The sequence below is a fragment of the Taudactylus pleione genome, unplaced genomic scaffold (genome assembly GCF_031769625.1).
Source record: "Taudactylus pleione unplaced genomic scaffold, aTauple2 ptg000216l, whole genome shotgun sequence".
NCBI classification, from domain to species: domain Eukaryota; kingdom Metazoa; phylum Chordata; class Amphibia; order Anura; family Myobatrachidae; genus Taudactylus; species Taudactylus pleione.
The window spans coordinates 3,671,172-4,247,887 of record NW_028284618.1 but is presented as its reverse complement, the minus strand read 5'-3'; the positions used below and the strand labels follow the sequence as shown (position 1 = coordinate 4,247,887).

Genomic DNA, 576,716 nt, shown 5'->3' with positions numbered 1-576,716 from the left:
TGCCACTTTACTGCAAGTCCCTACTCTATTGCTCAGGATTATAACATGGACATAGCCATCACATTAGTGTTAAACTCAGGGTATGCTATCAAGGTTTACAGCTCACAGCAACTTTGCTTTTAAATGTGAGACAGTTACCAAGCACACGGAAAACAGCTGACACAAGTTAGATAACTAGTTAAAAGAGGTGCATGAGAAAATGTGATCACAAAAATTATTAATTATAAAAATTAATCATAATAAACAAAAAGCACTAATCCACGGCACTCACCATTCCGAGTTTAGGGTTGCAACATGGTATGTGACCACATTGTTAAAATAGAAATCACAGTGGCTCTGCACTCACCAATAATAACTAACAATAATTATAAACATAATAAACAGTGGGGTTTTGGTTCATGAATTGATCAATGCATTTAAGCTTGCAGTCCCTGTCACGGGACCCCACTTTTCTGCAAGTCCCTACTCTATTGCTTAGAATAATAACATGCACATAGCCATCACATTAGTGTTAAACTCAGGGTATGCTATCAAGGTTTAAAGCTCACAGCAACTTTGCTTTTAAATGTGAGACAGTTACCAAGCACACCAGTTGCAAAGGACCTAGGAAAACAGCTGACACAAGTTAGATAACTAGTTAAAAGGGGTGCATGAGAAAATGTGATCACAAAAATTATCAATTATAAAAATTAATCATAATAAACAAAAAGCACTAATCCACGGCACTCACCATTCCTAGTTTTGGGGTGCAACATGGTATGTGACAACATTGTTTAAATAGAAATCACAGGGGCTCTGCACTCACCATAATAACTAACAATACTTATAAATATAATAAACAGTGGAGTTTTGGTTCATGAATTGATCAATGCATTTAAGCTTGCAGCCCCCGTCATGGGACCCCCGTTACTGCAAGTCCCTACTCTATTGCTCAGAATTATAACATGGACATAGCCATCACATTAGTGTTAAACTCAGGGTATGCTATCAAGGTTTAAAGCTCACAGCAACTTTGCTTTTAAATGAGAGACAGTTAACAAGCACACCTGTTGCAAAACACCTAGGAAAACAGCTGACACAAGTTAGATAACTAGTTAAAAGGGGTGCATGAGAAAATGTGATCACAAAAATGATCAATTATAAAAATTAATCATAATAAACAAAAAGCACTAATCCACGGCACTCACCATTCCAAGTTTTGGGGTGCAACATGGTATGTGACCACATTGTTTAAATAGAAATCACAGGGGCTCTGCACTCACCATAATAACTAACAATACTTATAAATATAATAAACAGTGGAGTTTTGGTTCATGAATTGATCAATGCATTTAAGCTTGCAGCCCCCGTCACGGGACCCCTGTTACTGCAAGTCCCTACTCTATTGCTCAGAATTGTAACATGGACATAGCCATCACATTAGTGTTAAACTCAAGGTATGCTATCAAGGTTTACAGCTCACAGCAACTGTGCTTTTAAATGTGAGACAGTTACCAAGCACACCTGTTGCAAAGCACCTAGGAAAACAGCTGACACAAGTTAGATAACTAGTTAAAAGGGGTGCATGAGAAAATGTGATCACAAAAATGATCAATTATAAAAATTAATCATAATAAACAAAAAGCACTAATCCACGGCACTCACCATTCCTAGTTTTGGGGTGCAACATGGTATGTGACCACATTGTTTAAATAGAAATCAAAGGGGCTCTGCACTCACCATAATAACTAACAATAATTATAAACATAATAAACAGTGCGGTTTTGGTTCATGAATTGATCAATGCATTTAAGCTTGCAGCCCCCGTCACGGGACCCCACTTTTCTGCAAGTCCCTACTCTATTGCTTAGAATAATAACATGCACATAGCCATCACATTAGTGTTAAACTCAGGGTATGCTATCAAGGTTTAAAGCTCACATCAACTTTGCTTTTAAATGTGAGACAGTTACCAAGCACACCTGTTGCAAAGGACCTAGGAAAACAGCTGACACAAGTTAGATAACTAGTTAAAAGGGGTGCATGAGAAAATGTGATCACAAAAATGATCAATTATAAAAATTAATCATAATAAACAAAAAGCACTAGTCCACGGCACTCACCATTCCGAGTTTAGGGTTGCAACATGGTATGTGAGCACATTGTTTAAATAGAAATCACAGGGGCTCTGCACTCACCAATAATAACTAACAATAATTATAAACATAATAAACAGTGGGGTTTTGGTTCATGAATTGATCAATGCATTTAAGCTTGCAGCCCCCGTCACGGGACCCCACTTTTCTGCAAGTCCCTACTCTATTGCTTAGAATAATAACATGCACATAGCCATCACATTAGTGTTAAACTCAGGGTATGCTATCAAGGTTTAAAGCTCACAGCAACTTTGCTTTTAAATGTGAGACAGTTACCAAGCACACCTGTTGCAAAGGACCTAGGAAAACAGCTGACACAAGTTAGATAACTAGTTAAAAGGGGTGCATGAGAAAATGTGATCACAAAAATGATCAATTATAAAAATTAATCATAATAAACAAAAAGCACTAATCCACGGCACTCACCATTCCTAGTTTTGGGGTGCAACATGGTATGTGACCACATTGTTTAAATAGAAATCACAGGGGCTCTGCACTCACCATAATAACTAACAATACTTATAAATATAATAAACAGTGGAGTTTTGGTTCATGAATTGATCAATGCATTTAAGCTTGCAGCCCCCGTCACGGGACCCCTGTTACTGCAAGTCCCTACTCTATTGCTCAGAATTGTAACATGGACATAGCCATCACATTAGTGTTAAACTCAGGGTATGCTATCAAGGTTTAAACCTCACAGCAACTTAGCTTTTAAATGTGAGACAGTTACCAAGCACACCTGTTGCAAAGCACCTAGGAAAACAGCTGACACAAGTTAGATAATTAATTAAAAAAGGTGCATGAGAAAATGTGATAACAAAAATGATTATTAATAAAAATTAATCATAATAAACAAAAAGCACTAATCCACGGCACTCGCCATTCCTAGTTTAGGGGTGCAACATGGTATGTGACCACATTGTTTAAATAGAAATCACATGGGCTCTGCACTCACCATAATAACTAACAATAATTATAAACATAATAAACAGTGGAGTTTTGGTTCATGAATTGATCAATGCATTTAAGCTTGCAGCCCCCGTCACGGGATGCCACTTTACTGCAAGTCCCTACTCTATTGCTCAGGATTATAACATGGACATAGCCATCACATTAGTGTTAAACTCAGGGTATGCTATCAAGGTTTAAAGCTCACAGCAACTTTGCTTTTAAATGTGAGATAGTTACCAAGCACAAATGTTGCAAAGCACCTAGGAAAACAGCTGACACAAGTTAGAAAACTAGTTTAAAGGGGTGCATGAGAAAATGTGATCACAAAAATGATTAATTAAAAAAATTAATCATAATAAAAAAAAAGCACTAATCCACGGCACTCACCATTCCTAGTTTTGGTGTGCAACATGGTATGTGACCACATTGTTTAAATAGAAATCACAGGGGCTCTGCACTCACCATAATAACTAACAATACTTATAAACATAATAAACAGTGGAGTTTTGATTCATGAATTGATCAATGCATTTAAGCTTGCAGCCCCCATCACGGGACCCCCGTTTCTGCAAGTCCCTACTCTATTGCTCAGAATTGTAACAAGGACATAGCCATCACATTAGTGTTAAACTCAGGGTATGCTATCAAGGTTTAAAGCTCACAGCAATTGTGCTTTTAAATGTGAGACAGTTACCAAGCACACCTGTTGCAAAGCACCTAGGAAAACAGCTGACACAAGTTAGATAACTAGTTAAAAGGGGTGCATGAGAAAATGTGATCACAAAAATGATCAATTATAAAAATTAATCATAATAAACAAAAAGCACTAATCCACGGCTCTTACCATTCCTAGTTTTGGGGTGCAACATGGTATGTGACCACATTGTTTAAATAGAAATCAAAGGGGCTCTGCACTCACCATAATAACTAACAATAATTATAAACATAATAAACAGTGCGGTTTTGGTTCATGAATTGATCAATGCATGTAAGCTTGCAGCCCCCGTCACGGGATGCCACTTTACTGCAAGTCCCTACTCTATTGCTCAGGATTATAACATGGACATAGCCATCACATTAGTGTTAAACTCAGGGTATGCTATCAAGGTTTACAGCTCACAGCAACTTTGCTTTTAAATGTGAGACAGTTACCAAGCACACCTGTTGCAAAGCTCCTAGGAATACAGCTGACACAAGTTAGATAACTAGTTAAAAGAGGTGCATGAGAAAATGTGATCACAAAAATTATAAATTATAAAAATTAATCATAATAAACAAAAAGCACTAATCCACGGCACTCACCATTCCGAGTTTAGGGTTGCAACATGGTATGTGAGCACATTGTTTAAATAGAAATCATAGGGGCTCTGCACTCACCAATAATAGCTAACAATAATTATAAACATAATAAACAGTGGGGTTTTGGTTCATGAATTGATCAATGCATTTAAGCTTGCAGCCCCCGTCATGGGATGCCACTTTACTGCAAGTCCCTACTCTATTGCTCAGGATTATAACATGGACATAACCATCACATTAGTGTTAAACTCAGGGTATGCTATCAAGGTTTAAAGCTCACAGCAACTTTGCTTTTAAATGTGAGATAGTTACCAAGCACAAATGTTGCAAAGCACCTAGGAAAACAGCTGACACAAGTTAGAAAACTAGTTTAAAGCGGTGCATGAGAAAATGTGATCACAAAAATTATTAATTAAAAAAATTAATCATAATAAACAAAAAGCACTAATCCACGGCACTCACCATTCCTAGTTTTGGTGTGCAACATGGTATGTGACCACATTGTTTAAATAGAAATCACAGGGGCTCTGCACTCACCATAATAACTAACAATACTTATAAACATAATAAACAGTGGAGTTTTGGTTCATGAATTGATCAATGCATTTAAGCTTGCAGCCCCCATCATGGGACCCCCTTTACTGCAAGTCCCTACTCTATTGCTCAGAATTATAACATGGACATAGCCATCACATTAGTGTTAAACTCAGGGTATGCTATCAAGGTTTACAGCTCACAGCAACTTTGCTTTTAAATGTGAGACAGTTACCAAGCACACCTGTTGCAAAGCTCCTAGGAAAACAGCTGACACAAGTTAGATAACTAGTTAAAAGAGGTGCATGAGAAAATGTGATCACAAAAATGATCAATTATAAAAATTAATCATAATAAACAAAAAGCACTAATCCACGGCACTCACCATTCCTAGTTTTGGGGTGCAACATGGTATGTGACCACATTGTTTAAATAGAAATCACAGGGGCTCTGCACTCACCATAATAACTAACAATACTTATAAATATAATAAACAGTGGAGTTTTGGTTCATGAATTGATCAATGCATTTAAGCTTGCAGCCCCCGTCACGGGACCCCCGTTACTGCAAGTCCCTACTCTATTGCTCAGAATTGTAACATGGACATAGCCATCACATTAGTGTTAAACTCAGGGTATGCTATCAAGGTTTACAGCTCACAGCAACTGTGCTTTTAAATGTGAGACAGTTACCAAGCACACCTGTTGCAAAGCACCTAGGAAAACAGCTGACATAAGTTAGATAACTAGTTAAAAGGGGTGCATGAGAAAATGTGATCACAAAAATGATCAATTATAAAAATTAATCATAATAAACAAAAAGCACTAATCCACGGCACTCACCATTCCTAGTTTTGGGGTGCAACATGGTATGCGACCACATTGTTTAAATAGAAATCACAGGGGCTCTGCACTCACCATAATATCTAACAATAATTATAAACATAATAAACAGTGCGGTTTTGGTTCATGAATTGATCAATGCATTTAAGCTTGCAGCCCCCGTCACGGGATGCCACTTTACTGCAAGTCCCTACTCTATTGCTCAGGATTATAACATGGACATAGCCATCACATTAGTGTTAAACTCAGGGTATGCTATCAAGGTTTAAAGCTCACAGCAACTTTGCTTTTAAATGTGAGATAGTTACCAAGCACAAATGTTGCAAAGCACCTATAAAAACAGCTGACACAAGTTAGAAAACTAGTTTAAAGGGGTGCATGAGAAAATGTGATCACAAAAATTATTAATTAAAAAAATTAATCATAATAAACAAAAAGCACTAATCCACGGCACTCACCATTCCTAGTTTTGGTGTGCAACATGGTATGTGACCACATTGTTTAAATAGAAATCACAGGGGCTCTGCACTCACCATAATAACTAACAATACTTATAAACATAATAAACAGTGGAGTTTTGGTTCATGAATTGATCAATGCATTTAAGCTTGCAGCCCCCATCACGGGACCCCCTTTACTGCAAGTCCCTACTCTATTGCTCAGAATTATAACATGGACATAGCCATCACATTAGTGTTAAACTCAGGGTATGCTATCAAGGTTTACAGCTCACAGCAACTTTGCTTTTAAATGTGAGACAGTTACCAAGCACACCTGTTGCAAAGCTCCTAGGAAAACAGCTGACACAAGTTAGATAACTAGTTAAAAGAGGTGCATGAGAAAATGTGATCACAAAAATTATTAATTATAAAAATTAATCATAATAAACAAAAAGCACTAATCCACAGCACTCACCATTCCGAGTTTAGGCTTGCAACATGGTATGTGAGCACAATGTTTAAATAGAAATCACAGGGGCTCTGCACTCACCAATAATAACTAACAATAATTATAAACATAATAAACAGTGGGGTTTTGGTTCATGAATTGATCAATGCATTTAAGTTGCAGCCCCTGTCACGGGACCCCACTTTTCTGCAAGTCCCTACTCTATTGCTTAGAATTATAACATGCACATAGCCATCACATTAGTGTTAAACTCAGGGTATGCTATCAAGGTTTAAAGCTCACAGCAACTTTGCTTTTAAATGTGAGACAGTTACCAAGCACACCTGTTGCAAAGGACCTAGGAAAACAGCTGACACAAGTTAGATAACTAGTTAAAAGGGGTGCATGAGAAAATTTGATCACAAAAATGATCAATTATAAAAATTAATCATAATAAACAAAAAGCACTAATCCACGGCACTCACCATTCCTAGTTTTGGGGTGCAACATGGTATGTGACCACATTGTTTAAATAGAAATCACAGGGGCTCTGCACTCACCATAATAACTAACAATACTTATAAATATAATAAACAGTGGAGTTTTGGTTCATGAATTGATCAATGCATTTAAGCTTGCAGCCCCCGTCACGGGACCCCCGTTACTGCAAGTCCCTACTCTATTGCTCAGAATTGTAACATGGACATAGCCATCACATTAGTGTTAAACTCAGGGTATGCTATCAAGGTTAAAAGCTCACAGCAACTTTGCTTTTAAATGTGAGACAGTTACCAAGCACACCTGTTGCAAAGCACCTAGGAAAACAGCTGACACAAGTTAGATAATTAATTAAAAAAGGTCCATGAGAAAATGTGATCACAAAAATGATTAATAATAAAAATTAATCATAATAAACAAAAAGCACTAATCCACAGCACTCTTCTTTCCTAGTTTAGGGGTGCAACATGGTATGTGACCACATTGTTTAAATAGAAATCACAGGGGCTCTTCACTCACCATAATAACTAACAATAATTATAAACAAAATAAACAGTGGGGTTTTGGTTCATGAATTGATCAATGCATTTAAGCTTGCAGCCCCCGTCACGGGACGACACTTTACTGCAAGTCCCTACTCTATTGCTCAGAATTGTAACATGGACATAGCCATCACATTAGTGTTAAACTCAGGGTATGCTATCAAGGTTTACAGCTCACAGCAACTGTGCTTTTAAATGTGAGACAGTTACCAAGCACACCTGTTGCAAAGCACCGAGGAAAACAGCTGACACAAGTTAGATAACTAGTTAAAAGGGGTGCATGAGAAAATGTGATCACAAAAATGATCAATTATAAAAATTAATCATAATAAACAAAAAGCACTAATCCACGGCACTCACCATTCCTAGTTTTGGGGTGCAACATGGTATGTGACCACATTGTTTAAATAGAAATCACAGGGGCTCTGCACTCACCATAATAACTAACAATACTTATAAATATAATAAACAGTGGAGTTTTGGTTCATGAATTGATCAATGCATTTAAGCTTGCAGCCCCCGTCACGGGACCCCCGTTACTGCAAGTCCCTACTCTATTGCTCAGAATTGTAACATGGACATAGCCATCACATTAGTGTTAAACTCAGGGTATGCTATCAAGGTTTAAAGCTCACAGCAACTTTGCTTTTAAATGTGAGACAGTTACCAAGCACACCTGTTGCAAAGCACCTAGGAAAACAGCTGACACAAGTTAGATAATTAATTAAAAAAGGTGCATGAGAAAATGTGATCACAAAAATGATTAATAATAAAAATTAATCATAATAAACAAAAAGCACTAATCCACGGCACTCGCCATTCCTAGTTTAGGGGTGCAACATGGTATGTGACCACATTGATTAAATAGAAATCACAGGGGCTCTGCACTCACCATAATAACTAACAATAATTATAAACATAATAAACAGTGGAGTTTTGGTTCATGAATTGATCAATGCATTTAAGCTTGCAGCCCCCGTCATGGGATGCCACTTTACTGCAAGTCCCTACTCTATTGCTCAGGATTATAACATGGACATAACCATCACATTAGTGTTAAACTCAGGGTATGCTATCAAGGTTTAAAGCTCACAGCAACTTTGCTTTTAAATGTGAGATAGTTACCAAGCACAAATGTTGCAAAGCACCTAGGAAAACAGCTGACACAAGTTAGAAAACTAGTTTAAAGGGGTGCATGAGAAAATGTGATCACAAAAATTATTAATTAAAAAAATTAATCATAATAAACAAAAAGCACTAATCCACGGCACTCACCATTCCTAGTTTTGGTGTGCAACATGGTATGTGACCACATTGTTTAAATAGAAATCACAGGGGCTCTGCACTCACCATAATAACTAACAATACTTATAAACATAATAAACAGTGGAGTTTTGGTTCATGAATTGATCAATGCATTTAAGCTTGCAGCCCCCATCATGGGACCCCCTTTACTGCAAGTCCCTACTCTATTGCTCAGAATTATAACATGGACATAGCCATCACATTAGTGTTAAACTCAGGGTATGCTATCAAGGTTTACAGCTCACAGCAACTTTGCTTTTAAATGTGAGACAGTTACCAAGCACACCTGTTGCAAAGCTCCTAGGAAAACAGCTGACACAAGTTAGATAACTAGTTAAAAGAGGTGCATGAGAAAATGTGATCACAAAAATGATCAATTATAAAAATTAATCATAATAAACAAAAAGCACTAATCCACGGCACTCACCATTCCTAGTTTTGGGGTGCAACATGGTATGTGACCACATTGTTTAAATAGAAATCACAGGGGCTCTGCACTCACCATAATATCTAACAATAATTATAAACATAATAAACAGTGTGGTTTTGGTTCATGAATTGATCAATGCATCTAAGCTTGCAGTCCCTGTCACGGGACCCCACTTTTCTGCAAGTCCCTACTCTATTGCTTAGAATAATAACATGCACATAGCCATCACATTAGTGTTAAACTCAGGGTATGCTATCAAGGTTTAAAGCTCACAGCAACTTTGCTTTTAAATGTGAGACAGTTACCAAGCACACCAGTTGCAAAGGACCTAGGAAAACAGCTGACACAAGTTAGATAACTAGTTAAAAGGGGTGCATGAGAAAATGTGATCACAAAAATTATCAATTATAAAAATTAATCATAATAAACAAAAAGCACTAATCCACGGCACTCACCATTCCTAGTTTTGGGGTGCAACATGGTATGTGACCACATTGTTTAAATAGAAATCACAGGGGCTCTGCACTCACCATAATAACTAACAATACTTATAAATATAATAAACAGTGGAGTTTTGGTTCATGAATTGATCAATGCATTTAAGCTTGCAGCCCCCGTCATGGGACCCCCGTTACTGCAAGTCCCTACTCTATTGCTCAGAATTATAACATGGACATAGCCATCACATTAGTGTTAAACTCAGGGTATGCTATCAAGGTTTAAAGCTCACAGCAACTTTGCTTTTAAATGAGAGACAGTTAACAAGCACACCTGTTGCAAAACACCTAGGAAAACAGCTGACACAAGTTAGATAACTAGTTAAAAGGGGTGCATGAGAAAATGTGATCACAAAAATGATCAATTATAAAAATTAATCATAATAAACAAAAAGCACTAATCCACGGCACTCACCATTCCAAGTTTTGGGGTGCAACATGGTATGTGACCACATTGTTTAAATAGAAATCACAGGGGCTCTGCACTCACCATAATAACTAACAATACTTATAAATATAATAAACAGTGGAGTTTTGGTTCATGAATTGATCAATGCATTTAAGCTTGCAGCCCCCGTCACGGGACCCCTGTTACTGCAAGTCCCTACTCTATTGCTCAGAATTGTAACATGGACATAGCCATCACATTAGTGTTAAACTCAAGGTATGCTATCAAGGTTTACAGCTCACAGCAACTGTGCTTTTAAATGTGAGACAGTTACCAAGCACACCTGTTGCAAAGCACCTAGTAAAACAGCTGACACAAGTTAGATAACTAGTTAAAAGGGGTGCATGAGAAAATGTGATCACAAAAATGATCAATTATAAAAATTAATCATAATAAACAAAAAGCACTAATCCACGGCACTCACCATTCCTAGTTTTGGGGTGCAACATGGTATGTGACCACATTGTTTAAATCGAAATCAAAGGGGCTCTGCACTCACCATAATAACTAACAATAATTATAAACATAATAAACAGTGCGGTTTTGGTTCATGAATTGATCAATGCATTTAAGCTTGCAGCCCCCGTCACGGGATGCCACTTTACTGCAAGTCCCTACTCTATTGCTCAGGATTATAACATGGACATAGCCATCACTTTAGTGTTAAACTCAGGGTATGCTATCAAGGTTTAAAGCTCACAGCAACTTTGCTTTTAAATGTGAGATAGTTACCAAGCACAAATGTTGCAAAGCACCTATAAAAACAGCTGACACAAGTTAGAAAACTAGTTTAAAGGGGTGCATGAGAAAATGTGATCACAAAAATTATTAATTAAAAAAAATAATCATAATAAACAAAAAGCACTAATCCACGGCACTCACCATTCCTAGTTTTGGTGTGCAACATGGTATGTGACCACATTGTTTAAATAGAAATCACAGGGGCTCTGCACTCACCATAATAACTAACAATACTTATAAACATAATAAACAGTGGAGTATTGGTTCATGAATTGATCAATGCATTTAAGCTTGCAGCCCCCATCACGGGACCCCCTTTACTGCAAGTCCCTACTCTATTGCTCAGAATTATAACATGGACATAGCCATCACATTAGTGTTAAACTCAGGGTATGCTATCAAGGTTTACAGCTCACAGCAACTTTGCTTTTAAATGTGAGACAGTTACCAAGCACACCTGTTGCAAAGCTCCTAGGAAAACAGCTGACACAAGTTAGATAACTAGTTAAAAGAGGTGCATGAGAAAATGTGATCACAAAAATTATTAATTATAAAAATTAATCATAATAAACAAAAAGCACTAATCCACGGCACTCACCATTCCGAGTTTAGGCTTGCAACATGGTATGTGAGCACAATGTTTAAATAGAAATCACAGGGGCTCTGCACTCACCAATAATAACTAACAATAATTATAAACATAATAAACAGTGGGGTTTTGGTTCATGAATTGATCAATGCATTTAAGTTGCAGCCCCTGTCACGGGACCCCACTTTTCTGCAAGTCCCTACTCTATTGCTTAGAATTATAACATGCACATAGCCATCACATTAGTGTTAAACTCAGGGTATGCTATCAAGGTTTAAAGCTCACAGCAACTTTGCTTTTAAATGTGAGACAGTTACCAAGCACACCTGTTGCAAAGGACCTAGGAAAACAGCTGACACAAGTTAGATAACTAGTTAAAAGGGGTGCATGAGAAAATTTGATCACAAAAATGATCAATTATAAAAATTAATCATAATAAACAAAAAGCACTAATCCACGGCACTCACCATTCCTAGTTTTGGGGTGCAACATGGTATGTGACCACATTGTTTAAATAGAAATCACAGGGGCTCTGCACTCACCATAATAACTAACAATACTTATAAATATAATAAACAGTGGAGTTTTGGTTCATGAATTGATCAATGCATTTAAGCTTGCAGCCCCCGTCACGGGACCCCCGTTACTGCAAGTCCCTACTCTATTGCTCAGAATTGTAACATGGACATAGCCATCACATTAGTGTTAAACTCAGGGTATGCTATCAAGGTTAAAAGCTCACAGCAACTTTGCTTTTAAATGTGAGACAGTTACCAAGCACACCTGTTGCAAAGCACCTAGGAAAACAGCTGACACAAGTTAGATAATTAATTAAAAAAGGTGCATGAGAAAATGTGATCACAAAAATGATTAATAATAAAAATTAATCATAATAAACAAAAAGCACTAATCCACAGCACTCTTCTTTCCTAGTTTAGGGGTGCAACATGGTATGTGACCACATTGTTTAAATAGAAATCACAGGGGCTCTTCACTCACCATAATAACTAACAATAATTATAAACAAAATAAACAGTGGGGTTTTGGTTCATGAATTGATCAATGCATTTAAGCTTGCAGCCCCCGTCACGGGACGACACTTTACTGCAAGTCCCTACTCTATTGCTCAGAATTGTAACATGGACATAGCCATCACATTAGTGTTAAACTCAGGGTATGCTATCAAGGTTTACAGCTCACAGCAACTGTGCTTTTAAATGTGAGACAGTTACCAAGCACACCTGTTGCAAAGCACCGAGGAAAACAGCTGACACAAGTTAGATAACTAGTTAAAAGGGGTGCATGAGAAAATGTGATCACAAAAATGATCAATTATAAAAATTAATCATAATAAACAAAAAGCACTAATCCACGGCACTCACCATTCCTAGTTTTGGGGTGCAACATGGTATGTGACCACATTGTTTAAATAGAAATCACAGGGGCTCTGCACTCACCATAATAACTAACAATACTTATAAATATAATAAACAGTGGAGTTTTGGTTCATGAATTGATCAATGCATTTAAGCTTGCAGCCCCCGTCACGGGACCCCCGTTACTGCAAGTCCCTACTCTATTGCTCAGAATTGTAACATGGACATAGCCATCACATTAGTGTTAAACTCAGGGTATGCTATCAAGGTTTAAAGCTCACAGCAACTTTGCTTTTAAATGTGAGACAGTTACCAAGCACACCTGTTGCAAAGCACCTAGGAAAACAGCTGACACAAGTTAGATAATTAATTAAAAAAGGTGCATGAGAAAATGTGATCACAAAAATGATTAATAATAAAAATTAATCATAATAAACAAAAAGCACTAATCCACGGCACTCGCCATTCCTAGTTTAGGGGTGCAACATGGTATGTGACCACATTGTTTAAATAGAAATCACAGGGGCTCTGCACTCACCATAATAACTAACAATAATTATAAACATAATAAACAGTGGAGTTTTGGTTCATGAATTGATCAATGCATTTAAGCTTGCAGCCCCCGTCATGGGATGCCACTTTACTGCAAGTCCCTACTCTATTGCTCAGGATTATAACATGGACATAACCATCACATTAGTGTTAAACTCAGGGTATGCTATCAAGGTTTAAAGCTCACAGCAACTTTGCTTTTAAATGTGAGATAGTTACCAAGCACAAATGTTGCAAAGCACCTAGGAAAACAGCTGACACAAGTTAGAAAACTAGTTTAAAGGGGTGCATGAGAAAATGTGATCACAAAAATTATTAATTAAAAAAATTAATCATAATAAACAAAAAGCACTAATCCACGGCACTCACCATTCCTAGTTTTGGTGTGCAACATGGTATGTGACCACATTGTTTAAATAGAAATCACAGGGGCTCTGCACTCACCATAATAACTAACAATACTTATAAACATAATAAACAGTGGAGTTTTGGTTCATGAATTGATCAATGCATTTAAGCTTGCAGCCCCCATCATGGGACCCCCTTTACTGCAAGTCCCTACTCTATTGCTCAGAATTATAACATGGACATAGCCATCACATTAGTGTTAAACTCAGGGTATGCTATCAAGGTTTACAGCTCACAGCAACTTTGCTTTTAAATGTGAGACAGTTACCAAGCACACCTGTTGCAAAGCTCCTAGGAAAACAGCTGACACAAGTTAGATAACTAGTTAAAAGAGGTGCATGAGAAAATGTGATCACAAAAATTATTAATTATAAAAATTAATCATAATAAACAAAAAGCACTAATCCACGGCACTCACCATTCCGAGTTTAGGCTTGCAACATGGTATGTGAGCACAATGTTTAAATAGAAATCACAGGGGCTCTGCACTCACCAATAATAACTAACAATAATTATAAACATAATAAACAGTGTGGTTTTGGTTCATGAATTGATCAATGCATCTAAGCTTGCAGTCCCTGTCACGGGACCCCACTTTTCTGCAAGTCCCTACTCTATTGCTTAGAATAATAACATGCACATAGCCATCACATTAGTGTTAAACTCAGGGTATGCTATCAAGGTTTAAAGCTCACAGCAACTTTGCTTTTAAATGTGAGACAGTTACCAAGCACACCAGTTGCAAAGGACCTAGGAAAACAGCTGACACAAGTTAGATAACTAGTTAAAAGGGGTGCATGAGAAAATGTGATCACAAAAATTATCAATTATAAAAATTAATCATAATAAACAAAAAGCACTAATCCACGGCACTCACCATTCCTAGTTTTGGGGTGCAACATGGTATGTGACCACATTGTTTAAATAGAAATCACAGGGGCTCTGCACTCACCATAATAACTAACAATACTTATAAATATAATAAACAGTGGAGTTTTGGTTCATGAATTGATCAATGCATTTAAGCTTGCAGCCCCCGTCATGGGACCCCCGTTACTGCAAGTCCCTACTCTATTGCTCAGAATTATAACATGGACATAGCCATCACATTAGTGTTAAACTCAGGGTATGCTATCAAGGTTTAAAGCTCACAGCAACTTTGCTTTTAAATGAGAGACAGTTAACAAGCACACCTGTTGCAAAACACCTAGGAAAACAGCTGACACAAGTTAGATAACTAGTTAAAAGGGGTGCATGAGAAAATGTGATCACAAAAATGATCAATTATAAAAATTAATCATAATAAACAAAAAGCACTAATCCACGGCACTCACCATTCCAAGTTTTGGGGTGCAACATGGTATGTGACCACATTGTTTAAATAGAAATCACAGGGGCTCTGCACTCACCATAATAACTAACAATACTTATAAATATAATAAACAGTGGAGTTTTGGTTCATGAATTGATCAATGCATTTAAGCTTGCAGCCCCCGTCACGGGACCCCTGTTACTGCAAGTCCCTACTCTATTGCTCAGAATTGTAACATGGACATAGCCATCACATTAGTGTTAAACTCAAGGTATGCTATCAAGGTTTACAGCTCACAGCAACTGTGCTTTTAAATGTGAGACAGTTACCAAGCACACCTGTTGCAAAGCACCTAGTAAAACAGCTGACACAAGTTAGATAACTAGTTAAAAGGGGTGCATGAGAAAATGTGATCACAAAAATGATCAATTATAAAAATTAATCATAATAAACAAAAAGCACTAATCCACGGCACTCACCATTCCTAGTTTTGGGGTGCAACATGGTATGTGACCACATTGTTTAAATCGAAATCAAAGGGGCTCTGCACTCACCATAATAACTAACAATAATTATAAACATAATAAACAGTGCGGTTTTGGTTCATGAATTGATCAATGCATTTAAGCTTGCAGCCCCCGTCACGGGATGCCACTTTACTGCAAGTCCCTACTCTATTGCTCAGGATTATAACATGGACATAGCCATCACTTTAGTGTTAAACTCAGGGTATGCTATCAAGGTTTAAAGCTCACAGCAACTTTGCTTTTAAATGTGAGATAGTTACCAAGCACAAATGTTGCAAAGCACCTATAAAAACAGCTGACACAAGTTAGAAAACTAGTTTAAAGGGGTGCATGAGAAAATGTGATCACAAAAATTATTAATTAAAAAAAATAATCATAATAAACAAAAAGCACTAATCCACGGCACTCACCATTCCTAGTTTTGGTGTGCAACATGGTATGTGACCACATTGTTTAAATAGAAATCACAGGGGCTCTGCACTCACCATAATAACTAACAATACTTATAAACATAATAAACAGTGGAGTATTGGTTCATGAATTGATCAATGCATTTAAGCTTGCAGCCCCCATCACGGGACCCCCTTTACTGCAAGTCCCTACTCTATTGCTCAGAATTATAACATGGACATAGCCATCACATTAGTGTTAAACTCAGGGTATGCTATCAAGGTTTACAGCTCACAGCAACTTTGCTTTTAAATGTGAGACAGTTACCAAGCACACCTGTTGCAAAGCTCCTAGGAAAACAGCTGACACAAGTTAGATAACTAGTTAAAAGAGGTGCATGAGAAAATGTGATCACATAAATTATTAATTATAAAAATTAATCATAATAAACAAAAATCACTAATCCACGGCACTCACCATTCCGAGTTTAGGCTTGCAACATGGTATGTGAGCACAATGTTTAAATAGAAATCACAGGGGCTCTGCACTCACCAATAATAACTAACAATAATTATAAACATAATAAACAGTGGGGTTTTGGTTCATGAATTGATCAATGCATTTAAGTTGCAGCCCCTGTCACGGGACCCCACTTTTCTGCAAGTCCCTACTCTATTGCTTAGAATTATAACATGCACATAGCCATCACATTAGTGTTAAACTCAGGGTATGCTATCAAGGTTTAAAGCTCACAGCAACTTTGCTTTTAAATGTGAGACAGTTACCAAGCACACCTGTTGCAAAGGACCTAGGAAAACAGCTGACACAAGTTAGATAACTAGTTAAAAGGGGTGCATGAGAAAATTTGATCACAAAAATGATCAATTATAAAAATTAATCATAATAAACAAAAAGCACTAATCCACGGCACTCACCATTCCTAGTTTTGGGGTGCAACATGGTATGTGACCACATTGTTTAAACAGAAATCACAGGGGCTCTGCACTCACCATAATAACTAACAATACTTATAAATATAATAAACAGTGGAGTTTTGGTTCATGAATTGATCAATGCATTTAAGCTTGCAGCCCCCGTCACGGGACCCCCGTTACTGCAAGTCCCTACTCTATTGCTCAGAATTGTAACATGGACATAGCCATCACATTAGTGTTAAACTCAGGGTATGCTATCAAGGTTAAAAGCTCACAGCAACTTTGCTTTTAAATGTGAGACAGTTACCAAGCACACCTGTTGCAAAGCACAAAGGAAAACAGCTGACACAAGTTAGATAATTAATTAAAAAAGGTGCATGAGAAAATGTGATCACAAAAATGATTAATAATAAAAATTAATCATAATAAACAAAAAGCACTAATCCACAGCACTCTTCTTTCCTAGTTTAGGGGTGCAACATGGTATGTGACCACATTGTTTAAATAGAAATCACAGGGGCTCTGCACTCACCATAATAACTAACAATAATTATAAACATAATAAACAGTGGGGTTTTGGTTCATGAATTGATCAATGCATTTAAGCTTGCAGCCCCCGTCACGGGACGACACTTTACTGCAAGTCCCTACTCTATTGCTCAGAATTGTAACATGGACATAGCCATCACATTAGTGTTAAACTCAGGGTATGCTATCAAGGTTTACAGCTCACAGCAACTGTGCTTTTAAATGTGAGACAGTTACCAAGCACACCTGTTGCAAAGCACCGAGGAAAACAGCTGACACAAGTTAGATAACTAGTTAAAAGGGGTGCATGAGAAAATGTGATCACAAAAATGATCAATTATAAAAATTAATCATAATAAACAAAAAGCACTAATCCACGGCACTCACCATTCCTAGTTTTGGGGTGCAACATGGTATGTGACCACATTGTTTAAATAGAAATCACAGGGGCTCTGCACTCACCATAATAACTAACAATAATTATAAACATAATAAACAGTGGAGTTTTGGTTCATGAATTGATCAATGCATTTAAGCTTGCAGCCCCCGTCACGGGACCCCCGTTACTGCAAGTCCCTACTCTATTGCTCAGAATTGTAACATGGACATAGCCATCACATTAGTGTTAAACTCAGGGTATGCTATCAAGGTTTAAAGCTCACAGCAACTTTGCTTTTAAATGAGAGACAGTTACCAAGCACACCTGTTGCAAAACACCTAGGAAAACAGCTGACACAAGTTAGATAACTAGTTAAAAGGGGTGCATGAGAAAATTTGATCACAAAAATGATCAATTATAAAAATTAATCATAATAAACAAAAAGCACTAATCCACGGCACTCACCATTTTTAGTTTTGGGGTGCAACATGGTATGTGATCACATTCTTTAAATAGAAATCACAGGGGCTCTGCACTCACCATAATAACTAACAATAATTATAAACATAATAAACAGTGCGGTTTTGGTTCATGAATTGATCAATGCATTTAAGCTTGCAGCCCCCGTCACGGGATGCCACTTTACTGCAAGTCCCTACTCTATTGCTCAGGATTATAACATGGACATAGCCATCACATTAGTGTTAAACTCAGGGTATGCTATCAAGGTTTAAACCTCACAGCAACTTTGCTTTTAAATGTGAGACAGTTACCAAGCACACCTGTTGCAAAGCTCCTAGGAAAACAGCTGACACAATTTAGATAACTAGTTAAAAGAGGTGCATGAGAAAATGTGATCACAAAAATTATTAATTATAAAAATTAATCATAATAAACAAAAAGCACTAATCCACGGCACTCACCATTCCGAGTTTAGGGTTGCATCATGGTATGTGACCACATTGTTTAAATAGAAATCACAGTGGCTCTGCACTCACCAATAATAACTAACAATAATTATAAACATAATAAACAGTGGGGTTTTGGTTCATGAATTGATCAATGCATCTCAGCTTGCAGCCCCTGTCACGGGACCCCACTTTTCTGCAAGTCCCTACTCTATTGCTTAGAATTATAACATGCACATAGCCATCACATTAGTGTTAAACTCAGGGTATGCTATCAAGGTTTAAAGCTCACAGCAACTTTGCTTTTAAATGTGAGACAGTTACCAAGCACACCTGTTGCAAAGGACCTAGGAAAACAGCTGACACAAGTTAGATAACTAGTTAAAAGGGGTGCATGAGAAAATGTGATCACAAAAATGATCAATTATAAAAATTAATCATAATAAACAAAAAGCACTAAACCACGGCACTCACCATTCCTAGTTTTGGGGTGCAACATGGTATGTGACCACATTGTTTAAATAGAAATCACAGGGGCTCTGCACTCACCATAATAACTAACAATACATATAAATATAATAAACAGTGGAGTTTTGGTTCATGAATTGATCAATGCATTTAAGCTTGCAGCCCCCGTCACGGGACCCCCGTTACTGCAAGTCCCTACTATATTGCTCAGAATTGTAACATGGACATAGCCATCACATTAGTGTTAAACTCAGGGTATGCTATCAAGGTTAAAAGCTCACAGCAACTTTGCTTTTAAATGTGAGACAGTTACCAAGCACACCTGTTGCAAAGCACCTAGGAAAACAGCTGACACAAGTTAGATAATTAATTAAAAAAGGTGCATGAGAAAATGTGATCACAAAAATGATTAATAATAAAAATTAATCATAATAAACAAAAAGCACTAATCCACAGCACTCTTCTTTCCTAGTTTAGGGGTGCAACATGGTATGTGACCACATTGTTTAAATAGAAATCACAGGGGCTCTGCACTCACCATAATAACTAACAATAATTATAAACATAATAAACAGTGGGGTTTTGGTTCATGAATTGATCAATGCATTTAAGCTTGCAGCCCCCGTCACGGGACGACACTTTACTGCAAGTCCCTACTCTATTGCTCAGAATTGTAACATGGACATAGCCATCACATTAGTGTTAAACTCAGGGTATGCTATCAAGGTTTACAGCTCACAGCAACTGTGCTTTTAAATGTGAGACAGTTACCAAGCACACCTGTTGCAAAGCACCGAGGAAAACAGCTGACACAAGTTAGATAACTAGTTAAAAGGGGTGCATGAGAAAATGTGATCACAAAAATGATCAATTATAAAAATTAATCATAATAAACAAAAAGCACTAATCCACGGCACTCACCATTCCTAGTTTTGGGGTGCAACATGGTATGTGACCACATTGTTTAAATAGAAATCACAGGGGCTCTGCACTCACCATAATAACTAACAATACTTATAAATATAATAAACAGTGGAGTTTTGGTTCATGAATTGATCAATGCATTTAAGCTTGCAGCCCCCGTCACGGGACCCCCGTTACTGCAAGTCCCTACTCTATTGCTCAGAATTATAACATGGACATAGCCATCACATTAGTGTTAAACTCAGGGTATGCTATCAAGGTTTAAAGCTCACAGCAACTTTGCTTTTAAATGTGAGACAGTTACCAAGCACACCTGTTGCAAAGCACCTAGGAAAACAGCTGACACAAGTTAGATAACTAGTTAAAAGGGGTGCATGAGAAAATGTGATCACAAAAATGATTAATAATAAAAATTAATCATAATAAACAAAAAGCACTAATCCACGGCACTCGCCATTCCTAGTTTAGGGGTGCAACATGGTATGTGACCACATTGTTTAAATAGAAATCACAGGGGCTCTGCACTCACCATAATAACTAACAATAATTATAAACATAATAAACAGTGGGGTTTTGGTTCATGAATTGATCAATGCATTTAAGCTTGCAGCCCCCGTCATGGGATGCCACTTTACTGCAAGTCCCTACTCTATTGCTCAGGATTATAACATGGACATAACCATCACATTAGTGTTAAACTCAGGGTATGCTATCAAGGTTTAAAGCTCACAGCAACTTTGCTTTTAAATGTGAGATAGTTACCAAGCACAAATGTTGCAAAGCACCTAGGAAAACAGCTGACACAAGTTAGAAAACTAGTTTAAAGGGGTGCATGAGAAAATGTGATCACAAAAATTATTAATTAAAAAAATTAATCATAATAAACAAAAAGCACTAATCCACGGCACTCACCATTCCTAGTTTTGGTGTGCAACATGGTATGTGACCACATTGTTTAAATAGAAATCACAGGGGCTCTGCACTCACCATAATAACTAACAATACTTATAAACATAATAAACAGTGGAGTTTTGGTTCATGAATTGATCAATGCATTTAAGCTTGCAGCCCCCATCATGGGACCCCCTTTACTGCAAGCCCCTACTCTATTGCTCAGAATTATAACATGGACATAGCCATCACATTAGTGTTAAACTCAGGGGTATGCTATCAAGGTTTACAGCTCACAGCAACTTTGCTTTTAAATGTGAGACAGTTACCAAGCACACCTGTTGCAAAGCTCCTAGGAAAACAGCTGACACAAGTTAGATAACTAGTTAAAAGAGGTGCATGAGAAAATGTGATCACAAAAATGATCAATTATAAAAATTAATCATAATAAACAAAAAGCACTAATCCACGGCACTCACCATTCCTAGTTTTGGGGTGCAACATGGTATGTGACCACATTGTTTAAATAGAAATCACAGGGGCTCTGCACTCACCATAATATCTAACAATAATTATAAACATAATAAACAGTGCGGTTTTGGTTCATGAATTGATCAATGCATTTAAGCTTGCAGCCCCCGTCACGGGATGCCACTTTACTGCAAGTCCCTACTCTATTGCTCAGGATTATAACATGGACATAGCCATCACATTAGTGTTAAACTCAGGGTATGCTATCAAGGTTTAAAGCTCACAGCAACTTTGCTTTTAAATGTGAGACAGTTACCAAGCACAAAAGTTGCAAAGGACCTAGGAAAACAGCTGACACACGTAAGATAACTAGTTAAAAGGGGTGCATGAGAAAATGTGATCACAAAAATTATCAATTATAAAAATTAATCATAATAAACAAAAAGCACTAATCCACGGCACTCACCATTCCTAGTTTTGGGGTGCAACATGGTATGTGACCACATTGTTTAAATAGAAATCACAGGGGCTCTGCACTCACCATAATAACTAACAATACTTATAAATATAATAAACAGTGGAGTTTTGGTTCAATGAATTGATCAATGCATTTAAGCTTGCAGCCCCCGTCATGGGACCCCCGTTACTGCAAGTCCCTACTCTATTGCTCAGAATTATAACATGGACATAGCCATCACATTAGTGTTAAACTCAGGGTATGCTATCAAGGTTTAAAGCTCACAGCAACTTTGCTTTTAAATGAGAGACAGTTAACAAGCACACCTGTTGCAAAGCACCTAGTAAAACAGCTGACACAAGTTAGATAACTAGTTAAAAGGGGTGCATTGAGAAAATGTGATCACAAAAATGATCAATTATAAAAATTAATCATAATAAACAAAAAGCACTAATCCACGGCACTCACCATTCCTAGTTTTGGGGTGCAACATGGTATGTGACCACATTGTTTAAATCGAAATCAAAGGGGCTCTGCACTCACCATAATAACTAACAATAATTATAAACATAATAAACAGTGCGGTTTTGGTTCATGAATTGATCAATGCATTTAAGCTTGCAGCCCCCCGTCACGGGATGCCACTTTACTGCAAGTCCCTACTCTATTGCTCAGGATTATAACATGGACATAGCCATCACTTTAGTGTTAAACTCAGGGTATGCTATCAAGGTTTAAAGCTCACAGCAACTTTGCTTTTAAATGTGAGATAGTTACCAAGCACAAAATGTTGCAAAGCACCTATAAAAACAGCTGACACAAGTTAGAAAACTAGTTTAAAGGGGTGCATGAGAAAATGTGATCACAAAAATTATTAATTAAAAAAAATAATCATAATAAACAAAAAGCACTAATCCACGGCACTCACCATTCCTAGTTTTGGTGTGCAACATGGTATGTGACCACATTGTTTAAATAGAAATCACAGGGGCTCTGCACTCACCATAATAACTAACAATACTTATAAACATAATAAACAGTGGAGTATTGGTTCATGAATTGATCAATGCATTTAAGCTTGCAGCCCCCATCACGGGACCCCCTTTACTGCAAGTCCCTACTCTATTGCTCAGAATTATAACATGGACATAGCCATCACATTAGTGTTAAACTCAGGGTATGCTATCAAGGTTTACAGCTCACAGCAACTTTGCTTTTAAATGTGAGACAGTTACCAAGCACACCTGTTGCAAAGCTCCTAGGAAAACAGCTGACACAAGTTAGATAACTAGTTAAAAAGAGGTGCATGAGAAAATGTGATCACAAAAATTATTAATTATAAAAATTAATCATAATAAACAAAAATCACTAATCCACGGCACTCACCATTCCGAGTTTAGGCTTGCAACATGGTATGTGAGCACAATGTTTAAATAGAAATCACAGGGGCTCTGCACTCACCAATAATAACTAACAATAATTATAAACATAATAAACAGTGGGGTTTTGGTTCATGAATTGATCAATGCATTTAAGTTGCAGCCCCTGTCACGGGACCCCACTTTTCTGCAAGTCCCTACTCTATTGCTTAGAATTATAACATGCACATAGCCATCACATTAGTGTTAAACTCAGGGTATGCTATCAAGGTTTAAAGCTCACAGCAACTTTGCTTTTAAATGTGAGACAGGTTACCAAGCACACCTGTTGCAAAGGACCTAGGAAAACAGCTGACACAAGTTAGATAACTAGTTAAAAGGGGTGCATGAGAAAATTTGATCACAAAAATGATCAATTATAAAAATTAATCATAATAAACAAAAAGCACTAATCCACGGCACTCACCATTCCTAGTTTTGGGGTGCAACATGGTATGTGACCACATTGTTTTAAACAGAAATCACAGGGGCTCTGCACTCACCATAATAACTAACAATACTTATAAATATAATAAACAGTGGAGTTTTGGTTCATGAATTGATCAATGCATTTAAGCTTGCAGCCCCCGTCACGGGACCCCCGTTACTGCAAGTCCCTACTCTATTGCTCAGAATTGTAACATGGACATAGCCATCACATTAGTGTTAAACTCAGGGTATGCTATCAAGGTTAAAAGCTCACAGCAACTTTGCTTTTAAATGTGAGACAGTTACCAAAGCACACCTGTTGCAAAGCACAAAGGAAAACAGCTGACACAAGTTAGATAATTAATTAAAAAAGGTGCATGAGAAAATGTGATCACAAAAATGATTAATAATAAAAATTAATCATAATAAACAAAAAGCACTAATCCACAGCACTCTTCTTTCCTAGTTTAGGGGTGCAACATGGTATGTGACCACATTGTTTAAATAGAAATCACAGGGGCTCTGCACTCACCATAATAACTAACAATAATTATAAACATAATAAACAGTGGGGTTTTGGTTCATGAATTGATCAATGCATTTAAGCTTGCAGCCCCCGTCACGGGACGACACTTTACTGCAAGTCCCTACTATTGCTCAGAATTGTAACATGGACATAGCCATCACATTAGTGTTAAACTCAGGGTATGCTATCAAGGTTTACAGCTCACAGCAACTGTGCTTTTAAATGTGAGACAGTTACCAAGCACACCTGTTGCAAAGCACCGAGGAAAACAGCTGACACAAGTTAGATAACTAGTTAAAAGGGGTGCATGAGAAAATGTGATCACAAAAATGATCAATTATAAAAATTAATCATAATAAACAAAAAGCACTAATCCACGGCACTCACCATTCCTAGTTTTGGGGTGCAACATGGTATGTGACCACATTGTTTAAATAGAAATCACAGGGGCTCTGCACTCACCATAATAACTAACAATAATTATAAACATAATAAACAGTGGAGTTTTGGTTCATGAATTGATCAATGCATTTAAGCTTGCAGCCCCTGTCACGGGACCCCCGTTACTGCAAGTCCCTACTCTATTGCTCAGAATTGTAACATGGACATAGCCATCACATTAGTGTTAAACTCAGGGTATGCTATCAAGGTTTAAAGCTCACAGCAACTTTGCTTTTAAATGAGAGACAGTTACCAAGCACACCTGTTGCAAAACACCTAGGAAAACAGCTGACACAAGTTAGATAACTAGTTAAAAGGGGTGCATGAGAAAATTTGATCACAAAAATGATCAATTATAAAAATTAATCATAATAAACAAAAAGCACTAATCCACGGCACTCACCATTTTTAGTTTTGGGGTGCAACATGGTATGTGATCACATTCTTTAAATAGAAATCACAGGGGCTCTGCACTCACCATAATAACTAACAATAATTATAAACATAATAAACAGTGCGGTTTTGGTTCATGAATTGATCAATGCATTTAAGCTTGCAGCCCCCGTCACGGGATGCCACTTTACTGCAAGTCCCTACTCTATTGCTCAGGATTATAACATGGACATAGCCATCACATTAGTGTTAAACTCAGGGTATGCTATCAAGGTTTAAACCTCACAGCAACTTTGCTTTTAAATGTGTGAGACAGTTACCAAGCACACCTGTTGCAAAGCTCCTAGGAAAACAGCTGACACAATTTAGATAACTAGTTAAAAGAGGTGCATGAGAAAATGTGATCACAAAAATTATTAATTATAAAAATTAATCATAATAAACAAAAAGCACTAATCCACGGCACTCACCATTCCGAGTTTAGGGTTGCATCATGGTATGTGACCACATTGTTTAAATAGAAATCACAGTGGCTCTGCACTCACCAATAATAACTAACAATAATTATAAACATAATAAACAGTGGGGTTTTGGTTCATGAATTGATCAATGCATCTCAGCTTGCAGCCCCTGTCACGGGACCCCACTTTTCTGCAAGTCCCTACTCTATTGCTTAGAATTATAACATGCACATAGCCATCACATTAGTGTTAAACTCAGGGTATGCTATCAAGGTTTAAAGCTCACAGCAACTTTGCTTTTAAATGTGAGACAGTTACCAAGCACACCTGTTGCAAAGGACCTAGGAAAACAGCTGACACAAGTTAGATAACTAGTTAAAAGGGGTGCATGAGAAAATGTGATCACAAAAATGATCAATTATAAAAATTAATCATAATAAACAAAAAGCACTAAACCACGGCACTCACCATTCCTAGTTTTGGGGTGCAACATGGTATGTGACCACATTGTTTAAATAGAAATCACAGGGGCTCTGCACTCACCATAATAACTAACAATACATATAAATATAATAAACAGTGGAGTTTTGGTTCATGAATTGATCAATGCATTTAAGCTTGCAGCCCCCGTCACGGGACCCCCGTTACTGCAAGTCCCTACTATATTGCTCAGAATTGTAACATGGACATAGCCATCACATTAGTGTTAAACTCAGGGTATGCTATCAAGGTTAAAAGCTCACAGCAACTTTGCTTTTAAATGTGAGACAGTTACCAAGCACACCTGTTGCAAAGCACCTAGGAAAACAGCTGACACAAGTTAGATAATTAATTAAAAAAGGTGCATGAGAAAATGTGATCACAAAAATGATTAATAATAAAAATTAATCATAATAAACAAAAAGCACTAATCCACAGCACTCTTCTTTCCTAGTTTAGGGGTGCAACATGGTATGTGACCACATTGTTTAAATAGAAATCACAGGGGCTCTGCACTCACCATAATAACTAACAATAATTATAAACATAATAAACAGTGGGGTTTTGGTTCATGAATTGATCAATGCATTTAAGCTTGCAGCCCCCGTCACGGGACGACACTTTACTGCAAGTCCCTACTCTATTGCTCAGAATTGTAACATGGACATAGCCATCACATTAGTGTTAAACTCAGGGTATGCTATCAAGGTTTACAGCTCACAGCAACTGTGCTTTTAAATGTGAGACAGTTACCAAGCACACCTGTTGCAAAGCACCGAGGAAAACAGCTGACACAAGTTAGATAACTAGTTAAAAGGGGTGCATGAGAAAATGTGATCACAAAAATGATCAATTATAAAAATTAATCATAATAAACAAAAAGCACTAATCCACGGCACTCACCATTCCTAGTTTTGGGGTGCAACATGGTATGTGACCACATTGTTTAAATAGAAATCACAGGGGCTCTGCACTCACCATAATAACTAACAATACTTATAAATATAATAAACAGTGGAGTTTTGGTTCATGAATTGATCAATGCATTTAAGCTTGCAGCCCCCGTCACGGGACCCCCGTTACTGCAAGTCCCTACTCTATTGCTCAGAATTATAACATGGACATAGCCATCACATTAGTGTTAAACTCAGGGTATGCTATCAAGGTTTAAAGCTCACAGCAACTTTGCTTTTAAATGTGAGACAGTTACCAAGCACACCTGTTGCAAAGCACCTAGGAAAACAGCTGACACAAGTTAGATAACTAGTTAAAAGGGGTGCATGAGAAAATGTGATCACAAAAATGATTAATAATAAAAATTAATCATAATAAACAAAAAGCACTAATCCACGGCACTCGCCATTCCTAGTTTAGGGGTGCAACATGGTATGTGACCACATTGTTTAAATAGAAATCACAGGGGCTCTGCACTCACCATAATAACTAACAATAATTATAAACATAATAAACAGTGGGGTTTTGGTTCATGAATTGATCAATGCATTTAAGCTTGCAGCCCCCGTCATGGGATGCCACTTTACTGCAAGTCCCTACTCTATTGCTCAGGATTATAACATGGACATAACCATCACATTAGTGTTAAACTCAGGGTATGCTATCAAGGTTTAAAGCTCACAGCAACTTTGCTTTTAAATGTGAGATAGTTACCAAGCACAAATGTTGCAAAGCACCTAGGAAAACAGCTGACACAAGTTAGAAAACTAGTTTAAAGGGGTGCATGAGAAAATGTGATCACAAAAATTATTAATTAAAAAAATTAATCATAATAAACAAAAAGCACTAATCCACGGCACTCACCATTCCTAGTTTTGGTGTGCAACATGGTATGTGACCACATTGTTTAAATAGAAATCACAGGGGCTCTGCACTCACCATAATAACTAACAATACTTATAAACATAATAAACAGTGGAGTTTTGGTTCATGAATTGATCAATGCATTTAAGCTTGCAGCCCCCATCATGGGACCCCCTTTACTGCAAGCCCCTACTCTATTGCTCAGAATTATAACATGGACATAGCCATCACATTAGTGTTAAACTCAGGGTATGCTATCAAGGTTTACAGCTCACAGCAACTTTGCTTTTAAATGTGAGACAGTTACCAAGCACACCTGTTGCAAAGCTCCTAGGAAAACAGCTGACACAAGTTAGATAACTAGTTAAAAGAGGTGCATGAGAAAATGTGATCACAAAAATGATCAATTATAAAAATTAATCATAATAAACAAAAAGCACTAATCCACGGCACTCACCATTCCTAGTTTTGGGGTGCAACATGGTATGTGACCACATTGTTTAAATAGAAATCACAGGGGCTCTGCACTCACCATAATAACTAACAATACTTATAAATATAATAAACAGTGGAGTTTTGGTTCATGAATTGATCAATGCATTTAAGCTTGCAGCCCCCGTCACGGGACCCCCGTTACTGCAAGTCCCTACTCTATTGCTCAGAATTGTAACATGGACATAGCCATCACATTAGTGTTAAACTCAGGGTATGCTATCAAGGTTTACAGCTCACAGCAACTGTGCTTTTAAATGTGAGACAGTTACCAAGCACACCTGTTGCAAAGCACCTAGGAAAACAGCTGACACAAGTTAGATAACTAGTTAAAAGGGGTGCATGAGAAAATGTGATCACAAAAATGATCAATTATAAAAATTAATCATAATAAACAAAAAGCACTAATCCACGGCACTCACCATTCCTAGTTTTGGGGTGCAACATGGTATGCGACCACATTGTTTAAATAGAAATCACAGGGGCTCTGCACTCACCATAATATCTAACAATAATTATAAACATAATAAACAGTGCGGTTTTGGTTCATGAATTGATCAATGCATTTAAGCTTGCAGCCCCCGTCACGGGATGCCACTTTACTGCAAGTCCCTACTCTATTGCTCAGGATTATAACATGGACATAGCCATCACATTAGTGTTAAACTCAGGGTATGCTATCAAGGTTTAAAGCTCACAGCAACTTTGCTTTTAAATGTGAGACAGTTACCAAGCACACGGAAAACAGCTGACACAAGTTAGATAACTAGTTAAAAGAGGTGCATGAGAAAATGTGATCACAAAAATGATCAATTATAAAAATTAATCATAATAGACAAAAAGCACTAATCCACGGCACTCACCATTCCTAGTTTTGGGGTGCAACATGGTATGCGACCACATTGTTAAAATAGAAATCACAGTGGCTCCGCACTCACCAATAATAACTAACAATAATTATAAACATAATAAACAGTGGGGTTTTGGTTCATGAATTGATCAATGCATCTAAGCTTGCAGTCCCTGTCACGGGACCCCACTTTTCTGCAAGTCCCTACTCTATTGCTTAGAATAATAACATGCACATAGCCATCACATTAGTGTTAAACTCAGGGTATGCTATCAAGGTTTAAAGCTCACAGCAACTTTGCTTTTAAATGTGAGACAGTTACCAAGCACAAAAGTTGCAAAGGACCTAGGAAAACAGCTGACACACGTAAGATAACTAGTTAAAAGGGGTGCATGAGAAAATGTGATAACAAAAATTATCAATTATAAAAATTAATCATAATAAACAAAAAGCACTAATCCACGGCACTCACCATTCCTAGTTTTGGGGTGCAACATGGTATGTGACCACATTGTTTAAATAGAAATCACAGGGGCTCTGCACTCACCATAATAACTAACAATACTTATAAATATAATAAACAGTGGAGTTTTGGTTCATGAATTGATCAATGCATTTAAGCTTGCAGCCCCCGTCATGGGACCCCCGTTACTGCAAGTCCCTACTCTATTGCTCAGAATTATAACATGGACATAGCCATCACATTAGTGTTAAACTCAGGGTATGCTATCAAGGTTTAAAGCTCACAGCAACTTTGCTTTTAAATGAGAGACAGTTAACAAGCACACCTGTTGCAAAACACCTAGGAAAACAGCTGACACAAGTTAGATAACTAGTTAAAAGGGGTGCATGAGAAAATGTGATCACAAAAATGATCAATTATAAAAATTAATCATAATAAACAAAAAGCACTAATCCACGGCACTCACCATTCCAAGTTTTGGGGTGCAACATGGTATGTGACCACATTGTTTAAATAGAAATCACAGGGGCTCTGCACTCACCATAATAACTAACAATACTTATAAATATAATAAACAGTGGAGTTTTGGTTCATGAATTGATCAATGCATTTAAGCTTGCAGCCCCCGTCACGGGACCCCTGTTACTGCAAGTCCCTACTCTATTGCTCAGAATTGTAACATGGACATAGCCATCACATTAGTGTTAAACTCAAGGTATGCTATCAAGGTTTACAGCTCACAGCAACTGTGCTTTTAAATGTGAGACAGTTACCAAGCACACCTGTTGCAAAGCACCTAGGAAAACAGCTGACACAAGTTAGATAACTAGTTAAAAGGGGTGCATGAGAAAATGTGATCACAAAAATGATCAATTATAAAAATTAATCATAATAAACAAAAAGCACTAATCCACGGCACTCACCATTCCTAGTTTTGGGGTGCAACATGGTATGTGACCACATTGTTTAAATAGAAATCAAAGGGGCTCTGCACTCACCATAATAAATAACAATAATTATAAACATAATAAACAGTGCGGTTTTGGTTCATGAATTGATCAATGCATTTAAGCTTGCAGCACCCGTCACGGGATGCCACTTTACTGCAAGTCCCTACTCTATTGCTCAGGATTATAACATGGACATAGCCATCACTTTAGTGTTAAACTCAGGGTATGCTATCAAGGTTTAAAGCTCACAGCAACTTTGCTTTTAAATGTGAGATAGTTACCAAGCACAAATGTTGCAAAGCACCTATAAAAACAGCTGACACAAGTTAGAAAACTAGTTTAAAGGGGTGCATGAGAAAATGTGATCACAAAAATTATTAATTAAAAAAATTAATCATAATAAACAAAAAGCACTAATCCACGGCACTCACCATTCTTAGTTTTGGTGTGCAACATGGTATGTGACCACATTGTTTAAATAGAAATCACAGGGGCTCTGCACTCACCATAATAACTAACAATATTTATAAACATAATAAACAGTGGAGTTTTGGTTCATGAATTGATCAATGCATTTAAGCTTGCAGCCCCCATCACGGGACCCCCTTTACTGCAAGTCCCTACTCTATTGCTCAGAATTATAACATGGACATAGCCATCACATTAGTGTTAAACTCAGGGTATGCTATCAAGGTTTACAGCTCACAGCAACTTTGCTTTTAAATGTGAGACAGTTACCAAGCACACCTGTTGCAAAGCTCCTAGGAAAACAGCTGACACAAGTTAGATAACTAGTTAAAAGAGGTGCATGAGAAAATGTGATCACAAAAATTATTAATTATAAAAATTAATCATAATAAACAAAAAGCACTAATCCACGGCACTCACCATTCCGAGTTTAGGCTTGCAACATGGTATGTGAGCACAATGTTTAAATAGAAATCACAGGGGCTCTGCACTCACCAATAATAACTAACAATAATTATAAACATAATAAACAGTGGGGTTTTGGTTCATGAATTGATCAATGCATTTAAGTTGCAGCCCCTGTCACGGGACCCCACTTTTCTGCAAGTCCCTACTCTATTGCTTAGAATTATAACATGCACATAGCCATCACATTAGTGTTAAACTCAGGGTATGCTATCAAGGTTTAAAGCTCACAGCAACTTTGCTTTTAAATGTGAGACAGTTACCAAGCACACCTGTTGCAAAGGACCTAGGAAAACAGCTGACACAAGTTAGATAACTAGTTAAAAGGGGTGCATGAGAAAATTTGATCACAAAAATGATCAATTATAAAAATTAATCATAATAAACAAAAAGCACTAATCCACGGCACTCACCATTCCTAGTTTTGGGGTGCAACATGGTATGTGACCACATTGTTTAAACAGAAATCACAGGGGCTCTGCACTCACCATAATAACTAACAATACTTATAAATATAATAAACAGTGGAGTTTTGGTTCATGAATTGATCAATGCATTTAAGCTTGCAGCCCCCGTCACGGGACCCCCGTTACTGCAAGTCCCTACTCTATTGCTCAGAATTGTAACATGGACATAGCCATCACATTAGTGTTAAACTCAGGGTATGCTATCAAGGTTAAAAGCTCACAGCAACTTTGCTTTTAAATGTGAGACAGTTACCAAGCACACCTGTTGCAAAGCACCTAGGAAAACAGCTGACACAAGTTAGATAATTAATTAAAAAAGGTGCATGAGAAAATGTGATCACAAAAATGATTAATAATAAAAATTAATCATAATAAACAAAAAGCACTAATCCACAGCACTCTTCTTTCCTAGTTTAGGGGTGCAACATGGTATGTGACCACATTGTTTAAATAGAAATCACAGGGGCTCTGCACTCACCATAATAACTAACAATAATTATAAACATAATAAACAGTGGGGTTTTGGTTCATGAATTGATCAATGCATTTAAGCTTGCAGCCCCCGTCACGGGACGACACTTTACTGCAAGTCCCTACTCTATTGCTCAGAATTGTAACATGGACATAGCCATCACATTAGTGTTAAACTCAGGGTATGCTATCAAGGTTTACAGCTCACAGCAACTGTGCTTTTAAATGTGAGACAGTTACCAAGCACACCTGTTGCAAAGCACCGAGGAAAACAGCTGACACAAGTTAGATAACTAGTTAAAAGGGGTGCATGAGAAAATGTGATCACAAAAATGATCAATTATAAAAATTAATCATAATAAACAAAAAGCACTAATCCACGGCACTCACCATTCCTAGTTTTGGGGTGCAACATGGTATGTGACCACATTGTTTAAATAGAAATCACAGGGGCTCTGCACTCACCATAATAACTAACAATACTTATAAATATAATAAACAGTGGAGTTTTGGTTCATGAATTGATCAATGCATTTAAGCTTGCAGCCCCCGTCACGGGACCCCCGTTACTGCAAGTCCCTACTCTATTGCTCAGAATTGTAACATGGACATAGCCATCACATTAGTGTTAAACTCAGTGTATGCTATCAAGGTTTAAAGCTCACAGCAACTTTGCTTTTAAATGAGAGACAGTTACCAAGCACACCTGTTGCAAAACACCTAGGAAAACAGCTGACACAAGTTAGATAACTAGTTAAAAGGGGTGCATGAGAAAATTTAATCACAAAAATGATCAATTATAAAAATTAATCATAATAAACAAAAAGCACTAATCCACGGCACTCACCATTCTTAGTTTTGGGGTGCAACATGGTATGTGATCACATTGTTTAAATAGAAATCACAGGGGCTCTGCACTCACCATAATAACTAACAATAGTTATAAACATAATAAACAGTGCGGTTTTGGTTCATGAATTGATCAATGCATTTAAGCTTGCAGCCCCCGTCACGGGATACCACTTTACTGCAAGTCCCTACTCTATTGCTCAGGATTATAACATGGACATAGCCATCACATTAGTGTTAAACTCAGGGTATGCTATCAAGGTTTAAACCTCACAGCAACTTTGCTTTTAAATGTGAGACAGTTACCAAGCACACCTGTTGCAAAGCTCCTAGGAAAACAGCTGACACAAGTTAGATAACTACTTAAAAGAGGTGCATGAGAAAATGTGATCACAAAAATTATTAATTATAAAAATTAATCATAATAAACAAAAAGCACTAATCCACGGCACTCACCATTCCGAGTTTAGGGTTGCAACATGGTATGTGACCACATTGTTAAAATAGAAATCACAGTGGCTCTGCACTCACCAATAATAACTAACAATAATTATAAACATAATAAACAGTGGGGTTTTGGTTCATGAATTGATCAATGCATCTCAGCTTGCAGCCCCTGTCACGGGACCCCACTTTTCTGCAAGTCCCTACTCTATTGCTTAGTATAAAAACATGCACATAGCCATCACATTAGTGTTAAACTCAGGATATTCTATCAAGGTTTAAAGCTCACAGCAACTTTGCTTTTAAATGTGAGACAGTTACCAAGCACACCTGTTGCAAAGGACCTAGGAAAACAGCTGACACAAGTTAGATAACTAGTTAAAAGGGGTGCATGAGAAAATGTGATCACAAAAATGATCAATTATAAAAATTAATCATAATAAACAAAAAGCACTAATCCACGGCACTCACCATTCCTAGTTTTGGGGTGCAACATGGTATGTGACCACATTGTTTAAATAGAAATCAAAGGGGCTCTGCACTCACCATAATAACTAACAATACTTATAAATATAACAAACAGTGGAGTTTTGGTTCATGAATTGATCAATGCATTTAAGCTTGCAGCCCCCGTCACGGGACCCCCGTTACTGCAAGTCCCTACTCTATTGCTCAGAATTGTAATATGGACATAGCCATCACATTAGTGTTAAACTCAGGGTATGCTATCAAGGTTTACAGCTCACAGCAACTGTGCTTTTAAATGTGAGACAGTTACCAAGCACACCTGTTGCAAAGCACCTAGGAAAACAGCTGACACAAGTTAGATAACTAGTTAAAAGGGGTGCATGAGAAAATGTGATCACAAAAATGATCAATTATAAAAATTAATCATAATAAACAAAAAGCACTAATCCACGGCACTCACCATTCCTAGTTTTGGGGTGCAACATGGTATGCGACCATATTGTTTAAATAGAAATCACAGGGGCTCTGCACTCACCATAATATCTAACAATAATTATAAACATAATAAACAGTGCGGTTTTGGTTCATGAATTGATCAATGCATTTAAGCTTGCAGCCCCCGTCACGGGATGCCACTTTACTGCAAGTCCCTACTCTATTGCTCAGGATTATAACATGGACATAGCCATCACATTAGTGTTAAACTCAGGGTATGCTAGCAAGGTTTAAAGCTCACAGCAACTTTGCTTTTAAATGTGAGACAGTTACCAAGCACACCTGTTGCAAAGCTCCTAGGAAAACAGCTGACACAAGTTAGATAACTAGTTAAAAGAGGTGCATGAGAAAATGTGATCACAAAAATTATTAATTATAAAAATTAATCATAATAAACAAAAATCACTAATCCACGGCACTCACCATTCCGAGTTTAGGGTTGCAACATGGTATGTGACCACATTGTTAAAATAGAAATCACAGTGGCTCTGCACTCACCAATAATAACTAACAATAATTATAAACATAATAAACAGTGGGGTTTTGGTTCATGAATTGATCAATGCATCTAAGCTTGCAGCCCCTGTCACGGGACCCCACTTTTCTGCAAGTCCCTACTCTATTGCTTAGAATAATAACATGCACATAGCCATCACATTAGTGTTAAACTCAGGGTATGCTATCAAGGTTTAAAGCTCACAGCAACTTTGCTTTTAAATGTGAGACAGTTACCAAGCACACCTGTTGCAAAGGACCTAGGAAAACAGCTGACACAAGTTAGATAACTAGTTAAAAGGGGTGCATGAGAAAATGTGATCACAAAAATGATCAATTATAAAAATTAATCATAATAAACAAAAAGCACTAATCCACGGCACTCACCATTCCTAGTTTTGGGGTGCAACATGGTATGTGACCACATTGTTTAAATAGAAATCACAGGGGCTCTGCACTCACCATAATAACTAACAATACTTATAAATATAATAAACAGTGGAGTTTTGGTTCATGAATTGATCAATGCATTTAAGCTTGCAGCCCCCGTCACGGGACCCCTGTTACTGCAAGTCCCTACTCTATTGCTCAGAATTGTAACATGGACATAGCCATCACATTAGTGTTAAACTCAAGGTATGCTATCAAGGTTTACAGCTCACAGCAACTGTGCTTTTAAATGTGAGACAGTTACCAAGCACACCTGTTGCAAAGCACCTAGGAAAACAGCTGACACAAGTTAGATAACTAGTTAAAAGGGGTGCATGAGAAAATGTGATCACAAAAATGATCAATTATAAAAATTAATCGTAATAAACAAAAAGCACTAATCCACGGCACTCACCATTCCTAGTTTTGGGGTGCAACATGGTATGTGACCACATTGTTTAAATAGAAATCAAAGGGGCTCTGCACTCACCATAATAACTAACAATAATTATAAACATAACAAACAGTGCGGTTTTGGTTCATGAATTGATCAATGCATTTAAGCTTGCAGCCCCCGTCACGGGATGCCACTTTACTGCAAGTCCCTACTCTATTGCTCAGGATTATAACATGGACATAGCCATCACTTTAGTGTTAAACTCAGGGTATGCTATCAAGGTTTAAAGCTCACAGCAACTTTGCTTTTAAATGTGAGATAGTTACCAAGCACAAATGTTGCAAAGCACCTATAGAAACAGCTGACACAAGTTAGAAAACTAGTTTAAAGGGGTGCATGAGAAAATGTGATCACAAAAATTATTAATTAAAAAAATTAATCATAATAAACAAAAAGCACTAATCCACGGCACTCACCATTCCTAGTTTTGGTGTGCAACATGGTATGTGACCACATTGTTTAAATAGAAATCACAGGGGCTCTGCACTCACCATAATAACTAACAATAATTATAAACATAATAAACAGTGGAGTTTTGGTTCATGAATTGATCAATGCATTTAAGCTTGCAGCCCCCATCACGGGACCCCCTTTACTGCAAGTCCCTACTCTATTGCTCAGAATTATAACATGGACATAGCCATCACATTAGTGTTAAACTCAGGGTATGCTATCAAGGTTTAAAGCTCACAGCAACTTTGCTTTTAAATGTGAGACAGTTACCAAGCACACCTGTTGCAAAGGACCTAGGAAAACAGCTGACACAAGTTAGATAACTAGTTAAAAGGGGTGCATGAGAAAATGTGATCACAAAAATGATCAATTATAAAAATTAATCATAATAAACAAAAAGCACTAATCCACGGCACTCACCATTCCTAGTTTTGGGGTGCAACATGGTATGTGACCACATTGTTTAAATAGAAATCACAGGGGCTCTGCACTCACCATAATAACTAACAATACTTATAAATATAACAAACAGTGGAGTTTTGGTTCATGAATTGATCAATGCATTTAAGCTTGCAGCCCCCGTCACGGGACCCCCGTTACTGCAAGTCCCTACTCTATTGATCAGAATTGTAACATGGACATAGCCATCACATTAGTGTTAAACTCAGGGTATGCTATCAAGGTTTACAGCTCACAGCAACTGTGCTTTTAAATGTGAGACAGTTACCAAGCACACCTGTTGCAAAGCACCTAGGAAAACAGCTGACACAAGTTAGATAACTAGTTAAAAGGGGTGCATGAGAAAATGTGATCACAAAAATGATCAATTATAAAAATTAATCATAATAAACAAAAAGCACTAATCCACGGCACTCACCATTCCTAGTTTTGGGGTGCAACATGGTATGCGACCACATTGTTTAAATAGAAATCACAGGGGCTCTGCACTCACCATAATATCTAACAATAATTATAAACATAATAAACAGTGCGGTTTTGGTTCATGAATTGATCAATGCATTTAAGCTTGCAGCCCCCGTCATGGGATGCCACTTTACTGCAAGTCCCTACTCTATTGCTCAGGATTATAACATGGACATAGCCATCACATTAGTGTTAAACTCAGGGTATGCTATCAAGGTTTAAAGCTCACAGCAACTTCGCTTTTAAATGTGAGACAGTTACCAAGCACACCTGTTGCAAAGCTCCTAGGAAAACAGCTGACACAAGTTAGATAACTAGTTAAAAGAGGTGCATGAGAAAATGTGATCACAAAAATTATTAATTATAAAAATTAATCATAATAAACAAAAAGCACTAATCCACGGCACTCACCATTCCGAGTTTAGGGTTGCAACATGGTATGTGACCACATTGTTAAAATAGAAATCACAGTGGCTCTGCACTCACCAATAATAACTAACAATAATTATAAACATAATAAACAGTGGGGTTTTGGTTCATGAATTGATCAATGCATCTAAGCTTGCAGCCCCTGTCACGGGACCCCACTTTTCTGCAAGTCCCTACTCTATTGCTTAGAATAATAACATGCACATAGCCATCACATTAGTGTTAAACTCAGGGTATGCTATCAAGGTTTAAAGCTCACAGCAACTTTGCTTTTAAATGTGAGACAGTTACCAAGCACACCAGTTGCAAAGGACCTAGGAAAACAGCTGACACAAGTTAGATAACTAGTTAAAAGGGGTGCATGAGAAAATGTGATCACAAAAATGATCAATTATAAAAATTAATCATAATAAACAAAAAGCACTAATCCACGGCACTCACCATTCCTAGTTTTGGGGTGCAACATGGTATGTGACCACATTGTTTAAATAGAAATCACAGGGGCTCTGCACTCACCATAATAACTAACAATACTTATAAATATAATAAACAGTGGAGTTTTGGTTCATGAATTGATCAATGCATTTAAGCTTGCAGCCCCCATCACGGGACCCCTGTTACTGCAAGTCCCTACTCTATTGCTCAGAATTGTAACATGGACATAGCCATCACTTTAGTGTTAAACTCAGGGTATGCTATCAAGGTTTAAAGCTCACAGCAACTTTGCTTTTAAATGTGAGATAGTTACCAAGCACAAATGTTGCAAAGCACCTATAAAAACAGCTGACACAAGTTAGAAAACTAGTTTAAAGGGGTGCATGAGAAAATGTGATCACAAAAATTATTAATTAAAAAAATTAATCATAATAAACAAAAAGCACTAATCCACGGCACTCACCATTCCTAGTTTTGGTGTGCAACATGGTATGTGACCACATTGTTTAAATAGAAATCACAGGGGCTCTGCACTCACCATAATAACTAACAATACTTATAAACATAATAAACAGTGGAGTTTTGGTTCATGAATTGATCAATGCATTTAAGCTTGCAGCCCCCATCACGGGACCCCCTTTACTGCAAGTCCCTACTCTATTGCTCAGAATTATAACATGGACATAGCCATCACATTAGTGTTAAACTCAGGGTATGCTATCAAGGTTTACAGCTCACAGCAACTTTGCTTTTAAATGTGAGACAGTTACCAAGCACACCTGTTGCAAAGCTCCTAGGAAAACAGCTGACACAAGTTAGATAACTAGTTAAAAGAGGTGCATGAGAAAATGTGATCACAAAAATTATTAATTATAAAAATTAATCATAATAAACAAAAAGCACTAATCCACGGCACTCACCATTCCGAGTTTAGGGTTGCATCATGGTATGTGAGCACAATGTTTAAAGAGAAATCACAGGGGCTCTGCACTCACCAATAATAACTAACAATAATTATAAACATAATAAACAGTGGGGTTTTGGTTCATGAATTGATCAATGCATTTAAGCTTGCAGCCCCTGTCACGGGATCCCACTTTTCTGCAAGTCCCTACTCTATTGCTTAGAATTATAACATGCACATAGCCATCACATTAGTGTTAAACTCAGGGTATGCTATCAAGGTTTAAAGCTCACAGCAACTTTGCTTTTAAATGTGAGACAGTTACCAAGCACACCTGTTGCAAAGGACCTAGGAAAACAGCTGACACAAGTTAGATAACTAGTTAAAAGGGGTGCATGAGAAAATTTGATAACAAAAATGATCAATTATAAAAATTAATCATAATAAACAAAAAGCACTAATCCACGGCACTCACCATTCCTAGTTTTGGGGTGCAACATGGTATGTGACCACATTGTTTAAATAGAAATCACAGGGGCTCTGCACTCACCATAATAACTAACAATACTTATAAATATAATAAACAGTGGAGTTTTGGTTCATGAATTGATCAATGCATTTAAGCTTGCAGCCCCCATCACGGGACCCCCGTTACTGCAAGTCCCTACTCTATTGCTCAGAATTGTAACATGGACATAGCCATCACATTAGTGTTAAACTCAGGGTATGCTATCAAGGTTAAAAGCTCACAGCAACTTTGCTTTTAAATGTGAGACAGTTACCAAGCACACCTGTTGCAAAGCACCTAGGAAAACAGCTGACACAAGTTAGATAATTAATTAAAAAAGGTGCATGAGAAAATGTGATCACAAAAATTATTAATAATAAAAATTAATCATAATAAACAAAAAGCACTAATCCACAGCACTCGTCTTTCCTAGTTTAGGGGTGCAACATGGTATGTGACCACATTGTTTAAATAGAAATCACAGGGGCTCTGCACTCACCATAATATCTAACAATAATTATAAACATAATAAACAGTGGGGTTTTGGTTCATGAATTGATCAATGCATTTAAGCTTGCAGCCCCCGTCACGGGACGACACTTTACTGCAAGTCCATACTCTATTGCTCAGAATTGTAACATGGACATAGCCATCACATTAGTGTTAAACTCAGGGTATGCTATCAAGGTTTACAGCTCACAGCAACTGTGCTTTTAAATGTGAGACAGTTACCAAGCACACCTGTTGCAAAACACTGAGGAAAACAGCTGACACAAGTTAGATAACTAGTTAAAAGGGGTGCATGAGAAAATGTGATCACAAAAATGATCAATTATAAAAATTAATCATAATAAACAAAAAGCACTAATCCACGGCACTCACCATTCCTAGTTTTGGGGTGCAACATGGTATGTGACCACATTGTTTAAATAGAAATCACAGGGGCTCTGCACTCACCATAATAACTAACAATAATTATAAACATAATAAACAGTGCGGTTTTGGTTCATGAATTGATCAATGCATTTAAGCTTGCAGCCCCCGTCACGGGATGCCACTTTACTGCAAATCCCTACTCTATTGCTCAGGATTATAACATGGACATAGCCATCACATTAGTGTTAAACTCAGGGTATGCTATCAAGGTTTAAAGCTCACAGCAACTTTGCTTTTAAATGTGAGACAGTTACCAAGCACACCTGTTGCAAAGCTCCTAGGAAAACAGCTGACACAAGTTAGATAACTAGTTAAAAGAGTTGCATGAGAAAATGTGATCACAAAAATTATTCATTATAAAAATTAATCATAATAAACAAAAAGCACTAATCCACGGCACTCACCATTCCTAGTTTAGGGTTGCAACATGGTATGTGACCACATTGTTTAAATAGAAATCACAGTGGCTCTGCACTCACCAATAATAACTAACAATAATTATAAACATAATAAACAGTGGGGTTTTGGTTCATGAATTGATCAATGCATCTAAGCTTGCAGCCCCTGTCACGGGACCCCACTTTTCAGCAAGTCCCTACTCTATTGCTTAGAATAATAACATGCACATAGCCATCACATTAGTGTTAAACTCAGGGTATGCTATCAAGGTTTAAAGCTCACAGCAACTTTGCTTTTAAATGTGAGACAGTTACCATGCACACCTGTTGCAAAGGACCTAGGAAAACAGCTGACAAAAGTTAGATAACTAGTTAAAAGGGGTGCATGAGAAAATGTGATCACAAAAATGATCAATTATAAAAATTAATCATAATAAACAAAAAGCACTAATCCACGGCACTCACCATTCCTAGTTTTGGGGTGCAACATGGTATGTGACCACATTGTTTAAATAGAAATCACAGGGGCTCTGCACTCACCATAATAACTAACAATAATTATAAACATAATAAACAGTGCGGTTTTGGTTCATGAATTGATCAATGCATTTAAGCTTGCAGCCCCCGTCACGGGATGCCACTTTACTGCAAGTCCCTACTCTATTGCTCAGGATTATAACATGGACATAGCCATTACATTAGTGTTAAACTCAGGGTATGCTATCAAGGTTTAAAGCTCACAGCAACTTTGCTTTTAAATGTGAGACAGTTACCAAGCACACCTGTTGCAAAGCTCCTAGGAAAACAGCTGACACAAGTTAGATAACTAGTTAAAAGAGTTGCATGAGAAAATGTGATCACAAAAATTATTCATTATAAAAATTAATCATAATAAACAAAAAGCACTAATCCACGGCACTCACCATTCCAAGTTTAGGGTTGCAACATGGCATGTGACCACATTGTTTAAATAGAAATCACAGTGGCTCTGCACTCACCAATAATAACTAACAATAATTATAAACATAATAAACAGTGGGGTTTTGGTTCATGAATTGATCAATGCATCTAAGCTTGCAGCCCCTGTCATGGGACCCCACTTTTCTGCAAGTCCCTACTCTATTGCTTAGAATAATAACATGCACATAGCCATCACATTAGTGTTAAACTCAGGGTATGCTATCAAGGTTTAAAGCTCACAGCAACTTTGCTTTTAAATGTGAGACAGTTACCAAGCACACCTGTTGCAAAGGACCTAGGAAAACAGCTGACACAAGTTAGATAACTAGTTAAAAGGGGTGCATGAGAAAATTTGATCACAAAAATGATCAATTATAAAAATTAATCATAATAAACAAAAAGCACTAATCCACGGCACTCACCATTCCTAGTTTTGGGGTGCAACATGGTATGTGACCACATTGTTTAAATAGAAATCACAGGTGCTCTGCACTCACCATAATAACTAACAATACTTATAAATATAATAAACAGTGGAGTTTTGGTTCATGAATTGATCAATGCATTTAAGCTTGCAGCCCCCGTCACGGGACCCCCGTTAATGCAAGTCCCTACTCTATTGCTCAGAATTGTAACATGGACATAGCCATCACATTAGTGTTAAACTCAGGGTATGCTATCAAGGTTTAAAGCTCACAGCAACTTTGCTTTTAAATGAGAGACAGTTACCAAGCACACCTGTTGCAAAACACCTAGGAAAACAGCTGACACAAGTTAAATAACTAGTTAAAAGGGGTGCATGAGAAAATTTGATCACAAAAATGATCAATTATAAAAATTAATCATAATAAACAAAAAGCACTAATCCACGGCACTCACCATTCCTAGTTTTGGGGTGCAACATGGTATGTGACCACATTGTTTAAATAGAAATCACAGGGGCTCTGCACTCACCATAATAACTAACAATACTTATAAATATAATAAACAGTGGAGTTTTGGTTCATGAATTGATCAATGTATTTAAGCTTGCAGCCCCCATCACGGCACCCCCGTTACTGCAAGTCCCTACTCTATTGCTCAGAATTGTAACATGGACATAGCCATCACTTTAGTGTTAAACTCAGGGTATGCTATCAAGGTTTACAGCTCACAGCAACTGTGCTTTTAAATGTGAGACAGTTACCAAGCACACCTGTTGCAAGGCACCTAGGAAAACAGCTGACACAAGTTAGATAACTAGTTAAAAGGGGTGCATGAGAAAATGTGATCACAAAAATGATCAATTAGAAAATTTAATCATAATAAACAAAAAGCACTAATCCACGGCACTCACCATTCCTAGTTTTGGGGTGCAACATGGTATGTGATCACATTGTTTAAATAGAAATCAAAGGGGCTCTGCACTCACCATAATAACTAACAATAATTATAAACATAATAAACAGTGGGGTTTTGGTTCATGAATTGATCAATGCATCTAAGCTTGCAGCCCCTGTCACGGGACCCCACTTTTCTGCAAGTCCCTACTCTATTGCTTAGTATAAAAACATGCACATAGCCATCACATTAGTGTTAAACTCAGGGTATTCTATCAAGGTTTAAAGCTCACAGCAACTTTGCTTTTAAATGTGAGACAGTTACCAAGCACACCTGTTGCAAAGGACCTAGGAAAACAGCTGACACAAGTTAGATAACTAGTTAAAAGGGGTGCATGAGAAAATGTGATCACAAAAATGATCAATTATAAAAATTAATCATAATAAACAAAAAGCACTAATCCACGGCACTCACCATTCCTAGTTTTGGGGTGCAACATGGTATGTGACCACATTGTGTAAATAGAAATCACAGGGGCTCTGCACTCACCATAATAACTAACAATACTTATAAATATAACAAACAGTGGAGTTTTGGTTCATGAATTGATCAATGCATTTAAGCTTGCAGCCCCCGACACGGGACCCCCGTTACTGCAAGTCACTACTCTATTGCTCAGAATTGTAACATGGACATAGCCATCACATTAGTGTTAAACTCAGGGTATGCTATCAAGGTTTAAAGCTCACAGCAACTTTGCTTTTAAATGTGAGACAGTTACCAAGCACAACTGTTGCAAAGCACCTAGGAAAACAGCTGACACAAGTTAGATAATTAATTAAAAAAGGTGCATGAGAAAATGTGATCACAAAAATGATTAATAATAAAAATTAATCATAATAAACAAAAAGCACTAATCCACGGCACTCGCCATTCCTAGTTTAGGGGTGCAACATGGTATGTGACCACATTGTTTAAATAGAAATCACATGGGCTCTGCACTCACCATAATAACTAACAATAATTATAAACATAATAAACAGTGGGGTTTTGGTTCATGAATTGATCAATGCATTTAAGCTTGCAGCCCCCGTCACGGGATGCCACTTTACTGCAAGTCCCTACTCTATTGCTCAGGATTATAACATGGACATAGCCATCACATTAGTGTTAAACTCAGGGTATGCTATAAAGGTTTAAAGCTCACAGCAACTTTGCTTTTAAATGTGAGATAGTTACCAAGCACAAATGTTGCAAAGCACCTAGGAAAACAGCTGACACAAGTTAGAAAACTAGTTTAAAGGGGTGCATGAGAAAATGTGATCACAAAAATGATTAATTAAAAAAATTAATCATAATAAAAAAAAAGCACTAATCCAATGCACTCACCATTCCTAGTTTTGGTGTGCAACATGGTATGTGACCACATTGTTTAAATAGAAATCACAGGGGCTCTGCACTCACCATAATAACTAACAATACTTATAAACATAATAAACAGTGGAGTTTTGGTTCATGAATTGATCAATGCATTTAAGCTTGCAGCCCCCATCACGGGACCCCCGTTTCTGCAAGTCCCTACTCTATTGCTCAGAATTGTAACAAGGACATAGCCATCACATTAGTGTTAAACTCAGGGTATGCTATCAAGGATTAAAGCTCACAGCAATTGTGCTTTTAAATGTGAGACAGTTACCAAGCACACCTGTTGCAAAGCTCCTAGGAAAACAGCTGACACAAGTTAGATAACTAGTTAAAAGGGGTGCATGAGAAAATGTGATAACAAAAATGATCAATTTTAAAAATTAATCATAATAAACAAAAAGCACTAATCCACGGAACTTACCATTCCTAGTTTTGGGGTGCAACATGGTATGTGACCACATTGTTTAAATAGAAATCAAAGGGGCTCTGCACTCACCATAATAACTAACAATAATTATAAACATAATAAACAGTGCGGTTTTGGTTCATGAATTGATCAATGCATTTAAGCTTGCAGCCCCCGTCATGGGATGCCACTTTACTGCAAGTCCCTACTTTATTGCTCAGGATTATAACATGGACATAGCCATCACATTAGTGTTAAACTCAGGGTATGCTATAAAGGTTTAAAGCTCACAGCAACTTTGCTTTTAAATGTGAGATAGTTACCAAGCACAAATGTTGCAAAGCACCTAGGAAAACAGCTGACACAAGTTAGAAAACTAGTTTAATGGGGTGCATGAGAAAATGTGATCACAAAAATTATTAATTAAAAAAATTAATCATAATAAACAAAAAGCACTAATCCATGGCACTCACCATTCCTAGTTTTGGTGTGCAACATGGTATGTGACCACATTGTTTAAATAGAAATCACAGGGGCTCTGCACTCACCATAATAACTAACAATACTTATAAACATATTAAACAGTGGAGTTTTGGTTCATGAATTGATCAATGCATTTAAGCTTGCAGCCCCCATCACGGGTCCCCCTTTACTGCAAGTCCCTACTCTATTGCTCAGAATTATAACATGGACATAGCCATCACATTAGTGTTAAACTCAGGGTATGCTATCAAGGTTTACAGCTCACAGCAACTTTGCTTTTAAATGTGAGACAGTTACCAAGCACATCTGTTGCAAAGCTCCTAGGAAAACAGCTGACACAAGTTAGATAACTAGTTAAAAGAGGTGCATGAGAAAATGTGATCACAAAAATTATTAATTATAAAAATTAATCATAATAAACAAAAAGCACTAATCCACGGCACTCACCATTCTGAGTTTAGGGTTGCAACATGGTATGTGAGCACATTGTTTAAATAGAAATCACAGGGGCTCTGCACTCACCAATAATAACTAACAATAATTATAAACATAATAAACAGTGGGGTTTTGGTTCATGAATTGATCAATGCATTTAAGCTTGCAGCCCCTGTCACGGGACCCCACTTTTCTGCAAGTCCCTACTCTATTGCTCAGAATTGTAACATGGACATAGCCATCACATTAGTGTTAAACTCAGGGTATGCTATCAAGGTTTAAAGCTCACAGCAACTTTGCTTTTAAATGTGAGATAGTTACCAAGCAGAAATGTTGCAAAGCACCTAGGAAAACAGCTGACACAAGTTAGACAACTAGTTTAAAGGGGTGCATGAGAAAATGTGATCACAAAAATTATTAATTAAAAAAATTAATCATAATAAACAAAAAGCACTAATCCACGGCACTCACCATTCCGAGTTTAGGGTTGCAACATGGTATGTGAGCACATTGTTTAAATAGAAATCACAGGGGCTCTGCACTCACCAATAATAACTAACAATAATTATAAACATTATAAACAGTGGGGTTTTGGTTCATGAATTGATCAATGCATTTAAGCTTGCAGCCCCTGTCACGGGACCCCACTTTTCTGCAAGTCCCTACTCTATTGCTTAGAATTATAACATGCACATAGCCATCACATTAGTGTTAAACTTGGGGTATGCTATCAAGGTTTAAAGCTCACAGCAACTTTGCTTTTAAATGTGAGACAGTTACCAAGCACACCTGTTGCAAAGGACCTAGGAAAACAGCTGACACAAGTTAGATAACTAGTTAAAAGGGGTGCATGAGAAAATGTGATCACAAAAATGATCAATTATAAAAATTAATCATAATAAACAAAAAGCACTAATCCACGGCACTCACCATTCCTAGTTTTGGGGTGCAACATGGTATGTGACCACATTGTTTAAATAGAAATCACAGGGGCTCTGCACTCACCATAATAACTAACAATACTTATAAATATAATAAACAGTGGAGTTTTGGTTCATGAATTGATCAATGCATTTAAGCTTGCAGCCCCCGTCACGGGACCCCAGTTACTGCAAGTCCCTACTCTATTGCTCAGAATTGTAACATGGACATAGCCATCACATTAGTGTTAAACTCAGGGTATGCTATCAAGGTTTAAAGCTCACAGCAACTTTGCTTTTAAATGTGAGACAGTTACCAAGCACACCTGTTGCAAAGCACCTAGGAAAACAGCTGACACAAGTTAGATAATTAATTAAAAAAGGTGCATGAGAAAATGTGATCACAAAATTGATTAATAATAAAAATTAATCATAATAAACAAAAAGCACTAATCCACGGCACTCGCCATTCCTAGTTAAGGGGTGCAACATGGTATGTGACCACATTGTTTAAATAGAAATCACAGGGGCTCTGCACTCACCATAATAACTAACAATAATTATAAACATAATAAACAGTGGGGTTTTGGTTCATGAATTGATCAATGCATTTAAGCTTGCAGCCCCCGTCACGGGACCACACTTTACTGGAAGTCCCTACTCTATTGCTCAGAATTTTAACATGGACATAGCCATCACATTAGTGTTAAACTCAGGGTATGCTATCAAGGTTTAAAGCTCACAGCAACTTTGCTTTTAAATGTGAGACAGTTACCAAGCACATCTGTTGCAAAGGACCTAGGAAAACAGCTGACACAAGTTAGATAACTAGTTAAAAGAGGTGCATTAGAAAATGTGATCAGAAAAATGATTAATTATAAAAATTAATCATAATAAACAAAAAGCACTATTCCCCGGCACTCACCATTCCTAGTTTTGGTGTGCAACATGGTATGTGACCACATTGTTTAAATAGAAATCACAGGGGCTCTGCACTCACCATAATAACTAACAATACTTATAAACATAATAAGCAGTGGAGTTTTGGTTCATGAATTGATCAATGTATTTAAGCTTGCAGCCCCCGTCACGGGACCCCCTTTACTGCAAGTCCCTACTCTATTGCTCAGAATTTTAACATGTACATAGCCATCACATTAGTGTTAAACTCAGGGTATGCTATCAAGGTTTACAGCTCACAGCAACTTTGCTTTTAAATGTGAGATAGTTACCAAGCACAAATGTTGCAAAGCACCTAGGAAAACAGCTGACACAAGTTAGAAAACTAGTTTAATGGGGTGCATGAGAAAATGTGATCACAAAAATTATTAATTAAAAAAATTAATCATAATAAACAAAAAGCACTAATCCATGGCACTCACCATTCCTAGTTTTGGTGTGCAACATGGTATGTGACCACATTGTTTAAATAGAAATCACAGGGGCTCTGCACTCACCATAATAACTAACAATACTTATAAACATATTAAACAGTGGAGTTTTGGTTCATGAATTGATCAATGCATTTAAGCTTGCAGCCCCCATCACGGGACCCCCTTTACTGCAAGTCCCTACTCTATTGCTCAGAATTATAACATGGACATAGCCATCACATTAGTGTTAAACTCAGGGTATGCTATCAAGGTTTACAGCTCACAGCAACTTTGCTTTTAAATGTGAGACAGTTACCAAGCACACCTGTTGCAAAGCTCCTAGGAAAACAGCTGACACAAGTTAGATAACTAGTTAAAAGAGGTGCATGAGAAAATGTGATCACAAAAATTATTAATTATAAAAATTAATCATAATAAACAAAAAGCACTAATCCACGGCACTCACCATTCCGAGTTTAGGGTTGCAACATGGTATGTGAGCACATTGTTTAAATAGAAATCACAGGGGCTCTGCACTCACCAATAATAACTAACAATAATTATAAACATAATAAACAGTGGGGTTTTGGTTCATGAATTGATCAATGCATTTAAGCTTGCAGCCCCTGTCACGGGACCCCACTTTTCTGCAAGTCCCTACTCTATTGCTTAGAATTATAACATGCACATAGCCATCACATTAGTGTTAAACTCAAGGTATGCTATCAAGGTTTAAAGCTCACAGCAACTTTGCTTTTAAATGTGAGACAGTTACCAAGCACACCTGTTGCAAAGGACCTAGGAAAACAGCTGACACAAGTTAGATAACTAGTTAAAAGGGGTGCATGAGAAAATGTGATCACAAAAATGATCAATTATAAAAATTAATCATAATAAACAAAAAGCACTAATCCACGGCACTCACCATTCCTAGTTTTGGGGTGCAACATGGTATGTGACCAGATTGTTTAAATAGAAATCACAGGGGCTCTGCACTCACCATAATAACTAACAATACTTATAAATATAATAAACAGTGGAGTTTTGGTTCATGAATTGATCAATGCATTTAAGCTTGCAGCCCCCGTCACGGGACCCCTGTTACTGCAAGTCCCTACTCTATTGCTCAGAATTGTAACATGGACATAGCCATCACATTAGTGTTAAACTCAAGGTATGCTATCAAGGTTTACAGCTCACAGAAACTGTGCTTTTAAATGTGAGACAGTTACCAAGCACACCTGTTGCAAAGCACCTAGGAAAACAGCTGACACAAGTTAGATAACTAGTTAAAAGGGGTGCATGAGAAAATGTGATCACAAAAATGATCAATTAGAAAAATTAATCATAATAAACAAAAAGCACTAATCCACGGCACTCACCATTCCTAGTTTTGGGGTGCAACATGGTATGTGACCACATTGCTTAAATAGAAATCAAAGGGGCTCTGCACTCACCATAATAACTAACAATAATTATAAACATAATAAACAGTGCGGTTTTGGTTCATGAATTGATCAATGCATTTAAGCTTGCAGCCCCTGTCACGGGACCCCACTTTTCTGCAAGTCCCTACTCTATTGCTCAGGATTATAACATGGACATAGCCATCACTTTAGTGTTAAACTCAGGGTATGCTATCAAGGTTTAAACCTCACAGCAACTTTGCTTTTAAATGTGAGATAGTTACCAAGCACAAATGTTGCAAAGCACCTATAAAAACAGCTGACACAAGTTAGAAAACTAGTTTAAAGGGGTGCATGAGAAAATGTGATCACAAAAATTATTAATTAAAAAAATTAATCATAATAAACAAAAAGCACTAATCCACGGCACTCACCATTCCTAGTTTTGGTGTGCAACATGGTATGTGACCACATTGTTTAAATAGAAATCACAGGGGCTCTGCACTCACCATAATAACTAACAGTACTTATAAACATAATAAACAGTGGAGTTTTGGTTCATGAATTGATCAATGCATTTAAGCTTGCAGCCCCCATCACGGGACCCCCTTTACTGCAAGTCCCTACTCTATTGCTCAGAATTATAACATGGACATAGCCATCACATTAGTGTTAAACTCAGGGTATGCTATCAAGGTTTACAGCTCACAGCACATTTGCTTTTAAATGTGAGACAGTTACCAAGCACACCTGTTGCAAAGCTCCTAGGAAAACAGCTGACACAAGTTAGATAACTAGTTAAAAGAGGTGCATGAGAAAATGTGATCACAAAAATTATTAATTATAAAAATTAATCATAATAAACAAAAAGCACTAATCCACGGCACTCACCATTCCGAGATTAGGGTTGCAACATGGTATGTGAGCACAATGTTTAAATAGAAATCACAGGGGCTCTGCACTCACCAATAATAACTAACAATAATTATAAACATAATAAACAGTGGGGTTTTGGTTCATGAATTGATCAATGCATTTAAGCTTGCAGCCCCTGTCACGGGACCCCACTTTTCTGCAAGTCCCTACTCTATTGCTTAGAATTATAACATGCACATAGCCATCACATTAGTGTTAAACTCAGGGTATGCTATCAAGGTTTAAAGCTCACAGCAACTTTGCTTTTAAATGTGAGACAGTTACCAAGCACACCTGTTGCAAAGGACCTAGGAAAACAGCTGACACAAGTTAGATAACTAGTTAAAAGGGGTGCATGAGAAAATGTGATCACAAAAATGATCAATTATAAAAATTAATCATAATAAACAAAAAGCACTAATCCACGGCACTCACCATTCCTAGTTTTGGGGTGCAACATGGTATGTGACCACATTGTTTAAATAGAAATCACAGGGGCTCTGCACTCACCATAATAACTAACAATACTTATAAATATAATAAACAGTAGAGTTTTGGTTCATGAATTGATCAATGCATTTAAGCTTGCAGCCCCCGTCACGGGACCCCCGTTACTGCAAGTCCCTACTCTATTGCTCAGAATTGTAACATGGACATAGCCATCAAATTAGTGTTAAACTCAGGGTATGCTATCAAGGTTTAAAGCTCACAGCAACTTTGCTTTTAAATGTGAGACAGTTACCAAGCACACCTGTTGCAAAGCACCTAGGAAAACAGCTGACACAAGTTAGATAATTAATTAAAAAAGGTGCATGAGAAAATGTGATCACAAAAATGATTAATAATAAAAATTAATCATAATAAACAAAAAGCACTAATCCACAGCACTCGCCTTTCCGAGTTTAGGGGTGCAACATGGTATGTGACCACATTGTTTAAATAGAAATCACAGGGGCTCTGCACTCACCATAATAACTAACAATAATTATAAACATAATAAACAGTGGGGTTTTGGTTCATGAATTGATCAATGCATTTAAGCTTGCAGCCCCCGTCACGGGACGACACTTTACTGCAAGTCCCTACTCTATTGCTCAGAATTGTAACATGGACATAGCCATCACATTAGTGTTAAACTCAGGGTATGCTATCAAGGTTTACAGCTCACAGCAACTGTGCTTTTAAATGTGAGACAGTTACCAAGCACACCTGTTGCAAAGCACCGAGGAAAACAGCTGACACAAGTTAGATAACTAGTTAAAAGGGGTGCATGAGAAAATGTGATCACAAAAATGATCAATTATAAAAATTTATCATAATAAACAAAAAGCACTAATCCACGGCACTCACCATTCCTAGTTTTGGGGTGCAACATGGTATGTGACAACATTGTTTAAATAGAAATCACAGGGGCTCTACCCTCACCATAATAACTAACAATAATTATAAACATAATAAACAGTGCGGTTTTGGTTCTTGAATTGATCAATGCATTTAAGCTTGCAGCCCCCGTCACGGGATGCCACTTTACTGCAAGTCCCTACTCTATTGCTCAGGATTATAACATGGACATAGCCATCACATTAGTGTTAAACTCAGGGTATGCTATCAAGGTTTAAAGCTCACAGCAACTTTGCTTTTAAATGTGAGACAGTTACCAAGCACACCTGTTGCAAAGCTCCTAGGAAAACAGCTGACACAAGTTAGATAACTAGTTAAAAGAGTTGCATGAGAAAATTTGATCACAAAAATGATCAATTATAAAAATTAATCATAATAAACAAAAAGCACTAATCCACGGCACTCACCATTCCTAGTTTTGGGGTGCAACATGGTATGTGACCACATTGTTTAAATAGAAATCACAGGGGCTCTGCACTCACCATAATAACTAACAATACTTATAAATATAATAAACAGTAGAGTTTTGGTTCATGAATTGATCAATGCATTTAAGCTTGCAGCCCCCGTCACGGGACCCCCGTTACTGCAAGTCCCTACTCTATTGCTCAGAATTGTAACATGGACATAGCCATCACATTAGTGTTAAACTCAGGGTATGCTATCAAGGTTTACAGCTCACAGCAACTGTGCTTTTAAATGTGAGACAGTTACCAAGCACACCTGCTGCAAAGCACCTAGGAAAACAGCTGACACAAGTTAGATAACTAGTTAAAAGGGGTGCATGAGAAAATGTGATCACAAAAATGATCAATTAGAAAAATTAATCATAATAAACAAAAAGCACTAATCCACGGCACTAACCATTCCTAGTTTTGGGGTGCAACATGGTATGTGATCAAATTGTTTAAATAGAAATCACAGGGGCTCTGCACTCACCATAATAACTAACAATACTTATAAATATAATAAACAGTGGAGTTTTGGTTCATGAATTGATCAATGCATTTAAGCTTGCAGCCCCTGTCACGGGACCCCCGTTACTGCAAGTCCCTACTCTATTGCTCAGAATTGTAACATGGACATAGCCATCACATTAGTGTTAAACTCAGGGTATGCTATCAAGGTTTAAAGCTCACAGCAACTTTGCTTTTAAATGTGAGACAGTTACCAAGCACACCTGTTGCAAAGCACCTAGGAAAACAGCTGACACAAGTTAGATAATTAATTAAAAAAGGTGCATGAGAAAATGTGATCACAAAAATGATTAATAATAAAAATTAATCATAATAAACAAAAAGCACTAATCCACAGCACTCGCCTTTCCTAGTTTAGGGGTGCAACATGGTATGTGACCACATTGTTTAAATAGAAATCACAGGGGCTCTGCACTCACCATAATAACTAACAATAATTATAAACATAATAAACAGTGGGGTTTTGGTTCATGAATTGATCAATGCATTTAAGCTTGCAGCCCCCGTCACGGGACGACACTTTACTGCAAGTCCCTACTCTATTGCTCAGAATTGTAACATGGACATAGCCATCACATTAGTGTTAAACTCAGGGTATGCTATCAAGGTTTACAGCTCACAGCAACTGTGCTTTTAAATGTGAGACAGTTACCAAGCAGAAATGTTGCAAAGCACCTAGGAAAACAGCTGACACAAGTTAGAAAACTAGTTTAAAGGGGTGCATGAGAAAATGTGATCACAAAAATTATTAATTAAAAAAATTAATCATAATAAACAAAAAGCACTAATCCACGGCACTCACCATTCCTAGTTTTGGTGTGCAACATGGTATGTGACCACATTGTTTAAATAGAAATCACAGGGGCTCTGCACTCACCATAATAACTAACAATACTTATAAACATAATAAACAGTGGAGTTTTGGTTCATGAATTGATCAATGCATTTAAGCTTGCAGCCCCCATCACGGGACCCCCTTTACTGCAAGTCCCTACTCTATTGCTCAGAATTATAACATGGACATAGCCATCACATTAGTGTTAAACTCAGGGTATGCTATCAAGGTTTACAGCTCACAGTAACTTTGCTTTTAAATGTGAGACATTTACCAAGCACACCTGTTGCAAAACTCCTAGGAAAACAGCTGACACAAGTTAGATAACTAGTTAAAAGAGGTGCATGAGAAAATGTGATCACAAAAATTATTAATTATAAAAATTAATCATAATAAACAAAAAGCACTAATCCACGGCACTCACCATTCCGAGTTTAGGGTTGCAACATGGTATGTGAGCACATTGTTTAAATAGAAATCACAGGGGCTCTGCACTCACCATAATAACTAACAATACTTATAAATATAATAAACAGTGGAGTTTTGGTTCATGAATTGATCAATGCATTTAAGCTTGCAGCCCCCATCACGGGACCCCCGTTACTGCAAGTCCCTACTCTATTGCTCAGAATTGTAACATGGACATAGCCATCACATTAGTGTTAAACTCAGGGTATGTTATCAAGGTTTAAAGCTCACAGCAACTTTGCTTTTAAATGTGAGACAGTTACCAAGCACACCTGTTGCAAAGCACCTAGGAAAACAGCTGACACAAGTTAGATAATTAATTAAAAAAGGTGCATGAGAAAATGTGATCACAAAATTGATTAATAATAAAAATGAATCATAATAAACAAAAAGCACTAATCCACGGCACTCGCCATTCCTAGTTTAGGGGTGCAACATGGTATGTGACCACATTGTTTAAATAGAAATCACAGGGGCTCTGCACTCACCATAATAACTAACAATAATTATAAACATAATAAACAGTGGGGTTTTGGTTCTTGAATTGATCAATGCATTTAAGCTTGCAGCCCCCGTCACGGGACCACACTTTACTGCAAGTCCCTACTCTATTGCTCAGAATTTTAACATGGACATAGCCATCACATTAGTGTTAAACTCAGGGTATGCTATCAAGGTTTAAAGCTCACAGCAACTTTGCTTTTAAATGTGAGACAGTTCCAAGCACATCTGTTGCAAAGGACCTAGGAAAACAGCTGACACAAGTTAGATAACTAGTTAAAAGAGGTGCATTAGAAAATGTGATCACAAAAATGATTAATTATAAAAATTAATCATAATAAACAAAAAGCACTATTCCCCGGCACTCACCATTCCTAGTTTTGGTGTGCAACATGGTATGTGACCACATTGTTTAAATAGAAATCACAGGGGCTCTGCACTCACCATAATAACTAACAATACTTATAAACATAATAAGCAGTGGAGTTTTGGTTCATGAATTGATCAATGCATTTAAGCTTGCAGCCCCCGTCACGGGACCCCCTTTACTGCAAGACCTTCCCTATTGCTCAGAATTTTAACATGTACATAGCCATCACATTAGTGTTAAACTCAGGGTATGCTATCAAGGTTTACAGCTCACAGCAACTTTGCTTTTAAATGTGAGATAGTTACCAAGCACAAATGTTGCAAAGCACCTAGGAAAACAGCTGACACAAGTTAGAAAACTAGTTTAATGGGGTGCATGAGAAAATGTGATCACAAAAATTATTAATTAAAAAAATTAATCATAATAAACAAAAAGCACTAATCCATGGCACTCACCATTCCTAGTTTTGGTGTGCAACATGGTATGTGACCACATTGTTTAAATAGAAATCACAGGGGCTCTGCACTCACCATAATAACTAACAATACTTATAAACATATTAAACAGTGGAGTTTTGGTTCATGAATTGATCAATGCATTTAAGCTTGCAGCCCCCATCACGGGACCCCCTTTACTGCAAGTCCCTACTCTATTGCTCAGAATTATAACATGGACATAGCCATCACATTAGTGTTAAACTCAGGGTATGCTATCAAGGTTTACAGCTCACAGCAACTTTGCTTTTAAATGTGAGACAGTTACCAAGCACACCTGTTGCAAAGCTCCTAGGAAAACAGCTGACACAAGTTAGATAACTAGTTAAAAGAGGTGCATGAGAAAATGTGATCACAAAAATTATTAATTATAAAAATTAATCATAATAAACAAAAAGCACTAATCCACGGCACTCACCATTCCGAGTTTAGGGTTGCAACATGGTATGTGAGCACATTGTTTAAATAGAAATCACAGGGGCTCTGCACTCACCAATAATAACTAACAATAATTATAAACATAATAAACAGTGGGGTTTTGGTTCATGAATTGATCAATGCATTTAAGCTTGCAGCCCCTGTCACGGGACCCCACTTTTCTGCAAGTCCCTACTCTATTGCTTAGAATTATAACATGCACATAGCCATCACATTAGTGTTAAACTCAAGGTATGCTATCAAGGTTTAAAGCTCACAGCAACTTTGCTTTTAAATGTGAGACAGTTACCAAGCACACCTGTTGCAAAGGACCTAGGAAAACAGCTGACACAAGTAAGATAACTAGTTAAAAGGGGTGCATGAGAAAATGTGATCACAAAAATGATCAATTATAAAAATTAATCATAATAAACAAAAAGCACTAATCCACGGCACTCACCATTCCTAGTTTTGGGGTGCAACATGGTATGTGACCACATTGTTTAAATAGAAATCACAGGGGCTCTGCACTCACCATAATAACTAACAATACTTATAAATATAATAAACAGTGGAGTTTTGGTTCATGAATTGATCAATGCATTTAAGCTTGCAGCCCCCGTCACAGGACCCCTGTTACTGCAAGTCCCTACTCTATTGCTCAGAATTGTAACATGGACATAGCCATCACATTAGTGTTAAACTCAAGGTATGCTATCAAGGTTTACAGCTCACAGCAACTGTGCTTTTAAATGTGAGACAGTTACCAAGCACACCTGTTGCAAAGCACCTAGGAAAACAGCTGACACAAGTTAGATAACTAGTTAAAAGGGGTGCATGAGAAAATGTGATCACAAAAATGATCAATTAGAAAAATTAATCATAATAAACAAAAAGAACTAATCCACGGCACTCACCATTCCTAGTTTTGGGGTGCAACATGGTATGTGACCACATTGTTTAAATAGAAATCACAGGGGCTCTGCACTCACCATAATAACTAACAATACTTATAAATATAATAAACAGTGGAGTTTTGGTTCATGAATTGATCAATGCATTTAAGCTTGCAGCCCCCATCACGGGACCCCCGTTACTGCAAGTCCCTACTCTATTGCTCAGAATTGTAACATGGACATAGCCATCACATTAGTGTTAAACTCAGGGTATGCTATCAAGGTTTAAAGCTCACAGCAACTTTGCTTTTAAATGTGAGACAGTTACCAAGCACACCTGTTGCAAAGCACCTAGGAAAACAGCTGACACAAGTTAGATAATTAATTAAAAAAGGTGCATGAGAAAATGTGATCACAAAATTGATTAATAATAAAAATGAATCATAATAAACAAAAAGCACTAATCCACGGCACTCGCCATTCCTAGTTTAGGGGTGCAACATGGTATGTGACCACATTGTTTAAATAGAAATCACAGGGGCTCTGCACTCACCATAATAACTAACAATAATTATAAACATAATAAACAGTGGGGTTTTGGTTCTTGAATTGATCAATGCATTTAAGCTTGCAGCCCCTGTCACGGGACCCCACTTTTCTGCAAGTCCCTACTCTATTGCTTAGAATTATAACATGCACATAGCCATCACATTAGTGTTAAACTCAAGGTATGCTATCAAGGTTTAAAGCTCACAGCAACTTTGCTTTTAAATGTGAGACAGTTACCAAGCACACCTGTTGCAAAGGACCTAGGAAAACAGCTGACACAAGTAAGATAACTAGTTAAAAGGGGTGCATGAGAAAATGTGATCACAAAAATGATCAATTATAAAAATTAATCATAATAAACAAAAAGCACTAATCCACGGCACTCACCATTCCTAGTTTTGGGGTGCAACATGGTATGTGACCACATTGTTTAAATAGAAATCACAGGGGCTCTGCACTCACCATAATAACTAACAATACTTATAAATATAATAAACAGTGGAGTTTTGGTTCATGAATTGATCAATGCATTTAAGCTTGCAGCCCCCGTCACAGGACCCCTGTTACTGCAAGTCCCTACTCTATTGCTCAGAATTGTAACATGGACATAGCCATCACATTAGTGTTAAACTCAAGGTATGCTATCAAGGTTTACAGCTCACAGCAACTGTGCTTTTAAATGTGAGACAGTTACCAAGCACACCTGTTGCAAAGCACCTAGGAAAACAGCTGACACAAGTTAGATAACTAGTTAAAAGGGGTGCATGAGAAAATGTGATCACAAAAATGATCAATTAGAAAAATTAATCATAATAAACAAAAAGCACTAATCCACGGCACTCACCATTCCTAGTTTTGGGGTGCAACATGGTATGTGACCACATTGTTTAAATAGAAATCACAGGGGCTCTGCACTCACCATAATAACTAACAATACTTATAAATATAATAAACAGTGGAGTTTTGGTTCATGAATTGATCAATGCATTTAAGCTTGCAGCCCCCATCACGGGACCCCCGTTACTGCAAGTCCCTACTCTATTGCTCAGAATTGTAACATGGACATAGCCATCACATTAGTGTTAAACTCAGGGTATGCTATCAAGGTTTAAAGCTCACAGCAACTTTGCTTTTAAATGTGAGACAGTTACCAAGCACACCTGTTGCAAAGCACCTAGGAAAACAGCTGACACAAGTTAGATAATTAATTAAAAAAGGTGCATGAGAAAATGTGATCACAAAATTGATTAATAATAAAAATGAATCATAATAAACAAAAAGCACTAATCCACGGCACTCGCCATTCCTAGTTTAGGGGTGCAACATGGTATGTGACCACATTGTTTAAATAGAAATCACAGGGGCTCTGCACTCACCATAATAACTAACAATAATTATAAACATAATAAACAGTGGGGTTTTGGTTCTTGAATTGATCAATGCATTTAAGCTTGCAGCCCCCGTCACGGGACCACACTTTACTGCAAGTCCCTACTCTATTGCTCAGAATTTTAACATGGACATAGCCATCACATTAGTGTTAAACTCAGGGTATGCTATCAAGGTTTAAAGCTCACAGCAACTTTGCTTTTAAATGTGAGACAGTTACCAAGCACATCTGTTGCAAAGGACCTAGGAAAACAGCTGACACAAGTTAGATAACTAGTTAAAAGAGGTGCATTAGAAAATGTGATCACAAAAATGATTAATTATAAAAATTAATCATAATAAACAAAAAGCACTATTCCCCGGCACTCACCATTCCTAGTTTTGGTGTGCAACATGGTATGTGACCACATTGTTTAAATAGAAATCACAGGGGCTCTGCACTCACCATAATAACTAACAATACTTATAAACATAATAAGCAGTGGAGTTTTGGTTCATGAATTGATCAATGCATTTAAGCTTGCAGCCCCCGTCACGGGACCCCCTTTACTGCAAGACCTTCCCTATTGCTCAGAATTTTAACATGTACATAGCCATCACATTAGTGTTAAACTCAGGGTATGCTATCAAGGTTTACAGCTCACAGCAACTTTGCTTTTAAATGTGAGATAGTTACCAAGCACAAATGTTGCAAAGCACCTAGGAAAACAGCTGACACAAGTTAGAAAACTAGTTTAATGGGGTGCATGAGAAAATGTGATCACAAAAATTATTAATTAAAAAAATTAATCATAATAAACAAAAAGCACTAATCCATGGCACTCACCATTCCTAGTTTTGGTGTGCAACATGGTATGTGACCACATTGTTTAAATAGAAATCACAGGGGCTCTGCACTCACCATAATAACTAACAATACTTATAAACATATTAAACAGTGGAGTTTTGGTTCATGAATTGATAAATGCATTTAAGCTTGCAGCCCCAATCACGGGACCCCCTTTACTGCAAGTCCCTACTCTATTGCTCAGAATTATAACATGGACATAGCCATCACATTAGTGTTAAACTCAGGGTATGCTATCAAGGTTTACAGCTCACAGCAACTTTGCTTTTAAATGTGAGACAGTTACCAAGCACACCTGTTGCAAAGCTCCTAGGAAAACAGCTGACACAAGTTAGATAACTAGTTAAAAGAGGTGCATGAGAAAATGTGATCACAAAAATTATTAATTATAAAAATTAATCATAATAAACAAAAAGCACTAATCCACGGTACTCACCATTCCGAGTTTAGGGTTGCAACATGGTATGTGAGCACATTGTTTAAATAGAAATCACAGGGGCTCTGCACTCACCAATAATAACTAACAATAATTATAAACATAATAAACAGTGGGGTTTTGGTTCATGAATTGATCAATGCATTTAAGCTTGCAGCCCCTGTCACGGGACCCCACTTTTCTGCAAGTCCCTACTCTATTGCTTAGAATTATAACATGCACATAGCCATCACATTAGTGTTAAACTCAGGGTATGCTATCAAGGTTTAAAGCTCACAGCAACTTTGCTTTTAAATGTGAGACAGTTACCAAGCACACCTGTTGCAAAGCACCTAGGAAAACAGCTGACACAAGTTAGATAACTAGTTAAAAGGGGTGCATGAGAAAATGTGATCACAAAAATGATCAATTAGAAAAATTAATCATAATAAACAAAAAGCACTAATCCACGGCACTCACCATTCCTAGTTTTGGGGTGCAACATGGTATGTGACCACATTGTTTAAATAGAAATCACAGGGGCTCTGCACTCACCATAATAACTAACAATACTTATAAATATAATAAACAGTGGAGTTTTGGTTCATGAATTGATCAATGCATTTAAGCTTGCAGCCCCCGTCACGGGACCCCTGTTACTGCAAGTCCCTACTCTATTGCTCAGAATTGTAACATGGACATAGCCATCACATTAGTGTTAAACTCAAGGTATGCTATCAAGGTTTACAGCTCACAGCAACTGTGCTTTTAAATGTGAGACAGTTACCAAGCACACCTGTTGCAAAGCACCTAGGAAAACAGCTGACACAAGTTAGATAACTAGTTAAAAGGGGTGCATGAGAAAATGTGATCACAAAAATGATCAATTAGAAAAATTAATCATAATAAACAAAAAGCACTAATCCACGGCACTCACCATTCCTAGTTTTGGGGTGCAACATGGTATGTGACCACATTGTTTAAATAGAAATCAAAGGGGCTCTGCACTCACCATAATAACTAACAATAATTATAAACATAATAAACAGTGCGGTTTTGGTTCATGAATTGATCAATGCATTTAAGCTTGCAGCCCCCGTCACGGGATGCCACTTTACTGCAAGTCCCTACTCTATTGCTCAGGATTATAACATGGACATAGCCATCACTTTAGTGTTAAACTCAGGGTATGCTATCAAGGTTTAAACCTCACAGCACCTTTGCTTTTAAATGTGAGACAGTTACCAAGCACACCTGTTGCAAAGCTCCTAGGAAAACAGCTGACACAAGTTAGATAACTAGTTAAAAGAGGTGCATGAGAAAATGTGATCACAAAAATTATTAATTATAAAAATTAATCATAATAAACAAAAAGCACTAATCCACGGCACTCACCATTCCGAGATTAGGGTTGCAACATGGTATGTGAGCACAATGTTTAAATAGAAATCACAGGGGCTCTGCACTCACCAATAATAACTAACAATAATTATAAACATAATAAACAGTGGGGTTTTGGTTCATGAATTGATCAATGCATTTAAGCTTGCAGCCCCTGTCACGGGACCCCACTTTTCTGCAAGTCCCTACTCTATTGCTTAGAATTATAACATGCACATAGCCATCACATTAGTGTTAAACTCAGGGTATGCTATCAAGGTTTAAACCTCACAGCAACTTTGCTTTTAAATGTGAGACAGTTACCAAGCACACCTGTTGCAAAGGACCTAGGAAAACAGCTGACACAAGTTAGATAACTAGTTAAAAGGGGTGCATGAGAAAATTTGATCACAAAAATGATCAATTATAAAAATTAATCATAATAAACAAAAAAGCACTAATCCACGGCACTCACCATTCCTAGTTTTGGGGTGCAACATGGTATGTGACCACATTGTTTAAATAGAAATCACAGGGGCTCTGCACTCACCATAATAACTAACAATACTTATAAATATAATAAACAGTCAAGTTTTGGTTCATGAATTGATCAATGCATTTAAGCTTGCAGCCCCCGTCACGGGACCCCCGTTACTGCAAGTCCCTACTCTATTGCTCAGAATTGTAACATGGACATAGCCATCACATTAGTGTTAAACTCAGGGTATGCTATCAAGGTTTAAAGCTCACAGCAACTTTGCTTTTAAATGTGAGACAGTTACCAAGCACACCTGTTGCAAAGCACCTAGGAAAACAGCTGACACAAGTTAGATAATTAATTAAAAAAGGTGCATGAGAAAATGTGATCACAAAAATGATTAATAATAAAAATTAATCATAATAAACAAAAAGCACTAATCCACAGCACTCGCCTTTCCTAGTTTAGGGGTGCAACATGGTATGTGACCACATTGTTTAAATAGAAATCACAGGGGCTCTGCACTCACCATAATAACTAACAATAATTATAAACATAATAAACAGTGGGGTTTTGGTTCATGAATTGATCAATGCATTTAAGCTTGCAGCCCCCGTCACGGGACGACACTTTACTGCAAGTCCCTACTCTATTGCTCAGAATTGTAACATGGACATAGCCATCACATTAGTGTTAAACTCAGGGTATGCTATCAAGGTTTACAGCTCACAGCAACTGTGCTTTTAAATGTGAGACAGTTACCAAGCACACCTGTTGCAAAGCACCGAGGAAAACAGCTGACACAAGTTAGATAACTAGTTAAAAGGGGTGCATGAGAAAATGTGATCACAAAAATGATCAATTATAAAAATTAATCATAATAAACAAAAAGCACTAATCTTCGGCACTCACCATTCCTAGTTTTGGGGTGCAACATGGTATGTGACCACATTGTTTAAATAGAAATCACAGGGGCTCTGCACTCACCATAATAACTAACAATAATTATAAACATAATAAACAGTGCGGTTTTGGTTCATGAATTGATCAATGCATTTAAGCTTGCAGCCCCCGTCACGGGATGCCACTTTACTGCAAATCCCTACTCTATTGCTCAGGATTATAACATGGACATAGCCATCACATTAGTGTTTAACTCAGGGTATGCTATCAAGGTTTAAAGCTCACAGCAACTTTGCTTTTAAATGTGAGACAGTTACCAAGCACACCTGTTGCAAAGCTCCTAGGAAAACAGCTGACAAGTTAGATAACTAGTTAAAAGGGGTGCATGAGAAAATTTGATCACAAAAATGATCAATTATAAAAATTAATCATAATAAACAAAAAGCACTAATCCACGGCACTCACCATTCCTAGTTTTGGGGTGCAACATGGTATGTGACCACATTGTTTAAATAGAAATCACAGGGGCTCTGCACTCACCATAATAACTAACAATACTTATAAATATAATAAACAGTAGAGTTTTGGTTCATGAATTGATCAATGCATTTAAGCTTGCAGCCCCCGTCACGGGACCCCCGTTACTGCAAGTCCCTACTCTATTGCTCAGAATTGTAACATGGACATAGCCATCACATTAGTGTTAAACTCAGGGTATGCTATCAAGGTTTAAAGCTCACAGCAACTTTGCTTTTAAATGAGAGACAGTTACCAAGCACACCTGTTGCAAAACACCTAGGAAAACAGCTGACACAAGTTAGATAACTAGTTAAAAGGGGTGCATGAGAAAATTTGATCACAAAAATGATCAATTATAAAAATTAATCATAATAAACAAAAAGCACTAATCCACGGCACTCACCATTCCTAGTTTTGGGGTGCAACATGGTATGTGACCACATTGTTTAAATAGAAATCACAGGGGCTCTGCACTCACCATAATAACTAACAATACTTATAAATATAATAAACAGTAGAGTTTTGGTTCATGAATTGATCAATGCATTTAAGCTTGCAGCCCCCGTCACGGGACCCCCGTTACTGCAAGTCCCTACTCTATTGCTCAGAATTGTAACATGGACATAGCCATCACATTAGTGTTAAACTCAGGGTATGCTATCAAGGTTTACAGCTCACAGCAACTGTGCTTTTAAATGTGAGACAGTTACCAAGCACACCTGTTGCAAAGCACATAGGAAAACAGCTGACACAAGTTAGATAACTAGTTAAAAGGGGTGCATGAGAAAATGTGATCACAAAAATGATCAATTAGAAAAATTAATCATAATAAACAAAAAGCACTAATCCACGGCACTCACCATTCCTAGTTTTGGGGTGCAACATGGTATGTGATCACATTGTTTAAATAGAAATCAAAGGGTCTCTGCACTCACCTTAATAACTAACAATAATTATAAACTTAATAAACAGTGGGGTTTTGGTTCATGAATTGATTAATGCATTTAAGCTTGCAGCCCCTGTCACGGGACCCCACTTTTCTGCAAGTCCCTACTCTATTGCTTAGAATTATAACATGCACATAGCCATCACATTAGTGTTAAACTCAGGGTATGCTATCAAGGTTTAAAGCTCACAGCAACTTTGCTTTTAAATGTGAGACAGTTACCAAGCACACCTGTTGCAAAGCACCTAGGAAAACAGCTGACACAAGTTAGATAATTAATTAAAAAAGGTGCATGAGAAAATGTGATCACAAAAATGATTAATAATAAAAATTAATCATAATAAACAAAAAGCACTAATCCACAGCACTCGCCTTTCCTAGTTTAGGGGTGCAACATGGTATGTGACCACATTGTTTAAATAGAAATCACAGGGGCTCTGCACTCACCATAATAACTAACAATAATTATAAACATAATAAACAGTGCGGTTTTGGTTCATGAATTGATCATTGCATTTAAGCTTGCAGCCCCCATCACGGGATGCCACTTTACTGCAAATCCCTACTCTATTGCTCAGGATTATAACATGGACATAGCCATCACATTAGTGTTTAACTCAGGGTATGCTATCAAGGTTTAAAGCTCACAGCAACTTTGCTTTTAAATGTGAGACAGTTACCAAGCACACCTGTTGCAAAGCTCCTAGGAAAACAGCTGACACAAGTTAGATAACTAGTTAAAAGGGGTGCATGAGAAAATTTGATCACAAAAATGATCAATTATAAAAATTAATCATAATAAACAAAAAGCACTAATCCACGGCACTCACCATTCCTATTTTTGGGGTGCAACATGGTATGTGACCACATTGTTTAAATAGAAATCACAGGGGCTCTGCACTCACCATAATAACTAACAATACTTATAAATATAATAAACAGTAGAGTTTTGGTTCATGAATTGATCAATGCATTTAAGCTTGCAGCCCCCGTCACGGGACCCCCGTTACTGCAAGTCCCTACTCTATTGCTCAGAATTGTAACATGGACATAGCCATCACATTAGTGTTAAACTCAGGGTATGCTATCAAGGTTTAAAGCTCACAGCAACTTTGCTTTTAAATGAGAGACAGTTACCAAGCACACCTGTTGCAAAACACCTAGGAAAACAGCTGACACAAGTTAGATAACTAGTTAAAAGGGGTGCATGAGAAAATTTGATCACAAAAATGATCAATTATAAAAATTAATCATAATAAACAAAAAGCACTAATCCACGGCACTCACCATTCCAAGTTTTGGGGTGCAACATGGTATGTGACCACATTGTTTAAATAGAAATCACAGGGGCTCTGCACTCACCATAATAACTAACAATACTTATAAATATAATAAACAGTAGAGTTTTGGTTCATGAATTGATCAATGCATTTAAGCTTGCAGCCCCCGTCACGGGACGCCCGTTACTGCAAGTCCCTACTCTATTGCTCAGAATTGTAACATGGACATAGCCATCACATTAGTGTTAAACTCAGGGTATGCTATCAAGGTTTACAGCTCACAGCAACTGTGCTTTTAAATGTGAGACAGTTACCAAGCACACCTGTTGCAAAGCACCTAGGAAAACAGCTGACACAAGTTAGATAACTAGTTAAAAGGGGTGCATGAGAAAATGTGATCACAAAAATGATCAATTAGAAAAATTAATCATAATAAACAAAAAGCACTAATCCACGGCACTCACCATTCCTAGTTTTGGGGTGCAACATGGTATGTGATCACATTGTTTAAATAGAAATCAAAGGGGCTCTGCACTCACCATAATAACTAAATAATTATAAACTTAATAAACAGTGGGGTTTTGGTTCATGAATTGATTAATGCATTTAAGCTTGCAGCCCCTGTCACGGGACCCCACTTTTCTGCAAGTCCCTACTCTATTGCTTAGAATTATAACATGCACATAGCCATCACATTAGTGTTAAACTCAGGGTATGCTATCAAGGTTTAAAGCTCACAGCAACTTTGCTTTTAAATGTGAGACAGTTACCAAGCACACCTGTTGCAAAGGACCTAGGAAAACAGCTGACACAAGTTAGATAACTAGTTAAAAGGGGTGCATTAAAAAAATTTGATCACAAAAATGATCAATTATAAAAATTAATCATAATAAACAAAAGGCACTAATCCACGGCACTCACCATTCCTAGTTTTGGGGTGCAACATGGTATGTGACCACATTGTTTAAATAGAAATCACAGGGGCTCTGCACTCACCATAATAACTAACAATACTTATAAATATAATAAACAGTGGAGTTTTGGTTCATGAATTGATCAATGCATTTAAGCTTGCAGCCCCCGTCACGGGACCCCCGTTACTGCAAGTCCCTACTCTATTGCTCAGAATTGTAACATGGACATAGCCATCACATTAGTGTTAAACTCAGGGTATGCTATCAAGGTTTAAAGCTCACAGCAACTTTGCTTTTAAATGTGAGACAGTTACCAAGCACACCTGTTGCAAAGCACCTAGGAAAACAGCTGACACAAGTTAGATAATTAATTAAAAAAGGTGCATGAGAAAATGTGATCACAAAAATGATTAATAATAAAAATTAATCATAATAAACAAAAAGCACTAATCCACAGCACTCGCCTTTCCTAGTTTAGGGGTGCAACATGGTATGTGACCACATTGTTTAAATAGAAATCACAGGGGCTCTACATTCACCATAATAACTAACAATAATTATAAACATAATAAACAGTGGGGTTTTGGTTAATGAATTGATCAATGCATTTAAGCTTGCAGCCCCCGTCACGGGATGCCACTTTACTGCAAGTCCCTACTCTATTGCTCAGGATTATAACATGGACATAGCCATCACATTAGTGTTAAACTCAGGGTATGCTATCAAGGTTTAAAGCTCACAGCAACTTTGCTTTTAAATGTGAGACAGTTACCAAGCACACCTGTTGCAAAGCTCCTAGGAAAACAGCTGACACAAGTTAGATAACTAGTTAAAAGAGTTGCATGAGAAAATGTGATCACAAAAATTATTCATTATAAAAATTAATCATAATAAACAAAAAGCACTAATCCACGGCACTCACCATTCCTCGTTTAGGGTTGCAACATGGTATGTGACCACATTGTTTAAATATAAATCACAGGGGCTCTGCACTCACCATAATAACTAACAATACTTATAAATATAATAAACAGTGGAGTTTTGGTTCATGAATTGATCAATGCATTTAAGCTTGCAGCCCCCATCACGGGACCCCCTTTACTGCAAGTCCCTACTCTATTGCACAGAATTATAACATGGACATAGCCATCACATTAGTGTTAAACTCAGGGTATGCTATCAAGGTTTACAGCTCACAGCAACTTTGCTTTTAAATGTGAGACAGTTACCAAGCACACCTGTTGCAAAGCTCCTAGGAAAACAGCTGACACAAGTTAGATAACTAGTTAAAAGAGGTGCATGAGAAAATGTGATCACAAAAATTATTAATTATAAAAATTAATCATAATAAACAAAAAGCACTAATCCACGGCACTCACCATTCCGAGTTTAGCGTTGCAACATGGTATGTGAGCACAATGTTTAAATAGAAATCACAGGGGCTCTGCACTCACCAATAATAACTAACAATAATTATAAACATAATAAACAGTGGGGTTTTGGTTCATGAATTGATCAATGCATTTAAGTTTGCAGCCCCTGTCACGGGACCCCACTTTTCTGCAAGTCCCTACTCTATTGCTTAGAATTATAACATGCACATAGCCATCACATTAGTGTTAAACTCAGGGTATGCTATCAAGGTTTAAAGCTCACAGCAACTTTGCTTTTAAATGTGAGACAGTTACCAAGCACACCTGTTGCAAAGGACCTAGGAAAACAGCTGACACAAGTTAGATAACTAGTTAAAAGGGGTGCATGAGAAAATTTGATCACAAAAATGATCAATTATAAAAATTAATCATAATAAACAAAAAGCACTAATCCACGGCACTCACCATTCCTAGTTTTGGGGTGCTACATGGTATGTGACCACATTGTTTAAATAGAAATCACAGTGGCTCTGCACTCACCATAATAACTAACAATACTTATAAATATAATAAACAGTGGAGTTTTGGTTCATGAATTGATCAATACATTTAAGCTTGCAGCCCCTGTCACGGGACCCCCGTTACTGCAAGTCCCTACTCTATTGCTCAGAATTGTAACATGGACATAGCCATCACATTAGTGTTAAACTCAGGGTATGCTATCAAGGTTTAAAGCTCACAGCAACTTTGCTTTTAAATGTGAGACAGTTACCAAGCACACCTGTTGCAAAGCACCTAGGAAAACAGCTGACACAAGTTAGATAATTAATTAAAAAAGGTGCATGAGAAAATGTGATCACAAAAAAGATTAATAAGAAAAATTAATCATAATAAACAAAAAGCACTAATCCACAGCACTCGCCTTTCCTAGTTTAGGGGTGCAACATGGTATGTGACCACATTGTTTAAATAGAAATCACAGGGGCTCTGCACTCACCATAATAACTAACAATAATTATAAACATAATAAACAGTGGGGTTTTGGTTCATGAATTGATCAATGCATTTAAGCTTGCAGCCCCCATCACGGGATGCCACTTTACTGCAAGTCCCTACTCTATTGCTCAGGATTATAACATGGACATAGCCATCACATTAGTGTTAAACTCAGGGTATGCTATCAAGGTTTAAAGCTCACAGCAACTTTGCTTTTAAATGTGAGACAGTTACCAAGCACACCTGTTGCAAAGCTCCTAGGAAAACAGCTGACACAAGTTAGATAACTAGTTAAAAGAGTTGCACGAGAAAATGTGATCACAAAAATTATTCATTATAAAAATTAATCATAATAAACAAAAAGCACTAATCCACGGCACTCACCATTCCTAGTTTAGGGTTGCAACATGGTATGTGACCACATTGTTTAAATAGAAATCACAGTGGCTCTGCACTCACCAATAATAACTAACAATTATTATAAACATAATAAACAGTGGCGTTTTGGTTCATGAATTGATCAATGCATCTAAGCTTGCAGCCCCTGTCATGGGACCCCACTTTTCTGCAAGTCCCTACTCTATTGCTTAGAATAATAACATGCACATAGCCATCACATTAGTGTTAAACTCAGGGTATGCTATCAAGGTTTAAAGCTCACAGCAACTTTGCTTTTAAATGTGAGACAGTTACCAAGCACACCTGTTGCAAAGGACCTAGGAAAACAGCTGACACAAGTTAGATAACTAGTTAAAAGGGGTGCATGAGAAAATGTGATCACAAAAATGATCAATTATAAAAATTAATCATAATAAACAAAAAGCACTAATCCACGGCACTCACCATTCCTAGTTTTGGGGTGCAACATGGTATGTGACCACATTGTTTAAATAGAAATCACAGGGGCTCTGCACTCACCATAATAACTAACAATACTTATAAATATAATAAACAGTGGAGTTTTGGTTCATGAATTGATCAATGCATTTAAGCTTGCAGCCCCCGTCACGGGACCCCCGTTACTGCAAGTCCCTACTCTATTGCTCAGAATTGTAACATGGACATAGCCATCACATTAGTGTTAAACTCAGGGTATGCTATCAAGGTTTACAGCTCACAGCAACTGTGCTTTTAAATGTGAGACAGTTACCAAGCACACCTGTTGCAAAGCACCTAGGAAAATAGCTGACACAAGTTAGATAACTAGTTAAAAGGGGTGCATGAGAAAATGTGATCACAAAAATGATCAATTAGAAAAATTAATCATAATAAACAAAAAGCACTAATTCACGGCACTCACCATTCCGAGTTTTGGGGTGCAACATGGTATGTGATCACATTGTTTAAATAGAAATCACAGGGGCTCTGCACTCACCATGATAACTAACAATAATTATAAACATAATAAACAGTGCGGTTTTGGTTCATGAATTGATCAATGCATTTAAGCTTGCAGCCCCTGTCACGGGACCACACTTTTCTGCAAGTCCCTACTCTATTGCTTAGAATTATAACATGCACATAGCCATCACATTAGTGTTAAACTCAGGGTATGCTATCAAGGTTTAAAGCTCACAGCAACTTTGCTTTTAAATGTGAGACAGTTACCAAGCACACCTGTTGCAAAGGACCTAGGAAAACAGCTGACACAAGTTAGATAACTAGTTAAAAGGGGTGCATGAGAAAATTTGATCACAAAAATGATCAATTATAAAAATTAATCATAATAAACAAAAAGCACTAATCCACGTCACTCACCTTTCCTAGTTTTGCGGTGCAACATGGTATGTGACCACATTGTTTAAATAGAAATCACAGGGGCACTGCACTCACCATAATAACTAACAATACTTATAAATATAATAAACAGTGGAGTTTTGGTTCATGAATTGATCAATGCATTTAAGCTTGCAGCCCCCGTCACGGGACCCCCGTTACTGCAAGTCCCTACTCTATTGCTCAGAATTGTAACATGTACATAGCCATCACATTAGTGTTAAACTCAGGGTATGCTATCAAGGTTTAAAGCTCACAGCAACTTTGCTTTTAAATGTGAGACAGTTACCAAGCACACCTGTTGCAAAGCACCTAGGAAAACAGCTGACACAAGTTAGATAATTAATTAAAAAAGGTGCATGAGAAAATGTGATCACAAAAATGATTAATAATAAAAATTAATCATAATAAACAAAAAGCACTAATCCACAGCACTCGCCTTTCCTAGTTTAGGGGTGCAACATGGTATGTGACCACATTGTTTAAATAGAAATCACAGGGGCTCTGCACTCACCATAATAACTAACAATAATTATAAACATAATAAACAGTGGGGTTTTGGTTCATGAATTGATCAATGCATTTAAGCTTGCAGCCCCCGTCACGGGATGCCACTTTACTGCAAGTCCCTACTCTATTGCTCAGGATTATAACATGGACATAGCCATCACATTAGTGTTAAACTCAGGGTATGCTATCAAGGTTTAAAGCTCACAGCAACTTTGCTTTTAAATGTGAGACAGTTACCAAGCACACCTGTTGCAAAGCTCCTAGGAAAACAGCTGACACAAGTTAGATAACTAGTTAAAAGAGTTGCACGAGAAAATGTGATCACAAAAATTATTCATTATAAAAATTAATCATAATAAACAAAAAGCACTAATCCACGGCACTCACCATTCCTAGTTTAGGGTTGCAACATGGTATGTGACCACATTGTTTAAATAGAAATCACAGTGGCTCTGCACTCACCAATAATAACTAACAATTATTATAAACATAATAAACAGTGGCGTTTTGGTTCATGAATTGATCAATGCATCTAAGCTTGCAGCCCCTGTCACGTGACCCCACTTTTCTGCAAGTCCCTACTCTATTGCTTAGAATAATAACATGCACATAGCCATCACATTAGTGTTAAACTCAGGGTATGCTATCAAGGTTTAAAGCTCACAGCAACTTTGCTTTTAAATGTGAGACAGTTACCAAGCACACCTGTTGCAAAGGACCTAGGAAAACAGCTGACACAAGTTAGATAACTAGTTAAAAGGGGTGCATGAGAAAATGTGATCACAAAAATGATCAATTATAAAAATTAATCATAATAAACAAAAAGCACTAATCCACGGCACTCACCATTCCTAGTTTTGGGGTGCAACATGGTATGTGACCACATTGTTTAAATAGAAATCACAGGGGCTCTGCACTCACCATAATAACTAACAATACTTATAAATATAATAAACAGTGGAGTTTTGGTTCATGAATTGATCAATGCATTTAAGCTTGCAGCCCCCGTCACGGGACCCTCGTTACTGCAAGTCCCTACTCTATTGCTCAGAATTGTAACATGGACATAGCCATCACATTAGTGTTAAACTCAGGGTATGCTATCAAGGTTTACAGCTCACAGCAACTGTGCTTTTAAATGTGAGACAGTTACCAAGCACACCTGTTGCAAAGCACCTAGGAAAATAGCTGACACAAGTTAGATAACTAGTTAAAAGGGGTGCATGAGAAAATGTGATCACAAAAATGATCAATTAGAAAAAATAATCATAATAAACAAAAAGCACTAATCCACGGCACTCACCATTCCTAGTTTTGGGGTGCAACATGGTATGTGATCACATTGTTTAAATAGAAATCAAAGGGGCTCTGCACTCACCATGATAACTAACAATAATTATAAACATAATAAACAGTGCGGTTTTGGTTCATGAATTGATCAATGCATTTAAGCTTGCAGCCCCCATCACGGGACCCCCTTTACTGCAAGTCCCTACTCTATTGCTCAGAATTATAACATGGACATAGCCATCACATTAGTGTTAAACTCAGGGTATGCTATCAAGGTTTACAGCTCACAGCAACTTTGCTTTTAAATGTGAGACAGTTACCAAGCACACCTGTTGCAAAGCTCCTAGGAAAACAGCTGACACAAGTTAGATAACTAGTTAAAAGAGGTGCATGAGAAAATGTGATCACAAAAATTATTAATTATAAAAATTAATCATAATAAACAAAAAGCACTAATCCACGGCACTCACCATTCCGAGTTTAGGGTTGCAACATGGTATGTGAGCACAATGTTTAAATAGAAATCACAGGGGCTCTGCACTCACCAATAATAACTAACAATAATTATAAACATAATAAACAGTGGGGTTTTGGTTCATGAATTGATCAATGCATTTAAGTTTGCAGCCCCTGTCACGGGACCCCACTTTTCTGCAAGTCCCTACTCTATTGCTTAGAATTATAACATGCACATAGCCATCACATTAGTGTTAAACTTAGGGTATGCTATCAAGGTTTAAAGCTCACAGCAACTTTGCTTTTAAATGTGAGACAGTTACCAAGCACACCTGTTGCAAAGGACCTAGGAAAACAGCTGACACAAGTTAGATAACTAGTTAAAAGGGGTGCATGAGAAAATTTGATCACAAAAATGATCAATTATAAAAATTAATCATAATAAACAAAAAGCACTAATCCACGGCACTCACCATTCCTAGTTTTGGGGTGCTACATGGTATGTGACCACATTGTTTAAATAGAAATCACAGGGGCTCTGCACTCACCATAATAACTAACAATACTTATAAATATAATAAACAGTGGAGTTTTGGTTCATGAATTGATCAATACATTTAAGCTTGCAGCCCCTGTCACGGGACCCCCGTTACTGCAAGTCCCTACTCTATTGCTCAGAATTGTAACATGGACATAGCCATCACATTAGTGTTAAACTCAGGGTATGCTATCAAGGTTTAAAGCTCACAGCAACTTTGCTTTTAAATGTGAGACAGTTACCAAGCACACCTGTTGCAAAGCACCTAGGAAAACAGCTGACACAAGTTAGATAATTAATTAAAAAAGGTGCATGAGAAAATGTGATCACAAAAAAGATTAATAAGAAAAATTAATCATAATAAACAAAAAGCACTAATCCACAGCACTCGCCTTACCTAGTTTAGGGGTGCAACATGGTATGTGACCACATTGTTTAAATAGAAATCACAGGGGCTCTGCACTCACCATAATAACTAACAATAATTATAAACATAATAAACAGTGGGGTTTTGGTTCATGAATTGATCAATGCATTTAAGCTTGCAGCCCCCGTCACGGGATGCCACTTTACTGCAAGTCCCTACTCTATTGCTCAGGATTATAACATGGACATAGCCATCACATTAGTGTTAAACTCAGGGTATGCTATCAAGGTTTAAAGCTCACAGCAACTTTGCTTTTAAATGTGAGACAGTTACCAAGCACACCTGTTGCAAAGCTCCTAGGAAAACAGCTGACACAAGTTAGATAACTAGTTAAAAGAGTTGCACGAGAAAATGTGATCACAAAAATTATTCATTATAAAAATTAATCATAATAAACAAAAAGCACTAATCCACGGCACTCACCATTCCTAGTTTAGGGTTGCAACATGGTATGTGACCACATTGTTTAAATAGAAATCACAGTGGCTCTGCACTCACCAATAATAACTAACAATTATTATAAACATAATAAACAGTGGCGTTTTGGTTCATGAATTGATCAATGCATCTAAGCTTGCAGCCCCTGTCACGGGACCCCCGTTACTGCAAGTCCCTACTCTATTGCTCAGAATTGTAACATGGACATAGCCATCACATTAGTGTTAAACTCAGGGTATGCTATCAAGGTTTAAAGCTCACAGCAACTTTGCTTTTAAATGAGAGACAGTTACCAAGCACACCTGTTGCAAAACACCTAGGAAAACAGCTGACACAAGTTAGATAACTAGTTAAAAGGGGTGCATGAGAAAATTTGATCACAAAAATGATCAATTATAAAAATTAATCATAATAAACAAAAAGCACTAATCCACGGCACTCACCATTCCTAGTTTTGGGGTGCAACATGGTATGTGACCACATTGTTTAAATAGAAATCACAGGGGCTCTGCACTCACCATAATAACTAACAATAATTATAAACATAATAAACAGTGGGGTTTTGGTTCATGAATTGATCAATGCATTTAAGCTTGCAGCCCCCGTCACGGGATGCCACTTTACTGCAAGTCCCTACTCTATTGCTCAGGATTATAACATGGACATAGCCATCACATTAGTGTTAAACTCAGGGTATGCTATCAAGGTTTAAAGCTCACAGCAACTTTGCTTTTAAATGTGAGACAGTTACCAAGCACACCTGTTGCAAAGGACCTAGGAAAACAGCTGACACAAGTTAGATAACTAGTTAAAAGGGGTGCATGAGAAAATGTGATCACAAAAATGATCAATTATAAAAATTAATCATAATAAACAAAAAGCACTAATCCACGGCACTCACCATTCCTAGTTTTGGGGTGCAACATGGTATGTGACCACATTGTTTAAATAGAAATCACAGGGGCTCTGCACTCACCATAATAACTAACAATACTTATAAATATAATAAACAGTGGAGTTTTGGTTCATGAATTGATCAATGCATTTAAGCTTGCAGCCCCCGTCACGGGACCCCCGTTACTGCAAGTCCCTACTCTATTGCTCAGAATTGTAACATGGACATAGCCATCACATTAGTGTTAAACTCAGGGTATGCTATCAAGGTTTAAAGCTCACAGCAACTTTGCTTTTAAATGAGAGACAGTTACCAAGCACACCTGTTGCAAAACACCTAGGAAAACAGCTGACACAAGTTAGATAACTAGTTAAAAGGGGTGCATGAGAAAATTTGATCACAAAAATGATCAATTATAAAAATTAATCATAATAAACAAAAAGCACTAATCCACGGCACTCACCATTCCTAGTTTTGGGGTGCAACATGGTATGTGACCACATTGTTTAAATAGAAATCACAGGGGCTCTGCACTCACCATAATAACTAACAATACTTATAAATATAATAAACAGTGGAGTTTTGGTTCATGAATTGATCAATGCATTTAAGCTTGCAGCCCCCGTCACGGGACCCCCGTTACTGCAAGTCCCTACTCTATTGCTCAGAATTGTAACATGGACATAGCCATCACATTAGTGTTAAACTCAGGGTATGCTATCAAGGTTTACAGCTCACAGCAACTGTGCTTTTAAATGTGAGACAGTTACCAAGCACACCTGTTGCAAAGCACCTAGGAAAATAGCTGACACAAGTTAGATAACTAGTTAAAAGGGGTGCATGAGAAAATGTGATCACAAAAATGATCAATTAGAAAAATTAATCATAATAAACAAAAAGCACTAATTCACGGCACTCACCATTCCGAGTTTTGGGGTGCAACATGGTATGTGATCACATTGTTTAAATAGAAATCAAAGGGGCTCTGCACTCACCATGATAACTAACAATAATTATAAACATAATAAACAGTGCGGTTTTGGTTCATGAATTGATCAATGCATTTAAGCTTGCAGCCCCTGTCACGGGACCCCACTTTTCTGCAAGTCCCTACTCTATTGCTTAGAATTATAACATGCACATAGCCATCACATTAGTGTTAAACTCAGGGTATGCTATCAAGGTTTAAAGCTCACATCAACTTTGCTTTTAAATGTGAGACAGTTACCAAGCACACCTGTTGCAAAGGACCTAGGAAAACAGCTGACACAAGTTAGATAACTAGTTAAAAGGGGTGCATGAGAAAATTTGATCACAAAAATGATCAATTATAAAAATTAATCATAATAAACAAAAAGCACTAATCCACGGCACTCACCTTTCCTAGTTTTGCGGTGCAACATGGTATGTGACCACATTGTTTAAATAGAAATCACAGGGGCACTGCACTCACCATAATAACTAACAATACTTATAAATATAATAAACAGTGGAATTTTGGTTCATGAATTGATCAATGCATTTAAGCTTGCAGCCCCCGTCACGGGACCCCCGTTACTGCAAGTCCCTACTCTATTGCTCAGAATTGTAACATGTACATAGCCATCACATTAGTGTTAAACTCAGGGTATGCTATCAAGGTTTAAAGCTCACAGCAACTTTGCTTTTAAATGTGAGACAGTTACCAAGCACACCTGTTGCAAAGCACCTAGGAAAACAGCTGACACAAGTTAGATAATTAATTAAAAAAGGTGCATGAGAAAATGTGATCACAAAAATGATTAATAATAAAAATTAATCATAATAAACAAAAAGCACTAATCCACAGCACTCGCCTTTCCTAGTTTAGGGGTGCAACATGGTATGTGACCACATTGTTTAAATAGAAATCACAGGGGCTCTGCACTCACCATAATAACTAACAATAATTATAAACATAATAAACAGTGGGGTTTTGGTTCATGAATTGATCAATGCATTTAAGCTTGCAGCCCCCATCACGGGATGCCACTTTACTGCAAGTCCCTACTCTATTGCTCAGGATTATAACATGGACATAGCCATCACATTAGTGTTAAACTCAGGGTATGCTATCAAGGTTTAAAGCTCACAGCAACTTTGCTTTTAAATGTGAGACAGTTACCAAGCACACCTGTTGCAAAGCTCCTAGGAAAACAGCTGACACAAGTTAGATAACTAGTTAAAAGAGTTGCACGAGAAAATGTGATCACAAAAATTATTCATTATAAAAATTAATCATAATAAACAAAAAGCACTAATCCACGGCACTCACCATTCCTAGTTTAGGGTTGCAACATGGTATGTGACCACATTGTTTAAATAGAAATCACAGTGGCTCTGCACTCACCAATAATAACTAACAATTATTATAAACATAATAAACAGTGGCGTTTTGGTTCATGAATTGATCAATGCATCTAAGCTTGCAGCCCCTGTCACGGGACCCCACTTTTCTGCAAGTCCCTACTCTATTGCTTAGAATAATAACATGCACATAGCCATCACATTAGTGTTAAACTCAGGGTATGCTATCAAGGTTTAAAGCTCACAGCAACTTTGCTTTTAAATGTGAGACAGTTACCAAGCACACCTGTTGCAAAGGACCTAGGAAAACAGCTGACACAAGTTAGATAACTAGTTAAAAGGGGTGCATGAGAAAATGTGATCACAAAAATGATCAATTATAAAAATTAATCATAATAAACAAAAAGCACTAATCCACGGCACTCACCATTCCTAGTTTTGGGGTGCAACATGGTATGTGACCACATTGTTTAAATAGAAATCACAGGGGCTCTGCACTCACCATAATAACTAACAATACTTATAAATATAATAAACAGTGGAGTTTTGGTTCATGAATTGATCAATGCATTTAAGCTTGCAGCCCCCGTCACGGGACCCCCGTTACTGCAAGTCCCTACTCTATTGCTCAGAATTGTAACATGGACATAGCCATCACATTAGTGTTAAACTCAGGGTATGCTATCAAGGTTTAAAGCTCACAGCAACTTTGCTTTTAAATGTGAGACAGTTACCAAGCACACCTGTTGCAAAGCACCTAGGAAAACAGCTGACACAAGTTAGATAATTAATTAAAAAAGGTGCATGAGAAAATGTGATCACAAAAATTATTAATAATAAAAATTAATCATAATAAACAAAAAGCACTAATCCACAGCACTCACCTTTCCTAGTTTAGGGGTGCAACATGGTATGTGACCACATTGTTTAAATAGAAATCACAGGGGCTCTGCACTCACCATAATAACTAACAATAATTATAAACATAATAAACAGAGCGGTTTTGGTTCATGAATTGATCAATGCATTTAAGCTTGCAGCCCCCGTCACGGGATGCCACTTTACTGCAAGTCCCTACTCTATTGCTCAGGATTATAACTTGGACATAGCCATCACATTAGTGTTAAACTCAGGGTATGCTATCAAGGTTTAAAGCACACAGCAACTTTGCTTTTAAAATGTGAGACAGTTACCAAGCACACCTGTTGCAAAGCTCCTAGGAAAACAGCTGACACAAGTTAGATAACTAGTTAAAAGAGTTGCATGAGAAAATGTGATCACAAAAATTATTCATTATAAAAATTAATCATAATAAACATAATAAAAAGCACTAATCACGGCACTCACCATTCCTAGTTTAGGGTTGCAACATGGTATGTGACCACATTGTTTAAATAGAAATCACAGTGGCTCTGCACTCACCAATAATAACTAACAATTATTATAAACATAATAAACAGTGGCGTTTTGGTTCATGAATTGATCAATGCCATCTAAGCTTGCAGCCCCTGTCACGGGACCCCACTTTTCTGCAAGTCCCTACTCTATTGCTTAGAATAATAACATGCACATAGCCATCACATTAGTGTTAAACTCAGGGTATGCTATCAAGGTTTAAAGCTCACAGCAACTTTGCTTTTAAATGTGAGACAGTTACCAAGCACACCTGTTGCAAAGGACCTAGGAAACAGCTGACACAAGTTAGATAACTAGTTAAAAGAGGTGCATGAGAAAATGTGATCACAAAAATTATTAATTATAAAAATTAATCATAATAAACAAAAAGCACTAATCCACGGCACTCACCATTCCGAGTTTAGGGTTGCAACATGGTATGTGACCACATTGTTTAAATAGAAATCACAGTGGCTCTGCACTCACCAATAATAACTAACAATAATTATAAACATAATAAACAGTTGGGTTTTGGTTCATGAATTGATCAATGCATCTAAGCTTGCAGCCCCTGTCACGGGACCCCACTTTTCTGCAAGTCCCTACTCTATTGCTCAGGATTATAACATGGACATAGCCATCACATTAGTGTTAAACTCAGGGTATGCTATCAAGGTTTAAAGCTCACAGCAACTTTGCTTTTAAATGTGAGACAGTTATCAAGCACACCTGTTGCAAAGGACCTAGGAAAACAGCTGACACAAGTTAGATAACTAGTTAAAAGGGGTGCATGAGAAAATGTGATCACAAAAATGATCAATTATAAAAATTAATCATAATAAACAAAAAGCACTAATCCACGGCACTCACCATTCCTAGTTTTGGGGTGCAACATGGTATGTGACCACATTGTTTAAATAGAAATCACAGGGGCTCTGCACTCACCATAATAACTAACAATACTTATAAATATAACAAACAGTGGAGTTTTGGTTCATGAATTGATCAATGCATTTAAGCTTGCAGCCAACGTCACGGGACCCCCGTTACTGCAAGTCCCTACTCTATTGCTCAGAATTGTAACATGGACATAGCCATCACATTAGTGTTAAACTCAAGGTATGCTATCAAGGTTTAAAGCTCACAGCAACTTTGCTTTTAAATGTGAGACAGTTACCAAGCACACCTGTTGCAAAGCACCTAGGAAAACAGCTGACACAAGTTAGATAATTAATTAAAAAAGGTGCATGAGAAAATGTGATCACAAAAATGATTAATAATAAAAATTAATCATAATAAACAAAAAGCACTAATCCACAGCACTCGCCATTCCTAGTTTAGGGGTGCAACATGGTATGTGACCACATTGTTTAAATAGAAATCACATGGGCTCTGCACTCACCATAATAACTAACAATAATTATAAACATAATAAACAGTGGGGTTTTGGTTCATGAATTGATCAATGCATTTAAGCTTGCAGCCCCCGTCACGGGATGCCACTTTACTGCAAGTCCCTACTCTATTGCTCAGGATTATAACATGGACATAGCCATCACATTAGTGTTAAACTCAGGGTATGCTATCAAGGTTTAAAGCTCACAGCAACTTTGCTTTTAAATGTGAGATAGTTACCAAGCACAAATGTTGCAATGCACCTAGGAAAACAGCTGACACAAGTTAGAAAACTAGTTTAAAGGGGTGCATGAGAAAATGCGATCACAAAAATGATTAATTAAAAAAATTAATCATAATAAAAAAAAAGCACTAATCCACGGCACTCACCATTCCTAGTTTTGGTGTGCAACATGGTATGTGACCACATTGTTTAAATAGAAATCACAGGGGCTCTGCACTCACCATAATAACTAACAATACTTATAAACATAATAAACAGTGGAGTTTTGGTTCATGATTTGATCAATGCATTTAAGCTTGCAGCCCCCGTCACGGGACCCCCGTTTCTGCAAGTCCCTACTCTATTGCTCAGAATTGTAACAAGGACATAGCCATCACATTAGTGTTAAACTCAGGGTATGCTATCAAGGTTTAAAGCTCACAGCAATTGTGCTTTTAAATGTGAGACAGTTACCAAGCACACCTGTTGCAAAGCACCTAGGAAAACAGCTGACACAAGTTAGATAACTAGTTAAAAGGGGTGCATGAGAAAATGTGATCACAAAAATGATCAATTATAAAAATTAATCATAATAAAGAAAAAGCACTAATACACGGCACTTACCATTCCTAGTTTTGGGGTGCAACATGGTATGTGACCACATTGTTTAAATAGAAATCAAAGGGCTCTGCACTCACCATAATAACTAACAATAATTATAAACATAATAAACAGTGCGGTTTTGGTTCATGAATTGATCAATGCATTTAAGCTTGCAGCCCCGTCACGGGATGCCACTTTACTGCAAGTCCCTACTCTATTGCTCAGGATTATAACATGGACATAGCCATCACATTAGTGTTAAACTCAGGGTTTGCTATAAAGGTTTAAAGCTCACAGCAACTTTGCTTTTAAATGTGAGATAGTTACCAAGCACAAATGTTGCAAAGCACCTAGGAAAACAGCTGACACAAGTTAGAAAACTAGTTTAATGGGGTGCATGAGAAAATGTGATCACAAAAATTAATAATTAAAAAAATTAATCATAATAAACAAAAAGCACTAATCCATGGCACTCACCATTCCTAGTTTTTGTGTGCAACATGGTATGTGACCACATTGTTTAAATAGAAATCACAGGGGCTCTGCACTCACCATAATAACTAACAATACTTATAAACATATTAAACAGTGGAGTTTTGGTTCATGAATTGATCAATGCATTTAAGCTTGCAGCCCCCATCACGGGACCCCCTTTACTGCAAGTCCCTACACTATTGCTCAGAATTATAACATGGACATAGCCATCACATTAGTGTTAAACTCAGGGTATGCTATCAAGGTTTAAAGCTCACAGCAACTTTGCTTTTAAATGTGAGACAGTTACCAAGCACACCTGTTGCAAAGCACCTAGGAAAACAGCTGACACAAGTTAGATAATTAATTAAAAAAGGTGCATGAGAAAATGTGATCACAAAAATTATTAATAATAAAAATTAATCATAATAAACAAAAAGCACTAATCCACAGCACTCACCTTTCCTAGTTTAGGGGTGCAACATGGTATGTGACCACATTGTTTAAATAGAAATCACAGGGGCTCTGCACTCACCATAATAACTAACAATAATTATAAACATAATAAACAGAGCGGTTTTGGTTCATGAATTGATCAATGCATTTAAGCTTGCAGCCCCCGTCACGGGATGCCACTTTACTGCAAGTCCCTACTCTATTGCTCAGGATTATAACATGGACATAGCCATCACATTAGTGTTAAACTCAGGGTATGCTATCAAGGTTTAAAGCTCACAGCAACTTTGCTTTTAAATGTGAGACAGTTACCAAGCACACCTGTTGCAAAGCTCCTAGGAAAACAGCTGACACAAGTTAGATAACTAGTTAAAAGAGTTGCATGAGAAAATGTGATCACAAAAATTATTCATTATAAAAATTTATCATAATAAACATAATAAAAAGCACTAATCCACGGCACTCACCATTCCTAGTTTAGGGTTGCAACATGGTATGTGACCACATTGTTTAAATAGAAATCACAGTGGCTCTGCACTCACCAATAATAACTAACAATAATTATAAACATAATAAACAGTGGGGTTTTGGTTCATGAATTGATCAATGCATCTAAGCTTGCAGCCCCTGTCACGGGACCCCACTTTTCTGCAAGTCCCTACTCTATTGCTTAGAATAATAACATGCACATAGCCATCACATTAGTGTTAAACTCAGGGTATGCTATCAAGGTTTAAAGCTCACAGCAACTTTGCTTTTAAATGTGAGACAGTTACCAAGCACACCTGTTGCAAAGGACCTAGGAAAACAGCTGACACAAGATAGATAACTAGTTAAAAGGGGTGCATGAGAAAATGTGATCACAAAAATGATCAATTATAAAAATTAATCATAATAAACAAAAAGCACTAATCCACGGCACTCACCATTCCTAGTTTTGGGGTGCAACATGGTATGTGACCACATTGTTTAAATAGAAATCACAGGGGCTCTGCACTCACCATAATAACTAACACTACTTATAAATATAATAAACAGTGGAGTTTTGGTTCATGAATTGATCAATGCATTTAAGCTTGCAGCCCCCGTCACGGGACCCCCGTTACTGCAAGTCCCTACTCTATTGCTCAGAATTGTAACATGGACATAGCCATCACATTAGTGTTAAACTCAGGGTATGCTATCAAGGTTTACAGCTCACAGCAACTGTGCTTTTAAATGTGAGACAGTTACCAAGCACACCTGTTGCAAAGCACCTAGGAAAACAGCTGACACAAGTTAGATAACTAGTTAAAAGGGGTGCATGAGAAAATGTGATCACAAAAATGATCAATTAGAAAAATTAATCATAATAAACAAAAAGCACTAATCCACGGCACTCACCATTCCTAGTTTTGGGGTGCAACATGGTATGTGATCACATTGTTTAAATAGAAATCAAAGGGGCTCTGCACTCACCATAATAACTAACAATAATTATAAACATAATAAACAGTGCGGTTTTGGTTCATGAATTAATCAATGCATTTAAGATTGCAGCCCCCGTCACGGGATGCCACTTTACTGTAAGTCCCTACTCTATTGCTCAGGATTATAACATGGACATAGCCATCACATTAGTGTTAAACTCAGGGTATGCTATCAAGGTTTAAAGCTCACAGCAACTTTGCTATTAAATGTGAGATAGTTACCAAGCACAAATGTTGCAAAGCACCTTGGAAAACAGCTGACACAAGTTAGAAAACTAGTTTAAAGGGGTGCATGAGAAAATGTGATCACAAAAATGATCAATTATAAAAATTAATCATAATAAACAAAAAGCACTAATCCACGGCACTCACCATTCCTAGTTTTGGGGTGCAACATGGTATGTGACCACATTGTTTAAATAGAAATCACAGGGGCTCTGCACTCACCATAATAACTAACAATACTTATAAATATAATAAACAGTGGAGTTTTGGTTCATGAATTGATCAATGCATTTAAGCTTGCAGCCCCCGTCACGGGATGCCACTTTACTGCAAGTCCCTACTCTATTGCTCAGGATTATAACATGGACATAGCCATCACATTAGTGTTAAACTCAGGGTATGCTATCAAGGTTTAAACCTCACAGCAACTTTGCTTTTAAATGTGAGACAGTTACCAAGCACACCTGTTGCAAAGCTCCTAGGAAAACAGCTGACACAAGTTAGATAACTAGTTAAAAGAGGTGCATGAGAAAATGTGATCACAAAAATTATTAATTATAAAAATTAATCATAATAAACAAAAAGCACTAATCCACGGCACTCACCATTCCGAGTTTAGGGTTGCAACATGGTATGTGACCACATTGTTTAAATAGAAATCACAGTGGCTCTGCACTCACCAATAATAACTAACAATAATTATAAACATAATAAACAGTTGGGTTTTGGTTCATGAATTGATCAATGCATCTAAGCTTGCAGCCCCCGTCACGGGACCCCACTTTTCTGCAAGTCCCTACTCTATTGCTCAGGATTATAACATGGACATAGCCATCACATTAGTGTTAAACTCAGGGTATGCTATAAAGGTTTAAAGCTCACAGCAACTTTGCTTTTAAATGTGAGACAGTTATCAAGCACACCTGTTGCAAAGCACCTAGGAAAACAGCTGACACAAGTTAGATAATTAATTAAAAAAGGTGCATGAGAAAATGTGATCACAAAAATGATTAATAATAAAAATTAATCATAATAAACAAAAAGCACTAATCCACAGCACTCGCCATTCCTAGTTTAGGGGTGCAACATGGTATGTGACCACATTGTTTAAATAGAAATCACATGGGCTCTGCACTCACCAGAATAACTAACAATAATTATAAACATAATAAACAGTGGGGTTTTGGTTCATGAATTGATCAATGCATTTAAGCTTGCAGCCCCCGTCACGGGATGCCACTTTACTGCAAGTCCCTACTCTATTGCTCAGAATTGTAACAAGGACATAGCCATCACATTAGTGTTAAACTCAGGGTATGCTATCAAGGTTTAAAGCTCACAGCAATTGTGCTTTTAAATGTGAGACAGTTACCAAGCACACCTGTTGCAAAGCACCTAGGAAAACAGCTGACACAAGTTAGATAACTAGTTAAAAGGGGTGCATGAGAAAATGTGATCACAAAAATGATCAATTATAAAAATTAATCATAATAAAGAAAAAGCACTAATACACGGCACTTACCATTCCTAGTTTTGGGGTGCAACATGGTATGTGACCACATTGTTTAAATAGAAATCAAAGGGGCTCTGCACTCACCATAATAACTAACAATAATTATAAACATAATAAACAGTGCGGTTTTGGTTCATGAATTGATCAATGCATTTAAGCTTGCAGCCCCGTCACGGGATGCCACTTTACTGCAAGTCCCTACTCTATTGCTCAGGATTATAACATGGACATAGCCATCACATTAGTGTTAAACTCAGGGTTTGCTATAAAGGTTTAAAGCTCACAGCAACTTTGCTTTTAAATGTGAGATAGTTACCAAGCACAAATGTTGCAAAGCACCTAGGAAAACAGCTGACACAAGTTAGAAAACTAGTTTAATGGGGTGCATGAGAAAATGTGATCACAAAAATTAATAATTAAAAAAATTAATCATAATAAACAAAAAGCACTAATCCATGGCACTCACCATTCCTAGTTTTTGTGTGCAACATGGTATGTGACCACATTGTTTAAATAGAAATCACAGGGGCTCTGCACTCACCATAATAACTAACAATACTTATAAACATATTAAACAGTGGAGTTTTGGTTCATGAATTGATCAATGCATTTAAGCTTGCAGCCCCCATCACGGGACCCCCTTTACTGCAAGTCCCTACTCTATTGCTCAGAATTATAACATGGACATAGCCATCACATTAGTGTTAAACTCAGGGTATGCTATCAAGGTTTACAGCTCACAGCAACTTTGTTTTTAAATGTGAGACAGTTACCAAGCACACCTGTTGCAAAGCTCCTAGGAAAACAGCTGACACAAGTTAGATAACTAGTTAAAAGAGGTGCATGAGAAAATGTGATCACAAAAATTATTAATTATAAAAATTAATCATAATAAACAAAAAGCACTAATCCACGGCACTCACCATTCCGAGTTTAGGGTTGCAACATGGTATGTGAGCACATTGTTTAAATAGAAATCACAGGGGCTCTGCACTTACCAATAATAACTAACAATACTTATAAATATAATAAACAGTGGAGTTTTGGTTCATGAATTGATCAATGCATTTAAGCTTGCAGCCCCCGTCACGGGACCCCCGTTACTGCAAGTCCCTACTCTATTGCTCAGAATTGTAACATGGACATAGCCATCACATTAGTGTTAAACTCAGGGTATGCTATCAAGGTTTAAAGCTCACAGCAACTTTGCTTTTAAATGTGAGACAGTTACCAAGCACACCTGTTGCAAAGCACCTAGGAAAACAGCTGACACAAGTTAGATAATTAATTAAAAAAGGTGCATGAGAAAATGTGATCACAAAAATGATTAATAATAAAAATTAATCATAATAAGCAAAAAGCACTAATCCACGGCACTCGCCATTCCTAGTTTAGGGGTGCAACATGGTATGTGACCACATTGTTTAAATAGAAATCACATGGGCTCTGCACTCACCATAATAACTAACAATAATTATAAACATAATAAACAGTGGGGTTTTGGTTCATGAATTGATCAATGCATTTAAGCTTGCAGCCCCCGTCACGGGATGCCACTTTACTGCAAGTCCCTACTCTATTGCTCAGGATTATAACATGGACATAGCCATCACATTAGTGTTAAACTCAGGGTATGCTATCAAGGTTTAAAGCTCACAGCAACTTTGCTTTTAAATGTGAGATAGTTACCAAGCACAAATGTTGCAAAGCACCTAGGAAAACAGCTGACACAAGTTAGAAAACTAGTTTAAAGGGGTGCATGAGAAAATGCGATCACAAAAATGATTAATTAAAAAAATTAATCATAATAAAAAAAAAGCACTAATCCACGGCACTCACCATTCCTAGTTTTGGTGTGCAACATGGTATGTGACCACATTGTTTAAATAGAAATCACAGGGGCTCTGCACTCACCATAATAACTAACAATACTTATAAACATAATAAACAGTGGAGTTTTGGTTCATGATTTGATCAATGCATTTAAGCTTGCAGCCCCCGTCACGGGACCCCCGTTTCTGCAAGTCCCTACTCTATTGCTCAGAATTGTAACAAGGACATAGCCATCACATTAGTGTTAAACTCAGGGTATGCTATCAAGGTTTAAAGCTCACAGCAATTGTGCTTTTAAATGTGAGACAGTTACCAAGCACACCTGTTGCAAAGCACCTAGGAAAACAGCTGACACAAGTTAGATAACTAGTTAAAAGGGGTGCATGAGAAAATGTGATCACAAAAATGATCAATTATAAAAATTAATCATAATAAAGAAAAAGCACTAATACACGGCACTTACCATTCCTAGTTTTGGGGTGCAACATGGTATGTGACCACATTGTTTAAATAGAAATCAAAGGGCTCTGCACTCACCATAATAACTAACAATAATTATAAACATAATAAACAGTGCGGTTTTGGTTCATGAATTGATCAATGCATTTAAGCTTGCAGCCCCGTCACGGGATGCCACTTTACTGCAAGTCCCTACTCTATTGCTCAGGATTATAACATGGACATAGCCATCACATTAGTGTTAAACTCAGGGTTTGCTATAAAGGTTTAAAGCTCACAGCAACTTTGCTTTTAAATGTGAGATAGTTACCAAGCACAAATGTTGCAAAGCACCTAGGAAAACAGCTGACACAAGTTAGAAAACTAGTTTAATGGGGTGCATGAGAAAATGTGATCACAAAAATTAATAATTAAAAAAATTAATCATAATAAACAAAAAGCACTAATCCATGGCAATCACCATTCCTAGTTTTTGTGTGCAACATGGTATGTGACCACATTGTTTAAATAGAAATCACAGGGGCTCTGCACTCACCATAATAACTAACAATACTTATAAACATATTAAACAGTGGAGTTTTGGTTCATGAATTGATCAATGCATTTAAGCTTGCAGCCCCCATCACGGGACCCCCTTTACTGCAAGTCCCTACTCTATTGCTCAGAATTATAACATGGACATAGCCATCACATTAGTGTTAAACTCAGGGTATGCTATCAAGGTTTACAGCTCACAGCAACTTTGCTTTTAAATGTGAGACAGTTACCAAGCACACCTGTTGCAAAGCTCCTAGGAAAACAGCTGACACAAGTTAGATAACTAGTTAAAAGAGGTGCATGAGAAAATGTGATCACAAAAATTATTAATTATAAAAATTAATCATAATAAACAAAAAGCACTAATCCACGGCACTCACCATTCCGAGTTTAGGGTTGCAACATGGTATGTGAGCACATTGTTTAAATAGAAATCACAGGGGCTCTGCACTCACCAATAATAACTAACAATAATTATAAACATAATAAACAGTGGGGTTTTGGTTCATGAATTGATCAATGCATTTAAGCTTGCAGCCCCTGTCACGGGACCCCACTTTTCTGCAAGTCCCTACTCTATTGCTTAGAATTATAACATGCACATAGCCATCACATTAGTGTTAAACTCAGGGTATGCTATCAAGGTTTAAAGCTCACAGCAACTTTGCTTTTAAATGTGAGACAGTTACCAAGCACACCTGTTGCAAAGGACCTAGGAAAACAGCTGACACAAGTTAGATAACTAGTTAAAAGGGGTGCATGAGAAAATGTGATCACAAAAATGATCAATTAGAAAAATTAATCATAATAAACAAAAAGCACTAATCCACGGCACTCACCATTCCTAGTTTTGGGGTGCAACATGGTATGTGATCACATTGTTTAAATAGAAATCAAAGGGGCTCTGCACTCACCATAATAACTAACAATAATTATAAACATAATAAACAGTGCGGTTTTGGTTCATGAATTAATCAATGCATTTAAGATTGCAGCCCCCGTCACGGGATGCCACTTTACTGCAAGTCCCTACTCTATTGCTCAGGATTATAACATGGACATAGCCATCACATTAGTGTTAAACTCAGGGTATGCTATCAAGGTTTAAAGCTCACAGCAACTTTGCTATTAAATGTGAGATAGTTACCAAGCACAAATGTTGCAAAGCACCTTGGAAAACAGCTGACACAAGTTAGAAAACTAGTTTAAAGGGGTTCATGAGAAAATGTGATCACAAAAATGATCAATTATAAAAATTAATCATAATAAACAAAAAGCACTAATCCACGGCACTCACCATTCCTAGTTTTGGGGTGCAACATGGTATGTGACCACATTGTTTAAATAGAAATCACAGGGGCTCTGCACTCACCATAATAACTAACAATACTTATAAATATAATAAACAGTGGAGTTTTGGTTCATGAATTGATCAATGCATTTAAGCTTGCAGCCCCCGTCATGGGATGCCACTTTACTGCAAGTCCCTACTCTATTGCTCAGGATTATAACATGGACATAGCCATCACATTAGTGTTAAACTCAGGGTATGCTATCAAGGTTTAAACCTCACAGCAACTTTGCTTTTAAATGTGAGACAGTTACCAAGCACACCTGTTGCAAAGCTCCTAGGAAAACAGCTGACACAAGTTAGATAACTAGTTAAAAGAGGTGCATGAGAAAATGTGATCACAAAAATTATTAATTATAAAAATTAATCATAATAAACAAAAAGCACTAATCCACGGCACTCACCATTCCGAGTTTAGGGTTGCAACATGGTATGTGACCACATTGTTTAAATAGAAATCACAGTGGCTCTGCACTCACCAATAATAACTAACAATAATTATAAACATAATAAACAGTTGGGTTTTGGTTCATGAATTGATCAATGCATCTAAGCTTGCAGCCCCTGTCACGGGACCCCACTTTTCTGCAAGTCCCTACTCTATTGCTCAGGATTATAACATGGACATAGCCATCACATTAGTGTTAAACTCAGGGTATGCTATAAAGGTTTAAAGCTCACAGCAACTTTGCTTTTAAATGTGAGACAGTTATCAAGCACACCTGTTGCAAAGGACCTAGGAAAACAGCTGACACAAGTTAGATAACTAGTTAAAAGGGGTGCATGAGAAAATGTGATCACAAAAATGATCAATTATAAAAATTAATCATAATAAACAAAAAGCACTAATCCACGGCACTCACCATTCCTAGTTTTGGGGTGCAACATGGTATGTGACCACATTGTTTAAATAGAAATCACAGGGGCTCTGCACTCACCATAATAACTAACAATACTTATAAATATAACAAACAGTGGAGTTTTGGTTCATGAATTGATCAATGCATTTAAGCTTGCAGCCCCCGTCACGGGACCCCCGTTACTGCAAGTCCCTACTCTATTGCTCAGAATTGTAACATGGACATAGCCATCACATTAGTGTTAAACTCAAGGTATGCTATCAAGGTTTAAAGCTCACAGCAACTTTGCTTTTAAATGTGAGATAGTTACCAAGCACACCTGTTGCAAAGCACCTAGGAAAACAGCTGACACAAGTTAGATAACTAGTTAAAAGGGGTGCATGAGAAAATGTGATCACAAAAATGATTAATAATAAAAATTAATCATAATAAACAAAAAGCACTAATCCAAAACACTCGCCATTCCTAGTTTAGGGGTGCAACATGGTATGTGACCACATTGTTTAAATAGAAATCACATGGGCTCTGCACTCACCATAATAACTAACAATAATTATAAACATAATAAACAGTGGGGTTTTGGTTCATGAATTGATCAATGCATTTAAGCTTGCAGCCCCCGTCACGGGATGCCACTTTACTGCAAGTCCCTACTCTATTGCTCAGAATTGTAACAAGGACATAGCCATCACATTAGTGTTAAACTCAGGGTATGCTATCAAGGTTTAAAGCTCACAGCAATTGTGCTTTTAAATGTGAGACAGTTACCAAGCACACCTGTTGCAAAGCACCTAGGAAAACAGCTGACACAAGTTAGATAACTAGTTAAAAGGGGTGCATGAGAAAATGTGATCACAAAAATGATCAATTATAAAAATTAATCATAATAAAGAAAAAGCACTAATACACGGCACTTACCATTCCTAGTTTTGGGGTGCAACATGGTATGTGACCACATTGTTTAAATAGAAATCAAAGGGGCTCTGCACTCACCATAATAACTAACAATAATTATAAACATAATAAACAGTGCGGTTTTGGTTCATGAATTGATCAATGCATTTAAGCTTGCAGCCCCGTCACGGGATGCCACTTTACTGCAAGTCCCTACTCTATTGCTCAGGATTATAACATGGACATAGCCATCACATTAGTGTTAAACTCAGGGTTTGCTATAAAGGTTTAAAGCTCACAGCAACTTTGCTTTTAAATGTGAGATAGTTACCAAGCACAAATGTTGCAAAGCACCTAGGAAAACAGCTGACACAAGTTAGAAAACTAGTTTAATGGGGTGCATGAGAAAATGTGATCACAAAAATTAATAATTAAAAAAATTAATCATAATAAACAAAAAGCACTAATCCATGGCACTCACCATTCCTAGTTTTTGTGTGCAACATGGTATGTGACCACATTGTTTAAATAGAAATCACAGGGGCTCTGCACTCACCATAATAACTAACAATACTTATAAACATATTAAACAGTGGAGTTTTGGTTCATGAATTGATCAATGCATTTAAGCTTGCAGCCCCCATCACGGGACCCCCTTTACTGCAAGTCCCTACTCTATTGCTCAGAATTATAACATGGACATAGCCATCACATTAGTGTTAAACTCAGGGTATGCTATCAAGGTTTACAGCTCACAGCAACTTTGCTTTTAAATGTGAGACAGTTACCAAGCACACCTGTTGCAAAGCTCCTAGGAAAACAGCTGACACAAGTTAGATAACTAGTTAAAAGAGGTGCATGAGAAAATGTGATCACAAAAATTATTAATTATAAAAATTAATCATAATAAACAAAAAGCACTAATCCACGGCACTCACCATTCCGAGTTTAGGGTTGCAACATGGTATGTGAGCACATTGTTTAAATAGAAATCACAGGGGCTCTGCACTCACCAATAATAACTAACAATAATTATAAACATAATAAACAGTGGGGTTTTGGTTCATGAATTGATCAATGCATTTAAGCTTGCAGCCCCTGTCACGGGACCCCACTTTTCTGCAAGTCCCTACTCTATTGCTTAGAATTATAACATGCACATAGCCATCACATTAGTGTTAAACTCAGGGTATGCTATCAAGGTTTAAAGCTCACAGCAACTTTGCTTTTAAATGTGAGACAGTTACCAAGCACACCTGTTGCAAAGGACCTAGGAAAACAGCTGACACAAGTTAGATAACTAGTTAAAAGGGGTGCATGAGAAAATGTGATCACAAAAATGATCAATTATAAAAATTAATCATAATAAACAAAAAGCACTAATCCACGGCACTCACCATTCCTAGTTTTGGGGTGCAACATGGTATGTGACCACATTGTTTAAATAGAAATCACAGGGGCTCTGCACTCACCATAATAACTAACAATACTTATAAATATAATAAACAGTGGAGTTTTGGTTCATGAATTGATCAATGCATTTAAGCTTGCAGCCCCCGTCACGGGACCCCCGTTACTGCAAGTCCCTACTCTGTTGCTCAGAATTGTAACATGGACATAGCCATCACATTAGTGTTAAACTCAGGGTATGCTATCAAGGTTTAAAGCTCACAGCAACTTTGCTTTTAAATGTGAGACAGTTACCAAGCACACCTGTTGCAAAGCACCTAGGAAAACAGCTGACACAAGTTAGATAATTAATTAAAAAAGGTGCATGAGAAAATGTGATCACAAAAATGATTAATAATAAAAATTAATCATAATAAACAAAAAGCACTAATCCACGGCACTCGCCATTCCTAGTTTAGGGGTGCAACATGGTATGTGACCACATTGTTTAAATAGAAATCACAGGGGCTCTGCACTCACCATAATAACTAACAATAATTATAAACATAATAAACAGTGGGGTTTTGGTTCATGAATTGATCAATGCATTTAAGCTTGCAGCCCCCATCACGGGATGCCACTTTACTGCAAATCCCTACTCTATTGCTCAGGATTATAACATGGACATAGCCATCACATTAGTGTTAAACTCAGGGTATGCTATCAAGGTTTAAAGCTCACAGCAACTTTGCTTTTAAATGTGAGATATTTACCAAGCACAAATGTTGCAAAGCACCTAGGAAAACAGCTGACACAAGTTAGAAAACTAGTTTAATGGGGTGCATGAGAAAATGTGATCACAAAAATTATTAATTAAAAAAATTAATCATAATAAACAAAAAGCATTAATCCACGGCACTCACCATTCCTAGTTTTGGTGTGCAACATGGTATGTGACCACATTGTTTAAATAGAAATCACAGGGGCTCTGCACTCACCATAATAACTAACAATACTTATAAACATAATAAACAGTGGAGTTTTGGTTCATGAATTGATCAATGCATTTAAGCTTGCAGCCCCCATCATGGGACCCCCTTTACTGCAAGTCCCTACTCTATTGCTCAGAATTATAACATGGACATAGCCATCACATTAGTGTTAAACTCAGGGTATGCTATCAAGGTTTACAGCTCACAGCAACATTGCTTTTAAATGTGAGACATTTACCAGGCACACCTGTTGCAAAACTCCTAGGAAAACAGCTGACACAAGTTAGATAACTAGTTAAAAGAGGTGCATGAGAAAATGTGATCACAAAAATTATTAATTATAAAAATTAATCATAATAAACAAAAGCACTAATCCACGGCACTCACCATTCCGAGTTTAGGGTTGCAACATGGTATGTGAGCACATTGTTTAAATAGAAATCACAGGGGCTCTGCACTCACCAATAATAACTAACAATAATTATAAACATAATAAACAGTGGGGTTTTGGTTCATGAATTGATCAATGCATTTAAGCTTGCAGCCCCTGTCACGGGACCCCACTTTTCTGCAAGTCCCTACTCTATTGCTTAGAATTATAACATGCACATAGCCATCACATTAGTGTTAAACTCAGGGTATGCTATCAAGGTTTAAAGCTCACAGCAACTTTGCTTTTAAATGTGAGACAGTTACCAAGCACACCTGTTGCAAAGGACCTAGGAAAACAGCTGACACAAGTTAGATAACTAGTTAAAAGGGTTGCATGAGAAAATGTGATCACAAAAATGATCAATTATAAAAATTAATCATAATAAACAAAAAGCACTAATCCACGGCACTCACCAATCCTAGTTTTAGGGTGCAACATGGTATGTGACCACATTGTTTAAATAGAAATCACAGGGGCTCTGCACTCACCATAATAACTAACAATACTTATAAATATAATAAACAGTGGAGTTTTGGTTCATGAATTGATCAATGCATTTAAGCTTGCAGCCCCCGTCACGGGACCCCCGTTACTGCAAGTCCCTACTCTATTGCTCAGAATTGTAACATGGACATAGCCATCACATTAGTGTTAAACTCAGGGTATGCTATCAAGGTTTAAAGCTCACAGCAACTTTGCTTTTAAATGTGAGACAGTTACCAAGCACACCTGTTGCAAAGCACCTAGGAAAACAGCTGACACAAGTTAGATAATTAATTAAAAAAGGTGCATGAGAAAATGTGATCACAAAATTGATTAATAATAAAAATTAATCATAATAAACAAAAAGCACTAATCCACGGCACTCGCCATTCCTAGTTTAGGGGTGCAACATGGTATGTGACCACATTGTTTAAATAGAAATCACAGGGGCTCTGCACTCACCATAATAACTAACAATAATTATAAACATAATAAACAGTGGGGTTTTGGTTCATGAATTGATCAATGCATTTAAGCTTGCAGCCCCCGTCACAGGACCACACTTTACTGCAAGTCCCTACTCTATTGCTTAGAATTATAACATGCACATAGCCATCACATTAGTGTTAAACTCAGGGTATGCTATCAAGGTTTAAAGCTCACAGCAACTTTGCTTTTAAATGTGAGACAGTTACCAAGCACACCTGTTGCAAAGGACGTAGGAAAACAGCTGACACAAGTTAGATAACTAGTTAAAAGGGGTGCATGAGAAAATGTGATCACAAAAATGATCAATTATAAAAATTAATCATAATAAACAAAAAGCACTAATCCACGGCACTCACCATTCCTAGTTTTGGGGTGCAACATGGTATGTGACCACATTGTTTAAATAGAAATCACAGGGGCTCTGCACTCACCATAATAACTAACAATACTTATAAATATAATAATCAGTGGAGTTTTGGTTCATGAATTGATCAATGCATTTAAGCTTGCAGCCCCCGTCACGGGACCCCCGTTACTGCAAGTCCCTACTCTATTGCTCAGAATTGTAACATGGACATAGCCATCACATTAGTGTTAAACTCAGGGTATGCTATCAAGGTTTAAAGCTCACAGCAACTTTGCTTTTAAATGTGAGACAGTTACCAAGCACACCTGTTGCAAAGCACCTAGGAAAACAGCTGACACAAGTTAGATAATTAATTAAAAAAGGTGCATGAGAAAATGTGATCACAAAAATGATTAATAATAAAAATTAATCATAATAAGCAAAAAGCACTAATCCACGGCACTCGCCATTCCTAGTTTAGGGGTGCAACATGGTATGTGACCACATTGTTTAAATAGAAATCACATGGGCTCTGCACTCACCATAATAACTAACAATAATTATAAACATAATAAACAGTGGGGTTTTGGTTCATGAATTGATCAATGCATTTAAGCTTGCAGCCCCCGTCACGGGATGCCACTTTACTGCAAGTCCCTACTCTATTGCTCAGGATTATAACATGGACATAGCCATCACATTAGTGTTAAACTCAGGGTATGCTATCAAGGTTTAAAGCTCACAGCAACTTTGCTTTTAAATGTGAGATAGTTACCAAGCACAAATGTTGCAAAGCACCTAGGAAAACAGCTGACACAAGTTAGAAAACTAGTTTAAAGGGGTGCATGAGAAAATGCGATCACAAAAATGATTAATTAAAAAAATTAATCATAATAAAAAAAAAGCACTAATCCACGGCACTCACCATTCCTAGTTTTGGTGTGCAACATGGTATGTGACCACATTGTTTAAATAGAAATCACAGGGGCTCTGCACTCACCATAATAACTAACAATACTTATAAACATAATAAACAGTGGAGTTTTGGTTCATGATTTGATCAATGCATTTAAGCTTGCAGCCCCCGTCACGGGACCCCCGTTTCTGCAAGTCCCTACTCTATTGCTCAGAATTGTAACAAGGACATAGCCATCACATTAGTGTTAAACTCAGGGTATGCTATCAAGGTTTAAAGCTCACAGCAATTGTGCTTTTAAATGTGAGACAGTTACCAAGCACACCTGTTGCAAAGCACCTAGGAAAACAGCTGACACAAGTTAGATAACTAGTTAAAAGGGGTGCATGAGAAAATGTGATCACAAAAATGATCAATTATAAAAATTAATCATAATAAAGAAAAAGCACTAATACACGGCACTTACCATTCCTAGTTTTGGGGTGCAACATGGTATGTGACCACATTGTTTAAATAGAAATCAAAGGGCTCTGCACTCACCATAATAACTAACAATAATTATAAACATAATAAACAGTGCGGTTTTGGTTCATGAATTGATCAATGCATTTAAGCTTGCAGCCCCGTCACGGGATGCCACTTTACTGCAAGTCCCTACTCTATTGCTCAGGATTATAACATGGACATAGCCATCACATTAGTGTTAAACTCAGGGTTTGCTATAAAGGTTTAAAGCTCACAGCAACTTTGCTTTTAAATGTGAGATAGTTACCAAGCACAAATGTTGCAAAGCACCTAGGAAAACAGCTGACACAAGTTAGAAAACTAGTTTAATGGGGTGCATGAGAAAATGTGATCACAAAAATTAATAATTAAAAAAATTAATCATAATAAACAAAAAGCACTAATCCATGGCAATCACCATTCCTAGTTTTTGTGTGCAACATGGTATGTGACCACATTGTTTAAATAGAAATCACAGGGGCTCTGCACTCACCATAATAACTAACAATACTTATAAACATATTAAACAGTGGAGTTTTGGTTCATGAATTGATCAATGCATTTAAGCTTGCAGCCCCCATCACGGGACCCCCTTTACTGCAAGTCCCTACTCTATTGCTCAGAATTATAACATGGACATAGCCATCACATTAGTGTTAAACTCAGGGTATGCTATCAAGGTTTACAGCTCACAGCAACTTTGCTTTTAAATGTGAGACAGTTACCAAGCACACCTGTTGCAAAGCTCCTAGGAAAACAGCTGACACAAGTTAGATAACTAGTTAAAAGAGGTGCATGAGAAAATGTGATCACAAAAATTATTAATTATAAAAATTAATCATAATAAACAAAAAGCACTAATCCACGGCACTCACCATTCCGAGTTTAGGGTTGCAACATGGTATGTGAGCACATTGTTTAAATAGAAATCACAGGGGCTCTGCACTCACCAATAATAACTAACAATAATTATAAACATAATAAACAGTGGGGTTTTGGTTCATGAATTGATCAATGCATTTAAGCTTGCAGCCCCTGTCACGGGACCCCACTTTTCTGCAAGTCCCTACTCTATTGCTTAGAATTATAACATGCACATAGCCATCACATTAGTGTTAAACTCAGGGTATGCTATCAAGGTTTAAAGCTCACAGCAACTTTGCTTTTAAATGTGAGACAGTTACCAAGCACACCTGTTGCAAAGGACCTAGGAAAACAGCTGACACAAGTTAGATAACTAGTTAAAAGGGGTGCATGAGAAAATGTGATCACAAAAATGATCAATTAGAAAAATTAATCATAATAAACAAAAAGCACTAATCCACGGCACTCACCATTCCTAGTTTTGGGGTGCAACATGGTATGTGATCACATTGTTTAAATAGAAATCAAAGGGGCTCTGCACTCACCATAATAACTAACAATAATTATAAACATAATAAACAGTGCGGTTTTGGTTCATGAATTAATCAATGCATTTAAGATTGCAGCCCCCGTCACGGGATGCCACTTTACTGCAAGTCCCTACTCTATTGCTCAGGATTATAACATGGACATAGCCATCACATTAGTGTTAAACTCAGGGTATGCTATCAAGGTTTAAAGCTCACAGCAACTTTGCTATTAAATGTGAGATAGTTACCAAGCACAAATGTTGCAAAGCACCTTGGAAAACAGCTGACACAAGTTAGAAAACTAGTTTAAAGGGGTTCATGAGAAAATGTGATCACAAAAATGATCAATTATAAAAATTAATCATAATAAACAAAAAGCACTAATCCACGGCACTCACCATTCCTAGTTTTGGGGTGCAACATGGTATGTGACCACATTGTTTAAATAGAAATCACAGGGGCTCTGCACTCACCATAATAACTAACAATACTTATAAATATAATAAACAGTGGAGTTTTGGTTCATGAATTGATCAATGCATTTAAGCTTGCAGCCCCCGTCACGGGATGCCACTTTACTGCAAGTCCCTACTCTATTGCTCAGGATTATAACATGGACATAGCCATCACATTAGTGTTAAACTCAGGGTATGCTATCAAGGTTTAAACCTCACAGCAACTTTGCTTTTAAATGTGAGACAGTTACCAAGCACACCTGTTGCAAAGCTCCTAGGAAAACAGCTGACACAAGTTAGATAACTAGTTAAAAGAGGTGCATGAGAAAATGTGATCACAAAAATTATTAATTATAAAAATTAATCATAATAAACAAAAAGCACTAATCCACGGCACTCACCATTCCGAGTTTAGGGTTGCAACATGGTATGTGACCACATTGTTTAAATAGAAATCACAGTGGCTCTGCACTCACCAATAATAACTAACAATAATTATAAACATAATAAACAGTTGGGTTTTGGTTCATGAATTGATCAATGCATCTAAGCTTGCAGCCCCTGTCACGGGACCCCACTTTTCTGCAAGTCCCTACTCTATTGCTCAGGATTATAACATGGACATAGCCATCACATTAGTGTTAAACTCAGGGTATGCTATAAAGGTTTAAAGCTCACAGCAACTTTGCTTTTAAATGTGAGACAGTTATCAAGCACACCTGTTGCAAAGGACCTAGGAAAACAGCTGACACAAGTTAGATAACTAGTTAAAAGGGGTGCATGAGAAAATGTGATCACAAAAATGATCAATTATAAAAATTAATCATAATAAACAAAAAGCACTAATCCACGGCACTCACCATTCCTAGTTTTGGGGTGCAACATGGTATGTGACCACATTGTTTAAATAGAAATCACAGGGGCTCTGCACTCACCATAATAACTAACAATACTTATAAATATAACAAACAGTGGAGTTTTGGTTCATGAATTGATCAATGCATTTAAGCTTGCAGCCCCCGTCATGGGACCCCCGTTACTGCAAGTCCCTACTCTATTGCTCAGAATTGTAACATGGACATAGCCATCACATTAGTGTTAAACTCAAGGTATGCTATCAAGGTTTAAAGCTCACAGCAACTTTGCTTTTAAATGTGAGATAGTTACCAAGCACACCTGTTGCAAAGCACCTAGGAAAACAGCTGACACAAGTTAGATAACTAGTTAAAAGGGGTGCATGAGAAAATGTGATCACAAAAATGATTAATAATAAAAATTAATCATAATAAACAAAAAGCACTAATCCAAAACACTCGCCATTCCTAGTTTAGGGGTGCAACATGGTATGTGACCACATTGTTTAAATAGAAATCACATGGGCTCTGCACTCACCATAATAACTAACAATAATTATAAACATAATAAACAGTGGGGTTTTGGTTCATGAATTGATCAATGCATTTAAGCTTGCAGCCCCCGTCACGGGATGCCACTTTACTGCAAGTCCCTACTCTATTGCTCAGAATTGTAACAAGGACATAGCCATCACATTAGTGTTAAACTCAGGGTATGCTATCAAGGTTTTAAAGCTCACAGCAATTGTGCTTTTAAATGTGAGACAGTTACCAAGCACACCTGTTGCAAAGCACCTAGGAAAACAGCTGACACAAGTTAGATAACTAGTTAAAAGGGGTGCATGAGAAAATGTGATCACAAAAATGATCAATTATAAAAATTAATCATAATAAAGAAAAAGCACTAATACACGGCACTTACCATTCCTAGTTTTGGGGTGCAACATGGTATGTGACCACATTGTTTAAATAGAAATCAAAGGGGCTCTGCACTCACCATAATAACTAACAATAATTATAAACATAATAAACAGTGCGGTTTTGGTTCATGAATTGATCAATGCATTTAAGCTTGCAGCCCCGTCACGGGATGCCACTTTACTGCAAGTCCCTACTCTATTGCTCAGGATTATAACATGGACATAGCCATCACATTAGTGTTAAACTCAGGGTTTGCTATAAAGGTTTAAAGCTCACAGCAACTTTGCTTTTAAATGTGAGATAGTTACCAAGCACAAATGTTGCAAAGCACCTAGGAAAACAGCTGACACAAGTTAGAAAACTAGTTTAATGGGGTGCATGAGAAAATGTGATCACAAAAATTAATAATTAAAAAAATTAATCATAATAAACAAAAAGCACTAATCCATGGCACTCACCATTCCTAGTTTTTGTGTGCAACATGGTATGTGACCACATTGTTTAAATAGAAATCACAGGGGCTCTGCACTCACCATAATAACTAACAATACTTATAAACATATTAAACAGTGGAGTTTTGGTTCATGAATTGATCAATGCATTTAAGCTTGCAGCCCCCATCACGGGACCCCCTTTACTGCAAGTCCCTACTCTATTGCTCAGAATTATAACATGGACATAGCCATCACATTAGTGTTAAACTCAGGGTATGCTATCAAGGTTTACAGCTCACAGCAACTTTGCTTTTAAATGTGAGACAGTTACCAAGCACACCTGTTGCAAAGCTCCTAGGAAAACAGCTGACACAAGTTAGATAACTAGTTAAAAGAGGTGCATGAGAAAATGTGATCACAAAAATTATTAATTATAAAAATTAATCATAATAAACAAAAAGCACTAATCCACGGCACTCACCATTCCGAGTTTAGGGTTGCAACATGGTATGTGAGCACATTGTTTAAATAGAAATCACAGGGGCTCTGCACTCACCAATAATAACTAACAATAATTATAAACATAATAAACAGTGGGGTTTTGGTTCATGAATTGATCAATGCATTTAAGCTTGCAGCCCCTGTCACGGGACCCCACTTTTCTGCAAGTCCCTACTCTATTGCTTAGAATTATAACATGCACATAGCCATCACATTAGTGTTAAACTCAGGGTATGCTATCAAGGTTTAAAGCTCACAGCAACTTTGCTTTTAAATGTGAGACAGTTACCAAGCACACCTGTTGCAAAGGACCTAGGAAAACAGCTGACACAAGTTAGATAACTAGTTAAAAGGGGTGCATGAGAAAATGTGATCACAAAAATGATCAATTATAAAAATTAATCATAATAAACAAAAAGCACTAATCCACGGCACTCACCATTCCTAGTTTTGGGGTGCAACATGGTATGTGACCACATTGTTTAAATAGAAATCACAGGGGCTCTGCACTCACCATAATAACTAACAATACTTATAAATATAATAAACAGTGGAGTTTTGGTTCATGAATTGATCAATGCATTTAAGCTTGCAGCCCCCGTCACGGGACCCCCGTTACTGCAAGTCCCTACTCTGTTGCTCAGAATTGTAACATGGACATAGCCATCACATTAGTGTTAAACTCAGGGTATGCTATCAAGGTTTAAAGCTCACAGCAACTTTGCTTTTAAATGTGAGACAGTTACCAAGCACACCTGTTGCAAAGCACCTAGGAAAACAGCTGACACAAGTTAGATAATTAATTAAAAAAGGTGCATGAGAAAATGTGATCACAAAAATGATTAATAATAAAAATTAATCATAATAAACAAAAAGCACTAATCCACGGCACTCGCCATTCCTAGTTTAGGGGTGCAACATGGTATGTGACCACATTGTTTAAATAGAAATCACAGGGGCTCTGCACTCACCATAATAACTAACAATAATTATAAACATAATAAACAGTGGGGTTTTGGTTCATGAATTGATCAATGCATTTAAGCTTGCAGCCCCCATCACGGGATGCCACTTTACTGCAAATCCCTACTCTATTGCTCAGGATTATAACATGGACATAGCCATCACATTAGTGTTAAACTCAGGGTATGCTATCAAGGTTTAAAGCTCACAGCAACTTTGCTTTTAAATGTGAGATATTTACCAAGCACAAATGTTGCAAAGCACCTAGGAAAACAGCTGACACAAGTTAGAAAACTAGTTTAAAGGGGTGCATGAGAAAATGTGATCACAAAAATTATTAATTAAAAAAATTAATCATAATAAACAAAAAGCATTAATCCACGGCACTCACCATTCCTAGTTTTGGTGTGCAACATGGTATGTGACCACATTGTTTAAATAGAAATCACAGGGGCTCTGCACTCACCATAATAACTAACAATACTTATAAACATAATAAACAGTGGAGTTTTGGTTCATGAATTGATCAATGCATTTAAGCTTGCAGCCCCCATCATGGGACCCCCTTTACTGCAAGTCCCTACTCTATTGCTCAGAATTATAACATGGACATAGCCATCACATTAGTGTTAAACTCAGGGTATGCTATCAAGGTTTACAGCTCACAGCAACATTGCTTTTAAATGTGAGACATTTACCAGGCACACCTGTTGCAAAACTCCTAGGAAAACAGCTGACACAAGTTAGATAACTAGTTAAAAGAGGTGCATGAGAAAATGTGATCACAAAAATTATTAATTATAAAAATTAATCATAATAAACAAAAGCACTAATCCACGGCACTCACCATTCCGAGTTTAGGGTTGCAACATGGTATGTGAGCACATTGTTTAAATAGAAATCACAGGGGCTCTGCACTCACCAATAATAACTAACAATAATTATAAACATAATAAACAGTGGGGTTTTGGTTCATGAATTGATCAATGCATTTAAGCTTGCAGCCCCTGTCACGGGACCCCACTTTTCTGCAAGTCCCTACTCTATTGCTTAGAATTATAACATGCACATAGCCATCACATTAGTGTTAAACTCAGGGTATGCTATCAAGGTTTTAAGCTCACAGCAACTTTGCTTTTAAATGTGAGACAGTTACCAAGCACACCTGTTGCAAAGGACCTAGGAAAACAGCTGACACAAGTTAGATAACTAGTTAAAAGGGTTGCATGAGAAAATGTGATCACAAAAATGATCAATTATAAAAATTAATCATAATAAACAAAAAGCACTAATCCACGGCACTCACCAATCCTAGTTTTAGGGTGCAACATGGTATGTGACCACATTGTTTAAATAGAAATCACAGGGGCTCTGCACTCACCATAATAACTAACAATACTTATAAATATAATAAACAGTGGAGTTTTGGTTCATGAATTGATCAATGCATTTAAGCTTGCAGCCCCCGTCACGGGACCCCCGTTACTGCAAGTCCCTACTCTATTGCTCAGAATTGTAACATGGACATAGCCATCACATTAGTGTTAAACTCAGGGTATGCTATCAAGGTTTAAAGCTCACAGCAACTTTGCTTTTAAATGTGAGACAGTTACCAAGCACACCTGTTGCAAAGCACCTAGGAAAACAGCTGACACAAGTTAGATAATTAATTAAAAAAGGTGCATGAGAAAATGTAATCACAAAATTGATTAATAATAAAAATTAATCATAATAAACAAAAAGCACTAATCCACGGCACTCGCCATTCCTAGTTTAGGGGTGCAACATGGTATGTGACCACATTGTTTAAATAGAAATCACAGGGGCTCTGCACTCACCATAATAACTAACAATAATTATAAACATAATAAACAGTGGGGTTTTGGTTCATGAATTGATCAATGCATTTAAGCTTGCAGCCCCCGTCACAGGACCACACTTTACTGCAAGTCCCTACTCTATTGCTTAGAATTATAACATGCACATAGCCATCACATTAGTGTTAAACTCAGGGTATGCTATCAAATTTTAAAGCTCACAGCAACTTTGCTTTTAAATGTGAGACAGTTACCAAGCACACCTGTTGCAAAGGACGTAGGAAAACAGCTGACACAAGTTAGATAACTAGTTAAAAGGGGTGCATGAGAAAATGTGATCACAAAAATGATCAATTATAAAAATTAATCATAATAAACAAAAAGCACTAATCCACGGCACTCACCATTCCTAGTTTTGGGGTGCAACATGGTATGTGACCACATTGTTTAAATAGAAATCACAGGGGCTCTGCACTCACCATAATAACTAACAATACTTATAAATATAATAATCAGTGGAGTTTTGGTTCATGAATTGATCAATGCATTTAAGCTTGCAGCCCCCGTCACGGGACCCCCGTTACTGCAAGTCCCTACTCTATTGCTCAGAATTGTAACATGGACATAGCCATCACATTAGTGTTAAACTCAGGGTATGCTATCAAGGTTTAAAGCTCACAGCAATTGTGCTTTTAAATGTGAGACAGTTACCAAGCACACCTGTTGCAAAGCACCTAGGAAAACAGCTGACACAAGTTAGATAACTAGTTAAAAGGGGTGCATGAGAAAATGTGATCACAAAAATGATCAATTATAAAAATTAATCATAATAAAGAAAAAGCACTAATCCACGGCACTTACCATTCCTAGTTTTGGGGTGCAACATGGTATGTGACCACATTGTTTAAATAGAAATCAAAGGGGCTCTGCACTCACCATAATAACTAACAATAATTATAAACATAATAAACAGTGCGTTTTTGGTTCATGAATTGATCAATGCATTTAAGCTTGCAGCCCCCGTCACGGGATGCCACTTTACTGCAAGTCCCTACTCTATTGCTCAGGATTATAACATGGACATAGCCATCACATTAGTGTTAAACTCAGGGTATGCTATAAAGGTTTAAAGCTCACAGCAACTTTGCTTTTAAATGTGAGATAGTTACCAAGCACAAATGTTGCAAAGCACCTAGGAAAACAGCTGACACAAGTTAGAAAACTAGTTTAATGGGGTGCTTGAGAAAATGTGATCACAAAAATTATTAATTAAAAAAATTAATCATAATAAACAAAAAGCACTAATCCATGGCACTCACCATTCCTAGTTTTGGTGTGCAACATGGTATGTGACCACATTGTTTAAATAGAAATCACAGGGGCTCTGCACTCACCATAATAACTAACAATACTTATAAACATATTAAACAGTGGAGTTTTGGTTCATGAATTGATCAATGCATTTAAGCTTGCAGCCCCCATCACGGGACCCCCTTTACTGCAAGTCCCTACTCTATTGCTCAGAATTATAACATGGACATAGACATCACATTAGTGTTAAACTCAGGGTATGCTATCAAGGTTTACAGCTCACAGCAACTTTGCTTTTAAATGTGAGACAGTTACCAAGCACACCTGTTGCAAAGCTCCTAGGAAAACAGCTGACACAAGTTAGATAACTAGTTAAAAGAGGTGCATGAGAAAATGTGATCACAAAAATTATTAATTATAAAAATTAATCATAATAAACAAAAAGCACTAATCCACGGCACTCACCATTCCGAGTTTAGGGTTGCAACATGGTATGTGAGCACATTGTTTAAATAGAAATCACAGGGGCTCTGCACTCACCAATAATAACTAACAATAATTATAAACATAATAAACAGTGGGGTTTTGGTTCATGAATTGATCAATGCATTTAAGCTTGCAGCCCCTGTCACGGGACCCCACTTTTCTGCAAGTCCCTACTCTATTGCTTAGAATTATAACATGCACATAGCCATCACATTAGTGTTAAACTCAGGGTATGCTATCAAGGTTTAAAGCTCACAGCAACTTTGCTTTTAAATGTGAGACAGTTACCAAGCACACCTGTTGCAAAGGACCTAGGAAAACAGCTGACACAAGTTAGATAACTAGTTAAAAGGGGTGCATGAGAAAATGTGATCACAAAAATGATCAATTATAAAAATTAATCATAATAAACAAAAAGCACTAATCCACGGCACTCACCATTCCTAGTTTTGGGGTGCAACATGGTATGTGACCACATTGTTTAAATAGAAATCACAGGGGCTCTGCACTCACCATAATAACTAACAATACTTATAAATATAATAAACAGTGGAGTTTTGGTTCATGAATTAATCAATGCATTTAAGCTTGCAGCCCCCGTCACGGGACCCCCGTTACTGCAAGTCCCTACTCTATTGCTCAGAATTGTAACATGGACATAGCCATCACATTAGTGTTAAACTCAGGGTATGCTATCAAGGTTTAAAGCTCACAGCAACTTTGCTTTTAAATGTGAGACAGTTACCAAGCACACCTGTTGCAAAGCACCTAGGAAAACAGCTGACACAAGTTAGATAATTAATTAAAAAAGGTGCAAGAGAAAATGTGATCACAAAAATGATTAATAATAAAAATTAATCATAATAAACAAAAAGCACTAATCCACGGCACTCGCCATTCCTAGTTTAGGGGTGCAACATGGTATGTGACCACATTGTTTAAATAGAAATCACAGGGGCTCTGCACTCACCATAATAACTAACAATACTTATAAATATAATAAACAGTGGAGTTTTGGTTCATGAATTGATCAATGCATTTAAGCTTGCAGCCCCCGTCACGGGACCCCCGTTACTGCAAGTCCCTACTCTATTGCTCAGAATTGTAACATGGACATAGCCATCACATTAGTGTTAAACTCAGGGTATGCTATCAAGGTTTAAAGCTCACAGCAACTTTGCTTTTAAATGTGAGACAGTTACCAAGCACACCTGTTGCAAAGCACCTAGGAAAACAGCTGACACAAGTTAGATAATTAATTAAAAAAGGTGCATGAGAAAATGTGATCACAAAAATGATTAATAATAAAAATTAATCATAATAAACAAAAAGCACTAATCCACGGCACTCGCCATTCCTAGTTTAGGGGTGCAACATGGTATGTGACCACATTGTTTAAATAGAAATCACAGGGGCTCTGCACTCACCATAATAACTAACAATAATTATAAACATAATAAACAGTGGGGTTTTGGTTCATGAATTGATCAATGCATTTAAGCTTGCAGCCCCCGTCACGGGATGCCACTTTTCTGCAAGTCCCTACTCTATTGCTCAGGATTATAACATGGACATAGCCATCACATTAGTGTTAAACTCAGGGTATGCTATCAAGGTTTAAAGCTCACAGCAACTTTGCTTTTAAATGTGAGACAGTTACCAAGCACATCTGTTGCAAAGCACCCAGGAAAACAGCTGACACAAGTTAGATAACTAGTTAAAAGAGGTGCATTAGAAAATGTGATCACAAAAATGATTAATTATAAAAATTAATCATAATAAACAAAAAGCACTATTCCCCGGCACTCACCATTCCTAGTTTTGGTGTGCAACATGGTATGTGACCACATTGTTTAAATAGAAATCACAGGGGCTCTGCACTCACCATAATAACTAACAATACTTATAAACATATTAAACAGTGGAGTTTTGGTTCATGAATTGATCAATGCATTTAAGCTTGCAGCCCCCATCACGGGACCCCCTTTACTGCAAGTCCCTACTCTATTGCTCAGAATTATAACATGGACATAGCCATCACATTAGTGTTAAACTCAGGGTATGCTATCAAGGTTTACAGCTCACAGCAACTTTGCTTTTAAATGTGAGACAGTTACCAAGCACACCTGTTGCAAAGCTCCTAGGAAAACAGCTGACACAAGTTAGATAACTAGTTAAAAGAGGTGCATGAGAAAATGTGATCACAAAAATTATTAATTATAAAAATTAATCATAATAAACAAAAAGCACTAATCCACGGCACTCACCATTCCGAGTTTAGGGTTGCAACATGGTATGTGAGCACATTGTTTAAATAGAAATCACAGGGGCTCTGCACTCACCAGTAATAACTAACAATAATTATAAACATAATAAACAGTGGGGTTTTGGTTCATGAATTGATCAATGCATTTAAGATTGCAGCCCCTGTCACGGGACCCCACTTTTCTGCAAGTCCCTACTCTATTGCTTAGAATTATAACATGCACATAGCCATCACATTAGTGTTAAACTCAGGGTATGCTATCAAGGTTTAAAGCTCACAGCAACTTTGCTTTTAAATGTGAGACAGTTACCAAGCACACCTGTTGCAAAGGACCTAGGAAAACAGCTGACACAAGTTAGATAACTAGTTAAAAGGGGTGCATGAGAAAATGTGATCACAAAAATGATCAATTATAAAAATTAATCATAATAAACAACAAGCACTAATCCACGGCACTCACCATTCCTAGTTTTGGTGTGCAACATGGTATGTGACCACATTGTTTAAATAGAAATCACAGGGGCTCTGCACTCACCATAATAACTAACAATACTTATAAATATAATAAACAGTGGAGTTTTGGTTCATGAATTAATCAATGCATTTAAGCTTGCAGCCCCCGTCACGGGACCCCCGTTACTGCAAGTCCCTACTCTATTGCTCAGAATTGTAACATGGACATAGCCATCACATTAGTGTTAAACTCAGGGTATGCTATCAAGGTTTAAAGCTCACAGCAACTTTGCTTTTAAATGTGAGACAGTTACCAAGCACACCTGTTGCAAAGCACCTAGGAAAACAGCTGACACAAGTTAGATAATTAATTAAAAAAGGTGCATGAGAAAATGTGATCACAAAAATGATTAATAATAAAAATTAATCATAATAAACAAAAAGCACTAATCCACGGCACTCGCCATTCCTAGTTTAGGGGTGCAACATGGTATGTGACCACATTGTTTAAATAGAAATCACAGGGGCTCTGCACTCACCATAATAACTAACAATAATTATAAACATAATAAACAGTGGGGTTTTGGTTCATGAATTGATCAATGCATTTAAGCTTGCAGCCCCCATCACGGGACCCCCTTTACTGCAAGTCCCTACTCTATTGCTCAGAATTATAACATGGACATAGCCATCACATTAGTGTTAAACTCAGGGTATGCTATCAAGGTTTACAGCTTACAGCAACTTTGCTTTTAAATGTGAGACATTTACCAAGCACACCTGTTGCAAAACTCCTAGGAAAACAGCTGACACAAGTTAGATAACTAGTTAAAAGAGGTGCATGAGAAAATGTGATCACAAAAATTATTAATTATAAAAATTAATCATAATAAACAAAAAGCACTAATCCACGGCACTCACCATTCCGAGTTTAGGGTTGCAACATGGTATGTGAGCACATTGTTTAAATAGAAATCACAGGGGCTCTGCACTCATCAATAATAACTAACAATAATTATAAACATAATAAACAGTGGGGTTTTGGTTCATGAATTGATCAATGCATTTAAGCTTGCAGCCCCTGTCACGGGACCCCACTTTTCTGCAAGTCCCTACTCTATTGCTTAGAATTATAACATGCACATAGCCATCACATTAGTGTTAAACTCAGGGTATGCTATCAAGGTTTAAAGCTCACAGCAACTTTGCTTTTAAATGTGAGACAGTTACCAAGCACACCTGTTGCAAAGGACCTAGGAAAACAGCTGACACAAGTTAGATAACTAGTTAAAAGGGGTGCATGAGAAAATGTGATCACAAAAATGATCAATTATAAAAATTAATCATAATAAACAAAAAGCACTAATCCACGGCACTCACCATTCCTAGTTTTGGGGTGCAACATGGTATGTGACCACATTGTTTAAATAGAAATCACAGGGGCTCTGCACTCACCATAATAACTAACAATACTTATAAATATAATAAACAGTGGAGTTTTGGTTCATGAATTAATCAATGCATTTAAGCTTGCAGCCCCCATCACGGGACCCCCGTTACTGCAAGTCCCTACTCTATTGCTCAGAATTGTAACATGGACATAGCCATCACATTAGTGTTAAACTCAGGGTATGCTATCAAGGTTTAAAGCTCACAGCAACTTTGCTTTTAAATGTGAGACAGTTACCAAGCACACCTGTTGCAAAGCACCTAGGAAAACAGCTGACACAAGTTAGATAATTAATTAAAAAAGGTGCATGAGAAAATGTGATCACAAAATTGATTAATAATAAAAATTAATCATAATAAACAAAAAGCACTAATCCACGGCACTCACCATTCCTAGTTTAGGGGTGCAACATGGTATGTGACCACATTGTTTAAATAGAAATCACAGGGGCTCTGCACTCACCATAATAACTAACAATAATTATAAACATAATGAACAGTGGGGTTTTGGTTCATGAATTGATCAATGCATTTAAGCTTGCAGCCCCCGTCACGGGACCACACTTTACTGCAAGTCCCTACTCTATTGCTTAGAATTATAACATGCACATAGCCATCACATTAGTGTTAAACTCAGGGTATGCTATCAAGGTTTAAAGCTCACAGCAACTTTGCTTTTAAATGTGAGACAGTTACCAAGCACACCTGTTGCAAAGGACCTAGGAAAACAGCTGACAAAAGTTAGATAACTAGTTAAAAGGGGTGCATGAGAAAATGTGATCACAAAAATGATCAATTATAAAAATTAATCATAATAAACAAAAAGCACTAATCCACGGCACTCACCATTCCTAGTTTTGGGGTGCAACATGGTATGTGATCACATTGTTTAAATAGAAATCACAGGGGCTCTGCACTCACCATAATAACTAACAATACTTATAAATATAATAAACAGTGGAGTTTTGGTTCATGAATTGATCAATGCATTTAAGCTTGCAGCCCCCGTCACGGGACCCCCGTTACTGCAAGTCCCTACTCTATTGCTCAGAATTGTAACATGGACATAGCCATCACATTAGTGTTAAATTCAGGGTATGCTATCAAGGTTTAAAGCTCACAGCAACTTTGCTTTTAAATGTGCGACAGTTACCAAGCACACCTGTTGCAAAGCACCTAGTAAAACAGCTGACACAAGTTAGATAATTAATTAAAAAAGGTGCATGAGAAAATGTGATCACAAAAATGATTAATAATAAAAATTAATCATAATAAACAAAAAGCACTAATCCACGGCACTCGCCATTCCTAGTTTAAGGGTGCAACATGGTATGTGACCACATTGTTTAAATAGAAATCACAGGGGCTCTGCACTCACCATAATAACTAACAATAATTATAAACATAATAAACAGTGGGGTTTTGGTTCATGAATTGATCAATGCATTTAAGCTTGCAGCCCCCGTCACGGGATGCCACTTTACTGCAAGTCCCTACTCTATTGCTCAGGATTATAACATGGACATAGCCATCACATTAGTGTTAAACTCAGGGTATGCTATCAAGGTTTAAAGCTCACAGCAACTTTGCTTTTAAATGTGAGACAGTTACCAAGCACATCTGTTGCAAAGCACCCAGGAAAACAGCTGACACAAGTTAGATAACTAGTTAAAAGAGGTGCATTAGAAAATGTGATCACAAAAATTATTAATTATAAAAATTAATCATAATAAACAAAAAGCACTATTCCCCGGCACTCACCATTCCTAGTTTTGGTGTGCAACATGGTATGTGACCACATTGTTTAAATAGAAATCACAGGGGCTCTGCACTCACCATAATAACTAACAATACTTATAAACATAATAAACAGTGGAGTTTTGGTTCATGAATTGATCAATGCATTTAAGCTTGCAGCCCCCATCACGGGACCCCCGTTTCTGCAAGTCCCTACTCTATTGCTCAGAATTGTAACAAGGACATTGCCATCACATTAGTGTTAAACTCAGGGTATGCTATCAAGGTTTAAAGCTCACAGCAATTGTGCTTTTAAATGTGAGACAGTTACCAAGCACACCTGTTGCAAAGCACCTAGGAAAACAGCTGACACAAGTTAGATAACTAGTTAAAAGGGGTGCATGAGAAAATGTGATCACAAAAATGATCAATTATAAAAATTAATCATAATAAAGAAAAAGCACTAATCCACAGCACTTACCATTCCTAGTTTTGGGGTGCAACATGGTATGTGACCACATTGTTTAAATAGAAATCAAAGGGGCTCTGCACTCACCATAATAACTAACAATAATTATAAACATAATAAACAGTGCGGTTTTGGTTCATGAATTGATCAATGCATTTAAGCTTGCAGCCCCCGTCACGGGACCACACTTTACTGGAAGTCCCTACTCTATTGCTCAGAATTTTAACATGGACATAGCCATCACATTAGTGTTAAGCTCAGGGTATGCTATCAAGGTTTAAAGCTCACAGCAACTTTGCTTTTAAATGTGAGACAGTTACCAAGCACATCTGTTGCAAAGCACCCAGGAAAACAGCTGACACAAGTTAGATATCTAGTTAAAAGAGGTGCATTAGAAAATGTGATCACAAAAATGATTAATTATAAAAATTAATCATAATAAACAAAAAGCACTATTCCCCGGCACTCACCATTCCTAGTTTTGGTGTGCAACATGGTATGTGACCACATTGTTTAAATAGAAATCACAGGGGCTCTGCACTCACCATAATAACTAACTATACTTATAAACATAATAAGCAGTGGAGTTTTGGTTCATGAATTGATCAATGTATTTAAGCTTGCAGCCCCCGTCACGGGACCCCCTTTACTGCAAGTCCCTACTCTATTGCTCAGAATTTTAACATGTACATAGCCATCACATTAGTGTTAAACTCAGGGTATGCTATCAAGGTTTACAGCTCACAGCAACTTTGCTTTTAAATGTGAGATAGTTACCAAGCACAAATGTTGCAAAGCACCTAGGAAAACAGCTGACACAAGTTAGAAAACTAGTTTAATGGGGTGCATGAGAAAATGTGATCAGAAAAATTATTAATTAAAAAAATTAATCATAATAAACAAAAAGCACTAATCCATGGCACTCACCATTCCTAGTTTTGGTGTGCAACATGGTATGTGACCACATTGTTTAAATAGAAATCACAGGGGCTCTGCACTCACCATAATAACTAACAATACTTATAAACATATTAAACAGTGGAGTTTTGGTTCATGAATTGATCAATGCATTTAAGCTTGCAGCCCCCATCACGGGACCCCCTTTACTGCAAGTCCCTACTCTATTGCTCAGAATTATAACATGGACATAGCCATCACATTAGTGTTAAACTCAGGGTATGCTATCAAGGTTTACAGCTCACAGCAACTTTGCTTTTAAATGTGAGACAGTTACCAAGCACACCTGTTGCAAAGCTCCTAGGAAAACAGCTGACACAAGTTAGATAACTAGTTAAAAGAGGTGCATGAGAAAATGTGATCACAAAAATTATTAATTATAAAAATTAATCATAATAAACAAAAAGCACTAATCCACGGCACTCACCATTCCGAGTTTAGGGTTGCAACATGGTATGTGAGCACATTGTTTAAATAGAAATCACAGGGGCTCTGCACTCACCATAATAACTAACAATAATTATAAACATAATAAACAGTGGGGTTTTGGTTCATGAATTGATCAATGCATTTAAGCTTGCAGCCCCTGTCACGGGACCCCACTTTTCTGCAAGTCCCTACTCTATTGCTTAGAATTATAACATGCACATAGCCATCACATTAGTGTTAAACTCAGGGTATGCTATCAAGGTTTAAAGCTCACAGCAACTTTGCTTTTAAATGTGAGACAGTTACCAAGCACACCTGTTGCAAAGGACCTAGGAAAACAGCTGACACAAGTTAGATAACTAGTTAAAAGGGGTGCATGAGAAAATGTGATCACAAAAATGATCAATTATAAAAATTAATCATAATAAACAAAAAGCACTAATCCACGGCACTCACCATTCCTAGTTTTGGGGTGCAACATGGTATGTGACCACATTGTTTAAATAGAAATCACAGGGGCTCTGCACTCACCATAATAACTAACAATACTTATAAATATAATAAACAGTGGAGTTTTGGTTCATGAATTGATCAATGCATTTAAGCTTGCAGCCCCCGTCACGGGACCCCCGTTACTGCAAGTCCCTACTCTATTGCTCAGAATTGTAACATGGACATAGCCATCACATTAGTGTTAAACTCAGGGTATGCTATCAAGGTTTAAAGCTCACAGCAACTTTGCTTTTAAATGTGAGACAGTTACCAAGCACACCTGTTGCAAAGCACCTAGGAAAACAGCTGACACAAGTTAGATAATTAATTAAAAAAGGTGCATGAGAAAATGTGATCACAAAAATTATTAATAATAAAAATTAATCATAATAAACAAAAAGCACTAATCCACGGCACTCGCCATTCCTAGTTTAGGGGTGCAACATGGTATGTGACCACATTGTTTAAATAGAAATCACATGGGCTCTGCACTCACCATAATAACTAACAATAATTATAAACATAATAAACAGTGGGGTTTTGGTTAATGAATTGATCAATGCATTTAAGCTTGCAGCCCCCGTCACGGGATGCCACTTTACTGCAAGTCCCTACTCTATTGCTCAGGATTATAACATGGACATAGCCATCACATTAGTGTTAAACTCAGGGTATGCTATCAAGGTTTAAAGCTCACAGCAACTTTGCTTTTAAATGTGAGATAGTTACCAAGCACAAATGTTGCAAAGTACCTAGGAAAACAGCTGACACAAATTAGAAAACTAGTTTAAAGGGGTGCATGAGAAAATGTGATCATAAAAATGATTAATTAAAAAAATTAATCATAATAAAAAAAAAGCACTAATCCACGGCACTCACCATTCCTAGTTTTGGTGTGCAACATGGTATGTGACCACATTGTTTAAATAGAAATCACAGGGGCTCTGCACTCACCATAATAACTAACAATACTTATAAACATAATAAACAGTGGAGTTTTGGTTCATGAATTGATCAATGCATTTAAGCTTGCAGCCCCCGTCACGGGACCCCCGTTACTGCAAGTCCCTACTCTTTTGCTCAGAATTGTAACATGGACATAGCCATCACATTAGTGTTAAACTCAGGGTATGCTATCAAGGTTTAAAGCTCACAGCAACTTTGCTTTTAAATGTGAGACAGTTACCAAGCACAAGTGTTGCAAAGCACCTAGGAAAACAGCTGACACAAGTTAGATAATTAATTAAAAAAGGTGCATGAGAAAATGTGATCACAAAAATGATTAATAATAAAAATTAATCATAATAAACAAAAAGCACTAATCCACGGCACTCGCCATTCCTAGTTTAGGGGTGCAACATGGTATGTGACCACATTGTTTAAATAGAAATCACAGGGGCTCTGCACTCACCATAATAACTAACAATAATTATAAACATAATAAACAGTGGGGTTTTGGTTCATGAATTGATCAATGCATTTAAGCTTGCAGCCCCCATCATGGGACCCCCTTTACTGCAAGTCCCTACTCTATTGCTCAGAATTATAACATGGACATAGCCATCACATTAGTGTTAAACTCAGGGTATGCTATCAAGGTTTACAGCTCACAGCAACTTTGCTTTTAAATGTGAGACAGTTACCAAGCACACCTGTTGCAAAGCTCCTAGGAAAACAGCTGACACAAGTTAGATAACTAGTTAAAAGAGGTGCATGAGAAAATGTGATCACAAAAATTATTAATTATAAAAATTAATCATAATAAACAAAAAGCACTAATCCACGGCACTCACCATTCCGAGTTTAGGGTTGCAACATGGTATGTGAGCACATTGTTTAAATAGAAATCACAGGGGCTCTGCACTCACCAATAATAACTAACAATAATTATAAACATAATAAACAGTGGGGTTTTGGTTCATGAATTGATCAATGCATTTAAGCTTGCAGCCCCTGTCACGGGACCCCACTTTTCTGCAAGTCCCTACTCTATTGCTTAGAATTATAACATGCACATAGCCATCACATTAGTGTTAAACTCAGGGTATGCTATCAAGGTTTAAAGCTCACAGCAACTTTGCTTTTAAATGTGAGACAGTTACCAAGCACACCTGTTGCAAAGGACCTAGGAAAACAGCTGACACAAGTTAGATAACTAGTTAAAAGGGGTGCATGAGAAAATGTGATCACAAAAATGATCAATTATAAAAATTAATCATAATAAACAAAAAGCACTAATCCACGGCACTCGCCATTTCTAGTTTAGGGGTGCAACATGGTATGTGACCACATTGTTTAAATTGAAATCACAGGGGCTCTGCACTCACCATAATAACTAACAATAATTATAAACAAAATAAACAGTGGGGTTTTGGTTCATGATTTGATCAATGCATTTAAGCTTGCAGCCCCCGTCACGGGACCACACTTTACTGGAAGTCCCTACTCTATTGCTCAGAATTTTAACATGGACATAGCCATCACATTAGTGTTAAGCTCAGGGTATGCTATCAAGGTTTAAAGCTCACAGCAACTTTGCTTTTAAATGTGAGATAGTTACCAAGCACATCTGTTGCAAAGCACCCAGGAAAACAGCTGACACAAGTTAGATAACTAGTTAAAAGAGGTGCATTAGAAAATGTGATCACAAAAATTATTAATAATAAAAATTAATCATAATAAACAAAAAGCACTAATCCACGGCACTCGCCATTCCTAGTTTAGGGGTGCAACATGGTATGTGACCACATTGTTTAAATAGAAATCACATGGGCTCTGCACTCACCATAATAACTAACAATAATTATAAACATAATAAACAGTGGGGTTTTGGTTAATGAATTGATCAATGCATTTAAGCTTGCAGCCCCCGTCACGGGATGCCACTTTACTGCAAGTCCCTACTCTATTGCTCAGGATTATAACATGGACATAGCCATCACATTAGTGTTAAACTCAGGGTATGCTATCAAGGTTTACAGCTCACAGCAACTTTGCTTTTAAATGTGAGATAGTTACCAAGCACAAATGTTGCAAAGCACCTAGGAAAACAGCTGACACAAGTTAGAAAACTAGTTTAATGGGGTGCATGAGAAAATGTGATCACAAATATTATTAATTAAAAAAATTAATCATAATAAACAAAAAGCACTAATCCATGGCACTCACCATTCCTAGTTTTAGTGTGCAACATGGTATGTGACCACATTGTTTAAATAGAAATCACAGGGGCTCTGCACTCACCATAATAACTAACAATACTTATAAACATATTAAACAGTGGAGTTTTGGTTCATGAATTGATCAATGCATTTAAGCTTGCAGCCCCCATCACGGGACCCCCTTTACTGCAAGTCCCTACTCTATTGCTCAGAATTATAACATGGACATAGCCATCACATTCGTGTTAAACTCAGGGTATGCTATCAAGGTTTACAGCTCACAGCAACTTTGCTTTTAAATGTGAGACAGTTACCAAGCACACCTGTTGCAAAGCTCCTAGGAAAACAGCTGACACAAGTTAGATAACTAGTTAAAAGAGGTGCATGAGAAAATGTGATCACAAAAATTATTAATTATAAAAATTAATCATAATAAACAAAAAGCACTAATCCACGGCATTCACCATTCCGAGTTTAGGGTTGCAACATGGTATGTGAGCACATTGTTTAAATAGAAATCACAGGGGCTCTGCACTCACCATAATAACTAACAATAATTATAAACATAATAAACAGTGGGGTTTGGGTTCATGAATTGATCAATGCATTTAAGCTTGCAGCCCCTGTCACGGGACCCCACTTTTCTGCAAGTCCCTACTCTATTGCTTAGAATTATAACATGCACATAGCCATCACATTAGTGTTAAACTCAGGGTATGCTATCAAGGTTTAAAGCTCACAGCAACTTTGCTTTTAAATGTGAGACAGTTACCAAGCACACCTGTTGCAAAGGACCTAGGAAAACAGCTGACACAAGTTAGATAACTAGTTAAAAGGGGTGCATGAGAAAATGTGATCACAAAAATGATCAATTATAAAAATTAATCATAATAAACAAAAAGCACTAATCCACGGCACTCACCATTCCTAGTTTTGGGGTGCAACATGGTATGTGACCACATTGTTTAAATAGAAATCACAGGGGCTCTGCACTCACCATAATAACTAACAATACTTATAAATATAATAAACAGTGGAGTTTTGGTTCATGAATTGATCAATGCATTTAAGCTTGCAGCCCCCGTCACGGGACCCCCGTTACTGCAAGTCCCTACTCTATTGCTCAGAATTGTAACATGGACATAGCCATCACATTAGTGTTAAACTCAGGGTATGCTATCAAGGTTTAAAGCTCACAGCAACTTTGCTTTTAAATGTGAGACAGTTACCAAGCACACCTGTTGCAAAGCACCTAGGAAAACAGCTGACACAAGTTAGATAATTAATTAAAAAAGGTGCATGAAAAAATGTGATCACAAAAATTATTAATAATAAAAATTAATCATAATAAACAAAAAGCACTAATCCACGGCACTCGCCATTCCAAGTTTAGGGGTGCAACATGGTATGTGACCACATTGTTTAAATAGAAATCACATGGGCTCTGCACTCACCATAATAACTAACAATAATTATAAACATAATAAACAGTGGGGTTTTGGTTCATGAATTGATCAATGCATTTAAGCTTGCAGCCCCCGTCACGGGATGCCACTTTACTGCAAGTCCCTACTCTATTGCTCAGGATTATAACATGGACATAGCCATCACATTAGTGTTAAACTCAGGGTATGCTATCAAGGTTTAAAGCTCACAGCAACTTTGCTTTTAAATGTGAGATAGTTACCAAGCACAAATGTTGCAAAGCACCTAGGAAAACAGCTGACACAAGTTAGAAAACTAGTTTAAAGGGGTGCATGAGAAAATGTGATCACAAAAATGATTAATTAAAAAAATTAATCATAATAAAAAAAAAGCACTAATCCACGGCACTCACCATTCCTAGTTTTGGTGTGCAACATGGTATGTGACCACATTGTTTAAATAGAAATCACAGGGGCTCTGCACTCACCATAATAACTAACAATACTTATAAACATAATAAACAGTGGAGTTTTGGTTCATGAATTGATCAATGCATTTAAGCTTGCAGCCCCCATCATGGGACCCCCTTTTCTGCAAGTCCCTACTCTATTGCTCAGAATTGTAACAAGGACATAGCCATCACATTAGTGTAAAACTCAGGGTATGCTATCAAGGTTTAAAGCTCACAGCAATTGTGCTTTTAAATGTGAGACAGTTACCAAGCATACCTGTTGCAAAGCACCTAGGAAAACAGCTGACACAAGTTAGATAACTAGTTAAAAGGGGTGCATGAGAAAATGTGATCACAAAAATGATCAATTATAAAAATTAATCATAATAAACAAAAAGCACTAATCCACGGCACTTACCATTCCTAGTTTTGGGGTGCAACATGGTATGTGACCACATTGTTTAAATAGAAATCAAAGGGGCTCTGCACTCACCATAATAACTAACAATAATTATAAACATAATAAACAGTGTGGTTTTGGTTCATGAATTGATCAATGCATTTAAGCTTGCAGCCCCAATCATGGGACCCCCTTTACTGCAAGTCCCTACTCTATTGCTCAGAATTATAACATGGACATAGCCATCACATTAGTGTTAAACTCAGGGTATGCTATCAAGGTTTACAGCTCACAGCAACTTTGCTTTTAAATGTGAGACAGTTACCAAGCACACCTGTTGCAAAGCTCCTAGGAAAACAGCTGACACAAGTTAGATAACTAGTTAAAAGAGGTGCATGAGAAAATGTGATCACAAAAATTATTAATTATAAAAATTAATCATAATAAACAAAAAGCACTAATCCACGGCACTCACGATTCCGAGTTTAGGGTTGCAACATGGTATGTGAGCACATTGTTTAAATAGAAATCACAGGGGCTCTGCACTCACCAATAATAACTAACAATAATTATAAACATAATAAACAGTGGGGTTTTGGTTCATGAATTGATCAATGCTTTTAAGCTTGCAGCCCCTGTCACGGGACCCCACTTTTCTGCAAGTCCCTACTCTATTGCTTAGAATTATAACATGCACATAGCCATCACATTAGTGTTAAACTCAGGGTATGCTATCAAGGTTTAAAGCTCACAGCAACTTTGTTTTAAATGTGAGACAGTTACCAAGCACACCTGTTGCAAAGGACCTAGGAAAACAGCTGACACAAGTTAGATAACTAGTTAAAAGGGGTGCATGAGAAAATGTGATCACAAAAATGATCAATTATAAAAATTAATCATAATAAACAAAAAGCACTAATCCACGGCACTCGCCATTCCTAGTTTAGGGTTGCAACATGGTATGTGACCACATTGTTTAAATTGAAATCACAGGGGCTCTGCACTCACCATAATAACTAACAATAATTATAAACATAATAAACAGTGGGGTTTTGGTTCATGAATTGATCAATGCATTTAAGCTTGCAGCCCCCGTCACGGGACCACACTTTACTGGAAGTCCCTACTCTATTGCTCAGAATTTTAACATGGACATAGCCATCACATTAGTGTTAAGCTCAGGGTATGCTATCAAGGTTTAAAGCTCACAGCAACTTTGCTTTTAAATGTGAGACAGTTACCAAGCACATCTGTTGCAAAGCACCCAGGAAAACAGCTGACACAAGTTAGATAACTAGTTAAAAGAGGTGCATTAGAAAATGTGATCACAAAAATGATTAATTATAAAAATTAATCATAATAAACAAAAAGCACTATTCCCCGGCACTCACCATTCCTAGTTTTGGTGTGCAACATGGTATGTGACCACATTGTTTAAATAGAAATCACAGGGGCTCTGCACTCACCATAATAACTAACTATACTTATAAACATAATAAGCAGTGGAGTTTTGGTTCATGAATTGATCAATGCATTTAAGCTTGCAGCCCCCGTCACGGGACCCCCTTTACTGCAAGTCCCTACTCTATTGCTCAGAATTTTAACATGTACATAGCCATCACATTAGTGTTAAACTCAGGGTATGCTATCAAGGTTTACAGCTCACAGCAACTTTGCTTTTAAATGTGAGATAGTTACCAAGCACAAATGTTGCAAAGCACCTAGGAAAACAGCTGACACAAGTTAGAAAACTAGTTTAATGGGGTGCATGAGAAAATGTGATCACAAAAATTATTAATTAAAAAAATTAATCATAATAAACAAAAAGCACTAATCCACGGCACTTACCATTCCTAGTTTTGGTGTGCAACATGGTATGTGACCACATTGTTTAAATAGAAATCACAGGGTCTCTGCACTCACCATAATAACTAACAATACTTATAAACATATTAAACAGTGGAGTTTTGGTTCATGAATTGATCAATGCATTTAAGCTTGCAGCCCCCATCATGGGACCCCCTTTACTGCAAGTCCCTACTCTATTGCTCAGAATTATAACATGGACATAGCCATCACATTAGTGTTAAACTCAGGGTATGCTATCAAGGTTTACAGCTCACAGCAACTTTGCTTTTAAATGTGAGACAGTTACCAAGCACACCTGTTGCAAAGCTCCTAGGAAAACAGCTGACACAAGTTAGATAACTAGTTAAAAGAGGTGCATGAGAAAATGTGATCACAAAAATTATTAATTATAAAAATTAATCATAATAAACAAAAAGCACTAATCCACGGCACTCACCATTCCGAGTTTAGGGTTGCAACATGGTATGTGAGCACATTGTTTAAATAGAAATCACAGGGGCTCTGCACTCACCAATAATAACTAACAATAATTATAAACATAATAAACTGTGGGGTTTTGGTTCATGAATTGATCAATGCTTTTAAGCTTGCAGCCCCTGTCACGGGACCCCACTTTTCTGCAAGTCCCTACTCTATTGCTTAGAATTATAACATGCACATAGCCATCACATTAGTGTTAAACTCAGGGTATGCTATCAAGGTTTAAAGCTCACAGCAACTTTGCTTTTAAATGTGAGACAGTTACCAAGCACACCTGTTGCAAAGGACCTAGGAAAACAGCTGACACAAGTTAGATAACTAGTTAAAAGGGGTGCATGAGAAAATGTAATCACAAAAATGATCAATTATAAAAATTAATCATAATAAACAAAAAGCACTAATCCACGGCACTCGCCATTCCTAGTTTAGGGGTGCAACATGGTATGTGACCACATTGTTTAAATTGAAATCACAGGGGCTCTGCACTCACCATAATAACTAACAATAATTATAAACATAATAAACAGTGGGGTTTTGGTTCATGAATTGATCAATGCATTTAAGCTTGCAGCCCCCGTCACGGGACCACACTTTACTGGAAGTCCCTACTCTATTGCTCAGAATTTTAACATGGACATAGCCATCACATTAGTGTTAAGCTCAGGGTATGCTATCAAGGTTTACAGCTCACAGCAACTTTGCTTTTAAATGTGAGATAGTTACCAAGCACAAATGTTGCAAAGCACCTAGGAAAACAGCTGACACAAGTTAGAAAACTAGTTTAATGGGGTGCATGAGAAAATGTGATCACAAAAATTATTAATTAAAAAAATTAATCATAATAAACAAAAAGCACTAATCCATGGCACTCACCATTCCTAGTTTTGGTGTGCAACATGGTATGTGACCACATTGTTTAAATAGAAATCACAGGGGATCTGCACTCACCATAATAACTAACAATACTTATAAACATATTAAACAGTGGAGTTTTGGTTCATGAATTGATCAATGCATTTAAGCTTGCAGCCCCCATCACGGGACCCCCTTTACTGCAAGTCCCTACTCTATTGCTCAGAATTATAACATGGACATAGCCATCACATTAGTGTTAAACTCAGGGTATGCTATCAAGGTTTACAGCTCACAGCAACTTTGCTTTTAAATGTGAGACAGTTACCAAGCACACCTGTTGCAAAGCTCCTAGGAAAACAGCTGACACAAGTTAGATAACTAGTTAAAAGAGGTGCGTGAGAAAATGTGATCACAAAAATTATTAATTATAAAAATTAATCATAATAAACAAAAAGCACTAATCCACGGCACTCACCATTCCGAGTTTAGGGTTGCAACATGGTATGTGAGCACATTGTTTAAATAGAAATCACAGGGGCTCTGCACTCACCAATAATAACTAACAATAATTATAAACATAATAAACAGTGGGGTTTTGGTTCATGAATTGATCAATGCATTTAAGCTTGCAGCCCCTGTCACGGGACCCCACTTTTCTGCAAGTCCCTACTCTATTGCTTAGAATTATAACATGCACATAGCCATCACATTAGTGTTAAACTCAGGGTATGCTATCAAGGTTTAAAGCTCACAGCAACTTTGCTTTTAAATGTGAGACAGTTACCAAGCACACCTGTTGCAAAGGACCTAGGAAAACAGCTGACACAAGTTAGATAACTAGTTAAAAGGGGTGCATGAGAAAATGTGATCACAAAAATGATCAATTATAAAAATTAATCATAATAAACAAAAAGCACTAATCCACGGCACTCACCATTCCTAGTTTTGGGGTGCAACATGGTATGTGACCACATTGTTTAAATAGAAATCACAGGGGCTCTGCACTCACCATAATAACTAACAATACTTATAAATATAATAAACAGTGGAGTTTTGGTTCATGAATTAATCAATGCATTTAAGCTTGCAGCCCCCGTCACGGGACCCCCGTTACTGCAAGTCCCTACTCTTTTGCTCAGAATTGTAACATGGACATAGCCATCACATTAGTGTTAAACTCAGGGTATGCTATCAAGGTTTAAAGCTCACAGCAACTTTGCTTTTAAATGTGAGACAGTTACCAAGCACACCTGTTGCAAAGCACCTAGGAAAACAGCTGACACAAGTTAGATAATTAATTAAAAAAGGTGCATGAGAAAATGTGATCACAAAAATGATTAATAATAAAAATTAATCATAATAAACAAAAAGCACTAATCCACGGCACTCGCCATTCCTAGTTTAGGGGTGCAACATGGTATGTGACCACATTGTTTAAATAGAAATCACAGGGTCTCTGCACTCACCATAATAACTAACAATAATTATAAACATAATAAACAGTGGGGTTTTGGTTCATGAATTGATCAATGCATTTAAGCTTGCAGCCCCCATCATGGGACCCCCTTTACTGCAAGTCCCTACTCTATTGCTCAGAATTATAACATGGACATAGCCATCACATTAGTGTTAAACTCAGAGTATGCTATCAAGGTTTACAGCTCACAGCAACTTTGCTTTTAAATGTGAGACAGTTACCAAGCACACCTGTTGCAAAGCTCCTAGGAAAACAGCTGACACAAGTTAGATAACTAGTTAAAAGAGGTGCATGAGAAAATGTGATCACAAAAATTATTAATTATAAAAATTAATCATAATAAACAAAAAGCACTAATCCACGGCACTCACCATTCCGAGTTTAGGGTTGCAACATGGTATGTGACCACATTGTTTAAATTGAAATCACAGGGGCTCTGCACTCACCATAATAACTAACAATAATTATAAACATAATAAACAGTGGGGTTTTGGTTCATGAATTGATCAATGCATTTAAGCTTGCAGCCCCCGTCACGGGACCACACTTTACTGGAAGTCCCTACTCTATTGCTCAGAATTTTAACATGGACATAGCCATCACATTAGTGTTAAGCTCAGGGTATGCTATCAAGGTTTAAAGCTCACAGCAACTTTGCTTTTAAATGTGAGACAGTTACCAAGCACATCTGTTGCAAAGCACCCAGGAAAACAGCTGACACAAGTTAGATAACTAGTTAAAAGAGGTGCATTAGAAAATGTGATCACAAAAATGATTAATTATAAAAATTAATCATAATAAACAAAAAGCACTATTCCCCGGCACTCACCATTCCTAGTTTTGGTGTGCAACATGGTATGTGACCACATTGTTTAAATAGAAATCACAGGGGCTCTGCACTCACCATAATAACTAACTATACTTATAAACATAATAAGCAGTGGAGTTTTGGTTAATGAATTGATCAATGCATTTAAGCTTGCAGCCCCCATCACGGGACCCCCTTTACTGCAAGTCCCTACTCTATTGCTCAGAATTTTAACATGTACATAGCCATCACATTAGTGTTAAACTCAGGGTATGCTATCAAGGTTTACAGCTCACAGCAACTTTGCTTTTAAATGTGAGATAGTTACCAAGCACAAATGTTGCAAAGCACCTAGGAAAACAGCTGACACAAGTTAGAAAACTAGTTTAATGGGGTGCATGAGAAAATGTGATCACAAAAATTATTAATTAAAAAAATTAATCATAATAAACAAAAAGCACTAATCCATGGCACTCACCATTCCTAGTTTTAGTGTGCAACATGGTATGTGACCACATTGTTTAAATAGAAATCACAGGGGCTCTGCACTCACCATAATAACTAACAATACTTATAAACATATTAAACAGTGGAGTTTTGGTTCATGAATTGATCAATGCATTTAAGCTTGCAGCCCCCATCACGGGACCCCCTTTACTGCAAGTCCCTACTCTATTGCTCAGAATTATAACATGGACATAGCCATCACATTAGTGTTAAACTCAGGGTATGCTATCAAGGTTTACAGCTCACAGCAACTTTGCTTTTAAATGTGAGACAGTTACCAAGCACACCTGTTGCAAAGCTCCTAGGAAAACAGCTGACACAAGTTAGATAACTAGTTAAAAGAGGTGCATGAGAAAATGTGATCACAAAAATTATTTATTATAAAAATTAATCATAATAAACAAAAAGCACTAATCCACGGCATTCACCATTCCGAGTTTAGGGTTGCAACATGGTATGTGAGCACATTGTTTAAATAGAAATCACAGGGGCTCTGCACTCACCATAATAACTAACAATAATTATAAACATAATAAACAGTGGGGTTTTGGTTCATGAATTGATCAATGCATTTAAGCTTGCAGCCCCTGTCACGGGACCCCACTTTTCTGCAAGTTCCTACTCTATTGCTTAGACTTATAGCATGCACATAGCCATCACATTAGTGTTAAACTCAGGGTATGCTATCAAGGTTTAAAGCTCACAGCAACTTTGCTTTTAAATGTGAGACAGTTACCAAGCACACCTGTTGCAAAGGACCTAGGAAAACAGCTGACACAAGTTAGATAACTAGTTAAAAGGGGTGCATGAGAAAATGTGATCACAAAAATGATCAATTATAAAAATTAATCATAATAAACAAAAAGCACTAATCCACGGCACTCACCATTCCTAGTTTTGGGGTGCAACATGGTATGTGACCACATTGTTTAAATAGAAATCACAGGGGCTCTGCACTCACCATAATAACTAACAATACTTATAAATATAATAAACAGTGGAGTTTTGGTTCATGAATTGATCAATGCATTTAAGCTTGCAGCCCCCGTCACGGGACCCCCGTTACTGCAAGTCCCTACTCTATTGCTCAGAATTGTAACATGGACATAGCCATCACATTAGTGTTAAACTCAGGGTATGCTATCAAGGTTTAAAGCTCACAGCAACTTTGCTTTTAAATGTGAGACAGTTACCAAGCACACCTGTTGCAAAGCACCTAGGAAAACAGCTGACACAAGTTAGATAATTAATTAAAAAAGGTGCATGAGAAAATGTGATCACAAAAATTATTAATAATAAAAATTAATCATAATAAACAAAAAGCACTAATCCACGGCACTCGCCATTCCTAGTTTAGGGGTGCAACATGGTATGTGACCACATTGTTTAAATAGAAATCACATGGGCTCTGCACTCACCATAATAACTAACAATAATTATAAACATAATAAACAGTGGGGTTTTGGTTCATGAATTGATCAATGCATTTAAGCTTGCAGCCCCCGTCACGGGATGCCACTTTACTGCAAGTCCCTACTCTATTGCTCAGGATTATAACATGGACATAGCCATCACATTAGTGTTAAACTCAGGGTATGCTATCAAGGTTTAAAGCTCACAGCAACTTTGCTTTTAAATGTGAGATAGTTACCAAGCACAAATGTTGCAAAGCACCTAGGAAAACAGCTGACACAAGTTAGAAAACTAGTTTAAAGGGGTGCATGAGAAAATGTGATCACAAAAATGATTAATTAAAAAAATTAATCATAATAAAAAAAAAGCACTAATCCACGGCACTCACCATTCCTAGTTTTGGTGTGCAACATGGTATGTGACCACATTGTTTAAATAGAAATCACAGGGGCTCTGCACTCACCATAATAACTAACAATACTTATAAACATAATAAACAGTGGAGTTTTGGTTCATGAATTGATCAATGCATTTAAGCTTGCAGCCCCCATCATGGGACCCCCTTTTCTGCAAGTCCCTACTCTATTGCTCAGAATTGTAACAAGGACATAGCCATCACATTAGTGTAAAACTCAGGGTATGCTATCAAGGTTTAAAGCTCACAGCAATTGTGCTTTTAAATGTGAGACAGTTACCAAGCACACCTGTTGCAAAGCACCTAGGAAAATAGCTGACACAAGTTAGATAACTAGTTAAAAGGGGTGCATGAGAAAATGTGATCACAAAAATGATCAATTATAAAAATTAATCATAATAAACAAAAAGCACTAATCCATGGCACTTACCATTCCTAGTTTTGGGGTGCAACATGGTATGTGACCACATTGTTTAAATAGAAATCAAAGGGGCTCTGCACTCACCATAATAACTAACAATAATTATAAACATAATAAACAGTGTGGTTTTGGTTCATGAATTGATCAATGCATTTAAGCTTGCAGCCCCCGTCACGGGATGCCACTTTACTGCAAGTCCCTACTCTATTGCTCAGGATTATAACATGGACATAGCCATCACATTAGTGTTAAACTCAGGGTATGCTATCAAGGTTTAAAGCTCACAGCAACTTTGCTTTTAAATGTGAGATAGTTACCAAGCACAAATGTTGCAAAGCACCTAGGAAAACAGCTGACACAAGTTAGAAAACTAGTTTAATGGGGTGCATGAGAAAATGTGATCACAAAAATTATTAATTAAAAAAATTAATCATAATAAACAAAAAGCACTAATCCACGGCACTTACCATTCCTAGTTTTGGTGTGCAACATGGTATGTGACCACATTGTTTAAATAGAAATCACAGGGTCTCTGCACTCACCATAATAACTAACAATACTTATAAACATATTAAACAGTGGAGTTTTGGTTCATGAATTGATCAATGCATTTAAGCTTGCAGCCCCCATCATGGGACCCCCTTTACTGCAAGTCCCTACTCTATTGCTCAGAATTATAACATGGACATAGCCATCACATTAGTGTTAAACTCAGGGTATGCTATCAAGGTTTACAGCTCACAGCAACTTTGCTTTTAAATGTGAGACAGTTACCAAGCACACCTGTTGCAAAGCTCCTAGGAAAACAGCTGACACAAGTTAGATAACTAGTTAAAAGAGGTGCATGAGAAAATGTGATCACAAAAATTATTAATTATAAAAATTAATCATAATAACCAAAAAGCACTAATCCACGGCACTCACCATTCCGAGTTTAGGGTTGCAACATGGTATGTGAGCACATTGTTTAAATAGAAATCACAGGGGCTCTGCACTCACCAATAATAACTAACAATAATTATAAACATAATAAACAGTGGGGTTTTGGTTCATGAATTGATCAATGCTTTTAAGCTTGCAGCCCCTGTCACGGGACCCCACTTTTCTGCAAGTCCCTACTCTATTGCTTAGAATTATAACATGCACATAGCCATCACATTAGTGTTAAACTCAGGGTATGCTATCAAGGTTTAAAGCTCACAGCAACTTTGCTTTTAAATGTGAGACAGTTACCAAGCACACCTGTTGCAAAGGACCTAGGAAAACAGCTGACACAAGTTAGATAACTAGTTAAAAGGGGTGCATGAGAAAATGTGATCACAAAAATGATCAATTATAAAAATTAATCATAATAAACAAAAAGCACTAATCCATGGCACTTACCATTCCTAGTTTTGGGGTGCAACATGGTATGTGACCACATTGTTTAAATAGAAATCAAAGGGGCTCTGCACTCACCATAATAACTAACAATAATTATAAACATAATAAACAGTGTGGTTTTGGTTCATGAATTGATCAATGCATTTAAGCTTGCAGCCCCCGTCACGGGATGCCACTTTACTGCAAGTCCCTACTCTATTGCTCAGGATTATAACATGGACATAGCCATCACATTAGTGTTAAACTCAGGGTATGCTATCAAGGTTTACAGCTCACAGCAACTTTGCTTTTAAATGTGAGATAGTTACCAAGCACAAATGTTGCAAAGCACCTAGGAAAACAGCTGACACAAGTTAGAAAACTAGTTTAATGGGGTGCATGAGAAAATGTGATCACAAAAATTATTAATTATAAAAATTAATCATAATAAACAAAAAGCACTAATCCACGGCACTCACCATTCCGAGTTTAGGGTTGCAACATGGTATGTGAGCACATTGTTTAAATAGAAATCACAGGGGCTCTGCACTCACCAATAATAACTAACAATAATTATAAACATAATAAACAGTGGGGTTTTGGTTCATGAATTGATCAATGCTTTTAAGCTTGCAGCCCCTGTCACGGGACCCCACTTTTCTGCAAGTCCCTACTCTATTGCTTAGAATTATAACATGCACATAGCCATCACATTAGTGTTAAACTCAGGGTATGCTAACAAGGTTTAAAGCTCACAGCAACTTTGCTTTTAAATGTGAGACAGTTACCAAGCACACCTGTTGCAAAGGACCTAGGAAAACAGCTGACACAAGTTAGATAACTAGTTAAAAGGGGTGCATGAGAAAATGTGATCACAAAAATGATCAATTATAAAAATTAATCATAATAAACAAAAAGCACTAATCCACGGCACTCGCCATTCCTAGTTTAGGGGTGCAACATGGTATGTGACCACATTGTTTAAATTGAAATCACAGGGGCTCTGCACTCACCATAATAACTAACAATAATTATAAACATAATAAACAGTGGGGTTTTGGTTCATGAATTGATCAATGCATTTAAGTTTGCAGCCCCCGTCACGGGACCACACTTTACTGGAAGTCCCTACTCTATTGCTCAGAATTTTAACATGGACATAGCCATCACATTAGTGTTAAGCTCAGGGTATGCTATCAAGGTTTAAAGCTCACAGCAACTTTGCTTTTAAATGTGAGACAGTTACCAAGCACATCTGTTGCAAAGCACCCAGGAAAACAGCTGACACAAGTTAGATAACTAGTTAAAAGAGGTGCATTAGAAAATGTGATCACAAAAATGATTAATTATAAAAATTAATCATAATAAACAAAAAGCACTATTCCCCGGCACTCACCATTCCTAGTTTTGGTGTGCAACATGGTATGTGACCACATTGTTTAAATAGAAATCACAGGGGCTCTGCACTCACCATAATAACTAACTATACTTATAAACATAATAAGCAGTGGAGTTTTGGTTCATGAATTGATCAATGCATTTAAGCTTGCAGCCCCCGTCACGGGACCCCCTTTACTGCAAGTCCCTACTCTATTGCTCAGAATTTTAACATGTACATAGCCATCACATTAGTGTTAAACTCAGGGTATGCTATCAAGGTTTACAGCTCACAGCAACTTTGCTTTTAAATGTGAGATAGTTACCAAGCACAAATGTTGCAAAGCACCTAGGAAAACAGCTGACACAAGTTAGAAAACTAGTTTAATGGGGTGCATGAGAAAATGTGATCACAAAAATTATTAATTAAAAAAATTAATCATAATAAACAAAAAGCACTAATCCATGGCACTCACCATTCCTAGTTTTGGTGTGCAACATGGTATGTGACCACATTGTTTAAATAGAAATCACAGGGGATCTGCACTCACCATAATAACTAACAATACTTATAAACATATTAAACAGTGGAGTTTTGGTTCATGAATTGATCAATGCATTTAAGCTTGCAGCCCCCATCACGGGACCCCCTTTACTGCAAGTCCCTACTCTATTGCTCAGAATTATAACATGGACATAGCCATCACATTAGTGTTAAACTCAGGGTATGCTATCAAGGTTTACAGCTCACAGCAACTTTGATTTTAAATGTGAGACAGTTACCAAGCACACCTGTTGCAAAGCTCCTAGGAAAACAGCTGACACAAGTTAGATAACTAGTTAAAAGAGGTGCATGAGAAAATGTGATCACAAAAATTATTAATTATAAAAATTAATCATAATAAACAAAAAGCACTAATCCACGGCACTCACCATTCCGAGTTTAGGGTTGCAACATGGTATGTGAGCACATTGTTTAAATAGAAATCACAGGGGCTCTGCACTCACCAATAATAACTAACAATAATTATAAACATAATAAACAGTGGGGTTTTGGTTCATGAATTGATCAATGCATTTAAGCTTGCAGCCCCTGTCACGGGACCCCACTTTTCTGCAAGTCCCTACTCTATTGCTTAGAATTATAACATGCACATAGCCATCACATTAGTGTTAAACTCAGGGTATGCTATCAAGGTTTAAAGCTCACAGCAACTTTGCTTTTAAATGTGAGACAGTTACCAAGCACACCTGTTGCAAAGGACCTAGGAAAACAGCTGACACAAGTTAGATAACTAGTTAAAAGGGGTGCATGAGAAAATGTGATCACAAAAATGATCAATTATAAAAATTAATCATAATAAACAAAAAGCACTAATCCACGGCACTCACCATTCCTAGTTTTGGGGTGCAACATGGTATGTGACCACATTGTTTAAATAGAAATCACAGGGGCTCTGCACTCACCATAATAACTAACAATACTTATAAATATAATAAACAGTGGAGTTTTGGTTCATGAATTAATCAATGCATTTAAGCTTGCAGCCCCCATCACGGGACCCCCGTTACTGCAAGTCCCTACTCTTTTGCTCAGAATTGTAACATGGACATAGCCATCACATTAGTGTTAAACTCAGGGTATGCTATCAAGGTTTAAAGCTCACAGCAACTTTGCTTTTAAATGTGAGACAGTTACCAAGCACACCTGTTGCAAAGCACCTAGGAAAACAGCTGACACAAGTTAGATAATTAATTAAAAAAGGTGCATGAGAAAATGTGATCACAAAAATGATTAATAATAAAAATTAATCATAATAAACAAAAAGCACTAATCCACGGCACTCGCCATTCCTAGTTTAGGGGTGCAACATGGTATGTGACCACATTGTTTAAATAGAAATCACAGGGGCTCTGCACTCACCATAATAACTAACAATAATTATAAACATAATAAACAGTGGGGTTTTGGTTCATGAATTGATCAATGCATTTAAGCTTGCAGCCCCCATCATGGGACCCCCTTTACTGCAAGTCCCTACTCTATTGCTCAGAATTATAACATGGACATAGCCATCACATTAGTGTTAAACTCAGGGTATGCTATCAAGGTTTACAGCTCACAGCAACTTTGCTTTTAAATGTGAGACAGTTACCAAGCACACCTGTTGCAAAGCTCCTAGGAAAACAGCTGACACAAGTTAGATAACTAGTTAAAAGAGGTGCATGAGAAAATGTGATCACAAAAATTATTAATTATAAAAATTAATCATAATAAACAAAAAGCACTAATCCACGGCACTCACCATTCTGAGTTTAGGGTTGCAACATGGTATGTGAGCACATTGTTTAAATAGAAATCACAGGGGCTCTGCACTCACCAATAATAACTAACAATAATTATAAACATAATAAACAGTGGGGTTTTGGTTCATGAATTGATCAATGCATTTAAGCTTGCAGCCCCTGTCACGGGACCCCACTTTTCTGCAAGTCCCTACTCTATTGCTTAGAATTATAACATGCACATAGCCATCACATTAGTGTTAAACTCAGGGTATGCTATAAAGGTTTAAAGCTCACAGCAACTTTGCTTTTAAATGTGAGACAGTTACCAAGCACACCTGTTGCAAAGGACCTAGGAAAACAGCTGACACAAGTTAGATAACTAGTTAAAAGGGGTGCATGAGAAAATGTGATCACAAAAATGATCAATTATAAAAATTAATCATAATAAACAAAAAGCACTAATCCACGGCACTCGCCATTCCTAGTTTAGGGGTGCAACATTGTATGTGACCACATTGTTTAAATTGAAATCACAGGGGCTCTGCACTCACCATAATAACTAACAATAATTATAAACATAATAAACAGTGGGGTTTTGGTTCATGAATTGATCAATGCATTTAAGCTTGCAGCCCCCGTCACGGGACCACACTTTACTGGAAATCCCTACTCTATTGCTCAGAATTTTAACATGGACATAGCCATCACATTAGTGTTAAGCTCAGGGTATGCTATCAAGGTTTAAAGCTCACAGCAACTTTGCTTTTAAATGTGAGACAGTTACCAAGCACATCTGTTGCAAAGCACCCAGGAAAACAGCTGACACAAGTTAGATAACTAGTTAAAAGAGGTGCATTAGAAAATGTGATCACAAAAATGATTAATTATAAAAATTAATCATAATAAACAAAAAGCACTATTCCCCGGCACTCACCATTCCTAGTTTTGGTGTGCAACATGGTATGTGACCACATTGTTTAAATAGAAATCACAGGGGCTCTGCACTCACCATAATAACTAACAATACTTATAAATATAATAAACAGTGGAGTTTTGGTTCATGAATTAATCAATGCATTTAAGCTTGCAGCCCCCGTCACGGGACCCCCGTTACTGCAAGTCCCTACTCTTTTGCTCAGAATTGTAACATGGACATAGCCATCACATTAGTGTTAAACTCAGGGTATGCTATCAAGGTTTAAAGCTCACAGCAACTTTGCTTTTAAATGTGAGACAGTTACCAAGCACACCTGTTGCAAAGCACCTAGGAAAACAGCTGACACAAGTTAGATAATTAATTAAAAAAGGTGCATGAGAAAATGTGATCACAAAAATGATTAATAATAAAAATTAATCATAATAAACAAAAAGCACTAATCCACGGCACTCGCCATTCCTAGTTTAGGGGTGCAACATGGTATGTGACCACATTGTTTAAATAGAAATCACAGGGTCTCTGCACTCACCATAATAACTAACAATAATTATAAACATAATAAACAGTGGGGTTTTGGTTCATGAATTGATCAGTGCATTTAAGCTTGCAGCCCCCATCATGGGACCCCCTTTACTGCAAGTCCCTACTCTATTGCTCAGAATTATAACATGGACATAGCCATCACATTAGTGTTAAACTCAGAGTATGCTATCAAGGTTTACAGCTCACAGCAACTTTGCTTTTAAATGTGAGACAGTTACCAAGCACACCTGTTGCAAAGCTCCTAGGAAAACAGCTGACACAAGTTAGATAACTAGTTAAAAGAGGTGCATGAGAAAATGTGATCACAAAAATTATTAATTATAAAAATTAATCATAATAAACAAAAAGCACTAATCCACGGCACTCACCATTCCGAGTTTAGGGTTGCAACATGGTATGTGACCACATTGTTTAAATTGAAATCACAGGGGCTCTGCACTCACCATAATAACTAACAATAATTATAAACATAATAAACAGTGGGGTTTTGGTTCATGAATTGATCAATGCATTTAAGCTTGCAGCCCCCGTCACGGGACCACACTTTACTGGAAGTCCCTACTCTATTGCTCAGAATTTTAACATGGACATAGCCATCACATTAGTGTTAAGCTCAGGGTATGCTATCAAGGTTTAAAGCTCACAGCAACTTTGCTTTTAAATGTGAGACAGTTACCAAGCACATCTGTTGCAAAGCACCCAGGAAAACAGCTGACACAAGTTAGATAACTAGTTAAAAGAGGTGCATTAGAAAATGTGATCACAAAAATGATTAATTATAAAAATTAATCATAATAAACAAAAAGCACTATTCCCCGGCACTCACCATTCCTAGTTTTGGTGTGCAACATGGTATGTGACCACATTGTTTAAATAGAAATCACAGGGGCTCTGCACTCACCATAATAACTAACTATACTTATAAACATAATAAGCAGTGGAGTTTTGGTTAATGAATTGATCAATGCATTTAAGCTTGCAGCCCCCGTCACGGGACCCCCTTTACTGCAAGTCCCTACTCTATTGCTCAGAATTTTAACATGTACATAGCCATCACATTAGTGTTAAACTCAGGGTATGCTATCAAGGTTTACAGCTCACAGCAACTTTGCTTTTAAATGTGAGATAGTTACCAAGCACAAATGTTGCAAAGCACCTAGGAAAACAGCTGACACAAGTTAGAAAACTAGTTTAATGGGGTGCATGAGAAAATGTGATCACAAAAATTATTAATTAAAAAAATTAATCATAATAAACAAAAAGCACTAATCCATGGCACTCACCATTCCTAGTTTTAGTGTGCAACATGGTATGTGACCACATTGTTTAAATAGAAATCACAGGGGCTCTGCACTCACCATAATAACTAACAATACTTATAAACATATTAAACAGTGGAGTTTTGGTTCATGAATTGATCAATGCATTTAAGCTTGCAGCCCCCATCACGGGACCCCCTTTACTGCAAGTCCCTACTCTATTGCTCAGAATTATAACATGGACATAGCCATCACATTAGTGTTAAACTCAGGGTATGCTATCAAGGTTTACAGCTCACAGCAACTTTGCTTTTAAATGTGAGACAGTTACCAAGCACACCTGTTGCAAAGCTCCTAGGAAAACAGCTGACACAAGTTAGATAACTAGTTAAAAGAGGTGCATGAGAAAATGTGATCACAAAAATTATTTATTATAAAAATTAATCATAATAAACAAAAAGCACTAATCCACGGCATTCACCATTCCGAGTTTAGGGTTGCAACATGGTATGTGAGCACATTGTTTAAATAGAAATCACAGGGGCTCTGCACTCACCATAATAACTAACAATAATTATAAACATAATAAACAGTGGGGTTTTGGTTCATGAATTGATCAATGCATTTAAGCTTGCAGCCCCTGTCACGGGACCCCACTTTTCTGCAAGTTCCTACTCTATTGCTTAGAATTATAGCATGCACATAGCCATCACATTAGTGTTAAACTCAGGGTATGCTATCAAGGTTTAAAGCTCACAGCAACTTTGCTTTTAAATGTGAGACAGTTACCAAGCACACCTGTTGCAAAGGACCTAGGAAAACAGCTGACACAAGTTAGATAACTAGTTAAAAGGGGTGCATGAGAAAATGTGATCACAAAAATTATCAATTATAAAAATTAATCATAATAAACAAAAAGCACTAATCCACGGCACTCACCATTCCTAGTTTTGGGGTGCAACATGGTATGTGACCACATTGTTTAAATAGAAATCACAGGGGCTCTGCACTCACCATAATAACTAACAATACTTATAAATATAATAAACAGTGGAGTTTTGGTTCATGAATTGATCAATGCATTTAAGCTTGCAGCCCCCGTCACGGGACCCCCGTTACTGCAAGTCCCTACTCTATTGCTCAGAATTGTAACATGGACATAGCCATCACATTAGTGTTAAACTCAGGGTATGCTATCAAGGTTTAAAGCTCACAGCAACTTTGCTTTTAAATGTGAGACAGTTACCAAGCACACCTGTTGCAAAGCACCTAGGAAAACAGCTGACACAAGTTAGATAATTAATTAAAAAAGGTGCATGAGAAAATGTGATCACAAAAATTATTAATAATAAAAATTAATCATAATAAACAAAAAGCACTAATCCACGGCACTCGCCATTCCTAGTTTAGGGGTGCAACATGGTATGTGACCACATTGTTTAAATAGAAATCACATGGGCTCTGCACTCACCATAATAACTAACAATAATTATAAACATAATAAACAGTGGGGTTTTGGTTCATGAATTGATCAATGCATTTAAGCTTGCAGCCCCCGTCACGGGATGCCACTTTACTGCAAGTCCCTACTCTATTGCTCAGGATTATAACATGGACATAGCCATCACATTAGTGTTAAACTCAGGGTATGCTATCAAGGTTTAAAGCTCACAGCAACTTTGCTTTTAAATGTGAGATAGTTACCAAGCACAAATGTTGCAAAGCACCTAGGAAAACAGCTGACACAAGTTAGAAAACTAGTTTAAAGGGGTGCATGAGAAAATGTGATCACAAAAATGATTAATTAAAAAAATTAATCATAATAAAAAAAAAGCACTAATCCACGGCACTCACCATTCCTAGTTTTGGTGTGCAACATGGTATGTGACCACATTGTTTAAATAGAAATCACAGGGGCTCTGCACTCACCATAATAACTAACAATACTTATAAACATAATAAACAGTGGAGTTTTGGTTCATGAATTGATCAATGCATTTAAGCTTGCAGCCCCCATCATGGGACCCCCTTTTCTGCAAGTCCCTACTCTATTGCTCAGAATTGTAACAAGGACATAGCCATCACATTAGTGTAAAACTCAGGGTATGCTATCAAGGTTTAAAGCTCACAGCAATTGTGCTTTTAAATGTGAGACAGTTACCAAGCACACCTGTTGCAAAGCACCTAGGAAAACAGCTGACACAAGTTAGATAACTAGTTAAAAGGGGTGCATGAGAAAATGTGATCACAAAAATGATCAATTATAAAAATTAATCATAATAAACAAAAAGCACTAATCCATGGCACTTACCATTCCTAGTTTTGGGGTGCAACATGGTATGTGACCACATTGTTTAAATAGAAATCAAAGGGGCTCTGCACTCACCATAATAACTAACAATAATTATAAACATAATAAACAGTGTGGTTTTGGTTCATGAATTGATCAATGCATTTAAGCTTGCAGCCCCCGTCACGGGATGCCACTTTACTGCAAGTCCCTACTCTATTGCTCAGGATTATAACATGGACATAGCCATCACATTAGTGTTAAACTCAGGGTATGCTATCAAGGTTTAAAGCTCACAGCAACTTTGCTTTTAAATGTGAGATAGTTACCAAGCACAAATGTTGCAAAGCACCTAGGAAAACAGCTGACACAAGTTAGAAAACTAGTTTAATGGGGTGCATGAGAAAATGTGATCACAAAAATTATTAATTAAAAAAATTAATCATAATAAACAAAAAGCACTAATCCACGGCACTTACCATTCCTAGTTTTGGTGTGCAACATGGTATGTGACCACATTGTTTAAATAGAAATCACAGGGTCTCTGCACTCACCATAATAACTAACAATACTTATAAACATATTAAACAGTGGAGTTTTGGTTCATGAATTGATCAATGCATTTAAGCTTGCAGCCCCCATCATGGGACCCCCTTTACTGCAAGTCCCTACTCTATTGCTCAGAATTATAACATGGACATAGCCATCACATTAGTGTTAAACTCAGGGTATGCTATCAAGGTTTACAGCTCACAGCAACTTTGCTTTTAAATGTGAGACAGTTACCAAGCACACCTGTTGCAAAGCTCCTAGGAAAACAGCTGACACAAGTTAGATAACTAGTTAAAAGAGGTGCATGAGAAAATGTGATCACAAAAATTATTAATTATAAAAATTAATCATAATAAACAAAAAGCACTAATCCACGGCACTCACCATTCCGAGTTTAGGGTTGCAACATGGTATGTGAGCACATTGTTTAAATAGAAATCACAGGGGCTCTGCACTCACCAATAATAAATAACAATAATTATAAACATAATAAACAGTGGGGTTTTGGTTCATGAATTGATCAATGCTTTTAAGCTTGCAGCCCCTGTCACGGGACCCCACTTTTCTGCAAGTCCCTACTCTATTGCTTAGAATTATAACATGCACATAGCCATCACATTAGTGTTAAACTCAGGGTATGCTATCAAGGTTTAAAGCTCACAGCAACTTTGCTTTTAAATGTGAGACAGTTACCAAGCACACCTGTTGCAAAGGACCTAGGAAAACAGCTGACACAAGTTAGATAACTAGTTAAAAGGGGTGCATGAGAAAATGTGATCACAAAAATGATCAATTATAAAAATTAATCATAATAAACAAAAAGCACTAATCCATGGCACTTACCATTCCTAGTTTTGGGGTGCAACATGGTATGTGACCACATTGTTTAAATAGAAATCAAAGGGGCTCTGCACTCACCATAATAACTAACAATAATTATAAACATAATAAACAGTGTGGTTTTGGTTCATGAATTGATCAATGCATTTAAGCTTGCAGCCCCCGTCACGGGATGCCACTTTACTGCAAGTCCCTACTCTATTGCTCAGGATTATAACATGGACATAGCCATCACATTAGTGTTAAACTCAGGGTATGCTATCAAGGTTTACAGCTCACAGCAACTTTGCTTTTAAATGTGAGATAGTTACCAAGCACAAATGTTGCAAAGCACCTAGGAAAACAGCTGACACAAGTTAGAAAACTAGTTTAATGGGGTGCATGAGAAAATGTGATCACAAAAATTATTAATTAAAAAAATTAATCATAATAAACAAAAAGCACTAATCCACGGCACTTACCATTCCTAGTTTTGGTGTGCAACATGGTATGTGACCACATTGTTTAAATAGAAATCACAGGGTCTCTGCACTCACCATAATAACTAACAATACTTATAAACATATTAAACAGTGGAGTTTTGGTTCATGAATTGATCAATGCATTTAAGCTTGCAGCCCCCATCATGGGACCCCCTTTACTGCAAGTCCCTACTCTATTGCTCAGAATTATAACATGGACATAGCCATCACATTAGTGTTAAACTCAGGGTATGCTATCAAGGTTTACAGCTCACAGCAACTTTGCTTTTAAATGTGAGACAGTTACCAAGCACACCTGTTGCAAAGCTCCTAGGAAAACAGCTGACACAAGTTAGATAACTAGTTAAAAGAGGTGCATGAGAAAATGTGATCACAAAAATTATTAATTATAAAAATTAATCATAATAAACAAAAAGCACTAATCCACGGCACTCACCATTCCGAGTTTAGGGTTGCAACATGGTATGTGAGCACATTGTTTAAATAGAAATCACAGGGGCTCTGCACTCACCAATAATAACTAACAATAATTATAAACATAATAAACAGTGGGGTTTTGGTTCATGAATTGATCAATGCTTTTAAGCTTGCAGCCCCTGTCACGGGACCCCACTTTTCTGCAAGTCCCTACTCTATTGCTTAGAATTATAACATGCACATAGCCATCACATTAGTGTTAAACTCAGGGTATGCTATCAAGGTTTAAAGCTCACAGCAACTTTGCTTTTAAATGTGAGACAGTTACCAAGCACACCTGTTGCAAAGGACCTAGGAAAACAGCTGACACAAGTTAGATAACTAGTTAAAAGGGGTGCATGAGAAAATGTGATCACAAAAATGATCAATTATAAAAATTAATCATAATAAACAAAAAGCACTAATCCACGGCACTCGCCATTCCTAGTTTAGGGGTGCAACATGGTATGTGACCACATTGTTTAAATTGAAATCACAGGGGCTCTGCACTCACCATAATAACTAACAATAATTATAAACATAATAAACAGTGGGGTTTTGGTTCATGAATTGATCAATGCATTTAAGCTTGCAGCCCCCGTCACGGGACCACACTTTACTGGAAGTCCCTACTCTATTGCTCAGAATTTTAACATGGACATAGCCATCACATTAGTGTTAAGCTCAGGGTATGCTATCAAGGTTTAAAGCTCACAGCAACTTTGCTTTTAAATGTGAGACAGTTACCAAGCACATCTGTTGCAAAGCACACAGGAAAACAGCTGACACAAGTTAGATAACTAGTTAAAAGAGGTGCATTAGAAAATGTGATCACAAAAATGATTAATTATAAAAATTAATCATAATAAACAAAAAGCACTATTCCCCGGCACTCACCATTCCTAGTTTTGGTGTGCAACATGGTATGTGACCACATTGTTTAAATAGAAATCACAGGGGCTCTGCACTCACCATAATAACTAACTATACTTATAAACATAATAAGCAGTGGAGTTTTGGTTCATGAATTGATCAATGCATTTAAGCTTGCAGCCCCCGTCACGGGACCCCCTTTACTGCAAGTCCCTACTCTATTGCTCAGAATTTTAACATGTACATAGCCATCACATTAGTGTTAAACTCAGGGTATGCTATCAAGGTTTACAGCTCACAGCAACTTTGCTTTTAAATGTGAGATAGTTACCAAGCACAAATGTTGCAAAGCACCTAGGAAAACAGCTGACACAAGTTAGAAAACTAGTTTAATGGGGTGCATGAGAAAATGTGATCACAAAAATTATTAATTAAAAAAATTAATCATAATAAACAAAAAGCACTAATCCATGGCACTCACCATTCCTAGTTTTGGTGTGCAACATGGTATGTGACCACATTGTTTAAATAGAAATCACAGGGGATCTGCACTCACCATAATAACTAACAATACTTATAAACATATTAAACAGTGGAGTTTTGGTTCATGAATTGATCAATGCATTTAAGCTTGCAGCCCCCATCACGGGACCCCCTTTACTGCAAGTCCCTACTCTATTGCTCAGAATTATAACATGGACATAGCCATCACATTAGTGTTAAACTCAGGGTATGCTATCAAGGTTTACAGCTCACAGCAACTTTGCTTTTAAATGTGAGACAGTTACCAAGCACACCTGTTGCAAAGCTCCTAGGAAAACAGCTGACACAAGTTAGATAACTAGTTAAAAGAGGTGCATGAGAAAATGTGATCACAAAAATTATTATTTATAAAAATTAATCATAATAAACAAAAAGCACTAATCCACGGCACTCACCATTCTGAGTTTAGGGTTGCAACATGGTATGTGAGCACATTGTTTAAATAGAAATCACAGGGGCTCTGCACTCACCAATAATAACTAACAATAATTATAAACATAATAAACAGTGGGGTTTTGGTTCATGAATTGATCAATGCATTTAAGCTTGCAGCCCCCGTCACGGGACCCCCGTTACTGCAAGTCCCTACTCTTTTGCTCAGAATTGTAACATGGACATAGCCATCACATTAGTGTTAAACTCAGGGTATGCTATCAAGGTTTAAAGCTCACAGCAACTTTGCTTTTAAATGTGAGACAGTTACCAAGCACACCTGTTGCAAAGCACCTAGGAAAACAGCTGACACAAGTTAGATAATTAATTAAAAAAGGTGCATGAGAAAATGTGATCACAAAAATGATTAATAATAAAAATTAATCATAATAAACAAAAAGCACTAATCCACGGCACTCGCCATTCCTAGTTTAGGGGTGCAACATGGTATGTGACCACATTGTTTAAATAGAAATCACAGGGGCTCTGCACTCACCATAATAACTAACAATAATTATAAACATAATAAACAGTGGGGTTTTGGTTCATGAATTGATCAATGCATTTAAGCTTGCAGCCCCCATCATGGGACCCCCTTTACTGCAAGTCCCTACTCTATTGCTCAGAATTATAACATGGACATAGCCATCACATTAGTGTTAAACTCAGGGTATGCTATCAAGGTTTACAGCTCACAGCAACTTTGCTTTTAAATGTGAGACAGTTACCAAGCACACCTGTTGCAAAGCTCCTAGGAAAACAGCTGACACAAGTTAGATAACTAGTTAAAAGAGGTGCATGAGAAAATGTGATCACAAAAATTATTAATTATAAAAATTAATCATAATAAACAAAAAGCACTAATCCACGGCACTCACCATTCTGAGTTTAGGGTTGCAACATGGTATGTGAGCACATTGTTTAAATAGAAATCACAGGGGCTCTGCACTCACCAATAATAACTAACAATAATTATAAACATAATAAACAGTGGGGTTTTGGTTCATGAATTGATCAATGCATTTAAGCTTGCAGCCCCTGTCACGGGACCCCACTTTTCTGCAAGTCCCTACTCTATTGCTTAGAATTATAACATGCACATAGCCATCACATTAGTGTTAAACTCAGGGTATGCTATCAAGGTTTAAAGCTCACAGCAACTTTGCTTTTAAATGTGAGACAGTTACCAAGCACACCTGTTGCAAAGCACCTAGGAAAACAGCTGACACAAGTTAGATAATTAATTAAAAAAGGTGCATGAGAAAATGTGATCACAAAAATGATTAATAATAAAAATTAATCATAATAAACAAAAAGCACTAATCCACGGCACTCGCCATTCCTAGTTTAGGGGTGCAACATGGTATGTGACCACATTGTTTAAATAGAAATCACAGGGGCTCTGCACTCACCATAATAACTAACAATAATTATAAACATAATAAACAGTGGGGTTTTGGTTCATGAATTGATCAATGCATTTAAGCTTGCAGCCCCCATCATGGGACCCCCTTTACTGCAAGTCCCTACTCTATTGCTCAGAATTATAACATGGACATAGCCATCACATTAGTGTTAAACTCAGGGTATGCTATCAAGGTTTACAGCTCACAGCAACTTTGCTTTTAAATGTGAGACAGTTACCAAGCACACCTGTTGCAAAGCTCCTAGGAAAACAGCTGACACAAGTTAGATAACTAGTTAAAAGAGGTGCATGAGAAAATGTGATCACAAAAATTATTAATTATAAAAATTAATCATAATAAACAAAAAGCACTAATCCACGGCACTCACCATTCTGAGTTTAGGGTTGCAACATGGTATGTGAGCACATTGTTTAAATAGAAATCACAGGGGCTCTGCACTCACCAATAATAACTAACAATAATTATAAACATAATAAACAGTGGGGTTTTGGTTCATGAATTGATCAATGCATTTAAGCTTGCAGCCCCTGTCACGGGACCCCACTTTTCTGCAAGTCCCTACTCTATTGCTTAGAATTATAACATGCACATAGCCATCACATTAGTGTTAAACTCAGGGTATGCTATCAAGGTTTAAAGCTCACAGCAACTTTGCTTTTAAATGTGAGACAGTTACCAAGCACACCTGTTGCAAAGGACCTAGGAAAACAGCTGACACAAGTTAGATAACTAGTTAAAAGGGGTGCATGAGAAAATGTGATCACAAAAATGATCAATTATAAAAATTAATCATAATAAACAAAAAGCACTAATCCACGGCACTCGCCATTCCTAGTTTAGGGGTGCAACATTGTATGTGACCACATTGTTTAAATTGAAATCACAGGGGCTCTGCACTCACCATAATAACTAACAATAATTATAAACATAATAAACAGTGGGGTTTTGGTTCATGAATTGATCAATGCATTTAAGCTTGCAGCCCCCGTCACGGGACCACACTTTACTGGAAGTCCCTACTCTATTGCTCAGAATTTTAACATGGACATAGCCATCACATTAGTGTTAAGCTCAGGGTATGCTATCAAGGTTTAAAGCTCACAGCAACTTTGCTTTTAAATGTGAGACAGTTACCAAGCACATCTGTTGCAAAGCACCCAGGAAAACAGCTGACACAAGTTAGATAACTAGTTAAAAGAGGTGCATTAGAAAATGTGATCACAAAAATGATTAATTATAAAAATTAATCATAATAAACAAAAAGCACTATTCCCCGGCACTCACCATTCCTAGTTTTGGTGTGCAACATGGTATGTGACCACATTGTTTAAATAGAAATCACAGGGGCTCTGCACTCACCATAATAACTAACTATACTTATAAACATAATAAGCAGTGGAGTTTTGGTTCATGAATTGATCAATGCATTTAAGCTTGCAGCCCCCATCACGGGACCCCCTTTACTGCAAGTCCCTACTCTATTGCTCAGAATTTTAACATGTACATAGCCATCACATTAGTGTTAAACTCAGGGTATGCTATCAAGGTTTACAGCTCACAGCAACTTTGCTTTTAAATGTGAGATAGTTACCAAGCACAAATGTTGCAAAGCACCTAGGAAAACAGCTGACACAAGTTAGAAAACTAGTTTAATGGGGTGCATGAGAAAATGTGATCACAAAAATTATTAATTAAAAAAATTAATCATAATAAACAAAAAGCACTAATCCATGGCACTCACCATTCCTAGTTTTGGTGTGCAACATGGTATGTGACCACATTGTTTAAATAGAAATCACAGGGGCTCTGCACTCACCATAATAACTAACAATACTTATAAACATATTAAACAGTGGAGTTTTGGTTCATGAATTGATCAATGCATTTAAGCTTGCAGCCCCCATCACGGGACCCCCTTTACTGCAAGTCCCTACTCTATTGCTCAGAATTATAACATGGACATAGCCATCACATTAGTGTTAAACTCAGGGTATGCTATCAAGGTTTACAGCTCACAGCAACTTTGCTTTTAAATGTGAGACAGTTACCAAGCACACCTGTTGCAAAGCTCCTAGGAAAACAGCTGACACAAGTTAGATAACTAGTTAAAAGAGGTGCATGAGAAAATGTGATCACAAAAATTATTAATTATAAAAATTAATCATAATAAACAAAAAGCACTAATCCACGGCACTCACCATTCCGAGTTTAGGGTTGCAACATGGTATGTGAGCACATTGTTTAAATAGAAATCACAGGGGCTCTGCACTCACCATAATAACTAACAATAATTATAAACATAATAAACAGTGGGGTTTTGGTTCATGAATTGATCAATGCATTTAAGCTTGCAGCCCCTGTCACGGGACCCCACTTTTCTGCAAGTTCCTACTCTATTGCTTAGAATTATAACATGCACATAGCCATCACATTAGTGTTAAACTCAGGGTATGCTATCAAGGTTTAAAGCTCACAGCAACTTTGCTTTTAAATGTGAGACAGTTACCAAGCACACCTGTTGCAAAGCACCTAGGAAAACAGCTGACACAAGTTAGATAATTAATTAAAAAAGGTGCATGAGAAAATGTGATCACAAAAATTATTAATAATAAAAATTAATCATAATAAACAAAAAGCACTAATCCACGGCACTCGCCATTCCTAGTTTAGGCGTGCAACATGGTATGTGACCACATTGTTTAAATAGAAATCACATGGGCTCTGCACTCACCATAATAACTAACAATAATTATAAACATAATAAACAGTGGGGTTTTGGTTCATGAATTGATCAATGCATTTAAGCTTGCAGCCCCCGTCACGGGATGCCACTTTACTGCAAGTCCCTACTCTATTGCTCAGGATTATAACATGGACATAGCCATCACATTAGTGTTAAACTCAGGGTATGCTATCAAGGTTTAAAGCTCACAGCAACTTTGCTTATAAATGTGAGATAGTTACCAAGCACAAATGTTGCAAAGCACCTAGGAAAACAGCTGACACAAGTTAGAAAACTAGTTTAAAGGGGTGCATGAGAAAATGTGATCACAAAAATGATTAATTAAAAAAATTAATCATAATAAAAAAAAAGCACTAATCCACGGCACTCACCATTCCTAGTTTTGGTGTGCAACATGGTATGTGACCACATTGTTTAAATAGAAATCACAGGGGCTCTGCACTCACCATAATAACTAACAATACTTATAAACATAATAAACAGTGGAGTTTTGGTTCATGAATTGATCAATGCATTTAAGCTTGCAGCCCCCATCATGGGACCCCCTTTTCTGCAAGTCCCTACTCTATTGCTCAGAATTGTAACAAGGACATAGCCATCACATTAGTGTAAAACTCAGGGTATGCTATCAAGGTTTAAAGCTCACAGCAATTGTGCTTTTAAATGTGAGACAGTTACCAAGCACACCTGTTGCAAAGCACCTAGGAAAACAGCTGACACAAGTTAGATAACTAGTTAAAAGAGGTGCATGAGAAAATGTGATCACAAAAATGATCAATTATAAAAATTAATCATAATAAACAAAAAGCACTAATCCATGGCACTTACCATTCCTAGTTTTGGGGTGCAACATGGTATGTGACCACATTGTTTAAATAGAAATCAAAGGGGCTCTGCACTCACCATAATAACTAACAATAATTATAAACATAATAAACAGTGTGGTTTTGGTTCATGAATTGATCAATGCATTTAAGCTTGCAGCCCCCGTCACGGGATGCCACTTTACTGCAAGTCCCTACTCTATTGCTCAGGATTATAACATGGACATAGCCATCACATTAGTGTTAAACTCAGGGTATGCTATCAAGGTTTAAAGCTCACAGCAACTTTGCTTTTAAATGTGAGATAGTTACCAAGCACAAATGTTGCAAAGCACCTAGGAAAACAGCTGACACAAGTTAGAAAACTAGTTTAATGGGGTGCATGAGAAAATGTGATCACAAAAATTATTAATTAAAAAAATTAATCATAATAAACAAAAAGCACTAATCCACGGCACTTACCATTCCTAGTTTTGGTGTGCAACATGGTATGTGACCACATTGTTTAAATAGAAATCACAGGGTCTCTGCACTCACCATAATAACTAACAATACTTATAAACATATTAAACAGTGGAGTTTTGGTTCATGAATTGATCAATGCATTTAAGCTTGCAGCCCCCATCATGGGACCCCCTTTACTGCAAGTCCCTACTCTATTGCTCAGAATTATAACATGGACATAGCCATCACATTAGTGTTAAACTCAGGGTATGCTATCAAGGTTTACAGCTCACAGCAACTTTGCTTTTAAATGTGAGACAGTTACCAAGCACACCTGTTGCAAAGCTCCTAGGAAAACAGCTGACACAAGTTAGATAACTAGTTAAAAGAGGTGCATGAGAAAATGTGATCACAAAAATTATTAATTATAAAAATTAATCATAATAAACAAAAAGCACTAATCCACGGCACTCACCATTCCGAGTTTAGGGTTGCAACATGGTATGTGAGCACATTGTTTAAATAGAAATCACAGGGGCTCTGCACTCACCAATAATAACTAACAATAATTATAAACATAATAAACAGTGGGGTTTTGGTTCATGAATTGATCAATGCTTTTAAGCTTGCAGCCCCTGTCACGGGACCCCACTTTTCTGCAAGTCCCTACTCTATTGCTTAGAATTATAACATGCACATAGCCATCACATTAGTGTTAAACTCAGGGTATGCTATCAAGGTTTAAAGCTCACAGCAACTTTGCTTTTAAATGTGAGACAGTTACCAAGCACACCTGTTGCAAAGGACCTAGGAAAACAGCTGACACAAGTTAGATAACTAGTTAAAAGGGGTGCATGAGAAAATGTGATCACAAAAATGATCAATTATAAAAATTAATCATAATAAACAAAAAGCACTAATCCACGGCACTCGCCATTCCTAGTTTAGGGGTGCAACATGGTATGTGACCACATTGTTTAAATTGAAATCACAGGGGCTCTGCACTCACCATAATAACTAACAATAATTATAAACATAATAAACAGTGGGGTTTTGGTTCATGAAATGATCAATGCATTTAAGCTTGCAGCCCCCGTCACGGGACCACACTTTACTGGAAGTCCCTACTCTATTGCTCAGAATTTTAACATGGACATAGCCATCACATTAGTGTTAAGCTCAGGGTATGCTATCAAGGTTTAAAGCTCACAGCAACTTTGCTTTTAAATGTGAGACAGTTACCAAGCACATCTGTTGCAAAGCACCCAGGAAAACAGCTGACACAAGTTAGATAACTAGTTAAAAGAGGTGCATTAGAAAATGTGATCACAAAAATGATTAATTATAAAAATTAATCATAATAAACAAAAAGCACTATTCCCCGGCACTCACCATTCCTAGTTTTGGTGTGCAACATGGTATGTGACCACATTGTTTAAATAGAAATCACAGGGGCTCTGCACTCACCATAATAACTAACTATACTTATAAACATAATAAGCAGTGGAGTTTTGGTTCATGAATTGATCAATGCATTTAAGCTTGCAGCCCCCGTCACGGGACCCCCTTTACTGCAAGTCCCTACTCTATTGCTCAGAATTTTAACATGTACATAGCCATCACATTAGTGTTAAACTCAGGGTATGCTATCAAGGTTTACAGCTCACAGCAACTTTGCTTTTAAATGTGAGATAGTTACCAAGCACAAATGTTGCAAAGCACCTAGGAAAACAGCTGACACAAGTTAGAAAACTAGTTTAATGGGGTGCATGAGAAAATGTGATCACAAAAATTATTAATTAAAAAAATTAATCATAATAAACAAAAAGCACTAATCCATGGCACTCACCATTCCTAGTTTTGGTGTGCAACATGGTATGTGACCACATTGTTTAAATAGAAATCACAGGGGATCTGCACTCACCATAATAACTAACAATACTTATAAACATATTAAACAGTGGAGTTTTGGTTCATGAATTGATCAATGCATTTAAGCTTGCAGCCCCCATCACGGGACCCCCTTTACTGCAAGTCCCTACTCTATTGCTCAGAATTATAACATGGACATAGCCATCACATTAGTGTTAAACTCAGGGTATGCTATCAAGGTTTACAGCTCACAGCAACTTTGCTTTTAAATGTGAGACAGTTACCAAGCACACCTGTTGCAAAGCTCCTAGGAAAACAGCTGACACAAGTTAGATAACTAGTTAAAAGAGGTGCATGAGAAAATGTGATCACAAAAATTATTAATTATAAAAATTAATCATAATAAACAAAAAGCACTAATCCACGGCACTCACCATTCCGAGTTTAGGGTTGCAACATGGTATGTGAGCACATTGTTTAAATAGAAATCACAGGGGCTCTGCACTCACCAATAATAACTAACAATAACTATAAACATAATAAACAGTGGAGTTTTGGTTCATGAATTAATCAATGCATTTAAGCTTGCAGCCCCCATCACGGGACCCCCGTTACTGCAAGTCCCTACTCTTTTGCTCAGAATTGTAACATGGACATAGCCATCACATTAGTGTTAAACTCAGGGTATGCTATCAAGGTTTAAAGCTCACAGCAACTTTGCTTTTAAATGTGAGACAGTTACCAAGCACACCTGTTGCAAAGCACCTAGGAAAACAGCTGACACAAGTTAGATAATTAATTAAAAAAGGTGCATGAGAAAATGTGATCACAAAAATGATTAATAATAAAAATTAATCATAATAAACAAAAAGCACTAATCCACGGCACTCGCCATTCCTAGTTTAGGGGTGCAACATGGTATGTGACCACATTGTTTAAATAGAAATCACAGGGGCTCTGCACTCACCATAATAACTAACAATAATTATAAACATAATAAACAGTGGGGTTTTGGTTCATGAATTGATCAATGCATTTAAGCTTGCAGCCCCTGTCACGGGACCCCACTTTTCTGCAAGTCCCTACTCTATTGCTTAGAATTATAACATGCACATAGCCATCACATTAGTGTTAAACTCAGGGTATGCTATCAAGGTTTAAAGCTCACAGCAACTTTGCTTTTAAATGTGAGACAGTTACCAAGCACACCTGTTGCAAAGGACCTAGGAAAACAGCTGACACAAGTTAGATAACTAGTTAAAAGGGGTGCATGAGAAAATGTGATCACAAAAATGATCAATTATAAAAATGAATCATAATAAACAAAAAGCACTAATCCACGGCACTCGCCATTCCTAGTTTAGGGGTGCAACATGGTATGTGACCACATTGTTTAAATTGAAATCACAGGGGCTCTGCACTCACCATAATAACTAACAATAATTATAAACATAATAAACAGTGGGGTTTTGGTTCATGAATTGATCAATGCATTTAAACTTGCAGCCCCCGTCACGGGACCACACTTTACTGGAAGTCCCTACTCTATTGCTCAGAATTTTAACATGGACATAGCCATCACATTAGTGTTAAGCTCAGGGTATGCTATCAAGGTTTAAAGCTCACAGCAACTTTGCTTTTAAATGTGAGACAGTTACCAAGCACATCTGTTGCAAAGCACCCAGGAAAACAGCTGACACAAGTTAGATAACTAGTTAAAAGAGGTGCATTAGAAAATGTGATCACAAAAATGATTAATTATAAAAATTAATCATAATAAACAAAAAGCACTATTCCCCGGCACTCACCATTCCTAGTTTTGGTGTGCAACATGGTATGTGACCACATTGTTTAAATAGAAATCACAGGGGCTCTGCACTCACCATAATAACTAACTATACTTATAAACATAATAAGCAGTGGAGTTTTGGTTCATGAATTGATCAATGCATTTAAGCTTGCAGCCCCCATCACGGGACCCCCTTTACTGCAAGTCCCTACTCTATTGCTCAGAATTTTAACATGTACATAGCCATCACATTAGTGTTAAACTCAGGGTATGCTATCAAGGTTTACAGCTCACAGCAACTTTGCTTTTAAATGTGAGATAGTTACCAAGCACAAATGTTGCAAAGCACCTAGGAAAACAGCTGACACAAGTTAGAAAACTAGTTTAATGGGGTGCATGAGAAAATGTGATCACAAAAATTATTAATTAAAAAAATTAATCATAATAAACAAAAAGCACTAATCCATGGCACTCACTATTCCTAGTTTTGGTGTGCAACATGGTATGTGACCACATTGTTTAAATAGAAATCACAGGGGCTCTGCACTCACCATAATAACTAACAATACTTATAAACATATTAAACAGTGGAGTTTTGGTTCATGAATTGATCAATGCATTTAAGCTTGCAGCCCCCATCACGGGACCCCCTTTACTGCAAGTCCCTACTCTATTGCTCAGAATTATAACATGGACATAGCCATCACATTAGTGTTAAACTCAGGGTATGCTATCAAGGTTTACAGCTCACAGCAACTTTGCTTTTAAATGTGAGACAGTTACCAAGCACACCTGTTGCAAAGCTCCTAGGAAAACAGCTGACACAAGTTAGATAACTAGTTAAAAGAGGTGCATGAGAAAATGTGATCACAAAAATTATTAATTATAAAAATTAATCATAATAAACAAAAAGCACTAATCCACGGCACTCACCATTCCGAGTTTAGGGTTGCAACATGGTATGTGAGCACATTGTTTAAATAGAAATCACAGGGGCTCTGCACTCACCAATAATAACTAACAATAATTATAAACATAATAAACAGTGGGGTTTTGGTTCATGAATTGATCAATGCATTTAAGCTTGCAGCCCCTGTCACGGGACCCCACTTTTCTGCAAGTCCCTACTCTATTGCTTAGAATTATAACATGCACATAGCCATCACATTAGTGTTAAACTCAGGGTATGCTATCAAGGTTTAAAGCTCACAGCAACTTTGCTTTTAAATGTGAGACAGTTACCAAGCACACCTGTTGCAAAGGACCTAGGAAAACAGCTGACACAAGTTAGATAACTAGTTAAAAGGGGTGCATGAGAAAATGTGATCACAAAAATGATCAATTATAAAAATTAATCATAATAAACAAAAAGCACTAATCCACGGCACTCACCATTCCTAGTTTTGGGGTGCAACATGGTATGTGACCACATTGTTTAAATAGAAATCACAGGGGCTCTGCACTCACCATAATAACTAACAATACTTATAAATATAATAAACAGTGGAGTTTTGGTTCATGAATTAATCAATGCATTTAAGCTTGCAGCCCCCGTCACGGGACCCCCGTTACTGCAAGTCCCTACTCTTTTGCTCAGAATTGTAACATGGACATAGCCATCACATTAGTGTTAAACTCAGGGTATGCTATCAAGGTTTAAAGCTCACAGCAACTTTGCTTTTAAATGTGAGACAGTTACCAAGCACACCTGTTGCAAAGCACCTAGGAAAACAGCTGACACAAGTTAGATAATTAATTAAAAAAGGTGCATGAGAAAATGTGATCACAAAAATGATTAATAATAAAAATTAATCATAATAAACAAAAAGCACTAATCCACGGCACTCGCCATTCCTAGTTTAGGGGTGCAACATGGTATGTGACCACATTGTTTAAATAGAAATCACAGGGGCTCTGCACTCACCATAATAACTAACAATAATTATAAACATAATAAACAGTGGGGTTTTGGTTCATGAATTGATCAATGCATTTAAGCTTGCAGCCCCCATCATGGGACCCCCTTTACTGCAAGTCCCTACTCTATTGCTCAGAATTATAACATGGACATAGCCATCACATTAGTGTTAAACTCAGGGTATGCTATCAAGGTTTACAGCTCACAGCAACTTTGCTTTTAAATGTGAGACAGTTACCAAGCACACCTGTTGCAAAGCTCCTAGGAAAACAGCTGACACAAGTTAGATAACTAGTTAAAAGAGGTGCATGAGAAAATGTGATCACAAAAATTATTAATTATAAAAATTAATCATAATAAACAAAAAGCACTAATCCACGGCACTCACCATTCCGAGTTTAGGGTTGCAACATGGTATGTGAGCACATTGTTTAAATAGAAATCACAGGGGCTCTGCACTCACCAATAATAACTAACAATAATTATAAACATAATAAACAGTGGGGTTTTGGTTCATGAATTGATCAATGCATTTAAGCTTGCAGCCCCTGTCACGGGACCCCACTTTTCTGCAAGTCCCTACTCTATTGCTTAGAATTATAAAATGCACATAGCCATCACATTAGTGTTAAACTCAGGGTATGCTATCAAGGTTTAAAGCTCACAGCAACTTTGCTTTTAAATGTGAGACAGTTACCAAGCACACCTGTTGCAAAGGACCTAGGAAAACAGCTGACACAAGTTAGATAACTAGTTAAAAGGGGTGCATGAGAAAATGTGATCACAAAAATGATCAATTATAAAAATTAATCATAATAAACAAAAAGCACTAATCCACAGCACTCGCCATTCCTAGTTTAGGGGTGCAACATGGTATGTGACCACATTGTTTAAATTGAAATCACAGGGGCTCTGCACTCACCATAATAACTAACAATAATTATAAACATAATAAACAGTGGGGTTTTGGTTCATGAATTGATCAATGCATTTAAACTTGCAGCCCCCGTCACGGGACCACACTTTACTGGAAGTCCCTACTCTATTGCTCAGAATTTTAACATGGACATAGCCATCACATTAGTGTTAAGCTCAGGGTATGCTATCAAGGTTTAAAGCTCACAGCAACTTTGCTTTTAAATGTGAGACAGTTACCAAGCACATCTGTTGCAAAGCACCCAGGAAAACAGCTGACACAAGTTAGATAACTAGTTAAAAGAGGTGCATTAGAAAATGTGATCACAAAAATGATTAATTATAAAAATTAATCATAATAAACAAAAAGCACTATTCCCCGGCACTCACCATTCCTAGTTTTGGTGTGCAACATGGTATGTGACCACATTGTTTAAATAGAAATCACAGGGGCTCTGCACTCACCATAATAACTAACTATACTTATAAACATAATAAGCAGTGGAGTTTTGGTTCATGAATTGATCAATGCATTTAAGCTTGCAGCCCCCATCACGGGACCCCCTTTACTGCAAGTCCCTACTCTATTGCTCAGAATTTTAACATGTACATAGCCATCACATTAGTGTTAAACTCAGGGTATGCTATCAAGGTTTACAGCTCACAGCAACTTTGCTTTTAAATGTGAGATAGTTACCAAGCACAAATGTTGCAAAGCACCTAGGAAAACAGCTGACACAAGTTAGAAAACTAGTTTAATGGGGTGCATGAGAAAATGTGATCACAAAAATTATTAATTAAAAAAATTAATCATAATAAACAAAAAGCACTAATCCATGGCACTCACCATTCCTAGTTTTGGTGTGCAACATGGTATGTGACCACATTGTTTAAATAGAAATCACAGGGGCTCTGCACTCACCATAATAACTAACAATACTTATAAACATATTAAACAGTGGAGTTTTGGTTCATGAATTGATCAATGCATTTAAGCTTGCAGCCCCCATCACGGGACCCCCTTTACTGCAAGTCCCTACTCTATTGCTCAGAATTATAACATGGACATAGCCATCACATTAGTGTTAAACTCAGGGTATGCTATCAAGGTTTACAGCTCACAGCAACTTTGCTTTTAAATGTGAGACAGTTACCAAGCACACCTGTTGCAAAGCTCCTAGGAAAACAGCTGACACAAGTTAGATAACTAGTTAAAAGAGGTGCATGAGAAAATGTGATCACAAAAATTATTAATTATAAAAATTAATCATAATAAACAAAAAGCACTAATCCACGGCACTCACCATTCCGAGTTTAGGGTTGCAACATGGTATGTGAGCACATTGTTTAAATAGAAATCACAGGGGCTCTGCACTCACCATAATAACTAACAATAATTATAAACATAATAAACAGTGGGGTTTTGGTTCATGAATTGATCAATGCATTTAAGCTTGCAGCCCCTGTCACGGGACCCCACTTTTCTGCAAGTCCCTACTCTATTGCTTAGAATTATAACATGCACATAGCCATCACATTAGTGTTAAACTCAGGGTATGCTATCAAGGTTTAAAGCTCACAGCAACTTTGCTTTTAAATGTGAGACAGTTACCAAGCACACCTGTTGCAAAGGACCTAGGAAAACAGCTGACACAAGTTAGATAACTAGTTAAAAGGGGTGCATGAGAAAATGTGATCACAAAAATGATCAATTATAAAAATTAATCATAATAAACAAAAAGCACTAATCCACGGCACTCACCATTCCTAGTTTTGGGGTGCAACATGGTATGTGACCACATTGTTTAAATAGAAATCACAGGGGCTCTGCACTCACCATAATAACTAACAATACTTATAAATATAATAAACAGTGGAGTTTTGGTTCATGAATTGATCAATGCATTTAAGCTTGCAGCCCCCGTCACGGGACCCCCGTTACTGCAAGTCCCTACTCTATTGCTCAGAATTGTAACATGGACATAGCCATCACATTAGTGTTAAACTCAGGGTATGCTATCAAGGTTTAAAGCTCACAGCAACTTTGCTTTTAAATGTGAGACAGTTACCAAGCACACCTGTTGCAAAGCACCTAGGAAAACAGCTGACACAAGTTAGATAATTAATTAAAAAAGGTGCATGAGAAAATGTGATCACAAAAATTATTAATAATAAAAATTAATCATAATAAACAAAAAGCACTAATCCACGGCACTCGCCATTCCTAGTTTAGGGGTGCAACATGGTATGTGACCACATTGTTTAAATAGAAATCACATGGGCTCTGCACTCACCATAATATCTAACAATAATTATAAACATAATAAACAGTGGGGTTTTGGTTCATGAATTGATCAATGCATTTAAGCTTGCAGCCCCCGTCACGGGATGCCACTTTACTGCAAGTCCCTACTCTATTGCTCAGGATTATAACATGGACATAGCCATCACATTAGTGTTAAACTCAGGGTATGCTATCAAGGTTTAAAGCTCACAGCAACTTTGCTTTTAAATGTGAGATAGTTACCAAGCACAAATGTTGCAAAGCACCTAGGAAAACAGCTGACACAAGTTAGAAAACTAGTTTAAAGGGGTGCATGAGAAAATGTGATCACAAAAATGATTAATTAAAAAAATTAATCATAATAAAAAAAAAGCACTAATCCACGGCACTCACCATTCCTAGTTTTGGGGTGCAACATGGTATGTGACCACATTGTTTAAATAGAAATCACAGGGGCTCTGCACTCACCATAATAACTAACAATACTTATAAATATAATAAACAGTGGAGTTTTGGTTCATGAATTGATCAATGCATTTAAGCTTGCAGCCCCCGTCACGGGACCCCCGTTACTGCAAGTCCCTGCTCTATTGCTCTGAATTGTAACATGGACATAGCCATCACATTAGTGTTAAACTCAGGGTATGCTATCAAGGTTTAAAGCTCACAGCAACTTTGCTTTTAAATGTGAGACAGTTACCAAGCACACCTGTTGCAAAGCACCTAGGAAAACAGCTGACACAAGTTAGATAATTAATTAAAAAAGGTGCATGAGAAAATGTGATCACAAAAATTATTAATAATAAAAATTAATCATAATAAACAAAAAGCACTAATCCACGGCACTCGCCATTCCTAGTTTAGGGGTGCAACATGGTATGTGACCACATTGTTTAAATAGAAATCACATGGGCTCTGCACTCACCATAATATCTAACAATAATTATAAACATAATAAACAGTGGGGTTTTGCTTCATGAATTGATCAATGCATTTAAGCTTGCAGCCCCCGTCACGGGATGCCACTTTACTGCAAGTCCCTACTCTATTGCTCAGGATTATAACATGGACATAGCCATCACATTAGTGTTAAACTCAGGGTATGCTATCAAGGTTTAAAGCTCACAGCAACTTTGCTTTTAAATGTGAGATAGTTACCAAGCACAAAAGTTGCAAAGCACCTAGGAAAACAGCTGACACAAGTTAGAAAACTAGTTTAAAGGGGTGCATGAGAAAATGTGATCACAAAAATGATTAATTAAAAAAATTAATCATAATAAAAAAAAAGCACTAATCCACGGCACTCACCATTCCTAGTTTTGGTGTGCAACATGGTATGTGACCACATTGTTTAAATAGAAATCACAGGGGCTCTGCACTCACCATAATAACTAACAATACTTATAAACATAATAAACAGTGGAGTTTTGGTTCATGAATTGATCAATGCATTTAAGCTTGCAGCCCCCATCATGGGACCCCCGTTTCTGCAAGTCCCTACTCTATTGCTCAGAATTGTAACAAGGACATAGCCATCACATTAGTGTAAAACTCAGGGTATGCTATCAAGGTTTAAAGCTCACAGCAATTGTGCTTTTAAATGTGAGACAGTTACCAAGCACACCTGTTGCAAAGCACCTAGGAAAACAGCTGACACAAGTTAGATAACTAGTTAAAAGGGGTGCATGAGAAAATGTGATCACAAAAATGATCAATTATAAAAATTAATCATAATAAGCAAAAAGCACTAATCCACGGCACTTACCATTCCTAGTTTTGGGGTGCAACATGGTATGTGACCACATTGTTTAAATAGAAATCACAGGGGCTCTGCACTCACCATAATAACTAACTATACTTATAAACATAATAAGCAGTGGAGTTTTGGTTCATGAATTGATCAATGCATTTAAGCTTGCAGCCCCCATCACGGGACCCCCTTTACTGCAAGTCCCTACTCTATTGTTCAGAATTTTAACATGTACATAGCCATCACATTAGTGTTAAACTCAGGGTATGCTATCAAGGTTTACAGCTCACAGCAACTTTGCTTTTAAATGTGAGATAGTTACCAAGCACAAATGTTGCAAAGCACCTAGGAAAACAGCTGACACAAGTTAGAAAACTAGTTTAATGGGGTGCATGAGAAAATGTGATCACAAAAATTATTAATTAAAAAAATTAATCATAATAAACAAAAAGCACTAATCCATGGCACTCACCATTCCTAGTTTTGGTGTGCAACATGGTATGTGACCACATTGTTTAAATAGAAATCACAGGGGCTCTGCACTCACCATAATAACTAACAATACTTATAAACATATTAAACAGTGGAGTTTTGGTTCATGAATTGATCAATGCATTTAAGCTTGCAGCCCCCATCACGGGACCCCCTTTACTGCAAGTCCCTACTCTATTGCTCAGAATTATAACATGGACATAGCCATCACATTAGTGTTAAACTCAGGGTATGCTATCAAGGTTTACAGCTCACAGCAACTTTGCTTTTAAATGTGAGACAGTTACCAAGCACACCTGTTGCAAAGCTCCTAGGAAAACAGCTGACACAAGTTAGATAACTAGTTAAAAGAGGTGCATGAGAAAATGTGATCACAAAAATTATTAATTATAAAAATTAATCATAATAAACAAAAAGCACTAATCCACGGCACTCACCATTCCGAGTTTATGGTTGCAACATGGTATGTGAGCACATTGTTTAAATAGAAATCACAGGGGCTCTGCACTCACCAATAATAACTAACAATAATTATAAACATAATAAACAGTGGGGTTTTGGTTCATGAATTGATCAATGCATTTAAGCTTGCAGCCCCTGTCACGGGACCCCACTTTTCTGCAAGTCCCTACTCTATTGCTTAGAATTATAACATGCACATAGCCATCACATTAGTGTTAAACTCAGGGTATGCTATCAAGGTTTAAAGCTCACAGCAACTTTGCTTTTAAATGTGAGACAGTTACCAAGCACACCTGTTGCAAAGGACCTAGGAAAACAGCTGACACAAGTTAGATAACTAGTTAAAAGGGGTGCATGAGAAAATGTGATCACAAAAATGATCAATTATAAAAATTAATCATAATAAACAAAAAGCACTAATCCACGGCACTCGCCATTCCTAGTTTAGGGGTGCAACATGGTATGTGACCACATTGTTTAAATTGAAATCACAGGGGCTCTGCACTCACCATAATAACTAACAATAATTATAAACATAATAAACAGTGGGGTTTTGGTTCATGAATTGATCAATGCATTTAAGCTTGCAGCCCCCATCACGGGACCACACTTTACTGGAAGTCCCTACTCTATTGCTCAGAATTTTAACATGGACATAGCCATCACATTAGTGTTAAGCTCAGGGTATGCTATCAAGGTTTAAAGCTCACAGCAACTTTGCTTTTAAATGTGAGACAGTTACCAAGCACATCTGTTGCAAAGCACCCAGGAAAACAGCTGACACAAGTTAGATAACTAGTTAAAAGAGGTGCATTAGAAAATGTGATCACAAAAATGATTAATTATAAAAATTAATCATAATAAACAAAAAGCACTATTCCCCGGCACTCACCATTCCTAGTTTTGGTGTGCAACATGGTATGTGACCACATTGTTTAAATAGAAATCACAGGGGCTCTGCACTCACCATAATAACTAACTATACTTATAAACATAATAAGCAGTGGAGTTTTGGTTCATGAATTGATCAATGCATTTACGCTTGCAGCCCCCATCACGGGACCCCCTTTACTGCAAGTCCCTACTCTATTGCTCAGAATTTTAACATGTACATAGCCATCACATTAGTGTTAAACTCAGGGTATGCTATCAAGGTTTACAGCTCACAGCAACTTTGCTTTTAAATGTGAGATAGTTACCAAGCACAAATGTTGCAAAGCACCTAGGAAAACAGCTGACACAAGTTAGAAAACTAGTTTAATGGGGTGCATGAGAAAATGTGATCACAAAAATTATTAATTAAAAAAATTAATCATAATAAACAAAAAGCACTAATCCATGGCACTCACCATTCCTAGTTTTGGGGTGCAACATGGTATGTGACCACATTGTTTAAATAGAAATCACAGGGGCTCTGCACTCACCATAATAACTAACAATACTTATAAATATAATAAACAGTGGAGTTTTGGTTCATGAATTAATCAATGCATTTAAGCTTGCAGCCCCCGTCACGGGACCCCCGTTACTGCAAGTCCCTACTCTTTTGCTCAGAATTGTAACATGGACATAGCCATCACATTAGTGTTAAACTCAGGGTATGCTATCAAGGTTTAAAGCTCACAGCAACTTTGCTTTTAAATGTGAGACAGTTACCAAGCACACCTGTTGCAAAGCACGTAGGAAAACAGCTGACACAAGTTAGATAATTAATTAAAAAAGGTGCATGAGAAAATGTGATCACAAAAATGATTAATAATAAAAATTAATCATAATAAACAAAAAGCACTAATCCACGGCACTCGCCATTCCTAGTTTAGGGGTGCAACATGGTATGTGACCACATTGTTTAAATAGAAATCACAGGGGCTCTGCACTCACCATAATAACTAACAATAATTATAAACATAATAAACAGTGGGGTTTTGGTTCATGAATTGATCAATGCATTTAAACTTGCAGCCCCCATCATGGGACCCCCTTTACTGCAAGTCCCTACTCTATTGCTCAGAATTATAACATGGACATAGCCATCACATTAGTGTTAAACTCAGGGTATGCTATCAAGGTTTACAGCTCACAGCAACTTTGCTTTTAAATGTGAGACAGTTACCAAGCACACCTGTTGCAAAGCTCCTAGGAAAACAGCTGACACAAGTTAGATAACTAGTTAAAAGGGGTGCATGAGAAAATGTGATCACAAAAATGATCAATTATAAAAATTAATCATAATAAACAAAAAGCACTAATCCACGGCACTCGCCATTCCTAGTTTAGGGGTGCAACATGGTATGTGACCACATTGTTTAAATTGAAATCACAGGGGCTCTGCACTCACCATAATAACTAACAATAATTATAAACATAATAAACAGTGGGGTTTTGGTTCATGAATTGATCAATGCATTTAAGCTTGCAGCCCCCGTCACGGGACCACACTTTACTGGAAGTCCCTACTCTATTGCTCAGAATTTTAACATGGACATAGCCATCACATTAGTGTTAAGCTCAGGGTATGCTATCAAGGTTTAAAGCTCACAGCAACTTTGCTTTTAAATGTGAGACAGTTACCAAGCACATCTGTTGCAAAGCACCCAGGAAAACAGCTGACACAAGTTAAATAACTAGTTAAAAGAGGTGCATTAGAAAATGTGATCACAAAAATGATTAATTATAAAAATTAATCATAATAAACAAAAAGCACTATTCCCCGGCACTCACCATTCCTAGTTTTGGTGTGCAACATGGTATGTGACCACATTGTTTAAATAGAAATCACAGGGGCTCTGCACTCACCATAATAACTAACTATACTTATAAACATAATAAGCAGTGGAGTTTTGGTTCATGAATTGATCAATGCATTTAAGCTTGCAGCCCCCATCACGGGACCCCCTTTACTGCAAGTCCCTACTCTATTGCTCAGAATTTTAACATGTACATAGCCATCACATTAGTGTTAAACTCAGGGTATGCTATCAAGGTTTACAGCTCACAGCAACTTTGCTTTTAAATGTGAGATAGTTACCAAGCACAAATGTTGCAAAGCACCTAGGAAAACAGCTGACACAAGTTAGAAAACTAGTTTAATGGGGTGCATGAGAAAATGTGATCACAAAAATTATTAATTAAAAAAATTAATCATAATAAACAAAAAGCACTAATCCATGGCACTCACCATTCCTAGTTTTGGTGTGCAACATGGTATGTGACCACATTGTTTAAATAGAAATCACAGGGGCTCTGCACTCACCATAATAACTAACAATACTTATAAACATATTAAACAGTGGAGTTTTGGTTCATGAACTGATCAATGCATTTAAGCTTGCAGCCCCCATCATGGGACCCCCTTTACTGCAAGTCCCTACTCTATTGCTCAGAATTATAACATGGACATAGCCATCACATTAGTGTTAAACTCAGAGTATGCTATCAAGGTTTACAGCTCACAGCAACTTTGCTTTTAAATGTGAGACAGTTACCAAGCACACCTGTTGCAAAGCTCCTAGGAAAACAGCTGACACAAGTTAGATAACTAGTTAAAAGAGGTGCATGAGAAAATGTGATCACAAAAATTATTAATTATAAAATTTAATCATAATAAACAAAAAGCACTAATCCACGGCACTCACCATTCCGAGTTTAGGGTTGCAACATGGTATGTGACCACATTGTTTAAATTGAAATCACAGGGGCTCTGCACTCACCATAATAACTAACAATAATTATAAACATAATAAACAGTGGGGTTTTGGTTCATGAATTGATCAATGCATTTAAGCTTGCAGCCCCCGTCACGGGACCACACTTTACTGGAAGTCCCTACTCTATTGCTCAGAATTTTAACATGGACATAGCCATCACATTAGTGTTAAGCTCAGGGTATGCTATCAAGGTTTAAAGCTCACAGCAACTTTGCTTTTAAATGTGAGACAGTTACCAAGCACATCTGTTGCAAAGCACCCAGGAAAACAGCTGACACAAGTTAGATAACTAGTTAAAAGAGGTGCATTAGAAAATGTGATCACAAAAATGATTAATTATAAAAATTAATCATAATAAACAAAAAGCACTATTCCCCGGCACTCACCATTCCTAGTTTTGGTGTGCAACATGGTATGTGACCACATTGTTTAAATAGAAATCACAGGGGCTCTGCACTCACCATAATAACTAACTATACTTATAAACATAATAAGCAGTGGAGTTTTGGTTCATGAATTGATCAATGCATTTAAGCTTGCAGCCCCCATCACGGGACCCCCTTTACTGCAAGTCCCTACTCTATTGCTCAGAATTTTAACATGTACATAGCCATCACATTAGTGTTAAACTCAGGGTATGCTATCAAGGTTTACAGCTCACAGCAACTTTGCTTTTAAATGTGAGATAGTTACCAAGCACAAATGTTGCAAAGCACCTAGGAAAACAGCTGACACAAGTTAGAAAACTAGTTTAATGGGGTGCATGAGAAAATGTGATCACAAAAATTATTAATTAAAAAAATTAATCATAATAAACAAAAAGCACTAATCCATGGCACTCACCATTCCTAGTTTTAGTGTGCAACATGGTATGTGACCACATTGTTTAAATAGAAATCACAGGGGCTCTGCACTCACCATAATAACTAACAATACTTAAACATATTAAACAGTGGAGTTTTGGTTCATGAATTGATCAATGCATTTAAGCTTGCAGCCCCCATCACGGGACCCCCTTTACTGCAAGTCCCTACTCTATTGCTCAGAATTATAACATGGACATAGCCATCACATTAGTGTTAAACTCAGGGTATGCTATCAAGGTTTACAGCTCACAGCAACTTTGCTTTTAAATGTGAGACAGTTACCAAGCACACCTGTTGCAAAGCTCCTAGGAAAACAGCTGACACAAGTTAGATAACTAGTTAAAAGAGGTGCATGAGAAAATGTGATCACAAAAATTATTAATTATAAAAATTAATCATAATAAACAAAAAGCACTAATCCACGGCATTCACCATTCTGAGTTTAGGGTTGCAACATGGTATGTGAGCACATTGTTTAAATAGAAATCACAGGGGCTCTGCACTCACCATAATAACTAACAATAATTATAAACATAATAAACAGTGGGGTTTTGGTTCATGAATTGATCAATGCATTTAAGCTTGCAGCCCCTGTCACGGGAGCCCACTTTTCTGCAAGTCCCTACTCTATTGCTTAGAATTATAACATGCACATAGCCATCACATTAGTGTTAAACTCAGGGTATGCTATCAAGGTTTAAAGCTCACAGCAACTTTGCTTTTAAATGTGAGACAGTTACCAAGCACACCTGTTGCAAAGGACCTAGGAAAACAGCTGACACAAGTTAGATAACTAGTTAAAAGGGGTGCATGAGAAAATGTGATCACAAAAATGATCAATTATAAAAATTAATCATAATAAACAAAAAGCACTAATCCACGGCACTCACCATTCCTAGTTTTGGGGTGCAACATGGTATGTGACCACATTGTTTAAATAGAAATCACAGGGGCTCTGCACTCACCATAATAACTAACAATACTTATAAATATAATAAACAGTGGAGTTTTGGTTCATGAATTGATCAATGCATTTAAGCTTGCAGCCCCCGTCACGGGACCCCCGTTACTGCAAGTCCCTACTCTATTGCTCAGAATTGTAACATGGACATAGCCATCACATTAGTGTTAAACTCAGGGTATGCTATCAAGGTTTAAAGCTCACAGCAACTTTGCTTTTAAATGTGAGATAGTTACCAAGCACAAATGTTGCAAAGCACCTAGGAAAACAGCTGACACAAGTTAGAAAACTAGTTTAAAGGGGTGCATGAGAAAATGTGATCACAAAAATGATTAATTAAAAAAATTAATCATAATAAAAAAAAAGCACTAATCCACGGCACTCACCATTCCTAGTTTTGGTGTGCAACATGGTATGTGACCACATTGTTTAAATAGAAATCACAGGGGCTCTGCACTCACCATAATAACTAACAATACTTATAAACATAATAAACAGTGGAGTTTTGGTTCATGAATTGATCAATGCATTTAAGCTTGCAGCCCCCATCATGGGACCCCCGTTTCTGCAAGTCCCTACTCTATTGCTCAGAATTGTAACAAGGACATAGCCATCACATTAGTGTAAAACTCAGGGTATGCTATCAAGGTTTAAAGCTCACAGCAATTGTGCTTTTAAATGTGAGACAGTTACCAAGCACACCTGTTGCAAAGCACCTAGGAAAACAGCTGACACAAGTTAGATAACTAGTTAAAAGGGGTGCATGAGAAAATGTGATCACAAAAATGATCAATTATAAAAATTAATCATAATAAGCAAAAAGCACTAATCCACGGCACTTACCATTCCTAGTTTTGGGGTGCAACATGGTATGTGACCACATTGTTTAAATAGAAATCACAGGGGCTCTGCACTCACCATAATAACTAACTATACTTATAAACATAATAAGCAGTGGAGTTTTGGTTCATGAATTGATCAATGCATTTAAGCTTGCAGCCCCCATCACGGGACCCCCTTTACTGCAAGTCCCTACTCTATTGCTCAGAATTTTAACATGTACATAGCCATCACATTAGTGTTAAACTCAGGGTATGCTATCAAGGTTTACAGCTCACAGCAACTTTGCTTTTAAATGTGAGATAGTTACCAAGCACAAATGTTGCAAAGCACCTAGGAAAACAGCTGACACAAGTTAGAAAACTAGTTTAATGGGGTGCATGAGAAAATGTGATCACAAAAATTATTAATTAAAAAAATTAATCATAATAAACAAAAAGCACTAATCCATGGCACTCACCATTCCTAGTTTTGGTGTGCAACATGGTATGTGACCACATTGTTTAAATAGAAATCACAGGGGCTCTGCACTCACCATAATAACTAACAATACTTATAAACATATTAAACAGTGGAGTTTTGGTTCATGAATTGATCAATGCATTTAAGCTTGCAGCCCCCATCACGGGACCCCCTTTACTGCAAGTCCCTACTCTATTGCTCAGAATTATAACATGGACATAGCCATCACATTAGTGTTAAACTCAGGGTATGCTATCAAGGTTTACAGCTCACAGCAACTTTGCTTTTAAATGTGAGACAGTTACCAAGCACACCTGTTGCAAAGCTCCTAGGAAAACAGCTGACACAAGTTAGATAACTAGTTAAAAGAGGTGCATGAGAAAATGTGATCACAAAAATTATTAATTATAAAAATTAATCATAATAAACAAAAAGCACTAATCCACGGCACTCACCATTCCGAGTTTATGGTTGCAACATGGTATGTGAGCACATTGTTTAAATAGAAATCACAGGGGCTCTGCACTCACCAATAATAACTAACAATAATTATAAACATAATAAACAGTGGGGTTTTGGTTCATGAATTGATCAATGCATTTAAGCTTGCAGCCCCTGTCACGGGACCCCACTTTTCTGCAAGTCCCTACTCTATTGCTTAGAATTATAACATGCACATAGCCATCACATTAGTGTTAAACTCAGGGTATGCTATCAAGGTTTAAAGCTCACAGCAACTTTGCTTTTAAATGTGAGACAGTTACCAAGCACACCTGTTGCAAAGGACCTAGGAAAACAGCTGACACAAGTTAGATAACTAGTTAAAAGGGGTGCATGAGAAAATGTGATCACAAAAATGATCAATTATAAAAATTAATCATAATAAACAAAAAGCACTAATCCACGGCACTCGCCATTCCTAGTTTAGGGGTGCAACATGGTATGTGACCACATTGTTTAAATTGAAATCACAGGGGCTCTGCACTCACCATAATAACTAACAATAATTATAAACATAATAAACAGTGGGGTTTTGGTTCATGAATTGATCAATGCATTTAAGCTTGCAGCCCCCATCACGGGACCACACTTTACTGGAAGTCCCTACTCTATTGCTCAGAATTTTAACATGGACATAGCCATCACATTAGTGTTAAGCTCAGGGTATGCTATCAAGGTTTAAAGCTCACAGCAACTTTGCTTTTAAATGTGAGACAGTTACCAAGCACATCTGTTGCAAAGCACCCAGGAAAACAGCTGACACAAGTTAGATAACTAGTTAAAAGAGGTGCATTAGAAAATGTGATCACAAAAATGATTAATTATAAAAATTAATCATAATAAACAAAAAGCACTATTCCCCGGCACTCACCATTCCTAGTTTTGGTGTGCAACATGGTATGTGACCACATTGTTTAAATAGAAATCACAGGGGCTCTGCACTCACCATAATAACTAACTATACTTATAAACATAATAAGCAGTGGAGTTTTGGTTCATGAATTGATCAATGCATTTAAGCTTGCAGCCCCCATCACGGGACCCCCTTTACTGCAAGTCCCTACTCTATTGCTCAGAATTTTAACATGTACATAGCCATCACATTAGTGTTAAACTCAGGGTATGCTATCAAGGTTTACAGCTCACAGCAACTTTGCTTTTAAATGTGAGATAGTTACCAAGCACAAATGTTGCAAAGCACCTAGGAAAACAGCTGACACAAGTTAGAAAACTAGTTTAATGGGGTGCATGAGAAAATGTGATCACAAAAATTATTAATTAAAAAAATTAATCATAATAAACAAAAAGCACTAATCCATGGCACTCACCATTCCTAGTTTTGGGGTGCAACATGGTATGTGACCACATTGTTTAAATAGAAATCACAGGGGCTCTGCACTCACCATAATAACTAACAATACTTATAAATATAATAAACAGTGGAGTTTTGGTTCATGAATTAATCAATGCATTTAAGCTTGCAGCCCCCGTCACGGGACCCCCGTTACTGCAAGTCCCTACTCTTTTGCTCAGAATTGTAACATGGACATAGCCATCACATTAGTGTTAAACTCAGGGTATGCTATCAAGGTTTAAAGCTCACAGCAACTTTGCTTTTAAATGTGAGACAGTTACCAAGCACACCTGTTGCAAAGCACCTAGGAAAACAGCTGACACAAGTTAGATAATTAATTAAAAAAGGTGCATGAGAAAATGTGATCACAAAAATGATTAATAATAAAAATTAATCATAATAAACAAAAAGCACTAATCCACGGCACTCGCCATTCCTAGTTTAGGGGTGCAACATGGTATGTGACCACATTGTTTAAATAGAAATCACAGGGGCTCTGCACTCACCATAATAACTAACAATAATTATAAACATAATAAACAGTGGGGTTTTGGTTCATGAATTGATCAATGCATTTAAACTTGCAGCCCCCATCATGGGACCCCCTTTACTGCAAGTCCCTACTCTATTGCTCAGAATTATAACATGGACATAGCCATCACATTAGTGTTAAACTCAGGGTATGCTATCAAGGTTTACAGCTCACAGCAACTTTGCTTTTAAATGTGAGACAGTTACCAAGCACACCTGTTGCAAAGCTCCTAGGAAAACAGCTGACACAAGTTAGATAACTAGTTAAAAGGGGTGCATGAGAAAATGTGATCACAAAAATGATCAATTATAAAAATTAATCATAATAAACAAAAAGCACTAATCCACGGCACTCGCCATTCCTAGTTTAGGGGTGCAACATGGTATGTGACCACATTGTTTAAATTGAAATCACAGGGGCTCTGCACTCACCATAATAACTAACAATAATTATAAACATAATAAACAGTGGGGTTTTGGTTCATGAATTGATCAATGCATTTAAGCTTGCAGCCCCCGTCACGGGACCACACTTTACTGGAAGTCCCTACTCTATTGCTCAGAATTTTAACATGGACATAGCCATCACATTAGTGTTAAGCTCAGGGTATGCTATCAAGGTTTAAAGCTCACAGCAACTTTGCTTTTAAATGTGAGACAGTTACCAAGCACATCTGTTGCAAAGCACCCAGGAAAACAGCTGACACAAGTTAAATAACTAGTTAAAAGAGGTGCATTAGAAAATGTGATCACAAAAATGATTAATTATAAAAATTAATCATAATAAACAAAAAGCACTATTCCCCGGCACTCACCATTCCTAGTTTTGGTGTGCAACATGGTATGTGACCACATTGTTTAAATAGAAATCACAGGGGCTCTGCACTCACCATAATAACTAACTATACTTATAAACATAATAAGCAGTGGAGTTTTGGTTCATGAATTGATCAATGCATTTAAGCTTGCAGCCCCCATCACGGGACCCCCTTTACTGCAAGTCCCTACTCTATTGCTCAGAATTTTAACATGTACATAGCCATCACATTAGTGTTAAACTCAGGGTATGCTATCAAGGTTTACAGCTCACAGCAACTTTGCTTTTAAATGTGAGATAGTTACCAAGCACAAATGTTGCAAAGCACCTAGGAAAACAGCTGACACAAGTTAGAAAACTAGTTTAATGGGGTGCATGAGAAAATGTGATCACAAAAATTATTAATTAAAAAAATTAATCATAATAAACAAAAAGCACTAATCCATGGCACTCACCATTCCTAGTTTTGGTGTGCAACATGGTATGTGACCACATTGTTTAAATAGAAATCACAGGGGCTCTGCACTCACCATAATAACTAACAATACTTATAAACATATTAAACAGTGGAGTTTTGGTTCATGAACTGATCAATGCATTTAAGCTTGCAGCCCCCATCATGGGACCCCCTTTACTGCAAGTCCCTACTCTATTGCTCAGAATTATAACATGGACATAGCCATCACATTAGTGTTAAACTCAGAGTATGCTATCAAGGTTTACAGCTCACAGCAACTTTGCTTTTAAATGTGAGACAGTTACCAAGCACACCTGTTGCAAAGCTCCTAGGAAAACAGCTGACACAAGTTAGATAACTAGTTAAAAGAGGTGCATGAGAAAATGTGATCACAAAAATTATTAATTATAAAATTTAATCATAATAAACAAAAAGCACTAATCCACGGCACTCACCATTCCGAGTTTAGGGTTGCAACATGGTATGTGACCACATTGTTTAAATTGAAATCACAGGGGCTCTGCACTCACCATAATAACTAACAATAATTATAAACATAATAAACAGTGGGGTTTTGGTTCATGAATTGATCAATGCATTTAAGCTTGCAGCCCCCGTCACGGGACCACACTTTACTGGAAGTCCCTACTCTATTGCTCAGAATTTTAACATGGACATAGCCATCACATTAGTGTTAAGCTCAGGGTATGCTATCAAGGTTTAAAGCTCACAGCAACTTTGCTTTTAAATGTGAGACAGTTACCAAGCACATCTGTTGCAAAGCACCCAGGAAAACAGCTGACACAAGTTAGATAACTAGTTAAAAGAGGTGCATTAGAAAATGTGATCACAAAAATGATTAATTATAAAAATTAATCATAATAAACAAAAAGCACTATTCCCCGGCACTCACCATTCCTAGTTTTGGTGTGCAACATGGTATGTGACCACATTGTTTAAATAGAAATCACAGGGGCTCTGCACTCACCATAATAACTAACTATACTTATAAACATAATAAGCAGTGGAGTTTTGGTTCATGAATTGATCAATGCATTTAAGCTTGCAGCCCCCATCACGGGACCCCCTTTACTGCAAGTCCCTACTCTATTGCTCAGAATTTTAACATGTACATAGCCATCACATTAGTGTTAAACTCAGGGTATGCTATCAAGGTTTACAGCTCACAGCAACTTTGCTTTTAAATGTGAGATAGTTACCAAGCACAAATGTTGCAAAGCACCTAGGAAAACAGCTGACACAAGTTAGAAAACTAGTTTAATGGGGTGCATGAGAAAATGTGATCACAAAAATTATTAATTAAAAAAATTAATCATAATAAACAAAAAGCACTAATCCATGGCACTCACCATTCCTAGTTTTAGTGTGCAACATGGTATGTGACCACATTGTTTAAATAGAAATCACAGGGGCTCTGCACTCACCATAATAACTAACAATACTTATAAACATATTAAACAATGGAGTTTTGGTTCATGAATTGATCAATGCATTTAAGCTTGCAGCCCCCATCACGGGACCCCCTTTACTGCAAGTCCCTACTCTATTGCTCAGAATTATAACATGGACATAGCCATCACATTAGTGTTAAACTCAGGGTATGCTATCAAGGTTTACAGCTCACAGCAACTTTGCTTTTAAATGTGAGACAGTTACCAAGCACACCTGTTGCAAAGCTCCTAGGAAAACAGCTGACACAAGTTAGATAACTAGTTAAAAGAGGTGCATGAGAAAATGTGATCACAAAAATTATTAATTATAAAAATTAATCATAATAAACAAAAAGCACTAATCCACGGCATTCACCATTCTGAGTTTAGGGTTGCAACATGGTATGTGAGCACATTGTTTAAATAGAAATCACAGGGGCTCTGCACTCACCATAATAACTAACAATAATTATAAACATAATAAACAGTGGGGTTTTGGTTCATGAATTGATCAATGCATTTAAGCTTGCAGCCCCTGTCACGGGAGCCCACTTTTCTGCAAGTCCCTACTCTATTGCTTAGAATTATAACATGCACATAGCCATCACATTAGTGTTAAACTCAGGGTATGCTATCAAGGTTTAAAGCTCACAGCAACTTTGCTTTTAAATGTGAGACAGTTACCAAGCACACCTGTTGCAAAGGACCTAGGAAAACAGCTGACACAAGTTAGATAACTAGTTAAAAGGGGTGCATGAGAAAATGTGATCACAAAAATGATCAATTATAAAAATTAATCATAATAAACAAAAAGCACTAATCCACGGCACTCACCATTCCTAGTTTTGGGGTGCAACATGGTATGTGACCACATTGTTTAAATAGAAATCACAGGGGCTCTGCACTCACCATAATAACTAACAATACTTATAAATATAATAAACAGTGGAGTTTTGGTTCATGAATTGATCAATGCATTTAAGCTTGCAGCCCCCGTCACGGGACCCCCGTTACTGCAAGTCCCTACTCTATTGCTCAGAATTGTAACATGGACATAGCCATCACATTAGTGTTAAACTCAGGGTATGCTATCAAGGTTTAAAGCTCACAGCAACTTTGCTTTTAAATGTGAGACAGTTACCAAGCACACCTGTTGCAAAGCACCTAGGAAAACAGCTGACACAAGTTAGATAATTAATTAAAAAAGGTGCATGAGAAAATGTGATCACAAAAATTATTAATAATAAAAATTAATCATAATAAACAAAAAGCACTAATCCACGGCACTCGCCATTCCTAGTTTAGGGGTGCAACATGGTATGTGACCACATTGTTTAAATAGAAATCACATGGGCTCTGCACTCACCATAATAACTAACAATAATTATAAACATAATAAACAGTGGGGTTTTGGTTCATGAATTGATCAATGCATTTAAGCTTGCAGCCCCCGTCACGGGATGCCACTTTACTGCAAGTCCCTACTCTATTGCTCAGGATTATAACATGGACATAGCCATCACATTAGTGTTAAACTCAGGGTATGCTATCAAGGTTTAAAGCTCACAGCAACTTTGCTTTTAAATGTGAGATAGTTACCAAGCACAAATGTTGCAAAGCACCTAGGAAAACAGCTGACACAAGTTAGAAAACTAGTTTAAAGGGGTGCATGAGAAAATGTGATCACAAAAATGATTAATTAAAAAAATTAATCATAATAAAAAAAAAGCACTAATCCACGGCACTCACCATTCCTAGTTTTGGTGTGCAACATGGTATGTGACCACATTGTTTAAATAGAAATCACAGGGGCTCTGCACTCACCATAATAACTAACAATACTTATAAACATAATAAACAGTGGAGTTTTGGTTCATGAATTGATCAATGCATTTAAGCTTGCAGCCCCCATCATGGGACCCCCTTTTCTGCAAGTCCCTACTCTATTGCTCAGAATTGTAACAAGGACATAGCCATCACATTAGTGTAAAACTCAGGGTATGCTATCAAGGTTTAAAGCTCACAGCAATTGTGCTTTTAAATGTGAGACAGTTACCAAGCACACCTGTTGCAAAGCACCTAGGAAAACAGCTGACACAAGTTAGATAACTAGTTAAAAGGGGTGCATGAGAAAATGTGATCACAAAAATGATCAATTATAAAAATTAATCATAATAAACAAAAAGCACTAATCCATGGCACTTACCATTCCTAGTTTTGGGGTGCAACATGGTATGTGACCACATTGTTTAAATAGAAATCAAAGGGGCTCTGCACTCACCATAATAACTAACAATAATTATAAACATAATAAACAGTGTGGTTTTGGTTCATGAATTGATCAATGCATTTAAGCTTGCAGCCCCCGTCACGGGATGCCACTTTACTGCAAGTCCCTACTCTATTGCTCAGGATTATAACATGGACATAGCCATCACATTAGTGTTAAACTCAGGGTATGCTATCAAGGTTTAAAGCTCACAGCAACTTTGCTTTTAAATGTGAGATAGTTACCAAGCACAAATGTTGCAAAGCACCTAGGAAAACAGCTGACACAAGTTAGAAAACTAGTTTAATGGGGTGCATGAGAAAATGTGATCACAAAAATTATTAATTAAAAAAATTAATCATAATAAACAAAAAGCACTAATCCACGGCACTTACCATTCCTAGTTTTGGTGTGCAACATGGTATGTGACCACATTGTTTAAATAGAAATCACAGGGTCTCTGCACTCACCATAATAACTAACAATACTTATAAACATATTAAACAGTGGAGTTTTGGTTCATGAATTGATCAATGCATTTAAGCTTGCAGCCCCCATCATGGGACCCCCTTTACTGCAAGTCCCTACTCTATTGCTCAGAATTATAACATGGACATAGCCATCACATTAGTGTTAAACTCAGGGTATGCTATCAAGGTTTACAGCTCACAGCAACTTTGCTTTTAAATGTGAGACAGTTACCAAGCACACCTGTTGCAAAGGACCTAGGAAAACAGCTGACACAAGTTAGATAACTAGTTAAAAGGGGTGCATGAGAAAATGTGATCACAAAAATGATCAATTATAAAAATTAATCATAATAAACAAAAAGCACTAATCCACGGCACTCGCCATTCCTAGTTTAGGGGTGCAACATGGTATGTGACCACATTGTTTAAATTGAAATCACAGGGGCTCTGCACTCACCATAATAACTAACAATAATTATAAACATAATAAACAGTGGGGTTTTGGTTCATGAATTGATCAATGCATTTAAGCTTGCAGCCCCCATCACGGGACCACACTTTACTGGAAGTCCCTACTCTATTGCTCAGAATTTTAACATGGACATAGCCATCACATTAGTGTTAAGCTCAGGGTATGCTATCAAGGTTTAAAGCTCACAGCAACTTTGCTTTTAAATGTGAGACAGTTACCAAGCACATCTGTTGCAAAGCACCCAGGAAAACAGCTGACACATGTTAGATAACTAGTTAAAAGAGGTGCATTAGAAAATGTGATCACAAAAATGATTAATTATAAAAATTAATCATAATAAACAAAAAGCACTATTCCCCGGCACTCACCATTCCTAGTTTTGGTGTGCAACATGGTATGTGACCACATTGTTTAAATAGAAATCACAGGGGCTCTGCACTCACCATAATAACTAACTATACTTATAAACATAATAAGCAGTGGAGTTTTGGTTCATGAATTGATCAATGCATTTAAGCTTGCAGCCCCCGTCACGGGACCCCCTTTACTGCAAGTCCCTACTCTATTGCTCAGAATTATAACATGTACATAGCCATCACATTAGTGTTAAACTCAGGGTATGCTATCAAGGTTTACAGCTCACAGCAACTTTGCTTTTAAATGTGAGATAGTTACCAAGCACAAATGTTGCAAAGCACCTAGGAAAACAGCTGACACAAGTTAGAAAACTAGTTTAATGGGGTGCATGAGAAAATGTGATCACAAAAATTATTAATTAAAAAAATTAATCATAATAAACAAAAAGCACTAATCCATGGCACTCACCATTCCTAGTTTTGGTGTGCAACATGGTATGTGACCACATTGTTTAAATAGAAATCACAGGGGATCTGCACTCACCATAATAACTAACAATACTTATAAACATATTAAACAGTGGAGTTTTGGTTCATGAATTGATCAATGCATTTAAGCTTGCAGCCCCCATCACGGGACCCCCTTTACTGCAAGTCCCTACTCTATTGCTCAGAATTATAACATGGACATAGCCATCACATTAGTGTTAAACTCAGGGTATGCTATCAAGGTTTACAGCTCACAGCAACTTTGCTTTTAAATGTGAGACAGTTACCAAGCACACCTGTTGCAAAGCTCCTAGGAAAACAGCTGACACAAGTTAGATAACTAGTTAAAAGAGGTGCATGAGAAAATGTGATCACAAAAATTATTAATTATAAAAATTAATCATAATAAACAAAAAGCACTAATCCACGGCACTCACCATTCCGAGTTTAGGGTTGCAACATGGTATGTGAGCACATTGTTTAAATAGAAATCACAGGGGCTCTGCACTCACCAATAATAACTAACAATAATTATAAACATAATAAACAGTGGGGTTTTGGTTCATGAATTGATCAATGCATTTAAGCTTGCAGCCCCTGTCACGGGACCCCACTTTTCTGCAAGTCCCTACTCTATTGCTTAGAATTATAACATGCACATAGCCATCACATTAGTGTTAAACTCAGGGTATGCTATCAAGGTTTAAAGCTCACAGCAACTTTGCTTTTAAATGTGAGACAGTTACCAAGCACACCTGTTGCAAAGGACCTAGGAAAACAGCTGACACAAGTTAGATAACTAGTTAAAAGGGGTGCATGAGAAAATGTGATCACAAAAATGATCAATTATAAAAATTAATCATAATAAACAAAAAGCACTAATCCACGGCACTCACCATTCCTAGTTTTGGGGTGCAACATGGTATGTGACCACATTGTTTAAATAGAAATCACAGGGGCTCTGCACTCACCATAATAACTAACAATACTTATAAATATAATAAACAGTGGAGTTTTGGTTCATGAATTAATCAATGCATTTAAGCTTGCAGCCCCCGTCACGGGACCCCCGTTACTGCAAGTCCCTACTCTTTTGCTCAGAATTGTAACATGGACATAGCCATCACATTAGTGTTAAACTCAGGGTATGCTATCAAGGTTTAAAGCTCACAGCAACTTTGCTTTTAAATGTGAGACAGTTACCAAGCACACCTGTTGCAAAGCACCTAGGAAAACAGCTGACACAAGTTAGATAATTAATTAAAAAAGGTGCATGAGAAAATGTGATCACAAAAATGATTAATAATAAAAATTAATCATAATAAACAAAAAGCACTAATCCACGGCACTCGCCATTCCTAGTTTAGGGGTGCAACATGGTATGTGACCACATTGTTTAAATAGAAATCACAGGGGCTCTGCACTCACCATAATAACTAACAATAATTATAAACATAATAAACAGTGGGGTTTTGGTTCATGAATTGATCAATGCATTTAAGCTTGCAGCCCCCATCATGGGACCCCCTTTACTGCAAGTCCCTACTCTATTGCTCAGAATTATAACATGGACATAGCCATCACATTAGTGTTAAACTCAGGGTATGCTATCAAGGTTTACAGCTCACAGCAACTTTGCTTTTAAATGTGAGACAGTTACCAAGCACACCTGTTGCAAAGCTCCTAGGAAAACAACTGACACAAGTTAGATAACTAGTTAAAAGAGGTGCATGAGAAAATGTGATCACAAAAATTATTAATTATAAAAATTAATCATAATAAACAAAAAGCACTAATCCACGGCACTCACCATTCCGAGTTTAGGGTTGCAACATGGTATGTGAGCACATTGTTTAAATAGAAATCACAGGGGCTCTGCACTCACCAATAATAACTAACAATAATTATAAACATAATAAACAGTGGGGTTTTGGTTCATGAATTGATCAATGCATTTAAGCTTGCAGCCCCTGTCACGGGACCCCACTTTTCTGCAAGTCCCTACTCTATTGCTTAGAATTATAACATGCACATAGCCATCACATTAGTGTTAAACTCAGGGTATGCTATCAAGGTTTAAAGCTCACAGCAACTTTGCTTTTAAATGTGAGACAGTTACCAAGCACACCTGTTGCAAAGGACCTAGGAAAACAGCTGACACAAGTTAGATAACTAGTTAAAAGGGGTGCATGAGAAAATGTGATCACAAAAATGATCAATTATAAAAATTAATCATAATAAACAAAAAGCACTAATCCACGGCACTCGCCATTCCTAGTTTAGGGGTGCAACATGGTATGTGACCACATTGTTTAAATTGAAATCACAGGGGCTCTGCACTCACCATAATAACTAACAATAATTATAAACATAATAAACAGTGGGGTTTTGGTTCATGAATTGATCAATGCATTTAAGCTTGCAGCCCCCATCACGGGACCACACTTTACTGGAAGTCCCTACTCTATTGCTCAGAATTTTAACATGGACATAGCCATCACATTAGTGTTAAGCTCAGGGTATGCTATCAAGGTTTAAAGCTCACAGCAACTTTGCTTTTAAATGTGAGACAGTTACCAAGCACATCTGTTGCAAAGCACCCAGGAAAACAGCTGACACAAGTTAGATAACTAGTTAAAAGAGGTGCATTAGAAAATGTGATCACAAAAATGATTAATTATAAAAATTAATCATAATAAACAAAAAGCACTATTCCCCGGCACTCACCATTCCTAGTTTTGGTGTGCAACATGGTATGTGACCACATTGTTTAAATAGAAATCACAGGGGCTCTGCACTCACCATAATAACTAACTATACTTATAAACATAATAAGCAGTGGAGTTTTGGTTCATGAATTGATCAATGCATTTAAGCTTGCAGCCCCCATCACGGGACCCCCTTTACTGCAAGTCCCTACTCTATTGCTCAGAATTTTAACATGTACATAGCCATCACATTAGTGTTAAACTCAGGGTATGCTATCAAGGTTTACAGCTCACAGCAACTTTGCTTTTAAATGTGAGATAGTTACCAAGCACAAATGTTGCAAAGCACCTAGGAAAACAGCTGACACAAGTTAGAAAACTAGTTTAATGGGGTGCATGAGAAAATGTGATCACAAAAATTATTAATTAAAAAAATTAATCATAATAAACAAAAAGCACTAATCCATGGCACTCACCATTCCTAGTTTTGGGGTGCAACATGGTATGTGACCACATTGTTTAAATAGAAATCACAGGGGCTCTGCACTCACCATAATAACTAACAATACTTATAAATATAATAAACAGTGGAGTTTTGGTTCATGAATTAATCAATGCATTTAAGCTTGCAGCCCCCGTCACGGGACCCCCGTTACTGCAAGTCCCTACTCTTTTGCTCAGAATTGTAACATGGACATAGCCATCACATTAGTGTTAAACTCAGGGTATGCTATCAAGGTTTAAAGCTCACAGCAACTTTGCTTTTAAATGTGAGACAGTTACCAAGCACACCTGTTGCAAAGCACCTAGGAAAACAGCTGACACAAGTTAGATAATTAATTAAAAAAGGTGCATGAGAAAATGTGATCACAAAAATGATTAATAATAAAAATTAATCATAATAAACAAAAAGCACTAATCCACGGCACTCGCCATTCCTAGTTTAGGGGTGCAACATGGTATGTGACCACATTGTTTAAATAGAAATCACAGGGGCTCTGCACTCACCATAATAACTAACAATAATTATAAACATAATAAACAGTGGGGTTTTGGTTCATGAATTGATCAATGCATTTAAACTTGCAGCCCCCATCATGGGACCCCCTTTACTGCAAGTCCCTACTCTATTGCTCAGAATTATAACATGGACATAGCCATCACATTAGTGTTAAACTCAGGGTATGCTATCAAGGTTTACAGCTCACAGCAACTTTGCTTTTAAATGTGAGACAGTTACCAAGCACACCTGTTGCAAAGCTCCTAGGAAAACAGCTGACACAAGTTAGATAACTAGTTAAAAGGGGTGCATGAGAAAATGTGATCACAAAAATGATCAATTATAAAAATTAATCATAATAAACAAAAAGCACTAATCCACGGCACTCGCCATTCCTAGTTTAGGGGTGCAACATGGTATGTGACCACATTGTTTAAATTGAAATCACAGGGGCTCTGCACTCACCATAATAACTAACAATAATTATAAACATAATAAACAGTGGGGTTTTGGTTCATGAATTGATCAATGCATTTAAGCTTGCAGCCCCCGTCACGGGACCACACTTTACTGGAAGTCCCTACTCTATTGCTCAGAATTTTAACATGGACATAGCCATCACATTAGTGTTAAGCTCAGGGTATGCTATCAAGGTTTAAAGCTCACAGCAACTTTGCTTTTAAATGTGAGACAGTTACCAAGCACATCTGTTGCAAAGCACCCAGGAAAACAGCTGACACAAGTTAGATAACTAGTTAAAAGAGGTGCATTAGAAAATGTGATCACAAAAATGATTAATTATAAAAATTAATCATAATAAACAAAAAGCACTATTCCCCGGCACTCACCATTCCTAGTTTTGGTGTGCAACATGGTATGTGACCACATTGTTTAAATAGAAATCACAGGGGCTCTGCACTCACCATAATAACTAACTATACTTATAAACATAATAAGCAGTGGAGTTTTGGTTCATGAATTGATCAATGCATTTAAGCTTGCAGCCCCCATCACGGGACCCCCTTTACTGCAAGTCCCTACTCTATTGCTCAGAATTTTAACATGTACATAGCCATCACATTAGTGTTAAACTCAGGGTATGCTATCAAGGTTTACAGCTCACAGCAACTTTGCTTTTAAATGTGAGATAGTTACCAAGCACAAATGTTGCAAAGCACCTAGGAAAACAGCTGACACAAGTTAGAAAACTAGTTTAATGGGGTGCATGAGAAAATGTGATCACAAAAATTATTAATTAAAAAAATTAATCATAATAAACAAAAAGCACTAATCCATGGCACTCACCATTCCTAGTTTTGGTGTGCAACATGGTATGTGACCACATTGTTTAAATAGAAATCACAGGGGCTCTGCACTCACCATAATAACTAACAATACTTATAAACATATTAAACAGTGGAGTTTTGGTTCATGAACTGATCAATGCATTTAAGCTTGCAGCCCCCATCATGGGACCCCCTTTACTGCAAGTCCCTACTCTATTGCTCAGAATTATAACATGGACATAGCCATCACATTAGTGTTAAACTCAGAGTATGCTATCAAGGTTTACAGCTCACAGCAACTTTGCTTTTAAATGTGAGACAGTTACCAAGCACACCTGTTGCAAAGCTCCTAGGAAAACAGCTGACACAAGTTAGATAACTAGTTAAAAGAGGTGCATGAGAAAATGTGATCACAAAAATTATTAATTATAAAATTTAATCATAATAAACAAAAAGCACTAATCCACGGCACTCACCATTCCGAGTTTAGGGTTGCAACATGGTATGTGACCACATTGTTTAAATTGAAATCACAGGGGCTCTGCACTCACCATAATAACTAACAATAATTATAAACATAATAAACAGTGGGGTTTTGGTTCATGAATTGATCAATGCATTTAAGCTTGCAGCCCCCGTCACGGGACCACACTTTACTGGAAGTCCCTACTCTATTGCTCAGAATTTTAACATGGACATAGCCATCACATTAGTGTTAAGCTCAGGGTATGCTATCAAGGTTTAAAGCTCACAGCAACTTTGCTTTTAAATGTGAGACAGTTACCAAGCACATCTGTTGCAAAGCACCCAGGAAAACAGCTGACACAAGTTAGATAACTAGTTAAAAGAGGTGCATTAGAAAATGTGATCACAAAAATGATTAATTATAAAAATTAATCATAATAAACAAAAAGCACTATTCCCCGGCACTCACCATTCCTAGTTTTGGTGTGCAACATGGTATGTGACCACATTGTTTAAATAGAAATCACAGGGGCTCTGCACTCACCATAATAACTAACTATACTTATAAACATAATAAGCAGTGGAGTTTTGGTTCATGAATTGATCAATGCATTTAAGCTTGCAGCCCCCATCACGGGACCCCCTTTACTGCAAGTCCCTACTCTATTGCTCAGAATTTTAACATGTACATAGCCATCACATTAGTGTTAAACTCAGGGTATGCTATCAAGGTTTACAGCTCACAGCAACTTTGCTTTTAAATGTGAGATAGTTACCAAGCACAAATGTTGCAAAGCACCTAGGAAAACAGCTGACACAAGTTAGAAAACTAGTTTAATGGGGTGCATGAGAAAATGTGATCACAAAAATTATTAATTAAAAAAATTAATCATAATAAACAAAAAGCACTAATCCATGGCACTCACCATTCCTAGTTTTAGTGTGCAACATGGTATGTGACCACATTGTTTAAATAGAAATCACAGGGGCTCTGCACTCACCATAATAACTAACAATACTTATAAACATATTAAACAGTGGAGTTTTGGTTCATGAATTGATCAATGCATTTAAGCTTGCAGCCCCCATCACGGGACCCCCTTTACTGCAAGTCCCTACTCTATTGCTCAGAATTATAACATGGACATAGCCATCACATTAGTGTTAAACTCAGGGTATGCTATCAAGGTTTACAGCTCACAGCAACTTTGCTTTTAAATGTGAGACAGTTACCAAGCACACCTGTTGCAAAGCTCCTAGGAAAACAGCTGACACAAGTTAGATAACTAGTTAAAAGAGGTGCATTAGAAAATGTGATCACAAAAATGATTAATTATAAAAATTAATCATAATAAACAAAAAGCACTATTCCCCGGCACTCACCATTCCTAGTTTTGGTGTGCAACATGGTATGTGACCACATTGTTTAAATAGAAATCACAGGGGCTCTGCACTCACCATAATAACTAACTATACTTATAAACATAATAAGCAGTGGAGTTTTGGTTCATGAATTGATCAATGCATTTAAGCTTGCAGCCCCCATCACGGGACCCCCTTTACTGCAAGTCCCTACTCTATTGCTCAGAATTTTAACATGTACATAGCCATCACATTAGTGTTAAACTCAGGGTATGCTATCAAGGTTTACAGCTCACAGCAACTTTGCTTTTAAATGTGAGATAGTTACCAAGCACAAATGTTGCAAAGCACCTAGGAAAACAGCTGACACAAGTTAGAAAACTAGTTTAATGGGGTGCATGAGAAAATGTGATCACAAAAATTATTAATTAAAAAAATTAATCATAATAAACAAAAAGCACTAATCCATGGCACTCACCATTCCTAGTTTTAGTGTGCAACATGGTATGTGACCACATTGTTTAAATAGAAATCACAGGGGCTCTGCACTCACCATAATAACTAACAATACTTATAAACATATTAAACAGTGGAGTTTTGGTTCATGAATTGATCAATGCATTTAAGCTTGCAGCCCCCATCACGGGACCCCCTTTACTGCAAGTCCCTACTCTATTGCTCAGAATTATAACATGGACATAGCCATCACATTAGTGTTAAACTCAGGGTATGCTATCAAGGTTTACAGCTCACAGCAACTTTGCTTTTAAATGTGAGACAGTTACCAAGCACACCTGTTGCAAAGCTCCTAGGAAAACAGCTGACACAAGTTAGATAACTAGTTAAAAGAGGTGCATGAGAAAATGTGATCACAAAAATTATTAATTATAAAAATTAATCATAATAAACAAAAAGCACTAATCCACGGCATTCACCATTCTGAGTTTAGGGTTGCAACATGGTATGTGAGCACATTGTTTAAATAGAAATCACAGGGGCTCTGCACTCACCATAATAACTAACAATAATTATAAACATAATAAACAGTGGGGTTTTGGTTCATGAATTGATCAATGCATTTAAGCTTGCAGCCCCTGTCACGGGAGCCCACTTTTCTGCAAGTCCCTACTCTATTGCTTAGAATTATAACATGCACATAGCCATCACATTAGTGTTAAACTCAGGGTATGCTATCAAGGTTTAAAGCTCACAGCAACTTTGCTTTTAAATGTGAGACAGTTACCAAGCACACCTGTTGCAAAGGACCTAGGAAAACAGCTGACACAAGTTAGATAACTAGTTAAAAGGGGTGCATGAGAAAATGTGATCACAAAAATGATCAATTATAAAAATTAATCATAATAAACAAAAAGCACTAATCCACGGCACTCACCATTCCTAGTTTTGGGGTGCAACATGGTATGTGACCACATTGTTTAAATAGAAATCACAGGGGCTCTGCACTCACCATAATAACTATCAATACTTATAAATATAATAAACAGTGGAGTTTTGGTTCATGAATTGATCAATGCATTTAAGCTTGCAGCCCCCGTCACGGGACCCCCGTTACTGCAAGTCCCTACTCTATTGCTCAGAATTGTAACATGGACATAGCCATCACATTAGTGTTAAACTCAGGGTATGCTATCAAGGTTTAAAGCTCACAGCAACTTTGCTTTTAAATGTGAGACAGTTACCAAGCACACCTGTTGCAAAGCACCTAGGAAAACAGCTGACACAAGTTAGATAATTAATTAAAAAAGGTGCATGAGAAAATGTGATCACAAAAATTATTAATAATAAAAATTAATCATAATAAACAAAAAGCACTAATCCACGGCACTCGCCATTCCTAGTTTAGGGGTGCAACATGGTATGTGACCACATTGTTTAAATAGAAATCACATGGGCTCTGCACTCACCATAATAACTAACAATAATTATAAACATAATAAACAGTGGGGTTTTGGTTCATGAATTGATCAATGCATTTAAGCTTGCAGCCCCCGTCACGGGATGCCACTTTACTGCAAGTCCCTACTCTATTGCTCAGGATTATAACATGGACATAGCCATCACATTAGTGTTAAACTCAGGGTATGCTATCAAGGTTTAAAGCTCACAGCAACTTTGCTTTTAAATGTGAGATAGTTACCAAGCACACCTGTTGCAAAGCACCTAGGAAAACAGCTGACACAAGTTAGAAAACTAGTTTAATGGGGTGCATGAGAAAATGTGATCACAAAAATTATTAATTAAAAAAATTAATCATAATAAACAAAAAGCACTAATCCACGGCACTTACCATTCCTAGTTTTGGTGTGCAACATGGTATGTGACCACATTGTTTAAATAGAAATCACAGGGTCTCTGCACTCACCATAATAACTAACAATACTTATAAACATATTAAACAGTGGAGTTTTGGTTCATGAATTGATCAATGCATTTAAGCTTGCAGCCCCCATCATGGGACCCCCTTTACTGCAAGTCCCTACTCTATTGCTCAGAATTATAACATGGACATAGCCATCACATTAGTGTTAAACTCAGGGTATGCTATCAAGGTTTACAGCTCACAGCAACTTTGCTTTTAAATGTGAGACAGTTACCAAGCACACCTGTTGCAAAGGACCTAGGAAAACAGCTGACACAAGTTAGATAACTAGTTAAAAGGGGTGCATGAGAAAATGTGATCACAAAAATGATCAATTATAAAAATTAATCATAATAAACAAAAAGCACTAATCCACGGCACTCGCCATTCCTAGTTTAGGGGTGCAACATGGTATGTGACCACATTGTTTAAATTGAAATCACAGGGGCTCTGCACTCACCATAATAACTAACAATAATTATAAACATAATAAACAGTGGGGTTTTGGTTCATGAATTGATCAATGCATTTAAGCTTGCAGCCCCCGTCACGGGACCACACTTTACTGGAAGTCCCTACTCTATTGCTCAGAATTTTAACATGGACATAGCCATCACATTAGTGTTAAGCTCAGGGTATGCTATCAAGGTTTAAAGCTCACAGCAACTTTGCTTTTAAATGTGAGACAGTTACCAAGCACATCTGTTGCAAAGCACCCAGGAAAACAGCTGACACAAGTTAGATAACTAGTTAAAAGAGGTGCATTAGAAAATGTGATCACAAAAATGATTAATTATAAAAATTAATCATAATAAACAAAAAGCACTATTCCCCGGCACTCACCATTCCTAGTTTTGGTGTGCAACATGGTATGTGACCACATTGTTTAAATAGAAATCACAGGGGCTCTGCACTCACCATAATAACTAACTATACTTATAAACATAATAAGCAGTGGAGTTTTGGTTCATGAATTGATCAATGCATTTAAGCTTGCAGCCCCCGTCACGGGACCCCCTTTACTGCAAGTCCCTACTCTATTGCTCAGAATTATAACATGTACATAGCCATCACATTAGTGTTAAACTCAGGGTATGCTATCAAGGTTTACAGCTCACAGCAACTTTGCTTTTAAATGTGAGATAGTTACCAAGCACAAATGTTGCAAAGCACCTAGGAAAACAGCTGACACAAGTTAGAAAACTAGTTTAATGGGGTGCATGAGAAAATGTGATCACAAAAATTATTAATTAAAAAAATTAATCATAATAAACAAAAAGCACTAATCCATGGCACTCACCATTCCTAGTTTTGGTGTGCAACATGGTATGTGACCACATTGTTTAAATAGAAATCACAGGGGATCTGCACTCACCATAATAACTAACAATACTTATAAACATATTAAACAGTGGAGTTTTGGTTCATGAATTGATCAATGCATTTAAGCTTGCAGCCCCCGTCACGGGACCCCCGTTACTGCAAGTCCCTACTCTATTGCTCAGAATTGTAACATGGACATAGCCATCACATTAGTGTTAAACTCAGGGTATGCTATCAAGGTTTAAAGCTCACAGCAACTTTGCTTTTAAATGTGAGACAGTTACCAAGCACACCTGTTGCAAAGCACCTAGGAAAACAGCTGACACAAGTTAGATAATTAATTAAAAAAGGTGCATGAGAAAATGTGATCACAAAAATTATTAATAATAAAAATTAATCATAATAAACAAAAAGCACTAATCCACGGCACTCGCCATTCCTAGTTTAGGGGTGCAACATGGTATGTGACCACATTGTTTAAATAGAAATCACATGGGCTCTGCACTCACCATAATAACTAACAATAATTATAAACATAATAAACAGTGGGGTTTTGGTTCATGAATTGATCAATGCATTTAAGCTTGCAGCCCCCGTCACGGGATGCCACTTTACTGCAAGTCCCTACTCTATTGCTCAGGATTATAACATGGACATAGCCATCACATTAGTGTTAAACTCAGGGTATGCTATCAAGGTTTAAAGCTCACAGCAACTTTGCTTTTAAATGTGAGATAGTTACCAAGCACAAATGTTGCAAAGCACCTAGGAAAACAGCTGACACAAGTTAGAAAACTAGTTTAAAGGGGTGCATGAGAAAATGTGATCACAAAAATGATTAATTAAAAAAATTAATCATAATAAAAAAAAAGCACTAATCCACGGCACTCACCATTCCTAGTTTTGGTGTGCAACATGGTATGTGACCACATTGTTTAAATAGAAATCACAGGGGCTCTGCACTCACCATAATAACTAACAATACTTATAAACATAATAAACAGTGGAGTTTTGGTTCATGAATTGATCAATGCATTTAAGCTTGCAGCCCCCATCATGGGACCCCCTTTTCTGCAAGTCCCTACTCTATTGCTCAGAATTGTAACAAGGACATAGCCATCACATTAGTGTAAAACTCAGGGTATGCTATCAAGGTTTAAAGCTCACAGCAATTGTGCTTTTAAATGTGAGACAGTTACCAAGCACAAATGTTGCAAAGGACCTAGGAAAACAGCTGACACAAGTTAGATAACTAGTTAAAAGGGGTGCATGAGAAAATGTGATCACAAAAATGATCAATTATAAAAATTAATCATAATAAACAAAAAGCACTAATCCACGGCACTCACCATTCCTAGTTTTGGGGTGCAACATGGTATGTGACCACATTGTTTAAATAGAAATCACAGGGGCTCTGCACTCACCATAATAACTAACAATACTTATAAATATAATAAACAGTGGAGTTTTGGTTCATGAATTAATCAATGCATTTAAGCTTGCAGCCCCCGTCACGGGACCCCCGTTACTGCAAGTCCCTACTCTTTTGCTCAGAATTGTAACATGGACATAGCCATCACATTAGTGTTAAACTCAGGGTATGCTATCAAGGTTTAAAGCTCACAGCAACTTTGCTTTTAAATGTGAGACAGTTACCAAGCACACCTGTTGCAAAGCACCTAGGAAAACAGCTGACACAAGTTAGATAATTAATTAAAAAAGGTGCATGAGAAAATGTGATCACAAAAATGATTAATAATAAAAATTAATCATAATAAACAAAAAGCACTAATCCACGGCACTCGCCATTCCTAGTTTAGGGGTGCAACATGGTATGTGACCACATTGTTTAAATAGAAATCACAGGGGCTCTGCACTCACCATAATAACTAACAATAATTATAAACATAATAAACAGTGGGGTTTTGGTTCATGAATTGATCAATGCATTTAAGCTTGCAGCCCCCATCATGGGACCCCCTTTACTGCAAGTCCCTACTCTATTGCTCAGAATTATAACATGGACATAGCCATCACATTAGTGTTAAACTCAGGGTATGCTATCAAGGTTTACAGCTCACAGCAACTTTGCTTTTAAATGTGAGACAGTTACCAAGCACACCTGTTGCAAAGCTCCTAGGAAAACAACTGACACAAGTTAGATAACTAGTTAAAAGAGGTGCATGAGAAAATGTGATCACAAAAATTATTAATTATAAAAATTAATCATAATAAACAAAAAGCACTAATCCACGGCACTCACCATTCCGAGTTTAGGGTTGCAACATGGTATGTGAGCACATTGTTTAAATAGAAATCACAGGGGCTCTGCACTCACCAATAATAACTAACAATAATTATAAACATAATAAACAGTGGGGTTTTGGTTCATGAATTGATCAATGCATTTAAGCTTGCAGCCCCTGTCACGGGACCCCACTTTTCTGCAAGTCCCTACTCTATTGCTTAGAATTATAACATGCACATAGCCATCACATTAGTGTTAAACTCAGGGTATGCTATCAAGGTTTAAAGCTCACAGCAACTTTGCTTTTAAATGTGAGACAGTTACCAAGCACACCTGTTGCAAAGGACCTAGGAAAACAGCTGACACAAGTTAGATAACTAGTTAAAAGGGGTGCATGAGAAAATGTGATCACAAAAATGATCAATTATAAAAATTAATCATAATAAACAAAAAGCACTAATCCACGGCACTCGCCATTCCTAGTTTAGGGGTGCAACATGGTATGTGACCACATTGTTTAAATTGAAATCACAGGGGCTCTGCACTCACCATAATAACTAACAATAATTATAAACATAATAAACAGTGGGGTTTTGGTTCATGAATTGATCAATGCATTTAAGCTTGCAGCCCCCATCACGGGACCACACTTTACTGGAAGTCCCTACTCTATTGCTCAGAATTTTAACATGGACATAGCCATCACATTAGTGTTAAGCTCAGGGTATGCTATCAAGGTTTAAAGCTCACAGCAACTTTGCTTTTAAATGTGAGACAGTTACCAAGCACATCTGTTGCAAAGCACCCAGGAAAACAGCTGACACAAGTTAGATAACTAGTTAAAAGAGGTGCATTAGAAAATGTGATCACAAAAATGATTAATTATAAAAATTAATCATAATAAACAAAAAGCACTATTCCCCGGCACTCACCATTCCTAGTTTTGGTGTGCAACATGGTATGTGACCACATTGTTTAAATAGAAATCACAGGGGCTCTGCACTCACCATAATAACTAACTATACTTATAAACATAATAAGCAGTGGAGTTTTGGTTCATGAATTGATCAATGCATTTAAGCTTGCAGCCCCCATCACGGGACCCCCTTTACTGCAAGTCCCTACTCTATTGCTCAGAATTTTAACATGTACATAGCCATCACATTAGTGTTAAACTCAGGGTATGCTATCAAGGTTTACAGCTCACAGCAACTTTGCTTTTAAATGTGAGATAGTTACCAAGCACAAATGTTGCAAAGCACCTAGGAAAACAGCTGACACAAGTTAGAAAACTAGTTTAATGGGGTGCATGAGAAAATGTGATCACAAAAATTTTTAATTAAAAAAATTAATCATAATAAACAAAAAGCACTAATCCATGGCACTCACCATTCCTAGTTTTGGTGTGCAACATGGTATGTGACCACATTGTTTAAATAGAAATCACAGGGGCTCTGCACTCACCATAATAACTAACAATACTTATAAACATATTAAACAGTGGAGTTTTGGTTCATGAATTGATCAATGCATTTAAGCTTGCAGCCCCCATCACGGGACCCCCTTTACTGCAAGTCCCTACTCTATTGCTCAGAATTATAACATGGACATAGCCATCACATTAGTGTTAAACTCAGGGTATGCTATCAAGGTTTACAGCTCACAGCAACTTTGCTTTTAAATGTGAGACAGTTACCAAGCACACCTGTTGCAAAGCTCCTAGGAAAACAGCTGACACAAGTTAGATAACTAGTTAAAAGAGGTGCATGAGAAAATGTGATCACAAAAATTATTAATTATAAAAATTAATCATAATAAACAAAAAGCACTAATCCACGGCACTCACCATTCCGAGTTTAGGGTTGCAACATGGTATGTGAGCACATTGTTTAAATAGAAATCACAGGGGCTCTGCACTCACCATAATAACTAACAATAATTATAAACATAATAAACAGTGGGGTTTTGGTTCATGAATTGATCAATGCATTTAAGCTTGCAGCCCCTGTCACGGGACCCCACTTTTCTGCAACTCCCTACTCTATTGCTTAGAATTATAACATGCACATAGCCATCACATTAGTGTTAAACTCAGGGTATGCTATCAAGGTTTAAAGCTCACAGCAACTTTGCTTTTAAATGTGAGACAGTTACCAAGCACACCTGTTGCAAAGGACCTAGGAAAACAGCTGACACAAGTTAGATAACTAGTTAAAAGGGGTGCATGAGAAAATGTGATCACAAAAATGATCAATTATAAAAATTAATCATAATAAACAAAAAGCACTAATCCACGGCACTCACCATTCCTAGTTTTGGGGTGCAACATGGTATGTGACCACATTGTTTAAATAGAAATCACAGGGGCTCTGCACTCACCATAATAACTAACAATACTTATAAATATAATAAACAGTGGAGTTTTGGTTCATGAATTGATCAATGCATTTAAGCTTGCAGCCCCCGTCACGGGACCCCCGTTACTGCAAGTCCCTACTCTATTGCTCAGAATTGTAACATGGACATAGCCATCACATTAGTGTTAAACTCAGGGTATGCTATCAAGGTTTAAAGCTCACAGCAACTTTGCTTTTAAATGTGAGACAGTTACCAAGCACAAATGTTGCAAAGCACCTAGGAAAACAGCTGACACAAGTTAGAAAACTAGTTTAATGGGGTGCATGAGAAAATGTGATCACAAAAATTATTAATTAAAAAAATTAATCATAATAAACAAAAAGCACTAATCCATGGCACTCACCATTCCTAGTTTTGGTGTGCAACATGGTATGTGACCACATTGTTTAAATAGAAATCACAGGGGATCTGCACTCACCATAATAACTAACAATACTTATAAACATATTAAACAGTGGAGTTTTGGTTCATGAATTGATCAATGCATTTAAGCTTGCAGCCCCCATCATGGGACCCCCTTTACTGCAAGTCCCTACTCTATTGCTCAGAATTATAACATGGACATAGCCATCACATTAGTGTTAAACTCAGGGTATGCTATCAAGGTTTACAGCTCACAGCAACTTTGCTTTTAAATGTGAGACAGTTACCAAGCACACCTGTTGCAAAGCTCCTAGGAAAACAGCTGACACAAGTTAGATAACTAGTTAAAAGAGGTGCATGAGAAAATGTGATCACAAAAATTATTAATTATAAAAATTAATCATAATAAACAAAAAGCACTAATCCACGGCACTCACGATTCCGAGTTTAGGGTTGCAACATGGTATGTGAGCACATTGTTTAAAGAGAAATCACAGGGGCTCTGCACTCACCAATAATAACTAACAATAATTATAAACATAATAAACAGTGGGGTTTTGGTTCATGAATTGATCAATGCTTTTAAGCTTGCAGCCCCTGTCACGGGACCCCACTTTTCTGCAAGTCCCTACTCTATTGCTTAGAATTATAACATGCACATAGCCATCACATTAGTGTTAAACTCAGGGTATGCTATCAAGGTTTAAAGCTCACAGCAACTTTGCTTTTAAATGTGAGACAGTTACCAAGCACACCTGTTGCAAAGCTCCTAGGAAAACAACTGACACAAGTTAGATAACTAGTTAAAAGAGGTGCATGAGAAAATGTGATCACAAAAATTATTAATTATAAAAATTAATCATAATAAACAAAAAGCACTAATCCACGGCACTCACCATTCCGAGTTTAGGGTTGCAACATGGTATGTGAGCACATTGTTTAAATAGAAATCACAGGGGCTCTGCACTCACCAATAATAACTAACAATAATTATAAACATAATAAACAGTGGGGTTTTGGTTCATGAATTGATCAATGCATTTAAGCTTGCAGCCCCTGTCACGGGACCCCACTTTTCTGCAAGTCCCTACTCTATTGCTTAGAATTATAACATGCACATAGCCATCACATTAGTGTTAAACTCAGGGTATGCTATCAAGGTTTAAAGCTCACAGCAACTTTGCTTTTAAATGTGAGACAGTTACCAAGCACACCTGTTGCAAAGGACCTAGGAAAACAGCTGACACAAGTTAGATAACTAGTTAAAAGGGGTGCATGAGAAAATGTGATCACAAAAATGATCAATTATAAAAATTAATCATAATAAACAAAAAGCACTAATCCACGGCACTCGCCATTCCTAGTTTAGGGGTGCAACATGGTATGTGACCACATTGTTTAAATTGAAATCACAGGGGCTCTGCACTCACCATAATAACTAACAATAATTATAAACATAATAAACAGTGGGGTTTTGGTTCATGAATTGATCAATGCATTTAAGCTTGCAGCCCCCGTCACGGGACCACACTTTACTGGAAGTCCCTACTCTATTGCTCAGAATTTTAACATGGACATAGCCATCACATTAGTGTTAAGCTCAGGGTATGCTATCAAGGTTTAAAGCTCACAGCAACTTTGCTTTTAAATGTGAGACAGTTACCAAGCACATCTGTTGCAAAGCACCCAGGAAAACAGCTGACACAAGTTAGATAACTAGTTAAAAGAGGTGCATTAGAAAATGTGATCACAAAAATGATTAATTATAAAAATTAATCATAATAAACAAAAAGCACTATTCCCCGGCACTCACCATTCCTAGTTTTGGTGTGCAACATGGTATGTGACCACATTGTTTAAATAGAAATCACAGGGGCTCTGCACTCACCATAATAACTAACTATACTTATAAACATAATAAGCAGTGGAGTTTTGGTTCATGAATTGATCAATGCATTTAAGCTTGCAGCCCCCATCACGGGACCCCCTTTACTGCAAGTCCCTACTCTATTGCTCAGAATTTTAACATGTACATAGCCATCACATTAGTGTTAAACTCAGGGTATGCTATCAAGGTTTACAGCTCACAGCAACTTTGCTTTTAAATGTGAGATAGTTACCAAGCACAAATGTTGCAAAGCACCTAGGAAAACAGCTGACACAAGTTAGAAAACTAGTTTAATGGGGTGCATGAGAAAATGTGATCACAAAAATTATTAATTAAAAAAATTAATCATAATAAACAAAAAGCACTAATCCATGGCACTCACCATTCCTAGTTTTGGTGTGCAACATGGTATGTGACCACATTGTTTAAATAGAAATCACAGGGGCTCTGCACTCACCATTATAACTAACAATAATTATAAACATAATAAACAGTGGGGTTTTGGTTCATGAATTGATCAATGCATTTAAGCTTGCAGCCCCTGTCACGGGACCCCACTTTTCTGCAAGTCCCTACTCTATTGCTTAGAATTATAACATGCACATAGCCATCACATTAGTGTTAAACTCAGGGTATGCTATCAAGGTTTAAAGCTCACAGCAACTTTGCTTTTAAATGTGAGACAGTTACCAAGCACACCTGTTGCAAAGGACCTAGGAAAACAGCTGACACAAGTTAGATAACTAGTTAAAAGGGGTGCATGAGAAAATGTGATCACAAAAATGATCAATTATAAAAATTAATCATAATAAACAAAAAGCACTAATCCACGGCACTCACCATTCCTAGTTTTGGGGTGCAACATGGTATGTGACCACATTGTTTAAATAGAAATCACAGGGGCTCTGCACTCACCATAATAACTAACAATACTTATAAATATAATAAACAGTGGAGTTTTGGTTCATGAATTGATCAATGCATTTAAGCTTGCAGCCCCCGTCACGGGACCCCCGTTACTGCAAGTCCCTACTCTATTGCTCAGAATTGTAACATGGACATAGCCATCACATTAGTGTTAAACTCAGGGTATGCTATCAAGGTTTAAAGCTCACAGCAACTTTGCTTTTAAATGTGAGACAGTTACCAAGCACACCTGTTGCAAAGCACCTAGGAAAACAGCTGACACAAGTTAGATAATTAATTAAAAAAGGTGCATGAGAAAATGTGATCACAAAAATTATTAATAATAAAAATTAATCATAATAAACAAAAAGCACTAATCCACGGCACTCGCCATTCCTAGTTTAGGGGTGCAACATGGTATGTGACCACATTGTTTAAATAGAAATCACATGGGCTCTGCACTCACCATAATATCTAACAATAATTATAAACATAATAAACAGTGGGGTTTTGGTTCATGAATTGATCAATGCATTTAAGCTTGCAGCCCCCGTCACGGGATGCCACTTTACTGCAAGTCCCTACTCTATTGCTCAGGATTATAACATGGACATAGCCATCACATTAGTGTTAAACTCAGGGTATGCTATCAAGGTTTAAAGCTCACAGCAACTTTGCTTTTAAATGTGAGATAGTTACCAAGCACAAATGGTGCAAAGCACCTAGGAAAACAGCTGACACAAGTTAGAAAACTAGTTTAAAGGGGTGCATGAGAAAATGTGATCACAAAAATGATTAATTAAAAAAATTAATCATAATAAAAAAAAAGCACTAATCCACGGCACTCACCATTCCTAGTTTTGGTGTGCAACATGGTATGTGACCACATTGTTTAAATAGAAATCACAGGGGCTCTGCACTCACCATAATAACTAACAATACTTATAAACATAATAAACAGTGGAGTTTTGGTTCATGAATTGATCAATGCATTTAAGCTTGCAGCCCCCATCATGGGACCCCCGTTTCTGCAAGTCCCTACTCTATTGCTCAGAATTGTAACAAGGACATAGCCATCACATTAGTGTAAAACTCAGGGTATGCTATCAAGGTTTAAAGCTCACAGCAATTGTGCTTTTAAATGTGAGACAGTTACCAAGCACACCTGTTGCAAAGCACCTAGGAAAACAGCTGACACAAGTTAGATAACTAGTTAAAAGGGGTGCATGAGAAAATGTGATCACAAAAATGATCAATTATAAAAATTAATCATAATAAGCAAAAAGCACTAATCCACGGCACTTACCATTCCTAGTTTTGGGGTGCAACATGGTATGTGACCACATTGTTTAAATAGAAATCACAGGGGCTCTGCACTCACCATAATAACTAACTATACTTATAAACATAATAAGCAGTGGAGTTTTGGTTCATGAATTGATCAATGCATTTAAGCTTGCAGCCCCCATCACGGGACCCCCTTTACTGCAAGTCCCTACTCTATTGCTCAGAATTTTAACATGTACATAGCCATCACATTAGTGTTAAACTCAGGGTATGCTATCAAGGTTTACAGCTCACAGCAACTTTGCTTTTAAATGTGAGATAGTTACCAAGCACAAATGTTGCAAAGCACCTAGGAAAACAGCTGACACAAGTTAGAAAACTAGTTTAATGGGGTGCATGAGAAAATGTGATCACAAAAATTATTAATTAAAAAAATTAATCATAATAAACAAAAAGCACTAATCCATGGCACTCACCATTCCTAGTTTTGGGGTGCAACATGGTATGTGACCACATTGTTTAAATAGAAATCACAGGGGCTCTGCACTCACCATAATAACTAACAATACTTATAAATATAATAAACAGTGGAGTTTTGGTTCATGAATTAATCAATGCATTTAAGCTTGCAGCCCCCGTCACGGGACCCCCGTTACTGCAAGTCCCTACTCTTTTGCTCAGAATTGTAACATGGACATAGCCATCACATTAGTGTTAAACTCAGGGTATGCTATCAAGGTTTAAAGCTCACAGCAACTTTGCTTTTAAATGTGAGACAGTTACCAAGCACACCTGTTGCAAAGCACCTAGGAAAACAGCTGACACAAGTTAGATAATTAATTAAAAAAGGTGCATGAGAAAATGTGATCACAAAAATGATTAATAATAAAAATTAATCATAATAAACAAAAAGCACTAATCCACGGCACTCGCCATTCCTAGTTTAGGGGTGCAACATGGTATGTGACCACATTGTTTAAATAGAAATCACAGGGGCTCTGCACTCACCATAATAACTAACAATAATTATAAACATAATAAACAGTGGGGTTTTGGTTCATGAATTGATCAATGCATTTAAACTTGCAGCCCCCATCATGGGACCCCCTTTACTGCAAGTCCCTACTCTATTGCTCAGAATTATAACATGGACATAGCCATCACATTAGTGTTAAACTCAGGGTATGCTATCAAGGTTTACAGCTCACAGCAACTTTGCTTTTAAATGTGAGACAGTTACCAAGCACACCTGTTGCAAAGCTCCTAGGAAAACAGCTGACACAAGTTAGATAACTAGTTAAAAGGGGTGCATGAGAAAATGTGATCACAAAAATGATCAATTATAAAAATTAATCATAATAAACAAAAAGCACTAATCCACGGCACTCGCCATTCCTAGTTTAGGGGTGCAACATGGTATGTGACCACATTGTTTAAATTGAAATCACAGGGGCTCTGCACTCACCATAATAACTAACAATAATTATAAACATAATAAACAGTGGGGTTTTGGTTCATGAATTGATCAATGCATTTAAGCTTGCAGCCCCCGTCACGGGACCACACTTTACTGGAAGTCCCTACTCTATTGCTCAGAATTTTAACATGGACATAGCCATCACATTAGTGTTAAGCTCAGGGTATGCTATCAAGGTTTAAAGCTCACAGCAACTTTGCTTTTAAATGTGAGACAGTTACCAAGCACATCTGTTGCAAAGCACCCAGGAAAACAGCTGACACAAGTTAGATAACTAGTTAAAAGAGGTGCATTAGAAAATGTGATCACAAAAATGATTAATTATAAAAATTAATCATAATAAACAAAAAGCACTATTCCCCGGCACTCACCATTCCTAGTTTTGGTGTGCAACATGGTATGTGACCACATTGTTTAAATAGAAATCACAGGGGCTCTGCACTCACCATAATAACTAACTATACTTATAAACATAATAAGCAGTGGAGTTTTGGTTCATGAATTGATCAATGCATTTAAGCTTGCAGCCCCCATCACGGGACCCCCTTTACTGCAAGTCCCTACTCTATTGCTCAGAATTTTAACATGTACATAGCCATCACATTAGTGTTAAACTCAGGGTATGCTATCAAGGTTTACAGCTCACAGCAACTTTGCTTTTAAATGTGAGATAGTTACCAAGCACAAATGTTGCAAAGCACCTAGGAAAACAGCTGACACAAGTTAGAAAACTAGTTTAATGGGGTGCATGAGAAAATGTGATCACAAAAATTATTAATTAAAAAAATTAATCATAATAAACAAAAAGCACTAATCCATGGCACTCACCATTCCTAGTTTTGGTGTGCAACATGGTATGTGACCACATTGTTTAAATAGAAATCACAGGGGCTCTGCACTCACCATAATAACTAACAATACTTATAAACATATTAAACAGTGGAGTTTTGGTTCATGAACTGATCAATGCATTTAAGCTTGCAGCCCCCATCACGGGACCCCCTTTACTGCAAGTCCCTACTCTATTGCTCAGAATTATAACATGGACATAGCCATCACATTAGTGTTAAACTCAGGGTATGCTATCAAGGTTTACAGCTCACAGCAACTTTGCTTTTAAATGTGAGACAGTTACCAAGCACACCTGTTGCAAAGCTCCTAGGAAAACAGCTGACACAAGTTAGATAACTAGTTAAAAGAGGTGCATGAGAAAATGTGATCACAAAAATTATTAATTATAAAAATTAATCATAATAAACAAAAAGCACTAATCCACGGCACTCACCATTCCGAGTTTAGGGTTGCAACATGGTATGTGAGCACATTGTTTAAATAGAAATCACAGGGGCTCTGCACTCACCATAATAACTAACAATAATTATAAACATAATAAACAGTGGGGTTTTGGTTCATGAATTGATCAATGCATTTAAGCTTGCAGCCCCTGTCACGGGACCCCACTTTTCTGCAAGTCCCTACTCTATTGCTTAGAATTATAACATGCACATAGCCATCACATTAGTGTTAAACTCAGGGTATGCTATCAAGGTTTAAAGCTCACAGCAACTTTGCTTTTAAATGTGAGACAGTTACCAAGCACACCTGTTGCAAAGGACCTAGGAAAACAGCTGACACAAGTTAGATAACTAGTTAAAAGGGGTGCATGAGAAAATGTGATCACAAAAATGATCAATTATAAAAATTAATCATAATAAACAAAAAGCACTAATCCACGGCACTCACCATTCCTAGTTTTGGGGTGCAACATGGTATGTAACCACATTGTTTAAATAGAAATCACAGGGGCTCTGCACTCACCATAATAACTAACAATACTTATAAATATAATAAACAGTGGAGTTTTGGTTCATGAATTGATCAATGCATTTAAGCTTGCAGCCCCCGTCACGGGACCCCCGTTACTGCAAGTCCCTACTCTATTGCTCAGAATTGTAACATGGACATAGCCATCACATTAGTGTTAAACTCAGGGTATGCTATCAAGGTTTAAAGCTCACAGCAACTTTGCTTTTAAATGTGAGACAGTTACCAAGCACACCTGTTGCAAAGCACCTAGGAAAACAGCTGACACAAGTTAGATAATTAATTAAAAAAGGTGCATGAGAAAATGTGATCACAAAAATTATTAATAATAAAAATTAATCATAATAAACAAAAAGCACTAATCCACGGCACTCGCCATTCCTAGTTTAGGGGTGCAACATGGTATGTGACCACATTGTTTAAATAGAAATCACATGGGCTCTGCACTCACCATAATAACTAACAATAATTATAAACATAATAAACAGTGGGGTTTTGGTTCATGAATTGATCAATGCATTTAAGCTTGCAGCCCCCGTCACGGGATGCCACTTTACTGCAAGTCCCTACTCTATTGCTCAGGATTATAACATGGACATAGCCATCACATTAGTGTTAAACTCAGGGTATGCTATCAAGGTTTAAAGCTCACAGCAACTTTGCTTTTAAATGTGAGATAGTTACCAAGCACAAATGTTGCAAAGCACCTAGGAAAACAGCTGACACAAGTTAGAAAACTAGTTTAAAGGGGTGCATGAGAAAATGTGATCACAAAAATGATTAATTAAAAAAATTAATCATAATAAAAAAAAGCACTAATCCACGGCACTCACCATTCCTAGTTTTGGTGTGCAACATGGTATGTGACCACATTGTTTAAATAGAAATCACAGGGGCTCTGCACTCACCATAATAACTAACAATACTTATAAACATAATAAACAGTGGAGTTTTGGTTCATGAATTGATCAATGCATTTAAGCTTGCAGCCCCCATCATGGGACCCCCGTTTCTGCAAGTCCCTACTCTATTGCTCAGAATTGTAACAAGGACATAGCCATCACATTAGTGTAAAACTCAGGGTATGCTATCAAGGTTTAAAGCTCACAGCAATTGTGCTTTTAAATGTGAGACAGTTACCAAGCACACCTGTTGCAAAGCACCTAGGAAAACAGCTGACACAAGTTAGATAACTAGTTAAAAGGGGTGCATGAGAAAATGTGATCACAAAAATGATCAATTATAAAAATTAATCATAATAAGCAAAAAGCACTAATCCACGGCACTTACCATTCCTAGTTTTGGGGTGCAACATGGTATGGGACCACATTGTTTAAATAGAAATCACAGGGGCTCTGCACTCACCATAATAACTAACAATACTTATAAATATAATAAACAGTGGAGTTTTGGTTCATGAATTAATCAATGCATTTAAGCTTGCAGCCCCCGTCACGGGACCCCCGTTACTGCAAGTCCCTACTCTATTGCTCAGAATTGTAACATGGACATAGCCATCACATTAGTGTTAAACTCAGGGTATGCTATCAAGGTTTAAAGCTCACAGCAACTTTGCTTTTAAATGTGAGACAGTTACCAAGCACACCTGTTGCAAAGCACCTAGGAGAACAGCTGACACAAGTTAGATAATTAATTAAAAAAGGTGCATGAGAAAATGTGATCACAAAAATGATTAATAATAAAAATTAATCATAATAAACAAAAAGCACTAATCCACGGCACTCGCCATTCCTAGTTTAGGGGTGCAACATGGTATGTGACCACATTGTTTAAATAGAAATCACAGGGGCTCTGCACTCACCATAATAACTAACAATAATTATAAACATAATAAACAGTGGGGTTTTGGTTCATGAATTGATCAATGCATTTAAGCTTGCAGCCCCCATCACGTGACCCCCTTTACTGCAAGTCCCTACTCTATTGCTCAGAATTATAACATGGACATAGCCATCACATTAGTGTTAAACTCAGGGTATGCTATCAAGGTTTACAGCTCACAGCAACTTTGCTTTTAAATGTGAGACATTTACCAAGCACACCTGTTGCAAAGCTCCTAGGAAAACAGCTGACACAAGTTAGATAACTTTGTTAAAAGAGGTGCATGAGAAAATGTGATCACAAAAATTATTAATTATAAAAATTAATCATAATAAACAAAAAGCACTAATCCACGGCACTCACCATTCCGAGTTTAGGGTTGCAACATGGTATGTGAGCACATTGTTTAAATAGAAATCACAGGGGCTCTGCACTCACCAATAATAACTAACAATAATTATAAACATAATAAACAGTGGGGTTTTGTTTCATGAATTGATCAATGCATTTAAGCTTGAAGCCCCTGTCACGGGACCCCACTTTTCTGCAAGTCCCTACTCTATTGCTTAGAATTATAACATGGACATAGCCATCACATTAGTGTTAAACTCAGGGTATGCTATCAAGGTTTAAAGCTCACAGCAACTTTGCTTTTAAATGTGAGACAGTTACCAAGCACATCTGTTGCAAAGGACCTAGGAAAACAGCTGACACAAGTTAGATAACTAGTTAAAAGGGGTGCATGAGAAAATGTGATCACAAAAATGATCAATTATAAAAATTAATCATAATAAACTAAAAGCACTAATCCACGGCACTCACCATTCCTAGTTTTGGGGTGCAACATGGTATGTGACCACATTGTTTAAATAGAAATCACAGGGGCTCTGCACTCACCATAATAACTAACAATACTTATAAATATAATAAACAGTGGAGTTTTGGTTCATGAATTGATCAATGCATTTAAGCTTGCAGCCCCTATCATGGGACCCCCGTTTCTGCAAGTCCCTACTCTATTGCTCAGAATTGTAACAAGGACATAGCCATCACATTAGTGTAAAACTCAGGGTATGCTATCAAGGTTTAAAGCTCACAGCAATTGTGCTTTTAAATGTGAGACAGTTACCAAGCACACCTGTTGCAAAGCACCTAGGAGAACAGCTGACACAAGTTAGATAATTAATTAAAAAAGGTGCATGAGAAAATGTGATCACAAAAATTATTAATAATAAAAATTAATCATAATAAACAAAAAGCACTAATCCACGGCACTCGCCATTCCTAGTTTAGGGGTGCAACATGGTATGTGACCACATTGTTTAAATAGAAATCACAGGGGCTCTGCACTCACCATAATAACTAACAATAATTATAAACATAATAAACAGTGGGGTTTTGGTTCATGAATTGATCAATGCATTTAAGCTTGCAGCCCCCATCACGGGACCCCCTTTACTGCAAGTCCCTACTCTATTGCTCAGAATTATAACATGGACATAGCCATCACATTAGTGTTAAACTCAGGGTATGCTATCAAGGTTTACAGCTCACAGCAACTTTGCTTTTAAATGTGAGACATTTACCAAGCACACCTGTTGCAAAGCTCCTAGGAAAACAGCTGACACAAGTTAGATAACTAGTTAAAAGAGGTGCATGAGAAAATGTGATCACAAAAATTATTAATTATAAAAATTAATCATAATAAACAAAAAGCACTAATCCACGGCACTCACCATTCCGAGTTTAGGGTTGCAACATGGTATGTGAGCACATTGTTTAAATAGAAATCACAGGGGCTCTGCACTCACCAATAATAACTAACAATAATTATAAACATAATAAACAGTGGGGTTTTGGTTCATGAATTGATCAATGCATTTAAGCTTGCAGCCCCTGTCACGGGACCCCACTTTTCTGCAAGTCCCTACTCTATTGCTTAGAATTATAACATGCACATAGCCATCACATTAGTGTTAAACTCAGGGTATGCTATCAAGGTTTAAAGCTCACAGCAACTTTGATTTTAAATGTGAGACAGTTACCAAGCACACCTGTTGCAAAGGACCTAGGAAAACAGCTGACACAAGTTAGATAACTAGTTAAAAGGGGTGCATGAGAAAATGTGATCACAAAAATGATCAATTATAAAAATTAATCATAATAATCAAAAAGCACTAATCCACGGCACTCACCATTCCTAGTTTTGGGGTGCAACATGGTATGTGACCACATTGTTTAAATAGAAATCACAGGGGCTCTGCACTCACCATAATAACTAACAATACTTATAAATATAATAAACAGTGGAGTTTTGGTTCATGAATTGATCAATGCATTTAAGCTTGCAGCCCCCGTCACGGGACCCCCGTTACTGCAAGTCCCTACTCTATTGCTCAGAATTGTAACATGGACATAGCCATCACATTAGTGTTAAACTCAGGGTATGCTATCAAGGTTTAAAGCTCACAGCAACTTTGCTTTTAAATGTGAGACAGTTACCAAGCACACCTGTTGCAAAGCACCTAGGAAAACAGCTGACACAAGTTAGATAATTAATTAAAAAAGGTGCATGAGAAAATGTGATCACAAAATTGATTAATAATAAAAATTAATCATAATAAACAAAAAGCACTAATCCACGGCACTCACCATTCCTAGTTTAGGGGTGCAACATGGTATGTGACCACATTGTTTAAATTGAAATCACAGGGGCTCTGCACTCACCATAATAACTAACAATAATTATAAACATAATAAACAGTGGGGTTTTGGTTCATGAATTGATCAATGCATTTAAGCTTGCAGCCCCCATCACGGGACCACACTTTTTCTGGAAGTCCCTACTCTATTGCTCAGAATTTTAACATGGACATAGCCATCACATTAGTGTTAAGCTCAGGGTATGCTATCAAGGTTTAAAGCTCACAGCAACTTTGCTTTTAAATGTGAGACAGTTACCAAGCACATCTGTTGCAAAGCACCCAGGAAAACAGCTGACACAAGTTAGATAACTAGTTAAAAGAGGTGCATTAGAAAATGTGATCACAAAAATGATTAATTATAAAAATTAATCATAATAAACAAAAAGCACTATTCCCCGGCACTCACCATTCCTAGTTTTGGTGTGCAACATGGTATGTGACCACATTGTTTAAATAGAAATCACAGGGGCTCTGCACTCACCATAATAACTAACTATACTTATAAACATAATAAGCAGTGGAGTTTTGGTTCATGAATTGATCAATGCATTTAAGCTTGCAGCCCCCGTCACGGGACCCCCTTTACTGCAAGTCCCTACTCTATTGCTCAGAATTTTAACATGTACATAGCCATCACATTAGTGTTAAACTCAGGGTATGCTATCAAGGTTTACAGCTCACAGCAACTTTGCTTTTAAATGTGAGATAGTTACCAAGCACAAATGTTGCAAAGCACCTAGGAAAACAGCTGACACAAGTTAGAAAACTAGTTTAATGGGGTGCATGAGAAAATGTGATCACAAATATTATTAATTAAAAAAATTAATCATAATAAACAAAAAGCACTAATCCATGGCACTCACCATTCCTAGTTTTAGTGTGCAACATGGTATGTGACCACATTGTTTAAATAGAAATCACAGGGGCTCTGCACTCACCATAATAACTAACAATACTTATAAACATATTAAACAGTGGAGTTTTGGTTCATGAATTGATCAATGCATTTAAGCTTGCAGCCCCCATCACGGGACCCCCTTTACTGCAAGTCCCTACTCTATTGCTCAGAATTATAACATGGACATAGCCATCACATTAGTGTTAAACTCAGGGTATGCTATCAAGGTTTACAGCTCACAGCAACTTTGCTTTTAAATGTGAGACAGTTACCAAGCACACCTGTTGCAAAGCTCCTAGGAAAACAGCTGACACAAGTTAGATAACTAGTTAAAAGAGGTGCATGAGAAAATGTGATCACAAAAATTATTAATTATAAAAATTAATCATAATAAACAAAAAGCACTAATCCACGGCACTCACCATTCCGAGTTTAGGGTTGCAACATGGTATGTGAGCACATTGTTTAAATAGAAATCACAGGGGCTCTGCACTCACCATAATAACTAACAATAATTATAAACATAATAAACAGTGGGGTTTTGGTTCATGAATTGATCAATGCATTTAAGCTTGCAGCCCCTGTCACGGGACCCCACTTTTCTGCAAGTCCCTACTCTATTGCTTAGAATTATAACATGCACATAGCCAGCACATTAGTGTTAAACTCAGGGTATGCTATCAAGGTTTAAAGCTCACAGCAACTTTGCTTTTAAATGTGAGACAGTTACCAAGCACACCTGTTGCAAAGGACCTAGGAAAACAGCTGACACAAGTTAGATAACTAGTTAAAAGGGGTGCATGAGAAAATGTGATCACAAAAATGATCAATTATAAAAATTAATCATAATAAACAAAAAGCACTAATCCACGGCACTCACCATTCCTAGTTTTGGGGTGCAACATGGTATGTGACCACATTGTTTAAATAGAAATCACAGGGGCTCTGCACTCACCATAATAACTAACAATACTTATAAATATAATAAACAGTGGAGTTTTGGTTCATGAATTGATCAATGCATTTAAGCTTGCAGCCCCCGTCACGGGACCCCCGTTACTGCAAGTCCCTACTCTATTGCTCAGAATTGTAACATGGACATAGCCATCACATTAGTGTTAAACTCAGGGTATGCTATCAAGGTTTAAAGCTCACAGCAACTTTGCTTTTAAATGTGAGACAGTTACCAAGCACACCTGTTGCAAAGCACCTAGGAAAACAGCTGACACAAGTTAGATAATTAATTAAAAAAGGTGCATGAGAAAATGTGATCACAAAAATGATTAATAATAAAAATTAATCATAATAAACAAAAAGCACTAATCCACGGCACTCGCCATTCCTAGTTTAGGGGTGCAACATGGTATGTGACCACATTGTTTAAATAGAAATCAAAGGGGCTCTGCACTCACCATAATAACTAACAATAATTATAAACATAATAAACAGTGGGGTTTTGGTTCATGAATTGATCAATGCATTTAAGCTTGCAGCCCCCGTCACGGGATGCCACTTTACTGCAAGTCCCTACTCTATTGCTCAGGATTATAACATGGACATAGCCATCACATTAGTGTTAAACTCAGGGTATGCTATCAAGGTTTAAAGCTCACAGCAACTTTGCTTTTAAATGTGAGATAGTTACCAAGCACAAATGTTGCAAAGCACCTAGGAAAACAGCTGACACAAGTTAGAAAACTAGTTTAAAGGGGTGCATGAGAAAATGTGATCACAAAAATTATTAATTAAAAAAATTAATCATAATAAAAAAAAAGCACTAATCCACGGCACTCACTATTCCTAGTTTTGGTGTGCAACATGGTATGTGACCACATTGTTTAAATAGAAATCACAGGGGCTCTGCACTCACCATAATAACTAACAATACTTATAAACATAATAAACAGTGGAGTTTTGGTTCATGAATTGATCAATGCATTTAAGCTTGCAGCCCCCATCATGGGACCCCCTTTTCTGCAAGTCCCTACTCTATTGCTCAGAATTGTAACAAGGACATAGCCATCACATTAGTGTAAAACTCAGGGTATGCTATCAAGGTTTAAAGCTCACAGCAATTGTGCTTTTAAATGTGAGACAGTTACCAAGCACACCTGTTGCAAAGCACCTAGGAAAACAGCTGACACAAGTTAGATAACTAGTTAAAAGGGGTGCATGAGAAAATGTGATCACAAAAATGATCAATTATAAAAATTAATCATAATAAACAAAAAGCACTAATCCACGGCACTTACCATTCCTAGTTTTGGGGTGCAACATGGTATGTGACCACATTGTTTAAATAGAAATCAAAGGGGCTCTGCACTCACCATAATAACTAACAATAATTATAAACATAATAAACAGTGTGGTTTTGGTTCATGAATTGATCAATGCATTTAAGCTTGCAGCCCCCGTCACGGGATGCCACTTTACTGCAAGTCCCTACTCTATTGCTCAGGATTATAACATGGACATAGCCATCACATTAGTGTTAAACTCAGTGTATGCTATCAAGGTTTAAAGCTCACAGCAACTTTGCTTTTAAATGTGAGATAGTTACCAAGCACAAATGTTGCAAAGCACCTAGGAAAACAGCTGACACAAGTTAGAAAACTAGTTTAATGGGGTGCATGAGAAAATGTGATCACAAAAATTATTAATTAAAAAAATTAATCATAATAAACAAAAAGCACTAATCCACGGCACTTACCATTCCTAGTTTTGGTGTGCAACATGGTATGTGACCACATTGTTTAAATAGAAATCACAGGGGCTCTGCACTCACCATAATAACTAACAATACTTATAAACATATTAAACAGTGGAGTTTTGGTTCATGAATTGATCAATGCATTTAAGCTTGCAGCCCCCATCACGGGACCCCCTTTACTGCAAGTCCCTACTCAATTGCTCAGAATTATAACATGGACATAGCCATCACATTAGTGTTAAACTCAGGGTATGCTATCAAGGTTTACAGCTCACAGCAACTTTGCTTTTAAATGTGAGACAGTTACCAAGCACACCTGTTGCAAAGCTCCTAGGAAAACAGCTGACACAAGTTAGATAACTAGTTAAAAGAGGTGCATGAGAAAATGTGATCACAAAAATTATTAATTATAAAAATTAATCATAATAAACAAAAAGCACTAATCCACGGCACTCACCATTCCGAGTTTAGGGTTGCAACATGGTATGTGAGCACATTGTTTAAATAGAAATCACAGGGGCTCTGCACTCACCAATAATAACTAACAATAATTATAAACATAATAAACAGTGGGGTTTTGGTTCATGAATTGATCAATGCTTTTAAGCTTGCAGCCCCTGTCACAGGACCCCACTTTTCTGCAAGTCCCTACTCTATTGCTTAGAATTATAACATGCACATAGCCATCACATTAGTGTTAAACTCAGGGTATGCTATCAAGGTTTAAAGCTCACAGCAACTTTGCTTTTAAATGTGAGACAGTTACCAAGCACACCTGTTGCAAAGGACCTAGGAAAACAGCTGACACAAGTTAGATAACTAGTTAAAAGGGGTGCATGAGAAAATGTGATCACAAAAATGATCAATTATAAAAATTAATCATAATAAACAAAAAGCACTAATCCACGGCACTCGCCATTCCTAGTTTAGGGGTGCAACATGGTATGTGACCACATTGTTTAAATTGAAATCACAGGGGCTCTGCACTCACCATAATAACTAACAATAATTATAAACATAATAAACAGTGGGGTTTTGGTTCATGAATTGATCAATGCATTTAAGCTTGCAGCCCCCGTCACGGGACCACACTTTACTGGAAGTCCCTACTCTATTGCTCAGAATTTTAACATGGACATAGCCATCACATTAGTGTTAAGCTCAGGGTATGCTATCAAGGTTTAAAGCTCACAGCAACTTTGCTTTTAAATGTGAGACAGTTACCAAGCACATCTGTTGCAAAGCACCCAGGAAAACAGCTGACAAAAGTTAGATAACTAGTTAAAAGAGGTGCATTAGAAAATGTGATCACAAAAATGATTAATTATAAAAATTAATCATAATAAACAAAAAGCACTATTCCCCGGCACTCACCATTCCTAGTTTTGGTGTGCAACATGGTATGTGACCACATTGTTTAAATAGAAATCACAGGGGCTCTGCACTCACCATAATAACTAACTATACTTATAAACATAATAAGCAGTGGAGTTTTGGTTCATGAATTGATCAATGCATTTAAGCTTGCAGCCCCCGTCACGGGACCCCCTTTACTGCAAGTCCCTACTCTATTGCTCAGAATTTTAACATGTACATAGCCATCACATTAGTGTTAAACTCAGGGTATGCTATCAAGGTTTACAGCTCACAGCAACTTTGCTTTTAAATGTGAGATAGTTACCAAGCACAAATGTTGCAAAGCACCTAGGAAAACAGCTGACACAAGTTAGAAAACTAGTTTAATGGGGTGCATGAGAAAATGTGATCACAAAAATTATTAATTAAAAAAATTAATCATAATAAACAAAAAGCACTAATCCATGGCACTCACCATTCCTAGTTTTGGTGTGCAACATGGTATGTGACCACATTGTTTAAATAGAAATCACAGGGGCTCTGCACTCACCATAATAACTAACAATACTTATAAACATATTAAACAGTGGAGTTTTGGTTCATGAATTGATCAATGCATTTAAGCTTGCAGCCCCCATCACGGGACCCCCTTTACTGCAAGTCCCTACTCTATTGCTCAGAATTATAACATGGACATAGCCATCACATTAGTGTTAAACTCAGGGTATGCTATCAAGGTTTACAGCTCACAGCAACTTTGCTTTTAAATGTGAGACAGTTACCAAGCACACCTGTTGCAAAGCTCCTAGGAAAACAGCTGACACAAGTTAGATAACTAGTTAAAAGAGGTGCATGAGAAAATGTGATCACAAAAATTATTAATTATAAAAATTAATCATAATAAACAAAAAGCACTAATCCACGGCACTCACCATTCCGAGTTTAGGGTTGCAACATGGTATGTGAGCACATTGTTTAAATAGAAATCACAGGGGCTCTGCACTCACCATAATAACTAACAATAATTATAAACATAATAAACAGTGGGGTTTTGGTTCATGAATTGATCAATGCATTTAAGCTTGCAGCCCCTGTCACGGGACCCCACTTTTCTGCAAGTCCCTACTCTATTGCTTAGAATTATAACATGCACATAGCCATCACATTAGTGTTAAACTCAGGGTATGCTATCAAGGTTTAAAGCTCACAGCAACTTTGCTTTTAAATGTGAGACAGTTACCAAGCACACCTGTTGCAAAGGACCTAGGAAAACAGCTGACACAAGTTAGATAACTAGTTAAAAGGGGTGCATTAGAAAATGTGATCACAAAAATGATCAATTATAAAAATTAATCATAATAAACAAAAAGCACTAATCCACGGCACTCACCATTCCTAGTTTTGGGGTGCAACATGGTATGTGACCACATTGTTTAAATAGAAATCACAGGGGCTCTGCACTCACCATAATAACTAACAATACTTATAAATATAATAAACAGTGGAGTTTTGGTTCATGAATAGATCAATGCATTTAAGCTTGCAGCCCCCGTCACGGGACCCCCGTTACTGCAAGTCCCTACTCTATTGCTCAGAATTGTAACATGGACATAGCCATCACATTAGTGTTAAACTCAGGGTATGCTATCAAGGTTTAAAGCTCACAGCAACTTTGCTTTTAAATGTGAGACAGTTACCAAGCACACCTGTTGCAAAGCACCTAGGAAAACAGCTGACACAAGTTAGATAATTAATTAAAAAAGGTGCATGAGAAAATGTGATCACAAAATTGATTAATTATAAAAATTAATCATAATAAACAAAAAGCACTAATCCATGGCACTCACCATTCCTAGTTTAGGGGTGCAACATGGTATGTGACCACATTGTTTAAATTGAAATCACAGGGGCTCTGCACTCACCATAATAACTAACAATAATTATAAACATAATAAACAGTGGGGTTTTGGTTCATGAATTGATCAATGCATTTAAGCTTGCAGCCCCCGTCACGGGACCACACTTTACTGGAAGTCCCTACTCTATTGCTCAGAATTTTAACATGGACATAGCCATCACATTAGTGTTAAGCTCAGGGTATGCTATCAAGGTTTAAAGCTCACAGCAACTTTGCTTTTAAATGTGAGACAGTTACCAAGCACATCTGTTGCAAAGCACCTAGGAAAACAGCTGACACAAGTTAGATAACTAGTTAAAAGAGGTGCATTAGAAAATGTGATCACAAAAATGATTATTTATAAAAATTAATCATAATAAACAAAAAGCACTAATCCACGGCACTCACCATTCCGAGTTTAGGGTTGCAACATGGTATGTGAGCACATTGTTTAAATAGAAATCACAGGGGCTCTGCACTCACCATAATAACTAACAATAATTATAAACATAATAAACAGTGGGGTTTTGGGTCATGAATTGATCAATGCATTTAAGCTTGCAGCCCCTGTCACGGGACCCCACTTTTCTGCAAGTCCCTACTCTATTGCTTAGAATTATAACATGCACATAGCCATCACATTAGTGTTAAACTCAGGGTATGCTATCAAGGTTTAAAGCTCACAGCAACTTTGCTTTTAAATGTGAGACAGTTACCAAACACACCTGTTGCAAAGGACCTAGGAAAACAGCTGACACAAGTTAGATAACTAGTTAAAAGGGGTGCATGAGAAAATGTGATCACAAAAATGATCAATTATAAAAATTAATCATAATAAACAAAAAGCACTAATCCACGGCACTCACCATTCCTAGTTTAGGGGTGCAACATGGTATGTGACCACATTGTTTAAATAGAAATCAAAGGGGCTCTGCACTCACCATAATAACTAACAATACTTATAAATATAATAAACAGTGGAGTTTTGGTTCATGAATTGATCAATGCATTTAAGCTTGCAGCCCCCGTCACGGGACCCCCGTTACTGCAAGTCCCTACTCTATTGCTCAGAATTGTAACATGGACATAGCCATCACATTAGTGTTAAACTCAGGGTATGCTATCAAGGTTTAAAGCTCACAGCAACTTTGCTTTTAAATGTGAGATAGTTACCAAGCACATATGTTGCAAAGCACCTAGGAAAACAGCTGACACAAGTTAGAAAACTAGTTTAAAGGGGTGCATGAGAAAATGTGATCACAAAAATGATTAATTAAAAAAATTAATCATAATAAAAAAAAGCACTAATCCACGGCACTCACCATTCCTAGTTTTGGTGTGCAACATGGTATGTGACCACATTGTTTAAATAGAAATCACAGGGGCTCTGCACTCACCATAATAACTAACAATACTTATAAACATAATAAACAGTGGAGTTTTGGTTCATGAATTGATCAATGCATTTAAGCTTGCAGCCCCCATCATGGGACCCCCTTTTCTGCAAGTCCCTACTCTATTGCTCAGAATTGTAACAAGGACATAGCCATCACATTAGTGTAAAACTCAGGGTATGCTATCAAGGTTTAAAGCTCACAGCAATTGTGCTTTTAAATGTGAGACAGTTACCAAGCACACCTGCTGCAAAGCACCTAGGAAAACAGCTGACACAAGTTAGATAACTAGTTAAAAGGGGTGCATGAGAAAATGTGATCACAAAAATGATCAATTATAAAAATTAATCATAATAAACAAAAAGCACTAATCCACGGCACTTACCATTCCTAGTTTTGGGGTGCAACATGGTATGTGACCACATTGTTTAAATAGAAATCAAAGGGGCTCTGCACTCACCATAATAACTAACAATAATTATAAACATAATAAACAGTGTGGTTTTGGTTCATGAATTGATCAATGCATTTAAGCTTGCAGCCCCCGTCACGGGATGCCACTTTACTGCAAGTCCCTACTCTATTGCTCAGGATTATAACATGGACATAGCCATCACATTAGTGTTAAACTCAGGGTATGCTATCAAGGTTTAAAGCTCACAGCAACTTTGCTTTTAAATGTGAGATAGTTACCAAGCACAAATGTTGCAAAGCACCTAGGAAAACAGCTGACACAAGTTAGAAAACTAGTTTAATGGGGTGCATGAGAAAATGTGATCACAAAAATTATTAATTAAAAAAATGAATCATAATAAACAAAAAGCACTAATCCACGGCACTCACCATTCCTAGTTTTGGTGTGCAACATGGTATGTGACCACATTGTTTAAATAGAAATCACAGGGGCTCTGCACTCACCATAATAACTAACAATACTTATAAACATATTAAACAGTGGAGTTTTGGTTCATGAATTGATCAATGCATTTAAGCTTGCAGCCCCCATCACGGGACCCCCTTTACTGCAAGTCCCTACTCTATTGCTCAGAATTATAACATGGACATAGCCATCACATTAGTGTTAAACTCAGGGTATGCTATCAAGGTTTACAGCTCACAGCAACTTTGCTTTTAAATGTGAGACAGTTACCAAGCACACCTGTTGCAAAGCTCCTAGGAAAACAGCTGACACAAGTTAGATAACTAGTTAAAAGAGGTGCATGAGAAAATGTGATCACAAAAATTATTATTTATAAAAATTAATCATAATAAACAAAAAGCACTAATCCACGGCACTCACCATTCCGAGTTTACGGTTGCAACATGGTATGTGAGCACATTATTTAAATAGAAATCACAGGGGCTCTGCACTCACCAATAATAACTAACAATAATTATAAACATAATAAACAGTGGGGTTTTGGTTCATGAATTGATCAATGCATTTAAGCTTGCAGCCCCTGTCACGGGACCCCACTTTTCTGCAAGTCCCTACTCTATTGCTTAGAATTATAACATGCACATAGCCATCACATTAGTGTTAAACTCAGGGTATGCTATCAAGGTTTAAAGCTCACAGCAACTTAGCTTTTAAATGTGAGACAGTTACCAAGCACACCTGTTGCAAAGGACCTAGGAAAACAGCTGACACAAGTTAGATAACTAGTTAAAAGGGGTGCATGAGAAAATGTGATCACAAAAATGATCAATTATAAAAATTAATCATAATAAACAAAAAGCACTAATCCACGGCACTCACCATTCCTAGTTTTGGGGTGCAACATGGTATGTGACCACATTGTTTAAATAGAAATCACAGGGGCTCTGCACTCACCATAATAACTAACAATACTTATAAATATAATAAACAGTGGAGTTTTGGTTCATGAATTGATCAATGCATTTAAGCTTGCAGCCCCCGTCACGGGACCCCCGTTACTGCAAGTCCCTACTCTATTGCTCAGAATTGTAACATGGACATAGCCATCACATTAGTGTTAAACTCAGGGTATGCTATCAAGGTTTAAAGCTCACAGCAACTTTGCTTTTAAATGTGAGACAGTTACCAAGCACACCTGTTGCAAAGCACCTAGGAAAACAGCTGACACAAGTTAGATAATTAATTAAAAAAGGTGCATGAGAAAATGTGATCACAAAATTGATTAATAATAAAAATTAATCATAATAAACAAAAAGCACTAATCCACGGCACTCGCCATTCCTAGTTTAGGGGTGCAACATGGTATGTGACCACATTGTTTAAATTGAAATCACAGGGGCTCTGCACTCACCATAATAACTAACAAAAATTATAAACATAATAAACAGTGGAGTTTTGGTTCATGAATTGATCAATGCATTTAAGCTTGCAGCCCCCGTCACGGGACCCCCTTTACTGCAAGTCCCTACTCTATTGCTCAGAATTTTAACATGGACATAGCCATCACATTAGTGTTAAACTCAGGGTATGCTATCAAGGTTTACAGCTCACAGCAACTTTGCTTTTAAATGTGAGATAATTACCAAGCACAAATGTTGCAAAGCACCTAGGAAAACAGCTGACACAAGTTAGAAAACTAGTTTAATGGGGTGCATGAGAAAATGTGATCACAAAAATTATTAATTAAAAAAATTAATCATAATAAACAAAAAGCACTAATCCATGGCACTCACCATTCCTAGTTTTAGTGTGCAACATGGTATGTGACCACATTGTTTAAATAGAAATCACAGGGGCTCTGCACTCACCATAATAACTAACAATACTTTTAAACATATTAAACAGTGGAGTTTTGGTTCATGAATTGATCAATGCATTTAAGCTTGCAGCCCCCATCACGGGACCCCCTTTACTGCAAGTCCCTACTCTATTGCTCAGAATTATAACATGGACATAGCCATCACATTAGTGTTAAACTCAGGGTATGCTATCAAGGTTTACAGCTCACAGCAACTTTGCTTTTAAATGTGAGACAGTTACCAAGCACACCTGTTGCAAAGCTCCTAGGAAAACAGCTGACACAAGTTAGATAACTAGTTAAAAGAGGTGCATGAGAAAATGTGATCACAAAAATTATTAATTATAAAAATTAATCATAATAAACAAAAAGCACTAATCCACGGCACTCACCATTCCGAGTTTAGGGTTGCAACATGGTATGTGAGCACATTGTTTAAATAGAAATCACAGGGGCTCTGCACTCACCATAATAACTAACAATAATTATAAACATAATAAACAGTGGGGTTTTGGTTCATGAATTGATCAATGCATTTAAGCTTGCAGCCCCTGTCACGGGACCCCACTTTTCTGCAAGTCCCTACTCTATTGCTTAGAATTATAACATGCACATAGCCATCACATTAGTGTTAAACTCAGGGTATGCTATCAAGGTTTAAAGCTCACAGCAACTTTGCTTTTAAATGTGAGACAGTTACCAAGCACACCTGTTGCAAAGGACCTAGGAAAACAGCTGACACAAGTTAGATAACTAGTTAAAAGGGGTGCATGAGAAAATGTGATCACAAAAATGATCAATTATAAAAATTAATCATAATAAACAAAAAGCACTAATCCACGGCACTCACCATTCCTAGTTTTGGGGTGCAACATGGTATGTGACCACATTGTTTAAATAGAAATCACAGGGGCTCTGCACTCACCATAATAACTAACAATACTTATAAATATAATAAACAGTGGAGTTTTGGTTCATGAATTGATCAATGCATTTAAGCTTGCAGCCCCCGTCACGGGACCCCCGTTACTGCAAGTCCCTACTCTATTGCTCAGAATTGTAACATGGACATAGCCATCACATTAGTGTTAAACTCAGGGTATGCTATCAAGGTTTAAAGCTCACAGCAACTTTGCTTTTAAATGTGAGACAGTTACCAAGCACACCTGTTGCAAAGCACCTAGGAAAACAGCTGACACAAGTTAGATAATTAATTAAAAAAGGTGCATGAGAAAATGTGATCACAAAAATTATTAATAATAAAAATTAATCATAATAAACAAAAAGCACTAATCCACGGCACTCGCCATTCCTAGTTTAGGGGTGCAACATGGTATGTGACCACATTGTTTAAATAGAAATCAAAGGGGCTCTGCACTCACCATAATAACTAACAATAATTATAAACATAATAAACAGTGGGGTTTTGGTTCATGAATTGATCAATGCATTTAAGCTTGCAGCCCCCGTCACGGGATGCCACTTTACTGCAAGTCCCTACTCTATTGCTCAGGATTATAACATGGACATAGCCATCACATTAGTGTTAAACTCAGGGTATGCTATCAAGGTTTAAAGCTCACAGCAACTTTGCTTTTAAATGTGAGATAGTTACCAAGCACAAATGTTGCAAAGCACCTAGGAAAACAGCTGACACAAGTTAGAAAACTAGTTTAACGAGGTGCATGAGAAAATGTGATCACAAAAATTATTAATTAAAAAAATTAATCATAATAAAAAAAAAGCACTAATCCACGGCACTCACCATTCCTAGTTTTGGTGTGCAACATGGTATGTGACCACATTGTTTAAATAGAAATCACAGGGGCTCTGCACTCACCATAATAACTAACAATATTTATAAACATAATAAACAGTGGAGTTTTGGTTCATGAATTGATCAATGCATTTAAGCTTGCAGCCCCCATCATGGGACCCCCTTTTCTGCAAGTCCCTACTCTATTGCTCAGAATTGTAACAAGGACATAGCCATCACATTAGTGTAAAACTCAGGGTATGCTATCAAGGTTTAAAGCTCACAGCAATTGTGCTTTTAAATGTGAGACAGTTACCAAGCACACCTGTTGCAAAGCACCTAGGAAAACAGCTGACACAAGTTAGATAACTAGTTAAAAGGGGTGCATGAGAAAATGTGATCACAAAAATGATCAATTATAAAAATTAATCATAATAAACAAAAAGCACTAATCCACGGCACTTACCATTCCTAGTTTTGGGGTGCAACATGGTATGTGACCACATTGTTTAAATAGAAATCAAAGGGGCTCTGCACTCACCATAATAACTAACAATAATTATAAACATAATAAACAGTGTGGTTTTGGTTCATGAATTGATCAATGCATTTAAGCTTGCAGCCCCCGTCACGGGATGCCACTTTACTGCAAGTCCCTACTCTATTGCTCAGGATTATAACATGGACATAGCCATCACATTAGTGTTAAACTCAGTGTATGCTATCAAGGTTTAAAGCTCACAGCAACTTTGCTTTTAAATGTGAGATAGTTACCAAGCACAAATGTTGCAAAGCACCTAGGAAAACAGCTGACACAAGTTAGAAAACTAGTTTAATGGGGTGCATGAGAAAATGTGATCACAAAAATTATTAATTAAAAAAATTAATCATAATAAACAAAAAGCACTAATCCATGGCACTCACCATTCCTAGTTTTAGTGTGCAACATGGTATGTGACCACATTGTTTAAATAGAAATCACAGGGGCTCTGCACTCACCATAATAACTAACAATACTTTTAAACATATTAAACAGTGGAGTTTTGGTTCATGAATTGATCAATGCATTTAAGCTTGCAGCCCCCATCACGGGACCCCCTTTACTGCAAGTCCCTACTCTATTGCTCAGAATTATAACATGGACATAGCCATCACATTAGTGTTAAACTCAGGGTATGCTATCAAGGTTTACAGCTCACAGCAACTTTGCTTTTAAATGTGAGACAGTTACCAAGCACACCTGTTGCAAAGCTCCTAGGAAAACAGCTGACACAAGTTAGATAACTAGTTAAAAGAGGTGCATGAGAAAATGTGATCACAAAAATTATTAATTATAAAAATTAATCATAATAAACAAAAAGCACTAATCCACGGCACTCACCATTCCGAGTTTAGGGTTGCAACATGGTATGTGAGCACATTGTTTAAATAGAAATCACAGGGGCTCTGCACTCACCATAATAACTAACAATAATTATAAACATAATAAACAGTGGGGTTTTGGTTCATGAATTGATCAATGCATTTAAGCTTGCAGCCCCTGTCACGGGACCCCACTTTTCTGCAAGTCCCTACTCTATTGCTTAGAATTATAACATGCACATAGCCATCACATTAGTGTTAAACTCAGGGTATGCTATCAAGGTTTAAAGCTCACAGCAACTTTGCTTTTAAATGTGAGACAGTTACCAAGCACACCTGTTGCAAAGGACCTAGGAAAACAGCTGACACAAGTTAGATAACTAGTTAAAAGGGGTGCATGAGAAAATGTGATCACAAAAATGATCAATTATAAAAATTAATCATAATAAACAAAAAGCACTAATCCACGGCACTCACCATTCCTAGTTTTGGGGTGCAACATGGTATGTGACCACATTGTTTAAATAGAAATCACAGGGGCTCTGCACTCACCATAATAACTAACAATACTTATAAATATAATAAACAGTGGAGTTTTGGTTCATGAATTGATCAATGCATTTAAGCTTGCAGCCCCCGTCACGGGACCCCCGTTACTGCAAGTCCCTACTCTATTGCTCAGAATTGTAACATGGACATAGCCATCACATTAGTGTTAAACTCAGGGTATGCTATCAAGGTTTAAAGCTCACAGCAACTTTGCTTTTAAATGTGAGACAGTTACCAAGCACACCTGTTGCAAAGCACCTAGGAAAACAGCTGACACAAGTTAGATAATTAATTAAAAAAGGTGCATGAGAAAATGTGATCACAAAAATTATTAATAATAAAAATTAATCATAATAAACAAAAAGCACTAATCCACGGCACTCGCCATTCCTAGTTTAGGGGTGCAACATGGTATGTGACCACATTGTTTAAATAGAAATCAAAGGGGCTCTGCACTCACCATAATAACTAACAATAATTATAAACATAATAAACAGTGGGGTTTTGGTTCATGAATTGATCAATGCATTTAAGCTTGCAGCCCCCGTCACGGGATGCCACTTTACTGCAAGTCCCTACTCTATTGCTCAGGATTATAACATGGACATAGCCATCACATTAGTGTTAAACTCAGGGTATGCTATCAAGGTTTAAAGCTCACAGCAACTTTGCTTTTAAATGTGAGATAGTTACCAAGCACAAATGTTGCAAAGCACCTAGGAAAACAGCTGACACAAGTTAGAAAACTAGTTTAACGAGGTGCATGAGAAAATGTGATCACAAAAATTATTAATTAAAAAAATTAATCATAATAAAAAAAAAGCACTAATCCACGGCACTCACCATTCCTAGTTTTGGTGTGCAACATGGTATGTGACCACATTGTTTAAATAGAAATCACAGGGGCTCTGCACTCACCATAATAACTAACAATATTTATAAACATAATAAACAGTGGAGTTTTGGTTCATGAATTGATCAATGCATTTAAGCTTGCAGCCCCCATCATGGGACCCCCTTTTCTGCAAGTCCCTACTCTATTGCTCAGAATTGTAACAAGGACATAGCCATCACATTAGTGTAAAACTCAGGGTATGCTATCAAGGTTTAAAGCTCACAGCAATTGTGCTTTTAAATGTGAGACAGTTACCAAGCACACCTGTTGCAAAGCACCTAGGAAAACAGCTGACACAAGTTAGATAACTAGTTAAAAGGGGTGCATGAGAAAATGTGATCACAAAAATGATCAATTATAAAAATTAATCATAATAAACAAAAAGCACTAATCCACGGCACTTACCATTCCTAGTTTTGGGGTGCAACATGGTATGTGACCACATTGTTTAAATAGAAATCAAAGGGGCTCTGCACTCACCATAATAACTAACAATAATTATAAACATAATAAACAGTGTGGTTTTGGTTCATGAATTGATCAATGCATTTAAGCTTGCAGCCCCCGTCACGGGATGCCACTTTACTGCAAGTCCCTACTCTATTGCTCAGGATTATAACATGGACATAGCCATCACATTAGTGTTAAACTCAGTGTATGCTATCAAGGTTTAAAGCTCACAGCAACTTTGCTTTTAAATGTGAGATAGTTACCAAGCACAAATGTTGCAAAGCACCTAGGAAAACAGCTGACACAAGTTAGAAAACTAGTTTAATGGGGTGCATGAGAAAATGTGATCACAAAAATTATTAATTAAAAAAATTAATCATAATAAACAAAAAGCACTAATCCACGGCACTTACCATTCCTAGTTTTGGTGTGCAACATGGTATGTGACCACATTGTTTAAATAGAAATCACAGGGGCTCTGCACTCACCATAATAACTAACAATACTTATAAACATATTAAACAGTGGAGTTTTGGTTCATGAATTGATCAATGCATTTAAGCTTGCAGCCCCCATCACGGGACCCCCTTTACTGCAAGTCCCTACTCTATTGCTCAGAATTATAACATGGACATAGCCATCACATTAGTGTTAAACTCAGGGTATGCTATCAAGGTTTACAGCTCACAGCAACTTTGCTTTTAAATGTGAGACAGTTACCAAGCACACCTGTTGCAAAGCTCCTAGGAAAACAGCTGACACAAGTTAGATAACTAGTTAAAAGAGGTGCATGAGAAAATGTGATCACAAAAATTATTAATTATAAAAATTAATCATAATAAACAAAAAGCACTAATCCACGGCACTCACCATTCCGAGTTTAGGGTTGCAACATGGTATGTGAGCACATTGTTTAAATAGAAATCACAGGGGCTCTGCACTCACCAATAATAACTAACAATAATTATAAACATAATAAACAGTGGGGTTTTGGTTCATGAATTGATCAATGCTTTTAAGCTTGCAGCCCCTGTCACGGGACCCCACTTTTCTGCAAGTCCCTACTCTATTGCTTAGAATTATAACATGCACATAGCCATCACATTAGTGTTAAACTCAGTGTATGCTATCAAGGTTTAAAGCTCACAGCAACTTTGCTTTTAAATGTGAGACAGTTACCAAGCACACCTGTTGCAAAGGACCTAGGAAAACAGCTGACACAAGTTAGATAACTAGTTAAAAGGGGTGCATGAGAAAATGTGATCACAAAAATGATCAATTATAAAAATTAATCATAATAAACAAAAAGCACTAATCCACGGCACTCGCCATTCCTAGTTTAGGGGTGCAACATGGTATGTGACCACATGGTTTAAATTGAAATCACAGGGGCTCTGCACTCACCATAATAACTAACAATAATTATAAACATAATAAACAGTGGGGTTTTGGTTCATGAATTGATCAATGCATTTAAGCTTGCAGCCCCCGTCACGGGACCACACTTTACTGGAAGTCCCTACTCTATTGCTCAGAATTTTAACATGGACATAGCCATCACATTAGTGTTAAGCTCAGGGTATGCTATCAAGGTTTAAAGCTCACAGCAACTTTGCTTTTAAATGTGAGACAGTTACCAAGCACATCTGTTGCAAAGCACCCAGGAAAACAGCTGACACAAGTTAGATAACTAGTTAAAAGAGGTGCATTAGAAAATGTGATCACAAAAATGATTAATTATAAAAATTAATCATAATAAACAAAAAGCACTATTCCCCGGCACTCACCATTCCTAGTTTTGGTGTGCAACATGGTATGTGACCACATTGTTTAAATAGAAATCACAGGGGCTCTGCACTCACCATAATAACTAACTATACTTATAAACATAATAAGTAGTGGAGTTTTGGTTCATGAATTGATCAATGCATTTAAGCTTGCAGCCCCCGTCACGGGACCCCCTTTACTGCAAGTCCCTACTCTATTGCTCAGAATTTTAACATGTACATAGCCATCACATTAGTGTTAAACTCAGGGTATGCTATCAAGGTTTACAGCTCACAGCAACTTTGCTTTTAAATGTGAGATAGTTACCAAGCACAAATGTTGCAAAGCACCTAGGAAAACAGCTGACACAAGTTAGAAAACTAGTTTAATGGGGTGCATGAGAAAATGTGATCACAAAAATTATTAATTAAAAAAATTAATCATAATAAACAAAAAGCACTAATCCATGGCACTCACCATTCCTAGTTTTGGTGTGCAACATGGTATGTGACCACATTGTTTAAATAGAAATCACAGGGGCTCTGCACTCACCATAATAACTAACAATACTTATAAATATAATAAACAGTGGAGTTTTGGTTCATGAATTGATCAATGCATTTAAGCTTGCAGCCCCCGTCACGGGACCCCCGTTACTGCAAGTCCCTACTCTATTGCTCAGAATTGTAACATGGACATAGCCATCACATTAGTGTTAAACTCAGGGTATGCTATCAAGGTTTAAAGCTCACAGCAACTTTGCTTTTAAATGTGAGACAGTTACCAAGCACACCTGTTGCAAAGCACCTAGGAAAACAGCTGACACAAGTTAGATAATTAATTAAAAAAGGTGCATGAGAAAATGTGATCACAAAAATTATTAATAATAAAAATTAATCATAATAAACAAAAAGCACTAATCCACGGCACTCGCCATTCCTAGTTTAGGGGTGCAACATGGTATGTGACCACATTGTTTAAATAGAAATCACATGGGCTCTGCACTCACCATAATAACTAACAATAATTATAAACATAATAAACAGTGGGGTTTTGGTTCATGAATTGATCAATGCATTTAAGCTTGCAGCCCCCGTCACGGGATGCCACTTTACTGCAAGTCCCTACTCTATTGCTCAGGATTATAACATGGACATAGCCATCACATTAGTGTTAAACTCAGGGTATGCTATCAAGGTTTAAAGCTCACAGCAACTTTGCTTTTAAATGTGAGATAGTTACCAAGCACAAATGTTGCAAAGCACCTAGGAAAACAGCTGACACAAGTTAGAAAACTAGTTTAAAGGGGTGCATGAGAAAATGTGATCACAAAAATGATTAATTAAAAAAATTAATCATAATAAAAAAAAGCACTAATCCACAGCACTCGCCATTCCTAGTTTAGGGGTGCAACATGGTATGTGACCACATTGTTTAAATAGAAATCACAGGGGCTCTGCACTCACCATAATAACTAACAATAATTATAAACATAATAAACAGTGGGGTTTTGGTTCATGAATTGATCAATGCATTTAAGCTTGCAGCCCCCATCACGGGACCCCTTTACTGCAAGTCCCTACTCTATTGCTCAGAATTATAACATGGACATAGCCATCACATTAGTGTTAAACTCAGGGTATGCTATCAAGGTTTACAGCTCACAGCAACTTTGCTTTTAAATGTGAGACATTTACCAAGCACACCTGTTGCAAAGCTCCTAGGAAAACAGCTGACACAAGTTAGATAACTAGTTAAAAGAGGTGCATGAGAAAATGTGATCACAAAAATTATTAATTATAAAAATTAATCATAATAAACAAAAAGCACTAATCCACGGCACTCACCATTCCGAGTTTAGGGTTGCAACATGGTATGTGAGCACATTGTTTAAATAGAAATCACAGGGGCTCTGCACTCACCAATAATAACTAACAATAATTATAAACATAATAAACAGTGGGGTTTTGGTTCATGAATTGATCAATGCATTTAAGCTTGCAGCCCCTGTCACGGGACCCCACTTTTCTGCAAGTCCCTACTCTATTGCTTAGAATTATAACATGCACATAGCCATCACATTAGTGTTAAACTCAGGGTACGCTATCAAGGTTTAAAGCTCACAGCAACTTTGCTTTTAAATGTGAGACAGTTACCAAGCACACCTGTTGCAAAGGACCTAGGAAAACAGCTGACACAAGTTAGATAACAAGTTAAAAGGGGTGCATTAGAATATGTGATCACAAAAATGATCAATTATAAAAATTAATCATAATAAACAAAAAGCACTAATCCACGGCACTCACCATTCCTAGTTTTGGGGTGCAACATGGTATGTGACCACATTGTTTAAATAGAAATCACAGGGGCTCTGCACTCACCATAATAACTAACAATACTTATAAATATAATAAACAGTGGAGTTTTGGTTCATGAATAGATCAATGCATTTAAGCTTGCAGCCCCCGTCACGGGACCCCCGTTACTGCAAGTCCCTACTCTATTGCTCAGAATTGTAACATGGACATAGCCATCACATTAGTGTTAAACTCAGGGTATGCTATCAAGGTTTAAAGCTCACAGCAACTTTGCTTTTAAATGTGAGACAGTTACCAAGCACACCTGTTGCAAAGCACCTAGGAAAACAGCTGACACAAGTTAGATAATTAATTAAAAAAGGTGCATGAGAAAATGTGATCACAAAATTGATTAATTATAAAAATTAATCATAATAAACAAAAAGCACTAATCCATGGCACTCACCATTCCTAGTTTAGGGGTGCAACATGGTATGTGACCACATTGTTTAAATTGAAATCACAGGGGCTCTGCACTCACCATAATAACTAACAATAATTATAAACATAATAAACAGTGGGGTTTTGGTTCATGAATTGATCAATGCATTTAAGCTTGCAGCCCCCCGTCACGGGACCACACTTTACTGGAAGTCCCTACTCTATTGCTCAGAATTTTAACATGGACATAGCCATCACATTAGTGTTAAGCTCAGGGTATGCTATCAAGGTTTAAAGCTCACAGCAACTTTGCTTTTAAATGTGAGACAGTTACCAAGCACATCTGTTGCAAAGCACCCAGGAAAACAGCTGACACAAGTTAGATAACTAGTTAAAAGAGGTGCATTAGAAAATGTGATCACAAAAATGATTAATTATAAAAATTAATCATAATAAACAAAAAGCACTAATCCACGGCACTCACCATTCCGAGTTTAGGGTTGCAACATGGTATGTGAGCACATTGTTTAAATAGAAATCACAGGGGCTCTGCACTCACCATAATAACTAACAATAATTATAAACATAATAAACAGTGGGGTTTTGGTTCATGAATTGATCAATGCATTTAAGCTTGCAGCCCCCGTCACGGGACCCCAGTTACTGCAAGTCCCTACTCTATTGCTCAGAATTGTAACATGGACATAGCCATCACATTAGTGTTAAACTCAGGGTATGCTATCAAGGTTTAAAGCTCACAGCAACTTTGCTTTTAAATGTGAGACAGTTACCAAGCACACCTGTTGCAAAGGACCTAGGAAAACAGCTGACACAAGTTAGATAACTAGTTAAAAGGGGTGCATGAGAAAATGTGATCACAAAAATGATCAATTATAAAAATTAATCATAATAAACAAAAAGCACTAATCCACGGCACTCACCATTCCTAGTTTAGGGGTGCAACATGGTATGTGACCACATTGTTTAAATAGAAATCAAAGGGGCTCTGCACTCACCATAATAACTAACAATACTTATAAATATAATAAACAGTGGAGTTTTGGTTCATGAATTGATCAATGCATTTAAGCTTGCAGCCCCCATCATGGGACCCCCTTTTCTGCAAGTCCCTACTCTATTGCTCAGAATTGTAACATGGACATAGCCATCACATTAGTGTTAAACTCAGGGTATGCTATCAAGGTTTACAGCTCACAGCAACTTTGCTTTTAAATGTGAGACAGTTACCAAGCACACCTGTTGCAAAGCTCCTAGGAAAACAGCTGACACAAGTTAGATAACTAGTTAAAAGAGGTGCATGAGAAAATGTGATCACAAAAATTATTAATTATAAAAATTAATCATAATAAACAAAAAGCACTAATCCACGGCACTCACCATTCCGAGTTTAGGGTTGCAACATGGTATGTGAGCACATTGTTTAAATAGAAATCACAGGGGCTCTGCACTCACCATAATAACTAACAATAATTATAAACATAATAAACAGTGGGGTTTTGGTTCATGAATTGATCAATGCATTTAAGCTTGCAGCCCCTGTCACGGCACCCCACTTTTCTGCAAGTCCCTACTCTATTGCTTAGAATTATAACGTGCACATAGCCATCACATTAGTGTTAAACTCAGGGTATGCTATCAAGGTTTAAAGCTCACAGCAACTTTGCTTTTAAATGTGAGACAGTTACCAAGCACACCTGTTGCAAAGGACCTAGGAAAACAGCTGACACAAGTTAGATAACTAGTTAAAAGGGGTGCATGAGAAAATGTGATCACAAAAATGATCAATTATAAAAATTAATCATAATAAACAAAAAGCACTAATCCACGGCACTCACCATTCCTAGTTTAGGGGTGCAACACGGTATGTGACCACATTGTTTAAATAGAAATCAAAGGGGCTCTGCACTCACCATAATAACTAACAATACTTATAAATATAATAAACAGTGGAGTTTTGGTTCATGAATTGATCAATGCATTTAAGCTTGCAGCCCCCGTCACGGGACCCCCGTTACTGCAAGTCCCTACTCTATTGCTCAGAATTGTAACATGGACATAGCCATCACATTAGTGTTAAACTCAGGGTATGCTATCAAGGTTTAAAGCTCACAGCAACTTTGCTTTTAAATGTGAGACAGTTACCAAGCACACCTGTTGCAAAGCACCTAGGAAAACAGCTGACACAAGTTAGATAATTAATTAAAAAAGGTGCATGAGAAAATGTGATCACAAAAATTATTAATAATAAAAATTAATCATAATAAACAAAAAGCACTAATCCACGGCACTCGCCATTCCTAGTTTAGGGGTGCAACATGGTATGTGACCACATTGTTTAAATAGAAATCACATGGGCTCTGCACTCACCATAATAACTAACAATAATTATAAACATAATAAACAGTGGGGTTTTGGTTCATGAATTGATCAATGCATTTAAGCTTGCAGCCCCCGTCACGGGATGCCACTTTACTGCAAGTCCCTACTCTATTGCTCAGGATTATAACATGGACATAGCCATCACATTAGTGTTAAACTCAGGGTATGCTATCAAGGTTTAAAGCTCACAGCAACTTTGCTTTTAAATGTGAGATAGTTACCAAGCACAAATGTTGCAAAGCACCTAGGAAAACAGCTGACACAAGTTAGAAAACTAGTTTAAAGGGGTGCATGAGAAAATGTGATCACAAAAATGATTAATTAAAAAAATTAATCATAATAAAAAAAAGCACTAATCCACGGCACTCACCATTCCTAGTTTTGGTGTGCAACATGGTATGTGACCACATTGTTTAAATAGAAATCACAGGGGCTCTGCACTCACCATAATAACTAACAATACTTATAAACATAATAAACAGTGGAGTTTTGGTTCATGAATTGATCAATGCATTTAAGCTTGCAGCCCCCATCATGGGACCCCCTTTTCTGCAAGTCCCTACTCTATTGCTCAGAATTGTAACAAGGACATAGCCATCACATTAGTGTAAAACTCAGGGTATGCTATCAAGGTTTAAAGCTCACAGCAATTGTGCTTTTAAATGTGAGACAGTTACCAAGCACACCTGTTGCAAAGCACCTAGGAAAACAGCTGACACAAGTTAGATAACTAGTTAAAAGGGGTGCATGAGAAAATGTGATCACAAAAATGATCAATTATAAAAATTAATCATAATAAACAAAAAGCACTAATCCACGGCACTTACCATTCCTAGTTTTGGGGTGCAACATGGTATGTGACCACATTGTTTAAATAGAAATCAAAGGGGCTCTGCACTCACCATAATAACTAACAATAATTATAAACATAATAAACAGTGTGGTTTTGGTTCATGAATTGATCAATGCATTTAAGCTTGCAGCCCCCGTCACGGGATGCCACTTTACTGCAAGTCCCTACTCTATTGCTCAGGATTATAACATGGACATAGCCATCACATTAGTGTTAAACTCAGGGTATGCTATCAAGGTTTAAAGCTCACAGCAACTTTGCTTTTAAATGTGAGATAGTTACCAAGCACAAATGTTGCAAAGCACCTAGGAAAACAGCTGACACAAGTTAGAAAACTAGTTTAATGGGGTGCATGAGAAAATGTGATCACAAAAATTATTAATTAAAAAAATGAATCATAATAAACAAAAAGCACTAATCCACGGCACTCACCATTCCCAGTTTTGGTGTGCAACATGGTATGTGACAACATTGTTTAAATAGAAATCACAGGGGCTCTGCACTCACCATAATAACTAACAATACTTATAAACATATTAAACAGTGGAGTTTTGGTTCATGAATTGATCAATGCATTTAAGCTTGCAGCCCCCGTCACGGGACCCCCTTTACTGCAAGTCCCTACTCTATTGCTCAGAATTATAACATGGACATAGCCATCACATTAGTGTTAAACTCAGGGTATGCTATCAAGGTTTAAAGCTCACAGCAACTTTGCTTTTAAATGTGAGACAGTTACCAAGCACACCTGTTGCAAAGCACCTAGGAAAACAGCTGACACAAGTTAGATAATTAATTAAAAAAGGTGCATGAGAAAATGTGATCACAAAATTGATTAATAATAAAAATTAATCATAATAAACAAAAAGCACTAATCCACGGCACTCGCCATTCCTAGTTTAGGGGTGCAACATGGTATGTGACCACATTGTTTAAATTGAAATCACAGGGGCTCTGCACTCACCATAATAACTAATAAAAATTATAAACATAATAAACAGTGGAGTTTTGGTTCATGAATTGATCAATGCATTTAAGCTTGCAGCCCCCGTCACGGGACCCCCTTTACTGCAAGTCCCTACTCTATTGCTCAGAATTTTAACATGGACATAGCCATCACATTAGTGTTAAACTCAGGGTATGCTATCAAGGTTTACAGCTCACAGCAACTTTGCTTTTAAATGTGAGATAGTTACCAAGCACAAATGTTGCAAAGCACCTAGGAAAACAGCTGACACAAGTTAGAAAACTAGTTTAATGGGGTGCATGAGAAAATGTGATCACAAAAATTATTAATTAAAAAAATTAATCATAATAAAAAAAAAGCACTAATCCACGGCACTCACCATTCCTAGTTTTGGTGTGCAACATGGTATGTGACCACATTGTTTAAATAGAAATCACAGGGGCTCTGCACTCACCATAATAACTAACAATACTTATAAACATAATAAACAGTGGAGTTTTGGTTCATGAATTGATCAATGCATTTAAGCTTGCAGCCCCCATCATGGGACCCCCTTTTCTGCAAGTCCCTACTCTATTGCTCAGAATTGTAACAAGGACATAGCCATCACATTAGTGTAAAACTCAGGGTATGCTATCAAGGTTTAAAGCTCACAGCAATTGTGCTTTTAAATGTGAGACAGTTACCAAGCACACCTGTTGCAAAGCACCTAGGAAAACAGCTGACACAAGTTAGATAACTAGTTAAAAGGGGTGCATGAGAAAATGTGATCACAAAAATGATCAATTATAAAAATTAATCATAATAAACAAAAAGCACTAATCCACGGCACTTACCATTCCTAGTTTTGGGGTGCAACATGGTATGTGACCACATTGTTTAAATAGAAATCAAAGGGGCTCTGCACTCACCATAATAACTAACAATAATTATAAACATAATAAACAGTGTGGTTTTGGTTCATGAATTGATCAATGCATTTAAGCTTGCAGACCCCGTCACGGGATGCCACTTTACTGCAAGTCCCTACTCTATTGCTCAGGATTATAACATGGACATAGCCATCACATTAGTGTTAAACTCAGGGTATGCTATCAAGGTTTAAAGCTCACAGCAACTTTGCTTTTAAATGTGAGATAGTTACCAAGCACAAATGTTGCAAAGCACCTAGGAAAACAGCTGACACAAGTTAGAAAACTAGTTTAATGGGGTGCATGAGAAAATGTGATCACAAAAATTATTAATTAAAAAAATGAATCATAATAAACAAAAAGCACCAATCCACGGCACTCACCATTCCTAGTTTTGGTGTGCAACATGGTATGTGACCACATTGTTTAAATAGAAATCACAGAGGCTCTGCACTCACCATAATAACTAACAATACTTATAAACATATTAAACAGTGGAGTTTTGGTTCATGAATTGATCAATGCATTTAAGCTTGCAGCCCCCATCACGGGACCCCCTTTACTGCAAGTCCCTACTCTATTGCTCAGAATTATAACATGGACATAGCCATCACATTAGTGTTAAACTCAGGGTATGCTATCAAGGTTTACAGCTCACAGCAACTTTGCTTTTAAATGTGAGACAGTTACCAAGCACACCTGTTGCAAAGCTACTAGGAAAACAGCTGACACAAGTTAGATAACTAGTTAAAAGAGGTGCATGAGAAAATGTGATCACAAAAATTATTAATTATAAAAATTAATCATAATAAACAAAAAGCACTAATCCACGGCACTCACCATTCCGAGTTTAGGGTTGCAACATGGTATGTGAGCACATTGTTTAAATAGAAATCACAGGGGCTCTGCACTCACCAATAATAACTAACAATAATTATAAACATAATAAACAGTGGGGTTTTGGTTCATGAATTGATCAATGCATTTAAGCTTGCAGCCCCTGTCACGGGACCCCACTTTTCTGCAAGTCCCTACTCTATTGCTTAGAATTATAACATGCACATAGCCATCACATTAGTGTTAAACTCAGGGTATGCTATCAAGGTTTAAAGCTCACAGCAACTTTGCTTTTAAATGTGAGACAGTTACCAAGCACACCTGTTGCAAAGGACCTAGGAAAACAGCTGACACAAGTTAGATAACTAGTTAAAAGGGGTGCATGAGAAAATGTGATCACAAAAATGATCAATTATAAAAATTAATCATAATAAACAAAAAGCACTAATCCACGGCACTCACCATTCCTAGTTTTGGGGTGCAACATGGTATGTGACCACATTGTTTAAATAGAAATCACAGGGGCTCTGCACTCACCATAATAACTAACAATACTTATAAATATAATAAACAGTGGAGTTTTGGTTCATGAATTGATCAATGCATTTAAGCTTGCAGCCCCCGTCACGGGACCTCCGTTACTGCAAGTCCCTACTCTATTGCTCAGAATTGTAACATGGACATAGCCATCACATTAGTGTTAAACTCAGGGTATGCTATCAAGGTTTAAAGCTCACAGCAACATTGCTTTTAAATGTGAGACAGTTACCAAGCACACCTGTTGCAAAGCACCTAGGAAAACAGCTAACACAAGTTAGATAATTAATTAAAAAAGGTGCATGAGAAAATGTGATCACAAAATTGATTAATAATAAAAATTAATCATAATAAACAAAAAGCACTAATCCACGGCACTCGCCATTCCTAGTTTAGGGGTGCAACATGGTATGTGACCACATTGTTTAAATTGAAATCACAGGGGCTCTGCACTCACCATAATAACTAACAATAATTATAAACATAATAAACAGTGGGGTTTTGGTTCATGAATTGATCAATGCATTTAAGCTTGCAGCCCCCGTCACGGGACCACACTTTACTGCAAGTCCCTACTCTATTGCTCAGAATTTTAACATGGACATAGCCATCACATTAGTGTTAAGCTCAGGGTATGCTATCAAGGTTTAAAGCTCACAGCAACTTTGCTTTTAAATGTGAGACAGTTACCAAGCACATCTGTTGCAAAGCACCCAGGAAAACAGCTGACACAAGTTAGATAACTAGTTAAAAGAGGTGCATTAGAAAATGTGATCACAAAAATGATTAATTAAAAAAATTAATCATAATAAACAAAAAGCACTAATCCATGGCACTCACCATTCCTAGTTTTGGTGTGCAACATGGTATGTGACCACATTGTTTAAATAGAAATCACAGGGGCTCTGCACTCACCATAATAACTAACAATACTTATAAACATATTAAACAGTGGAGTTTTGGTTCATGAATTGATCAATGCATTTAAGCTTGCAGCCCCCATCACGGGACCCCCTTTACTGCAAGTCCCTACTCTATTGCTCAGAATTATAACATGGACATAGCCATCACATTAGTGTTAAACTCAGGGTATGCTATCAAGGTTTACAGCTCACAGCAACTTTGCTTTTAAATGTGAGACAGTTACCAAGCACACCTGTTGCAAAGCTCCTAGGAAAACAGCTGACACAAGTTAGATAACTAGTTAAAAGAGGTGCATGAGAAAATGTGATCACAAAAATTATTAATTATAAAAATTAATCATAATAAACAAAAAGCACTAATCCACGGCACTCACCATTCCGAGTTTAGGGTTGCAACATGGTATGTGAGCACATTGTTTAAATAGAAATCACAGGGGCTCTGCACTCACCATAATAACTAACAATAATATAAACATATTAAACAGTGGAGTTTTGGTTCATGAATTGATCAATGCATTTAAGCTTGCAGCCCCCATCACGGGACCCCCTTTACTGCAAGTCCCTACTCTATTGCTCAGAATTATAACATGGACATAGCCATCACATTAGTGTTAAACTCAGGGTATGCTATCAAGGTTTAAAGCTCACAGCAACTTTGCTTTTAAATGTGAGATAGTTACCAAGCACAAATGTTGCAAAGCACCTAGGAAAACAGCTGACACAAGTTAGAAAACTAGTTTAATGGGGTGCATGAGAAAATGTGATCACAAAAATTATTAATTAAAAAAATTAATCATAATAAACAAAAAGCACTAATCCACGGCACTCACCATTCCTAGTTTTGGTGTGCAACATGGTATGTGACCACATTGTTTAAATAGAAATCACAGGGGCTCTGCACTCACCATAATAACTAACAATACTTATAAACATATTAAACAGTGGAGTTTTGGTTCATGAATTGATCAATGCATTTAAGCTTGCAGCCCCCATCACGGGACCCCCTTTACTGCAAGTTCCTACTCTATTGCTCAGAATTATAACATGGACATAGCCATCACATTAGTGTTAAACTCAGGGTATGCTATCAAGGTTTACAGCTCACAGCAACTTTGCTTTTAAATGTGAGACAGTTACCAAGTACACCTGTTGCAAAGCTCCTAGGAAAACAGCTGACACAAGTTAGATAACTAGTTAAAAGAGGTGCATGAGAAAATGTGATCACAAAAATTATTAATTATAAAAATTAATCATAATAAACAAAAAGCACTAATCCACGGCACTCACCATTCCGAGTTTAGGGTTGCAACATGGTATGTGAGCACATTGTTTAAATAGAAATCACAGGGGCTCTGCACTCACCAATAATAACTAACAATAATTATAAACATAATAAACAGTGGGGTTTTGGTTCATGAATTGATCAATGCATTTAAGCTTGCAGCCCCTGTCACGGGACCCCACTTTTCTGCAAGTCCCTACTCTATTGCTTAGAATTATAACATGCACATAGCCATCACATTAGTGTTAAACTCAGGGTATGCTATCAAGGTTTAAAGCTCACAGCAACTTTGCTTTTAAATGTGAGACAGTTACCAAGCACACCTGTTGCAAAGGACCTAGGAAAACAGCTGACACAAGTTAGATAACTAGTTAAAAGGGGTGCATGAGAAAATGTGATCACAAAAATGATCAATTATAAAAATTAATCATAATAAACAAAAAGCACTAATCCACGGCACTCACCATTCCTAGTTTTGGGGTGCAACATGGTATGTGACCACATTGTTTAAATAGAAATCACAGGGGCTCTGCACTCACCATAATAACTAACAATACTTATAAATATAATAAACAGTGGAGTTTTGGTTCATGAATTGATCAATGCATTTAAGCTTGCCGCCCCCGTCACGGGACCCCCGTTACTGCAAGTCCCTACTCTATTGCTCAGAATTGTAACATGGACATAGCCATCACATTAGTGTTAAACTCAGGGTATGCTATCAAGGTTTAAAGCTCACAGCAACTTTGCTTTTAAATGTGAGACAGTTACCAAGCACACCTGTTGCAAAGCACCTAGGAAAACAGCTGACACAAGTTAGATAATTAATTAAAAAAGGTGCATGAGAAAATGTGATCACAAAAATGATTAATAATAAAAATTAATCATAATAAACAAAAAGCACTAATCCACGGCGCTCGCCATTCCTAGTTTAGGGGTGCAACATGCTATGTGACCACATTGTTTAAATAGAAATCACAGGGGCTCTGCACTCACCATAATAACTAACAATAATTATAAACATAATAAACAGTGGGGTTTTGGTTCATGAATTGATCAATGCATTTAAGCTTGCAGCCCCCGTCACGGGATGCCACTTTACTGCAAGTCCCTACTCTATTGCTCAGGATTATAACATGGACATAGCCATCACATTAGTGTTAAACTCAGGGTATGCTATCAAAGTTTAAAGCTCACAGCAACTTTGCTTTTAAATGTGAGATAGTTACCAAGCACAAATGTTGCAAAGCACCTAGGAAAACAGCTGACACAAGTTAGAAAACTAGTTTAAAGGGGTGCATGAGAAAATGTGATCACAAAAATGATTAATAATAAAAATTAATCATAATAAACAAAAAGCACTAATCCACGGCACTCGCCATTCCTAGTTTAGGGGTGCAACATGGTATGTGACCACATTGTTTAAATAGAAATCACAGGGGCTCTGCACTCACCATAATAACTAACAATACTTATAAACATAATAAACAGTGGAGTTTTGGTTCATGAATTGATCAATGCATTTAAGCTTGCAGCCCCCATCACGGGACCCCCTTTACTGCAAGTCCCTACTCTATTGCTCAGAATTATAACATGGACATAGCCATCACATTAGTGTTAAACTCAGGGTATGCTATCAAGGTTTACAGCTCACAGCAACTTTGCTTTTAAATGTGAGACATTTACCAAGCACACCTGTTGCAAAGCTCCTAGGAAAACAGCTGACACAAGTTAGATAACTAGTTAAAAGAGGTTCATGAGAAAATGTGATCACAAAAATTATTAATTATAAAAATTAATCATAATAAACAAAAAGCACTAATCCACGGCACTCACCATTCCGAGTTTAGGGTTGCAACATGGTATGTGAGCACATTGTTTAAATAGAAATCACAGGGGCTCTGCACTCACCAATAATAACTAACAATAATTATAAACATAATAAACAGTGGGGTTTTGGTTCATGAATTGATCAATGCATTTAAGCTTGCAGCCCCTGTCACGGGACCCCACTTTTCTGCAAGTCCCTACTCTACTGCTTAGAATTATAACATGCACATAGCCATCACATTAGTGTTAAACTCAGGGTATGCTATCAAGGTTTAAAGCTCACAGCAACTTTGCTTTTAAATGTGAGACAGTTACCAAGCACACCTGTTGCAAAGGACCTAGGAAAACAGCTGACACAAGTTAGATAACTAGTTAAAAGGGGTGCATGAGAAAATGTGATCACAAAAATGATCAATTATAAAAATTAATCATAATAAACAAAAAGCACTAATCCACGGCACTCACCATTCCTAGTTTTGGGGTGCAACATGGTATGTGACCACATTGTTTAAACAGAAATCACAGGGGCTCTGCACTCACCATAATAACTAACAATACTTATAAATATAATAAACAGTGGAGTTTTGGTTCATGAATTGATCAATGCATTTAAGCTTGCAGCCCCCGTCACGGGACCCCCGTTACTGCAAGTCCCTACTCTATTGCTCAGAATTGTAACATGGACATAGCCATCACATTAGTGTTAAACTCAGGGTATGCTATCAAGGTTTAAAGCTCACAGCAACTTTGCTTTTAAATGTGAGACAGTTACCAAGCACACCTGTTGCAAAGCACCTAGGAAAACAGCTGACACAAGTTAGATAATTAATTAAAAAAGGTGCATGAGAAAATGTGATCACAAAATTGATTAATAATAAAAATTAATCATAATAAGCAAAAAGCACTAATCCACGGCACTCGCCATTCCTAGTTTAGGGGTGCAACATGGTATGTGACCACATTGTTTAAAAAAAAAACACAGGGGCCCTGCACTCACCATAATAAATAACAATAATTATAAACATAATAAACAGTGGGGTTTTGGTTCATGAATTGATCAATGCATTTAAGCTTGCAGCCCCCGTCACGGGACCACACTTTACTGCAAGTCCCTACTCTATTGCTCAGAATTTTAACATGGACATAGCCATCACATTAGTGTTAAACTCAGGGTATGCTATCAAGGTTTAAAGCTCACAGCAACTTTGCTTTTAAATGTGAGACAGTTACCAAGCACATCTGTTGCAAAGCACCCAGGAAAACAGCTGACACAAGTTAGATAACTAGTTAAAAGAGGTGCATTAGAAAATGTGATCACAAAAATGATTAATTATAAAAATTAATCATAATAAACAAAAAGCACTAATCCACGGTAACTCACCATTCCGAGTTTAGGGTTGCAACATGGTATGTGAGCACATTGTTTAAATAGAAATCACAGGGGCTCTGCACTCACCAATAATAACTAACAATAATTATAAACATAATAAACAGTGGGGTTTTGGTTCATGAATTGATCAATGCATTTAAGCTTGCAGCCCCTGTCACGGGACCCCACTTTTCTGCAAGTCCCTACTCTATTGCTTAGAATTATAACATGCACATAGCCATCACATTAGTGTTAAACTCAGGGTATGCTATCAAGGTTTAAAGCTCACAGCAACTTTGCTTTTAAATGTGAGACAGTTACCAAGCACACCTGTTGCAAAGCACCTAGGAAAACAGCTGACACAAGTTAGATAACTAGTTAAAAGGGGTGCATGAGAAAATGTGATCACAAAAATGATCAATTATAAAAATTAATCATAATAAACAAAAAGCACTAATCCACGGCACTCACCATTCCTAGTTTTGGGGTGCAACATGGTATGTGACCACATTGTTTAAATAGAAATCACAGGGGCTCTGCACTCACCATAATAACTAACAATACTTATAAATATAATAAACAGTGGAGTTTTGGTTCATGAATTGATCAATGCATTTAAGCTTGCAGCCCCCGTCACGGGACCCCCGTTACTGCAAGTCCCTACTCTATTGCTCAGAATTGTAACATGGACATAGCCATCACATTAGTGTTAAACTCAGGGTATGCTATCAAGGTTTAAAGCTCACAGCAACTTTGCTTTTAAATGTGAGACAGTTACCAAGCACACCTGTTGCAAAGCACCTAGGAAAACAGCTGACACAAGTTAGATAATTAATTAAAAAAGGTGCATGAGAAAATGTGATCACAAAAATGATTAATAATAAAAATTAATCATAATAAACAAAAAGCACTAATCCACGGCACTCGCCATTCCTAGTTTAGGGGTGCAACATGGTATGTGACCACATTGTTTAAATAGAAATCACAGGGGCTCTGCACTCACCATAATAACTAACAATAATTATAAACATAATAAACAGTGGGGTTTTGGTTCATGAATTGATCAATGCATTTAAGCTTGCAGCCCCCGTCACGGGATGCCACTTTACTGCAAGTCCCTACTCTATTGCTCAGGATTATAACATGGACATAGCCATCACATTAGTGTTAAACTCAGGGTATGCTATCAAAGTTTAAAGCTCACAGCAACTTTGCTTTTAAATGTGAGATAGTTACCAAGCACAAATGTTGCAAAGCACCTAGGAAAACAGCTGACACAAGTTAGAAAACTAGTTTAAAGGGGTGCATGAGAAAATGTGATCACAAAAATGATTAATAATAAAAATTAATCATAATAAACAAAAAGCACTAATCCACGGCACTCGCCATTCCTAGTTTAGGGGTGCAACATGGTATGTGACCACATTGTTTAAATAGAAATCACAGGGGCTCTGCACTCACCATAATAACTAACAATACTTATAAACATAATAAACAGTGGAGTTTTGGTTCATGAATTGATCAATGCATTTAAGCTTGCAGCCCCCATCACGGGACCCCCTTTACTGCAAGTCCCTACTCTATTGCTCAGAATTATAACATGGACATAGCCATCACATTAGTGTTAAACTCAGGGTATGCTATCAAGGTTTACAGCTCACAGCAACTTTGCTTTTAAATGTGAGACATTTACCAAGCACACCTGTTGCAAAGCTCCTAGGAAAACAGCTGACACAAGTTAGATAACTAGTTAAAAGAGGTGCATGAGAAAATGTGATCACAAAAATTATTAATTATAAAAATTAATCATAATAAACAAAAAGCACTAATCCACGGCACTCACCATTCCGAGTTTAGGGTTGCAACATGGTATGTGACCACATTGTTTAAATAGAAATCACAGGGGCTCTGCACTCACCAATAATAACTAACAATAATTATAAACATAATAAACAGTGGGGTTTTGGTTCATGAATTGATCAATGCATTTAAGCTTGCAGCCCCTGTCACGGGACCCCACTTTTCTGCAAGTCCCTACTCTATTGCTTAGAATTATAACATGCACATAGCCATCACATTAGTGTTAAACTCAGGGTATGCTATCAAGGTTTAAAGCTCACAGCAACTTTGCTTTTAAATGTGAGACAGTTACCAAGCACACCTGTTGCAAAGGACCTAGGAAAACAGCTGACACAAGTTAGATAACTAGTTAAAAGGGGTGCATGAGAAAATGTGATCACAAAAATGATCAATTATAAAAATTAATCATAATAAACAAAAAGCACTAATCCACGGCACTCACCATTCCTAGTTTTGGGGTGCAACATTGTATGTGACCACATTGTTTAAACAGAAATCACAGGGGCTCTGCACTCACCATAATAACTAACAATACTTATAAATATAATAAACAGTGGAGTTTTGGTTCATGAATTGATCAATGCATTTAAGCTTGCAGCCCCCGTCACGGGACCCCCGTTACTGCAAGTCCCTACTCTATTGCTCAGAATTGTAACATGGACATAGCCATCACATTAGTGTTAAACTCAGGGTATGCTATCAAGGTTTAAAGCTCACAGCAACTTTGCTTTTAAATGTGAGACAGTTACCAAGCACACCTGTTGCAAAGCACCTAGGAAAACAGCTGACACAAGTTAGATAATTAATTAAAAAAGGTGCATGAGAAAATGTGATCACAAAATTGATTAATAATAAAAATTAATCATAATAAGCAAAAAGCACTAATCCACGGCACTCGCCATTCCTAGTTTAGGGGTGCAACATGGTATGTGACCACATTGTTTAAAAAAAAACACAGGGGCCCTGCACTCACCATAATAACTAACAATAATTATAAACATAATAAACAGTGGGGTTTTGGTTCATGAATTGATCAATGCATTTAAGCTTGCAGCCCCCGTCACGGGACCACACTTTACTGCAAGTCCCTACTCTATTGCTCAGAATTTTAACATGGACATAGCCATCACATTAGTGTTAAACTCAGGGTATGCTATCAAGGTTTACAGCTCACAGCAACTTTGATTTTAAATGTGAGATAGTTACCAAGCACACCTGTTGCAAAGCACCTAGGAAAACAGCTGACACAAGTTAGATAACTAGTTAAAAGAGGTGCACGAGAAAATGTGATCACAAAAATGATTAATTATAAAAATTAATCATAATAAACATAAAGCACTAATCCACAGCACTCACCATTCCTAGTTTAGGGGTGCAACATGGTATGTGACCACATTGTTTAAATAGAAATCACAGGGGCTCTGCACTCACCATAATAACTAACAATAATTATAAACATAATAAACAGTGAGCTTTAAACCTTGATAGCATACCCTGAGTTTAACACTAATGTGATGGCTATGTCCATGTTATAATTCTGAGCAATAGAGTAGGGACTTGCAGTAAAGTGGGGTCCCGTGACAGGGGCTGCAAGCTTAAATGCATTGATCAATTCATGAACCAAAACCCCACGTGGAGTTCGGATTTTTCCCTCCAAAAAAACGGAACTCAGAAAGAGGCAAAACGTCATCTTGCACGGACGAACATCATCATTCCTGGACTTTTGTCGAACCTATCCGAGCCTGCACATCCCTAATATATATAATACAATAACACCAATAAATGTTCTTAGCTTAGAGTAAATTGTGGATCTGTATAGTGTCCACTTTAACCGCACTGTTGGAGCTTATTGGAGCGGACTCCTGTGTGGGCAATATATATAACAATGAGTCATATAGGGAAAACTCCAAGGTAATTAGAACACTGTGAAGTTTAAACAGATCGCGGTGTCCCGCTTTTCTGTTGGTGGAATGTCATATAGAAAAAAAGAGAGGTACCATTGGTTGTAAACCTTTTGAATGATGCCTGGGATGATCTTCTCAGGAATGGGGAGCTGGGGTACTGGGACAGTAGAGAGGGCCTCCTGGCTTGACGTTCTACCCTTCGGACGGGGCACTCGATGGTGTTCCTGTGGTGAGATGCACACTGGGTCCCGTAACTCGGAGGGGGCTAGACAGTGCCTGTGGTCACTTAGCTGATTTTATGATCCACTGAACAACTACCTAAGGGTATTTAGTCTGACTCCAGGAACAGGAAGCTGCTGTTCAACGTCACTTTTCCAGTGAATGTGTTTAGCTGTTGCAACTTTCTATTTTCCACGTTCTTTTCTACCAGTGTTATATCCTAGAGTCTGGATTCGCTCCTAGTTGTATACTGTTTACTTCCAGCTACTCTTTTCAGTGTTTCCCAGGATCAGACTCCATAGTGATTTCTTTTATACTTGTCTCTGTGCTAAATCTCCAGTACTAATCAGCGTATAGTTCTTCTGTGTATATGTCAGCACCTGTCTATGTGTTGAAACACTAGTTTAACAATTTCTACACCAGTTCTGTGTCTGGATCTCCAGGAAGCATACTAGGCACAGCAGCTGTGTAACAATTCCAAATGTCATTCTCCTGTGTCTGTACCTGTGTTTGAATATCCAGTGTGCGTACTCAGGCCCTGATTCAGAGACGGACGTTCTGACAGAGCGCACGCTCTGAATCAGGGCCGTCCTTCATTTTTAGAGCGGCCGCCTGGCCGCTCGTATAGCTGTGGGTGACCACCCACAGCTATAGTGAGTGGCCAGGAAGATGGTCGCGGTGGTCAATACCATTGTGACCATCGGGCTTGCGACAAGACCCTTGTGGTTGGGTCTCATTGCCGAAAGCCCTGGAGTGCTTTCGGCTGTCAGAGCTGAATGCACTCCCACTGACATCACTTGTGATGTCAGTGGAGCCGGCCTCAGACGGCAGGCATTCCCATGGGAATGCCTCCTTCGGGGAAGGCACGCCCACCAAAGGGGGCATGCTGTCACTCAACATCGACAGCACGCCACCTTTGGTGCGAGACCCGGAGCGACGGTTTGCCCGTCGCTATCCGGGTCTCACGCATGTGCATGACTGAGCCGCCTCCGTCGTGCGCATGCGCACTGGGCCAACATAGACCCGCTTGCGAGCACTCAGCGCTCGCGAGCGAGTCTGAATTAGACCCTCAGTTCAGCATCTGTGTACTTATTCCCAGTGTCATTCTCCTGTGCCTGCATCTGGATCTCCGGTATTTCCCAATGCATCTCTGTGCCTACATTCCCGTGTTTCCAAGAGCAAACCAGCATCTGAATAATTTCCAGTATTTCCAGTGCCACTCCATTTTCCAGTGTTTTCACAGGGCCATTCCAATTCTAGTATTATATCTATATCTTCTGCCACTCCCAAGTACTTGTCCAGAGGGCCGCAACCTGCACACTTGGTGCGGCAAAACCCAAATCCCAATTTGAAGGTTCAATGGTGAAGTTTCCTGCGCCCTAAACTTAGTGAGGTTGACCGTCAGTGCCGCCGAGAACGACATCTGTGCTTATATTGTGGTTATGCTGATCACTTTCTCAAAGACTGTGCTCTGAGCCCACCAAGAAGTGGTGGCAAGTGAGAGATTCCCAATGTCTGCACCTTTGGTTCTTCCCATCAGCCATCAGTGGTTTCTGTGTCTCCAGTTTCAGACAAGGAGGTGATGTCCACCAAGCTAAAGGAAGTTCAAGTTTATGATTGGGGCCCTCTTACAAGAGGCTTCTACCCTTATCTAGGGAATTTTGGGAAAATATTTCAACCTCCTAAAGTCAGAGAAACATCTAATTCTGCCGGTCATGGCCCGGTTTTAGCCTCTACCGGTCACAGCCCTGAATCTGTTTCTGTTTCTGTTTTTTGGATTTTGCCTCTGCCGGTCCCAGCCCAGATTTTGCCTCTGCCTGTCCCAGCCTGGATTTTACCTCTACCGGTCTCACTTCAGTTTTTCCAGTTCCGGTCTCAGCCAGGACATTGCCTGTTTTACTGGAAGACTCCATTTGGTCATCCCTGAAGAGCCATTCGAATGTCCAGGTTTAAGCTCCTCCAATTCAAGTTTCATACCCCAGGAGTGGGGTCCAAGTTTCGTACCCCAGGAGGGGTTTTTTAGTTTCTTTCCCCAAGAGAGGGTTTCATGTTTCATACTACAGGAGGGGGGTTCTAGTTTCTTGACCCAGGAGGGTGTTTTAAGTTTAATACCCCAGGAGGGGGTTCTAAGTTTATATCCCGGTAGGGGGCTTTCAGTGTCATGTCCAAAGTGCCCATACCCCAGAAGGGGATTTGAAGTCTCATGCCCCAGGAGGGGTCTTCATGTGTTATAGTTCAGGAGAAGTCTTCAAGTGTCATACCCTAGGGAGGGTTACAAATGCCATTCCCCAGGAGGTGGTTTCAAGTTTCATGCCCCAGGAGAGTTTCTAGTGTTAAGCCTCAGGAGGAAGCTTCATGTGGCCTGTCTATTCCAGTTGGGAATTTTTCTACTCGTGTATGTGCCTCATAAACTCCAATTTTTTGGAAGTCTAGTCTTAAAGATTTTGATACGCACTTAGGGATTTGTTATTTCTGCTCACTGGGCTCTGTGTAGCTGGCGAGCTTCTAAACAATCAGATAGGCACCCTTACCTAAATAAATATATACATAGTCTGAAAATAAATAATTGTAGTGCTCAGTCTATCCTTGTGGCAGTGTTTTAGTGGTATGTGTTAGACCCTTCAGGGGGTGCTACTGGAATATGGCAAAAGGGGTGGTGTTATGCACGTCCTGGTGGTGATTTAATGATGTACAAATGGGATTGAAAATAAAAATAACTAAACTTAATGAAGAAAGGAAGAAGTGTATATCGCACAAATGTATACACGTTGAAAAATACACAATAAGGGTACACTGATAAGAATAAAAAACATATATATATATATATATATATATATATATATATTAGGGATGTGCAGGCTCGGATAGGTTCGAGTTTGCACGTGGAGTTCGGATTTTTCCCTCCAAAAAAACGGAACTCAGAAAGAGGCAAAACATCATCTTGCACGGACGAACATCATCATTCCTGGACTTTTGTCGAACCTATCCGAGCCTGCACATCCCTAATATATATAATACAATAACACCAATAAATGTTCTTAGCTTAGAGTAAATTGTGGATCTGTATAGTGTCCACTTTAACCGCACTGTTGGAGCTTATTGGAGTGGACTCCTGTGTGGGCAATATATATAACAATGAGTCATATAGGGAAAACTCCAAGGTAATTAGAACACTGTGAAGTTTAAACAGATCGCGGTGTCCCGCTTTTCTGTTGGTGGAATGTGATATAGAAAAAAAGAGAGGTACCATTGGTTGTAAACCTTTTGAATGATGCCTGGGATGATCTTCTCAGGAATGGGGAGCTGGGGTACTGGGACAGTAGAGAGGGCCTCCTGGCTTGACGTTCTACCCTTCGGACGGGGCACTCGATGGTGTTCCTGTGGTGAGACGCACACTGGGTCCCGTAACTCGGAGGGGGCTAGACAGTGCCTGTGGTCACTTAGCTGATTTTATGATCCACTGAACAACTACCTAAGGGTATTTAGTCTGACTCCAGGAACAGGAAGCTGCTGTTCAACGTCACTTTTCCAGTGAATGTGTTTAGCTGTTGCAACTTTCTATTTTCCACGTTCTTTTCTACCAGTGTTATATCCTAGAGTCTGGATTCGCTCCTAGTTTTATACTGTTTACTTCCAGCGACTCTTTTCAGTGTTTCCCAGGTTCAGACTCCTGCAGTGATTTCTTCTATACTTGTCTCTGTGCTAATTCTCCAGCACTAATCAGTGTCTAGTTCTTCTGTGTATATGTCAGCACCTGTCTCTGTGTTGAAACACCAGTTTAACTATTTCAGCACTAATTAGCATCTAATTCTCCTGTGTATATGTCAGGGCCTCGCTCTGTGCTGAAACTCCAGTTTTAACAATTTCTACACCAGTTCTGCATCTGGATCTCCAATAGGTGTACTCAGCGCAGCAGCTGTGTACTGATTCCAAGTGTCATTCTCCTGTGCATGTGTTTGAATCTCCACCGTGCTTACTCAGCACAGCAGCTGTGTACTGATTCCAAGTGTCATTCTCCTGTGTCTGTGTTTGAATCTCCAGCATGCGTACTTGGCACAGTAGCTGTGTACTGATTCCAAGTATCATTCACCTGTGCCTGCGTCTGGATCTCCGGTATTTCCCAGTGCACCTCTGTGTCTACATTCCAGTGTATCCCACAGCAAACCAGTGTCTGAATCATTTCCAGTATTTCCAGTGCCACTCCATTTCCCAGTGTTTTCCAGTGCCATTCCAATTCTAGTATTATATCTCTGTCTTCTGCCACTCCCAGGTACCTGTCCAGAGGGCCGTGACCTGCTCACTTGGTGTGGCGAAACCCAAATCCCAATAGTAGGGGTCACCTGTGAAGACCACCAAGTGGGTTAGCCTTCGTGCCTCTGGACAGGTCTAGCCATACCTGGGTTTGGCCGCAATAGGAAGACATTATCACTGTCACCCACATCAGCTGCTGTCCTGCCACCCTAACCCCCCCGTTCTCGACCTCTACAGAGGTATCCCTAGTGTCCGAGCCTGACACTGGGCATCGCTAGAATGTTTTAGACTCAAAATCATGAATTTTCTAAGATTCTTATTTGACTGTCTATTTTGTTGTAAGTCCAAACAAGTATGCTGGTTTATGGAACACATTTTGGGTGCCAGAATGGGCAATTCAGAGACATCAAGTAGTTCAGTTGCATCTCATCTTGCAATTGAAGGGGAGTATCTGGGCTGTAATGGGTTGTTCTCACATACACATTGCTCTGTGATGGTGTATTTTCCCTCCCCCATCTCTGGATATACTTTTAAATTTTTAAAAAGTAAGCCCCTGTAGTAATGCCCCCAGTAGTAAGCCCCCTGAAATAATACCCCCAGTAGTAAGCCCCCTGTATTAGTGCTCCCAGCAGTAAGCCCCTTGTAATAGTGCTCCCAGTAGTAAGCCCCCTCTATTAATGTCCCCAGTAGTAAACCCCCTATAATAGTGTCCCCAGTAGTAAGCCCTTTGAAATAATGCCCCCTGTAATGGTGCCCCCTGTAGTAAGCCCTCTGTACTAAGCCCCCTGTAGTAGTGCCCCAAGTAGTAAGCCCTTGAAATAGTGCCCCCAGTAGTATGCCCCTTGTAATAGTGCCCCAGTACTAAGCCCCCTCTAATAGTACCCCCAGTATTAGTGCCCCAGTAAGAAGCCCCCTGCAATAGTGCCCCCAGTACTAAGCCCAGTCTAATAGTGCCCCCAGTACTAAGCCCCCTCTAATAGTGCCCCCAGTACTCAGTCCCCTCTAAGTGTGCCGCGCACACACAACAAAAATAAAACAGAATACTTACCTTAGTTCAGGACCCTGCATCCGCTGCCATCTGCCACTCTTCGGAACTATGGGAGAGACGTCATGACGTCTCTCCCATAGTGCCCGTGGGGGGAGCCGGACGCTGGAGCTCAGGAAAGAGCCACTGCTCCTATTTACTATGGGAGAGACGTTATGACCAGGGCTGTAGCTAGGGTGGTGTGGCCGGTGCGCAGGCACAGAGCGCAGATGCTCCAGGGGCGGAACCGGCCGCCTCCGCAATGTCTGTTCGCACTGCAGGATGCCCGCTGGTTCTTTCACAAGTAACTGGCCGGCTGGACTATGGATCCGAATGATGTATGTGGCCCTGCCCCCAGCCGCATGTCACTCACCATTGGTGTATTACAGGTACTGTCAGCCCGCTAGCCCAGCGCTTGTCAGTAGCCCCCAGTGTGGAGGCCAGTTCAGCTCTGAGCTCCTGAACTCACGTGAGAACAGTCTCCTCTCACGAATTCAGGAGCTCAGAGCTGATATCCATGCTGCGGGCCACTAGTACTGACAAAGTTCCCCATCACGTCGCAGCGCAGTGCTCCCAGTCCCAGATGGCCGTCTCTACTCTGTTCTCCTACTGAACGCGCAGAGACTGTTACCTCCCTCTTCAGCAGCAGAATACCGCAGGAGGTAGAGGAGGAGCGGACATGGGGGGTTGGTAATTGTGAGATTTAAGAATGAGTAGTTATAAACAGATGCCCCCCTGCGGATCCTTCCACCCCTGGAACATGAACCTTTTACCTCTGCACCCTGTAAGTACACCACCTGTACAGTGTAACTGACCCCCCTGCAACTATCCCTACTGCACACTGCAACTGCACCCCTGCAAGCAGAGCCGCCATCAGGGGGGGACTGCTGGTAGTGCAGTCCCGGGCCCGGACACTCTGCAGAAAGGGGGGGGCCCGCCCGCTCCTACAGCGCCCCTGCCCCCCCCGCTCTAACCACCCACAATACCCCATGCCTCAAAGGGGGCATCTTCTCCACTGTCCCCTGTTCCTATTAAGCAACTGAGCGGAGCGCTGATTAGCATCAGCGGCGCTCCTCTCCTGCGCTCTGCTGCTTTTACTGGCAGCGGGCCGCCATCAGATACAGTAGCAGCCGGGCGAGACCCTGATCAGCCAGAAATGCAGGTAGTAGAACAACGCGGCGCCTGTCATTGTATGGACTATGGAGCGGAGCCGGGAGAGCAGCAGCAGCAGTCGCAGTGGCACCTGTAATCCCTATGAGAGGGAGTAAGTACTGGGGAGGGGGGACTGAGTGGTACATTCTAAGAACCAGATAGTGAATTAATTACTTTAATATAGATAAGATACACCTTTATTGCGCGATATATATATATATATATATATATATATATACGGGGGCCCTGCCTAATTTGACAGTCCCGGGCCCCACAATTCGTAATGGCAGCCCTGCCTGCAAGTGACACCCCTGCACCCTGTAAATGCACCTCCCTACACGCTGTACCTCCCACACTTACACTGTGTAGCTGTCACCTATGCAAGTGACACCACTGCACCCCCATGCAACTGTACCCTTGCATGCTATAAGTGCACCCGCCTGCAACTGCACCCCCACATCCTGTAACTGCCTTCCCTGCACCATGTAATGGCATTACTGTGTGGCATAATGTGTAAGGGGTACTGTGTGGCATAATGTGTAAGGAGCATTACTGTGTGGCGTAATTTGTTAGGGGGGACTCCTGGTTGGTGTAATGTGAATTGGGGGTACTATTGTGTGGTCACTCCACTTGACTGTGAGACCACTCCCCTTTTTTTGGAGTCTCCCTATTTAAAGTGGGGGGGGCGGGGCACCAATGCGCTTTCTGGCACAGGGCACCAGAATGTCTAGTTACGGCTCTGGTTATGACGTCTCTCCTATAGTGCCCCAGGGGAAGCCCGATGTGAGCTCCAGCTTCTGGGAGTCGGGTGCCCGCTGTTAAAATTTCAGTGGGCGCTCGACAAATGGAGCTTCTCTGCGGCGGCAGGGGGGTGGCTTGGAAATTCCGGTCGCCAGGACTAAAATCTTAGTCGCCATGGTGACCTGGTGCCCAGGATATGTCGAGCCCTGAATAAAGCCATTCATATGCTACAAGGTTACCACTTAAGGACTGTTCTGTCTGTGAAGCCACATACTTGTAATACTAAATCTGATGGTGGGAATGCAATATCTAAAACTAGGAGGGATAGAAAAAAAGAATCATGTTTGACTTCTAAACATAAATCGCTGGACATCACTGGAATGTTTTACCATCAAAAACCCAAATTTACTAATCAGCATATTTGACTATTTTCATATGATGGTGATACTCAGCAATTTCTATTGTGTGCAAGATCATTTTCTTTGTCCCACTTACAATAGACTCTGCTGACAAACAGAAGCATGAATCCGTCAGTGGCTTCAAACCACTGTACAGATCAGAATTATCTGTACAGGCTTTTGTATGTAGACTAGTATAGAAGGGTTCATTTAAAAAATAGAATGTGAGTGGAGTCCCACCCCCAAAAGCATAACTAGCCCCAGACGTCTGAGCCTGGTCTGGTACTGGCAAATCAGGGGAAAAGAACAGCATAAGGTGCCCTTGTTTTTCCAGTAACTAGGACAGATCTGAACCAGAAAGGGGACTTACACTATTGCAGGGAGACACAAAGCGTGGTGTCCCCCTGTCATAATGTAAAACCAGCCCCAATCTGGTCAGCTCAGGGCTGGAAATCCTTGGAGAGTGGGGACCACAAAATAAAACGGGGTCCCCCTCCCGAGGATCAACCAGGGCCCTTTCCCGCATCCCTGGTGGTGTTGGATGCAGGAAAAATTGTTCTTTACAGTAGAACTACAGGTCCCCACAAGCCTGTCTCAGCATTCTGGCACTTGTGGAACTATAAGAGCCAGCATGCCCAGACATTCTGTTCCCGCCGGCACCTTCAATCCCATTGTAAAGAAAATATAAAAAAAAAAATGACAGGAGATTTACACCAACTGTGTTAACCTTTTATTAAACACACTCACATTTCATACTTACCTATTCCTAGGATGTGCTCGGTTCCCTTGTCCATGCAATAGTTCACAGGTGTTGGTAAAACAATAAAATGCAGTGACCTGAACCAGAACAGACAATGCTGTACACTATGGCCCTCATTCAGAGCTGTTCGCTATTTGCGGTCGTTCGTTCAAAAACAAGGGGTGGCTATTCAAATGATCCATTCGCACAATGCAGTCTGTTCACACCTCTAAGTCTGAACGAGCGAGCAAAACATACGCTCGTTTATTTGATAAAAACATCCCCTGGCCGCTCGCACCATACGTCATCTCCGCTATTTATTAGATTAATCGAGTACATCGTACAGCGTATGAACTGCTCGCTATTCTTGTGGTTGGTTTTTTCAACCGCTATTTTGCGAGCAGTTCTGAGTTTAAAAAAACCAAGTGACGTGGTCAATGACGCTGCTGGATTAATTATGCACACCCTTAAGACGCCCGTTTTGACCTTTAAGCACGCCTGCGTTCTGATCTCCACTCCCCCGTTTTCAAGCACCTTCCCCTGTTACCACCCACATACGCCTCATTCTGTCACTCAAAATAGCAGGCACTCGCTATATAGCGTACAAACGATTTTCGGCCGCTAACGAGCGGCTCTGAATGAGGGCCTATGTACAGTGCTGTACCCCGAAATGACAATTCCCATGTTTTAGGAGTCTAGGGCAAAGCACTAATTGGTTGAGAGCCGGACGCTCTCAGACAATCAGCGGATTCTGCCATATAATTCGGTACTAAAACTAGACTGGGCTCAGAGGCAGGGCCACCATCAGGGGGGACTGTCGGGACTACTGTCTCGGGCCCGGGCACTCCGCCAAAGTAGGGGGGCCTAGCCCATTCCTACCATCCACCCGCTGCTGTTGCTACTAGAGGAAGGCAAAGGAGCCTCCTGTCTGATGCCTGCCCATCCGCCTGTCCACTGCAAATGAATAGGGCCCCCCGCTTCTACTAGAGCAAGGCAAAGGAGCCTCCTGTCTGATGCCTGCCAGTCCGCCGCTACTGCCTCACCCGGCATGTAAGAGGTGCCTGACCTGTCCACATGAACCTATAAAGTTTATTATTCGGCACGGGTGATGATGTCACCGCGCCACTAAATGATAGAGAGAGGAGCCGCAGCGCCCTTCCAGACAACTCTAAGCACAGAGCAGAAGCCTGGACCTAACCTGAAACAAAAGGTAAGATAATTAATATGCTGCCTGGCTGAGGAAGAAGGGGGCTGGCTGGACCAACATTGTGTGCGATGTGCAGTGAGGCAGAAGGGGGCCAGAAACGTCAGAGTGTAGGACTGGAGAGACATACTGTACTCACATAGGCTATATAGAATTAGACAAACTATATATAGTGTGTGTGTGTATATATATATATATATATATATATGTTTCTATTTATCTGTTTGGGGGCATAACTTTGGCATCTAGCAGTAGCAAACCAGGCAAATATGTTGCATGTGCAGTTGCATTTCTATATACAGGGTTGTAAGGAGGGGTATACGGCCGCACAACGCGGGCTCATCCGGGCAGGGGTGGATCTAGACTGTTCTTTTAGGGGCGATTAATGATTAATTATGACTCCTCCTTTTCTTGTATTGGCACCTCCCCTTTCTTTTCCCAATGCCTCCCCTTTACAGGTTTTTTTTGTGGCTACATTTATAATTACAATGTATATATTTACTGTATGTATTCACTATGTGTGAAGTAGGGGTGTGCACCGGCCACTTTTCGTGTTTTGTGTTTTGGTTTTGGATCTGGATCTTTCTTCGTGTTTTGGATCTGGATTGGTTTTGCCAAAACCACCCTTCCGTGTTTTGGGTTCTGGGTTTTGTGTTTTGGAGCTGTATTTTTTTTTTAAAAAGCATAAAAACACCTAAAATCACAGAATTTGTGTGTTTTTCTGCTCCTATGCTATTATTAACCTCAATAACCTTAATTTCCACTCATTTCCAGTCTATTCTGAACACCTCACACCTCACAATAGTGTTTTTATATCCAAAAGGTTGCACCGAGGTAGCTGGATGAATATGCTAAGAGATACGAGTGGGCGGCACAAACACGTGGTCCATCTAGGAGTGACACTGCAGTGGCAGACAGGATGGCAGTTTGAAAAACTAGGTCCCAAACAGTACATAATTCAAAGAAAAAAAAGAGGTGCAAGATGGAATTGTCCTTGGGCCCTCCCACCCACCCTTATGTTGTATAAACAGGACATGCACCCTTTAACAAACCAAACATTTCAGCGCCAGGGTCTGCCACATGACTGTGGCTGAAATGATTGGTTTGTTTGGGCCCCCACAAAACAAGCTGGCAATTAATCTGTCCCTGCACAAACTGGCTCTACGAAGGCAAGATGTCGTCCTCATCCTCCTCATCCACCGATTCCTCACCATCTTCAGTGTTGTGTACATCCTCATCCTCACAGAGTATTAATTCGTCCCCGCTGGAATCCACCACCACAGGTCCCTCTGTACGTTCTGGAGGCTGGTCTCCCTGGAAGAGTTGATAATTCATTTTATGAACATCATCTTCTCCACATTTTGTGGAAGCAACCTCCTACGCCTTTCGCTGACAAGGTTCCCGGCTGCACTAAACACTCTTTCGGAGTACACACTGGAGGCGGGGCAACTCAGGTAAAATAGAGCCAGTTTGTACAGGAACCTCCAAATTGCTTCTTTTTGCTGCCAGTACAGGTACGGACTGTCTGACATGCCTACTTGGATGCTGTCACCGATGTAATCCTTTAACAGACTGACGCACGCTTGTCGCTGCTGCTTTGAGGATGCAGGTGCAGCTACAGCCCACACAATTCACAAAGACAGAAAAAAAATAAGAATTTTTTTATTGTTTGTGGAGCGCACTTTGAGGGTTACACCACCCTTTAACAGACAGACGCACGCTTGTCGCTGCTGCTTTAAGGATGCAGGTGCGGCTACAGCCCACACATTTCACAAAGACCGAAAAAAAAAGAAGAATTTTTTTATTGTTTGTGGAGCGCACTTTGTGGGTTACACCACCCTTTAACAGACAGACGCACGCTTGTCGCTGCTGCTTTAAGGATGGAGGTGCGGCTACAGGCCACACATTTCACAAAGACAGAAAAAAAAGAAGAATTTTTTTATTGTCTGTGGAGCGCACTTTGAGGGTTACACCACCCTTTAACAGACAGACGCACGTTTGTCGCTGCTGCTTTAAGGATGCAGGTGCGGCTACAGCCCACACATTTCACAAAGACAGAAAAAAAAGAAGAATATTTTTATTGTTTGTGGAGCACACTTTGAGGGAGTCACCACCCTTTAACAGATAGACGCACGCTTGTCCCTGCTGCTTTAAGGATGCAGGTGCGGCTACAGCCAACACATTTCACAAAGACAGAAAAAAAAATAAGTATTTTATTATTGTTTGTGGAGCACACTGTGAGGGTTACACCACCCTTTAACAGACAGACGCAAGTTTGTCGCTGCTGCTTTAAGGATGCAGGTGCGGCTACAGCCCACACATTTCACAAAGACAGAAAAAAAAGAAGAATATTTTTATTGTTTGTGGAGCACACTTTGAGGGAGTCACCACCCTTTAACAGATAGACGCACGCTTGTCCCTGCTGCTTTAAGGATGCAGGTGCGGCTACAGCCAACACATTTCACAAAGACAGAAAAAAAAAGAAGTATTTTATTATTGTTTGTGGAGCACACTGTGAGGGTTACACCACCCTTTAACAGACAGATGCACGCTTGTCGCTGCTGATTTGAGGACAGTATCATATGCAGTGACAGTAGACTTGTCAGAAATTGTTGGCACGTCCTTCAGTCCGGACCAGATGTCCAAACCGGCCCTTGTCTTATGACACAGGCGCACGCTTGGCGCTGCTACTGTGTTGATGCACGTGCGGCTACATCGCACACAAGTCACAAACACATTAAAAAAATAGTTTTTTATTTTTTGGAGCACTTTGAGGGTTACACCACCCTTTAACAGACAGACGCACGCTTGTCGCTGCTGCTTTGAGGACAGTATCATATGCAGTGACAGTAGACTTGTCAGAAATTGTTGGCACGTCCTTTAGTCCGGACCAGATGTCCAAACCGGCCCTTGACTTATGACACAGGCGCACGCTTGGCGCTGCTACTGTGTTGATGCACGTGCGGCTACAGCCCACACAATTCAAAAAGACAGAAAAAAAAGAAGAATTTTTTTATTGTTTGTGGGTTTGAGGGTTATACCACCCTTTAACAGACAGACACACGCTTGTCGCTGCTGCTTTAAGGATGCAGGTGCGGCTACAGCCCACACATTTCACAAAGAGAAAAAAAAAGAAGAATTTTTTTATTGTTTGTGGAGGGCACTTTGAGGGTTACACCACCCTTTAACAGACAGATGCATGCTTGTCGCTGCTGCTTTGAGGATGCAGGTGGAATCTAGATGGGATTTGGAATCGGGGACACACTAACTCCATCAATTGTCTAAATCCCACTGCACTAATGGCGGATACCGGATGCACGTCTAACACCAACATAGCAGTCAAGGCCTCAGTTATACGTTTTGCTTCAGGATGACTGCTGTCGTACTTCATCCTCATCGCTAGGGACTGTTGGAGGGTCAATTGTTTAGTAAAAGTAGTGGCGTTCCTACTTCCTCTCTGGGATGATGAACAACTCCCAGCAGCAGCAACAGCACTAGGAGGAAGTGGTTCTTGATCTTTCCCTATTTTATTTTTACCGGAGAAAGTTTGGTCCTCCATTTATGTTATATTGATATATACGTGCTGCTAAGGCGCACACAAACACAAAAAATATTTTTTTATTTTTGCTGGAGAGTAGTGCACTTTGTGGGTTACACCACCCTTTAAGAAATGAGCCAGCCGGCTCTTTACTTATGGGACACAGGCGCACGCTTGGCGCTGCTCCTTTGTTGATGCACGTGCAGCCACAGTGCACACAATTCACAAACACAGAAAATATTTTTTTATTTTGTTTGGAGTATACTTTGGGGGTTACCGCACCCTTTAACGGTCAAGCCAGCCGGCCCTTTACTTATGACACAGGCGCACGCTTGGCACTACTTTGTTGATGCACGTGCGGCTACTGCGCACACAATTCACAAACACAGAAAATATTTTTTATTTGGTTTGGAGTGTACTTTGGGGGTTACAGCACCCTTTAACGGTCAAGCCAGCCGGCCCTTTACTTATGACACAGGCGCACGTTTGGCACTACTTTGTTGATGCACGTGCGGCTACTGCGCACACAATTCACAAACACAGAAAATATTTTTTTATTTGGTTTGGAGTGTACTTTGGGGGTTACAGCACCCTTTAACGGTCAAGCCAGCCGGCCCTTTACTTATGACACAGGTGCACGCTTGGCACTACTTTGTTGATACACGTGCGGCTACTGCGCACACAATTCACAAACATAGAAAAAATGTTTTTATTTGGTTTGGAGTGTACTTTGGGAGTTACAGCACCCTTTAACGGTCAAGCCAGCCGGCCCTTTACTTATGACACAGGCGCACGTTTGGCACTACTTTGTTGATGCACGTGCGGCTACTGCGCACACAATTCACAAACACAGAAAATATTTTTTTATTTGGTTTGGAGTGTACTTTGTGGGTTACAGCACCCTTTAACGGTCAAGCCAGCCGGCCCTTTACTTATGACACAGGCGCACGCTTGGCACTACTTTGTTGATGCACGTGCGGCTACTGCGCACACAATTCACAAACACAGAAAATATTTTTTTATTTGGTTTGGAGTGTACTTTGGGGGTTACAGCACCCTTTAACGGTCAAGCCAGCTGGCCCTTTACTTATGACACAGGCGCACGCTTGGCACTACTTTGTTGATGCACGTGCGGCTACTGCGCACACAATTCACAAACACAGAAAAAATATATATTTTTTTAGCACTTGGGGGGAGCACCCCTGACGGACAGAGCACCCCCTGGACAACACTACAGCACCCCTTTAGGACTGGGACACTGCACAGACTTTGGAGTGGACACAGCCCCTATGGACAACTGACTGCACAACACAGTCCAGCCAGCCCCTATGGACTTTGAAGTAGTGGACACAGCCCCTAAGGACAACAGCAGCACAGCGCAGCACAGCACAGCACAACACTACTCTGCACTACACTACACTACACAGCCCAGCCAGCCCTAACTCCCACCCACCCTCTTCACTGTCCACAGCCGAGTGAGAAAATGGCGCCGACGCGGGTACCTTATATAGGATCCAAAACCCGCGAGACCCGAAGGCGGGATGATGACGTTTTGCCTCGATTTCAGATCCGAGTCAGGCGGGAAATGTCGAGCCTGACTCGGATCGGCCTCGGATCGGGGGGGCTCGGGGGGGGTTCGGATTTCAGAAATCCGAACCCGCTCACCCCTAGTGTGAATACACAGTTTGAGCACCAGCAGCCATCTCTCTGCTCCCCCATCCCCCAGCTCCCCACTTCCCCCACCAATTCCCTGCTCGCCCCTTCCCCAGCCATCTCTCTGCACCCCCTTCCTCATGCCCCTGTAGTAGTGCCCATATAGTAATGTCCTCATAGTAATACACCTGTGCCCATATGGTAACACCCCCATAGTAATGCCCCTGTAGTAGTCCCCATATGGAAATGACCCCTTAGTAATCCCCCTGCAGTACCCATATGGTAATGCCCCTGTAACGCCCATATGGTAATACCCTATTAATAATGCCCCTTGTAGTGCCCTTATAGTAATGCCCCCTGTAGTGCCCTTATAGTAATGCCCATATAGTGCCCTTACAGTAATGCCCCCTGTAGTGCCATTATAGTAATGCCCCTGTAGAGTACCCTTATAGTAATGCCCCCTGTAGTGCCCTTATAGTAATGCCCCTGTAGAGTATACTTTTAGTAATGCCCCTGTAGTGCCCTTATAGTAATGCCCCTGTAGAGTACCCTTATAGTAATGCCCCCTGTAGTGCCCTTATAGTAATGCCCCTGTAGAGTATATTTATAGTAATGCCCCTGTAGTGCCCTTATAGTAATGCCCCCTGTAGTGTCCTTATAGTAATAACCCCTGTAGTGCCCTTATAGTAATGCCCCCCTGTAGTGCCCTTATAATAATGCCCCTGTAGTGCCCTTATAGTAATACCCCCTGTAATGCCCTTATAGTAATGCCCCTGTAGAGTACCCTTATAGTAATGCCCCTTGTAGTGCCCTTATAGTAATGCCCATATAGTGCCCTTACAGTAATTCCCCCTGTAGTGTCATTATAGTAATGCCCCTGTAGAGTACCCTTATAGTAATGCCCCCTGTAGTGCCCTTATAGTAATGTCCCTGTAGAGTATATTTATAGTAATGCCCCTGTAGTGCCCTTATAGTAATGCCCCCTGTAGTGTCCTTATAGTAATAACCCCTGTAGTGCCCTTATAGTAATGTCCCCCTGTAGTGCCCTTATAATAATGCCCCTGTAGTGCCCTTATAGTAATACCCCCTGTAATGCCCTTATAGTAATGCCCCTGTAGAGTACCCTTATAGTAATGCCCCCTGTAGTGCCCTTATAGTAATGCCCATATAGTGCCCTTACAGTAATTCCCCCTGTAGTGTCATTATAGTAATGCCCCTGTAGAGTACCCTTATAGTAATGCCCCCTGTAGTGCCCTTATAGTAATGCCCATATAGTGCCCTTACAGTAATGCCCCCTGTAGTGCCATTATAGTAATGCCCCTGTAGAGTACCCTTATAGTAATGCCCCCTGTAGTGCCCTTATAGTAATGCCCCTGTAGAGTATACTTATAGTAATGCCCCTGTAGTGCCCTTATAGTAATATCCCCTGTAGTGTCCTTATAGTAATAACCCCTGTAGTGCCCTTATAGTAATGCCCCCTGTAGTGCCCTTATAGCCGCTGACACACACACACACACACACAAAACTTACCTTAAAACCGCTCCTGCGTCCTCTGCCCTTTGGTCCACCAGGCAGCACCTCGGAACTATGGGAGAGATGTCATGACGTCTCTCCCATAGTGCCTGTGGGGAGAGCAAGAAGCTGGAGTTCAGCTCCGGCTACCGCACAGTCCACATCGTGCACTGAGCTGAGCAGTCTGTGTTCAGCCAGTGCTGTGATCGGAGCCTGTGTAATGCTCTCTCCACTCTCCGCACATTACACAGGCTCCGATCACAGCACAGGCTGAACACAGACTGCTCAGCTCAGTGCATGATGCGGACTGTCTGTGCTAGGGGGGCGATCTCTCCAGTCACCCCCCCCCTGGATCCGCCACTGCATCCGGGGGTGTACTAGCCATACCTGACGCTGGCTGCAGCCCACACGCTCCTCCGCCTTATGGTGTCTGTACTGTATGGGAAGGGGGGGCCTGCCTATTTTGACTGTCCCGGGCCCCACAATTTCTGATGGCAGCCCTGCTCAGATGTCCAGGGCTGTTTATGCTTTTGAAGAAGCCCTTGCAGTAGAGGTTATGAAGCAGCGTTCTAATTAATCAACTATTCATCTATTGTGCAATGTGTATAAATGCCATGTAACACAGCACCCAAATCAGGGGTGTATCTATAATGGGTACAGGGTGTGCGGTGCACACGGGCCCCCATGACCAGGGGCAGCCAGCACCGCACACCCTGCACCCATAATATTTAAAATTTACCTCTCCGAGGTCCTGCGCTGGCCAATTTTCCAGCGTTTTGCGCATGCGCAGTAGACTCCGGGCACGCTCTACTGGTCAGCGGCGTCAGTCAGCTCCTGGCCGCCAGGGAGAGAGGAAGGGGCCCTGGATGGGGAATGTACACGGGCCCCCTCCTCTCTGAAGACGCCACTGACCAAAATCAACTTACTGACACAGTTTATAAAGTGAAAGCTAATTAAGAATTACATACGTTTATAACTTCCAAACTTATCAACCTTGATTAGCTTACTTAACCTTAACTACAAATAAAGACACAGACACCATAGCTTGGCTAAAAAGGTCACAGCTTTTATTTATAATTGAATCAATTAACCTAACCAGGGTGGCAAAGGGACGCTGCAGACTCAGTTCTAGCTTTTTAACTTACTCCAAAATACTCAGGGAACGCCTAAACCGTTCCCCCTTTCAGACGCACTTAAACCGTGAGGGTCTCACTTCCCTCCTGGGCCAATCCGAGGCGTTTCGTGCAAAAACGCCCGGGTCCCCCCGTGCGGAGCAGGACAAATCCGCCTTGTACATCGAGAGCAAGTGCTCCCACAGTTATCTTGCGTCCCATAAAACCACTGAGCTGCAGCGTACTCCCGCCATGCTGTGCCTCACCTGTAATAGGAAAAATGTTAATACACAACCAAATATCAGGGAGGGATGGTGGGTTTCAAAATTTCTTTCAAAGAGGCTGATCCCAAGGACCACAGGCTCCTACATAGTTCCCTATAACCACTCCCCCAAACTATATGACTGGCCCTTGGAAACAGCTGATCACACCCAAACTAATACTCAATTTACCCAGCAACAAGGCTGTCATTCAAACACACTGTCAGTAAAAAACTAATAATCTTAACACTCCTCAATCCTATTCATATTTCGTCATTCATAAGAATTACATACGTTTATAACTTCCAAACTTATCAACCTTGATTAGCTTACTTAACCTTAACTACAAATAAAGACACAGACACCATAGCTTGGCTAAAAAGGTCACAGCTTTTATTTATAATTGAATCAATTAACCTAACCAGGGTGGCAAAGAGACGCTGCAGACTCAGTTCTAGCTTTTTAACTTACTCCAAAATACTCAGGAAACGCCTAAACCGTTCCCCCTTTCAGACGCACTTAAACCGTGAGGGTCTCACTTCCCTCCTGGGCCAATCCGAGGCGTTTCGTGCAAAAACACCCGGGTCCCCCCGTGCGGAGCAGGACAAATCCGCCTTGTACATCGAGAGCAAGTGCTCCCACAGTTATCTTGCGTCCCATAAAACCACTGAGCTGCAGCGTACTCCCGCCAAAGCCAGGCCCTAATAGAGACTGGCCCGCCACCCAAAAGAACTAACCAAGAAATGAAAACAAATCCTGAACAAAAAGATTCATACCCAGGCCGTTCAAATGCACGCCATCATGACGAAAGAAAAAGCCATGACGCACCACCAAGCCACCTATCGACACGACATGCTTAGACACTGCCACGTTCACCTTCCTCCGTGTTCTTTCCAATGCCCCAAACTTTCGCACTCCTCTCCACGTCAAGCAGGGTGTCATCTCTGACCACACAATCTGAATGGATGGCCATTTTGTACGAATCGAATCCACAATCTCACGCAGACTCACGATTAAAACCAAGCCTGTCAGCTGACCGACATCATTGCCACCAACGTGAAGCACCAGCCATTCGGGCATTCCCCATTTTGCCACCGCAGAAACAATCAGTGCCAAAACACCGTCCACTCGCAAACCTCTCACTCCAATCCAATGCACTTTCCGACTACCAATTGGCAAGCCACTAGCCCGACCCGAGACATGTTTTTCCGCCCAAAAAATGTAGGAGTGGCCAACCAACCACACCTGCCCGTCTTCTTTTGTCAACACTGTAAAAGAAGAAACCCTAACATGAGAAACCACACCCAACCTGGATCAAAAACGACACAACTTAGAACAAAACAGAGCAACTAACTAGCAGGGATGCCAAAAAAGGGGGAAACAGGAACCCGAGTGAAGAAGAAAAAACCAAAAACCTACCCGTGAACCAAATTGGGCCAGATCATGGCTAACGGGAGGAAAATTAAAAAATCCCCTCACACCCCCAATTGTTGAACGCTAACCGTTCAACGATTGGCAGGTAAACAACGTTTTCGGGTTATCGCAGGGTGCGCACCTACAACTTGTCGCAGCGAACATACTTCTTATAACACCCCACACCTTTTGAATATCCGAAGGAGATGCCCCTGCAAGCGCTGCACAAGTGGCTGCCCCTATTCGAAAGGAATGGGTGCCATAATCTGTATGATCTAAACCCAATTCTATTAAACTTCGCTTAAATAACGCAGTGAACTGAAACTTTGTGAGAGGCTTAGCATCTGCATGAACCAACCACTGAATCCCCCCAACTGGGCGCACCAACATGTATTGCGATGCTAAATGAACCGGGCAAATATTGCAATCCTGCTGCTGCGCAAGCGTGACCCATTTACCCCTACCTGACTGATCCGTTTTAGAGAGACGGAGCTTACAAAGCACCACCGCATCTCTAAAAACAATGTCCTTATACAACAACCCGGAGGACTCAGATAAACTATTAACTGCTACTAATTCGCTAACCCTGAAAGCTCCAAAAAACGCAGCAGAAAAAGCTAAACGAAAAAGAGCAGCCTCAAACGAATCAGAAGCTACCTTCTCCATAGCCTTAAGCAATGCTGCCAAAAGCTGGGTGTCCACCGGCCGACGGGAATCGGCGCGAGCAGGAGCCTGCCTAGCCCAACCTTTTAGAGCCTTAGCAAGAAGAAAAGACCTGGTTGGGTCAAGCAAACCTTTTAGTTTGCAAAAAAAAGAGACTCCCGCAAGCGCCGACGCCACATAGGCCCTGGACCTCCCCTGCTGATATCTCTCCCACACAAAGGATGACAGCAACTCCTTCGGAGACTTACCCTCCGAATCTTGGCGCGCGCAGTGACTGCTCCAATCCCGCCATGCGGCCGAGTATTTGCGGAGAGTTGATGGAGCGAGCGATTGCATCGCCAAAGCCTCTAAGCCGGCCTGATTATCTGCCACACAAACGGGGGGCATGTCAAACCAACAGCAGAAGCAGACGGTGCAAGCACCCGAAAACGTTCAAATTGAAAACGAGACAATGCGTCTGCAATCTCGTTAACAACACCCGGTACATGACGAGCTCTAAAACGTATGTTGGCCTCTAAACAGCGCAAAATTAAATGACGAAGCAAACGCAAAACTAACGGAGAGGACGATCGCTGGTTGTTAATGGCATGCACCACCCCCAAATTGTCGCACCAAAAAATTACATGCCGGTTACTCAGACGCGCTGACCAGAGTTCCACAGCAACGACAACTGGGAACAGTTCCAAGAGCAACAAATTACTAGTTAAGCCTTTGTCGCGCCAAACTAAAGGCCAAGCAGTAGCGCACCATTCCCCATTGAAAAAAGCCCCAAAACCAGATGATCCAGCCGCATCAGTATACAGTTGCAATGACCCATTTGCCACTGGAGGCGCTGGCCAAATACGTTCGCCATTGAACTGAACCAGAAACTTGGTCCAAACCAGAAGATCTTGCTTAATCTCTGACGACAAACGAATATGATGATGCGGCTGTCTCGACCCAGCAGTGGCCCTCTCCAATTTCCTACAGAAAACCCTGCCAATGGGAATTATGCGACAAGCAAAATTAAAGGAACCCAGCAGTGACTAAACTCCACGTAATCTTACCGTGTCCACTGCTAAACAACCCGCAATCTGTTCTAACAATCTAGCCACTTTGTCGCTTGGTAACTTACAACAACCCGCAACCGTGTCTATCTCAATTCCCAAGTACGACAGACAAGAAATGGGACCCTCCGTCTTATCTTGCGCAATGGGAACCCCTAAACTGCGAAACAGAGCTTGAGCGGAAAACAGGAGGTCTGCACAGACGTCGCTCTCCCCTGGACCTATGAAGAGAAAGTCATCCAAATAGTGTGCCACGCCCGCTTGTCCTGTGCCGGCATGAACACACCAGTGTAGAAAAGAGCTGAATTTCTCAAAATAGGCACAGGAAACCGCACAACCCATAGGCAAACATTTGTCAACAAAGTAACCTGACTCTAGTTTGAATCCCATAAACTGCATAGCATCTGGGTGCAACGGCAATAAACGGAAGGCTGACTCAATGTCTAACTTAGCCAGCAGCGCGCCCTGCCCAAAACTGCACACTAAACCTAAGACTTCGTCAAAACTTTGATATTTCACTCTACAAAAACTATCAGGAATGGCGTCGTTCACCGAACGCCCATCAGGATATGATAGGTGTTGGATCAAACGAAACTTCCCAGGGGCCTTCTTGGGTACCACACCTACCGGAGAGATACAAAGATCCTGCAACGGAGGAACAGGGAAAGGACCCTCCATCCTCCCCAGCAGCACCTCGGCCCTAACTTTCGCTTGCACAACTTCTGGGTAGTCCCTGGTCGAGCGTAAGTTACGGGGAGACCGGACCCATAAAGGACCCAATATTGGCAGAGAAAAACCGAACGAAAAACCTTCTAACAAAAAAGAAGCGTCCTCCTTATGCGGATATAGAACCAACCAGCGAGCTAGTGCAGCTAAACAAATAGGCGAATGAGCCTTAACCAGCTCCTTTTGACCCTTCACGATCCTGGGTGGCACTAGCAGACCCTCTACGGCAATCTTTGGCTGGATGTTCCCCCCCGCAGAGACGACAGGAGTGACGAAAACGACAGGACGACCCCCGTGTACACCGGGAGTCGTTGAAAGCAAAACATTTGCCCTTCATAACTCCCGTCGCCCCCGTCCTACCACTAGCATAACCCTTGCGAGGATGCATCCCGTCCAAAGGGGGCCGACGCTGCTGCGACACCTCTAACCACACCTCTACGTCTTTTGCTCCGAACGGAATAATCTTGCTGCCATCATGCTTTCTTCTAAATTGCACGTCGTATTCCCGCCATGCCAAGGCCCGCGAATGGACAAACATGTCTAGCACTAAAAAAATATATCTCACTATGTTTACATGTTCATCCGCTCACGTCTCCAAATAGCACGCCGCAAATACCAGCATGCCCTTCAACCAACTGGTGAAACTACAGAAAGCCTCCTCGCCCATACCCCCCGCCTTCTTAGCCTGACCAAAAGCCTTTTTCATATCTTCGGTAAGCGTAAAGAAGTCGACAAATTTACCTTTACGAATTCTCCCCCTCACACTCTTTCGCAGGCCGCGAAGAACGGCGGTGTTCGCACAATGCACTGAATCAGCCCCTGCCGCCACTGTAGCTAGCTCCACACTAACGCCCTGTGCAGCTGTACTCACTGACTTCTTGGCTAAACGCCTGGCAACCATTCTGGCTATTTTACGCGGGCGCGCAGGGGAACCAGAAGAATGAGAAGAAGAGGAGGAGTCAGACATAGACGAACAAGAAGACTCATGCTCACCAGCACCAGATGGACCAGGAACAGCTTCCTCGACTTGCTCATTCGTCGTGGCCGAAGACTCGCCTGTCGTCCCTTTCTCCGCGCACACCGGATCAGCTGCTGCAACAGTGATTGGTTCGCTTGAAGGAGCCTCGATCGCCCTTTGATTATCTGCAACCGGGGTAGACTGGTGAACAACAGGACTGGAAGTCACTACCATCTGCGCGGGGGGGGTGGGAATGCCGGGCGTAGGCGGAAGGGGTGCAGGCGTGGCTAACAGACGAGCCGGAGGCACCAGCGTGAAGTCGGGCGTCGCGGACAAACTGGTGGAGGTTTGACTGTACATGACAGGCGATGCGGAAGGTAGCATCGGCATGGGAGCCGATGATGCGCTTTGCTGCGAAATTGACAAATAAGGGAAATAAAGCTGCGGATGAAAACCTGAGAAAGGGTAAGGTCCAAAAGTGGCCCCAGAGTAGTTTGGATAAAAAGGCGGAGAGGACACAACTGAGGTGGAGGGATAAATGGGGGGGGCCTCCCCGGAGCTCCATGAAGCCTGACCCCAGGATGAGCCGACTGACAAGGGGGGCGTATTATAAATGGGAGGTGCGGCACTATTGGCGGGGAACCATGGATTCTGATAGGTGGAAGGGACAGCTTGACTAGGCCAAAATTGGGCAGGTTGACTAATCATGGGGCTGATTGACCCAGGGGTGCTGCTCAAAATGGCCGCCGGGGTTAAGATGGCCGCCGGGCCCGATGTGCAGACCAGGCCGGAGGGACCCCCCGCTCCCCGGGGACCGAAGCCTAATGACCCCACGTGACCCGCGACGCTAACCGCCGGCGGGCCCAATGCAGAGTAACCAGCGGGAGGCGCGAGCACTCGCGCCCCCGCCGGTGCAGCGTAAGCAGCAGCCGCCGCGTGGCTGATGGGCGCCGGCAAGGAGCGTCCATCAGACGCTCCCGTCGGCGGGCCCGATGCAGAGTAACCAGCGGGAGGCGCGAGCACTCGCGCCCCCGCCGGTGCAGCGTAAGCGGCAGCCGCCGCGTGGCTGATGGGCGCCGGCAAGGAGCGTCCATCGGACGCTCCTGTCGGCGGGCCCGATGCAGAGTAACCAGCGGGAGACGCGAGCACTCGCGCCCCCGCTGGCGCAGCGGAAGTGCCAGCCGCTGTGTGACTGCTGTGGGACGGCGAGGAGCGTCCATCGGACGCTCCCGCCGGAGCCACGTGGGGGGTGAGTCGGCCCGGGGAGGTTGCCGAGTGCACAACCTCTGCCGGGGTAGCGGGACCCGCATGAGGCGCTGGTGCAGCCGCACCACTGTGCACGGGAGGAGGGGGAGCCGATGGGGAGGACGGCAGTATCAGAGGTGAGGTGGGGGGGGAAGGAGGACGTGGGGACAGCACAGGTGGGGAAAGGGGGGGGCGCGGACGCGCAGGGGGCAAGCTGAGGGGGCTAGCATAATCAGCTAGCTGACGGGGTGGGGGAGCAGAGCGACGTGGGCGAGGCATGAGAAAATTAAGCTGCTTAGGCTTTAGCACAGGGGCACTGGTACTTAGCTTTCAAAATTTCTTTCAAAGAGGCTGATCCCAAGGACCACAGGCTCCTACATAGTCCCCTATAACCACTCCCCCAAACTATATGACTGGCCCTTGGAAGCAGCTGATCACACCCAAACTAATACTCAATTTACCCAGCAACAAGGCTGTCATTCAAACACACTGTCAGTAAAAAACTAATAATCTTAACACTCCTCAATCCTATTCATATTTTGTCATTCAATCTCATTGGTTGCTGTAGTTTGGATATCATTTCTGCCCATTGTTTTTATGTTATTACATAAGCCATTATATGTAATGGATCCTATTCAAGTTCATTAACCACAATGCTAATAGCAAACAGTTTATTAATAAAAAAATTATTTTTTTTCCAGACTCTGACACATTTTTAATCTACAATAAAGAGCACCAGAAGTGTTTAGAAGCCCAGAAATCCCTTATCGCGGTCGCTACATGTAAAGAGAACAGCAATGCCCAAAAATTCCGATGGATTTCCAAACATCATCTTGTAAATGTAGGATCTTCTCTGTGCCTGGCGGCAGCATCCACAGAGGTCATGGCGTTAGTGATCTTATACCAATGTGATGGTACTAGTGAGCTCCAGAAATGGGACTGTAAGAACGATACTTTGTTTGGAATACAGGGGGATAATCTTCACTTGAACTATGGTAACGCAAAAGAAAAAGTTATTCTTTATAAAGGGTCAGGATTTGGGAGCCGATGGAAAATCTATGGAACGCCTGATGACTTATGTGTTAAGGCCTATGAAGGTAAGGAGGATATATCTTATCTATCTATCTATCTATCTATCTATCTATCTATCTATCTATCTATCTATATACAGTCACTCTCCTTTATTGGACATAGACTAGGTGAAGAATCAGGAGTGTGCATATAACCAGAAAAATTGAAGAGTAAGAAGATGTAAAACATATGGACATATCGGTATCAATTTTAAAACCTATTTTTAACAACTGTTACCAATAATTATAATTTCAAATGGCAACTGAAGAATCATGATGTATGTTTAATCTTCTGTAGCACATCAGCCAGTATACAGCACCATGGTCGCTTGGGGTGCATAACCCAGGCATAGTCAGAAGAGTGCCCCACTGCTCTCTATTGTTCCTCTAACCTGGCCAGGAGACCGGTGCTGCATTGTTTTGTAAACATCATTATGACTGGACTATGAATTGTGAAATCACCCCTTTTTTAATTAGCAGTGAATATATAATTAGTGGAGATGAAAGTATTGTTTTTTATTGTAGAATCAGTACACACAATTCTACCCTTCTGACTGAAATTGTTTAGGTGATGAAGTCAGTTGCTGAATGGCTTGTGTATATTTTTGTTTGCTTATTTTTTAAGCAAGATAATTCACTTTAAAACAAACAGTTATGTATTGAAAAGCAATTCTACAGATGTGTCCCTCTCACTGTGCCAGGTCCCATGTAACTCAGCCGCTGCAAATCTTAATAACTGAAAATGTGTTTATTTGTATAAATAAAATACATAGAAGTGACAAATCTAAATTGCTAACATACACTGACCACTGGGGTGTGCGACATTTGTTTATCTGTATGCAACTGAGTCTGAATTGGTGTAAACAGGGCTCCAATGCAAACACCCACTGCTTTTACTCATGGCAAGTTCCATAGTGCTTCATCTGTCAGTTTGCACGTGTGTAAAACCAATTCCTGCTCAGTTAATGTCACAGCCCAGCATCTCTCGAACAGTGTGAGCAGCTTTTCGCTACTCCTCCATTACACTGAGCATCTCGCTCCGTATGGTGTACTGACTACCAGCACCTGTTTAGTGATGCAGTTTTACTTCCATAAGGAATAAGCATATAGGGTTTGATTCAGAGGATGCAAATCCTGTGTAATGCCCCTTTCTCGTGATGTAACACATTCAGGATAGCTACTCACACAGAGCAGGCAATTTTCTCTCCTGGGGGTAAATTTACTAAAGTTCAGTTTGGTATTCAATTTTATGAATCAATAAAATCGACTGAAATTGAATTTAAATCATACTGCAAAATTCCTTAATAAATCCCTCATTTACTAATATTCGATTTTGCATTAGATTTTCAAATCAAATTAGAATTTGGTCGATTTTAAAAGGGATTTTGTGTTCAGTTTATGAAATCCCTTCCAAAATCGAACCTCAAATCTACATCAAAATTGAATGCAAACTCGAACTCAACTCCTCATTACTCCCTATTGGGCCACATGTATCAAATAGTGAAAGGGAGTTGTCAGGTGTTTGCATAGTGCAGAGTGCTGTATTTCCATCTTTTTTGTTTTTAATAGCCCAAAGGTGCATTCTATCACGAATCGGGTGGCTATTTGTGCCTCATTATATTTATGCTAAGCAGGAGTTTGCAGATCTGATAATGGAGTCAGAAGCCAGAAGTAACAACAATAGCCTAAATCACCTGTTGGGGAAAAAAATTAGAACAATATACTGTAGTAACAGCTGCATAATGAACACATACAGGTAACTAACCCAACAGCCATCCCTCTGGAATTTAGTCCACCTCTTTTTCAGAGAGCAATAAATTGCTGAGGATGTAGTCATCATGGCACAAACCAGGATAGCCAGTCACAACACTCATGATTTTTAGTTTTGCATCACAGACCATCTGCACATTCATGGAATATGTGTGATGTCTGTTGTTATAGACATGTGCAATATTCCTAGGTAGTCTCAATGTGTGTGCAATCTATAGCATCCAGAACATTAGGCATGCCTGAGAGTCTATAGAAAGCTACCTTAAGTTCGTGCAAGTGTTACCACTGAATGGGAAAGCAGATGTAGGTGTCGCAGAGGGGGATCAGTGCCCGCATCACTTGGGTCAGGTGCCTGCTAAAGGTAGGCTGGGAAATACCTAGCACTCTGTCTGAAACTGACTGTAAGGAGCCAATAGCAAAAAAATGCAAAGCACACAGCAGCTTATGCAGGCCTGATATGGCATGTGACCATGCAGCGTTGGGCTCAAGTTGAGTCTTGATTAGGTCATACAGCATTATGATGTTGGAGCATAAGAAGTGGAACATCTGTATGACCTCACCAGCAGGCAAAGTATTGAGGTCTAGCCAATAGTGAAAGAACCTAGGCCTGAAAAGGTTGCAGGGTACCTCATGAAGCTGCTGATGTTGCTCTGATTGATGCTCCTGGGTTCTCTCAGTCAGGTGGTGATTTGCATACCCCAGGTAAGTACATAGCATAGCATAGCCTTGAGCATTCATTATTCCTGCAGCCAGACTGCCCCACATGCTTTTGGGAACTTTCAAAGGCATCACAATACATTTACAGCCAATAGAATTGTGTTTAGAAGCTCAAATCGACTGTCTCTCATTATTCTATTAATTTGGAGATTTTAAATTTGATTTTGAGTTCTATTTACGTTTGATTTGCAAATTGAATGTTAGTAAATGAAGGGATCCTATATTTGACTATGGGAACCCATCTATGTTTTGCATATATTTGATTTTGAGTGAAATTCTGTTTTCTGTTTGATTTGACATTCAATTTTGGCTTTAGTAAATCTCCAATATCAAAATCGAATGGAAATCCAACCAAAATCAAATGGCAAATCGAACAGAATCCAAAATCAATTTTTAGTAAGTATACTCCCTCAAATCTCTTGTGGGTTGCCCTTCTGGATATTGTTCAGTGAAGGGGTCCTATCTGTCATATTTGGCACCCCTTTTTTTGACCTCTGGCATACTTTGAATTGCTGTATCTCTCAGAAAGTGGATCCCTGGTGCTGAGTCTTTCCCTTTCCTACTGTAGGGCTCCAGAAAGTATTTTCCTTTCTCTCGATTAGACTCTCACCAGATGCTCTCCTCTCCTTTGCCTGCACTTTCCTCAGCCACTCTCCCTTCATTACTCACAAGCAGCTGGCACTGCTTCCCCCACGCTGCGGTTTGCAATTTCCTCCAGCTTCCATGAGAATTGCAGGTCCCCGGCATGTGCACATCTCGCCATCAGGACTTGTAGAAGTATTGATATTCCTGGCCCCAACACAGTGCTGGCTACATCTGATTTATGCAGATGCTGATAACCCTTCCCCTTTCTCCTCTTCAGCTCTCTTCAATCTGCACTCTAATGCCCTCTCTTGCTCTCAAATGTCCCTACTTTGCAGCTCCACACCTCCCCCCTCACCTCCTCCCCAGTTCTCTACACTCCCTACCCTCCCTCATTCATGTGCTCTTTGACGACTGAGAAGTTGATAACTTACAGTATACAACCTATCCTGTTGCCTCTCCAGCTTCCTCAGTGCTATATGCTAATACTATTGCAACTTGGCAGCTGTACAGTAGTTTGCAGGGCACATATGGTCCGACACCTACAGGGCTCTTGAGCAGCGGGTCCCACTGGGGAACTCCCAAATTCCCCACTATGCCAGTCTGATGCTAAGTACTGTAATGTATCACAGAACAATTTCATACCTCTCAACATTTAAAAGTACACCAAATGCTTGCCCCCAAACCACCAAAGCCACCCCAATAAATCTAATCATTACTCATCTGATAATTCCCACCCCTTGGTAAGGGCTACTGTGAGGTATGCAAGACTGTTCAATAGGCAAAGCTCTGGAGTGATTTTAGTTCACAGTGCAGCTTTTGTACTGATCTCAGAATCTAGAATAAAAGAATCAACTTGGGGACTTGTTCCCCCATCACCAGCCCCAGATCTGTTAAAAAGCCCCATTAGACACAGTCCTAGGTCTGAGCAGAAGTACACAGGAGGCCTTCTGCTTGTCATTGGTTTGTATGTTATTAATTTATGTGGCTATTATTAACATATGAATAAGTGTTGAGTTTAATTCTATTTGTATGGAGTATGCATGCCCCGCTCATTCCCTACCGTATTTGTGTGGGTTTCCTCCATACAGTATATTCATGTTTTCTCCCACATTACAAAAACTTACTGTTAGGTTAATTAGCTTCTGACAAAAACCCTAAAGTGTATGTGTGTTTATGTGGTGATAATACAGGGCCTGATTCAGAATTGTACGCTAATCCAATGGGCTTTCTGACAGCGACTGATCGGTGCATGCGCAGGATCTGAACTCCACATGCACTGATCAATGTCTCTGTACTGTAGAGTGGGACATGGCCACACTGCAGGGGGTATGCTCTGCCTCCAAAGTCTGCCTAGTGAGTGATGCATGTAGCAATCAGCAGAATCACAACTGTAAGCTAAAAGTCTCTGATCCGCTGTCATGGAAAGCTGAATGACAGATGGTCTTGTGCCAGCACTCTGGTGAGGTAGCTGCCAGATCACCTTATAAAATCTGCTCAGGGATACAGGGGGATGTATGCTGATTAAAATGATATACGGCGGTGACACTGTTACATAGCATTTCGATATAACCGCATACACACACAGAATATAGGCATGCTGAATATCATTTTAATCAGCAGAAACTGCTTGTGTGTCTTATATACATCACTTTGCGAATAGGATGCATTGAAATAAAAAAAGTCGCACTGTGCTCATGCATTTAGTGTAACGAGACTTGTAGTGCACGGAGGCTAGTGTGGATACTTCTGTAGTTCATGACTCTAGGTGATTGTGATTACAGGCACTGTGCTATTTCCTGACTCCAGGTGATAGGAGATTTCAGGCATTGTGCTAAATCCCGACTCCAGGTGATTGTGATTGCAGGCACTGTGCTAGTTCCTGACTCCAGGTGATAGGAGATTTCAGGCATTGTGCTAAATCCCGACTCCAGGTGATTGTGATTACAGGCACTGTGCTAGTTCCTGACTCCAGGTGATTGGTGATTATATGCACTTTGCAAATTCCTAACTCCAGTTTATTGGAGATTACCTGCACTGTGCTAATTCCTGACTCCATGTGATTGGTGATTACATGCACTGTGCTAATTCCTGACTCCAGTTTATTGGAGATTACATGCACTGTGCTAATTCCTGACTCCAGGTGATTGGTGATTACATGCACTGTGTTAATTCCTGACTCCAGTTTATTGGAGATTACAGGCGCTGTGCTAAATCCTGACCCCAGTTTATTAGTGATTACATGCACTGTGCTTATTCCTGAGTCCAGTTTATTGGTGAGTACATGCATTGTGCTAATTCCTGACTCCAGTTTATTGGTGATTACATACACTGTGTTAATTCCTGACTCCTGGGGATTGGTAAATACAGGCAATGTGTTAGTTCTTGGCTCCATTAAACTGGTAATTACAGACCAGCTCATTACTCAAGGTTACAGGCACTGTGCTAGTTCTTGGCTCCAAGTGATTGGTGATTACAGGCACTGTGCTACTGTAGTTCCTGAAGCCAGGTGATTGTGATTACAGGCACTGTGCTAGTTCCTGACTCCAGGTGATTGGTAATTACATGCAATATGCTAGTTCCTGATTACAAGCAATTGGTGATTACATGACAGGCACTGTGTTAGTTAATTATTCGAGGTGATTGGTGATTACATGCACTGTGCTAGTTCCTGGTTCCAGGTGATTGGTAATTACAGGCACTGTGCTAGTTCCTAGCTCCAAGAAATTGATGATTACAAGCATTGTGCTAGTTCCTGACTCTAGGTGATTGGTGATTGCATGGACAGTGCTAGTTTCTGACTCCAGGTGATTGCTGATTACAAGCACAGTGCTAGTTCCTGACTCCAGGTGATTGGTGATTACAGGCACCATGCTAGTTCTTGGCTTCTACACTGATAATTACCAGGGGTGAGCGGGTTCGGATTTCTGAAATCCAAACCCCCCCGAGCCCCCCCGATCCGAGTCCGATCCGAGTCAGGCTCGACTTTTCCCGCCTGACTCGGATCTGAAATCGAGGCAAAACGTCATCATCCCGCCTTCCGAGTCTCGCGGGTTTTGGATCCTATATAAGGTACCCGCGTCGGCGCCATTTTCTCACTCTGCTGTGGACAGTGAAGAGGGAGGGTGGGAGTTAGGGCTGTGTAGTGTAGTGTAGTGTAGTGCTGCTGTTGTCCACTACTTCAAAGTCCATAGGGGCTGGCTGTGTTGTGCTGTGCTGCTGTTGTTAATAGGGGCTGTGTCCACTACTTCAAAGTCCATAGGGGCTGGCTGGACAGTGTTGTGCAGTCAGTTCTCCATAGGGGCTGTGTCCACTCCAAAGTCCTGTGCAGTGTCCCAGTCCTAAAGGAGTGCTGTAGTGTTGTCCAGGGGGTGCTCTGTCCATCAGGGGTGCTCCCCCAAGTGCTAAAAAAATAATATATTTTCTGTGTTTGTGAATTGTGTGCGCAGTAGCCGCACGTGCATCAACAAAGTAGTGCCAAGCGTGCGCCTGTGTCATAAGTAAAGGGCCGGCTGGCTTGACCGTTAAAGGGTGCTGTAACCCCCGAAAGTACACTCCAGTCCAAACCAAAAAAAAAATATTTTCTGTGTTTGTGAATTGTGTGCGCAGTAGCCGCACGTGCATCAACAAAGTAGAGCCAAGCGTGCGCCTGTGTCATAAGTAAAGGGCCGGCTGGCTTGACCGTTAAGGGTGCTGTAACCCCCAAAAGTACACTCCAGTCCAAACCAAAAAAAAAATTATTTTCTGTGTTTGTGAATTGTGTGCGCAGTAGCCGCACGTGCATCAACAAAGTAGTGCCAAGCGTGCGCCTGTGTCATAAGTAAAGGGCCAGCTGGCTTGACCGTTAAGGGTGCTGTAACCCCCGAAAGTACACTCCAGTCCAAACCAAAAAAAAAATTATTTTCTGTGTTTGTGAATTGTGTGCGCAGTAGCCGCACGTGCATCAACAAAGTAGTGCCAAGCGTGCGCCTGTGTCATAAGTAAAGGGCCGGCTGGCTTGACCATTAAAGGGTGCTGTAACCCCCAAAGTACACTCCAGTCCAAACCAAAAAAAAAATTATTTTCTGTGTTTGTGAATTGTGTGCGCAGTAGCCGCACGTGCATCAACAAAGTAGTGCCAAGCGTGCGCCTGTGTCATAAGTAAAGGGCCGGCTGGCTTGACCGTTAAAGGGTGCTGTAACCCCCAAAGTACACTCAAGTCCAAACCAAAAAAAAAATTATTTTCTGTGTTTGTGAATTGTGTGCGCAGTAGCCGCACGTGCATCAACAAAGTAGTGCCAAGCGTGCGCCTGTGTCATAAGTAGAGATGAGCGGTTCGGATTCTGTGGAAACCGAACCGCTCCGAACATTGGGGATCCGAGTCCACCCGAACCCTGTTCGGGTGTTCACCGCCTGACTCGGATCCCCGTTCGGGGCCGAACGGCGGCCGCCTGATGTCGGATTCTCACTAGAGAATCCGACATCAGGTCTCCTCGCGTGTAGGGCAGAGAGCAGTGATAGCGCTCTGCCCTACACAGACACAGACACACAGCCGCCAGCGGCAGCTGTGTGTTTGTTACAGCAGCCAATGAGAGTCACACAGACTCTCATTGGCTGCTGCACGGAGGGAGCCGGCTGGAGCTCACACATGAGCTCCATCTTCCGGCTCCCTCCTCAGCGTGTGACAGAGCGGACGGCGCGGGAGCGGGGATACAGGTAAGTTTTATTTTTTTTATTTTTTTACTTGTCAAAGGTCCGGGGGCGCTACTGGGGGGGGGGGTCTGCACTACTGGGGGGGTCTGCTACTGGGGGGGGGCTATACTACTGGGGGGGCCATACTACAGAGGGGCCTGCTACTGGGGGGGCTATACTACTGGGGGGGGGGTCTGCACTACTGGGGGGGGGTCTGCTACTGGGGGAGGCAATACTACTGGGGGGGCCATACTACAGAGGGGCCTGCTACTGGGGGGGGCTATACTACTGGGGGGGGGTCTGCTACTGGGGGGGCCATACTACTGGGGGGATCTGCACTATTGGGGGGCCATACTACAGAGGGGCCTGCTACTGGGGGGGGCTATACTACTGGGGGGGTCTGCACTACTGGGGGGGGTCTGCTACTGGGCAGGGCTATACTACTGGGGGGGCCATACTACAGAGGGGCCTGCTACTGGGGGGGGCTATACTACTGGGGGGGGTCTGCTACTGGGGGGGCCATACTACTGAGGGGCCTGCTACTGGGGGGGCCATACTACTGGGGGGGCCTACTACAGGGGGGGCCATACTACAGGGGGGGGGGCCATACTACAGGGGGGGCTACTACTGGAGCAGCCTACTACTGGGGGGGCCTGCTACTGGGGCAGCCTACTACTGGGGGAGCCATACTACTGGGGGGGCATACTACTGGGTGGCATGCTAATGGGGGGCATACTACTGGGGGGGCCTGCTAATGGGGGACATACTACTGGGGGGGCCTGCTAATGGGGGGCATACTACTGGGGAGCATTCAACTGGGGGCACTGCATAGTGGACCGTACTACTAAGGGGACTGCATAGGGGGCACCACTGCTGGGGGACATTGTGTAAGGGACACCGCTACTGTGGGCATTGTGTTAAAGGGTCACTACTGTGGGCATTGTGTAAAAGGGGCACTACTGTGTGTCGTAACATAAATAAGAGACACTACTTTATGGTGTAATGTGAATCAGGCCCTATGTGCGGTGTAATGCTAATAAGATTGTGCACTGTGACTCCTAGGGCCGTAGCCCACTTTGTAAACAAGTACTGTGACTCTGCTGGCCGTACCCCACTGGGTGGGTGCACTACTTTTCATTTCTGCCACTGCTGTGTGGCAATGTGTCATAGATGTGCTTTATACTGTGGTGTCTGTGTCGTTGTGCCGCTGCTTTGTCGCTTAGTAACCAGTCAGCTCACTGCAACCTTTGGCCAATAATGTTGAAAACAATATTATAAGCTGTGATATGGTCTAAATTGACTGGAAATTAATGTTATTGAGGTTAATAATACTCTAGGAAGAAAAAAAAGACCAATTTATGTGATTTTAGCTTTTTTTGTCAATTTTTGTAAAAAAATCCAAATCCAAATCCAAATCCAAATCCAAAGCCAGTCACCGCAGTTTGGCAAATCCAAATCCAAATCCAAAGCCGGACGACGAATTAGAACCAAATCCAAATCCAAATCCGGCAAAAATGGTCCGGCGCACATCCCTAGTCATAAGTAAAGGGCCGGCTGGCTTGACCGTTAAAGGGTGCTGTAACCCCCAAAGTACACTCCAGTCCAAACCAAAAAAAAAATTATTTTCTGTGTTTGTGAATTGTGTGCGCAGTAGCCGCACGTGCATCAACAAAGTAGTGCCAAGCGTGCGCCTGTGTCATAATTAAAGGGCCGGCTGGCTTGACCGTTAAAGGGTGCTGTAACCCCCAAAGTACACTCCAGTCCAAACCAAAAAAAAAATTATTTTCTGTGTTTGTGAATTGTGTGCGCAGTAGCCGCACGTGCATCAACAAAGTAGTGCCAAGCATGCTCCTGTGTCATAAGTAAAGGGCCGGCTGGCTTGACCGTTAAAGGGTGCTGTAACCCCCAAAGTACACTCCAGTCCAAACCAAAAAAAAAATTATTTTCTGTGTTTGTGAATTGTGTGCGCAGTAGCCGCACGTGCATCAACAAAGTAGTGCCAAGCGTGCGCCTGTGTCATAAGTAAAGGGCCGGCTGGCTTGACCGTTAAGGGTGCTGTAACCCCCGAAAGTACACTCCAGTCCAAACCAAAAAAAAAATTATTTTCTGTGTTTGTGAATTGTGTGCGCAGTAGCCGCACGTGCATCAACAAAGTAGTGCCAAGCGTGCACCTGTGTCATAAGTAAAGGGCTGGCTGGCTTGACCGTTAAAGGGTGCTGTAACCCCCAAAGTACACTCCAGTCCAAACCAAAAAAAAAATTATTTTCTGTGTTTGTGAATTGTGTGCGCAGTAGCCGCACGTGCATCAACAAAGTAGTGCCAAGCGTGCGCCTGTGTCATAATTAAAGGGCCGGCTGGCTTGACCGTTAAAGGGTGCTGTAACCCCCAAAGTACACTCCAGTCCAAACCAAAAAAAAAATTATTTTCTGTGTTTGTGAATTGTGTGCGCAGTAGCCGCACGTGCATCAACAAAGTAGTGCCAAGCATGCTCCTGTGTCATAAGTAAAGGGCCGGCTGGCTTGACCGTTAAAGGGTGCTGTAACCCCCAAAGTACACTCCAGTCCAAACCAAAAAAAAAATTATTTTCTGTGTTTGTGAATTGTGTGCGCAGTAGCCGCACGTGCATCAACAAAGTAGTGCCAAGCGTGCGCCTGTGTCATAAGTAAAGGGCCGGCTGGCTTGACCGTTAAGGGTGCTGTAACCCCCGAAAGTACACTCCAGTCCAAACCAAAAAAAAAATTATTTTCTGTGTTTGTGAATTGTGTGCACAGTAGCCGCACGTGCATCAACAAAGTAGTGCCAAGCGTGCACCTGTGTCATAAGTAAAGGGCCGGCTGGCTTGACCGTTAAAGGGTGCTGTAACCCCCAAAGTACACTCCAGTCCAAACCAAAAAAAAAATTATTTTCTGTGTTTGTGAATTGTGTGCGCAGTAGCCGCACGTGCATCAACAAAGTAGTGCCAAGCGTGCGCCTGTGTCATAAGTAAAGGGCCGGCTGGCTTGACCGTTAAGGGTGCTGTAACCTCCAAAAGTACACTCCAGTCCAAACCAAAAAAAAAATTATTTTCTGTGTTTGTGAATTGTGTGCGCAGTAGCCGCACGTGCATCAACAAAGTAGTGCCAAGCGTGCGCCTGTGTCATAAGTAAAGGGCCGGCTGGCTTGACCGTTAAGGGTGCTGTAACCCCCGAAAGTACACTCCAGTCCAAACCAAAAAAAAAATTATTTTCTGTGTTTGTGAATTGTGTGCGCAGTAGCCGCACGTGCATCAACAAAGTAGTGCCAAGCGTGCACCTGTGTCATAAGTAAAGGGCCGGCTGGCTTGACCATTAAGGGTGCTGTAACCCCCGAAAGTACACTCCAGTCCAAACCAAAAAAAAAATTATTTTCTGTGTTTGTGAATTGTGTACGCAGTAGCCGCACGTGCATCAACAAAGTAGTGCCAAGCGTGCGCCTGTGTCATAAGTAAAGGGCCGGCTGGCTTGACCGTTAAAGGGTGCTGTAACCCCCAAAGTACACTCCAGTCCAAACCAAAAAAAAAATTATTTTCTGTGTTTGTGAATTGTGTGCGCAGTAGCCGCACGTGCATCAACAAAGTAGTGCCAAGCGTGCGCCTGTGTCATAAGTAAAGGGCCGGCTGGCTTGACCGTTAAAGGGTGCTGTAACCCCCGAAAGTACACTCCAGTCCAAACCAAAAAAAAATTATTTTCTGTGTTTGTGAATTGTGTGCGCAGTAGCCACACGTGCATCAACAAAGTAGTGCCAAGCGTGCGCCTGTGTCATAAGTAAAGGGCCGGCTGGCTTGACCGTTAAAGGGTGCTGTAACCCCCAAAGTACACTCCAGTCCAAAGCAAAAAAAATATTATTTTCTGTGTTTGTGAATTGTGTGCGCAGTAGCCGCACGTGCATCAACAAAGTAGTGCCAAGCGTGCGCCTGTGTCATAAGTAAAGGGCCGGCTGGCTTGACCGTTAAGGGTGCTGTAACCCCCGAAAGTACACTCCAGTCCAAACCCAAAAAAAAATTATTTTCTGTGTTTGTGAATTGTGTGCGCAGTAGCCGCACGTGCATCAACAAAGTAGTGCCAAGCGTGCGCCTGTGTCATAAGTAAAGGGCCGGCTGGCTTGACCGTTAAAGGGTGCTGTAACCCCCAAAGTACACTCCAGTCCAAACCAAAAAAAAAATTATTTTCTGTTTTTGTGAATTGTGTGCGCAGTAGCCGCATGTGCATCAACAAAGTAGTGCCAAGCGTGCGCCTGTGTCATAAGTAAAGGGCCGGCTGGCTTGACCGTTAAAGGGTGCTGTAACCCCCGAAAGTACACTCCAGTCCAAACCAAAAAAAAATTATTTTCTGTGTTTGTGAATTGTGTGCGCAGTAGCCGCACGTGCATCAACAAAGTAGTGCCAAGCGTGCGCCTGTGTCATAAGTAAAGGGCCGGCTGGCTTGACCGTTAAGGGTGCTGTAAACCCCGAAAGTACACTCCAGTCCAAACCAAAAAAAAAAAAATTATTTTTCTGTGTTTGTGAATTGTGTGCGCAGTAGCCGCACGTGCATCAACAAAGTAGTGCCAAGCGTGCGCCTGTGTCATAAGTAAAGGGCCGGCTGGCTTGACCGTTAAAGGGTGCTGTAACCCCCAAAGTACACTCCAGTCCAAACCAAAAAAAAAATTATTTTCTGTGTTTGTGAATTGTGTGCGCAGTAGCCGCACGTGCATCAACAAAGTAGTGCCAAGCGTGCGCCTGTGTCATAAGTAAAGGGCCGGCTGGCTTGACCGTTAAAGGGTGCTGTAACCCCCAAAGTACACTCCTGTCCAAACCAAAAAAAATATTATTTTCTGTGTTTGTGAATTGTGTGCGCAGTAGCCGCACGTGCATCAACAAAGTAGTGCCAAGCGTGCGCCTGTGTCATAAGTAAAGGGCCGGCTGGCTTGACCGTTAAAGGGTGCTGTAACCCCCGAAAGTACACTCCAGTCCAAACCAAAAAAAAATTATTTTCTGTGTTTGTGAATTGTGTGCGCAGTAGCCGCACGTGCATCAACAAAGTAGTGCCAAGCGTGCGCCTGTGTCATAAGTAAAGGGCCGGCTGGCTTGACCGTTAAAGGGTGCTGTAACCCCCGAAAGTACACTCCAGTCCAAACCAAAAAAAAATTATTTTCTGTGTTTGTGAATTGTGTGCGCAGTAGCCGCACGTGCATCAACAAAGTAGTGCCAAGCGTGCGCCTGTGTCATAAGTAAAGGGCCGGCTGGCTTGACCGTTAAAGGGTGCTGTAACCCCCCAAAGTACACTCAAGTCCAAACCAAAAAAAAAAATTATTTTCTGTGTTTGTGAATTGTGTGCGCAGTAGCCACACGTGCATCAACAAAGTAGTGCCAAGCGTGCGCCTGTGTCATAAGTAAAGGGCCGGCTGGCTTGACCGTTAAAAGGTGCTGTAACCCCCAAAGTACACTCCAGTCCAAACCAAAAAAAAAAATATTTTCTGTGTTTGTGAATTGTGTGCGCAGTAGCCGCACGTGCATCAACAAAGTAGTGCCAAGCGTGCGCCTGTGTCATAAGTAAAGGGCCGGCTGGCTTGACCATTAAAGGGTGCTGTAACCCCCAAAGTACACTCCAGTCCAAACCAAAAAAAAATATTATTTTCTGTGTTTGTGAATTGTGTGAGCAGTAGCTGCACGTGCATCAACAAAGTAGTGCCAAGCGTGCACCTGTGTCATAAGTAAAGGGCCGGCTGGCTTGACCGTTAAAGGGTGCTGTAACCCCCAAAGTACACTCCAGTCCAAACCAAAAAAAAAATTATTTTCTGTGTTTGTGAATTGTGTGCGCAGTAGCCGCACGTGCATCAACAAAGTAGTGCCAAGCGTGCACCTGTGTCATAAGTAAAGGGCCGGCTGGCTTGACCGTTAAAGGGTGCTGTAACCCCCGAAAGTACACTCCAGTCCAAACCAAAAAAAAATTATTTTCTGTGTTTGTGAATTGTGTGCGCAGTAGCCGCACATGCATCAACAAAGTAGTGCCAAGCGTGCGCCTGTGTCATAAGTAAAGGGCCGGCTGGCTTGACCGTTAAAGGGTGCTGTAACCCCCGAAAGTACACTCCAGTCCAAACCAAAAAAAAATTATTTTCTGTGTTTGTGAATTGTGTGCGCAGTAGCCGCACGTGCATCAACAAAGTAGTGCCAAGCGTGCGCCTGTGTCATAAGTAAAGGGCCGGCTGGCTTGACCGTTAAGGGTGCTGTAACCCCCGAAAGTACACTCCAGTCCAAACCAAAAAAAAATTATTTTCTGTGTTTGTGAATTGTGTGCGCAGTAGCCGCACGTGCATCAACAAAGTAGTGCCAAGAGTGCGCCTGTGTCATAAGTAAAGGGCCGGCTGGCTTGACCGTTAAAGGGTGCTGTAACCCACAAAGTACACTCCAGTCCAAACCAAAAAAAAAATTATTTTCTGTGTTTAGCCGCACGTATATATCAAATCGATATAACATAAATGGAGGACCAAACTTTCTCCGATAAAAATAAAATAGAGAAAGATCAAGAACCACTTCCTCCTAGTGCTGAAGCTGCTGCCACTAGTCATGACATAGACGATAACATGCCATCAACGTCGTCTGCCAAGGCCGATGCCCAATGTCATAGTAGAGGGCACATACAATCCCAAATGGCAAAGTTCAGGAAAATGACCTTGAAAAAGACATTTAAATCAGCTGAAGAGAAACGTAAACTTGCCAATATGCCATTTACGACACGGAGTGGCAAGGAACGGCTAAGGTCGATCCCTAGTATGTTCATGACTAGTGGTTCAGCTTCACATGACGATGGAAGCCCTCCTCCCACTAAAAAAATCAAAAGAGTTAAGCTGGCAAAAGCACAGCGAAGAACTGTGCTTTCTAAGAAGATATCACAAATCCCCAAGGAGAGTCCAAGTGTGGTGGTGGTTGCGATGCCTGACCTTCCCAGCACTGGACGGGAAGAGGTGGCTCTTTCCACCATTTGCACGCCCCCTGCAAGTGCTGAAAGGAGCACCCACAGTCCACTTGCTGATATGCAAATTGAAGATGTCACTGTTGAAGTACAACAGGATGAGGATACTGGTGTAGCTGGCGCTGAGGAGGAAGTTGGCGAGGAGGATTCTGATGGTGATGTGGTTTGTTTAAATCAGGCTCCGGGGGAGACAGTTGTTGTCCGTGGGATGAAAAAGCCCATCACGGTCATGCCTGGGCAGAAGACCAAACATTCCACCTCTTTGGTCTGGCAATATTTCTATCCAAATCATGACAACAACTGTCTTGCCATATGTACCATATGTAAAGGTGAAATAAGTAGGGGTAGGGACGTCAACCACCTAGGAACATCCTCCCTTATACGGCACCTGCAGCGCGTTCATAAAAGTTACTGTCAAGTTCAGAAACTTTGGCTAAGACCGTAAGCAGTCCAGGGACACCTAAATCCCGTTGTCCTGTTGTATCCAAGCGCCTGCAAACCACACCGTCAACTCCCTCCTCGTCAATTTCCTCCTTAGTCAGGATCGGAAGTAGTCCTGCAGGCCATGTCACTGGCATGACTGACTCTCCTATCCGGGATTCCTCTGGAGGATCCTGCATTGCTACGCCTACTGCTGCCGCTGCTGCTGTTGCTGCTGCTGGGAGTCGTTCATCATCCCAGAGAGGAAGTAGGAACACCACTACTTTTACTAAACAATTGACCCTCCAACAGTCCTTAGCGAGGAGGATGAAGTACGACAGCAGTCATCCTGAAGCAAAACGTATAACTGAGGCCTTGACTGCTATGTTGGTGTTAGACGTGCGTCCGGTATCCGCCATTAGTGCAGTGGGATTTAGACAATTGATGGAGGTAGTGTGTCCCCGGTTCCAAATCCCGTCTAGATTCCACTTCACTAGGCAGGCGATACCGAGACTGTACAGAAACGTCAGAAAAAGTGTCCTCAGTGTCCTGAAAAATGCCGTTGTACACAATGTCCACTTAACCACGGACATGTGGACAAGTGGAACAGGGCAGACTAAGGACTATATGACTGTGACAGCCCACTGGGTAGATGTATCACCTTACGCAGCAACAGCAGCAGCGTCACCAGTAGCAGCATCTCAGAAACGCCAGCTCGTTACAAGGCAGGCTACGCTGTGTATCACCAGTTTCAGTAAGAGGCACACCGCCGACAACCTCTTAGAGAAACTGAGGGAAATCATCGCCCAGTGGCTTACCCCACTTAGACTCTCCTGGGGATTTGTGATATCTGACAATGCCACCAATATTGTGCGGGCATTACATCTGGGCAAATTCCAGCACGTCCCATGTTTTGCTCACACAATAAACTTGGTGGTGCAGAATTTTCTGAAAAGCGACAGGGGCGTGCAGGAGACGCTTTGGGTGGCCCGAAAAATTTCTGGCCACTTTCGCCATTCAGCGACTGCGTGCCGAAGACTGGAGCGCCAGCAAACACTCTTGAACCTGCCCCGCCATCACCTGAAGCAAGAGGTTGTGACGCGGTGGAACTCAACCCTCTATATGCTTCAGAGGATGGAGGAGCAGCAAAAGGCCATACAAGCCTATACATCCACCTATGACATAGGCAAAGGAGGGGGTATGCACCTGACTCAAGCGCAGTGGAGAATGATTTCCGTGTTGTGCAAGGTTCTCCAGCCCTTCGAACTTGCCACACGTGAAGTCTGTTCAGACACAGCCAGCTTGAGTCAGGTCATTCCCCTCATCAGGCTTTTGCAGAAGCAGCTGGAGAAAGTGAAGGAGGAGCTAAGACGGAGCGATTCCGCTCGGCATGTGGGACTTGTGGATGAAGCCCTTCATTCGCTTTGCCAGGATTCCAGGGTGGTCAATCTGTTGAAATCAGACCACTACATTTTGGCCACCGTGCTTGATCCTAGGTTTAAAGCCTATGTGGTGTCTCTCTTTCCGGCCGACACAAGCCTGCAGAGGTGCAAAGACCTGCTGGTGAACACACTGTCAGCTGAAGCGGAACGTGACACGTCAACGGCTCCTTCTTCATTTTCTCCCGCAACTGGGGCTGCCAGGAAAAAACTTAGGTATCCTAAGCAACCCGCTGGCGGTGATGCAGGGCAGGCAGGACCAAGTTTGGACATCTGGTCCGGACTGAAGGACCTGGCAACAATTTCTGACATGTCTACTGTCACTGCATATGATACTGTCACCATTGACAGAATGGTGGAGGATTACATCGGTGACAGCATCCAAGTAGGCATGTCAGACAGTCCATACCTGTACTGGCAGGAAAAAGAGGCAATTTGGAGGCCCCTGTACAAGCTGGCTCTATTTTACCTGAGTTGCCCCCCCTCCAGTGTGTACTCCGAAAGAGTGTTTAGTGCAGCCGGGAACCTTGTCAGCGAAAGGCGTAGGAGGTTGCTGCCACAGAATGTGGAGAAGATGATGTTCATCAAAATGAATTATCAGCTCTTCCAGGGAGACCAGCCTCCAGAAGGTACAGAGGGACCTGTGGTGGTGGATTCAAGTGGGGACGAGTTAATACTTTGTGAGGATGAGGATGTACACACTGAAGAGGGTGAGGAATCGGTGGATGAGGAGGATGAGGATGACATCTTGCCTCCGTAGAGCCAGTTTGTGCAGGGACACATTAATTGCCAGCTTGTTTTGTGGGGGCCCAAACGAACCAATCATTTCAGCCACAGTTGTGTGGCAGACCCTGGCGCTGAAATGATTGATTTGTTAAAGTGTGCATGTCCTGTTTATACAACATAAGGGTGGGTGGGAGGGCCCAAGGACAATTCCATCTTGCACTTCTTTTTTTTCTTTGCATTATGTACAGTTTGGGGCCTAGTTTTTCTAACTGCCATCCTGTCTGCCACTGCAGTGTCACTCCTAGATGGGTCACGTGTTTGTGCCGCCCACTCGTGACGCTTAGCATAGTCATCCAGCTACCTCGGTGCAACCTTTTGGACATGAAAACACTATTGTGAGGTGTGAGGTGTTCAGAATAGACTGGAAATGAGTGGAAATTAAGGTTATTGAGGTTAATAATAGCATAGGAGCAGAGAAACCAACAAATTCTGTGATTTTAGCTGTTTTTATGCTTTTTAAAAAAAAAATACAGATCCAAAACACAAAACCCAGAACCCAAAACACGGAAGGGTGGTTTTGGCAAAACCAATCCAGATCCAAAACACGAAGAAAGATCCAGATCCAAAACCAAAACACAAAACACGAAAAGTGGCCGGTGCACACCCCTAATAATTACTGGTATTGTCTGGCAGTTGATGATTAAAGACACTGTGCTAGTTTCTGGTATAGTTTGGTAACTATAATGACAATTACAGATACATTCCTTTTTCTGGGCTGGTACTGCTAGAAAGAATTTCAGTTCCAGGTCAGTTTTAATCTGCATTGTATATACTAGTCTGCCCACTGATATACTAAAACAAATGATATTAGGTAATTTTCCAGTGTTGATTTTGTTGGAAATGATGTGTGTGCAGGTGTTGATATTGCAGTTCTATAGGTACACACCAGCAGATGACTCAACCTGTGAACAGCCCAGTTACTTCACCAGTGGTGTTGGTTTATTGATACTGTAAGTAGCAGATACAGCCATACTCACTGTTAAGCTGGGTGCACACTATATAATATATTGTATGATATATAGTCCCATTGTGGATCAGAATGATATAGTAGGTACAGCCAACTCACTGTTACATGTACACTGGTGATGCAGCGGAGCTTTGTTCCAAACAGCTCACCGGTCTGTGAGTGTATCCTGGAAATGGGTATCAGTGCAGGGATTCTGGAACTAGCTGTATAAGCAGGAATTAAACGTTCTTTCTAGGAGCTAAGTAGAGACTTCTGTCTCCCACCATGCCAATTTACACTGTAATGACAAGATGGCTCCTGCACATGCTCAGTAGTGAGCTTGGTGGCCATCTTGAGACAGGGCTCAAAGCCTCCCTGGAGGGACAGGAAGACTGGAGTCTGCACAGTAGAACACTCCTCTTGTAACATTCCCCCTTGTTACAAGCTTCTCCTTTCACAAACATTTATATAAAACTTTGCTGTGAAACACATTGGGTTGAACACATGAAAAGGCATTAACAAGTCATTTGTGTCACATTTTGGGTTTTTAGATCAGAGTCTGGACCCGTGGACGGGGCTGACGGGTGTAGCAAACTAGTGGTGGTATAATCAGAGTTCTACTCATGGGGGTGACCAATGTGGTAATGCCTCAGGTCTTTGTAAAGGTAAGTGACACCTGCAAGGCTCCCTATCTGTACCTGGAACAAATTTAGTGGAGCTGAACCATTTACCCCAGATAAAGGAATAAGAAGCTGGAACCAGTGTTTGAGAACTCAGGGGACAGCACAGCAAGTAATTTAGGTAATCGGTAGCCCAGCTGGAATCGGCTGCTGCAGACCGAATATGAGAACTGGGTCATTGGAGCTTAAATCCTCACAGTTGAACTTAAATTCAGCACCCAGTCACCAACAACCATATTGAGTGTTTGTAGCACGAATGCCAACACTCTAGGATAGAACCCACAAGGCAACAATTACCATTGATAGAGAGTAGTGAGGTTGGAATTGAAGAATAACTTGCAGACTTGGAGTGTAGATGAACCGGATGAAAATGGGAAGTTGCAGACATGGAACCAGAGATTTGAACCAGACTGAAACCGGAGGGAGCAGCAGCCAGTGGGAGTGGAATTGCAGACTTAAACTGGAGATAATAGCAAAGTAGACAGAGTGGAACTGGAGGTTTGAACCAGACTAGAACCAGAGGCATCAGCAAATATCCAGAGTGGAACCAGAGGTAACAGCGGAGTAGCTGGAGTGAGACCTAAGGCTTGTACTGGACTGGGACCAGAGGTCTCTGCAGAGTAGCCAGAGTAGAACTGGAGATTAGAACTGGATTGGGACCAGAGGTAACTGCAAAGTAGTCAGAGTGGAACCACACTCTTGTACCGGGCTGGGACCTGAGGTATCTGCAGAGTAGCCGGAGTGGACACGGAGTCTTGAACTGGATTGGGACCTGAGGTAGAGCAGCAGCCAGCCAGAGTGGAACTATAGGATTGAACCAGCATAGGACAAGAGATAGTAGCAGCCAGCTGTAGTGGAATGCTGGCTTGAACCAGAGAGAAACTGGATAGAGCCACAGCCAGCCGGAGTGGAACCGCAGGTTTGAACCGGAGTGGGCCCAGAGATAGGAGCAGCAAGTCAGATTGGATCTGCTGGCTAGAACCAAAATGAGATTGGAGATAGCAGCAGCCAGTCGAAGTGGTACCAGTGAGAGTATCAGTAGTAGAGCTGGACTTGAACTAATACTTGAACACATGCTGGTAAATGAGGGCTTGGAAGCAGCATACAGCACAGAACTGCAGAGTTAATGAAGTATCTCAGAGGCAGCATCTTGCAGGACTCCAGCAGTGTAGGTTGGCTAGTGGATTGAGTGAGATCACTGGGCAGAATGAGCCATATTATTCCGACAAGGTGCTTGTGTCAGGTACAGCCTACAATATGGCACTCTTGTCAGAGATATGCTGAAGAGGTGATGTGAGCACAAGAGACAGGTAGAGACTGGATATTAGTGCTCACCTGATCGGAGACAACATGGCTGCACCCATGAACCTCAGGAAATGGATTGACAGCGCTCTTGAATAGGATAGCTCACCTTGGTAAGCATTTCCTAACATGGTAAGAGGTAACAAGGTAAGGAATATGTCGCGGTTTTTGTGACCATGTGACTTTAGCTCAGCCTTCTTGGAAGATACTTTAGTAAAATTCCTTTTACTGATAGCATGGGCCATTACAACAGTTTCTTGACTCACCAACTTGGAATTGCTGTCTACTATCATGATTTTTTATGTTTTTTACACTTACGGTTTTTAAATGTTGAAAAGTCTCTTTGCCTATCTTGGATTTCCATTCACACCAATTAGACTTTAGCCTTGGCTTCTAAATATCTTGAGGCGCACTGGCTGCAATGTTTGCAATTTCACCATCATACCTCTTTGGTGGTTTACTGATATTTGGCCTTGCAGAAGATCTTTTCTGTGGTTGAACTTCAACATTGCTAATCTCGGGCTTAGATATACCTTCTGCTGCTGACATGTCCAGTGACACATACTTGCTCTGCATATCAGCTTCCAACTTTTATTCAGTTTGCATTATTTGTTTTAAAATAACATCTCATGAGTTAACAATCTTTCTAGTATTTGGATTCCGCAATCTGTAACTTTTGCATGGTACATGTTTCTGTCTTTGAATCCAGCTTGTGACCATTCCTTTTTTGGTATATGTATGTGTGCAGTACTTACAAAGGTTCTGAGGGTATGCAGTCGGGAAACCGGCTGCCTTAATACTGACAGCGGCTTCCCAGCTGCTTTATCCCGGTATGGGATAAATGACCGGCATCTATATCTAGACACCTGTCATTTACCCGACACCGGGCGCAGCGAGCAGACAGCCATGGTGGGAGGGTTAGGTTTAGGGCACCCGGGGGTCTTAGGGTTAGGCACCCCCCGGGAGGGTTAAGGTTAGGCTAGGGGAAGGGGGGTTAGGGTTAGGCACCCCTGGGGGGAGGTTAGGGTTAGGCAGCAGAGAAGGGGGGTTAGGCACTTAGAGAGGGGATTAGGGGTAGGCACTTGAGGGGGAGGTTAGGGTTAGGCACCCCTAAGGAGGGTTAGGGTTAGGGGGTTAGGTTAGGTAAGTTTATACTTACCTTAGGGATGATCAGGATTTCCAGCACTGTCGGGCTTCCACTGCCGGGCTCTGCTGATCTGTCGGACTGCTGCTTCCGGGAATCGAACTGCCGGCCTTGCGGCAGCCGGGATGCCATACCGATTCCGTTCTGAGATATCTTACACTTGAATTTCTCTTTGACCATGCTTCAATAGGTGTTATGTCCTTTAGGACAACTGTAGGAAGATGATTCTTGAGATACACTGCTGTGGATGTGGCTTCCGCCCCAAATTGCTTTTCCAGGTCTGCATCCCTTAACATACATCTTGCTCTCTCTATTAGTGCATGTTTCACTAATTCATTCACACCATTTTGCTCAGTATATGGTCAATTGTTGCTCTATTCCATATTTATGAATAATTCTTCCACCTGTCTGTTGAGATATTCTCCAACATGATAAGATCTCAGAGTCTTGAGTCTGTAACCTGTGTGATTTTCTACAATTCTGCTTAATCTGCAATCTTTTTCACCACTTCAGTTTTTTACTGATGAAGTACACATTAGTCATCCATGTGAAGTCATCTATAAATGCCATAAAAATCTGTATTTGCTCAGACTTTTATTGGACCATACACACACATCTGACTATACTATTTCAAGTTGTTTTGTAACTCTGTTTTTTTATTTTGGAAATGGCTGGCTCCTTTGTTTTTCTGCAAAACAGCTCTCACATATGTTTTTTCTTTATCAACATTCATGTGACCATCCTGCTCTATAGCTTTTGAACACTGTCACATCCAAGATGACCATATCTTCTGTGCCAAAGTTCCAGTGACTCTGGCTTTGTTGTCATCATTGCATAACAATGATGTGTATCTAGGAGGTACAACTGCTGGCATCTTGTGCCTATAGCTATGATAAGTTTCTCACAAAGCACTTTCCTTTAGTGAAGTTAACTCTGTGGCCTCTCTGTTCCAGTACACCAATAGCGATAAGATTTGTTCACATTTCTGGTACATAAAGCACATGTTGGATCTCTGTGAATTTTGTTCTTGTTATAATTTTTAAGCATGCTTTAATTGTTTCAACTTTAGTTGCTATAAGAACTTGATTGCCAATGTCTTTGATAGTCTAATGCAGTGATGTCAAACTCAGGCCCCTTCAGCTGCAGTGGAACTACACATCACAGTATTTACTGTCACAGTTTTGCTATTAGGGCATGCTAAAACTGTGGCAGAGCATCCTGGGATATGTAGTTTCACTGCAGCTGAAGGGGCCCGAGTTTGACACCACTGGTCTAGTGATATGGTTACATTTGGTTTACTTAGTGAACCAATCCTTATTGCAGCTGAAATGCTTTGCTGCACCTGAATCGATAAATATTTTCTGAAGTTGTTTGTAACACTCAGAGCTGACTCATCTTTGCCATTGCATTTCTAGCTTTGGATAGGATTCAAATTCTTTTATTTGTACTCATTTTCTTTGTGACCTATCTTGTGACAATTACAAAACTTGAACTTAAATTTTCTGAAATGTTTACTTTTTGTATGTAATGCAGTATTCTCAGCAGTTAGATCACAGGTCAGTCATTCTTGAAACTGTAAAAACTTTGCTATGACTGTGGGCCTGATTCAGAATTGGGAATAGAGAGAGATATCTCTCTTAACTGGTCATCTTGGTGAAACCATGCTGCACTGCAGGTGGGGCAAATTTTAAATGTGCAGAGAGCTTTAGATATGGGAGGAGTGTTTCCAAACTGACATCTAAATTGTAGAGTAATAATAAAGCTGTGCAGTATTTGTGGGCTACATGCAAAAGCAGCCAGTATTTGCCCCACATGTAAAAAAATTATGTGTTGACACCCCTTGCATTGCAATTTGGTTGGTTCAGGTTCACAGTTGAGAGAGATATCTCACTCTATTCCCAAGTCTGAATCAGGCCTTGTGTCTGTTGTTAACTTTGCTGTGTTTCAGGTGTCAAGTTCTGCAGCATTGCTGTAGCAATCTCTTCATCATCCACTTGCACTCCAACAGTTGTTCTTTGCTGAGAGACAGACATCATTTTGTCTATATAAATACACTTTGGGCCAAAAACTGTTTTTTGGGGCACTCTAATACCCCTTTTCCACCAAATTTCCAGGTATGACCCAGAGTTGGAACAGAGTTCCTATCCGGGTCAGACTCGGAATTTAGCCTGCGCTGACTTGGGTTATTCCCGAGATGGCGCAGCTCACACCGGAGTCTGGTCTGCATAGACCCGGCTTTCCCGGCGTGAAAGTGGACGCTTGGAGATGACGTCATCTCCAAGCGCCACTGAAGCCGGACCAATCGGCCGGCTTGCAGCGCACTCCAGGTCATCGTGACCCGGAGTGCGCTGTTCTCACAGCAGGGTTTCACGGCTATGCCTGTGTTAAACCCTGCTATTTACCCGGCGATCCAACCCTCTCCCCGTTTACACCAGGGAGCTGCCTGGGTTAACCCTGCAATAACCCGGGTTTTAGCTTCGGTGTAAAAGGGGTATAAGACTGATTGAATATGTTGTAATTATATGTAATAGATAAAAAAGGAAATATAAACCTTAGCTTTTAATGGAAAGCCCTGTTTATAAAAGATTGATGATAGATACACTCAATACAAGAAAAATAACAAAATAAATGTGTCTAATCACATAATGATTGCTCAGATTCAAAAGGCGAAAATTTATTTTTTTATATACCTTAATAATGAGATTAATTGGTTTCTGACCAACAGGGATATAGACAGACACCGTCTAATTATGTCTCAAATTAACTAAGCAAATAATTCTTCTAGCTTATATGTCTTGATACAATATCCAACCTTATGCATAGGTGTGAGCCACTTGAAGTTGTTATACCCAAATTAAATAATTATACCAGAGAACGCATTATTATTGCTTACAAATTTTATAGATTAAATAATATATTGATTTATTGTACTGAAAATGTTGCATTAGTACTGATGCTATAACAAAATAGACAAAGTTTGATTGTATAATGTATACACTAGAAAAGTTATTCAGGTTCTGTAAATTATAATACATTCATCAATTGATGCCCCATTGCTGAAATAAAGAGGTTCAAGATCATTGCCTAATTTAACAGCCTTATTAATGAACATCGACTGAACAGATAATTGTTAGTCAATCTCCTAATTATTCAAAAGTGTATAAACACTACAACATTGCATGGTATAATCATCTCATGGACAAAATAGCAGTGGAGTTATTAAGCAGGTGGTGATGAATCACATCTCAAATAACCCCCTGCTCAACAAAATGTAAGCATAACAATTAATCATAGAATTCAACAGTAAAGTATATAATTCAGTGAGTCCATATGCAATAAGTCAATGGTAATTATTACAGTGTGATTTCATTATCTCTTAAGTTAGCTATAAAGTTTATCACAAATGGCTGTATAAAAAAGGACAACATAATTAGCTAACATGAATGGCAGCAACTAATAAATGATTCTACTTTACAGAGCATATAAGCATAATATATAATATATCTGCTAGAGAGCCAGCTGCAGCGTACTGATATCAGACAACTGAGATAGCCTGATGGAAAATAGAAAAGTCCAGGATAGAGAATGTGTCTCTCCACATCTGCTTTCCCTTGTCTGATGACATCGAACAAGGGATGAGAGAGTGCAGAGCACAGACCCCAGGAGAAACAACAGTGACAGCGCTTTTGCTGTCTGGGCACCCAGCCGTGTCGCTCCCATGTTATCATTCCGGCATGAGGTCAACGGCTTAGCCCAGATGAAAGAGCGCTAAGAAGGGGACAGTAAAAGTCCGTGGAACAAAAGCTTCAGGAGTGGTGTGTCAGTGATGCTGCTTGGAACAAGCAGACCGAAAGGGATGAACGTTTCGCCTGTAGGCGATCAGGTTGCTTAGCCTACAAGCGAAATACATGTCCTGTTCGGTGTCGGTCAGTATCCTAACCCTCTCCCTACCCTTAACCCTCCCTTCCCATTCCCTAAACCTAACCACCCCCCTAATACCTAAACCTAACCTCCCTGCACCCTAATCCTAACCCTCCCCATAGTGCCTAACCCCTAACCCTCTCCCTAATCCCTCTACTTATCTTTGGGATCCTGGCGGTCAGGATGCTGATATTCTTACAAGTGTGGTGGAGTCAGTTCTGCAAATCATCAAATAGGTTTTTAATTGATGCCACAAAACACTTTTTTGTTTCTGGTTCCTCTCCCGGTTGTGTCACAGTTGAGGCATGTCAGTCAACAACTTACTTCTTGTTGTTGGGAAAGCAATGCCTATATGAGTAAGATGAGAATAGGGTCATCCAACTGTTCAATTTGTCATGATCTTTGAAGATTTCTTTATACTACATTTTTTTTAGAAAAAAAAATTCTTCCATTGAAAAGCAGGTTTAATCTCATATTTAATTGATCTGGGATGCTGTTATTAAGACTCTTCTCATTGGTGGAAACCTCTTGTCTGGTCTGGGTAATATAACTTTGTTGCACTCTACAGCCAGGTCTCTCACAAAAAAGGGAGTAAGACATGGGTCAAAAAAAGGATACAGGACCATTGTCTAACAGAATTAATTTACATTCATTGACATTGCTGCAAACGTTGCCTACTATCAACAAACCCAATTTGAGTCTTTTTGTGAAGGGATCATTATGAGGGGAAAGTTTATATAACTCAGCATGTATCTGTATTCCAATATATGCTGTAGGGAATCAACCATTATGGCATAGATTAAATATATTTAAAATTATATTTATAGGAATATGATAAGACTTTATATACCAATTACTTTCTGTTTCAGGCCAGTTCTATTTTATTAATGAATGAAAATGTCCATTTCCTGTTAGGCTATTCCTTTATTTAATATTATTCAAACCAACACCATGTTGTAATATTATATTCCGCAGAATTATACACTCTAAAGGGAAATGCTAATGGTCAGCCCTGCGTCTTCCCCTTCAAGCATGACTCCAAGTGGTATGCGGACTGCACGCTTGCTGGAAGAGCTGATGGAAGGCTTTGGTGCTCTACAACTGCAGACTATGATAAAGACAAGTTATTTGGACTCTGTCCATCTAAAGGTAAGTGTAAATATTATATGCACTGATGCAGTGTGCTCTGATTAAAGACTGAGATTCACATATTTATACTAAGACGATAAGGAAAATTGAAGGCCTTACTTGTGGAAGATGATTGTATGTTTGCATACATGTCAGATCTGTCAGAGCCACTAACTTAATGGGTACAGCCAAATCCCATGTCTTATTTTTCTCATTACTTGCCTTGTGCCAAGGAAGTTCCTATAATAAATCAGCACATGCCCACTGTCTCTGGCAACAACCATTGGGGGACAGGAAAATGAAAAGAATTCCATGCCTACATTAATAATACCAAACCCTGATGGTGAGTAAGCAGGCAAAACAACAGCCAAGATCTGCCTGGCAAAGAACAGTACTAGCCAGAACAAAGCATTTATGTCAAATATTATGCTAGACATTATACTGGAGCCCCTTAGCCATATGAAATGTATTGTTCAGTAGGGGTGGCCATCGACCATCAATGGTTGCAGCCATCAATGGTCTATGACTGTGTTAGAGCTTTGGGCCTGATTCAGAGCCGGACGCTCTGACCAGAGCGCTCGCTCTGAATCATGGCCCTCCTCCATGAAAATGGAGCGTCCTCCTGGACGCTCGTATAGCTGTGGGTGACCACCCACAGCTATAGTGAGCGTCCATGATGATGGTCGCAATGGTCAAGACCATGTCGACCATCAGGCTTGCTACGGAGACCCTGCGGTAGGGTCTCGCTGCCGTAAGCCCTGGAGTGATTTTGACTCTATCAGAGCCAAAATCACCCCACTGACATCACTAGTGATGTCAGTGGGGCCAGCTTCAGACGGTAGGCGTTCCCATGGAAACGCCTTCGTTTGGCCGGCACGCCCACCAAAGGGGGCGTGCTGTCAATCAACATCGACAGCACGCCCCCTGTGGTGCGAGACCCGGAGCGACAGCTTGGCTGTCGCAGTCCGGGTCTCGCGCATGCGCACGACAGAGCTCCCTCCATCGTGCGCATGCGCAGTGGGGCAACATCGACCCGTTTGCGAGCATCCTTTGCTCGCGAATGGGTCTGAATGACCCCCTTTGTCTGTTTTGCATTGTCTCCATGAAGTATGAATTCCCTCCACCAGGGGTCGCTAGACCTCAGGTTATGTGATTTGCTGAACTGGATAGTTCCAGAGGTGCTGCTATTCCAATTTTGTTCTGTGACCAGGGCTCATGTGGTTTAAAACTAATTGCCATTATGTTTTGCACCTGACACCTGCCTATTTAGTCTGCCTGATCCCAGCACTCATTGCTAGGTCATCAGTGTTCTTTGTCTGTTCTGGTCTACCATGATGTTTCAATAATGTTTCTGCAATATTTCTGGATCCCTGTTCCTGTGTACACCAATGTTCTGGACTTTGTTTTGCTATAAACTCCTGTGAGCTTCTGTACCTGCCAAGTTAAAGGAACTCCTGCCACTCACCAATATTACTGGACTTGTTTCATGTACTGGACTTGTCTTCCTGTGAGCTCTTGTTGCTATAAAGTTAGTTGGTCGCGCAGGTCAAAGTCAATACAATTCCTAAAATAATTATTGTTGGTGTCTATGTAAGGAAGTAATATTGTCTACATACACAATATGTAAAGTAAAGGAAATATGTAGCTATACGGTGCACAGGACGGTTGGAAAAATTATTTTATTTTAAAACATAATTTTTAATTTAGTGTTTAAAATAAACCTTCAAGTAACACAGGAGCAAAATGTTTAAACTAAAGAGTGTGATAATAATGTTGTAAAATAGAATTAGATCACTGAACATTGTTTCATTTTGTATATCTAGATTGTCATATCACGTGTACACTTCACTAAAGCAAAACTTATTATATCTATTAAGTTAGCACAATGTAACATGGTGTCCTATGCTCGGGTATAATTTGGAAGGCAATAGAATATTTTAGCAACTGCTGTCCATGAGAGTATGCAGTTGTGTTTGCATTACCACCCACATCTGAATCAGGCCCACTGTTTTGACTACCCAATGGGAATGCCCAGAAGTAACCCAGAAGTAACTCATTGAAAGCTATGGGTGAAGCTCTGATTGGGATCATGGAAACAATTATCTCAGCCAATCATCGCGCCAACCATTGACTTACATGGAATTTACAGCGATTCTGATTTTTCATTCGTGAAAAACTGTACTTAGTTACAGTTTTTTTGTGACCGGCTTCATTCCAAGCTCAGTTTCAGATGCTCTCTTGCTGTTTCAACACCCTGGCCAGCTCCTATATAGCAGCTTGGGGAAGATTTTTTTTCTGTAATTTGATTAAAATCATCACTGCTCGGCTCCCATTAGTTACAGATGAATAGTTCATACACCTGAACCTTCCTTGATCAATGCTGTATAGAATAGTGAAAAACCCATCAAAATCCATCAAGTGGTTCAAGAGATTAGCATTTAGCCAAATTTGCTACTATATATATAATATATACAATATATATAGATATTGTAGTGAGTGAGAAGAAAAGAGTTACAACAGTGAATAGTTGCAAATAAGAAATAAAGTATTGCAGGCAGCAGCGTTGGTATTAAAACTTGCAAAATTTCCGAAATTCCCATATATATGGTTACTAATGTTATATAAAAATGTCTCTCAACAAACATTAAGCATAGATAGTCCCATGTGTGGAGCTAGACATGCCCCGTCAATGGCTCTCTGCATTGCCAGCTGTAATCTCCGTAAAACTAGTTTTCAAAAGTAGGCAAGTATGATTTGCACTTACCGTAAAATCCCTTTGACATATTTATTTTTATATATTCTTTTAATTATATTCTCTGGTGGCGATTCAACTCACTGCGCTGTTTAGTTGTACTAAAGATTTCTTCTAAAGTGCCGGCCACGTGGCTGTTTCCCAGCTTAGCCACATGGTCGCAGCTTAGCGTGGCGCTAACAGACGCATGGTCGACACTAGTCGGAGAATGCCAGTTACCGCGACTAAACAACCAAGTTAAGACTTGAGAGCCGGCGTTCTCTGACTTAACTACTTCCCAGCAGAGTAAACATCGCTGTTAATTTGAATAGCTCTGGGAGCTCCCTTCCGGCACTTTTCAATTCATGCTGAATTGCATTGCCCCCTCTGTGTGCATTTTGGTATCGCCTGTGTTGCCAATATTGTACAAAGCTCTCTAAAACTGTCCCATGGCTGATCTTTGTAACCAGTATCTGTAGCTGGGCCTGGAAAGCATAAACCTACAGCCTCCAGGTGTAAATGATGCAATATTCATCTGTGTTAAATACGAAATACATATAATACTAGTTAAAATTGAAAAGTCTATCTGCAGCATATTGTGTTGTGGGTGGGGGGGAGATGTACTAACCCTTCTAAGGTAAGTGGAGAAGTTTCCCATAGCATCCGAACTCACATTTATCAGGTACATTCTATAAAATGCTAGCTATCAGATGATTGGTTGCTACTGTATGGGCTACTTCTCCACTTGTCCTCTTTAGAATGTTTAGTACACCTTCCCCTATGTACTTAGGGCCTGATCATAAATGGACGCTACAGTATATTGATATTTATGCAGATTGAGTGTTTATTTGCCATTTTGCATGTGTGAAAGATGCGCCGCTCATGTGCAACGATTGCATTGCGATTACACTCACATAGAGGTTTTACTCGCAAAGTGCGTGACAGGTAGTCAGAGTTTAGGGGATGTAATGGGGGTGATTTGAAGAATGCAGGTGTGTTGGACCATTTAAACACTTTTTTTTCTGGGCGTCCACTGCACTCTTGCTCACTGCAGAAGAGCCCTCTGTGTGTCTGAAGATCTGCTATGCCCGTTTCCGGTTTTCTACTTAAATGGTGGATGTGAGATGTTTCAAGAGGAATAGATACGGTTTTTCGTGGTGGCAGCATTTGCAGGAAAAACTGAAGCAGGAATTTTCAATTGAGCTGACAACTTGCTGGAAAGGAGCTCTTTGCATTTCTTAAGATCTGTGTCTCGGGGAAAGAAAGACATTATGTACAATGTAAACCTAGGATCATGCATGGTTGCCAAAATGTAGTGATCCAATTGCAAGATTTTGGCAACTCTTTGGTCCTGGCGAAACAAATAAAGAAGTTGATTTACAAGTCCAACATACTAAGCAAAATCACTTAATTTAATCTCCTCCTTCAGTTTCTCTAACTGCTTTTCCAGTAGTTTTAATAAAGGAATCACCTGACTCAAGCTGGCTGTGTCTGAACTCACTTAATTAGTTAATACTTCAAATGGTTTCAGTAGCTTGCATGAAACAGAGAGTATTTTCCAGTCTGCTGAGCTAAGGTACATTTCCCCTCCTCTCCCTATGTTATGGTTTGTTGTGTAGGTTTTGGATGGCTTGTTGCTATTCCTTTATTCGCTGAAGCATATAAAGGGTGGAATTCCACCTGGTCAATAGCTCTTGCTTCAGTTGATGGCATAAAATTTTCCTTTCCTTGTAGCTGCTGCAATCTTTTACATGCGTTTGCTGAATTCTAAAATAGTCCTGAATTTTTTCTGGACACAGACAGCATCTCCTGCATGCCCCTTTAATTTCTTAATCATTGTTGAACCACCAAGTTTATTGGGTGACCAAAACATGGGATGTTTTCAAATTCACCCAGTTTAAATGTTCTCACACTGTTACATGCGTTTTAGGAAAGGGACAATCCTGAAGACAGTCATAGCAGGGTAAGATGTTATGACATCTCTGAGTTTTTCTAACAGGGTGACACCAGTATGTCTCTTAGTGAAACCGGTGATACAGAGAGTTGCCTGTCTGTGAATGAGCTGTCATTGTGTTATATGCTGCTGATAAAGGTGATACACCCAGCCAGTGGGCTATCACAGTTATGTAATCTTTCGTTTGACCAGTTCTGCTTTCTACTAGTTTTCTTTTAACGTCTTGGTACAGATGATGAATTGCTGTTCATGAACAAATTCAAGATGGAATTTGGTAGCGGTGACACAGGACCTCAATTAACTGTCATAAACCACATGCATTTGATGGCGGATATTGGATACAGATCTAATGCTAGCATAGCTACCATGGCTTCAGTGATCCACTATTCAACTTGATGGCAGCTTTCCTACTTGTTTCCAATTGCAAAGGATTGTTTCAGTCAATTTTTTTAAATTACTAGTCTTCTTGGTCCTCTTCTGTGATGAAGACACCCCTGGCAGTAGCAGCAACCCTAGCGTGCAAGGATTCTTCTGGGGAATCCTGGATAGGAGAGGAGTCAGTTAGCCTTTGCAAATTGAATGCAGGATGACTACCTCTGATCATTAATGAGGATATTAGTGATGAAGGAGTTGGCAGTGGAGATTGCATGAGCTGGGATCTAGCTGAGAGCTAGGAGCTAGCTGATGCTGGACTGTTTGTTAATAATTTACCAGACTTTTTCAGCTTTTTCCAAAAACTTTGCATGAACTAACTGCAAATGACTTAACAGGTAGGAGGTTCCTAGGTGGTTAACGTCCTTACCTCTATTTTCTTTGGCATCACAAATGGTACAGATGGGCAGACAAATGTTGTCAAGATTTGGGTAAATATGTCTATTGCCCAGGCATTATAATGGCCTTCTATTTATCATGGGCAAGAACTGCTGCCACTGGTAACTGACTGACTATGACACAAACAACATCCTCATCAGTGTCAGATGCACAAATATTGAACCCACCCTGGGGCACTTCCACAGTAGCATCCTCAATTCCTATGTCACTATCTGTACTTGTGCAGAGTGTGCAGAAATGGTAGAAGGAGGCTTCTCAAACAGAACCATGTCAGAATGTCAGGGTTGAGGGTGTTTAAGATCTCCTCTTTGTAGTGGACTGCATCATCCATTTGCACTACCGAGTCCACAGACCTGTACTCCATTTCTGCCCATTTGACAAGTTTTAAAGTAGAGTGTCATTAATGATGGTAACTATTTTGTTCTTGAGGGTCAGAATGGCATGCTTGCACAGCCAGTAAAGGACTTTTTTGGATATCAATGATATCAAGGTAAATCCTGGCTGTGAGATCTGCTAGGGTCTTCACTACTGTGCCTAGGCCTGCAGGGATGGTCACCTTTCCCTCGGACTCAGGATAATCTCTATACCATATTTTAAGTAGGAGTTTGAAGAATTACCCAGCAGAGGCATCGCCCCTCAAGTGGATCATCATGTTCTTCCTAAAGGAAAGAGTTTCCAGATGAGGGACCACAGATATGATGCCTTGATGCATGCCTTACTTCATCAGCTCGAGTTCCCCTCAGAACTACTGGCAGAGTCTACCAGAACTCTCCAGCTAGCAACACAGATACACCTCCCATCACTCCATCATTGACTGTGATGTCTTCGAGTGTTCTGCACAGTGCCTCAATATCCCCCTTGTGCACCATGATACTCTCATCCCAGACAATGAGCTTACAATTCCACAGCAGCAGCACTTAAGCCCTGTTGCTTTGTACCTCCATCACCTTGGTCAAGAAGAAACATTTAACCTCTTTTCAGCCCCTTAGGAGTTGAATTTCAAAAAAGCCCTGCTTAGAGGGTGCCTACATCATGGAATGCATATACTCCCTGAATTACATGTTTCTAGGTCTAGGGGTTTGGGGTGGGCATTGATGAGTCAGTGAGTCAGGACATTTGACTTTATAGATCAAGATCACAGCGCCTGAACACACACACAGTGCCTCATAGTGCCCCTAGTAATGGTGGTACCCTACTGATGTTATATATTTTTTGAGTACACAAGTTTTATAATTTAATATTTGTTTCTGAACACACAACAAACTGCCTCACAGTATAAGCAAGGTGGCACCCTAATAATGACTTTATAGTTTTTAGCATACAAGTTTAATATTAAAATTTCTGAACAGTGCCTGAACACACAACAAACTCCCTCACAGTGCCCATAGTATAAGCCGGGTGGCACCCTTATGGTAATGATGACGTTATAATAGGGTTCTATAAAAAAAAGTGGCCCAGTAGGCTTATTAAGTAACACAGGGACTGATTCAGAACTGGACGCTAAGCCGCGTTCGCTCGCCACGGGCGATTGTCGCCCGTCTGTGTCAATATGCGCATGTGGGTGTCACTCACTGCGCTTGGAAATGTGCGCTCGTAGTACACAGACTGGACACTACTGTGAGTGACAGATAGTGCCGTTTGTGAGTGGTAACATGGGAAGGTGCTTGTGAACAGGGGAGTGGTGCTGCAAACACAGGCTTGTCTGGGCATCAAAACGACATTTAATGGGCATCCATGATTAGCATGGAAGCATCATTGTATACGTCACCTGGTTAGATTTCAGCCTGCAGTGATCGCAGTGGTTGCGGTGGGGTAGAGTCTACCTCAAGGGCTGCATGCAGCTCCGATGGTTCTCGATGGTACTGGAGATGACGTGGGCTAAGAAAGAAAAATGGGCGTCTTTACACCGGCGTGCTTTCACTCTGCCGTCGCTCTCTAAGACATAGGGGGCATCCTTATACCTGGCCGTGCGATTGCTGAATTTGCATACCCGCCCCGTGATGGCAGCGAAAGTACTCAGCTTAGCGTCCGGGACTGAATCACCTCCACAGTGCTGCAGTCAACCCCTATAGTGTTTTTGTGCCTTACAGAGCTGCAGTAGCACATGGTGCCTCTACAGTGCCCATTAAATACAGTGCTACTAATTTATTTCTTTATTTTTAAAAAAATGTTCACCGGTAGGATTTGTTGTTTGTAACAAACAACCACAACACAGTGCTGAAGTCCACTTCTATGGCTTTATTGTTCCTCAAAGTGCTGCGGCCAGCCCACACTATACACAGCCCCTGCCTTCAGTGCTCCTTATCTTTTTTCTATTGTGTACAAACTAAGGGCCTTATTCAGACCCGCTCGCAAGCGCTAGGCGCTCGCAAGCGGGTCGATGTTTGGCCACTGCACATGCGCATGTCGGAGCCGGCTCCGACGTACGCATGCGTGAGACCAGGCTAGCGATGATCACACCGTCGCTATGGGTCCTGCACCAAAGGGGGCGAGCTGTCGAAGGAGATTGATAGCTCGCCCCATTTGGGAGGCGGGGAGGGGGGGGTGGCTGGGAAAACGGAGGCATTCCTTTAGGAACACCTCCGTTTGTGATCGGCCGCACTGACATCAGCAGTGATGTCAGTGGGGAGCTTCCTGCTTAATCAGAGCAGGAAGCTCCCTGGGGCTTGCGGTTGCCGAGACCCAACCTTAGGGTCTCGTCGCAAGCCCCGATGGTCGCGATGGTCTTGACCATCGCGACCATCAACCTGGTTGCTCGCTAGAGCTGTGGGTGGTAACCCACAGCTTAGCTAGCGACCAGGAGGCCGCACTTAAAAAGTTAAGCGGCCGCCCTCATTCAGAGATAGCGATCGCTTCTTGCGCCTGCCTCTGAATGAGGGCCTAGGTGCCTCTATACTACCCACACACTCTCCCTCAGTCTCCAGTGTGAAATGGCGCCAGATCACGAGGGAGGGACTTTAATGTGTAATCCAAAACATGCTGGGTCCTATGCCGGTAAGATTACGTCTTCCCTCGTTTTCAGATCTAAAAATCTGTAGTCAGCATTGAAATTGATGCAAATAGTTATTTGAATGTAATATAGGAAATATATACAACAATTGCGCTCCACATTAGAAAGGGGCAGCTTGAGAAAGAAGGTGACTTTCACACGTCAGTTTTACAATACAAGAAAGCAAAAAAAATCTCTTCACGCGTTTCCACCTCTGATGAGCTCTTTATCAAGGTATATACCCTGATAAAGACCTCAGCAAAGGTGGAAACGCATTGGTTTTATGGTGATGACATTTGAAGTACCATTCACAGTGACATTAATATATATATAAAAATCTTGGACTTAGTGGTGTGAAATCACCATAAACTGACTTTCATTGCTACATAATTGGACTAGTGAAGAGATATCTTTCCCATTAGGTGCGCTTGAGATAATTTTTTTTGCTTTCTAGTTATTTGAATGTATACATGTACAAGTCAGTTCACTTACGTTATTTATGGATCAGAGTTAAAGTACATTTAACAGGCTATAACGAGGTGCATTGATCTCATATGGGCTTGGGTAATAATATTATTATTATATTTTATTTATATGGTGCCACAAGGAGCCCGCAGTGCCATACAAAGTACATAAACAGTAACAGTATGAATAAAACAATTAAAACGTGAGTCACGGTGCAACACATTGAAGGACATGGACAAGGTTTATAAACTTTACTGCAATAGTAGTCATAAGCAGCAGGGCAACAGAACCCAAAGGTTTGGTGCCATTGTTGGCAGTGGGGATGAGATGATGGTCTAATTGAGGGAATTAAAAGCACATAAGGGAAGAGGGGCCTGCTCGTGAGATTCCGGCGAGTCGTCCTGTGCAATCATTAACTTTACATCAGTCACCTTCATTTTTATATTTCATTAGCCATTAGTAACCCCTTTGCTGTGGACTTCAAGTGGGGCTTTCGATTCTGTGTGATGTTGTTGCTAGTATATGCATTTATTTGGTTTGGGTTTAGGATCCCAACAGTCACAGTGAAGGTGGTCATAAAACCGACAGTGGCATCCCGACGGTCAAAATCCAGGTGGATTTTGGAAAGTATTCTAGCCCAAATCCTAACCCCCCCAGCAGCCTAGCCTATCCCTAACCCCTAGTGCCTAACTCTAACCCTAAATCTAACCCTAATACTCACTGTCGGAATCTGTCGGTATTATTAACGTCTGTATTTTGACCATCGGGATCATGGCTATTTCCCATTCATTTGGATATTTGTAATTCTTAATCTACAATCCATCAAAGTCTTAGTAAAATCTATTATTTTTTCTCAGCTATCGATAACAATTGGTGGACAACAGATACTGTTACTGGTGTCAATTATCAGATTATGGAGGATTCGGCCATCACTTGGTACCAGGCGCGGAGAAGCTGCCGGCAACAAGATGCCGAGTTACTAAGTATAACAGCTACATGAGCAAGCATACATCTCAGGTGAGACTCGGGTGGAAGCAAAATTGGTGGGGTCACTTCATATCTTCATGAACAGTTCCCTTCAAGTGATTCTCATACATATCAGCTTTCAAAATGGCGGGCTCCATTGTATACAGGTCATACTTGTATACTCTAGTGGGTTGTTCAAGAGATTTTCAAAATAGTTTTCCTGGATTCCCGGAATAGCAGGGTACCCTTCCACTTCCTGCCACCATTTAACTTGTGCAAAGAGAAATTAGTGAATGTGTATTTGCAGAGCTAAAAGTGGGCATGTGACTGTTTGTCTAATTCAGTCATTAAACACAGTACAGTCAAAAAGGCCAGTGCTACCTTTACTATAGGAGATGCCAATCAATATAATAGTAGTACAAATACAGTCTGCACCTTTACCAGCCTGTGTTCAAGCTGCTGCTCTCATCCAGGCCCAGTCCAGTTCAAGCCTTTGGTTCTGTTGCTGTTACCTCTGGTCCCAGTCTGGTTAAAGTCTCTGGGTCAACTCCAGTTCCCTTGCTGTTACTGTACCCCCGGTCCCAGTCCGGTTCAAGCCTCCGGTTCCATTCCCCTTCTACTACTGTTATTATTATTATTATCCTTTATTTATATGGCGCCACAAGTGTTCCATGGCGCCTTACATAGTACATAGAACTAATAAGTGAACAAGAAACAAGTAACTTACAGTACATTACAGTGCAGGACAAGGATACAATTTATATACATTGCTGCAATAGAGATTAAAACAAGAGATATGGTAAGAACTTACCTTTGTTATCTCTGTTTCTACGAAGTCCATAGGGTCCACAGGGTTGACCTTGGGGTATAGGTTGGGAACCAAATCCGGGCACCACGCAGTTAAAGCTTTCAGCTCCCAGGATGCACTGGGTCCACTCTCCCTATAACCTTGCCCCAAGCCAGAGGCACCTCAGTTTGTAAGTAGCCAAAGGCCAGAGGAGGAAAGAAAAAGAGAGAGAAGACTGGAACACTCAAGAACCATACTCACAGAGAAGGAGACGGGAAACCGGTGACCAGTAACACAGCCCATATGAAGCCAGGTGTGTCAGGGTGGGCACCCTGTGAACCCTATGGACTTCGTAGAAACAGATATAACAAAGGTAAGTGCTTACCATATCTCTTGTTTTCTACTTCAGGGTCCATAGGGAGTCCACAGGGTTGACCTTGGGGATGTCCCAAAGCAGTCTTTATAAGGGTGGGGACGCTCCTGTGCTGAGAGGCAAAGGAAACCAATGCATAGAAACTTAAAAAGGTGTGGACAGAAGACCACATGTCACCTTGCAAGGCAGAACAGCCGAGGCTCCACAGCAAGCTGCCCACGAGGGGCCCACAGCCTGAGGAAAACAAGCATCAACAGAAACAATAAGGCCTTCCTATGTGTAGGCCCCTGAGAAAGACATACGAAGCCATCCAGCCAACATCTGGTTATAGGCCGGCCAACCTGTCCTGTGAAAAACAGAAATCCCAGACCACAAATAAGGAGTCTGATTTCCCTAAGGAGCTTGAATGGATCACATAAATCCGGAGAGGCCGGACCTCAGTCAATGAAGCCACACCCGCCGAGAGGACTGGAGATTGAATGGCAGTACCATAAGTACCAGAATAATATGGAACCTAAAAACCACTTTAGGAAGAGACACAGGTCGAGTGCAACTCACACCCTGACATGATGAACCAGCCAGAAGAGGGAGCCACATGAGAACGCTCCCAATTCCGACACTCTCCTGGCAGATGCAAACGCCATAAGAGAGAGAGAGAGCCTAAGCAATAGACCATGTAATGGCTATCACAGCCAGTGGTTCAAATGAATGTCCCGGAGGGAACGAAGAACCACTACTAAATCTCATGGAGCCCCTAGGGGGGACAAAGGGAGGCGTAATCCAGAAAACACCCTGAAGGATGAACCGGATACCAGAGAGTGGAGCAATTCCACATCCAAACCATACTGACAGTGTAGAGATCTGCACCGTCAGAAAGGCCAGGTGGAGGGTGAGACCCAAGCCAGATGGAAGGAATGTCAGAATTTCTGGAAATCCTAAACACCGGAGGATCGTAGCGACAGGTATGATACCATAAGAATTATGTATGCCACAGCCTGTAGTAGATCCCAGCAAAAGCTGATCTATGTGCTCTAAACATCTCAATGATGACAGAGCCAGGGAAGCCTTAGGACCACTGTAGAGACGCAGTCAAAGACAAACGATCCAGATCCAGGGCAAAACAAGGACCCTGAGACAACAGGTTCGGATAGTGAAGCAGCAGGAATGGAGTATCGATGGGGAGACTCCGAAAATCTAAGTACCCGTGACATCTGGAGCAACCAGGAGCCACCAGCAGGAAAGCATCTCCGTCTCAATTGAAAAACTTCCGAAGACCTCAAAGAAGAATGGAGACCGGAGGAAACAGGTACACAAAGTGGAAGGACCACTGCACTGTCAATGCATCACCGAAGGTTGCTTCAGTACCTCGAGAGCTGGACTCTAATACCGGTAGTGTGTGAGAGTCAGAAGGCCATGAGGACACCTTCTGGGAGACCCCCTCTGCTCACTAGGAGTTGAAACCTCTCTAGGAGAAGAGACCAGTCCCCAGAATGCATGTCGTGACGGCTGAGGAAGTCTGCTTCCAAATGGAGAACTCCCGGAATGAACACTGCAGAGATGGCTGGGGGGAGACTCTCGGACTATGTCAGAATGTGTGACACTCTCGTCACTGCTACCCAACGACCAGTGTCTTCTAGATGTAGTCCACTGTTGTGACACTGTCGGACTGAACCGATTCAGGTTCACCATGAAGCCTGTGTTAGGCCAGAGTGAGGGCCCAAGACAGCCTAAAGTTCCAACAAGTTAATGGGCAGGGCGGAAGTGACAATCATCCAACAGCCCCAACAGGTGTGCAGACCAGTCACTGGACCTCAGAGATTGGTATCCGTAGTAAGGATTAACCTAGATGAGATGGCCATAACCACCCAGATAGAGACAGACACATCTCCAGAGAGGACATCTCTAAACAGTGATCCAATGGAATAAAAACGTTCCATCTGGAGAGGATCAGTCTTTGCAAAGACCTGGAATGGAACTGAGCATATTCCACCCTTCCAAAGGTAGACACCCTGGATTCCAGAACCCACATGACAGAGTGTATAGACACTTGTCAACTGTGGAGACATCTGCGCACTCGTAGTTAAAGAGTGAAGATCTTGCCTGATGTCAGAAAAGATTCTCCGATTCTGAGAATCGAGCAGGGCTCCCAGATGAATCATATCCTCTGAGGAATTCAGGGAGGACTTTTTCCCAGTTGATTAGCCCTTTGTGCTAGTGAAGGGAAGCAATGGATAACCGGAAATGGCTTCAAAGAACCCTGGAGATCCTGTAAAGAACAGGAGGTCGTCCGGATACGGGAGCAGTCGGATACCCTGAACAGGTGGACCATCATAAAAGCCATAAATCTGGTAAACCCTGGTGGGGCTGTGTAAAGTCCAAAGGGCAGAGCCTGAAAACTGGAAGAGTTGCTGTGGCACAGCAAACCTGAGCTACCACTGATAAGAGGGCTCTATAGGTACCTGTAGGTACGTTCCTGAATAACCAGTGATACCATAAAAGTCCCCAGGATCCATAGCTTGGATGATGGAGCGTAGGGGTACCCTCCTGAACCTAGGCACCTTTAGTAATTGGTTCAGGGATTTCAGATAGAGGTTAGGCCAATGAGGACCATTCGGCCTCTGCACCAGAAAGTAGAATAACCAGTCCCTCACTGAGATAGTGGGGCTGGCATAATTACCCCTGCTTATCGCAAGGACTGTATAGTTTCCTGGACCTGTAAGGCCTTGTTCGGGTCTGAAGAAAGGCCTGTGTAGCAAAATATGTGGGGAGGCCATCTGAGCAATGAGAGGGTGCACCCGTGAGAGACTTCAACTCGTACCCAAGCATCCGTGGTGACTTGACACCAGCACTGGGCGAACTGAGAAAGTTGGAATGTCACTCTGGGATCCCCCAGATGAAAACCTGTCGCGTCAGGCTGAAAGTTCATCCTCCGGTTTAGAAGCAGGGCGTCTGGATGTCCAGGTCTGCTTGGTACCAGGTATGGCAGCCCTCGTGGAGACGGACAGCCTAAGAAAAGACTAGCTTTTAGGCTGTCCCTGAGGACAAAAAGACTGAACAGATGTATTCCGAGGCCTCATAGTGGGAGTAGCTGAAGGCGGAAACTTGCCGAGTGAAACTGCCAACGTTGCTACAATCTTGTAAAGGTCAGGACCAAACAAGATCTCCCCAAAATAGTGTAACCATTTTAAGGCCTATCTTGGAGTCTACCTCTGCCCTCCATGAGCGCAGCCATAGGGTATGGTGGCGGATACAGTCGCAGTTGAAACCCTGAAGAGTAGGAGACCGGCATCCAATGTTGTTGCTCCAACATATGAGCTGCATTTTTAAATGTGAGCGACAAAAGGCATCTGATCCCCAGAAGTTTTTGAGGGAATAAAGCTCTACAAATGCAGCGGCCCAGCACTCAATAGCATTAGCCATCCCTGCGATAGCCATGGTTGGACGGGTAACAGACCCTGAAAGCGTGTATATTGATTTCAGGCAAAGTTACCACCTACGGTTCCGTAGAATCCATCCGGGCAAGGATGGGAGGCGTAGTAGCGCTCTTAATCAGACAAATAACATCCACCCCCAGAAGGTGATTCCTATTACTTGCAATGACCCTCAGGGAATGGGAAATATGAGTCCCAATGCTCTTGTGATACCTCTTATCCGGCCATTGCCCGACCTCCGCCATGTGATCCACCCACTGGTCAGAGAGAGGGAAAACAGCCGAAGACACTTTAATTGCTTAAACTGAGGGTGTTTTTGATTTTAGGTGCAGGTTCAACATCCTCTGTAACCAGGATGGACATGACCACCAGCACCAAAGCAGGGATAAAAACTACATGATCTAGGCACCCCCTCCTGTGAAGGAGTCCGACACCTCCTCCAGTGCACCCTTGGCTGACGATCGGTGTTAGACAGCAGTGCAAACTGGGCAGTAACCACAGGTCATTTTTTATGCCATTTTGTGTCCCATAGAAATGACATCTGCCCAGGGTGGCTGTTGTGGTAGTCCCTGCCAGGGAAATGACAGACTGTTACCTGAGGGAATATTAAAAACCCCAGTAGGGAGCGCAGTCTGTGTCACAGGGGTAATTGCAAGAACTGCGAGATACCCTGAGAGGGAAGGGTAGTATGTTGAAGCAACCCAAAGTGGGTGACAACTATGGGGGCCGCCAGGTGATCCGCAAGGGAGGTCAGTGTCTTGAGAAACAAACTGCCCCAGGGGGAATCTGAAAGGAGCCCGGCACCTCATACCTAACCCTTTCCGAGTCAAATCCTCCGCATTCACACCTGCAGCACATGACAGGCAGGATAGCAAAAAATGGGTGCAGTATCGTGCTCTATTCCCTAGTCAGACATATCTGACTAACACTCGTGGAAATATCGAGCAGCGCTATACTGGTCCTGACTAACGCTAAGATTAGGTGCAGGGACCCATTATCAGCGTATGCAACACACAGTTCCATCTAAAATATGGCAACATGCAGCACGCAACAGTATGTGACCGACCTCACAAATTTTGACAAGTATATATAAATGTGAGGTCTCAGATCCACCCTAGGTACACCTGTATTAGGGCAGATAGAAAGAAAAGGATAGATATATACTGACAGGTGAGAGAAAAAACACAGACAGTCAGCTCTAGCATAAGTCACATACAATGCAGAAATATATATATACACATAAACATGTCATATAATATCCTGCACAATGTCGCTACATTCAACTGTCCAAATTCAGTGTCTAGGAAGGCTATAGCGCTGTGTACACTGACCTAATGGTGAGGTACGCAGGGGGACTGGATCAACTGCCATCCTGAAAGATTTCTGCTGCACCACAGAGAGAAAATGGCCGCTGGAGACATCAGAGGAAGCAGCTCAGCGATGCCAGACTATAGTTACTGAAGGGCTCGCTGAGCTGAGGGGAGGAGCCGCTATAACAGGGAAGGCTTCCTCCTCTGGCCGGCTATTAACCCCCGGGACACCGGCTCCCAGCACCGATCGTGAAGTTCCTGGTGGTCTAGTGGACACGCGGGGTATGCCTCCATGGAGGGGGACCCCACCCCCACTGCCAGCGCCTCCGGTCTGTCCCCAGAGACTGGAGGCATTGGACTGCATTTTAAGTGCGCGGATCACCACAAGCGGTGACCTGTGACCTTACCTGCTCCCCGTCGATCTGGCAGCAGTCCTGGGCACCCGCAGAGTCCGGCTAGTACAGACTCTGGGGTTCTGCTGAGATCCCCAGATCTGTACTGACGTCTCAGCGCCAGTGGGGTGACGGAGCAGCAGCTTGGACGTCCTATGGAGTCCAAAAGTAAATTAAAAACCTATGAACTCATAAAAATAAAATAAGCTTAGGGGCTGCTAATCAGCCCCCCCTGCGATAATGGTGACCCGACTCCGGCCGGGCACCAACTTAAACTGAGGTGCCTCTGGCTTGGTGGCGGGGTTATAGGGAGAGTGAACCCAGTGCATCCTGGGAGCTGAAAGCTTTAACTGCGTGGTACCCGGATTTGGTTCCCAACCTATACCCCAAGGTCAACCCTGTGGACCCCCTATGGACCCTGAAGTAGAAACACTCACAATAAGCAGCAGGGAGTTGGCAGTCACGTGTTGGGTGCCCTTATGGGGGAGTAAAGAGTTGAAGAAAATGTAAAGAGAAGCACATGAGGGAAGAGGTCCCTGCTCGTGAGACATGTTACATTTTGGTCCCAGCCTGCATAGTCTGAAGTCTCCTATCCTAGTGCTTCAAGTGCCAAATCTTCAGCCTACCGTGATCCTGACTTACTTTGCTGCTCTTCAATTGTATTGCCTATTCTAAGCATCACAACTCCTGACCTAATTTTGGGACTCTCTACTCACCATACCATTGGTACCTCTATCAATGGTGGTTGTTGCCTCTTGGAGTGTTAGATATTGTGCTAAGTCTCTGCTTCACTGTTGACTCTGGTTGCTGGGGACTGGGTAATTGATCTAGAGTCCTCTCGAGGTTGTAGGCTCCGTCACCCAACTCTGGTTATTGGCTTGCAGCATCTTCTAGCAGATTCCAGGTGGGCTACCAATTACCTGTATTACTCTGACCTGAGCTGCTCTGACCCTTGAGTTTTCCGGATCCTTATCCCTGTATTCAGGGTAAGGGGTTGAGTTCCACTGAATTGGTTCCAGGGACAGACTGAGAGCCTTCCAGGTATCACCGACCTCCCTGAAGGCACCAGACATTAACACATGGCTCTACTCCTGATTCAACAACCACAATTCCACTATGACCGTGATCTGAAAACCTAAACATGATACAACCACTGGAGTTTTTAAGGCAAAGAAGTGGAATATTATGCAATGATTGAGTCAATCATATAATCAAGCATGCATTCCACTTTCTGAAGACAAAAATAAAGGTAGAAAGACCCATGAACAAACAACTGAAGACAGCTGCGGTAAAGGCCTGGCAGTGCTAAACAAAGGAGGAAACCTAGCATTTGGTGATACCCATGGGTTCCAGACTTCAGGCAGTCATTACCTGCAAAGGATTCTAGACTGTGGGCTCTATTTATTAACATTCTTTTTACTAAAATAAAGTGAAAAAGGGTGTTTTCACACCCTTTTCACATTATTTTAGTATCACCTATAGTTATTACAGGGCAATTGGAGTAGAATTCATAAAATTCTACTCCAACCCCTAAGTATCACTTATTTTTAGTAAAGCAGATCGCATTTCCCATAACTGTAATGGGAAATGTGATCCGACCAGAGTTACTAAAAATAAATGTGAAAAAAATATCGGGGAAAGCCCTGTGATAATAACGCCACCTGGAGGTGGCGTTGTCCACAGTCTCCCCCGGTTACCGGCCTCCTGCCCTGCTCTAACGGGGAGAGCAATCAGGTCCCAGTAATCAGTTGTGTGGTCTAAACAGACCGCAAGCTGATTACTGTAAAAAAAGAAAAAAAAAAATAGTAAAAAAAAAAAAATTACTTACCTGACTCCTGGGACCGGTGATCGGGCCTCCGGTGATGACTCCCCTCCGGTCAGCTGGTCTCCCACAGTGCACTGCGGCCCTTTCATCAGGTGATCGGGCCCCAGTGCAGTATGGGAGATCACCTGACCGGAGGAATGGAGAACATCACCGGAGGCCTGGAGCATGCAGGTAAGTGTAAGTAAGGGAGAGGGGGATCGCGGGGGGGGGGGTCGTGGGGGGTCCACGATCACAGGGGGTGGGGCTTAGTGCCGGGGGGCGGGGCTTAGCGCCAGAGGGGGGTTAGCAGCGGCGACCGATCGACGCATGCGCGGGCACTTAATCACGGTATTTTTTGCAAAAATACCGTGATAAGGCTCCGAAGGGGATTTGCAGGGACAGAGCTTTATCACTAGCTCTGTCCCTGCTAGGGATTTGTAGTAAATCCCTGTGATATTGCCTGAATTCGCAATGCGAATTCAGTCGGTAATATCACACTACAATCTGCATTACCAATGCGGATTGTAGTAAATAGAGCCCAATGTATTAAATATTTACATTTTATTTAGGATTATGTTAATTTGTCCAATTATATACGAGCCCCTCAAAATAGGAGACTGTGTATAAAAATGGTTTCAATTATTAAACATTTCATACAATATTATTGTTCAACCCCTAACATTAAAGCTGAGAGTCTGTACTTCAATTGTATCTTTATTGTTTAATTTCAAATCCATTGTGGTGGCGTACAGGGACAAAGGGCCTGATTCAGAACCGCTCGTAAGCGGCCGCTCGTTCGTTCCGAGCGATGTTTGCCCAACTGCGCATGCGTACGGATCGTTATACGAATGCGCGAACCAGTAATTGCGGCCGGAAATCGTTTGTTCGCTAAATAGCGAATGCCTGATAATTTGAGTGACAGGAGTAGGCATATGTGGGTGGTAACAGGGGAAGGTGCTTGTAAACGGGGAGTGGAGATCCGAACGCAGGCGTGCTTAAAGGTCAAAACGGCCGTTTTATGGGTGTGCATAATTAAAACAGCAGCGTCATTGACCACGTCACTGGGTTATTTTACAGCCAGAACTGCTCTCAAATTTGTGGTAGCAAACACCTGCCCCAAGAATAGCGAGCAGTTCATACGATGTTCGATGTACTCGATTAATCTAATAAATAGCGGACATGACGTATGGTTCGAGCGGCCAGGGTGCGTCTTTTTCAAAATTACAACCGCAAGTTTTGTTTGCTCGTTCAGACATAGAGGCGTCAACAGACCGCAAAGAGCGAACGGTTCATTTGAATAGCCACCCCTTTTTGTTGACCGAACGACCGCAAATAGCGACCGGCTCTGAATCAGGCCCAAAATCTTTATTTTCTAAGTTATATCATAGCTTGATAATGGGTTCAGGATGCAGATGTGATAAAAGACTGCTTTGAGCAAATTATGACATCATCGCTGTACTACGTCTACCTGACCAGCGAGGGAGTTTGAAAGACTCTCCAGGGAAATCACTGTAATTCCAGAGTGTCTCCCTGTTATTCAGGGACAGTTGACAAGTATGCCACACAGATGATAGAGGTAAATTCAGTAGGGATTTAGAAGTGGTTAATTAGAACATGTACTTACTGTACATATACATGGTGATAAGAGGACATGTGTAGCGCCCTTTTTGCTGACCTTAGGGCCTGATTCACTATGGATCGCACCTCCGATTGCAATAGCGATTATGCGCGCAGTTCAACTGCGGTAGTATGCTAATCCACTGTGATCAATATGCCATCGCAGCACTACACAAGGACACCCACTTTACCTTACACACATCCGTAATGTTTAGCAAGACTGCAAAACCATTGGTAACATTGAGTACCATCGCAGCCTCATGCACACTTACACAAGGTCAGACATTACTCTGGAATTGCTCACTTCATCGCATGCGATGAGTACTCAAGCTGTGTAGGGCATCGCAGTGGATAATTTATGCACGCCCATGCAACGGCGTTCAAACGCACTGGCACGCCTGCATTTCACCGATCACCCCCCCCCCGTCACCTCCCACAAACGTAATTTCCTGTCAATCACTCTGCAATGGGTCTGCGTAGTCACTGTGATCGCAGTGCCGATCACAGTGGCCGGTTCACGCACAAGCACTGCAGTGCGTACACATGGGCAGAATGCAACAATCAGCTGATTGCGTGCGGAATCACAGTTGCAATTGGTAGTGAATCAGGCCCTTAGTCTGGTGCATAAAAGTGTGGAGGGTAATTCCCCAAATTATTTTGTCAGATGCTATTCACTGATTAACTGTCCCTGATTTTTTATTTAACCAGACATCATATTACAGTGCGGGGTTATCAGAGAAGCAGATGTTACGAGATATAAAAACAAAACAAGGGGCGTGGCCTGGCAGCTATTCGAGGAGGACATGTGGTTTCAGGGCTCCTGGCCTTTCTGAATTATATCCTTTATATTCCTCTATTTGCCTGGCCCCTGAGATCTTGCCAGTGCTCTACCTGAGTTCCTCATCAGGCACATAACAGGCAGTAGTGATTACAGAACTTGGGGAAGCTTCCTTCCTCCCTTAAGATTGAGGCCTACTGTTCTCATTGGAGCCAGGACCTGGATTTTTGCAGAGACCAGGCACCCTTTGCTGTGATCCCTGACTCCCCAGCTGCCTGGAATCACTCAGAAGTGAAGACCCTGCACTTACCTTACAGCTGCTGGCACTATTCCTGAATTGGATCTTATGTACTGGGTCTAGAGGAGCTAATCTCCGGAGACAGTGGTTGTGGCCATCTTTAATATATTCACTGCACTTCAGACAGAGGCCCTGATTCAGAGCCGGACGCTCTGAGAGAGCGCTCACTCTGAATCAGGGCCGTCCTTCTCTTTTTTTAGAGCGGCCTCCTAGCCGCTCGCATAGCTGTGGGTCACCAACCACAGCTATAGGGAGTGGCCAAAAAGATGGTCGCGATGGTCAAGACCATCATGATCATCGGACTTGCGACGAGACCCTTGTGGTAGGGTCTCGTTGCCGCAAGCCCTGGAGTGATTTTGGTTCTATCAGTGCCGAAAGCACTCCCACTGACATCACTTGTGATGTCAGTGGGGCTGGCCCCAGACGGTAGGCATTCCCATGGGAACGCCTCCGTCTGGCCAGCCACGCCCCCGGCACGCCCACCAAAGGGGCGTGCTGTCACTCACCATCGACAGCACGCCCCATAGCGACGGGGCTATCCGTGCCCGTCGCTATCCGTGTATCGCGCATGCGCACGATGGAGCCGCCTCCGTCATGCGCATGCGCACTGGGCCAACATCGACCCGCTTGCGAGCGCTCAGCGCTCGTGAGCGGGTCTGAATTAGGCCCAGGGTTCTAACAGTTCTTTTTTTTTATCACTTGAGCTCCCTCTTGTGGATTTTTGCTGTAATTGCGGGACATATTTAAAACCTCAGAGCATACTTCTATTATACTGTAGGTACAAGAGCGCTCAAGCTCCTCCGATTCGCCCCAAGATGTGACTAGACTGTCCAGATCCCTGATGGATATGATCTTTCACAAATACTCTGACTCTTGCACTCTATGCCTACCCGCCATGACTTTACCTCTCTAGAGCGTAATCTTCATGCCACTATTCATTCAGAACTAGCGGAAATAAAAGCAGACATTTCACATCTGGGCGAGAGGGTCTCTCAATGTGAGGAATTTCGGGAGACCTCAATGGATGCTTATAATGGTCTACGTGAAGTGGTGGTCCGCCAGGCATCTTTGATCACTGTCATGTCCCAGCGGTTGGAGGACTTGGACAACAGAGGCAGGCGCAACAATCTTAGGATTCAGGGTGTATCGGAATATATCCCTGCGAATAGTGTGACTGATTATCTCACCAGAATCTTTAACAATATCCTGGGTAGGGATCCAGAATCTTCAGTTGCCTTTGATAGGGCACACAGGGCGCTGAGGACTCAAAGTCCAGTGGGAGACCAGGCGAGAGACATTATATGTCGCCTACATTATTTTACACAGAAGGAGGAGATTGTACACAAGGTCCGTAATAAAGACTCCATCGAGATAGATGGGCAGAGGATCCAGATTTTCCAAGATCTGTCGTGGTCTACTCTCCAGAACCGCAGAGCCCTCAGACCTCTTACGGTGGAACTACGTAATCTCAATTTGTGCTATAGATGGGGCTTCCCTTTCAGTCTATAGGTAACGCACCAGGGGAAACAGCTCATCCTTAAAGATCCTTCAGATTTGTCTTCCTTCTGTGCCGCTTTGGGGATTACTCCTCCCCAACTCCCGGATTGGCAAGATTGCACAACAGGCCATTTTCCACCTGCGCTTCAGTTGGACAACGACAGATGGCAAGTTGTTGAACACCCAGCAAAGAGTCCCAAGCATCGTAGAAGACCATCCGATAGTCGGGTGACATTAATTTCTTTTGGTCTGCTTTGCCTTGTTAATTCCATGGACCTGGGTTTAGCCGGCCTACATATTAAAGGGACTTTTTTGGATAGTCATCTGTTTTACGGAATTATCACACTGTTTGCCATCTGCCTTCTTTACTGTTAGAGATTGTTATATCTCCCCTTTCAACTGTGAACTTACTGCGTGGACTCGTGCTAACCCAGAGGTTTTGTGAGTATGGCTCACATTTGTGCCTTGCATGTTTGATAAGTTTTCCCCATGTTCTTTCGGTCTATATATTTTGACAGATTCTCTACACTCTTTTTTATTTTCCATGTTTTGATGTTCTATTGATGTGTTTTTTTTTAAGTATTATGTCTTAGGTGTCAGGGTTCAGCCTAGGATCGGCTATCTCTCACCTCCGTGCCAGCTTCCCCTGACTTTCTTGTGGTCAGACATCTGGTGCAGTGAGAGGTGAGATGCTGAGTATTCTGCCTTATGTGCTTTTGCGGACTTCCATGGTCGGCTGTGTGTTTTGGGGATCGGAGTTCCCATCATGAGCGCCGCCATGACAGTTCCTCTCATGTGACAGTCCTCCTAACCAATGGTAGCATGATCTCAGTCAGCTGACGCTGTGCTCCAATAATCTGCTACACCTGGGTATAAATCTGCCCCCAGAACTTCCGGAAGATGCTATTCAACTTTGCTGTTCCAGTGCCTGTGATTCTCATCAGTGTTGCTCTGTGTGTTTTCCTTCAGAGTGTTGCTCAGCCTGGTCACAGTTCTCTAGTTTCCAGTATTAGCTTCCATGCTATTCTCAGTCTGAGAGTTAGTTCTCTCCCAGTAATCCTGTCTTACATGTTTCTATGTCTGTGTGTTTTGTTATGTTCTGCTATTTCCCTGTTACTGAAGTGACAGTTTACCTGCTATTGCTAATTGGCTCCCAGCTGCATCTTTTGCATTCTCAGTATATGTATGTGTCCACTCTGCTCTGTGTTTGTCTATGCAAGCCAGCACCTGCATATTTAGCAATCCCCAGTACATGCCAGTGTCCTCATCTCCCTGTATTGCTGTGCAAATCAGCACCTGGATTTCACAGCAATTCCCAGTACATTTCCCTGTGTTTCCAAGCAAGCCTGTGATTAGGATTTCTAAATGTGCCAGGGTCCACTTCTCTATGGTCCTCATTCAGACCCGTACGCTCTGAGCAGAGCGCACGCTCTGATTGAGGGCCGGCCTCCATGAAAATGGAGCGTCCTCCTGGACGCTCGTATAGCTGTGGGTCACCACCCACAGGCTATACGAGCGTGCATTTTGATGGCCGCGATGGTCTTGACCATCGCGACCATCGAAACTGCGAGCCGGAGCCTGCGGTTGAGGTTTTCAACCGCAAGCTCCGGAGTGATTTTGGCTCTATCAGAGCCAAAATCACTCCCACTGACATAACTAGTATTGTCAGTGGGCCAGCTTCTGACAGGAGGCGTTCCCGTGGGAACGCCCCCGTCAGGGAGGCACGCCCCCACCACGCCTACCAAAGGGGGCGTGCTGTCAATCAACATCGACAGCACGCCCCCTTTGATCAGACACAACGAGCGAAGGACTTTCCTTCGCTCGTCGCGTCTGGCGCATGCGCACGACGGAGCTCCCTCCGTCGTGCGCATGCTCAGTCCAGAACATCGACCCACTTGCGAGCGGACAGCCGCTCGCGAGTGGGTCTGAATCAGGCCCTATGTGTCTCACTGTGCTAATCAGCTCCTGAATCTATTGCAGTTCCCAGTACATTTCCCTGTGTTTCCAAGCAAGCCTGGGACTAGGATTTTTACATGTGCCTATGTCCACTTCTCTCTAGGTCTCACTGCGCTAATCAACTCCTGAATCTATTGCAGTTCCCAGTACATTTCCCTGTGTTTCCAAGCAAGCCTGGGACTAGGATTTCTACATTCTCAAGTCCATCTCCAGTGTTTAAGTTTTCAGTTCATCTCCAGTGGTCAAGTACTAATTTATATACAAATTCATTTAATATAGTTCTGGTCTTTCTGCCACTCCCAGGTACCTGTCCAGAGGGCAGCGACCTGCCTATTTGGTGCAGCAAAACCCAAATCCCGACTGGAGGGGTCACTGGTGAAGACCACCAAGTGGGTTAGACTCCGCGCCTCTGGGCAGGTCTAGCCAAACCTGGGTTTGGCCGCAACTAGGAGACCTAGTTCAGTCACTTCCCTAGTCACCTGAACCCCCCGGCTCACCGTCCTCCACAGAGGAACACTTGCACCAGATCGTGACATTAGGTCTACCTTAGATTTTATAATATTTTGAGACTGTAAATGCTTAGGTAGTTCTCTGCACTGTTAGTTTACTGTGTTTTTCTAGTTTTGGTGGCTGCTGTCGCTGACCCCCGGTGTGCCCTCACACCGCATATGCTTGTCCTTATGCCAGGTTGTGTACATCACACCCGTGTGGCTAAGGAGCGGTCTTTCAATGTTTTCCATTATTGTTACCTATTTGTATCTTTTTTTTTTCTTTTTCTTTTCTTGTTTTATTTATTTACATTTTTTTCCCTTCCCATGCCCCTTCCCCCCACCCAAGATCATTATTAGTATATGATGGCGACCAGTTCTAGGAATACAACCCTTAGGGTTGTTTCAATAAATGCAAAAGGGCTAAATATACCTGAAAAATGATCTAGGGCACTGCGTGAATTATATGCCCTTACAGCTGATGTGGCTTTTATCCAGGAGACACACTTTAAAGCTGGTGCGGCTCCGTCTTTGAAAGGACACAATTTTCCTAATACTTTTTATAGTAATAATAGGGATGGTAAAACCCTAGGAGTAGCAATTTTATTCTCTCATCGTCTCCCTTTCACAGCCCTGGAGAACTTTTCTATAGTTGATGGTCGGGCATTATTAGTTAAGGGCACTCTCCATGGTCAGATTTACACTTTTACCTGTCTCTACATGCTAAAACCAACCAAAGCTCATTCCTAAAGACAGTGTTAGACAGTATCGATGCCTTGAAAGAGGGGATCCTCATTCTAGGGGGCAATTTGAATTGGACACTTCATCCTGATGTGGATACTTCCATTTCCTCCCGTAGTCGCCCCACTAGTTGATTTAAATAAAAACGTTGATTGGACTATTTTTTTTGGCCCCACATATCTTACAACATACTTCTATTGAACCAATGATTTGGTCTGACCATACCCTGATCACTCTTACACTCCCTACCAGTCTTCTTCCTCCTAAACCTTGCACTTGGCGCTTAAATGAAAGCCTTCTTTTGGATGCTTATTGTAAACCTCAGTTGGACCAGACTCTCACGGACTATTTTGAACTAAATGACACTCCTGAGGTTTCCAGCCTTACTGTTTGGGAGGCTCACAATGTGTATTGAGGGGGAAACTGATCCAACTGGGTTCTTATATTAAAAAACAACGAGAGGGTCGTAAGCTGCACTTGCTCCAGCAAATTAGATTGTTTGAATTAAAAAACAAAGCCTCTTTGTCAGTTGCAGATCAGAAAGCTTTATCCTTGGCCCGATTTGAACTCAATAAACTCTTGAATGAAGGGGTGAAAAGAGATTTTTGTTTATGTAAAAATCGTTATTTTCAATGGGGCAATAAACCAGGTAAATTATTGGCACGGGCCTTGCGGGCTCAGAGAGCGGTATCTTTTATAGAGGTGGTCAAGGATGGGACTGGTAGAGATTGTAGATTGACCCCCGATATTGCATCAGCATTTCAGTCTTACTATTCGAAGCTGTATAGCCTTTCGTCCTTGGGCTCTCCCGCAGAGATTGCTGCTTTTCAGGAGACTGTATCTAATTATCTCCAGAAGGTTAGTTTCCCCTCTATCTCCGACGAGGATAGAGACTGGTTAGACAGCCCATTCACATTGGAGGATTTGGAAGAAGCTCTAAAAAACACCCATACTGGTAAAAACCTGGGCCCCGATGGCTATACGGTTTTGTATTATAAAATGTTTAAGACCACTCTTTTACCCAATATGTTGTTGGCTTTTAAGTCAGTATCTGATAAAGATAGGTTTTTCATCCCAGTCCCTTGAAGCCCATGTTGCGGTTATCCATAAGGACGGTAAGTACCCGGCCCTGTGCTCCAGCTATAGGCCTATCTCCCTACTGAATACAGATATTAAACTATTTGCCAAACTTATTGCGAACAGACTGAAGATTTTTCTTCCTGCTCTTCTGTTATCCACTGATGCAGAGAAGACCTTCGATAGAATAAACTGGAATTTTATGAGGGGTTTATTGGCACACATGGGGTTGGGTCCTGCCTCCTTGCAAAGGATCCTGGCTTTATGTTCCACACCTACGGCATGTATAAGATAAATGGTGCCCTTTCCGACCCAATGCTAATTTTTAATGGCACTAGACAGGGATGCCCCCTATCCCCCATTATTTTTGTTTTGTGTATGGAGGCATTGGCTAGAGCAATCAGATTAAACCCGGACATATCTGGGTTATTTCTATATGGCCGTGAATATAAGCTGCCTTGTTTGCCGACGACCTTCTGGCTGTCCTTACCAACCCCTCTATTTCTGTACCTAGCTTAGTTTCTGAGTTCCGGGACTTTGGTGCTCTCTCTAATTTCAAAATAAACTACTCTAAATCTATAGCAGTTAACCTTTCACTCCCCCCCCCACAGTGGTGGAAGGTTTACAGGCCTCTTTTCCCTTCTCCTGGCATCCCTCAAAGCTTAAATACTTGGGGATTTGGTTGAACCATGACCTGTACAGGTTGTATTAAGATAACTTTTTACCCCTTTTGACAAAGATCAGAAGTGAACTTCAGGACTGGCATCGGGTACGTTCACGTGGTTGCGTAGGGCGAGTTCAATCAAAATGAATATACTTCCTAGAATACTTTATCTGCTCCAGACCCTCCCGATTTACGTTCCTAAGAGCTGGTTTCTGAACATTCACCGCTTGGTGAGAGACTTTGTGTGGGGTAGAAGACGACCTCGCTTTAGACATGACGTTCTCTTCAGACGTAGACACTTGGGGGGGTTTCAATTGCCCCACTTCTTTACTTACTATGAAGCAGTGGCCCTCAGTAGAGTCCTCGAATGGACCTGACCAGATTCTGAAAGACAGTGGGTGAGGTTTGAGAGCACGGTCTCTCAACATGCCTTGGATTGACAGTGTGGTTACAGGCCTTCCCTCTATTACCCACCCCACTGTATGCCCAACTCTTTACTTTTTGGAAATCAATAAGGAAAATGCCATGTGTTTCCTCTACAATCTCTCCTATGACCCCACTTTTTCATAATCCGGATAATTTTCTCCACATATCGACATTGGATACAGGTTGGGGTGACGCGTGTCGGTCAGCTGGTGTCCTCGTCTGGGGTGCTTTCTTTTAACCAAATTCAAGAGACTTGGGATCTACCGGCCTCTGAAATTTGGAGATATCTCCCTATATAACATTTTCTGTCTAGTAAATCGATCTGAGAGGCTGCTCGTAGACTCCCGACTCCTTTTGAAACGATGTGTCAGTCCCAGTCCAGTCCCCAACATTTTCTCTCTTATGGGTATAAATTAGTTATTGAAGACACATTTTCCACATTACCACGCTTCACAGCTGACTGGGAAAAGGATCTGGGTATACAATTAGATTGGGATAAAATTTTTCAGACTACTATGTCCTGTTCGGTTACCTATTCAGTAGTGGAGACTCGGTTTAAAGTTTTGGCCCGCTGGTACAGATGCCCCTCAGTCCTTGCTAAAATGTACCCTGGTGTTTCCGCTACATGTTGGAGATGTGCCTCAGCTGTTGGTTCCCCTCTCCATATATGGTGGGAATGTGCTTCTTTATGCCCCTTCTGGAACTCAGTGATCTCTTTATCTAAAGAGATTGTAGGCCAGGACATTAGCTCAGAACCTGATTTCTGGCTCCTTAATAAGATAGAGGTTCCTGTGTCTTTATATAAAAAAATCTATTATGAAACACCTCAACGGTGCTGCCAATGTGGTAATCCCAGTCCACTGGAGATCACCAAACCACCCAACTATAGCTGAGTGGTTCACTAGATTGGATTTCTATATGTCTGTGGATGATCTTATGACTCTGGGGCTACTAGATATAGAGAGTTCACTGACATATGGGGACCATGGTTTCTGTTTATAAAGATTCTCCCTCCTATTCAGGCCATATAAGTGGAACTTGTTGATTCGTCTCATATTTTAATTAATTTTTAGGATATTATCTCAGGTGGTTCCCTTCTCATCCCCCCCCCCCTCCTTTTCCCTTTTTTACCCTATGCTCTGTTCCAGGCTTTGTTGTATATTTTTCACTTGTCTTATATTATTTGTGATTTATTTTATGTTGTATAATAATTTAATTTTGTGTTTTTGTGGAATACTGTGGATGTGATTTTTCTTTTTAGTTGATTTAAATAAAAACGTTGAATGCAAAAAAAGTAAATAAAAACAAAACAAAATCAAAATAATAAACACTTACTGTCAACATCCATTTTGCAGTTTTTAGGAAACAGGAAACATTTTTTGTAAAACTTTAGAAAGTATCAAATATGGGGAAAATAAATAAATAAATAAAAAACACCCCAAACCAAGTAACATAAGAAATAGAAAAACAACACACAAAGCAATTTGTAATTGACCATCAATTAATTTGCACCTGCAGGTACTGTAGCTTTCAAATCCTATAAAAAAAAATATCTACACAGTAATCTAAATTGTCAGTTTGGGAAAAATATCCAACATGTCCTTATATGAGCAAAAGTGCGCAGTGCCTTCTACTATGCGTCCTGTATGTTGTCATTTTTCCATTATTTAACATTGTGCTGTAATAAACTTTTCCAGTTACACTCAACAATATGGGAAGAGGTTGCGGAAAACATGGAAAATTAAGCCATTAAAATAAATTCGGTAGTGAAGAGGAAAACATATAAATCCCAATAGATTGTATAGTTAAACACATGCCAAGTTCTCTGGGCTCACATTGAATATGATCCATCATATATTCTTTGCTTTTCTTCCATAGGATTAACCAATGACCTGACAACAGCCCTATGGGTTGGACTCAATAGTCTGGACTATAATGCAGGCTGGCGATGGGACAATAAAAGCCCATTTCGATATCTGAATTGGGCTCCAGGTGAATATATTTTATATATTTTTTTTGTTGGGATAACAAAAAATTGTAACAATTTTTGTAATTTAAAAAAAGGACTACTTATTGCGGTTATCTAGTCTTTCTATCAGTAAATAGGTTGCCTTTAGGAGTACCAATAGGGGGAGCCTGCCAAATGTTCATAGCCACGCCCCCAACCATACCCATTTTGGTGACATGCCTCTACTTATGGGTCCAGCCAATTATTCAAAATTCACAGATTGAGCCATTATTTGTCATTGCGTGTAAGCCGCACTGCACGCACGCAGGATTGAATTGTGATTATGCTCACACAGAGGATTCACTCGCAAAGTGAGTGACAGGTAGTTAGCATTTGGGGAGGTGGTTTGAAAAACGCAGGCGTCGAACTATTTAGACTCTGGCGCTCATTCAGACCCGCTTGCTAGATGCATTTGCTCGCTCCCACCGTATGCAAATCGAGCGCACGCCCAGCAAGGCAGACAGTCATATGCCAAGGTATTTGCACGCCCACTATGTCTTGGCGTGCGATCACTATGTGTATGCAGACGCCTGCAGCCAGTCTTAAGACGCCCACTTGCGCACGTCATCTCCTGAAAGTGCATGAAAACATTGTTACATCGAGCACCATCGGATATGCTCGCAGCGCTTGAAGTAGACTATACCCTGCCGCAAGCACTGTGATCACTTCAGTGTGAAATACAACCAGGTGACGTGTACTATGACGCTGCCTGTCTATTATGCACGCCTCTGAAACGGCATTGAAACACTCAGGCACGCCTGTGTTCGCACCTCCACTCCCCCGTTTCCAGTGGCCTGCCCCTGTTACCGCCCACAAACAGCCTCTGCTGTCACTCATTCAACTGGGCTGTCTATGCTGGGTGAGCAAGCACTTCCTGATCTTTTGCAGTGGTTCGCGCACAAATATGATCTTACACATCATTGCTGCAGTCGCGCTAAAAATCCCCTCTCGGCACGCCGGGACCCGTGAGACTCTACTAACGCCATGCGTTTTTTCTGAATCATTTTCTATCGAAAATGCGTCTAAGTCGTGTACTGCTGAATCAGGCGCATCATTATTTACGTCGTATAGTGTGTACCCAGCTTAAGAGTGCTATATAATTTTATCAGTGTTGTATTGGGAAATATGCGCAGTAATAAAACACACTTAGGCATGAAGATCACGTCATAGAGGCCAATGTTTAATAATCTACTGTTCACTTTCTTTTCTATATAAAGCAAATGTGTCATTTTCCATAGGAAATCCATCAACTGAACCTGAGAAAAACTGTGTGGTACTAAACCCTGGGAAAAACGCCAAGTGGGAAAGCAGGGAGTGCGGTCAAAAGTTGGGATACATTTGTAAGAAAGGCAACAGCACCTCGTCTTATATCCCTCCATCAGGTAGAAAAGAAATGACTTATGATCACTGTATGCAGAAACATTGCTTGTTGTATTTACTAACTTTTTATTATATAGCGTCAACATAGTACGCAGAACGTTACAGAGATTGTTTAACCATTTACATATGATTGGCTGCTGTCCTGTGGGGATAACACTGTGCATCATGGGTAAAATGAAAGTTGTCCTGTTTTAGAGTGAAAATAATACACTATTTATAACAAGTCTCCTTTATGAGCGATGAGATCCTTACATGGCTTTTCAATTCGTACTGTATGTGCATAATTAGAAAATTCAGATGTAGCCGCTGGTATCACGGGCTGTAAGTTGCTAATGGACTTTTAATTAGCACCTAAGGCATACTTGCCGACAATCAGCTCCAGCCTTCCGGGAGGGAGCTGATTGTCGGCTTACAGTGGGGGGGTGGAGCTGGCCATTGACAGCACACTGGGGGCGGTGCCGGGGTGGGTCCGCACGATCGCATCACCGTGGCCCCGCCTACTTTTCACAATGCCATTTTTTGGCATTGTGAAGCAGGGGGCGGGGCCACGATGACACGATTCCTGCTGCGGGGGTTTCTCTGTTATTCTGGGGAGAGGTCGGGAGGCTCCCGGCCAAATCGGAAGGGTAGGCAAGCCAGACCTAAGGCACAGAATTCAATTGTTTCACTGCAGCTGAAGCTGCCAACTAAAGTAATGATAGCTACTCAATGTTTGTGCCGCTGGGGGTGAGTGCCTTGTGCACCCATCAATTACTTCAGGAGGGTGCAAGCAGAAATCTGCCCAAAGTAGGGCTTTTGGGCATTTTAAACAGCATCTTGCCCAGTTTTTGGGTGACTTAACTGTTTCTTTAGATGGGAGGAGCAGCTCTGTGCGGCTAATACCCTGCATTTTGGGTGTGACATCCGCAATAGCTGAAATGTGCCCAAGGCACTCAAGCCATACATGCCTACCCTCCCGAAATTCACAAAGGGGGCGGGGCTTAATGACGCGACCAGTCGGGCCCAGTCCCCGTCGCAACCCACCTGCCTCTCCTTCCGGGGCATCTCCTGGGGAAGAGACAACAAAGGTAGACAAGTATGACTCAAGCCCAGCAGCACAAACAATTGAATATCTTCCGTCACTGTAGACAGGAGCTGCGGCCGCGGTAATACAATTGAATTCCCCATATAGAATGTGAGGTAATTTCACATAAGACAAAGGCAGTGTCGGGTCCACACAGCAATCCTATATGTTACCTAGAGGACATTGCATCAGAATCAGCTTTGCCATACTTGTCTTGAGTTATTCATAGAAAAGAGTTTACTCAGCTTTCTGTATCGCAAGGTGTTATTCAAAATGTATTGTGCCTCTTAGCTTTCATTTTTCTGCTTGTACATAATATTCCTACTAGCATTTTAGGCCAAGCCCCTAAACCAGGGATGGAGAACCTCAGGCCCAGGGGCCATATAAGGCCCACAGAATCATTTGGTAAGGCCCTCTGAGCTTTGTTCTGCTAGCCTCTTCTGGCTAGCAGGGTACCTGCGGCCAGAATGTATGCAGCAGTGCCGCCTGGATCGTCCTTAGGACTCTTCAGACTGTCACACCACTGCCCTTACAGCTCCCCCCGAGCATCCTCAGGATTCCCCAGGCATTGCTGTAATCACCGGCGATTGTGGCCCCGCCCCGTGTGACAGCACATGGAGTGAGCATGGCCTGCACCGGTCCCGCTATTAATGTGTGTATATATAATATATATGTATATATAAAGTGTATATATATATATATATATATATATAAATATATCAAATGGCCCTCAAATGGTAGAAAAACGGTTCCCCATCCATGCCCTAAACCAACAGTACATATGTCATCATGACTACACCTTATTGTCTTTAACCACTCATAATCAATTCCTCAAATCAGGAGATCATGACCCATTGCAGCAGTAACCTGTTTGTATCCCACAAAAATATTGACTTTTGGGGTTATGATCGCACAGTGGCAGGGTGCAGTAAGGTCTATGGGGGATATTTATCAAAGCTTGGAGAGAGATACAGTAAAGCGGAGAGAGAGAAAGTACTAATCAATCAGCATCCTGTGATCTTACAGGCTGTGTTTGAATAATTAAAGTTAGGAGCTGATTTGTTGGTACTTTATCTCTCTCTAAGCTTTGATAAATCTCCTCCCATGAATGGTATACAGCAGACTAGCGCCGCCATTAGATACAGTAGCTCCTATGTTGAACTTTTTCAGAGTTGGCTTGGTGCATAAGTCTTTCTAATATTTTAAATAACTAAAGGTGCATATACATGTAACGATTTTGTAACCAACGATTTTCTGTCAGATTATCTATCAGATTTTCCCTTGAAAAAGTGAACGATTTTTTAAAGTGTAATGAACAATTTTTACAATGATGAACGAAAAATGTTCCTTCCCTTAATGATAATCGTTATGTTGGATAGTCTGAAATGGACAATGAACTACAAACTAGAAACGGGAGCGCGCTTGAATGATTATCGTTCATCGTTATAACTCAGAAACTGAACTATTTTTTTGAACGATTAAACGATAACGACGTAGTTAATGACAAATCGTTAAAAAAATCGTTATGTGTGTATGCAACTTTAGCGATACCAAACTGTAAGTGGCAGCTTTGAACTGGAAACCTCAGGGGAGGATGCATACAGTATGTCCAACAGATGTAAAGCTTACATGCAATGCACAGACATGTTCTTACATTTTGTCACAGGGAGCAGTGATCCCATCTCCTGCCTGCCCTCCTGGATACCCTATTCTGGTCACTGTTATTTTCTGCATAAAGAGGAGAGGATTTGGAAGGACGCAATGTTATCATGCAGGAAGGAAGAAGGGGATCTCGTAAGTTTGCACAATATAGAAGAAGCAGGTTTTATTACCTCAGAATTTGAGTTTGGTAAGTAGCACTAAACAAGTGACTAGATATTAACATTAATGCATTAAAACGTCTTCATTCTAATACTTACCTACCATAGAGGGCAGCTAGGACAGCACTAGGCAGTATTTTGAAGCTGAGAAAAGAAATGTGCTAAATTGTATTTGTGGTATTTTCCATACTAAAAATGGCAGTATAAATGCCTCATATGAATACAAAACAAGACGGTTGTTGTCAGCGCTTGTCCTCACTATTGCAAATCTGTATATAGCTATCAAAATAAGTGTATTAGCTATTAGTTCACATTTTGATCAGAACATGTTAAGTTTGCAGCCCACATAAGTTTATGGCTTGCAGGCATGGGCATCAGAACCGCGGACGGTCAGGGGCTGTGCTTTATAGCAAAATGCTCCAGGGGTCGGAGCCAGCAGGGCGCCCTTACATCGCAGCGCGACCGACATGGCGGCGTGACCTAATTACCATAACTCACGCCCCCTACATGACGTTATTTGAAGGCCTGCCGCATGGCCTGCCATCAGATAATGTCAGGCTGGGGGGAGCCTCACTAGCTGGGCTTCCCCCAGCTCCTCTTCCGTCACTGAATGGATGCCGCGCACATGCACACAGCATCCATTAAGACTCCAGGGTCCAGCACCGCTGCAGAGCTGCGGCGGCGGGGGTCCCCAACCTCACGATTTGACGACCCGCAGGCCACTTCGGCCCATGGATGGAACAGCGGGACAGTACTGACCCGCTGAAATCGGGATGTTGGGGAGGGGTGCGCCCTCTATGGGTGGCGCCCCTGTGCGACAGCACTGGGCGAACACCCCTAGAGCCGAACCCTGCACAGGGGCGTCGGAACGATTTTATGTTGCTGCCCCAACATAAAGTCGATCTGACGCCGCTGCTTGCAGGAATTAATAAATAGTAACATTGGAATTAATAAATAGTAACATTGGCTTGAAGCTTAAATGTTTTGATCAAAATATGGGCTAATACTTGATCCATTAAATGTATAGGGTGATGTTATATCAATCACTACCTCTATACTTATGAAAAGAAAACCTACAGTATATGGAACAGAGCAGGACAGAGGGCCTGATTCAGACCCACTCGTGAGCGCTGAGCACTCGCAAGTGGGTCGATGGTGGCCCAGTGCACATGCGCACGACGGAGCCGGCTCCATCGTGCGCATGCGCGAGACCCGGATAGCGACGGGCAAACCGTCGCTCAGGGTCTCGCACCAAAGGGGGCATGCTGTCGATGTTGAGTGATAGCACGCCCCCTTTGGTGGGCGGGCCGGGGGTGTGGCTGCCCAGACGGAGGCGTTCCCATGGGAACGCCTACCGTCTGGGGCCGGCCCCACTGACATCACAAGTGATGTCAGTGGGAGTGCTTTCGGCTCTGTTTGAGCCGAAAGCACTCTAGGGCTTGTGGTAATGAGACCCTACCACAAGATTCAAAGCGAGCACTCTATCAGAGCGTCCGGCTCTGAATCAGGCCCTGAGTTCAATAGTGCCATCTAAGTTAAGAACAGACACCTCTGTACTGTCCCTCTGTCCAAGAAATGCACTCACCAATTTAAGCATTGTCCTGAAGATAGCTTCACTCTCTTCACTTTAGCCTAGGTTTGTCAAGATCAAAAAATAATTTAACTGTTTAAATTCTGTTTTCTAGAACAAATAGAGTATGTTTGGTTGGGATTAAATGACCTGAAGGTGCAACTATTTTTTGAATGGAGTGACGGGTCCCCAGTAATATATACAGTCTGGCAGAGAGGAGAACCATCTCACCTCGACAACAGACAAGAGGATTGTGTTGCATTGTACACTAAGGTGGGACACTGGCTCTTTATAAACCATTACATAATGTACTTAAAGCAGTAATCAGAAATTACTTTTTTAAAAGTATCTGATTGTTATTAGCTATCCTCCTACAGATCATCATTTCCTTTTCAAAATCATTCTGGAGTGCAACCATAAATATGGCTGCCACAAGGTCACAACCCTCAATATGTTACTGTATGTGATGACAGAAAGGGAAGGAGAAGGGAAGGATGTCACAGTAAAAACAGAGCTCAGAAAGGTGTTCCAAAGCCTCTCTGCTTATTACATCCTGTGATTGTGGTTCCCATGATAGTAACATAATTCTGAGATTTTACATAGTTATTATTATTATAGTAATCAGTAACAGCAATTAGAAAAAACAAACCAAACTGAGAGCAGTGAAGTGACAGTCCCTCCCTCTCCTAATCCGGCCGCAGGCGCCGCTCAGACAGTGTGACACAGTGACAGTGTCACTAACTATCACCATGCAGCCGTAGCACTGTTACAGAGAACTCCGTGGGCAGGCTCAGCTGTTGAAGAGCTCGGCTGATGTAGGGCTGCGCAGTGTGACTTCTGAGATTTGAGGCACGAATTCCGAGATTGAAATCCAGGGGTTTTGGGGCCAAAATCCCGGGATCTATTTACAATGCCCAGGCACAAACTTAGCTCTTCTATCATTGCATAAGAGTGATAGAAAATCAAGTTTCACCCCAATCAAGAAAAGTTTGTCGGGGCAACTGGCTGGCAGGTATATGAGGAGTCTTACAACTTTATCAGACAGTCTTCAATGCCTGGTCGAACTTCTAGTCCCAATTAAGCAAAAAAATAAAAAAATATTTAGATGTAATAATAAAAAAAGCAATTACAGTCTTACATAATATACAACAGTAAAACAGATGGTATATATTACTTTACCAATTCTCCTTAAACCTGAATGCTTAATGGCCACTTTGTTTGTAAAACAACTTACACACCTGCTGGCTATTGCAAATATCAAATTAGCCAATAAAAATAAAAAGGGTGTAAGGTCAAGAGATTCAGTTGTTGTTCAGACCAAATGACAGAATAGTGAAGAAATGTGATCTACTCTAAGTGACTTTCACCGTGGAGCGATTGTTGGTGCCAGATGGAATTTGAATATCTGAGAAACACCCATTAACACCAATTTAGCACCATTTAAATGCTGCAGCTTAGCTGAGATTGGGTGCTGACCATTTGCAGATTTATTGCAAATAAATGTATTAACGGTTACTTCCAGCAGTTTGTATCATAGGAATGGGGTCACTCGTTCACGTGTCATATTGGCATTATTCATGTCTCAGTGATGTCACTAGTTCCTAGTGAATTGATAGGCTGCACTCTTATACATTTTGGGTAAAGGTTCTGGCTTATACCTTGTGCTATTATAATAATGTGTTCTTCCCACCACAGAATGGACATTGGGCAGATAAGATGTGTGAGAAGAAATTTCCCTATATGTGTAAGAGGAAGCCATTGGCAGTTGCTCATGACCAAATTCCCGTAGACGAGGGGTGTGGTAAGGTACTGTACATTATTTCAAGGTAATTTTTAATATTCATGTATTGTATAACCACAAATGTAATTTACATAATCTACTCACAAATGATGCAGTTAATTGGGTGTTCCTTAGTCTGATGCTGCAACATGTTCCCTCCCCATTTAAGGTTCTGTTGATGTGACCCAAGGTAGGTTCATCTAAGGAAGGTTCTCTTGTACGCACCTAAGGAAGATTCTGTTGTATTGATCTAAGGGAGGTTTTGTTGAAGTGATCTAAGGAAGGTTCTGTAGATGTAATCTAAGTGTCACGCTCCGGACACTTAAAATCCGCTCGCTCTGTGAATCCCTCCTGGATAGCACAAAGGTCTGCTCACGCTGCACATCGCTCCCGACTGGTGCTGAGGTCTGCCTGCGCTGCTCCTGCCCCATCCACCCAGTGTCCTGTCACTGAGCACACGGTGTCCTGTCACTGAGCACACAGTGTCCTGTCACTGAGCACACAGTGTCCTGTCACTGTGAAGATGTCTCTCTACAGTCCCTTGCTCACTGCGTGTCTCTTCAGCATGATGGTACACAAGATGCATGCCCGAATTTGCTCTGACACCAATTTATGGGCGCAGCAATGTTGGACTGTGTCACCTGATGCTCTTCATCCACTCAGAGCCTGCTCCCAGACCAGCTGATTGCAGCATCCAGTCCCTGGGGATCAACCCTTATAAATTCCATTTCCTGACTGGCCCACATTGCCAGTACAACGTCGCTTCTTGCTGAAGTTACAGCTCTGTGCTGAGCTCCCAGGTACTCTGGGCCTGATTCAGAGCCGCTTGCTCTGACAGAGCGAGCGTCCATGATGATGGTCGCGATGGTCAAGACCATAGCGACCATCGGGCTTGCGACGAGACCCTTGTGGTAGGGTCTCGTGGCCGCAAGCCCCAGAGAGCTTTCAGCTCAAACAGAGCCGAAAGCTCTCCCACTAACATCACTTGTGATGTCAGTGGGGCCGCCCCCAGACGGTAGGCGTTTTCATGGGAACGCCTCCGCCTAGGCAGGCACCCCCCCGGCCCGCCCACCAAAGGGGGCGTGCTGTCACGCAACATCGACAGCACGCCCCCTTTGGTGCGAGACCCGGAACGACGGATTGCCCGTTGCTATTTGGGTCTCGCGCATGTGCACGATGGAGCCGGCTCCATCGTGCGCATGCGCTGTGGGCCACCATCGACCCGGTTGCGAGTGCTCAGCGCTTGCGACCGGGTCTGAATCAGGCCCTAAATGTGTACCCAGCATTAGTTGTAAATCGTATTTAAAAAAACTTTAAAAAGTGATAAAGTGTTTAGTAGCAGTTAAAAAAAAGTGTGTGATAAAAAGCATAGCGCTTGCGAGCTGGTCTGAATCAGGCCCTCTGTCTGAACGGTTCCAGTCCGTTATATCAAGTTCGTATATCTGGTAAACAAGTCTTCAATACCATCTTGCACTCCAGTCTGGTGTTACCACTAAGACTTGTCCTTACTGCCTCCACTCATTCCAGCCAATACCTCCAATCATCAGTCCCATCCGATAACTCCAACCATTGGTCTCATTCAATAAATTCAATAATCGGTCGCATTCAATACATTTAATCGTTGGTCTCATTCAATACCTCCAATCATCAGCCCCATCCAATACCTCCAATCATTGGTCTCATTCAATGCCTCCAATCACCCGTCTCATTCAATACCTTAAATCCTCAGTCTCATGCAATACCTCCAATCATTGGTCCCATCTGATACCTCCAATCATCAGTCTCATCCAATATCTCCAATCATCAAATCTTTATGTCCTCTCCAAACATCGATCCCATCTGATGCATATATATTAATGAGTTAGCCAAAACTTGTTGAAACCTTGCTGCAGCTTTTGAATTTACCCATTATAACTATATCTACAACATTAGTCATGCATTCCCCTTTTCCTAATCTAAGCATAATTACAATGTAACTGTGTCACAATGGTATGTACTGTACAGTCATATTTTACTGTACTGTGATTGTGCTTATATCATATCATCTTATATGTTGACAGGGCTGGAGAAGGCATGGCTCCTATTGCTACTCTATAAGTGAAACGTCTACAACATTTTTAGAAGCGAACAGCACTTGCAATAATAAGGCAGCCTTTCTGATGACTGTTGAAGACAGGTACAGTAAAATAAAAATGAAAAACAAAAGCACAGGATTAACCACAGGGCAACATTGCAAGCCTAGTAATGTCTGGTTCGGAGGGGACACTCAGGGTCCAGGTGCAGCATTGGGAGCAGGGACAAATTACGATTTTTGGGGTCCTGGGGCACTTAAGGCAAGGGGACTTCCCTCCTATTGTCAGCACCGCCCCTCGTCTGTGCCCACTGTATATGTGCGCCTATACAATATATATATAATAAACCTCATTATTTGAGTTTTGCCATATTGATGCAATTATTGTGATTATCTGTATATTCCTGTTATTTAAACAATGAATATATGGCTCCCTCTCTTGCTGGGATTGTGGTGACTACTTTCTTCTATATAAATCTGTCATTTTTTAAATTATTACAGGGGTGTATTAATGGATTGTATTAATTTGTGAAAAATATTAGTACTACAATTGTCCTCCCTTAAAGGAGTGTGTATCAAACCAGAATGAATGATATTATGCTAGAGAACTCCTTACAATTATTTGTTCCTCAATTAGAGGGTTATATCTAATATGAGTAATGAAACTCTGTCTTAGGCCCTCATTCAGAGCCGTACGCTCTGAGCAGAGTGCACGCTCTGAATGAGGGCCGGGCTCCATTTTCATGGAGCGTCCTCCTGGACGCTCGTATAGCTGTGGGTCACCACCCACAGGCTATACGAGCGTGCTTTGTGATGACCATCGAAATTGCGAGCCGGAGCCTGCGGTTGAGGTTTTCAACCGCAAGCTCCGGAGTGATTTTGGCTCTATCAGAGCCAAAATCACTCCCACTGACATCACTAGTGATGTCAGTGGGCCGGCTTCTGACGGGAGGCGTTCCCGTGGGAACGCCCCCGTCAGGGAGGCACGCCCCCGGCACGCCCACCAAAGGGGGCGTGCTGTCAATCTATATTGACAGCACGCCCCCTTTGTTCGGACACAACGAGCAAAGGACTTTCCTTCGCTCGTCGCGTCTGGCGCATGCGCACGACGGAGCTCCCTCCGTCGTGCGCATGCTCAGTGCATAACATCGACCCACTTGCGAGTGGTTCTGAATCAGGCCCTTAGTCCATATTACAGGAATATGATGAGGATTCCATCGTGCAATATATACTAACAATCTTTCTACCTTGACTTAACAATCCCCGTATAGTGGTTTGCTGATCATCAGGGCCGTTGAGACCGCTGCCGGGCCCCGGTAAAGAGGGGGGCGTGGCCTAATTGCGGGAGGCGTGGCCACGCCCCCTCGAATAAAAAAAGTACAAAAAAGTATACATTTGCGCGGCGCTGCACGCCAGGGAGGGGGGTGCTGCGAGCCCCTCAGCCCGGCGCAAAGCCAGGGGGGGTGCGATCAGTGTGATCGCTCCCCCCCTCAGGCATAGGAGATTGCTCGCAGCTGCTAAGCAGCAGCCACAGCAATCTCCCACTGCATCTCAGCACACGCTGTGCGCTGGGAGATAGTGAGGAGGGAGGGGGGGCAGCGCCGGACCCGGGCCCCCGCCGGGCCCCTCTGGAAGCCCGGGCCCAGGTAAATTGTACCCGCTCCCCCCCCCCTCTCGGCGCCCCTGCTGATCATAAGTACACTGTAGTTGTACTAATTATTTAATCAGCAAACCCACTTTTGACAAAATTGTATAATTTTAATCACATAACTATATTTTTCTGATTAAATTATACTGAACCATATTGTTTCACATTGCATCACACAGTAGTGTCCCTTATTCACATTACACCACACAGTAGTGTCCCTTATTCACATTACACCACACAGTAGTGTCCCTTATTCACATTACACCACACAGTAGTGTCCCTTATTCACATTACACCACACAGTAGTGTCCATTATTCACATTACACCACACAGTAGTGTCTCTTATTCGCATTACACCAGAGAGTAGTGTCCCTTATTCACATTACACTACATATTAATGTCCCTTATTTACATTACAACACACAGTAGTGTCCCTTATGCGCATTACACCACAGAGTAGTGTCCCTTATTCACATTACACTACATATTAATGTCCCTTATTCACATGACACCACACAGTAGTGTCCCTTATTCACATTACACCACACAGTAGTACCCAAATTCACATTATAACCCCCAGTAGTAACCCTTATTTATGTCAAGCCACACAGTAGTGTCTCTCATTCATGTTATGCCACAGTAGTGCCCCATATTCACATAATGCCACACAGTAGTGCTCCTTATACACATTATACCACAATAGTGGCCTTTATTGGCATGTGGCATCAGAGCAGTCAAGTGTGACATCACCGGACTCACCACTCAGACTCCTCCCAGTTAAAGGCACTGCAACACAGGCTCTCAACTGCAGAACCTGGCTCAGGGAAACTGCCATCATGTTCTCTCCTCCTGTGTGACTTACTCAGCTCAGAGGAGACCAAAAGGAGGAGCTGGGGGCGATGACAGGAAGGGATCGCCTCCTCCTACCTTTTTGTTATTGCTCATGGCTCCATTGCTCAGTCCCACCTCCCTCTGGCTCTGTTCCACCTTTCAAAGCTGAAGTCCATCGGACGGTTGATCTCCAGTGCCCTAGCCGGAGCATGCGCTTGGAGCTCGAGCTTCACTGGCTCCACCCTTGCTATGGCCCTGCCTTATAGAGGACGATCTGTGGAACTAGACAAGACAGTTCTTCAGCTTTTCTTGAATTTAAGTTTGTTGTTGACATCAAAATCCTCACACACAGAAAACATCATCATGAAAAAGTGATGGAAGATTGCATCACACATGATGAACGATGGCTTCATGACATGTTTGCTCACATTCAAATTACAACAAGTGAATTTTAGACTCTTGCAGTTTTTATTTGCAGACAATGAGCACTATGGAATAAAGCCCTAGTTCCTAGTTCCTTGTAGCCTCTCATTAGGGGCCCTATTCATCATGATAAAAATTGAATGTGTGATATTTTAGTTTTGAACTCGCCACAACTTCATTGTTAACTTTAGCCCTATTAATCATTGTTGCATTACTAAAGTATCACTTCCAAAAATATGCTTTTTCTGCGAAGACAACTTTTCGTAAATGTGATACTTTTTCCCTTCAACTGCACCCTGCCGGCATCCTCTCTACAGTGTCTCCCCCCACAGCTCCTCTCTACAGTGTCTCCCCCCACAGCTCCTCTCTACAGTGTCTCCCCCCACAGCTCCTCTCTGCAGTGTCTCCCCCCACAGCTCCTCTCTACAGTGTCTCCCCCCACAGCTCCTCTCTACAGTGTCTCATTGATATCATCTACAGCTCTTCTCTACAGTCTGTGGCACCCCCCTATGCCAGCTCCTCTGTACTGAGTCTCCCGCGGGCTTGCGGGACCTCTCTGCAGTGTCCCATCTACCCCCCCGTACCGTCCCGCCCACCCCTGCTGCCTGGTCAACTGTGCACTCCAGTGTCCAATTCTAGCTTCCAGCTCTTCTGTGCAGTGGCCTGTCCATGCAACCCCCCCTCCTTCTGCTGCTGGGTTCTCTGTGCACTGCAGTATCCCGTCCAAGCTGCTGGCTCCTCTGTGCGGTGTCCGGTCCACCCAACCCCCCGAACCCCACTGCCGGGTCCTTTGTGCACTGTGGTGTCCCGTCTAAGCTGCTGGCTCCTCTGTGCAGTGTCCCATCCATCCAACCCCCCTGCTCCCAGCTCCTGTCCACCCCCACTTCCGGGTGCTCTCTTCCAGGTACAATCCCCTCCCACTGTCGGGTCTTATCTGCGTTGTCCGCCAGCTCCACTGTCTCGCTGCCTGAAGGAGCTGCACTGGCGAGCAGTCAATGACAGGCAGCCAAAGTTCTGTCGCTTCTCCCCCGGCTCCTCTCTCTTTCCAGCCCGAAGACACAGCCAGCAGGTGAGCCCTGGACTGTCGGGTCATGCTGAGGATAGAGCAGAAGAGCAGGGAGGAAGGAAGCCGAGAGCCGCAGGTAGAACACAGACCTTTTACACTGCACAAAGTGTAAAAGGCATCTTCTGATGGGTATCGGGGACTGTACACTCCCTCAGAGTGGCATACAGTATCACTCACTAGTTCAAAAAAAAATGCTTTTTTGAATCTTGATGAATTACATAATTTCTACGTTTTTTTCAGGGAACTGGAAATTATAGGGGGAGAAATGTAACCAGGAGATATCTGTGATATCTCCTGCGTTACATGCTTAATGAATGGCCCTGAATCTTATTTTTACAAAAGTAGGTAAAAGTGTTAATTTTCACCTACTTTTGTAGAAATTAAGTGACGATGAATATGGCCCTATGGGTGTAGCTCCTATGTGTATGCTTCTTACAGATATAACTTGTGCAGCTTCTCTGCTCTAATCGGCCTCTGTATTTGTTGATGTAGCAGAGTTTCTGTACACACCAAAGGATGCCCTGAGACTCAGAACAGCCCAGTTGCTTAACAGTGTGGTGGTTTATTGGAGATAAAGCAGGTACAGCCGTACTTACTGTTACATACACTGGTAGGATGGAGCTTGAGCGGAATGGGGTGTCATGTCATATAACTCACCAGCCAGTGAGTGTAAAAAGTTAGCATTACAGGTTTTCTGGAAGGCCATGTGGGTCGCAGGTAAATGCAGGTGACACTGCAGCTAAGTGAAAGACAACTGTCTCCCACTGTGGTGCTCATACACAGTGACAAGATGGTGCCACACATGCGCAGTGCTTAGTTCAGGAGCCATCTTGGAACAGAGAATGCAGCCTCGCTGGAGGAGTAAAGGCACACATCCACTAAAGGACACCAAAACGACTGCACGGTTATGACATTGTAATCGTGCAGTCATTTGTCAGTCTGTGATGTGCCTGCACTGACGAGCAGTCATTCACTGTAGGCACATCAATCATCTACTAACCCGCTAAAACTGACATTCTCATCAGGTTGTCCAGCATGTTTGCCCGATTATAGATTTCTGACCAGCGGGAGCGCGCATTGCTCGTCATTTTAGAAATTTTTCTTAACGATTTGCAAACAGTTTATGAACAATTGAAAGATAACGATATCGTTATTGTTCAATCGGTCGATTTAATCGTCTAGTGGATTTGTACCTTAAGATAGAGTCTGCGCAGTAGCACACTCCACTTTCAACATCTGTTACAGTCTGCAAATGACATCTATATTACTACAAAGTATTGTTATCACTCATTTCAAAACTGTGAATTTCTGGTTTTTGAAGAAACATTGGGGTACACAGTATGAGATGAGTATTTACTAAAGTGAGAGTTTTTAGAAGTGAAAATGTTGCCCATAGTAACCTTATATTGCTATGAGATGGAGTGAAGTATATTGCGGACCAGCCGTTTCCCCATGGAGCTGAGTAGTATACATCTGTTTACCACTGCGGCACTCGAACACAGTGACTCAAGATGCGCAGACTACCTAATGGCGGCCATCTTGGTAACGGTAAATGCTTCATCTAATGTAGCATTATAGAGGAAGCGCAGTAGCGCACTACATATACCAAAAAGTTCACAAAATATTGCTTAAATTATGTGTCACATACATAAAATGATTTGTCTGTGTCATTAACCTACTATACCAGTGTATTTTTGGAGTCTGGGAGGAAACCTCAGCACCTGAGGAAACCCATTCAAGATGGTCCATGACTGGGAATTGAATTCAGTGCTGTGAGGCAGTAATGCTAACCACTACGCCATGTGTGCTAAAGTTGCATTTGTAATGTCAAATATAATTACAAAAAGTTAACTTAAACTGCTAATTAAATAAAATTAAATGTAAGCATCCGCTGTGTTCCTCTTTACAAAAAATCAACTGGGAATCTGTTTTATCACCACGGATAGAATGCAAATTCATTTACCACAGCAACCACACTAATAATTTCTTCATAATAAATGTGAAGGGGAAACAGTCGGAAAGCCGATGGACAGAATGCCGACCGCCGGCTTCCCGACTGTACAATCCCGGCAAGAGTTAAATGACAGGTGTCAAAATCCTGATGCCTGTCATTTTCCCTACAACGGGAGACCGACACCCGGTTTAACGATCTAAGGTAAGCCGGGTGACGGGCGCGGACAGCCGTGTGGGGGGGTTAGGTGTAGGGTTCACGGTGAGGAGTTAGGGTTAGGCACCCCCCCGGGAGGTTTAGGCTAGGGGAAGGGGGGGTTAGGTTTAGGCACCCCCGGGGGAGGATAGAGTTAGGCTCCCCCCTGGGGGACTTAGGTGTAGGCGGCGGGGAAGGGGCGGTTAGGTTTAGGCACTTAGAGGTGGGATTAGGGTTAGGCACTTGGGGGGAGGTTAGGGTTACGCACCCCTAAGGGAGGGTTAGGGTTAGGGGGTAAAATTAGGTTAGGAAATGCTTACCTAGGATGATCGGGATTTTCATCCTTGTCGGGCTGCCTCTGTCAGGATTTGAAATCATACTGAATCCAGTGGGAAGTATCAAGAAGCACTCAGCCAGTCAGAAGCGCCTGCCCAGGATCATTATCAGCACAGACCTAGTTCAGGTTCCTGTGATCACTAATGTCTGAATTCTTATAACATATTCGCACTCAAATATACATTATAAATAGTTAAACACAAAATTAGAGAAAAAGATAAAACATGTTTATGACAGCAATGAATACCTCGTGCACATACAGAATATCGTGGAATGGAAATTTTAAGTGAATGGCAAGGGGGCTGTCTAGATCCACCTGAAACTTTAGGAACTTGGATTGTGTGAAATTAATTTTAGATATGAGGGTTGTTCAAAAAGTAATGCCTAAATGCTCACAACTCAAATTTTATTATAGATACAAATTTGAAAATTTGCAGTAAAATACTTTGAAGTCTTAGTAACAGAATGACTCTACTCCAAAAATTTGCCATCTGCCCTCAAACATTTTCTCCATCTCTCAACCCAAGCTGTGAAGCCACTTTGAAAAAATTCCAGTGGTTGGTGTTTGACGTAGGAATGTATGGCATTTTTAACTCCCTCTATGTCTTCAAAATGTTGACCATGGAGACAGTTTTTGAGAGGGCCAAACAGATGAAAGTCATAATGAGCCAAATCAGGACTGTATGGTGGATGTGGAATTATTGCCCACCCCATTTTGGCAATGACCGCAGATGTTGCAATCAAAGTGTGATGTCTGGCATTGTCGAGGTGTAAGATGACAGTGTAATTGTTGACCTTTTTTGCAGATGGCTTCTTAAGTGTAATAATGTATTGATCACTGTTGATTGATTGGTTTGGTTCCAAGTAATCGATAAGATTAACACCTCGGCAATCCCAGAAGAATGTGGCCATGACTTTGTTTACGGATCATTATGGATCGCTGTGATTTAAACTTTTTTGGCCTAGGTGAACTTGGGTGTTTCCATTGCTTTGATTGGGCCTTTGTTTCTGGGTCATAAAGGAATACCCAGGTCTCATCTCCTGTAAAGACATTTTCCAAAAACATCTCAGGGTTGGCTTTAAAGTTGGTCAAAAGGTCATTGCACACTTTCACCCTCTGGGCCTTATGATCCCTGGTTAATTGCTTTGGAACCCATTTAGCACACACTTTACGATATCCCAAATCATTGATTAGTGTTTCTACAGTGCCATGGGTATGTTCAAGTTCATCACTGATATCTCTGATGGTCACACGACGGTCTTTCTGAATCATGGCATCGACTTTGTGTCGGTTCTCTGCTGTCACTGCAGTTGATGGTCTGCCACCATGAGGTTTGTCGCACACGGATGATTCTCCCGATTGAAAATGCTTCATCCACCTTCTGACATTGCTATAGTCAATTGTACGCTCACCATACACTTTTTTTCAGTCTTCTGTGGCTTTCTGTAGCACTGCAGCCTTATTTTTCCAGAAATTCAATGATGGCTCTTTGTTTCATCTTGGATTCCATGGTATTTTTTGGACTACCTAAACAAAAATACATATATATAGTTCGCAGACATATTAAACTACAAACTGACAAAGTTTCAAATAAATGTTGCGTATTATTTCAGAGTTATGAGCTTTTAGGCATTACTTTTTGGACACTTTTTAGGCATCATATTTTTTTAACATTCCTGCCAGCAGAGACTCTAATGTTATCTATTTATTTTTTAAGTGACCTATCTGCTTTTATCAGTCTGTCACCCTCTTTACCATTCTAGTGGCCACAATATTGTTCTCGCTGAGGGAATGATACATTACGGATCACGGTTGTGATTTCGTATGCAGACGGCTGATTGTTGCGTACTGTGCATGCATCTCCGTACGCGTAGGCTCCACTGCGATCATTCTGAGATCGCAGTGGCCTCATATTCCTTTCCCCGTGTCTCTTCATTGCCTCAGATCTTCCCCTGTCTCTCTACATAAATCTCAGAATCCTTCCTGTGTCTCTCCATTAACACAACTTCCCCCCATATCTCTCCATAGCTACATCATTTCCCCCACTGTGTCTCTCCAGCAGCCTCAGCTTCTTCCCTTCCATGTCACTCTGTACCTCTCCATGGCCTCAGATCCGCCCTGTGTCTCTCCATGACCATATATTGCTTCCCCTTGTCTCTCCATGGCCTCAGATCCCTTCCATGTCACTATATAACCATAGCACTGCATTCCTCCCACCCTGTGTCTCTCTATCAGCCTCAGCTTCCATTTCCCTTCTGTGTCTCTCCATGGCCATAGCTTTTCCTTGTGTGTCTCCATAGCCACAGCATTCTTCCTACCCTGTGTATCTCTATAGCCACAGCATTCTCCCCTCACCCTGTGTCTCTCCATAGACACAAATTCCCTCCTGTCTTTCCATAGCAACAGCATTCCCCCCACTATGTGTCTCTCCACCAACTACAGCTTCCATTTCCCTCCTGTCTCTCTCTGTGGCCTGAGAACCTTTTACTGTGTCTCGCCACAGCTTCCCCAGTGTCTCTATAGCCACCACATTCTCCTCACCCTGCCACAGCATTCACCCTGTCTCTCCAGCAGCCTTAGCATCCCCCCACCCTGTGTCTCTCCAGCAGCTTCAGCTCATCCCCTCCTGTGTCTCTCCATTGTCACAGTCACTATGCCCCCCTCCTGTCTCACCATTGCCTCAGCCTCCATGCCCCCCTTCCACCAATAGCCTCTTTTACCTGGATAGTACTTAAAAAGGATTGCCCTATAGATCTATATATCCATATTACACAATACATAATGGACTATTCCATTCAGTCAAATAAAGGAGGCCAGTGCAACAGTGATGAGATAGCAGGGAGGATGAGACCCCCTTACTAATATAAAACCTTCAATTCACTATGCACCAATAATACTGTGACCAACAAAATCATGGGTAATGACTTGGGTGACTGTTAACGATGTATATTTACGTTGCTGATATCTGGAGTTATCTTAACTAAATAAATGTATATATTATATAATGGTGTAGAGGAATTTCACTTAAGGGATAGAATTATATGTACAGGAATATCCCTAAACTGCTGACATGTACATAATACTGTGACCAACAAAATCATGGGTAATGACTTGGGTGACTGTTAACGATGTATATTTACGTTGCTGATATCTGGAGTTATCTTAACTAAATAAATGTATATATTATATAATGGTGTAGAGGAATTTCACTTAAGGGATAGAATTATATGTACAGGAATATCCCTAAACTGCTGACATGAAATTGGGTAAATTGAGGAGAAGTGAAATTTACTACATGTATGGGTGTTAACTAAATCTCTCTCTCTTTTTAAATAAGTTAAGTGTAGTCTGTATTTTGTGCTCATCTTATTGTTTATACATGTCAAAACTGATGGTGAGGATGGAAGAAGAGCCTAGTTACAGCCCTGCATATGGCCTACATATGTAGTGGGATTCGGGACATGTGGTCCTGGCAGGGGCGTAGCGTGGGCAGATCAGCAATGCTTTTTATCTTTAGAAGTTTTAAATATAGACTACCAGTCCACCGGTCCCAGGTGCAACAGCGCATGTGCCGACATTACTGGGGTGCTGTACACACTGTCACTGCTTTTAGGAAGGCGGTCACTATAGAGAGCAGAGACAGAGGCCCTGATTCAGAGCCGGACGCTCTGACAGAGCGCTCGCTCTGAATCAGGGCCGTCCTTCCTAATTTTAGAGCGGCCTCCTGGCCGCTCGCATGGCTGTAGCGAGCGGCCAAAAAGATGGTTGCGATGGTCAAGACCATCGCGACCATCTGGCTTGCGAAGAGACCCTTGTGGTAGGGTCTCGTTGCCAACTCCCTCATGCGCATGCGCACTGGGCCAACATCGACCCGCTTGCGAGCGCTCAGCGCTCGCGAGCGGGTCTGAATTAGGCCCAGAGTCTCCAAAGTTAGGTCTTTGTCAAGGTCAGGCTCTCCAGGACGGATGGGTGGCTCCTCCTTGATGACAACAAAACCCTGGAGGACTGTCTTCACCATCAGCCTGTGGCATAGTGTCCGGCACAGTGGGACTAGCATTCTGCAAGATACTCCTTTGAACCTCTTCCAGTAAATCCTTTTTCACTACTCCCAGAGCTCCCAGATGTCATTGAAAAATCAGAAAAAATGACTGGCAGTGCTAAGGAGCAGGCAGTGCAGTGAATTCCAGTAGGACCTGCCCTTTCCCTGTTCATGTCTCATTTCCAGAGTAACACCGGAGTAAGGTGTACCTTATATTTTGTACTGTGTGTGGTCCTACCAGCAAGTAAAGGGAACCGTATTTTGGTTTTGGTTCTAATTTATCATTATGTTTGCCAAAACTACCCTCAAGTGGCTTGGTTTTGGATATTAATTTTTTGTATAAACAGCTAAAATCACATAATTTGGGTCTATTTTTGTTCCTACAGTATTATTACCCTCAATAACATTTAATTCCAGTAATTTCCAGTCAATTTTGACCACCTCAAAGCTCACAATATTGATTTCATCCAGTTTAGGCCAAAAGCTTTTTAAACAATATTGGCAAAAGACTCCAGCAAGCTGAATGACTATACTAAGTGACAGAGTAGCAGCACAAACACGTGGCAGTTTAAAAAAATACAGCATATCTAGGAAACATAGAGACACTGCAGTGGCAGTTAGGATGGCAGTTTACTATAAACCTGTAGAATGTTTTCATTAATCAATCTGCCTGAGGCATTGCATTAATTACTGCCTGTCTGTGGGCAATGTCAGGTGCACGCTGATTAATTCTCCTGTTTGTGCTCAGCAAAGCTGCATCGTTAAGGGAGGTTTGCTGCTTGGAGCCTGTTCCTGTTAAAAACCCAGCCACCCCTGCATTATATGCCAGTGATAGAAGTTCTTTCGTACTTCCGGTTCCTGTCTCTTGCAAGTCAGTCGAGTTCCTGAGTCAGTCTTGCTGTGTTTCGTGTGTGCCGTTTATTCCATCCAGGCGGCACCACCTGCATCTCGTCCACACGTGCTGCTTGTACCATCTGGGCTGCACGGAGCGCTTCCTACCTCTGAAGCATCTGTCATTATCTGGTGACTTGTGTCAACCCGGCGGCACAAGTCGCAGTTTAGCCTTCCAGGTGCGCAACCTAGCACACCGTCGCCAGTGTCATCCCGGCGGTGCTGGTAGCAGCTCTGCGTTCCAGGTGCACAACTTACCACACCGTTGCCAGTGTCATCCCGGCGGCACTGGTAGAAACTCTGCGTTCGAGGTACGCTATAAAGCACACCGTCACCAGTGTCATCCCGGCGGCACTGGTAGCAGCCCCACGTTCTTGTTGCATAGCTCACCTGAATCTCACCAGTCCCTTGGCCATGACTATAAAGGCCACAATCAGCCCTCAATGCTGCTTCACATCACCAGTCCCTTGGCAAATACTATAAAGGCCACAACCATCCCTCAAGGCTGCTCCTACAGCCCACTGGCTGCATCTAAACTTACCCCATAGGCCACTAGTCCAGGCGAATTAGCCCTCAAGGCCATCACCAGACTCTATAGAGACTTATTAATCTTACACTCCTAACACTCTAGAGTTGTAAAATGTTATTGTCATCCTCACCTCATATTATTAGCTCACCCCCACTGGAATCCACAGTTAGAGAAGTCTCTGTACTTACAGTAGTTGTATTTGGCAGCAAAGGTCATATAATTTGTAATTTGTTTTTATGAACATCATTTTCCACATTTTGAGGAAGTAGCCTCCTACGCCAATAGCTCACAAGGTTCCCAGCTGTGCTAAACACTATTTCTAAATACAGACAGAAAAATGGGCAGCTTAAGTAAAGCAAAGCTAGTTTGTACAAGGGGCTCCATATTCCCTTTTTTTTTCCTCCCAGTTTTCAAAGGCACTGTGTGACATGCTAATTTGTACATTGTCAATAATATAATCCTCCGCCATGCTATTGATTCTAAGTGTATCAGATTGAGTCATGGTAAGAGGTGTCAAAGTTAAACCTTCTTTCCCCTTGACCACCGGCTTTAGTAGATGTTAAAGTACTATCATGACTGGGAGCAGCCGCAGCACTAGTACTGGGTTACTGCTTCAACTCTTCTATCGACTGATCCATATCGACTCTCAACACTCCTAGTATTGCCCCCTAATGATGTTATTTTTTAACACAGTGCCTAATCATGCAACACATTGTTTGGCAGAAAGCCCCAAGCCTAATTGTGGGTGTGTTCAGTTTCCCTGGAAACCAAACAGCATATCTCTCCTTCCCCCAACCCACCCAGCATTGTCCTATATTATCCATCATCTTCAAAGCGGCACCCTCTCCTTATGCAGAGCTGACTGTACAGAAAAGCTTGCTCAATAATCTCTCCTAAGTACATGGGTGCAAACACCACTTTGCATTCTGTCATACTGTCCACCGCCTTCCTGGCTTCTCTTTTTCTTTTGTTTGCAGGTGGTCTTGTTTTGATCATGTTTTATTCTATTTAATAAGCACAATATATTTTGTCTGCCTGCTTGAGAAAATAAATAAAAATGATTGTATTTCCATAGTGGGTACTGTCATTCCTGTACACATACAGCCTTACATGCTGGATGCGCTCAATCCCTAGATACTCCTCGGTACTGGAAAAGGGGGAGGGGTGCTGTAGTGTGCGCCTGCTCTGGGTGCTGCATCTCCACACAACACCTCTGGGTCTTGGTATAGTAAGATAAACCCAAAGCTATGTGATTGCACTGTATATGCCGACCTATCGCATTTGTAGTCTTTAGCAAATAATTTGCCACTGTGCTCTGAACTGTCCAGTAAAGCTTTCATTGCCTGTATATAAATATAGATAACAAATCCAAACATACACTTGTCTTTTATATTACAGGTTTGAACAGGCTTATTTAACCAGCCTGATTGGACTTAGACCAGAGAAATATTTCTGGACCGGTCTTTCCGATATGGAAGAAAAGGGAACTTTTAAATGGACCAACAGGGAAAAGGTTTTGTACACACACTGGAATGCCGACATGCCGGGTAAGTCACATATTCCATTGTGAAAGGGGTGGCAAGGTTGCCAGGAGGCCGGATGCAGTGTTCCATGTTGTAGACAGAGATAGTTGTCCATGGAAGCATATTTTAGTGGCAAAAATGTAGGGAATACATTAAAGCACGTATAAATTGGGATGTTATGAATATTTACAGACGTCCTCAGGCAGTTGTTGTTATGACAAATATTCACTATCTGCTTTGAAAGAAAACACAAAGTAAATAAATTTAACATTAAAACATGAACAACCCCTCTAACTCAAAGTAGTACTACTCAAATGTTGACATGGTCATAATATCATCATGCCTGGCAATTCAACATTGACCAAATCAATATTCATTATGTCGACACTTATTAAATGTTGACATTATTAGAATGTCGACAAACCGTTCCTGGTGGTCCAGTGGTGACATACCTGCTTCAGCAAGTCCGAAGGCTCCAGCAGGGTCTTCCAGATCAGCTGACCGTGTCTTCAGGCTGTTCCTGTGGCGGTTCTGGCAGTGAGTATTGCTAATACCTAACCCTCCCCCCTAGTGCCTAACCTCCTTTATTGCAGCATAAGACTTATCCTTCTCCTAATGCCTAACCCTGCCCTCCCGCAGCCAAACCATTACTCTCCCTTCCCACAGCCTAAAGCTGAGTACATCTGAACAACACATCGATCTTGCAACAGTCCGATACGATGCATCAACATATTGTGTCCACTAACACAATGCACAATCCGCCGTACAATGGCATTTTATATCTGTCACACGCTGCTCTGGAGACCCCAGAACCAGACCCCACTGCTTACCTTTGCGGGCGCTGACCCACGCTGTCTTCCGGCTCCCGCGCCGTACTCCTCTCTCAGGGCAGTCTCCTCTGTTGTCCTCTGGAGGGTCCCGCTGCTGTGCTGCTTCCACGCCGGCTCCTGCTGATCGCTGGTCCCTGCTGGTTACTTCCAAGAAGTGCTGTCTTCCGGTCCATGGGCGCGGCCATCTTGGATTGCCCATGTGACTTCACTACCACCAATGAGGAATCTTCTCCTTCTCTCTCAGCCTGTCAGGTCTCAGCGTCTACTATAAAAGGATCCCCAATACTGACACAAGTTGCCAGTGCAACTAGTTTCTTAGTTTTACTAAGCGAACCTTCCCACTGTGCTCCAAAGGTGTTTCCTGCTATCCAGATCAGTATTCACCTCACGGCTACCCAGCCACTCCACGTAGCATCCCAGCTACCAACGTCTCCACACGGCTACCCAGCCGCTCCACGTAGCGTCCCAGCTACCAATGTCTTCACACGGCTACCCAGCCGCTCCACATATCGTCCCAGCTACCAGCGTCTCCACACGGCTACCCAGCTGCTCCACATAGCGTCCCAGCTACCAGCGTCTCCACACGGCTACCCAGCTGCTCCACATAGCCACCCAGCTACCTACGTCTCCACACAGCTACCCAGCCACTCTACGTAGCCACCCAGCTACCAACGTCTCCACACAGCTACCCAGCCACTCCACGTAGCCACCCAGCTACCAACGTCTCCACACGGCTACCCAGCCGCTCCACATAGCCACCCAGCTACCAACGTCTACCCACGGCTCTCCAGCCGCTCCACGTAGCCACTCAGCTACCAACGTCTACCCATGGCTCTCCAGCCGCTCCACGTAACCACTCAGCTACCAACGTCTACCCACGGCTATCCAGCCATTCCACGTAGCCACCCAGCTACCAACGTCTACCCACGGCTATCCAGCCACTCCACGTAGCTTCCCAGCTCCTAACGTCCACTCAAGGCTTTCCAGTCTTTCCAAGTGGCTTCCAAGCTACCACGCTACTTCTACATTACTCAAACTCCCCATCAGTTCACTGCTCCCTCTCATGCAAAGGAACTTTATTAAGCCAAGTCTCCTCCAGCGAGCGTCTGCACCAAGTAGTACAGGTCCAAGGCCCAGTCCGGGAACACAGCCTCTAAATCCCACGATTGTGACAATATCATTACAGGGGTAATGTTACTGCACCACATCGTACATTGCCTTGTTCCATCATCCCATCTGATGTGCAACACATCAGATGGGAAGATACAACCAGACACTTCAATGAATTGACGGTACACACTATACGATGGTCATTGCAATCCATCTCAGATAACAAGATTGGCCAATATATTTTATAGTGTGTACCCAGTTCAACCCTGCTGTCATGATCCAGTGCAAGAATTCCTCTGTGGAGGACGGTGAGCCGAGGGGTTCGGGTGACTAGGGGAGTGACTAGACTAGGTCTCCTAGTTGCAGCCAAACCCAGGTTTGGCTAGACCTGCCCAGAGGCGCGGAGTCTAACTCACTTGGTGGTTTTCTCCAGTGACCCCTCCAATTGGGATTTGGTTTTCAGCTGCACCAAGTGAGCAGGTCGCGGCCCTCTGGACAGGTACCTGGGAATGGCAGAAGACCGGAAACTATAATGAATACAATATGCACTGGAGGTGAATGGAATGAATGAACTCTGGAAATGGAACTGAATGCTATAACACAGGCATGGACTGGAAACAGTTAAGTATGCAGAAAAACACAGACATATACTGGGGATTGCAAAGGCAAGAGCAGAGTGGACTCAGGGAATATATGGAAATGCTGGAAATGATTGGAGCTGATTACCAGAGACAAGACACTGAGCAAAGAACACAGACATATACTGGAGATTCCACAGACAAGAGCAGAGTGGACTCAGGGAATATATGGAAATGCTGGAAATTGATTGGAGCTGATTACCAGAGACAAGACACAAAGAGAAGTCAGGCATACACTAGGAGAGTGCTAAATGCAAGTGCAGATTTGCACTGACAAGACACAGGGCAGATTGACACAGGTATGTGCTGGGAGGTCCAGCTGTGGGCTAATTAATACCAGCAGGTAATCTGACACCTCAGTGACTCAAGGAAGCTGCAATACTAGCAGCACATATACAAAGACACACAGACAATGTCGATATTGTAAATGTGGACATAATGACGCATCCCCTACTCAGTAAAGCTGAGTTATCATGGAGAGCTTGGAGTTCTGTCTGAGACATACAGTATCTATAATGGGTGCACGGTTTGCTGTGGGTCGCTGATTCAAGGGGGGCCTGTGCCCTGATGAAGGTCTGACTGGGCGGCCACTGGCACCATATGTCCAAAGAAATCTCTGGAAATATGGCGCATGGGGAAAATATACCAGATTCTAAAATATTGCAAAAAGTGGAGGAGTTGTTCTACATGAAGTCACATATGTGAAATGGTAAACACACATTTTATTTGGGACTGTATGATGAGATGGAGTAGAGAGGCATTTCCAGTTAGAGACGAACTGTTATTGGCCGAGTGACGAGGGGAGGAGAGTATATGAGTCGAGGTGAGGCTGGAGATGTAGGGAGGAGAAAGGAGGTTAAGGGCTTTGTAGGTGAGTGAGGAGTTTGATTCTTTGCCTGATAGGGAGCTAGTGGCAAAGGTCACTATTTAGTCAATGTTTGCCTACTTGGCAATCCAAGGAAAGTGTCGACTAGTGACAGGAGAGGATTCCACCTGCAGAGACGGATTATCCTGTGTTGGAGATCATCAGAGTAACATGGCTGGAAGTTATTGCTCCAGTAGTATATTGGTTGTGTGAATTTTGGATATGACTGTTTTGGCCACTAGTAACAGATACAGAACATCATATTTACAATCTGCATTACTATTTGCATCATAACATATTCATTACAATATCAACTTTGAAGGAAGAAAACAAGGCTGTGTTGTTATGAAAACTGGAAACAAGGGCGGATTGTGGGATGTTGTCATCTGTGATGAAAAAGCTAAGTATGTCTGCAAGAAATTGGCACAAGGAGTGACACCGCCTCCCCCCCCGATGACGACAGCTGAACCAACATGTCCGGAAGGATGGAAAACATCCATCAATATAAGTTCATGTTACAAAGTATGTATAGTAGACTGATATAATATAATTTTTCTTCTAGGAATGTAATAACAAACAAACCAGATTGTATCTTAAAACTTAATGGGGAATATTTTGACAAAGCTTTAGCAACTAGCAGTGCACCTAGATTTGCAAGCTGGCAGAAAAATCAGATAATGCGCAGTGTGCAAAAGCATAAATATCACATAAAATTCCAGCCTGCTAGTGCTTTAGAACAAGCAATTTCACTGAGTTACACTTTTTCAATTTCTCTTCAATTTAGCTTTATCATGATTAGGGGCCACTCAAAAGTGGTGTCCAAACACAAAACATACAGTTGCTATTGTTCCGTAAAATAGGGCTGGTAGACCACATGGGCCTGGGGCTGAAAATGTTTAAGGGCCTATACTGAGAAGTGGAGAAGGTGTGGCCAGTGCCGTGTGGGTGTGGCCGGAGTCACGTGGGCACTTACAGCATATACACTACATACACTATCAGCCCTAATGTCTCTTTATGCTGCAATTAAAAAAAATAAATACAATTGCAGCATTTTGTGAGAAAACTAGAAATAAAATGTTAATACTGATGATGATTTATGGGCAACTGTGTGGCCAGCTAGGCAGCTGTTTCTCTTGCTGCCATGATGATGGGCCTATTTTTATGAGGGGGCTTGGAGCTTGAGCTCCATCTGCTCTATTGCTAATCTGACCCTGCCTACCACAAGGTAGGTCACCTAAGGCGCCAGGTATTGGTGGCATCTGAAATACTATGGACCTGATTCAAACACACAGCAGCATGTATTGGAGGCCACCCCTCTTTGATTTTTTGCAAATACCACTATAAACTCCTTCCCTTGTGTACATCCATGCAGTGGAATGTGCAAAATCTGAGACGCCAACTTTTAGCATCCGTGCGCTCTGTAATGTCGATTGGTGCATCCTTATACACCTCCATTGGTTGTACCATCAGAACTTGCTCCAGCCCTATGGCAACTGCAGTTTATCCATCCTACTCCTGCTGTGATGATACCGGGCTTAGGGCCTGATTCAGAGCCGCTCGCTCTGACAGAGCGCTCGCTCTGAATCAGGGCCAGGCTTTTTTTTTATGGAGCAGCCTCCTGGCCGCTCGCATAGCTGTGGGTGACCACCCACAGCTATAGCGAGCGGCCATGATGATGGTCGCGATGGTCAAGACCATTGCGACCATCGGGCTTGCGATGAGACCCTTGTGGTAGGGTCTCGTGGCCGCAAGCCCCAGAGAGCTTCTGGCTCAAATCGAGCCGGAAGCTCTCCCAATGACATAACTGGTGATGTCAGTGGGGCTGCCCCCCCGGCCCGCCCACCAAACGGGCCGAGCTGTCACTCAACTTCGCAGCTTACCCCCTTAGGGGCGAGACCCGGAGCGATGCAGTGCCCGTCGCTAGCCGGCTCCATCGTGCGCATGCACTGTGGGCTACCATCGACCCGGTTGCGAGCGCTCAGCGCTTGCGACTGGGTCTGAATCAGGCCCTTAGTGTATCACTCTGAGCCATACAGCTGGCCTACTCAGTACCTATCCAAGGTTCAAATACTCGAAAAAATAATAGCCCGCAACAAATAGCACTACAGTCTGGTACAGACAATATACAGGGTATAATGAAAACACCTCACCAGTATCCAAGCTTCCCTTGGGATGCAGACCCTCTCTCTTTGAGGCTACCAGCAAGGCAGCAGTCCCCAGGACCTGGAGAGGTAGATACAGACCTGTACTCCAGGTACAAATTGTCGCTATGCTGTCACATGGCAGAGATCAAAATTTCAAAGCCAGTCTGGTTTTAGCTATCATTGGGTAGTGAATGCCCCATTGCTGTGCTCGTCTAGTGAAGTCCCTTGGCAACACTGGGGCAATCTCCAATAGTGTCATTTCTTTCTCCATTGGCTGGTTTCCAGAGAACTCAAAACCCCCAGTAAATCTATATGGGGAAACAGGATTACCGAACAGCTTCCTTCCCACCCCTAAACAAAACACAGAAAAGGGACCATAAACTGGCAAACTTGTAAATCCCAGGAAATGCAATGCATCCAACAAAATTCTGCACAACTGCAGTAACATCACAGTGCTCTGGGAAGACTGTGGGCTGTGCTGGAGTCTCCTGGACAAATCCTCCATTCTGAAGGATTACACTCTCCAACTACGCAACCATTTCTACTGTGTACTCAACTTCAATCACCTATGGAACATCAAGATAGTGGATTCCTTCTGCCCCCCTTGTACAAGTAAAAGCTGTTTAAAGGCTTGCAAATGTTGGGTCTCAAGGTTGCCCAGTGATGCTGACCCATCCTCGTCTGAAGATCCTTCTGGGATTTCAATGGCAATGGGTTGGCTGTGGCATCTGTGAACTCCACCATCTCATTCATGCTGTGGATTTGTAGATCAGTCAGGAAAATCCTTATAACTTGGTCTGGAAAAGGTGGCTCTGTTGGCAAGGGTAGCATTAACGCCTCTTCTGAAACAATTGGTTTGCCTTCCTTGGGCCTCTTCTCTGCATCAACCACTCTTAATTGTGGTATGACTTACTCTCTGGCTGAGGGATTAAGCTGATGCAGACAGTGCCTCCTGGCATACACTCATTGTCCTTGGATGCCAGCCTCCCTCAGCATAGCTAGCAGTATATATGGTTCCACACTTGCCTCTTTAGCTGCCTCCTTCCCAGCATCCATTTAGAAGCTTCCCTTTCCCAGCTGGGCTGGCTGAGGAGCAAGGTGTCTTGCTGAAGCTGACCGTATACCAATTGCAGCTGGAAGGGACATCTTTTCCCTGAGGATAACTTCTACATATGCCTTGCAAAAGTATTCACCCCCTTTGCATTTTTTTCATGTTTTGTTGCCTCACAACCTGGAATTAAAATGGATTGTTTGAAGATGTGCATCATTTCATTCACAGAACTTGCCTACAACTGAAGTTGTGTTTTTTTATATTGTGAATCAAACAACATTTAGGACAACATAACAGAAAACTTCAGCGTGCATAACTATTCACCCCCCTAAAGTCAGTACTTTGTCGAGCCACCTTTTGCGGCAATTACAGCTGCTAGAGGCTTTGGATAAGTCTTTATGAGCTTGTCACATCTTGCCCCTGGGATTTTTGCCCATTCCTCAAGGCAAAACTGCTCAGCTCCTTCATGTTGGATGGTTTCCACTTGTGAATAGCAATCTTCAAGTCTGACCACAGATTCTCAATTGGATTGAGATCTGGGCTTTGACTAGGCCATTCCAACACATTTAAATGTTTCCCCTTAAACCACTCGACTGTTGCTTCGGGTCATTGTTCTGCTGGAAGGTGAACCTCCGCCCCAGTCTCAAATCACAGGCAGACTGAAACAGGTTTTGCTCAAGAATATCCCTGTAATTAGCACCATCCATCTTTCCCTCGACTCAAATCAGTTTCCCAGTCCCAGCTGCTGAAAAACATCCCCACAGCATGATGCTGTCACCACCATGTTTCACTGTGGGGATGGTTTTCTTGGGGTGATGGGATGTGTTGCGTTTGCGCATGACATACCATTTTCCTTGGGTGGCCGAAAAGTTACATTTTAGTCTCATCTGACCAGAGCACCTTCCTCCATACATTTGGGGAGTCGCCCACATGCCTTTTGGCAAACTCAAATCGTGTCTTCTTATTTTTATCACTAAGTAATGGATTTTTTCTGCCCACTCTTTCATAAAGCCCAGCTCTATGGAGTGTATGGCTTATTGTGGTCACATGCACAGATATACCAGTCTCTACTGTGGAACTCTGCAGCTCCATCAGGGTTACCTTTGGTCTCTGTGCTGCCTCTCTGGTTAATGCCCTCCTTGCCCGGTCTGTGAGTTTTGGTGGGTGGCCCTCGCGGCCCTCTCTTGGCAGGTTTGTTGTGGTACCATGTTCTTTCCATTTGATGATGATGGATTTGATGGTGGTCCAGGGCATCATCAAAGAGTTGGATATTTTTTTATAAATTAACCCAGAATTGTACTTCTCAACAATTTTGTCCCTGACTTGTTTGGAGAGCTCCTTGGTCTTCATGGTGTGATGCCTCTTCCTTAGTGGTGTTGCAGCCTCTGGGGCCTTTCAGAAAAGATGTGTTTATATTTATACTGACAGATCATGTGACACTTAGATTTCACAAATCATTTCACTAATTATGTGACTTCTGAAAGTAATTGGTTGCACCAGAACTTTTGAAGGGCTTCATAGCAAAGGGGGCGTTTACATATGCCCAAGCCAATTTTCAGAATTTTATTAATAAAGATTTTTTTTTTTATATATATATATATATATATTTTTCTCATTTCACTTCACCAACTTAGATTATTTTGTGCAGATCCATCACATAAAATTCCTATTAAAAAAAAAAAAAAAATTACAGGTTGTAATGTAACAAAAAAGGTAAAAAGCCAAAGGGGTGAATACTTTTGCATTTAGTGGAAAGAAAGAATGTGTTGCAGGAGGGGCCTTTCAGCATCCACCCTTTGACATTGGTCCTGCCAGATTGGGCTATTGAGCGTTCCCCAATCTAATGCCTCTTGAGCCAGTTCAAAACAGTCCTCTAAGAATTCCAACTGCTCCAAGAGACTCATCTTGGGACCCGGCTGTAGAATTCACATTCGGTATACGCTGAAAGCCTTGACCAGGTTTACTTAATCATAGCTGAGGTCCTTGATGATTTCCCTATGATCCGTCTAATGATAAGAGACACTACGCAGTTCACATTCAGTTTCTTAGTCTACACGGTCCATCCCTACCAAAGGATCTACTGGGGTTGATGACCAGGACTCTTGCAGCTCCTTCGCTTCTGTGCAAGCAACAGGCCCATCTGTAGCCTAGCTGGATTGCTGGGTATGAGTATTGGGATTCAACACTGTTTCAGCTGGCTTTCCCCTTGAACACTGACTTGGTAGTGTCAGATTTTCAAAGACAGGATGTGGTGTCTTTCGAGACAGCTGGCCTAACTGCTAGGTGATCGATTTAATGAGCATCTTCCCTTCAAGTTCTTTAGCCAGAAAGCACCATATGTGCACTGGAAGAAGGCATCTATGAGGGCTTTCATCTGCTCCCAGTTGTCGGCTCCTTCTATCTCTATGCAAACATTGAAGAAGTGCTCCCAGGGATATGGGCACTCATTATATATTGATGAAGGTGACGTTCCACATACTGGAGCTTTACCGGAAAGTCTACATCCAGGACCAAAATCTCCCCTGAATGCCTATGACAGTTCTGTCCCTTCTTTGGGCCATCTTTATGGTGCAGCTTTTACCCACTCGCATTCACAGTGGGGCTGGGATTTACTACCATGCACTTTACACCAAGGGTTTCTGTGCCATGAAATTTGCTGTGCACTCCAGGTCTTCTCACTCAATACTGCTGGTAGGGTACACGGATCCTCCCCAGCTAGTATTCAGGTTGTACTTCTTTTACGCCTCTTATTGGAGTCCTGACACTGGAACCTCTATGTTTGGGAACATACAGTAGCCTGTTAAAAAGCTTTTTGTGTGTACCAAACCACACTAAACTCACATCTAGGCAGACCACAATCCTAGCCTCATTCCGGGGGTCACCTCATTGTGATATCCCTCATGGAACATGGCCCACTATTCTGTACTGCCTGGAGGGTGAATGCACCTACCCTTGAGCAAGTACCCTTGTCACTCTTGGATCCTTTTGTGGCTCACAACTAGTGGCTACAGGTACTCCCAAGCAACTATAGCACTTTTGGCGGATGCACTGCTTCCGAAGACCTTGAGAGGTAGATACTGACAAAGGAAATACTCACTCCAGGGATCATTTGTCCCTTTCCTGTCATATGGCAGAGATCACAATCTCAATGCCAGTCTGGCTGTAGCTATCACTGGTTAGTGAATGCCCCATTGCTGTTTTTGCAAACTCTCTTAAAGGCAGAAGTGACCTTGTGAGGAGTCCCAGGCCCTGCCCGATTGGTATTATTCTGTGTTTACCTTTTCACAGGTAAAACCTGCAGTCAAAGGGATAGCAGATGAGACACTCTTGATATAATTAGGGACAGATATTGTTTTGTGGCTATACAGCAGAAGTTGTATAGAGGTCACAATCCAGAGACATTACATTTAAGCTCAATGTGTTTCCTGACATCACAACTGGAGGGGCATTTTAATTTGGCCACCCAGTTAAGCTTTCAGTCACCTGTGCTACTGCATCAAGTGCTACACAGCAGATGCGATATGTCTGTGAACAAACTTGTTCTAAGACATATTGCGGGTACTTACCCAATCCTGTCGTGATTCTGACTCTCGATATTCTGACTGCCAGCATCCTGACCGCCAGGATCCCGTATCCAACGCAGGTGATTAATGACTTAATTACCAGCATGGACTACACATGACAGCTGGCTATTCATTCTGTATGAGCCCAGCAGTCATTGCTGGGTCATTAATGTTTTTTTGCCTGTTCAGATCGGAATCTGTTTAGCCCGACGGGTTGGAATCCTAACAACATCAGGTAAGCAGTCTAACCCTCCCATCCCCCCCACCTAACCCTCCCTTAGTGGTGCCTAACCCTAACCTACCCTCCTAGTGCCTACCCCTAATCTACCCCCGTTAGTGCCTAAACCTAACCCCCCCTCCCCGCTCCCTAAACCTAATCCTCCCAGGGGGGTGCCTAACCCTGACCCCCCCATAGTGGTGCCTAACCCTATCTCCCCCTTTCCCTACCCTAACCCTCCCTTAGTGGTGCCTAACCCTAACCCCCCCTAGTGCCTAACCCTATTCTACTCCCGTTAGTGCCTAAACCTAACCCCCCCTCCCTGCACCCTAAACATAACCCTCCCGCTCCGGGGGGTGCTTAACCCTTACCCCCCTTAGTGGTGCCTAACCCAAACCCTCCCGGAGGGGTGCCTAATCCTAAATCCTCCCAGGGGTTCTTGACGCTAACCCCCGCCCCCCCCCCCCCACGTCTACACACTAAGACTCCAGGCTTACCTTCGTTCGATAAGCCCGTTGTTGGTAGTAGTGGGGCTAATGATAGCCGTCGGGATTTTGACGCCTATCTTTAGTCCCATGTAGGGATGTGGCTGTCGGGTATCCTACCTATCTCATTCTGATCTGCAATGCCTAGAACCTGCCTCTGATATGTACTAATGTATCAGCCAAGATTTCTGGATACCTGTCACTGTATTGCTGGTTTATACTCAAAGTTTCTGGACTTTGTTTTGCCATGAAAACTTGTGTTCTGTGCTGCTAAGCAAATTAACTACTGACATTTATCAAGTTACCCTCCCGCTGTTGAGTATGGATGTTTTTAGTCTTATATTCCTATGAGCTGTAGTGATTTGCCAAGTTTTATTGGCTTGCTTCGCGCATCCTGTCATTACCATTAAACAACCTGCACTACCCTGCTACTGTTTTTTTGCCAAGAATAAATATCACTGCATGCATTTTGCTACGTACTGTATATCCTGAGACTTATTGAGCAACTGCACCCAGAGGGTTCATAACAGTAAGAAGTGAGGCAGCACTCATGGGACAAATGGCTGCGCCGCCTATAGTGTCAATGAGGCACACCCTGGCCTTGGCTTAAAGTCTGTCTAAGGCTGTGCAGCCCATTTTAACAAACTTTTGGCATTCCAAACTAGTCTTCTTATTCTCCAATGCACACCTACTCTTTTGGCAAATACCAGGGTTGACAGTGATATATTTAAAGAAGGTCCCTCATTTGCTGCCCACGTGCATAGGGAAACCTGATGCTGGTAATAGATGGTATCCTGCTCCCTCATGTAGGAATGGGGAACATGAGGACGCCTATCATTTTGCAGGTTGCTTTTGGCAGCAGATAGGTTAAAACAGTGGTTCCCAAACTTTCTTGAATCACAGGGCCATAGAGTGTCAGCATTTTTTTCAGGGCCCCCAAAGGCCAAAAATTACTTATCAAGATAATCATCAAAAATGTATTATATTAAGAATATTGTGCTCACTTACTGTTTCATCCTTAGGTCTGAATTGGGGACACTGTAATGTGGCATATGAATTGCCCCAGACATATTTTCCTGCACACCTCTATGAGATGTGAGAGAAAATTGTGGTTGCATTTTCCTGGCGTCACAATATCACTGTACGACCATTGGATGCAATCGAAGCGCCCGCATACTGTGCAAAAAGAAAAGAAAAAAAAGTACCCATATATTTTGCTGATTATAGAAAATGAAAGCTAAAATAACAACAGTAATATTTTCCTTTAAGTTACAGGTTGGGACCTCAAAGGTGATAAACTGCCTGACACCAATATTCATGGAATTGATCGATTTTTGCTACTGCGCTTGTGTGAAAAACCCTAGAAACTTGTAGGGTGCATGCATTACACTGTGTGTACGCAGGGAGCCGGAGTTGTGATTGAGATGAACAGTATCAGAAAATGTATTGGAAATGTGCTGGGCATTCGTAGGCGGCAGCTATTCAGACTCACAGAGATGGTCCTTCTTCTGGGCATGTTATGGGAGTGTCACGGGTGTCACTCTCATTGGAGGCCATACTCTACAATCTGCACCTGCCGTAGGGCTGATGCAAGTTATGATGGTACGACCAATGGTGGTGTCTAAGGACGCACAGCCCCTGGAGACGCTCAGTGGGCGCCTCTGTCCTTGCAGACAGAGGTGTAGCATGTGGCCAGGGTGCCCGGAGCACGAACGTGCTACCCCCCCACCCTCCCCCCAAAAAAGTGTGTTATATAATATAAATGCAATATATATAACATACATACATGTCAGGGTCACACATACATACATACATACATACATACAGGCAGGGTCACACATACATATATACATATAGGCAGGGTCACACATACAGGCAGGATCACACATACATATACAGTATATTTTATATATATATATATATATTAGGGATGAGCGGGTTCGGTTCCCTGAGAACCGAACCCACCCGAACTTCGGGGATCCGGGGCGATCCGAGCCCAAGCTCGGATCTCCCTGTCTGCCCCGGATCCCTCTCCCGAGGCAAAACCTCGAGATCTGCTGTCGGATCTCGAGGTTTTGCCTCGAGCGGCCATTTAAAAAAAAATGCCTTTGCCTTTAATGGGCAAAGTGCTGATTGGCTGACAGAGCCGTCTGTCACGGCTCTCAGCCAATCAGCATTATGGTGCTCATTTGCATGTAGCACGGACTCGTGAGATCCGTGCTACATGCATCTGTGTGATTGACAGTGACACAGAGCACAGATGGGTCAGTGAGACCCGTCTGTGCTGCTGTGTATTTCAATGACACAGATGCACGCACGGACCAGGAGATCCGTGCTACTTGCATCTGTGTCATTGACACAGAGCACTAACGGGTCCGTGAGACCCGTCTGTGCTGCTGTGGTAAATAAAAAAAAAAAAACCTGTGTAAAAAGAGAAAAAAATGGCGTGCCCCCCCCCCAAAAAAAGAGCAACCAGCCCCGGGCATTAGTGACCCAGTGCTGGGTGTGCTTAAATACAGGGGACAAACGACATAGGGGTCCCCTGTACTTAAACACAACCAGCACCGGGCTAGTCAGAACCAGAGCTGGTTGCCAAAATACGGGGGACAAACGACGTAGGGGTCCCCCGTATTCTGCGCAACCAGCTCTGGGCTCTGATCCGGTCCTGGTTCTGGAAATACAGGGGAAAAAAATGAGTAGGGTTCCCCTGTATGTTCCAGAACCAGCACTGGACTTTTTCTAGCGGGGGGCTGATGCCACAGCCAGGGGAGCCCTTTCACCGGGCCCCCCAGCCGCAGCATCAGCCCTGACCGCTAGTCAGCCCAGGCCGGGGATCCCTGGAGAGCTGGGGACCCCCCCAATAAAGGGGTCACCCTCTCCAGGGCACCCCAGGCCCAGGCTGATAGCCCGGGGCTATCCCCGCCACCCCTGGTGGCGGTGGGTGGCGGGTTGATTGTGTGGTGTGGTGTAAATAAAGAATATCAAACATTGTCTTTACAAGTAGAACTGCAAGTCCCAGCAAGCCTGCCCCGCATGCTGGTACTTGGAGAACCACAAGTACCAGCATGCAGGGCATTAAGGGCCCACTAGTACCTGTAGTTCACCTGTAAAAAAATGTTTAAAAAAAACACAGGACACACACACCGTGACAGTATAAGTTTATTAAACATACATACACACACACACACACACACACACATGTACACATACTCACCTATGTAACCCTGTAGCATCGGTCCACTTGTCCGGTAAAGTATCCATAGGGGACCTGTGAAAAAAAACATACTCACCATCTCCTATGCGAGGTTCTGTCCTCTTCGTTCCAAAGTAGGCATCCCCGGACTTGGCAAAAAAAAAAAAACGAAAACGCGATCCACGAACTTAGTACCGTTCTATAGAACGGTACTTCCCGAATGAGAGCTTAGCGGCGGGGTATCACCATGGAAACCCCGCTGCTAAGCGTTCATTGGCTGAGAGAGGCCATCTCCCGTCTCTCAGCCAATGAACGGCTCCCTCCATTGTAGTCAATGCTGGGAGCCGCAAGGTTATTAAAGTTTACCCTGCGGTTCCCACCATTGACTACAATGGAGGGAGCCGTTCATTGGCTGAGAGACGGGAGATGACCTCTCTCAGCCAATGAACGCTTAGCAGCGGGGTTTCCATGGTGATACCCCGCCGCTAAGCTCTCATTCGGGAAGTACCGTTCTATAGAACGGTACTAAGTTCGTGGATCGCGTTTTCGTTTTTTTTTTTTGCCAAGTCCGGGGATGCCTACTTTGGAACGAAGAGGACAGAACCTCGCATAGGAGATGGTGAGTATGTTTTTTTTCACAGGTCCCCTAGGGATACTTTACCGGACAAGTGGACCGATGCTACAGGTTACATAGGTGAGTATGTGTACATGTGTGTGTGTGTATGTATGTTTAATAAACTTATACTGTCACGGTGTGTGTGTCCTGTGTTTTTTTAAACATTTTTTTTACAGGTGAACTACAGGTACTAGTGGGCCCTTAATGCCCTGCATGCTGGTACTTGTGGTTCTCCAAGTACCAGCATGCGGGGCAGGCTAGCTGGGACTTGCAGTTCTACTTGTAAAGACAATGTTTGATATTCTTTATTTACACCACACCACACAATCAACCCGCCACCCACCGCCACCAGGGGTGGCGGGGATAGCCCCGGGCTATCAGCCTGGGCCTGGGGTGCCCTGGAGAGGGTGACCCCTTTATTGGGGGGGTCCCCAGCTCTCCAGGGATCCCCGGCCTGGGCTGACTAGCGGTCAGGGTTGATGCTGCGGCTGGGGGGCCCGGTGAAAGGGCTCCCCTGGCTGTGGCATCAGCCCCCCGCTAGAAAAAGTCCAGTGCTGGTTCTGGAACATACAGGGGAACCCTACTCATTTTTTGTCCCCTATATTTCCAGAACCAGGACCGGATCAGAGCCCAGAGCTGGTTGCGCAGAATACAGGGGACCCCTACGTCGTTTGTCCCCCGTATTTTGACAACCAGCGCTGGTTCTGACTAGCCCGGTGCTGGTTGTGCTTAAGTACAGGGGACCCCTACGTCGTTTGTCCCCTGTATTTAAGCACACCCAGCACTGGGTTACTAATGCCCGGGGCTGGTTGCTCTTTTTTGGGGGGGTGCACGCCATTTTTTTCTTTTTTTACACAGGTTTTTTTTTTTTTTTTTTACCACAGCAGCACAGACGGGTCTCACGGACCTGTCATTGCTCTGTGCCAATCACACAGATGCATGTAGCACGGATCTCCCGGGTTCGTGCTACATGCAAATGGGCACCATAACGCTGATTGGCTTCCTGTCTGCCACTGCAGTGCCACTCCTAGATGGGCCACGTGTTTGTGCCGCCCCCTTGTGTCGCTTAGCATAGTCATCCAGCTTCCTCGGTACAACCTTTTGGCCTAAAAACAATATTGTGAGGTGTGAGGTGTTCAGAATAGAGTGGAAATGAGTGGAAATTAATGTTATTGGGGTTATTAATAGCGTAGGAACAAAAAAAGGCCCATTTATGTGATTTTAGCGTTTTTTTTTTATTTTTTAAGAAAAAATCCAGATCCAAAACACAAAACCCAGAACCCAAAACACGGAAGGGTGGTTTTGGCAAAACCAATCCAGATCCAAAACACGAAGAAAGATCCAGATCCAAAACCAAAACACAAAACACGAAAAGTGTCCGGTGCACACCCCTAATATATATATATATATATATGTATACACACACACATACAGGCAGGGTCACACATACATTCACACATATATACACATACCTCCCATTTTTCTGGGACTGTCCCGCTGTCCCGCCCATGGGCCGCAGTGTCCCGCGGTGGGGGGGGGGAAGTTGGGGAAAGCACAAACCGCTGCCCTGCATAGTAGAGCAGCGGGTGTGCAGGAGGAGAACAGATGCCGTGAGGAGAACAGATGCGCACGGCATCTGTTCTCTTGTGTACGGGCTGCCTGGGGACTGCCCAGCATCTCGGAGAGTGCTGGGCATGCCCCCAAAGTGATGATAACAGGGGAAACCGCGAGGCTCCGCCCCATTTTAAATTTGCTCCGCCCCTTTCCCCGGAAGCCACACCCCCTTTCCAGGGGCGTGCACCGTCCCTGCTTCCAAAATTGAAATGTTGGGAGGTATGTATACATACACACATACAGGCTGGATCAAACATACACACATACAGGCAGGGAGGGTGATAGACATACTGTAACTGGGGTACCTCTCTCACTTTAAAGTGGACCCTGCAGCTTCTTCCTCATCAACATGCTGCTGTAGCCCCGCCCCCTGCTGGGGGTCAGATGAACATGTGCTGACCTCCACCAATCAGGGCTCAGCACAAGCTCCTCTTACCATGGACTCTCACTAGAGTAGCAGGAAGGCAGGACAGGACGCTGATGTTGCTGCTATGGACCCGGCAGACTGTCAGCTACTTGACAGCTGCTCCGGAGTCCAACTTCAGGGTGCCTTCTGGCAACTAAGGCACCTGGAGCTCGCGCTCCAGTAGAACCGCCCTCCCTACACCCCTGCTTGCAGATGCATGGATGTACACCTGGGAAGGACTAGCTGCGGTATTTTGCATAAAGTTGCACAAGCAGTACCAGCAAAAGATGCACACACGGGCGCTGCAACTTGCAAATCAGAATCAGGCCCTACATGTGTTAGTTGTCAGAGAGATGAAAAAAATGCTTTATGCTCACTGGTCATGTCCCAGTATATGTCCACCAATCTGTACAGATTATTTCCGGCTGGTGACTGCAAGCCTATCTCTTTAGACTTGAAAAGCCTAAAGGTGCGTACACACTAGGCGATTCGGAAAGACAGTACGATTACTATGTCGTTCCTGATCCCCTGTAATGCCTACACTGACCGATGTGTTGTACAGTGTAGGCAGCCTCCATCATTCCTGAACATGGCCAATCTATCGTTATAGGCAGATTGGCCTGCATGTTCAGGCGATGATAGATGACGGAAACGACCAGCGGGAGCACACATCGCTGGTGATTTCCATCATTATAGTGCACAATTACTGAGCGATTGCATGATCACAATGCCGTAATCATGCAACTGCTCATGAGTATCGCCAAGTGGGTACGCAGCGGGTTCTGTGCACTCTCCCTACTCTTTGCTACCAATCAAGAATGATGCACATAAATACTACTTTGCAGTATGATATCTCTCAGCAGATGAATGGGATAGACAGCTGATTTGAAAAAGTGAAGAAGGGTTTATGGTTGTTTCCCACTAGAAAGTGTATTCTTTTCTTCCATTTTACAAATGCAATTCATCTTCTCTGAGGATGATCCACTGATATCATGGGTGCAAGCAGACATATAAAGGCTCTTAAGCAGTGTATAGCCATTAACATACAAGAAGTTAGAGCTGTACAGTATTTACATATATAGTGGTAAGATGTGGCCGTACGGTAAATGTAAGTGAATGGAATGTGATAGTTTTGGAATGAAAGCAGTAGTAGAAGTGGCAGTACGGCATACCATTGTATAACAGTCCACTTACACCACTGTACATATTACATGTTATCTGTATCTTTCACCAGCATTACCATAGAGACATCAGTGAGAAAAAGTCATGGTTTGAAGCCCGGGATTTTTGCAGAGCAATAGGAGGTGACTTACTCAGTATTAGCAGTAAGGAGGAAGAGCAGATAGTAAGAACAATGCTGATGTAAGTATTATTACAATGTATTTATATTGTGCCAATATACTCCACAGCACTCTACAGCTGGAGACAAATACAGTAATATAGCAAGAACAGAGGTAAAAGAGCCTTACTCACAAGCTTACAATCTACTGCAGTGTTTCCCAACCTCGGTCCTCAAGGCACACTAACAGTCCAGGTTTTAGTGGTATCCATGCTTGAACACAGATGGTTAAATCAAAATAACTGAGGTACTAATTAAGACACCTGTGCTTAAGTATGGCTATTTTTAAAACCTGGACTGTTATTGTGCCTTGAGGACTGTGGTTGGGAACCTCTGATCTCTTACAACACAGGTTCTCAAACTCGGTCCTCAGGACCCTAAACAGGGCGTGTTTTCCAGGTCTTCTCACAGAATCACAAGAGAAATAATTAGCTCCACCTGTGGTTGTTTTTAAAATGTGTCAGTGAGTATGAGTAATGAGTACACCTGTGCACCTGCTGGGTGACCTGGAAAATGTGCACTGTGTGGGGTCCTGAGGACCAAGTTTGAGAACCACTGTTCTAGAAGATATAATCAGATTCTGATCACTTTCTAGAATGCAATTTAGAAATAATAGCTAAAATCCACTTTTAATTTTTAGAAGCTGTAATAAATCTAACCCTACTGTATATGCAGGGCCGTAGGGAGGGTGGTGTGGCCGGTGCCTCCGCACAGGGCAGAATCCTCCAGTGGCATCGGCCACACACTTCCCAGCGCCAGAGGTCTGCAGGAAGGAACCTCAGACCGTGGTGTGTGGCGCACAGAGAATGTCAGCGCAGGATCCCACCCGCTCTCCTCCCCCTGGATGGAAAGATAAACGCTTAGGGCACAGGTTCTCAAACTCTGTCCTCAGGACCCCAAACGGTGCATGTTTTCCATGTCTCCACACTAAATCAAGTGAAATAATTAGCTCCACCTGTGGACCTTTTAAAATGTGTCAGTGAGTAATGATTACACCTGTGCACCTGCTGGGTGACCTGCAAAACATGACCTGTGTGAGGTACTGAGGACCGAGTTTGAGAACCACTGGCTTAGGGGGAGGAGGGGGGCGGAGAGGGAGCGAAAGGGGCATCAGTGCTGCACATGGCGCACTGCCGTCCAGATACGGCGCTGTGTATAAAAGCTGTTTGGTTGCTATGGGTAACTTTGATGCACTGTACTTGTGATTAACTGTTGTAATTACAAATATATAGAAAGAGATAAAATGTTGTCTATAATGCAGCGCACAACTTTCAAGTATTATTTGAAATAAAATTATAATTCTTTATTAGGTATACATTAAACATTTTTCCATTAAGGAAAAATGTTCAGCGAAATAGTGGTTTAAAATGACAGGAGAATAATGTGTATAAAGTCATAAATGTGCAATAAAATCAAGGGTAATCTTCGCTGTGTGTCCTCGGCTTAATATGGTATACAACACATGTTAAACATATTTCACAACATCCTCACAGATTGTAAGAGGATAACACACAGCGAACATGCCGACGTGCGTTTCGCTGCTATGTGCTTTGTCAATTTCTGTAGTATACAACCTTGTTATTCCACACATAATATAATAATAAATAATGAGGACACACAGCGAAGATATCCCTTGATTTTATCGCACATTTCTGACTTTATACACATTTTAAACCACTATGTTGCTGAACATTCTTCCTTAATGGAACATTTTTTAATGTATATCTAATAAAGAATTATAATTTTATCTCAAATAATACTTGAAAGTTGTGTGCCGCATTATAGACAATTTTTTTTCTCTTTCTTTCTAAATATTTGTAAATGTGGGTATTTATTACCATTGGTTTGCTGGCAGCACCCCCAATCCATATATAATTATTTGGATACTGGATATGGGGTACTACACAACAAATAGATGTGTGCGGATATAAACTTTTCCCTTCTGTAACTGTTGTAATTATAATGTAACTTTTATGCAATTCATGAAGATATTGCTATAAAGTAGTGTAGTTCAAACGAAAACGAAACGAAAAAAAAAATAAAAAAAACAATGTTTAAATATGTATTGTGTACTATATGTCACAAAACTGGGACTAATGGTGAATACACACGGTCAGATTTTCCTACAGATTTGTACAATAATGATTTTAAAAATCGTTCAATCGTTCATATCTGAAAGAAAATCTGACATGTGTCCCTGCAATAATGAACGATGCGCGTTCCCGTTTGTCAGATAACGATATGTGTTTTCAGTCAGATTTGGACGATTTTCATTCATTTTAATACAGTCAAAATTTGTTCGTAGTTCATGAAATCGTTGGTAAAATCATTCAAATCGTTCGTAAATCATCGTTCGTAGTTCATCGTTCCTCTGACAAATCTGACTGTGTGTATGCACCATTAGTCATGCTTACCCTGTCTGATGGTGCTTTTCTAATGTGGGTCACTCTGTCCCAGAGCGCTGTCATTTCACTCTTTAGGGTCATGGGTGCAGCCATGTTGAGTCTGATCAGGTGAGCACTAACATCCAGTCTCGACCTGCTGCAGCGCTCACATGACTGCTTCCTCCTATCCCTGAAAAAAGCACCCTATTTAAGCCTACATCTGCCACTAGCACATGTCGGAACAATGTGGGTTAGTACTCCTCTGTATGTGGTTCTTTACCTTCCTGTGATCTCACTCACCAAAGAGTAGGTACTACCTCTAATCCACTGCCTCATCCTGCACTGCTGACAACTGTATTACGGCAAGCTGCTGCTCACAGCACTCTGCAGCATTGTGCTGTATCCAGCTTCCAGTTTGCTCCTTATCAGTTTGTGTTCAAGCACTGGTCCTAGTCCAGTTTAAACCTGTGGTTTTAGTCTGGTGCAGCTGCTGTTACCTCTGTTCCCATTCCAGTTCAAGCCTGAGGTTCTACTCTGGCTAAACTGTTCTCTCCGATCCCATTCCAATTCAAGCCTCCGATTCCTCTCCAGCTAAGCTGCTGTTCTCTCTGGTTCCATTTCAGGTCTATTTACTAAGCAGTGTTAGGAGACAAGGTGAAATGAGATAAGGTACCAGCCAATCAGCTCCTAACTGCCATGTCACAGGCTGTGTTTGAAAAATGACAGCTGGGAGCTGATTGGCTGGTACCCAGTGGCGTTCCTCCCCGCGGTGTCACCCGGTGCGGGGAGGGATGTTGTAAGCACGTGGCCTCGCCGGAAGGGGGCATGGCCTCGCTGGACAGGGGTGTGGCCTTGCCAGACGGGGCGTGGCCTCGCGGCCCGATACCCAGTGGTTACTGGGGGGGTGCAGGGGGTGCGTGCTGGCTCCCTCACAGTGTCAGGAGCCGCTGCACCTAATACTACAGTGCAGCACCCGGCTCCTGTCACTGTGGGGGAGTGTCAGTCTGCACCTTGGTGTCACCCTTCGGTGGGTGACACCCGGTGCGACCCGCACCCCCCTTGTGACGCCACTGCTGGTACCTTATCTCCTATCACTTTGTCTCCTAACACTGCTTAGTAAATAGACCCCTTAGAGTGTTGGGGTTCGTGCTGAGTCTCTAATTCAGCTTTCACTCTGGTTGCTGGGAACTGGATTTAGATTCCTCAATGAGGTTTTAGGTTCCAGTGACCCAGCTCTGGTAATTGGTTTGCAGCATCTACTAACAGATCCCGTGCAGGCTACTGATTACCTGTATTACTTGCTGCTCTGTTCCCTGAGTTCTTGAATACTGGCTTCAGCCCCTTATCCCTATATTCAGGGGAAGGGGTTGCACTCCACTGAATTGATTCCAGGGATAGACTGGCAACCTACCAGGTGTCACTGACCTCTCTGAAAGCATCAGGCATTTACCACATGGGTCACACCCATGAGTAGATTCAGCCACCACTATTCTGCTGCAACTCATCAGTCCAGTCCACGGGACCTGACTCTGATCTAAAAGCCCTAAATGTAAATTATATGTTATGTCTAGTATTAAGTTAACAACAAAATGTATTGTCTACAATTGAGCATGTTTCAAATACTAAGTATTTATTATTTTCTTTTAAGGGAAAGTTTTTTTACTTTTTACAGTCTGCATGCCTCCTGGCTTGGTCTAGTGACCAGTGATCCAGATGAAAGCTATTCATGGTCAGATAATACACCTGTAAGTAATTAATTATATGTTGTGATTGAATTATACATCTCTTTTAATAGATTGTTCTTACTTTTTTTTACTTATTACTGCTTCCATATAATGTTGTGGCAGATGTCATAGGGGCCTATTCATCATCGAAGGCCGTATGGCCTCCGGTGATTAAGTATTGAACTTGTAGCGGGGGAAACCTTTCATCATTGCTCCGCTGAGGGGACAGCTGCTCCGAAAAGCAGTTGTCCCCGTGGTTAGTATCGCAGCTACTTCTGTAGCTGCATTACTTACCTGCTCCCCATCGTCCGGTCACGCATGCGCAAAGCCCCCGGTGAGGTAGTGAGGAGGCGGTGGAGGGATCTGCTCAGATCCCTCTCTGCATCCCTGGAACTCCTTCCCATAGGAAGTAGCGGGGATCCGAGAACAAGCACCATCTGAAGATGTCGCTTGTTCTCAGAAGCAAAGTCCGAAAACTGTCAGTTTTCGGAGTTTGCTGAATACCAACTAGCATTTCTGCATGTTTACCGGGCCATTTATCGTATGAAAAATAGGCCCCATAGTCTGTCGCATTGTTATGTTCTAAATCAGAAATTATCAACCAGATACATTTCTGGGGCCACACGGGTAGCTCTGTATTAAACCATGAGGCCACACACACTTTTTCTCACTAATATGTTAAAAGAATGCATTTATTCAAAGAAATAGACACCGAACTGTAATAACGGTGTGTAGTCACTTTGTTGACAGTCACTATGTCCCCTGTGTCTCTCCAGTCTTGTGACCCCCAGTGTCTTCTTCATCTCTGTCCTCCCTGTGGCTCTCTCTCTCTGGGGTCTATTTACTAAGGGGAGAAAAGGGTTTAGAAATGCTAAAGGCAGAGAAAATCCCTGTACATACCGCTTCTCAGTATGTACTAAAGGGATTTTCTCTGCCTGTAGCCTGCCAGCGCTAAGTGCAGGCTACAATATCACACTGGACCTGGGGCACTTAGCACTTACCGTCTGCTGACTTCTCCAGCGCTGATATCGCCTTCTGTAGCTGCCGTTATCTGCTTCTTCTCACTGGAGAAGCAGGACTACAGCTGTGTCAGGTTGGCCGTTTTTAAATAAAGTTTGATGAAAAAAAAAAAAGTAAGTTTTTACCCGGCAGTGATATATAGAAATGCAGGGAAACAACTGGCTCCTTTCACATGGCATGGCCACGGCACGGTCGTCGTGTTATAGCCGGAAAAAACTACTGTGCAGGACCGTGCCGTGCCATGCCTGTGCCGTCCCTGCACGCCAGTAGTGTGAAGGAAACAATGTTTCCTTTCACACACACTGGCTTCTGCCGGCCGGGCTTGTGCAGCAGCAGCTCCTGTGGCGTATGCCCAATAGGGAAAAAAAAACTCTCACATAAAAAGCGGCTCAAAGCCACTGTTTATGAAAGGCACTGAGTGCCAGAAAAAAGCTTGCCGGCTACCGCCCGGGTCTTGCCTGGCCAGCCCAATCTGGCATGTGTGAAATAGCTCTAACACAGGGCTTTCAGGGGAAGGGAGTCTCAGCTGTTACCGCAGAGGGGGTGACTTAACGTTCACCCTCCTCGGCTGGTCTATTTTTAGTAAGTGCTGCGTTAGCCAGATCCTACTTCGCAGCGGTAGCAGGCGAAGCAGGAGTGGCATTAACGGAGCATCTTAGTAAATAGACCCCTCTGTCATCTATGTCATCCCCGTCTCCCACTTTCTATAATCTGTCCCCCCCTCCATCCAACAGGGGGTGGGGCCACAAAGGGTGTTGCAGTTGGAAGTGAGGCAATTGGGGACATGCAGGGGGGGCAGCTACAAGTGCTGACAGGTGTCTTCCCTTTTTGCTTTGCACTGCTCTTGTCCGTTGCTCTAACCCATGTTACGAACCCCACCCCGCTCCTTCCTGCCTTCTTCCTCTTGCAGCTTCACATTGACCCATTAGCGGCGAGTAAGGTTTAGGGTTAGGCACTAGGGGGAGGGTTAGGCAGTAGGGGAGGAGGGTTACGTTTAGGCATTGGTTAGGGGGAGGTTAGGTTTAGGCACTAGGAGGGGGGTTTTAGGCACCGGTGGAACCTGGGAGAGACGGTTAGGGGTAGGGTTATGGGTTAGGTGAGGCTTTTCTTACTTCTAGGCGTCACGATTGTAACCTGGTCGGGATGCCAGCATCGAGATTCTGACTCATCCTGTATATTTCTATGTAATATAGATAAGTAATATAATTAAGATAGGTATCTATACAATCATTCATATTTTGATAATTAATTAATAGTACACAGTTTATGGAAAAGCTGATGAAACAGCATGGGCTCCATGGTTGCTAATTTACTAACAGTAAAAAAGTGTCAAATTTTTGTCAGTTAAAAAAAAATATTGCTCCAAGATTACATTACAAATATTATGGATTGTCCACATGCTTAATGCATCAGTAGAAATGTTTGATGTTAGTGAATAGTTTTAACATTATCATTAACATTGTCAAGGTTTGGCAACGCTGATGGGGATCTATTTTGGGGGGTTTCGACCCACAGTTTAGCATGCCTGTACAAGAGTGTATATCCCCTTCTCATACCTCCCAACTGTCCCGATATGGGGATCTCAGCAGGGGTGGAGTTTTGACGAAAAGTGGGTGTTTTTGGGCAGTTTAAGGCAGAGCGGGATGGGGCTAATTATGCTCTGATTTTGCATTTCTAAACGTCAATAGGTAATTAAAAATGATTCCTTCTTGTTTTATTTCTGGTAGTCAGTGGCCATAGCTAGAAACAATATTGCCAAGATGAGAAGCAGATCTGATGCCACCAAAGCCCTCAATTTTAACCATATGAACCTCAAAATATAAATTCCCTATGATCCCCTTTAGGTGTAAAGGGGGCCGTTCCTCTTACACAGCCCTATTTACTGCCTGGCTCAAGCTATGGTCTATGAATGTGAGGTGTATCAGACCTCCTAAAGAGTGGAGGAGTTGAGAAATTGACCATAGCAACCAATCCGCTTCTAGTTATCATTTTATAGACTGTACTTTCTAAATGATAGGTAGAAGATGATTGATTGCTGTGGGCAGCTTCTCCACTTGTCCACTACTCCACTGTTTATAAAGCTTGATATATCTCCCCTATAATGTTAGATGTTGGAGTGCAAGACTAGAGGACACATCACCATCTCTATCATTAGCTGAATAATAATATCCTATATCTGTGTTCTATCTTAGATGAGCTATGAAAACTGGGCAAATGGAGAGCCAAACAACTACCAAGGGGTAGAGCTCTGTGGAGTGATGGATGTTAATCGCTACTTGACCTGGAGTGACAGAAACTGTGAAGTTCCTACAGACTGGAACTGTGAGCTGAGAAAAGGTAGAGTATACCTGCTGACTTTATAGTTCTCCTCTCCGGACTTCTTACAGAGACCAGAGATGCAGTTGACCCCTTTAGGGGATGGGCTCTTACATCATTACATCATTAGACCCCACCCATCACGGCAAATTACCACAAATCGCATAAAAATGTTCATTTTAGCTCCGCCCCCAGGGCCATAGTGAGCCAGCCTGGGCAAATCCAGGGGGGGTGCGATCAGTGTGATCGTTCCACCCCCCACAGGCAGAGGAGACTGCTGCTTCCACTGCAGCCCAGCACAGTAAGTATGAGGTACAATATGTACTGCTGAACATGTTACCCTTTTACATATAAATGCCTATTATTTCCGCATTTAATACATGCAATGGTAAAAACAATGCATTAAACAGCATGTTTGCTTACGTGACACTTCTACTGTAACATGTCATGGACAAAAAAAATGAAAATCCTTGCTGCAGTGAAAGAAAACATATTGTCGTGTGCGACAGGGCACTAAAACAATTGTGATTTTGCTGTTTGCTGCAGATTTGCACCACTGTCTTTAGTGTTTGTGCTACAGCACTTTGGTGTATTAGCTTCTAAGTTACTAAAAGGGGAGGAAGGCCCTGTTGCATGACAATATTTATCAGGCTGTAACTGGTCACAGAGGTCTGAGGATGGCACCATCACTACCTTACTGCTCCTGCATTTGGCCCACAGGGTGCCCGGACACAGCTCCTGCTCCTGGTGCCTGCAGCCCCACCCCTTGAAGTGATGCCATGAGATTACATGTTTGGGGACAAGGCCAGAACAGGGCAGGAAATAGCCCTGCTCCAACACTGATGTCTTTGGTGATTTTTGGGGTTCTCTGCAGGGCCAGGGCTAGCCCTGAGGGACAATGTACCAGCCACCTTTTGTATTGCGCCTTCATCCCCGCTTCTTACCTTAGCAGGCAAGAGATTGGGGCAGCAATCGTTCTACCTGTGACTGAAAGTGTGGTGCTTGGCTGTAACATCATATCTAAGAACCACTATGGAGGAGCAGCAGCAGATAGCATCACATGTAAGAACTTTCAGGCTGCGCCTCCTTCATGTCTGTGTAGGAGGCTGCTGTGGCATTAAAAACACTCAATCAGTGACAATATGTCGCTCAGTGTTACAGTATATGCCATAGCACACATGCTGTACTGAACATTTAGGGTTTAAATAAAGCTGGGTACACACTGGCAGATATATTGGCCGATCAATTGATTGGCCAATATATCAGGTGCCCGTCGGCCAGTGTATACCAGCGATATGTCTGTGCACGACGTCGTTCACAGACATATCACATTGGCTGCCCTTCACAAATGATGCCCAATATATCTGCAGATAAATTGGGGCATCGTGATGTATGTATGGAAGGTCAGTCAACCTCTCGTACACTTACAGCAGAGCCCACGAGGAGAGGGCGCGTCATGTCTTTCGGTCCGCGGGACCCCGTGACCAGATCATGCTTGTTCAGTGTGTATGAACAACCATCATCTGCAGATATACTGTATCTGTTAGGTGTATACCCAGCTTTAGAGATGAGCGGGTTCGATTTTCAGAAAATTTAACCCTCCCAAATTTCATATTTCCAACGGGATCCGAGTCCCGACTCTGTTGTTTCTGTCGGGCTCAGATCCCAAAATGAGGCAAAACATCATCTTCCCAATGTCTGATATTGTTTGTTTTATATAATATAAAATATAAAGATTCCTCCCTCGTGGTCGGGCATTATTTCACACTGGAGATCCAATGGATAGGTTGTAGCGAGGCAGGTAGAGCCCTCTTAAGCCGGGTACACACTAGACGTGCCAAATGGACGACATATCGACCACATCGGGCAGTGTGTACCTGCTATGTTGCTGACAATGCGTGCTCCCGCGTGTTGTCAGTGACATCGCCTGTTGGGCGATTTCATCAGTGGGTGCCATGTTGCCAAATACAGTGTATTAAGTGTGTACCCAGCATTAGTTGTAAATCGTATTTAAAAATTTTTTAAAAAGTGATAAAGTGTTTAGTAGCAGCTAAAAAAAAGTGTGTGATAAAAAACAACAACTCCATTAGGAGCACAGTGTGTGTACTCTTTGTCATTAGGAGCAGTGATCTACTGATCTTGGGGTAATTTGTTAAACGAAAAACTGTGACTTTTTTTTCAGGGCCAGGCATTGTTAAAAAAACCCTATTTTTTTAAAAGTTTTATTCCAGACAGGCGAGGCAGTTGTACTGTTTAACAACAATAACAGTCAGTAGGTGCTGTGCCACCACGTTAATATCTGTGCAGTGAGTTGCAGTCTTGTGGTCACTTCTTAAAAATAGAAGGAAGAGATGTTTTGCTTATTCATGGTCAACAAGCATTTCTGTTGACTGCTGTAAATACATTTCTTTAGTGCATATCATTATTCTGTTATTTTTTTCTGTCTATTTTATCTATTTTCTTCGGCAATCAAACAAATTAACTAACCTAATCAATCCTTCCTTTCTTTACCTGCCTTCTGCTACATACTTTCTCCACCTCCATTTCCATGTACTGCCCTTGGGTCTCTGATCTAGTTCTTGATTAATGAAAACATTCTTGGTTTCTATGGGGTGGTATAGTTTATTAAACTGCCATCCTGCCTGCCACTTCTGTGTGGCAATGTTTCATAGATGCTATAGTCTTTTAAACTGCTGTGTATTTGTGTCGCTGCTCTATAGCTTAGCTTAGCCCGCCAACCTTTGGACAATGTTGGAGAACAATATTGTGAGCTGTGAGGTGGTCAAGATTGACTGGAAATGACTGGAAACTAATGTTATTGAGGCTAATAATACTGTAGGAACAAAAACATGCCCAAATTACATGATTTTAACTTTTTATCAATTTCTGAACAAAATACAGATTTCAAACCAATACACCTGAGGGCGGTTTTGCCAAAACCAAAACCCGGCAAAATATTACAACCAAAACCAAAACACAAGGGCCGGCGCACATCTCAAGTTTAAAAAAGGATGTATTAAACTACTGTAGTTAAGAATTAGTGGCCCGATTCAGAACCGCTCCCTAAGCCACAGACGCACGCTATGGACGATTGTCGCCAGTCTGTGCATGCGCTAGTCACTCACTGCGCTCAGGAATTGTGCGCTCATAGTAAACAGACTGGACGCTACTTTGAGTGACAGATAGTGCCGTTTGTGGGTGGTAACAGGGGAATGTGCTTGTGACACAGGGAGTGGTGCTGCAAACGCAGGCGTGTCTAGGCGTCAAAACGGCATTTAATGGGCGGCCATAATTAGCATGGAAGCGTCATTGTACATGTCACCTGGTTAGATTTCAGCCCGCAGTGATTGCGGTGCTTGCGGCGGGTTGGGGTCTACCTCAAGGGCTGCGTGCTGCTCCGATTGCTCTCGATGGTACTGATTAATCATACAATTCCTGGAGATGACGTGTGCTAAGATAGAAAAGTGGGTGTCTTTACACCGGCGTGCGTTCACTCTGCCGTCGCTCTCTAAGACATAGATGGCGTCCTTATGCCTGGCCGTGCGATCGCGAAATTTGCATATCCGGCCCCTGACGGCAACGAAAGTGCGCTGGTTTGCGTCCGGGTCTGAATCGCCCCCTAGGTTCTATACAAAAAATTATCTTTGCACCTCTCATATAAATAAAGCAGATCTTTTCTAAAAAAAAAAAAAATGTCTAAATATTATATGGACGGCTTAGGCAGAAATTATAATTGGTTAGAAAAAAAAATGTTTCTTTCACTTTAATATTCATCTGCAGGTTCTTCTGCATACAGTAGTTCTTCTGTACCCATTGCATAGTAAACACATGTACCCCCACAGTAACAGAATGTGAGAACACAACACATTTCATTATGAAATAAAAAAAGGCAGAGGGCAGATACAGATCTGCAAAATTACTGCCGCTATAACAGAAGTTGAAAAGGGCATTAAGTTAATAACAGTAACATTGAAAGATGGATTGCAAATGCACAGCCTTTCACTATTATTATAAATGAATGCAGGTAACAGGGCCGTAGATGGGAGAAATGATATTATATACAGTAATTTTAGGTCACAGTTTGTGCCACCTTATGAGTCCAGAGATGTCCTATTCTAGATTGTAAGTTGTCTAAATGGCAGTTCTGGTTGTTTCACAATATTTTCACTTCATTAGATTACACAACACAGAAGTGATGCTTTAAAGTGAACATGTTACATACCATACTTGCCTACCCTCCCGATTTGGTCGGGAGCCTCCCGAAAATTGGGTGCCGCTCCCGACCTCCCGGGAAGGCAGGCAAGTCTCTCAGCGGCTGCAAACCCCTCCTGCCCCCCACCGCAATTACAGGAAAATCCTCGGCAGCGGGGGGGCCTGTGACGCGATTCACGTTGAATCGCATAATTTTGGCCACGCCCCCTGCTTCACTCTGCCTGTAATATCGGCAGCGTGTAGTGGGGGCGGGGCCAAATGATGCGATCGCGTGGCTCCGCCCCCCGCTCCGCTTGCAAACTCTTGTAGTCTGGCCGGCCTCGCCCCCGTTTGCTGGCCACGCCCCCCCAGTCAAGCCGATCTGGCTGCTCCCTCCCGGAAGGGGCAGCCAGATTGTCGGCAAGCATGTTACATACAGGTAGTGGAGGCAGCCTTATTGTGGCCTGTATCACTATCCATGACAACACGACCAATCATTCCATTGTGACTCTGGTGCCTGGCGTTATACTGCGCTATGACAGCCAACAGCCATTTCTCTTAGTGGAACATACAGGTCTGTTATTAGAATTCTAGTACAGTTATGCCGGGTACACACTGACCAGTGTTTCCCAACCTCTGTCCTCAAGACACATTAACAGTCCATGTTTTAGTAATATCCATGCCTGAGCACAGGTGGTTAAATCAAAATAATTGCAGTACTAATTAACACACTTGTGCTCAAGTATGGCTATCCTTAAAACCTGGACTGTTAGTGTGCCTTGAGGACCGTGGTTGGGAACTCCTGCACTAGACGATATATCGTCCGATCCGGGTCCTGTGAAATCGCAAGCAGGGTCCCATATGCCTCTGCCTTTCAATCAGTCAGAGGCATATGCAGGACCCATTCTCTATGGTGATATGAGTGCAGTCGACATAATCATAATACAATTCTATTACACTCTGGGCCTGATTCAGACCCGCTCGTGAGTGCTGAGCGCTCGCAAGTGGGTCGAAGGTGGCTCAGTTTGCATGCGCATGCGCGAGACCCGGATAGCAATGGGCAAACCGTTGCTCCGGGTCTTGTACCAAAGGGGGCATGCTGTCACTCAACATCGACAGCACGCCCCCTTTGGTACAAGACCCGGAGCAACGGTTTGCCCTTTGGTGGGTGTGCCGGGGGCGTGGCTGCCCAGACGGAGGCGTTCCCATGGGAACTGTTGATTTTAAAATGAACCTCTATATACCCCTGCCTGTACCTTCTAAAATCCTTCCTATAAACCTCTAAGAATAACGCCAATTTGCGTACGCAGTCTGACCGCAAATAAAGACAGGAGTGGAATCTGTGGTTCCAAAGCACAAGTATTATTCAGGTAAAAGTTCAGTCAGTTACACGCAATTGATACATACACAATTTAGGCGTAAAAGGAAATAATACAGACCCAAGTACAGAATACATACGCTGCGCCTCCGGACACGGAGATAGGCATCAGTAAGAGACCCTCAGTTCATACATCATTCAGCATGGAATAAAAAAAAACAGTATTCGGGCACACATATTTATCCCCCTAGACTAAAACAGGACAATGGGGAAGTTTCTTGCTGATGTCATTGGCTCCCAGAGGAGAAGCATATGTTACAGCACATTTAACAGGCTGGTTCAAATAGACTCTCCGTGCCTCTAACAGCAGGGGAATCTTTCTAGTAACGCCCTCTGTAACATTCTAACATTTAAACATTTTTGTTGCTTGTAAGTTCTGCGATCCATAACTTGAGTTTGCATGATGCGATCTCTCCACCAATAACACCGGAATGCTGTAAAAAGCGTACGCATCAGAACAAAACCAAACACAGCTTGCTTATCATGTATAATACCTTAGTTATCAAATACCTTTATTTCTCAGCATTTAAACTAACTAAACCAATTTAAATCATACATTTTGATGCTTATTGAACCTTATGAGTGAATATGAAATGTGTGGGTATTCAGGGTTTGGTATAAAGACGTATTAATATGTGTATGAAGAAGGGTGCAGTTAACTCTCACTGAGTGAACATTTTAGCAGTGTGACATGCTGGGCTAGATAGTTCTACATGCCTTCTGTCAGCAGGCCCCCACTTGTCCTGTGTTCAAAGGGAAAAACCCATTTTGTTCTCCTAGACTCTTGTGTGAAATGCAAATGTATTATCACCTCAAGCTGTGAAGTTTTGGGGCCATCCTGTCTAGGATTCAGACAAATCCAATTGTGTATATCAATGCCTGGATTATATTACAATTGCCACAACTTTACTTTATCTGCATCCAGGGATTCCCAATTTGTATGTAAAAATACCCATTGTCTATTTCTATTTACTTTTACTCAGAAAGCTTGTTTTTCCAGTTGCCCTTGGTAGATTAACATTGCAATCTGTTCTTAGCTCCTGAGTTGTAACTTGAAATGACGTTGGTCATAAAATGGCGTCTTGCAGATTCTTGTTTCTAAAATGGAGTCTAGCTGCCATTTGAAAGATGGCATCGCGCACGCTTCAATTTTAAACTGATCTTGTCTCAGCTAATAATCCAGTTTTGACAGAACGCCTACCATCTGGGGCCGGCCCCACTGACATCACTTGTGATGTCAGTGGGAGTGCTTTCGGCTCTGTTTGAGCTGAAAGCACTCTAGGGCTTGCGGCAACGAGACCCTACTACAAGGGTCTTGTCGCAAGCCCGATGGTCGCTATGGTCTTGACCATCGCGACCATCTTCCTGGCCACTCGCTATAGCTGTGAGCGTCCGGCTCTGAATCATGGCCTCTATACAGATATACAGTAGAAAACTACACCCCCCAAAATCACCTGATCACCGAGCACAGTCATCAGGGGCGGCGCAATGTCGTAAGTATTGCAGGGAAGCGCCAGGCTGGAGAGGCGCCTTCACAACTCTGCCGGCCATTTTTATTATGTAGTTTCCTGCTCAGTGAGTCCAAGCATCTCCTCTCTGCATCTGATCATCTCCTCTTCTTTCCTTCCCCCATCACCTCTGATGCAGTCATATTTTTCTTAATGTCACACATATTAAAATACTGTCATTCTTATACAGACATCCCTGGGACTCGAACCTGTCACCTTTTGCTTTGTAGTCAAACACTTTCCCAATGGAGCCATTTTGTCCTGATTTAAAAATGTGTGAATGTTTACTATATGAGGGGACAAATTTATAATACACCCTAGCGCCTGCCCTCATAATCATGATTCAATCTATTACTCTAGTCTATACAGACATAGAACACTACACCACCAATATGACCTGACCACTGGACATACTGTAATCATAATACAATTCTATCACACTCTATACAAAAATAAAACACTACAGCCCCAACATGACCTGACCACCTGACATAATCATAATACTAATCTATTACACTTTATACAGACATAGGACACTACACCTTCCAACATGACCTGACCACCCGACATAATCGTGATACAATTGCTGGTACACTCTATACAGACTTAGGAAACAACATCACCAACATGACCTGACCACCCGACATAATCATGATACAATTGCTGGTACACTCTATACAGACATAGGACACTACATCACCAACATGACCTGACCACCCGACATAACCATAATACCATTCTATTACACTCTATACAGACATAGGACACTACATCACCAGCATGGCTGTGGAACTGGATGTGATTATTATAATACAATTCTATTACTCTCTATAGAGACATTGAACACTACACATTCCAGTCATTGTAAACTTTTGTGGTTCTGTCATATTTTCTATGAGGAGATGACCTGAACATTTACATGGGCCCTCTCATGTCTTAAAACACACTTTATTGCATTATATAGTACTATATACAGACATTGGACACTAAATTCCCCCAACATAACCTGACCACCAGACATGATGATGATAATTTCTCCTTCACACTGTACAGACATATTGTAACCACTGGACACAGGGCCTAATTCACTACAGATCGCTATTCTGTTTATACGCATGCAACGCAGTTGCTAATATCAGCGGTGACATGTAAATGTTTGCGATATATAAATTCACAATGCGATTGCAGCCAGACATAAGGACGCCCACTTCCCCTTACTCACATCAGTATACTTTAGCAACATAGCAAAACAATCGGTAACATGACCCATACCAACAGTTAAGGCAGGTCAGACCTCACTCAGGAATTTCCTACTTCAGCGCACGCTATGAGGCCTCAGGCTGCATATGGTGTTGCAGTGGAAAACTCAAGCACTTCCCTGCAACGCCGTCACAACGCACTGGCACGTCTGCATTCACCTGACCACCCCCGTCACCACCCACAAACGGCACTACCTGTCAATCACTCTACCATGGGTCTGCGTAGCCTCTGCGATCGCAGTCCTGATCACAGTGGCTAGTTCACCACACGCACTGCGAAGCATATGCAGAACGCAACAATCGGCAAAATGCGTGTGAATAAGCAACTGCTTTCATTGCTGAATCAGGCCCATAATCATAAGTCTATTATTACACTCTATGTAGGACACTACCCAATATGACTAGAACTCAGACCTTGACCATAATAGAATTATATTAATCCCTATTCAAGACTTTTTATCAGTGAAGGAAACACATACTGTGTTGCCCGTACATACTGGTCAACCTGACGATGACGTCCGGTTCAGCATGTACGGGGATGATGTATGTCCCTACACTGAACGAGTGAACGTTCAGTGTAGGCACATCACAGATGGAGAAATGACAGCACCATTACAATGTCATAACCGTGCCCTAATTTCTCCCACTATTAGTGGATAGGCCCCTTAAGACCCAGCTTACGCAGGCTGGCTGGCTGGCATGCAAGGCCTGGAATCGGTGACCATACTGCATGCATTGCTGAATAAGGGCCCACAATTCACAAATTACAAAAATAATTTGCTCCACTTATGAATCTTTTAAAATGTGTCAACCAGTGATGAGTACTGCCAAGGAGATCTGGAAAACATGCACTATAAAGCTGGCCACATATCTAAAGATTATCATTCCAACCAGTCAACAAGTTGGCTGGTTGGAACAAAAATGTGTATGGGAGCAAATGACAATCGATCAAGAGGTGATGAGGTGTCCCGGAGAAACAATGAGGTATCTTGTGGTCACTGCCGCCAAATGCAATCACTTTTATGATTTATGGATTATTCTGATGAATCAATGAAAATGCGGGTATTATGTTTGCTGTGCAATGCATCATTGAGTAACTATAATAAAATGACTATATCACTGATAACACATTTTGCCAAGTTACATTTTATTTTATTACACATCAGAATTAAGACCAAACACTTAGTTGTGGATGGAAATGGATTTTGACAGCTCCTTGATTCTAAAAATCATTGTCTCATCCGTCATGTCGTTACTTGACGTAAAATCGCAGGTTCTTCTGTAATTTGGCTAACGCTAATATTTTATTCTCAGGTGCAGCATTAAATGCAGAGCCTACAGAACCAACACAGCCTGGTAAGTAGATTTCACTGTAGTCTTCTTTTTTTTAATTTATTTTTTATTGCATGACCAGAGTCTATGGAAATTCATCCAGCAGCCAACTACACAAAAATATTACAGCAGAGATGAGTTCAAATCCCACTCTTATCTCATGCGACCTTGGTCCAAAATAGATTTTAATTTTAGTTGGTCACAGAGGGACTGGTGCCCAGTTGATCACATAAGCATCCTAGAATGAAGCACTTAAAAATAGCGTATTTAAATTTTACACCCATATGCTGAGTTGGAAGATGCCTGAAGATGCGATCCAGCTCTGTGCTGTTGGGACATGAGCCAGGTTTAATGATTAATCACTAAACCTGTGCATCATCAAGGGGGCGGGGCTTGGACGCCATACTGAGAAGTAGCAGGATCCCGGAGCTCCGTGCACGGAACACTCTCCGTTGCCGCTACCGCTACCCTTGTATGCTGCTCCTGCCCGCATTGTGTACATCGTGACCCCCTGATCCACTGTGAACCGCCGGCTGCTGACGCAATGGCCCCTGGGGAGCGTCCCGACGATCGGACCTCTCCCAAGCTCTCAGCCGCCATTACTCCCCTGCACAGGTCCCCCTGAGCAAGCGGGAAGTGCAGGATCGCTTGCCCTCTACTGTCTCACCGGGCTGCTCACCTTACTGACCACTCGGTCTTCCCTCCCTGCCGGGTGGAAGGCTCTGTGTTGAAGCAGCACTGACTTCTTCTCTTCAACCCCTGTCGCAGGAGATGCCGGCGGCCATCTTAGGGAGTAACCAGTGGACCTGAAATATTGCAGCTTGCCTGCTCCAATAAGGCAAGCACCTCTAAATAAGTATTCTTCCCTTCTACTCCTCCTGCTTCACGCATCACAAAACAGGAGTAGGGGTAGTAAAGACTCCTCACAGCACTCCCTGAGGTACCATTACCCCCTTTTGGGATCTTAAATTTCTGTGTCAGAGCCTACTAACTAGGAATCTGTCATTAATGGCTGGAATGCTGATGTAACTTTAAATGGGAAGATTCCCTGCTGTCAATCTTTTAGATCATCAATGATGATACATCATTTTATGTGTCAAATACCACGAGATATCGGATTATCTGGATGATTTAAACTGTAAACTGTTTTCTATTATTGGCTGGACTGTGATATTCTAAAGTTTTCAGTGATTGTAAAAAATACTGCTGATCTCTAGACCACTTGCCGTGATCTACCGCCATCTAATGGTAATGAAAAAAATCACTACAACTTCTACACTTGCTCAAACTCCACGTACACGTACAGGGAAAAAAGTGGTCGACAATACATCTTTTATCTCTACTGATTTACTTCCAAGTTCCTCCGGATCTGTACGTCAAGCTACAAATATGTCTGCTATGGATACTAGTAAGTCGCTAACCTATGAAGATGTGGTTCGGGCCATAAAAGACACTATTACCCCTATAATGGAGTCGCAGACTAATAAATTTGCTGCCGCAATTAAAGATCTGAGAGAACATCTAGACTCTACAGACCTCCAAGTAGTTACTAAACAGCATAAAATTGAAGAGCATGAACAAGCTATTTTCGAATTACAACAGCAATTGGATCAGGAGCGGAAAACTACACTTCATCTCTTAAATAAAGTAGACGACTTGTAAAATCGTTCTCGGAGGAACAACCTCCGTATAGTAGGCTTCCCAGAACAAATAAAGGGCCCGGAGCTTCTCTCTTTTTTGCATAAAGATCTATTACAATTATTGGAACTATCCTCAGAACTACCTGACTTTGCAGTCGAAAGGGCACATAGGTTGGGTCCTTTTCGTGAGACCAAAAGCCCTCGCACAGTTATTTTCAGATGCCTTAATTCGGCCCATAAGTCAACAATATGGACTGCAGCTCGTAAAAAGGGTAATCTTGAATGGCAGAATCATCGTCTGCTGATGTTTCAGGACTATTCTGTGGAAGTGTCACGTGCACGTAAGGAGATGGCTCCTGTGTGCACGAAGCTGATAAAAGCCCAGAGGAAATTTGCACTACTTTTCCCGGCGAGGCTTCGCCTATTTCAGGATTCGGGTCCGAAGGACTTTACAAACGCTGCAGATGCAATGGCTTACCTGAAAGAGGAAGAGGCTGAATCCGCAGCTTCATCTACTTGAATGGGCAACGTATACAATCGAAATGATGATGTGCATTATTACAATTTTGTGTCCAGCCCAATATCCCAGTTTGATTGGTTATTGATTAACCATTACGGTTACAATTTGCTTATATGCATTTAAATATATGTCCGATATTCTCTTACCCTTTTTTAAGTAGAATACGTCATATAGTTAGTTATATTGCAATCTATGGAGGTTGATGTCTAGGAGATTATATTCTGGAAAGATTGCTGGTGCTTCCTAGAAGTTAAATTTTTATGACGTTCGACAATTATGTCACTATGTAAGGTTTTACTATTCATGGAATACTTCTCAGTATCCCAATATGTTAATCACTTTAGGTGGTTTATTTCCAGTTCTTCAAAGTATTATATTTACATTTGTCGAGCTCACTAAGAGCCACTTTCTATTTTCTAATTTTGATTCTCAAATGTTTTCTATATGTTTTTTATTTTCTTTCTTTCCAAGAATTGTCTTGCAAAAATGTGTTATATAATAAGCACCCCATACACACGGTATCATTGGGAGCAGGGACAAGTTACCACTGCGATTATTGTGTATGATGTTACGGTTTTAATTGCACGGAATACACTAGACATAAGTCAGGCAAACCTTTACTACTGGAATATTTCTTATGTATGATCTCAAAATTTGCTCTTGGAACGCAAAGGGCATCAATTCTCCAGCCAAACGACGCAAAATAATTTCTTATCTAAATACACATGACAAAAGGAAGTAAACCTCACAAGCACTCTCCAATTACCATATTTACATATAACACCACAGTCTAAATACACAAAAAGCCGATATTTCCTTTTTGCAGGAAACACATTTAAATGCCCTAGAACATGAGAAATTAGCAATGCTGGGACAAAAAATAGCGATTTATGCGTCTTACAATTTTAAATCCCGAGGCGTTGCAATTTTAATAAGGAGAAATCTGCCTTTTACCATTCTACACCAGCAATCAGATTCTAGGGTCGATTTGTACTCTTGGTAGTTAAGATATTTGAATTAACTTATACACTTTGCAATATCTATGCCCCTATAATCTATGATAAACAATTCTTTATAACCCTGGCAAACTTGTTGAGTCCTTACCTTGACTCCAATATAATCTTGGGAGGTGATTTAAATATTGTTGCATCTAGTTATATGGACCGTCAAACTACGGCTTCTAATCCTATTACAACTAGAACTGACGAATGCATACGAATTACTCCGTCACTCTTCATCCCCCCTCCATAAATCCAAATTCAAGGAATGTAAGTTGACATTTGACACCCTGATGCAACAGATGGGAGATAAAAGAATTCATAATAACGCATATCAATTTCATACTTATGGGAATAAGAATAGTAAACTTATGTCAAATTTATTACGGGGCGATAGGACTGATTCGACTATATTGAAGTTGACTGATGAATCAGGCGTATCATGTACTTCAGGCCCTGCCATTTTAGACACTCTACGGGATTTCTACACAAAATAATATTCTCAAGACTCCATAAATACACAAAATAAACCAAAATTTTGGGATTCCATAATGCTTCCTAAACTAACGGAAGATCAAAAGATATCCATAATCACTCCGATTACCGAAACTGAAGTGCTTTCAGTTATTAAGGGTCTTAAACCGGGCAAATCACCAGGCCCAGACGGTTTCACAGGGGGATTTTACAAATGCCTTAAAAATTCAGTAGTTACACCATTAACTAACCTGTACAATTCTATACTAACAGGTAATACGCCACCCTCATATTTCAACAATGCTTTTATTAGAGTCCTCCTGAAACCCAATAAGGATCCCACATTACCCACTTCTTATTGTCCCATTTCCTTATTGAATGTGGACTACAAAATTTTTGCTAAAATTATTGCGGATCGGCTCAAGGAGGTGGTCCCTACCTTAGTGCACCAGGATCAAACAGGATTTGTATGGGGACGCAGTGCTGTATCCAACATACGTAAAGGGTTAGTAGTATTACAACATCTTGAAGAATCCCAAGAAAATGAGTCACAAATTTTAATTTCACTAGACGCTGAGAAAGCGTTCGATTTGGTGGTGTGGGACCACCTGAGACACTCTGCAATTTTGGTTTCCCCCCCCAATTTATAACGCTTATTCAAGCACTGAATAATTGCTCATCCTCACGAATAGTAGCTAATAATTATGTCTCACTCCCTTTCTTATACAACGTGGAACTAGATAGGGCGGCCCTTTATCCCCTCTCCTCTTTGCACTGGCTCTAGAACCCTTGGCAGTAGCTTTGAGATGGAATAGAGATTTTAAAGGTATCAAAGTGGGTACACAGGAGCTTAAGTTATCACTGTATGTGGATGACATGCTACTTTTTGTTTCACGTCCGCATTTATCTATCCCTGTTATCTTACTTTATAGCTCTTTTGCTGGCTATAAAATAAATATAACTAAATCAGAAATTCTGCCATTGACCAGACCCGATCAACTAGCACAATACACGGCCTTATATGAAGCTTTTTCGGTTGCGTCTAAATTAAAATACCTAGGCATTATCACAAAGTCATCAATTCGCCAAATCTATAATGCTAATTTCCATCCAATTATAACCAAACTCCTACAAAAATTACAGCACTGGATGTCACTACCACTTTCTTTATTGGGGAGAGCGGTGGTTATAAAAAATATTTTGTTCCCTAAACTGATGTATCCACTTCAAATGCTACCCTTTGTCTATCCAAAAATGACACTTCTAGATTTACAAAGGCATTTCAACGATTCCTATGGAACCATAAGAAACCTAGAATTTCTAGAAATCGGTTACTTCAACCTAAAAGTAAAGGGGGACTAGGTCTTCCGGATATCTTTACACACTCTTGCACGGCTGCCTTCAGATATGCCTCGGACTGGTGTCTAGGCCAAGCTAATTTTACAAATCAACTACTAGAAGAGGAACTGTTTAAACCTTATGCTCCGGCAGCATTGCTCCATTTACCTCGTTCTAAATTACCAAAAGGGATTCTTCAAAATTATATTATTTATGGACACATATAGGGCATGGTCTTCTATACATAGAAGTCTCGGTTCAAATTTCAACAAAACCAAATTCATACCATTATGGGGTAACCCTGATTTTGCCCCCTCACTCTCAAATTCTTACTACCTGATATGGAAACGAAAGGGATTGGAAGCCATTCGGAATGTGTGTGATCCTGGGGGCAATCTTTATTTTTTTCAGCAACTTAGGGACCTGTTCAATATTCCCAATTCACATTTCTATATGTATTTGCAGGTCAGGCATTACATCCAAAGTAAAGTGGATTTTGGCTCATATGACTTGCTCTTACATCATGACTCACTAAACCCAATTTATTCAATATTCATGCTAGCCTCTACTCATAAATTTAAACTGTGATATCAATATAATGATTTGTTGATGCAAGATATCAATAAGTTATGGTATAAAGTATGGTCCGCTTGGTCACAGGATTTTCCTGATTTTATATTTTCCAACAGAACCATGAAACAACTCCCATTGATCCTAAAATGGCTAAAATCAGCTAAACTCCAAGAAAATCATAACAAATTTCTTAATAGAACCTATCTTTCCCAAGCACAATGGAGCAGAATTACCAACTCAGACCCTAGTTTGCTTGTTGTCCAAAATGCTCCTCATCTTCTAGTACCTTTATTCATAATATATGGCAATTCTCTAAGGTCAAGAAATGTTGGTATAAAATTCATAATTTTGTCCAACAGATTACGAAGAGTAATCTTCCTTTTTCTTGGGAAGCATTTTTATTAGCAGACTTTTCTTCCTGGGCTCCAAATCTAATTCAAAATACATTGTTGCCATTATTAACGACTATTATAACCCTAGGAAAAAAACTGATTTTACAGTATTGGCTATCAAAAAAAGTCCCATCTTTAGAAATGTTGAAAATTTAATTGTTGAATGTAATATATTTTGATAGACGCGCTGCTCTTTTTGATATTGAAAGGGGAGTCAAGACTTTTATCTAGAAATGGGAAATATACTTAGACTTTTTACCCATTACTACATCCGATAATATTATGAAAGTTTTTAACAATACCACTTGGTCTCTGATGAGACGAATAACTTGATAGCTGGGATTGGTACATAATGATATCACTTTGTAGGACTTACTCTCACTGAAGAATAGCTAACAGAATATATAATTATTAAATGTTTTGATGATTGTAAGACGATTCATTCTATTTTTATTTTATTTTATTTTATTCTCATTATTTCTTGTTTCTTTACCTTTATTTTTCTTTATATTGTTGTATATCTAGTTTGTTGACCCTGAGTCTAATAGTATTTAATATTATAAATATGATCTATTTATCTGGTTTTGGGGGATATGTTTTAGACTCTCTCCTTTCCCCCACAAAAAGTAAAAAAGACAAAATTCAGATACTCAATATTTCACAAAATGTATGTACTTTATTACATATGTATTTATTATGCAAGGTATACATTTGTTGTAACATTTTTGTATGTATGTATGTGATTTGTACTGAATTTTGGATATAATAAAAAGATATTAAAAAAACAAACAAACCCTGTGCATCATGATAAATGAACGTCTATGATGAGTTTGTTGCCGAGAACAAGCGCCATGTTTAGACGGCGCTTGTTCTCGGATCCACGCTCCTTCTCCTCCTATGGGAAGGAGTTCTGATGATGCGAAGAGGGATCCGAGCGGATCCCTCCACCGCCTCCTCACTTCCTCCCGGCGGCTCTGCACATGCGTGACCCGAGGTGGCGGGACGAAGTGGAGCAGGTAAATAATGCAGCTAAAGCTGCGATACTTTCCACGGGGACAACTCCTTTTCGGAGCACTTGTCCCCTCATCGGAGCAATGATGAATTGCTCCAGTGTCAGGCTTCCCCCGCTGTGAGTTGGATACTAAAGTATCCCTCACAGTGAGTTCAATCCTTCATATGGCCTTCGATGATGAATAGGCCCCTAAATCTGTATACCGTTTAGTCTTCAAAAGAGCATAGTTTCTCATACATCCTTCCAGGGGGACACTGTAGTCTTGACTATGGGTAAGAGAGCTGGCACAGGAGTATAGGCACTAAACTGTTAAAATAAAGCTCCCCCCACCCATATAACCCCTCCCACCTTCACCTAAATTCATGTTTTTTTTAGTGCCTTAGGAGGAAGGCCCTTTTATAGCTAGCTAGAGTTATTCTTATTTTACTATTTTCCAGCAATTCAGTCCCTCTTTCAGTGTGCCAGCAGAGCAGGGCTAAGCTAGTTAGAGATCTCCTGCCTGTTCTGCTTTTACCTCCTACTGGGTAGGTCTACCTGAATGTCCAGGCTCTACCTAAGAAAAATCACACCTGATAGGAGCTCCTAAGTCAGTATGCAGATAAAGCCTACTATGGGAGTAGCTCTAGGCTGGTGCATGGCACCAACTGACGGGTGCTTTCCTGAATGGGTGACACTGAGACTCTGCTAGTAACTAGTCAGCCATCACTATGGATGGATATCGAATTGTGATTGTTTGAAACCATTGATGTTTTTGATTTGATGGTAGTGTTTTTACCATTTGATGGCGGCTTTCTGATGTTTGCCACCATCGAATGGTTATGATTTGATGGTGTTCTGATGGTACATTTTTTTACAGAATAGGGACTGGAAATATAATGGAAGAGCATAAAACCCCTTTAGTAGCCATACCTGGAAGTGACATGAGTGAGGCGGAACTGGAGGTTTCTGCCCACACTTTCCAAGAAAATAAGAAAGTTGGCCCCTTGCGGGCTCACTTTGATCGCCATGCTGTAGGCACTGTGGCTCGCTTCGCTCTCCACATGAATATATTCCCCCTCTATGCCCACTTGGATGGTAGAGAATGACATTGGACACTGGCAGATGACGTCATCGTACATCTACAGAAGGGGATTTATCTGCTTCTGAAACATAATAGCTGGCTACACAGTAACTGGCTGCACAGAAACTGCTCCTTGCCCTGAACCTTACCCCAACCCCGGCCTCGTCCCTGACCCCACACCCAAGCGTCCATGATGATGGTCGCGATGGTCTTGACCATCGCGACCATCGGACTTGCGACGGAGACCCTGCGGTAGGGTCTCCCTGCCACAAGCCCTGGAGTGATTTTGGCTCTATCAGAGCCAAAATAACTCCCACTGACATCACTAGTGATGTCAGTGGGGCCGGCTTCAGATGGAAGGCGTTCCCATGGGAACGCCTCCGTCTGGCAGGCACGCCCACCAAAGGTGGCGTGCTGTCAATCAACATCAACAGCACGCCCCCTTTGGTGCGAGACCCGGAGCGATAGCTTGGCTGTCGCAGTCCGAGTCTCGCGCATGCGCACGACGGAGCTCCCTCCGTCGTGCGCATGCGCAGTGGGGCAACATTGACCCGTTTGCGAATGTCCTTTGCTCGTGAACGGGTCTGAATGACCCCCTAAGTGCCTGATTCAGCAAGGATCGCAGTTGCTAATATGCACGCAATCAGCCGATTGTTGCATTCTGCGTATGCATCGCAATGCGCAAACCCGTCACTGCGGCAGGGACTTCGATTGCAGTGACTATGCAGACCCATCACTGAGTGATTGACAGGAAGTGCCGTTTGATGGTGGTGATGGGGGGCAATAGTGATTACGCATGCAGTCTCACTGCGATCATATGCTAATCCATTGCGATCGCTATGCCGTCGCAGCACTACATAAGGACTCCCACTTTACATTACACACATCCATTATAGCAGAATAGCGAAACCATCGGACACATCAAGCAAGTCTGCAAAACAATCGGTAACATTGAGTACAATCGGAGCTTCGAGCACACTTGCACAAGGTCTGACCTTACTCAGGAATTGCACGCAGTGAGAACCCAAGCTGCGTATGCTGTTGCAGTAGATAATTTATGCATGCCCCTGCAATGGCCACCAAATGCACTGGCACGCCTGCGTTTTGCCGACCAGCCTCTTGTCACCACCCACAAATGGCACTTCCTATCAATCTCTCTGCAATGCGTCTGCATAGTCATTGCGATCGCAGTCCTATCACAATGGCTGGTTCACGCACACACACTGCAATGTATGCTCAGAACGAAACAGTCGGTGTGCGTTTTAGCAGCTGTGATCCGTAATGAATCAGGCCCTAAATCAACTACAAAAGGAGGTGTTTCAATGGATTGTGAATCGGTGGGGGTGACGAACATGAAACTCATTGCCTCCCTGGTAAACAAAAGGCTTCCCTTGTATGGAACATGCTCTAGGGATCCCCAGTATTTGTGGATTCTATGACAGCACCTTGGGTACTTGTTTTCACCCCTGTCCATGTTGGTACTTCAGCAGGTTCAACAAGAAGGTTTGCCAGTAATTCTTAGCTCCAGATTGGTCTCATTGGCAGTGGTATGCCCTGTTTTAGAGCATGCTGGCTGATGTTCCTTACTGACTTCTCCAACAAGACCTGCTGCGTCATATACCCCTGTCTATACTTAGATTTGTCTCAGCTGGCTTTGATGGCATGCTTCTCGAGACCCAGATCTTAAAGGCTTGTGGTTTCTCCAGGCGGGTTATCCAGACCATGATTCAGGCTCATCACTTCCAGAATTTGCCATAATATTTGGAGACTTTACATTTCATGGTGTGAGTATTGTAGTATCTCAGTGGCTGTCTTTAAATTACCAGCTCTTTTATCTTTTCTTCAGGATGGTCTGACTCAAGGCTTTTGCCTATCTTTTCTTAAGGGTCAGGTGTCAACTACAAACCTTTTTTCAGGGTGTGCTTAGAATTCAGCCTCCCTACTTACCACCTAACTTTTCGTGGGATCCCCTACAATGGTAAGAACTGGTACTCTGCGGCTACCTACTATTTTTCTGTATTCCACAGCACCCGACACCGAGGCCATCACCCGACACTGAAGCCATAGCAGCTTCAGTGTAACATCTGCAGTTGCAAACATATTGACATATGTTACTGCTTTTAACATTTATTTGAAATTAAGTAAATTACTGATGTGTGTGCATATATATATATATTCGGTTCTCCAGAATCCAAATCCAGCAAATCCACCCGAATTTTGGGAATCCAGGTAAATCCTAGTTGCGGTTCTACTCTCCTGAGGAAATCCAGGTAAATCCGGGTCGTGGTTCTGAGCTTTTTGCGGTTCGGAATTCTAATAAATAACAGGCACAACCAGGATGTATAGTCAACGTTTCAGAGCGTTGGCTCTTTTATCAAGACATGCAGTACAATGAACATAAGAGACATAAATACCTGTGTATTCACCCAGTGAGAATCAAGTTCCTGCACTTGCCACACACACTGGAGTTCTGGTAACATCATCAGTAAGCGTTGGGACCCGGGATCCAGGAGGGAGGTGTGGTTAGGGCTGTGCATACCATTACCATGGTGACAAAAAAGTATATAAAAAATGGAGGCATAATCATACATAAAGAGCAGCAGCAACAGATAAACTTATAGAACATTACAGCGGCTACTCAGTAGAGGTGCACACACATCAACCACATTGTATGCGATAGGGATAAATGTTAAATATGCACAATCAAGTAACACCATGTAAAATGGATCTGGGTGCTGGACACTCCAAGATATATGGTACAAACTAACTGGGGTAATAAGAAAAATGTCACCTGTTCAGTAGAATAATGAAAAATAAAAAATATGTAAATGAGCAATGAATGGGGCTGTACAATAACAATACCCGGTTGCAAGTGTTGTGAACTAACCTGGAGGTGTAATACACAGGTTATCCAGCTTGCTGTAATCATACTATATACCATATATGGGCGTAATAGCAGTACTGATGTTATAAACCAACTAGGTGACAGCTATGAAAAAATATTATTAAAAAAGATGCAAAAAGGAAATACTGTATGGAGGCAAATATGTCCAACGACAAAAATTACAAGAAGCAGTTAAGAGGTAGAATTTAATTCAGGCCCAGCTGAACAGTTTGTTAGATACGTATCCATTTAGCTTTTGCTTGCAATAGCACACGTCCACGATTGCCTCCCCTTGGATTGGGTGGAATCCAGTCTATAATTTTATACCGCAAAGAAGCAAGATTGTATTGAAAATCTTGGAAGTGGCGTGCCACCAGGTGGTCAGAGTTCTTTCCTTCAATAGCCCGCTCGTATATATACTAGTGGAGAGAAGGAGGTAAAGGGGAATGAACTGTGTAAAATAGTGGGGGAACAGCGAGGAGGGGTCTGAAAAGATCCCTTTCCTGCACAAGCTTTTGATGACATTCGGCTGAACACAAATTATTGTTCCGAACTTGATGAATGGTAACATTTCTATGTCCCCATACTAAAGTATGAGGACTGTGGAAACTATCGGGGGAGAATTGTAACCAGGAGATATCTGTGATATACTCTGCGTTACCTAGTTAATAAATGGCTCAGTTACTTAAAAATGACAGTTTATCATGATAATATGGGAAATTATAGTAGTTACGTGATGATGAATAGGCCCCTAAATGAGAACTATATCTCTACTTTTCACATGGATATGTTACAATTTAGCTTTTTTTTTTTGCTCCTGCACATAATAGAACATGAACACACAAGTGATGGTTGGGTAATACGTGGTGATACTCAGTACTATGTCAGCAAGGAGAAAATGACAATGGATAAAGCACGAGAATTTTGTAAAAGGAATTTCGGGGAGCTGACCAGCATCCATAGTCTATCTGAAAGGACATTTCTCTGGAAATATGTAAGTTCTGTATATTATATTTATCAAGGGGATATAGTCAAAATGTTGGTAATTAAAATCTATACAATGATGAGGTCAACACCAAAATGTCAAATAGTCATAATGTCAACATGATAAAAATGTCAGTACAAAGAAACCAAGCAAGATGCTAATATCCGTGTAAATCACTTACAGCAACATCCACCAGAATTGCAGGTATCCGCTGACGCATTTCGCTTTAAGTATGGAAGCTTTATCAAAGAGCCTATTTGATAAAGCTTTGATAATTGAAGTGAAATGCGTTAGAAGATACCTGCAATTATTGGCCAAACAGTCCATTGCAGCTGGAGCTGAGCCGGGATATTGACAGATACGCTGCACATTTATACACAGCTGCTGAGCAGAGTGTTGCAGCCTGGCTCATTCAGCGGTGCTGTGAGCTCTGTGACTACACTGTGGAGGGAACTCAGCTTACTCACCATTAAAGATTCAACTGGTGAGATACCAATTACATTACTTACAGTTTTTTGCTACCTAGGAGAGACTTCATCAAAGCTGTAATTCTATTGGTAATTTAAGCATCACATCTCCTTTTCTAAGTAGAAACTGTACACTATGGGTATGAGGTCGACATGGTCATTAAGTCAACAGTGACAATGTAGACATAGAGAAAAGTTAACAGTCATAATAAAGGCATGTCTAATTTGACTGTTGACTTTTTGACCATAGCTACATTTTGATTGTCGACCCTTTGACCACATGTAACAAAGAGAGCACAACCGCACAGGTTATTTTGCCACTCTCTTCAGTCTTACTGTATATTAAAGTAGCTGTTGCCCTCGGCTTCGACCACGATAAAATCTATTCTGCCAACATTTATTTTAATTTGAGGTGTTCTAGATGTATTGCTTTGCATAGGGGCTCTGTCCCGGGAGTGGCCCACATGACCAATATCACTATATAGACTGGTGGCAGCAGCGCCTTCACCCTCCACTCACACAAATGTGACTATGTAAATAATATGGATCGTACAGGGCGCAAATAGAATAAGGATATTTATTAGGTCATGTATAAAATGTGATAAACAGAATGCTTTATTGAAAACTACATATATGTTAGAAAAATGGTCCTAGTGAGACACTGATTGAAATTCAAATCAAAAAGATAATATAACCATTGAGTAAGATGATGATCTTTCAATAAAGCATTCTGTTTATCACATTTTATACATGACCTAATAAATATCCTTATTCTATTTGCGCCCTGTACGATCCATATTATTTACTATAAACTGAGTGGTACAGGAAAGCCACAGGTATTTGAGGCAGCATTAGGATATAGATAATAATTAAACAATTAGCCCACATATAAGCTTACTGTTTAAGAGTGCACCGGACCACTTACATACTTTTTCTAAATGTGACTATGTGCCCTGTGTACAGACTGCTATGTAGCCTATCCTATGCAAGTGAACGCGGGCCCAAAGCACCTCTCCCCCCCCCCTTTACCAGCCTTGCTCAGCTTTAACTTGACGAATCTAGATGAAACAAAGTGCAGATTATTTTTAGGAGTTAAAACTTCACAATGATGCAGTTTTCATAAAAATCAGTTCAGTAGTTTTTGCGCCAACTTGGAACAGACACAGCGTTCTTATTATACTGGTATAGATATAGATTATTATATTGTGAAGAGGTTCTACCTACTACCAAAATGACATAGGGGTCATTCAGACCCGCTCGCGAGCGGCAGGAAGCTCGCAAGCTGGTCGATGCTCCCCACTGCGCATGCGCACGACGGAGGGAGCTCCGTCGTGCACATGCGCGAGACCCAACGAGCGATGGGCTTTCCATCGCTCCGGGTCTTGCACCAAAGGGGGCGTGCTGTCGATGTTGATTGACAGCACGTCCCCTTTGGTGGGCGTGCCGGGGGCGTGCCTGCCAGACGGAGGCCTTTCCATGAGCCCTATCCGGCTTATAGGGGCTGCAGCCGATGCAGTCTGTAAAAGTTGGTGCTTATGGTCATGTGCAAGTCGCGGGCCCTGCCAGGTGCATTGTGAATGTGCAATGCACCTGGCATGAGCCGAAAAGAGAACAGGACAGACCCAGCCGGATTGCTGCAGGGGCAGCCCCCCTGCCAGGAAAAGGTAGGAGCCACTGCTGCTCTCTGCGATTGTACTCTACCAACCCTCCTCATACTGTTCCTACAGATGTGTCCACATACACCTTTGTGAAAATTGAACCATGGCCTGCCATTCATGGCATCAGATAACCAGCCCTGCCAAGATATACATGTCGGGACATGTGTAAGGCTGAAATATAGTGTAGTACCACTTTTCAGACAGCAGGTGGCATTTTTAGAAAAGTATGCTGCGGCTGCCTAAGTAGAAAACTGGAGAGGAAGATCCAATACAGTAAGCTGCTTCCCATTGCAGTGCCAGACAGGCTTACAAAATTTCCTGCATACTTTGGCTACATATACAGTAAAAAGTCCTACAGAATAGAAAATAGCACTTGGAAATATAGCACCATATTTCATATACTAAAAAAAAATCTATTGCTATATTTCTAGCTGGATCTAGAACAGAAGCTATCAGTTTCAGTTCATTTTCACTTTGTAAGAGGTAAAAGACTTCAGTATTTGCCTGTAGGTGTTCTAGCATAGTGGTAAGGTGACTGCACATCACACCAGGAAATTAGGGTTTGAATCTCAGTGTAAACCTATTTTTTCTCCAAAAATAAATTTTTATGATTCAATATATATATAGTATAGTTCAAAAACTGACCATCAGTAATATACTATATGTTTATGTCCTTCTCCAGGTAAACCCTTTGCTTTTCTCAACACAGAGGGGAGGTGGGAGGAATTCATTTTGTAAAGGCTGCACATTTTCCACAGACAAACAACAAACCACATTTTCATGAGACACTTTTGTACATTGACACAGAAGCATGGATGGGATCAGTGAGACCCCTCTGTGAGGCTATGTATTTCGATGACATAGATGCATGCATGGACCAGGAGATCCATGCTACAAGCATCTGGGTCATTGACACTGAGCATAGACGGGATCAGAGAAACCCGTCTGTGTTGCTGTGGTAAAAAAAAAAAATAACCTGTGAAAACAAATAAATAAAAAATGGCATGCCTCCCATCCACAAAAGAGCCCTGAGCTTTTAGTGACCCAGTGCTGGTTTTGATTAAATACAGGGGACAAATGACATAGGGGTCCCCTTAAGTTAAGCACAACAAGCACTGGGCTAGTCAGAACCAGCTCTGGTTGCAAAAATATGGGAGACAAACGACATAGCGACAGTGCGCAACTAGCACTGGGCACTGATCAGATTTTGGAAATACAGGGGAAATAATGAGTAGGGTCCCCCTGTAAAATTCAGAACCAGCACCAGACTTTTTCTAGTGAGGGGGCTAATGCCACAGCCAGGGGAGCCCTTTCACTGGGCCCCCCAGTCAAAGCATTAAACCTGACCACTAATCAGCCCAGGCCAGGGATCCCTGGGGAGCTAAGTACCCCCTAATTAGAGCCAACTCTTGGGATGTTCGACCAGTGCGGTCCAACAAGGGTGCCGACCCATAGAGGGTGCGCGGATCTCTCTGCCTGCCCCAGATCCCTAACCCGAGGCAAAACCTCACGATCCCACTCTTGGGTCGCGAGGTTGTGGGGTCACAAGGTTTTGTATTGAGCGGGCTTAACGCTGATTGGCTGAGAGAGCCTTCCGTCACGGCTCTCAGCCAATCAGCATTTAGCCCATTTAATATGCACACAGGAAGCAAAAGATGGTGCCCACCATCCCCCGCTGCCCTACACTGCCTGAACCACCACTGCCAACACTGCCGGCACCCCACAGGCAGCATCCCCCGCTGCTGACACCACTGCTGCCCCACATACTGAAGACACAGTCAGCGACTCCCACACTGCCAGCACTCCCACACTGTGGACACCACCAGAACCCCTGCACTGCCAACACTGTCAGCACTCATGCACTGAGGACACCGCTGGCACCCCCGCTCTGCCGAAATTGCCATCACCCTGCATTGAGAACACCCCTACACTGCCAACACTGTCAGCAAACCAGCACTGAGTACACTGCTGGCACCCTTGCATTGCCGACATCGCCGGTACCCTTCACTGAGGACACTGCCAGCACCACAGCACTGCCATTCCATGTACTGAGGACATCGCCAGCAACCCCTGCACTGCCAACATAGTCAGAAAACCTGCACTGAGGACACTGCTGGCACCCCCGCAATGCCAACATCGCTGGTACCCTACACTGAGGACACTGTCAGCACCGCAGCATGGCCAAACCACATGCTGAGGACACCGTCAGCAACCCCTACAATGCCGATGAAGCCAGCAAACCTGAACTAAAGACACCACTGGCACTGCCGACATCATCAGTACCCTTCACTGAGGACACAGCCAACACCAATGCACTGCCATTCCATATACTGAGGACACCGTCAGCAACTCTGCTATGCCAACACTGCTGTTACAGTATGTGCATTATTGATGTATCCAGCTCACACTGTATAACACACTGTATCCATGTTGGAAATTGGAAGATGAACTGCCACATGTTAGTGTCGCCCACTGTGTCACTTAGCTTAGTCAGCCAGCTAGCTGGATGCAACCTTTTGGCCTTAACAAGATGAAAAATATAATATTGTGAGGTGGTCAAAATTGTTTGGAAATTACTGTAAATAAATGTTATTGAGGTTAATAATACTGTAGGAACAAAAACAAGCCCATATTGTGATTTTAACTGTTTTTATGATATTTTAAGAAAATATCCAGATCCAAAACAAAAACACGACGGTGGGCGCACATCTTTCTCTATCTCTCTCTCTCTCTCTCTCTCTCTCTCTCTCTCTATATATATATATATATATATAGCAACTGACATACTGTGTATACTTTACTGTAATAACAAAGTGGAAAACAAAACATTGTGCTTCCAGCTACATTACTGGTCTATGAATGTACAATATAACCATGGAAAATGAGTACAGATTTGGGAGGGAGGGAGGGACTGAAAGTACAAAAGTGTCTCTAGACACAAAGGGCAACATTAATGAGTAGTAACAACACACAGGGGGAGGGCTAATGAAAACTTGATTTGTTGTCTGTGTAAAAAGTGCAGCCTTTATAAATGAATTCCTCCTCCCTTTCCCTCTGTTACCGTTATCTATGAAATCATCCTTTTTTAATGTACCCTACCAACTTACCTTCAACCAGCAATGTGCAGGCACGTATGGATGATAGCGATATCGCCCATCGTCCCTGCATGCTGCATAACCTGCTGATCGCGGGTCACTATAGTTGCTGGCAAGTTATTGGTGTGTTTAATTATCTATATAGATCATCCAACACACCAGAGAGTGTGCAGTATGATCTTCCAGCGATATTGTATTGCTGGCAGATCGCTACATGTGTATGCTGGCAGATCGCTACATGTGTATGCACCATTACACTGCTATGGGAGGGGGGCACACAGAGCCAGTGATGCTGTTATCAGGGATAGGGGGAGGGGAAGAACTGCTTGGAGTGTGTGCACTAAGGATAGGACATACAAAGACAACATTGAAAGTACTGTACAGTTTTTAATGTTGATTACAAAACATTGATTATACCTAAACATTGGTTCTGGAACATCGATGTTAACCAATTTTTCTATTTTTTAATGGACCTGTAGGTGCTTAAGCATATAAAACAACAATATGCTTCGGAAATCATACTTATTTTATATTTAATTTATGAGGGCTTACAGTATGTATAGTCCCACATACTGTATATCACTTCCTTGGAATGGCGCTCTTTGGGCCTGATTCAGAGATGTATGCTAACCCAATGGCTAGGGTACATCTCCGATGGTGGGAGGACTGCGCATGTGCAGCCCTCTGGCTCTGAGTCCACTTGCAGTGTCTCCCGGCTGCAGCCTGATAGACAGGCTGTGGCGTTTTGGAAGCGGAGCGGGGGTGGTCCCTGGCAGTGGGATGGTAGGCACCCTCATTCAAACGAGTCTTAGTGTTTTTTTATTTTCAGGACTTGTTATTAAATATAGAGGTCCTGAGTTTTATCTGTAATATTTTTAATAAAATAGCTGTTTGAAGCAGTATTATGCTACAGTGCATCTGGAAAGTATTCACAGCGCATAACTTTTTCCACATTTTGTTATGTTACAGCCTTACTTCAAAATGGAATAAATTAATTTTTGTCCTCAAAATTCTACACACAATACCCCATAATGACAACATGTAAAAAGTTTTTTTGAGATTTTTGCAAATTTAATTAAAAAAAAAATCACTAAGATATCACATATACATAAGTATTCACGGCCTTTGTCATGAAGCTCAAAATTGAGCTCACGTGCATCCTCTTTCCACTTATCATTCTTGAGATGTTCCTACAGCTTAATTGGAGTCCACCTGTGGTAAATTCATTTGATTGGACATGATTTTGAAAGGCAGACACTTGTCTATATAAGGTCCCACACTTGACAGTGCATATCAGAGCACAAAACAAGCATGAAGTCCAAGGAATTGTCTGTAGACCTCCGAGACAGGATTGTCTCAAGGCACAAATCTGGTGAAGGGTACAGAAAAATATCTGCTGCTTAGAAGGTCCCAATGAGAACAGTGGCCTCCATCATCCGCAAATGGAAGAAGTTCGGAACCACCAGGACTCTTCCTAGAGTTGGCCGTCCATCTAAACTGAGCAATTGGGGGAGAAGGGCCCTAGTCAGTGTGGTGCCCAAGAACCCAATGGTCACTCTGTCAAAGCTACAGCATTCCTCTGTGGAGAGACAAGAACCTTCTAGAAGAACAATCATCTCTGCAGCAATCCACCAATCAGGCCTGTATGGTAGAGTGGCCAGATGGAAGCCACTTCTTAGTAAAAAGCACATGGCAGCCTGCCTGGAATTTGCCAAAATGCACCTGAAGGACTCACAGACCATGAGAGACAAAGATTGAACTCTTTGGCAAGAATGCCAGGCATTCAATTTGGAGGAAACCAGGCACCGCTCATCGCCAGGCCAAGGCCATCCCTACAGAGAAGCATGGTGGTGGCAGCATCATGCTGTGGGGATGTTTTTCAGCGGCAGAAACTGGGAGGCTAGTCAGGATAGAGGGAAAAATTTATGCAGCAGTGTACAGAGACATCCTGGATGAAAACCTGCTCCAGAGCACTCTTGACCACAGACTGGGGCGATGGTTAATCTTTTAGCAGGACAATGACCCTAAGCACACAGCCAAGATATCAAAGGAGTGGCTTCAGGACAACTCTGTGAATGTCCTTGAGTGGCCCAGCCAGAGCCCAGACTTGAATCCGATTGAACATCTCTGGAGAGATCTGAAAATGGCTGTGCATCGACACTTCACATCCAACCTGATGGAGCTTGAGAGGTGCTACAAAGAGGAATGGGCGAAACTGCCCAAAGATAGGTGTGCCAAGCTTGTGGCATAATATTCAAAAAGACTTGAGGCTGTAATTGCTGTCAAAAGTGCATCAACAAAGTATTGAGCAAAGGCTGTGAATACTTATGTACATGTGATTTTTTAGGGTTTTTTTAATTAAATTTGAACAAATCTCAAAAAAAACTTTTTACACGTTGTCATTATGGGGTATTTGGTGTAGAATTTTGAGGAGAAATTTTAATTTATTCCATTTTGGAATAAGGCTGTAACATAACAAAATGTGAAAAAAGTGACGTGCTGTGAATACTTTCCGGATGCACTGTATGTACTGTACCTCTATTTACTTTTATGTTAGTACATGAAATATCATCTGGAAATCATCTGTTGGAGTTGCAATAAAGGATTTTATTGAAATCTACTGTATGTTGTTGAATCCTCTTTATGTGAAGAAAATTATATGGTAACCTTCAAACCTGAAGGGGTAATAAGAGGTGTTTGCTTTAAATATATCAAGAGGTATGTACCTTGAACATCAGGTGTATGGGACTGTTCTATCAACACCTATTTTTCAGATATAAATAATCCCTCACATTGGGTGGATCAACAATAATTTTAAAATACTACACTATGGGTCTCATTTATTAACGAGTTTTATCACCAGAATGAGTGAAACATTTCACTGTGTATGATAAATGGTGCTCCAGCCAGTCAGCTCCCAACTGTCAACTGTTAGAAAAGTGACAGTTGGGAGCTGATTGGCTGGAGCAACATTTATCATACACAGTGACATTTGTCACTCATTTTGGTGATAAAACTAGTTAATTAATGGGTACCTTTGATTGTTTCGTTTTGTTGTCATCATTTTGAGGTAAATATAAGGACACAAAGGGCCTGGATGGAATTGCAGAGCCGCACATAAGCGCACACAAGAGACTGTGCAATTCTCTTCATTTAAAATGGGAAATCAGAAGCAGGTATCGCACACCTCCTTTCTGCATTTGCATGATCTCAGCTCTGCAACTGAGGCCGCAGCCTGGTGTCACCATCAGAACAATTGCGACTGATGGTTGCCGATGTTCCTTAGGCCAGGCTGCTGGAGCTAAAACTTCCCACAGCCTGGCTGGGTCCTGGCAGCTTGCGAGGCCAGAAAGTCTTCGTGCACCCATACGGACTCTGCCCTCGCCCCTCCTTGAAAAATGGGGCAACACGCCCGTTTTTCCGGGAACGCTGCCAGGGAACATCCCCAATCCACCTCCAAAACACTGCAACCTGTCAATCAGGCTGTGGCCGGGAGACACTGCAAGCGGACTCGCAGTCAGAGGGCTGCACATGCTCAGTACACCTTCTGCGCATGCGCAGTCCTACCACCATCGGAGATGTGAGCTAACCATCGGGTTTCAGAACCAATGTTTAGGTCTAAACAATGTTTTGTAATTAATGTTAAAAACATTGGTACAGTAGTTTCAATGTTGTCTTTTTATGTCCTATCCATAGTGCACACACTCCAAGCAGCTCTGCCCCTCCCCCCATCCCTGATAACAGCATAACTGGCTCTGTGTGCCCCCCTCCCCCACCCACAACAGCAGCAGCTCACCTCCTCCTCCTTTCCCCTCTATGAACACCGCAGTGGTGGGTCAGTGTGCAACCCTCACCCAGGGCCAAATTTAGGTCTGTTGGGTTCCTGGGCAACAAATGTGGGGGGGCTATCAAGTACATATATATATATATATATATATATATATATCAACTGGCATACTGTGTATACTTTACTGTAATAACAAAGTGGCAAACAAAACATTGAGCTACATTACTGGTCAATGAATGTACAATATAACCATGGAAAATGAGTACTATGTTGGGAGGATAGTAGGGATCGAAAGTACAAAAGTGTCTCAATACACAAAGGGCAACATTAATGAGTAGTAACAACACACAGGGGGAGGGCTAATGAAAACTTGATTTGTTGTCTGTGTAAAAAGTGCAGCCTTTACAAATGAATTCCTCCTCCCTCCCCCTCTGTGTTGAGACAAACAATGGGCAGGGTTATTCTGAAAAAGGACATGAACACACTGTAAATTACTGATGGGCAGTTTTTGAATTACAATGTATATCTAGAACCAGTACTGTATATAAAATATCGAGCAATATTTTCAGGGGGAAATTTCTACACTAAGAAATCACTACGCACACACATGCCGTTCTCACTGACTCAGATCCCCACATAGTGTACACGGTGTTCACAGCCTCTAGATGAAATATGATATTATTCTAAAAAGTTTTATTATTATTACAATAATATTATTGATATTATTATATTATTGAATTATACAAATTTATTTTTGGAGCAAAAAAATAAAATTGTTTACACTGGGATTCAAACCCTAACTGCCAAGTGTGATGTGCAGTGACTTTACCACTACGCCACAATACTGGTGGAGGGAAGTACAGAATCTGTCTTTTCAGGAACTGATGACAGTTTCCTAGTGACAGTTTTTTTGGTGCTAGTACAGTGTTCAGCGGCTAGTACAGTGATATAGCCGCAAATGCATATAAGCCCATTTAATATGCACACAGGAAGCAAAAGAAGATGGCGGCCGTCATCACCCGCTGCATGACACCGCCTGCACCCTCGCTGCTGACACAGCCAGCACCCCACTGGCAGCATCCCCCGCTGCTGACACCACCACTGCTGACACTGCCAGCACCCCTGCACTGCTGCCCCACAAACTGAGGACACCATTAGTGACCCCCACACTGCCGACACTGCTGGCACTCCCACACTGAGGACACCACCAGCACCCCCTGCACTGCCGACACTGTCAGCACACATGCACTGAGGACACTGCTGGCTCCCCTGCTCTGCCGACACCACCAGAACCCTGTATTGAGAACACCCCTGTACTGCCAACACAGTTAGCAAACCTGCACTGAGGACACCATGGCACCCCCCCACTGCAAACATTGCCGGTACCCTTCACTGATGACACTGTCAGGAACAACTGCACTGCCAACACAGCCAGCAAACCTGCACTGAAGATACAACTGGCACCCCAACACTGCCGACATCGCCCATACCCTTCACTGAGGACAATGCCAGCACCGCAGCACTGCCAGTCCATGTACTGAGGACACCATCAGCAACCCCTGCACTGCCGATACAGCCAGCAAACCTGCACCGAAGACACCACTGGCACTGCCTACATCGCCAGTACCCTACACTGAGGACACTGCCAGCACCACAGCACTGCCATTCCATGTACTGAGGACACTGTCAGCAACCCCTGCACTGCCAAAACAGCGCGCAAACCAGCACCGAAGATACCACTGGCACCCCCGCTCTGCTTACACCACCAGTCCCCTCCACTGTGGATACGGCCAGCACCACAGCACTGCCATTCCATGTACTGAGGACACCATCAGCAACCCCTGCACTGCCAAAACAGCGCGCAAACCTGGACCGAAGATACCACTGGCACCCCACCACTGCCGACATCGCCAGTACCCTTCACTGAGGACACTGCGAGGACCGCAGCACTGCCATTCCATGTACTGAGGACACCATCAGCATCCCCTGCACTGCCGATACAACCAGCAAACCTGCACTAAAGACACCACTGGCACTGCCGACATTGCCAGTACCCTACACTGAGGATACTGCCAGAACTGCAGCACTGCCATTCCATGTACTGAGGATACCATCAGCAACCCCTGCACTGCCGACAACCTGCACCAAAGATTCAACTGGCACCCCAGCACTGCCGACATCGCCCGTTCTCTTCACTGAGGACACTGCCAGCACCACAGCACTGCCACTCCATGTACTGCGGACACCGTCAGCAACCCCTGCACTGCTGACACAGCCAGCAAACTTGCACTAAAGACACCACTGGCACTGCCTACATCACCACTACCCTACACTGAGGACACTGCCAGCACCACAGCACTGCCATTCCATGTACTGAGGACACCGTCAGCAACCCCTGCACTGCCAAAACAGCCAGCAAACCTGCACCGAAGATACCACTGGCACCCCCACTCTGCTCACACCGCCAGTTCCCTGCACTGTGGATACTGCCAGCACCACAGCACTGCCATTCCATGTACTGAGGACACCGTCAGCAACCCCTGCACTGCCGAAACAGTCAGCAAACCCGCACCGAAGATACCACTGGCACCCCCGCTCTGCTTACATCACCTGTACCCTTCACTGTGGACACTTCCAGCACCACAACACTGCATTTCCATATACTAAGGACACCGTCAGCAACCCCTGCACTGCCGACACAGCCAGCAAACCTGCACTGAAGATACCACAGGCACCCCCCCTGTGTTTACACCACCAGTTCCCTGCACTGTGGATACTGCCAGCACCACAGCATTGCCATTCCATGTAATGAGGACACCATCAGCAACCCCTGCACTGCCAACATAGCCAGCAAACCTGCACTAAAGACACCACTGGCACTGCCTACATCACCAGTACCCTACACTGAGGACACTGCCAGCACCACAGCACTGCCATTCCATGCACTGAGGACACCATCAGCAGCCCCTGCACTGCCGACATAGCCAGCAAACCTGCACCAAAGATACCACTGGCACCCCAGCACTGCTGACATCACCAGTACCCTTCACTGAGGACACTGCCAGCACCACAGCACTGCCATTCCATGTACTAAGGACACCGTCAGCAACCCCTGCACTGCCGATACAGCCAGCAAACCTGCACCGAAGATACCACTGGCACCCCCGCTCTGCTTACACCGCCAGTTCCCTGCACTGTGGATACTGCCAGTACCACAGCACTGCCATTCCATGTACTGAGGACACCATCAGCAGCCCCTGCACTGCCGACATAGCCAGCAAACCTGCACCAAAGATACCACTGGCACCCCAGCACTGCTGACATCACCTGTACCCTTCACTGTGGACACTTCCAGCACCACAGCACTGCATTTCCATATACTAAGGACACCGTCAGCAACCCCTGCACTGCCGACACAGCCAGCAAACCTGCACCGAAGATACCACAGGCACCCCCCTGTGTTTACACCACCAGTTCCCTGCACTGTGGATACTGCCAGCACCACAGCATTGCCATTCCATGTAATGAGGACACCATCAGCAACCCCTGCACTGCCACCATAGCCAGCAAACCTGCACTAAAGACACCACTGGCACTGCCTACATCACCAGTACCCTACACTGAGGACACTGCCAGCACCACAGCACTGCCATTCCATGTACTGAGGACACCGTCAGCATCCCCTGCACTGCCGACACAGCCAGCAAACCTGCACTAAAGACACCACTGGCACTGCTGACATCACCAGTACCCTTCACTGAGGACACTGCCAGCACTGCAGCACTGCCATTCCATGTACTAAGGACACCGTCAGCAACCCCTGCACTGCCAAAACAGCGCGCAAACCTGGACCGAAGATACCACTGGCACCCCACCACTGCCGACATCGCCAGTACCCTTCACTGAGGACACTGCGAGGACCGCAGCACTGCCATTCCATGTACTGAGGACACCATCAGCATCCCCTGCACTGCCGATACAACCAGCAAACCTGCACTAAAGACACCACTGGCACTGCCGACATCGCCAGTACCCTACACTGAGGATACTGCCAGAACTGCAGCACTGCCATTCCATGTACTGAGGATACCATCAGCAACCCTGCACTGCCGACACAGCCAGCAAACCTGCACTAAAGACACTGCTGGCACCCCCGCTCTGCTTACAATGGCAGTACCCTGCACTGAGGATACTGCCAGCACCACAGCACTGCCATTCCATATACTGAGGACACCGTCAGCAACCCTGCTCTGCCGACACTGCTGTCATAGTAAGAGCACTATTGGTGTATCCAACCCACACTGTATAACACACTGTATCCATGTTGGAAATTGGAAGCTGAACTGCCACATGTTAGTGCCGTCCACTGTATCACTTAGCGTAGTCAGCCAGCTAGCTGGATGCAACATTTTGGCCTTAACTAGATGAAAAAAATAAGATTGTGAGGTGGTCAAAATTGATTGGAAATTACTGGAAATAAATGTTATTGAGGTTAATAATACTGTAGGAACAATAACAGGCCCATTTTTTGTGATTTTAACTGTTGTTATGATATTTTAAGAAAAAATCCAAAACCATGTACTGAAAACACAAGGGTCGGCGCACATGAGAGAGAGAGAGAGAGAGAGAGAGAGCAATTGACATACTGTGTATACTTCTTCTAGCTACATTACTGGTCAAATAATGTACAATATAACCATGGAAAATGAGTACTATTTTGGGAGGAAGGGATGGGCCAAAAGTACAAAAGTGACTCAATACAAAAAGGGCAACATTAATGAGTAGTAACAAAACACAGGGGGAGGGCTAATGAAAACTTGATTTGTTGTCTGTGGAAAATGTGCAGCCTTTACAAATGAATTCCTCCTCCCCCTCTGTGTTGAAACAAGCAATGGGTTAATCTGAAAAAGGACATTAACATACTGTAAATTACTGACGGACAGTTTTTGAATTATAATGTATATCTAGAACCAGTACTGTATATGAAATATCGAGCCATATTTTCAGTTGGAAATTTCTACACTAAGAAATCACTACACACACACATGCCGTCCTCACTGACTCAGATCCCCACATAGTGTACACGGTATTCACAGCCTCTAGATGAAATATGATATTATTCTAAAAAGTTTTATTGTTATTACAATAATATTATTGATATTATTATATTATTGAATTATATAAATTTATTTTTGGAGCAAAAAAAAAAATGTTTACACTGGGTTTCAAACCCTAACTGCCAAGTGTGATGTGCAGTGACTTTACCACTACGCCACAATAATGGTGGAGGGAAGTACAGAATCAGGGCCTGATTCAGAGCCGCTCGTAAGCGGCCACTCGTTCGCTCCGTGCGATGTTTGCCCAACTGCGCATGCGTACGGATCGTAATACGCATGCGCGAACCAGTCAGTGCGGCCGAAAATCGTTTGTACGCTAAATAGCGAATGCCTGCTAATATGAGTGACAGGAGGAGGCATATGTGGGTGGTAACAGGGGAAGGTGCTTGAAAACGGGGAGTGGAAATCAGAACGCAGGCTTGCTTAAAGGTCAAAACGGGTGTTTTAAGGGTGTGCATAATTAATACTGGAGCGTCATTGACCACGTCACTGGGTTATTTTATAGCCAGAACTGCTCGCAAATTTGTGGTAGCAACCACAATCCCCAAAAATAGCTAGCAGTTCATACGCTATTTGATGTACTCGATTAATCTAATAAATAGCGGGCATGACGTATGGTGCGAGCGGCCAGGGGGCGTCTTTTTCAAAATTACAACCGCAAGTTTTGTTCACTCGTTCAGACATAGAGGCGTCAACAGATCGCAAAGAGCGAACGGTTCATTTGAATAGCCACCCTTTTTTGTTGAACGAATGACCGCAAATAGCGACCGACTCTGAATCAGGCCTTCAGTCTTTTGAGGAACTGATGACAGATTCCTAGTGAGTTTTTTTGGTGCTAGCACAGTGTTTCAGAAGCTATTACAGTGATTTAGATCCAAATGCATATTGCACTTAACATAAACACTCCTCAAAACTCCTTGTTTGCCCTCTATTAAAATCCAAAGGAGACCACTACTGTATCTTTGCTACATAGGTTGAACACTATTAAGTGCTACATTACATGATACACTGGCCACCCATGGCACAGTTTTCAGAAAGGTATATGTGGACACATCTGTAAATATTAATGCTCTTCAATTTCCATCCAACTTTCCTTCTCTGCGACAACATCTCACACCACAGTGTCAGTTTTTCTGCAGTCACTTCTCCTGATTTTGCTGTACCACATCTAATCCAAATCCTAGAAACAGACCTTGATGAGCTACTCTTCACACTCTGCTTTGATGACAGCAAGACATTCTAAAGCAACACATTATCTACAAAAACTTTCAAAGTAGAACATAATTGGCATAAATCTTGTACTCCTAATGACAATCATATAAAGCTTTCTACCAGAACTATCATAACAGTGGTTCTGGATATAAATTATCCAACACATTTCTCATTTATTTTTCAGATTCTGGAGTGTTTCATAAAAGCAATTAGAGTTTCCAACAATATAAATAAATCACACTTTTCGCAGGTCGCAGCCTGCTTCATCAGATCGGACATTTCTACATGATTTTTGCTAAGTATAAATATGTGATTTAGAGTCTCATTAATAGAGCTTGCATGGATGGACCTCGCAGCACCATGAAGCAATACAGTGCAGATTATATGTGAATTTCTACTAAGACCATTCCAAACAAGCTATTGTACCCAATTACTCCCATCTACACAGTTTACACAAAACTTACATCTGTTCTCATTCTACACTCGCACAAACCTCTGACTCCAGGCCAACATTACTGTGTGACAAGATCATAGGCTCACCAAGAACCTCTGCAGTCTGGCTGGACCAATATGTACCACTTATCCTCATGTAATAATTTCCTATATACCTATAGACTGTAAGCTTGTGAGCAGGGCCCTTATGTCCAGGGATGAGCTGGGCCAGGAGGCATGGTGCCACCTGCCCCCCAGGCTGGTATAATTGTGCAGCACTAGAGCTGTCTCTGTGCTCTGTATGCATATACTAGTGACAGCCAGAAGGTTCCCCTGCCTGCCTACAGGCTGTCAGTGTCAGGTTGTGGCAGTGCAACTAGCATGAGAATGGGCCGGCAGCCAGCAGACGGGTACAAGTGGCTTTAATGATGATGAAAAATGTGCTGCTGGGAATCTCCTCTCACACACAGGTTACTCCCTCAGGACCCCCAACCAGGTCAGCTTTACTTCCTTGGTACTGCAATAGTCCCACCCCAGCTCTCTTCACTTTCTCTCTTCTCCTCCTTCTTCCCTACTACAATTGGTACTGCACAGAAGAAGGCTGGCTCTACTGTAGCTGTGAAAATACTCCCTTCCCCCTCTGCAGTTTTCCCACTGTCCCTTTCTCCCCTGCAGTCTTTCCCACTGGCCTCTTCTCCCCTGCAGTCCCTCCCACAGGCCCCCTTCTCTTCTGCAGTCTCTTCCACTGTCCCATCCTCCTGCAGTCTCTCCCACTATCCCATTCTTCCCTGCAGTCTCTCCCACTGTCACCTTTCCCCTGCAGTCTCTCCCACTGTCACCTTTCCCCTGCAGTCTCTTCCAATGTCACCTTTCCCCTGCAGTCTCTCCCATGGTTCCCTTTCCCCTGCAGTCTCTCCCATGGTTCCCTGTCCCCTGCAGTCTCTCCCATGGTTCGCTTTCCCCTGCAGTCTCTCCCATGGTTCCCTTCCCCTTCAGTCTCTCCCATGGTGTCCATATCCCCTGCAATCTCTCCCATGGATCCTTTTCTACTGCAGTCTCTCCCATGGTCCCCTTTCCCCTGCAGTTTCTCCCATGGTCCCCTTCCCCATGCAGTCTCTCCAACGGTCCCCATTCCCCTGCAGTCTCTCCCACAATTCCCATATCCCCTGAAGTCTCTTCCATGGTTCCCTTCCCCTGCTGTCTCTCCCATAGCCCCCTTTCCCCTGCAGCATTTGCCTTGGTTCCCTTTCCCCTGCAGTCTCTCCCATAGTCCCCATATCCCCATACAGTCTCCCATGGTCCCCTTTCCCTTGCAATCTCTCCCATGTTTCCCTTTCCCCTGCAGTCTCTCCTATGGTTCCCTTTCTCCTGCAGTCTCACCCATGGGTCCCTTTCTACTGCAATGTCTCCCATGATCCTCTTTCCCCTGAAGTTTCTCCCATGGTCCCTTTTCTCCTGCAGTCTATCCAATGGTCCACTTTCCACTGCAGTATCTCCCATGGTTCCCTTTCCAATGCAGTCACTCCCATGGTCCCCATATCCCCTGCAGTCACTCCCACGGTCCCTATATCCCATGCAGTCTCTCCCATGGTTCCCTTCCCCTGCAGTCTCTGCCTTGGTTCCCTTTCCCCTGAAGTTTCTCTCATTGTTACCTTTCCCCTGCAGTCGTCCCACAGTCCCCATATCCCCTGCAGTCTCTCCCATGGTTCCCTTCCCTTGCAGTCTCTCCCATGGCCCCCTTTCCCCTGCAGCATTTGCCTTGGTTCCCCTTCCCCTGCAGTCTCTGCTATGGTTTCCTTTCCCCTGCAGACTCTCCCATGGTCCCCATATCCCCTACAGTCTCCCATGGTCCCCTTTCCCCTGCAGTCTCTCCCATGGTCCCCATATCCCCTACAGTCTCCCATGGTCCCCTTTCCCCTGCAGTCTCTCCCATGGGTCCCTTTCTACTGCAGTATCTCCCATGTTACCCTTCCCCTGCAGTCACTCCCATGGTCCCCATATCCCCTGCAGTCCCTCCCATGGTCCCCATATCCCCTGCAGTCCCTCCCAATGTCCCTTTTCCCCTGCAGTCTGTGTCTTGGTTCCCTTTCCCCTGCAATCTCTCTCTTTCTTCCCTGCAGTTTCTCCCATGGTCCCCATATTCCATGCAGTCTCTCCCACGGTCCCCTTTCCCCTGCAGTCTCTCCCATGGTTCCATTTTCCCTGCAGTCTCTGCCTTGGATCCTTTTCCTCTGCAATCTCTCCCTTTCTTCCCTGCAGATTCTCCCATGGTCTCCATATCCCCTGCAGTCTTTCCCATGGTCCCCTTTCCCCTGCTGTCTCTATCATGGTTCCCTTTCCCCTGCAGGTTCTCCCACGATCCCCATATCCCCCTGCAGTCTCTCCCATGTTTCCCTTTCCCCTGCAGTCTCTCCCACATTTCCCTTTCCCCCTGCAGTCTCTACATTGGCTCCCTTTCCCCTGCAATCTCTCCTTTTCTCCACTGCAGTTTTTCCCAATGTCCATTTATCCCTTGCAGTCTTTCCCACTGGCCTCTTCTCCTCTGCAGCCTCCACCACAGCCCCTTCTCTTATGCAGTCTCTTCCACTGTCCCCTCTTCTCCTGCAGTCTCTCCCACTGTTCAATTCTTCCCTGCAGTCTCTCCCATTGTCACCTTTCCCCTGCAGTCTCTCCCATGGTTCCCTGTCCCCTGCAATCTCTACCATGGTTTCCTTTACCCTGCAGTCTCTCCCATGATTCCCTTTCCCCTGCAGTCGCTCCCACAGTCCCCTTTACCCTACAATCTCTCCCATGGTTCCCTTCGCCTGCAGTCTCTCCCATGGTCACCTCTCCCCTGCAGTCTCTGCCTTGGTTCCCTTTCCCTTGCAGTCTCTCCCATGGTTCCCTTTCCCCTGCAGAACCTCCCATGGCCCCAATAGCCTGTGCAGTCCCTCCCACAGTCCCCTTTTCCTTGCAGTCTCTGCCTTGGTTCCCTTTCCCCTGTAATCTCTGCCTTGGTTCCCTTTCCCCTGCAGTCTCTCCCATGGCTCCCATTCTCCTGCAGTCTCTCCCATGGTTTCCTTTCCCCTGCAGCTTCTCCCATGGTCCTCTTTTTCTTGCAATCTCTCCCATTGTCCCCTTTCCACTGCAGTCTCTCCCAATCTCCCCTTATCCCCTGCATTGTAGTCTCCATCACTATCTCCTTTTTTTCTAGTCTTTCTCACTATCCCCTTACCCCTTGCAGTCTCCACCACTATCTTTCCCCAGCAGTTTCTCTCAATTCCTGAAAAATGTGAGCTTCATCCCCCTTCCCATATATGCCTCTGCACCCTTCCCATATGTACCTCTGCCCCCTCCCCATATATACCTCTGCCCCCTCCCCATATGTGCTAATGCCCCATCCCAGCATGTTTGCCTCTGTCCCCTTACTGCATGGTTGGTGGCTGTGATCATAATTGGCATGGATGGATGGAGGACAAATTGCATTCAACGACAAAACTGAACCCAAGGATGGCAGATAAGCACAATTTTCTGTTACTAAGGGCTCTATTTACTACAATCCACATTTGGAATGCAGATCATAGTGTGATATTACTGACTGAATTCGCATTGCAAATTCATCCAATATCACAGGGACTTACTAAAAATCACTTGCAGGGACAGAGCTTGCGATAAAGCTCTGTCCCTGCGAATCCCCTCCGCACACTTATCATGGTATTTTCGCAAACAATACCATGACAAGTGCTCACTCATGTGCCGACCGGCTGCTGCTAAGTCCCGCCCCATGCTAAGCCATGCACCAATGATCGCGACCCCCCCTCCATTAATTACACTTTCCTCTGGTGATCAGGGCTCCGGTGATGTCCTCCGTGGCTCTGGTCAGCTGATCTCCCATCCTGCACTGGGACCAGGTCAGCTGACAGGATGGGAGACCAGCTGACCAGAGGGATGACATCACCAGAGCCCCGATCACTGGTCCATGGACTCAGGTAAGTTTTTTTTTTTCTTTATATATATATATATATTTTAGCAATGATCGGCTTGTGGTCTGTTTAGAACACACAGCTGATCACTGGGGCCAGCTCCTGACTCTGCTGTGCCTGTTAGAGCAGAGCAGGAGTCCGGTAACTGAGAGAGAGACTGGATAATGCAACTTTCAGGTGGCGTTATTATCACAGGGCTTCCCCCGGTATCATTTCACAATTTATTTTTAGTAGCTTGCAGGTAGATCACATTTTCCATTACAGTTATGGGAAATGCGATCTGATTACTAAGAATATGTGATAATTAGGGGTTACCCTTTAGTAACTTTAGGTGTAACTAAAATAATGTGAAAAGGGTGTGAAAACACCATTTTTCACTTTATTTTAGTAAAAATAATGATAATAAATAGAGCCCTAAGAGACATATTTATCACAATCTGCATTTTTAATGCGGATGTGATAAATATTATATACCTAAATTAGCAATGTGTAAATTAATATTTTCATTATTATTAACATCCTCTTGCCAGGAGACAGGCTCCTATAAGAGCCTGCTCTGGGGAAGAGCTGGAAGCAGTGTGACAGCGTAATGCTATCACACTGCTTTCTGGTTTGGGTCCCGGGCACACATTGTGCATGTGCGGCTGTCTGTCAGTGCATATGTCACCAGGGGCCCACAGATAGGGATCCGGAGCACCCCTCTCTGAAAGAATATGCATAATAATAGCGCATAGGCTACTATACAGTAGGGTAATACCATCCGGAGATGGCGTTACCCCATCAGAGCCAAGCTCCAGAATGCTTCACAATATGCTGGTAGAAAAGCTGGAGCCACTTGCTTGTGTTTGCCCTTGGCTGAAAGTTGCCAGGCAGCCCCTGTCTTTGTTTATTATCAAGTCTTGTTTTATTACTGCTTTGTTCCTAATTTAAAGCAAAACAGAATATGCTGGTGCTATATAAGTAAATGTAAATATTACATTCTAATAATTGTGCTATAATGTTTTAATGTGATATAATAATAATAATAATAATAATAATAATAATAATAATATCATTCTGAACTCCATAAATATATGTGCTCTGCAATACAATATCCTGTGAATAGCTATTAACCTTGATTTTCCCCTTCTCTCTTTTAGGTTATAAAGATTAGGATCATTTTTGCATTTTTCATTGGTTTAAAATTAGGATTGGATAAAGAATTTAAGTAGGTGCAGCTTGCGTTTTGTGTGTTCATTATCTCATGCTATTATGTGTTGTATTTTTGGCAAACATGCGTAGGGGGCTTAGGTCATTCTTACTAGAAATGTGCAATTTGGTTTTCTTGAAAAACCGAACACACCCGAACTTTGGGGTTCTGAGTCCCAGCTCAGATCACTTTTGGGGTTCCAAGTACAACCGAGTCTCGGCTCGTGTCTGCTGTAAATTTGGAACTCAGATTTTAAAACTGAATCTTGCGTTTTGGAGTGCATGCAAACAGGTCCAAATGACATGATTCTGTTGATAGATTGACATGATGGGGTAGAATTCAATTATCTTCATGTACAGCTACATATACAAACTCTTAAACAGGTTTGTATGCAGAGCCAGATTCAGTGGTCTAGTTACTAAGCAGTGTTAGGAGACAGAGTGAAAAGTGATACGTCTGTGATAAGGTGCGAGTCCAATCAGCTCCCAACTGTCATTTTTCAAACACAGCATGTGAGATGGTAGTTGGGAGCTGATTGGCTGGCACCTTATCACTTTCTTATCAATTTTCACTCTGTCTCCTAACACTGCTTAGTAACTAGACCCCTAAGGCTTGTCGGGACCCCATAGCAACTAAGTTGTGGGGGCCGCCTCCAATAACATTAACACACCACAGTGCCACCCTTTTTATGCTACACAGTGCTTCCCTCCAATATGCCTCACAGGGAATCGGTATGAAATACAGACGGACGAGATGCCGAATGTCAGTACACTGCCAGCGGTATCCCGAAGTTTGAAATCCTGACAGGGGAACGGTGAGTACTGTTCCCCTGTCATATTTACCCCCTAAACCTCCTTTCACCCTCTCCCCGTAGTGCCTAACCCTGACCCTCCCCCCTTAGTGCCTAACCCTAAACCTCCCAGGTGGTGTCTGAACCCAACTCCCCATGTCCCGAGCATAACCCTAACCTCCACCCTCCCGCAGCCTAATGCTAACACCTCCGGGGCACCTAAACCTGTCTTCCCCGCCCCCTCGCCTGCGGCTGATACTCGCCTTTCTACGATGTCCTTACGATCGGGATGCCGCCTGCCAGGATCCCAAGTTCGGCATCCTGAGTCATGTCATGATTTCGGTGCCGGTGTTGTCTGCATCCCCCTCACAGTGCCCCCATTTGCTAAACAGCAATACCACCCCTCATGTACTCATCTCCCATGGCATGTTAGGTTTCACTTGGTTTAGAGCCGGCCCTAGCCAATTTGGTGCCCTAGGCAAAATTTGGCTGGTGCCCCCTAGCAGATAATCCCACCAGCAATCTTATGTCGGGTACACACTAGACAATTCTAGTGTACCCGACCTCATCAGCGACTGGACCCGGTGGGGGAGACGGCATTGCCAAGTGCAATACACACTTGAAGATGCCGGCAGCAACGGTGGGGGCCATGCTGCATTCGGCAAAGTGGCTCTCGCTAACAATATCCCCCGTCGGCCCTGCATGCAGGGTCGATGGAGGATGTCGCTGATGACATATGGCTATAAAATACATATTAAAAAATCTATTATTGTGTATTCTGTGGCAAAACTAAATAAATATAAAAATAAATAACTAACTTGGCTACTTCCACATGCCGATCAACAGCGTGCGTTCCACAGCGAGTCAGGGTACCTCCCCCTCGTGTAGTGCACGTATTACCCGAATTGGAACTACTGTATAATTCTACTTCCCCTGTATGGACAGCACAGGTCACAACAGCCAATCAGCAGCGCCATGCGTTCCATAACCATCACAGCAGAGAGGCATGTCCAACAGCCCCCCGCCACTTCCTACAAGTGGAACGCCCCAGCCTGCTCAACCATTCCACCGCCGAAACAGCCAGGAAGCACCTAGGTGAATACATTAATTATAGCAACAATAAAAGGTGAACAATTAGCATAGTAACTACACATTGATATATAAACAATACAGAATATGATAATATACCATTAGTATATAAGGATAATATCAAAATATATAAATATATATAAATATATATATATATATATATATATATATATATACATACACACACATATATGTACACATATATACATAAAGATATATATATATATATATATATATATATATATATATATATATATATATATATGTATATACTTGAAATATGGGCAGCACTTCCACAGATGAATAAATTATAGAAACATGCTTTAAATATGCAACGTCACAGAAGTTTAAGTCATGTTTCATCAAGGCATAAATGTGGAAGTGCTGCCCATATTGCAAGTTTGTGGATGGTGTCATGGCTCTGTGTCAGGCTCCTTGGGAAATTGCACACCGAACGTTGGACAAGTATATGGAGTGCCGATCAACAATTTGAGAAAATATATATATATATATATCTATATACACACACACACACACACACATATACATACACACATGTATATATATATATATATATATATATACATAAACATATATACACACACAAATATGTATATATATACACACACATATGTGTATATGTATATATATACACATCTATATATATATATATATATGTACATACATTATATATATATATATATATATATATATATATATATATATCTATCTATATTAGGGGTGTGCACCGGCCACTTTTCGTGTTTTGGTTTTGGATCTGGATCTTTCTTCGTGTTTTGGATCTGGATTGGTTTTGCCAAAACCACCCTTCCGTATTTTGGGTTCTGGGTTTTGTGTTTTGGATCTGTATTTAAAAAAAAAAAGAACAAAACAGCTAAGATCACAGAATGTGTTGGTTTTTCTGCTCCTATGCTATTATTAACCTCAATAACCTTAATTTCAACTCATTTCCAGTCTATTCGGAACACCTCACACCTCACAATAGTGTTTTTATGTCCAAAAGGCTATGCTAAGTGACACGAGTGGGCGGCACAAACACGTGGCCCATCTAGGAGTGGCACTGCAGTGGCAGACAGGATGGCAGTTTGAAAAACTAGGCCCCAAACAGTACATAATGCAAAGAAAAAAAAGAGGTGCAAGATGGAATTGTCCTTGGGCCCTCCCACCCACCCTTATGTTGTATAAACAGGACATGCACATGTTAACAAACCAATCATTTCAGCGCCAGGGTCTGCCACACGACTGTGGCTGAAATTATTGGTTCGTTTGGGCCCCCACAAAACAAGCTGGCAATTAATCTGTCCCTGCACAAACTGGCTCTATGGAGGCAAGATGTCGTCTTCATCCTCCTCATCCACTGATTCCTCACCCTCTTCAGTGTTGTGTACAACCTCATCCTCACAGACTATTAATTCGTCCCCACTGGAATCCACCACCACAGGTCCCTCTGTATGTTCTGGAGGCTGGTCTCCCTGAAAGAGTTGGTAATTCATTTTTATGAACATCATCTTCTCCACATTTTGTGGAAGCAGCCTCCTATGCCTTTCGCTGACAAGGTTCCCGGCTGCACTAAACACTCTTTCGGAGTACACACTGGAGGGGGGGCAACTCAGGTAAAATAGAGCCAGTTTGTACAGGGGCCTCCAAATTGCCTCTTTTTCCTGCCAGTACAGGTACGGACTGTCTGACATGCCTACTTGGATGCTGTCACCGATGTAATCCTCCACCATTCTGTCAATGGTGACAGTATCATATGCAGTGACAGTAGACATGTCAGAAATTGTTGCAAGGTCCTTCAGTCCGGACCAGATGTCCAAACTTGGTCCTGCCTGCCCTGCATCACTGCCAGCGGGTTGCTTAGGATACCTAAGTTTTTTCCTGGCAGCCCCAGTTGCGGGAGAAAATGAAGAAGGAGCTGTTGACGTGTCACTTTCCACTTCAGCTGACAGTGTTTTCACCAGGAGGTCTTTGCACCTCTGCAGACTTGTGTCGGCCGGAAAGAGAGACACCACATAGGCTTTAAACCTAGGATCGAGCACGGTGGCCAAAATGTAGTGGTCTGATTTCAACAGATTGACCACCCTGGAATCCTGGCAAAGCGAATGAAGGGCTTCATCCACAAGTCCCACATGCCGAGCGGAATCGCTCCGTCTTAGCTCCTCCTTCACTTTCCAGCTGCTTCTGCAAAAGCCTGATGAGGGGAATGACCTGACTGAAGCTGGCAGTGTCTGAACTGACTTCACGTGTGGCAAGTTTGAAGGGTTGGAGAACCTTGCACAACACGGAAATCATTCTCCACTGCACTTGAGTCATGTGCATACCCCCTCCTTTGCCTATGTCATAAGAGGATGGTTAGGCTTGAATGGCCTTTTGCTGCTCCTCCATCCTCTGAAGCATATAGAGGGTTGAGTTCCACCGCGTCACAACCTCTTGCTTCAGGTGATGGCAGGGTAGGTTCAAGAGTGTTTGCTGGCGCTCCAGTCTTCGGCACGCAGACGCTGAATGGCGAAAGTGGGCAGAAATTTTTCGGGCCACCCAAAGCGTCTCCTGCACGCCCCTGTCGCTATTCAGAAAATTCTGCACCACCAAGTTTATTGTGTGAGCAAAACATGGGAAGTGCTGGAATTTGCCCAGATGTAATGACCACACAATATTGGTGGCGTTGTCAGATATCACAAATCCCCAGGAGAGTCTAAGTGGGGTAAGCCACTGGGCGATGATTTCCCTCATTTTCTCTAAGAGGTTGTCGGCGGTGTGCCTCTTACTGAAACCGGTGATACACAGCGTAGCCTGCCTTGGAACGAGCTGGCGTTTCTGAGATGCTGCTACTGGTGATGCTGCTGTTGTTGCTGCGTAAGGTGATACATCTACCCAGTGGGCTGTCACAATCATATAGTCCTTAGTCTGCCCTGTTCCACTTGTCCACATGTCCGTGGTTAAGTGGACATTGGGTACAACCGCATTTTTCAGGACACTGAGGACACTTTTTCTGACGTTTCTGTACAGTCTCGGTATCGCCTGCCTAGTGAAGTGGAATCTAGATGGGATTTGGAACCGGGGACACACTATCTCCATCAATTGTCTAAATCCCACTGCACTAATGACGGATACCGGACGCACGTCTAACACCAACATAGCAGTCAAGGCCTCAGTTATACGTTTTGCTTCAGGATGACTGCTGTCGTACTTCATCCTCCTCGCTAAGGACTGTGGGAGGGTCAATTGTTTAGTAAAAGTAGTGGTGTTCTTACTTCCTCTCTGGGATGATGAACGACTCCCAGCAGCAGCAACAGCAGCAGCGGCAGCAGTAGGCGTAGCAATGCAGGATCCTCCGGAGGAATCCCGGATAGGAGAGTCAGTCATGCCAGAGACATGGCCTGCAGGACTACATCCGATCCTGACTAAGGAGGAAATTGACGAGGAGGGAGTTGACGGTGTGGTTTGCAGGCGCTTGGATACAACAGGACAACGGGATTTAGGTGTCCCTGGACTGCTTACTGTCTTAGCCAAATTTTTTCTGAACTTGACAGTAACTTTTTATGAACGGGCTGCAGGTGCCGTATAAGGGAGGATGTTCCTAGGTGGTTAACGTCCCTACCCCTACTTATTTCACCTTTACATATGGTACATATGGCAAGACAGCTGTCCGGATTTGGATAGAAATATTGCCAGACCAAAGATGTGGAATGTTTGGTCTTCTGCCCAGGCATGACCGTGATGGGCTTTTTCATCCCATGGACAACAACTGTCTCCCCCGGAGCCTGATTTAAACAAACCACATCACCATCAGAATCCTCCTCGCCAACTTCCTCCTCAGCGCCAGCTACACCAGTATCCTCATCCTGTTGTACTTCAACAGAGACATCTTCAATTTGCATATCAGTAAGTGGACTGTGGTTGCTCTTTTCAGCACTTGCAGGGGGCGTGCAAATGGTGGAAAGAGCCACCTCTTCCCGTCCAGTGCTGGGAAGGTCAGGCATCGCAACCGCCATCACACTTGGACTCTCCTTGGGGATTTGTGATATCTTCTTAGAACGCACAGTTCTTTGCTGTGCTTTTGCCAGCTTAACTCATTTGATTTTTTTTGTGGGAGGAGGGCTTCCATCATCATGTGAAGCTGAACCACTAGTCATGAACATACTAGTCATACTAGTATGACACACACTAGTCATAGGGAAAGACCTTAGCCTTTCCTTGCCACTCCATGTCATAAATGGCATATTGGCAAGTTTACGTTTCTCTTCAGATGATTTAAATGTGTTTTTAAGGTCATTGTCCTGAACTTTGTCATTTGGGATTGTATGTGCCCTCTATTATGACATTGGGCATCGGCCTTGGCAGACGACGTTGATGACATGTTATCGTCAATGTCATGACTAGTGGCAGCAGCTTCAGCACTAGGAGGAAGTGGTTCTTGATCTTTCCCTATTTTATTTTTATCGGAGAAAGTTTGGTCCTCCATTTATGTTATATTGATTTGATATATACATGCGGCTAAGGCGCACACAAACAAAGAAAACATTTTTTTAATTTGTTTGGAGTGTACTTTGGGGGTTACAGGACCTTTTAACGGTCAAGCCAGCCGGCCCTTTACTTATGACACAGGCGCACGCTTGGCACTACTTTGTTGATGCACGTGCGGCTACTGCGCACACAATTCACAAACACAGAAAATATTTTTTGATTTTGTTTGGAGTGTACTTTGGGGGTTACAGCACCCTTTAACGGACAAGCCAGCTGGCCCTTTACTTATGGGACACAGGTGCGCTCTTGGCGCTTCTCCTTTGTTGATGCACGTGCAGCCACAGTGCACACAATTCACAAACACAGAAAATATTTTTTTATTTTGTTTGGAGTGTACTTTGGGGGTTACAGCACCCTTTAACGGTCAAGCCAGCCGGCCCTTTACTTATGACACAGGCGCACGCTTGGCACTACTTTGTTGATGCACGTGCGGCTACTGCGCACACAATTCACAAACACAGAAAATATTTTTTTATTTTGTTTGGAGTGTACTGTGGGGGTTATAGCACCCTTTAACGGACAAGCCAGCCGGCCCTTTACTTATGGGACACAGGCGCACGCTTGGCGCTGCTCCTTTGTTGATGCACGTGCAGCCACAGTGCACACAATTCACAAACACAGAAAATATTTTTTTATTTTGTTTGGAGTGTACTTTGGGGGTTACAGCACCCTTTAACGGTCAAGCCAGCCGGCCCTTTACTTATGACACAGGCGCACGCTTGGCACTACTTTGTTGATGCACATGCGGCTACTGCGCACACAATTCACAAACACAAAAAATATTTTTTTATTTTGTTTGGAGTATACTTTGGGGGTTACAGCACCCTTTAACGGACAAGCCAGCCGGCCCTTTACTTATGGGACACAGGCGCACGCTTGGCGCTGCTCCTTTGTTGATGCACGTGCGGCTACTGTGCACACAATTCACAAATACAGAAAAAATATATATATTTTTTGCATTTGAGGGGAGCACCCCTGATGGACAGAGCACCCCCTGGACAACACTACAGCAACCCTTTAGGACTGGGACACTGCACAGGAGTTTGAAGTGGACACAGCCCCTATGGACAACTGACTGCACAACACAGTCCAGCCAGCCCCTATGGACTTTGGAGGAGTGGACACAGCCCCTATGGACAACAGCAGCACAGCGCAGCACAGCACAGCACAACACTACACTACACTACACAGCCCAGCCAGCCCTAACTCCCACCCTCCCTCTTCACTGTCCACAGCCGAGTGAGAAAATGGTGCCGACGGGGGTACCTTATATAGGATCCAAAACCTGCGAGACCCGGAAGGCGGGATGATGACGTTTTGCCTCGATTTCAGATCCGAGTCAGGTGGGAAAAGTCGAGCCTGACTCGGATCGGCCTCGGATTGGGGGGGCTCGGGGGGGTTCGGATTTCAGAAATCCGAACCCGCTCACCCCTAATCTATATATATATATATATTATATATATACATACACATTACTTATATATACACACATACACACAGATATTATTTATATATACACACACATATCTCTCTCTCTCTCTCTCTATATATATATATATATACTGTATATCTATATAATATATATATATACATTTGCATCTGCCCTCAGTTAGTGCCTGCCCCTCTCTCAGCTCCCTGCAGCTAATGCTGGCTGGATGTTAACAGGCTGGTCTGGTCCCCGATGCTGGGCGTTGGGCCGGGCAGCTGCTACAGTATGGCTTATGGATTGCAGGCAGAGACGTGAGTTGTCCGCAAAGGCCCATGGGAGGAGCGCCGCGGCTGGGCATGCGCGGCATGCCCTAACCTGGCCATCTTGTTGTCTCCTCCTGTTGCCTAGCCAGAATGAGCTTCTGTGCAGAAGCTCATTACTGACCTGGCTCACGGTCAGCCAACTGACCGCTGCGCCAGCCTGCGCTGCCCGATCGGAGCTGAGCTCGGAACGCAGCAGCGGCAGGGCAGGAGCAGCTTCCGCTGGTGGGGGGAGTGGGGGGGTGGTTGTTAAAGCGTCTAAGGGGGAAATGGTAGTGGGAGGCAGTCGGCGAGGTGCAGTAGCTGCAGAGCCCTGGAATGCCCCCTAGGCATTCCAGTCGCCCCTAGGCATGTGCTTATTATGCCCATGCCTAGGGCCAGCTCTGCTTGAAACCTTCCAGCTCTTCTGTGTTCTGTAGGCACAGTCACAGTGCATACAGCACAGAGCAGCTCCCTAGTGAGTTGCTCTGTATGCACGCACTGTGCATACAGAACACAGAATCACGACAGCCCCAGCGCTGGGCACCTACTCTCGGCTATTACAGGGTCAGACAGATCCTGTGTTGGGGCCCTGGGATGACCATCCCTGTTGCCCTGCTTTAATCCAACCTGTTTATATGTATAGACAAACCAGAGCCGTAACTAGACTTTTTGGTGCCCTGTGCCAGAAAGAGGATTGGTGCCCCCCCTAATTTTTCAAAGGGACATAATGCACCCAAAAAGGGTCATGGCTTCATGGGGAAGGGCCAGGGAAGAGATAGGGGAGGTCAGGAGATGCTGGGGATGAACTAAGAGGAAGCTACAAGCAAGAATGATAATAAACATAAATTTGATAGGCCCAAACAGCGCCCCCTGACCTGTGGTGCCTGTGCAATGGCAGCGGCCACACTACCCTAGCTACGGCCCTGAGACAAACTCCTTCCCCTGTCTTATCCTTCCAAACAGTCCCAGAGGCACATACAGTATATAGCATGGAACACATACTAGGGGATATAGTTACTAAAGGTTGGTTTTAATTTAATTAAATTCAATGAAAATTGATCAACATCGATGTTGTGTTTATGGTGCTAAACTGTGTATTTGCTAATACTTAGAAAAACAAATCAAAAATTGTTAATTAGTACAGATGTCAAATAGCCCCTATTTGAGCGCCTGGTCCTGCGAGACTGTTCAAGTGTCGCATCTCATTGCGACTTGGATGCATTTCGGCAAAAAAAGACACCCAACGCTTACAGAGCTGCACTGGATCTGGCGGCTCATTGATGTCAGGCAAGTCACGCTGCGTAGCGTATTGAGGCTAGATGTATGAGGGACACATATGTAAATGTGTGATTTAGCTTCAGAAACACAACATCGATGTTGATCGAATTTGATTGATTTTCATAGATTTTAAATGTATTAAAATCATCCTTTAGTAAATATACCCATAACTGTATAGTGTCCGTAATCTGTATGAAAATAGCTTATAGTGAAAGCACTGAGCATTAGTTAATTAAAATGTATTTGCCTATATTTCAAAATACGGCAATAAAATATTACCAGAGCTGCTGAGCAATACTGCAATAACTGACTGATTCACCGAGGATATGCACATGCGTAGTGGAACTAAATAATATAAAAAGACATAAATAATAAAAAAATAAAAAATAAAATGATGTCTAAAAAATGAAAACCAAGGGGTATGTATACAAAGTACCATTTTGTATTTGATTATATGCTCGATTTAACTCACCTGAAACTGAATCAAATCGAATGTATATATCACTGTCAAAATCCCACATTTATAAAAATTCAATTTTGACTTCTATTTCAAAATCTAATTCGATATTGTTTGATTTTGATTTCTTTTTCGGATTTGGATGTCAGTTTCAATTAGGGGTGAGCGGGTTCGGATTTCTGAAATCCGAACCCCCCCCGAGCCCCCCCGATCCGAGGCAGATCCGAGTCAGGCTCGACTTTTCCCGCCTGACTCGGATCTGAAATCGAGGCAAAACGTCATCATCCCGCCTTCTGAGTCTCGCGGGTTTTGGAACCTATATAAGGTACCCGCGTCGGCGCCATTTTCTCACTCGGCTGTGGACAGTGAAGAGGGAGGGTGGGAGTTAGGGCTGGCTGGGCTGTGTAGTGTAGTGTAGTGCAGAGTAGTGTTGTGCTATGCTGTGCTGCGCTGTGCTGCTGTTGTCCACTACTTCAAAGTCCATAGGGGCTGGCTGTGTTGTGCTGTGCTGCTGTTGTTAATAGGGGCTGTGTCCACTACTTCAAAGTCCATAGGGGCTGGCTGGCTGGACTGTGCTGTGCAGTCAGTTCTCCATAGGGGCTGTGTCCACTCCAAAGTCCTGTGCAGTGTCCCAGTCCTAAAGGGGTGCTGTAGTGTTGTCCAGGGGGTGCTCTGTCCATCTGGGGTGCTCCCCCCAAGTGCTAAAAAAATAATATTTTTTGTGTGTTTGTGAATTGTGTGCGCAGTAGCCGCACGTGCATCAACAAAGTAGTGCCAAGCGTGCGCCTGTGTCATAAGTAAAGGGCCGGCTGGCTTGACCGTTAAAGGGTGCTGTAACCCCCAAAGTACACTCCAGTCCAAACCAAAAAAAAAATTATTTTCTGTGTTTGTGAATTGTGGCCCTCATTCAGAGCCGTACGCTCTGAGCAGAGCGCACGCTCTGAATGAGGGCCGGGCTCCATTTTCATGGAGCGTCCTCCTGGACGCTCGTATAGCTGTGGGTCACCACCCACAGGCTATACGAGCGTGCTTTTTGATGGCCGCGATGGTCGAGACCATCGCGACCATCGAAATTGCGAGCCGGAGCCTGCGGTTGAGGTTTTCAACCGCAAGCTCCGGAGTGATTTTGGCTCTATCAGAGCCAAAATCACTCCCACTGACATCACTAGTGATGTCAGTGGGCCGGCTTCTGACGGGAGGCGTTCCCGTGGGAACGCCCCCGTCAGGGAGGCACGCCCCCGGCACGCCCACCAAAGGGGGCGTGCTGTCAATCAACATTGACAGCACGCCCCCTTTGATCGGACACAACGAGCGAAGGACTTTCCTTCGCTCGTCGCGTCTGGCGCATGCGCACGACGGAGCTCCCTCTGTCGTGCGCATGCTCAGTGCATAACATCGACCCACTTGCGAGCGGACAGCCGCTCGCGAGTGGGTCTGAATCAGGCCCTGTGTGCGCAGTAGCCGCACGTGCATCAACAAAGTAGTGCCAAGCGTGCGCCTGTGTCATAAGTAAAGGGCCGGCTGGCTTGACCGTTAAAGGGTGCTGTAACCCCCAAAGTACACTCCAGTCCAAACCAAAAAAAAAATTATTTTCTGTGTTTGTGAATTGTGTGCGCAGTAGCTGCACGTGCATCAACAAAGTAGTGCCAAGCGTGCGCCTGTGTCATAAGTAAAGGGCCGGCTGGCTTGACCGTTAAAGGGTGCTGTAACCCCGAAAGAACACTCCAGTCCAAACCACAAAAAAAAATATTTTCTGTGTTTGTGAATTGTGTGCGCAGTAGCCGCACGTGCATCAACAAAGTAGTGCCAAGCGTGCGCCTGTGTCATAAGTAAAGGGCCGGCTGGCTTGACCGTTAAAGGGTGCTATAAGCCCCAAAGAACACTCCAGTCCAAACCAAAAAAAAAATTATTTTCTGTGTTTGTGAATTGTGTGCGCAGTAGCCGCACGTGCATCAACAAAGTAGTGCCAAGCGTGCACCTGTGTCATAAGTAAAGGGCCGGCTGGCTTGACCGTTAAAGGGTGCTGTAACCCGCAAAGTACACTCCAGTCCAAACCAAAAAAAAAATTATTTTCTGTGTTTGTGAATTGTGTGCGCAGTAGCCGCACGTGCATCAACAAAGTAGTGCCAAGCGTGCGCCTGTGTCATAAGTAAAAGGGCCGGCTGGCTTGACCGTTAAAGGGTGCTGTAACCCCCAAAGTACACTCCAGTCCAAACCAAAAAAAAAATTATTTTCTGTGTTTGTGAATTGTGTGCGCAGTAGCCGCACATGCATCAACAAAGTAGTGCCAAGCGTGCGCCTGTGTCATAAGTAAAGGGCCGGCTGGCTTGACCGTTAAAGGGTGCTGTAACCCCCAAAGTACACTCCAGTCCAAACCAAAAAATATATATTTTCTGTGTTTGTGAATTGTGTGCGCAGTAGCCGCACGTGCATCAACAAAGTAGTGCCAAGCGTGCGCCTGTGTCATAAGTAAAGGGCCGGCTGGCTTGACCGTTAAAGGGTGCTGTAACCCCCAAAGTACACTCCAAACCAAAAAAATATATATTTTCTGTGTTTGTGAATTGTGTGCGCAGTAGCCGCACGTGCATCAACAAAGGAGCAGCGCCAAGCGTGCGCCTGTGTCCCATAAGTAAAGAGCCGGCTGGCTCATTTCTTAAAGGCTGGTGTAACCCACAAAGTGCACTACTCTCCAGTAAAAATAAAAAAATATTTTCTGTGTTTAGCCACACGTATATATCAAATCGATATAACATAAATGGAGGACCAAACTTTCTCCGATAAAAATAAAATAGAGAAAGATCAAGAACCACTTCCTCCTAGTGCTGAAGCTGCTGCCACTAGTCATGACATAGATGATAACATGCCATCAACGTCGTCTGCCAAGGCCGATGCCCAATGTCATAATAGAGGGCACATACAATCCCAAATGACAAAGTTCAGGAAAATGACCTTGAAAAAAACATTTAAATCAGCTGAAGAGAAACGTAAACTTGCCAATATGCCATTTATGACACGGAGTGGCAAGGAACGGCTAAGGTCGATCCCTAGTATGTTCATGACTAGTGGTTCAGCTTCACATGACGATGGAAGCCCTCCTCCCTCTAAAAAAATCAAGAGTTAAGCTGGCAAAAGCACAGCGAAGAACTGTGCTTTCTAAGAAGATATCACAAATCCCCAAGGAGAGTCCAAGTGTGGTGGTGGTTGCGATGCCTGACCTTCCCAGCACTGGACGGGAAGAGGTGGCTCTTTCCACCATTTGCACGCCCCCTGCAAGTGCTGAAAGGAGCACCCACAGTCCACTTGCTGATATGCAAATTGAAGATGTCACTGTTGAAGTACAACAGGATGAGGATACTGGTGTAGCTGGCGCTGAGGAGGAAGTTGGCGAGGAGGATTCTGATGGTGATGTGGTTTGTTTAAATCAGGCTCCGGGGGAGACAGTTGTTGTCTGTGGGATGAAAAAGCCCATCACGGTCATGCCTGGGCAGAAGACCAAACATTCCTCCTCTTTGGTCTGGCAATATTTCTATCCAAATCCGGACAACAACTGTCTTGCCATATGTACCTTATGTAAAGGTGGAATAAGTAGGGGTAGGGACGTTAACCACCTAGGAACATCCTCCCTTATACGGCACCTGCAGCGCGTTCATAATAAGTTACTGTCAAGTTCAGAAACTTTGGCTAAGACCGTAAGCAGTCCAGGGACACCTAAATCCCGTTGTCCTGTTGTATCCAAGCGCCTGCAAACCACACCGTCAACTCCCTCCTCGTCAATTTCCTCCTTAGTCAGGATCGGAAGTAGTCCTGCAGGCCATGTCACTGGCATGACTGACTCTCCTATCCCGGATTCCTCCGGAGGATCCTGCATTGCTACACCTCCTGCTGCCGCTGCTGCTGTTGCTGCTGCTGGGAGTCATTCATCATCCCAGAGAGGAAGTAGGAACACCACTACTTTTACTAAACAATTGACCCTCCAACAGTCCTTAGCGAGGAGGATGAAGTACGACAGCAGTCATCCTGAAGCAAAACGTATAACTGAGGCCTTGACTGCTATGTTGGTGTTAGACGTGCGTCCGGTATCCGCCATTAGTGCAGTGGGATTTAGACAATTGATGGAGGTAGTGTGTCCCCGGTTCCAAATCCCATCTAGATTCCACTTCACTAGGCAGGCGATACCGAGACTGTACAGAAACGTCAGCAAAAGTGTCCTCAGTGTCCTGAAAAATGCCGTTGTACCCAATGTCCGCTTAACCACGGACATCTAGATAAGTGGAACAGGGCAGAGTAAGGACTATATGACTGTGACATCCCACTGGGTAGATGTATCACCTTACGCAGCAACAGCAGCAGCGTCACCAGTCACAGCATCTCAGAAACGCCAGCTCGTTCCAAGGCAGGCTACGCTGTGTATCACCGGTTTCAGTAAGAGGCACACCGCCGACAACCTCTTAGAGAAACTGAGGGAAATCATTGCCCAGTGGCTTACCCCACTTAGACTCTCCTGGGGATTTGTGATATCTGACAACGCCACCAATAATGTGCGGGCATTACATCTGGGCAAATTCCAGCACGTCCCATGTTTTGCTCACACAATAAACTTGGTGGTGCAGAATTTTCTGAAAAGCGACAGGGGCGTGCAGGAGACGCTTTGGGTGGCCCGAAAAATTTCTGGCCACTTTCGCCATTCAGCGACTGCGTGCCGAAGACTGGAGCACCAGCAAACACTCTTGAACCTGCCCCGCCATCACCTGAAGCAAGACTGGAGCGCCAGCAAACACTCTTGAACCTGCCCCGCCATCACCTGAAGCAAGAGGTTGTGACGCGGTGGAACTCAACCCTCTATATGCTTCAGAGGATGGAGGAGCAGCAAAAGGCCATTCAAGCCTATACATCCACCTATGACATAGGCAAAGGAGGGGGTATGCACCTGACTCAAGCGCAGTGGAGAATGATTTCCGTGTTGTGCAAGGTTCTCCAGCCCTTCGAACTTGCCACACATGAAGTTAGTTCAGACACTGCCAGCTTGAGTCAGGTCATTCCCCTCATCAGGCTTTTGCAGAAGCGGCTGGAGAAAGTGAAGGAGGAGCTAAGACGGAGCGATTCCGTTTGGCATGTGGGACTTGTGGATGAAGCCCTTCATTCGCTTTGCCAGGATTCCAGGGTGGTCAATCTGTTGAAATCAGACCACTACATTTTGGCCACCGTGCTCGATCCTAGGTTTAAAGCCTATGTGGTGTCTCTCTTTCCGGCCGACACAAGCCTGCAGAGGTGCAAAGACCTGTTGGTGAACACACTGTCAGCTGAAGCGGAACGTGACATGTCAACAGCTCCTTCTTCATTTTCTCCCGCAACTGGGGCTGCCAGGAAAAAACTTAGGTATCCTAAGCAACCCGCTGGCGGTGATGCAGGGCAGGCAGGACCAAGTTTGGACATCTGGTCCGGACTGAAGGACCTGACAACAATTTCTGACATATACCAGAGGAAACAAAATTTGGAAAAGAGAGCAAAGTCTGAAAAAAGACAAATAAGTCTTTTTGGGGCACTCTTGAAAACAAATGTCAGTAATGAGAATGTTAAAATGTACTTTTAATTAATTGCCTTGGCTAAAAAATCTAATTCACAACAAATTGAGTTAAAGACAAACATATACACTAAATGTATAACACATAAATACACATAATAGACAGATCACAATCAGGATCGTATGATCTGTGGTGGCATGTACATGAGGTTGATGTGTCCTGTATTAGGTAAATCGTAATTACTGTCGTATGCTCTGTAACAGTGTATATACGAGATTAATAAATCTCATTAAGTTACATAATTCATAGTACTTGATCTACCTTTAGGAACAGAAAATGAATATCAGCAACATAGATTATATTACCATGTACTGATGGTTAAATCAATATAGATAGGCGAAAATATGAAGATGTGTAGGGTCCTATTTAGTCACCCACTCGATAAATATCTATTTGGGTACAAATAAAAATATAACACACATAATAAATAGGAAGAATGATCAATATATCAATAAATTGTGCAATAGGAAACGAGAATTATTTCATGATCATATCTATTAGTCAAATATAAAGTAGTTATTCATGCAGCATATTTCAAAACTTCTATAAACAATAAGTACATCCAATTAATTTTGGTCCGATGAAAATTCCAGTAATAGAGGAAAATAACCAATTAACAGGTAAGTATAAGTTATCATACAATAGTCATATCGATATTGATGTAATATGTATTCATAATCTCAAAATGATAAAGACATAACATTACACTCATAAAATAAGACCACAAATGGTATACCAGTATAGGAGAAATAAAAGGTAACGTTTGTTATGTGGTCTTATAAGTGTTCGCTGATACACTGTTATAGAAAAAATCAAAGTGATCGCATTGGATAAGGATCCATCTCACATGGAAATTATAATAGTGTGTGTGCCAGGGATATGACAAATGTAGGGATCAAAGAAGAAAAAAGCAAGAACTGTGGTACTGGAAACGCATACCCACTTCTGCTTTCCGTGGTCCGGTTCTGACAAGAGATGAGAGAGTGGGACAGCATGACACACAGATGAAATGAAAGTTATGCACTTCTGCTGTTTGAGGAAAAGCTGTGTCTCTCCCCTGTTACCGTGGGGCATTGAAAGGGGGAGTCACATGCAGGGAACTCAAATGAGAGAGTGCTTTGAATGGATAGTGAAGTACCTGTCTTGAAGTAGAGGAAGGACCACAGCTGCATGTGCTGTGTGTGAGAACCCTGGTGCTAATGCACTGTTCAGGATGCGCGTTTCGCCGGTATAGCTTGGTCACGTGATCGCCTCTAATTAAAAGTACATTTTAACATTCTCATTACTGACATTTGTTTTCAAGAGTGCCCCAAAAAGACTTATTTGTCTTTTTTCAGTCTTTGCTCTCTTTTGCAAATTCTGTTTCCTCTGGTATATGTGTATAGCACAAATTGTTTTGGGTGCACCACCAATAAGAAGTCATCCAGAGTAAAAATCTTTTTTAACTTTGGTGATAGACTTGAATTTGGTTCTATAATTGAGATACCATTATTATCCTTATTACATTAACACCAGTGCGGACTCCATTCCCCCTTTTTTTGTCCAACAATTTTTGACATGTCTACTGTCACTGCATATTATACTGTCACCATTGACAGAATGGTGGAGGATTACATCGGTGACAGCATCCAAGTAGGCATGTCAGACAGTCCATACCTGTACTGGCAGGAAAAAGAGGCAATTTGGAGGCCCCTGCACAAACTGGCTCTATTTTACCTGAGTTGCCCCCCCTCCAGTGTGTACTCCGAAAGAGTGTTTAGTGCAGTCGGGAACCTTGTCAGCGAAAGGCGTACGAGGTTGCTTCCACAGAATGTGGAGAAGATGATGCTCATCAAAATGAATTATCAGCTCTTCCAGGGAGACCAGCCTCCAGAACATACAGAGGGACCTGTGGTGGTGGATTCAAGTGGGGACGAGTTAATACTTTGTGAGGATGAGGATGTACACACTGAAGAGGGTGAGGAATCGGTGGATAAGGAGGATGAGGATGACATCTTGCCTCCGTAGAGCCAGTTTGTGCAGGGACAGATTAATTGCCAGCTTGTTTTGTGGGGGCCCAAACGAACCAATCATTTCAGCCACAGTCGTGTGGCAGACCCTGGCGCTGAAATGATTGGTTTGTTAAAGTGTGCATGTCCTGTTTATACAACATAAGGGTGGGTGGGAGGGCCCAAGGACAATTCCATCTTGCACCTCTTTTTTTTCTTTGCATTATGTACAGTTTGGGGCCTAGTTTTTCAAACTGCCATCCTGTCTGCCACTGCAGTATCACGCCTAGATGGGTCACGTGTTTGTGCCGCCCACTCGTGTCGCTTAGCATAGTCATCCAGCTACCTCGGTGCAACCTTTTGGACATAAAAACACTATTGTGAGGTGTGAGGTGTTCAGAATAGACTGGAAATGAGTGGAAATTAAGGTTATTGAGGTTAATAATAGCATAGGAGCAGAAAAACCTACAAATTCTGTGATTTTAGCTGTTTTTATGCTTTTTTTCAAAAAAATACAGATCCAAAACACAAAACCCAGAACCCAAAACATGGAAGGGTGGTTTTGGCAAAACCAATCCAGATCCAAAACACAAAGAAAGATCCAGATCCAAAACCAAAACACAAAACACGAAAAGTGGCCGGTGCACACCCCTAGTTTCAATATTGAACATAAAATCACCTGTAAAATCAAACACAAAATTAAACACAACATCCGCAAAATAATAGATTTGCTTTATGTTGCTTATTTTAGCATGGTTCTTGTGTCTGTTAGCCAATCAGTGGCCTGGCTGTTGATTGACAGCCTGACTACTCACAGCCAATCAGCGACAAGTTACAATAGTAGCGGCCGCTGATCGGCTGGCGGCCGTACAACTCCAGGAAGCCTTGTGTGTCCTGTCACTTGCGGAGAACAGCTGTATGTGTACACACATAAAGCTCTTCTGTGTCTGTTATGGCTCAGGATGCCAGTTTGTTTTTTCAAATGCTCTTGATGCTACTGGAGAAGAGGACCAACCTGTGCCAAGGATAAGGTGATTATTTATTTATTTTTTTCCAAACAGTGGGATTCTACTGGACAAGAGGACCAAACACCAGGGATAAGGTAAGTGTACAGGTGTGTCCACATACATGTTACCTTCGTGTTCTACAAGTCGTGTTAAACATAACGCATGAGCGCCATGCGACTCAGTAGGGGTAAGCGCCTTTTCGTGTGTCTTTTGTCCCTAAAAATGCACCTTATTCACAATATTATGCAAAAAGGACGCACAAGCAGCTTCTGCTGATTAAAATCATATGTGGCATGCCTATATTCTGTGTGCGACTGCGGATGTACCTGCATGCGAATGCTATGTTACAGTGTCAGCGACTGTAACGTAGCATCTCGCATGGAGATACAGCTTCAGGCGCATGCAGAATATAATCTGTGTGCGACTGCGGATGTACCTGCATGCGAAATACACAGCAACTGTGACACTGTAACATAGCGTTTCGCATGCATATACAGCCGCAGTCGCACACAGAATGTAGGCACGCCGCATAACATTTTAATCAGCAGAAGCTGCTCGTATGTCCTATTTGCAATGCATTTGAAGGTAAAAAGTTGCATGAAAAGAATATCTGCACTACCGAGTCACGCCATGGTTTGGTACAACTAGAAGGGCTGTTTAACTAACAATTGTGTGTAATAAAATGTATCTTTCAACGGTGTGTGTGTGTGCTGTCTTTGTTTTAGTATTTCCTTTACAGGGGAGAACATATGTTCCAGTAGCCCCCTAATGCCCTGGAGGCTGGTACTTGTGGTTGTCCAAGTATGAGCATTTAGGGGAGGCTTTATTGAGTCTATAGTCCCCATGCATAATACTTAGTTTTATTATATATTATACACCTGTCAACCCCGCCCAGGGGTGTGGGAGATAGCCTCAAGCTTTATCTCCAGCCAGGGGTTACCTGGAGAGGGGGAGGGGCTTTATTAGGGGGGTCCCCACTTCCCCAGGAATCTCCAGCCTAGGCTGGCTAGTGTGAGGTGCTGCTTGCTTTAGTAGGGGGACTCCGTGAAGTGTGTCCCCCTGCTGTCGCATTACTCCCCGCAAGTAAGAGCCCGGTGCTGGTTGTTGACAATACGGGGGATCCTACGTAATTTTTCCCATATTTTCACAACCAGGACCGACTCACACAGCCCGGTGCTAGTTATGCTTTCGGTTTTTTTGGGGGGGGGGGGGCGCCCCATGTCTTTCTCTTTTCTTTATTTTAACATGCAAGAACCATGCTAAAATAAGCGGCATGAAGCAGGTCTATTATTTTTGGAATATTGTGTTCGATTTTGTGCTTGATTTTACAGGTGAACCATGGTTAAATCACCAGCATGAAGCAGGTCTATTATTTTGGGGATGTTGTGTTCAATTTCAATTCAAATAGTAGTAAATCAGGGGATCCTAAGTTGGTCTATGTAAAAATACAGATGTTTAGACGATATTCGATTTTGATAGGGATTTCGGTTTTATATTCGATTTCACATACGGTTTTGACTTTAGTAAATCTCTGATCAAAATCGAAATCAAAATCGGGTTCAAAATCACCAGACATGCAAAATTGAACTTTGATAAATATACCCCCAAGTATCAAAACTTGCATCAGCCCTATGGCAGGTGCAGATTATCCGTCTGTGTATGGCCTCCTACAGTATGTAAGCGATTGAGTGTCTGCGTACGCAACCACTGTCACCAACACACTCGTGACACGCCCATAAGACGGGCCATCTCCATGCGTTCACTGGTAGCCACCTCCAAGTAATTGCCTAGAACCATCAAGCACTTACCCAACACATTTCTAAAACCGTGTGACTCAATCGCAACAGCACCTAATTAATGCATGCGCTGTAGGAGTTTTTAGGGATATTTGCACATGCAGAGTAGAAAATAAAATGCTCAACTATGTGACCATCAGCATTGCCTGTGACTCTAAACATGGCCCATCGCAACCTGCTGAGGAGGAGCATCAGGAAAAAAGTTAGTTATACACTATGGGCCTGATTCAGAGATGTTCGCTGACCCGATGATTAGCGCACAGCTCCGATTGCTAGAGGACTGTGCATGTGCAGGATGTGTATTGCACATGTGAGGCCCTCCATCTGCGAGTCTGTTCCCTGTGACTCCCAAACACAGCGTTTGGAAAGTGGAGTGGGGGGCATTCCTGGGCAGTGTTCCCGAAAAAGGAGGGGTGTCCAGTAGGGAAGAGGCCAGGGTCTGCTTCAGTGGATTCAGATTTCCTGGCCTCGCAAGCTGTCAGGACCTGGTCGGGCTGTGGTAAGATTCAGCTACTGCAGCCTGGCCAAAGGGGCAACCGATTCACAGTCCTGGGATTGCAGATGTAGCAAGGAGGTGTCTATTTCCTACAGACACCTCCTGCTACATTAGCATTTCAGATGGACAGAACTGCATAGCCACTGCTGTGCGGTTCTGCAATTCCGTCCATCTCTGCATCAGACCCTTTGTTAGATAAGGTTAGCCTGTGATACATTCTGGTACCTGTGAAGCAGAGATAGCCATTGGAAGGGCGGCATTGTATTGATACATTTTACTGTTACCAGCACCAGTGGTTATAAACCATTGGATTCCGATGGCCAACCCTACTCTGCAGTCACCAGTGCACCATTGGGATACAAATTCCACTCCTCTGCCCTAATAGACTTTACAGTAGGAAGTTGGAACCCAGTGGTCGCAGCTGTGCCATCTTCTTCATCACCATGTTGCTCTGTGTCACAAACTATACCTTTATATGTACAGTTGACATTTGGGGAAACATATATGTGAAAACCTGTAGATTGTGTAAGAACCGTAATATCTGTTTCCCATTAGGTGGATGGACAATTCTCCTGTGGACTTTGTTGCCTGGGCAAATCATGAACCCAACTTTTCCAATAATGACGAGAACTGTGTTGTGATGTATAGAGACTTGGGTATGTGTTATACAGTATGTATGGCAAATTCATACAAATTAAATACATATGTGCCATTTTACAGATATATAGATCCTTTCCAGAGATGTAGATATATTAATGATATTTAATATTAAAAAATTTTGTGGGTTTGTCCAAGCCATCTATATCTCTGCTATCTATGAGTGCATTATAGGCGGTATGACAAACAAATGAGTGGCTTGCTTTGCTGCATTATTTCTATGGTGGTTTTCTAAAGCTGAATTCTGTTTTAGTGTAGCTCAATAAACTATTTGTGTGGACGAGCCCTTTTCATCTTTAACGCTAGTCCTCATGTACCACCTACGGGTCATGTTTTTTGGATTTATTTAATCTTGCACAGGTGAGTTACTCTTTGTTGGTTAAGGTTTAGAACTACTGCTCTAGTAACTTCCTTAAGATAATGAAGACTCCATAAAGGAGAAAATACAGACGTAGCACTTAGTTACACCTTTTGCTATAAATGATCAGGGAAAAATTGGGATGTTATTCTACCAAGATGACTCTGTTTCTCTGTATATTTTACCTTTTACCATAAATATGTCCTGCTGTGGTAAAAACAAAGAAAACAACCAGAATGCAATACAAAACAACTGTGCTACCCATTGGGTTATTATCACAAAGAAAACTGTTACTTTTGTTTAGCCCAAGCTTTTGAAAATTGTTGGTGCAGCGGTAGTCCCCAAGTAACCTGTCTGATGCATTTTGTTGTGAAAAAAAAACACTTTCATCAGATTAAGGGCCTGATTCAGCAAGGAGCGCAAATGTGAGCATGCGCTCGGCCGATGGTTTCGCAATGTGCATGCATCGTACTGCACGTGCACGAACCAATCAGTGCAATCAGGAAAGGGTACGCAGGGCAGATGCAGCGTGCACACAGACCCCTCTAACTTTGATTGACAAGAAGTGCCATTTGTGGGCGGCGATAGGGTGTGGTCGTGTGAACGCAGGTGTGCCAGTGCGTTTCAACGCCATTGCAGAGGCATGCATAAATTAGCCATTGTGAGACCCTACGCAGTCTGAGCTCTCACTGCATGCGGGAGATGTAGCAAAGTCTGCTCGAGGGGCAGTTCAACCACTATTCTGCATATGGGTCCGATGGTTCACGATGTTACCGATGTTTCCGCTATCTTGCGGACTACTCAGGCTGTGAGTAAAGGGAGGTGGGCGGCATTATGTATTGCTGGGTGTCTGCATCTTGTGCTGCGGATGCCGTGCGTATACACAGATTAGCATATACACGCAGCGGCCGAGTGTGTGCGCACATATGCGTTCCTTGCTGAATCAGGCCCTAAGTTATGAATTATTCCACAGCAAAACGCCTCAGGTACACTACATTGGGATTACCACTGCACAGATTCTTACAAATTCCTCAGCTTACTTAACACATAAAATGCTTAAACAGCTTCTAGCACAATGCAGCTTTCACATGGAAGTAGTTTTATTTTGCTCAAAGCAGATAGTTTAATTCATCTTTACTAATATCCCATTTCTCCATTTTCAATTAAAGGATATTGGAATGACGTAAACTGTGGTGATCCAAATGCATTTATCTGTGAGAGGAAAAACAGTTCCATTAATGTAACAGTTGCCCCAACTGCCCCTGTGCCAGAAGGCGGATGCCCATCAGAATGGCTTTCATTCGGAAAACAGGTAATTTTCTTCATAACTACTATTACTATTTTGTGTGATGTAGGTAATAGGATATAGTCATTTGGGGCTGTATTTACTAATGATTTTAATAGTGTGTGTAGTTTGGGCCTGATTCAGCATGGATCACTATTCTGCTAATATCAGCAATTATATGCATATGATTACATTCACATTCTAACATAAGGATGGGATGTAGTCAGGATACCACCGGCTGCTATCCCAGCCGCCGAAATCCCGACACTAAAAGCCCAACATGGGACTAAAGATAGGCGTCAAAATCCTGACGCCTATCATTACCCCACAACAAAGTCCTGACACCCGGCATACTGAATGAAGGTAAGCCGGGTGTCTTAGGTACTAGATGCAGGGGGGGAGGAGGTTTAGCTCTAGGAACCTCTGGGGGGACTTAGGGTTAGGCATCCCTTCGGGAGGAAATACAAGAAAGGAAAAAAGCGCTCTGTGGTAAGGAGATATGTAGATGTAAGAATGTGCGAAGGATTTGGGATCTGGGTATTGTGAATGGCTAATGGCTGTAGTGAATGAAGAATTTGAGTATTATAGTAAATATATACAAACACATACATACACACATGTGTATATACATATATATGTACATATAACTAAGGCTCTATTTACAGACAAATGTGTGATGTCAGGTGGGCAATAACTTGAGGCTGGTAGTTGATAAATAATTCTGAATTTTGGTCCAATGATTATAGTGAATGATGTTTTGTTAAAGCAATCAGTCTCTCTGCTTCTGACAGGTGGGCAACAACTGTGGGCTGGATGTTGTAAATTAGATGGTGATATGATGTGATATAGTCCTTATGAAATGCCAGAGAATAGGACCAACTGTCCTTATGTAATTGGTATGTACAACACTGTCAATTTATCTGGCTATGCAGGTAGACAAAAACTGTAGGCTGGGTGTTGGATTACGAACTCTGTTTTATGGTGAAAGCCGTATGCTGTGGATACCACCTCCTCTGTATCAACGCCACCTCAAAGATAGGAAAACGCAGTATCAGGATGTCTTGTGACACTATATTGCAGTGTTAGGTAAGTTTAGACCTACTTACCCTGAGTGGATGTCTGCTGGTCTGACTCCTCCTTGCGTCCAGGTGGGCTAGGTGCATGTAATTGAGGGATCCATATTGATAGCATACAGATAAGCCAGTAATTAACTAAAACTAATTTATTGAATTATAGTTGAACAAATTAACCATACAAAGTATGGTATTGCAATCTTAAAAAGTCAATAAATGTCAGATAATGTCCCAACGCGTTTCATCCCTAATTTGGGACTTCTTCAAGGGCAAAAGGTCTTTAAAGTGACCCTACCTTCTATTTATAGAGCAATATTCAAGTAAAAAGCGCCAGAATGCGGTGGTGAGCCGCACTTCCGGGTTGTGATGTGCGCATGCGCACATCGCGCATGTCCGCACATAGAGCTAACGCTTCAGTAGTAAGATTGTGTCTCATAGTGTGTAGATAGGAGGAGTCCTCCCATAACATGACCTGGCCCTGTGGTAACTCTATTGCAGAATGTCTGCATTTATGGCGGCGGCCATCTTTGGTGTGTTTTAAACAAATGGAGACCGATCATATCTATTAGTTGCTGTGTCACTAACCGCAATGATTGGTAAACAAGGAGCGGGGGCGTGGGGGAAAGAGGGAGGAGAGAAGGGAGGATGCCTATGTGTATATTTAATACATTAATAGTAAACACAGCAAAAATTGGATCCAAATCTAATTAGTAATTAAATAAATAAAAAAATAAAAAAATGAGTGAATGAATAAATGAATGCAATAACAGAGCCCTACTTTGAGAAGAGAAAAGAAAAAAGGGTGTCCATAAATAATTCCATCAATCACACACCGGTAATTATGAAGTAAATATAATGAAAAATTAAGCAATAAGGTTAATTCAGTGTATGCTCGTAGCTATGATATGCTTGTGCCTTGATTTTATAATCAGTATAATGATCATATTGCATCTAAATAGGTATACTTAGGGGTATGATAGCATGACTGGAGTTGATTCACAAAATAGGTAGAGATAGATGAGACTAGATGCAGTCATACAATTGATATAGATAGCTCAATAGAGTCATAGTAATATAGTAGTATGATGATGTATGGGTGTGTATATCAATTCAATTGATGATTTGGTCAGTCATCAATAGAAACCACGGGTTCAATGATACTACACAGGACACTAATACAAAAAGTACAATTATCTATGTGTCTTGATCAAGAGATGTATATATGTTGGTGGAACACATGTCTGGTTTTATCGGTTTAAGGGTCTATGTTTAAACCTTCAGGGTGTAATGTTTGCAGATCATAGATCCACCTACTTTCTAATTTGTCTATTTGTGTTATTTTATTCCCTCCCCTCCAGTTGTAGTTCATCTTGTCGATCCCCCAAAATTTGGAGGATCCCCTCTCCAAATGCACAACACATCGTCTATGTACCTCTTCCATAGGACCAAGTTTGCCCCAAGTCCCGCATAGGACCAGATCTTATTGTCCTCCCAATGGCTCATGAAGACACAAAACCCACTTGCAAGATAACATCCCACCAGAATAATAAGGAATTTAAAATCAGAGGAACCTTATCATGTGACAGCGACAACTTAATATATCTTTTGGAGTGTCCATGCGGACTACAATACATAGGACGCACAACAAGAACTTTGAAAGTCCGTATTTATGAACACGTAAGAAATATTTTAAGGGGTTTTGACAATCATAGTGTCTCTGAACATTTTAAGAACATCCATAATTGTGACCCTAAAGGTCTCAAATTTTGGGGGATCGACAAGATGAACTACAACTGGAGGGGAGGGAATAAAATAACACAAATAGACAAATTAGAAAGTAGGTGGATCTATGATCTGCAAACATTACACCCTGAAGGTTTAAACATAGACCCTTAAACCGATAAAACCAGACGTGTGTTCCACCAACATATATACATCTCTTGATCAAGACACATAGATAATTGTACTTTTTGTATTAGTGTCCTGTGTAGTATCATTGAACCCGTGGTTTCTATTGATGACTGACCAAATCATCAATTGAATTGATATACACACCCATACATCATCATACTACTATATTACTATGACTCTATTGAGCTATCTATATCAATTGTATGACTGCATCTAGTCTCATCTATCTCTACCTATTTTGTGAATCAACTCCAGTCATGCTATCATACCCCTAAGTATACCTATTTAGATGCAATATGATCATTATACTGATTATAAAATCAAGGCACAAGCATATCATAGCTACGAGCATACACTGAATTAACCTTATTGCTTAATTTTTCATTATATTTACTTCATAATTACCGGTGTGTGATTGATGGAATTATTTATGGACACCCTTTTTTCTTTTCTCTTCTCAAAGTAGGGCTCTGTTATTGCATTCATTTATTCATTCACTCATTTTTTTATTTTTTTATTTATTTAATTACTAATTAGATTTGGATCCAATTTTTGCTGTGTTTACTATTAATGTATTAAATATACACATAGGCATCCTCCCTTCTCTCCTCCCTCTTTCCCCCACGCCCCCGCTCCTTGTTTACCAATCATTGCGGTTAGTGACACAGCAACTAATAGATATGATCGGTCTCCATTTGTTTAAAACACACCAAAGATGGCCGCCGCCATAAATGCAGACATTCTGCAATAGAGTTACCACAGGGCCAGGTCATGTTATGGGAGGACTCCTCCTATCTACACACTATGAGACACAATCTTACTACTGAAGCGTTAGCTCTATGTGCGGACATGCGCGATGTGCGCATGCGCACATCACAACCCGGAAGTGCGGCTCACCACCGCATTCTGGCGCTTTTTACTTGAATATTGCTCTATAAATAGAAGGTAGGGTCACTTTAAAGACCTTTTGCCCTTGAAGAAGTCCCAAATTAGGGATGAAACGCGTTGGGACATTATCTGACATTTATTGACTTTTTAAGATTGCAATACCATACTTTGTATGGTTAATTTGTTCAACTATAATTCAATAAATTAGTTTTAGTTAATTACTGGCTTATCTGTATGCTATCAATATGGATCCCTCAATTACATGCACCTAGCCCACCTGGACGCAAGGAGGAGTCAGACCAGCAGACATCCACTCAGGGTAAGTAGGTCTAAACTTACCTAACACTGCAATATAGTGTCACAAGACATCCTGATACTGCGTTTTCCTATCTTTGAGGTGGCGTTGATACAGAGGAGGTGGTATCCACAGCATACGGCTTTCACCATAAAACAGAGTTCGTATTCCAACACCCAGCCTACAGTTTTTGTCTACCTGCATAGCCAGATAAATTGACAGTGTTGTACATACCAATTACATAAGGACAGTTGGTCCTATTCTCTGGCATTTCATAAGGACTATATCACATCATATCACCATCTAATTTACAACATCCAGCCCACAGTTGTTGCCCACCTGTCAGAAGCAGAGAGACTGATTGCTTTAACAAAACATCATTCACTATAATCATTGGACCAAAATTCAGAATTATTTATCAACTACCAGCCTCAAGTTATTGCCCACCTGACATCACACATTTGTCTGTAAATAGAGCCTTAGCTATATGTACATATATATGTATATACACATGTGTGTATGTATGTGTTTGTATATATTTACTATAATACTCAAATTCTTCATTCACTACAGCCATTAGCCATTCACAATACCCAGATCCCAAATCCTTCGCACATTCTTACATCTACATATCTCCTTACCACAGAGTGCTTTTTTCCTTTCTTGTATTTTCTGCTATTGGGAGAGTTTAGGACACCTTCCGGAGAAGCAGCTAGTGGTAATAACTGTCCCTTGCATGTGAGCGCTGACTGCTTCTTCTCTGTGTCTATCCCTTCGGGAGGGTTAGGCTAGCGGAAGGGGTGGTTATCCTTCCCCCGGGAGGGTTAGGTTTAGGATGCGGGAAGGGGGGGTTAGGTTTAGGCACCAAAGGGGAGAAGTTAGGGTTAGGCACTAAGGGGGGCATTACATATCGATTCCCATTAGGACTCCAACTTTCCCTTACACACATCCGTGTACTTTGGCAACATAGCAAAATAATCGGTAACATCAAGTAACTTCGGACCCATACGCACAGTTAAGGCAGAGACCTCACTCAGGAATTGCTTAATTCAGCACACGCTATGAGGCCTCAGGCTGCATATGGTATCGCAGTGGATAATTTATGCACGCCACAGCAAAGCTGTTGAAACGCACTGGCACACCTGCGTTTAGCCAACCACCCCCCTGTTACCACCCACAAACGGCACTTTCTGTCAATTACTCTGCGATGGGTCTGCGTTGCCACTGCGATCGCTGTTCCAATCGCAGCGGCTGGTTTGCACACGCACTGTGATGCATGCGCAGTGCAAAACAATCGACCCATTGCATGCGTATTAGCTACTGCGATCCTTGCCGAATCAGGCCCTTTGTTCCTTAGCGTGTATACTTACTGAATGCATCAAATTCTTCACTTACTGTACTCCACATTAGGGATGAGCGGGTTCGGATTTCTGAAATCCGAACCCCCCGATCCGAGGCCCCCCCGATCCGAGCCGGTTCCGAGTCAGGCTCAACTTTTCCCACCTGACTCTGATCTGAAATCGAGGCAAAATGTCATCATCCCGCTGTCGGATCTCGCGGGTTTTGGATTCTATAAAAGGTCCCCGCATCAGCGCCATTTTCTCACTCGGCTGTGGACAGTGAAGAGGGAGGGTGGGAGGTAGGGCTGGCTGGGCTATGTAGTGTAGTGCTGAGCTGCTGTTGTCTATAGGGGCTGTGTCCACTCCTCCAAAGTCCATAGGGGCTGGATGGGCTGTGTTGTGCTGCTGTCTATAGGGGCTGGCTGGACTGTGTTGTACTGCTGTTGTCCATAGGGGCTGGCTGGGCTGTGTTGTGCTGCTGTTGTCCATAAGGGCTGGCTGGGCTGTGTTGTGCTGCTGTGGTCCATAGGGGCTGGCTGGGCTCTGCTGTGCAGTCAGTTGTCCATAGGGGCTGTGTCCATTCCAAAGTCTATAGGGGCTGGCTGGGCTGTGTTGTGCAGTGTCCCATAAAGGCTGTTGTCCTAAAGGGGTGCTGTAGTGTTGTCCGGGGGGTGATCTGTCCATCAGGGGTGCTCCCCCCAAGTGCAAAAAAAAACATTTTGTTTGTGAATTGTGTGTGCTGTAGCCGCAAGTGCATCAACAAAGTAGCAGCGCCAAGTGTGTGCCTGTGTCATAAATCTGTTAAAGGGTGGTGTAACCTCCATAATGCACTCCAAAAAAAATAAAAAAATATTTTCTGTGTTTTTGAATTGTGTGCGCAGTAGCCACACGTGCATCAACAAAGTAGCAGCGCCAAGCGTGTGCCTGTGTCATAAATCTGTTAAAGGGTGGTGTAACTCCCATAGTGCACTCCAATAAAATAAAAAAATATTTTGTGTTTGTGAATTGTGTACCCAGTAGCCGCACGTGCATCAACAAAGCAGCAGCGCCAAGCGTGCGCCTGTGTCATAAATCAAGGGCCGGCTGGCTCGTCTGTTAAAGGGTGGTGTAACCCCCCAAAAGTGTGCTGCAAAAAAAATAAAAAATTCTTCTTTTCTGTTTGTGAATTGTGTGCAATGTAGCCGAACGTGCATCCACAAAGTAGCAGAGCCAAGTATGTACTCTTTGGGGCCTAGTTTTTCAAACTGCCATCCTGTCTGCCACTGCAGTGCCACTCCTAGATGGGCCACGTGTTTGTGCCGCCCACTTGTGTCGCTTAGCATAGTCATCCAGCTACCTCGGTGCAATCTTTTGGACTAAAAACAATATTGTGAGATGTGAGGCGTTCAGAATAGACTGGAAATGAGTGGAAATTAATGTTATTGAGGTTAATAGCGTTTCTGTGATTTTAGCTATTTTTATGCTTTTTATTAAAAAAAATACAGATCCACAACACAAAACCCAGAACCCAAAACACGGAAGGGTGGTTTTGGCAAAACCAATCCAGATCCAAAACACGAAAAGTGGCTGATGCACACCCCTACTCCAAATAGTTAATTTTGCAGTGTATCCCTTTGTACATATTTGTAGTTTATTCAGTTACCGGCCTCTGGGCATGCGCACCCGGAGCCGGCTCTGACACGCGCTTGCGCGAGACCCGGCTAGCGACGGGCGCTCCATCGTTACTGGTCTCGCACCAAAGGGGGTGAGCTGCCGATGGTGATTGACAGCTCGCCCCGTTTGGGAGGCGGGCGGGGGGGTGGCTGGCCAAACGGAGGCGTTCCCGAAGGAACGGCTGCCGTTTGGGGGCGGCCCCACTGACATCACAAATGATGTCAGTGGTGAGCTTCCGGCTCTATTTAGAGCCAAAAGCTCACTAGGACTTGCGGGAATGAGACCCTACCGCAAGGGTCTCGTCGCAAGCCCCGATGGTCATGATGGTCGAGACCATTGCGACCATCACCTGGTTGTTCACAATAGCCGTGGGTGGTCACACACAGCTATGCGAGCGGCCAGGAGGCCGCACCAAAAAAAAAAAAAAACGCCCTGATTCAGAGCGAGCACTCTTTCAGAACGTCTGTATCTGAATCAGGCCCTCTGTACAGACATGTATAATAATGCCCATGTGCAGATACATATTGATACAATCTGTAGAATGTCTCTTACTTGGAATGACCATCCTAAAGCTGAGTTTGCTGATATGAATTTATTATTGTTACTGCAAATAATGTCTGTCAGACAGGCCTGGTGACAGACGGGTACCAAGGATACCCACGTATGTGGCCCCGAGGTTCAATGGAGCACAAAAAGGGGCCGTGGAATCCAAATTTGATTTAAAAGCTGACTGTGCAACTAGATAAAAAGGTTGTTGTTGTTGTTCCCCCAGAAACACTAGTGTGCCGGATCACAAGATTTCTGTTTCCAGCCCTGCTTTTAGGAATCCTGTTTACAGAGCCGGATTAAGTGGGGGGACAATGGGGCACAGGGTCACACCTACCCACACGGGTCAGTATGAGAATAGGTGTCCAGAGTCACCGATTCCTGGATGGGGGCTAAGCTGCCATTGCTCTGTGCTCTACTGCATACAGCGCAGAGTGGCTCCCAAGTCCCCTCATCGGTGTCATGTGACATAGCACGTCTGCTACGCTGATGAGGAGATTCGAGATCAGCTCTGCTGGAATCAGGTGGTCAAGTGAGTAATCAGGGGCAGGGATGGAGGCATTAGGCTCCATGTGGCTTGGGGGAAGGGGAGGGGGGTAGGCTCTTTGTGGCTTGAAAGAGCCCTTCACAACTTAGTTGCCCTGGGGCCCTGCCTGTTTATACTGGAGTTGAGCGGGTTCGGTTCCCAGAGAACCGAACCCACCCAAATTTAGCATATCCTAGTCGGATCCAAGCAGGCTCGGAGGTTCCCGCCTTACTCAATTCTCAAAACCGAGGCAAAACCATAGAGATGGAAATCTCGCGGTTCGCAAGCTTTCGTCTCTATGATCAATGTAGTATATAGAGACCATGCGACAGACGCCATTTCACTCCGGCTGTGGAGACTGAACAGGGAGGGTGGGTAGTGTAGGGCTGGGAGAGGTGCTGGTGCTATCTGCTGTGTCCTGGGCTGGTCCTGATCCGTTCCGGTCTCTGGTCACGGTGCTGTCACTGTCACTGTGCTGTCTGCTGATACATCAGGGCTGTCTGCTGTGTCCTGGGCTTGTGCTATGTTCATCTCTGGGCCCAAGTTCTGGACTCCAAAAAAAAAAATCAGTGTCTTTATTACTGTATATTTTTCTGTGTGTGCTCGTGGGTGTTAGGCTTAACCGCAGTAGAGCACAATAGCCAGCCAGTGCTGCCCGACTCCAGTCGTGCTCAATCAAAAAAAAAACAATTCAAGTGTCTTATATAGTGATATTTTTTTCTTTTGTGTGTGCGTGGGTGTTAGGCTTAACCACAGTAGCGCACAAAATCCAGCGACTCCAGTCGTGTTCAATCAAAAAAAAAACAATAAAAGTGTCTTATATATTTTTTTCTTCTGTGTGTGTGTGGGTGTTAGGCTGAACCACAGTGGTGTACAAGATTTTGTGACTCCAGTCGCGCTCAATAAAAAAAAAAAAACAATAAAAGTGTCATATATTTTTTTCTTCTGTGTGCTAGTGGGTTTTAGGCTTAACCGCAGTAGCGCACAAGATCCAGCCAGCAACGCAAGTTGCAACCTTGTGCTGCCCTACTACAGTCGTGCTCCAAATAAAACTCTGGGGCCAATTTCTTCTACAGCTAACAAAAAATAAAAATCATCATTTGTCTTTTTTTCTAATATTTTTGTGTGTGCGCACGACTGCACGTGTGTGAATTATGTAACAGCACCTTGGCTACACTGTTGGTGATTGTGACACTGCTTCTAGACTGCAGAAAAAATATGGAGGGCTGTCACATGACAGGAGAGCAAGGCCAAGAACCACATGTTGTAGCTGCCGCCAGCAGTGCAGGGCTGTCAACTTCCTCGACCTCTAGGAAGGCCCATGCCCCAGGGCTTAAGTCACGCCATCGATATGGTAAAGGAAGTTTTACTGAAATTAAGAAAAAAAAATTGAAAGGATATTTGCCTTTAGATAAACAAAAAATTGGCAATATGCCCTTCACAAAGTGGCAAGGAAAGGATAAGGGCTTGGCCTTCTTTCTTTATGAAGACTGCTGATTCTGATAGCCCTTCTGCTTGTAGTAGTAGTGGTGGTGGCCCAATTAAAAATGTGAAAGTTGTTAAGATAGCTCCGGGAAAACCAACTGTGTGCCCTGAGAAATCGAAATCACAAATCCCCGAGGAGAGTGCAAATGTGTCCGCGGTTGCCATGTGTGAGCCCGACCTAAATACTAGTGTACTGGAGGATCCTCCAAGTTCCACCATTTGTGTGCCCTCTGTAAATGTGGGTAAAGGCAGTCAACATATTGCACACGTAGTCATTGAGTATGCTTCTGTGGAATTGTACATGGAGGAGGAGGATATTTTGGTAGTTGAAGGCACTAAGGATGATGAGGATGTTGGTGATGAGGATGTTGATGCCGAGGATGTCCTTTGTGTAAGTAAGGCAACAGCTGTTGCCCATGGTTTGAAAAAGCCAAAGCCCATTGTTGTCATGCCAGGACAAAAGAGAAAAAAATCTACTTCTTACGTGTGGAATTATTTCCATCCGATCCGGACAACAGTTGTCAAGCCATATGTGCCCGTTGCCATGCAAGAGTGAGTAGAGGGAGGGACCTAAACCACCTAGGAAGATCCTCCTTGTTATGTCACTTGAAGCGCATTCATCAAATATCAAAGTGTATGTCGCCACATTCCAAAACGCAAAACGTAACATGTCCAGTGTCACCTACCTGCACCCTCTCTGTGGGATCCAAGCGCCTTCGATTTCCAACACCAATACCTGCATCATCATCTACATCCTCATTTGTGATCAGAAGTAATTTAAAAAACAATTGACTATTAAACAGTCCTTTGATAGAGGAAGTAAGTATAACAGCTGTCACCCAGTTTCACAGTGGATCACTGACACCATGATGGCTGCGCTAGTATTAGATGGTCAAATAATAAAAAATGAGGATGATAGTGTGGAGGAAGTTCAAAAGGAGGATGAGGGGGAAACTTGTGTCCTAACTGATGCTAAAGTGGATGTTGATGATAAGGATGTGGTTTGTGTAAATCAGCCACCAGTGGCAGCAGTTCTTGCTAATGATAAAAAGAAAGCCAGAAAAGCAACGTCTTGGGTGTGGAATTATTTTAATCTCTATTCTGACAACAGTTGTGAAGGCATCTGTTCCATTTGTAAAGCCAAAGTTAGCAGAGGAAGGGACGTTAATCATCTAGGCACCACCTCGCTGTTACGTCATTTGCAGCAAGTTCATGCAATTTGTCTAGCAAAATTATAATTTGTAAATTAATAACAAACAGTCCAGTATCAGCTTCCAGCAGTTTGGACCAGCACATGCAATCTCCACCACCAACATCCTCATCATCAACCTCCTCCTTAATAATTGAAGGTAGTCCTTCCAAAAAAATGTTTTGTGGGGCCCAAACAAACCAAGGAGTTCAGCCACAAAAGTGTCAGTCCCAGTCGCTAAAGTGCTTGGTTTGTTAAACTGTGCATGTCCTTTTTAATATCCCACATAAGAGTGGGTGGGAGGGACAATGCCATCTTGCACCTCTTTTCTTTACATTTGGTATAATTTGGGGCATTGCTGGCTGACATTATTATAGTTTATTAAATTGCCATCCTGTCTGCCACTGATACCACTGCTCTGTGGCAATGTTTCAATATTTTTTTAAACTGCCGTGCGTTTGTGCCGCTGCTCTGTTACTTACTTTATCCTGCCAGCTCCCTGCAGCCTTTGGCCTATATTGGTGAAAAATAGTGAAATCAATATTGTGAGCTGTGAGGTGGTAAAAATTGCCCAGAAATGCCTCAAAATCATTGCTATTAAGGTTAATAATACTGTAGGAACAAAAACAGGCAAAAATTATGTGGTTTTAGCTGTTTTTATGATTTTTTAAGAAAAAATCCAGATCCAAAACCAAAACACAGAGGAAAAAAATCCAAAACCATATTCAAGTCCAAAACCAGGAAAGATCCAGATCCAAAACCAAAACACGACGGTCGGCACACATCTCTAGTTTATACTTGTTCTCTTTCACTGATTATTTTGTTTTGCTAAAGACTTTTTTATAGCAACACAACATCAGGATTAGACCCTACTCACCCTTGATGCTTCCAAAACTTTTATCCATTCTCTTGCCATCGCCCGTCTGGACTACTGCAGACGGGCCTTCTGTCACTCATTACTCCCCATTTTAGTCCATGTCAGGGTAAGGCTGCGTTTTTTATGCCACCACTCTTCTAGCGCCTCTCAGCTCTTCCAATCTTTATAATATTCCATACAGAAAGCAATTATAATCCCTCATCCTTACTCATAAAGCCATAAGCCCCTCCTCCACCCAATACAGCTCATCTAGCAGCGCATCCCCCCCCCCCATATCCTCTCTTTCAATGGCAGGCAACTCAAGTCCATGCTGCTAAGCACATCACACTACTGAATCCAAAGGCTATATTTACTTAGCGTCGGTTTTGGGTTTTCCGTTTGATTGCTATCAGTTTTGCAATCCCTTGATTTGCTAAATGCGCGCTGATTGTCTTGCGACTCCGCGAGCACAGGGAACCCTTCGCGAAATGAGTGACAAGTAGTCAGCATTTTGGGGAGGTATCAGGGGAAGGGGGGGGCAGTGGTCTGGAAAACACAGGTGTGTCTTACCGTTTAGACGCTGTTACATGGACATGCATAAATTAGACATTGCCATCTCCTATGCAGCATGAGAGCCCTCTGCGTGTCAGGAGAGCTGCAGTTTTTGCAGCTGGTCAGACCTGCCAGAAGGGCAAGATGGCTGCTCGATGTCTGTTGATGTTACTGATATTTATGCTGGTACGCAGATGAGAAGGCACAGTGCGTGTCCCTATGCTCGGGTGATTTTTGGAACTAATAACATGTTTTCGCAGCTGTGTACCGTGCAAAACCAAAGCTGCGATTGCATTAGCGTCCATCTCTGAATCAGGCCCTCAGTCAGGGCTGTCGAGAGCTCTTACGGGCCCTACTACTAAAGGTTGTGGCCAAATTTAATTGGTGTGGCCACACCCCCTGCCCAAAGACCTGTAATAAAATAGTATGCACACTGGGGAGGCTCCAAAGGGGGGGAGGGGGGGCGATCCAGGGGATCCTGTAACAATTCTTCTCTCTGCCCACTACCGCTACGGCTGTGTCTATATAGCAGTGCAAACCCGGCGGCACATCGTGCAGTGAAAGGAGACTGCTTCTGCTCAGTGGCAGCAGTCTCCTCTGTCTCACTACCCAAGTGAGCGGCAGTGGGCAGAGAAGGAAATTTTTTGGGTGGGGGTGATCGCTGACCCGGGCCCCTCCAACCACCCTGGACTCAGTATTCATGTTTTTACCAGTAGAAATATATAAACCACAGTTAAAATGTTGCAGGTTTAGAAGAATATTCAGTCCACATCATTGTGGGGTCATGCCTAGCACTCTCCGAGATGCTGGGCTGCCCCCAGGCTCCACCTACATTGTGAATAGATGCACAACATCTATTCTCCTGCTGCTCTTCCTTAGCGGTATGTGCCCCCCCCCTCCTACAGCCAGCCATATGATTGGCATCAGAAAGCTGCATCCGATGGCTGGCAACCATGGAATACATTCATTGATAAAATCTGACATGAAATGGTATGCTCTTCCTCAGCCAGTGACCTGCTTAGTTCCCTACCTAAACTCCAATCAAGAAGAGGAAGTATCTACACTCTTCTCATACTCCTGCTCTACTACCTCTCCTCTTGATCCTATTCCATCACAAATCAGTAAAGCTCTGTCTCCTGTGCTCATCCCACCCTTTACTACTCTCTCTTTTGGTATATTTCCATCATCTCCATTTTGTTTGCTTCATCTCCATATTATGACATCAAGTGATATCTATCCTTGTTGGCAACTCGACAATCAACCCTATCCCACAAGCCCACTTCCAAGGTGTATTCCATGACTCTGAACTGTCCTTTGTTCCCTTAATACATTTTGGGGTATATTTATCAAAGTTTGTTTTTACTTTCATTTTGGTGTTCGATTTAGCTCACCTCAAATCAAAAGTACAAATCCCTCTTCAAATCCCACATTTATTAAAATTCGATTTTAGAAGCATTTTCTAAATCGAATTTGATTTGGTTTTGAACAGTGATTTGGTATTCAATTTTGCATGTTCATGTACAAATCAAACAGCAAATTCCACTTCAAAACGAACTTCAAAGCCCCAACTGAATAGAACTGCTTCATGCTTACATTTTCGGAATGAGCAGTTAGTTTTCACACAGATACATGCATACATCAGTGAGATGCATGCATGTATCTTACTGTAAAAAGCTTAGAAAGAATTGATGTAAAAAAAAAATGACATATGGTCCCCACCTAAATACACAATCAGCCCTGGACTTTTCATAACCAGTTCTGGTTGTGTAAGTACAGGGAAAACATTGTGTAGGGTTCCCCTATACTTAGCACAACCAGCACTAGGCTCTGATCCGGTCCTGATTCTGTAAATACAGGGGAAAAAATGTGTAGAGTTCCCCTGTAATTTCCACAACCAGCATCGGACCCTTTCTAGCAGGGGGCTGATGCCACAGCCAGGGGAGCCCTTTCACCAGGCTCCACAGCCAAAGCATCAGCCCTGAACGCTAGTCAGCCCAGGCCAGGAATCCCTGGGGAGTTGGGAACCCCCCCAATAAAGGGGTCCCCCTCTCCAGGGAACCCCTGGCCAAGGCTGATAGCCTGGGGCTATCCCCACTACCCCTGGGCGGTGAGGATAGTGTAGTGTAAGTGTAGTGTAGTGTAAAAAAAGAAGAGTATTAACATTGTTTTTATGAGTAGAACTGCAGGTCCCAGCAAGCCTCCCCCGCATGCTGGTATTTGGAGAACCACAAGTACCAGCATGTGGGGCATTAAGGGCCCACTGGTACCTGTAGTTCACCTGTAAAGAAATGTTTAAATAAACACAATACACACACACTGTGACCGTATAGGTTTAATACATACATACACACTCACACAAACTCAACTACACCTGGACTGGTCCCCTTCTCCCTGTAGGCATTCTAGGTCTTGGTAAAATAAAAAAATGAGAAATGCGTTCCACGCAACAGGCAAAAACCATGATGGCTGTTACCTCCCGAATGAAAAGCTCAGATGCGGCTTCTACCTTTGTAGAGCCGTATCTGAGCATTCATTGGCTGTGAGAGGTCAGTGGAGAGACGCAGGGTTACTAAAGTTTATTCTGTGGTTCCCACCATTGACTCTCACACCAGGGATCGGGGAACTTTTCTGGTGGAAGCTTGGGCAATTCGGTGGGTCTTTTGACTCGGTACATATTCTCTCCGATCTTCCTTATTCTACAGGTTCTCAGCAGATTTACTCAGGAATGGGCACTGTGCTCCTAGTGGAGGTACCGTGTTCCTCGTGGTGGCACCGTGGTTCTTGTGGTTCCGTTTGGCCGTGGAGAGCTTGACACATGGCTCTTCAGCGTTTCTCTATAGATGCTTCTCTGTCTTCTGGATCTTCTGCCTCAGGACCTGTGCTTCCATCCGGTTTGCACCCGTCTCCCTTTGATGGGGTGGCTCTAGAGACATCTTTCCTGAGGGCCAGTAGGATGTCTCAAAACATGTCTCAATGTCTCGATGTCTCAAAGTCAGTACCATGCCCCGTGCCCACAAATTTGCTTCAGCTAGGATTTATCTCCGGGTTTGGCAGCGCTCTTTATTCTGATTTTCATCAATTACTTTGATCCTGGGTCTTTTTGTCTTCCACAGGTTCTCTCCCTTTCCAGCAGGCATGCCTGGATTGGGGTTTTCAGCCTTTTGTTCCTGGTGGTTCAGCTTTTTGCCCTCTCTGTATTCTTTCAGAGATGGATTGTGCTGTTACCTAATGTCATGCCTTTCCATCAGGGAGTCCTCCATGTGCTCTTCCCCTTTGTTCCTTGGGTGGCTCCTTGGGATTTATCCTTCGTGCTGAGGGTTCTTTAGTCCTTTTGTTGGGAAGACTCCTGGCAATTGCTACGGCTTGGAGAGGGTCTGCCATGAGCACATTGTTGTGTTGCTCTTCATTTCTTGTCTTTCACCCGGACTGTTTGGCTACCATTATGATGGTTGTTTCTCTGTTTCACATCAACCAGGTGTTTGTGATTCTGGCCTTTCAGTCTCATGATTCTTCGCCGTAGCTGGTCTCTATGGATGTGGTGAGGGCCCTCTGAGTCTAGGTAGACCATGCTAAGGATCTCCATACTTCTGATCCCCTTCTTTGTATTTCCCAAATGGGCTGGCTGGCTGCAAAGCACTTGGCCCTCTGGTTCTTGGTACATCTGCCATGTATTCGTGGTGGCGGACGAGGTGACTACTCATGCCACCAGGTTGGTTGGTACTTTGTAGGCAGCTCACCAGGGGTGCCTCGGTGAAGCAGCCTTGTAGGGCAGTAACATGGTTTTTTGTCCACGGGGGTTTTTTCCGTTTCTATTCATGTGCCGCAGACGCAGATTTTGGGAGGTATGTTCTCAGTGCAGCTCAGGAGTGTGCCCTCCCTTGGAAGTATTGCTTTGGGACATCCCAGCATAGTCCCTGTATCCCCTATGGAAGGTGAAGAAGAAAAGGAGACTTTTGTCTTACTTGGTCCTTTTCTTCAAACTCCATAGGGGACACAGGGAGCCCACCCTGATGCACCTGGCTTTTGGGGATTTATTTTGTTCTGGTTCCCCTGTCCATCTGTGAAATGTGTTTAGTTCGGTAGGTGAGCCAGTCTTCCTTCTACTTTCTCGCTCCTGCCTTGGGCTTGCTAACTTAACTGGCCTGCCTGGGGCTGGTGGCAGGGAATAGGGAAGAAGGAGGCTAGGCTGCCTGGGAAGTCAAATAGTTTAACTGTTTAGTGCCCAATCCTCCTTCTGCATATCCTGTACCCAGTGTAGTCCATGTGTCCCCGATGGACTTCAAAGAAAAGGACTTAACCGGGTAAGACATAAGTCTCCTTTTCTCTTTCTTCACATACACTTCCTCCTGACTATTGGCCAACATTCTTGTGTGATTATATCATACAGCCCATTAAGAACCTTTGCAATCTGGCTGGACCATTATGCAATTGGTAGCACCTATCCTTGTGTATCAATACCTACAGTATTTCCCTATAGAATGTAAACTTGAGAGCAGGGTTTTCCTACCTCTATATCTGTCTGATATTACCCAGTTTTGTTGTATTACCATTTTTTCCAATTGTAAAGCACAACAAAATATGCTACGCTATATAAGAAACTTAATAATAATAATTTTGTGGAGCGCAGTTAAAAACTGCATTAATACTTACTGTACACTTATCCTTAAATTGCGCCAAATAGCCCTCTTTGTGACTTTGCCGCACCAAGCATCCCGCAGAAGACTTTTTCACAAAATATGGGTTTTATTCACACTGACTACTGGAGCTGGCATTTCATTTCTGTGTGTAATATGGGTAAAGGGTACAGAGTTCCCATATGAGCGATCTGCACCATGCCTTTGCATCATTATGCTTAATCTACAACTTTATACCATTTCCTTTGGGACAAAAGTGCTAATCTAGTGTCCCTGGTATACTGTAAGTGGCTTATTATGCGGCTACAATGTGAATAAGATGCAAAATTCTCAAAAAATACAGCGCTAACTATGATGGAGCGTCTAGGTTGAGTCAAACACTAGGTGAGGACACATCTGTACATGATACCTGCAGATGGTCTAATATAGTGTTATAGTATTAGAAGTCACCTTGGATTTCTATGACATGACGTTTAATATCCATATCATTTACATTGTGAGTGCATGATACCATATATTAATTAATATTAATTTTGTACAGTAAATAATGATAATAAACACCATAAGGGCTTATGTGATTACTGAAGCATGCAGAATACAAGTGCTGTGACCTTTTATCAACCAATAAGATATGCATTAGTCTGACTATACTGGACTAGAGAAATCCGTTACCTGATTGGCTGATATGGGTTATATCCTGGAGAGGTGGTGGATCTCATTTTCCCCGTCGTCTACTCCTCCCACCTTGCCACGCTAGTCTTACAGGCCAAAACAAGTGTGAAAACTGTTCTTTACACAAACACTATTGTGTATAGGAAACGGCAGAGTGAATGGCGGGGGGCCTGGGGGCTGCCTACACCCCAGAAGCTTTTGGGGCTATGACAGTGTGAAATACATTTTAGATGCTTTTTTAGCACTCCTGCCATCAGCTGAGACTACAATGTTAGATTACTTAAAAAGAAAAAAAAAGTTCTATATCATCAGTATTATTTTTCTGCCGTGCCTCCGAGTTTTTTTATGGGGTCCCTAAAAACTAGTCTGTGTCACTTCGATACCTAATTTTTTTTGCAACCCCTATGTATTGCCCTCGCTTGATTCTTTCCTTACCTTTATGCTGGTTTCTCTGAAATAAGGGACCTCTGAAGAAATTGAGACTCCCTAGGCAGACAGAGAGTGGCTGTGGGACTTCTGTGTAGGGACTTGGTGGAGATGGAACTAGTTCCACCTACCATTAGAGGTGACAGAAATCAGTTCCACCCCGTTCCTCCCCACTTTAACCCCTTGTTATATAAAATATTATTCTTGCACAATGTTATTACATGAGACCCAATACTGTTTTTCGACTCCCTCATGAAATAAATTACACATTTTATCTGTATTTAATTTTATACTAGTTGGATTCCATTTGTATCCTCTTCATGTGATATAGGCAGTCAGTGACCATTCAGATATCATAGGACAGAGAACTGTAATATAATTATATATGATCTATCTTCAGTGTTATAGAATATTTGGAAAAGTAGAAGAAGTGGCTGGTTGGCAACAAGCAAGATCTGCGTGTCAGACATTAGGAGGAAATTTGGCCAGCATACATGATGGCCTGGTACAAGGTAAGACATTTACTATTAGTTTATTCTGGTTAGCAGCATATTATTTTTTGGATTAAGACAGCAATGTGTCAACTATTGGAAATATATAATTTCAGATGCAAGTGTATATGTGGACGTATCTTACGGATTTCAGAATACTGGGGGTAATTCAACTGCGGATGCATTTGTTATCTCAGCTGCTAACATAGTACCAGCTGCGATAGCACTAATATTGTAATGCAGCAGGAGGCATGATGCCTCCTGCAAGCATTACTGATTCGAGCTGCATCCAAGGATGCAGCATCAAATCATCTGCGATCCCACTGGTCGGCTGAGTGACCATGAGGTCACACAAGCCAGCAGCCGCAGATGATTAAAAGAGGCCAGGAAATCTACGTCAGCCAACTGAGATCCTGGCCTTTCCTCTCTTCCCCAATGGTGGCAACTTATCTCCATTTTGGGAAACGGAGGCCATATACACTCCTTACCTGCCCAGAAATGGCAGCAGACTGTCAATCACTGACAGTCTGCTGCTGGACTGCGTGTGTGATTGTAGAACGGGCCCTGTGGACGTGCAGATTGCTGATACTTGATAATTTGCGATCATTGCATTAGGGGGATGGTTAGGGTTAAAATAATAAACAAAAATGTGTCAACCTTTTCTGTGGCAATCATTTGTGTGTCAACATTTTCAACCTTATTGACAATTTAACCCTGTCAACCTTAGTCCATGTCGATCATTTAACAGTCAACCGTTTGACTCTATTGACCATTTGGCCCTGTCGAACATTTGGCGTGGACCTATTGACTAAACACTATAGATTTTTCAATCCACACCCAAGGAATTGATCTGTCCATCAATGGGCCACACTTTCCATGAAATGGACATTTCTGGGTGGTAACTGGATGATGGCCATGAGATGGCACGAAACTGTTCTGTCTTGTGGGAGTATCATGGGAGTTACATAGGTAGACTTCCTTGCTCGATCATATCATGTGGACAGAGCTGATCTTTTGCACCCAGCATGGGAGGGAGAGGAACAATCTTCCAGACTCCAGAAAGGAGGACTGGCCGCTGGGGAGAGCAGTTGGAGTAATGGGGCAAGGGCAGAGCTGCAGTCACAGAGCCACGATGGAGAGGGTGTGGGGGGTAAACAGCAGAGAGTGAGGTGGGACCAGCCAGAGAGGAGGGCAGAGTCGAGCTTGGACAGGGATTGTGGATACTAGTGTATATATATATATATATATATATATATATGTATATATATATATATATATATGTATATATATATATGTATATATAAAATATATATAAATACACATACCTGTATATGTTTTTCTTTTTCTAGCTTTCCTGTTTAGTCATTTAAAAGATTTTAATGTTGATGTCTGGATTGGATTGAATGATATCAGTTCAGAAAACAAGTTTCTTTGGACGGATCAGGGTGGCGTGCGTTATACAAACTGGGCCAAAGGTCATCCATCCGGAAGTTACAGTTTTAATCCCTTTAACGATGATGTAAGTTTTTCTCTAATGTACATTGTTTATACAAAGTCTCTTTGGGGCTGTCAATACATACTCTATACAGCAGGCTTTGGGCCTCATTTACATAACATAAGGTGTCAGGGGAGTATGACACTAACGAACCGCCCATATTGTGCCAAATTGCGCAGGTGCTACTAGATTTCTGTCAGAGTGCAATGGCTTGCTGATAAACATGGCTGGCATCTGGGTGGGGTGAGGTTGTTTCTTACTTAGCACCTAGTTATGCAGAGCAATGCAAGTACTAAAATACTAAAATCAGTTTTGCAGAGTGTTATTACAGATATTGGATAATGGGGTGTAATGACACATATTTAGCAGCATTTCTGGGCAGAAGGGCAAAGAGCTGTTTCACTACATACAGTAAATCGTTTCCCAAGCTCTGAGGTGGGATTGGGTCATGTCCTATTCATATTGGGGGAGAATATTGCACCTTTCAGTAGCATTTTGTTAGAGCAGAGCATTTGCAGGTGCCCTGTGTCCAAGGTCATAAAAAGCACCTAACTGTGCTACTGTAAGTATGATACAGATGAGAACGTCCACCTGTGACAAGAATAAAACAGAGATTTGCAGATAGATGTGCAAGATATGGGCTCGATATGCGCAAAATGGCTGCAAAATATAAAGTATTGCGTCAAATTACTGTCGGCCATTTTGCAGAGTGGTGAAGATCCTGGGACAGAATTTTAGATTTACGCTTTTGCTTCACTGTTCTGCAGATTGTCCCATCGCACTATGGGTCTCATTCAGACCCGCTTGCAAGCGGGTCGATGTTGTGCCCTGCGCACGCACAGCGGGTGCACTGCGCGTGTGCAAGCCCCGGAGCGAGAGAGAAATTCTCTTGTTCCGGGACTCACTACAAAAGGGGTGGCTGCCAATGGTGTTCGACAGCTGTCCCCGTTTTGTAGGTGGGGCGGGGGTGTGGCTACGCAAATAGAGGCGTTCCCAAGCGAACACCTGCCGTTTGTGGGCTGCCCCACACTGACATCACCAGTGATGTCAGTGGGAGAGCTTCCGGCTCTGTTAGAGCCGAAAGCTCTCTGGGGCTTGCAGCAGACGAGACCCTACCACAAGGGTCTCGTCGCAAGCCCCGATGGTCGCGATTGTCTTGACCATCGCGACCATCAACCTGGCTGCTCGCTAAAGCTACGGGTGGTAACCCACAGCCTAGCGAGCGGCCAGGAGCCCGGCTCACAAAATGGATGCGGCCACCCTCATTCAGAGCGAGTGCTCGCATTTTGCAAGAGGCTCTGAATGAGGTCCAATGAGTAGAGATGTGACAATGATGCTCAGTTAATTTTGCTGTGGTTGGGGTAGGACTGAGACTGGTAAAAACTTGAGGCCAAAGTCCTCCGGTGAATGTGTAACATTTTGTAGCTGAATGTGGAAGGAGGTGGATATTCTGCAGAACAAACCTTGGACATTTCCACCATGACGCTCTGATCTCCCAGAGCTGGTACTACCCTTTGAGTAAACACCGCAAGTCATTAAGCACAGGGATTATAGCGTCCTGGTGATTTCCCAACTTGTGTTTTATGTAACATAAACCATCCCAGATCCAGGTCCAATGTTTCTTCAGACCGTTGTTTACCCCACAATTACTGTATTAGTAGAAGGGACTAAAACATATATAGAGAATACAAAGAGTAGAAATAGAATACACTGCATAGCAGAACAATGCTCCAAAACATAGATTAAAAACTTGATTCCATTTTATAAAATTGCTGCAGAAATTTCTAATTTGCAATTGTTTTCTAAGAAGAATCTTCTCCTCTGATGATTTTCATGTAGACCGATTGTGTCGCTGTTAAACGTGGTTCGATTTTGGATGCTGGTTCATGGATTGAAGAGGATTGCATACTTAATAAAGGATACATATGCCAGAAATCTAAAGGTATGTATCATCTATTTCAATGGAGCCCATGTACAGAGCCACATTTTTTACCGACCACTTGCCAAATGTCATTACAAAATGGAGGTTCGTTCAACAGAACAGAGCCGTAAATAATGGTGCATACACACGGTCAGACTTGCTAGATTAGCGATGAACGATTTTACCAACGATTTCATGAATGATGAAAGATTTCTGACAGAATTTAAATGAATGATATCACCCAAATCTGACTGCAAACACACTCGATTTCAGATATCGTTATCTGACATGCGGGCACATGCATCGTTGAAAAATGCATGCCAAACATGTCAGCGATATGAACGATATAACAATTTTTACAATTGTTATCGTTCATATCTTCCAGAAAATCTGACCGTGTGTACCCTCCATAAGGCTTGTGGTGCCCGGTGCAGGCCACACATGCCATCCATCAGTGCATTGCTGCGGCCAGGTGTTGGTTCAGGCTCTGAGTTAATAGGGATAACCCTGGGTCAGGGGTGGATTGGCATGGAAAACCAGCCTGGGAAATTTCTGGAAGCAGCCCTAATGGGGTTGGATCTGTTGGGGGGCAGGGTGTGTGGAGAAGGGCAGGATATTCCCTCCTCTTAGGGTCTGGAAGGACTTTTGCAAGCCACTGAGGAAAGCAGGGTCGGCAACATAAATCTTGGTGAATGATACACTCTTCTTGGGGTCACCCAACCCACTGCACTAGGTACAGGTCAGTCAGTTTGAAAGTCTTTTTTTTACCTATATGGTGGTTTCTCTGCAACGGGGAGCCTCTGAAGACTTTGAGCCTCACTGGGCAGCGTCTTCAGCCGGTATTCACTATTCATGTAGGAGATCACATTGTCTGGAAGATGCCTGTTTACGTAGAAATATAACCAATGTCATCATCATACCCAGATAATATATATTAACAGAAGTTTTTGCACAGGGCAAAATGTGAATTTCCCTGATCAAACAATTTCTGTGTCTCTCCAGGCCCCCCTGTGTTACTCCAGACCCCCCTATGTCTCCATCAACAGGCCCCCTGTGGTTCTCCAGATCCCCTGTGTCTCTTCAACTCCAGACCTCCATGTCTCTCCATCTCCAGGCCCTTTGCCTCTCTTCAAGACCCCCTGCATCTCTCCATCCCCAGGACTCCCTGTATCTCTCTAGGCCCCATGTCTCTCCATTCCCAGCACCAGTGTGTCTCAGACTCACTCCCCAGTGTATGCCTCTTCACCGCATTCCCCCAGGCCCAGTGTGTGTCGCTCCGCCTCAGTCCCCCAGACCCAGTGTGTGTCTCAGTCCCATTCCCCCAGACCCAGTGTACATCTCTCAGCCCCATTCCCACTGCGCATCTCTTATTCCGATTCCCCCAGACCCAGTGTACATCTCTCAGGCCCCATTCCCAGTGTGCTTCTCTTCACCCCATTCCTACAGACCCAGTGTGCGTCTCTCAGCCCCTTTCCCCCAGTACCAGTGTGCGTCTCTCAGCCCCTTTCCCTCAGAACCAGTGTGTGTCTTTCAGCCCCATTGCTCCAGACCCAGTGTGCATCTCTCAGCCCCAATGCCCCAGACCCAGTGCACGTCTCTCAGTCCCAGTACATCTCTCTGCACATACCCCAGTGTCTCATCCCGTGTCACCCCAGCCCCAGCTGTGTCATCAGCTCCAACCCCCCCCTTCCCTATGTCATCAGCTTCAATTCAAACCCCCAGCCCTGTGCCCTCAGTTCCAACCTCCCCCCAGCCCTGTGTCCTTGGCTCCAAACTCCCCCCAGCCCTGTGTCCTTGGCTCCAACCTCCCCCCCAGCCCTGTGTCCTTGGCTCCAACCTCCCCCCAGCCCTGTGTCCTCAATTCCAACCTCCCCCCAGCCCTGTGTCCTTGGCTCCAACCTCACGCCCAGCCCTGTGTCCTTGGCTCCAACCTCACTTCCAGCCCTGCGTCCTCAGCTCCAACGTCCCTCCTTCCATCCCCTCCTCCCTTACACTTACCTGCTGCGATTGTGGCAGGCCCAGCATCACTGTGCAGGCTGTCGTTGCAGCACATGCCACACGAAGATTGTCCTGCTGGAGGCGGGGCTGCGCGGTGGAGGGGCTGGAGGCGGAGCCGTCAGTGGAGACTGACAGGCTCCGCAAAAGCTTCTGGGAGGAGCTGCTCCCCCGTCTGCCTTAGGCTTCTGCGCATCCTCACTGCAGAAGCTGTACACTACACTAGAGCTGCTCAATCGGAGCGATCGTGGCAGCAGCGGGCATGGGAGAGAGGACGGCAGCCGCTGACCACTGTAGGGGCCGGCAAAGTGGGAACCGGCCTGGGGGGCAGTTGGCACCCTGCCCCCCGAGCCAGCCCACCACTGGTTTGAGCCACAAAATTATTGAATATATAGTATAAAATTACCTGTAGGCTGTGTGTATATGGTGTATATAACACATACATGCATTCTGTGTGTATATTTGGGTCCTATTCCCAAGATATTTCATTATGGTATGCAATTATTCCATTATACGGAATATTCTGTTATCCAAAATACCCCTGGTCCCAAGCATTTTGGATATGGGAGACTCAACCTGTATATATAGACCCCTCATAGAGTGAGTGACAGGAAGCACCGTTTGGGGGTGGTGATGGGGGCTGGTCGGTGAAACGCAGAAGTGTCAGTGCGTTCGCATGCCATGTCAGGGGCATGCATAAATTATCCACTGCGAGGTGAGGTCTCATAGCGTGTGTGGTTGTTAGCAATTTCTGAGTAAGGTCAGGGGTTGTGCAAGTGTGCGTATGGGTCCGATGGTACTCAATTGTACCGATGGTTTTGCTATTCTGCTAAGTATTACGGATGTGCGTAAGGTAAAGTGGATGTCCTTATGTAGTGCTGAGTTTACATTGCGATTACAATTGCTTTGCTTGCTATCGCAGTTGAACTACGTGCGTATGCAATATTGCATTCCGTAGTGAATCAGACCCATAGGCCCCTACAGCTGATACTCCTTGTATAGAATCACTAATACAATGGCCCCCTGCTCTCATAACTTTGGGTCAGTCTTGATTCTTGGCCCTTCTCACTAGACACAGAGTGTCACTCACGTGGCAGGTACCCGGGTGGTACTGTTACACAGAGGTAGGGGCGTATCTACCCATTGTCCAGGATGGCACTCGCTAGGGGCGCCGGCCAAAGGGGGGGTACCATCCAGCAGTGCCACTAGCAGCCAATTGGTGGACTACCCCAGGGGCTTGAACTAGCCCCGCTAGTCCCCTGGGCCCCACCAGTGTAGGGCAGACCGCAGTGAGAGCAGTCTGCCCTACACAGTAACAAACACACAAAGCCGCCAGTGACTACTAGGGGCACGTTATGAGGGGGTGGATGCTACTTGGGGCACTGTATAGGGAGGACTACTACTGGGGGCACTGCATAGGGTGGACTACTACTGGGGGCACCTCATAGAGGGGACTACTACTGGGGGCACTGCATAGAGGGGACTACTACTGGGGGCACTGCATAGAGGGGACTACTACTAATCGGGGCACTGCATATGGGGGGACTACTACTGGGGGGCACTTCCTGAAATTATGGGGGGCGCCAGTCCATTACCTTGCCAGGTGCGCTCGGATCCCTAGATACACTCCTGCACACAGGTTTCCTGGAATCACAGCCTGCGGGTTGAGCACACTTGCCAACTCTCCCTGAATGTCTTCCTGAAGTGTCTATTAATCTCCCTGATTGCACCTTTATGTATACATTCAAATCGGATTGTCAGTGCCATTTCCCTGCATTGGTTACTACCACTACTGAGGGCACTGCATAAGGGGCACTACCACTACTGTGGGCTCTGCATAAGAGGCACTATCACTGTGGGCACTGCAGAGGCACTACCACTACTGGAGGCACTGCATAAGGGGCATTACCAGTATGGGGGGCACTGCAGAAGGGGCACCACTGCTGAGGGCACTGCATAAGGGGCAATACTATTGGGGTCACTATTACAGGGGGATTACTAATGGGGCATTGTATAAGGGGCACTACCACTACTGTGGGCTCAGCATAAGGGGCACTACCTCTGTGGGCACTGCATAAGGGGCACTACCACTACTGGGGGCACTGTATAAGGGCATTACCATTACTGGGGGCACTGCATAAGGGGCACTACCACTACTGTGGGCTCTGCATAAGGGGTACTACCACTGTGGGCACTGCATAAGTGGCACTACCACTACTGGGGGCATTGCATAAGGGGCACCACTACAGTGGGCATTGCATAAGGGGCACCACTACAGTGGGCATTGTGTGTAAGGGGCATCACTGCTGTGGGCATTGTATAAGAGGCATTACTACTGTGGGTATTGTGTATAAGGGGCACAAATGTGGGCATTGTGTAAAAGGGGCACTGCTGTGTGTCATACATGAATAAAGGACACTACTATGTGGTGTAATGTGAATCAAGATTGTGCTACTGTGTGGCGTAATTTGAATTTGAAATACAATTGTATGACCACGCCCCTTTCTCTTGAGACCACACCCTTTTTGGTGTGCGCTGTCCCTTTATTGAAAAAGCACCAAGGGGGGCGGTGAGTTCCACCACTTTTCTAGGACCACTTTAAGCACTGGTTATAATTATAAGGCACAATGGGCCTGATTCAGAGCTGGACGCTATTTGCGCTCGCTCGTTCAGAAAAAAGGGGTGGCTATTCAAATGAATCGTTCGCTCTTTGCGGTCTGTTCACGCCTCTATGTCTGAACGAGCGACCAAAACTTGCGGTCGTTTTTTGAAAAAATACGCCCCCCTGGCCGCTCGCATCCTACGTCATGTCCGCTATTTATTAGATTAATCGAGTACATCGACCAGGGTATGAGCTGCTCGCAGTGCTTGGGGTTGGTTTTTGCTACCACAATTTTGCGAGTAGTTCTGGCTATAAAATAACCCAGTGACGTGGTCAATGACGCTGCTGTATTAATTATGCACACCCTTAAAACGCCCGTTTTGACCTTTAAGCATGCCTGCGTTCGGATCTCCACTCCCCGTTTTCAAGCACCTTCCCCCGTTACCACCCACATACGCCTCATTCTGTCACTCAAATTATCAGGCATTCGCTATTTTGCGAGCACATGAATTTCGACCGCACTGACTGGTTCGCGCATGCGTATAACGATCCGTATGCATGCGCAGTTGGGCAAGCATCGCTCGGAGCGAATGAGCGGCCGCTTACGAGCGGCTCTGATCAGGCCCTATGATCCCTATGGCTACATGCATTTTCAAATAAGATTTGTAATGGCTACTTATATGTAATATAATATATATTTAATGATCTTCTTTGCCCACCCCACCCCTACCACTTATATATTTAATGATCACAGCAGCCCTTATAAAATACAATTATTAAGCAAGCAGGGGCAAAAACAGACAGATGCCGGCCAGTGCCTGGGGCCTATTTTGCTTGTCTCCAGCTTCTGCTGCCAGCAGCAGCTCTACCATCAGTAGTATGACCAGGGCCAGCCCGAGCCTCATTTTTTTTTGTAAGCGGATATAAATTTTGGCGCCCCTTGTGAAATAATCCCGATTTTTCGGCGACAGAAAAAGGCTATTTCATTGCACAGCTTTTTCCCACACAGCGGGTATTTTTTATGGTAATTAGTCACGGCCGAAACCCTGCATCTAGTTGCATAACCCCCATAGGATATATATATATATACAGTCAGGTGCATAAATATTGGGACATTGACAGAATTTTCATATTTTGGCCTCTATTCACCACCACAATGGGTTTGAAATGAAACAAACAAGATGTGCTTTAACTGCAGACATTCAGATTTAATTTGAGGGTAATTACATCCAAATCAGGTGAACGGTGTAGGAATTACAATGGTTTCTATATGTGCCTCCCACTTTTTAAGGGGCCAAAAGTAATGGGACAAACTAAACAATCCTAAATCTAACTTTCACTTTTTAATACTTTGTTGAAAATCCTTTGCAGGCAATTACAGCCTGAAGTCTGGAACAAATAGACATCACCAGACGCTGGTTTTCATCCCTGGTGATGCTCTGCCAGGCCTCTACTGCAAATGTCTTCAGTTCCTGATTGTTCTTGGGGCTTTTTCCCTTCAGATTTGTCTTCATCAAGTGAAATGCATGCTCATTTGGATTCAGGTCAGGGTATTGACTTGGCCATTACATAACATTCCACTTTTTAGCCTTAAAAACTCTTTGGTTGCTTTTGCAATATGCTTCGGGTCATTGTCCATCTGCACTGTGAAGCACCGTCCAATGAGTTCTGAAGCATTTGACTGAATATGAGCATATGATATTGCCCAAAACACTTCAGAATTCATTCTGCTGCTTTTGTCAGCAGTCATATCATCAGTAAATACAAGGGAACCAGTTCCATTGGCAGCCATACATGCCCACGCCATGACACTACCACCACCATGCTTCACTGATGAGGTGGTATGTTTTGGATCATGAGCAGTTCCTTTCCTTCTCCATACTCTTCTCTTCCCATCACTCTGGTACAAGTTTATCTTTGTCTCATCTGTCCATAGGATGTTGTTCCAGAACTGTAATGGCTTTTTTAGATGTTGTTTGGCAAACTCTAATCTGGTCTTCCTGTTTTTGTGGCTCACCAATGGTTTATATCTTGTGGTGAACCCTCTATATTCACTCTTGTGAAGTCTTCTCTTGGTTGTTGACTTTGACACATATACACCTACCTCCTGGAGAGTGTTCTTGATTTGGGAAATAATTCTTCTGTCATCCACCATAGTTGTTTTCCGTGGTCTTCCGGGTCTTTTGGTGTTACTGAGCTCTCCGATGCGTTCTTTCTTTTTAAGAATGTTCGAAACACTTGATTTGGCCACACCTAATGTTTTTGCTATCTCTCTGATGGGTTTGTTTTGATTTTTCAGCCTAATGATGGCCTGCTTCACTGATAGTGACAGCTCTTTGGATCTCATATTGAGAGTCGACAGCAACTGATTCCAAATGCAAATGTCACACCTAGAATCAACTCCAGACATTTTACCTGCTTAATTGATAATGAAATAACGAGGGAATAGCCCACACCTGTCCATGAAATAGCTTTTGAGTTGATAGTCCCATTACTTTTGGTCCCTTAAAAAGTGGGAGGCACATATAGAAACCATTGTAATTCCTACACCGTTCACCTGATTTGGATGTAATTACCCTCAAATTAAATCTGGAAGTCTGCAGTTAAAGCACATCTTATTTGTTTCATGTCAAAGCCATTGTGGTGGTGAATAGAGGCCAAAATATGAAAATTCTGTCAATGTCCCAATATTTATGGACCTGACTGTATATATATATATATATATATATATATATACACACACACACACTGAAATACTGTATATGCCAGCCTTTAAATAAAGTAAAAATAAGCTATGGCCAGGGGCGTAGGGAGGGCGGTTCAAGTGGAGCGTAAGCTCCAGGCTCTGCAGGTTTCCGGAGGCGCCGCCCTTTTGTGTACCCGGCAGCTGTCTAAGCTGACGGCCTGCCGGGTACCAGCACTGAACTGTGAACGCTAGTCTGAAGTGATCGGAGGCTAAGGAAGCCTCCGATCACTTCAGAGGCCAGCGTTCCCAGTGATGCAGTGCGCGGGTGATGTCATGACATCACCCGCGTGCTGAGGAGCCTGTGCAGCCTGCAGTTAGGGTGGCAGCGGCGACAACATCCAGGACGACGGCCGCGGTGGATCAGGTAAGTACTGGGGGGGGTTGGCGGCAGAACTACAGGGGCGGTACTGGGGGCACACCATATGGTACTGGGGGGTACTTTAAGGGGCAGAACTACAGGGGGTGCAAACTACTGGGGCACACCATATGGGCACCTATACAGGGGGTACTGCATATAGGGGGCACTGCATATGGGCACCACAACAGGGTGTATTGCATATGGGCACTACCACAGGGGGCACAGCATGGGGGGGCCCAGAACTACAAGGGGCACTGCATATGGGCACCTATACAGATGGCACTGTATATGGGCACCTATACAGGGGGCACTGCATATGGGCACCTATACAGGGTGCACTGCATATGGGCACCACTACAGGGGGCATTGCATATGGGCTCAACTACAGGGGGCACTGCATATGTGCACCACTACAGGGGGCACCACAACAGGAGGCATTGCATATGGGCACGGCTACAGGGGGCTGCCCCATATCTTTACTTTTACTTCTCTTTACTTTAACCTATGGACCCACCTCCTCCCTGGAACACTTTGGGGGGGGGGCGCCATAACACGCACGTGCTCCAGGCGCCCTGGCTTCACGCTAGTCCTCTGGCTATGGCTTACCACACTGTCTCTCTGGCTGTAGTTCTTGTCTTCCGTCTTTTGTGCAAGGTCTTCTTGATGACAGTGCTGTGGATGCCTCAGGGGTAAGAGGAATGGTGTCTGCAGCAGCCATCCTTAGTCATCAGCCCCATATCACCTTCCTCAAATTCAGCCTCTCATCACCATCCTCAGCCCAGAAGCCTCCCGTCACCTTCCTCCATCCCCAGCCCCCATCACCTTCCTCCATTGCCAGGCACCATCACCTTCCTCCGTCACCAGGAACCATCACCTTTCTCTGCTTCCTGCCTCCCTCACCTTGCTCTGCCCCTTCACCCTCCTCTGCCTCCCTCATCTTCCTCTGCCCCCTTCACCTTCCTCCGTCCCCAGGCACCATCCCCTTCCTCTGCTTTCAGCCCATCACCTGCTACCCCAGCCCCATCACCTTCCTCTGCCCCAGCCCCCTTCATCTTCTGCTTCTTCACCTTCCTCTGCTTCCAGGCCCTGTCACCTCCTACCCCCATCACCTCTGCCCTCTTCACCTATGCTTCCTGTCCCCATCACCTTCCTCTGCTTCTGCCCCTTCACTTTCCTCTGCTTCCAGCCCCTGTCGCCACCTACCCCCATCACCTCTGCCTCTGGCCTCTCTCATTATCCTCTGCCCCCTCCACCTGCCTCTATGACCTGTCACCTTCTGCCCCCCAGTCCTCATCACCTTCCTCTGGCCCAGCCTCCATCTTCTTCTACCCCCTTCACCTTCCTGTCCAGACTCCAGCAGCCCTGTCACCACTTCAAACCGCCGGGGCCCACCTGCTCCTTTCGCTACTCCCTCCAGCAGCGCGTGACGTCATCACACGCGCCACATCCAAAACAAACTTTATTGACAATAGGGGATGGCCCACTGGCTGCTGCCATCGGGTATGTTCAACAAAGTTTGTTTTGGACCCGGCGAGCGCTGCTGGAGGGAGTAGCGATCGGAGCGGGTGGGCGTCGGCGGGTTTCCCCATTCAGCCCGGGAGCTGAGATTCCAGGAGCCAGGAATGCAGTCTTCCTCGGATAGCGGCGCAGCGGCATATAGTATAAGTCAATGTGACTTATTGTGATGTCGGCTGAGCCCTTACAGTTTGGCGCTGTACGCAGCTACGTACCTGGGTAACGGGCCGGCCGGCCCTGAGTATGACAACTGTTGCCGTACTGCTGCTGGCAGTGGAGGCTGGAGATGAGCAGTGCCTTAGCTGGGTCGTAGTAGTTACAGCCAGGTGGGTCCTCCTGAGAGAGGGAGGCTCAGGTGTACTTCCCCACTGTGCCCCCACTTAATCAGGCTCTGTGCCTATCTATGCCAGTCAGCAAAATAAAAAAAAATAGTTTAGGAAAATATCCAACAAGATTAGAACTTTGTGTTCCCAGGATCTGTTTTTTATCTTCCCTGCATGAGATATTGCTTCTCAATATAATGGGCAAATGGAATATTTATAGAAACCGAGGGGTATATTTACTAAAGTGAGAGTCTTAAGAAGTGGAGATGTTGCCCATAGCAACCAATCAGATTCTAGCTGTTATCTTCTAGAATGTGCTAGTTAAATGTTAAGGCGTGTGTGTGCGTGTGTGTACATGGGGAAATCATTTGGTATGGTTTCATCCAATCTTATTCATTTCTGATTGGCCCTCACAATAATTTAGAGCGCCCCAAGTGGAAAAACCCCACGGTGATGAGAACAATCAACAATAAAACATTCTGATCAGTTTGAAAAAGGTTGTAAAGTGTTGCTGAATATCTAGGCTTTTCTCATGTTTGAAAACAAAAAATATAAATAGCTATATAAAATAAAATCCTTGCATAGACCCTATAAACAATAACCAACATAAATCAATAATAAATATTATTCTTAAGGCAAGTTTTATCTGGTTGCTGCTGTTTGTTGAACTAATTCACTTGTTTCCTTTTTGTTTTTCAGACCCCACGTTACCAGTTGTCCCTACTACTGTTCCATCATCAAACATTTATCAATATGGTGACTCCAACTACACCATTGTTAAAACCAGGATGAAGTGGGATGAAGCACAGCGGTGGTGCAAGGCCTCAGACTCTGATCTAGTCAGCATATTAGACGAATACACCAACTCTTTTCTGAAGGTTCATTTAGCTAAATATAAAGAGCCTTTTTGGATCGGCCTCAACAGTAACATGGTATGTACAGTATATTGCTTTTTTTTGTAAAAAGAATCATAGCAATAATAATATAAATAAATTAATGTTTGGTTACTATTTGGACAAAAGCCTCACCTATTAATTATTGAATTGAGGTGTTTCAATCAGACGTTTGCCACAGGTGTATAAAATCAAGCACCTAGCCATGTAGTCTCCATTTGCAAACATTTGTGATACAAAATGAGTCGAAGAGTTCAGTGACTTCAAGCGTGGTACTGTGATAGGATGCGTGGTACAGTGATAGGATGCGTGGTATTGTGATAGGATGCCACCTTTGCAATGAGATGGTTCGTGATATTATTAGAAAGTGGAAGAGTTTAGGAACAACAGCAACTCAGCCATGAAGTGAAAGACCATGTAAAATCACACAGCGGGGTCAATGACAGCTAAGGCGCATGGTGCGTAAAAGTCGCCAACGCTCTGCTGATTCCATAGCTGAAGAATTCCGAACTTCCACTGGCATTAATGTAAGCACAAAAACTGTGCGGCAGGAACTTAATGGAATGGGTTTCCATGGCTGAGCAGCTGTATGCAAGCCTCACATCTCCAAGTCCAATGCCAAGCGTTGGATGGAGTGATGTAAAGAACACTGACACTAGACTGTGGAGCAATGGAAACGTGTTCAGTTGAGTGACGAGGTTTGAAATATATATATATATATATATATATATATATATATATATATGTCCAGTATTAGTCCACACTCACGACTGAAAATCCAATTGCTGGGGTAGCCATCCAAATGGGATCACCTGTATCCCTGCATACAAAAAATGAACAAATGGGGTGCACTCACCAGTCTTCTAAAATGAGTTTTAATTTCATCTTTTTAAAAAAAATTTACAGCATCATAGTAAAGCTCAGACGTTTCGGTCCTAGCCATTTTTTATATATATATATATATATATATATATATATATATATAGACAACAGCAAAACAGCGGCACTCTGGAGACTTGCATAATAGTGTAAACAGGTGTCTATTTATTCTACGTTTTGGGGTACACCCCCTTCCTCAGGAACACACACACACATTGTGAGTGCCTCTGTTTTGCTGTCGTCTGCATTAAGGGACTGATCTCCATTGCTGAGGGCACCCGGAGCAAGTTAAAGACCTCCAGTGTGGTCAGCAGAGTGCCGAGTCGGGTAGCATTCCCATGCAACTTAAAAGCCAGACCCAGTGCCCTCCACAGATGCTCTCACAAAAGCCCTTATACACTGTCCAATAGTGGCGTATTAATATGGACTCAGACACAGGTCATATTATAAATTCAGCATTTCGATATTTACTATACCCTGATGATTATGTAATATTGGACAGTGTATATATATATATATATATATATATATATATATATATATATACACATATAGTCCAAATGAGACCGGCAGCACACACCTTTTGAATGAAATCCGGAGTGCAAGACACATAAAGGTATAGGCGTGTAGAAAAAGAGCCAGCACATCCAATTTAGTCAAATAAAAAAAGATTTATCCACATAAAAAATGCATCAATAGGTTGTCAGTGCATCCATTTTAAAGTGCATATTCAAGAAGGAGAGCATAGGGTAACCGGGTATATACAATAGCATGCATCAAGCCAGAAGGTACTCATCATAGCAGCATGAGCCCGGATCCCTTCAGACCAGTAACACCCGACAGCAGCCGTTTCGGTCTTATCCAAACACCTTAGTCACGAGCATACTGCAGACTGCCCTCACACCAAATTATATACCCACATGTTCCAATCACATAACAAGACTCACCTGTACTAGCACTTATCGTGTGTCACAAATCGCCGTGTAAGGGTGGAAGTGACCTCACCAGATGGGGCAGTGGTAACGCTCCGCACAGAGCGACTTCTGTCAGCTGTGAATAAAGCAAAAACAAAGGCATAAATGACATTCCATCTAATGGGGCACTATTTATCCAAAAACTGCTATACCCAGACACACAGTGTATTCTGGGTATAGTAGCTTTTGGATGAATAGTGCCCCATTAGAGGGAAAGTAATTTTTGCCTTTGTTTTTGCTTTATTCACAGCTCTGTGCTGAGCGCTACTCCCGCCCCATCTGGTGAGGTCACTTCCGCCCTTACACGGCGATGTATGACACACGACAGGTGCTAGTACAGGTTAGTCTTGTTATGTGATTGGAACATGTGGGTATATAGTTTGCTGTGAGCAGGGCTGTCATCAGAAATTGTGGGGCCCGGGACTGACAAAATAGGCAGGGCCCCCCCATACAGTACAGAAACTGACCCGGAAGAGGTTGTGGACTGCAGCCAGTGGCAGGTATGGCTAGTGCCACCCCCAGATGATTCAACCCTGTGCGGGCGCAAACCATTCCTTACAGCCCTGTATATCGATATGTAACTGCACATGCAGCATATGTGCCTGGTTTGCTGCTGCCAGTTGTATGCAGTGCCTCCTAAAGTAGTGCCCCTTATGCAGTGCCCCCTAAAGTAGTGCCCCTTTTTTTGTCAGGTGTTACTATGGTATACTGAAGTAAAATGACAAGCATTTCATAAGTGTCAAAGGCTTTTATTGACAATTACATTAAGTTTATGCAAAGAGTCAATATTTGCAGTGTTGACCCTTCTTTTTCAAGACCTCTGCATTGTGCCCTGGCATGCTGTCACTCAAATTCTGGGCTACATACTGAATGATGGCCGCCCATTCTCGCCTAATCAATGCTTGGAGCTTATCAGAATTTGTGGGTTTTTGTTTGTCCACCCGCCTCTTGAGGATTGACCACAAGTTCTCACTGGGATTAAGGTCTGGGGAGTTTCATGGCGATGGGCTCAAAATTTTGATGTTTTGTTTCCTGAGACAGTTAGTTATCACTTTTGCCTTATGCAAGGTGCTCCATTATGCTGGAAAAGGCATTGTTCATCACCAAACTGTGTGAAGGTCTGGGTTTGTTGTGGACCCGGGGTGGTGATAGGAGCTGACACAGAAGCAGATTTAAATAAAAAGGTGGAGCTTTTAATAAGTGATTTAGCAGACATGGAAATGGCAAAAGAAAATGTCCAGGTTTAGCACTAAAGTGCACTTGATAACTGTGGTGGGGTAAATGGAAGAATGTCCAGATAGTGACAGGCAGGAAATGTCCAGTATGCTTGGTATGGTGAGCTGTAACGAAGTGCAGGCAGAGGTAAAGGAGTTCAGCTGGGAGTAGAGTGTGAAGCAAAGTGCAGGGAAACAGCAGGTTCAGGTACTCAGGCAGGTGATCGGTAAATGGAAGGTGAAGGGTGAGTCCAGCAGGTTTGGACCAGCAATACAGCTAAAAAAATCCACTCCAGACTCCTGTTCCGTGGCCAGATCCATGGGGCCAGTGCAAACTGTGAAGGTCTGGGTTTGTTGTGGACCCGGGTGGTGATAGGAGCAGACACAGAAGCAGATTTAAATAAAAAGGTGGAGCTTTTAATAAGTGATTTAGCAGACATGGAAATGGCAAAAGAAAATGTCCAGGTTTAGCACTACAGTGCACTTGATAACTGTGGTGGGGTAAATGGAAGAATGTCCAGATAGAGACAGACAGGAAATGTCCAGTATGCTTGGTATGGTGAGCTGTAACGAAGTGCAGGCAGAGGTAAAGGAGTTCAGCTGGGAGTAGAGTGTGAGGCAAAGTGCAGGGAAACAGCAGGTTCAGGTACTCACTCAGCCGCAGCTGAGAAACACGTGGCACTGGCAAGGAAGGAAGGCTCTGGACCTTCCTCAATACTCAGTGCTGCACTGTGACTGGCTGGAAAGAGCACATGACCCACCAGGATTGGACAGCTTGAATCACCTGACCGGAGGCAAGATGGCGGCGCCCATGCCAGATGCAGCGGAAACACTGCCAGGCCTCACCAGGCCTGAGACAACGTGCCTGCACAGAACCCCATGCAGCCAATGCCCCTCACCAAACACCAGCACCGCTGGCAGAGACCCCTCGCCACAATGACCTCACAGGTAATACCCGGTGACCACCATGCCGAGAAACCCTGGCCGTGACAGTACCCCCCCCTTATGGGTGGCCTCAGGACACTCACCAGGCTTCTCCGGATGGGCAGAATGGAACCTCTTGATGAGTGCAGGAGCATGGATATCATGGGCATCAGTCCAACAATGCTCCTTGGGGCCGTAACCCCTCCGATCCAGCAGGTACTGCAGATGTCCTCTGCGGATACGGGAATCCAGGACCTGAGAAACTTCAAACTCCATGCCTCTTTCAGTCTGGACATGGGGAGAAGCAGGCAGGAATCTGTGGAATTTGTTCAAGGCCAGGGGTTTAAGCAGGGAGACATGAAAGGAGTTGGGGATTTTCAGGTAAGGGGGCAACTGAAGGCAATAAGCCACGGGGTTAATGATTTCTATGATGGAGAAGGGCCCAATGAAGCATGGAGCAAATTTCATAGATGGTACTCTGAGCCGTAGGTTCCGGGTAGACAACCAGACTTGGTCTCCAACTTGCATACGTGGTACTATCCTACACTTCTTATCAGCTTGAAATTTGTAACGGGAGGACGCCTACTCCAGTTCAGTACGAACTTGAGTCCAGATTGATGCAAATTTCTTAACAGTGTCTTCCACAGCAGGTACATCAAAGATGGGCAGGCTTTGAATTTCAGGGACCCGAGGATGATGACCGTAAACCACTTGGAATGAAGTTTGGTTTGTGGAAGAGTGGTAGGAGGCATTATGTGCAAATTCAGCCCATGGTAGCAATACAGACCAATTGTCTTTGGAAGATGTCATAAAAATCCTCAGGAAGGTCTCAAGGTCTTGATTAACCCTCTCAGTGGAACCATTGCTTTGTGGGTGATAAGCCGTAGAAAAATGTAGCTTGACTTGTAATACTGAACATAAGGCTCTCCAAAATTTTGCTGAAAACTGGACACCATGGTCAGAGACTATCGAGGCAGGAAGACCATGGAGATGGATATATAACCATATATGTTGAACAAACAAATGAGCTAGGTCAGGAGCTGAAGGCAATTTATTTAGTGGTATATAATGGACCATTTTTGAGAATCGGTCTACTACGACCCAGATGGTAGTGAACCCTTGAGAATTCGGCAGATCCGTGATGAAGTCCATGGAGAGATGCGTCCATGGACGTGATGGAATAGGTAGTGGCAATTACTCACCAGCCGGAGCCTGACGTAAAGACTTAAGCTAAGCACACAAGGAGCATGAAGAAATGAACTCCAACACGTCCGCTTTCATGATGGCCACCAATAGCCTCTCTTTAAAAATTCCAAGGTCTTCCGGGTACCTGAGTGACCTGCAAAGCGAGAGGAATAAGCCCAGGTGAGGAGCTGCTTCCTTAACTCCGGGGTCACAAAGGATTTCCCTGTGGGAGGCTGTACTTGTAAGGTGGCGAATACTGTTTACTCCAAGACAGGGGGATTTTGTTGATTCTATAATTTGTCATCACAGATGAGAGATCTGGACAGAGCATCTGCCTTTTGATTAAGGGCTCCAGACCAGAAGGTCAGGGTGAACTGGAACCGAGCAAAAAATATTGCCCATCGTGCCAGACGAGGACTCACGCACTGGAGATTCTTGAGAAATAGGAGGTTTCTATGGTCTGTGAAAACAGTGAAGGGGAACTTAGCCCCTTCCAGCAGGTATCTCCATTCTTTTAATGCCAATTTCACTGCCAGGAGTTCTTGTTCACCTGTGGCATAATTTCTTTCGGCAGGCGAGAATTTCTTGGAGAAAAACCCACAGGGATGAACTTGATTATCCTCATAATGCTGGGAAAGAACTGCACCCACGGCCTCTGAAGACGCATCCACTTCCAATAGAAAAGGCCTGTCCAAATCTGGTTGACGTAAGACTGGAGCAGAAATAAAAGCCTGTTTTAAAAGCTGGAAGGCAGTCTCTGCCTCAGGTGACCATTGGGCAGGATTAGCGTATTTACGGGTCAGAGTGGTGATGGGAGCCAATAATGAGGAGAATCCTTTAATAAAACGTCTATAGTAATTGGCGAACCCAAGCAATCTCTGGATGGCTTTCAAGGTTTGAGGTCGGGACCAATTCAAAATCGCTTGCACCTTTTTGGGGTCCATTTCTAGACTGGAGCCAGAGATGACGTAACCAAGGAATGGCACACTGGGTACTCCAAAGACACATTTCTTCAATTTGCAGTAAAGGTGGTTCTTTCTTAGACTGGATTATACTTCCTTCACATGTTTATGATGTTTCTCTACAGAAGACGAAAAAATCAGTAGATCGTCCAGGTAAACTACAACTGAGACATACAGCAAGTCCCGGAAAATTTCATTAACAAAGCCCTGAAACACGGCAGGGGCATTGCACAACCCAAAGGGCATCACAAGGTATTCAAAATGTCCATCTCTCGTATTAAAGGCGGTTTTCCATTCACCACCAGCACAAATACAGATGAGATTATGAGCCCCTCTCAGATGCAATTTAGAGAATATGATGGACCCCTTGACTTTGTCGAACAGCTGTGTGATCAGGGGAAGAGGATATCGATTCTTGACCATTATATCATTAAGACCCCGGTAGTCTATACAAGGTCTTAGGCCACCATCCTTCTTGCCGACGAAAAAGAACCCAGCTTCGGCAGGAGAGGTGGAAGGTCGAATAAACCCTTTCGCTAGATTGTCCTGGATGTATTTAGGCATGGCTTGAGTATCTGGCAAGGATAGAGGATAGGTGCGACCACGAGGTGGTATCTTGTCAGGCATCAGCTCGATTGGACAGTCCCATTCTCTGTGGGGAGGTAAGAAATTTGCATGTTGTTCAGAAAAAACATCAGAGAACATCTGGTACTCCTTGGGAATAGCTGGAGATATTAATGTAGCTGTCTTTCTTACAGGTTGAATCTTGGGAAGACAGGATTTCTTACAGTTGGTTCCCCATGAAAGAATCTGCATTGAACACCAGTCTATCCCGGGATTATGCTGGCATAACCAGGGTAGTCATAAAATGATTTCTTGGGAAGCCTCAGGTATCACTAAGAACTTTAAAGACTCGGAGTGGAGTGCCCCAATACGGACTAATACTGGTTGAGTTTCTTTGGTGACTACTACTTTAGCTAGAGGCCATCCATCTACAGAGGTCAGGGAAATTGTGTGTTTGAGGGATGAACAAGGAATCTGTAGTTTATCCACTAGACTAGAAGTCATGAAGTTTCCGACTGCTCCAGAATCCAGTAGAGCAGAAACGAAAACAGGCTTAGGCTTGAAATCCAAAGCTAGGTTAAATTTGAAATCTGTAGTATTAGGGGACGGACTCATAACACCTAACTTGATGTCCCCAGAGTCAGTTAGGAACGGGGCGTTTCCTGATTTACGGGAGCAGGAGGCCACCAGGTGACCCGAATCTCCACAGTATAGACAGAGGTTCTTTAGCATCCTTCTCTGACGTTCCTCTTTGGAGAGATGGGTTTGGTTCACCTGCATAGGCTCCTCATCTATAGGAGGATGGGGTGGACGGGTAGGCAAGGGAGGAGTGAATGACTTTTGCCAGTCAGTTCTGTGCTTTTCAGCCTGATGTTCTCTTAAGCATAAGTCAATTTTATTGCAGAGTGAGATCAACTCATTTAAATTAGTGGGAAGCTCACGGGTAATCAGATAATCTTTTAGACGGTCCGAAAGGCTATGCCAATAGGCTGAGCTGAGGGCCTCCACTTTAGCTCTGATGCCAAGATTTGAAACTTTGCGGCATATTGGCTGACAGGATGGGTTCCTTGTCTCAGGTTCATGATACTGGACGATGCTGACACAGTGCGTCCAGGCTCGTCGAAAATCCTCCTGAATGATGACACAAAGTCCGTATAGTTATCCAGCAGCGAGTCTGAATGTTCCCAGAGTGGGAAGGCCCAATCCAAAGCTGAGCTGGACAACAAAGACACAGTGTATGCCACTTTAATTCTAGCAGTGGAAAAGTTATCAGGCTGTAAGGTAAAGTGTATGTCACACTGATTTAAGAAACCACCACAGAGTTTAGGATTGCCGTCAAATTTGCTTGGCATAGGTAGGTGCAAATGAGGGGATACCCTGGTCCCTGTATTACCAGGCACAGGAGGGGGTGTAGTTGCTGATACCCCAGGGGTGGTTAACGAGGTTTGCAGATTATCTTGCCGCTTAGGTATCTCTTGAAGAAACTGAGCCATTTGATGCTGCATGGTTTCCAGGTTTTCTAAACGACCAGCAATACAGCTAAAAAAATCCACTCCAGACTCCTGTTCCATGGCCGGATCCATGGGGCCAGTGCAAACTGTGAAGGTCTGGGTTTGTTGTGGACCCGGGTGGTGATAGGAGCTGACACAGAAGCAGATTTAAATAAAAATTTGGAGCTTTTAATAAGTGATTTAGCAGACATGGAAATGGCAAAAGAAAATGTCCAGGTTTAGCACTACAGTGCACTTGATAACTGTGGTGGGGTAAATGGAAGAATGTCCAGATAGTGACAAGCATGAAATGTCCAGTATGCTTGGTATGGTGAGCTGTAACGAAGTGCAGGCAGAGGTAAAGGAGTTCAGCTGGGAGTAGAGTGTGAGGCAAAGTGCAGGGAAACAGCATGTTCAGGTACTCAGGCAGGTGATTGGTAAATGGAAGGTGAAGGGTGAGTCCAGCAGGTTTGGATCAGGCAGGGTAACAGGCAGATAGCGCTTCCAGGCAGATAGGTAAGGCACAGGTACTCTCTCTCAGCCGCAGCTGAGAAACACGTTGCACTGGCAAGGAAGGAAGGCTCTGGACCTTCCTAAATACTCAGTGCCACGCTGTGACTGGCTGGAAAGAGCACATGACCCACCAGGATTGGACAGCTTGAATCACCTGACCAGAGGCAAGATGGCAGCGCCCATGCCAGATGGAACGGAAACATCACCAGGCCTCACCAGGCCTCAGTGACAATGTACCCACACAGAGCCCAGCGCAGCCTATGCCCCTCGCCAAACACGAGCACCGTTGGCAGAGACCCCTCACCACAATGACCTCACAGGTAATACCCGGTGACCACCATACCGAGAAACCCTGACCGTGACAAACTGTTCTTGGATGGTTGGGAGGATGTTTTGGTACCATTCTTTATTCATGGCTGTGTTCTTAGACAAAATTGTGAGTGATCCCACTCCCTTGGCTGATGCAACCCCACACATGAATGGTCTCAGAATGATATACTGTTGACAATTGCAAATATTGACTCTTTGCATAAACTTAAGGTAATTGTCAATAAAAGCCTTTGGCCCTGATTCAGAGCCGGACGCTCTGACCAGAGCGCTCGCTCTGAATCAGGGCCCACCTCCATAATTATGGAGCGTTCTCCTGGACGCTCGTATAGCTGTGGGTCACCACCCACAGCCTATTCGAGCGTGCAGGTTGATGGCCGCGATGGTCTTGACCATCGCGACCATCGCCACTGCGAGCCGGAGCCTGCAGTTGAGTTTCTCAACCGCAAGGCCCGGAGTGATTTTGGCTCTATCAGAGCCAAAATCACTCCCACTGACATCACTAGTGATGTCAGTGGGCCGGCTTCTGACGGTAGGCGTTCCCTTGGGAACGCCCTCGTTTGGGAGGTACGCCCCCGGCACGCCCACCAAAGGGGGCGTGCTGTCAATCAACATCGACAGCACGCCCCCTTTGATCAGACACAACGAGCGAAGGAAAGTCCTTCGCTCGTCGCGTCTGGCGCATGCGCACGACGGAGCTCCCTCCGTCGTGCGCATGCGCAGTGCACACCATCGACCCACTTGCGAACGGACAGCCGCTTGCGAGTGGGTCTGAATGAGGCCCTTTGTCACTTATGAAATGCTTGTAATTTTACTTCAGTATACCATAGTAACATCTGACAAAAAGGTCTAAAAACACTGAAGCGGTAAACTTTGTGAAAACCAATACTTGTGTCATTCTCAAAACTTTTGGCCACGGCTGTAGATAATACATAAAACATTTATTAAGTGTAAAATTGTATGATATTTGATACGCGATTAAGATGTTGAAATTATAAAATATATAATTAATGAATATTATCTAATAAATTTTATAGACACAATAGTTCCGAGCATAGTATGTAAATATAAATGTAATAGATTATACCACTAGTTTTAATTTAACTTTTCAAAATGCAGCACATCACAGGAATACCCTATAAATGAAAAACTAAACAATAGTAGATTCACTTTAGCTAAAAGTTGATCATTTTTATGATTTGACATTACTTTGAAAGCTACTTTGCGTCGTGCTAGCTATTTGTTCTCAAAATTGATAGCTTTTATCAACTAAAAAGAACATCTATTAAGCCAGTGACATTTAAATTCAGTGATGCAGAGGCACAATCACTAGGCATTCTAGTGGATAAAAAAAAAGATGGTCATTGCAGAAGAATGACAGCAAAATTACAAAACTTTATTTCTGTTCACACACACACACACATTATAACTTTAAAAATACTCTTAAAGCTTTATGTACAGTAGCATTACAATTTTCTCAGGATCTTGGCTTTTTAGTGTTTGTCACTGTAGACATCAGTATTTTGGATGTCTGAGGATCCTGTAACCATTAGCGTAGCTATATGTGTGTGAATGGGCGTAACAACCATAGGTGCAAGGAGTATAGCGGCTGGGGGGCCATTTTCCCTGTCAGTTACAAGTGTTACAGTATATACATTTTCTCACCATTGGGTGGTACATCTAGGCCCTTACAAACTTTTGCTATGGGGACTTCAAATACCTAGTTACGCCCCTGTGTTTGTGGTCTAAGGGGGCCCACACTGCACACCCCACCCATATAAGTATACTTACCAGTATGGAGTCTGCACACAGGCCCTCTCATATCTTACACTACCCCTGATAGTAACATATACTATAGGAACACAAGGGAGTACGCAAGGCTGTGTTATTGGAACACAGATAATTAGAATAACAAGGACACATATGGTAAAGGTAACCCAGATGTATTAAGATGTCATTAGAACAGGAAGGAGATATTGTTAAAACAAAATGCCCCTAATATTGTCTGATTCCCTTATTAATCTCTCCTGCACGTTTTAGGGCACCCAAACTATTCCTTCCTGCAACTTATAGGTTACTCTTACTATTCCCTCCTGCACCTTATAGGGTACCCTTACTATTCCTTCCTGCACCTTATAGGGCACCCAAACTATTCCTTCCTGCAACTTATAGGTTACTCTTACTATTCCCCCTTGCACCTTATAGGGAACCCTTACTATTCCCTCCTGCACCTTATTGGGTACCCTTACTATTCCCTCCTGCATGTTATAGGGCACCCTTACTCAGGGCCGGCCCTAGCCCAAATTTTTTGGTAAGCAAATATATTTTTTGGCGCCCCAGGCATATTGTTGCCCGTGCCAGAAAAAATTAATGAGACGTGGTCTCAAGGAAAAAGCCATACCCATGAGCCAAACCCCATTTTTGTCACACTGGATGCATGCCCAGCACTTCGGGAGTTACTGGGCATGCCCCCAGACCCCTTCTCCAGTGTATAGATGTGGCGCGCATGTGCACGGCAATTATTTCAAAAAGCAGCTACCCGCCTTTTCTTTTTTTTACTGAGGATAGATATGGCTACTATGAAGGTGTATAGAAGTCACCCATTGTCACACACACCAGTCAGATATTGTCTTACATACCCACAGCAGTCACCCATTGTCTCTCACACACACATTCACTCATTCTCGCTCACACAGTCACCCATACACACACACACACACACACACACACACACAGTCACCCATTCGCTCTCACACACACACACACACACACACACAGTCACCCATTCACACACACACACAGTCACCCATTCACACACACACACACACAGTCAGGGCCGATGCAAGGTTTCTCAGCACCCTAGGTGAAATTCTGCCTACTCCCTCCCCTCCCCCGGGTTAAGATTAGATAGAGCCTGATTCAGGGTGAAGTGCGGGTACATAGTGACAGGTACAATATGGAGGGGTGTGGGCAGTAGTGCAGAGATAGAAGCAGATATTGAGGGGTCATTGGTGTGGTGCAGAAAGGCAGTGGTGGGCATGGAGGATTCAGGGAGCAGTGCAGATATCTAGTAGTAGGTACAGTATGGAAGGGTCAGGGTGGTAGGGCAGAGAGAGGAGCGTATGAAGGGGCCAGGAGGGATAGTGCGGAGAGGTAGTGGTGGGCATGGAGGGGTCAGGAAGGCAGCACAAAGCGGTAGTGGTGGGTATAGAGGTGTCAGGGCGGTGGTGTAGGAGCTTTTAGCTGCATGCAAGTTGTAATATGTAGGATACCCCTCAGCCATACTGACACTGGTCACAGCCAATCAGTAGCTCTCTGAGTGATATCATGCAGGTGATCAGGGGAAGTAGGAGTCAGAGTGAGAGTGCATATCAGGAGTAGGGCTGAGACTGCAGGGAGAAGGCTCCAGGTACCTGTTGCTGTTCTGCAGGTGGTGACAGGCTGGGAAGAGGGGGTTTGTGTATAATGGAGGTATTCCTGCTACTTACATGCCTACCCTCCCGGTTTTCGCGGGAGGCTCCCGATTTTTCGGGTAACCCCCCGCACCCCCGGAAGGGTAGGCATTTCTCCCGCATTCTGCCCACTTCCTAGTGAAGTGGGCAGAATTAGGAGAATACCCGCGGCAATCGCGGGTCTCCGTGAAGGGGGCGGGGCTTAAGCTGTGATTCTGCATGAATCACAGCATTTGGCCCCGCCCCCTACGTAAATTGTGCCCAATCGCGACAATTTTACCACGAGGGGCGGGGCTTAATGACGCGAATCATCAAGCCCCGCCCCCGTCGGCCCCCCTGCTGCTTCTCTTACCCGGGCTTCTCTTGGGAAGAGAATATTAAAGGTAGGCAACCCTGTCCTGCTAGTGACTGTGCATGTGCTGTGCCTCCCCATTCCCCAGTGCATTGGAGGCAGCTATTGAGACAATTAAGTTAAAATCAGTTGCTTACTTGCTCCTTCCAGGAGAGCATTACATTACTGCTGTTTCAGAATAGTAGCTTGTGTAGAGCAGTGACAGCCAGGCAACTCACGTCTCTGCATGTGCCCAGACCTTGATGGGGGAGGTGAGAATCTGCCTCCGTGTATCAGCAGTTTAACCCCTGCATTGCTGGAACTGGCCACTGTAGATACATACAGTATCTATAGTGGCCAGTTCCAGCAATGCAGGGGTTAATCTAAATCTGCTGCTACACGGAACAGAGGGAGATTCTCACTTCCCCCATCCAGGACTCTGATCCGGAGCCTGTCTCATATCAAGCAGACAAACGGAGTGTGTGTCCTTCCTTGCATATGTGTTTTGTGTTATAAAGCAAACACAATTTGAGCAGTAGGGGGCCGGGTGCATCCTTTACCTGTCCCCCGGCGCCAGGCATGAAGAGAGCAGCTGAAGACTGCCTGCACCCTGCGGCTACTTCCCCTCAATGTGCCCTGCGTAATTAAAGGGCCGACCTGGCTGCACAGCTCCCCCTCCGCGTCACTGGCAGTCCGGACGGGCGGTCTCAGCCTGCTCTGCAGTAGGAACACGATCCTTCTGAAAGGCTGGCTACAGCTGCCACTCTCCTCTCGCCAGCCCTGTTTGCGACCTTGCTCGCTGCGTGACGTAATGACGTCACTACATACAAGCCATCGGACGGCCGCCCATTGGAACCGCGGGGCAGCTGTGTCACAGTGACACAGTCTGCCCGCGGTCAGCCTCAATGATGCTGGGTGCCGGCTAGTGGTGGTTAAGTCAATTAATTAATCGCAAGGTCGCGGCCGCGGCGCCCTTCACTGTGTGGCGCTCTACGCGGCCGCGTACCTTGCGTAATCATAGAACCTGCCCTGCCCTAACTATTCCTTCCTGCACCTTATAAGGTACCCTTACTATTCCCTCCTGCACCTTATAGGGTACCCTTACTATTCCTTCCTGCACCTTATAGGGTACCCTTACTATTCCTTCCTGCACCTTATAGGGTAGCCTTACTATTCCCTCCTGCACCTTACAGGTTACCCTTACTATTCCCTCCTGCACCTTACAGGTTACCCTTACTATTCCCTCCTGCACCTTATAGGGTACACTTACTATTCTCTCCTGCACCTTATAGGGTACCCTTACTATGCACCTTATAGGGCACCCAAACTATTCCTTCCTGCAACTTATAGGGTACCCTTACTATTCCCTCCTGCATGTTATCGGGCACCCTTACTATTCCTTCCAGCACCTTATAGGATACCCTTACTATCCCTTCCTGCACCTTATAGGGTACCCTTACTATTCTCTCCTGCACCTTATAGGGTACCCTTACTATTCCTTCCTGCACCTCATAGGGTACTATGAATATCTAATAATCTTTATACCCTGGTCGCTATTTAGCATTTCAAGTCGCACAAGAAATAATTGCTTTCCAGACTCTGAGTGTGGTTCCAAAGCACAAAAAGTTATTATTCACTTAAAAGCATCTAGTTACACGCCTTGATCTAAACAAAATTAGCGCAAAAGATTATACATTCATTAAGGTACAGTCGATATATATGCAAGTGCTCTGGATCCAGATCTCCCGGCATCAAAGATGAAGCCTCCGCCAACAGAGAAAATAATGACTGACTACTATAAGTAGAGCACTTGCATATATACCCTTACAGAGATTGGCAATACAATGGGGACGAGTTGGCATAGTCCCATTGGTTCTTCCTCTTGGTTCTTTTGTTACAGTTCAGTTCATAGGTCAATTCGTACAGGAATAGTCCAGCCCTCCAACGGCTCTTTGTGTGCATTTTCCTGCCGAAGAACAAGTCTAAACTGGTTAATAACATTACATTACAAAGTACATTTCAATGCCTAACTCTCTATGATCCATAACTTGCAGACGCATGTTGCGATCTCCTTGCTGATGTAACCAGAAATCTGCAAACAAACAGTGGTTTAGAATGACACCAAACATGGTCTGCTTATCATGTACTAAACCTTAGATATCAAAATACATGTATTTCACAATAGAATTGATAACAAACAAAACCTTTAATATTAACCTCAAAGCTGTGGAACCTTTTAATGTAAGTGTGCAATATGTAAGTGTGGGGATATTAGGTAAAAGTCGCTTGTATGCATTGTGCGTTTTTGTGTTCATTGAGTACACCGTGGTATGTGTTTTGCAGGGTTGTTCATATTATGAGTATTAATAAACGTATGTCTTGTTGTAGTAAGGACTTTTAATAGTGTTCTATTGCATAGGAAACGCACAATGCTAAATATCAACATAGCGCTGTATATATTAATGCTATGTGAGATTCACAAAATGGTGCTGTGTAGCCATTCGCAAAATGGCGTCGTGTGGCCATTCGCAAAATGGCGTCATGCAGATTTTGATTTGAACAGATTCTGTCTTAGCCAACTGGCTTCTGGCTTCGACAGTCCACCCTTTGATAGCAAATCAAGCACTATCACAACCTGTCCTGAATCTGTTTAGTCATGCATGTTAATATACTGTTTAATGTTATGTATGGTATGACACATTGTGGTCATTTGAACCATTAAATAATGCGCCTCTGGAAGGGACATAAAACTTCCCTTATACGCACACCTCGGATCTATAAGGGATCATGGGAAAGATGTGAGGATGCACCTAACCTATAAGGGAAGTCTTGAAGGGGGATTGGGACTGCATTATCTAGGATGTTTTAAAAATAACATCAACAATACATTTATGCATGACCAAACGAACCCAGATCTCATAATCATATGGTACACTCTAATTCAGGATTGTAATACAGTTCTTCCTTGACCTTGGTATCCATAATATCATTGCTCATCACCATCATCTCAGTTTCTCTGTTCGCCCTGGTATGTTTTCCACACTTCAATACATTAGGAACACACCTGACACATAAGTCAATTACTATGATGACAATCAGTATAAGGATCAGGAGCTTACCCACAGTAGCAACCAGTTCCTGGACCAATTCTTCTAGACCGGAGAACCATTTCACATGGTTCAACCAAGTGAACCACTCTTCTACCTTTTTCTCAACTTCAATCAGTGAAGCATTATGGTTGTTCCAAAATTCCCATTTTAACTGCAGAATTTCATCCATCTTCCGGTCTATTACCTCCCTGGGGTCGCTAGTGTTATCAGTGATATAAGTGCAGCACTTGACACCAAACTGGGTGGCCAATGTCACACAGTACCCTCCAGTGACAGCTAGCCTATGTTGCACAAGTTCTTTCTTATAAGCTTGTAATTCTCTACTGGTATACCTGAATGTGTCATCATACATCTCGGTGATATTATCTATTAATTTGGCAAGACCTTGGATATATCTAAAATTTAAAGTACCCCGAGTGATCCTGGTGGGATCTAGTGCTACCAAAATTTGAAAACAGTTGTTTCACTAATCAACTGTGTAGCTGCATGTATGTCACCAGGTATCATGTTTCTCTTGTTACGGTGTTCATAATGCGTATGAAGATATGGAGATGGTGTGATTTTATGGATACCAAGCATTTCACCATGTGTAAGGGTCATAACCTCTGGAAGTATCCTTCCCAGATAACATAAACCATTGGAACTCGGAGAGAGCCACTTATACGCTTTCCTTCCACATATAAAATACACATCATCTGGGAGTACATAAGGGATAGAATACATCATTATTGTTGAACATAATTCTCTAACAAATAATCCTATTTCAGATTCTCCCATTTGACTAACACACATTTCTGGTTGTATACTCCTGGCACAGTACCCTTCTGGTACCCTACCAACCATTTCCTTGGTGGAACTAAGTGTATATTTATACCGGTAATGTCTCCCACCTAGTCTAATGGAGCGTAAAAGTTCAAAATTGACAGGTTCACTATCAGCTCTTAGTGAGAAGGTCATCGTCTGGTTATTCCCCGTCACCTCCCAACTTCCTGGTTTATTGGAGTTGGTGATGTTCAAACACAAAAGTGATCTATCTACTTGATACTGGTGGAGTTTAAAATGGGGTGGTTTGCACATAAGAAATTTTCCATCCAGTACCTCCCCTTTTTGCAATTTTAAAACCTCAGAGATATTCAATGGAAATGGCACTAACCCTACATTATGCTGTTCCTGAGGCACGTGGCACACCCAACAGTCAGTTTGGTTTAAAACTTTGCCCACCATGTTATGATAATCCTCTAAAGGATGCCCACCCCAATACGGGTTATACTTAGGCTGGCACCATTGAATGCTTCTCTCATCGTCTAGGGACCCACAAAACTCACAAATACAATAGTCCTCAGGTGATAAACCTTCACACTGTCTCCGAGTTTCCAATACAGCAGATCTCTTAGTAATTACTGTACTGGGTTTGGTCAGTTACTCCCCCGGTTGGTTTAGCACTCCTTTTTCCGACTCCACTCCATCAATAACACCATCAACCTCTCCCTCCATCATCTACCCACCGTTGCAGAAACAGGACATCCTGAACCAAACAAAAATCATGAGAACTCTGGAAGAAAGTAAGAACACAGACCCAGCCCGCCACTCCATTGTTGGAATAGTGAGCTGCAAATTTCCCTAGCTCAGGTTATCGCACTGCAGCCTTTAACTCTACCGGAACAAGCTCTTGATTGACAGGTCTACGTTATCTGCCTTGACTCTACCTTGTATCTCCGCCGGTTGGTTGACCTTCATGCAGTGAGTGGAATGGACCCAGGTATCTCTCTCTGCCACTTTTAAGGATGTTGTACTTGTCAGCAACACTTGATACGGGCCTTCCCACCAATCTGTCAGACAACCTGAACGTAAGAAATTTCTGATTATAACAAATTCTCCAGGTTTGACATCATGACAGTTTGTTTCTGGCATATCAGGTGACAACAATTTAAGTTTCTGCTACTTCTGTATCAACTGTTTACTCATTGTTATAAGATTCTTCACAGTAACCTCGTTGTTACTCTTCAAATCTTCCTGTGGACTTATAATCAAATGAGGTTGTCTACCAAACAGTATTTTAAAGGGGGACTGATTAAGAGGAGCTCTAGGAGTTGTCCTGATGCTATGAAGAACTAGCGGTAATGCTTCTGGCCATCCCAGTCCAGTCTCTGCTATGATCTTACTCAACTTATTCTTAATAGTACCGTTTACCCTCTCCACCTTGGCACTGGCCTGGGGTCGGTAGGGGGTGTAATGTTTACTATTAATACCCATGAACTTATACATGTTCTGGAAGACATCACCTGTGAAATGAGTACCCCTATCACTTTGAATAATTCTAGTGATACCGTATCTGCATACAAACTCCTGTACAATCTCTTTAGCAGTGACCACAGCAGTATTAGTGGCAGCTGGATATGCCTCTACCCAATTAGAAAATACATCAGTACAAACTAATACATACTTGAGGTTCCTGCAGGGTGGTAATTGGATGAAATAAATTTGTATTACCTGAAAAGGTCCGTCTGTCTGAGGGATGTGGGATGGCTCGGTTGGTATTCTTTTTCCAACGTTCTTCCTCAATCATGTCAAACAGGACATTGCCCTCTTTTCAGCCTGGGAAGAGAAATCTGGTGCACACCAATATGTCCTAACCAACTTGCACATACCTTGCTTTCCCAGGTGAGTCAGACCGTGCACTGCCTCAGCCAAACTTGGGTAGTATGCCTTGGGTGCCACCGGCTTACCTTGTCCATCTTTCCAGAGTCCAGAGGACTCCTGTCCACATCCCTTGGATCTCCAGACTGCCTTTTCCTGAATGGAACACAAATTTTGCATCTCAATTAATTTCTGCATATCAATAGTTTGAAAAACCATCTCCTGATCAATTGGTGTATTCATTTTCAACCCTGCTGCCCATTTGGCATCTTCATCTGCTCTATTATTTCCTAGTGACACTGGGTTGTCCTCACATGTTTAGTGTTTACATTTAATGACGGCTACTGCCTTTGGCATTTGGATCACTGTCAATAGTCCTTTTATATGTTTTGAATGTGCGACTGGTGTACCTGCTGCTGTCATAAAATTTCTCAGATGCCATAGAGCACCAAAATCATGTACTACACCAAAGGCGTACCTAGAGTCAGTGTAGATATTAGCAGATTTGCCTTCTGCTAATTCACACGCTCTTCTTAGTGCCACCAGCTCCGCCACTTGGGGCGAGTGAGGTGGACCAAGTGGTTCAGCTTCTATGATGTCCTCGTCATTTACAACAGAATAACCTGTGCATAACTCTCCTGTGTCAGTTTGTCTATGACAACTCCAATCCGTGTAAAACATCAAATCTGCATTTTCTAAAGCTGTATCATGTATGTCAGGCCTAGCTGTAAATGTTTGATACAAATAATCCATACAGTCATGTTTGTCAGTATCCCTGCAAAACTCACCTTCTACCAGAGGCTCACCTTCCACCCTTTGTGCATTCCGAGGCAAATATGGTAAGTACGTTGCTGGATATAACGTATTACACCGCTTAATGGTGATGTTTGCAGGTGCTATCAGGGCTAGTTCCCATTTAGTGAACCTAGCTGAGGAGACATGTCTGGTTTGGGCTGACTTCAGATACTGCATGGGGTGTATAGACAGTTGTATCATGCCCTAACTACGTCTTTGCTCTTGTTTACCAAAAGAGCGATGGCAGTAACACTTTTTAAACATGCTGGGAGTGATCTTGCCACAGGTCTGCTAGCGTTACCATGTTTTTGAGTGAGGACACCTGCTGCGCACCCATCAGCTTCCATACAATATAATTCAAAAGGTTTTTGATAGTCAGGTATTCTCAATGCAGGTGCTCTTGTCAGACTGTTCTTAAGATTAAGGAAAACCTGCTCTATTTCCTCTGTGTGTACGACATGATCGGGCTTTGAGGAAGAGACTAAGGCCCCCATTCAGAGGCAGTCGCAAGAAGCAATCGCTCTCTCTGAATGAGGGCGGGTGCTTCATTTTTTAAAGTGCGGCCTCCTGGTCATAAGCTAAACTGTGGGTTACAACCCACAGCTTAGCTTGCGACCAGGGTGATGGTCGCCATGGTCATCACCATCGCGACCATCAGGGCTTACGACGAGACCCTAAGGTTGGGTCTCGGCACTCGTAAGCCCCAGGGAGCTTCCTCCTCTGTTTGAGCAGGAGCTCCCCACTGACATCATTGATGATTTAAGTGCGGCAGCCCACAAATGGCAGGCGTTCGCATGTGAATGCCTCCATTTGTGCTGCCATCCCCCGGCCCGCCTACCAAACGGGATGAGCTGTTGATCAACATTGACAGCCGCCCCCATGGTAGCGAGCTCCAGATCGAGAGTTTTTCTCTCACTCCGGGGCTTGCGCACACGCAGTGCAGCCGCTGCGCGTGTGCAGGACTAACCATCGAGTCAGTTGCGAGCGCATCAGCACTTGCGAGCGACTCTGAATGAGGTCATAAGTCCTGTAATTGTAAGACCAAAATAGCAAAACCTGGGATCCACATTCTGCAGTATCCACACATTCCCAAGAAGGTACGGATTTGCTGTTGCAGGGTCATGGTCATTATGGCCTGGATACGGTCAGTAGTTAGATGTCGTTAAGCAGTGTCCCAAATATTTAACCTTAGCCTGGCATGGCTGTAATTTGTCCTTTGCAACCTTGTGCCCTGTTTGCGAGAGATTAAGCAATAAAAGTTTAGTATCATTTAAACATGACATAAACGAATCAGAGCATAACAACAAATCATCTACATATTGTATTAGAACAGATCCATTGGCAGGTTGAAAAGATTGCAAGCAGTCGTGTAAGGCCTGGGAGAAGATACTGGGACTGTCTATGAAACCCTGGGGGAAATAGTGTCCATGTGTATTGTACCCCCCTGTATGTGAAGGCAAATAGGTACTGACAGTCAGGGTGAAGAGGGACAGAGAAAGCAGAACAGAGGTCAATGACAGTGAAATGTGTTGCAGTTGGTGGAATCTGCATGAGAATGACAACTGGATTTGGCACTATGGGGAATTGGCTCTCAACTACCTTATTAACCCCTCTAAGGTCTTGTACTAATCTATAGCCCCTCCCCCCAGCCTTCTTCACTGGAAAAATGGGACTATTGGCTACACTTGCTGTACAGAAAAAAATTCCCTGTTGTAATAACCGCTCAATTATGGGAAAAACCCCTATCTCTACCTCTGATTTTAATGGGTACTGGTGATTTTTTGGAGCTTGCCTACCACTTTTTCGATTTACCATTACGGGAGCTACGTTTGCCATTAGTCCAGTGTCCTGTCCATCTTTGGTCCAAAGAGAACCTGGTATTTGGGATAACATCTGCTCTACCTGAGATGGATTTTTATCTGAAACAGTAGAATGAAACATTAACCTTTGGGGAGTGTCCAATATATCCCTCACCTCATGCGCAACTCTCTCTGGGATATCTAAAAATATACCATCAGGGGTACAATAAATGACACATCCTATTTTACATAACAAATCCCTTCCCAGTAGGTTAGTAGGGGCCGCTGCTGCCAGGAGAAAGGAATGCCTATTATGCAATGGACCGATAGTAACCTCTGTGTATTTGGTTAAAGGACAATGTTGCACTTTACTCGTTGCACCCATTGCTGGAACTGTCTTGCTGGTTACCTGTAAATTGGATGAAGAATTTAACACTGATCTGGTCACCCCTGTGTCTACAAGAAAAGGATGTTTGGTACCAGCTACATCAACTATCATTACAGGTTCTTCCCCAGGATCACTAGTTAACCTGACTGGCTGTAGACTACAGGTGTGACCTGGCCCTTAGAGCTGACTGTCTTCCTCCAGTAAAGCATTCACTGCCACAATGTGTGCAGGTGAAAGCTGGGGTTGTCCTGACTGTGGTGGGTGTCCCTTCTGTGGGAATCTTGGTGTTTCCTGAGTTGTAGTTCCCACTGCCTTGCTTTACAAAACCTACTTATGTGCCCCTCCTTGTTACATCTATAACACCTTCATGGTTGATGTGTATTGAAATGTTGTTGTTGTGTGGCTTGGGGAGTGTGGAAAGATTGTGTTTGTGTATGGGGATAAGGGTTTGGAGGTTGTATGGGATGAGTGTATTGTGGCTGTGTGTGATAAGAGTGCTGCATTGACAACTTCATTTCTTCCAGAGCTTGAATACCAACAGCCATTAGTTTCTCGCTCTGCATTTCTCTCTTCCTAAGGATGTTTTTATCATGTTCAATTGCAGATTTCCTGAGTGTGTCTACCGTAATTCCCCTCCATCCAGGAAGTGAGGTCTGAACCCTGGCCTTTAGAGTGTCTTTAAGACCATCCATAATATCAGGGTTCAGCCTAGGATCGGCCTTCTCTCACCTCCTTGCCGGCTTCCCCTGACTTTCTTGTGGTCAGACGTCTGGTGCACTGAGGGGTGAGATACTGAGTATTCTGCCTTAGGTGCTTTTGCGGACTTCCATGGTCCACTGTGTGTTTTGGGGATCATGGGTGCCACCATTACAGTTCCTCTCATGTGACAGTCCTCCTAACCAATGGTAGCATGATCTAAGTCAGCTGACGCTGTGCTCCAATAATCTTCTACTCCTGGGTATAAATCCGCCCACAGAACATCAGGAAGAGGCTGTTCAACTTCGTTGTTCCAGTGCCTGTGATACTCACCACTGTTGCTCTGTGCTATTTCCTTCAGAGTGTTGCTCAGCCTATTCACGCTTCCATGCTATTCTCAGTCTGAGAGATTAGATCTCTCCCAGTATCCAGTCTTTCATGTTTTCTATGTCTGTGTGTCTTGTTAAGTGCTGTTAAGTTCTGTGGCTATTACCATGTCACTGAGGTGTCAGATTACCTGCTATTACTATTAGCTCCCAGCTGCACCTTTTAGCATTCTCAGCCTGTCTACATCTCTGTGTTTTTCTGTGCAAATCTGCACCTGCATGTGTAAATATTCCCAGTATATGCATGTGTCCAGTCTGCTCTGTGTATATCTGTGTAAGCCAGCACCTGCACATTTAGCAAACTCCAGTACCTGCCAGTGTCCACATCTCCCTGAGCTGCTGTGTTAATCAGCCCTGGATTTCTCAGCGATTCTCAGTACATTTCTCAGTAATCTCATGCAAGCCTGTGATCAGAATTTCTAATTGTGTTCCAGTATTCTTTTCCGTTCTAATATTCAAGCATCCAGTTTATCTCCAGTGCTCTAGCATTTGCTTTGTTTAATATAGTTTCCGGTTTTCTGCCATTCCCAGGTACCTGTCCAGAGGGCCGCGACCTGCTCGCTTGATGCAGCGGAAAGCCAAATCCCAATTGGAGGGGTCACTGGAGAAAACCACCAAGTGAGTTATACTCCGCGCCTCTGGGCAGGTCTAGCCAAACCTGGGCTTGGCCACAACTAGGAGACCTAGCTACAGTCACCTCCCTAGTCACCCGAACCCCCCGGCTCACCGTCCTCCACAGAGGAACACTTGCACCGGATCGTGACACATAAGCACCATGATTGTCATTTCCCTGTGGTGTGTTGTCTTTTATATCCTCATACCTGTGTATTGGGTACTAGTCTGCAGCGCTCTGGTGAAATAATCTGCTGTAGACTCACTTTCTTTCTGTTTAATGGTAAAAATCTTACTCCAGTTAACTACTACTGGGAAATATACTGGGTGACAATGCGGGCTATGTTGTCCTGATTATCTTCATCAGTTATGGGACTATCTCCATCCAATACATAGGGCGTGATAAACTTTTTATGTCGGTATTGTGTGGAAGACATGCCCATAATACCACTCGCCAATTTTTGTTGGTTGGCTCATGAGCATTACCTAAATCCTTTACAAATTTCTGGCACTTTGCTAGTTCTTTCCTAGGGTCAGGGAAGTCTGTTATTATGGAATGTAGCTCTCCTCTCATCCATGGACAATGCATCGCTACATTCCTTGTGGCCACTGCACCCTGTGCATCCGGATTCCCAGTGGGAACAGTTATTGTCTGGACGGGATGGATGCCTGCCATACCACTAGCTTTGGCCTGCTTACCTGAGGGAGGGTTCAGCCTACTACTACTACGTATGGTATTAACAACATCCAATACTGTTACAGCGGGTGTTAATACTTCCTGCACTATCAATGGTGGGGCTACCTCCACTAATGGTACTGGTGGGGCAGCAACCTGTGCTTGCTGTGATGGTGTATTTAACATTTTGGCAACATGGGAAAGAGCTGACATTACAACAGGTTCATCATCTGCATTATAAACATGTTCCTTATATTTACTCAGGAGAGGGTACAAGTTACTTGTTACATTTTTATGATTTTTGAGAATGACTGTACCTTCACCCCCATCTGCATAGGGTGGAGGTGGTGCGCGTACACTACTAAAAATACCTTTGGCAATGCTACTTTGCTGTGCATGCTCGCTCCCTTGCGTCGCGAGCACAATACTATTTTGCGTTGCATGCACGCTCCTCTGCATCGTGAATGCGCCACTAATTTGCATCGTGTGCACACCGCTGTGCCACATACTACCCTCATGCTGCCACAACTTTAAGCAATCATTAAACTTTACCCTTTTCTTTAGAGACTTCACTAAACATGTACTGTCTCTAACATTATTCAGAACCTCCAAATCAAAGCTACCAATCTTGGGAAAAGGCTTTTTTCATTTCTTGGTCATCTTGACCCATATGTTACAGTATGCCGTAGCATATGCACCATACTTTTTAAACATAACATACCTGGACTACCCAAGCATCCCTTCCATCAGCAGCACATCATCGACCATTACTAGAGATTGCCTTGCACCCATCTGAGAAAACGCTTAGCAATTTCTAGAGAATTTCGATTGGTGAATGATTTTCAGGGAGCTACGTTCATGCACTCCCTCCCATTATACACAGCATACCCTCCTGGCGTTACAGTCGGCTTGTATAATGAGGAGCAGAATAACCACCTTGTGTAAATTATTCTACCTGCGGCGTATTAAAACAAGCTTCAGCCTCTCGCTCCTTCCCGCTATACACCACTTCCCCACTACGTTATGGTCCGTGTGTATAAACGAGGAGTAAAATTACCGCCTAGCGAATTATTTTACTTGTGGTGAATTTAACTCCAAGCTTCACCACTCGCTTCCTACTTTGAGTTTACTCCCACTGGTAGCATCTAGGACTTCCAGTAACTCCTAACCTTGCCAGCAGTTTCACTCCCACAACAACCCACTTCACAATCACAGTTTATATAACTATGCAGTCTGATCGCATCGCCCAAAGATCCTAACTGATCAATGGACTTTGCGATTAATGGGTGCCCTCAGTTTCTCGATAACCACAATGTACCTGCTTTGTACACTGGCCCAATAGTTTGTATGGCCCGTCAGGCCCCTACCGAGTTTTACTTGAGGTTTAACAGACAGTAACCTCCACTGAGGCTTAACCAGACAGTAGCCTCCACTTACAATCACACGTTTCAGTTACATACACCTTTTCTGTGCAGAAAACAAATAAAACCTTTTCCCTAAATATAGCAGTATAATTCAGAGGTTTAACAAGCAATCACTCTATGAACACAATGACCGTTTGAACACCTGGCAGCAATACCGGAAATATGCGTACGCTATTGTGCGACTTACCCTCTAACACAAAAATTTAACAATTAAGGAAAACAACTCTTCCTTCCTTGCCCCTAAGGTTCTAATCAGCGCTTCTTTAACTCACACAATAACGGATAGCGGTCTCTCAGCATCAAGTGGTAGCAGGTTTTCGAAGGCAGAGTGTTCTTTCCTGCGTATGGCGCCTCCACCCTTTGGTGAGAGACCGATATACATGTGTTACCATGTGAATTGTGGTACTGTGAATTCACTCTACGAGCCCCCAACTATGAATATCTAATAATCTTTATATCCTGGTCGCTATTTAGCGTTTCAAGTCACACAAGAAATAATTGCTTTCCAGACTCTGAGTGTGGTTCCAAAGCTCTCAGAGTCTTAAAAGCATTTAGTTACATGCCTTGATCTAAACACAATTAGCACAAAAGATTATACATTCATTAAGGTACAGTCGATACATACGCAAATGCTCTGGATCCAGATCTCCCGGCATCAAGGATTAAGCCTCCGCCAACAGAGAAAATGATGACTGACTACTATAAGTATAGCGCTTGCATATATACCCTTAGAGAGATTGGCAATACAATGGGGATGAGTTGGCATAGTCCCATTGGTTCTTCCTCTTGGTTCTTCTGTTATAGTTCAGTTCATAGGTCAATTCGTACAGGAATAGTCCAGCCCTCCAACGGCTCTTTGTTTGCATTTTCCTGCCGAAGAACAAGTCTAAACTGGTTAATAACATTACATTACAAAGTACATTTCAATGCCTAACTCTCTATGATCCATAACTTGCAGACGCATGTTGCGATCTCCTTGCTGATGTAACTGGAAATCTGCAAACAGTGGTTTAGAATGACACCAAACATGGTCTGCTTATCATGTACTAAACCTTAGATATCAAAATACATGTAGTTCACAATAGAATTGATAATGAACAAAACCTTTAATATTAACCTCAATGCTATGGAACCTTTTAATGTAAGTGTGCAATATGTAAGTGTGGGGATATTAGGTAAAAGGCGCTAGTATGCATTTTCATGTTCGTGGAGTATACCATGGTATGTGTTTTGCAGGGTTGTTCATATTATGAGTATTAATAAACATATGTCTTGTTGTAGTAAGGACTTTTAATAGTGTTCTATTGCGTAGGAAATGTACGATGCTAAATATCAACATAGCGCTTTATATATTAATACTATGTGTGATTCACAAAATGGTGTTGTGTAGCCATTTGCAAAATGGCGTCGTGTGGCCATTCGCAAAATGGCGTCGTACAGATTTTGATTTTAACAGATTCTGTCTTAGCCAACCGTCTGGCTTCGACAGTATCCTTACTATTCCTTCCTGAACTTATAGAGTCTCCCTGCTATTCCCTCATGCACCTTATAGGGTACCCTTACTATTTCTTCCTGCACCTTATAGGGTACCCTTACTATTCCTTCCTGCACCTTATAGAGTCCCCCTGCTATTCCCTCCTGCAAATTAGAGGGTAGCCTTACTATTCCTTCCTGCACCATATAGGATTCCCTCGCTATTCCCTCCTGCACCTTATAGGGTACCCTTCTGATTGCCTCCTGCACCTGATAGGAAACCCTCATTATTACTTCCTGCCCCTTATAAGGTACCATTACTATTCCTTCCTGCAGTTTATAAGGTACCCTTACTATTCCTTCCTGCACTTTATCAGGTACCATTACGATTCCTTCCTGCCCCTTATAAGGCACCCTTACTATTCCCTCCTGCACCTTATAGGGTACCCTTACTATTCCCTCCTGCAACTTATCGGGTACCCTTGCTATTCCTTCCTGCACTCTTACTATGCCATTGCTTTAATAAGTAAGGGAATGGCGTTGCTGTGATGCCGCTCAGAAATATCGGTCCCCCTGCTATACTTTTGATTAAAAAATAGCTTATAAAAGTTCTACTGCAATAAGCTATAATGAGATGGGATAAGCACCAATGCTAAAGGAAAAGACTTTAGCATCAACCCTGTCTCACCTAAGTCCCAGCGCTCCAGACCACCGCTGTCGGAGTGGACATGAGTGGCCCATCATCATGGGGGGATGGGGCTCCCACTTGAATATGGAACTCAGCTTTTGCATTTTCCCCTCACTGCAAGTGGTTTTATATACCACCCTTTGGCATTATGCCTGTACTATAGGGATCTCTAGTCCCTGTTAGAATTATTTACTGTAGTAAAGTTCTCTACAGTTTTCTTATAGGTTTACTGTTCATCTACTACAGCATTTTTATTTGCCATATATTATATACTGTTTATGTCTACTATTCATGACAGGTATTGTCTATTTATTTTCTGTTTCAATCTATAGGTGTTATATAGGGATTTGTTCTTTACCCTTATCAGTATTGTCCTACAATATCCTTTGCAATTTCTGTTTTTCTCTCTGTATAAGCATTATCTGTTTTAGGTTATATGTTTCTGCTATTTCACGTAGAATGTATCAATTTTTCTTGTTCATTTTTGTCTGTAATGTCCTAAAAATGTTGCTTCCCCTTTTCTCTCCCTCACCCCCCTACCTTTTACCTTCCCTACACTTTCCCTTCCCTTCCCCCCCCCTACTCCCTCTTTGTACCGACACCCCTTTTAGGTGACATTATGTTTCCCTTCCCCAATGGGTTATATTTAATATTTAGTTTAGTCCGACTAGTTGGGGACCAGGACACCCTGGTCATGCTGTGCTCTCATACCACTACCCCCAAGCACCCTTTTTTATCTGCTATCATTCTCAGTTTATTTGTATTTGTCACGGTCCTTATTACGGACCCTCATCAGCAGGGTTTTTGCCCTATTGGGCACTTTTCTCTACTATTTTCTCATTTTCTACTCTTTTTCTACTCTATAGTTTGCTCTCTTCTCTGGGGCGGACCTTTGGTGGTCTTTTGGTATCTCTTTAATTGTTCTGCATCTTATTAATTTGTATCTCATTGGCAGGGTCGGTGCTAGACTTCTAGGCACCCTAGGCAAAACTTCTGCATGCGCCCCTACTCAGTATTCATTTAGCCCCTCAGGTGAAAATAACTTTGCACAGGTGGAGTGATGGATGAGTTTTGTATTAAAAGAAAATATTTATATATACAGTATATATTTATATAAAACTTATCCGCAACTCCACCTGTGCAAAGTAATTTTCACCTGAGAGGCTAAATTAGTACGAAGAGGGGGATGCGGGCAGGAGTATGTATATATATATATATACACACACACATATCACACATATCACTTTTCACTCTGTCTCCTAACACTGCTTAGTAAATAGACCCCATAGTCTTTCTGCAGGAGACTCACTTCACTGGTTCTCACTCTCAGCTGCAAAGTAAACATTTCAATCAGACCTTTTTTGCATCCACTGATTGTAAGAAGTGAGGGGTTGCTATCCTGATTCACTGTAACATCCTATTTGTCCATACTAAAATGATTGCAGACCCAGAGGGACGTTATCTAATAGTAATAGGCACCCTTCGTACGGAGGTTCTTACCCTTGTTTCAGTATATGCCCCTAATCAAGACCAATCACAATTTTTCCATTCTTTATAATAATATAATTTTGGGAGGGGACTTCAACACTATCGACCCTTTTCTAGATAAATCTGGTTCCCCCAAAGAGCTGACACCATCTAGAGCACAGGTTCTCAAACTCAGTCCTCAGGACCCCAAACAGTACATGTTTTCCAGGTCTCACAGAATCACAAGTGAAATAATTAACTCCACCTGTGGATCTTTTATAATGTGTCAGTGAGTAATGAATTCACCTGTGCACCTGCTGGGTAAACAGGAAAACGGGAATTGTTTGGGGTCTCGAGGACCGAGCTTGAGAACCACTGGTCTAGAGTCTCTGTTGCCCTTATGTCTTTCCTTAAACAGCTTGACTTATGTGATTCCTGGCGCCTTAGACACTCCTCAGCTAGGGACTACACCCATTTCTCCACACCACATCAACATTACTCCCGTATTGTTATGAGCCACATCTCTCAGTTGATAGGTTCATTAGTTACCGATTCGGGCATTACTCTGTTTACTTGGACTGACCACCCAGGGGTTTATATTCTTTTAGATATCTACAGGGCTCCATGAGGGATGTGTAAATGGCGACTAGATTATTCTCTTTGCTGCACCCCTTAACCCTTTCTGGATTTAAACCTGGAATTATTTGGGAAGCCCATAAGGCTACCATTCAAAGCCATCTATTGGCAAAGGCCTCAGCGGTCTGAAAAAAGACGTCCCAGGAAATCTTGTCCTTAGAATCCCTGATTTGCATTCTGATAGACCAACATAAACACTCCCCCAAGGCTTCTCTTCTCTCCCAGATAGATTGCCTTAAAGGGCAGATGAATGCCCTTTTATCTCGCCGGGGTGCAGCCATATTACAAAAACGGCATCAACGGTTTTATGACAAAGCAGATAAAATGAACACCCTCCTAGCTAATAAATTGAGGACTAAGCAAGCTTCAAGTACAAAAGATAAACTGTACTCCCACGGATTAGGTACATATATATATGACCCCGCAGTGATGGTACAGGAGTTTAGGGATTTGTATAACTCTCTTTATAACCTACCAGAACCCCTCTTTTCCTCCTCCACTGGTTCTGAGGGAGTCCCAACTTTCATTGCTTAATGAGGATATTACTATAGAAGAGTCAATGGCTGCTTGTAAGTCTATGCGCAGGGTTGTCTTAACAGCAGTGTGGGCCCTGGGCAAAGCAATGCACTTGGGCCCCTACCCACCCATTCACGGGAAAAATTTTAAATGGTCAATAATATTAAACCCTCCTGCATGCCCATCAGACCTCCACACAGAACTCGTAATGAGGAGACGGGGGGTGGGGGGGGGTAGATCAAAATACAGTGCACTGGCGGCCGTCTTATAAAAATATCACAAATCTACCAACTGGCCCCGGCTGCAGGGGGGTGGGTTGGTGGGCCCCTACAAGCTTTGGGCCCTTGGGCAACTGCCCAACAAGCCCAATGGAAGAGATGGCCCTGTCTATGCGGTCTTCGGCTACACTGGGTCCCGATGGATTTATAGCGCAATATTATAAATCATTTGATATGGAACCCGCCCTCCACCTCTCCTCCCTTTTTAATAATGTATTAGGGGGTGCGTCTTTTTCTCCAGCCTCCACTCAAGCTGATATCGGGGTAAATTCAACAGAGACCCCACGCATTGCTCTAATTATAGGCCAATCTCTTTGCTAAATGTAGATCTGAAAATTTATGCCAAAATCCTGGCTAATCAGTTAGCCCCTCTCCTTACCCACTTGGTCCACCCAGATCAAGTGGGCTTTATTCCAGGTCGTCAGGCATCTGACAATACTAGGAGAGCTATAGACCTGATTCCTTCTCTAATTATGGCACTGGCTGCTGAGACTTTTGACCGTATTTCTTGGCCCTTTGTTTTCGGGTTACTCTAGAAAATGGGATTCTCTGGAAATTTTTGGATGGTATCCCTGCACTTTATTTAGTCTCTGTCAATCGCACTACTTCCCCCTTCGGAATTGCCAATGGCACCAGAGAGGGATGTCCTCTTTCCCCTCTAATCTTTGCCCTAGTCATGGAACCCCTGGCAGCTAGGATTCAAAATAATTCAGATTGGAGTAAAAGCTGGCTCTTCTGAGCATAAAATTGCATTATATGCAGACGATTCCCTTGGGAATCAGCTCGCTCTCTGCAACCTCTCCTTGCTGAAATTGACCTTTACTCTAGTTATTCAGGCTATAATGAGCAAATCAGAAGTGCTTTACTTTTATCTACCTGGACCAACTAAAGACCTTCTAGAGGCTTCTTTTCCATTTAATTGGCTTAAACAAAAATATCAAATATCAAATAAAATCAAATATTTAGGTATTTTCCTAATGCATCAGCATCACCAATTATTTCACATTTTTTTTACCTGGTCTAAACACTTTATTTCTTGGATAGGCAGAGTGAACTCTGTGAAAATGAACGTGCTCCCTCGGATCCTTTACCTCTTTTAAGACCCTCACGATTTTTGTACCATCCTATGTTTTTAAATTTCTGCAGTTTCACTCCTCGCAACTTATTGGGCGATTAAAATTATTGCATGGTCCTACACTTAGCGGGGGGCTAGGTATTCCTGACTTTAAACAATATTATTTAGCTGCGCAACTCGCCCATAGTGTGCAATGGTGTAACCCCAGTGCTAGAAAGGTTTGGGTTGCAATTGAAGCTGATCCTTAGGGTTCAGCCTAGGATCAGCTATCTCTCACCTCTGCGCCGGCTTCCCTTGACTTCTCATTCGGTCAGTCGTCTGGTGCAGTGATGGGCGAGATGCTGAGCATCCTGCCTTAGGTGCTTGCAAACTTCCATGGTCGGCTGTGTGTGTTGGGGATCGGTGTTCCTAGCATGGGCACCGCCATGACAGTTCCTATCAAGTGACAGTATCCCAACCAATGGTAGCGTGATCTCGGTCAGCTGATGCTGTGCTCCAATCATCTGCTACCCCTGGGTATATATCCGGCTCCAGAACTCCAGGAAGTTGCCTGAGCAATGTTGTCGTTTTCCAGTGTCTGCTGATGCTACTTCATTCCAGGTCTGTCCTTGTGTTACTCCTTTGATTACCAGTGCCGACTCTTGTGCTTCAGTGTGTTCTGAATGTCTCTCCTGTGCTTGCAGCAAATACCTAATCATTGTGCTCAGTGAGTTCAGTATATCTCTCCTGTGCTTGCAGCAAATACCTAATCATTGTGCTCAGTAAGTTCAGTATATCTCTCCTGTGCTTGCAGCAAATACCTAATCATTGTGCTCAGGGCCTGATTCAAAGCCGCTCGCTCTGAATCAGGGCCAGGCTTTTTCTTTTTTGAAGCGGACTCTTGGCCACCCGCATAGCTGTGGGTGACCACCCACAGCTATTGCGAGCGGCCATGATGATGGTCGCGATGGTCAAGACCATCACGACCATCGGGCTTGCGACCCTTGTGGTAGGGTCTCATGGCCGCAAGCCGCAGAGAGATTTGCGCTCTAACAGAGCTGGAATCTCTCCACTGACATCACTCGTGATGTTAGTGGGGCCGCCCCCAAATGGCAAGCGTTCTCATGGGAATGCCTCCATTTGGGCAGTCACCCACAGGCCCGCCCACCAAAGGGGGCGAGCTGTCACTCAACATCGATAGCTCGCCCCCTTTGGTGCGAGACCCGGAGCGATGGACGGCTCCGTCATGCGCATGCGCTGTTGGCCACCATCAACCCGGTTGCGAGCGCTCAGCGCTTACGACTGGTTCTAAATCAGGCCCTCAGTGTGTTCAGAATATCTCTCCAGTGCTTACAGCAATTACCTAATCATTGTGCTCAGTGAGTTCAGAATATCTCTCCAGTGCTTGCAGCAATTATCAGCCACAGATCTGCAGTCACTACTGCATTCAGTTACAGTTCGCTGTCACTACAGCATCCAGCCTCAATACCGCTGTCACCACAGCATCTAGCCTCAGTTCTGCAGTCACTACTGCATCCAGCCTCAGTCAATACAGCATCCAATCCTCTGTGCCATTGTGCCTCCTAGACCCTTCAGTATATATTAGAAGCTATACAAGGGTATAGCATATTTCTTGTAGAAATATTCCCTAGTGCCACTGTAATGAGATTCTCCATTTCCCATGGTATCAGTCACCAGTGCAAAAAGAACCGCGACCTGCCAGTTGAGTGCAGCTAAGCCCATATCCCGCTTGGAGGGGTCACTGGCAAACACCTCCCGGCTGGTTAGACTACGCACCTTTGTACTGGTCTTATCAATGACTGGTATTCATTGATGAGGAGATCTTGTGCCCCACGTCTCAGATTCCCCCTTCAGTCTTGGACCTCAGCATGCACTCCACAGTAGGGGATTCCATACAGCCGGTCGTGACAGTTTGCTCAGGCCATAAAAATATGCAAGCCGCCGGGTTGGAGGATAAGGTGGGGATTTTCTAGCTGCTCTCTCGAGTGGACGCTCATGAGACATTTCTGCGGGTTGTGGGGCAACACCTGCAAGAATTTTCGGGGTTATTCAAAGAAATTTATTTTGCTCCATCTGTATCGTCTCCAGCTATTTCTCAAGTACTATCAACAAAACTTCCTGTGTCTGGCTTTTCTGAGTCTCATATTTCACCGCCTCCTACATGTGTTGGGGATTGGAGTTCCTAGCATGGGCACCGCCATGACAGTTCCTATCATCTGGGGAAAGCTTTAAGTCTTCAAGTCTATCTTCCGGAGATCCCCTGTCTATGTTGGCAACTATTTCCAGTGAACATAACCTCCTTATAAGTTTTTCTCAGCTTTTGGAACAATTCCAATGTCTTCTCTCCAAGATATTTCAACTTATTTCTAAGTCCTCTAGTACTACCCCTGATGTATCTAACATCACCGTCAGGGAGGCTGGATTAAGGCATCGAAGCTTCCTGCGTCCCAAGCTTTCGGAGAGCGAACGTCTGCGCAGCCGGGAACTACAACTATGCCTGTATTGTGGTTATGATGACCATTTTATCCAAGACTGTGCTCTTCATCCTTCTAGAGGTGGGGACAAGGGTGTGCTCCTCAAAGACAGCACTTACAGTTTTTCCCCGTCATCACTGGTGATCGCTACTCCTTCCGTTTCAAACAAAAAGGAGACGCTTTCCAAACAAAAAGCTTATACATAACTGGGGTCCAGCTACAAGATGCTTCTTTCCTTGTCTAAGAAAGGTAGGAGGTCTTCAGTCAGTTGTCCCTGAGGAGTGGCTCTCCCCAGGAGGTGATCGTAGGTCTTATATCTCGAGACAAAGCTTCAAGCTCCTCATCCAAAGGAGGGAATTCAAGTGACATACCCCAAGGAGGGGTTTTAAGTTTTGTTCCTCAGAAGGAAGTTTCGAGTAATACACCCCATGAAGGGGTTCTAAGTCTCTCACCTCAAGGTGGGGCTTCAAGTCTCATATCCCTAAAGAGAGTTTCAAGTTGCTCACCCCAAGAAGAGTTTACAAGTCCCATACTCCAGGAGGGGTTTTCAAGAGTTTTACCCCGGGGAGGGGTTTCAAGTGCCATGCCCCAGGAGGGGGGCTTCAATTTCAAATCTTTCACCCCGAGAGGGGGGTACAAGTTCTGTTCCCCAAGAAGGGGCTACCACTCTCCTACCCCAGGTGGGGTTTTCTGGCGTTCTACCCCAGGAAGGGGTTACAAGTACCGTGCCCCTAGAGGGGGCTCCAATTTCAAGTTTCGCAACCCAAGAAGAGGTTACAAGTAACGTACCCCAGGAGGGGGTTTCAAATTCATTTTGAGTTTTACACCCCAGGAGAGGGCCTTCATTTCAAGCCTTACACCCCAGGAGAGGGACTTCGTTTCAAGTGTCATGCCCCAAGAAGGGATTTCAAGTGTCATGCCCCAAGAGAGGGTTTCATGTGTTATTCACCAGGATAGGGTTCCCAGTGTTATACACCAGGAGGGGATTTCAAGTGTCATACCCCAGGAGAGGGTCGTCGTTTCGAGTTCTTCACCCCAGAAGGACATTACAAGTTTCTCGCCTCAGGATGAAGTCTCCAATTTGAGTTATATACCCCAGGAGGGGGTCTCTAATCTCTATGCCCAAGACAGGGGTTCAAGGGAGGTACTCCAACAGGGGTTTTCTGATGCAATACCCCAGGAGGGGTATAAAGTGTCATACCCCAAGGAGGGGTGTCAAATGTTATACCCCTAGAGGGGGTTTCTAGTGTCATGCCCCAAGAGGGAGTTCCAAGTGCTATTCACCAGAAAGGGATTTCAAGTATCCTACCCCAAGATGGGGTTTCTAGTCCTATATCCCAGCAGGGTTTTTCCAGTGTTACACACTGGAAGGGGGTTTTAAGTCTTACACCCCAAGACGAGGTTTCAAGTCTCATACCCCAGCAAGAGGCTACCAGTGTTACACCCCAGGAGGGTATCTTGAGTCTCATTCCCCAGGAGGGAGTCCCAAGTCTTACATCCCAAAAAGGGGTTTCAAAATCCGTATCCCAAGAAAAGGTCTCAAGTTTCATGCACCAAGAAAGGGTCTCTGGTTCCTCACTCAAGGAAAAGTCTTCTAGTGTTATGTCAGAGTCAAACATTTCAGCACCCCATCAGTTGGGAGGTTCACAAGATGATGCTGCTGCTACACTGGTAGGTTCCACTCAGGATCCATCTGATGTTTCTATGCCCATTTGTTTCGATGGAGATTTAATGCAGTATTATGCCTTGGTGGATCACTTCATCGCTATTATGAAATCCTCCCCATGGTCAAACCTACTAATGTAGTAAAATTTATCATTTCATCTTTCCGAGGTAAAGCTTGGGACTGGATTGAGCCTATTTATGATTCAAAGGATCCGATGCTGTCAGATTTAGCAGCTTTCAGTGCAGTAGTCATTAAAGAATTTGGTCCAACTTATCCAAAGAGTTCACTCGTAGACACTCGCCTCAACGAAGTCCCTACCTTTAGAGTACCATCTTCCACCGTTAAACTCAGGTGCACTTCTTTGAGTCTTTCCCAAAATAATCCGGCGCAAGCACAGCCTATTCAGAAGGAGGGAACTCAGAGAGGTATTAGAATGATGAATTATAATACAGATTCTGACTATGATCTTGAGCATGATGAAAAATTATTTTCAGTAGTTCCCTTGAAAAACCCTTGTCAACTTAAGTCTTCTTCTTCAAGTGGTTCGAAAAAATCTCGGAAAAAGAACTTCCATGTGACCAACCTTTCAATGACATATTAACAGTTTGTTCCAATTATTAGTCCCATTTGAAGTTTGAGAGACCATCTGGTAGTTGTGTACCTTGTTCTTCTAAAATCTTTAAACTCTTCTTATGTTTTCAAGCAAGATTTTTTGGATGTTTTCAAGTAAAAAAGATTTTGTTGTGTACTCCTAGTGAAGATCTCTTCAAGGTTTCTTGAAAGTTTGAGCCTAAGAAGGATTATTTGGAGATATTCACTTTTCGTGTTCTGTCCTTCTGAGAAGTTCCATTCTAGCCTTTGTGGGTGTCAGGTGTCCACCCTGAAAGGGGGGGGGTACTGTCAGGGTTCAGCCTAGGATCGGCTATCTCTCACCACTGCGCTGGCTTCCCCTGTCTTCTCATTTGGTCAGACGGCTGGTGCAGTGATGGGCGAGGTGCTGAGCATTCTGCCTTAGGTGCTTGCAAACTTCCATGGTCGGCTGTGTGTGTTGGGGATCGGAGTTCCCAGCATGGGCACCGCCATGACAGTATCCCAACCAATGGTAGCATGATCTTGGTCAGCTGATGCTGTGCTCCAATCATCTTCTACCCCTGGGTATATATCCGGCTCCAGAACTCCAGGAAGTTGCCTGAGCAATGTTGTCGTTTTCCAGTGTCTGCTGATGCTACTTCGCTCCAGGTCTGTCCTTGTGTTACTCCTTTGATTACCAGTGCCGACTCTTGTGCTTCAGTGTGTTCTGAATGTCTCTCCTGTGCTTGCAGCAAATACCTAATCATTGTGCTCAGTGAGTTCAGTATATCTCTCCTGTGCTCGCAGCAAATACCTAATCAAAGTGCTCAGTGAGTTCCGTATATCTCTCCTGTGCTCGCAGCAAATACCTAATCATTGTGCTCAGTGAGTTCAGTATATCTCTCCTGTGCTCGCAGCAAATAAATAATCATTGTGCTCCAGTGTGCTCTGAATATCTCTCCAGTGCTTGCAGCAAATACCAGCCACAGTTCTGCAGTCACTACTGCATTCAGTTACAGTTCGCTGTCACTACAGCATCCAGCCTCAATACCGCTGTCACCACAGCATCTAGCCTCAGTTCTGCAGTCACTACTGCATCCAGCCTCAGTTCTGCAGTCACTACTGCATCGGGTCTCAAATACCACTGTTACCACAGTTTCCTTCCTTAGTTCTGCAGTTACTACTGCTTCCAGCCTCAGTCACTACAACATCCAATCCTCTGTGCCATTGTGCCTCCTAGACCCTTCGCTATATATTAGAGGCTGTACAAGGGTATAGCATATTTCTTGTAGAAATATTCCCTAGTGCCACTGTAATGAGATTCTCCATTTCCCATGGTATCAGTCACCAGTGCAAAGGACCGCGACCTGCCAGCTGGGTGCAGCTAAGCCCATATCCCGCTTGGAGGGGTCACTGGCAAACACCCCCTGGCTGGTTAGACTCCGCATTTTTGTACTGGTCTTGTCAATGACTGGTATTTGTGGATGAGGAGATCTTGTGTACAGGCCCCACGTTTGATTTCCCCTTCAGTCCTGAACCTCAGCTTGCACCCCACAGGAGGGTATTCCATACAGCCGGTCATGACACTGATACACTGGGTCTCTCCACGGTCTCCTCCTTTGGCTTCCAAGGTCTCGTCAACCTAAGAACGTTGTCTCTCACCCGATAGTCTCCCGCTCATTATCTACTGTATTGGGGACTATGCTAACAAGAAATTTGGCCTGGCCCCTAGCCCTTCTCCTGTTGTTCCCATATTTCGCAACCCTGATTTCCCTCCAGGTAAACACAAGACCTTTTTTTTACCCATGGAAGGAGCGAAACATCCATTATTTAAACGATATCACTAGGGACTCTAGTTTTCTCCAGTTCTCCCAGATTCAGGAGGAGTCAGCTCTTCATTCTAGGTCCTTTTTTAATTTTTACAACTTAGACACTTTCAGTCCACAGTGAAACACCTCTTCACTAATAGACCCCTCTCCACTTTTGAGGCTTTATGTTTGAGTCGTTCCTCAACCAGAGGAGTAATTTTCTCTCCATATACAGTGCTAATTGAGGAATCTCCATCACTATGTGATCCTCACGAAAAGGCCTGGGAAGTGGACTTGGGTACCTCTTTAGAGGATGAGGAATGGACTGAGATCTGGGACAATGCTGCCTCTAGCTCAATATGTATCAAGATAAAAGAGAATACATACAAACTATTAGTTAGATGGTATTATGTGCCTGCTTGATTGAGCAAAATGTATCGTGCACATCAGATAGATGTTGGAGAGGTTGCGCTACTGAGGGCTCCTTCTTTCACATGGTGGACCTGTCCCAAAATAGGTGATCTGTGGAAAGAAGTCATTGGCCTTGTATCTCATTTATTATCTATACCTTTTCCATATGATCCTAAATATATTCTTCTTCCCCTAGACCTTCCTACATTGACTAGACACCAAAACAAAATAATGCATCATATTGTCAATGCAGTGAAGTGTCAACTGGCTGTGGATTGGAAGAAGCTTGACTTCCCCCTCCATGCAGTCTATTCTATGTCGTGTATGACTAGTATTATTAAACACTCATTTAAATCTATTGATAAGACATGGAGCCAATGGTTAGCTTCTCAATCTCCCCCCTCCCCTTTTGCCCTAGAACAATCCACTATGTTTAGTTTTATATTTGTTTTTAAGGGATGCAGTCAGGATGCTGACGGTCGAAATGCAGACCGCCAGCTTCCCGACTGTTTAATCCCGGCAGGGGTCTAATGACAGTCATCGAAATCCCGACACCTCTCATTTTACCTATGCCGGGAGCCCGACGCCCGGCATACCGAACAAAGGTGCAGCGGGCGCGGACAGCCGCGGGGGGGAGGGTTAGGTTAGGGGCTCCCGAGTGGACTTAGGGTTCGGCACCCCCATGAGATGGTTAGGGTTAGGCTAGGGAAAGGGGGGTTAGGCACCCCCGGGGGGAGGTTAGGGTTAGGCAACTCCCTGGGAGACTTAGGGTTAGGCTGCAGGAATGGGGGGGTTAGGTTTAGGCACTTAGAGGGGGGTTAGGTCAAAGCACTGGGGTGGGGAGTTAGGGTTAGGCACCCCTAAGGGAGGGTTAGTTGGGGGAGATTAGGGTTAGATAGTCTATTTACCAATCGGGATTTGGATGCCTACCGGTCTTCTGCTGTCCGGCGGTCATTCATACTGATCCCGTTTTTAATCTAGGGTTTCCTTTCCCTTTCCCTTTCCCTTTCCCTTCACCTCCCCTACCCTCCCATTGTGGTATTTTTTGGTCTTAATTAATGTGTTAAATCTTAAAAAAGATCACACTTTTTTTTTTTCCTTTGCCATTTTTATACAGAATTGACCTTTATATTTGATTATTTTTTATGTTTATGTGATTATGAATGTTATGGTCTCTATTATTTTTTGTGATCATTCAAATAAAAAGTGTTTTAAAAAAAATAAAAGAATGATATTAATAAATACAACAACAGATTCAGGGGGTCATTCAGACCCGGTCGCAAGCGCTGAATGCTCGCAACCGGGTCGATGTTACCCCACTGGGCATGAGCACGTCGCTCCGGGTCTCGCACCAAAGGGGGCGAGCTGTCGATGTTAAGTGACAGCTCACCCCGTTTGGTGGGCGGGCCGGGGGGTGGCTGAGCAAACGGAGGCGTTCCTTTAGGAACGCTTGCCGTTTGTGGGCGGCCGCACTAACATCATCAGAGCAGGAAGCTCCTTGGGGCTTACAAGTGGCGAGACCCAACCTTAGGGTCTCGTCGTAAGCCCCGATGGTATCGATGGTCTTGACCATCGCAACCATCACCCTGGTCGCTAGCTAAGCTGTGGGTGGTAACCCACAGCTTAACTAACGACAAGGAGGCCACACTAAAAAATAGAAGCGGCCGCCCTCATTCAGAGAGAGCGGTCGTTTCTTACGACCGCCTGTGAATGAGGGCCTCAGTCCTGTTACTGAACTGAACTTACTAATGGAGCTGACATTGCTTTAGGTCACAAGGGTGGGCAATAAGCTGCTCTCCAGCTATTGTTGAACTACAAATCCCAACAGTCCTTGCAACAGTTTTAGCATGGCCACAAAGCAAAACTGTGGCAGGGCATGCTGGGATATGTAGTTTTACAACAGCTGGGGGGCCTCTTATTGCCCACCCCTACTTTAGGAGCAGGGCCAGCTGCTATAGCAAATAATGAAACTACCCATCTAAACGTCGGCTGCAGTGGCCAGCAATGTGAATCTTTGCTGAAAGTCATAGCTTATTACATAAGGATTAGACTACATGACAATCAGTTAGCCTGTAGGTTTTATTTCCTTTATTTTTAAATCAGTAATCACAGTTTAGTAAAATGCCACCTAACCTTTCTTATACTGCAAACTAATCTCTAGCTTCTGTATAAAAAGTGGGAAAAGTAAAATTTTTAAGTTTCCAATGTTGTTTCAGACTGACAGTCAGTATAGGTGGATTGATAATTGGAAGCTTCGATACACAAAATGGGCTGCGTGGGAACCGAAGAAGAACACCGGCTGCGTTTATATGGATGCAGACGGGAAGTGGAAGACATCACCTTGTGATGAGAATTATGCTTCAATTTGTAAGCAATCCAAAGGTAAGATGCTCATAATCCATAGAAAACGTTATGTACAAGCAGACAATCAAAATCTGTTTGAATGTAGCCAATTAGAGCACTGAAACTGTTAAAGGGCTAGAGCATCCTGTAGCCAATAAGAGTATTCTTAAGGCGGGTATCCACTTGCCGATTAAAATGAGTGATGCGCAAATCGGGCATGAAAATGCACGCTCCCGCTGGTCGTTTCCAACATCAATCATCGCCTGAACATGCTGGTCAATCTGCCGATAACGACAGATTCACCATGTTCATGGATGAGGGAGGGTTCCTACACTGAACGAGATATAGTTCAGTGTAGGCACTGCAGGGAAGAGGAACGACTGTACAATTACAATGTTGTAATCGTACTGTCGTTCCACTATCTGCTAGTGGATATACGCACCTTTACTGTTACAAGGTTAGAGCATCCTGTAGCCAATAAGAGTATTTTTTACTGTTACAGGGATAGAGCATCCTGTAGCCAATCAGAGCCTTGAAACAGTCACAGGGCTCGATCATCCTGTAGCAAATAAAGCACTGACAATGTGAGAGCATCCTGCAGCCAATCACAGCACTGAATCAATCACAGGGCTCAAGCATCCTGCAACAGAGCACTAGAGCTGTTACAGGGCTAGAAAAATTTGTAGCCAATTAGAGCACTGGGGCACACAGAACTAGAGCATTCGGCAGCCAATCAGAGCACTAGAAATACCACAGGCCAAGAGCATCCTGTAGCCAATGATATCACTGAGACCATCATAGAGCTTGATAATCCTCTAGCCAATCAGAACACTGAAGCTGCCATAAGGTTATAGCATCCTGTGGCTAATTAGAGCATTATGAACAGTTCATAGAGCTAAAACAACCTAAAAGCTTAGAGCCTTATAATTCACAAACTGGTGTTAAGAGACAACGTAATCAGAAACAGTCACTAAAATATATGCATGAAATGTTTCTTTATAGAACTAAGGGCCTAATCCAGCAGTGCACGCAAGTTTCCTGATTATTGGAAATCATGAACTGAACGCAGTTTCCTGATGATTGGAAATCTGCCCAGTCGCATGACCCGTTCTGCGCATGTGCAGAACGTGTCTGCGATCCCGCACACAGACTGCCAGCAGACTGTCAGTGCCTGCGTGCAGTTTTGCAATTGCGGCATACTTGCCTACTTTTGAAAAAGCTTTTCAGGGAGATTGTGAAAGTAACACCTATGAGTGTGGCGGTAAAGTGGGCGTGTACTGCTACATCTGAGAGGCGTGTCATAAGACTGATTTACATCCAAAAGTAAATGAGCCCCCAAGCAGTTAGTAAGATCTAGTTGTTGATGAAAACACACTGATACTATTCAGAAAATGCATGTAACCATAGGGATCATTGTGCCTTATAACCAGGGAAATGATACTAATGATCCAACAGCTTCATAATGGGGGTAAGGTGCAATCAGGGAGATAACTAGACTCTTCAGGGAGTCAGGGAGATTACTACTATTGCAAGGAGTCTCCCTGACAATGAGGAAGAGTTGGCAAGTATGAATTGCAGTCCTTGCTGAATCAGGATCTAAGCTCATACTATATAGTACATTTTTAGGATACAGTAAAAGCACATCTGGTAAAGGCAATCTATGACTAATTATATGTACTTATTTATGCATATAGCTGTTGCTCCCACTGAACCACCACAAAAGCCTGGAAAATGCCCAGAATCAGAGTCTAAGGCCTGGATACCTTTCCGTGGCCATTGCTATCTTTTTGAATCATCTTCCAACAGAGACTGGGCTCGATTATCCTTGGAATATCTCCGGCTTGGTAAGCAGTAGCAATATCTATCCCCTTTCTGCATTTTTCATATTCTATTTTCTCCTATCATGTGTTCAAAATTGATTTACTTGCAAACTATGAACAATGCAAAAAACTATATTTTTTTAAATTTTAAAAAATATACACAACTCTAATATGAATAAGTCAATTAGCACATACGAATAGATCATATTAGAGCATAGGGCCTGATCCAGGTTGGACCGCAACTGCAGTCTTACTGCGAAGGTATGCTAATCCACTGCAAACGCTATGCCGTCGCAACATAAGGACGCCCACTTTACCTTACACACAGTGCTTAAAGTGGTCCTAGAGAATTGGTGGAACTCACCGTCCCCCTTTGGAGCTTTTTCAAAAAAGGGTGTGGTCTCAATAGAAAGGGGTGTGGTCACACAATAGTATTTCCAATTCAAATTACACCACAGTAGCACAATCTTGATTCACATTACACCACATAGTAGTGTCCCTTATTCATGTATGACACACAAAAGTTCCCCTTTTACACAATGCCCATATTTGTGCCCCTTATACAAAATGGCCACTGTAGTGGTGCCCCTTATGCAGTGCCCCCAGTAGTGGTAGTGCCACTTATGCAGTGCCCACAGTGGTAGTGCCCCTTATGCAGTGCCCACAGTGATAGTGCCCCTTATACAGAGCCCCCATTAGTAATCCCCCTGTAATAGTGCCCCCAATAGTAGTGCCCCTTATGCTGTACCCTCAGCAGTGGTGCTACTTATGCAGTGCCCCAGTAGTGGTAGAGCCCCTGCTGTGCCCACAGTGATAGTGCCCCTTATGCAGAGCCAAAAGTAGTGGTAGTGCCCTCAGTAGTGGTAGTGCCCCTGCAGTGCCCACAGTGGCAGTGCCCCTTATGCAGAGCCCATAGTAGTGGCAGTACCCATAATGTAGTGCTCTCAGTAGTGTTAGTGCCCCTGCAGTGCGCACAGTGTGAGTGCCCCTTATGCAGAGCCCACAGTAGTGGAGCCCCATATGCAGTGCCCCCTATGCAATGCCCCATTAGTAATCCCCCTGTAATAGTGCCCCCAACAGTAGTGCCCCTTATGCTGTACCCTCAGCAGTGGTGCTACTTATGCAGTGCCCCAGTAGTGGTAGAGCCCCTGCTGTGCCCACAGTGATAGTGCCCCTTATGCAGAGCCAAAAGTAGTGGTAGTGCCCTCAGTAGTGGTAGTGCCCCTGCAGTGCCCACAGTGGCAGTGCCCCTTATGCAGAGCCCATAGTAGTGGCAGTACCCATAATGTAGTGCTCTCAGTAGTGTTAGTGCCCCTGCAGTGCGCACAGTGTGAGTGCCCCTTATGCAGAGCCCACAGTAGTGGAGCCCCATATGCAGTGCCCCCTATGCAATGCCCCATTAGTAATCCTCCTGTAATAGTGCCCCCAATAGTAGTGCCCCTAGTAGTAGAGCCACTTGAGTAATGCCCCCAGGAGTAGTACCCCATGAGTAATGCCCCCAATAGTAGTGCCCCTTATGCTGTACCCTCAGCAGTGGTGCTACTTATGCAGTGCCCCCAGTAGTGGTAAAGCCCCTGCAGTGCCCACAGTGATAGTGCCCCTTATGCAGAGCCAAATGTAGTGGTAGTGCCCCCAGTAGTGGTAGTGCCCACAGTGGCAGTGCCCCTTATGCAGAGCCCATAGTAGTGGCAGTGCCCCTTATGTAGTGCCCTCAGTAGTGTTAGTGCCCCTGCAGTGCGCACAGTGTGAGTGCCCCTTATGCAGAGCCCACAGTAGTGGTGCCCCATATGCAATGCCCCATTAGTAATCCTCCTGTAATAGTGCCCCCAATAGTAGTGCCCCTAGTAGTAGAGCCACCTGAGTAATGCCACCAATAGTAATGCCCCCAGGAGTAGTACCCCATGAGTAACACCCCCAATAGTAATACCCTGTGAGTAATGCCACCAGTAGTAGTGACCCCTGAGTAATGCCACCAGTAGTAATGCCCCCTGAGTAATGCTCTCAGTAGTAGTGCCCCCGATAGTAAAGTCCCCTGAGTAATGTCCCCTGTAGTAGTGCCTCCAGTAGTAATGCCCCCTGGAGTGAAGCCGGTTAATTAAAAAAAAAAAAACAAATACTTACCTTAAGCCCTGCTCCCACTGCCGTGTGGTCCACGTGGCTGCTCCTCTAACTATGGAAGAGACGTCTCTGACGCCCCGGCAATGGTGTTCAAACGCACTGGCACACCTGTGTTGCACACCCCCCCCATCATCTCCCCCAAACAGTACTTCCTGTCTATCACTCTGCGATGGGTCTGCGTAGTCACTGCGATTGCAGTCCCGATCGCAGTGACTGGTTCGCGCACTCAGATATATGTGCAGTACACAACAATCTGCCATCTGCATATGCTGTTGCTATTGCGATCCAACCTGAAACAGGCCCATAATTCTTTATTTCATTGACTATCACACATGTATTATTCTGCAACATATATGAACTGTAATGTTTTATCTTTCTGACTTCCTTCATCTATGTCTTTATATCATCAAGGAAGTTCTGTTACCCTGGAATAAGAACCAGCTCAGTTGCACTTTAATACATTGTCATCAGGGATTCATTTAAATGCTTTGAAGTTTATGTGTAGTTCTTACTTGTGAAGGCACAAAAGGTTTAGGCAGGGGTGGAAAAAATGCTGCAAAGTAAGAATGCTTTAAAAAATATAAGTGTTAATAGTTTATTTTTATCAGTTAACAAAATGCAAAGTGAATGAACATAAGATAAATCTAAATCAAATCAATATTTGGTGTGACCATCCCTTTGCCTTCAAAACAGCATCAATTCTTCTAGGTACAATTGCACACAGTTTTTGAAGGAACTCGGCAGGGAGGTTGTACCAAACATCTTGGAGAACTAACCACAGATCTTCTGTGGATGTAGGCTTGCTCAAATCCTTCTGTCTCTTCATGTAATCCCAGACAGACTCGCTGATGGTGAGACCAGGGCTCTGTGGGGGCCATATCATCCCTTCCAGGACAACTTGTTCATCTTTACGCTGAAGATAGTTCTTCATGACATTGGCTGTATGTTTGGGGTCATTGTCCTGCTGCAGAATAAATTAGGAGCCAATCAGGTGCCTCCCTGATGGTATTGCATGATGGATAAGTACCTGATTGTATTTCTCAGCATTGAAGACACCATTAATTATGACCAAATCCCCAACTCCATTTGCTGAAATGCAGCCCCAAACTTGCATGGAACCTCCACCATGCTTCACTGTTGCCTGCAGACACTCATTATTGGCAAACAAACTGCCTTCTGTTACAGCCAAATATAAAAAAATTTGACTCATCAGTCCAGAGCACCTGCTGCCATTTTTCTACACCCCAGTTCCTAGGTTTTCATACATAGTTGAGTCGCTTGGCCTTGTTTCCACGTCAAAGGTATGGATTTTGCCCACAATTCTTCCATAAAGACAACGTCTGAGAGACTTCTCCAAACAGTAGATGGATGTACCCGAGTCTCACTGGTTTCTGCCAGTTCTGAGCCAAAGGGCTGGAGAGCGGTGCAATGAGTGTCTGCAGGAAACAGTGAAGCATGGTGGAGGTTCCTTGCAAGTTTGGGGCTGAATTTCAGCAAATGGAGTTGGGGATTTGATCTGGATTAATGGTGTCCTAAATGCTGAGAAATACAGGCAGGTACTACTTATCCATCATGCAATACCATGAGGGAGGTGTCTGCAGGGTCGTAGAGAGCCTGGCCGGGCATGGGTAAAGGAGGGAGCGTGGCCTAATCGCGGGAGGCGTGGCCACGCCCCCTTGAAAGAAAAAAAAAATACAACTTTTGCGCTGCACGCCAGGGAGGGGGGCGCTGTAAGCCCCTCAGCCCGGCTCTAAGCAGGGGGGGTGCGATCCGTGTGATCGCTCCCCCCACAGCCCTAGGAGACTCCTCCGGCTGCTGCAGCAGCCGCGAGCAATCTCACACTGCAGCCCAGCACAAGCTGTGTGCTGAGCTGCTGTGAGGGAGGGGGCAGGCGACGCCGGACCCGGGTCCTGCCGGGCCCCTCTAGCAAGCCTGGGCCCCTCTATCAAGCCCGGGCCCAGGTAAACTGTACCTGCTCCCCCCCCTCTCGGCGCCCATGGGCATCTGATTGGCTGTAAAAATTTATTCTGCAGCAGGACAACAACCCCAAACATACAGCAATATCATTAAGAACTATCTTCGGTGTAAAGAAGAACAAGGAGTCATGGAAGTGATGATCTGGCCCCACGCAGATCCCTGATCTCAACATAATCGAGTCTGTCTGGGATTACATGAAGAGACAGAAGGATTTGAGCAAGCCTACATCCTCAGAAGATCTGTGGTTAGTTCCCCAAGATGTTTGGAACAACTTCCCTGCCGAGTTCCTTTAAAAACTGTGAAGAATTGATGCTACTTTGAAGGCAAAAAGTGGTTACACAAAGTATTGATTTGATTTAGATTTCTCTTCTGTTCATTCACTTTGCATCTTGTTAATCGATTAAAAATAAACTATTACCACTTCTATTTTTGAGAGCATTCTTATATATATAAAATGGGAAAAGGCAGCACTCACATCAAAAACCGTCTCTGAAGGTAATGCTGGGGTGTCCACCACACCAATGGAACCCTGAACGGTACTCCACCAATTATGTAAGACAAAAAAGAGGGGCACTCACCAGGCTTGTAAAACTATTAGTCCAGTTTTATTTCAAGTAATAAGCTTCGCTCAGCATTTCGGTCACAACATATGGCCTTCTTCAGGAGAAGCAACAGTAGGAATCAGATAGCAACATCAAAGGATACAGGAGTACTCCTGGTGTATCCTAGTCACATCGCATTCCGACTGAGACGTATTTTCAGCAAAAAAAAAGATGCAAAAAAAATGCCAGGCGCTACCAGAGTCTCACAAGACCTTGCGCGCCGAGAGGGGCTGTTTGGCGTGACTGAAGTAAAGATATGCAACGGCACATCTGTAAAAACAAATGTATTTATTGTTGTTTGAGGGCAGGTACCATCCAGTGAGTTAAAATATCTAGGTAAGGAAGATTGTGCACAGTAAAATGTATTATGTGTTAATATTTGGGAATTTTATTTTTTTTTAGGAGGAAATTTACTTTCAATTGAAGATTCGGTTGAATCAGATTTCATATTCCACCATATTGAGAAACTCCAGGACAGACAACACACGTTCTGGTTGGGACTTTATATGAATGTAGAAGGTACAGTAGCCTTTTTGAGACATTGCTATTTTAATGTTGCATATCAGTTTTAACATTGCACATCTTGAAATAACACAAGCATGCCACGCCACACGAGTCAAAATAGGATCAGTGTCCAATTCGGCCACACTGGTAGGTGTGACAGTTGTACTAGTTTAGGCTGTGTTGACCATGTGTCCAACATTATGTTCCCTTCTGGCTTTACTGGGACCTGTTAGTGAGTTTGGAAGACCACATGCATGGGTTGATATGTGACATATTACAATCTGTTTTACCAACATGCCCGATAGTATTTTCAACTGAATATTATCAAGCAATTACATCATTTTGCTATTACAGTCCCTCTTTTGTTCCGAAAGATGCACTTTCCTTTTGTGAACTGGACTTTGTAACCTTTTTGCTCTAGGACACTGAGGACCTGATTCAGACCCACTAGCAAGCGGCCGCTCGCTCGTAAGCAGCCGATTTTCCAATCTGCGCATGCGTATGCATCCCTATTCGTGTTCGTGAACCACTGCGAGTGGTCTGGAAGGGCTCGCTCGCCCATCATAGACAAACCATCTGAATGAGTGACAGGAGAGGCCGTTTGTGGGTGGTAACAAGGGCAGGGCACTACTAACGGGTGAGTGGAGGTGCGAACGCAGGCGTGCCTGAGTGTTGCAACGCCATTTCAGAGGCGTGCATAAATAAAAGGCAGCGTCATAGTTCACGTCACTTGGTGGAATTTGACACTGAAGTGATCGCAGTGCTTGCGTCAGGGTATAGTCAACCTCAAGTGCTGCGATCGCATTCGATGGTGCTCAATGTACCAATGTTTTTAGGCACTTCCAGGAGATGAAGTACGCAAGTGGGCGTATTAAGAATGGATGGTGGGCGTATACATACACGAAGTGCTCACATGCCAAGACATGCGGCCTGATTCAGAGCCGGACGCTATTTGCGGTCGTTCGTTCTGAAAAAAGGGGTGGCTATTCAAATGAACCGTTCGCTCTTTGCGGTCTGTTCATGCCTCTATGTCTGAATGAGCGAACAAAACTTGCGGTCGTTTTTTGAATAACTACGCCCGCTGGCCGCTCGCATCCTACGTCATGTCCGCTATTTATTAGATTAATCGAGTACATCGACCAGCGTATGAACTGCTCGCTATTCTTATGGTTGGTTTTTCCTACCCCAATCTTGCGAGCAGTTCTGACTATAAAATAACCCAGTGACGTGGTCAATGACGCTGGTGTATTAATTATGCACACCCATAAAACGCCCGTTTTGACCTTTAAGCACGCCTGCGTTCGGATCTCCACTCCCCGTTTTCAAGCACCTTCCCTTGTTACCATCCACATACGCCTCCTCCTGTCACTCAAAATAGCAGGCATTCGCTATTTAGCGAACAAACGATTTTCGGCCGCACTGACTGGTTCGCGCATGCGTATTACGATCCGTACGCATGCGCAGTTGGGCAAACATCGCTCGGAGCGAACGAGCGGCCGCTTAAGAGCGGCTTTGAATCAGGCCCATAGTGGGCGTGCTTTTGTCTTGCCTTGTGATCGCTTGCCTTGCTGGGTGTGTGCCAGAATTGAATAAGCTGGAAGCGAGCGATCGCATGTAGCGAGTGGATTTGAATCAGGTCTTGATTGCTATGAGGTTTGTCCCTATAACTGGTACATAAAGCACATCTTGGATTTCTGTGATTTTAGTTTTAGTTCCTATATTCAAGCGAGTAGTGACTTTCCCATCTTTTGTTGCTCTAAGCACTTCATTTTATATTCCTTTGATTGTTATAGGATCACATGTGTTCAGTATAATGAACCACTCTTTTTTGAAGCTGAAATGTCTAGTTTCACCCGAGTCAATATTCCAACAAAGTTTTTTTTGTGACACTTAAAACTGACTCATCTTTCTTGTTGCACTTTTTACTTTGCATAGAATTCACATTCTTCAGTTTACATTCAGATGCTTTGCGCCCTATTTTATGACATACAAAACACCTGCACCTAAATTTTCTGGGCTTCTCAAATTTCATGTGTAGTACAGTTGTGTCCTCTTGCATCTTTGCTATATACGTGGCAAATCGCACCACACATGGAGCGAGGCGTGCGTCCGCAAGCGGATACACGCATTGCATTCACACCCGCGACTCCATAGGATGGTACAATCGCAGTGCGCTCCATAGCATATACTGCAGCAGGTAATCACATGGTGCGATGCGTGTGCACATTTCTATCACAATCGGCAAGGATGTAAGAGGACACATATGTAGCCATATCAGCACTTAACTGGCACACACTCCTGGAACTGAAACAGTTTTGTTCTGACAATTTCTGTAGTTAACTTTGCTGTGTTAGCTTCTACCCAGGTGCAATAATATGCTTTGGGTCCTCAACACACACACTGCAAATAAGGGAGTTTGTGCACGTGCCATAGGCGCATGCCCAAAAAGAAGACATGGTCTTCTGGGGAACGGGGTGTGGCCTCAAAGCACACAGGGTATCAGTAGCACCATATAATGCTCAGTGTCACAGTAATCACCATATAATATAGTGAGTGTTACTATGATCACCATATAATACAGAGACCATCGCAGTCACCACCATTTAATACAATGACCATTGACGTGATTGCCAAATAATGCAGAAAACATTGAAGTGACCACCATATAATACAGAGAGCATCGCAGTGACCACCATACAATACACAGACCATCAGAGCCCGCCATAAAATGCAGAGAGCATCACAATGACTCAGATAATTAAGAGAGCGTTGCGATGAGCACCATATAACACACAGACCATCAGTGTTCACCATATAATGTTAAAAGCATCACAGTGACCGCCAGATAATGCAGAGACCATTAGTGACCCAAATATAAGTTATACATCCCTCACACAAACACATATACATAAAATGAATACACCCACACACACACACTACATTAATACATCACCCCCGCCACAGACAGAATTAAAACACACATCAATGGCCCATGCCCAAGGAAAAAATACACCCCTCCCCATTGCATAAATATACCACTCCCCTAGATAACTCTAAAACACTTACCTGTTCAGAAAGAGGAGCTATGTGGTCCCTGTTGAGCTCCATGACACAGGAAAGGAGAGACAGGACTAGACTGGAGAAGGGGCGGGACTCTGGGTTAGCAGATGGGGTCTCGGTCAAGGATAGGAGGGTGTAGAAGAATAGACAGAGGAGAGGAGGCGACAGGGACTCAGGGTTAGGGAGTGGGGTCTCGGTCAGGGATATGAGGGTGTAGTACAATAGACAGAGGAGAGTAGAGGTGGGGACTCTAGTGAAGGAGCTGAGGGAGACGGATTATGTAGATAAATATTCACACTAATTTAGAGTGACAGGTAGAGGATATGAAATGGAGGGGCTTTCTCCTCAACTCCAGCAGGATTGCCTCCACCTTCATTATGGCCCGTGGACAGCTGCAGCGTATTGTAATAAGTCATTTTGACTCATTATTAGTACTGTACTGCTGTCTGATAATGCTGCTGGCCCCTTTATTGCCGTGGCCCCGGTGCAAAGCACACTGCTAGTACTTCCACTCAAATTTAGGTGTTAAGTTCTGTAGCATTGCCATACCAATCTCCTTATCATCTGCTTGGATTTCTACAAACATTAACTGCTGGGATAACAACATCATTTTGTTAATGTAGTCACTGATACTTGTGCATTTATTCAACTTTGTATTATACAGTACACTCCTCATAATTCTTCTCATCAGACCCCAGTCCTCATATGCTGCCTGCAGTGCTGTCCACATTTATGATAGAATACATGTGTTATTCATCATGTAAGCCTATTGTTCCCAAGGCTCTTTTTATATCATCTCGGTTCGGACAGTCACCTGGATCAACTGTAACTTTCCACAACCTCTCACGCTTTAATTGTATTTCCATTGCAAAGTTCCATGTCGTGTATTCTCTGCAACTTTCAGTTTAATGAAACCCATCATGGATACAGCTCCTGTATTCATGTTGCGTTCTGCCTGCAGCTTCACTGATTAGCTTCTCTGGTTAACACACTGTGCTGAAACACTCTGTGCTAATCCTTTATACTGACACCATCTGTGCTGACACATGTCTATGGCGTTTGCATGCTGGACCCATAACATGTTGATATTTGTGCGGTGGTAAGCAGCGTAAATAGTATACACCAGCGGATTCACCAAATGTACTAGTCAGCTCAGGACTTAGAGCCTGGTTTCAGTAATGTACGTAAACCCGATGATAGAGGTCCCGTGCAGGACCTGTTCTGTGCATGTGCAGAATGAGTCCTGTGTATCACATGCAGTGCCAAGACGCAGCATGTTTGACATGCAGATGAGTTTGGGGGCGGGGATGGGGTGGTGCTGATCTGCATTCATGGAAATGTGGCATGTCACCCTCGTTTATTGGGAGTGCCAATTCCAGGGACACAGATTACCTGCCACACTGGCGAGCAGGTAGCAGCCAGATTAAGGGCCTGATTCATTATGGAACGCAACTGCAGATGCAATAGTGATTACGCACACAGGGACTGATTCAGACCCGCTCACTAAGCTGCGTTCGCACGCAGCCTGCCGATGTTTGCAATCTGCGTATACAACGTAGTGCGCTTGCGCGAACTAGTCTATGCGATCGGGAAGCGGTCGCTCGCTGCGCATAGACAGCTCTCTAGAACGAGTGACAGGACAAGCTGTTTATGGGTGGTGACAGGGGATGTTCGATGGAAATGGGGGCGTGGTAGTGAGAACGCAGGCGTGTCTGACTGTCTTAACGCCATTTCAGAGGCGTGCATAATTAAGGCGCAGCATGATAGTACACGTCACATGGTTGTTTTACACACTGAACCACTCGCAGTACTTGTGGTAGGGTATGGTCAACAAGTGCTGCGTTCGCTTCCAATGGTACTCTATGTTACTGATTGTTGCATACACTTCCTGGAGATGATGTGGGAAAGTGGGCTTCTTAAGACAGGCTGGTGGGCATCTAAATACACATCGCGATCGCACGCCAAGACATAGTGGGCGTGCTAATGCTTTGCCGAGCGATCGCGGATTCGCATACTTGCTCTGCATGCGAATGCATCTAGGAGCAGGTCTGAATCGAGCCCACAGTCTCACTGCAATAGTATGTTAATCCATTGTGATTGTTATGCATTCGCAGCATTACTCAGGGGCGCCCCACCTTAGCTCAGAAATTGCTAACTTCAGCGCACGCTATCAGGCCTTAGGCTGCGTAAAGCATCGCAGTGGATAATTTATGCACGCCCATGCATTGGCATTCAAATGCACTGGCACGCCTGCGTTTCCCCAACCAACCCGCGCCACCACCCACAAACGGCACTTCCTGTCAATCACTCTGCGATAGGTCTGCGTAGCCTCTGCCTATCGCAGTCCCGATCACAGTGGCTAGTTCGCGCACTGCGATGCATGTGCAGATCGCAACAATCGGCCGATGGCGTGCGTATTAGTAACTGCGATCCTTACTGAATCGGGCCCTGAGAAAGCTTTACCTTACTCAGATGGGCGTTGCTGGAAACGGTTGATCTGATGCCTCATCTTCGGTCGCAGCACTCGGTTCGCACATGTTGGAAGGAGGCGTCTTTTCCCATCAGACGGCTCGTGCAGCATTAGCATATCTACACATGGCTACTGTGTACAAGACGCAGCAGTGATGTGTTCTGAGACCATCTTTGAATCAGACCCTTAGCCAGTAATTTGGTCTGTTGCATAGCCGCGTGTTTGTACAGCCATGCTCAGTTACATACACTCAGTATCTAAAGCCGGTTACACACTACATGATATGTCATCTGATCCGGTGGATCAGGGCAACATATGGAGCACATCGTCTAGTGTGTATGCACTTGCCGATGCCGGCACCCCCGCCATGGTCCCGCCGCTAACAAGGTCATAAACACTAGACATCGTCTAAATGGAGCGAAATTTGAGTGGAATATACAAATTACCAGGCACTGATATATGTGTGTAGGGAATCGGTAAGTAAGCCGGCGGCTGTTTAGCCGCCAGATCAAATACCGATTGAAATCCCGACTGCAGCAGGTATTGTAAGTACCCTAACCCTCTGCTCTTCCTACCCTAACCCTCCCTTAGTGGTGCCTAACCCTCTCCTCATGGTCTCCCTACCCTAACCCTCCCTTAGTGGTGCCTAACACTAACCTCCCTAACTAATGCCTAACCCTAACCTACCCCTGTTAGTGCCTAAACCTAACCTCCTTCCCCGCACCCTAAACCTAACCCCCCCCAGGGGGTGCCTAACCCTAACCCCCCCTAGTGGTGCCTAACCCTAACCCCACTTTCCCTACCCTGACCCTCCCGGGGGCTTATCCCTAAGTCCCCCGGGGGTCCTTAAACCTAACCCCCCCATGGCTAAATGCTAAAACACCCGGCTTACCTTCGTTCGGTAAGCCGGGTGTCTGGATTTTGTAGTGGGGCTAATGATAGACGTCGCAATTTCGACACCTATCTTTAGCCCCATGTCGGGATGTCGGTGTCAGGATATCCAAGGACGGGCTGAGCCGGTGGGCAGGGTGCCATCTGCCCCCCGGGCCGGTACTATATCAGTCCTGGGGGGCCGCCAGCTGCTTGCAGCCGAACACTGCATAAATGCCTGGTGGCTAATGATAGACGTCGCAATTTCAACACCAATCTTTAGTCCCATGTCGGGATGTCGGTGTTGGGATATCCGAGGGCGGGTTGGGCCGGGGAGCAGGATGCCATCTGCCCCACGGGCCGGTACTATATCAGTCCTGGGGGGCCGCCAGCTGCTTGCAGCCGAACTAATATCCACAATATCTGACCCTGATGGTGGATATGTACTTTGTGAAGTTAAATTATCTCATCAACACCTTTTATTGTGCAATGTTTATGCACCTAATGTGTATTCCAAAATATTTCTGCAGAAACTAATAGCGACATTACAACCTTATGCCAACTTGCCTCATTGTTTGTGGTGATTTCAATTTGATTACCTCTACTCAATTAGATAAACAATTCCCAAATAAAGGCAGAGGGAAACTTCCTAAAATCGGGATACCTACGTTCTTGAGAAGATTACAACTATTAGATTTATGGAGGACTCTCCACCTTGTAGACAAGGAATTTACCTGTATGTCAGCCGCCCATGGTTCAATGTCCAGAATAGACTATTTATTTACATCAGCTACTTTATCCCCTGGAATTTTGGAAGCTGAGATAGAAGCTATTAGCATGTCGGATCATGCGTTGCTATGGTTTACTTTCCATACCAACATAGACACAGGACCTTATCAAATTTGGTGTTACCCATCTAGTCTATCCCATTCACTACAATTCTGAAACAAGATAGAGACAGCATGGGAAGATTATAAAATAAACAACCTATCATCTTTTGAAGAGGATCCATTGTTATTCTGGCAAGCATCTAAAGCTGTTGTTAGAAGTGCTGTTATTTCATATGTTGTAGCCAGGGCCGTAGCTAGGGTAGTGCGGCCGGTGCCATGGCACAGGGCACCACAGGTCAGGGGCCGCTGCTTGGGCCTGTCAAATTTCTGTTTATTATCATTCTTGCTTGTAGCTTCCTCTTATTTCATCCCCAGCATCTCCTGGCCTCCCCTATCTCTTCCCTGGCCCTTCCCCATGAGGCCATTCCCCTTTTTTGGGTGTATTATGTCCCTTTGAAAAATTAGGGGGGCGCCAATGCTCTTTCTGGCACAGGGCACCAAAAAGTCTAGTTACGGCTCTGGTTGTAGCTAATAAGAAAACTGTGTCTGCTGATTATTTAACTGCTCAGAAACGACTGAAAGATGCTTTTCAACATTACCAAACGACCCCTAACCCTACTACCAGAAATATATACCTAAACGCTAAGGGGTCAATCCTATTAGGTGCGAATTGCGAGGTGCGAGTTGCGATTTTCACTTCGAATTCACACAGCGAATTAATTTTGCAATCCAATTAGCAACCCGAACTGAATCAGTCAGACTGAGGACCTCATTCAGAGCCGGTCGCACAGAGCGCGCGGTCGGTCTGAATGAGGGGAGGACGTCTTGAATTTTCAAGACGTCCTCCTTTGCGGTGGTAAGGCTGTGGGTTAACACCCACAGCCCTACGACCGCCTAAGGTGATGGCCGCGATGGTCAAGACCATCGCGACCATCGGGGCTTACGACGAGACCCTAGGGTAGGGTCTCACTTGTCGTAAGCCCGGAGAGCTTCTGGCTCTGTCTGAGCCGGAAGCTCTCCACTGACATTACTAGTTATGTCAGTGGGGCCGCCCCCAAACGGTAGGCGTTCCCATGGGAACGCCCCCGTTTGGGCTGCCACTCCCCCGGCCCGCCTTCCAAACGGGGTGAGCTGTCAATCAACATCGACAGCTCGCCCCCTTTGGATCAAGACCCGCTACGACCAGCGCTGTCGGTCGTAACGGGTCTCACGCATGCGCACGGCGGCGCCGTCGTGCGCATGCTCTGTGGGGGGCCATCGACCCAGTCCGAGCGCATCGGCGCTAACGACCGAGTCTGAATGACCCCCTGAATTCGCAACTTTCCACTCGCACCTCCCTGAGGGTGAAAGATGGAAAGGAAAATCTTTATTTTAAGGTTAAAATGTTGGGACGCTGTGCTGAAGGACACCCCCCCCTCCCCCCGAATAACCAGTTGGGCAATTGGAAGTTTCTAATTAGCTTATTTAGTCAAATAATTACATGTAATTTTTGGGGGGATAAAAAAATAAAAGTCCTCAAATTACCCCAAAATCAACTTTTTTGTTAGTTTAGGCACCCCAAATTTAATTACAATAATTTTTTTAGATGAATAATAATTGGTTTTATCTTTTTTTTCCATTTTTCAAGGTGCCCTCAAACTACCCTAAAATCACCCTTTTTCCTTTTTTTTTTTTTTTTGCATTTTTCGTTTAATTCGTTTGAGATTAAATGAAAAAAGGTTTGTTTTTTTCCATTTTCTTTAATTTAAAAAAAAACACAAATCAGACATTTGAAACCATTTCAAAACCTACAGTAACTTCCTAATGGCCACAAACAGCCGTCTACACAGTCCTGCTAATGAAATGATCCATTTTGGTGGTTCCAGGGTGGTCTCCCCACATTTTCATGCATTTCTCGCAAATCTCATTTGGCAGTCAATTCGCACCCCTCTGCTGCGAGTAGTGCGAATAGGCATTTTTAATTGGATTGGAGAATTCTTGGGAGCACGCTTCGCGGTGATGTGTGCGAGTGTAAAGAAACAAACTCGCTACTTGCAATTCGCACCTAATTGGATCGAGCCCTAAGTCTCATTATGACGCATTATTTTCCAAAATGGAATCATCATACTCTTTCTGGAAAGAGTATAGATTTTTTAAATTTGGTAATAATACAGGAAAACTTCTTACCAATTTACTAAGAGGGCAACACCCCCCTTAATACACCCTCTAAAATTACCTGATGGCACATTTACCTCAACTAGCACATAAATTACTGAAACAATGAAAGAATATTATACTAATATTTATACACAGCCAATTGACTCTCCCTCTAACAATTCTTTTATCGTGGGACAATCTATCCATACCCAAGGTCTCAAACCAATTTGGCGATGCTTTAGTGATGCCTATTACAGAATTGGAGGTTAAAAATAGAGATGTGCACCAAACCCCGTGTTTTGGTTTTGGATCTGTATCTACCCTGGTTTTGGATCTGGATTGGTTTTGCCAAAACCTCACCTCCGTGTTTGTTTTCGTGTTTTGGTTTCTTAAAAAATCATAAAAACAGCTAAGATCACATAAAATGGGCCTGTTTTTGTTCCTACAGTATAATTAACCTCAATAACATTTATTTCCATTCATTTCCAATCAATTTTGACCACCTCACAATATTATTTGCTTCATCTAGTTAAGGCCAAAAGGTTGCATCCAGCTAGCTGGCTGACTAAGCTAAGTGACACAGTGGGCGGCACTAACATGTGGCTGTTCAGTTTCTAATTTCCAACACGGATACAGTGTGTTATACAGTGTGGGTTGGATACACCAATAGTGCACTTACTGTGACAACAGTATCCACAGAGCGGGGTTGCTGACGGTGTCCTCAGTACATGGAATGGCAGTGCTGCGGTGCTGGCAGTGTCCTCAGTGAAGGGTACCGGTGATGTTGGCAGTGCGGGAGTGCCAGTGGTGTCTTTAGTGCAGGTTTGCTGGCTGTGTCCGCAGTGCGGGGGTGCCAGCGGTGTCCTCATTGCAGGTTTGCTGACTGTGTCGGCAGTGCAGAGGTGTTCTCAATGCAGGGTGCCGGCGGTGTCGGCAGAGCGGGGGTGCCAGCGGTGTCCTCAATGCACGTTTGCTGACTGTGTCGGCAGTGCAGGGGTGCTGGTTGTGTCTTCAGTGTGGGAGTGTCAGCAGTGTGGCGGTCACTGACGGTGTCCTCAGTTCGTTGGGCAGCACTGCAGGAGTGTCGGCAGTGGTGGTGTCAGCAGCGGGGGATGCTGCCAGTTGGAGTGCCGGCGGTGTCAGGCGGCGGGGGATGATGGACGCCATCTTCTTTTCTGCTTAACGCCATGACAGACAGATCTCTCAGCCAATCAGCATTAAGCCAGCTGAAAACAAAACCACGTGACTCGACAGAGTGGTCGCAAGGTTTTGCCTCGGGTCAGGGATCCGGGGCAGGCAGGGAGATCCAAGCTGCGCTCGGATAGCCCCGGATGCCCGAAATTCGGGTGGATTCGGATCTCTTAGATCCGAACCCACTCATCTCTAGTTAAAACTTCAATTGCCAAATTGAAGCTGGGGAAGGCACCGGGACCCGATGGCCTCACAGCTGGTTGTTACAAACTCCTGTCCTCAAGGATTGTTCCTACATTGACTGCATTATTCAATTATATTCTAGTCAACAATATTATGCCCTTGTATTTCAATTTGGCAACTATCAAACTTACCCCAAAACCTGGAAGGGAAATGAGCAATCCAGGCTCTTATAGACCTATATCACTTCTAAATATAGATTATAAAATTTTGGCGAAAATACTTGCTGACAGGATAAAATTCATTTTACCCAACATAATACATCATGACCAAACAGGATTTATATCAGGGAGATCTTCTGTGATTAATATCCATAGAGTCTTTACAGCAATATCTGCCACAAATTAAATATTAATTCCTCCATCTAGAGCTATTTTGTCATTGGATGCTGAAAAAGCCTTCAAAATGGTTATATGGATATCACCATTGCTGTTCGCTATAGCCCTAGAGCCACTTGCAGTTGCACTGAGACAATCACCTTTGTTTCAAGGCATTTTAATAGGACAAATAGATTTGCGGGTGGCCATTTTTTCAGACGACATGTTATTGTTTTTATCTAACCCAGCTCACTCATTACCTATTGTTGAAATAATCTCTTCCTTTGCTAGTTTTTCAGGTTACAAAATTAATATTGATAAATCCGAAATTATGTCTTTATCGGGTGAATTGATGTTCCTGACTTCCATTTCTTCATTACAATCTTTAAAAATTGTTAAAACCCAATTTAAATATCTGGGAATACATATCCCATCTCAATTGAATAAATTATATTCCAGTAATTTCTCACCGTTAATTATAGGTCTATCTAAATTACTTGATAGCTGGATGCTCCTCCCCTTATCACTTTTAGGCAGAATTGGCGTGATAAAGTCTATTATTTTCCCTAAACTCTCCTATACCATACAAATGTTACCTATTAGGTTAACGAATTCAGATTTTAAAACACTTTCTAATATGTTTCAGAAATTTACCTGGAAGGGAGGAAAAGCGAGAATTGCTAAAGCAAAATTGCTAAAAAACACATACTGTACACATGGTAGTTTTGGCCTACCTGATCTCCAAAGTTTTTCACACGCAGTTTTTTTTCGATACATAGTAGTTTGGAGTTTTGAGAGAAACACGTATACTATTTATGCTTTGGATTCAGCATTACTTGCACCATATTCTCTGAATGCATTGTAATTTGTTACATTCCCCAAAGTTGAAGATCCCTCCAAATATTATGAATAACCTTATCTTCCATGATACCTACTCTGCTTGGTGTAATATAAATAACAAATTTATCAGAAACCATAGTAGAACAAATAACATTGCTTTATGGGACAACCCTCTCTTTACACCTGGGATGGAATATTATACCTTTTTCAGGTTAAAAACTAAAGGGATTAGAACAGCAGCAGATGTTTTTGACCAGGGAGGTGTGCTTTGTTCCTTTTCTACATTACAGGAACAATTTGGATTAACACATCACCACTTTTTTTTGCCTACCTTCAACTTAAAAGTTTTGTTAGTTCTCTTCCACAAGCCATTCTCACCCAGTCAGACCCCCAGACCCAATGCTGAGATTGTTACAGAGACTTACTCAATCTGTATATCGGACCCGTTATCTATATCTAGAACTCATAGAGATAAATGCTGAAAAGTTGTCCAAACAAATAACTATTGAATAGAAACAAGATATACCTTCCATTGAACAGGATAGTGATCTACTTAAATACTATGGAAAAACTGTTCGCACACTTCGCTCTTCAAACTTACAAGAAGTACATGCTAATGTGATCCACAGAGCTTACATATCACAGGCACAATGGAAGCATTATGCTTCAGATGAAACTGGTAGATGTATGAAGTTTGGCGGACCATCTGCGACCTTCATACATAACTTTCGGGAGTGTGGAAAAATTAAGCGGCTTTGGTCTAAACTATTATCCTTTCTTAATAAAACTTTCCATACACGTTTAACGTTAAATCCTTTGGCCTTTTTTCATGCAAATTTTTACTATTGAAAAAATCATGGGTTTGTAGCTTCCTTACACCCAGTTTTCACTATAATAGTTACGGTGGCTAAGAAAGTTATTCTTAAACATTGGATCTACCGATCTCTCCCGATGGTCATTGCAGTGATGCAGATGTTACTCAAACTATTATAAATTGACCGGCGATCTGCTATGCCAGACATTGAAAACGGGATAATATTGTTTTATAGGAAATGGGGTCCTTATGTAGATACTCTAGATGACGCTACTCAATCTCAGATCTTTAAAGTGTTTGAGTCCACTGACTGGTTTCTACCTAAAAAATTGCTAGAGGCATCATGATGGGAGACTATAATTTATGTTTGATTACATTTTGAGAAATGGATATTGGAAAGCACTAGATTAATTTGTCATGTTTTCTTTTATTCCATGATATTGGTAATATATATATTACTGCTACGCAGTTGGACATTTCACCCCACCTTCCCTCTTTTATGTTTTTGTTAATTTAATATGTTGAAATGAGATCACAATGCTGATTTTATTATAAGATGTTTATTGCAAATTTCAAAGTATATGTTTAACTTCATGGCAATACTAAGTCACCTCCAATTATCTAACTTGCCCATTTTTATTGGATTTCTCCATATTCTTCTATTTATATAATTGTAAGCTATTACAATAGTTGTAAATCAGACAATTTTGTAATTCTTGTTCTGTTTATGGAGCTGTAACAGACAATTGTGATCACTTTTTTGACGACTGTGTTTTTTTTGTTCTATATCACTCTGCAAAAAACAAATAAAAATGTTTAAAAAGAAAAAAAAAAGTGGGTGGAAAGGAAAAAAATAAGCCAAGGAACCCCGACCATGAAAATGTTATATGGCGTGCTCCTCCTCTACATGCGAATGGGAGAGCACCAACAATGGGTGGGAGGTTGTAAGACAACCCCAGTAAATTAGGAGATGTCTGTGTTTACTTCTAGAAAAGTGGCTCTGGTTGGACAATATGCCATTGGACTTTGTCAACTGGGATACCGATGAACCGTCAGGGTTTGCAGATAAACAATGTGTGGAAGTATATTCCACAAAAGGGACGTGGAATAACATTTTCTGCTCCGCTAACAGGGGATACGTATGTAAGAAATTAAAAAGTAAGTAATTGCGGGCTCAACTCATCCTTACCCACAAAAGTGCTCTGTCTGTACAAATCTCAGCATGTTGTTAGCTATACACAGCAATGGGGACCAGGGAAACTGCGTATGCACATATCCTTTATATAGTGTTACAGTGGTGATAAAACCCTTGCTGCGATACATAATGATTCATAACTCAGGGCCTTGCTAAATACACCCTGTACCCTGCAAATCAGCCACACTGGGTACATGCCAGTGGGAATCATAGACATTTTCAATTTTGTCTCTGTATTTACTTTATTTTTTATTTTTTTATATTCTACTGGTTTTAATCCATCACTTATTTTAGCTAACAGAAATAATTGAGGAGGCGGCACTGGCTATAGGCATTAGGGAATGTGGAATGCAAAAATTACTAAATTGGCATGTATCCACCTCTTAGAACATAGAAGCCGATTGGTTGCTTTCAGGGACATCTTTATAATGCACCCTGCACCCATATTATACTTACCCCTCTGGAGTCCCATGTCGGCGCCGGTGTCTGCGACGTAAAATAACGGCTGTAAAATGGCCGCCGCAGCCATTTTCCCATCGTTGCCATATGCACAGTACAGGGAAAATGGCCGCTGCAGAAAGTAAGAACAGTAAGAAAAACTCTGGTTCCCCTTTAAGTCATGTGCTGTTAGCAGTTGTCAAAGGCAAATTCAGATTAAAATTATTATTATTTTTTTAATATTGAATTTACAGCTATCGGACCTAATTTTTATATAACCTGTTGCACATTGTATTTATAGCTCCCATACCTACAGAGAAGCGGATTGTGACGCCAGGTACAGTAAATCTATATTCTGTATATAATATATATATATGTCTATATAAGGCATTTGATCCACTTAATGTAAAATGACAAAGTACAATGTAAACTTTGAATTTACCACTACATACTGTATATAAATTTGAGTAGAAGATCTAAGGTGATACAGACAAATACAAAAGAAAAGGAAAGGATATAATCAAACCAAAATAGTCAAAAAGATATGTTCGTAACTTTCTAGGGATTGAGACAAAGATTCTCTCTTCTTATCCAAAATGACTCTGAGATATGGGATATGAAAAATAAACACAACAAGGAAGGCAAATGTAAAGTACTGCTACAGAATAAAATTAGTAAATGCGTCCCCCTTGTGTTTATCGGAAAGTGAATATGGTGATGGCGTTATAAGGTCCATAAGGTAGATCGGGATATAAGAAAAGAGCCTCGCCACCACTGTTTCTTTAAGTAGGCGTACCTAAAACTTACTTAAGAATATTGTATTGTTCTACCTGATTGGGCAGGAATTAAGGAGTAAGATTGGGCTGAGACAAGATTTTTGCGCCAGAATTTAACTCGCTTGTGCTGATAATGTACTCCACCGACAGACATAGGGGGATTTCATTGTTGGTGAGGTGCATTCGCTATGTTTGGCTGCGCACGTCTCTGAGAATTACCTCTATGGGATGTGAGAGAAAATGTAGGATATTTATATCCACAATGTGCCAGCGTTCCAACCATACTCACAGCATTCCACGATCACTTCACAGGCATCGCCGATAATTGAATCCCCCCATAAAGCTTATACTGGTACATCAGTCCTCGCCCCTGCGGATCTTGCTGGTAGACTAACTCACGCATTTAATGCATACATTTGCAAAGTTTTATTAGCTAGTGATTGATTCACTTTGGAAACATAATTAGAATTAGTTTTTTTTTAATTTACGTTTTCTTTTGCAGAAGAAACTAAGACAGATGCACGTTCACATGGCATAACGGGTGGCGTGGTTATTCTTGTACTACTTGTCGTTGCCGGAAGCACCACTGCAGTCTACTGTGTATATAGGAGAAAACAGAACAGGCCTCCTGCAAACAGCAGTTATACAAATATTTTAATTGAAAACATTGAGCATAATGAACATGTTATTTCTTAGTGTCAGCAAATACTTTCCATAAAGGTACAATAATTCCTAGTTGTGACAGACTCTGAGGTTGGGTACACATTAGAGCGATGTGCAAATGACGCAATGGTCGTCCTGATTTCCCTTCATCCCAGAATAAGTGATCTAGTGCGTACACACTGTGCAATTCTCCAAATGACGACACGATATATCGTTTGGTTGTTAGATCGTGTACAATATATTGTTTGCTTTAAAAATACCATACAACCATTGCGTGGGCGTACACATTGCGCGATGTGCTCAACATCATTAAAGATATCTTCTCATCTGCCGCGCACTACAGCAGATTAGCAAATGCAATGAATGACGTCCGTGACCGCGTGATTGTGCGTACAATTTGCCTCAAAATTACATATCGTACCGATAGCGCTGTAGTGTGTACCCACCCTAAGTGCTGAGGTTTACATTAATTATTCAGAATAAAAGTGGCAAGCACAACCCGAGATTAGTGTTAGAGATCTGGTGACACCCCTCAAGATTTATGTTTAACTTGCTTGGAAATAATGTTTTGTACATAAAAGAGGGCCCTTTGTGCTCACAAGTAAATTTCTAAAATTTTTAAAAAGAAGACTTAAGTGCACCTGTCTCACTCACAGCAGAGGCGGCCATTTTGTACACAGAACCAATATTTATGAGTGTGCGGCTTATCAATTCTTTAAGAACTTGTGCCATCTCTGAGGTTAGAGACATGCTGCGCCTTGTGTCTCAATGTTGTGGTGACCTTACTCGCTCCTACTGAATTATACAGTACTGTTCCATTTTCTACACTTTAAAAAGAATATAAGAATATAATAGGAAGGAACCATCATTAAAAATTTTTATTCATAATTGGAAAATTGGGCCTGTATGGCGTCTTTTCCGCTTCCTTACACCTTGCGTCCTCAAATTAAATACCTTGAGGTATAAGGGCTTGGACAGTGTTACTGCACAGAAATCTCATATAATATGGACTGACACTGGAATCGTTGTCACAGTTTAACATAAAATGTTATGTGCTGTTTGTGTACAGTACCACTAATTCAGATTATGCCGCTGACTACTGTACTTCACACTGCAACAGTATAATTACTTCAGTGTGTCTTTTTGTAACCTCTGGAGGCCCAGGCTGTGTCTCATTCTGCCAGTAATCACTAACCATAGCACAGAGAGAAATTCCAGGTGTCTATATGGTTCATAATCATTGTTACAGGTGATGTGGAAAATAAAATGTCTCTTTTATTTGTGTGTGTGCATCATTTATTTTGTCCTTTCAGCAAACAGTAAAATACATTTACTAATAAGCACAACTTTAAGTAAGTAATACTGTCTAGGCAGAGACGGATTAAGGCCTGTGGAGGCACCTGGGCAACAAGCTTGTGGGGTCCCCTACGAATATATGTTCTACTTCATCTGTGGTTTTGTATGTGTTTAGAACTTTTTGTATGTGTTTAGAACTATTCCTGTGTGATTAAAGTCACAGCCTAACATCACTAGTACACACTGAGTGGTGTTTTGCTGCATCTGCGATGCGAATAAGATGCAAAATGTAAAAGAATTAAATATAATAAAGAAAATTATAGTACATTGCTCCTCTCCGACCGTCTTAGGGACGAATTCAATTAGAGGCGAAAAGTTTGGTTTGTCGAAAAGCGCAATGATTTTGCCTCAATCGCCTGTTTGGACGTGATGTTTTCGCCATCTGTGTCAGCGCTTTTCGCCCTATTTAATTCCAAAACAGACGAAAACCCGGATAGGCGAATTTAGTGAATAACGAAACTAGTGAAAAGGACAGCATATTTTGGGGAAATCAGTCTGTACCCCATAAACAGCGTCACTGACCCTGGGAATCAATATAGAAGAGTATTAGTAGCCCTAATTAAGTGTTTATGTGGTACCCCAGAACCTGGGTGCACCTCATGTTGAAGATACGCATATGTATATATATATATATGTAAAATGGTGTTTTTAAACAAATGTCAATGTATTAAAATGTGGCCAATGTTGTATCTATAGTATCTTTATAGTGTTTTTATGGTGCTCCACCCCTGTGTTATTGTCCTATTGGACTACCCCTCCAATGGGGGAAATATGGACTCTTCCAGTCAGCAGGAGGTCACATGATGCAGAACCTGCTAGAACCAGCTGCAGGTGGCTGAGGGGGACCGTTAAGTCGGTTACAGAGCAGTCCTGAGGGAGCTTAGCGAAAGGGCAGACCTGCGCTGTGGAGGTGACCTCAGCGTGTGTGTGTGTCCCGGCTGTCGGTGAGGGCAGCAGCACAGTGCAGTGACTTCAGAGCTGAAGGCGGATTCAGATGGAGCTGGGAACCAAAGCCGCCCCCCCCCCGTGACTTGTTCCAGTTAGGAAGGCAGACCTGGAGGTGCAGCTGTCAAAGAGGAGAGGCAGCCCCAAGTTCCCCCTCTCAGCATCTGACAGCCCATCAAGGAGGGGAGAATGGCAGCTGCGTGAGGTGGGCAGACTGGTTGCCACTAGAAGAGTCCTCTGACAAAGGTAATGCTACACCCCTGTCAGCTGCAGTATGGTACATTCCAGCTGAAGACTGAGAACGGCCCCTGCGCGGTGCGGGGAAGTGGTGATCACACTGATTGGTGTCTGCCAGAGCAAAGGTAATCGTGAAACTGAAAGTGTACACACACCCCCAGCCCATATAACTGATAGCTCCGGAGCTGACAGGAGAGAGTGAGCAGCTACATAGATAAGAGTGTGAGTTGCAGCAGCCCCTCTGTGTAGTGAAGGACAGATTGAGAGGTGATTCTGACTACAGTGTAGCCAGTGAGCCCGTAGAGTTAAATACACCCTTACAGCATACTTGCCGACAATCAGCTCCAGCCTTCCGGGAGGGAGCTGATTGTCGGCTAATAGCGGGGGCAGGGCCGGCCATTGGGGGCGGAGCCGGGGCAGCTATTTTGGGTCACACTGGGGGTGGAGCCGGGGGCGGAGCCGCACGAACGCGTCATCGTGACTCCGCCCCCACTTCACAATGCTGTGATTTTTGGCATTGTGAAGCAGGAAGCTGGGCCACGATGACGCGATTCTGCACGAATCGTGTCACCGGGCCCCCCTGCTGCGGGGATTTCTGTTTTTTTCAGGGGGGAGGTGGGGAGGGTGTGAGACTTCCGGGAGGCTTGCCTGCCTTTCCGGGGGGCCGGGAGCGCCACCCGAAAATCGGGAGGCTCCCGGCCAAATCGGGAGGGTAGGCAAGCCTGCCTTACAGTGCAGGACATATGGATTAATCAAAACATCATTCACAGCCAAAGTATTCAACTTCCATAGATTACTCAGTGGCAGGAAGCCTTAGAAGATGTAAATGTAAGAGATAGATGAAGGAGCTGTGTAAAGTGAGACTTGTTATCATTAAGCCAACTTATTATTTAGCCAGTCCCACTCATCATATGGAGAGAGATATTAGAGTAACTGTACATGGCTATTTGCTGGATCAGTGTCCGGATTTACAACCAGCCAGTTATTACATGGTGACAGTGAAGCTTGACAACAGTTACAGTTTACAAATACAATATTACCCTCACTGGTAAAAGGCAGGAGCTCCGATAAGCAGACAGTAGTTTTGTGCAGACAAATTAAAACGAGAACTAAATGCCATTAACAACTAACAATCTAGTCAGAGACAATCGACGGAGAAAGGATTGTGCACCACCGTGGTTATAACCTAGGTTAGGACTGTGAGACTTCAAATACTGGAATAGTTGTTCCTTATACTGCAGTATAAAACTAGCTAGAAGGGTTTATTGTCAAAGTGGTATTATAAATTGGTAAAATTAATTAATTGAGTTCCTTGTAAACATAGGGATATAAATATATTGTTGAATTTTAAAGTTACATATGTAAGGGTATAGAAATATGTGTTTCAATATATCATCTTATTTTCGGAAAATGTGGCCTAGCAGAGTCGACTATGGAAACGTTCCTACTAAATAAAGTTTATGGTTTTTGTCAAAATTGTATTCGAAATTCCTGACCAAGTTGTGTGAAGTTTAAGTGTTATTTGGGGAGCTTGCCTCTCTGAAAACGTAATTGGAGAGAACCTTTGTACATCCACCACCCGAGGATAACGAACTGGGTAAGCCACCAGGTATAGTGGGTTCGGGTTGTTACATTTTGTGATCTTAAATTGAGTCAAAGGGCTGTTATATTCATATTTGTATAAGTGTGGCATATAATGAAATGTTTTTGGAGAATAATAAGTACTGCAGTTAAATTTGGAGTACATGTAAATGGGTGCTAGTATATTTTGGTGGATCTAAAGTGAAGATTTAAAAAATACACATGCTGCAGCTTCCTGCAATCCTAAAAACACCTCTCTCAACCTTCTAGCCCCCCAAAATACCAGGCCCCCTACTTTTTACCCATTTTCCAACACATGTAAAATTTTCGTCCTGAAAATGTCATTTTTAGAGTGTTTTAAAAAAAAAAATATTTATTTATTTTTTGCCTTATTGTTCAATAGGGGGGGTGTCCAAAGGGTTCTGAATCAAGTCCCCATATTTGTACCCCAAAATATGGCTTTTGCACTTAATTTCGCCTGCCTCTGGGTGGAGAAACTTATTTGCCTGTTTTTGCCTATGGAGTTTTCACGCTGGCGAAAACTTCCTGGAATTGAATGGGACGAAAAGCGCAAATTGGCGAAAACTTTTTGCCGATCGCGGCTTTTTGCCTTATATTGAATTTGGCCCTTAGTCGTGCTGGATGTCTTGCGCAATATAGCATATACACACCAGGTGATTGAGGTCACATTTGTAGGTGGGAAATATATTTGGAGCTCTGACAAAATATTGGGCTTGATTCAGAGTTGTACACTGTAACTGCAGCGCCTTTGGGCAGAGCAGCGATGTTAAAATATGATAATGCCGCAGGAGGTGTCTGAAGAAGAAAAGACCCCCCTGGCAACATCGCAGATTTGAGTGCTGCATCTAAGGATGCAGCATCAGATCACCATTGTGATCACCGCAGTCATCGTTCATCTGAGTAAGTCTAAAGCCACATGCACACTAGACGATGTGTGTATGCAGTGACATCGTCAGCGGTGGGTCCCGCACTTGCCGATGCCAACCAGTGCCGAACGATAGCGGAGGGAAGCGGGGCCATGCTGCATTCAGCAGCATGGAATCGCTCACGATCAGTGGCGGGTTGGGCCGGGGGGCAGGGTGCCATGTGCCCCCCGGGCCGCAGCGTCATGCGGGCCGCAGGCCGGTGCAGTCTGTGTCACTGTGACACAGACTGCACCGCGTGTGTAGCGCTGACCGGACGGAGTTCGGTCAGCGCTACACAGCACAAACACACAGCCGCCGGAGCCGGCAGCTGTGTGTTTGCTGTAATCAGCAGCCGCTGAGAGTCTGTCAGATTCTCATCGGCTGCTGCTGCTCCCACTGCTGGAGCCATATTCCGGCTACTGGGGGCACTACAAGGGGGGGCTACTACTGGGGGCACTACTACTACTGGGGGCACTACAAAGGGGGGGGGGGACTACTACTACTGGGGGTACTACAAAGGGGGGGGACTACTACTACTGGGGGCACTACAAAGGGGGGGACTACTACTACTGGGGGCACTACAAGGGGGGGACTACTACTGGGGGCACTACAAGGGGGGCTACTACTGGGGGAACTACCAGGGGGGGACTACTACTACTGGGGGCACTACAAGGGGGGGACTACTACTACTGGGGGCACTACAAGGGGGGGACTACTACTACTGGGGGAACTACAAGGGGGGGACTACTACTACTGGGGCACTACAAGGGGGGTTTACTACTGGGGGCACTACAAGGAGAGGGGACTACTACTAGGGGCACTGCATAGGGGGGAGGGGACTACTAATAGGGGCACTACATAGGGGGGATGGGACTACCACTGGGGGCACTGCATCGAGGGAACACTGCTGGGGGCTCTATATAAAGGGCAATACTGGGGGTACTGCATAGGTGGGAGACTACAACTGGGGCCACTATTTAAGGGGCATTGCATAAGGGTTACCACTATTGGGGATGCTGCATGGGGGGTGGACTGCTACTGGGGGCACTATATAAGGGGCAATGCATAGGGGTTACCACTATTGGGGGCACTATATAAGGGGCTTACTACTGGGGGCACAAGGGGCACTGCACAGGGGGGACCACTACTGGGGGCACTATATAAGGGGCTTACTACTTGGGGCACAAGGGGCACTGCATAGGGGGGGATCTCTACTGGGGGCACTGCAGGAGGCCTGCATAAGGATGTTCTCTCCTGTGGCACACGGGGGCACTGCATATGGGCACTACGACAGGGGGCTGCACCTAATCTTTATTTTTACCTTACATTAATCCCATATGGACCCGCCTCCTCCCTGAAACACTTGAGGGCTGCGGCGCCGTAGCACGCACGTTCTTCGGGCACCCTGGCTACACGCTACTCCTCTGCCAGGGCCGCCTGCATGCATTTGCCCCCCAGACTAAAAGTTGCCAGCCAGTCCCTGCTCACGATATCCCCAGATTGGGCTGCATGTACAGCCGACAGGGGATATTGTTATCGACCGTGGGGGTGCTCATCGTTGGTCGTTCGGACCATACAGACTAGACCAGTGGTTCTCAAACTCGGTCCTCAGGACCCCACACAGGTCTCATTTTCCATGTCACCCAGCAGGAGCACAGGTGTATTCAATACTCACTTGCACATTTTAAGAGATCCATGGGTGGAGCTAATTATTTCACTTGCGATTCTGTGAGGAGACCTAGAAAACATGCACTGTTTGGGGTCCTGAGGACTGAGTTTGAGAACCTGTGCACTAGACGATATACAACGTATATAGCAGTCACTTGTATCGTCTAGTCTAGCGGCATAAGCTTCCTTAGACTGGGCAATGCTAACTCCTTTACCGGGGCCAGGAAATCTGCATCGGAAGATGCAGAACCCTGACCTCAGCACTCCCCCAAAATATGCCTCCATTTTGGGGAACGATCCCCTTCGTCACCCATTCCCCATCCTCAAACAGCCGATCACGCTGCTGCATCCAGGGCAGTCCCCAAAACATTAGTCAATTGCAACTGATAGGCGGCTACATACAGCTCTAAATCTGGCCGATTGCCTGGTTCAAAATTGTAGCCACTAGCCAGCCTTGGAAGTGGAAACCATGACGTTCTAATTATTTATGGGGGAAATAAGAAGAACATGCAATGATTAACAGGAGGATTCAACACTGGTAAAATTAGTATGAAAACTTAGTCTAGCAGCCACAACCAAAATGGATTAAAGCAGAGCAAATAATATATTGAAGGTTAGGACAGTTAATAAAAAATTACAAAACTCAAGGCGGGAAATATTGTGGGCATATATTCTGTTTTTATTAGTGCCTGTAGTGTGAAAGGGACAGATGCAGGAGAGGCAAGGCTGGACTGGCCATCTGGCAAATGCCAGAAGGCCTGATGCCAAGATGGGCCAGTCCGGCCACTGAGATGTCCGGCCGTCGGCAGAACATATCTCCCAGAACCACTTTGATAAAATCACATAGAAGAATCCCTCCCAAAATGGCCACCAGGGGGAGAGGTGGGCTCTAGTGTCTGCCCGGCTGGAGGCGGTACTATTGCTGCACATCACAGGTGCATCCACTCCTGGGGGTCACAAGAACACCAATATTCCCCCTGTGATCACAGCCCCCCTCCCACAATCACAACAGCCCCTCCTCCCACGGGTGCCCCCTCCCATGATTGCAACAGCGGCAGCCCCTCCTCCAGCGGGTGCCCCCCCGCGATTAAATTAGACCCTCCTCCTGTGGGTGCCCCCTCCTGCGATCACAACAGCCCCTACTCCCGTGGGTGCACAAGCACAGGAGCACCCCCACCTGATGATGGCAGCACCAACCTGTATATATTGTGTGTATATATATTACGGATGAGCGGGTTCGGATTTCTGAAATCCAAACCCCCCTCGAGCCCCCCCGATCCGAGTCGTATCCGAGTCAGGCTCGACTTTTCCTGCATGACTCGGATCTGAAATCGAGGCAAAACATCATCATCCCGCCTTCCGGATCTCGCGGGTTTTGGATTCTATAAAAGGTCCCTGCATTGGCACCATTTCTCACTCCGGCTGTGGACAGTGAAGAGGGAGGGTGGGAGCTAGGGCTGGCTGGGCTGTGTTGTGCTGCTGTTGTCCATAGGGGCTGTGACCACTCAGTCCATAGGGGCTGGCTGGGCTGTGTTGTGCAGTCAGTTGTCCATAGGGGCTGTGTCCACTCCAAAGTCTATAGGGGCTGGCTGGACTGTGTTGTGCAGTGTCACATAAAGGCTGTACCAAATAACAAAACAAATATTGTTCAAATCTCCTGCGCTCCTGGACTGCAGCCTAGTTCACGCTCTGGAGCACCACACCTTCAGATACACAGAAAAAGAAAAGTGAGCAATTCCCCTGGCGCTGTCCTGTTGTGAGGATCACGTCTAGATATGGCCCTCAGATTCCATCAGACCCGTAAAGAGAAGAGGACTAATTAATCATCAATGGTCTATAATTCAATACACAAGTGGAGGTAATACTCTCCACTCACCTAGTTGCAAATAAATGCGTTCCTTGAAAGGTATCTTTATCTGTTAGAGATCACATAAACTTCTTTCCAACAGAAATTATACCACAATTAGAACCACGCTCACCTTAGTGCAGACATAGAAGTTCATAGAAAGGTTTCTTTGGGCTTCAGTATGAAGAAAATCCACCATACGCATGAATATCCTTATGTATAAAGTTTATTCCAAAAACAGTCTTTAAAAACAATACGAAAGTTCCCACATAAAAAATTCCTTAGTAGAAACACACTACCAGCCCATAGGGAATGATTTCTCAGTCATACATCTGTATCTCACCCGGAATGAGTCACAAAAGTGAATAGCTGGACCATATAGTAGGAAAAATATGGAAAAACATCCAAATGGTGTAGTGTTCCCCCTTACTTCATTAGCACCAACGCGTTTCCGACCGCTTAGGTCCTTCCTCAGGGTGTATGGGGGTTATCTCACAAATGCACATTTATACCCTATCCTCCAGACAGGGGCTCGGCTAAAATCAAAGCTAATAATAAAACATGGAAAAGTGAACATACATATAAATCCTACCCGCAGCCTAAAAATGGGTATCCCCAAATCCCTGCATCTATACACCTCCTAACAAGTACAATAAATATAGTCTATCACACATATATAGATCCAGCGTCATTATAAAACAAAAGTCTTAATTCCAGTCCATATTTTAATACATGCCATGCATGGTGGCCCGTTCGCGCTGTTGATGTGTAATCAAACACCCCCAGCTGATCTCCACTGACACATGTTTCCGGAGCGCATCTCGCGTGTCACGTGACTACCGTTTCCGTGTCATGTGTGTCACAAGGCTGCCGCTTCCGGTCCATGGAGCGCTCGGAGCATCCTGTCACCATAATGCCGACCTCCATTATGTCCGGCGGCCATTTTTGGTAAGTCCTAAACATAGGACACAGTTTAGCCTCTAGTGTTTCATTAGCGGCCATTTTGGGTGAGTTCAAATCAATGGATAGGAGCAGCAGCTCAATCATCAGTGGTAAGAACATATGAAAAAATTTAAAAAGATAAAAAGCAATTAGTAAAAACACCATTGGTGAATAACCATAAAGAACAATTCATACATATAGAAAGGAGAGTTCATACATATAAAGAATAAACAATTGGAATAACCTAACCCGCTTCATATATATATATAGATGCGTATTCTAACCACCATTTCTGGGAGGGGTCCTAAGTATATAATAAATAGACCTATAAGGTGGTCATCAATATTTTTACCGAAAAAATATACCAATAAAAAGAGTAAAAAGAGTAAACCAAACAATAAAATTAATCAATTCATAAAAACCACTTGGTTTCAAAATCAACATTTAGCCCTTTTGGTATTAATGTTCTTAATAAATAAATCATTTTCATCTCCCCTTGTGCCAACCTAATATCCCTATCGTTTATCCTCCAATTAGGTTTAATCAACCTGATGCCACAGAAAGACACTAAATTACTAACATTGCAGGCATGTGTGTTCTTAAAATGAAGGGACACATTATGAGTTTCTAACCCCTTTTTAATGTTTCTCACATGCTCTGCGAGTCTTTCTTTAATCATTCTAGTGGTTTTACCCACATATTGACTACCACACGAGCATTCCAGGAGGTATACACAATATTTGGAGTTACACGTAATAAAATCATCTATCGTAAAAATTTTATTAGTCTGGTTGGATTTAAAATGCGTAATTTTACTCTCATTACTTTTACATGTTTTACACATGCTACATGTACCACATCTGTAAAACCCTTTAGATTTAATATTAGTCATATTTAGTGGAGTCCTAATAGCACTCCTAACTACATTGTCTTTAATGTTACGAGCTTTTCTGTATACGAACCTAGGTCGTGTTTCTATGTGTTGTTCTAAAAGAGGATCATTCGTTAAAATCTTCCAATGTTTATTAATGATGGCTTCAAGTTCCTTATACTGATTATTATACTGCGTAATGAAAGGGATACCCTTTTTTCCGGTTATATTCTTCTGTTCTTGAGTTTTAAAGATAGCTGCCCTCCTATCTAATTCCTCACCTTTTCTTCTATCTGTATCCACTAGGTCACTATTGTAACCCCTAGAGACAAAATTTTCTTTTAATATTTCCGATTGCTGTTTGTATACTTCTACCTCTGTACAGTTGCGCCTTATGCGTTGAAACCCAATATTTCCTCTGAGACCCCTCTGGAAGGGTTTAACAGTCGCTATGACCAGGGTGATCGTAGCATGAGAAAAACAGAGATAGAATCGAAAGGGATTTTGGCCCTGGAAGGCAGTACACATATAGGAATCCCATTGGAAGTAGAACTGAAGGTAGGGATTACACAGATCAATGGAGAGGCAAACACAGATATGATGTTTTGGAACAGGAGGATCGTTTTTTAGGATCAAGCCCAAAACCCCGATATATTCGATAAAAAAAAAAAGGGGTAAGAGGGGGGGGTAGTAAAAAACCTTTCAGGAAAAGGAAAAGGAATCAACATGGACAAGAAGATATAGGGATTCCTAAATAAATGGAAATCAATACTGATAAAGAGATTGATGAGAAGTGCAGCACAACGAAAGTATATAATTTAAGTCAATATCAATTAAATGCGCATGAGCAGAGTATCTTAGAGAGATGTCTAAAGTTCGCTCCATCTAGTCGTTTGAACGACTTTGATGTATATGTGGACCTTAATAAGTTCATAAGAAGGCTGACTCTCAAAAGGTTTTTTAATGATAGTTCTACGACTAATCAGGATGTAATAAAAGACAATTTTTCAGTATTTAAGAAAAAATCCACTTTTTACCCCACACACAAAAAGGGTTGTTTTGTTGAATCTTTTGAACGTTTGGTAAAAGATGATTTAGAGAAGGTTGTATTTAAACCAATTAGAAATATGAACATGTCTAAAGAGGAAAGAAATGCTATAAAAACTCTTAGAGATAATGAACAGATAGTGATCAAACCCGCCGACAAGGGGGGAAGTGTAGTAATCTTGGATGTGGAAGATTATAATGCGGAAATTATGAGACAATTAATGGATAGCTCCACTTATAAGAAACTAAGGGGTAACCCCACTAATATGGTTTCTCAGAAATTGGAAGTGTTTTTAAAACTATATACATCTAAAAACATTATTACGGAGACTGTTCAGGAATATATTAAAATAGATACGCCTTCTATACCTGTGGTATATATTTTACCTAAAATACATAAAAATAGGGAAAAACCTCCAGGTCGACCCATTGTAGCGGGAACAAACTCTGTGCTATCTAACCTTTCTCATTATCTATATCACCTACTCCAACTGATAGTACAGAAAACACTTTCATATTTGAAAGATACAGTATCTATTATTAGAGAACTTGCAGACATAGAATGGAAAGCAGGATATATACTAGTGACTACGGACGTCACGTCCCTATATACCGTTATTGATCATGAACTAGGTTTACAGGCTGTGGAATTTTTTTGAGTTGGGAGAGCGTATCTGAGGACTACAAGAAATTTGTAGTGGGAGGGATTAATATGATTCTACAGAACAATTTCTTCTGGTATGAAAATACATTTTACCTGCAATTAAAAGGTACAGCAATGGGCACCAGGCTGGCACTGAGCTACGCCAATTTGTTCATGGCGTGGTGGGAGACACACTTTGTGTGGAGTGGTCATACCTTTGGTGCCAGCCTGGTGACCTGGCGAAGATATATTGATGAAATTTTTTTCATCTGGAGTGGTGATCAAACTTCACTTGAATCTTTTTGTACATACCTCAATAGTAATGCATATAATATACACCTTACATTTACTAGTGATATAAGGAAGGTAGATTTCCTGGATCTTATGATCTATGTGGATGGTGAACGGTTAAAAACTATGAATTATGTTAAACCCACAGATTGTAATTCATTCATCAAGTTTGATAGTAATCACCATGCCAATTGGTTGAAGTGTATCCCTAGTAGCCAGTTTCAACGCATAAGGCACAACTGTACAGAGGTAGAAGTATACAAACAGCAATCGGAAATATTAAAAGAAAATTTTGTCTCTAAGGGTTACAATAGTGACCTAGTGGATACAGCTAGAAGAAAAGGTGAGGAATTAGATAGGAGGGCAGCTACCTTTAAAACTCAAGAACAGAAGAATATAACCGGAAAAAAGGGTATCCCTTTCATTACGCAGTATAATAATCAGTATAAGGAACTTGAAACCATCATTAATAAACATTGGAAGATTTTAACGAATGATCCTCTTTTAGAACAACATATAGAAACACGACCTAGGTTCGTATACAGAAAAGCTCGTAACATTAAAGACAATGTAGTTAGGAGTGCTATTAGGACTCCACTAAATATGACTAATATTAAATCTAAAGGGTTTTACAGATGTGGTACATGTAGCATGTGTAAAACATGTAAAAGTAATGAGAGTAAAATTACGCATTTTAAATCCAACCAGACTAATAAAATTTTTACGATACATGATTTTATTACGTGTAACTCCAAATATTGTGTATACCTCCTGGAATGCTCGTGTGGTAGTCAATATGTGGGTAAAACCACTAGAATGATTAAAGAAAGACTCGCAGAGCATGTGAGAAACATTAAAAAGGGGTTAGAAACTCATAATGTGTCGCTTCATTTTAAGAACACACATGCCTGCAATGTTAGTAATTTAGTGTCTTTCTGTGGCATCAGGTTGATTAAACCTAATTGGAGGATAAACGATAGGGATATTAGGTTGGCACAAGGGGAGATGAAAATGATTTATTTATTAAGAACATTAATACCAAAAGGGCTAAATGTTGATTTTGAAACCAAGTGGTTTTTATGAATTGATTAATTTTATTGTTTGGTTTACTCTTTTTACTCTTTTTATTGGTATATTTTTTCAGTAAAAATATTGATGACCACCTTATAGGTCTATTTATTATATACTTAGGACCCCTCCCAGAAATGGTGGTTAGAATACGCATCTATATATATATATGAAGCGGGTTAGGTTATTCCAATTGTTTATTCTTTATATGTATGAACTCTCCTTTCTATATGTATGAATTGTTCTTTATGGTTATTCACCAATGGTGTTTTTACTAATTGCTTTTTATCTTTTTAAATTTTTTCATATGTTCTTACCACTGATGATTGAGCTGCTGCTACTATTCATTGATTTGAACTCACCCAAAATGGCCGCTAATGAAACACTAGAGGCTAAACTGTGTCCTATGTTTAGGACTTACCAAAAATGGCCGCCGGACATAATGGAGGTCGGCATTATGGTGACAGGATGCTCTGAGCGCTCCATGGACCAGAAGCGGCAGCCTTGTGACCTGCATGATGCGGAAACGGTAGTCACGTGACACGCGAGATGCGCTCCGGAAACATGTGTCAGTGGAGATCAGCTGGGGGTGTTTGATTACACATCAACAGCGCGAACGGGCCACCATGCATGGCATGTATTAAAATATGGACTGGAATTAAGACTTTTGTTTTATAATGACGCTGGATCTATATATGTGTGATAGACTATATTTATTGTACTTGTTAGGAGGTGTATAGATGCAGGGATTTGGGGATACCCATTTTTAGGCTGCGGGTAGGATTTATATGTATGTTCACTTTTCCATGTTTTATTATTAGCTTTGATTTTAGCCGAGCCCCTGTCTGGAGGATAGGGTATAAATGTGCATTTGTGAGATAACCCCCATACACCCTGAGGAAGGACCTAAGCGGTCGGAAACGCGTTGGTGCTAATGAAGTAAGGGGGAACACTACACCATTTGGATGTTTTTCCATATTTTTCCTACTATATGGTCCAGCTATTCACTTTTGTGACTCATTCCGGGTGAGATACAGATGTATGACTGAGAAATCATTCCCTATGGGCTGGTAGTGTGTTTCTACTAAGGAATTTTTTATGTGGGAACTTTCGTATTGTTTTTAAAGACTGTTTTTGGAATAAACTTTATACATAAGGATATTCATGCGTATGGTGGATTTTCTTCATACTGAAGCCCAAAGAAACCTTTCTATGAACTTCTATGTCTGCACTAAGGTGAGCGTGGTTCTAATTGTGGTATAATTTCCGTTGGAAAGAAGTTTATGTGATCTCTAACAGATAAAGATACCTTTCAAGGAACGCATTTATTTGCAACTAGGTGAGTGGAGAGTATTACCTCCACTTGTGTATTGAATTATAGACCATTGATGATTAATTAGTCCTCTTCTCTTTACGGGTCTGATGGAATCTGAGGGCCATATCTAGACATGATCCTCACAACAGGACAGCGCCAGGGGAATCGCTCACATAAAGGCTGTAGTCCTAGAGGGGTGCTGCAGTGTTGTCCAGGGGGTGATCTGTGCATCAGGGGTGCTCCTCCAAAGTGCATTCCAAAAAAAAATTATAATTTTTTTCTGTGTTTGTGAATTGTGTGCACTGTGGCCGCACGTGCATCAACAAAGTAGCGCCAAGCATGCGCTTGTGTCATAAGTAAAGGGCTGGCTGGCTCATCTATTAAAGGGTGGTGTAACCCCAAAGTGCACTCCAAACAAAATAAAAAATAATTTTCTGTGTTTGTTAATTGTGTGCACTGTGGCTGCACGTGCATCAACAAAGGAGCAGTGCCAAGCGAGCGCCTGTGTCCCATAAGTAAAGGGCTGGCTGGCTTGTCCATTAAAGGGTGCTGTAACCCCCAAAGTGCACTCCACACAAAAGAAAAAATAATTTTCTGTGTTTATGAATTGTGTGCGCTGTAGCCGCACGTCCATCAACAAAGGAGCAGCGCCAAGCATGCGCCTGTGTCATAAGTAAAGGGCCAGCTGGCTCGTCTGTTAAAGGGTGGTGTAACCCGTGCACTCCAAAAAACATAAAAAAATTATTTTCTGTGTTTGTGAATTGTATGCACTGTGGCCGTACATGCATCAACAAAGTAGCGCCAAGCGTGTGCCTGTGTCATAAGTAAAGGGCTGGCTGGCTCATCTGTTAAAGGGTTTTGTAACCCCCAAAGTGCTCTCCAAACAAAATAAAAAAATATTTTCTGTGTTTGTGAATTGTGTGCATTGTGGCTGCACGTCCATCAACAAAGGAGCAGCGCCAAGCGTGCGCCTGTGTCATAAGTAAAGGGCCAGTTGGTTCATCCGTTAAAGGCTGCTGTAACCCCCAAAGTGCACTCCAAAAAATATTTTTTTTTCTGGGTTTGTGAATTGTGTGCACTCTATGTGCATCCTCAAAGCAGCAGTGCCAAGCGTGCATCTGTCTGTTAAAGGGTGGTGTAACCCCCAAAGTGCACTCCAACAAAAATAAAAAATTTTCTTCTGTGCTTGTGAATTGTCTGCACTGTACGTGCATCCTCAAATCAGCAGCACCAAGCGTGCGTCTGTCTGTTAAAGGGTCATGTAACCCTCATATATATAGCAGCAGTCCAATAATAGACGATCAGCACTCCATTTTAAATGCAAAAAACATCTTTATATAATGCAGGGCATGTATCCCATAATCAGTTCCACAAGGCATTTAACGTGCAAAATCCGCATACAGTACAGTCTCAAAAGGAAAAAGTAGCTTTCCATATCATCTTATAAGGTACATAATACTCATCATTCCATGTGTAGATCAGGGTGAGCAGTCCAATGCCCGACAGCCATTTCGGTGCACACAGGCACCTTCTTCCTGCGGCAGCATGTTAAACAACAAGCCATCTCTGCCTCATATCCTTACCTGGCCACCTTTTACTGCCACAATCATCCTCCAAACGTGCTCACCTGTGTAATGCCGCCAGCCACCGGACTCATAATCCAGGCTGCATGTGTCACCGGAAGTGACTCGCTCTACAACTTCCTCTAAGGTGTGTCGAAGCTGAGTAATTGGCTGAGACAAGTTCAGTTTAAAATTGAATTGCGACAACACCATCTTGCGACTGGCCGCAAGACGCCATCTTGGAAATGAGATCGCAAGACACCATTTTGCGAATGGCCGCCTAAGCGCCATTTTAGATAAACTCAGATTTTAGTACATGTGGCAATAATACTAATAGCACCATGCGATTGCATCTTCCATCATTTCTCATATACACAATAATACGCATAATAGCGCTGTAAACTAGTCGCATATTAGCGAATGCACAAGACCCCAAATGAAAACACCGTTTAGTAGCTAAATGCACACGCATCCGCACCAAGTTAACTAGCGTCTTCATATCAAACCCCGTACACTCACACATTACATATTCACTTACAAGGTTCCATTAGCTTTAAGGTATAAGACTTAAGTTGGTTCAGTTAATATAAACGGTGTGAAATAAGGATATTTGATAACTAAGGTTTTATACATGCTAAGAAAGCCGTGTTTGGTTTTGTACTGATGCGTACTCTTTCCACAGTATTCCGGTGATATCGGTGGGGAAATCGCATCATGCATTCTCGAGTTATGGACTGCAGAGACTTCAAGCAACAAAATGTATTAACTGTTATGATGTTGCAGGGGGCGGAAGGGCAGAGACCCCCAGTTGTTAGAGGCTGGGTGAGTCTATTTGAATCAGCCTGTTAAATGCTCCGTAACAGATGGATCCCCCGTGGGAACCAATAGCATCAGCAACAAATGTCTCTATTGTTTTGTCTATTCCTAGGGGATATAAATATGTGTGCTCAAACACTGGGTTTTTAGTCTTCGTGCCGAATGCTGATAGACGAGGGGTTTCTAGCTGATGCCTAACACCTAGTACCGGAAGCGCTGCGTATGTATACTGTACTTGGGTCTGTATAATTCCTTTGCACCTAAATTGTGTCGGGATCAATTGCGTGTAACTGACTGTACTTTTACTTGAATAATACTTGTGCGTTGGAAACACAGATTCCAAGTCTTAAGTCTTTATTTACTGTATGACTGCGTACGCAAATTAGCGTCATCCTTAGAAGGTATAGGCAGGACATTAGAAGGTGTAGGCAGGATATTAGAAGGTATAGGAAGGAGTGTATAGAGGTTCTAATCCAGTATAGTTAGTTGGGGGCTAGTAGTGAGGTCACTTACCTGCTCACATGGTACATACGGCTATCGATATTTCAGCAAAGGGTGGAGTGGCCACATGCAGGGTTTGCCTGCAACCGCTTTGTGCTGAAAGATCGCTATCCGTCTCCGTGTGAATCAAGGAAGCTGACTAGAATCCAGGGACAAGAGAGGAAAAAGTTTGTTTTCCTCTATTGATAGAACCTTTCGTTTAAAGGGGTGCCACAGTATTGAGTACGCGGCTAAGTTGCAGGTTTGCGCACAGCAAAGACGCACTTTTGCGTATGCAGCTAAAGGTTGTCATACGGTTGTGTGGTAGTCGCATTATTGTGTATGCGACTGGTCGCGCAATAGCGTATACGTACTTCCGGTTGTGCTGCCACGTGTTTGAACAAAGCCGTTGAGGTTTACATTTTTTTTCAATTATTATCAGTATCTGGGTTAACGTGTATTTTTCTGACAGGAAAAAAGTGTGTAACAGTGAGTGTTTTGTTGGTAGGGGTAACTTGTTCCCTACAGTTAAAGGTACCGTATGACCTTTAAGGGCTAAGTGCTAGTCGCTCGGTAAGCAGCTTTACCCTTCTATACACAGTAGCAAGTGTACATGTTGTCTTTGTTGTAGAGAGGTGCGTGGAAGTGGCCGACATATAAACTTCCATAGGTGTGGAAGTTGCCTTACTAAATCTTATCCAGGTGTGTGGGCACCGCCGACTTAAATCGTCCACAGGTAAGTGAAAGTATCTTGATTGTCTTTCACCAGTTTAAATCTTCATTTTTGTCTCAGAATGGGAGCCGCGCAAACAGTAGAGATGTTAGACAATGATGTGCTGCTAATGGAGCCGCCGATCGGATCGGCTCATCGTATTATGCATACATCGTATTATGCATACCTGATTCAGAGCCGGACGCTATTTGCGATTGCTCATTCAGAAAAAGGGGCCGGATATTTAAATTAAGTGCTCGCTCTTTGCGGTCTGTTGACGCCTCTATGTCTGAACGAGCGAACGAAACATGCGCTCGCCATTTTGAAAAAAACGCCCCCTGGCCGCTCGCATCATACGTCATCTCCGCTATTTATTAGATTAATCGAGTACATCGAAAGGCGTATGAACTGCTCGCAGTGCTTGTGGTTGGATTTTCCTACCGCAATCATGCGAACAGTTCAGGCTAAGAAACAACCAAGTGACATGGCCGATGACGCTGCTTTGTTAATTATGCACACCCTTAAAACGCCCGTTTTGACCATTTGGCATGCCTGCGTTTGGATCTCCACTCCCCGTTTTCAAGCACCTTCCCCTTTTACCACCCACAAACGCCTCATCCTGTCACTAAAATTAGCAGGCACTCGCTATTTTGCGAGCGCTCGATTTCCAACCGCACTGACTGGTTGGCGCATGCGCATTATGACCCATACGCATGCGCAGATGTGCGAACATCGCTCGGAACGAACGAGCGGCCGCTTACGAGCGGCTCTGAATCAGGCCCTAAGTACAGTACTTATGCAATAAGGTATTGTGATGTATGCTTTAAAATGACGATGAAGAGTGTTAGACCGTTTCCCAGAATTGGTAGTTTTGATAAAAATGTGTTAGACAATGTCCGGGATCACATCAGTCTGATGCGCTCCCGAGAGAAAAAGGTTAAATATTTTGAATGTTTAAAACTGTGGCAGCATGAAGGGGATGCGTGGCTTAAAAATGTGCAAATGACGCAAGCTAGCGTCGCGAGCACATTGCCAGAAAATATATCCGCAACGCTAAATTGCAATACGGGCGAGCCGCAAAATGGCGCGCCCGTGCGGCAAGGTAGTGTCATGGAGAGTATTGCCAGCAGTTCACACTCACCTCCCCCACCTTATGTGGATGGAGGTGCAAGTACAAGACCTTAGAGGTGTTAATAAGGTAGTAGAAAGCCTATTCCCTGTAGTGCCAAATCCAGCTGTCATTCTGATGCAGATCCCACCAAATGCAACCCATGTCACTGTCATTGACCTCTGTTCTGCTTTCTTCTCTGTGCCTCTCCATCCTGACTGTCAGTATCTATTCGCATTTACATACAGAGGTTTACAATACACATGGACACGGTTACCCCAAGGTTTCATAGACAGCCCCAGTATCTTCTCCCAGGCATTGCACGACTGTTTACAATCTTTTCAACCTGCCAATGGATCTGTTCTAATTCAATATGTGGACGATTTATTGCTATATTCTGACTCGTTTATGTCATGTTTGAATGATACTAAACTTTTGTTACTTCATCTCTCGCAAACAGGACACAAGGTGGCTAAGGACAAACTACAGCCGTGCCAATCCAGAGTAAAATATTTGGGACACTGCCTAACCCAGGGGTTACGACATCTTACAACAGATAGAATCCAGGCCATACAAAATATGACACTGCTGCAGAATCAACTGCAAATTCGTACCTTCTTGGGAATGTGTGGATACTGTAGAATGTGGATCCCAGGTTATTCTATTTTGGCGTTACCTTTACAGGAATTATCCATAAAAATGTAACAAGCAACTTGTACCCTCTCTTAAGCAACTATAAAGAAAATGTTCATGATGTGGATGATGAGCCTATTGTAATGTCTGCCATTTCCCATGCTGTGCAGATGATAGATGCTGCATCACCACAATCACGGGTAGTGCCGCCATCTCCATAGGTAACAGCAAGGAAAGTGTTAATGCCCTCTGCACCCATAGAGGAAGTTGTTCATACCATACGTAGCAGCAGCAGACTAAACCCCCAGCCAGGTAACCAGGTCAAAGGTAGCAGCGCTACCGGTCTGCATCCCATTCGGAGAATAACCGTTCCAAATGGAAATGCAGATGCGAACGGTATAGTACCAACTAGGGAATTAGTAATGCACTGTCCTTGGACAAGAGCAGAACTAAATTCCATCATAAATGATTTCCCCGATCCCAAAAAGGAACTAGCCAAATGTCAAAGATTTTTGAGAAATTTGGGTAGTTCACATGAGCCCACTAATAAAGATTAGCGAGTAGTGTTAATGGCTTGTCTACCACACAATACCGACGTGACAAAATTTATCACGGATTGTGTATTGGATGGTGACGTTCCCTTAACAGACCAAGTAAACCAAGGTAACATTTCCCGCATCGTAACTCAATTGGGTATATATTTTCCGGTGGTAGTTAATTGGAACAAAATTTTAACCATTAAGCAAAAGGAGAGTGAAACTGCACAAGATTATTGCGACCGGGCTCTGCAGGCTATCACCCAGTACACTGGGATAGAGGATATTAAAGATAGCACTCACCACAGGGGAATGATAGTCACGGTACTCGTGGATGGTCTGAAAGAGAGTTTAAAAACTCAGGTTCAGACTTCACAGCCTGGTTGGTGGGGACTCACAATAGATGTCCTCATAGAAACCGCCATCGAACATGATAAAAACATCTCAAAAAAGAGAGAAGCCCAGAGCGAAAAACGAATGGCTGTCAGTATACAAGCTCTGGAGGGAATCACGGTAACATCACAGCCAACAGACACACTTGCACTTGCACACACACATCTGAACACGTATGTGCTCTCACTAACCCCACGCAACAACAAACACAACTCTATCCCACTAACCCGATGCAACAACAGGTCCCATACTACCCACCAACTTCTTATCCCCCACAATACCCTTTCTCTCCCTATCCTTACCCATATCCACCACCTTTACGCTCTGCGCAAACCTCACAACAGCACATGTCTTCACCCGATGCACGAGCATGTTTTAACTGTAAACAACCAGGACACTTAAGTAGAAACTGTACAGTAAAAAGAGTAGGAACCCCAAATCAGGGGAGACCTGGATATCCCCATAAGAGATATGCACAGAGGCCAGCATGTTTCCAGCAGGCACCAGCTCCAATTGTGGCCGTAAATGCTTTATTGGAGAATGGTAGCCAACGCTAGGGGTCAGGTCATACCTGTAGTCTACAGATAGTCAGGTTAGAGAAGAACCGGTCATGATGGTTGATGTAGCTGGTACTGAATATCCTTTTCTTGTAGACACAGGGACGACCAGGTCAGTGATAAAATCTCCCGTTAATTTACAGGTGACCAACGAGACAGTACCAACAATGGGTGTAACATGTAAAGTGGAACATTATCCTTTAACAAAGTCCACAGAGGTTACTATTGGGCCGTTGCATACCAGGCATTCTTCTGCCTGTTGCGGCTCCTACTAACCTACTGGGCAGAGACTTGTTATGTAAAATGGGATGTGTTATATATTGCACCCCTGATGGTGTATTTTTAGATATCCCAGAGAGAGTTGCACACGAGGTGCGGGATATATTGAACACTCCCCAAAGGATAATGTATTACTCTACAAGTTTAAATGAAAATCCATCTCAGATAAATGAAATGTTGTCCCTAATTCCAGATTCCCTTTGGACTAAAGATGGACAGGACACTGGATTAATGGCAAACGTAAGCCCCGTAATGGTAAATTTAAAAAGCGGCAGGCAAGCTCCAAAAATTCCCCAGTACCCACTAAAACAGGAGGTAGAATTAGGGGTTTTCCCAATAATTGAGCGATTATTGCAACAGGGAATTTTAGTTCGTACAGCTAGTGTAGCCAACAGTCCCATCTTTCCAGTGAAGAAGAGTGGTGGGAGGGGTTATAGGCTGGTACAAGACCTTAGAGGTGTTAATAAGGTAGTAGAAAGCCAATTCCCTGAAGTGCCAAATCCAGCTGTCATTCTGATGCAGATCCCACCAAATGCAACCCATGTCACTGTCATTGACCTCTGTTCTGCTTTCTTCTCTGTGCCTCTCCATCCTGACTGTCAGTATCTATTCGCATTTACATACAGAGGTTTACAATACACATGGACATGGTTACCCCAAGGTTTCATAGACAGCCCCAGTATCTTCTCCCAGGCATTGCACGACTGTTTACAATCTTTTCAACCTGCCAATGGATCTGTTCTAATTCAATATGTGGACGATTTACTGCTATATTCTGACTCATTTATGTCATGTTTGAATGATACTAAACTTTTGTTACTTCATCTCTCGCAAACAGGACACAAGGTGGCTAAGGACAAACTACAGCCGTGCCAATCCAGAGTAAAATATTTGGGACACTGCCTAACCCAGGGGTTACGACATCTTACAACAGATAGAATCCAGGCCATACAAAACATGACACTGCTGCAGAATCAACTGCAAATTCGTACCTTCTTGGGAATGTGTGGATACTGTAGAATGTGGATCCCAGGTTTTTCTATTTTGGCGTTACCTTTACAGGAATTAGTCTCTTCCTCAAAGCCTGATCATGTCGTACACACAGAGGAATCAGAGCAGGCTTTCCTTAATCTTAAGGATAGTCTGACAAGAGCTCCTGCATTGGGAATACCTGATTATGAAAAACCTTTTGATTTGTATTGTACGGAAGCCGATGGTTGTGCTGCAGGTGTCCTTACACAAAAACATGGTGATGCCAGTAGGCCCGTAGCATACTACAGTGCCCAATTGGACACTGTGGCAAGATCACTCCCCAATTGTTTGAGAAGTGTAGCAGCTACCGCTCTATTGGTGAGTAAAAGTGAGGACATAGTATTGGGTCATGATATGATTGTCTACACTCCCCATGCTGTATCTGCCCTGCTGAACTCAGCTCAAACCAGACACGTCTCCTCAGCTAGGTTCACCAAATGGGAACTAGCTCTAATCGCTCCTGCAAATATTACTGTTAAACGTTGCAGTACGCTGAATCCAGGAACATATCTACCATATGTACAACATGATTTACAAAGGGTGGAAGGAGAGGAGTTGCTGGTGGGAGGTGAGTTCAGCAGACATAATGATACGCACGATTGTATGACATATATGAACCAGACCATTACTGCTAGACCTGACATACATGACACACCTTTAGAGAATGTGGATGTAACTTTTTATATGGATGGGAGTTGTCATAGACAAACAGACACAGGTGAATTATGTACAGGTTATGCTGTTGTAAATGACACAGACACCATAGAAGCTAAACCTCTCGGTCCTCCTCATTCAGCCCAAGTGGCAGAGTTAGTAGCACTGACTAGAGCATGTGAACTGGCAGCAGGCAAATCTGCTAACATTTACACTGACTCGAGGTACGCGTTCGGGGTGGTGCACGATTTAGGGGCTCTATGGCATCTGAGAAATTTTATGACAGCAGCAGGCACACCAGTTGCACATTCCCGACACATAAAATATCTTTTCAAAGCAATCCCAAAGCGGTGGCAGTAATTAAATGCAAAGCCCATACATGTGAGGATGACCTGGTGTCACTGGGCAACAACAGAGCCGATGAAGCTGCAAAATGGGCAGCAGGGTTAAAAATGTTTTCTCCAACTGAAACAATTATGTAATTCCAAACAATTGATATGCTGAAATTAAATGAGATGCAAAACTTGTGTTCAACTCAGGAAAAATCCATCTGGAAGTCCAAGGGATGTGGGCAAGAGTCCTCCGGGCTCTGGAGGGACGGACAAGGTAAGCCAGTAGCCCCCAAGGCATATTACCCCAGCGTGGCTGAGGCAGCACATGGTCTGACTCATCTGGGCAAACAAGGTATGTGCAAGTTGGTGAGGGCATACTGGTGCGCACCAGGTTTTTCTTCACAAGCAGAAAAGATAGCAATGTCCTGTCTGACCTGCTTGAGAAAGAACATAGGGAAAGCGATCCCTACCGAACCATCCCACATTCCACCGACTGATGGACCTTTCCAGGTGATACAAATTGATTTCATCCAATTACCACCCTGCAGGAACCTTAAGTATGTATTAGTGTGCACAGACGTATTTTCTAACTGGGTAGGGGCCTACCCAGTGGCCACAAATACTGCTGCGTTTACTGCCAAGAAAATAGTTCAGGAATTTGTATGCAGGGACGGTATCCCTAAAATCATCGAGAGTGATAGGGGTACCCATTTCACAGGTGAAGTTTTTCAAAATATGTGTAAGCTGATGGGTATTAATAGCCGACTTCATACCCCCTACCGACTGCAAGCCAGTGCCAAGGTAGAGAGGATGAACGGGACTATTAAAAATATGTAAAATTATGGCAGAGACGGGACTAGGATGGCCAGAAGCGTTACCTTTGGTCCTACATAGCATAAGGACCACTCCTAGACCTCCTCTGAATCTGTCCCCATTTGAAATATTGTTTGGTAGACAACCTCATTTGATTATAAGTCCACAGGAAGACCTGAAGAGTAACAACAAGGTAACTGTAAAGTATCTTATATCAATGAGTAAGCAGTTAAAGCAACAGCAGCAGAAACTGAAATTGTTGTCTAATGATATGCCTGAAACTAACTGTCATGATGTTGAACCAGGAGAATATGTAATGATAAGAAATTTCTTGCGTTCAGGTTTTTTGACTGATTGGTGGGAAGGTCCGTACCAGGTGCTGCTGACGAGTACTACATCTTTGAAGGTGGCTGAGAGAGATACCTGGGTCCATTCCACTCACTGCAAAAAGGTCAATCAACCAGTGGAGAAACAAGCCGGAGACAAAGCTGATAGTGTGGACCTGTCGCTCGCGAGCTTGTTCCGGGAGGATTGAAAAGGTTGTAGTGAGATACCTGAACTAAAAGAAACTTGCAGGTTTTGTTGTGACAATGGACGGGCCTGCTGTGTTCATTTTCATATTCTCTTTTAGAGTGTTCACCAACTTGGTCGGTTCGGGAATATCCAGTTTCTGTGATGGGAGACCGATCGAGGAAATGGGTGCTGATGGCAGTGCTGATGGAGTAGCAGTGCTGATGGAGTGGAGTCAGGAGGAGTGCAATACCAATCAGGGGAGTGTCTGACCAATCCTAGTACTGTTATTGTTAAGAGAGTTATCATTCCGGATACTCGGGGAAAGTGCAGAGGTTTATCGTCTGAAGATTCCTGTATTTGTGAGCTTTGAGGGTCCCTAGTTGATGAGAATTGTATCCAATGGTGCCAACCTAAATATAGCCCGTACTGGGGTGGGTATCCTTTAGAGGATTATCATAGTATGGTAGGCAAAGTGTTAAATCAAACTGATTGCTGGGTGTGTTCACATGTGCCACAGGGACAGCATAATGTAGGGTTGGTGCCATTTCTGCTGAATATCACGGAAAGTTTAGAATTACAAAAGGGGAAAACATTGGATGGATAATTCCTCTCATCCAAACAACCTAATTTCAAACTCTATCAATTCCAAGTAGACAGATCACTTTTGTGTTTGAACATAACCAACCCCAATAAACCCGGGAGTTGGGAAGTGACGGGGAATAATCAGATGATGACCTTCTCACAAAGAGCTGATAATGAGTCCATAAACCATGATCTGTTACGCTCCATTAAGTCTGGTGGGAAACATTTTAGGTATCGGTATACATTGAGTTCCACCAAAGAAATTATTGGTAAGGTGCCAAATGGTTATTGTGCTAAGATAATACAATCAGAAACTTGTATGTACCAGATGGAAGACCCAGAAATAGGATTGTTTGCAAGGGAAATGTGCTTAATGATAATGATGCATACCATTCCTTATGTCCTCCCTGATAATGTATATTTCATATGTGGAAGAAAAGCATATAAATGGCTCTCCCCGAGTTCCGAAGGTTTGTGTTACCTGGGAAGAGTAGTCCCAGAAGTTATGACCCTCACACATGTTGAAATGCTGGGTATACATAAAAACACACCGTCACCATATCTTCACACACAATATGAACACACAGAGGCAAAAGAAATATGATACCTGGTGATGTGCATAAAGCCACTCAGTTAATCAGTGAGACAACTGGCTTTCAAGTTTTAGTCGCACTGGATCCCACCAGGATTGCTCGGGGTACATAAAATTTTAGATATATCCAGGAACTTGCTAAATTGATAGATAATATCACCGAGATGTACGATGACACATTCAGGTATACAGGGAAAGAATTGCAAGCGTACAAGAAAGAACTGGTGCAACATAGGCTAGTGTTGAATTATTTAACTGCTGTTACTGGAGGGTATTGCGTAACGTTGGCCATCCAATTTGGAGTAAAATGTTGCACCTATGTCACCAATGATACCAGCAACCCCAAGGAGGTGATAGACCGAAAGATGGATGAAATTCTGCAGCTAAAATGGGAGTTTTGTAAGAACCATAATGCTTCAGTGGCTGAAGTAGGGGAAAAGATAGAAGGATGGGTGTCACGGCTGAACCCAGTAAAATGGTTCTCAGGTCTAGGGAAATGGGTCCAGGAAGTGATCGCCAGCATAGGCAAATTCTTGATCCTTATACTAATTGTCATCATAATAATTGGCATATGCATCCGGTGTGTTCCTATTGTGTTGAAGTGTGGAAAATGTAAAAACAGAGTAAAACGTAAGAACGAAACTATGATGGTGGTCAGTAATGACAATATGTATACCGAGGTAAATGTAGAACTGCATTACAACCCTGAACTAGGAAATACTATCATTTGACGAATTATATTTAGACGTGCATAGAATGTATTATTGAAATGTTATTTTTAGAACACCTCAGATAATGTAAAGTTTCAATTCCCCTTCAAGATTGCTTTTATAAGACTGGTGCATTCCCACACCTTTCACATGATCTTCCAAGATCCGCGGTGTGCGTATAATAGTAGTTTTATGTCCCCACCCAGAGACGCATTTTTGATGGATTAAGAACCACCTTGTGCCATCCCACAATAACACTAAATAATATGTAAATGTAAGCCTAAATTCAATTCTAATAGCAGATTGTGATAGCATGTTGTTTGCTATTAAATGGTGGACTGTCAAAGCTGAGTAATTGGCTGAGACAAGTTCAGTTTAAAATTGAATTGCGACGATGCCATCTTGCGACTGGCCGCAAGACGCCATCTTGGAAATGAGATCGCAAGACACCATTTTGAGAATGGCCGCCTAAGCGCCATTTTAGATAAACTCACATTTTAGTACATGTGGCAATAATACTAATAGCACCATGCGATTGCATCTTCCATCATTTCTCATATACACAATAATACGCATAATAGCGCTGTTAACTAGTCGCATATTAGCGAATGCACAAGACCCCGAATGAAAACACCATTTAGTAGCTAAATGCGCATGCATCCGCACCAAGTTAACTAGCATCTTCATATCAAACCCCGTACACTCACACATTACATATTCACTTACAAGGTTCCATTAGCTTTACGGTATAAGACTTAAGTTGGTTCAGTTAATATAAACACTGTGAAATAAGGATAATTGATAACTAAGGTTTTATACATGCTAAGAAAGCCGTGTTTGGTTTTGTACTGATGCGTACTCTTTCCACAGTATTCTGGTAATATCGGTGGGGAGATTGCATTATGCATTCTCGAGTTATGAACCGCAGAGACTTCAAGCAACAAAATGTATTAACTGTTATGATGTTGCAGGGGGCGGAAGGGCAGAGACCCCCAGTTGTTAGAGGCTGGGTGAGTCTATTTGAACCAGCTTGTTAAATGCTCCATAACAGATGGATCCCCCGTGGGAACCAATAGCATCAGCAACAAACATCTCTATTGTTTTGTCTATTCCCAGCAGGGTATAAATATGTGTGCTCAAACACTGGGTTTTTAGTCTTCGTGCCGAATGCTGTTAGACGAGGAGTTTCTTGCTGATGCCTAACACCTGGTACCGGAAGCGCTGCTTATGTATACTGTACTTGGGTCTGTATAATTCCTTTGGGCCTAAATTGTGTCGGGATCAATTGCGTGTAACTGACTGTACTTTTACTTGAATAATACTTGTGCGTTGGAACCACAGATTCCAAGTCTTAAGTCTTTATTTACTGTATGACTGCGTATGCAAATTAGCGTCATCCTTAGAAGGTATAGGCAGGATATTAGAAGGTATAGGAAGGTGTGCATAGAGGTTCTGATCCAGTATCGTTAGGTGGAACGCAAACTAAGCCAGCATTACCAAGCAACTTCAGCCTGATAACAGGCAGCAGTGCACGCAGTCCGAAAATGGAAGTGCTGTGCTGTGTAGTCATGGCTAGCATTGCTAAGCAACACAATCAGGCATTATTCACTAACTAATTCGCTTTTAGCATAATGAAGCATTAACACAATTAGAGCACATGTTGTCATAGGAAAAGGGGAGAAACACAGGGGAGCAGGTTTCATATACTACATACATGTTGCATACTAATATAACATACAAATAATTACACAAAAAATGCAAAAAAAGAAAGAGCTGAACATGAAAGGTAACTGATTACAAGAAACAAGACAAACTTAATTCTTCATTTAACCAGTTGGGGAAATGGTTTTCAATTCATAAATCCATCTACCATCACATTGCAGCAGACTCCTATTGAGATCACCCCTCTTTTCATCAGTGGAATTTGATCTATAGGCATGACTTTGAAATCCAATGGGTTATGTTTCATGCTCACAAAATGTCTTGCCACTGGTGGAGTGTCCCCCATCCATATGTATAAAGGCTTTCTTAATTGAGGAGCGATGTAACGCCAATCGCTCCTTAAGCATTCTGAATGTTTTACCAATGTAAATACAGTTGCATGGGCACTTGATCACATATACGACAAATTTACTTTCACATGTAAGCCGATACTTAATTTTGTACACCCTCTTTGTCACCGGATCTTCAAAGGTGTCACACGTAATCAAGAACCTGCAATTAATACACCCTGGACAACGAAACACTCTGTTCCTAGTTGTCAACCAATTTGTGGGTTTCTGCTGGTTCACATCAGATCTAGTTATAAAATCCTTCAGATTCTTGCTACGTCTGTAATAAAACATCGGTGGTTCTTTGCAACAATCTCCCAAGATGGGGTTGGCTTGTATTATGTGCCAATGCCCTCAAATAGCACGTTTTAAAATAGAGGAACTGATGGAATACGTGGTTGGAAATTTGATGCATTCAGATTGCACTTTAGCATCAGATCTCAATAATGCTGATTGATCTATCTCCATGCATCTTTTAATCGCCTCTTCCACTTCTGATAAGGCATATCCCCTCTGTACGAATTTGTCACCCATTTTTTTCAAATCAGCTGACAATTTAGACCTATCCGGTGTGATTCTGGCAACCCGAACAAGTTGCGAATAGGGAAGCCCTTTCTTTAATGGAAGGGGGTGAAAGCTGTCTGCCGCAAGTAATGTATTCTTGTCTGTGGCTTTATTATAAACTAATGTGTCAAAATGACCATTGTCTATTTTAATCATAACATCTAAATAATGAATCATTGATGAACTGAAATTCAGAGTTAATCTAATGGTACTATCGATGGAATTCAAATCATTAAAGAAGGTAAAAAGGTCCACTTCACTTCCAGTCCACACCACAAAGAGGTCATCTATAAAACGAACATAAAACAAAATATACTTGGATAATGGATGTGCTAATATATATTTTAACTCATAATTTTGCATATATAAATTAGCATACACCGGGGCCATATTCGAACCCATCTCGGTTCCCCGGCATTGCAAAAAAAATTCATTATTAAACAAAAAATAATTTTTATGCAAAATAATATGAATCAAAAGCATCAAAAAATCAACAGGTGGCCCCTGGTAGTGCGGACTGGAGGCAATCACTTCTCTTACAGCCTCCATCCCCCCTTCATGTGGTATATTAGTATACAAATTTACAACATCGAAAGTAACCAATAAAACGCCACTACAAGGTATAGACAACGTATTCAATTTGTTCAAAAAATTTGTCTTATCTTTTAAATAAAAATCAGTCTGTTGTACTACAGGCTAAAGCCAGAAATCCACATACTGTGAAAGACTCTGAGACAATGACCCCCGGGAGGAAATTATCGGCCTCCCTGGGGGATTTTGTAGTGTCTTGTGGATCTTAGGAAGCACGTATATTAATAGTATTATCGGAAAATCTTCTTTGAGAAATCTAGCTGTAGGTTCATCCAACCATCGATTGCTTAATCCCAAATTGATCACCTCATCAATTTCCTTTTTGTAGACTAAAGTTGGATCCATTCTCAACTAGACATAATTAGATTCATCTGCCAACTGTCTGGAGACCTCATTAATGTAATCAATTCTGTCTAAAATCACGATACCCCTGCCCTTATCGGCGGGGCGTATCATGATCTCTCTGTTGTTTTTCAATGCATTAACAAACTGTCTCTGACTAGGAGTGAGGTTGGAGAAAGAGGTTTTTTGTTTAGCAATTAAAGGCATAGCATCCTTTTTCACTAAAGAAATGAATATGTCAATAATGGGAACATTAATATTGGGTTCAAAAGTACTCCTAGGCTTAAACTGCCCCAAGTTTTCAGTCTGATTATCTTTATTACCAAAGAAGTGTTTTAATTTTAATTGTCGCTGAGATTTATATAAATCCACTTCAATGACAAACAATTTTTGCTTATACGTCTGTACAAATGTTAATCCCTTAGATAACACATGCAACTCACTATCAGTTGGAACATATTTAGACAAATTAAAAACTATTATTTCTTTCTGCTCCTGCCTCTGTTTTGCGTGATTTTGTTTTTTGAGTTATTTCTCCTCCCTCCCCTCTTACAGGGTTTCCATCTAGGTTATTTTCCAGACCATGCAGTGGAGTCCTTTCTTTTAAAAAAGGCCCCTTTGAATTACTATTGTCTGAATCACTATAAGAGGTCTGTGAATCAAGATCAGTATATACTCTATTAACATGCTGTCTCCTATTACCTTGTCCTGTCCTCCAGGGGCATCTTATATCCCTTCCTTGTAACCATTGATACACTCTCCCTTCCTTATAATCATCATGTACATTTTTATATTTCATTTTTTTTAAATACAACAATTCTGTTTTAAAAGAAGCCACAGACATCTCTAGCTTAGTTAACCATTCTACATCCTTATCTTTGGAAAATGTTTCCAAACCAGTGACCTCACCAATGAGCTGATCTCTAAATTGACCTGTTGAATAACTGATATCATGAGATCTAAGGAACATTGATTTAATATCATGCACCATTGATGGTAAAACTCTTTGTTATTTCTGCCCAAAGTCGGCTGAATTTTGATCCTAAAGCCACATGGTATTAGGTTCTCCTTATGATACTGTGAAAGTTTCAAACCATGTAATGACAATTCTACATGTCTCCAGGCTTGGTAATTGTAAAGGAGGTGGGGTAGGACTATTACTTTCCCAATCTTTTACATACACAGTTCTACCACAGGTAACTTCACTCACATTTACATCATTTGAAGTACATTGTATCAGGACTTTCACCCCTTTCTCTCTGCGAGTTGCTGTTATCTATCGCCTACCTGGTCCACCTCAACAATTTCTGGAACATTTTTCTGCCTGGCTCCCTCACTTCCTATCCTCATCATTATGGGTGATTTCAATATCTCCATTAACAGTCCACAATCTCCTCATGCCTCCAAACTACTCTCTCTAACTTCCTCTCTTGGCCTCTCCCAATGGACTGACTCCGCTACTCATAAGGAGGGTCACTGCCTTGATCTTGTATTCACCCGACTATGCTTAGTTTCTGATTTCACTAATGCTCCTCTCCCTCTCTCAGATCACAACCTTATCACCTGCACACCATTACATCAACCTCAACGTCAGTGAAATCAACCAAACCTCCTAAAACCCGCAGAAATATTAATGCTATTAACTTTCATCAACTATCTACCTCTCTACAACAACAACTCTCACCAATTTCTACATTCACTTCTCCTGAGACTGCTGCATCACACTTAAACCAGATTCTAGAAAAAGCCCTTAATGAATTAGCTCCAGCTACCCATCACACACCACGTAGACTTAGACATCAACTGTGGCATTCTAACTTTACAAGGAATCTACAAAAACTCTCACGTAAAGTAGAACGTCAATGGCGAAAGTCTCATACTCCAAGTGACTTCCTCACATATAAGACTATCTACAACTCTTATCGTACTGCTCTGGACACTGCCAAACATATTTCCAATCTCTTATCTCTGCTCAAGCCTCTAACCCCAAGCAACTTTTTAATACATTTAAACTGCTTCTTACCCCTCCCTCACCCAAACCACCTGCTACTATCTGTGTGCAAGATTTTGCTTCCTATTTTAGGGACAAGATTGATGAGATCCGAAATGAAATGGTATGCTCTTCCTCAGCTAGTGACCTGCTCAATTCGCTACCTGTATCCTCTGGCACATTCTCTTCATTTGATCTCACAAACGAAGATGAAGTATCTTCCCTCTTCTCATCCTCCTACTATATTACCTCTCCTCTAGATCCTATACCCTCATAAATCAGTAAAGCTCTGTCTCCTGTGCTTATCCCAAACCTAACTAAAATCTGTAATCTCTCTCTACTGGCAACTTTCCATCACTGTTCAAGCATGCAGTGATTACTTCTATTCTGAAAAAACAAAACTCTGACCCCAACACTCTCTCAAATTACCGTCCTATCTCCCAGCTCCCATGCCCCTCCAAGCTACTTGAGAGATTTGTCTACACCCGCCTCACACACTTTCTTATCTCACACAACTTATTGGACCCACTTCAGTCCAGCTTCCATTCCCAACACTCCACAGAGACAGCACTGACTAAGGTAGTAAATGATCTGGTCACTGATAAGGCTAAAGGCCATTACTCACTCCTAATTCTTCTAGATCTCTCTGCTGCTTTTGACACTATTGACCACTCTCTTCTCATACAAACACTACAATCCCTAGGTTTTAAGTACACGGCTCTTTCTTGGTTCTCTTCCTTCCTATCTGATTGCTCTTTCACTGTTCGTTTTTCTGATTCTGCCTCCTCTTCGCTACTTCTATCAGTTGGAGTACCGCAAGGCTCTGTCTTAGGGCTTCTGCTATTTTCAATCTATACCTCCTCTCTTGGCAAACTAAACAGCTCTTTTTGATTTCAGTACCATCTGTATGCAGATGATACTCAAATCTACCTATCTTCCCCAGATTTATCACCAACTGTACTGGTCCGTGTCACTGAATGTCTTTCTGCAATTTCATCTTGGCTGTCATCTCGCCACCTGAAACTTGATATTTCTAAAACAGAATTAATTATATTTCCACCAGCCAATAACAGTTACCAACCTGATCTCTCTATCACAGTTGATAAGTCGACAATCCACCCTGCCCCACAAGCTCGCTGCCTTGGTGTCATCCTTGACTTTGAACTGTCCTTTGTTCCCCACATTCAATCTGTCTCAAAATCAAGTTACATACATCTAAAAAACATATCCAAAATTCGACCATATCTCACACAAGACACTGCAAAAACTCTAATCCATGCACTTATTATTTCCCGCATTGACTATTGCAACAGTCTTCTTACTGGTCTTCCCAAAAACAGGCTATTGCCATTACAATCAATTATGAAAGCAGCTGCAAGGCTTATCTTCCTTGCCAAATGTTCATCGTCTGGTGCACCCCTCTGTCAGTCCCTCCATTGGTTGCCAGTTTTCTACCATATTCAATACAAAATACTCTTACTTACACATAAGGCTATTAACCAAACCACACCAACATACATCTCTTCACTCATCTTAAAATATCTCCCTACCCGACCTCTCCGCTCAGCACAAGATCTGCGTCTCTCATCCCTATGCATTACTTGCTCCCACTCATGGTTACAGGACTTTCTTTGGGCTGCACCCACTCTATGGAATGCCTTACCATGCACAATACGACTTTCCTCTAGTCTCCAATCCTTCAAGCGATCCCTGAAAACTCACCTCTTCAGGCAAGCTTATCAGATCCCAGAACCGCCCACATAACCTTCATACTTTCCATATCTAATTACATCCCCTTTCACAGTCCACATACAACCTCACACATCGTCTTTCTCTCACATCCTCATGACGTTTGGCTGACTTTCCGGTGTGAATGGATCATGCAGCCCACCAAGAAACTGTGCATTCTGGCTGGACCAAAATGCAATATATAGCACCTATCCTTGTGTATTACTGCCTATTTCCCTATAGATTGTAAGCTTGCGAGAAGGGCCTTCCTACCTATATATCTGTCTGTTATTACCGAGGTTTGTTCTATTAATATCAATTTAATAAGATCATTAAAGACTTCCTTTGGACTATCAATGTCAAATTGTAATACATCTGTGTTGGAAAATAATATTTCAGAAATGTCCTTGTCACAAAAGTGCTTAGTGCCCATCAGGTCAAAAGTGTCAGCCATTGCTGTATCCATGGTTGTTTTAAAATCACTTGAAATAGCACAGGCACAAACAAAACTGGACCATACGAAACAAAAATACTTTAAGTGGGGTAACAGGACTGGCACTTTGCTGGCAAACATGACAAAAAGTTTTAAAAAACGACATCATATCACCGCTATTAGAGACACTCATACACAGATGTTACTTACTAAAAATTCAGACATAACCAAAAAATGTCAAGAATATTTCCAAAATTTGTATACAGCACATGCCATGACCCTGCCCTATTGACAAAAATATTGGACGAAGAGGCATTGCCTTGCCTAACACCTTTACAACGTGAGGAATTAGAAAGAGACATTTCTGAAACTGAAATATCTGCTACAATCTCCTCCATGCACCTTAACAAATCCCCAGGTCCTGATGGCTATTCAGTAGAATATTACAAAATTTTACAACATGAAATAATTCCAACACTCTGTGCTCTTTTTAAAAAAATAAGAGATGATACCCCTTGTTATCCAAATTTTAACAAAGCATACACCTCTTTAATCCCAAAGCCTAATAAAGACTTGACATTAATGTCATCATATCGGCCAATTACGCTACTGAACATTGATTTCAAAATATTAGCAAAAATATTCTCAGATCGCCTCCAAACATTCTTCGCTGCTTTGCTCACACCACACCAATTAGGCTTTACTAAAGGAAGACACTCAGTGAAAGGCATACGCACTGCAATAGCAGTGGTTATGGCAGCCAATTTACAACCTGAGACCCCATCTATGCTCCTGATTCTTGATGCCACCAAGGCTAGTGATATGGTCTCATGGCCTTATCTCCATGCAATTCTTGACAGTCGAGGCTTTGGTCCGATATTTCAATAACTTATCCAATTTTTTTACACACAACCAGCAACTTCATTACTTATCAACGGAACTATAGGGGAAGGAATAATGATGTCCTGGGGTACTAGACAGGGTTGCCCACTTTCCCCTATTCTTTTTAATTTGGCGCTAGATCCTATGTTAAGAATACTGCAAAGCTGGACACAATTTAAAGGAATTACTGTTGGCACAGAAACTGTTAAAATGTCGGCATTTGCAGATGATGTTCTTTCATCTATCTCTGAACCACGGAACATACTTCGTTCACTGATGAGGCGAATATCAGAAATTGGATCAATATCCGGCTTCGAGGTAAATTTTGAAAAATCACAGGCACTTTATTTAAAAAAGGGTTGTGCGCGGCCATTTTGGTTTAGAGAAACACCACTCGTATGGACGACTAAGTCTATTTCATATTTAGGGATTCAGTTACCTAAATATCTGCAAAATTTATACGCAATCAATACGAAACATATTTTATCAAGTATTAAACAGGATATCGAGAGATGGAAACATTCAACATCTCATATCTGGGTCATGCCAATTTAATAAAAATGATTTTATTTCCTAGACTCCTCTATCCACTCCAATCTCTTCCTATCTTATTGACTAAAAGAGATACACTGGAAATAGAAAAACTGATGAGAACATTTATATGGAAGGGTGGAAGGGCCAGAATTGCTATGGTGTGACTTCAACAACATAAATCAAATGGAGGTATCAACATGCCAAACATTACTTTGTATAGCCATGCAGCACATCTCCGTTATCTCAGGGATTGGATTCACAACAAAAATCAATATACCAACACGACATTAGAAGCAGCCTTTTTGGACAATATTAATATTACGGTATATCTTTTATACACCTACACGATGAGGAAATGCCGGAATCGATTCAGATTAATCCCCTTTTGATGTCTACCAGAAAATGATGGCATATTTTACGCCACAGACATACATTAAACCCATATTTTTCCTTACACCTCCCATTTATACATAACCCAAACTTTCAAAATGGGAATGCTGGACACCCCTTTACTTTATGGCATAGAAGTGGAATCACTTCCATCTGGCATTTTACGGACATTACTTTAAGAAAACCATTAACATTAACACAACTAAGAGATAAATATCCAACTGTCAGCTTATCACCCCTATCATACTTTCAAGCACAACATTACAACTTTCCAAAAAACTAGCTCCGAATGACTTTATTAATGATCTAGATAATTTACTCACTACGGAAAACTCTCAAAATAAAGCTATATCATGACACTACTCGTTTCTACATAACTCTCTGGATTATAATACTCAGCACACAGGTTTAGCACAGTGGAAAGAATATTTTCCGTCTTTATCCATAGAGCATTTATTATCTTCATTTGAACAATCGGTCAAGCTAGTGCAAGAAAGCTACCTACACAGAACTCTTCCTGAATATATTACATAGAACCTATCTCACCCCTCATCGTAGATATGTAATGGGAATGTTGGAGGATTCCAAGTGTCTTCGTTGCGGAGCACAAGACGTGGAATTGATGCACTGTTTATGGAACTGCCCAATTATACGGGGTTTCCGGGTCTTGGTGGGAAATTATGTCAATCAATATTTGGTAAATTGCCTTCCATTAACACCTGAGTGGGCAATATTTGGTATTACTCCGAGGGAAACTAAAATACCCAGAGGGGTTAAAAAGTTACTAATTATTATCTCAGCAGTAGCTAAGAAATGCATATTACAGGTGTGGTTGCAGGCCACGGCACCCACACAACGATGTCTTTCGAATGGAGTGGCTGGAGGCCATGTTGCAGAAAGAAAGATTCACGCAATTTTTCTTTTCCACTTTGGAAAGCTACATCGAAACGTTATCCCAATCATTGAAGGAACAGTTAGAGAGATGTTTTAGGAATACACTTTGGTATGAAACACGTATTTGTGCAAATGATCCTCCAATATTATTTTAATACATATAATTTTCCCACTGAGAGATAAGTAAAGTTGTCAAGAACCCGGGCTTGTGTAATACAAATGTGTTAGTATTATTCATATATACTCATTTATATTGTTTTCTTGATTATATTGCAATGATGTACTACAGATATTTACTGATTAGTTAATGTATCAGCTTCCAGATATTGATTTTTCTGTATACATGCTATGAATGTGTCATTGTTTTTATTGCTATTGACATTAATTTATACATGTTATATTTTGTACCACTGTACACAATAATTATTATGCTTCAATAAAGAAACATTTAAAAAAAAAAAAAGTACAGGAGCGAGCAAAGGTTTGTACGGATCTCCTTTTTTCCGCCACAGCTTTGTTTAGGGTGTTGGGGGTTCCTGTTGCACATGACAAAATTGAGGGCCCCTCATTTTGCCTTTCTTACTTGGGCATTGAGATGGACACGATGGCTGGTTGTTGTCGCTTGCCGCACAATAAGGTAAATAATTTGTTCGATCAGATTGTGGTTTGTTTAGGAACAGAAAGCGTTAAATAGCGCGTGGTTCAGTCTTTGCTGGGGTCATTTAATTTTTCATGTCGCATAATTCCCATGGGACGGGTTTTTTGCAGAAAGTTAGAAAGGTCCACGGCTGGGGTGAGCCAGCCTCATCACTATGTTAGTTTGTCTTCTGAGATTAAGGAGGATCTTCGACCTTGGTCCAGTTTTCTGGTTCGTTTTAATGGTGAACGCATTTGGCCTGCTGCTCCTGTGGCGAATGCTCCGTTGCAGCTTTTCACCAATGCCGCTGGTTCCTCTGGTTTTGTTTTTTTTAACGGGGAGTGGTGTGCAGCGCTCTGGCCTCCTGAGTGGCATTTGGAAGGCCTTACTAGTAATTTGCTTTTGTTGGAACTTTTCCCCATTGTAGTGGCAGTCGAGCTATGGAGGGAGTGTTTGGCTAGTCAGCATGTAGTTTTCTGGTGCAACAATATAGGGGTACTTCAGGCCATTACCAATCAGCATTCTTCCTCCCCCCCGGCTTTGCACCTCTTTGTGTTGCTTAGAGGCCAACATATGGTTTCGCGCGCGGCACATCCCTGGGGTGCATAATGCGATTGCTGATGCTTTGTCCCAATTCCAATTTTCCTGTTTCCATTTGCTGGGGCCGGCAGCTTCTGCAGTTGGGTTACCTTGCCCTCCTTTTGTATGGCAGATTATCAGGCTGGAATAGAGGGCCTGGTGCAGAGGTCGCTGGCTCCAGCAACTCGGCTGGGCTTATTCTGCGCCGTGGCAGGACTGTCAGGCTTTCTGTTCACAAAGCCCCCAGCTGGGTAAGTCTTCCTCGAAATTGATGTCTAGGTTCGTTTGGGGGCATTACCAGCATGGTCGCTCCAAGGCTTCCATGGCCTCAGCCCTGGCAGGGATTTCCTTTTTCAGTAAATTAAAGGGTTTACCAGACCCCACCACATCATTCATCCTTTCTAAAGCCCTTAAAGGATGGGCCAAGGAGTTTCCTGCCAGGGTTGACTCCCGCAGGCCTGTCGATCTCCATCTCCTTGTTCGCTTGCTGGGTGTGATGGACAGTGTGGCTTAAGATTCTTTCGAGGCCTCGCTGTTCCATTTGGCTTTTGCAGTCACTTTTTTGGGGGCTTTTAGGGTCAGTGAGATTGTAGCTTCCAGCAAGTCCTCGGTGTCCTCAGGGTTCATGATGGGAGACACGTTTTGTGCAATCTACGGTTTTCCAAGATGGATCAGTTAGGCCGGGGCAGGTGGGTTACCTTGCATAAACAGGATGACGCCTCTGTTTGCCCAGTGCAACTTGCCACATTGTATATGGCTGGTCACCCGGCAGGGGGTGCCCAATGGTTGGTGCACTCAAATTTATCCCTTTTTTCCAAATTTTAATTTGTTGCTGTTCTTCGATGTAGCTTATTGGCGTTAGGCTTAGATGGCTCTAGTTAGGGGACCCATTCCTACAGGATCAGTGCCGCTACTAGTGCAGTAATAGTGGGAGCATCCAGCAGTGATATTCAAAAGATTGGGAGGTGGAGGTCCTCTGTATATAAAACGTATGTTCACTGCGATAAACTGTAGGTGCGCTCCTGCACCAACCCGAAAATGTTGTTTACCCGCCAGTTATTGAATGGTTAGCATTCGATAAGTGGGTGTGTGAAGTGACTTTTTTGTTTTTCCTCCCGGGGACCATTATCTGGCCCAACTTGGTTCACGGGGAAGGTTTTTTAGTTTTTCTCCTTCACTCGGGTTATCTGTTTCCCCCATTCCCCCTGCTAGTTTAGTTGCTATGTGTTAATTTTGATGTGTGCAGTTTGGTTTTGGTGTGGTGTCTCGCGGTTAGGGTGTTCTTTCCTTACAGTGGAAGACTTTGGAGAAGAGCAGGTTTGGCTTGTCAGCCATTCCTATATTTTCTGGGCTGAACGGCATGGTTTGGCTAGACATGCCAGTTTATTGTTGGGTGGTAGGCATGTTTGCTGGATAGGTGTGCATGGCCTGCTGTGTGCATCCGTGCGAGATTTGTTGGTGGAGTCTGCAGCAAAATGGGGAGTACCTGATTTGTTGGTCCTGCATGTTGGTGGGAATGATCTTTGCAAATTGAAAGGTTTGGAGTTGTCTTTTCAGCTGAGAGAGTTGGTTGATGCGGTACGCTTGTTGTGGCCAAATGTGCGCATTTTATGGTCTTAAATAGTGCCACGACTGGTATGGCGTGGTGAACGGGACCACTAGGCTTTGGATAGGGCTACACGTAAGGTTAACAGAGCTTTGAATAAACATGTCCTGTCCTTTGGTGGCTTGGTAGTCAGGCACAGCTTTTGGGGTTCAGATTTAGCTAGACTTTTTCGTCCAGACGTGGTTCATTTTAATAATTTGGGTTTAGGTTTGTTTATTAAGGAGTTGCTTGCCTTTTTGGATTAGTGGTCTTTTCCCTTGGTGGCGGGCCAGTCTCAATTTGAGGCTGGCTTTGGTGGGAGAATGCTGCATCTCAGTGACTTTATTGTGGCGCAAGAGAGCATTGTGAGGGCGCTACACCTCGATGTAACATGACGAGTCTGTCCTTCTCGTACAAGGGGACCCGAGCACTTTTGTACGGAAGCGCTCGGAGTAGACTGGCCCAGGAGGGAGGTGAGACCTTCACAGCATAAGTGCGTCTTTAGGGGGAGCATTTTAGTTGTTCCTCGTTTAAGTCAGCTTGAAAGCTAGAACTGAGTATGCAGCGTCTCCTGGCCACCGTGGTTAGGTGAATTCATTAATTAATTTGGAAATAAAAGTTGTGACCTTTAATGCAAGCTGTTATGTTGTCCGTCACTTTATTTATTACGTAAGTTAAGTGCTAAGTTAATTGAGGTCGTTTAAGGTATTTAATTAGCAATAAGCCAATGGAGATCTTATAGTAAATATACCCTCTGCTGTCTACTTTCTATAGCAGTGACCCCGGTTAGATGACGTCACTGCTCATGCATGACCCGATGCATTCCACTGTGTTAGAGTCCCACAGTACTGCACACAGGGGGGCGTATCTACAATGGATGCAGGGTGTGCCATGCATATGGGCCCCTGGGTCCATGGGGGCTGACACCGCACACCCTGCACGCATTCTTTCTAAAACTTATCTCTCTGAAGTCCCACAACAGCTGGAGAGGCGCTACACAAAACACCTGTAAAATGGCCACTGTGGCAATTTTCCAGGCGTTTTGCTCATGCGCAGTAAGGAAATCACTGGGAAAGTGGCAGGGCAGCCCGGACGCACTGTTAGTTAGTGCGCCGAGGCTGCCGGAGGGAGCGGAGGAGGCCCCGGATGGTGAGTGAACACGGGATCCCTCCTCTCTTAATGCTCTCCTGTGCACACGTGTATTACTTATCTCCTTAAGGGCTCTATTTATTAATATTATTTTTACTAAAATATAGTGAAAAAGGGTATTTTCACACCCTTCACATTATTTTAGTATCACCTATAGTTATTACAGGGCAATTGAAGTAGAATTCGTAAAATTCTACTCCAAGCCCTAAGTATCACTTATTTTTAGTAAGCAGATCGCATTTCCCATAATTGTAATGGGAAATGTGATCTGGCCAAAGTTACTAAAAATAAATTGTGAAAAGATACCGGGGAAAGCCCTGTGATAATAACGCCACTTGGAGGCGGCATTATCCAGGGTCTCCCCCGGTTACCAAATTCCTGCAGAGCCCGGAGCTGGCCCCAGTGATCAGCTGTGTGGTCTAAGCAGACCACACACTGATATACCATAAAACAAAGAAAAAAAAATAGTAAAAAAGAGAAAACTTACCAGAGTCCAGGGACTAGTGATCGGGGCTCCCATGATATCCTCATTCCGGTCAACTGGTCTCCCAGCCTGCACTGAAGCCCAGTCATCACCTGACCAAGTCCCAGTGCAGTATGGGATGTCAGCTGACCGGAGCCACGGAGGACATCACCGGAGGACCGATGACCAGGGGCAGAACTATGGGAGACAATGGAGGCGCCTGCCGCCAGGCTCCAGCTCTGAAGGGGCACCTCCTCCATTGTGCACAATATATTCACCCCACTCAGGAATGTAACTATGTACCTGGAGTGTACCATCACGGCTGCCCAATACATGGCACCCCTTCCAGGCACCTGAGAAGCCCCCATACATTAATGGAGAGCTCCATGTCAGACTATCACCTGCTGCCTTTGTCTATCTATAACCTGTCTGCATGCAAAGTGCTACAATACAGTGTCAGCGGCTGTGACAGTGGGGGGGGCACCAAATTATAACTTGCCTCCGGGCGTCTGGGATCAACTTACGCCACTGCCGATGACTGCAGGTAAGTGTAATTAAGGGAGGGGGGATCGCGGGGGGGTGGAGGTGGGGTCGCAGGGGGGGTTCCGCCATTGCGGGGCGGGGCTTAGCACCGGGGGCAGGGCTTAGCGACAGTCGGCCGGCGCATGCGTTGGCTTGTCATGGCATTTTTTGCGAAAATGATAAGGCTGCGGAGGGGATTCGCAGGGACAGAGCTTTATTGCAGGCTCTATCCCTGCAAGGGATTTGTAGTAAATCCCTGTGATATTGCCTGAATTCGCAATGCGAATTCAGTCGGCAAAATCACACTACAATCTGTCTTACAATTGTAGTAAATAGAGCCTTAGGTGAGACAACTATTACAAGCATCACAGCTGCCACTAGCATCAGTAGTGACCACCGCTGTACTCCTGTATTACCGCTGTTTAACCATGTGTGTTACCGCTGTTACCAATGGCAGATTTTACCTAGGTGCAGGAGACCCCAGGAAAATTAGCCACTTGCAGTGACTGTAACTTCCCATTGGAAGTGCCGCGGTGGCCATTTTCCGGCGTTTTCAGCAGCTCTACTCCATGGGAGAGGTAAGTTTGAATATAAAAAAAAATAGGAGTGCGGGGTGTGTGTTGTGGGCCCCCACTGGATCCAGGGGCCCGTGTGCACCGCACTCCCTGCACCCATTATAAATACGCCCCTGAATTAAGCAATATTCCAAAGGCAAAGTACCTATTGTCCTATACACTAATAGAGCTGTAACTAAAGCCGGGCATACATTGTCAGATAAAATGTCTGTCAGACTAACAGACATTTTATATGCCAACCTGTAACCCAGAAGATATCACTGCTATACACTGAGATATTTCACAGTGTATGGCCACACAATATCTGTGTTCCTGGGGTGGAAACATTTTCCCGTTCCACCGCTGTGAAGGCATTTGGCTGACATAGAAAGTGCCCGTTGATTGGCAGAGAACAGTCTGATGACATTTTCCAGTGATTTACATTTAGAAGTCAACCACGATTCTTAGTGAATTTACCCCTACTAGTCTTAAAGAATGCATTCCCACCATCAGATTTAGTATTATAATTATATGGCTTCACAGACAGAACAGTCCTTAAAGCGGTAAACCTGTAGCATATGAATGGCTTAATTCCCTTCACCTCAAAGTGCCCCCAGGTTACTTACCTTCTCCCCACTGGCACTAATCACCAGTGTGAAGTCTCGAGGGATCACTGGGGCCGGTAACGTAGTAGTGACAAGTTACTTTTTTTACGCTTTGAAAGTCTTGCCAGAGATTGGGGGGGGAGGGAAAATACACCCTCACAGAACAATGTCTATGTGAGAACAACCAACTGCAGCTCAGATACTTCCCTTAAATGTAAGATGAGATGCAACTGAAATGCTTACGTCTCTGCAATGTCCATGCTTGCACCCAAAATGCACTCAGCAAACAAGCGTAATGGACGTTTAGCTCTACATCTGATCCATCACCTTTTTGGTTATCTTGTCTTGCAATAGTCTAATGATTAAACAAGTGCTAACCTATTATTCCTAAGGGTAGATATATCAAGCCGTCTAAAATGTGGTGAAGTTGCTCATAGTAACCAATCTGGTTTTTAAATGTCAAACCAAAACAAAGGACACAGTAGCACACCCCAAACTCCTTTATACCTCAAAGCTGGCTGGAATGGAAGTTCACTTTTTATAAATATTTAAGTATATACTCCTTTCTTTCTTCCACCTTAGCTGTGTAATGCAGATTGTTTTGTGATAGTGAGTCAGTATGAAGGGCTATCTTAGCTTCACGCATTTCTATGCTGCAGGCACTTTTTTTTTTAAGAGCATAGAAACACGTTTAGCTAAGCTAGCCCACGCCACTGATCCACTCTAGCAAAACCTCTGGGTTACAAAGCTAAGACAGGAGAAGAAGACACCAATACCACTGATAATTGGATCCACCTTCGATCCTGCTCGGAAAACAATCTACCTCACCTGGAACTTGTGTATATCTGAAGTACTTGTTCACTGTACCATACATCGGGACAGAGCTCCTTAGCTCCTTTAGCCAGGTTCAACTACCACTTGCCGGGACATGTGTATTGAGACACTCAAAACTCCATGAAGGATGGAAGACCTGTTGGCAAGCACCCATTTACTCTAAATCACATTGGTGTAGAGCTATTTCAGCTGGGCCCTCAACTACCACATGTTGGGACATGTATATTGAGATGCCCGAAGGTCTGGTAAGGACAGAATTTACTTCTACTGTAGGACCTGGGAAAAATATAAATTCAGGTACTGTCAGGTTCTGATTATTATGTAGATCCGGCTCGGGACCCTTGGGTCTAGCCGACGTGCATGATAAACGAGGTGGCTTGATCCAACTCTGGCTCATGAGTATGAACAGGGAGCTAGGCACCATTGCTAGTCTAGGAACCACAGACTTGTGATATACAAGGATGTTAGACTGGAAACAAGGCGATTACCCTGGTCACTAGGCACTTACTCGCCTAGTGACCTCAGGAGACCAACCAGACCAGGGATATGCTCCAACAAAAAGGGTATCATGGAACTCAGAATAGCATAATACTAGTAGATAGGAACTCAGGACAGCAATCAGAGTCTTATGTATACAGGATACAACTTAGGAAAGCTACAATCCTGGTACAGCTCTGACGCAAGACCTGGTACTTGAACCAGTGTGGAACTCAGTAACTGCGTGCTAGGAAAAGTAAAACAGTTACTGAACACCTCAGTGCACAGACTGTATACCTCACACTGAACCACAGCCCTGGAACCAGCACCCTTCTCTGAACCAGCCATAGACAACAGCACACATTGCAGGGAGACCAATACCACTTAGCAGGATAATATAACTGTATACCTGGACAACCACTGAGCACAGAGTAGAACATCATACAAAACTATGCCCCAGTGGTATGATGGAATAATGACACACTGACTCAGAATAGGCAGGTTCAAAGAAAAAAGAACAAAGTATTCCTACAATGGAGCACTCTCTGACTATTGTTTCGCTATGTCAGCGCATTTCTATGAATAAGCTGACATAGCGAAACGCGCATCAGGACAACAGGCGGCGTGCACTATGAGCGTGCTCCATGTGGTTTTTTTTAAATGTGTTTCCACGTAACCACACTGTAACATTGTTAAAGCTGAGGCCATATGATTGTTATATAACTGTAGGTGACATGCGAGACACCTTACCCAGAGATTGTGCGCTGAGAAACTAGGATGGTGTGATCTTAATAGCAGCATCACAGATCACATATACTGATGGGTTATGACTTCAGTAAAATTACTTAAATGTCCAAAGAGTGAGGGGTTTTAATTCCTCTCATTCAGTGTATTCCAGTAACTATGTGGAACACTGAGGAGAGAGAGAGATATGTGTAACCGCTAAATGATACAATCTAGACATGCAAATTTTATGCTACAATAACGATACATTTGTATCTATAATTGGTTTAACCCTGGCTTGGTTAATTGAATCAGACAATTGCGTTTCTGAAGACATGAAACATGATGGTGACTCAATAGGTTTATTTACACCGTATGAATGGTAAATATTAATGATAAATAGACATACAAATACAGTGTTTGTTTCTAGGGGAGAAATACAGGCCTGTATAAGCTTTGAATAATGAGCATACAGCGTTTATGCCCCATATTAGTAACACACTTTATGTATTTATAGGAATTAGATACACCATAACCAGCCATCCAGCCAATCCCCACTTTTGTGTCCCCAGCCAGCCTTCCCCCACTTATGTCCCCAGCCAGCCTTCCCACACTTCTGTGTCCCCAGCCAGCCTTCCCCCACTTCTGTGTCCCCAGCCAGCCTTCCCACACTTCTGTGTCCCCAGCCAGCCTTCCCCCACTTATGTCCCCAGCCAGCCTTCCCACACTTCTGTGTCCCCAGCCAGCCTTCCCACACTTCTGTGTCCCCAGCCAGCCTTCCCACACTTCTGTGTCCCCAGCC

The 576,716-nt window shown here is 41.9% G+C and overlaps 1 pseudogene; it reads left to right on the top strand.

Annotated features, from left to right (window-relative positions):
* Positions 1–262,823: 262,823 nt before the first annotated feature.
* LOC148517456 (macrophage mannose receptor 1-like) lies at positions 262,824–531,600 on the top strand (annotated as a pseudogene).
* The last annotated feature ends 45,116 nt before the right edge of the window (positions 531,601–576,716 follow it).